The 540,370-nt window shown below is 47.8% G+C and overlaps 7 protein-coding genes across 9 annotated transcripts; 3 read left to right on the forward strand and 4 right to left on the reverse strand.

The window, feature by feature from the left end:
• Positions 1-3,901: 3,901 nt before the first annotated feature.
• Positions 3,902-51,915, forward strand: LOC136591048 (gastrula zinc finger protein XlCGF57.1-like). Of its 2 annotated transcripts, none has more exons than XM_066588468.1 (7): positions 3,902-3,935; positions 45,959-46,112; positions 46,223-46,390; positions 46,472-46,595; positions 46,732-46,805; positions 47,679-47,730; positions 50,557-51,915. In XM_066588468.1, the coding sequence occupies exons 2-7, from the start codon at positions 46,005-46,007 to the stop codon at positions 51,516-51,518; spliced, it is 1,488 nt and encodes a 495-aa protein (XP_066444565.1). In that variant the 5' UTR covers positions 3,902-3,935; positions 45,959-46,004; the 3' UTR covers positions 51,519-51,915. The 2 variants fall into 2 exon arrangements, with proteins under 2 accessions (XP_066444565.1, XP_066444566.1); XM_066588469.1 differs by lacking the exon at positions 3,902-3,935 and adding an exon at positions 41,730-41,783.
• Positions 51,916-67,233: 15,318 nt separating this feature from the next.
• LOC136590970 (zinc finger protein 436-like) lies at positions 67,234-204,325 on the reverse strand. 2 transcript variants are annotated; one of them, XM_066588447.1, is made up of 11 exons: positions 204,137-204,325; positions 78,267-78,420; positions 77,990-78,157; positions 77,785-77,908; positions 77,591-77,664; positions 77,363-77,470; positions 76,647-76,814; positions 76,442-76,565; positions 76,224-76,321; positions 71,859-71,910; positions 67,234-68,996 (listed from the first exon to the last, which is right to left on the reverse strand). In XM_066588447.1, the coding sequence occupies exons 2-11, from the start codon at positions 78,372-78,374 to the stop codon at positions 67,831-67,833; spliced, it is 2,190 nt and encodes a 729-aa protein (XP_066444544.1). In that variant the 5' UTR covers positions 78,375-78,420; positions 204,137-204,325; the 3' UTR covers positions 67,234-67,830. The 2 variants fall into 2 exon arrangements, with proteins under 2 accessions (XP_066444544.1, XP_066444543.1); XM_066588446.1 differs by lacking the exon at positions 204,137-204,325 and adding an exon at positions 85,387-85,495.
• On the forward strand, positions 137,474-154,771 carry LOC136591032 (zinc finger protein 420-like). The gene is made up of 2 exons (XM_066588467.1): positions 137,474-137,510; positions 152,516-154,771. The coding sequence occupies exon 2, from the start codon at positions 152,527-152,529 to the stop codon at positions 154,114-154,116; it is 1,590 nt and encodes a 529-aa protein (XP_066444564.1). The 5' UTR covers positions 137,474-137,510; positions 152,516-152,526; the 3' UTR covers positions 154,117-154,771.
• Positions 188,707-206,207, reverse strand: LOC136591120 (zinc finger protein 684-like). Its single transcript, XM_066588474.1, has 7 exons — positions 205,829-206,207; positions 198,874-199,027; positions 198,597-198,764; positions 198,392-198,515; positions 198,174-198,271; positions 196,392-196,443; positions 188,707-190,852 (listed from the first exon to the last, which is right to left on the reverse strand). The coding sequence occupies exons 1-7, from the start codon at positions 205,984-205,986 to the stop codon at positions 190,161-190,163; spliced, it is 1,446 nt and encodes a 481-aa protein (XP_066444571.1). The 5' UTR covers positions 205,987-206,207; the 3' UTR covers positions 188,707-190,160.
• A 1,996-nt stretch (positions 206,208-208,203) lies between these two features.
• LOC136590885 (zinc finger protein 157-like) lies at positions 208,204-470,003 on the forward strand. The gene is made up of 16 exons (XM_066588414.1): positions 208,204-208,417; positions 223,261-223,411; positions 223,519-223,686; positions 223,768-223,891; positions 224,013-224,086; positions 224,752-224,862; positions 224,972-225,139; positions 225,221-225,344; positions 452,401-452,474; positions 452,591-452,698; positions 459,679-459,846; positions 459,928-460,051; positions 460,172-460,245; positions 460,805-460,856; positions 465,850-465,981; positions 468,704-470,003. The coding sequence occupies exons 2-16, from the start codon at positions 223,307-223,309 to the stop codon at positions 469,828-469,830; spliced, it is 2,733 nt and encodes a 910-aa protein (XP_066444511.1). The 5' UTR covers positions 208,204-208,417; positions 223,261-223,306; the 3' UTR covers positions 469,831-470,003.
• LOC136590843 (zinc finger protein 420-like) lies at positions 259,517-308,960 on the reverse strand. Its single transcript, XM_066588401.1, has 11 exons — positions 308,832-308,960; positions 275,952-276,105; positions 275,677-275,844; positions 275,472-275,595; positions 275,278-275,351; positions 275,054-275,161; positions 274,389-274,553; positions 274,184-274,307; positions 273,990-274,063; positions 273,379-273,430; positions 259,517-263,901 (listed from the first exon to the last, which is right to left on the reverse strand). The coding sequence occupies exons 2-11, from the start codon at positions 276,057-276,059 to the stop codon at positions 261,779-261,781; spliced, it is 3,120 nt and encodes a 1,039-aa protein (XP_066444498.1). The 5' UTR covers positions 276,060-276,105; positions 308,832-308,960; the 3' UTR covers positions 259,517-261,778.
• On the reverse strand, positions 366,735-416,048 carry LOC136590872 (zinc finger protein 420-like). Its single transcript, XM_066588404.1, has 11 exons — positions 415,883-416,048; positions 392,373-392,526; positions 392,095-392,262; positions 391,890-392,013; positions 391,696-391,769; positions 391,465-391,575; positions 390,801-390,965; positions 390,596-390,719; positions 390,402-390,475; positions 383,081-383,132; positions 366,735-368,555 (listed from the first exon to the last, which is right to left on the reverse strand). Exons 2-11 carry the CDS (start codon positions 392,478-392,480, stop codon positions 366,811-366,813), a joined length of 2,745 nt encoding a protein of 914 aa, XP_066444501.1. The 5' UTR covers positions 392,481-392,526; positions 415,883-416,048; the 3' UTR covers positions 366,735-366,810.
• Positions 470,004-540,370: the final 70,367 nt, after the last annotated feature.

Genomic DNA, 540,370 nt, shown 5'->3' on the forward strand with positions numbered 1-540,370 from the left:
GGGTACTAGAGCCTCCATGCCCACCTGTATCACATCTTGTATCCAAGCTAGAGGTGGTACAACAGGGTACTAGAGCCTCCATGCCCACCCGTATCACATCTTCTATCCAAGCTAGAGGCGGTACAACAGAGTACTAGAGCCTCCATGCCTGCCTGTATCACATCTTGTATCCAAGCTAGAGGCGGTACAACAGGGTACTAGAGCCTCCATGCCCCCCGTATCACATCTTGTATCCAAGGTAGAGGCAGTACAACAGGATACTAGAGCCTCCATGCCCACCCGTATCACAACTTGTATCCAAGCTAGAGGTGATACAACAGGGTACTAGAGCCTCCATGCCCCCCGTATCACAACTTGTATCCAAGCTAGAGGTGGTGCAACAGGGTACTAGAGCCTCCCTACCAGGGGTCGGTTCTCCACAATAAATAATATTACGGCTCCGGCACACTTGCGTTCTTCTTGCCGTTTTTTCCCACGCGATTGTCAGAGGGACTTTCTGTTAAAAACGCATCGCAGGTAACATTAGAAGGTCGCATTGACAATCGTGTGAAAAAAAACGTGCAAGGAAAACGCAAGGGGGAGTCCACCCTGAAAATCACACAGAGAAGGTTTAATTCCATCCAACTCCTTCTAGGGGAGGGATGTTACTGACAATGACTGTATATATATATACTCCTTCTAGGGGAGTGATGTTACTGACAATGACTATATATATATATATATATATATATATATATATATATACTCCTTCTAGCGGAGTGATGTTACTGACAATGACTATATATATATATATATATATATACTCCTTCTAGGGGAGGGATGTTACTGACAATGAGTGTATATATATATATATATACTCCCTCTAGGGGAGGGATGTTACTGACAATGACTATATATATATATATATACTCCTTCTAGGGGTGGGATGTTACTGACAATGACTGTATATATATATATATACTCCTTCTAGGGGAGGGATGTTACTGACAATGAGTATATATATATATATACTCCTTCTAGGGGAGGGATGTTACTGACAATGACTATATATATATATATATATACTCCTTCTAGGAGAGGGATGTTACTGACAATGACTATATATATATATATATATATATATATATATATATATATATATATATATATATATATATATATATATATATATATATATATATACTCCTTCTAGGGGTGGGATGTTACTGACAATGACTATATATATATATACTCCTTCTAGGGGGGGATGTTACTGACAATGACTATATATATATACTCCTTCTAGGGGAGGGATGTTACTGACAATGAATATATATATATATATACTCCTTCTAGGGGGGGATGTTACTGACAATGACTATATATATATATATATATATTTATATATACTCCTTCTAGGGGGGGATGTTACTGACAATGACTATATATATATACTCCTTCTAGGGGAGGGATGTTACTGACAATGACTATATATATATATACTCCTTCTAGGGGGGGATGTTACTGACAATGACTATATATATATATATACTCCTTCTAGGGGGGGGATGTTACTGACAATGACTATATATATATATATACTCCTTCTAGAGGAGGGATGTTACTGACAATGACTATATATATATATACTCCTTCTAGCGGAGGGATGTTACTGACAATGACTATATATATATATATACTCCTTCTAGGGGTGGGATGTTACTGACAATGACTATATATATATATACTCCTTCTAGGGGTGGGATGTTACCGACAATGACTATATATATATATACTCCTTCTAGGGGAGGGATGTTACTGACAATGACTATATATATACACTCCTTCTAGGGGAGGGATGTTACTGACAATGACTATATATATATATATATATATATATACTCCTTCTAGCGGAGTGATGTTACTGACAATGACTGTATATATATATATATATATATATATATACTCCTTCTAGGGGAGGGATGTTACTGACAATGAGTGTATATATATACTCCCTCTAGGGGAGGGATGTTACTGACAATGACTATATATATATATATATATATATATATATATATATATATATACTCCTTCTAGGGGTGGGATGTTACTGACAATGACTGTATATATATATATATATATATATATACTCCTTCTAGGAGAGGGATGTTACTGACAATGACTATATATATATATATATATATATATATATATATATATATATATATACTCCTTCTAGGGGTGGGATGTTACTGACAATGACTATATATATATATACTCCTTCTAGGGGGGGATGTTACTGACAATGACTATATATATATACTCCTTCTATGGGAGGGATGTTACTGACAATGACTATATATATATATACTCCTTCTAGGGGTGGGATGTTACTGACAATGACTATATATATATACTCCTTCTAGGGGTGGGATGTTACTGACAATGACTATATATGTATATATATACTCCTTCTAGCGGAGGGATGTTACTGACAATGACTATATATATATATATATATACTCCTTCTAGCGGAGGGATGTTACTGACAATGACTGTATATATATATATATATATATATATACTCCTTCTAGGGGAGGGATGTTACTGACAATGACTATATATATATATACTCCTTCTAGGGGAGGGATGTTACTGAAAATAACTGCAATGTGTGTGTATATATATTTATATATACTCCTTCTAGGAGAGGGATGTTACTGACAATGACTATATATATATATATATATATATATATATATATATATATATATATACTCCTTCTAGGGGAGGGATGTTACTGACAATGACTATATATATATACTCCTTCTAGGGGAGGGATGTTACTGACAATAACTGCAATGTGTGTGTATATTTATATATACTCCTTCTAGGATAGGGATGTTACTGACAATGAGTGTGTAGGTATTAGTGTATCTTGACGCCACCAGGAAGTCCTGGTGGAGTTAAGATTGACAGAGGGTGATGCCCCCTGCTTGTGATTGGCTGCAGAGCTTGTTCACCTTCAGGTGGTGGCAGCCCACTAAAGTTTTCCTTTACAATGCAGACAGCCGACCCCGCTGCAGCCGCGCAGCCCCCTGTGGAAGGGAAGCGAAGAGCGGGGTCTGCAGCAGGGATTCCACAGCGCTTTGCTCTGGTGTTACCAGCAAACGGACCCCCAACCGCTCAGCACACCACCCCTTCACCTCGGCTTGCCGTTCGGAGCGGGCGCGGCGCCCCCCCTTGTCGGTGTTACCTCGGCGGCCGGGAGCAGAGTCACCACAGCGCCGAGAACAGACACCCTGAGCCGCCGTTCGGTCTCCCTGCACTGACAGCATATCAGAGCAGACAGCGACGGCGACAGACACTGAGGGAACAACGGCCGCGGTGGGTTCCACTGAGGAAAGGGGACGGGGAGGCTCTGGGGAAGGCAGGGGGGACAATAAAACTTAGGCAAACGAGAGCAGGAAGACGACAGGAGGCGTACGGCCGCAGACAGTCCGCGAGCGGGCAGGGACACGATCCTAGGGTTCTCACACTGTGACCCACTCGGGAGCTGGGGGTGTAACAGGGGCCTTACTCCTGTCAGACCCCGAGCTGCTGGTGGCGTCAAGATACACTAATACCGAGTGTGTATATATACTCCTTTTAGGTGGAAATGGTACTGACAATGAGTAGATATAAATGATTACACGGCCGGACTGCGGAGCTGACAGCCGGCTCTGATCTCCTCATGAACCGGCGGCGCTCAGAGATGAGATTCCCCTTCAGCCTCCTTTATTGCATCTCCTACACCCAGATACCCGGCTGCCATCTCCAGAGATCAGGAGCTGCTACAGTGTATGGGCTCCAAGGAGGTCTGATGACGTAAGGTCACATGACCGGACTGGAAAGGGCGGGGCTTATCCATAATGCAGCTCTGTGGAAGGAAGAGGAAGCCGCTGCAGCGGTGAAAGGTAATGAGGAGGAGGAGGAGGAGAGGGAGCAGAGTGTGAGGAAGGTAATGAGGAGGAGGAGGAGGAGGAGGAGGAGGAGAGGGAGCAGAGTGTGAGGAAGATAATGAGGATGAGGAGAGGGAGCAGAGTGTGAGGAAGGTAATGAGGAGGAGAGGGAGCAGAGTGTGAGGAAGGTAATGAGGAGGAGGAGAGGGAGCAGAGTGTGAGGAAGGTAATGAGGAGGAGGAGGAGAGGGAGCAGAGTGTGAGGAAGGTAATGAGGAGGAGGAGGAGGAGAGGGAGCAGAGTGTGAGGAAGGTAATGAGGAGGAGGAGGAGGAGGAGAGGGAGCAGAGTGTGAGGAAGATAATGACGATGAGGAGGAGAGGGAGCAGAGTGTGAGGAAGGTAATGAGGAGGAAGAGGAGAGGGAGCAGAATGTGAGGAAGGTAATGAGGAGGAGGAGGAGAGGGAGCAGAGTGTGAGGAAGATAATGAGGAGGAGGAGAGGGAGCAGAGTGTGAGGAAGGTAATGAGGAGGAGGAGGAGAGGGAGCAGAGTGTGAGGAAGGTAATGAGGAGGAGGAGAGGGAGCAGAGTGTGAGGAAGGTAATGAGGAGGAGGAGGAGAGGGAGCAGAGTGTGAGGAAGATAATGAGGATGAGGAGAGGGAGCAGAGTGTGAGGAAGGTAATGAGGAGGAGGAGAGGGAGCAGAGTGTGAGGAAGGTAATGAGAAGGAGGACGAGAGGGAGCAGAGTGTGAGGAAGGTAATGAGGATGAGGAGAGGGAGCAGAGTGTGAGGAAGGTAATGAGGAGGAGGAGGAGGAGAGGGAGCAGAGTGTGAGGAAGGTAATGAGGATGAGGAGAGGGAGCAGAGTGTGAGGAAGGTAATGAGGAGGAGGAGGAGGAGGAGAGGGAGCAGAGTGTGAGGAAGGTAATGAGGAGGAGGAGGAGAGGGAGCAGAGTGTGAGGAAGGTAATGAGGAGGAGGAGGAGGAGGAGAGGGAGCAGAGTGTGAGGAAGATAATGAGGATGAGGAGAGGGAGCAGAGTGTGAGGAAGGTAATGAGGAGGAGGAGAGGGAGCAGAGTGTGAGGAAGGTAATGAGGAGAAGGAGGAGAGGGAGCAGAGTGTGAGGAAGGTAATGAGGAGGAGGAGAGGGAGCAGAGTGTGAGGAAGGTAATGAGGAGGAGGAGAGGGAGCAGAGTGTGAGGAAGGTAATGAGGAGGAGAGGGAGCAGAGTGTGAGGAAGGTAATGAGGAGGAGAGGGAGCAGAGTGTGAGGAAGGTAATGAGGAGGAGGAGGAGAGGGAGCAGAGTGTGAGGCAGGTAATGAGGAGGAGGAGAGGGAGCAGAGTGTGAGGAAGGTAATGAGGAGATGGAGGAGGAGAGGGAGCAGAGTGTGAGGAAGGTAATGAGGGGATGGAGGAGGAGAGGGAGCAGAGCGTGAGGAAGGTAATGAGGAGGAGAGGGAGCAGAGTGTGAGGAAGGTAATGAGGAGGAGGAGGAGAGGGAGGGAGCAGAGCGTGAGGAAGGTAATGAGGAGGAGGAGGAGAGAGCAGAGTGTGAGGAAGGTAATGAGGAGGAGGAGGAGGAGGAGAGAGCAGAGTGTGAGGAAGGTAATGAGGAGGAGGAGGAGGAGAGAGCAGAGTGTGAGGAAGGTAATGAGGAGGAGGAGGAGGAGGAGAGGGAGCAGAGTGTGAGGCAGGTAATGAGGAGATGGAGGAGGAGAGGTAGCAGAGTGTGAGGAAGGTAATGAGGAGGAGGAGAGGGAGCAGAGTGTGAGGAAGGTAATGAGGAGGAGGAGGAGAGGGAGCAGAGTGTGAGGAAGATAATGAGGAGGAGGAGGAGGAGGAGAGGGAGCAGAGTGTGAGGAAGATAATGAGGAGGAGGAGGAGGAGGAGAGGGAGCAGAGTGTGAGGAAGGTAATGAGGAGGAGGAGAGGGAGCAGAGTATGAGGAAGGTAATGAGGAGGAGGAGAGGGAGCAAAGTGTGAGGAAGGTAATGAGGAGGAGAGGGAGCAGAGTATGAGGAAGGTAATGAGGAGGAGGAGAGGGAGCAGAGCGTGAGGAAGGTAATGAGGAGATGGAGGAGGAGAGGGAGCAGAGTGTGAGGAAGGTAATGAGGAGGAGGAGGAGAGGGAGCAGAGTGTGAGGAAGGTAATGAGGAGGAGGAGGAGAGGGAGCAGAGTGTGAGGAAGGTGAGGAGGAGGAGAGGGAGCAGTGTGAGGAAGGTATCGAGGAGGAGGAGAGGGAGCACAGTGTGAGGAAGGTAATGAGGAGGAGGAGAGGGAGCAGAGCGTGAGGAAGGTAATGAGGAGGAGGAGGAGGAGAGGGAGCAAAGTGTGAGGAAGATAATTAGGAGGAGGAGAGGGAGCAGAGTATGAGGAAGATAATGAGGAGGAGGTGAGGGAGCAGAGTGTGAGGAAGGTGATGAGGAGGAGAGGGAGCAGAGTGTGAGGAAGGTGATGAGGAGATGGAGGAGGAGAGGGAGCAGAGTGTGAGGAAGGTGATGAGGAGGAGAGGGAGCAGAGTGTGAGGAAGGTGATGAGGAGGAGGAGAGGGAGCAGAGTGTGAGGAAGGTGAGGAGGAGGAGGAGAGGGAGCAGAGTGTGAGGAAGGTGATGAGGAGGAGGAGAGGGAGCAGAGTGTGAGGAAGATAATGAGGAGGAGGAGAGGGAGCAGAGTGTGAGGAAGGTAATGAGGAGGAGGAGGAGGAGGAGGAGAGGGAGCAGAGTGTGAGGAAGATAATGAGGAGGAGGAGGAGAGCGGCAGAGTGTGAGGAAGGTAATGAGGAGGAGGAGGAGAGGGAGCAGAGTGTGAGGAAGGTGATGAGGAGGAGGAGAGGGAGCAGAGTGTGAGGAAGGTGATGAGGAGGAAGAGGAGGAGAGTGTGAGGAAGGTAATGATGAGGAGGAGGAGAGGGAGCAGAGTGTGAGGAAGATAATGAGGATGAGGAGAGGCAGCAGAGTGTGAGGAAGGGGATGAGGATGAGGAGAGGGAGCAGAGTGTGAGGAAGGTGATGAGGAGGAGGAGGAGAGGGAGCAGAGTGTGAGGAAGGTGATGAGGAGGAGAGGGAGCAGAGTGTGAGGAAGGTGATGAGGAGGAGAAGAGGGAGCAGAGTGTGAGGAAGGTGATGAGGAAGAGGAGAGGGAGCAGAGTGTGAGGAAGGTGATGAGGAAGAGGAGAGGGAGCAGAGTGTGAGGAAGGTAATGAGGAGATGGAGGAGAGGGAGCAGAGTGTGAGGAAGGTAATGAGGAGATGGAGGAGAGGGAGCAGAGTGTGAGGAAGGTAATGAGGAGATGGAGGAGAGGGAGCAGAGTGTGAGGAAGGTAATGAGGAGGAGGAGAGGGAGCAGAGTGTAAGGAAGGTAATGAGGAGGAGGAGGAGAGGGAGCAGAGTGTGAGGAAGGTGATGATGAGGAGAGGGAGCAGAGTGTGAGGAAGGTGATGAGGAGGAGAGGGAGCAGAGTGTGAGGAAGGTGATGAGGAGGAGGAGAGGGAGCAGAGTGTGAGGAAGGTGATGAGGAGGAGAGGGAGCAGAGTGTGAGGAAGGTGAGGAGGAGGAGGAGAGGGAGAAGAGTGTGACGAAGGTAATGAGGAGGAGGAGAGGGAGCAGAGAGTGAGGATGGTAATGAGGAGGAGGAGGAGAGGGAGCAGAGTGTGAGGAAGGTAATGAGGAGGAGGAGGAGGGGAGAACAGAGTGTGAGGAAGGTAATGAGGAGGTGGAGAGGGAGCAGAGTGTGAGGAAGTTAATGAGGAGGAGGAGAGGGAGCAGAGTGTGAGGAAGGTAATGAGGAGGAGGAAAGGGAGCAGAGTGTGAGAAAGGTAATGAGGAGGAGGAGAGGGAGCAGAGTGTGAGGAAGGTGAGGAGGAGGAGAGGGAGCAGAGTGTGAGGAAGGTAATGAGGAGGAGGAGAGGGAGCAGAGTGTGAGGAAGGTAATGAGGAGGAGGAGAGGGAGCAGAGTGTGAGGAAGGTAATGAGGAGGAGGAGAGGGAGCAGAGTGTGAGGAAGGTAATGAGGAGGAGGAGAGGGAGCAGAGTGTGAGGAAGCTAATGAGGAGGAGGAGAGGGAGCAGAGTGTGAGGAAGGTGATGAGGAGGAGGAGAGGGAGCAGAGTGTGAGGAAGGTAATGAGGAGGAGGAGAGGGAGCAGAGTGTGAGGAAGGTAATGAGGAGGAGGAGGAGAGGGAGCAGACTGTGAGGAAGGTAATGAGGAGGAGGAGAGGGAGCAGAGTGTGAGGAAGGTAATGAGGAGGAGGACAGGGAGCAGAGTGTGAGGAAGGTAATGAGGAGGAGGAGAGGGAGCAGAGTGTGAGGAAGGTAATGAGGAGGAGGAGAGGGAGCAGAGTGTGAGGAAGGTAATGAGGAGGAGGAGAGGGAGCAGAGTGTGAGGAAGGTAATGAGGAGGAGGAGAGGGAGCAGAGTGTGAGGAAGGTAATGAGGAGGAGGAGAGGGAGCAGAGTGTGAGGAAGGTAATGAGGAGGAGGAGAGGGAGCAGAGTGTGAGGAAGGTAATGAGGAGGAGGAGGAGAGGGAGCACAGTGTGAGAAAGGTAATAAGGAGGAGAGGGAGCAGAGTGTGAGGAAGGTAATGAGGAGGAGGAGGAGGAGAGGGAGCTGAGTGTGAGGAAGGTAATGAGGAGGAGGAGAGGGAGCAGAGTGTGAGGAAGGTAATGAGGAGGAGGAGGAGGAGGAGGAGAGGGAGCAGAGTGTGAAGAAGGTAATGAGGAGGAGGAGAGGGAGCAGAGTGTGAGGAAGGTAATGAGGAGGAGGAGGAGAGGGAGCAGAGTGTGAGGAAGGTGATGAGGAGGAGGAGAGGGAGCAGAGTGTGAGGAAGGTGATGAGGAGGAGGAGAGGGAGCAGAGTGTGAGGAAGGTGATGAGGAGGAGGAGAGGGAGCAGAGTGTGAGGAAGGTGAGGAGGAGGAGGAGGAGGAGAGGGAGCAGAGTGTGAGGAAGATAATGAGGAGGAGGAGAGGGAGCAGAGTGTGAGGAAGGTGATGAGGAGGAGGAGAGGGAGCACAGTGTGAGGAAGGTGATGAGGAGGAGGAGAGTGTGAGGAAGGTAATGAAGAGGAGGAGGAGGAGGAGAGGGAGCAGAGTGTGAGGAAGATAATGACGATGAGGAGGAGAGGGAGCAGAGTGTGAGGAAGGTAATGAGGAGGAAGAGGAGAGGGAGCAGAATGTGAGGAAGGTAATGAGGAGGAGGAGGAGAGGGAGCAGAGTGTGAGGAAGATAATGAGGAGGAGGAGAGGGAGCAGAGTGTGAGGAAGGTAATGAGGAGGAGGAGGAGAGGGAGCAGAGTGTGAGGAAGGTAATGAGGAGGAGGAGAGGGAGCAGAGTGTGAGGAAGGTAATGAGGAGGAGGAGGAGAGGGAGCAGAGTGTGAGGAAGATAATGAGGATGAGGAGAGGGAGCAGAGTGTGAGGAAGGTAATGAGGAGGAGGAGAGGGAGCAGAGTGTGAGGAAGGTAATGAGAAGGAGGACGAGAGGGAGCAGAGTGTGAGGAAGGTAATGAGGATGAGGAGAGGGAGCAGAGTGTGAGGAAGGTAATGAGGAGGAGGAGGAGGAGAGGGAGCAGAGTGTGAGGAAGGTAATGAGGATGAGGAGAGGGAGCAGAGTGTGAGGAAGGTAATGAGGAGGAGGAGGAGGAGGAGAGGGAGCAGAGTGTGAGGAAGGTAATGAGGAGGAGGAGGAGAGGGAGCAGAGTGTGAGGAAGGTAATGAGGAGGAGGAGGAGGAGGAGAGGGAGCAGAGTGTGAGGAAGATAATGAGGATGAGGAGAGGGAGCAGAGTGTGAGGAAGGTAATGAGGAGGAGGAGAGGGAGCAGAGTGTGAGGAAGGTAATGAGGAGAAGGAGGAGAGGAAGCAGAGTGTGAGGAAGGTAATGAGGAGGAGGAGAGGGAGCAGAGTGTGAGGAAGGTAATGAGGAGGAGGAGAGGGAGCAGAGTGTGAGGAAGGTAATGAGGAGGAGAGGGAGCAGAGTGTGAGGAAGGTAATGAGGAGGAGAGGGAGCAGAGTGTGAGGAAGGTAATGAGGAGGAGGAGGAGAGGGAGCAGAGTGTGAGGCAGGTAATGAGGAGGAGGAGAGGGAGCAGAGTGTGAGGAAGGTAATGAGGAGATGGAGGAGGAGAGGGAGCAGAGTGTGAGGAAGGTAATGAGGGGATGGAGGAGGAGAGGGAGCAGAGCGTGAGGAAGGTAATGAGGAGGAGAGGGAGCAGAGTGTGAGGAAGGTAATGAGGAGGAGGAGGAGAGGGAGGGAGCAGAGCGTGAGGAAGGTAATGAGGAGGAGGAGGAGAGAGCAGAGTGTGAGGAAGGTAATGAGGAGGAGGAGGAGGAGGAGAGAGCAGAGTGTGAGGAAGGTAATGAGGAGGAGGAGGAGGAGAGAGCAGAGTGTGAGGAAGGTAATGAGGAGGAGGAGGAGGAGGAGAGGGAGCAGAGTGTGAGGCAGGTAATGAGGAGATGGAGGAGGAGAGGTAGCAGAGTGTGAGGAAGGTAATGAGGAGGAGGAGAGGGAGCAGAGTGTGAGGAAGGTAATGAGGAGGAGGAGGAGAGGGAGCAGAGTGTGAGGAAGATAATGAGGAGGAGGAGGAGGAGGAGAGGGAGCAGAGTGTGAGGAAGATAATGAGGAGGAGGAGGAGGAGGAGAGGGAGCAGAGTGTGAGGAAGGTAATGAGGAGGAGGAGAGGGAGCAGAGTATGAGGAAGGTAATGAGGAGGAGGAGAGGGAGCAAAGTGTGAGGAAGGTAATGAGGAGGAGAGGGAGCAGAGTATGAGGAAGGTAATGAGGAGGAGGAGAGGGAGCAGAGCGTGAGGAAGGTAATGAGGAGATGGAGGAGGAGAGGGAGCAGAGTGTGAGGAAGGTAATGAGGAGGAGGAGGAGAGGGAGCAGAGTGTGAGGAAGGTAATGAGGAGGAGGAGGAGAGGGAGCAGAGTGTGAGGAAGGTGAGGAGGAGGAGAGGGAGCAGTGTGAGGAAGGTATCGAGGAGGAGGAGAGGGAGCACAGTGTGAGGAAGGTAATGAGGAGGAGGAGAGGGAGCAGAGCGTGAGGAAGGTAATGAGGAGGAGGAGGAGGAGAGGGAGCAAAGTGTGAGGAAGATAATTAGGAGGAGGAGAGGGAGCAGAGTATGAGGAAGATAATGAGGAGGAGGTGAGGGAGCAGAGTGTGAGGAAGGTGATGAGGAGGAGAGGGAGCAGAGTGTGAGGAAGGTGATGAGGAGATGGAGGAGGAGAGGGAGCAGAGTGTGAGGAAGGTGATGAGGAGGAGAGGGAGCAGAGTGTGAGGAAGGTGATGAGGAGGAGGAGAGGGAGCAGAGTGTGAGGAAGGTGAGGAGGAGGAGGAGAGGGAGCAGAGTGTGAGGAAGGTGATGAGGAGGAGGAGAGGGAGCAGAGTGTGAGGAAGATAATGAGGAGGAGGAGAGGGAGCAGAGTGTGAGGAAGGTAATGAGGAGGAGGAGGAGGAGGAGGAGAGGGAGCAGAGTGTGAGGAAGATAATGAGGAGGAGGAGGAGAGCGGCAGAGTGTGAGGAAGGTAATGAGGAGGAGGAGGAGAGGGAGCAGAGTGTGAGGAAGGTGATGAGGAGGAGGAGAGGGAGCAGAGTGTGAGGAAGGTGATGAGGAGGAAGAGGAGGAGAGTGTGAGGAAGGTAATGATGAGGAGGAGGAGAGGGAGCAGAGTGTGAGGAAGATAATGAGGATGAGGAGAGGCAGCAGAGTGTGAGGAAGGGGATGAGGATGAGGAGAGGGAGCAGAGTGTGAGGAAGGTGATGAGGAGGAGGAGGAGAGGGAGCAGAGTGTGAGGAAGGTGATGAGGAGGAGAGGGAGCAGAGTGTGAGGAAGGTGATGAGGAGGAGAAGAGGGAGCAGAGTGTGAGGAAGGTGATGAGGAAGAGGAGAGGGAGCAGAGTGTGAGGAAGGTGATGAGGAAGAGGAGAGGGAGCAGAGTGTGAGGAAGGTAATGAGGAGATGGAGGAGAGGGAGCAGAGTGTGAGGAAGGTAATGAGGAGATGGAGGAGAGGGAGCAGAGTGTGAGGAAGGTAATGAGGAGATGGAGGAGAGGGAGCAGAGTGTGAGGAAGGTAATGAGGAGGAGGAGAGGGAGCAGAGTGTAAGGAAGGTAATGAGGAGGAGGAGGAGAGGGAGCAGAGTGTGAGGAAGGTGATGATGAGGAGAGGGAGCAGAGTGTGAGGAAGGTGATGAGGAGGAGAGGGAGCAGAGTGTGAGGAAGGTGATGAGGAGGAGGAGAGGGAGCAGAGTGTGAGGAAGGTGATGAGGAGGAGAGGGAGCAGAGTGTGAGGAAGGTGAGGAGGAGGAGGAGAGGGAGAAGAGTGTGACGAAGGTAATGAGGAGGAGGAGAGGGAGCAGAGAGTGAGGATGGTAATGAGGAGGAGGAGGAGAGGGAGCAGAGTGTGAGGAAGGTAATGAGGAGGAGGAGGAGGGGAGAACAGAGTGTGAGGAAGGTAATGAGGAGGTGGAGAGGGAGCAGAGTGTGAGGAAGTTAATGAGGAGGAGGAGAGGGAGCAGAGTGTGAGGAAGGTAATGAGGAGGAGGAAAGGGAGCAGAGTGTGAGAAAGGTAATGAGGAGGAGGAGAGGGAGCAGAGTGTGAGGAAGGTGAGGAGGAGGAGAGGGAGCAGAGTGTGAGGAAGGTAATGAGGAGGAGGAGAGGGAGCAGAGTGTGAGGAAGGTAATGAGGAGGAGGAGAGGGAGCAGAGTGTGAGGAAGGTAATGAGGAGGAGGAGAGGGAGCAGAGTGTGAGGAAGGTAATGAGGAGGAGGAGAGGGAGCAGAGTGTGAGGAAGCTAATGAGGAGGAGGAGAGGGAGCAGAGTGTGAGGAAGGTGATGAGGAGGAGGAGAGGGAGCAGAGTGTGAGGAAGGTAATGAGGAGGAGGAGAGGGAGCAGAGTGTGAGGAAGGTAATGAGGAGGAGGAGGAGAGGGAGCAGACTGTGAGGAAGGTAATGAGGAGGAGGAGAGGGAGCAGAGTGTGAGGAAGGTAATGAGGAGGAGGACAGGGAGCAGAGTGTGAGGAAGGTAATGAGGAGGAGGAGAGGGAGCAGAGTGTGAGGAAGGTAATGAGGAGGAGGAGAGGGAGCAGAGTGTGAGGAAGGTAATGAGGAGGAGGAGAGGGAGCAGAGTGTGAGGAAGGTAATGAGGAGGAGGAGAGGGAGCAGAGTGTGAGGAAGGTAATGAGGAGGAGGAGAGGGAGCAGAGTGTGAGGAAGGTAATGAGGAGGAGGAGAGGGAGCAGAGTGTGAGGAAGGTAATGAGGAGGAGGAGGAGAGGGAGCACAGTGTGAGAAAGGTAATAAGGAGGAGAGGGAGCAGAGTGTGAGGAAGGTAATGAGGAGGAGGAGGAGGAGAGGGAGCTGAGTGTGAGGAAGGTAATGAGGAGGAGGAGAGGGAGCAGAGTGTGAGGAAGGTAATGAGGAGGAGGAGGAGGAGGAGGAGAGGGAGCAGAGTGTGAAGAAGGTAATGAGGAGGAGGAGAGGGAGCAGAGTGTGAGGAAGGTAATGAGGAGGAGGAGGAGAGGGAGCAGAGTGTGAGGAAGGTGATGAGGAGGAGGAGAGGGAGCAGAGTGTGAGGAAGGTGATGAGGAGGAGGAGAGGGAGCAGAGTGTGAGGAAGGTGATGAGGAGGAGGAGAGGGAGCAGAGTGTGAGGAAGGTGAGGAGGAGGAGGAGGAGGAGAGGGAGCAGAGTGTGAGGAAGATAATGAGGAGGAGGAGAGGGAGCAGAGTGTGAGGAAGGTGATGAGGAGGAGGAGAGGGAGCACAGTGTGAGGAAGGTGATGAGGAGGAGGAGAGTGTGAGGAAGGTAATGAAGAGGAGGAGGAGGAGAGGGAGCAGAGTGTGAGGAAGATAATGAGGAGGAGGAGGAGAGGGAGCAGAGTGTGAGGAAGATAATGAGGATGAGGAGAGGGATCAGAGTGTGAGGAAGGTAATGAGGATGAGGAGAGGGAGCAGAGTGTGAGGAAGGTGATGAGGAGGAGGAGGAGAGGGAGCAGAGTGTGAGGAAGGTGATGAGGAGGAGGAGAGGGAGCAGAGTGTGAGGAAGGTGATGAGGAGGAGAGGGAGCAGAGTGTGAGGAAGGTAATGAGGAGATGGAGGAGAGGGAGCAGAGTGTGAGGAAGGTAATGAGGAGATGGAGGAGAGGGAGCAGAGTGTGAGGAAGGTAATGAGGAGGAGGAGAGGGAGCAGAGTGTGAGGAAGGTAATGAGGAGGAGAGGGAGCAGAGTGTGAGGAAGGTAATGAGGAGGAGGAGAGGGAGCAGAGTGTGAGGAAGGTGAGGAGGAGGAGGAGGAGGAGAGGGAGCAGAGTGTGAGGAAGATAATGAGGAGGAGGAGAGGGAGCAGAGTGTGAGGAAGGTAATGAGGATGAGGAGAGGGAGCAGAGTGTGAGGAAGGTGATGAGGAGGAGGAGAGGGAGCACAGTGTGAGGAAGGTGATGAGGAGGAGGAGAGGGAGCAGAGTGTGAGGAAGGTGAGGAGGAGGAGGAGGAGGAGAGGGAGCAGAGTGTGAGGAAGATAATGAGGAGGAGGAGAGGGAGCAGAGTGTGAGGAAGGTAATGAGGATGAGGAGAGGGAGCAGAGTGTGAGGAAGGTGATGAGGAGGAGGAGAGGGAGCACAGTGTGAGGAAGGTGATGAGGAGGAGGAGAGTGTGAGGAAGGTAATGAAGAGGAGGAGGAGGAGAGGGAGCAGAGTGTGAGGAAGATAATGAGGAGGAGGAGGAGAGGGAGCAGAGTGTGAGGAAGATAATGAGGATGAGGAGAGGGATCAGAGTGTGAGGAAGGTAATGAGGATGAGGAGAGGGAGCAGAGTGTGAGGAAGGTGATGAGGAGGAGGAGGAGAGGGAGCAGAGTGTGAGGAAGGTGATGAGGAGGAGGAGAGGGAGCAGAGTGTGAGGAAGGTGATGAGGAGGAGAGGGAGCAGAGTGTGAGGAAGGTAATGAGGAGATGGAGGAGAGGGAGCAGAGTGTGAGGAAGGTAATGAGGAGATGGAGGAGAGGGAGCAGAGTGTGAGGAAGGTAATGAGGAGGAGGAGAGGGAGCAGAGTGTGAGGAAGGTAATGAGGAGGAGAGGGAGCAGAGTGTGAGGAAGGTAATGAGGAGGAGGAGAGGGAGCAGAGTGTGAGGAAGGTAATGAGGAGGAGGAGAGGGAGCAGAGTGTGAGGAAGATAATGAGGAGGAGGAGAGGGAGCAGAGTGTGAGGAAGGTAATGAGGATGAGGAGAGGGAGCAGAGTGTGAGGAAGGTGATGAGGAGGAGGAGAGGGAGCACAGTGTGAGGAAGGTGATGAGGAGGAGGAGAGTGTGAGGAAGGTAATGAAGAGGAGGAGGAGGAGAGGGAGCAGAGTGTGAGGAAGATAATGAGGAGGAGGAGGAGAGGGAGCAGAGTGTGAGGAAGATAATGAGGATGAGGAGAGGGATCAGAGTGTGAGGAAGGTAATGAGGATGAGGAGAGGGAGCAGAGTGTGAGGAAGGTGATGAGGAGGAGGAGGAGAGGGAGCAGAGTGTGAGGAAGGTGATGAGGAGGAGGAGAGGGAGCAGAGTGTGAGGAAGGTGATGAGGAGGAGAGGGAGCAGAGTGTGAGGAAGGTAATGAGGAGATGGAGGAGAGGGAGCAGAGTGTGAGGAAGGTAATGAGGAGATGGAGGAGAGGGAGCAGAGTGTGAGGAAGGTAATGAGGAGGAGGAGAGGGAGCAGAGTGTGAGGAAGGTAATGAGGAGGAGAGGGAGCAGAGTGTGAGGAAGGTAATGAGGAGGAGGAGAGGGAGCAGAGTGTGAGGAAGGTAATGAGGAGGAGGAGAGGGAGCAGAGTGTGAGGAAGGTAATGAGGAGGAGGAGAGGGAGCAGAGTGTGAGGAAGGTGATGAGGAGGAGGAGAGGGAGCAGAGTGTGAGGAAGGTGATGATGAGGAGGAGAAGGAGCAGAGTGTGAGGAAGGTGATGAGGAGGAGGAGAGGGAGCAGAGTGTGAGGAAGGTGATGAGGAGGAGAGGGAGCAGAGTGTGAGGAAGGTGATGAGGAGGAGAGGGAGCAGAGTGTGAGGAAGGTGATGAGGAGGAGAGGGAGCAGAGTGTGAGGAAGGTAATGAGGAGGAGGAGAAGGAGCAGACTGTGAGGAAGGTGATGAGGAGGAGGAGAATTTGAGGAAGGTAATGAGGAGGAGTAGGAGAGGGAGCAGAGTGTGAGGAAGATAATGAGGAGGAGGAGAGGGAGCAAAGTGTGAGGAAGGTAATGAGGAGGAGGAGAGGGAGCAGAGTATGAGGAAGGTAATGAGGAGGAGGAGAGGGAGCAAAGTGTGAGGAAGGTAATGAGGAGGAGAGGGAGCAGAGTGTGAGGAAGGTAATGAGGAGGAGGAGAGGGAGCAGAGCGTGAGGAAGGTAATGAGGAGATGGAGGAGGAGAGGGAGCAGAGTGTGAGGAAGGCAATGAGGAGGAGGAGGAGAGGGAGCAGAGTGTGAGGAAGGTAATGAGGAGGAGGAGGAGAGGGAGCAGAGTGTGAGGAAGGTGAGGAGGAGGAGAGGGAGCACAGTGTGAGGAAGGTATCGAGGAGGAGGAGAGGGAGCACAGTGTGAGGAAGGTAATGAGAAGGAGGAGAGAGAGCAGAGCGTGAGGAAGGTAATGAGGAGATGGAGGAGGAGAGGGAGCAGAGTGTGAGGAAGATAATGAGGAGGAGGAGGAGGAGGAGAGGGAGCAAAGTGTGAGGAAGATAATTAGGAGGAGGAGAGGGAGCAGAGTATGAGGAAGATAATGAGGAGGAGGTGAGGGAGCAGAGTGTGAGGAAGGTGATGAGGAGGGGAGGGAGCAGAGTGTGAGGAAGGTGATGAGGAGGAGGAGAGGGAGCAGAGTGTGAGGAAGGTGATGAGGAGGAGGAGAGGGAGCAGAGTGTGAGGAAGGTGATGAGGAGGAGGAGAGGGAGCAGAGTGTGAGGAAGGTGATGATGAGGAGGAGAGGGAGCAGAGTGTGAGGAAGATAATGAGGAGGAGGAGAGGGAGCAGAGTGTGAGGAAGGTAATGAGGAGGAGGAGGAGGAGGAGAGGGAGCAGAGTGTGAGGAAGATAATGAGGAGGAGGAGGAGAGCGGCAGAGTGTGAGGAAGGTAATGAGGAGGAGGAGAGGGAGCAGAGTGTGAGGAAGGTGATGAGGAGGAGGAGAGGGAGCAGAGTGTGAGGAAGCTAATGAGGAGGAGGAGAGGGAGCAGAGTGTGAGGAAGGTGATGAGGAGGAGGAGAGGGAGCAGAGTGTGAGGAAGGTAATGAGGAGGAGGAGAGGGAGCAGAGTGTGAGGAAGGTAATGAGGAGGAGGAGAGGGAGCAGAGTGTGAGGAAGGTAATGAGGAGGAGGACAGGGAGCAGAGTGTGAGGAAGGTAATGAGGAGGAGGAGAGGGAGCAGAGTGTGAGGAAGGTAATGAGGAGGAGGAGAGGGAGCAGAGTGTGAGGAAGGTAATGAGGAGGAGGAGAGGGAGCAGAGTGTGAGGAAGGTAATGAGGAGGAGGAGAGGGAGCAGAGTGTGAGGAAGGTAATGAGGAGGAGGAGAGGGAGCAGAGTGTGAGGAAGGTAATGAGGAGGAGGAGAGGGAGCAAAGTGTGAGGAAGGTAATGAGGAGGAGGAGAGGGAGCAGAGTGTGAGGAAGGTAATGAGGAGGAGGAGGAGAGGGAGCACAGTGTGAGGAAGGTAATAAGGAGGAGAGGGAGCAGAGTGTGAGGAAGGTAATGAGGAGGAGGAGGAGGAGAGGGAGCAGAGTGTGAGGAAGGTAATGAGGCGGAGGAGAGGGAGCAGAGTGTGAGGAAGGTAATGAGGAGGAGGAGGAGGAGAGGGAGCAGAGTGTGAAGAAGGTAATGAGGAGGAGGAGGAGGAGAGGGAGCAGAGTGTGAGGAAGGTAATGAGGAGGAGGAGGAGAGGGAGCAGAGTGTGAGGAAGGTGATGAGGAGGAGGAGAGGGAGCAGAGTGTGAGGAAGGTGATGAGGAGGAGGAGAGGGAGCAGAGTGTGAGGAAGGTGATGAGGAGGAGGAGAGGGAGCAGAGTGTGAGGAAGGTGATGAGGAGGAGGAGAGGGAGCAGAGTGTGAGGAAGGTAATGAGGAGGAGGAGAGGGAGCAGAGTGTGAGGAAGGTAATGAGGAGGAGGAGAGGGAGCAGAGTGTGAGGAAGGTAATGAGGAGGAGGAGAGGGAGCAGAGTGTGAGGAAGGTAATGAGGAGGAGGAGAGGGAGCAGAGTGTGAGGAAGGTAATGAGGAGGAGGAGGAGAGGGAGCACAGTGTGAGAAAGGTAATAAGGAGCAGAGGGAGCAGAGTGTGAGGAAGGTAATGAGGAGGAGGAGGAGGAGAGGGAGCAGAGTGTGAGGAAGGTAATGAGGAGGAGGAGAGGGAGCAGAGTGTGAGGAAGGTAATGAGGAGGAGGAGGAGGAGAGGGAGCAGAGTGTGAAGAAGGTAATGAGGAGGAGGAGGAGGAGAGGGAGCAGAGTGTGAGGAAGGTAATGAGGAGGAGGAGAGGGAGCAGAGTGTGAGGAAGGTGATGAGGAGGAGGAGAGGGAGCAGAGTGTGAGGAAGGTGATGAGGAGGAGGAGAGGGAGCAGAGTGTGAGGAAGGTGATGAGGAGGAGGAGAAGGAGCAGAGTGTGAGGAAGGTGAGGAGGAGGAGGAGGAGGAGAGGGAGCAGAGTGTGAGGAAGATAATGAGGAGGAGGAGAGGGAGCAGAGTGTGAGGAAGGTGATGAGGAGGAGGAGAGGGAGCACAGTGTGAGGAAGGTGATGAGGAGGAGGAGAGTGTGAGGAAGGTAATGAAGAGGAGGAGGAGGAGAGGGAGCAGAGTGTGAGGAAGGTGATGAGGAGGAGGAGAGGGAGCACAGTGTGAGGAAGGTGATGAGGAGGAGGAGAGTGTGAGGAAGGTAATGAAGAGGAGGAGGAGGAGAGGGAGCAGAGTGTGAGGAAGATAATGAGGAGGAGGAGGAGAGGGAGCAGAGTGTGAGGAAGATAATGAGGATGAGGAGAGGGATCAGAGTGTGAGGAAGGTAATGAGGATGAGGAGAGGCAGCAGAGTGTGAGGAAGGTGATGAGGAGGAGGAGGAGGAGAGGGAGCAGAGTGTGAGGAAGGTGATGAGGAGGAGGAGAGGGAGCAGAGTGTGAGGAAGGTGATGAGGAGGAGAGGGAGCAGAGAGTGAGGAAGGTAATGAGGAGATGGAGGAGAGGGAGCAGAGTGTGAGGAAGGTAATGAGGAGATGGAGGAGAGGGAGCAGAGTGTGAGGAAGGTAATGAGGAGGAGGAGAGGGAGCAGAGTGTGAGGAAGGTAATGAGGAGGAGAGGGAGCAGAGTGTGAGGAAGGTAATGAGGAGGAGGAGAGGGAGCAGAGTGTGAGGAAGGTAATGAGGAGGAGGAGAGGGAGCAGAGTGTGAGGAAGGTAATGAGGAGGAGGAGAGGGAGCAGAGTGTGAGGAAGGTGATGAGGAGGAGGAGAGGGAGCAGAGTGTGAGGAAGGTGATGATGAGGAGGAGAAGGAGCAGAGTGTGAGGAAGGTGATGAGGAGGAGGAGAGGGAGCAGAGTGTGAGGAAGGTGATGAGGAGGAGAGGGAGCAGAGTGTGAGGAAGGTGATGAGGAGGAGAGGGAGCAGAGTGTGAGGAAGGTGATGAGGAGAGGGAGCAGAGTGTGAGGAAGGTAATGAGGAGGAGGAGAAGGAGCAGACTGTGAGGAAGGTGATGAGGAGGAGGAGAATTTGAGGAAGGTAATGAGGAGGAGTAGGAGAGGGAGCAGAGTGTGAGGAAGATAATGAGGAGGAGGAGAGGGAGCAAAGTGTGAGGAAGGTAATGAGGAGGAGGAGAGGGAGCAGAGTATGAGGAAGGTAATGAGGAGGAGGAGAGGGAGCAAAGTGTGAGGAAGGTAATGAGGAGGAGAGGGAGCAGAGTGTGAGGAAGGTAATGAGGAGGAGTAGAGGGAGCAGAGCGTGAGGAAGGTAATGAGGAGATGGAGGAGGAGATGGAGCAGGGTGTGAGGAAGGTAATGAGGAGGAGGAGGAGAGGGAGCAGAGTGTGAGGAAGGTAATGAGGAGGAGGAGGAGAGGGAGCAGAGTGTGAGGAAGGTGAGGAGGAGGAGAGGGAGCACAGTGTGAGGAAGGTATCGAGGAGGAGGAGAGGGAGCACAGTGTGAGGAAGGTAATGAGGAGGAGGAGAGAGAGCAGAGCGTGAGGAAGGTAATGAGGAGATGGAGGAGGAGAGGGAGCAGAGTGTGAGGAAGATAATGAGGAGGAGGAGGAGGAGAGGGAGCAAAGTGTGAGGAAGATAATTAGGAGGAGGAGAGGGAGCAGAGTATGAGGAAGATAATGAGGAGGAGGTGAGGGAGCAGAGTGTGAGGAAGGTGATGAGGAGGGGAGGGAGCAGAGTGTGAGGAAGGTGATGAGGAGATGGAGGAGGAGAGGGAGCAGAGTGTGAGGAAGGTGATGAGGAGGAGGAGAGGGAGCAGAGTGTGAGGAAGGTGATGAGGAGGAGGAGAGGGAGCAGAGTGTGAGGAAGGTGATGAGGAGGAGGAGAGGGAGCAGAGTGTGAGGAAGGTGATGATGAGGAGAGGGAGCAGAGTGTGAGGAAGATAATGAGGAGGAGGAGAGGGAGCAGAGTGTGAGGAAGGTAATGAGGAGGAGGAGGAGGAGAGGGAGCAGAGTGTGAGGAAGATAATGAGGAGGAGGAGGAGAGCGGCAGAGTGTGAGGAAGGTAATGAGGAGGAGGAGGAGAGGGAGCAGAGTGTGAGGAAGGTGATGAGGAGGAGGAGAGGGAGCAGAGTGTGAGGAAGCTAATGAGGAGGAGGAGAGGGAGCAGAGTGTGAGGAAGGTGATGAGGAGGAGGAGAGGGAGCAGAGTGTGAGGAAGGTAATGAGGAGGAGGAGAGGGAGCAGAGTGTGAGGAAGGTAATGAGGAGGAGGAGAGGGAGCAGAGTGTGAGGAAGGTAATGAGGAGGAGGACAGGGAGCAGAGTGTGAGGAAGGTAATGAGGAGGAGGAGAGGGAGCAGAGTGTGAGGAAGGTAATGAGGAGGAGGAGAGGGAGCAGAGTGTGAGGAAGGTAATGAGGAGGAGGAGAGGGAGCAGAGTGTGAGGAAGGTAATGAGGAGGAGGAGAGGGAGCAGAGTGTGAGGAAGGTAATGAGGAGGAGAGGGAGCAGAGTGTGAGGAAGGTAATGAGGAGATGGAGGAGAGGGAGCAGAGTGTGAGGAAGGTAATGAGGAGATGGAGGAGAGGGAGCAGAGTGTGAGGAAGGTAATGAGGAGGAGGAGAGGGAGCAAAGTGTGAGGAAGGTAATGAGGAGGAGAGGGAGCAGAGTGTGAGGAAGGTAATGAGGAGGAGGAGAGGGAGCAGAGTGTGAGGAAGGTAATGAGGAGGAGGAGAGGGAGCAGAGTGTGAGGAAGGTGATGAGGAGGAGGAGAGGGAGCAGAGTGTGAGGAAGGTGATGATGAGGAGGAGAAGGAGCAGAGTGTGAGGAAGGTGATGAGGAGGAGGAGAGGGAGCAGAGTGTGAGGAAGGTGATGAGGAGGAGAGGGAGCAGAGTGTGAGGAAGGTGATGAGGAGGAGAGGGAGCAGAGTGTGAGGAAGGTGATGAGGAGGAGAGGGAGCAGAGTGTGAGGAAGGTAATGAGGAGGAGGAGAAGGAGCAGACTGTGAGGAAGGTGATGAGGAGGAGGAGAATTTGAGGAAGGTAATGAGGAGGAGTAGGAGAGGGAGCAGAGTGTGAGGAAGATAATGAGGAGGAGGAGAGGGAGCAAAGTGTGAGGAAGGTAATGAGGAGGAGGAGAGGGAGCAGAGTATGAGGAAGGTAATGAGGAGGAGGAGAGGGAGCAAAGTGTGAGGAAGGTAATGAGGAGGAGAGGGAGCAGAGTGTGAGGAAGGTAATGAGGAGGAGGAGAGGGAGCAGAGCGTGAGGAAGGTAATGAGGAGATGGAGGAGGAGAGGGAGCAGAGTGTGAGGAAGGTAATGAGGAGGAGGAGGAGAGGGAGCAGAGTGTGAGGAAGGTAATGAGGAGGAGGAGGAGAGGGAGCAGAGTGTGAGGAAGGTGAGGAGGAGGAGAGGGAGCACAGTGTGAGGAAGGTATCGAGGAGGAGGAGAGGGAGCACAGTGTGAGGAAGGTAATGAGGAGGAGGAGAGAGAGCAGAGCGTGAGGAAGGTAATGAGGAGATGGAGGAGGAGAGGGAGCAGAGTGTGAGGAAGATAATGAGGAGGAGGAGGAGGAGAGGGAGCAAAGTGTGAGGAAGATAATTAGGAGGAGGAGAGGGAGCAGAGTATGAGGAAGATAATGAGGAGGAGGTGAGGGAGCAGAGTGTGAGGAAGGTGATGAGGAGGGGAGGGAGCAGAGTGTGAGGAAGGTGATGAGGAGATGGAGGAGGAGAGGGAGCAGAGTGTGAGGAAGGTGATGAGGAGGAGGAGAGGGAGCAGAGTGTGAGGAAGGTGATGAGGAGGAGGAGAGGGAGCAGAGTGTGAGGAAGGTGATGAGGAGGAGGAGAGGGAGCAGAGTGTGAGGAAGGTGATGAGGAGGAGGAGAGGGAGCAGAGTGTGAGGAAGGTGATGATGAGGAGGAGAGGGAGCAGAGTATGAGGAAGGTAATGAGGAGGAGGAGAGGGAGCAAAGTGTGAGGAAGATAATGAGGAGGAGGAGAGGGAGCAGAGTGTGAGGAAGGTAATGAGGAGGAGGAGGAGGAGAGGGAGCAGAGTGTGAGGAAGATAATGAGGAGGAGGAGGAGAGCGGCAGAGTGTGAGGAAGGTAATGAGGAGGAGGAGGAGAGGGAGCAGAGTGTGAGGAAGGTGATGATGAGGAGGAGAGGGAGCAGAGTGTGAGGAAGCTAATGAGGAGGAGGAGAGGGAGCAGAGTGTGAGGAAGGTGATGAGGAGGAGGAGAGGGAGCAGAGTGTGAGGAAGGTAATGAGGAGGAGGAGAGGGAGCAGAGTGTGAGGAAGGTAATGAGGAGGAGGAGGAGGAGGAGAGGGAGCAGAGTGTGAGGAAGATAATGAGGAGGAGGAGGAGAGCGGCAGAGTGTGAGGAAGGTAATGAGGAGGAGGAGGAGAGGGAGCAGAGTGTGAGGAAGGTGATGAGGAGGAGGAGAGGGAGCAGAGTGTGAGGAAGCTAATGAGGAATAGGAGAGGGAGCAGAGTGTGAGGAAGGTGATGAGGAGGAGGAGAGGGAGCAGAGTGTGAGGAAGGTAATGAGGAGGAGGAGAGGGAGCAGAGTGTGAGGAAGGTAATGAGGAGGAGGAGAGGGAGCAGAGTGTGAGGAAGGTAATGAGGAGGAGGACAGGGAGCAGAGTGTGAGGAAGGTAATGAGGAGGAGGAGAGGGAGCAGAGTGTGAGGAAGGTAATGAGGAGGAGGAGAGGGAGCAGAGTGTGAGGAAGGTAATGAGGAGGAGGAGAGGGAGCAGAGTGTGAGGAAGGTAATGAGGAGGAGGAGAGGGAGCAGAGTGTGAGGAAGGTAATGAGGAGGAGGAGAGGGAGCAGAGTGTGAGGAAGGTAATGAGGAGGAGGAGAGGGAGCAAAGTGTGAGGAAGGTAATGAGGCGGAGGAGAGGGAGCAGAGTGTGAGGAAGGTGATGAGGAGGAGGAGAGGGAGCAGAGTGTGAGGAAGGTGATGAGGAGGAGGAGAGGGAGCAGAGTGTGAGGAAGATAATGAGGAGGAGGAGAGGGAGCAGAATCTGAGGAAGGTAATGAGGAGGAGGAGGAGGAGAGGGAGCAGAGTGTGAGGAAGATAATGAGGAGGAGGAGGAGAGCGGCAGAGTGTGAGGAAGGTAATGAGGAGGAGGAGGAGAGGGAGCAGAGTGTGAGGAAGGTAATGAGGAGGAGGAGAGGGAGCAGAGTGTGAGGAAGGTAATGAGGAGGAGGAGAGGGAGCAGAGTGTGAGCAAGGTAATGAGGAGGAGGAGAGGGAGCAGAGTGTGAGGAAGGTAATGAGGAGGAGGAGAGGGAGCAAAGTGTGAGGAAGGTAATGAGGAGGAGGAGAGAGAGCAGAGTGTGAGGAAGGTAATGAGGAGGAGGAGGAGAGGGAGCACAGTGTGAGGAAGGTAATAAGGAGGAGAGGGAGCAGAGTGTGAGGAAGGTAATGAGGAGGAGGAGGAGGAGGAGAGGGAGCAGAGTGTGAGGAAGGTAATGAGGAGGAGGAGAGGGAGCAGAGTGTGAGGAAGGTAATGAGGAGGAGGAGGAGGAGAGGGAGCAGAGTGTGAAGAAGGTAATGAGGAGGAGGAGGAGGAGGAGAGGGAGCAGAGTGTGAGGAAGGTAATGAGGAGGAGGAGGAGGAGAGGGAGCAGAGTGTGAGGAAGGTGATGAGGAGGAGGAGAGGGAGCAGAGTGTGAGGAAGGTGATGAGGAGGAGGAGAGGGAGCAGAGTGTGAGGAAGGTGATGAGGAGGAGAGGGAGCAGAGTGTGAGGAAGGTGATGAGGAGGAGGAGAGGGAGCAGAGTGTGAGGAAGGTGAGGAGGAGGAGGAGGAGGAGAGGGAGCAGAGTGTGAGGAAGATAATGAGGAGGAGGAGAGGGAGCAGAGTGTGAGGAAGGTAATGAGGATGAGGAGAGGGAGCAGAGTGTGAGGAAGGTGATGAGGAGGAGGAGAGGGAGCACAGTGTGAGGAAGGTGATGAGGAGGAGGAGAGTGTGAGGAAGGTAATGAGGAGGAGGAGGAGGAGAGGGAGCAGAGTGTGAGGAAGATAATGAGGAGGAGGAGAGGGAGCAGAGTGTGAGGAAGATAATGAGGATGAGGAGAGGGATCAGAGTGTGAGGAAGGTAATGAGGATGAGGAGAGGGAGCAGAGTGTGAGGAAGGTGATGAGGAGGAGGAGGAGGAGAGGGAGCAGAGTGTGAGGAAGGTGATGAGGAGGAGGAGAGGGAGCAGAGTGTGAGGAAGGTGATGAGGAGGAGAGGGAGCAGAGTGTGAGGAAGGTAATGAGGAGGAGGAGAGGGAGCAGAGTGTGAGGAAGGTAATGAGGAGGAGGAAAGGGAGCAGAGTGTGAGAAAGGTAATGAGGAGGAGGAGGAGGAGGAGGAGAGGGAGCAGAGTGTGAGAAAGGTAATGAGGAGGAGGAGGAGGAGGAGAGGGAGCAGAGTGTGAGGAAGGTGAGGAGGAGGAGAGGGAGCAGAGTGTGAGGAAGGTAATGAGGAGGAGGAGAGGGAGCAGAGTGTGAGGAAGGTAATGAGGAGGAGGAGAGGGAGCAGAGTGTGAGGAAGCTAATGAGGAGGAGGAGAGGGAGCAGAGTGTGAGGAAGGTGATGAGGAGGAGGAGAGGAAGCAGAGTGTGAGGAAGGTAATGAGGAGGAGGAGAGGGAGCAGAGTGTGAGGAAGGTAATGAGGAGGAGGAGAGGGAGCAGAGTGTGAGGAAGGTAATGAGGAGGAGGACAGGGAGCAGAGTGTGAGGAAGGTAATGAGGAGGAGGAGAGGGAGCAGAGTGTGAGGAAGGTAATGAGGAGGAGGAGAGGGAGCAGAGTGTGAGGAAGGTAATGAGGAGGAGGAGAGGGAGCAGAGTGTGAGGAAGGTAATGAGGAGGAGGAGAGGGAGCAGAGTGTGAGGAAGGTAATGAGGAGAAGGAGAGGGAGCAGAGTGTGAGGAAGGTAATGAGGAGGAGGAGAGGGAGCAGAGTGTGAGGAAGGTAATGAGGAGGAGGAGGAGAGGGAGCACAGTGTGAGGAAGGTAATAAGGAGGAGAGGGAGCAGAGTGTGAGGAAGGTAATGAGGAGGAGGAGGAGGAGAGGGAGCAGAGTGTGAGGAAGGTAATGAGGAGGAGGAGAGGGAGCAGAGTGTGAGGAAGGTAATGAGGAGGAGGAGGAGGAGAGGGAGCAGAGTGTGAAGAAGGTAATGAGGAGGAGGAGGAGGAGAGGGAGCAGAGTGTGAGGAAGGTAATGAGGAGGAGGAGGAGGAGAGGGAGCAGAGTGTGATGAAGGTGATGAGGAGGAGGAGAGGGAGCAGAGTGTGAGAAAGGTGATGAGGAGGAGGAGAGGGAGCAGAGTGTGAGGAAGGTGATGAGGAGGAGGAGAGGGAGCTGAGTGTGAGGAAGGTGATGAGGAGGAGGAGAGGGAGCAGAGTGTGAGGAAGGTGATGAGGAGGAGGAGAGGGAGCAGAGTGTGAGGAAGGTGAGGAGGAGAAGGAGGAGGAGAGGGAGCAGAGTGTGAGGAAGATAATGAGGAGGAGGAGAGGGAGCAGAGTGTGAGGAAGGTAATGAGGATGAGGAGAGGGAGCAGAGTGTGAGGAAGGTGATGAGGAGGAGAGGGAGCACAGTGTGAGGAAGGTGATGAGGAGGAGGAGAGTGTGAGGAAGGTAATGAGGAGGAGGAGGAGGAGGAGAGGGAGCAGAGTGTGAGGAAGATAATGAGGAGGAGGAGAGGGAGCAGAGTGTGAGGAAGATAATGAGGATGAGGAGAGGGATCAGAGTGTGAGGAAGGTAATGAGGATGAGGAGAGGGAGCAGAGTGTGAGGAAGGTGATGAGGAGGAGGAGGAGGAGAGGGAGCAGAGTGTGAGGAAGGTGATGAGGAGGAGGAGATGGAGCAGAGTGTGAGGAAGGTAATGAGGAGGAGGAGAGGGAGCAGAGTGTGAGGAAGGTAATGAGGAGGAGGAGAGGGAGCAGAGTGTGAGGAAGGTAATGAGGAGGAGGAGGAGAGGGAGCACAGTGTGAGGAAGGTAATAAGGAGGAGAGGGAGCAGAGTGTGAGGAAGGTAATGAGGAGGAGGAGAGGGAGCAGAGTGTGAGGAAGGTAATGAGGAGGAGGAGAGGGAGCAGAGTGTGAGGAAGGTAATGAGGAGGAGGAGAGGGAGCAGAGTGTGAAGAAGGTAATGAGGAGGAGGAGGAGGAGAGGGAGCAGAGTGTGAGGAAGGTAATGAGGAGGAGGAGGAGGAGAGGGAGCAGAGTGTGATGAAGGTGATGAGGAGGAGGAGAGGGAGCAGAGTGTGAGAAAGGTGATGAGGAGGAGGAGAGGGAGCAGAGTGTGAGGAAGGTGATGAGGAGGAGGAGAGGGAGCTGAGTGTGAGGAAGGTGATGAGGAGGAGGAGAGGGAGCAGAGTGTGAGGAAGGTGATGAGGAGGAGGAGAGGGAGCAGAGTGTGAGGAAGGTGAGGAGGAGAAGGAGGAGGAGAGGGAGCAGAGTGTGAGGAAGATAATGAGGAGGAGGAGAGGGAGCAGAGTGTGAGGAAGGTAATGAGGATGAGGAGAGGGAGCAGAGTGTGAGGAAGGTGATGAGGAGGAGGAGAGGGAGCACAGTGTGAGGAAGGTGATGAGGAGGAGGAGAGTGTGAGGAAGGTAATGAGGAGGAGGAGGAGGAGGAGAGGGAGCAGAGTGTGAGGAAGATAATGAGGAGGAGGAGAGGGAGCAGAGTGTGAGGGAGATAATGAGGATGAGGAGAGGGATCAGAGTGTGAGGAAGGTAATGAGGATGAGGAGAGGGAGCAGAGTGTGAGGAAGGTGATGAGGAGGAGGAGGAGGAGAGGGAGCAGAGTGTGAGGAAGGTGATGAGGAGGAGGAGATGGAGCAGAGTGTGAGGAAGGTGATGAGGAGGAGAGGGAGCAGAGTGTGAGGAAGGTAATGAGGAGATGGAGGAGAGGGAGCAGAGTGTGAGGAAGGTAATGAGGAGATGGAGGAGAGGGAGCAGAGTGTGAGGAAGGTAATGAGGAGGAGAGGGAGCAGAGTGTGAGGAAGGTAATGAGGAGGAGAGGGAGCAGAGTGTGAGGAAGGTAATGAGGAGGAGGAGAGGGAGCAGAGTGTGAAGAAGGTAATGAGGAGGAGGAGAGGGAGCAGAGTGTGAGGAAGGTGATGAGGAGGAGGAGAGGGAGCAGAGTGTGAGGAAGGTGATGATGAGGAGGAGAAGGAGCAGAGTGTGAGGAAGGTGATGAGGAGGAGGAGAGGGAGCAGAGTGTGAGGAAGGTGATGAGGAGGAGAGGGAGCAGAGTGTGAGGAAGGTGATGAGGAGGAGGAGAGTTTGAGGAAGGTAATGAGGAGGAGTAGGAGAGGGAGCAGAGTGTGAGGAAGATAATGAGGAGGAGGAGAGGGAGCAGAGTGTGAGGAAGGTAATGAGGAGGAGGAGAGGGAGCAGAGTATGAGGAAGGTAATGAGGAGGAGGAGAGGGAGCAAAGTGTGAGGAAGGTAATGAGGAGGAGAGGGAGCAGAGTGTGAGGAAGGTAATGAGGAGGAGAGGGAGCAGAGTGTGAGGAAGGTAATGAGGAGGAGGAGAGGGAGCAGAGTGTGAGGAAGGTGATGAGGAGGAGGAGAGGGAGCAGAGTGTGAGGAAGGTGATGATGAGGAGGAGAAGGAGCAGAGTGTGAGGAAGGTGATGAGGAGGAGAGGGAGCAGAGTGTGAGGAAGGTAATGAGGAGGAGGAGAAGGAGCAGACTGTGAGGAAGGTGATGAGGAGGAGGAGAGTTTGAGGAAGGTAATGAGGAGGAGTAGGAGAGGGAGCAGAGTGTGAGGAAGATAATGAGGAGGAGGAGAGGGAGCAGAGTGTGAGGAAGGTAATGAGGAGGAGGAGAGGGAGCAGAGTATGAGGAAGGTAATGAGGAGGAGGAGAGGGAGCAAAGTGTGAGGAAGGTAATGAGGAGGAGAGGGAGCAGAGTGTGAGGAAGGTAATGAGGAGGAGGAGAGGGAGCAGAGCGTGAGGAAGGTAATGAGGAGATGGAGGAGGAGAGGGAGCAGAGTGTGAGGAAGGTAATGAGGAGGAGGAGGAGAGGGAGCAGAGTGTGAGGAAGGTAATGAGGAGGAGGAGGAGGAGAGGGAGCAGAGTGTGAGGAAGGTGAGGAGGAGGAGAGGGAGCACAGTGTGAGGAAGGTATCGAGGAGGAGGAGAGGGAGCACAGTGTGAAGAAGTTAATGAGGAGGAGGAGAGGGAGCAGAGCGTGAGGAAGGTAATGAGGAGAAGGAGGAGGAGAGGGAGCAGAGTGTGAGGAAGATAATGAGGAGGAGGAGGAGGAGAGGGAACAAAGTGTGAGGAAGATAATTAGGAGGAGGAGAGGGAGCAGAGTATGAGGAAGATAATGAGGAGGAGGTGAGGGAGCAGAGTGTGAGGAAGGTGATGAGGAGGAGAGGGAGCAGAGTGTGAGGAAAGTGATGAGGAGATGGAGGAGGAGAGGGAGCAGAGTGTGAGGAAGGTGATGAGGAGGAGGAGAGGGAGCAGAGTGTGAGGAAGGTGATGAGGAGGAGGAGAGGGAGCAGAGTGTGAGGAAGGTGATGAGGAGGAGGAGAGGGAGCAGAGTGTGAGGAAGGTGATGAGGAGGAGGAGAGGGAGCAGAGTGTGAGGAAGATAATGAGGAGGAGGAGAGGGAGCAGAGTGTGAGGAAGGTAATGAGGAGGAGGAGGAGAGGGAGCAGAGTGTGAGGAAGATAATGAGGAGGAGGAGGAGAGCGGCAGAGTGTGAGGAAGGTAATGAGGAGGAGGAGGAGAGGGAGCAGAGTGTGAGGAAGGTGATGAGGAGGAGGAGAGGGAGCAGAGTGTGAGGAAGGTGATGAGGAGGAAGAGGAGGAGAGTGTGAGGAAGGTAATGAGGAGGAGGAGGAGAGGGAGCAGAGTGTGAGGAAGATAATGAGGATGAGGAGAGTGAGCAGAGTGTGAGGAAGGGGATGAGGATGAGGAGAGGGAGCAGAGTGTGAGGAAGGTGATGAGGAGGAGGAGGAGAGGGAGCAGAGTGTGAGGAAGGTGATGAGGAGGAGAGGGAGCAAAGTGTGAGGAAGGTGATGAGGAGGAGGAGAGGGAGCAGAGTGTGAGGAAGGTGATGAGGAAGAGGAGAGGGAGCAGAGTGTGAGGAAGGTGATGAAGAAGAGGAGAGGGAGCAGAGTGTGAGGAAGGTAATGAGGAGATGGAGGAGAGGGAGCAGAGTGTGAGGAAGGTAATGAGGAGATGGAGGAGAGGGAGCAGAGTGTGAGGAAGGTAATGAGGAGATGGAGGAGAGGGAGCAGAGTGTGAGGAAGGTAATGAGGAGGAGGAGAGGGAGCAGAGTGTAAGGAAGGTAATGAGGAGGAGGAGGAGGAGGAGAGGGAGCAGAGTGTGAGGAAGGTGATGATGAGGAGAGGGAGCAGAGTGTGAGGAAGGTGATGAGGAGGAGAGGGAGCAGAGTGTGAGGAAGGTAATGAGGAGGAGGAGAGGGAGCAGAGTGTGAGGAAGGTGATGAGGAGGAGAGGGAGCAGAGTGTGAGGAAGGTGAGGAGGAGGAGAGGGAGAAGAGTGTGACGAAGGTAATGAGGAGGAGGAGAGGGAGCAGAGAGTGAGGATGGTAATGAGGAGGAGGAGGAGAGGGAGCAGAGTGTGAGGAAGGTAATGAGGAGGAGGAGGAGAGAACAGAGTGTGAGGAAGGTAATGAGGAGGAGGAGAGGGAGCAGAGTGTGAGGAAGGTAATGAGGAGGAGGAGAGGGAGCAGAGTGTGAGGAAGGTAATGAGGAGGAAAGGGAGCAGAGTGTGAGAAAGGTAATGAGGAGGAGGAGGAGGAGAGGGAGCAGAGTGTGAGAAAGGTAATGAGGAGGAGGAGGAGGAGAGGGAGCAGAGTGTGAGGAAGGTGAGGAGGAGGAGAGGGAGCAGAGTGTGAGGAAGGTAATGAGGAGGAGGAGAGGGAGCAGAGTGTGAGGAAGGTAATGAGGAGGAGGAGAGGGAGCAGAGTGTGAGGAAGCTAATGAGGAGGAGGAGAGGGAGCAGAGTGTGAGGAAGGTGATGAGGAGGAGGAGAGGGAGCAGAGTGTGAGGAAGGTAATGAGGAGGAGGAGAGGGAGCAGAGTGTGAGGAAGGTAATGAGGAGGAGGAGAGGGAGCAGAGTGTGAGGAAGGTAATGAGGAGGAGGACAGGGAGCAGAGTGTGAGGAAGGTAATGAGGAGGAGGAGAGGGAGCAGAGTGTGAGGAAGGTAATGAGGAGGAGGAGAGGGAGCAGAGTGTGAGGAAGGTAATGAGGAGGAGGAGAGGGAGCAGAGTGTGAGGAAGGTAATGAGGAGGAGGAGAGGGAGCAGAGTGTGAGGAAGGTAATGAGGAGGAGGAGAGGGAGCAAAGTGTGAGGAAGGTAATGAGGAGGAGGAGAGGGAGCAGAGTGTGAGGAAGGTAATGAGGAGGAGGAGGAGAGGGAGCACAGTGTGAGGAAGGTAATAAGGAGGAGAGGGAGCAGAGTGTGAGGAAGGTAATGAGGAGGAGGAGGAGAGGGAGCAGAGTGTGAGGAAGGTAATGAGGAGGAGGAGAGGGAGCAGAGTGTGAGGAAGGTAATGAGGAGGAGGAGGAGGAGAGGGAGCAGAGTGTGAAGAAGGTAATGAGGAGGAGGAGGAGGAGGAGAGGGAGCAGAGTGTGAGGAAGGTAATGAGGAGGAGGAGGAGAGGGAGCAGAGTGTGAGGAAGGTGATGAGGAGGAGGAGAGGGAGCAGAGCGTGAGGAAGGTGATGAGGAGGAGGAGAGGGAGCAGAGTGTGAGGAAGGTGATGAGGAGGAGGAGAGGGAGCAGAGTGTGAGGAAGGTGATGAGGAGGAGGAGAGGGAGCAGAGTGTGAGGAAGGTGAGGAGGAGGAGGAGGAGGAGAGGGAGCAGAGTGTGAGGAAGATAATGAGGAGGAGGAGAGGGAGCAGAGTGTGAGGAAGGTAATGAGGATGAGGAGAGGGAGCAGAGTGTGAGGAAGGTGATGAGGAGGAGGAGAGGGAGCACAGTGTGAGGAAGGTGATGAGGAGGAGGAGAGTGTGAGGAAGGTAATGAGGAGGAGGAGGAGAGGGAGCAGAGTGTGAGGAAGATAATGAGGAGGAGGAGAGGGAGCAGAGTCTGAGGAAGATAATGAGGATGAGGAGAGGGATCAGAGTGTGAGGAAGGTAATGAGGAAGAGGAGAGGGAGCAGAGTGTGAGGAAGGTGATGAGGAGGAGGAGGAGAGGGAGCAGAGTGTGAGGAAGGTGATGAGGAGGAGGAGAGGGAGCAGAGTGTGAGGAAGGTGATGAGGAGGAGAGGGAGCAGAGTGTGAGGAAGGTAATGAGGAGATGGAGGAGAGGGAGCAGAGTGTGAGGAAGGTAATGAGGAGATGGAGGAGAGGGAGCAGAGTGTGAGGAAGGTAATGAGGAGGAGGAGAGGGAGCAGAGTGTGAGGAAGGTAATGAGGAGGAGAGGGAGCAGAGTGTGAGGAAGGTAATGAGGAGGAGGAGAGGGAGCAGAGTGTGAGGAAGGTAATGAGGAGGAGGAGAGGGAGCACAGTGTGAGGAAGGTAATAAGGAGGAAGAGAGGGAGCAGAGTGTTAGGAAGGTGATGAGGAGGAGGAGAGGGAGCAGAGTGTGAGGAAGGTGATGATGAGGAGGAGAAGGAGCAGAGTGTGAGGAAGGTGATGAGGAGGAGGAGAGGGAGCAGAGTGTGAGGAAGGTGATGAGGAGGAGAGGGAGCAGAGTGTGAGGAAGGTGATGAGGAGGAGAGGGAGCAGAGTGTGAGGAAGGTGATGAGGAGGAGAGGGAGCAGAGTGTGAGGAAGGTAATGAGGAGGAGGAGAAGGAGCAGACTGTGAGGAAGGTGATGAGGAGGAGGAGAGTTTGAGGAAGGTAATGAGGAGGAGTAGGAGAGGGAGCAGAGTGTGAGGAAGATAATGAGGAGGAGGAGAGGGAGCAGAGTGTGAGGAAGGTGATGAGGAGGAGGAGGAGGAGGAGAGGGAGCAGAGTGTGAGGAAGGTGATGAGGAGGAGGAGAGGGAGCAGAGTGTGAGGAAGGTGATGAGGAGGAGGAGAGGGAGCAGAGTGTGAGGAAGGTAATGAGGAGATGGAGGAGAGGGAGCAGAGTGTGAGGAAGGTAATGAGGAGGAAGAGAGGGAGCAGAGTGTGAGGAAGGTAATGAGGAGGAGAGGGAGCAGAGTGTGAGGAAGGTAATGAGGAGGAGGAGAGGGAGCAGAGTGTGAGGAAGGTAATGAGGAGGAGGAGAGGGAGGAGAGTGTGAGGAAGGTAATGAGGAGGAGGAGAGGGAGCAGAGTGTGAGGAAGGTGATGAGGAGGAGGAGAGGGAGCAGAGTGTGAGGAAGGTGATGAGGAGGAGGAGAGGGAGCAGAATGTGAGGAAGGTGATGAGGAGGAGAGGGAGCAGAGTGTGAGGAAGGTGATGAGGAGGAGAGGGAGCAGAGTGTGAGGAAGGTGATGAGGAGGAGAGGGAGCAGAGTGTGAGGAAGATGATGAGGAGGAGGAGGAGAGGGAGCAGAGTGTGAGGAAGGTAATGAGGAGGAGAGGGAGCAGAGAGTGAGGATGGTAATGAGGATGGGGAGAGGGAGCAGAGTGTGAGGAAGGTAATGAGGAGGAGGAGGAGAGGGAGCAGAGTGTGAGGAAGGTAATGAGGAGGAGGAGAGGGAGCAGAGTGTGAGGAAGGTAATGAGGAGGAGGAGGAGAGGGAGCAGAGTGTGAGGAAGGTAATGAGGAGGAGGAGGAGAGGGAGCAGAGTGTGAGGAAGGTAATGAGGAGGAGGAGAGGGAGCAGAGTGTGAGGAAGGTAATGAGGAGGAGGAGAGGGAGCAGAGTGTGAGGAAGGTAATGAGGAGGAGGAGAGGGAGCAGAGTGTGAGGAAGGTAATGAGGAGGAGGAGAGGGAGCAGAGTGTGAGGAAGGTAATGAGGAGGAGGAGAGGGAGCAGAGTGTGAGGAAGGTAATGAGGAGGAGGAGGAGAGGGAGCAGAGTGTGAGGAAGGTAATGAGGAGGAGGAGGAGAGGGAGCAGAGTGTGAGGAAGGTAATGAGGAGGAGGAGAGGGAGCAGAGTGTGAGGAAGGTAATGAGGAGGAGGAGGAGAGGGAGCAGAGTGTGAGGAAGGTAATGAGGAGGAGGAGGAGAGGGAGCAGAGTGTGAGAAAGGTAATGAGAAGGAGGAGGAGAGGGAGCAGAGTGTAAGGAAGGTAATGAGGAGGAGGAGGAGAAGGAGCAGAGTGTGAGGAAGGTGATGAGGAGGAGGAGGAGGAAAGGGAGCAGAGTGTGAGGAAGGTAATGAGGAGGAGGAGAGGGAGCAGAGTGTGAGGAAGGTAATGAGGAAGAGGAGAAGAGGGAGCAGAGTGTGAGGAAGGTAATGAGGAGGAGGAGAGGGAGCAGAGTGTGAGGAAGGTAATGAGGAGGAGGAAAGGGAGCTGAGATTGAGGAAGGTGATGATGAGGAGGAGAGGGAGCAGAGTGTGAGGAAGGTGATGAGGAGGAGGAGAGGAAGCAGAGAGTGAGGAAGGTAATGAGGAGGAGAGGGAGCAGAGAGTGAGGAAGATAATGAGGAGGAGAGAGAGCAGAGTGTGAGGAAGATCATGAGGAGGAGAGGGAGCAGAGTGTGAGGACGGTAATGAGGAGACGGAGGAGGGGGGGAGCAGAATGTGAGGAAGGTAATGAGGAGATGGAGGAGGGGAGGGAGCACAGTGTGAGGAAGGTAATGAGGAGACGGAGGAGGGGAGGGAGCAGAATGTGAGGAAGGTAATGAGGAGATGGAGGAGGGGAGGGAGCAGAGTGTGAGGAAGGTAATGAGGAGACGAAGGAGGGGAGGGAGCAGAGAGTGAGGAAGGTAATGAGGAGAGGGAGCAGAGTGTGAGGATGGTAATGAGGAGATGGAGGCGAAGAGGGAGCAGAGTAAGGAAGGTAATGAGGAGGAGGAGAGGGAGTAGAGTGAGGAAGGTAACGAGGAGGAGGAGAGGGAGCAGAGTGTGAGGAAGGTAATGAGATGGAGAAGCAGGACAGTAAGCAGGTAATGAGGAGGAGGAGAGGGAGCAGAGAGTGAGGAAGGTAATGAGGAGACAGAGGAGGAGGAGAGGGAGCAGAGTGTGAGGAAGGTAATGAGGATACGGATAGGGGGCAGAGGGAGGGCAATGAAACAGAGGAGGAGAAAAGGGAGCATGGTGTGAGGAAGGTAATTAGGAGATGGAGGAGGAGGAGAGGGAGCAGAGTGTGGGGAAGGTATTAAGATGGAGGAGGCGGAGAGGGAGCAAAGTGTGGGGAAGGTAATGAGATGGAGGAGGAGGAAAGGGAGCAGAGTGTGAGGAAGGTAATTAGGAGATGGAGGAGGAGGAGAGGGAGCAGAGTGTGGGGAAGGTAATGAGATGGAGATGGAGGAAAGGGAGCAGAGTGTGAGGAAGGTAATTAGGAGATGGAGGAGGAGGAGAGGGAGCAGGGTGTGGGGAAGGTAATGAGATGGAGGAGGAGGAGAGGGAGCAGCGTGTGGGGAAGGTAATGAGGAGATGCAGCAGAGTGTGAGGAAGATAATGAGGAGGAGGAGAGGGAGCAGAGTGTGAGAAAGAAAATGAGGAGGAGGAGAGGAAGTAGAGAGTGAGGACGGTAATGAGGAGGTGGAGAGGGTGCAGAGTGTGAGGACGGTAATGAGGGGATGGAGAGGGAGCAGAGTGTGAGGAGGTAATGAGGAGGAGGAGAGGGAGCAGAGTGTGAGGAAGGTGATGAGAGGGAGCAGAGTGTGGGAAGGGTAATGAGGAGAGGGAGCAGAGTGTGAGAAAGGTGAGGAGAAGGAGGAGGAGAGGGAGCAGAGTGTGAGGAAGGTGATGATGATAAGGAGGAGAGGGAGCAGAGTGTGAGGAAGGTAATGAGGAGATGGAGGAGAGGGAGCAGAGTGTGAGGAAGGTAATGAGGAGAGGGAACAGAGTGTAAGGAAAGTAATAAGATGGGGGAGCAGGAGAGGAAGCAGAGTGTGAGGAACGTAATGAGTAGATTGAGGAGGACAGGGAGCAAAGTGTGGGGAAGGTAATGAGGAGGAGAGGGGGCAGAGTGTGAGGTAAGTGATGAGGAGAAGAGGAGGAGACGGAACAGCGTGTAAGGAAGGTAATGAGATGAAGGAGCAGGAGAGAAAGCAGAGTGTAAGAAAGGTAATAATCAGGAAAAGCGGGAGCAGAGTGTAAGGAAAGTATTAAGGAGATGGAGGAGAAGGAGGAGTGGGAACAGAGTGCGGGGAAGGTAATGAGGGGATAGGAGAGGGAGCAGAGTGTGAGGAAGGTAATGATGAGACAGAGGAGGAGAAGAGGGAGCAGAGTGTTTTTGGAAGGTAATGAGGAGATAGAGGAGGAGGTGAGGGAGCAGAGTGTGAGGAAGTTAATAAGTGGATGGAGGAGGAGAGGGAGCAGAGTGTGAGGCAGGTAATGAGGAGGAGGAGAAGAGGGAGCAGAGTGTGAGGCAGTTAATGAGTGGATGGAGGAGGAGTAGAGGGAGCAGAACATGGGGAAGGTAATTAGGAGATGGAGGAGATGGAGCAGAGTGTGAGGAAGGTGATGAGAAGGATAGGAGTGTGGAGAAGGTAATTAGGAAATATAGGAGGAGAGGGAGCAGAGTGTGAGGAAGGTAATTAGGAAATATAGGAGGAGAGGGAGCAGAGTGTGGGGAAGGTAATGAGAGGAAGCGGAGTGTAAAGAAGGTAATGAGATGGAGGAGAAGAGGGTGCCGAGTGTGAGGAAGGTAATAAGGAGACGGAGGAGGAGAGAAAGCAGAGTATGAGGAAGGTAATGAGATGGACGAGGAGAGGGAGCAGAGTGTGGGGAAGGTAATGAGATGGAGGAGGAGAGGGAGCAGAGTGTGAGGAAGGTGATGAGGAGGATAGGGAGCAGAGTGTGAGGAAGGTAATGAGGGGACGGAGGAGAGGGAGCAGAGTATGAGGATGGTAATGAGCAAATGAAGGAGAAAAGGGAGCAGAATGAGGAAGATAATGAGGATAAGGAGGAGGGTGAGAGAGAGCAGAGTGTGAGGAAGGTAATTAGCAGAGGGAGCAGAGTGTGAGGAAGGTAATGAGGAGAGGGAGTAGAGTGTGAGGAAGGTAATAAGGAGATGGGGGAGGAGGAGAGGGAGCAGACTGTGGGGAAGGTAATGAGATGAAGGAGGAGTAGAGAGAGCAGACTGTGGGGAAGGTAAAGAGATGGAGGAGGAGTAGAGAGAGCAGAGTGTGAGGAAGGTAATGAATGGAGGAGGAGGAGAGGGAGCAGAGTGTGGGGAAGGTAATGAGGACATGGAGGAGGAGGAGAGGGAGCAGAGTGTGAGGATGGTAATGAGGAGGTGGAGAGGGTGCAGAGTGTGAGGACAGTAATGAGGAGATAGAGAGGGAGCAGAGTGTGAGGACGGTAATGAGGGGATGGAGAGGGAGCAGAGTGTGAGGAGGTATTGAGGAGGAGGAGAGGGAGCAGAGTGTGAGGAAGGTGATGAGAGGGAGCAGAGTGTGGGAAGGGTAATGAGGAGAGGGAGCAGAGTGTGAGAAAGGTGAGAAGGAGGAGGAGAGGGAGCAGAGTGTGAGGAAGGTGATGATGATAAGGAGGAGAGGGAGCAGAGTGTGAGGAAGGTAATGAGGAGATGGAGGAGAGGGAGCAGAGTGAGAGGAAGGTAATGAGGAGGAGGAGAGGGAGCAGAGTGTGAGGAAGGTAATGAGGAGGAGGAGAGGGAGCAGAGTGTGAGGAAGGTAATGAGGAGATGGAGGAGAGGTAGCAGAGTGTGAGGAAGGTGATGATGATAAGGAGGAGAGGGAGCAGAGTGTGAGGAAGGTAATGAGGAGATGGAGGAGAGGGAGCAGAGTGTGAGGAAGGTAATGAGGAGAGGGAACAGAGTGTAAGGAAAGTAATGAGATGGGGAGCAGGAGAGGAAGCAGAGTGTGAGGAACGTAATGAGTAGATTGAGGAGGACAGGGAGCAAAGTGTGGGGAAGGTAATGAGGAGGAGAGGGAGCAGAGTGTGAGGTAAGTGATGAGGAGAAGAGGAGGAGACAGAACAGCGTGTAAGGAAGGTAATGAGGTGAAGGAGCGGGAGAAAAAGCAGAGTGTAAGAAAGGTAATAATCAGGAAAAGCGGGAGCAGAGTGTAAGGAAAGTATTAAGCAGATGGAGGAGAAGGAGGAGTGGGAACAGAGTGCGGGGAAGGTAATGAGGGAATAGGAGAGGGAGCAGAGTGTGAGGAAGGTAATGATGAGACAGAGGAGAAGAAGAGAGAGCAGAGTGTTTTTGGAAGGTAATGAGGAGATAGAGGAGGAGGTGAGGGAGCAGAGTGTGAGGAAGTTAATGAGTGGATGGAGGAGGAGTAGAGGGAGCAGAACGTGGGGAAGGTAATTAGGAGATGGAGGAGATGGAGCAGAGTGTGAGGAAGGTGATGAGGAGGATAGGAGTGTGGAGAAGGTAATTAGGAAATATAGGAGGAGAGGGAGCAGAGTGTGAGGAAGGTAATTAGGAAATATAGGAGGAGAGGGAGCAGAGTGTGGGGAAGGTAATGAGAGGAAGCAGAGTGTGAAGGAGGTAATGAGATGGAGGAGAAGAGGGTGCCGAGTGTGAGGAAGGTAATAAGGAGACGGAGGAGGAGAGAAAGCAGAGTATGAGGAAGGTAATGAGGTGGACGAGGAGAGGGAGCAGAGTGTGGGGAAGGTAATGATATGGAGGAGGAGAGGGAGCAGAGTGTGAGGAAGGTGATGAGGAGGATAGGGAGCAGAGTGTGAGGAAGGTAATGAGGGGACGGAGGAGAGGGAGCAGAGTATGAGGATGGTAATGAGCAAATGAAGGAGAAAAGGGAGCAGAGTGAGGAAGATAATGAGGATAAGGAGGAGGGTGAGAGAGAGCAGAGTGTGAGGAAGGTAATTAGCAGAGGGAGCAGAGTGTGAGGAAGGTAATGAGGAGAGGGAGTAGAGTGTGAGGAAGGTAATAAGGAGATGGGGGAGGAGGAGAGAGAGCAGACTGTGGGGAAGGTAATGAGATGGAGGAGGAGTAGAGAGAGCAGACTGTGGGGAAGGTAAAGAGATGGAGGAGGAGTAGAGAGAGCAGAGTGTGAGGAAGGTAATGAATGGAGGAGGAGGCGAGGGAGCAGAGTGTGGGGAAGGTAATGAGGACATGGAGGAGGAGGAGAGGGAGCAGAGTGTGAGGAAGGTAATGAGGAGGAGGAGTAGAGGAAGCAGTGTGTGAGAAAGGTAATTTAGGAGGAGGAGTAGAGTGAGCAGAGTTTGGGGAAGGTAATGAGACGGAGAAGGAGAGGGAGTAAAGCGTGGGTAAGGTAATGTGGAGATGGAGGAGGAGGAGAGGGAGCAAAGTGTGGGGAAGGTAATGAGGAGATGAAGAAGGAGGAGAGGGAGCAGAGTGTGGGGAAGGTAATGAGGCGATGGAGGAGGAAGAAAGGGAGCAGAGTGTGAGCAAGGTAATGAGGCGATGGAGGAGGAGGATAGGGAGCAGGGTGTGGGGAAGGTAATGAGATGGAGGAGGAGTAGAGGGAGCAGATTGTGAGGAAGGTAATGAGGAGGAGGAGGAGGAGAGGGAGCAGAGTGTGAGGACGGTAATGAGGAGGAGAGGGAGCAGAGTGTGAGGAAGGTAATGAGGAGGAGAGGGAGCAGAGTGTGAGGAAGGTAATGAGGAGGAGGAGAGGGAGCAGAGTGTGAGGAAGGTAATTAGGAGATGGAGGAGTAGAGGGAGCAGAGTGTGAGGAAGGTAATGAGGAGGAGGAGTAGAGGCAGCAGAGTGTGAGGAAGGTAATGAGGAGGAGGAGAGGGAGCAAAGTGTGAGGAAGGTAATGAGGAGGAGGAGTAGAGGAAGCAGTGTGTGAGGAAGGTAATGAGGAGGAGGAGGAGAGGAAGCAGTGTGTGAGGAAGGTAATGAGGAGGAGGAGTAGAGAGAGCAGAGTGTGAGGAAGGTAATGAGGAGATGGAGGAGTAGAGGCAGCAGAGTGTGAGGAAGGTAATGAGGAGATGGAGGAGTAGAGGGAGCAGAGTCTGAGGAAGGTAATGAGGAGGAGGAGTGGAGGCAGCAGAGTGTGAGGAAGGTAATGAGGAGATGGAGGAGTAGAGGGAGCAGAGTCTGAGGAAGGTAATGAGGAGCAGGAGTAGAGGGAGCAGAGTGTCAAGATCTTGAGAAGTATTAACATTTTGTATATTGTAATTCTTCCCATCCAGTTTAATTCTTGAGTGGCTAGTCTTTTTAATTCCTTTTGTATTAACCTCTCCCTTGTGAGTTCTCGCTCCTCTGCTCTTGCACGGGAGCTAATGTCGCTGGCTCTCTCACAGAGTGGCCAGAAAGGGGGCAGAGCAGCAGCAGGTGATTTCTCTCCTCTCGCTCCCTCGCCCCTCTCCTTTGAGACAATACAGCGGCTGTTCAGTACTGAATGGCCGCTGATTCCACTGAAAGAGGAGCAATCAGCTGATCGTCCATTGTTTATGCAGCATATACGATGGACGATTAGCTGATCGCTGCTCGTTCAATTTAAATAGCGGGCGATCAGTAGTGAACGGCCGCTATGTTAAGGCAATGGAGAGGGGCGTGGGGCGGGAGGAGAGAAATCTGCAGCCTCCCCGCTGAGAGCTAACGATACTAGCTCCCGTGCAGGTACACGGGAGCTAGTATGTGCGGGGACGAGTGTCGGGCATTGTTTGCCCGACACTCGTCCCGTCTACAATGGCCTCTACCTGCAGTTGCTTGTGTCAGCTATCTCTCTATTCCACCAGTGTGTCTCTCCAGTGGTCAGGCAGTCATGCAACAAGATATATAAATGGGCTGATGGTGAAGTGCATTGGCTAATCTACTCTCTGGTACAGTATGAGGTTATCGTAATTTAATGCAAACCCCAATGATATCCAGAGAGTCAGCAAAAACAGTTAACTCACGCTTTCTCAGGCATCCAAAATGGAATAACAGAACATGATTTCACTCAGTAAGGTGACTCTCCCTCTGGTAATCTCTGTGGTAACTCCCTCTCTCTCTCTCTCTCTCTCTCTCTCTCTCTTAGGTAACTCTCCCACTCTCTATGTGGTAATCTCTGCGGTAACTCTCTCTCTCTAGTAATGATATAGTGTCCCCTATATCAGACCCAGTAGTGATAGTTTTAGTACTAAGGGCACTGTGGGTATCAATATTACTACTGAAGCCACTGTGGGGGACACTATTACTACTGAGGCCACTGTGGGGGACACTATTACTACTGAGGCCACTGTGGGGGACACTATTACTACTGGGGCCACTGTTGGGGGTCACTATTACTACTGAGGGCCACTGTGGGGGTCACTATTACTACTGAGGCCACTGTGGGGGACACTATTACTACTGGGGCCACTGTTGGGGGTCACTATTACTACTGAGGGCCACTGTGGGGGTCACTCTTCCTACTGAAGCCACTGTGGGGAACGTTTTTACTACTGAGGCCACTGTCGGGGTCTCCAATACTACTAGGGCCACTGTGGGGGTCAATATGGCTACTAGGGCCACTGTGGGGGTCACTATTACTACTGAAGGCCACTGTGTGGGTCACTCTTACTACTGAAGCTAATGTGGGGAACATTTTTATTACTGAGGCCACTGTGGGGGTCACCATTACTACTATGTCCGCTGTGGGGGTCAATATTGCTACTAGGGCCACTGTGGGGGTCAATGTTACTACTGGAGCTACTATGGGGGTCATTATTATTACTGAAGCCACTGTGGAGGACACTATTACTACTGGGGCCACTGTGGGGGTCACTATTACTACTGAGGCCACTGTGGGGGTCATTACTACTACTGGGGCTGATATAGGGGTCACTGTTATTACTACGGTATGGCCACTGGGGGGGTCACTATTACTACTGGAGCTACATTAGGGGTCACTATTACTACTAGGGCCACTGGGGGTGTCACTATTACTATTGGAGCTGCTGTGCCGGACACTATTACTACTGGGGCCACAATAGGAGTCACTATTACTACTGAGGCCACTGTGGGGGTCATTATTACTCTTAAGGCTGATATATGTTTTACTATTATTACTGAGGCCACTGTGGGGGTCACATACTACTAAGGCCACTGTACGGGTTACTATTACTAGTGAGGTCACTCCGCACATGGCAGCATACCTCAAGCTGACTTACGGTATGTTCACACATGGTGGAAATGCTGCAGAATGTCCGCAGCCAAAATTTCCACAGCAAATTACGTAGCATTTCTGCATCCAAAAAAATAGTCAAAATCTGTACCATTGGTACAGCCTCGTATCCACAGCTGACTTCATACTTTACGGCACTCCTACTCACCTCCTCGCTTGGTTTCTTGGTCAGGTGCGGTCACTACAATCCCCTGGGAACTGGAAGTCGGGGAGCTCTAACTGCAAGAAGCCTTCGGAGGAGGTGAGGAGAAGCGCCACATAGTATGACATCAGCTGCAGATACAAGGCTGATTCCCACTCAGAATCCACACCAATGGTACAGATTTTGACTATTTTTTGGGTGCGGAAATTGCTCCCTGTCCTTTTGGAAACAGCCCTTTACATTTTATAATGACGGAGGTAAAATCATACTTTGTGATAAGCCCCGCCCCTGACCACACCCCTCTGTCCCACACAGTCAACTGCAGGTCATTATGTCCTGAAACCATATGGTTGCTTTAAAGTCTAACCAGACAGAACCTGCCATAAAAAAGAGAACGGCACACGGCTCCGGGATTAAAGGGGTTGTCCTGCGCCGAAACGTTTTTTTTTTTTTTTCAATAGCCCCCCCCGTTCGGGGCGAGACAAACCCGATGCAGGGATAAAAAAAAAAAACTGGGTAGTACTTACCCGAATCCCCGCGCTCCGGTGACTTCTTACTTACCTTGTGAAGATGGCCGCCGGGATCTTCACCCTCGGTGGACCGCAGGTCTTCTGTGCGGTCCATTGCCGATTCCAGCCTCCTGATTGGCTGGAATCGGCACACGTGACGGGGCGGAGCTACGAGGAGCCGCTCTCTGGCACGAGCGGCCCCATTCAGAAGGGAGAAGACCGGACTGCGCAAGCGCGTCTAATCGGGCGATTAGACGCTGAAGATTAGACGGCACCATGGAGACGAGGACGCTAGCAACGGAACAGGTAAGTGAATAACTTCTGTATGGCTCATAATTAATGCACAATGTACATTACAAAGTGCATTAATATGGCCATACAGAAGTGTATAGACCCACTTGCTTTCGCGGGACAACCCCTTTAAGGCTTCTGGATCGGTTGTGAGTCAATGGCATTATAATCAAACAAAGTTGACCCAAGTGGTCCGGGGAATCGGTCTTCGTATCGCAGTGAGACTGTGTGAGGCGTGCTGCTGCATGGTGCAGAAGGGAGGGCGCAGCCGGTCATCCCAGCCACCTGATGCCATCCGAAATCTCTCTACATTCTGAAGTAATAGCTAACAAGATGCTATCAAAGAGATTGACAACCGCCAGGTAGGACAAGATGGCGGACCTGCACGTCTGGGCAGTATGCATGCAGGTGGCCATTAAGGCTCATTCACATGAGGGAATTTGCGCAGCTAACTTACATGGGCAAAAAAATCGTGTTTATTAGAACCAATGGATTCCTATGGAAACGCTCTGACGAAGGAATTTTAGACACACAAAAAAAAATCATCCCTAAAAAGATGAAACATCGGACCGGACCTACCTTTAGTGCGATGCGCAGGAGTGGCCATAGACTCCTATGGGAGCTTGGGAAAAAAGGGAGGGGGAAGGGAGTTTAGCTGCGTCCAAGGCTGGGAAAAGAAAACCCGTGCCTGGAGTTTGGACATTAGAAGCCATTGGGGGGATTTCTACCGACCGAGAGAATTGCGAACAGCAGCGCTTTCTTCCTGCAACGCGCCGCACCACATTGTGTGAATGGGAGAGTTTTATGCGATTGACGCTCTTGGAAAATCAGTCAAATCTAAGCAAACTCCAGCAGCACACAAGCAGAAGCAGGCAGGTGACTAATGCGACCCGGGCTCCAGATCCAGAATAAGGCATATTTTGCTCTTGGACAATCACTACATTTTTAGCGCAGTTAGCCGTAATTTTTTGCACCGCTATCTTGGGCCCAATTTTCATGCTCGTGTGAAGGAGGCCTTAAAGGGGTTGTCTCGCTCCGAAACGGGTTTTTTTTTTTTTTTTTGCATAGGCCCCCCGTTCGGCGCAGGACAAACCCAAGGGATGTATTAAAATAAAAAATATATATTACTTACCCGAATCCCCGCTCTGCGACTTCTTCCTTCTTCCTACTTCTTCCTTCACCAAGATGGCCGCCGGGATCTTCACCCACGATGCACCGCGGGTCTTCTCCCATGGTGCACCGTGGGCTGTGTGCGGTCCATTGCCGATTCCAGCCTCCTGATTGTCTGGAATCGGCACACGTGACGGGGCGGAGCTACGATGACGACGCGGTGACCAGCTCTCCGGCACGAGCGGCCCCATTCACCAGGCAGAAGCACGGACTGCGCAAGCGCGTCTAAAAACGCCAGAAAACAGCGAAATTAGACGGAGCCATGGAGACGAGGACGCCAGCAACGGAGCAGGTAAGTGAATAACTTCTGTATGGCTCATAATTAATGCACAATGTACATTACAAAGTGCATTAATATGGCCATACAGAAGTGCATAACCCCACTTGCTGCCGCGAGACAACCCCTTTAAGTAGATGTGCGGAGGGCGTTAAAGGAAGGATCTGACCTAAAAACTTTGTAATTAATCAATTGATGTCATGCCGGAGCCGGTTCTATCTCCTACATGTGTAAGATGGGGCCACGTAGTCACATGATCCAAAGCAATCTGGGGAGATCATGGAGAAAAGTCTGTGGACCGTGAGAAGTGTCATGTAAACTCTGTAAGACTAATACCGTGTTTCCCCGAAAATATGCTGCTTCCTCGTGCTCCAGAGCATGTGCGGTGTGCTGCTGCCTCGTGCTCCAGAGCATGTGCGGTGTGCTGCTGCCTCGTGCTCCAGAGCATGTGCGGTATGCTGCTGCCTCGTGCTCCAGAGCATGTGCGGTGTGCTGCTGCCTCGTACTCCTGAGCATGTGCGGTGTGCTGCTGCCTCGTACTCCAGAGCATGTGCGGTGTGCTGCTGCCTTGTGCTCCAGAGCATGTGCGGTGTGCTGCTGCCTCGTACTCCAGAACATGTGCAATGTGCTGCTGCCTCGTGCTCCAGAGCATGTGCGGTGTGCTGCTGCCTCGTACTCCAGAGCATGTGCGGTGTGCTGCTGCCTCGTACTCCAGAGCATGTGCGGTGTGCTGCTGCCTCGTACTCCAGAGCATGTGCGGTGTGCTGCTGCCTCGTACTCCAGAGCATGTGCGGTGTGCTGCTGCCTCGTATTCCAGAGCATGTGCAGTGTGCTGCTGCCTCGTGCTCCAGAGCATGTGCGGTGTGCTGCTGCCTCGTACTCCAGAGCATGTGCGGTGTGCTGCTGCCTCGTACTCTACTCAGTGCTTCACATAGAAGGTAAAACCCTGAGTGAGAAGCCTGCAATCCAGCAGCAAAATCTGCCAGTCTGAACGCTCCGTACGAGCACTAACGACCTCAGCCGTGACATCTTGTTCACTTTCATTCATTTGAACAGTTTTTTGAAGGATAATCACTCTGCCTAATAGCACCCTAAAGGTTCCTTTATACGGGCCGTCCCACAGACTGCCGCCCGACTCTTACGTAGTCGTTCAAGTGAATGGAGGCGGAGCTGATGTGATCGTTCCCGCCAACCAACAACGGCCATAAACAGGAGTTGCTCAAGCATGACCCGACCGTCGTGTGGTCTTCAATTCTGCTTAGAAACAAGCGGCGCTGATAGGTGAGGGATTTGTTGCGCAGTGCCACGCGGGCGGCTGCGTGTACAAGGGACGATTATCGCTCAAAGTCATCGTTTCCAGTGAGAATTCAGGTTATTATTGCACAGTTCTTATTGTAAAGTGCCCTTTAAGGTGTTCACACACATTAGATAAAAATCATCAGATTCAGGTGTTTTACGTTGGGTCAAGATCTGATGTGTATGGGGGTCTCCCAGCTCTTCGCAGGTGGCACATGTTGGCACATGAGGATCAGGCATATTGAATTTCAACAGTTTGATCCTTGTGTTGTCAAGAAATAGGCTGCTGCCCGATGTGTGAAGAGGATAGATGTCTGCTGGTGGCTTACAGCCATTACACTGAAGACACATGCGTGCTCCACCAATATAGCAGAAGGAGTATGCCTCTCCTGTTTGAGAAACGTTACTTCAAATGTGTCACCCAACTGTCTCCAACCGGCTGATGCTGAAATGTTATAGTATGCTGCGCTCTTCCATGGAGTCGTCAGAAGACCTGTGTGATGCTATTGGTGGTGAGACCTCGTTCCCCTGCAGGACATTACTGGGACCACAACTTCATAGGTTGAATGCTGATCATAATAGATCAGTCAATCTGCTAAATAAGTCACCCCCCATTAAATGTAATGAGTAGTCACTTGTGATGCCGATTTAGTAAGATCGTATACGAGTATTCCATGTAAGATGTTCCTCCAGATGTGATTTTGCACTCAGTCCTCCTTGTCTTCTCTCAGGCTCCTCAGGTACAGGACTCACCACTATAGTTGTCCTGAGACCACGATGGTCCTTCTCATCAATGACCCTCCGAGGATGAAGAAGGACAGAAGCCACAAGGCTTCCAGGATATTAGAGCTCACCCTGGAGATCATCTCCTTGATAACCGGAGAGGTGAGAGTTTCCCATGAGTCCCTCTTATCTCTATTACTCCAGCAGGTGATGACTGGGAAGGTGAAGGGTTCTTAGACTCCATGTAGTGATCAGTGTCTCTCCATACACAGGATTACACAGTAGTGAAGAAGTTGTCTGGTCAGTGTGTGGCCCCCCGTGTGTCAGGAGGACGGAGCCGGACCCCGAGCCCCATCACCGAGCCTCCACCTCACTCACTGATACATGAGCAGAAGCTCCTAGAACTTACCACCAGGATGACCGAGCTGCTGACCGGAGAGGTGAGCGCTGCCAGGAATGTGGGGCATTATACAATAACGCCAAGGAAGGGTCTGGGTGATGACGGTATATTGTGTTGTCAGGTTCCTATAAGGTGTCAGGACGTCACTGTCTATTTCTCCATGGAGGAGTGGGAGTATGTAGAAGGACACAGGGATCTGTACAAGGACGTCATGATGGAGGACCACCGGCCCCTCACATCACCGGGTAAGAGGAGACCTTCCTGATTATAGAGGAGACATCAGGTATGAGGGTCACCTAGACTCCCCCCCCCCCCTTCCCCCCCATCATCAGATCATCACATATAGACAATGTATTCAGTCACTGTATATATTTCCTATAGATGGATGCAGTCAGAGAAATCCACCAGAGAGATGGCCCAGTCCTCCATATTCCCAAGACCCACCGGATCATCAGGTAGATGGAGCTGAGATTCCTGCAGATCCTCTATAGATGGATGTAATGAAGCTTTATAGTAAACCTCTGTGAATTCGAAGGGCAATATAATCTTTTCCAAGACTTAACTATTGATTACCTTTCCTCAGGTTCACTGCCTGGAAACCCCGCTGATCAGCTTTTTGGCGGGCTCGCTGTCAGTCAGAAGTAGACAGTTCTATCCACATTACTTCGGTGTAGATTGGTAGTGCAGGTGCTACTACCATTGAATTCAGTGAAACTGCATGCCTTGCCCACCTTGACTGCTACAATGTGGCCAGAGTGTTTTGCTGCCAGCGGTATCCACACTGACAGTGGGCCCAGCGAGCAGATTAGCAGGGATCCAGAGCCGCAAACCCAAATAATCAACTATTGATGACTTATCCTGAGGACAGCTCATAAATAGTAAAGTCCAGGAAAACCCCTTTAATCTTACTGCTGTACAGATCATTAGTGCCGCCTCATCTAGAACATACAGTTCTGGGCTTCAGAGTCGTCTAAGAGCGGACATGATTATACAATAATACAAGAAGTCCGGTTAGGGGTTTTTCTCAGTAAAGTCACCACAGAAGACAAGAGCAACTGCTGTGTGGCCGGAGGATGAATAATGTAAGAACCGGTGATGATGACCGGCCGCCCACTTCATGATGGACTCCGATCATTTCAGGCCGGACAATAACAGAAACATTTCTGGTGACGTGTAAAATACTTGGATGACTGCTGATCCCGTCTGATTGAGGAGATTCTTCTTTTAGGGTAGATTGGTTCTTGGCTTCTGAGGGATTCTGACCTTCTCCTGGATAGTAGATAATATGGGGTCTTCTTTCTTATGTCCTTAATGTGATATCTTTGCAGGAAAGTTGTGCTGGAACGCTGAGTGGACTCGGAGCGCCCCCATCAGTGACTGGTAAGAGCCTTTCATAAATCTTGTGTATCACAGACTGACTTTCCTTAGAACACTCTACCAGCTCTCCAATGGCGAAGGTGTATACGGCATTAAGACCTGGTGGTCTTCTCTGTTCTCCCAATGGTGGAGGTGTTTACGGCATAGATACCGGCTGGTCTTCTCTGATCTCCAATGGCGAAAATGTATACGGCGTAGATACCTGCTGGTCTTCTCTGATCTCCAATGGCAGAGATGTATACAGTGTAGATACCTGCTGGTCTTCTCTGATCTCCAATGGCAGAGATGTATACAGTGTAGATACCTGCTGGTCTTCTCTGATCTTCAATGGTGATGTACACGGCGTAGATACCTGCTGGTCTTCTCTGATCTCCAATGGCGGAGATGTATACGGCGTAGATACCTGCTGGTCTTCTCTGATCTCCAATGGCAGAGATGTACACAGCATAGATACCGGCTGGTCTTCTCTGATCTCCAATGGCGGAGATGTATACGGCGTATATACCGGCTGGTCTTCTCTGCTCTCCAGTGGCGGAGATGTATATGCTGTAGATACCTGCTGGTCTTCTCTGATCTCCAGTAGAGGAGATGTATACGGTGTAGATACCTGCTGGTCTTCTCTGATCTTCAATGGCAGAGATGTACACGGCGTAGATACCGGCTGGTCTTCTCTGATCTCCAATGGCGGAGATGTATACGGCGTATATACCGGCTGGTCTTCTCTGCTCTCCAGTGGCGGAGATGTATATGCTGTAGATACCTGCTGGTCTTCTTTGATCTCCAATGGTGGAGATGTATACGGCGTAGATACCTGCTGGTCTTCTCTGATCTCCAATGGTGGAGATGTATACAGCGTAGATACCTGCTGGTCTCCGCTGCTCTCCAATGGTGGAGATGTATACGGCCTAGATACCTGCTGGTCTTCTCTGATCTCCAGTGAGTTGGATCAGGTGGTCTCAACATGTTGTTGTACTATAAGGCTCAGGGGAATAGTATTTGATCTCCATTTCAGGCTGCAGATATGTTGACTGGACATTTCTATATTGGAGTGCAATTGTAGATTCAGAGTAAAGGTTTCTGGTACCATAAGAGGACACTTTCCCGTATGAACTTACACTTTACAGCTTTTGTTCTTAGCTTTGTATTTGGTTCCGCCATGCACCAGTATCTAAGGAGTATTGGGGTCCTTGGACCAGTCATTAGGTGATATTGGTGTACATGTACCAGCTTTAGTGAGTACTTGTATTGTCCTCATCCTGTCAATGTAATTGTAGAGTTTCTCATCGTAGGCTTGAGAGTACATTGATGGGATCTGGTGGAGTAAAAGGCACTTGGCTTAGAAACATTGTAAAACCCAAAGGCTATGGAATAGATAACGGAGTGTCTGGTTGGGGGGTCTATCTAATGAGGTTTTTGTTAGGAGGGAAGGGGGTCTGTCCGATGAGGGTTTGATTACAGGGGGTCTGACCGATGAGGGTTCGGTTACAGGGCATCAGTTGAGGGATGGTTTTGATGGATGGATAGGGGTGGGGATCTCCAGAGGATGGGTTAAGCAAAGGTGAAGTCCTGGATGGAGAGTATGAAGGGTAAAGTAGAGAAAGTCTTGTGCAGAAGTTATATTCGGATTAGTAGGAAATGTACAGAGGAGACAAGTTGCAGTGAGGTTTGTAGGTGAGTATGAAGAGTGAGAACTTTATGGGGTCAGTAATTATCAGGAAGTGAAGGGGATGAGAGAGAGAAGTAACAACAGAGGAGAGATTGATAATGTGTGCGGAGAAGAGTAATAGTGGGATCTATGTAGTACCAGTGCAGGACCTTCGTGAGCTACACTGCATTACCCCCAACCTTTTCTAAGCAGTGCAACCAGCCCAAGATAGGCTTCCCTCAGTAGGGAACCAGCCCAATAGCTTATTCTTCGATAGTATGTTAATGGTAGCACTGCACCCCCTTCCCTTTTCACTAAGTAAAGCCCCTTAAACGTTGCCATGCACATTTAGTAGAAGTAGGTTGATGGTGATAGTTTGTTTCATTCAAACTGGGAATACGTGAATGGGTGATCTTTCATCTGACTATTGGATAAAAATGTTTCAAACAATGGCAGCCATTCATTGGTAGGCTAAAACTATCATTCATTGTAATATTTCATCTGATAAAGGATCATTAAATTGTCCATCTTTAACAGCTTTAGCCCTGTGTATGGGCACCTTAAGGCAAAAAGTTCAACTCAATTCATGACAGATGTTTTCCAATATCTAGGCCTATCAAGAAAACAATGGAGCGGTCATTCCAGTTCTCTACTTAGGGCCCTTTAACGCAAGCTGATAAAGCATTCAGATTCCTGCATGTAGCTGGGAATCTTAACGATTATCGTTCATTGTAATTGCATGCCCTGACTAAACAATTAATTCTTTCACTTCTCGTTCGTCGTGCCATTTCAGTTTGCATGCAGAAAACTGAATGACTGACCGGCCCATGTAAACAAGCAGTCAGTCACTTATGAACGACTGTCTGCTTACTATGAATGGAGGCGGACAGGCTGTAATGGCCCACAGCCCGCTCCGCCTCCATTCAATCAGTAATGCTCGCTCCTTTGTAAAAGCACAGGAACGATAATTGCTGGGACAACCTGTTGGGCATCTGCACCCAACAGGTCGCCCCATGTAAAAGGTCCCTTACTGAGATAACCCTGCACATAAACTTTTCGCTGTGCAGCAGGTTGAAAACTGAGATCATTCTGGCCCTCAAGAGACTTGTTATCTGTATCTTGATGCACATTGTATGGATTTTGTAAAAATGTTTGGTTTCCGAACATTTTTTTTCTTCTTCCAGGTGAGGACGGGATGAGTGACTCGCAGGAACATCTCCTCTTATCTCCTTGTTATGAAGTAGAAGATAATCAATCACGGGTTGGAAAAAAAAGGACAGCAGATAGACTGGGTAACACTTTTGCATGTTCTGAATGTGAAAAAAAATTTAAAAAGAAATCGAATCTTTCCAGGCACAAGAGAAGTCACACAGGGGAGGAGCCATTTTCATGTCCTGAATGTGGGAAATGTTTTGCCCAGAAACCAAATCTTGTGATACATCGGAGAATTCACACAGGAGAGAAACCATTTTCATGTCCTGAATGTGGGAAATGTTTTACCCAGAAACCAAATCTTGTGAAACATCAGAGAATTCACACAGGAGAGAAGCCATTTTCCTGCCTTAATTGTGGGAAGTGTTTTAAGGTTAAGTATCACCTTAAGATACATCAGAGAACTCACACAGGGGAGAAACCATTTTCTTGTCCTGAATGTGGGAAATGTTATACCCAGAAATCAGATCTTGTGAAACATCAAATAATTCACACAGGGGAGAAAACATATTCATGTTCAGAATGTGGTAAGTATTTTGATCGAAAATCACATATCGTGAAACATCAGAGAATTCACACAGGCGAGAAACCATTTTCATGTTCAGAATGTGGAAAATGTTTTACCCACAAATCAAATCTTGTGAAACATCAAAGAATTCACACAGGAGTGAAGCCTTTTTTATGTCCTGAATGTGGGAAATGTTTTAGCCAGAAATCAAGTCTTATGGAACATCAGAGAATTCACAGAGGGAGAAAATCATTTTCATGTCTTGAATGTGGGAAATGTTTTACCCTGAAATCACATCTTGTGACACATCGAAGAATTCACACAGGGGAGAAGCCATATTCATGTTCAGACTGTGGGAGATGTTTTACCCAGAAATCAACTCTTGTGAAACATCTAAGAATTCACTCAGGGGAGAAACCAAGGTAATGATCAGACTGCAGGAAATGTGGGGGGTGTGGAGATGCCTTGTAGGACCTGCTGCCTTCTGATGTAGAACTTACATGTCTGACTACAATACAGAAAGCCATTGCTTCTTAACACAGAGAGCCTTTTGGTCTGATTTCAGTGATGGCTATTGTGTGGTAATGGCCTGAATCATCATCCGTAACTGTCACTGTAACAGAGAACTCCAGGATGGGGGATATCAGGGGTTTGTATGGAACAATCAGAACCATTTCCACAAAAACATTGTTAACAGTAAATGTCACTGCAGTTATTAAAGAACATGAGTTTCTGTAAAAAGTATCTATACTTCTCTAAACTAAATTGTTTTATTTGAAAAACTACTGGAAATGACTTTCTAAATGTTAATAAAAATTAAAGCAGCACTGTGATTCCTGATGCTGTGACGTGTGCGCTGGTAATTCACTGACTCCAACATGAAAGTCACTGCCAGAGTTGAGCTGCAAGTTTTCGGTATGCACAGCGGCGCTACCTCGGGTAGTTGGATAACACACCATTGTATTCCCAAAATGTAAGTTCTTGAGAAAAGTGCCAAGATTCCACTGCGTAAGGATAAACGGTCGTTGTGACAACTTGGGGTTGGTAGCTCATCGGATCCCCATCTTTCCTCCGCCGAATGGATGGTCACACCAGTAAACCACGTCCAGCTCAGACGTTTAGTAAAACTTGAGAAATCATAAATAATAAAGTCTTCACACTCTAGTTACTTGTCATAGTGTACACAAATACAAAGAAGTTGCTGGCCATCTAGCGTCTAAATAACACGTTGTCAGGACTCAAACCCGGGACCTCTTGTGCTCCATTAATCAACTCTCTCCCCTGGGCTATTCAGGGTTTGGACAGTTCCTTTGGTGAAACCTAGCCTTGTTCTATGTTTCCTTGCTCCTGCTAAATCCACTTCCTGTCTCTCTGTCCTGGCTCCACCCTGCTACTAATTAGGACTTCCTATAAAAGCCTGAACGTGTCTCAGATGCAGTGCGTGATTATTCTGCTCCACCACCTTGATCAAGCTCCTTTTCCTCCTGCTCCTCTGTGATTGTACTGAAACCTCCTGCTGCTGACCTTTGGCTTCCATTTGACCACACTTCTGTCTCATCCCATTGTACTGCATATCGATACCTCCTGCTGCTGACCTCTGGCTTCCATTGGACCACACGTCCGTCTCATCCCATTGTACTTCATACCATGACTTCCCAATAATGACTCCTAGCTTTCTTGACTACTCTCCAGTCACTGGGATGACTACTACGCTTGCAGCTCCAATCCAGCATCGGTAAGACATAACACATTTTTTAATCCTGTCTACCTTACAGGCCAAGTGTTTTAAAACATAGTATGAAAGTCTAACACATTATAGCCTTCCTGGGTGCCTAGCTAGGGGCTGTCCACGCCTCTCAGGTTTCACTCTCCTCAAAAGTAATCTCCAAATGGACCTCTAGGGACAGAATTTACCAGAATGGACACCGAGTTAAGCAACTTGGAGGTATTTCTGTCTTGTAGCCCTACCTAACCAGGTCACAGTTCTCATCGAACCAGCCTATAGGACCCCCACCATGTTCTTTAAATTAAGCTGTCAGTGCTAAAGGAGCAGCAATATTCCTAGCAGCAGCTTCACTGGCACGATTTGATATCAAGATTAAACAATAAAGCAACATCGGGCATCCTAGTGGACCAGAGCTGAGAGCAAGACAGAAGTAGACAGCTTCAGGTGAATATCAGTGGTCAGTAGAGTAGCAGCTACAGGGAGTTTCTTTTGAAGCGAAGCCTGGTAATTTCTTACTATTTGTTTTCTGGATTATTCTGACTTGGCTCCAAGCCTTAGGTAGAAGACATTCTCACTATGACTTGTGGACCATATTCGCACCAAGAAATGTTGTAGGACAGTGTCAGTTCAGAAGAGGAGGTGTGTAAGTAGAATCCAGAGAGGAACATTTCAGGCTGAAGTTATTGTCAATTTTTCCAACAATCATCAGGTTAAAAGATGATGTTTTGGCAGAACAGAAGATGACTCAACATGAGGTGAAATGAAAGTAAAGCACAGGAAGGGATAGGGAGATGTGATTTCAGTGCCCAACTCCAGGGATTTATAAAGGACAAACTTGATAATGAAGCAAGTAGTCATAACAACAGAACAGCAATATCACAGTAATTGAATTCTCAGGTTGTGGGACATGATAGGGACAATATCTCACAAGACTGAATGCTGACATCTGCATTACTTCTTAGCAAGCTTAAAGTTGCCACAGAAGAGATTGAAAGTGGCCACAGCTGAACTCCAAGCACTTCTGAACCCGTCGGTCCACGTTTTGATAAATGAGTTCCAGGAATGTGAACTGCATGCGAACATGTGTTGCCCCCTATAAAACACTGCATCTGTGGCAGGAAACAGGACACATCTGCGATGAACATTAGACTCCTGAAAATGAGTGCACTTCTGCTCAATTTAAAAGCCAAAATAAGGGTTTTCGTTTGAGTCAAAAGGGAGAGAAAATGGCATTTACTACGTAGGTTTGGAAATGGTATCACAGTACTTATTTGTATAGCTCCTTTATATGACAGAAACCATATAAACTTACCAAGTGCAGTGCCCACAGGTCGGTGGCAGGGTTCAAATTGACAGAGAGGGCAGTGGCTCTGCTCTTCCCCTTCACACCTAAAATCGCGGTTGCATGGAAAAACCACATGCAGTGTGAATGGTGGTCCAATTTGGCGTTTGCCGCTACCCAGAAAGTCGGGCAGGAAAAGATGCTGGTTTTGTTAAGTTTGTGACGCCAATCCGTATGTAGGCCATGGCCTACTCTGGACAAAATAATACATAACAAAAATGGGAAAAAAATAAATAAAAAGGGAACTGGTCCTATCTTTCTGGAGAGTAGTGTGGTACCTCAGTGCAGATGGTGGATTGGTGGGAAGGGACTCCAGGAGACAGGGTTAATGGTGAAAACAGGATAACAACTTTATTGGCAGAGAGAGGTCTTCAATTAGGATGATTTTTACAATTGAAACTACGTTTCTTTAAGATGGATGATTTCAGTTACATACATTGACCATTTCTTGACATCTTCATGAGATCAGGACAAGAGCACATATCAGTTCACATTAGTTTATCTTCCTGCTTTTCTCCTTGGCTTTCACTCTAAAGATCTTCACTTTTTTTTCTCTCTGTCCCTTTCATGCAAACTTGTGGATACTACTCACACTTTAACTCCTTCCTACTGCATTGGCTTTTATCTGGTGTTTCTTCCTCTTCCTCTCCACTCCTAGACTCTTCTTTCTTCTCTCTCCCCTAGCTCCACCCTCCCTCTACTCTGGCTTTCTCTATTATTTTGCTAGGTGATGGGAGACCTAATGGGGAGGGAGACCTGACAGGGAACAAAACACAGTGGTGAATAAATAGACAAACATAAATGCAAAATATACATTTTAATATTTATAATAAATGAATACATTTACATCACAAGTGGCCATAAAAAAGTGCTGTAGAGACCCTAATCCAGGTCACTACCCTAAGCAGTGTGATGCAATTCAGCAGCACAGTAAATGCTGTTCAAAAAAAGTAATTATTAAGTTCTACAGCTAATAATGGCATAATTTTTCAAGCATGACCTAAAAATGGCTGGTGGTGTTCAAGGCACAACCCTCAATTTGGTCACTGCAACATTTTCATGATGATTTTCCACTTAAGTTACTCAAAGAGGGGAGACAGATGACTAGCCAACTTTTCAGACTTGTGAAATGGTGCCCTTAGATACTCATATCATGGAACACGAGACCACCAGCTTAGATACAGCTGGAATGGACTGCGGATAAGGCATGGAGTCACAGTTTACAGAAGGACAGCGCACCTGACAGAGCTACTTCAGACAATGTGCTTGCCATTTATTGAGGAAAAAAAATGAGTACAAAAAGTCACCAATAGGTGGTGCTAACCCCTTTAATTTTACTAGCAACATAATACCGTTACGAGGGACGAGGAGCTATACACAGTCATGCAGTTAGATAAGTGCTATTTGAACACTATCACCAGTTTTTGAGGTATAACCATTGGTAATGCAGCAATGATTGATATTTTGGTGACAGTTAACCTGGAGGGGTATGAAGAACACAGCAGTCCAGCTGTGTTCTTCATATTCCACACAAAGTAGACATCTGTATACCAGCTCAGCGCTCTGCGAACAGCTATAATATGAAGAACACAGCTATCCATCTGTGTTCTGCATACCCTGCTCAGAGCGCTCGGCTGTATAACAGCTGGGCGCTCCGAGCAGAAAACAGCTGGATGCAGAAGACAAGTGGCCCTGTTTGTCTTTTGCATCCCCCGCTCAGAGCGCAAGGTGATCGCTCAACGTTTGAGCGATCACCTTGCACTTAAAGGCACATAACGATTATCGCTCAAAAGTCCTTTGAGCGACTACTTTTGAGTGATAATCATTGATGGGCCATCAATTCTGTTGTCCTGGAGAACCTTAGATGCAAATATCAAATGGAAAGGGGGAGGTATATCTAAAGAAAATATATTCTGCAGTCAGCAGAAACTGTAGGGCAAGTGTCAGAAAAGCTAATAATGCATTGAGGCTTGCAAGAGAGGTCAAAAGTAAAAGGATTTGGGGGATATTTCAAAAGCAAAAGAAAAAGTTAAAACCTGTTAAAGGATGTTTACAGAATGAAAACGGTGAATTGGTTAAGAATGATGTTGAGAAGGCCGAACTTTTAAATTCCTATTTTGTATCTGTTTTCTCTCAAAAAGTAAATGTAACATTAACTGATCTTCCCTGTGCTACTGGGGGAATAAAAGAATGCAGACTATCTATAAGCATGGATATGGTGAGGGAACACTTAGCTAACTTACATGAATTCAAGTCTGAAGGTCCAGATGAATTACATTCTAGGATACTAAAGGAAGCAGCGGAGGTAACTGCTGAACCTCTCACCGCAATCTTTGAAAATTCCTGGAGAACAGGAGAAGTCCCAGAAGATTAGACAAGGGCAAATGTTGTCCCTATCTTCAAAAAAAGGGAAGAAGGTGGATCCAGGAAAGTACAGGCCTGTGAGCCTGATTTCTATACGGAAAAAGCTCTTGGAACAAATTATAAAGCAGCTGAAAATCTGTGCCTTTTCTGTGAAAGCTTGGGACATTATGCCTTAAACTGTCCCAATAAGTTCCAAGGACTCTCGCCCTAGCCAACATCAAAACCACGTCTGATCCAGCCTTCACGAAACAAGGGGATGCCACCAAGCACACCTTTACACCAGTAGTTTAAGACGTTGTGAAAACCCTTCCTCCGCTCCACCGTTTTGTCCTTCCAATAGAGATCTTAATTGTTAATTAAGAATTAAGAAAATACAGTGCTCAGTAATATTGGATTCAGGAGCAGGAGGAACTTCATGGACTTAAAATTTGTTCAACAAATCATTGGACACCGGGCTTATGCCCATACCAATTGATATGGAAACTGTGGATGGGTCACACTTGTCCTCGGGACCTGTCAAACAGGAAACAATTGAACTGGAGCTCAGCATGAAACCTGACCATCAGGAATCTCTGGTGATTCTCGGAATCCCCTGGTTCTCTACCCACAATCCCTTTATCAGCTGGGAAGCAAGGACCATTGCCTTCCCTTTAGAATACTGTAAAGAGAACTGCCAGATGGCACCATATGCCCACTAAACCAGTGCATTACCAATTCACCACCAGATGTTCAGGGATGTCTGCAGCAAGAAGAAAGCTGACCAGTTGCCACCTCATCAGCCATATGACTGTCCTATTGAGCTGCTTCCTGGATCTTCTATTCTATTTGGGCGTATCTACAACCTCGCAGAACCAGAGATAAAGACCCTTTCGGGAACCTTCGGATGAAAGAAGGGCTTCATCTGGCTCTCATCCTCCCCGGTGGGAGCATCCATTTTCTTCATTGAAAAAAAGGATTCTACTCTCTGACCGTGAATGGATTACAGAGAACTAAACAAGATTACTATTAAGAATCTCTATCCCTCTCTCGTTAATCCCAGAACTGCTGGTGAGGCTTCGGGCAGCCAAAGTCTTTACTAAAATGGACCTCAGAGGGGCATATAATCTGGTTCTGATCCACCCTAGAGATGAATGGATGACTCTTTTAAAAACAAGATATGGACACTTTGAATCTCTAGTGATGCCGTTCAGTCTCTGCAATGCTCCCGCTACACTGCAGCACTTTATCAATGACATATTTTGAGACTTAATGAATTCATAGTGGCATATCTCATCGACATTCTCATCTTCTCTAATAATTTGGAGGAACATCGCAGGCACGTTCAGGTGGTCTTGGAACTACTCCAAAAGAATAACCTATACATCAAGCTCCAGAAGTGCGAGTTTGAACAGACCCAAATGTAATTCGTGGGATACATTATCTAGCCAGATGGCTTAAGTATGGATCTCAGCAAGATTAAAACTATCCTGGATTGGCCCATTCCAAGAAATTTGAAGGAAGTATAGCACCTGAACGGTTTTGCAAACATTTACAGAAGATTTATCAATGACTTCTCAAAAGTCATCTCTCCCATCACCTCCCTCTCAAAGACAGTTTTCCTTGTCCCCGGAGACACAAGTTGCTTTGGAGAAACTAAATACTGTTTACTTCACAGCACCAGTACTGATCCACCCAAGGCCAGAATTCCTTTTGTGGTGCAAGTGGATGCCTCCGACTCCGGAGTGGGAGCCATCCTGTCATAACGAATTGGAAATAAGATGCAAATACATCCTTGTGCATTTCTTTCCTACACATTATCACCCGCGGAGAAAAACTACATTGGGGACAAGGAACTTCTGGCCATCAGGGTGGCTTTCAGTGAATGGAGGCACCTCTTAGAAGAAGCCCATCATCCAGTGACAGTTCTTGCTGACTATAAAAATTTTGAATTTCTCTACTGCCAAGAGATTATCTGTGAGACAAGCATGACGGGCCCTGTTCTTCTGCCGGTTTAATTTATTGTGTCCTACCGCCCTGGCGCCAGAAATGGCAAGGCACATGCATTATGAAGATTATTTTCGGAGTCTGAAGAAAAGTGAAATACTGACCACACATTTCTGTCCACAAAATTGTTTTTGGGGGTATCCTGCATTGTAAAAGGATCTCCTAACTGAAAGGTTTGACGTCTTTATACGACCTCCAGATACACGGTAAACTTATTTCAACATCTTCTTTTGTTAACCAACATAGACCTCCACCAGGAGAATGGTGGAGAATGATACAAATATTCCACTATTGGTCCTTAATCATGCCCCCATCAACCAAGGTGGAACTGAACCCTCTGGAGGCTGTATGTAAGTTTACCCCCACACATCCAGGCACTCTATCACACTTTTACAATATGCTAAACAGAACATTCCAGGACTCCAAGCTCCCCTTAATGATACAGTGGGAGGCGGACTTGCATGCTACCCTAACACTGGAACGTTGGCACCACTGCTGTGAGACTGAGTAAAAACAGTTGGCAAGTCTCCTTAACAGAGACATCCTTAAAAGTATTACACAGAGCCTACCTGGTACCAGAGAGATTACACACTATATATCCAGAGGTTTCCAACCTATGTTTCCAAGGATGTAACGATATAGGCTCACGTCATCACATATGGTGGGCATGTCCAATCGTACAGACTTTTTGGAAAAAGAGTCTCTCATCTTATTGCTACGGTGATTGAGACAAGCCCTGGACCCAATCCCTACGTCCTACTGTTGGGCAATAAACCTACAGGTTTACGCAGCGCCCCCTTCAAATTACTACAATATATCACTATGGCAGCCCGTATTGTAATAGCTAAGCAATGGCGTAAACCAACAATCCCATTCGAACCCCTTATAGCACGCATAAACAAAACCCTGTTAAGTGAAAAACTAATAGCTATACGCCAAGACAAATTCCTTCAATTTGAAAAGGTCGGGAACCCCTAGATAAATTACACTAACATTACCAACCTCCACTACACCGTCAATCTATAAAGAGATAGAAAACCGACACCATGTCTGAAGAATGGGTTTGATACTCAAACAACTTTCCACCCCGACGCTTTAGAGGTCTTAAAACACTGAAATTACTGGAGATATTGGTATGTCACACCTATTAGTGAATTACATGGAGAATGCTTGACTATTTACTACAAATACCTTACAGTCAAGATATTTACCCTGTTTATTGTTTATTAGTTTGTTTCTTTCTTCCTTTTTATTTTTCCTCTCATCTCAGCTTTATCTAACCTGAAATAATAGTAATAATCTTTATTTGTATGGCGCCAACTTATTCCGCAGCGCTTTCAGGCATGGATAAATGCAAAACAATACAACAATTACAATGTGAGGTACATTGGGTTAGACACAAATGGGTTAGGGTTGGTACAGGAGGTGCAAAGGGTGGGGAACACAGGCAGTAGGAAATTTCATGTGCAGATCAGATTTGGTATGCTTCCCTGAAGAGGTGCGTTTTTAAGGCACGTCTGAAATTTTGTGCATCGGGAATTGTCCGGATGCCTTGGGGTAGAGCGTTCCAGAGGATGGGTGCTGCTCTAGTGAAGTCCTGTAGGCGAGCATGAGAGGTTCGTATTACAGGGGTGTTTAGTCTGAGTGTGTTTGCCGATCGGAGTGAGCGGGCTGGGTGGTGTACTGATAGTAGGGAGGCGATGTATGGTGGCGCAGCGCCATGCAGAGCTTTGTGAGTGAGGTAGAGGAGTTTAAATTTAGTTCTGCAGTGGATGGGCAGCCAATGCAGCGACTGGCATAATGCAGAGGCGTCTGAGTAACGACTGGATAGAAAAATGAGCCTAGCTGCTGCATTTAGTATGGATTGGAGTGGAGCGAGTCTAGTACGGGGGAGGCCGAAGAGTAGCGAGTTGCAGTAGTCAAGCCGGGAGTGGATGAGGGCGACCACGAGTGTCTTTAGCGTGTCCGCGGTTAGGAACAGACGTATTTTAGCAATATTTCTGAGGTGCATGTGGCATGTTTGGGCCAGAGATTGGATATGGGGGGCAAAGGAGAGGTCAGAGTCCAGTGTAACCCCAAGGCATCGGGCATGCCATCTGGGGGTTATGATGGTGCCAGACACTGGAATGGAGATGTTGAGGGGAGGTCGGTTAGAAGGTGGAAAGACAAGGAGGTCAGTTTTAGAGAGGTTTAGTTTGAGAAAAAGGGAGGACATAGTGTTAGAGACAGCGGACAGACAGTCGGTGATATTTTGGAGGAATGGTCCAGAGATCTCACGAGAGGAGGTGTATAGTTGGGTGTCGTCAGCGTAGAGATGGTATTGGAGGCCAAATTTGTGGATGGTTTGTCCAATTGGGGCAGTATAGATAAAGAGAAGGGGACCAAGGACCAAGCCCTGGGGTACCCCAACAGCAAGAGGAAGTGGAACGGAGATAGAACCAGCAAAGGAAACACTGAAAGAGCGGTCAGAGAGGTAGGAAGAGAACCAGGAGAGAGCAGTGTCCTGTAGGCCAATAGAGCGGAGCATAGTGAGAAGGAGGTTATGGTCAACAGTGTCAAATGCAGCAGACAGGTCAAGGAGGATTAGTAGGGAGTAGTCACCTCTCGACTTAGCAGTCATCAGGTCATTTGTTACTTTTGTAAGGGCAATTTCGGTCGCGTATAGAGAGCGGAAACCAGACTGGAGGGGGTCGAGGAGTGAGTTGTCAGAGAGAAAGCGTGTAAGGCGGGAGTAGACCAGGCGTTCTAGTAATTTGGAGATGAAGGGGAGGTTTGAGACGGGTCGGGAGTTGGCAGCATCAGTTGGGTCCAGGGTTGTTTTTTTAAGCAGAGGGGATATGATGAAGTGTTTAAATGAGGAGGGGAAAGTGCCAGAGGTGAGGGAGAGATTGCAGATTGTGGTGAGGTGAGTAATGAGAGCTGGGGAAAGGGCCCGGAGGAGGTGAGAGGGTCGCTAGCGCAGGTGGTGGGGCGGGCAGCGGAAAGGAGCCTGGAGACTTCTTCCTCTGTCGTTGGTTCTAACGTAGATAGTGAGTAGGTGCTGGATGCAGTGCTGATGAAACTGGGATTGGGGCTAACGATGCAGTGATCAGAGATTTCTTTATGAATGTTCTCGATTTTTTTTCTTTGAAATAGGCAGCTAGTTCTCCAGCACTCAGGTCTGTCGCAGGGGCCTGTTCCTTGGGGCTGAGGAGGGAGTGAAAGGTCTCAAAGAGTTGTTTGGGGCTGTGGGATAATGAGGAGACAAGGTAGGTGAAATAAACTTGTTTGGCATGGTGAAGGGCTAGGTTATAAGTTTAAGGGCGCCCACCCACTGGCGTTTTTTTTCCCTGCGAAATTCGCAGCATTTTTTTCTCTGTAGGGGTCTATGGGACTTGTAATGTTAAAATCGCGATCGCGCAAAATCGCAATTTACCGCGAAATCGTGATTTTGCGCGATCGCGATTTTAACATTACAAGTCCCATAGACCCCTGCAGAGAAAAAAATGCTGCGAATTTCGCAGGGAAAAAAAACGCCAGTGGGTGGGCGCCCTTAAGCATGAATTTGAAGTGGAGGAAGTTTGCTGGTAGCTTTGACTTTCTCCACAGCCGCTCGGCGCACCTAGAGCACCGCCGGATGAAGCGTGTTTGGGACGTGAGCCAAGGTTGCCGTGGTCTGTGTTTGACGTCTCGAGTCACGGGCGGTGCCGCTTCATCCAGGGCACGGCTGAGGGTGGTGTGGTAGTATTCGGCTGCCAGGTTAGGGCAGGGGAGGAAAGAGATAGGGGACAGGGAGTACTGAATAGTTTCGACAAACTGTTTGTGCGGATGGACTGGAGGTTCCTAGATGTGCGATAGATAGGAGGGTCAGGGGAGATGCTAGGGTGCCTGATGCAGAAAGAGAGAAGGTTGTGATCTGAGAGTGGAAGGGGGGAGTTAGTAAAGCGAGAGGCAGAGCAGAGACGGAGGAAAACTAAATCGAGAGTGTTACCATCTCTATGAGTGGGGGAGTCAGAGATTAGTGATAAGCCAAGGGAGGAGGTAAGTGTTAACAGCCGGGAGGCAGATGAGGAGCTTGGGTCATTAGTAGGGATGTTGAAATCACCAAGGATGAGGGTTGGGATTTCACAGGATAGGAAGTGGGGGAGCCAGGCAGCAAAGTGGTCTAGGAACAGGCGGGTGGGACCTGGGGGGGCGGTAAACAACTGCAACTCGCAGGAGCAGTGGGCAAAAGAGTCGCAGGGTGTGGGCTTCGAAGGAGTAGAAGGTAAGCGAGGGAGCTGAGGGAATGACCTGGAAGGTACAATTTGGCGAGAGGATGATGCCTCCTCCTCCGCTGCGTCTGTCAACCGATCTGGGGGTGTGGGAGAACTGCAGGCCATCATAGGACAATGCAGCGGGGGAGGTAGAATTGGACTGCTGTATCCAGGCTTCCGTGAGGGTGAGCAGGTTCAAGTGTCTACTGGTGAAGAGGTCATGAATAGTTGGGAGTTTGTTACATGCAGATTGAGAGTTCCATAGGGCGCATTTGAATTTGGCAGGGGGGGGGGGGGCATTTTGGTAGAGAGCAGTACGGGGTGGGCCTGGGTTGGGGGATATGTCCCCTGCAGCTAGGAGTAGCAGGGTAGCAAGGGTAAGCGCATGGTTAGGGGATTTGTGTGGGTGGCTGAGGTGTTTCTTTGCATTATGGGGAAGTTGGAGGCGTCTTAGGAAGTTAAAAAGCGCATGGGAGCCATACATGGGTGAGGAGAGGAGGGAGGGGCTGATGTGGATGGAGTGTGTTGGGCCTGGGCGTTGGAAGAAAGTGTTAAGGCTTGAAAAGAGGATAGTGATGGAGATCAGTGCAGAGAGGAGAGTATGTTCCTCCAGACTTTGGACAGTTGTGGATGTTACCTGTCTCCTACTGTGTCGAACTGCGCTGTATAACTGCATCATTCGACAGCATAAGACACTTGTTTCTTGACACTTAGTGCTGGACACATCAGGTGAGGCAACCTCTGGTGAGGCATGGAGGATAAATCTCTGCAGTTCAGCAAAAATACGATCCATACCCCTGCGAGGGGCATATGCGGCAGAGTGTTGCCAAATTGAAGATTTAAATTCAATAAAACCTTTTGAAACATAAAAGGATCTCCTAACAAAGCTCAAGGGAGGCTACGAAAGTGACCCTTTCCTGAGTCATCCTTCTAAAGGATGTGAAGCTCTCTTTGAAGAATGGACTTCAGTGGCGAGAACACCAACTATACGTTCCCAAGGCTGGTCGACTCCAAGTCCTCAAACTGGTCCATGATTCCAAGCTGGACTGCAACTTTAGGTTCACAAAGACTCTGGAAATTCTGCTTTGTTCCTTCTGGTGGCATGACTGCAGGAAGGATGTGAAGAGATATGTCACCTCTTGCAAGGTATGTGCTCGGAATAAGACGGCACAAGCTCATCCAATGGGTTTGCTACAACCCCTTCCAGTCCCATCCAGGCCATGGGAGTCTATCTATGGACTTCATTGTAGAGCTACCTCCATGGAAAGGAATTCCCCAGACTGAGTAAACCGCAGAGTTGATTATCCGAGAAGTGTTCTGCCTACGTGGCATTGCTGATGATGTGGTCTCTGACAGAGGTGTAAAGTTCACGTCAAAGTTCTGGAAACACTTTTGCACAGGCCTGGGAGCTACCGTGAATCTCTCCTCTGCCTTTCATCCTCAGTCTAATGGCCAGATTAAGAGAACAAACCAGACTCTGGAGCAGTATCTCCACTGCTTCATTTCCCATCTGCAAAACGACTGGGTGGATAATTTATCGACTGCGGAGATCACTTACAATAACTCCTAACACAGTTCTACTGCCCAGAGCCCATTCTATGTCAATTACGGGATGCACCCCGTTTTCATCCCTGTCCCGACTGTTAGTCACAGACTGACGGCATTAGCAGAAACCCAGAAGGAATTAAAAGACCTGAGAGAAGCCCAGAATGCATATTTAAAAAAAAAAAAGAGGCCGACCGACACCCTTAAGCAGTGCCTACCTTTTAGGTTTGAGAAAAGGTGTGGTTGTCCACTAAAAACTTGAATACCCACGTACCCTCTCTCAAACTTGGGGAAAAAAATTCATTAGGCCCTTCCCAGTCTTCGTGAGGGTCAGCCAGGTGGCATTTCGGTTGAAGCTTCTGGGTAGCCTAAGGATTCATCGTGTTTTCCTACCTTTGCAGGAAGACATTAACCCACTTCCCCATCCATGAAAGTTCAGGGCCAGGACGAGTTTGTGGTGAAGATTCTGGACTCCAGACTACAGAGAGGTAAAATACAGTTCGTCATGAAGTGGCAGGGATATGGAGTAGAAGAGACCTCCTGGGAGCCAGAGAAAAATGTGCATGCTCCGATTCTCAGAAGGGAGTTTCACAGGAGATACCCAGCATCTGGGATGTCCAGAGGCCATCCTCGAGGAGGAAAGGGGGTGGGGGGGCTCAAACTCACAACCTCCTGTAGTTTGGTCAGTGGCTCTCCATATTGAGCCATCCAGCATTGGACAGTTCCCCCTGCATACCTTGCCCTTGTTTCCAAATCCTATTGACCTATGAGGAATGGTTAAAGGATCTGGGAATGTTTAGCAGAAGAGAAGGCTGAGAGGAGACTTAATAGCTGTCTACAAATATCTGAAGGGCTGTCACAGTGCAGAGGAATTGGCTCTATTCTCAGGACTCAAACCCACAACCTCCTGTGCTCTGGTTGGGAGCTCTCCCTATCCCTTGACCTCGTTTCCAGATGCTACTATCAAGTCTGTTCTAGCTCTGTCCTGCCTCCGATTAAGAGAAATAGGTGGAGAGAGAAGTGGAGCAAACCCACAGTGAAGACTGGGACTAAAGGCCTGGGAAGATACCCTGGTCTTAAAGTGCTTAGATTGGATATGGTAGATAACAGGAGGTGCTGCCACCCAGATTAACCCACCGATGGTGGGAGGGTAGGATGTGCTAAAAGTAAAATCTGCTGTGTAGGCGCAAGTCTCCTATATACTGGGTCATCCCAGCACTACTGATGAAGGGATTCACCATGAAATCCATTTAATAGCTGGATTTTAATATTCTAAATAAAAGGAGAAGTTTGATATTCATCTAATGGTTTTGGTACCTTTATTGGAACCTCCGGAGAGTTGCGCCTACACAGATTTTACCTTTAGCATATCCTGCCTCCGATTAGGCTTGCTCTACAGCATTGACTGATCAGCTCCCCTTTTACCTGCTCCTCTGCTCTTGTTAAAACACCCCCCGATATCAACTTCTGGCTTTCCCCACCTGCCTACGTTACCCGCCTCATCCTTTGTGGTGCAAACAGCCTTTCTGAAGCTGACCTCTGACTTTCCACCTGACGTTATCTGCCTTATGCCTTGTACTGCATACCAAGACTTACTGTTGCTGACTCCTGGCTATTCTGACCACTCTTTGGGAACCTGCACAGCTACTACACCTGAAGGTGCTTATCCAGCGCTGGTAAGATGCTTATACCTATTCTCATCTCCACAAGGAAAGACTAGAAGCAATGGGATGAAACTGAAAGGGAGGAGACACAGATTAGATATTAGACAGTGAGGGGGATCAATGAGTGAAATAGGTTGCCACAGGAGGTGGGAGTTCTCCTTCAATAGAAGTCTTTAGAGGTTGGCAGATATTTATCGGAGATCATTAAGTGAATCCTGCACTGAGCAGGGGGTTGGACCCGATGACCCTGGAGGTCCCTTCCCACTCTACCATTCTATGCCTGCTTAAAAATCATGAGACCATTAATAATAATCTTAAATAATCTTTATTTGTATAGTGCCAACTTATTCCGCAGCGCTTTCAAAAAAGCAGTTCTAATCATTCACATTGCTGTCTCCATTATTGTCACACAGGCCCCATCTTTATCAGTAGGATTATGACCAAACTCATACTAACATGTAGAGTTTTCTTCTCTTTTACGTAGAGTAGAAATTAAGAGACATTGCAGGGTTTAGAAAGTCTGCAGCTCATCTCAAGTCCAGCTACAGCCGCTCTACCAGCTATATGTACTTTAGTCCATAGCTAATGGGTTGTGTTACAAGGGTTCTTTTTTAAATTATCATGTTTTTTTTAGTAAGTTAATGAAGCCCGTTTTTTCTCAGTGTCTTATTTATTGAGGCCCCAAAATGCTGTCAATCTGCCATTGAAAAGTGTTGCCTTAATAAAATCCTTTTCTTCAACAAAGTCCCTCCTTCCAGCCATGTTGTGATCCCTCTTATTTTTTCCTTTCTTCATCTGCTACCCCTGAGGTCTCGTCATCGGTCCGTACAAGGAAGGCTGCAGTCTCGATAAGCATATTACCCTGTTGTGCCAACAGCACAAATACCAATATTCCAATTATTCTCCATTCGGGTGAATGCCACCCGGCCCTATGAGGCCTCTATTTTGTTTTAATTGCAGTGTTACGTGTAAACAATCAGCAGATGCAGTGAGCCCATACTACTGGCATGACCACTCGAAGATGGGAGACATTATACTGATTCGTTGTAGTGGGCACCAGCAGTGAACCACCAAAGCGGTAGTGTTGGATCGCTTGGGAAACGAGGGACGAATGCTGGTTCTTTTTGATGTTTTATACGCACAGCGATTTTTGTTGGATAATCTCTATTAGAATTCCGCTTAGTCTTAAATGTGTAATAGTGAGATCTCTGTGATCCATGTTCCATCATTTTTTTTAAACTGCAGATAAGATCATAGAACGTGATTTTTTTTTTTATGATTCTTTCCAAAACAAAAACACAAGGTCCACTATGCTTTTCTTTCCAGCACAAAATGCCAGACATGATTGGGAACTTGAGAAGACGGAGACCTTGTGGCCTCAGGGTCAGCAGATCTCCTCACTAGATGAAGGATTGCCTCCAGGGGTTCTATCCGAATCCTGTTTTCAGATGTAAAATCTGATGGAACAAAAAGCCAGATTTGAACCGGCTCTTCTACAGATAGATATCTTGCCCAAACAAGTGGCGCTCGATGATATAACAAGTGGATTGGTGCTTATTTAGAGACCTTTTATAGGAAATGATGCAAACTGCAGAGAGAGGAATAATAATTTATACGAGATGTGCTGCTGACAGACAAGTATGCGCTTTGTTAGCCAATTGCGTCTTTTATTACAAGGCAATAATTGGGAATGACGGTTCTTAAGATTGTTCAGATGATATCAGCCCTTGTAGGAGGCCCATAATTCACATCTCACATGGTTAACCTGTTCATATTAGTGTTTTCAGCTCTCGAAGCATACTGCTTGTAATTTTAACAATTAATTCTTTGTTTTCTTTTTTTTAACTGTAAAAGTTTTTTTTAGCTGTCTGGATTTTTGTCAGACTTCTCCAGAAAAAATAAGAATGGTAATTGGCAACCCTTCTTCCCCTCTAGTGTGAATTCTCTGATGTCTGTCTAGATTGTCTGTACGCATAAAGCATTTTCCACATTCTGAACATGAAAATGGCTTCTCCCCTGTGTGACTTCTCTGATGTTCCACAAGACTTGACTTTTTCGCAAAACATTTCCCACATTTAGAACAGGAAAAAGGCTTCTCCCCCGTGTGACTTCTCTGATGTTGCATGAGATTTGATTTCTGGGTAAAAGATTTCCCACATTTAGGACATGAGAATGGCTTCTCCCCTGTATGCCCTTTCTGATGTTTTAGAAGATGTGATTTCTGGGTAAAACATTTCCCACATTCAGGACATGAAAAGGGCTTCTCTCCTGTGTGAATTCTCTGATGTTGTGTAAGACTTGACTTCGTAGTAAAACATTTCCCACATTCAGGACATGAAAAGGATTTCTCCCCCGTGTGACTTTTCTGATGTTGCATAAGATTTGATTTCTGGGTAAAACATTTCCCACAGTCCGAACATGAAAATGGCTTCTCCCCTGTGTGACTTTTCTGATGTTTTATAAAATGTGATATGTGGGTAAAGCTTTTCCCACATTCAAGACATGAAAATGGTTTCTCCCCTGTGTGAATTCTTAGATGTTCCATAAGATTTGATTTCTGGGTAAAACATTTGCCACATTCAGAACATGAAAATGGCTTTTCCCCTGTGTGACCTTTCTGATGTTTTATGAGCTGCGATTTCTGGGTAAAACATTTCCCACATTCAGGACATGAATATGGCTTTTCTCCTGTGTGAATTCTCCGATGTTGCATAAGACTTGATTTCTGAGTAAATGATTTTCCACATTCAGGACATGGAAATTGCTTCTCCCTTGTGTGACTTCTCTGGTGTTCAACAAGACCCCATTTCCTACTAAAACATTTCCCACATTCCGAACACGGTAATGACCTTTCATTTCTGTGAAATGTCTTGGGCCTGGAAAGACTAGATTTTTCATTAGAATGTTTCAGACATTCAGAACTTGTAGAAATTGTCCCTAATGTATATCCAAAGCTCTTTTGGTCACTCCTTAATTGATTATCTTCTACTTCAAAGCCAGGAGATAAGAGGAGATGTTGGTTGGAGCGGCTTATTCCATCTTCACCTGGAGAAAGGAAAGAAATAATAATAATAGATATTTTCTAATTACTAGGTGAAAAAAATCCATCCAATGAGAAATGTACCAAATATCATCATCTCCATATGACCATACAGTAGGTTCTTTTTCATAGTTACCAATCTCATAACAGCCTTTGCCATAAACTGAAACCCACAGTTGGTTCCCCTTCAAAAGTAACTTTATTGAAATGTAGTGAAATATATTGTAGGAACAATGAATTAAAAAAAAATCAGAGTTTCAATATATTGTGAATGAGTGTAATATATTAGACACAACCAGTCGAAAAGAAACAATATCCTGCCTGGCTAATTATGCACAAGTATCATCAGGGTCACGACTGCAACACTTTCTGCAAATGGTGCACACTAGCATGCAGCCAGTATATAGCATGCGGATATACACTGAGGATGCAGGAAGGGATTAGATTGCTGCATAGAATGTGATAAATGCTGTCAGATAAACGGAGTCTGACAGAAGCAGAGCTCTATTTCTCAGTGGTACTTTTTAATGCTCATGTTTTGCGGGACGTTCTGTAGCTTCTATCGGTACCTTTTTGGAATTCATGGGACTTTTTAATTGCTTTTTCCTACATTTTTTACTTGGTGATGGGCTGACCAAAAAAAAAGCACAATTCTGGCATTATGCGGTGATTTTTTTTTTATCATGGAGATGTTCACCATGCAGAACAAATAATTGATAAAAGGCTTTTTTTTTTTAACATTTTTATTTGTTTTTAGCCCCCAAAGGGAACTTGATCTTGCAATTGTCTGATCGCTCATACAATTTCATGTAAATATCACAGTCTTACATTATACTGCATTTTGACAGGCAGTCTATGAAGGTGCGCCACAGGCATGCCTTGAAGGGCATTTATTCATGGCAGTCCATGGCAACTAAGCGGCACCCCACCTGGGGAGTGGGGCGTTTGAGACTCCTGGAAAACGATGGGAACATTTAGAGGGTTTACGCCTGTGACCAGTGTCAGCGCTGAATGTGGCTCCTGCAGGTGGGTGTCTGCTATCACAGACAGCCGAGACCTGCCTTGTATGGAGCGGAATTGGCTTGCTAGCCCGCTCCATATAAACCCCGCCCACCCACGATGTAAATGTCCACCTTGTAGTGTTAAGGGGCTGATAAAAAAAAAAGACATGTCCATGGGGAAGTTTAAATGTGTATTCATTTCACTGTATCAAGGTCATTTCAGGACACTGTAGAAGGTCAATACATGTTACCTCAGAGCAGAACTCTATGGTCAGAAACACCAGGTAGATAACAATGTAGAATAGGATAGGTCATGTGACTAATAATACCATAAACTGACAACTTCATAAAAAACTGAAAGACCTTTAACCCCTTGAGTGGCGGGTTTCCTACCACCCTGTCGTGCCCACCAGGGCAGGTTTTTTAAAATGGTCTAATCATTGAATTTCAACTAATTTTGCAGTTGCGTCTCAAGAGCCATAACTTTTTCATTTTTCCATTGACATGGCCATATGAGGGCTTGTTTTTTGCAGGACAAGTTGTGATTTTTTAAACAGGGGGAGGAAAAAAAGAAATGGGGAAAAAAGAAAAAAAGGGGCCATGTCATTAAGGGGTTAAATAATGTATTAACTTCCTTCTCTGGGTCATTATGAAGCATGGATACCACATGTGTGATTGTATTTTTGATTTTTTACAAAGTAAAGGGAGACAAGTGTTTTTATTATTTTTTTTATAATTTTTTAACTTTTTTTTTTTTTTTGTCCCTTTAGGGGACTTCCACAGGGACCCATCAGGACCCCTGATCACATTCCGGGGGTCCGATGGTGACAGCCCTTTACATGCTGCAGTCACATAGACTGCAGCATGTAAAGGGTTAACACAGCAGAGATCGGAGGTTTTCTCTGATCTCTGCTGTAAGAGCTGGTACCTAGCTGTCCTCTGACAGCCAAACACCAAGCTCTCCCTGCCACAGAGACCATCGGCTTGCTTCTGACAAGCCGATGGTCTCTATGGCAACCTGTAAACAAAGCAGGAGATTGCCGACATATCGGCAATATCTTCTGCTGGTTTTTCAAAGCCCTTGCTTTGTTCTCTGTGGGACTGTGCAGGCAGAGCACACTGTCACAGCTTGTAGCATTGTGCTCTGCAGCTCCCATAGTGATACATAGCACGGAAATCTTCCGGGCTATGTTGCTATGAGCAGTGGAGCTCGTCCCGGAAATTTTCCGGGCGTGCCACTCAAGGGGTTAATGTATGCATGATGTAGGCTGGTCTTTTAATGATTGGTGTGAACACTGTTTATTACATGATGATTGGTGATACTATGTTATGACACAACCAAGTTTTACTTAAAGACGACCATAAATAAACTGCGCAGCGGTGAACAAAGGAGACATCGTGCCATAACACATTAACCCCTTTTGTATCACATTGTACTCGGGAATATTATGAAGATGATGAAATGTTGCGGCACTAAATGAATTATTACTAGAAGTGCTAATAATGAGCAGGAGGACAGTTTTCTGGGCTTCCTATTAGTTATCCCATTAATAAAGAAATGCACAGTCAGCAGATCTCCAGCCTGAAATGGAGAAGAGATGAAATACTATTCCTCCAGCCTTATAGTATAACATGTGGAGACCACCTGATCCAACTCACTGCAGCAGGTATCTACGCCGTATACATCTCCGCCATTGGGAGATCAGAGAAGACCAGCAGGTATCTACGCCGTATACATCTCCGCCATTGGAGATCAGAGAAGACCAGCAGGTATCTACGCCGTATACATCTCCACCATTGGAGAACAGGCAGAGTATTCTAAGGAAAGTCACTCTGTAATACACAAGTTTTATGAAAGGCTCTTACCAGTCACTGATGGGGGCGCTCCGAGTCCACTCAATATTCCACCACAACTTTCCTGTAAAGATATAACATTAAAGACATAAGAAAGAAGACCCCAAGATTATCCTCTATCCTGGAGAAGGTCAAAAAGCCTCAGAAGCCACGAACCAATCTGTCCTAAAAGAAGAAGAATCTCCTCAATCAGACGGGATCAGCAGTCATCCAAGTGTTTTACACGTCACCAGAAATGTTTCTGTTATTGTCCGGCATGAAATGATGGAAGTCCATCATGAAGTGGGCGGCCGGTCATCATCACCGCTTCTTACATTATTCATCCTCACAGCTTTTACAGTAAAGAAGCCTTTTATCACCGCTGCAAATGAAACCTTCCCTCCTCTGGCCAGACAGCGGTCGCTCTTGTCTTCTGTGGTGACTTTACTGTGGAAAGCCGCTCACCGGACTTCTAGTATTATGGTATAATCATGTCCGCCCTTAGACGACTCTGGAGCCCAGAACTGCATGTTCTAGACGAGGCAGCACTAATAATCTGTACAGCAGTAAGATTATGGCCATAACTGGGGAGTCAATGACTCCTCCAATACATGACAGGATTCTGTTTGCCTTAGAAGCAGCTGACTGGCATTGTGCTGTTAGTCTGTGAGTTACATCTACACTGCAGGACTATACATTTATCCAGACGGACTATCAATTACCAGTGGCTGTCCGTACAGCCGGAAGGAGAACACAATCTATTATGTAACCAGAAGCCATTTGTAGCCGCTACCTACCACAGCCACCAATATCATCATATAGAGCGTACACGTCACTGCGGCCGAGAGGTTTACTATAAAGATTCATAATATCCAGTGTTTAAACTAGGGACTGGGGTGGGGGGCAAAAAGAAAAACAAGGGGGTAGTCAGTATAGTTAGCAACCTGGGGCCAAGTAATCGAAATGGGGGTCGAGCAGGGGGTGGGGTTAGTATAGTTAGAACTGGCAGAACAGCCAATAGTACTATTAGTAGCGAAATTAATTTAAAGAATGAAAATACCCGTATCAATTGTATGACGACGAATGCAAGAAGTCTGATCGTTAAAGTGGGTGAGCTTGAAGCGAGAATGACTGATGAAAACTACGATACAGTTGGAAGAACGGAAACATGGCTTGATAATAAGTGCAATTGGGCAGTGAATTTACAGGGTTACAATCTCTTCAGATGAGACCATGGGGAACAGAAAGGGGGAGGGGTATGTCTGTACGTTAAATAATACTTAATGCGGAGGCTACGGGAGGATATAGGTGCAGGAGATGAACAGGTGGAATCTTTGTGGGTAGAAATACAGGGAAAAAAAAAATCCTGATAGGGGTCTTCTATAGACCACCAAAAGCAACAGAAGAAAGTAAACCTTACTACTAAGGCAGATAGAAGAGGTGTCAAACCGCAACGAAGTAATAATCATGGGGGACTTTAATTATCCAGATATAATATGGGAAATCGAAACCTGCAAATCTCACAGGGGTGATAAGTTCTTGAGAACAATTAACCCTTTCTAATCCACTGTCTGAAGTTTTAAGACATTATGATTTAAGGCTGTTCAGCTCCGATGTTGGAAGACGTCCGTCGGGGTTCTCTTACTGTATATTGCCAGCCTCTCTGCTGTCAGAGCCTATCCAACGTGTCACCTCATGCAGTACTGGCTTTAGCCAGCATATAGCGCCGTTGTATAACGGCAGAAAAAGAGTAAGCCCTCTAGGAAAACCAGGATACAAATGGGATTGGAAAGGGTTAAAGAAAACTACCTTACCCAATTAGAGGGAGAGCAACTCTGGACTTAGCAGTAACTAACAAATCAGACCGAATAACAGGGGTACAGGTTGAGGGGCACTTGGGCAACAGTGACCACAATATAATTAATTTCCAGCTGTTATTCAATAAGAAGCCTGATCAGGGAGTGACAAAAAAAAAAATTTTAGTAAAGCAAAGTTCGATCAGCTCAGAACTACTATCAGTAACATTAATTGGGACAACATCCTCAAAAATAACAGTACAGAGGACAAATGGGAGGAGTTTAAAAGGATCCTAATCACCTCATGTGAACAGTTCATTCCCTTTAAAAATAAAAACTACAAGCAGAAGGAAACCAATGTGGCTTGACAAGACGGTTAGGGGGGCAAGAAAAGAGAAAAAGAAAGCGTTCAAACTACTAAAGCAAGAAGGCAGCGAAGAAGCGCTAAAATCATACAGGGAAAAAAAACTAAATATGCAAGGAAAATATCAAAACTGCTAAGGAGGAGGCAGAAAGACTGATCGCCAAAGAGAGCAAAAACAACCCGAAACTATTCTTCAATTATATTAACAGTAAAAGGATTTGCACTGAGAGCGCTGGCCCTTTAACAAATAATGCAGGAGAAATCATAGAAGACGATGAGGGGAAGGCAAATCTATTAATTGGTTTCTTTTCAAGTGTATTCACAAACGAAAAGGAAATGCCACATGAGATGCAGGGAAATAAACCGAACCCCCCGCTACATATAGCATACCTAACATAGAACTGGTTAAAGAGGATCAAAATTGATAAATCGCCAAGCCCAGAAGGATTACACCCAAGGGTTCTCAGGGAACTAAGTGATGTGATAGCTAGACCACTATTTCTAAAATTTATAGATACTATGGAGACTGGGGTTGTACCATTGGATTGGCGCATTGCCAACGTGGTTCCAATATACAAAAAGGGGTCCAAAAGAGAGCCTGGTAACTACAGGCCGGTAAGTCTCACTTCAATAACTGGAAAAATATTGGAGGGGTTTCTGAGAGACGCCATCCTAGAATACCTCAAGGAGAACAACAGTATAACTCCTCACCAGCATGGATTTATGAAGGGTCGATCATGTCAGACCAATATGATCAGCTTCTACAAAGCAGTAAGCTCTAGGCTGGACCTGGGAGAGTCTATTGATCTTGTATATCTGGATTTCTCTAAAGCATTTGACCCTGTGCCGCATAATAGGCTGATATATAAAATGAGTCAAGTTGGACTGGGCGAAAACGTGTGTATCTGGGTAAAGAACTGGCTCAGAGATAGAAAGCGGAGGGTGGTAATAAATGGTTCATACTCTGATTGGGCCCCCGTCGCCAGTAGGGGGCCACAGGGTTCAGTATTCTGTTTAATATATTTATTAACGGCTTGATAGAGGGGCTGCACAGCAAAATATCAATATTTGCAGATGATACAAAATTATACAAGACAATTAATCAGCAATGTAGAGAGGAGGAACCAGGCAGCATTCATTGAAGTCTTCTTTATTAAATAACCATGAAGAAGCAAGCAGCAGCCACGTATCGACCCTGTGCTTGGGTCTTTATCAAGCTGCCTGGTTCCTCCTCTCTACATTGCTGATCAACAGTGGACCCAGGGAGTCGGGACCCTAACTGGGCTATTGCATAGTGCCTTGCACCAGCGGTGTGGCTGAACCCTTGGAGTGCTGCTGTGTTTCTTTTTTTCTTCCTATACAAGACAATTAATACAGTAGAGGACAATGTGCGGCTACAAACGGACCGAGAGAAGCCGGGGGCTTGGGCAGAAAAATGGCAAATGAAGATCAATGTGGATAAATGTAAGGTTATGCACATGGGGAGGAGAAACGGATGTCACCAATATACACTAAATGGGGTACTGCCAGGGAAAAGTGATATGGAAAAAGACCGGGGGGTACTAGTGGATTGTAGACTAAACTGGAGTAACCAATGCCAGTCAGCTGCTGCAAAGGCAAATAAAGTCTTGGGGTGCATTAAAAGAGGTATAGGGGCGAAGGACGAGAACATTATCCTCCCACTATATAAAGCACTTGTCAGGCCTCACATGGAATACTGCGTACAGTTCTGGACTCCGGTGCTCAGGAAAGATGTTACAATGCTGGAGGGGGTTCAAAGAAGGGCAACTAAACTAATACATGGAATGACGGGACTGGAATACCCAGTGAGGCATCAAAATTAGGACTATTCACCCTGAGACTGTGGAACTCTCTGCCTGAGGATGTGGTAATAGCAAAATCCATAGAGGAGTTTAAGAGGGACTAGATGTCTTTCTAGAGCGGAAGGATATTACAGGATATAGACATTAGGTGACCAGCGGGGTTGTAGTTCCGGGTCTTACATTCAGGTCGGAACTATCAAAGGTTGATCCAGGGGTTATTCTGATTGCCATCATGGAGTCGGGAAGGAATTTTTCTCCCGAAAGGGCTAATTGGTTTCTGCCTCATTGGGGTTTTTGCCTTCCTCTGGATCAACAAGGAGGTGGAAACAGGCTAAACTAGATGGGCATTGTCTTCACTTAGCCTAACATACTATGTTATCTATAGAGGGTCTGCAGGAATCTCAGCTCCATCTACCTGATGATCCGGTGGGACATTGTGCTTTTCCTCCGGGCAGTCTTGGGAATATGGAGGACTGGGCCATCTCTCTGGTGGATTTCTCTGACTGGATCCATCTATAGGAAATATATACAGTGACTGAATACATTGTCTATATGTGATGATCAGATGATGGGGGAGTCTAGGTGACCCTCATACCTGATGTCTCCTCTATAATCAGGAAGGTCTCCTCTTACCTGGTGAAGTGAGGGGCCGGTGGTCCTCCATCATGGCGTCCTTGTACAGATCCTTGTGTCCTTCTACATACTCCCACTCCTCCATGGAGAAATAGACAGTGATGTCCTGACACCTTATAGGGACCTGACAACACAATATACCGTCATCACCCGGACCCTCCCTTGGCGTTATTGTATAATGTCCCCCATTCCTGGCAGCGCTCACCTCTCCGGTCAGCAGCTCGGTCATCCTGGTGGTGAGTTCTAGGAGCTTCTGCTCATGTATCAGTGAGTGAGGTGGAGGCTCGGTGATGGGGCTCAGGGTCCGGCTCCATCCTACTGACATACGGGGGGCCACACACTCACCAGATGACTTCTTCACTACTGTGTAATCCTGTGTATGGGGAGACACTGATGACTGCATGGAGTCTAATAGCCCATTTGAACGCGACGATTATAGCTCAAAATTTATTCAAATGACCACAAATAAGAAATAACTAATTGTTGCATGTAAACGTGGCCATCGTGCTCTTTTCGTCTGAACAATGATTTTAAGATAAGCTTGAAATCCATTGTTCAGCCGCAGAGAGATAACGTATCTCTCAACAGACCTCATGCTGGTATCTGCACGGGAACTGAAAATTACATTGTATTCTGCCAGCAGCCCGTGTGAGAACAATGCAGCTATGTGCAGAGCTCAGCCAACATCCTGGGCTCTGCAAATAGCTCATGGAGGCCCTTTTACAAGCAAATGAAGATGATAAAGTGTTAATGGACATTTGTATCCATTAACACTTTATGCAAAATGATTGCTAAAACTTACAACCATTCAATCGTTTGTAAGATTATCTTTGCGTGTAAATGAGCCTTAAGAACCCTTCACCTTCCAGTCATCACCTGCTGTGGTAATAGAAATAAGAGGGACTCATGTGAAACTCTCACCTCTCCAGTTATCAAGGAGATGATCTCCAGGGTGAGCTCTAATATCCTGGAAGCCTCGTGGTTTCTGTCCTCCATCCTCGGAGGGTCATTGATGAGAAGCATCATCGTCTATAGAGGAACAACATGAAGATATAATGGAGCACATCCTGCACTGCGGCCGAGAGGTTTACTATAAAGCTTCATTACATCCATCTATAGAGGATCTGCAGGAATCTCAGCTCCATCTACCTGATGATCTGGTGGGTCTTGGGAATATGGAGGACTGGGACATCTCTCTGGTGGATTTCTCTGACTGCATCCATCTATAGGAAATATATACAGTGACTGAATACATTGTCTATATGTGATGATCAGATGATGGGGGAGTCTAGGTGACCCTCATACCTGATGTCTCCTCTATAATCAGGGAGGTCTCCTCTTACCCGGTGATGTGAGGGGCCGGTGGTCCTCCATCATGACGTCCTTGTACAGATCCTTGTGTCCTTCTACATACTCCCACTCCTCCATGGAGAAACAGACAGTGATGTCCTGACACCTTATAGGAACCTGACAACACAATATACCGTCATCACCCAGACCCTCCCTTGGCATTATTGTATAATGCCCCACATTCCCGGCAGCACTCACCTCTCCGGTCAGCAGCTCGGTCATCCTGGTGGTGAGTTCTAGGAGCTTCTGCTCATGTATCAGTGAGTGAGGTGGAGGCTCGGTGATGGGGCTTGGGGTCCGGCTCCATCCCCCTGACACACGCGGGCCCACACACTCACCAGACAACTTCTTCACTACTGTGTAATCCTGTGTATGGAGAGACACTGATCACTACATGGAGTCTAAGAACCCTTCACCTTCCAGTCATCACCTGCTGTAGTAATAGAGATAAGAGGGACTCATGTGAAACTCTCACCTCTCCGGTTATCAGGGAGATGATCTCCAGGGTGAGCTCTAATATCCTGGAAGCCTTGTGGCTTCTGTCCTTCTCCATCCTCGGAGGGTCATTGATGAGAAGGACCATCGTGGTCTCAGGACAACTATAGTGGTGAGTCCTGTACCTGAGGAGCCTGAGGGAAGACAAGGAGGACTGAGAGCAGAATCACATCTGGAGGAACATCTTACATGAAGTACAGGGACTCCCTGACTGGTTATTATAGGACGACTTGTAGCGTATAATGGACCTAATAATGATCTTTATTTATATAGTGCCGACATATTCCGCAGCGCTTATAAAACGGGGGAACAGATATAAAACCACGGTTTCATGTAGTAATCAGTAGATGGAGACAGTAGGGGGAGGGGCTCCAACGAGCTTACATACTACAGATAATGAGGCGATACAGAAGGTAAAGGGCTGGAGATGTGCGCGGTATGGCGAGGTGATGTGCGCGGTATGGCGAGGTGGAGATGTGCGCAGTATGGCGTGGGGCTGGAGTTTTGCACGGTATGGCAGGGGGTGGAGAGGTGATGGATGCAATGCACACAGACAATGGTCAGGCCGTTTAGTGGCTGAATCGGTATAACTGCAGGGGCAGATGATGGTCGCTAGCAGGTATTGCAGTCAGTAGGTCAGGGAGCATGTTATTAGGCGGAGTACAGAGGGGTTTGGTTTAGGAGATATGGTATGCCTCCCTGAAGAGGTGCGTTTTTAGAGCACGCCTGAAGTTTTATAAGTCCTGGATTGCCCGGGTAGCCCTTGGTAGTGCATTCCAGAGGACTGCTGCGGCTCTGGAAAAGTCTTGGAGGCGGGAGTGAGAGGTTCGAGTTAAAGGAGCACTTAATCTGATTTCGTGAGCGGAGCAGAGGGTGCAGGCTGGGTGGTGAATTGAGGGAGGCAATGTAGGTCAGCGCGGTGCTGTGGAGGGCTTTATGGATGAGGGACACAAGGTAGGGCGGCGCTGTGGATGAGGGATACAACGTAGGGCGGCGCTGTGGATGAGGGATACAACGTAGGGCGGCGCTGTGGATGAGGGATACAACGTAGGGCGGCGCTGTGGATGAGGGATACAACGTAGGGCGGCGCTGTGGATGAGGGATAAAACGTAGGGCGGCGCTGTGGATGAGGGATACAACGTAGGGCGGCGCTGTGGATGAGGGATACAACGTAGGGCGGCGCTGTGGATGAGGGATACAACGTAGGGCGGCGCTGTGGATGAGGGACACAACGTAGGGCGGCGCTGTGGATGAGGGACACAACGTAGGGCGGCGCTGTGGATGAGGGACACAACGTAGGGCGGCGCTGTGGATGAGGGACACAACGTAGGGCGGCGCTGTGGATGAGGGACACAACGTAGGGCGGCGCTGTGGATGAGGGACACAACGTAGGGCGGCGCTGTGGATGAGGGACACAACGTAGGGCGGCGCTGTGGATGAGGGACACAACGTAGGGCGGCGCTGTGGATGAGGGACACAACGTAGGGCGGCGCTGTGGATGAGGGATACAACGTAGGGCGGCGCTGTGGATGAGGGATAAAACGTAGGGCGGCGCTGTGGATGAGGGATACAACGTAGGGCGGCGCTGTGGATGAGGGATACAACGTAGGGCGGCGCTGTGGATGAGGGATACAACGTAGGGCGGCGCTGTGGATGAGGGACACAACGTAGGGCGGCGCTGTGGATGAGGGACACAACGTAGGGCGGCGCTGTGGATGAGGGACACAACGTAGGGCGGCGCTGTGGATGAGGGACACAACGTAGGGCGGCGCTGTGGATGAGGGACACAACGTAGGGCGGCGCTGTGGATGAGGGACACAACGTAGGGCGGCGCTGTGGATGAGGGACACAACGTAGGGCGGCGCTGTGGATGAGGGACACAACGTAGGGCGGCGCTGTGGATGAGGGACACAACGTAGGGCGGCGCTGTGGATGAGGGACACAACGTAGGGCGGCGCTGTGGATGAGGGACACAACGTAGGGCGGCGCTGTGGATGAGGGACACAACGTAGGGCGGCGCTGTGGATGAGGGACACAACGTAGGGCGGCGCTGTGGATGAGGGACACAACGTAGGGCGGCGCTGTGGATGAGGGACACAACGTAGGGCGGCGCTGTGGATGAGGGACACAACGTAGGGCGGCGCTGTGGATGAGGGACACAACGTAGGGCGGCGCTGTGGATGAGGGACACAACGTAGGGCGGCGCTGTGGATGAGGGATACAACGAAGGGCGGCGCTGTGGATGAGGGATACAACGAAGGGCGGCGCTGTGGATGAGGGAGACAATGTAGGGCGACGCGGTGCTGTGGATGAGGGAGACAATGTAGGGCGGGGTGGTGCTGTGGATGAGGGAGACAATGTAGGGCGACGCGGTGCTGTGGATGAGGGATACAATGTAGGGCGGCGCGGTGCTGTGGATGAGGGAGACAATGTAGGGCGGCGCGGTGCTGTGGATGAGGGAGACAATGTAGGGCGGGGTGGTGCTGTGGATGAGGGAGACAATGTAGGGCGACGCGGTGCTGTGGATGAGGGATACAATGTAGGGCGGCGCGGTGCTGTGGATGAGGGAGACAATGTAGGGCGACGCGGTGCTGTGGATGAGGGATACAATGTAGGGCGACGCAGTGCTGTGGATAAGGGAGACAATGTAGGGCGACGTGCGGTGCTGTGGATGAGGGAGACAATGTAGGGCGACGCGTGGTGCTGTGGATGAGGGAGACAATGTAGGGCGGTGCTGTGGATAAGGGAGACAATGTAGGGCGGCATGGTGCTGTGGAGGGCTTTATGTATGATGGTAGTGAGTTTAAATTGTATTCTGTATTTTCCGAGCAGCCAGTGCAGTGTCCGGCACAGGGCAGAGGCGTCCGAGTAATGGCCGGACAGGAAGATGAGCAAGCAGTAAAACAAACTGTCGGCTCCAACGTATGAAAAATACTTTTTTCTTTAAAACAACCCAAAGTAATGCTGCACTCACCTCCCCCACGCCATTTCTGTTCTGCAGTCCTGACAGAACACACTGACCTACCTCCACCAAAGAGATTCAGTGGGCTGAAATACCTGTGGTGATGTCACTGCTATGGAAGGAGCCAAGCTGTGTGTGTAATGTGTGGGGGTCAGGGTGGATGTACCATGTAGCACAGCTGTGTGTGTAATGTGTGGGGGTCAGGGTGGATGTACCATGTAGCACAGCTGTGTGTGTGATGTGTGGGGGTCAGGGTGGATGTACCATGTAGCACAGCTGTGTGTGTAATGTGTGGGGGTCAGGGTGGATGTACCATGTAGCACAGCTGTGTGTGTGATGTGTGGGGGTCAGGGTGGATGTACCATATAGCACAGCTGTGTGTGATGTGTGGGGGTCAGGATGGATGTACCATGTAGCACAGCTGTGTGTGTGATGTGTGGGGGTCAGGGTGGATGTACCATGTAGCACAGCTGTGTGTGTGATGTGTGGGGGTCAGGGTGGATGTACCATGTAGCACAGCTGTGTGTGTGATGTGTGGGGGTCAGGGTGGATGTACCATGTAGCACAGCTGTGTGTGTGATGTGTGGGGGTCAGGGTGGATGTACCATGTAGCACAGCTGTGTGTGTGATGTGTGGGGGTCAGGGTGGATGTACCATATAGCACAGCTGTTTTTTGATGTGTGGGCGTCAGGGTGGATGTACCATATAGCACAGCTGTGTGTGATGTGTGGGGGTCAGGATGGATGTACCATGTAGCACAGCTGTGTGTGTAATGTGTGGGCGTCAGGATGGATGTACCATGTAGCACAGCTGTGTGTGTGTGATGTGTGGGGGTCAGGGTGGATGTACCATGTAGCACAGCTGTGTGTGTAATGTGTGGGCGTCAGGATGGATGTACCATGTAGCACAGCTGTGTGTGTGATGTGTGGGCGTCAGGATGGATGTACCATGTAGCACAGCTGTGTGTGTGATGTGTGGGGGTCAGGATGGATGTACCATGTAGCACAGCTGTGTGTGTGTGATGTGTGGGGGTCAGGATGGATGTACCATGTAGCACAGCTGTGTGTGTGTGATGTGTGGGGGTCAGGATGGATGTACCATGTAGCACAGCTGTGTGTGTGTGATGTGTGGGGGTCAGGATGGATGTACCATGTAGCACAGCTGTGTGTGTGTGATGTGTGGGGGTCAGGATGGATGTACCATGTAGCACAGCTGTGTGTGTGTGTGATGTGTGGGGGTCAGGATGGATGTACCATGTAGCACAGCTGTGTGTGTGTGTGATGTGTGGGGGTCAGGATGGATGTACCATGTAGCACAGCTGTGTGTGTGTGATGTGTGGGGGTCAGGGTGGATGTACCATGTAGCACAGCTGTGTGTGTGTGATGTGTGGGGGTCAGGATGGATGTACCATGTAGCACAGCTGTGTGTGTGATGTGTGGGGGTCAGGATGGATGTACCATGTAGCACAGCTGTGTGTGTGATGTGTGGGCGTCAGGATGGATGTACCATGTAGCACAGCTGTGTGTGTGATGTGTGGGGGTCAGGATGGATGTACCATGTAGCACAGCTGTGTGTGTGTGATGTGTGGGGGTCAGGATGGATGTACCATGTAGCACAGCTGTGTGTGTGTGATGTGTGGGGGTCAGGATGGATGTACCATGTAGCACAGCTGTGTGTGTGTGATGTGTGGGGGTCAGGATGGATGTACCATGTAGCACAGCTGTGTGTGTGTGATGTGTGGGGGTCAGGATGGATGTACCATGTAGCACAGCTGTGTGTGTAATGTGTGGGCGTCAGGATGGATGTACCATGTAGCACAGCTGTGTGTGTGATGTGTGGGCGTCAGGATGGATGTACCATGTAGCACAGCTGTGTGTGTGTGATGTGTGGGGGTCAGGATGGATGTACCATGTAGCACAGCTGTGTGTGTGTGATGTGTGGGGGTCAGGGTGGATGTACCATGTAGCACAGCTGTGTGTGTAATGTGTGGGCGTCAGGATGGATGTACCATGTAGCACAGCTGTGTGTGTGATGTGTGGGCGTCAGGATGGATGTACCATGTAGCACAGCTGTGTGTGTGATGTGTGGGGGTCAGGATGGATGTACCATGTAGCACAGCTGTGTGTGTGTGATGTGTGGGGGTCAGGATGGATGTACCATGTAGCACAGCTGTGTGTGTGTGATGTGTGGGGGTCAGGATGGATGTACCATGTAGCACAGCTGTGTGTGTGTGTGATGTGTGGGGGTCAGGATGGATGTACCATGTAGCACAGCTGTGTGTGTGATGTGTGGGGGTCAGGATGGATGTACCATGTAGCACAGCTGTGTGTGTGATGTGTGGGGGTCAGGATGGATGTACCATGTAGCACAGCTGTGTGTGTGATGTGTGGGGGTCAGGATGGATGTACCATGTAGCACAGCTGTGTGTGTGATGTGTGGGGGTCAGGATGGATGTACCATGTAGCACAGCTGTGTGTGTGAGATGTGTGGGGGTCAGGATGGATGTACCATGTAGCACAGCTGTGTGTGTGAGATGTGTGGGGGTCAGGATGGATGTACCATGTAGCACAGCTGTGTGTGTGATGTGTGGGGGTCAGGATGGATGTACCATGTAGCACAGCTGTGTGTGTGATGTGTGGGGGTCAGGATGGATGTACCATGTAGCACAGCTGTGTGGTACATTGCGCCACCAGAAACATTGCTACTATAATTTCCTAATAATCACTAGTTTTAGACCCAAAGACGTGATGATTTTTGAAGGATATTCATCTTCATTTAAATAAATGCCAGAACTGTTTTTTGTCCTGGTCGCTCCGGACGTCTGAGGGGCGTTTTGTGGCGGAGAAGAAAAACCGCCTGTTCTGCCGATGTGCGTTTACAGGGTTAATCATCTGTGTGAGCGACGCAATACGTTTCTTCTGCGGGTCTGATTATAACCGGGCGGCCGCAGCGGATGGAGGGGAGACCGAGGGGCTGCGGGGGCACGAATGAGAAACCAAGGACTCCGACAGCCCTTTTATAAATAGCGGATGGCGCGGCGGTCCGTCCACCGGACAAGGAATATAATGTATCCGGTGAACACCCACCATACTGGCCGACGGCTGATGGCTGCCGGTGTGCGCAGGGGTGCAGGGGAGGGTTCATCGCGGTCACCGTGACGCTGTCAGACGGGCCGGGGGGTTCCGTTAGTCTGGCGGATGCGGTCTCTGCCGCGGCTTCTGTTATTGGGGACCGGACGGCGCGGTCAGCTAATACACCGAACCGTCAGACGGGCCTCATCTGCTGGAGCGGCAGCGCCCTCTGACTGAAACGGGAGGAAACACGCAGACGTCAGCGAGGAGCCGGAACCTTCTGTGCCGAATCCAGGAGCAGCAGACATGACTGCAAGCAGGGAATAGCCTCACCCTCCCACACCGGAGATACGGCTGAGGACCCAGAGGAGCGACACGTGGCCGTACATCCGGCGCCGGAGGCCGTCCGCTGCTGGCAGCCATGTCTGCTGCTCCCAGAGGCCTCATCCGCAGGACTAACGACGGCCGGCGCTTCCACAGTCAGCAGATGGTGGACGGCGTAGAGCGAAGCGCCGCACGGATGCGTAACATTGGCGCTGTGGACCAGATGTGTCATGAGACGCTCACGGGGTCCGTTAAGCAGCCTCCACGTTAGTCTGCCGGTGACGGATGTCGCTGCGCGTCCTGCGGAGCGTCTCCCAGCGCTTACGATAAAAGGAGACCATAAATGTGCGCAGCCGTAAATACTGCGTTTACGCCGGCGTGTATCTGTGTCCGTGAATACACCGCGGTCTGCGCTCACAGATACACATAATCACGCTGACGTGCGGCACGGATCCGCATCAATGTCGCTCTGCGCAGATCCCCACGCCATCACACGTCATGTGGCAGAAATACACCGATGTGGATAAAACCAATGAAATCAGCGGGTTCCATTCACTGCGCCGAAAACACGCGGGAGACGATCACCTGTACGAACCCCCTGAGCACACCGCCCTGCAATATGCAGTCCCATGTAGGAAGATGCAGTCCCATGTAATCCCCACTCCCTTCATCCCTCCAATATACAATCTCATGCAAAGAAACATCACTTCCTGCAACCCCGGCAGACAGTCCTAAGTAAATACCACTCTTCCTTCAGCTCCATCCAGCCTGCAGTCCCATGTAAACCCTCTCAGCAGATCGCACATACAGACGAGCGCTGCTTCCTGTCATCGGGAGCCCGGGATGCCCCGCCCATCCCGTGACGTTGCCCCGCCCATCCCGTAACGTCACACCTTACAGGATCCACTCCATTCTAGACGGGATCCTCAGACCTCCAATGCAAGCTCCTCCTCCTGCTCGTTTGCACAAGAGCCATGTGACCCTGTATCGTGATGTCACCAGAAGAGGTGCGGCCTTACAGATCACATGACTGTACTGTCAGCAGGAAAGGGCGGAGTCTCGCGTGGTCACATGATTACCCTCAAACCTGGGAAGGAGTTTAGAGAGCAGGAATGTGCATGCCGGAGGCAAATACTCCTATTCCACCCCACCTCTGCGCCAGCCAACCTGAACAACCAATCACCGAGAATCAGCCAACCTCAACAACCAATCACAGCCAACCTGAACAACCAATCACCGGGAATCAGCCAACCTCAACAACTAATCACCGGGAATCAGTCAACCTAAACAGCCAATCAGGTTGCGAATGGTGTGGAAGTCAGTTATGCGCATACAGAAGGCATATATCTCTAGTAGCTGATATACCCGGCTCACCTGAGTCAGGCCGCCTGCAGACGGGTGGGATTCCCCGTGGGATTTCCGCCCCTGGAAGCTGCCATAGGATTGCGTTAACAAACACAATCCTAGGCAGACGGCTGCGATTTGGCCGTGCGGAAAAAAAATCGTGGCATGCTCTATCTCTGTGAGCCCCGCACAGAAACATCACTCTGCAGCCGCCGGCTCCGCTCTGTGCAGGCACTGGCCGCGGGAGAGGTGAGTACACGCTGCTCTCTGCAGGCGCTCGGGTCCCGCGGTGAGAATTCTCACAGCCGGATCCGACCGGCCGTCTGCAGGCGCCTTAATTTGGTCCTGGTGTTTATCTGGTGTTCACACGGAAATCTTCTGAAGTCGTGGTTACTTTAGAGATACTGAGGAAAAACATATGTTCACCATTTTGCATAGTTCTCTGCGTTACCCAGGAAACACCACGGGAGGCAACCATGCGACATTTCCTTCATATAAAATGACATCAGGAAGTGAGAGAATTACATTCCATACGTAATATTTGGACGCCAATTCTTTTGCGCTTAGAATTGAATAATCGAGTTGGGACCCATTAGCTTTTCCTATTTATGACATAATTAATGCTCGTGCCAAATTACATCGGGAAGTGAGAGAATTAGTGGTCAGTCAGTGTTTTATAGATTACATCCCACCTCCGCACCAGTCGCAACCTGATTGGTTGTTTGGATTTACTCATTCCCGGTGATTGGTTGTTTGGTTTGCCTGGTTCCCCCTGATTGGTTGTTTAGGTTGGCTTGTGTAGAAGTGGGCAGTAAGAGGCTAATATGCATAGGGGAGCTCAGCGGGAAAGTGATGATGTCACCGGAAAGGGCGGGGCACCAGATCACATGACTGTGCCTGACCACAAAAAGCCGTGGACAATAGGATCACGTGACTGCTCATAAACACTAGCGCAGAGGCACTCTAGGCGAAGAGGCGTTGTGTGATTTCCATGGGACTACAGAGGGAGAGCCGGTGATGGGATTTATATTGGACCGTAGGGGGGAGGGGGGCTGGTGATGGGATTTACATGGGACCGTGTGTGGGGGGGGGGGGGGGGGGGCTGGTGATGGGATTTACATGGGACTGTAGAGGGGGAGCAGTTGATGGGATTTACATGAGACTAGGGGGGAGCAGGTGATGGGATTTACATGAGACTGCAGGGGGAGCTGGTGATGGGATTTACAGGGGACTGTGTGTGGGGGGGGGGAGCTGATGATGGGACTGCACGGGGTGGGGAGACGGTGATGGGATTTACATGGGACTGTAGGGGGGAGGGAGCTGGTGATGGGATTTACATGGGACTGTAAGGGGGGAGGTGGTGATGGGATTTACATGGGACCGTAGGGGTGGGGGGAGCTGGTAATGGGATTTACATGGGAATGTAAGGGGGGACGCGGTGATGGGATTTACATGGGACTGCAGGGGGAGCTGGTGATGGGATTTACAGGGGACTGTAGGGGGGAGTCGGTGATGGGATTTACAAGGGACTGTGTGTGTGTGGGGGGGGGGAGCCGGTGATGGGACTGCACGGGGTGGGGAGCCGGTGATGGGATTTACATGGGACTGTAGGGGTGAGGGAGCTGGTGATGGGATTTACATGGGACTGTAGGGGTGAGGGAGCTGGTGATGGGATTTACATGGGACCGTAGGGGTGAGGGAGCTGGTGATGGGATTTACATGGGACCGTAGGGGTGGGGGGAGCTGGTAATGGGATTTACATGGGAATGTAAGGGGGGACGCGGTGATGGGATTTACATGGGACGGCAGGGCTGAAGGTGGTTTCTTCTTCACAATAAACACCTCTTTTGCTTCCCCCCCCTTCCCCGCTGGCTGATGATAACCTCCCCTGCAGGGGGCGCCGGAGGGAGGAATGGCCACCCAAATCATGGGACATTTGAAATCCGAGCTGCGAGAGGAATCCCAGAACTCCTGGAATCGGGATCTCCTTCATTCTGGAAGAGGCGCTGATATTTATAGACCTTCTTGTCTGTGGATGGGAGGAGCTTCTTACAACTCACTGATCCTTAACCCCTTAGTGACCGAGACAAATTGTGGAAATCTGCCATGTGTCACTTTAACATATCATAACTCCGTAAAGGTTCTGCAGATCCCAGGGATTCTGACGTTGTTTTTTCGCCACATTTTGTACTTCATTCACGTGGTAAAAACAGACCGATAGAATTTGTGTATAATTATTAAAAGCTCCAAAATTGGGAAAATTTTGAAAAAAATGTCTTTTTTTCACATTTTCAACTGTAATATCTCAAATATGCGCAAACATGCTGTACAAATCTTTGCTATGATATGTATTTCATCTGTTTACGTTATTCTGGATACACATTGGGAAAACTTTTTTTTTTTTTTAACCATTTAGGAGACGTACAAACGTAACATTTTGAGAAACACTTTGTTTTCCTGCACCAAGACAAGATAGCAAGGGCTTATAGGTGCCAGAATGATGGATCCCCCCACAAGTGACCCCATTTTATAAAACTACACCCCTTAACGTATTCACTGAGGGGGTCGGGAGTATGGTGATCCCACAGTTTATTTTCAGAAATTAATGTTAATGCAATTTAATGGAGAAAAAATAAAATGTCATATTTATCTATAGAATACATGAAAATGAGGATTTACACCCCAAAATTGATCCCCCTGTTTGCTCCTCGTTTATAAACATCCCCATTGTGGCCCCAATCTACTTACTGGACACACGTCTCGCCCTATAATGGAGGGAGCACCGGTTGGACTTCAGGGCACAGCTGAATACATTCCGGGCCCCGTTGCTCACTGGTGCAGAAAAAAAATGGTCGCCCTAAAAGTAATATCTTGAACAAAAGTAATAATGTGGGCTGTGTGATATGTCAGAAAACGGGTAATTAGGGGGCTGGTGGGATGGGCACATGGGGCAATAAAACTGAGCATCCCTCCTCCCATGCTTGCTGCAAACCGTAAAAACACCCCTGTAGACTAAACCCCGGGGGTCTGTGTGTACTTCTTGACCTCAGCGGTGGGATGGGGTGTAAAGTGGCGCTCTGCAAGGCTTCGTAATCTTGCTGCAGTGCGGCGGCCGCACACAGAGCCTTCTTGTAAATTAAGTAGGCATTACAGGTAGCGGTCTGAATAACCCCGGGCAGAGGCCCGCAGTGATCCCAGCTGTGAGCCTGTCCGTGGCATTGCTCACCTTTCTACACCATTGGATAATGGCAATCACATGACCGGAGACCACTTCACAAGGCCAGCGGTCACTGCTCTAGGCTCCCGGCAACTTTTGGTAGCCGGGAGCAAGGAGATTTTAAATTTCCTGGGCCAGCTCCTGCGCATGTGTCCATCAACTTGCCGGCGGGCGCATGCGCAGGGGCCGTGGAGAAGGATCGCATTGGGGTTCAAATGTGGAGGCCTCCGGTAAGAAGTTTCATCTCCCCTTACCAATCGCATCGGTGACGGGAGATTAAACTTCAACTTTTTTTTTTAAACAGTCACGTTATCGCCATTATCCATTGAATAATGTTGATCACATGACCGGGGAGCGCACATCATGATACTCAGTCTCTGCTCCAGGCTCTTGTCTACCTTTAATACCAAATTTTCCAGGCCCTCCCCAGCTTCTGCACTTGCGTCCGACATTTTGCTAATTGGTGCATGCGCAGAAGCCGGGGAAAGGTCAGGGGATAAAGTTCCCAGCGGGGGACAAATCCGGGGGCCTTACGTAAGTATGTTCCTCTCCCCTCGCAGATCGTATCCGTGAGGGGAGATGAAACTTTACTTTTTTTTTTTTTTTTTTAACTGTACATGAACCAATGGCTAACGGCGATAACGTGACCGTGGGCCGCATACCGCGGGCACCAGTGATATCTTGCTCTCAGATACCTTTGCTAGCGGGAAGCAGAGAGCTTTTAAATTTCCCAGGCTCTCCGGCCTTCTGCACAGGCGCACAACATTCTGTTTTTTGCGCTCGTGCGCAGAAGCCGGCGGCAGGTCCTTGCAGGACCAGATTGCCAGGGGACATCGCTGAGGCTGGAGGTGAGTAGTTTCATGTCCCATCATAGATCGGAATCCTGAGGGGATATGAAACTTTAACTTTTTAAAAACTTTCACTATCCACTGGTTAACAGCGACTGCATGACTGGGGGTCACACACCGCAGCCCCCCATTTCAGCTTGACCAAGACAGGTGGGACCGGAAGTTTCCCAATATCTGTCTTGCTAGGCACAAGCATTTAAGAAACAAAGTAACTGCTCATCCACCTCTGAACCGAGGGTAACAGTACTATCAGGTGAGAAGTGGATAGTAGCTTGCAAGGCTTGTAGCACATCCACCCCAAGCAGATTTGCAGGTCCAGTGTCGCTGACTAAGAATTGTGTTAGAACCTTATGTGTAGGGGGAAGACAATTTTGTGACCCTAGTCAATATCTGCAGCTAGTGGCATAGTTAGTGGAGTGTGGGTGGGATTGCCATCCACTCCAGTGCAAGTGATAAAACCATCTATATGTTAGCTGTGTGTATTATGGACTTGGCTGCCCCAGTATCTATCTGTCCAGGCCTACTACAGTTGTGGCATGTAATTGCTCCCATTCCCCACCTTCCCCGTCCCCTGTGTTGGGATGAAAATTCATAATGGTTCTAGGGCAGAGGGTGAACTTAAGCTCTTGTTCCACACACATTGCCACAATCAATAGCTCAGAATATGGCTGTACATCATTCGGGGCGTACCTTCACTAGTTCCTCACGGAGATGCTTGTACAAGCCCTCCACAAAGGCTGAGGACTGTAGTTGTGCTGTAATTATCTGGTTCTGGGTTGGAGTCTTCTTGTCGTAACTGGCGCGGAATGGTAGCGTGGTTAGTGTAGCCAGGGGTTAGTATCAGAGTAGTTTCGGTTGCAGTACAAAAGGAGCAGGCAGGTAGCAGAGTCGGGATGAAACCAGTGGTCGGTATCTGGGTAGTATCAGTTGCAGTACAAAAGCAGCAGGCAGGAAGTTGAGTCAGGGTGAAGCCAGTGGTCAGTACATAGAGCAATTATTTGGAGATGTAGGCGCAGGAAAAAGAGGAGGCTGGTAGCTCAATAATCACACAAGAAACTGGAAGAAGGGCCAGGCTTTTATAGCATGTGCAATTAGCATTTAGGGTAAAGCCAAAACAGGAACTGGAGTGCAGGAGCTTGGAACAAGGCTAAGGTTCCGCAGGGGAGCTGTCCAGAAGGCTGGATAGCTCAGCAGGGAGAGCTACCACTTGGAGCACAGGAGCTCTTGAGTTTAAGCCCCGACAAGTGTGTCCATGTAATTGTCGGGACTATAATCCATATCTGACTATGTCTCTTGTACTCTGGAATGATGCTTTTCTACAGTCCCATCTTTTTCTTGGGACATGTCTATCAATGTCGCCGACTGTTCTTGTAACTTTTTCCTTGCCCAGACCTCTAGCCCTGCCATGTCATGCTGACCTGATGTGTCAGATTTCTCATATCGCTGGCCAGTTATTACCTCTGGTTTCTCTTAGAAGTGACGGACAGTGGTGTGAATTACATCCGCCATGGGGATTAGACCTTCGTCTGAGTAAGGTTGTACAGATCTATCCATGCACAATTACAAGTTGTTTGTATAGTGCGCATACTAGTGTGGATTCCTTGGAATTACTCAACGGAAAAGCATAAAGGCGACTCGTTATGATGGTTTTATTAACATTTTTTTTAAATTAAATATAAGTTATGAGTGTTTCACATTGGGAAGATCATTTCTGATAGTCCTGTAAATATATGTATATTAACTATACATACATTTATATAATAAGACTATCTATCTACCAATCCCCCTCCATACATACCCTGAACCTCTATGATGTCAATATACACCCTGGAGCGTTAAGGGGTAAATCTGTATCCATTGCATCCTGCTTCCTCCCCCCCATGTCCCTCCTCTCTGGTGTCACTTGTACTGCTTGAGGCAGCGGAACTGACATCCTGAGGATTCCATGTGCTGTCGTCTGTAAAGAAGAGATTAATCATGTGAAGATACAAAGTGGGACACACAAAGGGACCACTATTATTTTGTGGGTCACTATTTCCTTGTTGGGGCACAGTGTGGGTATTATTCCTGTGTGGGGCACATAGGAGGCATTATTTTGTGGTAGGAGCAATGGGGTATTCTTCCTGTCTGAAGGGCGGAGCTGCTGTACCTAAGCCTCAGGGGGTTTGTTAAATGTTAGAGAACAGTGAACAGATAAAGTCATAACGATAATCACATATACAGAAAGATATAAGGAATGATGAGCACGGACAGAATGGGGATGATGGTGCAAACTATGTGACAACACAAAACACAAGGTCAGCACTTCCAACAAATAAATGTGTGGATACACAATAACCGTGGCTGTGCCAATACAGTGCAAGCGGAAATATGTGGCAGCAGCACTAATACACATTTAATATCCGAATAAAGATACAACCCCCTGGGGGGGGGGGGCTAACCACCAGTGGGAGCAAACTTACAGTCAAAGAGCTCCGCTGCACCTGGAGCAAAACCAGGGTCATCTGCACCCAGGGCCTCCGTTGGCACCACCGCAGACCTCCGGGTGACAGGAGGAACAGAAAGAGGGTCCTCTTGGCCCGATCGGAGGCTGCGGGAACCTTGGGCCTAGTGTGGCCTGGTGAAGCCTGCGAGACCATGGGCTAGATTTTCAGGCCGGCCCACGTTGCAGCTCCCCGTGGGATGGATCGGGAGTAACGAGAGCCAGCTAGCAGTCGGGCACGATTGCCGCAGCACCCCCTGGATCTGGGGGAAAGGTGAGGACGCTCTCCAGCGGGCTGGAGTGCCCAGAATCGCGGCTCTGAGCGCTACTAACAGGGCTTACAGAGCAAATCTCTGAGAAGGGTGGGGGTCCTGTTGCTCTTACACACACCTTGGCCAACTGATATTTCCCCCCCAGAAGTATCCCACTTGCCACCAACGGTGAGGGCCTGGTACTTAATGACATTGGGCAAACTATTAGTGGCATACACTACAAGACGCCACCTGTGGTAGTGAGGAGGACCCAGTGGACCTCATTTGGCTCCCCAGCCTGCAGAAGAACATCACCAGTGAGACTGGAGTGAGAGGGGTACACTGGCCCACAGATGAAGAGAAATTTGGGGATATAGTGGGGGATACAGCAACGGAGAAGGACTTTCCTGGTGTTCTACTGCCACCTAGTAGATATTTATTAGAACCGCAGATGCTGCACTGGATCCCTGTTTCTGGTGATATAACTGAACTGTAGACTTTTATTGCCATTGACATGCAAAATTTCTGATGATGTACAGCCCACAGTACGCTAAGTACAAGAACTCCGCAATATGGGAACCACCTAAAAATGTTTGCTTGAGAACTCTCCTGTGATATCAGAGTAGTTCCAGCCGTGTGACGCTCTCACTTCTGATACTTCATCTTTGTTCACATGGCCCCAATGAAGAAAACCAAGCTCACGAACAGAGTACAACGGCCTACAAAACCAGGTGTCATGGAAGACACTCAGCCTGAATGCAGCTCGGGGGTCCCTCCGCTGACCTGCCACTCCAACCATTATGGATGTACTTAAGGCCATAACTGAATGTCGATCCGCACTCAAGGGGAAGATAGACACATTGCAGTCCGACTTCAGCCTGCTGTGGGCGGATGTCCAGAACATACGGGACCGCACTGCTACAGTGGAACCACGAGTCTCTGACCTAGAGGATATGGAGAACCGCTCACACAGGTGTAACATCAGAATGGTCGGCCTGCCGGAGGGAGTGGAGGGGAGACAATCCTGCGAATATCTTGAATCGCTGCTCAAGGAGTTCTATGGCTCCAACCCTTTTTCAACCCTCTTCTGTGTGGAATGCGCACATCATATCCCGCCTAGAGCTCCGCCTCCCGGAACATTTATAGCTAAGGTCCTAAACTATAGGGACAGAGATAAAGTGCTGGAACTGAACCGCAAGATGGAACCCTTAAAAGTGCAAGGCCAGCATGTGCGAATTTTCCCCGACTATTCCCTCGAGGTGCAGAAGCGTCAGACGTTTGTGGAGGTGAAGCGTCTCCTGCGTGCCAAGCAGCTGGACTGTGCAATGCTGGGCCCGGATAAGCTGAAAGTGATTACAGACACTCGTGCTCAATTCCTTGACAAGCTGGAGGACGCGATCACTTGGCCGGAACCTTCATAGATCCTAAATGTCCTAAAGTCCTGCAATGGGGCCGGCTGAAATGACTTATTTTATGATGCTGCTACTTCTGGCTGTTTTGGCTTTGTTTTTCCCCTACAAGGGGGAGATGGAGTCTCTTGGGCAGCAGATATGTGCTTAGATGCATGACGGGCTGCTGTCGAGGTTGATCTATGCATAGTCAATGATTAATGTAGGGTAAATGTTTTGTATTGCCTAGAACGTCTCCTTTTTTCCCTTGGCCCAGATGTATCACCCTGCGGGGTTAGGTGTGACCCTTCTCCTTTATTGAGTTACTTAGTAAGCTGCAGAATGTGTGATCTCCTGTTTCCTATATGGGTTCATGCAGGCCATAGACGGGGAGTTCTCTTTCTTTTCTCCTCTGCTTCAAACCTCTTGCTGCTTCTTTTAGTTTTTTTAGGCGTAGCCTGGTGGGCTGTGCCCCCCCCTTACTTCTGGGTAGGGTGGGAAGGGAAGTTGGGGTCCGTTCATAATAAGTTTAAATCTTAAGTTTGACCCACGGTGCGATTGGCCATGCGCAGTTAAACAAATGATTTGTACAGATATGACCTCCTCATACTATTTTTTATGGGTTCCCAATGGCTGATAAGCTTAAAGGGGTTGTCTGGCTGTGACAAGTGCATGTAAGCACTTCTGTATGGCCGTTACAGAGCACTTATACTATGTGCTTTGTAAATGAGCCATACAAGTTAAAAACTTACCTACAAGAGTGCCCCCCCCCCCTATGCTTACCATTCCGTCATCCCTGGATACAACAAATTCTTCCTTCTGTCCTCTTCTTTTCTTGTCACGCAGGCGCAGAAGCGCTTGACGGCGCTCGCAGTTCATTTAGAAGTCCCTGCTAAAGCAGATCTTGACAGCAGCGTCCACCGGTCGACCACCTCAGCTGAAGGGTAAGTGGGGGGTTACTCTTACTACTGGGGGCAGTGTAGGGGGGCAGGTGGTGTCACTATTACTACTGGGGGCAGTGTCAGAGGGCGGGTGTCACTATCACTGCTGGGGCATTTATTAGGGGTCACTATTTGTTCTGGGCCAATTATTGGGGTCACTATTTGTGCTAGGGCAATTATTGGGGGTCACTATTACTGCTTGAGCAACTATTGGTGGTCACTATTACCGCTGAGGCAATTATTGGGGTTCACTATTACTACTGGGGTAGTGTCACTATTACTACAGGGAGCAGTGTTGGGGGGTGTCACTATTACTACTGGGGGCAATGTGTCGGGGGTGGGTGGTGTCACTCTTACTACTAGGGGCAGTGTCGGGGGGCAAGTGGTGTCACTATTATTACTGGGGGCAGTGTCAGGGGGCAGGTGGTGTCATTATTACTGGGAACAGTGTCGGGGGGTGGGGGGTGTCACTATCACTGCTGGGGCAATTATTGGGGTCACTATTACCGCTGGGGCAATTATTGGGAGTCACTATGTGTGCTGGGACAATTATTGGGGGTCACTATCACTGCTGGGACATTTATTGGGGGTCACTATTTGTTCTGGGCCAATTATTGGAGTCACTATTTGTGCTAGGGCAATTATTGGGGGTCACTATTACTGCTTGGGCAACTATTGGGAGTCACTATTACTCCTGAGGCAATTATTGGGGTTCACTATCACTGCTGGGGCAATTATTGGGGGTGACTATTACTGCTGGGACAATTATTGGGGTCACCATTAATGCTGAGGCAACTGTGTGTGGGGGGGGTCACTATTACTGCTGGGGTAACTGTGGGGGGGTCACTTTTTTGCTGGGGCAACTACTGTGCATCAGTATTACTGCTGGGTCAACTGTGGAGGGGGCACTATTACTGCTGGTGCAACTATCATGTGTGATACTGTCTGCCGAGCTGATGTATTTAAGCTAAATGTGTGATACATTTGCTCAGCTGACATACCACACAGGATCTGCTTAGATACAGCAGCTCAGCAGATGTATCACCCATGATCGACTTAGCTGATCTGGCGTAGATACGTCTGCATAGCTTAGATGCAGCAGCTTGGCAGACTATCACCCTTAGAGACAGGCTAGTACAAATCAAGTTTCTTCATAGAGTCTATTATACCCCTAGCTGTCCAAACGCTATAGGGCTTATCTCCTAGTTCAAACTGCCCAAGGTGCTTGATGGATACAGGCACAATTATGCACATGTTATGGGAGTGTCATGTTTTACAAAATTATTGGAGGGATGCTCTTGAATTTATGGAGACAGATCTGGGAGCGCCGCGTATCTGACACCCTAAGGTGCCATTGCCACAAAGATTTGCTGGAGATCGTCGCCAATACTGAGGCTTTCTAAATCAATGCCGGATATAATTTCAGGTGCAGCCCACCTTGTTTACCAGTGACAGAACGAAAGAATTTTTCATCATTAACCTCCTCACTGATGAGGCGCTCGCATTGGCCTTGCCATACATAGAGACTAATAGTAATCTGCTTGACAGTCTTGATGCCTTCACGACCGCTATGGGTCAAATGTTTGACGATCCGAACCACTGTTCCATGTCTTAAAGGGGTTGTCCCGTGAAAGCAAGTGGGGTTATACACTTCTGTATGGCCATATTAATGCACTTTGTAATATACATCGTGCATTAAATATTGGCCATACAGAAGTTATACACTTACCCCCTCTGGTGCTGGTGTCCCCGTCTCCATGGCGCCGACCGAAGCCTTCTTCTGCCTGGATTAGACTGCGAGTTTCTCTCAGCAGGAAGCAACCCGTGCCACTGCAGTCATCCGCGGCTTACTTATCTGGCATCTTTGCTCTGTGGATGTGCTGGCTGGTGCACCGAAATAGGATATGCGCGAGTTTTCAGGCTCAAATCGGGGCTGTCTGCATAACATTGCATAAACCAATGAAATCCTATGGCAGCGTGCAATGGCGGAATTTCCGCTCATGTGCATTCGGCCTAAGGGAGGATATGAAAAGGACCCGTTCTTGGGTCGTCCTAAGGATGTGAAGCTTTCCTTTATAGGAGGGCTTTGGTGGCGAGAACACCAACTGTATGTTTTCCAAACTGGCCGGTCACCTGGGTGTCACAAAGACTTCAGAACTTCTACTTTGTTCCTTTTGGTGAATGAAATAAAAGAAGATTGCTCACTACCTTAATCCCATAACGTCTTGTCCTGGTTCCAGCAAGGCTTCCTCAGCAGACACAGCTCCACCGCCCAGACCCAAGCAGAAACAGACAATGAGGAATGATTTTTTTGAAGAAAAAAATAGGAGACTTGTTTCTCAAAGTGCAAAAAAGACATGCCCTGCTTTAATAAAGTTGTGCCATTGCATATCCAACTAAAAGCAAACACGTTTCAGCTCCTGCTGGAGCTTTGATCACCGTGCACGGCATGCCCTTTTTTCACTTTGAGAAACCAGTCTCCTATTTTTTTCCTCGGAAAAATTATTCCTCATTGGTGACCTGACTGCAGGAGAGATGTGAAGAAGTATGTCATCTCTTGCGAGGTATGTGCTCAGAACAAGACAAACGATCTTGCCCTCTGGGGCTGCTACAGCCTCTTCCAGTCCCATCCAGACCCTGCGGTTCTATATCCATGGATTTTATAGTGGATCTGCCCCCCCTTAAAAGGGATGACTACTGTCCTTGGGGTCATGGATTGACTTATGAAGAGAGACCCACTTAATCTCTATAGAGAAGATTCACACTGCCAAGAGCACCGCGGAGTTGATGATCCGGGAAGTTTTCCAATTACACGGAATTCCGGATGATGTGGTCTCACACAGGGGTCCAGTTTAACTCAAAGTTCTTGAGACATACCCAGGCACAGCTCTGGGTATTACCGTAAAACTTTCCTCTGCCTTTCATCCACAGTCTAACGGCCAGACAGAAAGAACAAATCTGACTCTGGAGCAATATCTCCACTGCTTTATCTCCCATCTACAGGATGACTGGGTGGATTATTTGTCAACAGCAGAGTTCAATTACAACAATGCTCAACACAGTTCAACCGCCCAGAGCCCATTCTATTCCAACTACGGTACACATCCCATTTTTATTCCTGGCCTTCCTATCAACACTCCGGTCCCAACTGTTAACCATAGACTGACGGTGTTTCCAGGAACGCAGAAGCAACTAAAAGAAACCTTACAGGAAGTGCAAAATACCTATAAGAAGGCATCCGACCGTCATCGCCCAGCAACTCCTACCTTCTAGGTTGGAGAAAAGGTGTGGTTAGCCTCCAAGTACCTGAAGGCGTACGTATCCTCTCCCAAGCTTGGACAAAAATACTTAGGACCTTTTCCAATTGCTGCAAGTGTTAGCCAGGTGGCATTCTGACTGAAGCTCCCAGGCAGTCTGAAGATTCACCCTGTCTTTCACATTTCCCTACTAAAGCCATTTCATGAGAATATTTTTGTGGGAAGACATCAACCGCCTCCCCCTTTTGCGAAAGTTCAGGGCCAGGACAAGTTCATTGTAGAGAAGATTCTAGACTCCAGACTTCAGAGAGTTAAAATACAGTACCTTGTGAAGTGGCAAGGGTATGGGACAGATGAGAAATCCTGGGAGAGAGAAAAATATGCATGCTCCAAATGCTCACAAAGGAGTTTCACAGGAGATACCCAGGTAAACCGGCACCTGGGATGTTCAAAGGCCATCCTCAAAGAGGGGGGCTACTATTAGGGCTTGAACCCACAATCTCTTGTGTTCCAGTTGGCAGCTCTCTTGAAAAGTTCCCTTGCTGAAACCTAGCCTTAATCTCCTATTTCTCAGTTACCTAGTTCTTGCCTCCTGGTCCTGACCTCGCCCTATTCCTGATTGCACTCCCTATATAAGCCTAGCCCTTCCACTCCAGTGCGTGATTATTGTGTTCCACCACCTTGATCAAGCTCCTCTTCCTCTGGCTCCTCTACAAGCATACTGATACTGCTGCTGACCTTTGGCTTCCATTGACTATGCTTCTATCTCATCCATTTGTACCGCATGACATGGCTTCCCGATAACTACTCCTGCTATTCTGACTACTCTCTACTGACTAGCTTGGCTACTGCACCTGCGGCTCCAATCCAGCATCGATAAGACACGACAGTAGCTATATTTACTGATAGGTTCAGATCTTCTTTGGTCTTTCTGGAGGTGATCATTGGCTGATTCTTTGCCATTTGGCTATTCTTTGATCCATTTGAAGAGCAGTTTCCCACTTACCTCTGCATCTTTCAGGTTTGGGTTGCTACTTTAGGGCATTTTAGTGATGCAGCCTATAATTTTGCTGTGCTTCTCTATAGGTTGTTTTCCACATCGTCCAGTCATGACAGTGAATATTGAGGTTGCCCTCTGACTGCTGTAAGGACAGGAAGGAGGAGAGATTAAAAGCATCTCCCCCCCCCCCTCTGTTTTTCCTGTCCTTACAGCAGACACAAGCAGAAGAGTTTCCTTGGTGGATATAGCAGACCGGGCCTCATCAGGGGTTGCGGCTCCCCTTCCTCCACAGAACTCCTCAGGCTAAAACCTACTGCAGGTCTCTTAGCCTGATCCCACTCTACATCACGCGAAGAAGCAACTAGAAGAACACCGATCCAGAATTGGATCGTTTGGAACGCACGTGGTAATTAAACTGCTATGCTCAAATGTCAACAGTCAATTGCTCGATATTCGGTCTTGCACACACTCTGGCGTCGTTTGTGCCCCATGAAATGTGTGATTCAGCAAATGAACTCAGGAGGGGTAACATCACTCTTTAGGGAGAGCACCAAGAAGGTCAGTGAGGAGACTTATAAGGCCATGCATGCTCCTCTGGGTAATCTGCAAACAAGGAAGATGGAACAATACCTCAGCAGCGCCACCAATTGGATGGCAGCATTCCTTCAAATCAATGCCTGACTGTTTATACAGGTCTATACAACAATGATTGGTAATTGACAACCAAGACCAGAATCCATACACAGACAGCTGTTTCAGGATTTTTGCCCCACATCAGTATGCAATAGGTTCCTGACTTGGCTAGGGAGAAGTCTGGGACAGAAGGGGTAACATGAATACACACCCTAATGTAATCATGCATCCAGACGGCAACCCTGCCCAGGTATCACATTTTAGCTCACTATTTCTTGTGAAGTTGATGCTGCTACCTACTGTGTTCAGTGAGCGCTATGGATGGGCGTGAAGATGATGCATAAACTCAGCAAACCAATAGTAGTCGTTCTGGATGAATGCTATAATGTATTTGTTAGTATAGCAATATACAAGTTTCTTGTCATTTCAGGGAGGCAAAGAAACTCAGAGTCCAAACCCGAGACCAAGAGGAGAGCTAGGAAATGTGCCATAAAACTTGAAAACTATAGAAAGCAATTATGTGTAGAGTGTGCTGCCAACACAGTAAAAGAGGAACAGGCTACCCTGATGTATTAGGAGCATAGTCAGAGAGGAAGCACAGGCTTTCATCCCAAACCTTTCCTCCACTCCTTAACCAGGCATCTCCAGACCAGCTAAAAGACCCAAATGCTAGAACCTCCTAGCTCAGATTTGGAGGACTTCCTTGCAAGATCCGTCAGATGGTGAACAATCAGACAGAGAGGGTTCTCTGATTTATGTATACATTTATGTTCATATACATATCTACCTTTTAAAAATACTGTTATGTTTGCAGCAGTTTAGGTTTTGATGCCTGTGAGGCTTTCACCTCGTAAGTCAATGTTTACATTTTGCCTTACATTTGTTAAAAAATATTTCACTTACAATAAAAATCTATTGTAAAAAAAAAAAAACAAGACTCCCTAAAGATGGCGGAATTACTGTTTTTTTTAACATTTCACTCCATTTAGAATTTTTTTTTAGTACATTACATGGTAAATTAAATAGTAACATTGAAAAATACATATCATGCCACAAAAACCAAGCACCAATGTGAAAATTAGAGTTTATGGGTTTTTTTGAAAAAGGGGAAGAAAACCGAAAAACGGAAGACAAAAAAAAGGCTTTAGGGGTTAAGATCATATGTAAAAGAAAAAAGTAGCTGTCTTCATGCAGAGGGACAGAGAAAAGATCTATAACTGAAATGTGTAGCAGCAGGTGGGATTCCAGAGAACAGGGTGTGCTGGTTGGGTACTTTTATCAATAATGGTAACCTGATGTCCCAAAGATCATGAATAACATTTGGCAAAGTTTTTCATAGATAAAGTTGGAAGGGACCTTCATGCGAGTGCCATGCAATGTTTTTTAAGATTCCATACAATGGGCAAGGTAACTTTCCCTTTCAATGGGCGACTGGCTTTCTGGGCTATCTGGGCATCCAACTGACAAACTCCTATGCATCTTTATATAGTCAAAACTAAATTCCTCTCCTTCGCAAGACAAAGGCACTCCTGGTGCAACGTAAGCCGGAAGATGTCCGTGCGGTGTACGAAAGTCCTTCACATGCCCTCCTGTCTCCCACTCCTGGAAGAACGGCCGAAACCATCCCTTACAGGAGGATACCCACGGAGGAGCCCTCTCTTTCCAGAGGTTTGCGATATTAGCTTCCAAAAAGGTATTCACGAGGAATAACACTGGGTTGACCATACCCAACCCGCCTAGTCTCCTCGTACGGTAAGTAACCTCCTTTTTGACTGGGTTCAACCTTTTCCCCCATAACAGCTGGAAGAACAGGCTGTAGACCATTGACCAAAGAGGTTCTGGCAAAATGCAGACACTTCCCAGGTACATCAACAAAGGGAGCAGGTAAGTCTTGATCAAGCAAACCCTTTCTCTCAGGGTCAAAGACCACCCTTTCCATTGATCCACCTTTTGAGCGGCATTCCTCAACCTGCCTTTCCAGTTTTTCTTGGGATAATTCCCTTAGTTGAAATCGATGCCTAAAATTTTAAAGAAATCTTGGGGTTCTGGGATAGCGTCTGGAAGATCAAAAGCAGGGTCTCCCCCTCCCAGCCAGAGACTCTCACACTTTTCCCGATTGATCTTTGACCCGGAGACCTCCGAGTAGTGGACAACTTCCGACATCACCCACCCCGCCTCCTCATAAAAGGAGACAAAGATAGTAATGTCATCAGCGTACGCCACTGTCCTCAAGCCCGGGCCCGGCACCCCCGGGTCCATCCTCACTCCAGCCAACGGTCCCCCATCTACCCTTCTGAGGAAGGGATCGACAGCGAACGCGTAAAGCAAGTGGCTCAGAGGGCATCCCTGACGGACACCAGACCCGACTACAAAAGGACAGCCAACCCAACCGTTCATGAGCGGGAAACTCTCAGCCCCTGAATACAATGTTTTTAACCATTTTACGAACCCCACCAGCAGACTGTATCTCAAAAGGACAGACCAAAGGCACTTGTGGTTTACTCCATCAAAATCTTTAGCCCGATCCAGGGAAAGTAAAAACCCCTTCCAGAGACCTGCCTTGCCCTGCTCCACAGCCTCCTGGACACTCAGCACGTCGCTAAACGTGATTCGACCGGGGAACAGAGCAGTACTGAGCCCCAGAAATTTCACCAACCTACTGAACAGCACTTTAGCCAGAATCTTTCTGTCCGTATTGAGGAGCGCTATGGGATGCCAATTCTCAATACGGAGCGGATCCTTACCCTTTGACAGAATAATTAGGGCCGACTTCCGCAAAGCGCCCAAGGATAGACATTCATTAAAAACCTCGGTCAAGAGGGGAACCAAAATTTCCTTAAAGGCTTTATAAAACTCAGATTTTAAGCCGTCTGGGCCTGGTGACTTTTTGGACTGAAGCCCATCAATCGCCAGTCCCACTTCCTCTTCCGTAATTGCTTCTGTCAAAACGCCAAGAAAGGGGTCTATTCCTGGTTCGGGAACAGTTTCCGCCAGGAAAGCCGAGATTCCGTCCCGATTAAGTTCTCTCCCGCTCAAGAGATGCGAGTAGAAGGATCTGACGACCTCCAGGATCCCTGATCTGGACCTTTTCAGGGAGCCCGTACTGTCTAGCAGACCCTTGACTAGAGATGAGCGAGCACTAAAATGCTCGGGTGCTCAAGTCGAATTTTCCGCGATGCTCGAGAGCTCGTTTCGAGTAACGAACCCCATTGAAGTCAATGGGCAACTAGAGCATTTTTGTATATGACTGATGCTCCGCATAGGTCTTCACTTGTGAAACTCTGGAAAACATCCAAAAGTCATGGAAACACCACAGAAACGGATAGGGAAGGGCAGGGGTAGCATGCAGGGCTGCATCTTAGGCTCCCAGGTCTCACTATTAAGCTACAATAGGGGCTAGAGTCTGCCCCCCCCCCTAACAATTTTTACTTCGGACAAACCCTCATTAGCAAGGCACACCTTAGCTAAGCACCACACTACCTCCAACCAAGGACAATCACTGCCTGCGGGTCACACCGCTGCCTCTTCTCCTGGGTTACATGCTGCCCAACCCCCCGCATGACCCTGCATACACAGCGCATACAAAAGTGTCCCTGCGCAGCCTTCAGCTGCCCTCATGCCACACGCACACTTCATAGCCACACCACCCTCATGTCTATTTATAAGTGCTTCTGCGATGAGGAACCGAAGGCACACACTGCAGAGGATTGGCAGGGCCAGGTAGTGACCCTCTTTGAAAGGGGTGGGCGATTTCTCAGCCCACAATGCTGTTGAGAATCGATGATAAATTGACGTACGATCATCATTCCAATCCCGTGCCACCTCCGTCGCAAAAATGTCACGAGCCGCAAACGTGGGCATAAAAGGGACCCAGGTGCCAGCCCAGCACTTCTACACATCTCCACAATGCAGCAATACTCTGTGTGGGAAGTATGTGAGCGGGCCCTGGGTCAGGCTCGGTCCCAGCAAACACCTTGTGTGGCCCAAGGTGCTGCGAGTGATATAGCAATGGGGAATCCATGTGCCCACACACTACTCATTCTGTTTGGGTGTAAGATACCTCATCGACAACGCAAGGGGTAAGCCATCTGCACACTGCACCCTACCCAAGTCAGTCAGTGTCTTTGTGCCAGACAGGTAAAACACCGCTATGGGAAGTCTGTGTGCACCCACAGCATGAGTGTGTCCAAGGAACCCAAAGACAGTACACATAAAGAAATCAGAGTGCCCAAACATGGCAGACTTTTACTACGCCGAGGACATAGGCCTCTGCACAAACCCTCAGGAATCACGGACATAGAGCGGACTCCGATGCTAGCGCAGCTGTGAACGTCTCATTAGTGCAGTATCGCTCCTCCTGTTTGTCCCAAAGCAGTGCCGCGGATAGCTGTGGTAACGCGAGAGAAAATACATATTTGCCTTGGGCCACAATTAGAGATGAGCGAGCGTACTCGTCCGAGCTTGATGCTCGTTCGAGTATTAGCGTGTTCGAGATGCTCGTTACTCGTAACGAGTACCATGCGATGTTCGGGTTACTTTCACTTTCATCTCTGAGACATTTGCGCGCTTTTCTGGCCAATAGAAAGACATGGAAGGCATTACAACTTCCCCCTGCGACGTTCAAGCCCTATACCACCCCCCTGCAGTGAGTGGCTGGCGAGATCAAGTGTCACCCGAGTATATAAATCGGCCCCTCCCGCGGCTCGGCTCAGATGCATTCTGACAGAGATCAGGGAAAGTGCTGCTGCTACTGCTATAGGGAGAGCGTTAGGAGTTATTTTAGGCTTCAAGAACCCCAACGGTCCTTCTTAGGGCCACATCTGACCGTGTGCAGTACTGTTGAGGCTGCTTTTTGCAGTGTTGCACAATTTTTTTTTTTGTATATCGGGCGTGCAGAGCATTGCGTCCTCAGTCTGCAGTAATTTTACATAGTATAGGGCCAGTACTGGTGAGGCAGGGACAGTGGGAAAGGTGAAAGAGATACTGTCTATATGGGCAGTGGGCTTTTTCAAACAAATTTGGGAAAAATACTATATTTGGGCTGCCTGTGACCGTCTTCAGTGTACTGCGTGTCTGCTGGAGGTAGTAGTCCTAATTAATACGCAGCTAAGTGTTACAGCAGGCTTGCGCAAAATTGTTTCCTGGCTCTGCGTTGCCCGTTACATCACCGCCGTCATCCCGTCCAGAGGGAATCAGTATACATATATACACTGCCTACAGTATCTGTCTGCTGTCTCAGCTCAGCCTTTAAAAAAATAGAAGCAAAATACTTAAGGCCTACTAGTGACGTCTGGCCACTTGACTGCTTCTGCGCTGTGAATTCTTCTAGCTGAGTCATACGCACCTACGTCTCACTACAGGCGTGCGCAAAATTGTTTCCTGGCTCTGCGTTGCCCGTTACATCACCGCCGTCATCCCGTCCAGAGGGAAACAGTCTGCAGTAATTTTACATAGTATAGGGCCAGTACTGGTTAGGCAGGGACAGTGGGAAAGGTGAAAGAGATATACTGTCTATATAGGCAGTGGGCTTTTTCAAACAAATTTGGGAAAAATACTACATTTGGGCTGCCTGGGACCGTCCTTAGTGTACTGCGTGTCTGCTGGGAGTAGTAGTCCTAATTAATACGCAGCTAAGTGTTACAGCAGGCTTGCGCAAAATTGTTTGCTGGCTCTGCGTTGCCCGTTACATCACCGCCGTCATAGCGCCAGAGGGAAACAGTATACATATATACGCTGCCTACAGTATTTGTCTGGTGTTTCAGCTCACCATTTAAAAAAAGGGAAGCCAAATACTTAAGGCGTACCACTGCCCTTTGGCGACTTGACTGCTTCTGCGCTGTGAATTCCACTAGCTCAGTGATACGCACCTACGCCTCACTACAGGCGTGCGAAAAATTGTTTCCTGGCTCTGCTGTGCGTTCCGTAAGTCAGCCTCCAACCACAGGCCAATAAGCGGCACATTTAATTACAGCGTTCTGCTTCTGCTCTACTCGTAATACACCATGCTGAGGGGTAGGGGTAGGCCTAGTGGACGCGGGCGAGGACGCGGAGGCCCAAGTCAAGGTGTGGGCACAGGCAGAGCTTCTGATCCAGGTGTATCGCAGCCGACTGCTGCGGGATTAGGAGAGAGGCAAGTTTCTGGTGTCCCCAGATTAATCTCCCAATTAATGGGTCCACGCGGTAGACCTTTATTAGAAAATGAGCAGTGTGAGCAGGTCCTGTCGTGGATGGCAGAAAGTGCATCCAGCAATCTATCGACCACCCAGACTTCTACGCCGTCCACTGCTACAACTCTGAATCCTCTGGCTGCTGCTCCTCCTTCCTCCCAGCCTCCTCACTCCATTACAATGACACATTCTGAGGAGCAGGCAGACTCCCAGGAACTGTTCTCGGGCATTGCCCAGAATGGGCAGCAATGGTTCCTCTCCCACGGGAGGAGTTTGTCGTGACCGATGCCCAACCTTTGGAAAGTTCCCGGGGTCCGGGGGATGAGGCTGGGGACTTCCGGCAACTGTCTCAAGAGTGGGTGAGGAGGACGATGATGATGAGACACAGTTGTCTATCAGTCAGGTAGTAGTAATTGCAGTAAGTCCGAGGGAGGAGCGCACAGAGGATTCGGAGGAAGAGCAGCTGGACGATGAGGTGACTGACCCCACCTGGTTTGCTAAGCCTACTGAGGACAGGTCTTCAGAGAGGTAGGCAAGTTCAGCAGCAGGGCAGGCTGGAAGAGGCAGTGCGGTGGCCAGGGGTAGAGGCCGGGCCAGACCGAATAATCCACCAACTGTTTCCCAAAGCGCCCCCTCGCGCCATGCCACCCTGCAGAGGCCGAGGTGCTCAAAGGTGTGGCAGTTTTTCACTGAGAGTGCAGATGACCAACGAACTGTGGTGTGCAAGGTTTGTCGCGCCAAGATCAGCCGTGGAGCCACCACCACCAGCCTCACCACCACCACCATGCGCAGACATATGATGGCCAAGCACCCCACAAGGTGGGACGAAGGCCGTTCACCGCCTCCGGTTTGCACCACTGCCTCTCCCCCTGTGCCCCAACCTGCCACTGAGATCCAACCCCCCTCTCAGGACACAGGCACGACCGTCTCCCGGCCTGCACCCACACCCTCACCTCCGCTGTCCTCGGCCCCATCCACCAATGTCTCTCAGCGCACCGTCCAGCTGTCGCTAGCGCAACTGTTTGAGCGCAAGCGCAAGTACGCCGCCACGCACCCGCACGCTCAAGCGTTAAACGTGCACATAGCCAAATTGATCAGCCTGGAGATGCTGCCGTATAGGCTTGTGGAAACGGAGGCTTTCAAAAACATGGCGGCGGCGGCCCCGCGCTACTCAGTTCCCAGTCGCCACTACTTTTCCCGATGTGCCGTCCCAGCCCTGCACGACCACGTCTCCCGCAACATTGTACGCGCCCTCACCAATGCGGTTACTGCCAAGGTCCACTTAACAACGGACACGTGGACAAGCACAGGCGGGCAGGGCCACTATATCTCCCTGACGGCACATTGGGTGAATTTAGTGGAGGCTGGGACCGAGTCAGAGCCTGGGACCGCTCACGTCCTACCCACCCCCAGAATTGCGGGCCCCAGCTTCTCCTCCTCCTCCTACGCAACCTCTGTCTCGCAATCAAGATGTGTCAGCAGCAGCACGTCGCCAGCAGTCGGTGTCGCGTGGCGTGGCAGCACAGCGGTGGGCAAGCGTCAGCAGGCCGTGCTGAAACTACTCAGCTTAGGAGAGAAGAGGCACACGGCCCACGAACTGCTGCAGGGTCTGACAGAGCAGACCGACCGCTGGCTTTCGCCGCTGAGCCTCCAACCGGGCATGGTCGTGTGTGACAACGGCCCTAACCTGGTGGCGGCTCTGCAGCTCGGCAGCCTCACACACATGCCATGCCTGGCCCACGTCTTTAATTTAGTGGTTCAGCGCTTTCTGAAAAGCTACCCACGCTTGTCAGACCTGCTCGGAAAGGTGCGCCGCATCTGCGCACATTTCCGCAAGTCCAAGACGGACGCTGCCACCCTGCGAACCCTGCAACATCGGTTTAATCTGCCAGTGCACCGACTGCTGTGCGACGTGCCCACACGGTGGAACTCTACGCTCCACATGTTGGCCAGGCTCTATGAGCAGCGTAGAGCTATAGTGGAATACCAACTCCAACATGGGCGGCGTAGTGGGAGTCAGCCTCCTCAATTCTTTACAGAAGAGTGGGCCTGGTTGGCAGACAACTGCCAGGTCCTTGGAAACTTTGAGGAGTCTACCCAGATGGGGAGCGGCGATGCTGCAATCATTAGCGTCACCATTCCTCTGTTATGCCTCTTGAGAAGTTCCCTGCAAAGCATAAAGGCAGACGCTTTGCGCTCGGAAACGGAGGCGGGGAAGACAGTATGTCGCTGGATAGTCAGAGCACCCTCATGTCTATATCTCAGCGTGTTGAGGAGGAGGAAGAGGAGGGGGAGGGGGAGGAGCAGGGAGAAGAGACATCCGGGCCCACTGCTAAGGGTACCCATGCTGCTTGCCTGTCATCCCTTCAGCCTGTATGTGTATGGCCTGAGGAGGAGGAGGATCCTGAAAGTGATCTTTCTAGTGAGGACAGCCATGTGTTGCGTACAGGTACCCTGGCACACATGGCTGACTTCATGTTAGGATGCCTTTCTCGTGACCCTCGCGTTACACGCATTCTGGCCACTACGGATTACTGGGTGTACACACTGCTCGACCAACGGTATAAGGAGAACCTTTCCTCTCTCATACCCGAAGAGGAAAGGGGTTCGAGAGTGATGCTATATCACAGGACCCTGGCGGACAAACTGATGGTAAAATTTCCATCCGACAGCGCTAGTGGCAGAAGGCGCAGTTCCGAGGGCCAGGTAGCAGGGGAGGCGCGGAGATCAGGCAGCATGTACAGCGCAGGCAGGGGAACACTCTCCAAGGCCTTTGACAGCTTTATGGCTCCCCAGCAAGACTGTCACCGCTCCCCAGTCAAGGCTGAGTCGGCGGGAGCACTGTAAAAGGATGGTGAGGGAGTACGTAGCCGATCGCACGACCGTCCTCCGTGACGCCTCTGCCCCCTACAACTACTGGGTGTCGAAGCTGGACACGTGGCCTGAACTCGCGCTCTATGCCCTGGAGGTGCTTGCTTGTCCTGTGGCTAGCGTCTTGTCAGAGAGGGTGTTTAGTGCGGCTGGGGGAATCATCACGGATAAGCGTACTCGCCTGTCAACCGACAGTGCCGACAGGCTTACACTCATAAAGATGAACAAAGCCTGGATTTCCCCAGACTTCTCTTCTCCACCAGCGGACAGCAGCAGTACCTAAACAATACGTAGGCTGCACCCGCGGATGGAAGCATTGTTCTCTATCACCATAAAAAACAGGGAGCTTTTAGCTTCATCAATCTGTGTATAATATTCATCCTCCTCCTCCTGCTCCTCCTCCTGAAACCTTACGTAATCACGCCGAACGGGCAATTTTTCTTAGGCCCACAATGTTACCATACAGCGCGGCACGGGGTCCCGCGGTCGGCGCGCGTCGCTCCGGCGTCGGCTCCAGCAGCCTGGAGCCCTGTGTCGAGGTCATCCCAGCAGCTTGGGTTGGCCAGTGGGCGGCGGCGTGGGCATGCCCGCCCGTAGGGTGCCGCCCGCACTCCTCTGTGCTTCTTATACAGCAGTGGGTGGAGTTGCCTCCTCCCACTCTCCGCCCCTGGGCGGAACCTTGTGGTTAAAAGACTGGCAGTGAACTGAGCTCACTGCCAGTTATTGGTTCTGCATGCACCTAGCCAGTCTGTCTGCGGTTCTCCTCAGCCAGTCCCTAGTTGCCGGTCAGCTCCCTCTGGTTCCCTATTACTCTGTCTGTTTTTGTTGGCTCTGTTTGCCTCTATCTAGTCTGGCCCAGTCAGCACTAGTTGCTATCCAGCACCCTGCCAGTTTGCCTGTGAGTTCCACCTCCAGCCTTGTTAGTTTTGTTGGTCTGATTCATCTGCCTCCTCTGTCGGCACTCTGTTCCCCCCATTAGGTAGTTTGCTTCTTGTCAGCCGCCAGGTCCCTAGCCAGGGCAGGGACCGCCGTCCAGTTGTCCGCCTGGGGTTAGCCAGGGCCGAGGCAAGTAGGCAGGGACAGTGGGGGTGCGGGAAGATCAGGGCACCCCACTTGGCGCTCGGGGGGCAGAGTGCCGTAACACACAAGGCTCAGTCATATAACTTTTGTAAACAATGTTTATATGTTTCAATTCCCATTAAAGCGTTGAAACTTGCACCTGAACCAATTTTTATTTTAACTGGGCTGCCTACAGGCCTAGTTACAAATTAAGCCACATTAACCAAAGCGATTAATGGGTTTCACCTGCCCTCTTGGTTGGGCATGGGCAATTTTTCTGAGGTACATTAGTACTGTTGGTACACCAATTTTTTTGGGCCCTCGCCTACAGTGTAATCCTACTAATTTTTAGCCCACCTGCATTAAACCTGACATTACCTCAGCTGTGCTGGGCACTGCAATGGGATATATTTATGTACCGCCGGTGGCTTCCTGGGACCCACCCATGCTGTCGGTCCACATGGAGTTGTAACTGCATGTGTCTACTTATAAAGAACCCCAGTCTGACTGGGGCATGCAGTGTGGGCCGAAGCCCACCTGCATTAAACCTGACGTTAGCTTTGCTGTCCAGGGCACTGCAATGGGATACATTTATGTACAGCCGGTGGGTTCCAGGGAGCCACCCATGCTGTGGGTGCACACGGAATTCCCATTGCGGAGTTGTACCTGCCTGTGACTATAAAAAACCCTGGTCTGACTGGGGCATGCAGACACCTTGACAGAATGAGTAGTGTGTGGCACATAGGTTCCCCATTGCTATGCCCACGTGTGCAGCTCCTGATGGAGGTGGCACAGGATTGGATTTCTCATTGCTTCTGTACAGCATTGTTGGCTATCGCCCCGCCCCTTTTAAAGAGGGTCGCTGCCTGGCCGTGCCAACCCTCTGCAGTGTGTGCCTGCGGTTCCTCCTCATGGCAGACGCACTTATAAATAGACATGAGGGTGGTGTGGCATGAGGGCAGCTGAAGGCTGCGCAGGGACAATTTGGTGTGCGCTGTGGACACTGGGTCGTGCGGGGGGGTGTTGGGCAGCATGTAACCCAGGAGAAGTGGCAGCGGAGTGTCATGCAGGCAGTGATTGTGCTTTGTTGGAGGTAGTGGTGCTTAGCTAAGGTATGCCATGCTAATGAGGGTTTTTCAGAAGTAAAAATTGTTGGGAGGGGGCACTCTTGCCGCTATTGTGGCTTAATAGTGGGACCTGGGAACTTGATATGCAGCCCAACATGTAGCCCCTCGCCTGCCCGATCCGTTGCTGTGTCGTTCCCATCACTTTCTTGAATTGCCCAGATTTTCACAAATGAAAACCTTAGCGAGCATCGGCTATATACAAAAATGCTTGAGTCGCCCATTGACTTTAATGGGGTTCGTTACTCGAAACGAACCCTCGAGCATCGCGAAAATTTCGTCTCGAGTAACGAGCACCCGAGCATTTTGGTGCTCGCTCATCTCTAGCCACAATCCATGCCCTAGTCAGCCAGTGTTTTTAAGCCAGATAGGTAGAACACCGCGATGGGAAAACTTAGTGCACGCAAAGTATACACAGACCCGTGTAATATTCCTGTAGCAAAGGTGTAAGCAGACCCCAGTCACATTTCTGTTGCAGAAGTATAGGAAGACCCCTGTAACATTTATGTGGCAGAAGTCTAGGCAGACCCCAGTAAAATTTCTGTAGCAAGAGTATAGGCCAACCCCTGAAACATTGGGGTACCATGAGTGTAGAAGAAGGCAGGAAAAATTAGTTGGATAAGAGTATAGGCGAGGGCCAGAAAAGTTGGTACACTAACAGTACAAATGTACCCCTGAAAAATTGCTCAACCGAGAGGGCAGGTGAAACCCATAAATATTTTTTGAAAGATACAGCTTGCTGTTGCTTAATTTGTAACAGAGCCTGGAGGCAGCCCTGTTAAAAAAATTGGTTCATGTTAAAGTATCAATACTTTTGAAACTTTGAAAAATTGAAAAAAATGTGTTAGATGAGCCTTTTGGGCTGCAGAAAAATTGGCAGTTCAGCGTGATGACATGATGTTTCAGAAGGAGGAGTAGGAGGAGGACGACTAATATCAGAGACAGATTGACAAAGCTAAATGCCCCTTTTTTTCCGGTGATAGAGAAGAATTCTTTTATCTGCAATTGCAGCGAAAAGAATCTTTAGGTTCCGCTGCTCTCCGCCGGTGGAGAAGAGAAGTCTGGGGAAATCCAGGCTTTGTTCATCTTGATGAGTGTAAGCCTGTCGGCACTGTCGGTTGACAGGCGGGTACGCTTATCCGTGATGATTCCCCCAGCTGCACCAAACACCCTCTCTGACAAGACGCTAGCGGCAGGGCAAGCCAGCCCCTCCAGGGCATACAGCGCAAGTTCGTGCCACGTGTCCAGCTTTGACACCCTATAGTTGTATGGAGCAGAGGCATCACGGAGGATGGTGGTACGATCGGCTACGTACTCCCTCACCATCTTTTTAGAGTGCTCCCTTCGACTCAGCCTTGACTGGGGAGTGGTTATGCAGTCCTGCTGGGGAGCCATAAAGCTGGCAAAGGCCTTGGAGAGTGTTCCCCTGCCTGCACTGAACATGCTGCCTGATCTCCACGCCTCCCCTGCTACTTGGCCCTCAGAACTGCACCTTCTGCCACTAGCACTGTCAGATGGGAAGTTTAGCATCACTTTGTCCACCAGGGCCCTGTGGTATTGCATCACTCTCGTACCCCTTTCCTCTTCGGGAATGAGAGTGGAAAGGTTCTCCTTATACCGTGGGTCGAGAAGGGTGTACACCCAGTAATCTGTAGTGGCTAGAACGCGTCTAACGCGAAGGTCACGAGAAAGGCAGCCTAACATGAAGTCAGCCATGTGTGCCAGGGTACCAGTACGCAAGACATGGCTGTCCTCACTAGGAAGATGACTTTCAGGATCCTCGTCCTCCTCCTCCTCCACAGCCCATACACGCTGAACAGATGAGAGGCAAGCAGCATGGGTACCCTCTGCAGTGGGCCCAACTGTCTCTTCCCCCTCCTCCTCCGGCTCCTCCCCTTCTCCTCCTCCAAAACGCGCTGAGATATAGACTGATCTATATGAGGCTGGTCTGGCTATCAATCGACATACTCTCATCCACCGTCTCCTGTTCTGACCGCAAAGCGTCAGCCTTTATGCTTTGCAGCGAACTTCTCAGCAGGCATAGCAGCGGGATGGTGATGCTAATTATTGCAGCATCACCGCTCACCATCTGGGTAGACTCCTCAAAGTTTCCGAGGACCTGGCAGATATCTGCCATCCAGGCCAACTCCTCAGTAAAGAATTAAGGCGGCTGACTACCACTATGCCACCCATGTTGGAGTTGGTGTTCCACTATTGCTCTACGCTGCTCATACAGCCTGGCCAACATGTGGAGCGTAGAATTCCACCATGTGGGCACATCGCACAGCAGTCGGTGCTCTGGCAGATTAAACCGATGTTGCAGGGTCCGCAGGGCGGCAGCGTCCATGGTGGACTTGCGGAAATGTGCGCAGATGCGGCGCACCTTGCCGAGGTCAGACAAGTGTGGGTAGTTTTTCAGAAACCGCTGAACCACCAAATTGAAGACATGGGCCAGGCATGGCACGTGTGTGAGGCTGCCGAGCTGCAGAGCCGCCACCAAGTTATGGCCATTGTCACACACGACCATGCCCGGTTGGAGGCTCAGCGGCGAAAGCCAGAGGTCGGTCTGCTCTGTCAGACCCTGCAACAGTTCGGGGGCTGTGTGCCTCTTCTCTCCTAAGCTGATTAGTTTCAGCACGACCTGCTGACGCTTGCCCACCGCTGTGCTGCCACGCCGCGTGATACCGACTGCTGGCGATGTGCTGCTCACACTTCTTAATTGCGAGGTAGAGGTTGCGTAGGAGGAGGAGGGGGAGGGTTTAGTGGAGGTGGCATAAACCGCCGCAGATACCAGCACGTGAGCGGTTCCAGGCTCTGACTCGGTCCCAGACTCCACTAAATTCACCCAATGTGCCATCAAGGAGATATAGTGGCCCTGCCCACCTGTACTTGTCCACGTGTCCATTGTTAAGTGGACCTTCCCAGTAACCACGTTGGTAAGGGCCCGTATAATGTTGCGGGAGACGTGGTGGTGCAGGGCTGGGACAGCACACCGGGAAAAGTAGTGGCGACTGAGGATCGAGTAGCGTGGGACACCCTCACTTGGACGTCTGCGTCCACATCCTCGTCACTTACCCCTACACCTTATCATGGCGGATGACGAATACAGCAGGGGCCAAATAAATTACCCCACTGTACAGCACTGACAACTGGGCCTTAATTCACCGCACTCAGAGACTTGTAGATAGCAGAGGCTCTATGCTGTGACTAGAAAAAAAAGGAACCCGCTGTCTTGCGCTGATACCTAGGGGTAATTTACCGCTCGCAGAGACTTGTAGATTATAGAGGCTGTGTGGAGGGGGAGAAGACTCTAAAGCCAGTGGATAGTGCTGGTATCTGCGGCGATGTCAACCCAACCAACGGAAATGGTATTGTGAGACGATCTGCACAGCGGCTGAGCGGAAATACTTTGCAATGGCCCCGGTAATATAGCGGTACTGTTTTGCGGTGAGACCTCTATAATTCCCTGCAGACACAGAACGGTATAAATAAGTATGGAATTATTTGCATACACTTTCACGCTGAGAGCGGTATTTTAACGCACACTCCTGGCAGAAAAAATTGTTACAGAAGGCTGCAAACAGGCCTAGCTGCGTTATAGTGAAATGTAAGCAATACAACTCCCAGCAGCCACCCTGTAAGATGCACTCGGTCAGATGTGGCCCTAAGGACCGTTGGGGTTCTTGAAGACAGGATCCTACTTTCCCTATCTCAGCAGCACTTTCCCTATAATAGACTGCAGACTGAGAACGCTATAGGTGTAATAGCCTGCACAGCCCGAGATGAAAAAAAAAATTGTGCAAAACTGCTCCCAGCCAGCCACAACAGTAATGCACACAGTCAGATGTGGCCCTAAGAAGGACCATTGGGGTTCTTGAAGACAGGAACCTACACTACCCTTTTCCCTATAGCAGCAGCAACACTTTCCCTGATCTCTCCCAGTGTGTGTCTGAGGCAAGCCGTGGGCGGGACCGCTTTAAATACTCGGCAGTCACTTGACCTCGCCAGCCACTCACTGTAGGGGGGTGGGATAGGGCTGGAACATCACAGGAGGAAGTTGTAATGCCTTCCCTGCATGTATATTGGCCAGAAAATGGTGCTAAACATGCGGGGAAGAAAATGGAATTGACTCAAGTACCGCGTGGTGCTTGGCTCGAGTAACGAGCATCTTGAGTACCCTAAAGCTCGAACAAGCATCAAGCTTAGAGGAGTATGCTCGCTCATCTCTACCCGTGACCAATTTACAACTCACTGACAGTTTAGGAGAGCGGTACTTCCCAAAGTCCCTCTCAAGAACCAAAGATGCATGTCTATCATACTAACATCTCTTGAGCAAGGATTTCACTCTGGAGATCTCCTCGCGGCTACCTCCAGTCAAGACCAAACCCTCGAGTTTCCTCCTCAGGCTCTGATATATACGCTTTCTGTTCAGGCTTCTGAGGTTGGAGATCTGTCGGAAGAACCTTCTTACCTGATGTTTGAACATCTCCCACCACTCTGACCTACTGCTGCATAGGCCCAGTAGCGGTTCCTAGCTCTGAAGAAAATTCTCAAAGGACCGTCTTATTTCCACTTTTTCCAGGAGTGACGAATTCAACTTCCATAAACCTCTGCCCATCCGAGCAGTCTCTGTGACATTCAGAGAAAAAAGACTCATACAGTGGTCGGAGAACTCCACCACCGATAATGGTGAGGAGACGGCTTCCTCCTTTAAATAAAAACTATCTATCCTAGACCTGCAATAACTACCTCTAAACCAAGTAAATCCCGTGTGCCCTGGGGTGTGCCGAACGTGGACATCCACAAGGCGTGCCTTACTAACTATGCTATTTAAGGCGATGCTATCATAGCCTAGCTGGTTATTGGAACCTCCTCTATCACAGAGCCTCGTGACATTATTAAAGTCTTCTCCAAAGACCACTTGCTGGCTTGTAAAAAGGTAAGGCTTAATTCTCATAAAGAGGTCTTCCCGCCCCCACTTTGACTGGGGTCCATAGATGTTAATAAGACGCAACTCTTGACCTCCCATGAGAATATCCAAGATCAGGTACCTCCCCATTTCCAGCTCGATAACCCGTCTGCATTCTACCTGTGCGGTCTTAAAAAGCCCCGCCACCCCGCTATACGGCTCGGCCGCAGAGACCAATAGGAGGCTCTGCACCTCCACTCACGCTTGGCTTTGTACATGACTGACAAATCTGTCAGCCTGGTCTCTTGCAAAAATAAAATGTCAGCTTCAACTTGGCTGAGAAAATCAAGGGCCGCAAACCTAGCCGCATCTGACTTAATGCTGGCAACATTAATGGATGCCAGTGTCAACAGGGTGAGTGCCGCCATCATTGGTGATCGAGCAGGATGGCTTTCCTCTTACTGTCCCCCTCCTCCCTGTCAGAAGAAGAGGTCTCTCTTTTGTTTCTTTTTAGTGAAACTGAGACATCCATATCACTGCTCTCATCATAACCCTCACCTTCCGGCTTCAGGGTAGCCCCCTTCCCGGAGAAAACCAGGTTCCTCGCAGAAAGAGACCCAGCGTCCCCCGGGGTTCCTTCCTCAATTATCTCTGCCACCACCTCCGGCATCTCACCCCCAGCCTCTCCCCCTGGCAGGGAAGAGGAGGTGTTATCGAGGGCTTGGTACCGGTTAGAGAGGTCGACTGTAAGGGAACCGATGGGGCCTTCCTTTGGTATCTGCACCAGAGTGAGTGGGACCGAGTCATCCCACTCTAGAGAGGAAGAACCCCTATTTTTCTTTCTTTTTCTTCCCTTACCCTTTTTTCTCTGCTTTTGCCATTTCTCGTTTTCCTCGTCCGCACTTTCTTCACGGGAGGATCCGGCAGAACTGGCAGCCACCTCCTCTCTCTCCATCCTTCTGCTTTCCTCATCCACATCGCTATCCCTTGGGGCCTCAGCAGCTCGACTCCCCTCCTGCCCTGGCTGGCCAGGCACCCCGCCAAGACCCTGTAGCTCTTCCTCCTCCCTGTTGCCACCAGCTTCGCCCCTAGAGCGACGGGCCCGCTGGCCATCCGACTGAGCTCGGCCGATGTTGGCCAAAGATAAGGGACAATGACTGAATGGGTGCCCTAAAGCACCACATAGGTTACAACGAATGCTGCCACAGGATGAGGATGGGTGGTCTCTGCCCCCACACAGCGCACACACCAGCACCTTACGCTATGCGCTGAAATGTGTGGGAACCCCGCACCTGTGGCAGACCTTCTGCTGCCCCTGGTAGAAAACCAGAATCCTGTCCCTTCTCAGGAATGCAGAAGAAGGGATATGGGAAACGGAATTACCTGCACGTTTCAACTTTACCATGAAAGTCCAGGCCCCTGACCAGATACGTGTGCGTCCCTGTTTTTCTGGGGAGGATGGAGAATCTCCCCATACCTGCCCATCTAGGTCATGATGTCAACATAAGAGAGAGACTCGTTACTATTCAGAACGGTCACTCTCTTAGTGTCATTCTGGCGGGAAATTGCTTGAACCACAAAATCCCGACACTCGGGCTCCGTCTGAGCCAGCTCGTATTTTGACCAGAAGAGCTCGAGCCCCTCCGGTCTCACGAAGCTGACATCAAATAGCGAGGTACCAAAGGGGTGGATCAGGGCAAAGATGTCACTCACCCTGAATTCCATCCCGAGGAGAAGCTCCACCACCCTAGTATGGTTAGGGCAGGCATCACTGCCTCCCCATCAGAGACGAAGCACATTTCTTCTGGACCCCCCCTGCCCGGCTGAAGGAAGCGACCATGCCTCTTCTCCCTGCCTTTGCTTTCGGAAGGCCCCTGTGCCAAACCTATCTATCCAAAAGGATAGGTCGCGCTTTTCACCCTCTATAATCAATGTTGCAAGTGAGTCCCGCAGCACACCTTTATAATGCAAGTCATATGCAGAGGTTCCAGCAAAGGGAAATGCAAAGCCACCTGTGAGACCATGGATCTCCAGTCCCAAACTAATCCAGCAGTCAGCAATGAAGTAGCAGCATCAATGGTGTAGTAAAATAGAAAAAAGATTTATTGCTCCATAAAAATGGCGAAGTTTCGACTAGGTGAGTCTTTATCAAGCCTAACAAATTGCCATACATACAGGGTTTAACCCCTTAGTGACCAAGCCTGTTTGCGCCTTAATGATCAGGCCAAATTTTGGAAATCTGACATGTGTACTTTAACATAGAATAGCTCCGTAAAGGTTTTGCATATCCAAGTGATTCTGACATGTTTTTTTGCCACATGTTGTACTTCATTTAGGTGGTGAAAATAGTCCAATATAATTTGTGTATATTTATTAAAAGTGCCAATATTGGGAAAATTTAGAATTTTTTTTCACATTTTCAATTGTAATATATCAAATATGTGCAAACATACTGTACAAATTTTTGCTAAGATATATATTTCCATCTATTTACTTTATTCTGAATGCACATTTGAAAAACTTTTAGGTTTTTTTTTTTAACCATTTAGGAGACGTACAAATTTAACATTACTTTTCAGCATTTTGAGGAACACTTTATTTTCCTGCACCAAGCCAAGATAGCAAAGGCTCATAGGTTGTCAGAGTAATAGATACCCCCACAAATGACCCTATTTTAAAAACTACACCCCTTAATGTATTCACTGAGGGGGGTCATGAGTATTTTGACCTCACAGTTTTTTTCCAGGAATTAATTCAATTTAGAGGAGAAAAATTAAGATTTCATAATTTTGCAAATATGTCATTTTAAAGACATATTTTTTTCTTTAGTTTACATGAAAATGAGGATTTACACCCCAAAGTGAATCCCCCTGTTTGTCCTGTGTTCAAAAAAAAATAGATTATACCTACCTGATAATCAGGTTTCCAGTAGTCTCCACGACAGCACCAATTGAGATTGCCTCCTCCTGATAGGACAGGAACACACTGAGAGGTTAAAAGCTCCCCCCCTTCCCCACTTTCCTCAGTGGATTCTAACGAATTGCCGGGGGTAGGAGCTCAACTTAAATTTTTTCCCTTAACCGGGGTTTTTTGTTTTTGTTTTTGTTTTTTTAAAATAAAATTATATTATATATATGTTTTTTTATATTATATTACATAGTTTCTTTTCTATCAATTTAGGGGGGAAGGTACGGGTGCTGTCGTGGAGACTACTGGAAACCTGATTATCAGGTAGATATAATCTATTTTTTCCCCAGTCGTCTCCACGACAGCACCAATTGAGACGTACCAACTAAAGTTTCCCTAGGGTGGGATTGCTGCCGAGAGGACTTTGCGGCCGAAGGCCATGTCCTCGTCCTGCTGCACTTTTACCCTATACTGTTTAACAAACGTGTGGGGTTTCTTCCAGACTGCGGCTTTGCATATCTGCTCGACTGAAGCTGAGCTATGTTTGGCCCATGAGGATGCTACTGCCCTTGTAGAATGGGCTTTAAGAGCTAAGGGGATTTCCTTCCCGAGGGCCTTATAGGACTCTATGATGGCTAGGCGGATCCACCTGGCTATGGAGCTTTTTGCTGCTTTGCTCCCTTTATTTGGGCCACTTAACTGGACGAACAGGTTGTCGTCCCGCCTCCAGTGGCCTGTCGCCTCTATGTAGCCTAGGACCGCTCTCCTAACGTCCAGGCAGCTTAGGGTTTTTTCTTCCTCGCTTTTAGGTTTACTAAAAAAATGAGGGGATTATTATGTCTTGGGACCTATGAAAATGTGATACTACTTTTGGCATGAAGGCAGGGTCCGTTTTAAATACTAATTTGGTGTCCGAGGTTTTCAGGAACGGGTGGCGAATGGACGAGGCCTGCAGCTCGCTAACCCGTCTTGCGGAGGTGATGGCTACTAAGAAAATGGTCTTGATAGTAAGCATTTTTATGGGTAGTGCTTCGATCGGCTCGAATGGTACCGCTATCATGGCCCTTAGGGCCAAATTAAGGTTCCAGTCTGGAAAAAGATTTATGGGTCTAGGCCGTAATCTAGTTGCTGCTGCTAGGAACCTGTTGACACATCTGTTGTCTGCGAACTTTGTGTCACATATGGCGCTAAGGGCTGCGACCTGGACCTTCAGGGTGCTTTGAGAGAGGCCCATCTCTAGGCCCTCCTGCAAGAACTCTAAGATTAGAGGGATGTCCGGGATAGAATCCCCGCGATCCCTTCCCTGTCTCCATGAGGAAAACCTTTCTCCAAACTTTCTGGTAGATAAGGTGGGTAGTCTTTTTTCTGCTGGACATTAACGTTTCTACTACTCTCTCTGAAAATCCCTTCTCTTTTAGTGAGGATTCCTCAAGAGCCACGCTGTTAAGTGGAGCTTGTCTAGGCTCGGATGGCTCAGTGGCCACTGCGATAGAAGATCTGTCCAGGTAGGGAAGATGACTGGGTCCTGGACGCTCAATGTTGCTACGAGACCGAACCAGCTTCTTTTGGGCCAGAAGGGGGTCACCAGGATTAGTGTGCATACCTGGGTTCTGAAATGTTGTAAGACTCTGGGGATCAATGGTATAGGAGGAAAGGCGTACACCAGCCCCTCTCCCCAGTCTTGGCCTAGGGCGTCTACTGCTGTCGGACGATCTCCTGGCCGGAGGGAGAAGAAATTGCTTACTTTGGCATTTTCCCTGGTTGCGAACAGGTACAATTGTGGGGTCCCCCACTGGTTGATCAGGATTCTGAATGCTTTCAGGGAGAGAGACCATTCTCCTGGGTCTATTTGCCTCCTGCTGAGAAAGCCCGCTTTTTGGTTTAGCGTCCCCTTCAAATGGGTTGCCGTGATCGAGAGGATCCGGCCCTCTGCCCAGTGGAAAATTTTCTGTGCGATGTTTTGCAGAGCGGGAGATCTTGTGCCCCCTTGGTGTCGTATATGGGCGACCACGGTGATATTGTCTGACAGTATCTTTATATGCTGGTCCCGTAGCGAGTTCCCTAACTGCTGTAGGACCTGCCATACGGCCTGTAGTTCCCTGTAATTTGAGGACTGTTCTTTTGTCCTTTGAGGCCATGGGCCCTGAAAGAACTGGTTTCCCACATGCGCTCCCCATCCCCAGGCGCTTGCATCCGTTGTGATGCGAGTGGCTGGGTTTTGTAGCCAATGAACCTCTCTCCGCAGATTCTCTGGGGATGTCCACCAACGCAGGGATGTTTTCACCATGCTTGGGATGTACATTCTTGTCCCTAGAGAGGACTGCCTTTTGTCCCACGTGGATAGGACTGAGGCTTGCAGGGCTCTGGTGTGAGCCTGGGCCCATGCCACTCCTGGAATGCATGACGTCAAGCTTCCCAGGAGAGACATGGCTTCCCGAATTGTGCATACCCATCTCCGTAAAAAGGTTTTGACTAGCCGTCGGATTTTTTGTATTTTCTCCTCGGGTAGGCAGGAGCATTGCGATTCTGAGTCGAGCGTTATACCCAGAAAAGTTTTCTGTTTGTCGGGATCTAGGCTGGATTTTTCCCAGTTTATGATCCATCCTAAGGATTGGAGAAGTTCTAGCACTATCCCCAGGTGTTCCGTTAGGAGTTCTCTGGACTCTGCTATTATTAAAATATCATCCAGGTAGGGTACTATTAGGACCGACTTCTTCCTCAGGTAGGCGGCTACCTCTGCCATAATTTTGGTGAAGATTCTGGGTGCTGAGGAGATCCCGAAGGGCAGGCATCTGAATTGGTGGTGCTCTATTCCTTTGCCCATATCCACTGCGAACCTTAGGTATTTCCGGGACCCCTCGTGGATCGGTACGTGGAAATAAGCATCCTTTAAATCGATGGATGCCATGTAGGCTCCTTTGGGAATCAACTTTATCGTTGAGGAGATGGACTCCATCTTGAATTTTCTGTATCTGATGCGGGTGTTCAGAGGTTTCAGGTTCACTATCATCCGCTGTTTCCCGCAGGGTTTCCTTACTAGGAAGAGCCTGGAATAATGGCCCTGGGTTTCCTCGTTTTGCGGTACGGGAGATATTGCATTTAGTTGTTGCAGGTCCCCAACGCTTTGCCTTAGTAGGTGTAACTGTTGTTTGGAGCCTCCCGTGATAATGAATTTTCTTCTGGGGAGGGACACCAGTTCTATCCGGTATCCCTGCTGTAAGATCTTTGGGATCCATGGGCCTTCGGAAATCGCGGCCCCTTGATCCACAAAGCCCCCCAGCCTTGCCCCTACGGGGATGGCGTCAGGGTCTCTGCTTTGGCTCCCCCTGGTGGGGGTTAAAGAGGATGTTCCTTCCTCTGCCCCCCTTGGGGTAACTCCAGCGGCCTGTCTTGCCCTTGCCTCGGTAGGCCTCTGGCTGTTGCCTTGGGGCCCGGAAGAAGGTCTTCCCTCTCTGTGGCTTTTCTTCCGGGAATCCCTTCTTTTTGTCGGCCGCCTTCTCTAGAATCTTGTCAAGGTCCGGTCCGAACAACAACTGGCCGTAGAACGGGAGGGCGCATAGAGGCTAGGTCGCCTGACCACGATTTCAGCCATAACTCTCTTCTGGCTGAGTTAGACCGGGCTGTAGCTGTCGCTGAGAGTTTGACAGTTTCGGCCACGGCGTCCGCTAGGAAATTTGTTGCCATACGCAGATCGGAAGGGAATTTAGGATCTGTTCCCTCGGCATCTTATTGGTTAGGTGTAGCTGTAGCTGTTCTAGCCATACCCCCAGGGTTCGCACCACACAAGTGGCTGCGATCCCTGGCCTAAGTATGTTTGCCGCTGCCTCCCCTGATTTCTTAAGAAGGCCCTCAGCTTTGCGATCCATGGGATCTTTTAACTGTGCGGCGTCCTCAAAGGGCAGGGTCGTTTTCCTGGCTACTTTGGCCACTGGGACGTCTACCTTAGGTACTTCCTCCCAGCTTGCGCAAACTTTCTCCTCGAATGGGTACCTTCTTTTTACCCCTCTAGTGGAGAAGGAGCTTGCGTCTGATTTCCTCCACTCTTTCTGGATTATTTTGGTGATCTTCTTGTGGACAGGGAAGGTATGCTTGCGCCTCTCCCCTAGTCCCCCAAATATCTCATCTTGTAGGGTACGTGGTTCTCTGGGCTCTTCCATTTTTAGTGTAGCCCTGACTGACTTAATCAATTCCATTAAGTCGTCCTGATGGAATAAGTATTTTTTGTAGTCCTCCTAATCTGAGGACACCTCGGCCGCCTGTTCCTCTTGCTCCGACCCGATAGAACTCTCGGAGTCGGAAGGCTCGTCAGGAACATACGCCCTTTTCTGGCGTTTCGCTGGCGGCGCCCGCTGTGACGTTAGGGCTGATCTAACCTCTTCTTTCACCAGCTTCCTAACGTCCTCCCAATTCCTCTTTAACTAGCCTAGCTACGCATGCCTTGCATAGAGGCCTCTGGTACGTAGCTGGCAGTTTTATCCCGCATTCCACGCATTTTCTGAGTTTTGTTCTGGGGGGGGGGGGGATGTCTTTTTTTTAACCCCCTGACAAATAAAGCATTTTTGCGTGTAAATATGCAATTTTTCCATACACAATACACTGGATGTTTGCATTGTATTTTTTGCGGGTAAATATGCAATTTTTCCATATACAATACATTGGATTTTGCATTTTGTATTTTTTGCCGCACTGGCTACTTACAGCTGCTGAGGCTGAGGTTTCAGCTGTCTCTGGGGCTGGAGCACTCATTACTATACCGGTGCTGCAGACACCCTGCGACCTGTAGTGGTTTGTTCTGGCTTCTCTCAGGTTCCTATTTTTTTTAAATTTTCGCGCTCCTGCGCTAAGCCCCGCCCCCTCCGCTCCTGATGCAGACGCGATGACGTCATCGCGCTGGACACGTGACGCGGCGCCCCGCCCCCCGCCGTCGAAGGGCTTCCTGGAGCACCACGCTCTAACTTCTGCAGGGAGGATGAGGGGGACTGAGGCTCCCGCTTTGTACCCCCCATGGGCCGCCGCGGGAGGAACCTGGCCCGGGGGTTACCACCCCATGTGGCGTCCCGGGAGTCGTCTGGCTGGGAAGGGAGGACAGGCTGACCCACTGCCCTCCGATCCGCCCGTGAGTAGGCTTCCGGCTGGCTTCTCCACCAGCCCCTCTCAGAGATCCTGCCTCCTGGCAGGACAGGAAGACACTGAGGAAAGTGGGGAAGGGGGGGAGCTTTTAACCTCTCAGTGTGTTCCTGTCCTATCAGGAGGAGGCAATCTCAATTGGTGCTGTCGTGGAGACGACTGGGGAAATATACCCAATGTGGCCCTAATCTTATATCTGAGTGCACAATGGGGCCCAAAATGAAAGGAGTAGTCTGTGTCTTTCAGAACAGAAATCTTCCTTGAAGGCGTTTTAGGCCCCATAGCACACATGTAGAGTTCTTGAGCGCCCAAAACCATAGAAAACTACCACAAATGACCCCATTTTGAAAACTAGACCCCTTAACAAATTTATCTAGGGGTGTACTGCCCATTTTGACCCCACGGTTTTTGATTGAATTCAAGCAAAGCAAAAGGAAAAAATTGTGATTTTCGTTTTTTTTGGCAAATCTGTCATTTTAAAAACAGCTTTTTTTGTACAGCACACATATAAATGAAGACTTGCACCCCAAAATGGATACCCCTGTTTGTCCTGTGCTCAGAAACATACCCATTGTGACCCTAATCTTCTGTCTGGATGCACAACGGGGCCCAAAATGAAAGGAGTAATCAGTGGCTTTTAGAACATAGATTTTGCTTGAAGTCCTTTTAGGCCCCATAGCACACTTGTAGAGTTCTTGAGCGCCCAAAACAATAGAGAACCCCCACAAATGACCCCATTTTGAAAACTAGACCCCTTAACGAATTTATCTAGGGGTGTACTACCTATTTTGGTGCCACAGTTTTTGAATGAATTCAAGCAAAGCAAAAGGAAAAAATTGTGATTTTCATTTTTTTGGCAATTCTGTTACTTTCAAAACAGCTTTTTTTTGTACAGCACACATATGAAGGAAGACTTACACCCCAAAATGGATACCCCTGTTTGTGCTGTTTTCAGAAATATACCCATTGTGGCCCTAATCTTATGTCTGGATGCACAACAGGGCCCAAAATGAAAGGAGCAGTCGGTGGCTTTTAGAACATAAATTTTGCTTCAAGAGTTCTTGAGCGCCCAAAACAATAGAGAACCCCCACAAATGACCTCATTTTAAAAACTAGACCCCTTAAAGTGTTCATCTAGGGGTGTACTGTGTATTTTAACCGTACAATTTTTGAATAGATCTAAGCAAAGCAGTAGGAAAAAATTACGATTTTCATTTTTTGGGCAATTGCGTCAATTTAAAAACAGGGTTTTTTTAGTACAGCACACATATAAATGAAGACTTGCACCCCAAAATGGATATCCCTGTTTGTCCCGTGTTCAAAAACATACCCATTGTGGCCCTAATCTACTTACAGGGCACATGGCTAGGCCTATAATGGAAGGAGCACTCATTGGATTTCAGGGTACAACTGAATAAATTCCAGGTCCCATCGCCCACTTATAGAGCCATTGAGCAGCTAAAACGATAAGGAACCCCCTCAAATGACCCCATTTTGAAAACTAGACCCCTTAACGAATTCATCTAGGGTTATACTGCGTATTTTGACCCCACTGTATTTGACTTAATGTCAATCATCGGGCGCGCATGCGCAGAAGGGGACTCAGTTCCCGGAAGACCGGGACACCGCTGAGGACCGGGGGTGAGTATTTTCACCTCCCCTCATGGATCCGAGGGGAGGTAAAATTAACGTTATTTTTACTTTTTTAAAAACTTTTTTGCTATCCAGTGGATAGCGGTGATCACAGGCCTTGGGACTGCTCGCCGCGGTCCCCGGGGACATCTCCTGGTTCCCGGCTACCTTCAGGAGCCAGGAGATTTTAAACTCACCGGGGTTCCCAGTCTTCTGCGCATGCACGTGGCGTCATTCGTCTGGCACGCATGCGCAGAAGAGCCGCGCCGGGTCCCGGAGGACCCTTTCACCGCGGCAGACATCGGGGAATCCGGGTGAGTACTTTCAGCTGCCCTGATGAATCCGAACTTTAACTTTTTTAACTTCTTTTTTAACTTTATTGCGATCGGCGCTATCCATTGGATAGCGCCGATCGCAATGCCGAGGGGACAGCCCGCAGCCCGGGGTGACAGCTCCATGCTGTCGGCTACCTGCGGGCACCGACAGCATGGAGCTGTCAAGTCCATAGCTCACGGGGCTTTATTCTCTGTAGGACGCATGTTTTTACGTCCCCAGAGAATAAAGCCCACTTGGGCAGGACGTAAAAAGGCAATGGGCTGGTCGTTAAGAGGTTAATAGGACACACCTCCAACAGGAGGCAATCAGCACCCATAGAAAACACATGTTACAACACAGAAACATGAATAAATTAATACCTGCAAGGACTCCATATGTTGGGCAACTCCAGACATACACGCCGTATACAGCATCTCCAGAAATGAGACCGCGTGTGCGCATATGCAAAGCGCCAACCACGGCATCAGAGGCACAGAACGTCAAAGCCAGCCACAAGATGGCGCAGGCAGCAAGAGGAGGTCAGTGTTATCATGGTCTCAAGCACTGCTACAGGGAGTTTACCGGCCAACCACAAGATGGCACTGAGCTCCACATCTCAATATAGAAACTGCCAACCACAGACCAAATAAATGTATAGTGTATAGGAAAACATAAGTAGCCAGAATACAAGTGAAACAGAGATGGTTAATAAATAGTGCAGGTGAAAATACCACCAGGAATAAAGGGAGAAATGCAAAACATTACAAAAAGTAAATAGAAAAAAAAATGTAATAAGAACGCAATGGACGGCCTCAAAATAACGTCACCGGCTAATTACAAATGCGCCGATTGCCAGCCGCGACGTCAGAGGCACGGACCGTCTTTAGTCAGTCAAATAATGGCACAGATGAAAAGAAGACGTCCGTGCTATAATGCTAAAAGACACTGATAGAGGGAGCTTACTGGCCAACCACAAGATGGCGCCGAGCTCAACACTTCAATATAGGAACTGCCAACCAAAGACTGTAGTAATGTATTGTGTGTAAAAAAGTGAATATAGAGGAGAAAGCTAGAAGACAAAAAATGTGTAAAAATGAACAGTGAAAAGTGCACAGAAAAAAATGTCACCCTCTATAGTGACCGATCTCTTTAAGGCGGATAGAAACAGCTCGTGTGACCTGGGGTCCCTGAAGCCGGGAGTTGAAGGTCCCCCACTTACGGCGGCAACATTAGCGTAGCTCCTAGGAGCAGTCACCGCCGGGGCGGCAGCTGGACCAAGGCCCCCACTCCTCCCCAAAACACCAGACACTCCACCCGCACTTGTGACTTTTGTAAATTTGCTAGAAAAAACAGAATATGCAGCAGCACCCCTCAAGAGCCCGTAGTCCGGGGTGGGAAAGAAAAAGCAGCAGTGATGCCGTGCGCGCTGGGTCTGAGCCCAGACTTTTCAATGGGCCAACATGCAAACAACAGAGGGACCAGCAGCACGTGCACAAGGTGCTAGATGTAAGGAGAAGATCCACTGCATAGTAGAGAGGTAGAAAAAAGCGTACCTTTATTAGATATCCCAGATAAACCACGGCCAGCAAGGTTCAGCTATAAGTTAGCCTTTGTCAAGCTCAATAGTATAACATCCAGACACCATATTTCAATACACCAGCACCAATCAAAGAAAGCATGTAAAACCACACCTACAAAATACTTGCCTCTGGTTGGAACGTGGGAATGTCCATCACGGGGTGCCGCCCCGGGTCATCTACATCACCTGTGTCACCTGCAAAGTGCCAAGCAGCCGATGGCGCCATCACTGAAACGTCATCACATGGAGACCAGCAACTCACATACCGCGTCTGCACATGGTCGCCATGGCTATGTACAAACAGCAAAGACACCCCAGACCTCCCCAGCACACCACAGAGGGGCGGGGCCGCCGTGTTTGTAGCCAATCAGCTGAAGAATTAAACCTGGTCACAGGGAACGCCCCGGCCGGCTCCGGCGCGTCATAGCGGGGCATGGCCTTGCGGTTCGGGCACGTCATAACGGGGCGGAGTTTCCGGAGAAGCATACATAATGTCCCAGCTCCGGTGCGTCACAGCGGGGAAGGGCTTAGGAGATGCGGCGCGTCATAGCAGGGCGGGGTTACTAAGAGAGCCTACAAAGCATCCATCTCTTATGAGACATACAGACGCGCTGGGTAATCAAAACCCTGCGCCTGCATGTAGCCGCCATGACCACATGCCCTCGGCAGAGGGTGCGGTGATGGCAGAGGGGATGCACAAAACGATTGCAACGTGTCACACCGGGACGTCGCAGCGGGGCGGAACACAAAAAGTATGCATTGCAGGCTTCTCATCCCAAAGCATACACCAGCAGTAAATAAAGCCCCATAGAAATCGGCAGTGTCAATAAAACATCTGGCGACAGCAGGGCGCAGAATATGAAAATGCAGAAGAGAATGTTGGTACTGCAGTAAATGGTGTCTGCAAAACCAACAGACATCAACATGGTAAAACAACACACAATAAAGTTAGAAATGTGGTTGCCTAAAGATGCCAAGTGTCCAACTTCAACCAAACGTAGCTAGGGAAAGGAAATCACACGACGGAGAAAGACTGCCAGAAAATCCAACTGACTAAGGATATGCACATAAAACATATATTTTATTGAATTGCGCCAAAACAGCAAAGCCACAAACTGAGAATCAAAAGCGTAATAATGCTGATGTCACAAAATCAATGTGAGAAGAGAGGATCCAAGGCAGGCAACGAGATGAGCCGGCGCAGCACGCCAGAAACCGACGTCCACGTCCAACTATAGAGAGCGACACAAAAACAAATAAAATGTAATAAAAGCATATTAGACCAAGAGAAGAACACACGCCGTATAACAAAACTGATGAATCATAAGAGAAAGACAATCCAGTGTAACAATACAACCGGAGTAAAGAGTAAAAGAAAGGAGTGACCACCAGGCTGGAGCGTGCCCACTCTGAAAATCCATTGTAACTCAAGCAGTTTGAGTTTCCTTTCCCTGTCACCTCCACGAACAGATCTTGGTACCCCGTCAATTACGCGATAGCCTGCGGCAACCTAATGTTGTGCAGCAGGTACACTGAGGTCCTTGGTTATGTTTAGATATGCGGGACTTGACATCCTTGGTAGTTTCCCGTATGTACATGAGGCCACAAGGGCACACGATCATGTAAATGACACAGGAAGACAAGCATGGGTACCTGCCGCGGATGTCAAATCTCCAGCCTGTCCTAGGATGATAGAAACAATTACCACGGACTAGGCTGCTACAGCTGACACAGCTGAGACATGGAAAGCAACCCTGTTTGACACCAGGGACGGAAGGGTGCAAAGTCCCACACTTGTTATACCTGCAATTTTGTAAATTTGCTATCACCTGTACCTCCCTCAGATACTCCTCCACCAGCAGACACCCCAACATTTAATCTTGAATGATTTAGATTCCCCACACCCCTGGACTCTCCCTCACGCACACCACTCGCTATCATGTTGCTCCCTTCATCCCTTTCACACACCTCCATGCCTTCCATACTCTCACGCTCATCATTCTCCCTATTCTTTGTGACCAGACCGGTAATGGCTCCTCTCTTGGCCGGAAGAGTAAGGGGCACCCAGCGGCCCGGAGGTCCCCCAGGCGCTCCCCCCATGCCTGCAGGGGAGCAACCCAGGGTCGGTTTCTTAAATGTAGTCCCCTTCAAACCTCCAGACCCTTCCCCGTCCTTAGTACTGGGGGGAACGGGACTTCCAGCCACACACTCAGGAGCTTTGGCTCTGCCCCCTGCTGTCACACTCCGCGTAACCCCGGCAAAGAAATTCCGATGTAAGTTTTTATAGGAACGCGGACAGGAAATGGAGCCTCCAGCCGTGCTCCCCGTCACCATATTTTTCGTAGGTTCTTGTATTGGGTAACCCTTTTTTGGGGGGTCCACCGCTGGGCCTTTATTGGGGCCACCCAACGCCAGATGGCCCCCCAACCTCCGAGGATGTTTGGGATCACCCAACGCCGGGCTATCCCCTTTATCCAGGCCCACCGCAGGGCCTTTCTGGGGGCCACCCGACGCCGAATGACCCCCCACCTTCCCTGAACTTTTGGGATTACCCGACGCTGGGTGACCCCCCCTTACTTAGGCCAACCGCAGGGTCTTTCTGGGGGCCACCCGACGCCGGGCAATCCCCTTTATCCAGGCCCACCGCAGGGCCTTTCAATCCCCCTATTTCCCCCTTATACACTGTAAGCTCTTGTGTCCCCCTATTTCCTCCTCATAGACTGTAAGCTCTTGTGTCCCCCTATTTCCTCCTCATAGACTGTAAGCTCTTGTGTCCCCCTATTTCCTCCTCATAGACTGTAAGCTCTTGTGTCCCCCCTATTTCCTCCTCATAGACTGTAAGCTCTTGTGTCCCCCGTATTTCCTTATAGACTGTAAGCTCTTGTGTCCCCCGTATTTCCTCCTCATAGACTGTAAGCTCTCGTGCCCCCCCTATTTCCTCATAGACTGTAAGCTCTTGTGTCCCCCTATTTCCTCCTCATAGACTGTAAGCTCTTGTGTCCCCCCTATTTCCTCCTCATAGACTATAAGCTCTTGTGTCCCCCGTATTTCCTTATAGACTGTAAGCTCTTGTGTCCCCCGTATTTCCTCCTCATAGACTCTAAGCTCTTGTGTCCCCCTATTTCCTCCCCATCTATATATATAAAATTGAATGTATGTCTGTCTGTCCTTTTTGCGCTACTACACCATTCATCCGATCGCCATGAAACTTTGGGAAGTTGTTGAGTACACTCCTGGGAAGATTATAGGCATACTACATTTATGCTATGATAAATGGCGCACGTGCGAGCGTCATCGACAGTTACGCCCCCCCCCCCACATAGATCGTTCGATTTCCATCACTGCCACTAATTCTCTCACTTCCCGATATTGTAGAAACATGAAATTTGGCACGAGCATTGATTATGTCATAAATAGGAAAAGCTAATGGGTCCCAACTCGATTATTCAATTGTAAGCGCCAAAGAATTAGCGTCCAAATTTTACGTACGGAATCGAATTCTCTCGCTTCCCAATGTAATAGAAACGTGAAATTTGGCACAAGCATTGATTATGTCATAAATAGGAAACGCTAATGGGTCCCAACTCGATTATTCAATTGTAAGCGCCAAAGAATTAGCGTCCAAATTTTACGTACGGAATCTAATTTTCTAGCTTCCCAATGTCATAGAAACTCGAAATTTGGCACGAGCATTGAATATGTCATAAATAGGAAAAGCTAATCGGTCCCAACTCGATTAATCAATTCTATGCGCAAAAGAATTTGCGTCCAAATTTTACGTACGGAATCGAATTCTCTCGCTTCCCAATGTCATAGAAACTTGAAATTTGGCACGAGCATTGATTATGTCATAAATAGGAAACGTTAATGGGAAGTTGTTGAGTACACTCCTGGGAAGATTACTGGCATAGTACATCTATCCTATGATAGGTGGCGCGCGCACGTGCGAGCATCGTCGACAGTTATGCCCCCCCAGACAAAGATCGTTTGATTTCCATCTCAAGCACAAAAGCAAAAGGCATTACGAGCAACGGGAGGCGTGTTCAACTACAAGATGATGCATCCGCCGAACGTTTCGCAAGACAATTGCTGGATATTGAGAATGCTGAGGTAAAATGAAAGCTGTGCTGTGATTGGTTGTTATATATTATACTGAGGTAACATGAAAGCTGCGCTGTGATTGGTTGCTATATATTATACCGCTGAGGTAACATGAATGCTGCGCTGTGATTCGTTGCTATTTTTTATATTGCTGAGGCAGAATAAAAGTTGCGCTGTGATTGGTTGTTATTTCTCTTACTGCTGACATAACATGAAAGCTGCACTGTGATTGGTTGTTATATTTTATACTGCTGAGGTAACATATAAGCTGCACTGTGATTGGTTGTTATATATTATACAGCGGTAACATGAAAGCTGTGCTGTGATTGGGTGTTATATATTATAAAGCTGAGGTAACATGTAAGCTGCGCTGTGATTGGTTGTTATATATTATACCACTGAGGTAACCTAAAAAAGCTGCGCTGTGATTGGTTGTTATCTAGATATATAAAAACGAATGTATGTCTGTCTGTCTTCGCAGCAACGCGCGACGGGTAAGCTAGTAGACTATAAGCTCTTGTGTCACCCTATTTCCTCCTCATAGACTGTAGGCTCTTGTGTCCCCCTATTTTCTCATCCTAGACTGTAAGCTCTTCTGTCCCCCCTAGTTCCTCCTCATAGACTGTAAGCTCTTGTATCCCCCCTAGTTCCTCCCCATAGACTGTAAGCTCTTGTGTCCCCCTATTAACTCCTCATAGACTGTAAGCACTTGTATCCCCCCTAGTTCCTCCTCATAGACTGTAAGCTCTTGTGTTCCTGTTACGTGTGCTGCTGGGATCTGTGGTACTATGTACTCCTAGCAGCACTCTGAGGGTTAATTGAGCTGGCTGGGTGTGGTACTTCGGGCTAGCCAATCTCCTGGATCTGTGCTCACATATAACCCAGCTCCTGTCAGTTTCTGGCTGGGTCCCCTAGGGCGAGTTCCTTCTGTGTGCATGTGATCGCTGAGTGGAGTCTGTCTCGCTGTGTGCCCTGTACTCTGTCCTGTTCCTGATGCAGCTGGCTGTGTGTCCAGTGTTCTGTCCTGTTGCAAGCTCTGCTGAGTGATTTCTGTCTTGCTCGTTCATGTCTGTTTGTGCGTTTAATTCTGTCAGCTTCGTGTCAGTTTGCTGTGTGACCTGCTATCTGGGTCCTGTCCTAGCTTTCTGTGTGAACTCTGTCTGGTTCTGTTGGACTCCTGGTTAGTGTAGGGACTAGCGGCATAACCAGGAGCTGTGAAGTGGCCCGCTAGCTTCCATGTGTTGTACAACATGTCAACCAATACCTGGTATTTATATTCAGCTTATCTGTTACTAGTAGTTGCATGTTGGCTGATGTATGCTCTGTGCATCCTGTGGTTCTGTCTCTGTCCAGTAGCATGAGTATGCCTCCTGTTCTGTGGTGTGGTTCCTAGGATCAGCTAGGGCCGAGTTCTGAAGACCGCTGGGCTGCCCTTATTGGGGCAATGTCCCCGCTTAGGTAGGGCCATGCTATCCTGTGCCTTGGTTGCCCACACGATTGTAACAGTTCCCCTATTACCTCCCCATAGATGGTAAGCTCTTGGGTCCCCCTAGTTCCTCCCCATAGATGGTAAGCTCTTGGGTCCCCCTAGTTCCTCCCCATAGACGGTAAGCTCTTGGGTCCCCCTAGTTCCTCCCCATAGACTGTAAGCTCTTGGGTCCCCCTAGTTCTTCCTCAAAGACTGTAAGCTCTTGTGTCCCCCTAATTCCTCCCCATAGACTGTAAGCTCTTGTGTCCCCCTAATTCCTCCCCATAGACTGTAAGCTCTTGTGTCCCCCTAATTCCTCCCCATAGACTGTAAGCTCTTGTGTCCCCCCTATTTCCTCCTCATAGACTGTAAGCTCTTGTGTCCCCCCTATTTCCTCCTCATAGACTGTAAGCTCTTGTGTCCCCCCCTAGTTTCTCCTCATAGACTGTAAGCTCTTGTGTCCCCCTAGTTCCTCCTCATAGACTATAAGCTCTTGTGTCCCCCTAGTTCCTCCTCATAGACTGTAAGCTCTTGTGTCCCCCTAGTTCCTCCTCATAGACTGTAAGCTCTTGTGCCCCCCCTAGTTCCTCCCCATAGACTGTAAGCTCTTGGGTCCCCCTAGTTCCTCCCCATAGACTGTAAGCTCTTGGGTCCCCCTAGTTCCTCCCCATAGACTGTAAGCTCCTGTGTTCCCCCTATCTCTTCCTCGTAGACTGTAAGCTCTTGTGTTCCCCCTATTTCCTCCTCATGGACCGGAAGCTCTTGTGTTCCCCCTATTTCCTCCTCATAGACTGTAAGCTCTAATGTGCCCCAAGTTCCTCCTCATACACTGCAAGCTCTTGTGTCCCCCTAGTTCCTCCCCATAGACTGTAAGCTCTTGTGTCCCCCCTAGTTCCTCCTCATAGACTGTAAACTCTTGTGTCCCCCCTAGTTCCTCCTCATAGACTGTAAGCTCTTGTGTCCCCCCTAGTTTCTCCTCATAGACTGTAAGCTCTTGTGTCCCCCTAGTTCCTCCTCATAGACTATAAGCTCTTGTGTCCCTCTAGTTCCTCCTCATAGACTGTAAGCTCTTGTGTCCCCCTAGTTCCTCCCCATAGACTGTAAGCTCCTGTGTTCCCCCTATCTCTTCCTCGTAGACTGTAAGCTCTTGTCCCCCCCCTATTTCCTCCTCATGGACCGGAAGCTCTTGTGTTCCCCCTATTTCCTCCTCATAGACTGTAAGCTCTTGTTCCCCCCTAGTTCCTCCTCATAGACTGTAAGCTCTAATGTGCCCCAAGTTCCTCCTCATAGACTGCAAGCTCTTGTTCCCCCCTAGTTCCTCCTCATAGACTGTAAGCTCTTGCGTCCCCCTCTTTCCTCCTCATAGACTGTAAGCTCTTGCGTCCCCCTCTTTCCTCCCCATAGACTGTAAGCTCTTGTGTCTCCCTAGTTCCTCCTCATAGACTGTAAGCTCTTGTGTCCCCCCTAGTTCCTCCTCATAGACTGTAAGCTCTTGTGTCCCCCCTAGTTTCTCCTCATAGACTGTAAGCTCTTGTGTCCCCCCTAGTTTCTCCTCATAGACTGTAAGCTCTTGTGTCCCCCTAGTTCCTCCTCATAGACTGTAAGCTCTTGTGCCCCCCCTAGTTCCTCCCCATAGACTGTAAGCTCTTGGGTCCCCCTAGTTCCTCCCCATAGACTGTAAGCTCTTGGGTCCCCCTAGTTCCTCCCCATAGACTGTAAGCTCCTGTGTTCCCCCTATCTCTTCCTCGTAGACTGTAAGCTCTTGTGTCCCCCTTATTTCCTCGTAGACTGTAAGCTCCTGTGTTCCCCCTATCTCTTCCTCGTAGACTGTAAGCTCTTGTCCCCCCCCCCTATTTCCTCCTCATAGACTGTAAGCTCGTGTCCCCCCTATTTTCTCCTCATGGACCGGAAGCTCTTGTGTTCCCCCTATTTCCTCCTCATAGACTGTAAGCTCTTGTTCCCCCCTAGTTCCTCCTCATAGACTGTAAGCTCTAATGTGCCCCAAGTTCCTCCTCATAGACTGCAAGCTCTTGCGTCCCCCTCTTTCCTCCTCATAGACTGTAAGCTCTTGTGTCCCCCTAGTTCCTCCCCATAGACTGTAAGCTCTTGTGTCCCCCCTAGTTCCTCCTCATAGACTGTAAGCTCTTGTGTCCCCCCTAGTTCCTCCTCATAGACTGTAAGCTCTTGTGTCCCCCCTAGTTCCTCCTCATAGACTGTAAGCTCTTGTGTCCCCCTATTCCCTCCCCATAGACTGTAAGCTCTTGTATCCCCCCCTATTACCTCCCCATAGACTGTAAGCTCTTGTGTCCCCCTATTTCCTCCTCATAGACTGTAAGCTCTTGTGTCCCACTATTCCCTCCTCATAGACTGTAAGCTCTTGTTCCCCCCTATAGACTGTAAGATCTTGTGTCCCCCCCTATTGCCTTCCCATAGACGGTAAGCTCTTGTGTCCCCCTATTTCCTCCTCATAGACTATAAGCTCTTGTTCCCCCCTAGTTCCCCCCTATAGACTGTAAGATCTTGTGTCCCCCCCTATTGCCTTCCCATAGACTGTAAGCTCTTGTGTCCCCCCCTATTGCCTTCCCATAGACGGTAAGCTCTTGTGTCCCCCTATTTCCTCCCCATAGACTGTAAGCTCTTGTGTCCCCCCCCCCCATTCCCTCCTCATAGACTGTAAACTCTTGTGTCCCCCCCTATTGCCTTCCCATAGACGGTAAGCTCTTGTGTCCCCCTATTTCCTCCCCATAGACTGTAAGCTCTTGTGTCCCCCCCCCCATTCCCTCCTCATAGACTGTAAACTCTTGTGTCTCCCTAGTTCCACCTCATAGACTATAAGCTCTTGTGTCCCCCTATTTCCACCTCATAGACTGTAAGCTCTTGTGTCCCCCTATTTCCACCTCATAGACTGTAAGCTCTTGTGTCCCCCTAGTTCCTCCTCATAGACTGTAAGCTCGTGGCCCCCCCCCTAGTTCCTCTTCATAGACTGTAAGCTCTCGTGTCCCCCCTATTTCGTCCTCATAGACTGTAAGCTCTTGTGTCCCCCCTATTTCCTCCTCATAGACTGTAAGCTCTCGTGTCCCCCCTATTTCCTCCTCATAGACTGTAAGCTCTCGTGTCCCCCCTATTTCCTCCTCATAGACTGTAAGCTCTTGTGCCCCCCCCTAGTTCCTCCTCATAGACTGTAAGCTCTCGTGTCCCCCCTATTTCCTCATAGACTGTAAGCTCTTGTGTCCCCCTATTTCCTCCTCATAGACTGTAAGCTCTTGTGCCCCCCCCTAGTTCCTCCTCATAGACTGTAAGCTCTTGTGCCCCCCCTAGTTCCTCCTCATAGACTGTAAGCTCTTGTGTCCCCCCCAGTTCCTCCTCATAGACTGTAAGCTCTTGTGCCCCCCCCTAGTTCCTCCTCATAGACTGTAAGCTCTTGTGCCCCCCCCTAGTTCCTCCTCATAGACTGTAAGCTCTTGTGCCCCCCCCTAGTTCCTCCTCATAGACTGTAAGCTCTTGTATCCCCCTAGTTCCTCCTCATAGACTGTAAGCTCTTGTGCCCCCCCCTAGTTCCTCCTCATAGACTGTAAGCTCTTGTGCCCCCCCTAGTTCCTCCTCAAAGACTGTAAGCTCTTGTGTCCCCCTATTACCTCCCCATAGACTGTAAGCTCTTGTGTCCCCCTAGTTCCTCCTCATAGACTGTAAGCTCTTGTGTCCCCCTATTCCCTCCTCATAGACTGTAAGCTCTTGTGTCCCCCTATTCCCTCCTCATAGACTGTAAGCTCTTGTGTCCCCCTATTCCCTCCTCATAGACTGTAAGCTCTTGTGTCCCCCTATTCCCTCCCCATAGACTGTAAGCTCTTGTGTCCCCCCTATTTCCTCATAGACTGTAAGCTCTTGTGCCCCCCTATTCCCCCCCATAGACTGTAAGCTCTTGTGTCCCCCTATTCCCTCCTCATAGACTGTAAGCTCTTGTGTCCCTGTCTCCCTATAGCTGTATGTTGTCGGCTCAGGTTCTGTCATGTTTGCAGCAGATGGAGACTATAATGATATAACATCCGTCCACCATTCAGCCGTCATAAATACCCTCCATCACCGGCAGTACTGAGCGGACAGGCGGACTGTGAGGTAACTGCTACAGTGTATGGGCTACTAGGAGGTCCGATGACGTATGAGTCACGTGACCGGAAAGGGGAGGGGCTTGTTAACGACACTCAGTACTATGGAAGGAAGAGAAGAGGAAGCTGCCGCGGTGGAGCAAGGTAATGAGGTGCTGATGAAGAGGGAGCAGAGTGTGAGGAAGGTAATGAGGAGCTGATGGAGAGGAGGGAGCAGAGTGTGAGGAAGGTAATGAGGAGGAGGAGGAGGAGAGGGAGCAGAGTGTGAGGAAGGGAATGAGGAGGAGGAGGGGGAGCAGAGTGTGAGGAAGGTAATGAGGAGGAGGAGGGGGAGCAGAGTGTGAGGAAGGTAATGAGGAGGAGGAGGAGGAGAGGGAGCAGAGTGTGAGGAAGGTAATGAGGAGGAGGAGGAGAGGGAGCAGAGTGTGAGGAAGGTAATGAGGAGGACGAGGAGGAGAGGGAGCAGAGTGTGAGGAAGGTAATGAGGAGGAGGAGGAGGAGGAGAGGGAGCAGAGTGTGAGGAAGGTAATGAGGAGGAGGAGGAGGAGAGGGAGCAGAGTGTGAGGAAGGTAATGAGGAGGAGGAGGAGGAGAGGGAGCAGAGTGTGAGGAAGGTAATGAGGAGGAGGAGGAGGAGAGGGAGCAGAGTGTGAGGAAGGTAATGAGGAGGAGGAGGAGGAGAGGGAGCAGAGTGTGAGGAAGGTAATGAGGAGGAGGAGGAGGAGAGGGAGCAGAGTGTGAGGAAGGTAATGAGGAGGAGGAGGAGAGGGAGCAGAGTGTGAGGAAGGTAATGAGGAGGAGGAGGAGGAGAGGGAGCAGAGTGTGAGGAAGGTAATGAGGAGGAGAGGGAGCAGAGTGTGAGGAAGGTAATGAGGAGGACGAGGAGGAGAGGGAGCAGAGTGTGAGGAAGGTAATGAGGAGGAGAGGGAGCAGAGTGTGAGGAAGGTAATGAGGAGGAGGAGGAGGAGAGGGAGCAGAGTGTGAGGAAGGTAATGAGGAGGAGGAGGAGAGGGAGCAGAGTGTGAGGAAGGTAATGAGGAGGACGAGGAGGAGAGGGAGCAGAGTGTGAGGAAGGTAATGAGGAGGAGAGGGAGCAGAGTGTGAGGAAGGGAACGAGGAGGAGAGGGAGCAGAGTGTGAGGAAGGTAATGAGGAGGAGGAGGAGGAGAGGGAGCAGAGTGTGAGGAAGGTGATGATGAGGAGGAGGAGGAGGAGAGGGAGCAGAGTGTGAGGAAGGTGATGATGAGGAGGAGGAGAGGGAGCAGAGTGTGAGGAAGGTAATGAGGAGGAGGAGAGGGAGCAGAGTGTGAGGAAGGTGAGGAGGAGGAGAGGGAGCAGAGTGTGAGGAAGGTAATGAGGAGGAGGAGGAGGAGAGGGAGCAGAGTGTGAGGAAGGTGAGGAGGAGAGGGAGCAGAGTGTGAGGAAGGTGAGGAGGAGGAGGAGGAGAGGGAGCAGAGTGTGAGGAAGGTGATGAGGAGGAGGAGGAGAGGGAGCAGAGTGTGAGGAAGGTGATGAGGAGGAGGAGAGGGAGCAGAGTGTGAGGAAGGTGATGATGAGGAGGAGGAGAGGGAGCAGAGTGTGAGGAAGGTAATGAGGAGGAGGAGAGGGAGCAGAGTGTGAGGAAGGTAATGAGGAGGAGGAGGAGGAGAGGGAGCAGAGTGTGAGGAAGGTAATGAGGAGGAGGAGGAGAGGGAGCAGAGTGTGAGGAAGGTAATGAGGAGGAGGAGGAGAGGGAGCAGAGTGTGAGGAAGGTAATGAGGAGGAGGAGGAGGAGTAGAGAGAGCAGAGTGTGAGGAAGGTAATGAGGAGGAGGAGAGGGAGCAGAGTGTGAGGAAGGTAATGAGGCGGAGGAGAGGGAGCAGAGTGTGAGGAAGGTAATGAGGAGGAGGAGAGGGAGCAGAGTGTGAGGAAGGTGATGAGGAGGAGGAGGAGAGGGAGCAGATTGTGAGGAAGGTAATGAGGAGATGGAGAGGGAGCAGAGTGTGAGGAAGGTGATGATGAGGAGGAGGAGAGGGAGCAGAGTGTGAGGAAGGTAATGAGGAGATGGAGAGGGAGCAGAGTGTGAGGAAGGTAATGAGGAGGAGGAGAGGGAGCAGAGTGTGAGGGAGGTAATGAGGAGGAGAGGGAGCAGAGTGTGAGTAAGGTGAGGAGGAGGAGGAGAGGGAGCAGAGTGTGAGGAAGGGAATGGGGAGGAGGAGGAGAGGGAGCAGAGTGTGAGGGAGGTAATCAGGAGGAGAGGGAGCAGATTGTGAGGAAGGTAATGAGGAGGAGGAGAGGGAGCAGAGTGTGAGGAGGAGAGGGAGCAGAGTGTGAGGAAGGTAATGAGGAGGAGGAGAGGGAGCAGAGTGTGAGGAAGATAATGAGGAGGAGGAGAGGGAGCAGTGTGTGAGGAAGGGAATGAGGAGATGGAGGAGAGGGAGCAGAGTGTGAGGAAGGAAATGAGGAGATGGAGGAGAGGGAGCAGAGTGTGAGGAAGGTAATGAGGAGGAGGAGAGGGAGCAGAGTGTGAGGAAGGTAATGAGGAGGAGGAGGAGAGGGAGCAGAGTGTGAGGAAGGTGAGGAGGAGGAGAGGGAGCAGAGTGTGAGGAAGGTGAGGAGGAGGAGAGGGAGCAGAGTGTGAGGAAGGTAATGAGGAGGAGAGGGAGCAGAGTGTGAGGAAGGTAATGAGGAGGAGAGGGAGCAGAGTGTGAGGAAGGTAATGAGGAGGAGAGGGAGCAGAGTGTGAGGAAGGTAATGAGGAGGAGAGGGAGCAGAGTGTGAGGAAGGTAATGAGGAGGAGGAGAGGGAGCAGAGAGTGAGGAAGGTAATGAGGAGGAGAGGGAGCAGAGTGAGGAAGGTAATAAGGAGGAGATGGAGCAGAGTGAGGAAGGTAATGAGGAGGAGGAGGAGGAGGAATTGGAGCAGAGTGTGAGGAGGAGAGGGAGCAGAGTGTGAGGAAGGTAATAAGGAGGAGAGGGAGCAGAGTGTGAGGAAGGTGAGGAGGAGGAGAGGGAGCAGAGTGAGGAAGGTAATGAGGAGGAGGAGAGGGAGCAGAGTGAGGAAGGTAATAAGGAGGAGGAGGAGGAGGAGAGGGAGCAGAGTGTGAGGAGGAGGAGAGGGAGCAGAGTGTGAGGAAGAGGAGAGGGAGCAGAGTGTGAGGAAGGTAATGAGGAGGAGGAGGAGAGGGAGCAGAGTGTGAGGAAGAGGAGAGGGAGCAGAGTGTGAGGAAGGTAATGAGGAGGAGGAGGAGAGGGAGCAGAGTGTGAGGAAGGTAATGAGGAGGAGGAGAGGGAGCAGAGTGTGAGGAAGGTAATGAGGAGGAGGAGAGGGAGCAGAGTGTGAGGAAGGTAATGAGGAGGAGGAGAGGGAGCAGAGTGTGAGGAAGGTAATAAGGAGGAGGAGAGGGAGCAGAGTGTGAGGAAGGTGAGGAGGAGGAGAGGGAGCAGAGTGAGGAAGGTAATGAGGAGGAGAGGGAGCAGAGTGAGGAAGGTAATGAGGAGGAGAGGGAGCAGAGTGTGAGGAAGGTAATGAGGAGGAGGAGAGGGAGCATGGTGTGAGGAAGGGAATGAGGAGATGGAGCAGGGTGTGAGGAAGGGAATGAGGAGATGGAGCAGGGTGTGAGGAAGGGAATGAGAGGATGGAGGAGAGGGAGCAGGGTGTGAGGAAGGTAATGAGGAGATGGAGCAGAGTGTGAGGAAGGTAATGAGGAGGAGGAGGAGGAGAGGGAGCAGAGTGTGAGGAAGGTAATGAGGAGAGGGAGCAGGATGAGGAACATAGTGAGTAGTCAGAGGAGAGGGAGCAGAGTGTGAGGAAGGTAATAGGATGTGGCGTAGGACAAGAAGAAGCAGAGTGTGAGGAAGGGAGGTGGAGGATAAGAGGGAGCAGAGTTCGAGTATGATAGGAGGAGAGGAAACGGTGTAATGAAGATAATAAGGAGATGGAAGAGGACAGGGAGCAGAGTGTGAGGAAGGTAATGAGGAGGAGGAGAGGGAGCAGAGTGTGAGGAAGGTAATGAGGAGGAGGAGAGGGAGCAGAGTGTGAGGAAGGTAATGAGGAGGAGGAGAGGGAGCAGAGTGTGAGGAAGGTAATGAGGAGGAGGAGAGGGAGCAGAGTGTGAGGAAGGTAATGAGGAGGAGAGGGAGCAGAGTGTGAGGAAGGTAATGAGGAGGAGAGGGAGCAGTGTGAGGAAGGTAATGAGGAGGAGGAGAGGGAGCAGAGTGTGAGGAAGGTAATGAGGAGGAGGAGAGGGAGCAGAGTGTGAGGAAGGTAATGAGGAGGAGGAGAGGGAGCAGAGTGAGGAAGGTAATGAGGATAGGAAGCAGAGAGTGAGGAGGGTGCAGAGTGTGATAAAGGTAATGAGGAGGGGGGAGGAGAGGGAGCAGAATGTAAGGAAGTTAAGGAGGAGAGGGAGCAGAGTGTGAGAAAGGTAATTAGCTGAAGTAGATGAGGGAGCAGAGTGTGAGGAAGGTAATGAGGACTAGAGGGAGAAGAGTGTGAGGAAGGTAATGAGGATAGGGAGCAGAGTGTGAGGAAGCTAATGAGGAGAGGGAGCAGAGTGTGAGGAAGCTAATGAGGAGAGGGAGCAGAGTGTGAGGAAGCTAATGAGGAGAGGGAGCAGAGTGTGAGGAAGCTAATGAGGAGAGGGAGCAGAGTGTGAGGAAGCTAATGAGGAGAGGGAGCAGAGTGTGAGGAAGCTAATGAGGAGAGGGAGCAGAGTGTGAGGAAGCTAATGAGGAGAGGGAGCAGAGTGTGAGGAAGCTAATGAGGAGAGGGAGCAGAGTGTGAGGAAGCTAATGAGGAGAGGGAGCAGAGTGTGAGGAAGCTAATGAGGAGAGGGAGCAGAGTGTGAGGAAGCTAATGAGGAGAGGGAGCAGAGTGTGAGGAAGCTAATGAGGAGAGGGAGCAGAGTGTGAGGAAGCTAATGAGGAGAGGGAGCAGAGTGTGAGGAAGCTAATGAGGAGAGGGAGCAGAGTGTGAGGAAGCTAATGAGGAGAGGGAGCAGAGTGTGAGGAAGCTAATGAGGAGAGGGAGCAGAGTGTGAGGAAGCTAATGAGGAGAGGGAGCAGAGTGTGAGGAAGCTAATGAGGAGAGGGAGCAGAGTGTGAGGAAGCTAATGAGGAGAGGGAGCAGAGTGTGAGGAAGCTAATGAGGAGAGGGAGCAGAGTGTGAGGAAGCTAATGAGGAGAGGGAGCAGAGTGTGAGGAAGCTAATGAGGAGAGGGAGCAGAGTGTGAGGAAGCTAATGAGGAGAGGGAGCAGAGTGTGAGGAAGCTAATGAGGAGAGGGAGCAGAGTGTGAGGAAGCTAATGAGGAGAGGGAGCAGAGTGTGAGGAAGCTAATGAGGAGAGGGAGCAGAGTGTGAGGAAGCTAATGAGGAGAGGGAGCAGAGTGTGAGGAAGCTAATGAGGAGAGGGAGCAGAGTGTGAGGAAGCTAATGAGGAGAGGGAGCAGAGTGTGAGGAAGCTAATGAGGAGAGGGAGCAGAGTGTGAGGAAGCTAATGAGGAGAGGGAGCAGAGTGTGAGGAAGCTAATGAGGAGAGGGAGCAGAGTGTGAGGAAGCTAATGAGGAGAGGGAGCAGAGTGTGAGGAAGCTAATGAGGAGAGGGAGCAGAGTGTGAGGAAGCTAATGAGGAGAGGGAGCAGAGTGTGAGGAAGCTAATGAGGAGAGGGAGCAGAGTGTGAGGAAGCTAATGAGGAGAGGGAGCAGAGTGTGAGGAAGCTAATGAGGAGAGGGAGCAGAGTGTGCGGAAGCTAATGAGGAGAGGGAGCAGAGTGTGCGGAAGCTAATGAGGAGAGGGAGCAGAGTGTGCGGAAGGTAATGAGGAGAGGGAGCAGAGTGTGCGGAAGGTAATGAGGAGAGGGAGCAGAGTGTGCGGAAGGTAATGAGGAGAGGGAGCAGAGTGTGCGGAAGGTAATGAGGAGAGGGAGCAGAGTGTGAGGAAGGTAATGAGGAGAGGGAGCAGAGTGTGAGGAAGGTAATGAGGAGAGGGAGCAGAGTGTGAGGAAGGTAATGAGGAGAGGGAGCAGAGTGTGAGGAAGGTAATGAGGAGAGGGAGCAGAGTGTGAGGAAGGTAATGAGGAGAGGGAGCAGGGTGTGAGGAAGGTAATGAGAGGGAGCAGAGTGTGAGGAAGGTAATGAGAGGGAGCAGAGTGTGAGGAAGGTAATGAGGAGAGGGAGCAGGGTGTGAGGAAGGTAATGAGAGGGAGCAGAGTGTGAGGAAGGTAATGAGAGGGAGCAGAGTGTGAGGAAGGTAATGAGGAGAGGGAGCAGGGTGTGAGGAAGGTAATGAGGAGGAGGAGGAGGAGGAGGAGAGGGAGCAGAGTGTGAGGAAGGTAATGAGGAGGAGGAAAGGGAGCAGAGTGTGAGGAAGGTAATGAGGAGGAGGAGGAGAGGGAGCAGAGTGTGAGGAAGGTAATGAGGAGGAGGAGGAGAGGGAGCAGAGTGTGAGGAAGGTAATGAGGAGATGGAGGAGAGGGAGCAGGGTGTGAGGAAGGTAATGAGGAGATGGAGGAGAGGGAGCAGGGTGTGAGGAAGGTAATGAGGAGATGGAGCAGAGTGTGAGGAAGGGAATGAGGAGAAGGAGCAGGATGAGGAACATAGTGAGTAGTCAGAGGAGAGGGAGCAGAGTGTGAGGAAGGTAATAGGATGTGGCGTAGGACAAGAAGAAGCAGAGTGTGAGGAAGGGAGGTGGAGGATAAGAGGGAGCAGAATATGAGGATGATAGTGAGGAGAAGGGGGAGCAGAGTTCGAGTATGATAGGAGGAGAGGAAACAGTGTAATGAAGATAATAAGGAGATGGAAGAGGACAGGGAGCAGAGTATGAGGAAGGTAATGAGGAGGAGGAGAGGGAGCAGAGTGTGAGGAATGTAATGAGGAGGAGGAGAGGGAGCTGAGAGTGAGGAAGGTGATGAGGATAGGAAGCAGAGTGAGGAGGGTAACGAGAGGGAGCAGAGTGAGAGGAAGGTAATGAGGATAGGAAGCAGAGAGTGAGAAGGGTAATGAGAGGGAGCAGAGTGACTAAGGTAATGAGGAGGGTGGAGGAGAGGGAGCAGAATGTAAGGAAGTTAATGAGGGGAGGGAGCAGAGTGTGAGAAAGGTAATTGGCTGAAGTAGATGAGGGAGCAGAGTGTGAGGAAGCTAATGAGGAGTCGGAGGAGAGGCAGAGGGAGTAGAGTGTAAGGAAAGTAATGAGGAGAGGGAGCAGAGTGTGAGGAAAGTAATGATGACCATTCAGGGACTTTCTACAGTGACAGAAGAGGACAGCATGTAGTTATTTGTACGTTAGAATCCTAGAATGGTAGAATTGAAAGGGACTTCCGGGGTCATCGGGTCCAACTCCCTGCTTTATGCAGTATTCACTAATTCATCCCAGACAGATGTCTGTCCAGCCTCTAAAGACTTTCATTGAAGGAGAACTCACCACCTCCTGTGGCATCATGTTCCACTCATTGATCACCCTTAGGGCTCATGCCCACAAGTGAAGCGTGATACACCTGTGGATTTACGCCACAGGTGTACTGCGATTAAAAACAAAAAAGTGCCTGCTGGTGATTGCGGATTTCCACGGTCTCCATTATGCTATAGTAATGGAGACCGCCCGCAGAATAAATCCGTGGAGAATAAAACATGCTGCCATTTTTTTTTTTCACTGCGGAAATTTACGGAAGAATTCCGCATGTGAGCATTACCAGACAGAAAGCTATTAGGTGCAATAAGCTTTTATGCTAATAGCTGTGGAATTCAGGCGCTTTTTTCCACAGCGGGAAATGCATAGCAATTCTGTCCGTGGGCATCCACCCTCTGTTTAATATCTAATCTGTGTCTCCTCCCTTTCAGTTTCATCCCATTGCTTCTAGTCTTTCCTTGTACAGATGAGAATAGGGCTGATCCCTCTGCACTGTGACAGCCCTTCAGATATTTGTAGACAGCTATTAACCCCTTGAGTGGCGGGTTTCCTACCACCCTGTCGTGCCCACCAGGGCAGGTTTTTTAAAATGGTCTAATCATTGAATTTCAACTAATTTTGCAGTTGTGTCTCAAGAGCCATAACTTTTTCATTTTTCCATTGACATGGCCATATAAGGGCTTGTTTTTTGCGGGACAAGTTGTGATTTTTTTTAAACGGGGGAGGAAAAAAAGAAATGGGGGAAAAAAGAAAAAAAGGGGCCATGTCATTAAGGGGTTAAATAATGCATTAACTTCCTTCTCTGGGTCATTACGACTCATGGATACCACATGTGTGATTGTATTTTCGATTTTTTTTTACAAAGTAAAGGGAGACAAGTGTTTTTATAATTTTTTTAAAATAATTTTTTAACTTTTTTTTTTAAATTTTTTTTTTTTGTCCCTTTAGGGGACTTCCACAGGGACCCATCAGGACCCCTGATCACATTCCGGGGGTCCGATGGTGACAGCCGTTTACATGCTGCAGTGACAGCCCTTTACATGCTGCAGTCACATAGACTGCAGCATGTAAAGGGTTAACACAGCAGAGATCGGAGGTTTTCTCTGATCTCTGCTGTAAGAGCTAGTACCTAGCTGTCCTCTGACAGCTAACAACCAGCTCTCCCTGCCACAGAGACCATCGGCTTATGTTTTTTTTAAAGTGGGGTGCCCAGAACTGGACCCAATATTCCAGATGAGGCCTAACTAAGGAACAGTAGAGGAGGCAATGACCTCACGTGATCTAGACTCTATGCTTCTCTTAATACGTCCTAAAATGACTTGCAGGAATGCTGTCTTCCTATAGGTGGTGCTGCAGTGGTATTGTTCCATCCTTCTTATTTGCATATTTCCCAGAGTAAAATTTTATCTACCTTTTGGAAGATAAAGTTGTCAGCAAGAGCCGATAAGAATTTGTTAGACATTACTTTTTCCTGAGATTCCCAACAAATGTCTGGATGGGTAAAATCTCCCATGATCACTATGTTGGGCTTTTTTGAAAACGTGATCATCTGATGTAGAAGGAGTTCATCTATAATGTTACACCCACTTGGTGCATGAAAGCGCCGCGCCTCCGTGCGGATGCGAGATTGTGTCCTTTTAAAACCCACAAACACACATATAGTATTTGCACATACAAACTGCACCACTCCAGGCAAGATGGAAGGACCCCTGTCCCTTACTAATCAGGGAAACTGGGGAACCCCCGCCTAAAAGCGGGGTGATCGTCCCAATAAGGTCGGCCTCACTGTCTTCATCTGGGACCTAGCTATCCCTGATCAGGAACCTGGAGAGATGCACTAAACACATGCAGGACACGACACTAGACTGTTCACAGACACTGAACACAGAACAGGACTGCAAATAAAGTACATGTCTGGAATCCTGCACAGACATAACACATGTCACTGTTCACACCCACATACAGTGTAAGACATACCACATAGAGCACATGTCTGGCCACTTGCAGAGACATAACATCGGTCACTGTTCACATCAACATACCGGTTTGTGCATACAACATATAACAGTAACCCCACCCAGAGCTGCCATGCATACAGAGGGTAAACCTAGCCAGTCCAAGTGTCCTCACACAGGGGAATAAAGAGTCCGCCACCGTGCTGACATCACGAACAGTGCCAGGCATCACCCATCTGACACACACACAGGACATCAGACGTCTGGGGGCCGCACCTGCCCAGGGATAGGGAGAAACCTGTGGGTCACCTGCACCTGTGTGGTCGCCATACCACACACTACACAATGCATGCACCCCAGAGCGCAAGGAGGGGAGGGACAGCAGGTGTCCAGACCATCTTCAGGGGAGGAGAGAGGGACACTACAGACAAGCGTGCAACCACCCGCTCTGAGTGGGATTAACAGTGCGAGATTTGTGCACAATGCACAAATCTCGCACGTTTTTCTCGGCCGTGTGAAAGCAGCCTAATACTTAATGACTCGTTTGGAGTTATTGTGCTAAAACTTTGATACGATCATTTGGTAGGTATAACTAATTTTTTTTTTTTTTTATGTACTATGAATGGTGCACATAATTTAGGTTATTTTCATTTTTTCTTCTTTCTGCTAAACTGCATTTTATTGGCAGATTGGTATCTTATATCTGGATACTTGATGTCAATTTTGTAACATATTCATAGCTACCTCACTGTATACTCTTTGTCAAAAACAATCCAGCCTCTAGGAGTTGTTGTTTTTCAATACCCCCTCTACGCTGACGACACCCAGCTATATACCTCTTCCCATGACATCTCTGCACCTTTTCTCCAAAAATCACTGACCGTCTGTCCGCTGTCTCTAACACCATGTCCTCTCTCTACCTAAAACTAAACCTCTCTAAAACTGACCTGCTGGTATTTCCACCCTCCACTAACCGACCTCATCCTGACATCTCCATCTCAGTGTGTGGCGCCACCATAACTCCCAGCACGCCTGCTGCCTTAGGGTCATATTCGACTCCGATCTCTCATTTACCCCCTACATCCAATCTCTGGCCCGAACATGTCAGCTGCACCTCAAGAATATCGCAAAAATGCTTATTGTTGCTCTCATCCACTCTCGTTGCTGATCGGCCTCCCCTGCACCAGACTCTACCCTCTCCAATCCATCCTGAATGCGGCAGCCAGGCTCATCTTCCTGTCCAGCCGCTACTCGGACGCCTCTGCCCTGTGTCGGTCACTGCACTGGCTGCCCGTTAAATACAGAATTCAATTTAAACTCGCTACCTTCATCCACAAAGCCCTCCACAGCGCAGCGCCCCCCTATATTACCTCCCTCACCTCAATCCATCACCCAGCCCGGGCTCTCCACTCTGCTAACGAAACCAGACTGAGCGCCCCTCTTTATTCAAACTTTTCATTCCCACCTCCAAGACTTCTCCAGAGCAGCACCGGTCCTCTGGAACGCATTACCAAAGGATTCCCAGGCAATCCAGGACTCGCAGAACTTCAGGCGTGCTCTAAAAACGTACCTCTTCAGGGAGGCATACCGCATTCCCTAAACAAACCCCTCTACTCCGCCTAATAACATGCTTCGTGACCTACTGACTGCAATCCCTGCTAGCCACCATCAACTGCCCCTGCAGTCATACCGATTCTGCCGTCACACGGCTAAATGTCTGACCATTGTCTATGTGTATAGCATCCCTCACTCTCCACCTCGCCATACCGCGCACATCACCAACCCCTTACCTTCTGTATCATCCCATTACTTGTAGTATGTAAGCTCATTGGAGCAGGACCCGCACCCCTATTGTTTCCATCAGCTGATTACTATGTAACCGTGGTTCTGTAATGTTTATACTTTTGTCTTTCTGTAATCCCCCGTCTATGTAAGCGCTGCGGAATATGTTGGTGCTATACAAATAAAGATTATTATTTTGCTGCAAAAGTCGGTATGCAGTTCAACGGTCTTGTCACCGGAGGCCCTAAAAGTATTTCCATACTTGACCTATGAAAAGGCTCTCGGAGGCTCCTTGTGTGTAGTGACCTCTTCCGCTTGTGTAGAGCTTGTTAACCACTAGACGCCTCTCCGACGCAGAGAAGAGATTTTACCCCGTTACCAGAGTCTGAGAGGGACGCATTATTGGGATGTGAGAAGCTGGATGGTCGTATCGATGAATTGTCCCCTGTCGCGCTGTTCTGACCAGATTGTTAGGATGGGTGGGACTAGTGGATCTGTGAGGGCACACAAGGCGACCGGGCTCAGGATGCCCTCGACTGACCACCAGTAGAGAGGATCATCTGATTATCTGACAAGTACAAACATTTCCAACGGTTTTGTTTTGCACTTGGCTCAAGGACACTTGATCTCACGGCCCCCATTACGTGTACGGCCTTGGACACCCACCGTCGCCTCCATTTGCAATGGTGTTGTGAACGATGAAATTGGACACTACGGAGTGGAACAGTATTGTTTTTAGCCACTAATCCAGGTTTTCTTTGGGTGTATTTGTCTGGAGACCTTAGGGTCAACGTCTTAATCCGGCCTTTGCTGTGGAGTGGCACACTGCTCCCACTGCAGGTGTGATGGTCTGGGGGACCATCACATATGACAGTCGGTCACCGCGTATAATGGTTTGAGGGATATAGCAGCTCAGTGATATGTTTAGGACATCCTGCAGCCACATGTATTGCCTCTCGTGGCAGGGCTTCCAAGAAGCATTTTACAGCAGGATAATGCTCGGCCACACACACAAGGGTGTCACTAGAATGCCCCCACAGCATTGCCACACTGCCATGGTTTCCCAGATTTATTTTATGGCCAAAGAACATGCATGCGGACCATCTGTGATGCTAACTTCAACAACCTACGAGTTTGCACGATCTAAAGGCTCAGTTACAGCAAATGACACTGTTGACCAGCAACTCCTCCTCAGTATGCTCCATTGGCCTAAAGGATACTGCCCTCTCCTGGTTCTCTTCCTACCTATCTGACCGCTCTTTCAGTGTCTCCTTTGCTGGCTCTACCTCCCCTCCTCTTCCCCTTGCTGTTGGGGTCCCCCAGGGCTCTGTCCTCGGCCCCCTTCTTTTCTCTATCTACACAGCCCCTGTTGGACAAACCATCAGGAGATTTGGCCTCCAATACCACCCGTATGCTGATGACACCCAGCTATACACCTCTTCCCGTGACATCTCTGCACCTTTACTCCAAAACATCACTAACTGTCTGTCCGCTGTCTCTAACACCATGTCCTCTCTCTACCTAAAACTAAACCTCTCTAAAACTGACCTGCTGGTATTTCCACCCTCCACTAACCGACCTCCTCCTGACATCTCCATCTCAGTGTGTGGCGCCACCATAACTCCTAGACAACATGCCCGCTACCTTGGAGTCATATTTGACTCTGATCTCTCTTTTACCCCCTACATCCAATCTCTGGCCCGAACATGTCAGCTGCACCTCAAGAACATCGCAAGAATCCGCTCTTTTCTCACTGTGCACACGCTAAAAATGCATACTGTTGCCCTTATCCACTCCCGGCTCGATTATTGCAACTCGTTGCTGATCGGCCTCCCCTGCACCAGACTCTACCCTCTCCAATCCATCCTGAATGCGGCAGCCAGGCTCATCTTCCTGTCCAGCCGCTACTCAGACACCTCTGCCCTGTGTCGGTCACTGCACTGGCTGCCCGTTAAATACAGAATTCAATTTAAACTCGCCACCTTCATCCACAAAGCCCTCCACAGTGCAGCACCCCCCTATATTGCTTCCCTCATCTCAATCCATCAACCAGCCTGGGCTCTCCGCTCTGCTAACGAAACCAGATTGAGCGCCCCTTTAATTCGAACTTCTCATTCCCGCCTCCAAGACTTCTGCAGAGCAGCACCGGTCCTCTGGAACGCACTACCAAAGGCTACCCGAGCAATCCAGGATTCGCAGAACTTCAGGCGTGCTCTAAAAACGCACCTCTTCAGGGAGGCATACCGCATTCCCTAAACAAACCCCTCTGTACTCCGCCTGATAACATGCTCCCTGACCTACTGACTGCAATCCCTGCTAGCCATCATAAACCGCTCTTGCAGTCATACTGTCTCTGCCGTCACACGGTTAAATGTCTGACCATTGTCTATGTGTATATCACCCCTCACTCTCCACCTCGCCATACCATGCACATCTCCACCTCACCATACCGTGCACATCTCCAGCCCCTTTACCTTCTGTATCACCCCATTACTTGTAGTATGTAAGCTCGTTGGAGCAGGACCCGCACCCCTATTGTTTCCATCAATTGATTACTTTGTAACCGTGGTTCTGTAATGTTTGTACTTTTGTCTTTCTGTATCCCCTGTTTATGTAAGCGCTGCGGAATATGTTGGCGCTATACAAATAAAGTTTATTATTATTATTATGTGAAGTGATATGCAGGAGGATACCATACCGAACTTGTATGCCTCCATGCACGCCCGAGTCACATTTTGTGTCCGAGCCAGAGCAGCTCAACGAGGTCCTACAACCTCTATGCACACCAGTATCACATCTTGTATCCCAAGTAGAGGCGGCCTAACAGTGTACTAGAGCTTCCATGCCTGCGAATATCACATCTTGTATCCAAGCTAGAGGCGGCCAACAGGGTTGGAATATGGCTAAAAAGATGATGCAACATGGTAATAATAGTGTACAGAAATATAAATGATTAATATAGCTTTGAAGAGGTTTTACGAGACTAAAATATTGATGTCTTTTCCTTTCCAATATTCCAGCATTCATGCCTGTCCATATCACATCTTGTATCCAAGCTGGAAGTGGTTCAGCAGGGTACTAGAGCCTCCATGCCCCCCCCCCCCGTATCACATCTTGTATCTAAGCTAGAGGTGGTACAATAGGGTACTAGAGCCTTCATGCCCTCCAGTATCACATCTTGTATCCAAGCTAGAAGCAGTACAACAGGGTACTAGAGTCCCCATGCCCGCCCGTATCACATCTTGTATCCAAGCTAGAGGCAGTACAACAGGGTACTAGAGCCTCCATGCCCCCCGTATCACATCTTGTATCCAAGCTAGAGGCGTTACAACAGGGTACTAGAGCCTCCATGCCCCCCGTATCACCTTTTATCCAAGAAGTAATCATTTATATCAACGTTACAATCACACAGAGAAAGTTTTATATCATTCCGACAACTTCTTCTAAGGAAGGGATGAGTGTAGGGATGAGTGTATGTCCCAATATGATTTATTTATCTGCAGAGCTATCAGTTTTGCTTCTCTAAGTAACTGCTTCATAGATTATAGTGCGATAATACTACAGTGCAGATTGACAAGTATATTGTAACTAGGATGTATTATTGATTGCTTGCCTATTGGACTTCCGAGTATCCTCCTAGACCATGCTTTTGGTGGTCTTGACCTATTCTCTACACATTTAAACAATATACTATTGATGGACAGGTGATTCTTTTTAACTTTCCTCCAATATTAACTGTTGTCATTAGGGCCTACCAGAGTCTAACGGGGGGGGTTGGGGATTTTAGAGGCAACTATTAAATGTTAAATTTGACATTTTTGGTACATTTATACAGGATTCATTTTTCATTGATGTTCTATAACTTTTAGATACTTTCCTGTATCTTCTCACTCCTTGGTGTGCACGTAAGTGCCCTCTTCTGATTTGGTGATGATATTTGGTATAATTCTTGCTCGCTGAATGGATTTTTCACTAAGAAATTCTTAAAATGTAATTGCTTTGTTTAGAATTTTTTATTTTCTTTCTCCAGGTGAAGACGGTATGAGCGACTCCCGGGGACATCTCCTGTTGTCTGCCTGTTATGAAGTAGAAGAAAGGCAATCACAGATTGGCAAAAAAACTATTGGACATAAACTGGGAAAAACTCTTCAATGTTCTAAACGTGGGAAACCTTTTAAAACAAAATCTAATTTTTCCACACAAAAAATTCACAGAGTTGAAAGATTATTTTCATGTCCTGAATGTGGGAAATGTTTTACCCATAACTCAGCTGTCGTGGAACATCTGAGAATTCACACAGGAGAGAAACCATTTTCATGCCCTGAATGTGGGAAATGTTTTACCCAGAAATCCGCTGTTGTGGAACATCTGAGAATTCACACAGGAGAGAAGCCATTTTCATGCCCTGTATGCGGGGAATGGTTTACAAAGAAATCAGCTGTTGTGGAACATCAGAAAATTCACGCGGGAGAAGAATCTTTTTCATGTTCTGAATGTGCAGAATGGTTTACCAAGAAATCCGCTCTTGTGGAACATCAGAAAATTCACGCTGGAGAGAAGTCATTTTCATGTCCTGAATGCGGGGAGTATTTTACCCAGAAATCCGCTCTTGTGGAACATCAGAGAACTCACAAAGGAGAGAAGCCATTTACATGTCCTGAATGTGGGAAACGTTTTATCCAGAAATCCGCTCTTGTGGAACATCAGAAAATTCACACGGGAGAGAAGTCATTTTCATGTCCTGAATGTGGGGAGTGTTTTACCCAGAAATCAGCTGTTGCGGAACATCAAAGAATTCACACGGAAGAGAAGCCGTTTTCATGTTCTGAATGTGGGAAATGTTTTACCTATAAATCACAGCTTGTACGACATCAGAGAATTCACACAGGGGAGAAGCCATTTTTATGCTCTGAATGTGGGAGGAGTTTTAAGCTTAAGCAGCATCTTGAGAAACATCAGAGAATTCACACAGGAGAGAAGCCATTTTCATGTTCTGAATGTGGAAAATGTTTTCCCCATAAATCATATCTTGTGGAACATCAAAAAATTCACACAGGAGAAAAGACCTTTTCATGTCCTGAGTGCGGGAAATGTTTTACCCAGAAATCAAATCTTGTGACCCATCTAAGATTGCACACAGGAGAGAAGCCATTTTCATGTCATGAATGTGGGAAATGTTTTACCCAAAAATCACATCTTGTGGAACATCAGCGAATTCACACAGGGGAGAAGCCATTTTCATGTTTTGAATGTGGAAAATGGTTTACCTATAAATCACAGTTTTTGGTACATCAGAAAATTCACACAGCGGGGAAATCTTTTACCCAGAAATCACATCTTGAGAAAGATCAGAAAATTAACACAGGGAAGAAGCTATTTTCATGTTGTGAATGTGGAAAATGGTTTAAAACTCAATCACAACTTACTAGACATCAGAGAATTCACACAGGGGAGAAGCCATTTTCATGTCCTGAATGTGAAAAATGTTTTAACCAGAAAACACATCTTGTGGAACATCAGAGAATTCACAAGGCGGACAAACAGTTTTCATGCTCCAAATGCGGGAAGTGTTTTACCCATAAATCAAATCTTGTTAAACATCAGAGAATTCACACAGGAAAGAAGTCCTAATGTTCATGCTGCTGGAAGTGTGGCCAGCATGGAGCTCCATTGTAGCCTTCTGATGTTGATACAGAAAACCACTACTGCTTAACAAAGAGAGATGCTTGGTCTGATCGCAGTGATGGCTTCTTGTGTTAATAACTTGAATTGGGCCATAAAGAAAATACAGATACTGATATGTGGGGCTGCAGAATGAATTTCCCTTTGTATATCTGTATTTTTAGTGTTCGTCATACAAGTTATATTTATGGGCAAGATTTTTTCTTACGTGATGTTTTTAAATACATGTTGAATGCTCTGAATTTCAGCAGTTCTATAGAGTGGATGAGGAAATGTATAATTCTAACAAGTTTTTGGTAAAGAGGATACGGCACGGCAATGATAGTGGGCAGAAATACAAATTACAAATATAGGTTTTTACGAGACTAACATATTGATAAGCTGTCCTCGTGATAGCTCATCACTGTTCGATCAGTGGGGGACCACTGCTCAGAAGTCCTAATTTCTCACATGGCCTAAGAGAAGCTCCGTCCCATTTTTTTATTTAGAAAATTTTATACTGAAACTAAAAACTGAGGAAAGAATCCGGGAGTCGCCACTTAGAGACGTTGTAAAATAAGATGTAGTGACACGTTATACACAGGCAATAAAGGAAATCATGCTTAAGCAGTACCGTTCGTGTCTTTGTGGTTCCTTCTAAATAAGACATTCACAATAGCTGCAGACATACAGAGCAAAGAGTACTAACAGTTAAACGTCCGTTCACTTCCAAAAATGTCATTTGTCTGCCAATATTATACATTTATAAATCACATCACTGTGAAAAGCAGAAATACCATTAAAAGGGTTGCCTGGTTAATGGACAACCCCTTTTCAATAATAAACAGACACTTACCCCTCCGGATGCTGGGATCCAGCGTCTGCTGCGGTCCCAGGTTTTGTAGCGACAGGTGATGACACAGGAAATCAAAGGCTACAGCATCACATCGTGCATCTCGTCGCATCATGACTCTGAGGATGTGAGCGCCATGCCAAGAGAACAGTAGGGTTTCAATAAAAAAGCTATGCGCTCATGAAGATAGCAGACAAGTCAAGCGGAGTGTATACGATATCCGTCCTGTAAAGGACGGAAAATAAAATAAAATAGAAAGGCACTTACTCAAAAGGAGGGGGGTGTATGAAACAAGAAGCCCCCTCCTCTAAGTGCTGACTCCTCTAGGTCCTCTTAGTCGCCGATGGAATTTGCAGGAAGCAAGTCGATTTGTTCGGTTTTATTTGTCTAAAAACAAATTTACAAGAAGGCAACGCGTTTCGGTGCAGCATGCACCTTTCTCAAGCCTATGCATACATAAATATAAAACATACATTTACTCACATTTATAGATCTCTGTGTAACACTTTCGATTTGTGTGTGGCTCCATTTTCTGGGTGGGGTTATGTGGTTCTAGAGGGAGGAGACTGTGGTGATGGGTCCGTATGTGTCACATGTTCAATATGGTGACGTGGCCGCATTCACCGGATGTGCTACGTGGCACTGTGTGTTTTACTTTCGCTTCGGTAGTTGCGTGGTAACGCTGCTCAAGCGTGCCACGTCATCACGGAAAGTGGTTGGTCACATGACCTGATGACGCGATCGCGCTGTCAGTGCGTGCCGCGACATCCTGGGAAAGCCGGTGGATTAGTGATGCGGTCACGTCGGACATACGTACCGCCTGTACTGTGAGTCACATGATCCTGAGTTAGAGTCTAAGCTTCTTATGTTGCTATGGAGAGCGGTCACGTGACTGTTCGGTGTAATAGAATGCTATTCTAGCATTCTCTGTCTCTATAGAGACTGTGCAGTATAATCGCTATAGAACGTGTAGCCGTTCTTAGTAGGGTAAGTGTGTATTTTTTGCACCGTAGCATAAAGTCCTCATATTTAAAAATACATATGCATTCTATTTTTTTTAAAAAGACAAACAGTAAGTTTTTCATGTTCTATAACATCCAATAAAAAATAGATACAAATGAATATAAATATATATTGATTAATAGGTTTTACATAAAAGAAACTTATTCATTGTTAAAAAAAAACATGTAATATCATCATATATGTTTTTTATATATATACCAAAGTATATCTTATGGCATGTATTACCTCTTGGATGGCGGGGAAGAGGTGTGTTTGATGTTTTTATGTATACACCAAGGTGTATCTTGTAGGCATATATAACTTTTTAGATGGTATATTAAATTAAATTGCAGAAAAAAATGTATTTACCACTATGTGTATTCAGAAGTTTTTTTCCAGTGCTTCGTTGAGCCCCTGGGAAAATAATGTCTGCATTTTAAATATCCAGTACATTTCTCTTCTTTTCAATAAAGAGAAGAGACCTGGTTTTATTGTTTCCACTGGGACAACTTTCAGTCCTGTGGGATCCATATTGTGTGTTAGTTTAAAATGACGGGAAACACTGTGTTTTTCAAAGCCTTTGATGATGTTATTTCTGTGTCTATTAATACGTATTCGGAGGGCATTAATCGTGCGACCAATGTATTTAAGGCCACATGGGCATTCAAGTAGGTAAATGACATAGTTTGTGCTACAGGTCATCAGAGATTTCAGTGTATGTTCTTTTCCGGATTGAGGTAGTGGGATTTCCTTCTTACCATTAATGATAGATGTGCAACATTTGCATCTTGCCAGTCCGCATTTGTATGCACCCTTAATGGGCTTCATGATGCTATTTCTTGTGGATGTTTCTTTGTTAATTTCTCGTTGTTTTGGTCGGGATGGGGCTATTAAGTCCTTTATTGTTTTGTTCTTACGAAAAATTATAAGTGGTCTATCGGTGATTGTTTTCTTGAGAAATGGATCTTCTTGTAAGATATTCCAGTTTTTTAGAAGTATGTTGCGTATATTCGTATGTTGTGTGTTATATTTCGTTATGAAGCCAGATTTGAACGAATCCGGGTTCTTTTTAGGTTCTTCTTTTTCTTCATCTTCCTTGTTTGTTGTTCTATTTATTTGTTCTGTCGTTGGTTCTGAAATGAGGGCTTTCTTGTAAGCTGTATCAATGAGGGGGGTGGGGTAGTTCTTCTCCTTGAAACGTTTTTTTAAAATTGTTGATTGGTCCTTGAAGTCTTCAATTTTAGTGCAATTTCTCCGTAATCTAATGAATTGCCCGTAAGGGATGTTGTTTTTCCAACCCTTCGCATGACACCTGTTGTATTTAAGATAACTGTTAGTATCTGTGGGTTTAAAAAAAGTTCTTGTATGTATTTTTTCGTCTTCTATATAGACTTCAATGTCCAAAAAGAATGCCTGGTTCTTACTGATCGTACTTGTAAACTTCAACCCCCATTCGTTGTGGTTCAATTCTTGTATAAATTTATTTAAGTCTTCCTCCTCACCGCCCCATATTAAGAAGATGTCATCGATAAAGCGTCGCTGGAATGGGAACCAGAATATTAATACCACTACCATGGGAAATGAGAATACCCAAAATAACATTAGGGTACCAAGGATAAGAGTACCTACGACCCATTTTCACTCTGACAATACAAATCAGAGGAGAACTATCCCCACTGAAGGAATAAGGAACAACCAAACCAACAACACCATCCATAGTCCTCAACCTCCCAAAACACCAGACCCCAATTACATTTTACCACAATTACTAGAAGAAACCCTACTGGGCGGCGCTACGGGATCAACCCCACCCTCTTTTTTAGGACGAGGGCATACACCATCACCGAGGGGCATGATCACTACATCAATAGAGATCCTAAAAGATCTAGATCGAATGAAGGAAAGCCTAAAAACAAAAGAACAAACAAACGAAAAAATTCACAAATCACTTTCTAACAAAAGACTCTCTGATGCCAGAAAACCAAAAAGATTTTATTCTTCGTGCAATCAAATTCATCCTGAATAACAATTATTTCACACACAACAATAAAATCTACAAACAAAGAAAGGGAACCGCGATGGGGACGAAATTTGCGCCAGCTTACGCAAATCTATTTATGGGAGCCTTTGAGGAGAAAATTCATGAATCTGAGATCCTATTCTATCGACGCTTTATCGATGACATCTTCTTAATATGGGGCGGTGAGGAGGAAGACTTAAATAAATTTATACAAGAATTGAACCACAACGAATGGGGGTTGAAGTTTACAAGTACGATCAGTAAGAACCAGGCATTCTTTTTGGACATTGAAGTCTATATAGAAGACGAAAAAATACATACAAGAACTTTTTTTAAACCCACAGATACTAACAGTTATCTTAAATACAACAGTTGTCATGCGAAGGGTTGGAAAAACAACATCCCTTACAGGCAATTCATTAGATTACGGAGAAATTGCACTAAAATTGAAGACTTCAAGGACCAATCAACAATTTTAAAAAAACGTTTCAAGGAGAAGAACTACCCCACCCCCCTCATTGATACAGCTTACAAGAAAGCCCTCATTTCAGAACCAACGACAGAACAAATAAATAGAACAACAAACAAGGAAGATGAAGAAAAAGAAGAACCTAAAAAGAACCCGGATTCGTTCAAATCTGGCTTCATAACGAAATATAACACACAACATACGAATATACGCAACATACTTCTAAAAAACTGGAATATCTTACAAGAAGATCCATTTCTCAAGAAAACAATCACCGATAGACCACTTATAATTTTTCGTAAGAACAAAACAATAAAGGACTTAATAGCCCCATCCCGACCAAAACAACGAGAAATTAACAAAGAAACATCCACAAGAAATAGCATCATGAAGCCCATTAAGGGTGCATACAAATGCGGACTGGCAAGATGCAAATGTTGCACATCTATCATTAATGGTAAGAAGGAAATCCCACTACCTCAATCCGGAAAAGAACATACACTGAAATCTCTGATGACCTGTAGCACAAACTATGTCATTTACCTACTTGAATGCCCATGTGGCCTTAAATACATTGGTCGCACGATTAATGCCCTCCGAATACGTATTAATAGACACAGAAATAACATCATCAAAGGCTTTGAAAAACACAGTGTTTCCCGTCATTTTAAACTAACACACAATATGGATCCCACAGGACTGAAAGTTGTCCCAGTGGAAACAATAAAACCAGGTCTCTTCTCTTTATTGAAAAGAAGAGAAATGTACTGGATATTTAAAATGCAGACATTATTTTCCCAGGGGCTCAACGAAGCACTGGAAAAAAACTTCTGAATACACATAGTGGTAAATACATTTTTTTCTGCAATTTAATTTAATATACCATCTAAAAAGTTATATATGCCTACAAGATACACCTTGGTGTATACATAAAAACATCAAACACACCTCTTCCCCGCCATCCAAGAGGTAATACATGCCATAAGATATACTTTGGTATATATATAAAAAACATATATGATGATATTACATGTTTTTTTTTAACAATGAATAAGTTTCTTTTATGTAAAACCTATTAATCAATATATATTTATATTCATTTGTATCTATTTTTTATTGGATGTTATAGAACATGAAAAACTTACTGTTTGTCTTTTTAAAAAAAATAGAATGCATATGTATTTTTAAATATGAGGACTTTATGCTACGGTGCAAAAAATACACACTTACCCTACTAAGAACGGCTACACGTTCTATAGCGATTATACTGCACAGTCTCTATAGAGACAGAGAATGCTAGAATAGCATTCTATTACACCGAACAGTCACGTGACCGCTCTCCATAGCAACATAAATAAATTTTTTATTGAAACCCTACTGTTTGTTTTTATTGGGGGTTCACTCTCCTGGTGAGAGTTCCCCCTTACTGTCATTGCAGCTCTCCTCCTTTACGGGGGATAGGAGAAAAAGCACATTTGGAGCCTGTTTAATATCCGTTGGCGCTGTCTGAACTATTGTGTATATATGCCAAGAGAACAGGTGGTGACGCTGCTCTCATTGTGTTCATCTGTCATTGGAATCTCCAGGACTGCTGTGTCAGCAGACGATTAAGTGTCCAGAAGGTCCTTTTGATAAGGGGTTGTCCACTAATTGGTCAACTTATTTATATCACAACTTTTATTAGTATTAAGTTAAAACCCAAACACTATAAATGTAACTTGGACATGAACATTCTGTAGCGTCTTACCAGCAAATGAACTGCGAAAAGCACTCGGAAATAGAGGACATAACTGAGAAACAGACATAAATGTTACACTAGTCACACTCACGAACTGGGGAAACCAGACCGAACAGCAGAACTGCGAAACAGACTTCATACTCGTGAACAGACATGAACCAACCTCTGACAAACGCTCAAAACGTGCACCAAGTATACCCTCATGTGTAACAGATGGAATAGATACAATACAAGATGTTTGTTCGTATTTTGGCCGAGATACTTGATCTCGCAAGACCACTTCCAGGTTCTCTATTGTCTCGCGGGTCTTTACACTAATGATACAACTAACTCCAGGAAACCTGACTACAATGTAGGGCGATCATGCCGAAAGGGACAACCTCATGCTGGAACCTATGGACCTACCTCATTCTAGATCATAAAGGACCAACAGCAAGACACAGTTCACACTATACGTACTGAACACTGCATAGACACCCAGGAACATGACACTGAACATACTGAACGCTGCACAGACACCTTATGTCCATCCACAGACACGCAGTAACACAACGCTGATCACACTGAATAAACAAGGGCACGGTCAGCAGCCTCTAGCAGAGGAGCAGATGTATAAATGAGCAGCAGACCTGGTGGATTGGCTCACTAGAGCAGTCCACACCCAGCCAGCTCAATCAACCACTACCTTTGGGGCTGTGCTTCTGAAAACCCATGTAGAATAACATCCCAGCAGCAAGCCCTAGCAATAAAACAATAGCATGAGTCTCAAATAGAAAGATCACTATATAAAATCAGTAGTGAACAAATAATCCAGGGTAGGAGCATTAAAGGGGTGGTCTCGCGAAATCAAATGGGTCTATACACTTCTGTATGGCCATATTAATGCACTTTGTAATATACATCGTGCATTAAATATGAGCCATACAGAAGTTATTCACTTACCTGCTCCGTTGCTGGCGTCCACGTCTCCATGGTTCCGTCTAATTTCGCTGGCGGCTTGCTTTTTTAGACGCGCTTGCGCAGTCCGGTCTTCTGCTCTGAGCACGAGCCGCTTCAGCGTGCTCGCCGCTACAGCTCTTCTGCACATGCGCAGACGAGCTGTAACTTCTCGGGAGCGCGCTGGAGCGGCCATTCTGCTACCATCCTCTCTTAGAGGAAGGTGCAGAAACTTGAGCCGCCCAGCAGTGCCGAGAAGCCGCCCAGCAGTGCCGAGAAGCCGCCCAGGTAAGTGATGGGTGACGGACTGACGGGGGTGACGAGTGACGGACTGCCGCTGTGGCCCCGGAGCCTGCCGCTGTGGCCCCGGAGCCTGCCGCTGTGGCCCCGGGGCCTACCGCTGGGGCCAGGGGCCTACCGCTGTGGCCCCGGAGCCTACCGCTGTGGCCCCGGGGCCTACCGCTGGGGCCAGGGGCCTACCGCTGGGCCCCGGGGCCTACCGCTGTGGCCCCGGGGCCTAGCGCTGGGGCCCCGGGGCCTAGCGCTGGGGCCCCGGGGCCTAGCGCAGGGGAGCCGGGGCCTAGCGCCGGTTACCTGCTGCCTGGCGGTGGGTGACTGTGGCCTAAGAGCGTGTGCCGTGGTCGGCGGCCGCGGTGGGTCCGGTCAGCGGCTGCGGGGCGTCTGGTTGTCAGGGAGACACAGCTGGTAGCGTCTCGGGAGCGCGCACGTCGGGCTACAGCAAGCGACGGGAAAAGAGCCGGCGGCCATCTTGGGGAAACTTTTTATAAGTTGCTGAAACGCTGGAACTGTAAGTAGAAACCGGCTAGAAAAGTCATTTACACGGGTGCTTAGTAATGTATGCTTAATTAGGGGGACTGGGCAAAAAAAAAATTTCACTGCTTCCTCGAGACAACCCCTTTATATCCGTAGACACATGCACAGCTAATTCCACATTTCCCGAAATGCAGTAGGAATTAACATAGCTTCATGGTCTAATGAGATGAAAAATTATACATGACCCTGTTATGCCCTAGTATTAGCCTGCACCCAGACAGGGTCAGCGCCCTGTTAGGAGTGACCCCATACAACATGTGATTGTTCTCAGTAAGAGAAACGACGTAATCCTGTAGATATGATACCTTTTAATGGCTAACAAAAAGACATGATGTAATAATAGCGAGCTTTCGTACCGACGCAGGGTACTTCTTCAGGCTTATGGATTGGATCTGAAGAGGCATGGATATTTATACACACTTATAACATACATACTTATGCACAGATACTGATACACACACATATATATATATATATATACACACTTATAACATACATACTTATGGCACGGCACAGATATGGATGTGATTGGTTCGCACTTAAAAGGAATTCTGCAACAGCAAACAAACTTTTTTTTGTCTAGGCACTGATAGCGGAGTGAAAGTTTTATGGTCCCTAAATTTCTGTTGGAGGGGGGGGAGGTCATCAGGCTTGACTTTCTACAAGAGATACACAAACATTTTTAGCTAAGCACTGATAAGGGAGTGAAAGTTTAGGGTCCCTGAATTACTGTTGATGGGGGTCTTATCTGTGCAATAAATGTCTCACACCTCCCATTCACCCATAAATCCTGGGGAATAATTTAACCCCGTATTCAGCGTGTCAAAGGTTGTTATCAATTTATATTCCCAAATTCTTCTGTGGTTTTGTGACTTGAAACCACCCTTCAATATCAAAACTCTTATATCTCCTATGTCATGTCCATGGTTAGAGAAGTGTTCGGCCACAGGTAATTCCCTTTTTCTGTGTTCAATCGTGTGGCGATGAGATCTCATCCTGGCTTTCAGTTTCTGTCCTGTTTCCCCAACATAAAGACCCCCAACAGGACATTTACTGCACATGATCAGGTACACAACATTGGACGAGGAACATGTGAATGTCCCCGGGATCTTATAGTCCTGCTGTGTGTTGGGGTTATGTATCCTGTCTGCGGTCCATACATGTCAGCAGGTCTTACAGCTCCTTACATTACAGGGATCTTATAGTCCTGCTGTGTGTTGGGGTCATGTATCCTGTCCGCGGTCCGTACATGTCTGCAGGTCTTACAGCTCCTTACATTACAGGGATCTTATACTCCTGCTGTGTGTTGGGGATCCGTATCCTGTCCGTAGTCAATATATGTGAGCAGGTCTTACAGCTCCTTACATTACAGGGATCTTATAGTCCTGCTGTGTGTTGGGGTTATGTATCCTGTCCGCGGTCCGTACATGTCAGCAGGTCTTACAGCTCCTTACATTACAGGGATCTTATAGTCCTGCTGTGTGTTGGGGTTATGTATCCTGTCGGCGGTCCGTACATGTCAGCAGGTCTTACTGCTCCTTACATTACAGGGATCTTATAGTCCTGCTGTGTGTTGGGGATCTGTATTCTGTCCGCAGTCCGTACATGTCAGCAGGTCTTACAGCTCCTTACATTACAGGGATCTTATAGTCCTGCTGTGTGTTGGGGATCTGTATCCTGTCTGCGGTCCGTACATGTCAGCAGGTCTTACAGCTCCTTACATTACAGGGATCTTATAGTCCTGCTGTGTGTTGGGGTTATGTATCCTGTCCGCAGTCAGTATATCTGAGCAGGTCTTACAGCTCCTTACATTACAGGGATAGGTTCCTTTTTGTGTGTCAGAGGGTAATGCACTCCTGATTATAAAGTTCAAGTTAGGAGGTTGCCTGTAACACAGAAGCGGAGGGTCCGGGAATATGGTTTTCAGACGGTCATACTTGTGTAGGTATGGTGGAGTTTTCTTGCGGTTTTCCTTAGTATCTCTAGTTGCGGATTGTAGGTCACTACTAGAGGCACACGATTGTTTCTTTCCTTCTCCTTGTATTGGAGTAGTTGATTTCTGGGTATCCTGGTGGCTCTGGTGATTCCTGGGTATCCTGGTGGCTCTGGTGATTCCTGGGTATCCTGGTGGCTCTGGTGATTCCTGGGTATCCTGGTGGCTCTGGTGATTTGGTCATCAATTGAGGTGGGATGGTAGCCCTGATTTATAAATGTTCTTTTAAGATGGTACAAATGTTCCTCTCTGTCTGTTGGGTTGGAGCAGATCCGGTTATATCTGATGGCCTGGCTGTAGACAATGGACTTTTTGATGTGTTTAGGATGGAAACTGTCCCATCTGAGGTATGTGGGCCGATCAATCGGTTTTCGGTATAGGGATGTCTGTATTGAGTTGTTTGAAATTTTTATGGTGGTGTCCAAAAAGTTGATTTCTGTATGCGAGTAGCTTAATGTCAGTTTTATGGTGGGGTGGAATGCATTGAATCTTTCATGGAATTTTATTAATTCTTGTTCGGTGTGGGTCCAGATGATTATGATGTCATCAATGTAGCGGAAGTAGGCCAATGGTTTGCTGGGGCAAGAGGCCAGAAAGTCACTCTCCAGTTTTGCCATAAAAAGGTTGGCATATTGCGGTGCCATTTTACTGCCCATGGCAGTCCCTGTGAGTTGCAGGAATTTCTCTTTGCCAAAGGAGAAATAATTGTGTGTGAGAATGAATCTTGTGAGTTGCAGCACTGCGTCAGAGGCGACCCCATTGGCCTCAAGGTGCGCCTGGCAGGCAGTCAGTCCATCCTCGTGTGGGATGTTGGAATATAAGGATTCCACATCCATAGTGGCCAGGATGGTGCCATTGGGGAGGGGACCTACAACCTCACCCTAAAATACCTTTACCAACTAAATTACTGATAGATATCATCAGGGTGAACCTAACCACACACCAAAGTTTATACCAGTTATTATAGGTTAAGATAACATATAAAGGTTTCTCATTAAAACAAACATCCCTTGGAACCCACAGTTCCACTAACTTCAGGCTCCTACCTCAGACATATTGGGTAAGTGGCTACATTTTAGAGTCTCAAATTCCAGGATCTCACCACTAATTGTCACCCCAAAATATTTAAATGGGTTGTCTGAGAGAAATCATTTAAAAAAAAAAATAGATCCATCATGGCAAAAAACAAAAAATAAAGAGCCTATACTCCCTTATCCCAGCAAACCTTCCATGGACAGCTCCGGGTCTCCACAGTGACGCATTGTTCACAGGCTGCAGCAGCCAATGACAGAGCTCCGTGATCGATCCTTCATCAGCTAGAAGCACATTGTGGATTCTTCAATATTAATTCTTATGAAAATTTTGGACTCTGCATTGTCTCCTAAAACTGTATAAGCGGTCTGTGAAATCCTTGCATTCAATTCACAGAAGAGAGGGTTTAAAATAAAGTATTTGCGCCCCACCTGATGTCGGTTCTCTCTTTTGCTCTTAGAGGCTCACAATGTTTTATCGAATTTTCCTCTGCGGTGATTGAATAAAATAGTTTATATCTTTGAAAAAAGACCTAAGTCTAGCCACTCCAACCTATAACTTTACTGTGTTGATATAGAGGTCGGCAAATAAAACCCTTCATGAAGCAGTTACCAATCGCCACATAGATGGGAGAACAATTCCTTCCCAATTCCAATATGGCAGTCAGAATAAATCCCTGGACAGCATTCCTTGGCAGGTTATAGTGGTTGAAGCTGACTCACTGCAGTGGAAAACGTGGTATTGAGAATGGAGAGTGTTGTTGAAAACCAAGGGGAACTTGTTGAACATTTATAGCATGATTTGAATAGCTACAGCGCCATATTGTTTCCATCAGCTGATTACTATGTAACCGTGGTTCTGTAATGTTTGTACTTTTGTCTTTCTGTATTCTCCCTGTCTATGTAAGCGCTGCGGAATATGTTGGCGCTATACAAATAAAGATTAGTATTTTTATTCCAAGTAGAACTAATCCCATGCAAATTGATATGGAAACTGTGGATGGATCACCTTTATCTTCAGAACTAAGATATGATGACTTAAAGGGGTTGTCCCGCGAAAGCAAGTGGGGGTATACACTTCTGTATGGCCATATTAATGCACTTTGTAATATACATCGTGCATTAAATATGAGCCAAACAGAAGTTATTCACTTACCTGCTCCGTTGCTGGCGTCCCCGTCTCCATCGTGCCGTCTAATTTCAGCGTCTAATCTCCCGATTAGACGCGCTTGCGCAGTCCGGTCTTCTCCCTTCTGAATGGGGCCGCTCGTGCCGGAGAGCTGCTCCTCGTAGCTCCGCCCCGTCACGTGTGCCGATTCCAGCCAATCAGGAGGCTGGAATTGGCAATGGAACGCACAGAGCCCACGGTGCACCATGGGAGAAGACCTGCGGTCCACCGTGGGTGAAGATCCCGGCGGCCATCTTCGCAAGGTAAGTAAGAAGTCACCGGAGCGCGGGGATTCGGGTAAGTACTATCAGGCTTTTTTTTTAAACCCCTGCATCGGGTTTGTCTCGCGCCGAACGGGGGGGCTATTGAAAAAAAAAAAAACCCGTTTCGGCGCGGGACAACCCCTTTAATATCTACTCCTCATCACACCAGATTTAGCTGTAGTGAGAAGTCACAGAGATCAACATATAGTTGATAATATTTCTGTTGAGACAGCAAATATATATATATTATGTGGCCAGAGTCTAATTAGTCCACTTTTAGCTCTAGACAAAAAGGAAACAGAAATTATCTTGGTTCTCGAACTCAGGAATTCTGAGAAAATCTCAAGTATACATAAGGACTCAACGCGTTTCTGTGTCGATGTAGTGTCACGTCATCAAGAGTCGTTTAAATAACCTGTTAACTAGTAAATCCAAGAATCCTATATGAAGACAACTATAGTCCCCTCAAAATAATAGTCCCACACATCAACCAATATAACTAACCCAAAAATAAAGGTCCAAGACCGGACTGCGGAAATGTATCATTAAAAAATTATTTGAGAATTACAACTATAATAAAAGCATTTAAAAACAGAACATAAAGGAAGGAAATGCAGCATCAATCCAAGGGAAATCCATCACCTCAAGTCATACATAGAAGAAGTTCACAAAGAAAATCATGCTTCTATAAACCTCCAATAGGCGCAACCAATCTCAGTGTCATACATATAGTAAAGTGAAGATCCAATGACAATTGAGCACATAAACCCTAGCCACTCTTAATGTGGCTGCACATCCAGCCAGCAGCCAACCATCGTGGTTGTTTGGCATCTATCTCTGCTGTAGCTCTTTTTCTTTGTAGTTTCACATTCCCGCTATTTATTGATTATTTTGTTTGTGAGTGCCTTGATTTTATTAATGTTACATAAAAGTTACATTTTAGGATTTTTTTTCCGTTTGTTTTGGTCCAACTTGTTTAATAATTGTCATTGGATCTTCAGGCCTTCTGTGATAATTACCATGAAATGATTCGTTTTCATCTAATTTCTTCTACATTTCCAGTTATTCTAGGAATCCATTGGTTTTCAACCCATAATCCTTAAATCAACTGAGGTTCAAGCACTATTATTTTTCCTTAAAGGGTATTGTAGGTCAAATGTCAGATGACTCTGCCCACCCCCAAATATATACAAGTATCTGAAAATTGTCATCAGAATTGTGAGAAGATGCCATCTCAGTACCAGCAATTAATTGATGCCTGCAGCAAAAAAAAGCTGATCAACTACCCCCTCATTGGCCATATGATTGTCTAATAGAATTGCTTCCTAGAACAACCATTGCTTTTGGACAAATTCTCAATCTTTCCGAACCAGAGTTAAAAGGACTCACAGAATACTTGGATAAACCTTTAACCCATTCCCGCTGCAGGGCGTAAGTTTACATCCTGGGAGCGGGGTACTTCCCGCAACAGGGCGTAAACTTACATCCTGGAGATAGCGCGGGATCACATATGATCCAGCGCTATCCCGCAGCGGGAGCCGGCTGTCAGTCACAGCTGGCGTCTCGCTGCAACAGCGGGGGGACATCGGAGATGCGCCCGCCACTGTTAACCCCTTCCCTGCCGCGATCTAAGTAGATCGCAGCAGGGAAAGAGTTCACAGCGGGAGCGCGGCTCCCTCTGTGTCTCCGGCCGGAACTCGCGATGTCATCGCGAGAGCCCGGCCTGTCACCATGGCAACAGGACGCCAGACACTGGCGTCCTGTATTGCCTATGCCTGAGATCGCTGTATAGCTCTGCCATGCCTTATGACAGCGATCATCAGGGCAGTGGTTAAAGTCCCTCAGAGGGACACAAACAGTGTAAAAAAAAGAAAGATTTAAAAAATGAATTAAAAAAAATGTAAAAAAAAGAGTAAAAAAAACATTTTTTATGCTTTTTCTCAGATTAGCATAAAAAAAGGTAAAAAAAAAATAAAACCCCACATATTTGGTATTGTCGCGTCCGTAACGATGCGTACAATAAGTTGCACATGCTTTTTACTGTGCACAGAAAAAAACGCTTAAAAAAAAAGCTAAAAAACTGAGGCAAAATGCTCATTTTTAGCATTTTGCCTCACTAAAAACGCAATAAAAGTGATCAAAAAAGTCGTATGTACGCCAAAATGGTACCAATAAAATCTACAGCTCGTCTCGCAAAAAATAAGCCCTCATAGAGCTCTGTACATCAAAAAATAAAAAAGTTACAGGACTTTGAATGCAGCGATTTAGAATAGAAAAAAGATTTCCAAAAAAAAGGGTTTTTATTGCAGAAAAGTGGGAAAACCTAAAAAAAAATGTTAGAATTCTGGTATCGTTGTAACCGTACCGGTCTGCAGAAAAAATGGAAAGTCTCATTTATGCTGCATGATTAACGGTGTAAAAAAAAAATCTATGGCAGAATTGATGCGTTTTCTCTCTCTATCATTAAAAAAAAAATAAAAAATTTTACAATATAGTCTATGTACCCAAAATTGGCATCGATAAAAACTACAGTTCGCCACGCAAAAAACAAGCCCTCATACGGCCGCGTCGACGGAAAAATAAAAAAGTTATGGCTTTTGATAAACGGAGAAGAAAATCCGCCAAAAATTGTTGCGTCCTTAAGCCCAAAATAGGCCGTGTCATGAAGGGGTTCTTCATCCCTAGCTGAGACACCCTTGTTCTTCGTAGAGAAGACTCTGCCATGTATTGATTAAAGGGAACTAAATAAAATTACTATTAAAAATCGCTACCCTCTCTCCCTAATCCCGTAATTTCTGGAAAGACTTTGTTCTGCCAAGATTTTTTTCCAAACTGGATCTACCAGGAGTCAATAATCTTATACAGATTCACCCAGGGAATGGGTTGGTGACTGCCTTTAGAACTAGATATAGACATTTTGAATACCCGGTTATGCCTTTTGGCCTTTGCAATACTCTTGCCACCTTTCAGCATTTCATTAATGATGTTATGTTCGTCCTGGACTGCAAACAGTAATCTGGCACTGGGGGCAGCCAGAACAGATTACAAACTAGGAATACTGGTGGCTGGGCGCAGGGAGGGTAATACATTCAAACAAAACACGCTGGCTGGAACACCAACAGGACAGTGAACTGCATACTGGGAACTGGACTCATAGACAGACATAACATAGAGACTGATTAATACAATTTTAAGTGCTATATACTGCTATAGTCCACGCTCTGATGTTGTTTCATCCACAGGAATATACTCACGTCCTTTACACCACTCAGTCTTGGTGGCTACACTTGTAATAGTAAATGAAGATTCTCTCTTCTACATGCGTCCATATTCCCTAATCTTCATTTACTATAACATAGGGACTGAAAAATGACCAAAACACTCACCTTTCATACCTGCACACATAACAGATGGAATTACAATGAAAGTACGAGGTATTGGCTCATGAATTGGCCAAGTCACTTAAGTTCGAAAGCCACTTCAAGGCTCTGAAATTGTCTCACAGGTCCCTACTCTAACGAGTTAACATCCACCAGAACCCTGCGTGCAAGCAGGGCAATCACCCCGATAAGGGCGGCCCCACACTGGAACCTAAGGGCCACACTAGCCCAGAAATGACAAACAATCCATCAAGACAGGACACAGTTCACCCCAACACTCTAGGACTAGCATGGAAAACATAACACAGAACAAGACTATCCACACCTACTCTGTCTGGCCATCTACACAAACACTGGACAAGACACTGTTCACACACAATAACATATACAGGCATGCAGGAAACTAAACCCTAGAGTCAAGGGATACCAGCTTCCTCTTGCAAAGGGGCTGAGATATATATATGCAGCAGACCAATGGGGATTGGCTGGCAGGAGAAACTCCACACCCAGCCAGCTCAATTATCCCACATCTATGAAGCTGTGCTTAAGGAAACCTTTAGAACCACAGGCTCCAGCAGCACAACCCCACAGATGTTGGATCATTTTGTTGTTGCTTACCTTGATGATATTCTTATATTTTCTGACAACTCAGAGGAACATTCTGGGGTGTTAAAGATGAGGGTTCTGTTTCCTTCCTGGACATGGAGTTTTGTAGGTTACAGAAGTTGGAAACGTGTGTTCCTTTTGTGTAGAACACGACATATTGGGGTGAACGATTCGCGTTTTTGCGAGACAGCAGCTGAAAAGTCTTGGAAAATTAAAATCCTTATTCCTTGGATTGACAGGTCTCCTTAAGGCCTGTATGCTTGTAGGATTGCTGCTTTAGTTGCTCAATTCATGCTATTATCAATGACCGGTTGTGGTCTATCTTTACCATTGTGCAGTTCACTTCTAGGCGGTCCAATATAATGGGCTCTTTCTATTATTATGGGTTCAGCTGGCAAATTGAGTTGTAGGGCCTGTGTAATGTCTTTTACTAAGTACACGGCGAGCTGGTTGTTACCCACCAATTCGGGAATTCCAGCAAAATGTAAATTGGTACGGCGATATCTGTTTTCCAGGTAATCTAATTTTTCCGGTAAAGTTTCTGTCTCTGACTGTTGTCTTTGTAGTGAGGCCTCTAATGTTGCGATGGTTTGCTCTGCAGTTTGATTCTTTGCTCCTAAGGCCGCCCTCACACAGGCATTTTTGTACAGCGTTTAGCGCTGCTTTTTCAGCGCTGCGCTAAATGCTGTACAAGGCTCCCATTCATTTCAATGGGGCTGCTCACACAAGGCTGAAAACGCAGCATCTTCAACGCTGCACTTGCACAGCTTTGCATGTTCTACTTTGGGCTGTTTTCAGCCCTGTGTCGCCCATTGAAATGAATGGGCAGCGGTTTCAGCACAGCCGAAAATGTGGCACAACTTGGTACCGCTCTAATAACTATGTATAGATATATCAGAGGTCACCACAGAGATCTCTCCCATCATCTATTATACCCCAGACTGTAACAAGGGGCGCTCCAATAGCTATGTATAGATATATCAGGGGTCAGCACAGAGATCTCTCCCATCATCTATTATACCCAGGACTGTAACAAGGGGGCGCTCTAATAGCTATGTATAGATATATCAGGAATCAGTACAGAGATCTCTCCCATCATCTATTATACCCAGGACTATAACAAGGGGGCGCTCTAATAACTATGTATAATATATCAGGGGTCAGTACAGAGATCTCTACCATCATCTATTATACCCAGGACTGTAACAAGGGGGCGCTCTAATAACTATGTATAATATATCAGGGGTCAGTACAGAGATCTCTCCCATCATCTATTATACCCAGGACTGTAACAAGGGGGCACTCTAATAACTATGTATAGATATATCAGGGGTCAGTACAGAGATCTCTCCCATCATCTATTATACCCAGTACTGTAACAAGGGCGCTCTAATAACTATGTATAATATATCAGGAGTCAGTACAGAGATCTCTCCCATCATCTATTATACCCAGGACTGTAACAAGGGGGTGCTCTAATAGCTATGTATAGATATATCAGGAATCAGTACAGAGATCTCTCCCATCATCTATTATACCCAGAACTGTAACAAGGGGGCGCTCTAATAACTATGTATAATATATCAGGGGCCAGTGCAGAGATCTCTCCCATCATCTATTATACCCCAGACTGTAACAAGGGGGCGCTCTAATAACTATGTATAGATATATCAGGGGTCAGTACAGAGATCTCTCCCATCATCTATTATACCCAGGACTATAACAAGGGGGCGCTCTAATAACTATGTATCGATATATCAAGGGTCTGTACAGAGATCTCTCCCATCATCTATTATACCCAGGACTGTAACAAGGGGGTGCTCTAATAGCTATGTATAGATATATCAGGAATCAGTACAGAGATCTCTCCCATCATCTATTATACCCAGGACTGTAACAAGGGCGCTCTAATAACTATGTATAATATATCAGGGGTCAGTACAGAGATCTCTCCCATCATCTATTATACCCAGGACTGTAACAAGGGGGCACTCTAATAACTATGTATAATATATCAGGGGTCAGTACAGAGATCTCTCTCATCATCTATTATACCCAGGACTGTAACAAGGGGGCGCTCTAATAACTATGTATAGATAGATCAGGGGTCAGTACAGAGATCTCTCCCATCATCTATTATACCCAAGACTGTAACAAGTGGGTGCTCCAATAACTATGTATCGATATATCAGAGGTCAATACAGAGATCTTTGCCATTGATAGGGAAATTCAATCGTTCCGTCAATATGCTGTGGGGCTCCAAATCAGAGGTGGTTATGGCGGCCGCCGTGAGAAAGCAGTGACACAGACAGGTCCAAGTGCAAAGCAATCTACCTTTATTACATATGTCCCAACTGATATAGTAACATGACGCAGGGCGGGCTTTATGCCTGATAAACTTGTTTTCACATAATCATACATTGTTGCTTAGAGATGTTCTCTTAGATTGTACAACTTTTCACATTCCAATATTACATTCCGTTGGCAGTTCCACTTAAGCAGGACATGCAAGTAGTACATTTTGCTGAGTTGTATTGCTAGCAGTATGCCCAGAAAATCCTGTTTAGCTGTGTTAAGGAGTGGTAGACAAAATCATATTTAGGCCTGAGACCTTCACACCATCATGAATTTATACATGGGACTGTGCCTGTTAATGTAATAAGAGGGCACCCTCTACCTCTACACAACATAAGAGGGGGTTCTTTAAAGGGGTTCTGTGAGCAAAACCCCTTTTTTAGTTGCACCCTGCACTCTGACCTGTATTCCTGTACAGTCTAACGTGTTGAAAGAAACAGTTAAAAAAACAAAGTAAACTTACCTAATCCCGTTGTATTTCTTCCCACTGTTGTTTAGCGGTCATGTGAGGGGTCATCTCACATCGTCTCCTGCGCGCTGACACCGACCTGGCTGCGTCTAACCCCTGACGTCCTCGGAGAGTCAACGTTGAGTGTGTAAGCGCGCTGGGAAGGAGGACCCATGCGCATTTGCCATGGACTCTCCAAGGTAGTCTGAGGTTAGACGTGGCCAGGCCAATCAGTGGGAGATGTGTCACTTGTGACGGGTCGACCACTGACCCGGGCGGCAGGACTTGCCTTCTGGCAGTGGTTGCAGCAGGGGCGGAAGCTGGTGATTTGCCAGCTTCTGCACTGCGATAGAAAGGCTGCTGGAGGGACATCAGGAGAGCAGCAGGATCCCGGTGAACGGCCCGGTAAGGCACAGGGGAGTATAGATTTTTTTTATTTTGCCGACAGAACCCCTTTAATGTAAGGCCTCTCACACAGGCATTTTTTTCATTGTTTATCACTGAACCTCCATTCATTTCGATGCGGCCTCTCAGACGTGCGTTTTAACTTAGTGCTTTTAATGAGCGCTAAAATAAAAACTGAATGTTCTATTTAGAGCGTTGCAGTGTGTCTTTGACGCCCCACATCACCCATTGAATTGAATGGGGTGTGATAAAATGCTGTGTGCAGCGCTTTACAGTGTTTACCATGCTACAGGGAGGGGGGGGAATGGAGACAGCATCACCTGCTTTACCTGCGTTGTGCTTACACAAAATATGGAGTAAAAACGCAGGAAAACACAAAAACAGTCAAAGACTTCTGTCAATGCTGTAAAACACTGCGTTAAAAAACAGCGCTCTTACCGACGCCTGAGGACACAGTGATGGCGATATAAGAGGGTCTGAACGTCTCTCTTGAGTTACAATATTACATGTTATATCACCGATTACTCAGGAGCGTCGGTGATCGGGGATTATTCCGATTGCCAGAATGGCGTTAGGACGGAAATTTTTCCCCCTAAATGAAGAAAATTAGCTTCTATCTTATGGGAGTTTTTTCCTTTTTCTGGATCAACATTGGGGACTGATGGGCTGAACTGGATGCTTTTTTCAGCCCAACATACTATAACACTATGTATAACCCACAACGTTTGTGTTGTGCAGGAAGATATTTCAGAAGTTTCCAATGATAATGAAGCACTAATGATAGCAGTGGTGAGGCGGGCAAGAAAAAAACATAATGAAGCTGCACAATCTCTGGCATTGTCTGGTTTTGCTTACAATGTTTATTATATGTGACCCTTTTTAATAAAATGAAACAAACAAATGGAACCATCTTCTAAAGGCAGCCAATTCTGGATTTACTATCTCACTAATTCACCATATCCAGGGCTCCAGAAAGGCTTCAGACCCTTTCACTCTGTTTTTTACATTTGATGTTGTGAATTTGTGAAGATTAAAAAGACGTTTGTGTTTTTCCCTGTTATTCTGCACTCAATACATAATGACAAAACGACAACAGAATGTTAGAAAAAAACCTAGCATTTTGCATTGACATAAGTATTCACACCCTTTGGTATGACAGGTGAACTGAGGCTCTGGGGTCTCTTATTCCTCTTTATCATCATTGAGATAGTTTTACTCATATACATTGATTGGAGTCACCTGCAGTAAATTTAGTTGACTGAGCATAACTTTAAAAGACACCCCCTGTCTATATACGATCTCAAAGATCGCATCAGAGCCCAAACCAAGCCGAGCGTAGGAAATAACTGCCTGTGGAGCTCAGATACAAATACTGAAGGGAATTGTCTGTGAGCATGTTAATTCCATACAGAATGCAGCTAAAGAGCTATCTCATGTAGCCTGGCACTATTCTTCCAACATCATCCCTTTATCTTATGTAACCTGGCACTATTCTGCCACTACCATCACCACTATCCTCTGTAACTTGGCACTATTCTACCACTACCATCACCACTATCCTCTGTAACCTGGCACTATTCTACCACTACCATCACCACTATCCTCTGTAACCCGGCACTATTCTACCACTACCATCACCACTATCCTCTGTAACCTGGCACTATTCTGCCACTACCATCACCACTATCCTCTGTAACCTGGCACTATTCTACCACTACCATCACCACTATCCTCTGTAACCTGGCACTATTCTACCACTACCATCACCACTACCCTCTGTAACCTGGATCTATTCTGCCACTACCATCACCACTATCCTCTGTAACCTGGCACTATTCTGCCACTACCATCACCACTATCCTCTGTAACCTGGCACTATTCTACCACTACCATCACCACTATCCTCTGTAACCCGGCACTATTCTACCACTACCATCACCATTATCCTCTGTAACCTGGCACTATTCTGCCACTACCATCACCACTATCCTCTGTAACCTGGCACTATTCTACCACTACCATCACCACTATCCTCTGTAACCTGGCACTATTCTACCACTACCATCACCACTACCCTCTGTAACCTGGATCTATTCTGCCACTACCATCACCACTATCCTCTGTAACCTGGATCTATTCTGCCACTACCATCACCACTATCCTCTGTAACCTGGCACTATTCTGCCACTATCCTCACCACTATCCTCTGTAACCTGGCACTATTCCGCTACTATCATCACTACTATCCTCTGTAACCTGGCACTATTCTACCACTACCATCACCACTGTCCTCTGTAACCTGGCACTATTCTCCCACTACCATCACCACTATCCTCTGTAACCTGGCACTATTCTACCACTACCATCACCACTATCCTCTGTAACCTGGCACTATTCTACTACTACCATCACCACTATCCTCTGTAACCTGGCACTATTCTCCCACTACCATCACCACTATCCTCTGTAACCTGGCACTATTCTACCACTACCATCACCACTATCCTGTGTAACCTGGCACTATTCTGCCACTACCATCACCACTACCCTCTGTAACCTGGCACTATTCTACTACTACCATCACCACTATCCTCTGTAACCTGGCACTATTCTCCCACTACCATCACCACTAACCTCTGTAACCTTGCACTATTCTACCACCACCATCACCACTATCCTCTGGAACCTGGCACTATTCTGCCACTACCATCACCACTATCCTCCGTAACCTGGCACTATTCTACCACTACTATCACCACTATCCTCTGTAACCTGGTACTATTCAGCCACTACCATCACCACTATCCTCTGTAACCTGGCACTATTCTGTCACTACCATCACCACTACTATCTGTAACCTGGCACTATTCTACCAATACAATCACCACTATCCTCTGTAACCTGGCACTATTCTGCCACTACCATTACAACTACCCTCTGTAACCTGGCACTATTCTACCACCACCATCACCACTATCCTCTGTAACCTAGCACTATTCTCCCACTACCATCACCACTAACCTCTGTAACCTTGCACTATTCTACCACCACCATCACCACTATCCTCTGGAACCTGGCACTATTCTGCCACTACCATCACCACTATCCTCTGGAACCTGGCACTATTCTGCCACTACCATCACCACTAACCTCTGTAACCTTGCACTATTCTACCACCACCATCACCACTATCCTCTGGAACCTGGCACTATTCTGCCACTACCATCACCCCTATCCTCTGTAACCTGGTACTATTCTACCACTACCATCACCACTATCCTCTGTAACCTGGCACTATTCTGTCACTACCATCACCACTACTCTCTGTAACCTGGCACTATTCTACCAATACCATCACCACTATCCTCTGTAACCTGGCACTATTCCGCCACTACCATCACCACTATCCTCTGTAACCTGGCACTATACTGCCACTACCATCACCACTATCCACTGTAACCTGGCACTATTCTACCACCACCATCACCACTATCCTCTGTACCCTGGTACTATTCTGCCACTACCATCACCACTATCCTCTGTAACCTGGTACTATTCTGCCACTACCATCACCACTATCCTCTGTAACCTGGCACTATTCTACTACTACCATCACCACTATCCTCTGTAACCTAGCACTATTCTGCCACTATCATCACCACTATCCTCTGTAACCTGGCACTATTCTACCACTATCATCCCCACTATCCTCTGTAACCTAGCACTATTCTACCACTACCATCACCATTATCCTCTGTAACCTGCAGCTATTCTACCACTATCATCACCACTATCCTCTGTAATCTGGCACTATTCTGCCACTACCATCACCACTATCCTCTGTAATCTGGCACTATTCTGCCACTACCATCCCCACTATCCTCTGTAACCTGGCACTATTCTACCACCACCATCACCACTATCCTGTGTAACCTTGCACTATTCTACCACTACCATCACCACTATCCTGTGTAACCTGACACTATTCTACCACTACCATCACCACTATCCTCTGTAACCTGGCACTATTCTACCACTACCATCACCACTATCCTCTGTAACCTGGAACTATTCTACCACTACCATCACCACTATCCTCTGTAACCTGGAACTATTCTACCACTACCATCACAACTATGCTCTGCAAGCTAGCAGTATTCTGCCACTACCATCACCACTACCCTCTGTAACCTGGCACTATTCTACCACTACCATCACCACTATCCTCTGTAACCTGGTACTATTCTGCCACTACCATCACCACTATCCTCTGTAACCTGGCACTATTCTACCACTACCATCACCGCTATCCTCTGTAACCTGGTACTATTCTACCACTACCATCACCATTATCCTCTGTAACCTGGCACTATTCTACCACTACCATCACCACTATGCTCTGTAACCTGGTACTATTCTGCCACTACCATCCCCACTATCCTCTGCAACCTGGAGCTATTCTCTCACTACCATCACCTCTATCCTCTGTAACCTTGTACTATTCTACCACTACCATCACCACTATCCTCTGTAACCTGGAACTATTCTACCACTACCATCACAACTATGCTCTGCAAGCTAGCAGTATTCTGCCACTACCATCACCACTACCCTCTGTAACCTGGCACTATTCTACCACTACCATCACCACTATCCTCTGTAACCTGGTACTATTCTGCCACTACCATCACCACTACCCTCTGTAACCTGGCACTATTCTACCACTACCATCACCACTATCCTCTGTAACCTGGTACTATTCTACCACTACCATCACCACTATCCTCTGTAACCTGGCACTATTCTGCCACTACCATCACCACTATCCCCTGTAACCTGGCACTATTCTACCACTACCATCACCACTATCCTCTGTAACCTGGCACTATTTACCACTACCATCACCACTATCCACTGTAACCTGGCAGTATTCTGCCACTACCATCACCACTATCCTCTGTAACATGGCACTATTCTACCACTACTATCACTACTATCCTCTGTAACCTGGCACTATTCTGCCACTACCATCACCACTATCCTCTGTAAGCTGGCACTATTCTGCCACTACCATCACCACTATCCTCTATAACCTGGTACTGTTCTGCAACTACCATCACTACTATCCTCTGTAACCTGGTACTGTTTTGCCACTACCATCACCACTATCCTCTGTAACCTGGTACTATTCTGCCACTACCATCACCACTATCCTCTGTAACCTGGCACTATTCTGCCACTACCATCACCACTAAATTCTTTAACCTGGCACTATTCTACCACTACCATCACCACTATCCTTTGTAACCTGGCACTATTCTGCCACTACAATCACCACTACCCTCTGTAACCTGGTACTATTCTACCACTACCATCACCACTATCCTCTGTAACCTGGTATTATTCTGCCACTACCATCACCACTATCCTTTGAACCCTGGCACTATTCTGCCACTACCATCACTACTATGCTCTGTAACCTGGCACTATTCTACCACTACCATCACCCCTATCCTCTGTAACCTGGTACTATTCTACCATTACCATCACCACTATCCTCTGTAACCTGGCACGATTCTACCACTACCATCACCACTACTCTCTGTAACCTGGCACTATTCTACCACTACCATCACCACTATCCTCTGTAACCTGGTACTATTCTGCCACTACCATCACCACTATCCTCTGTAACCTGGCACTATTCTACCACTACCATCACCACTATCCTCTGTAACCTGGCACTATTCTACCACTACCATCACCACTATCCTCTGTAACCTGGCACTATTTACCACTACCCACTGTAACCTGGCAGTATTCTGCCACTACCATCACCACTATCCTCTGTAACCTGGCACTATTCTACCACTACCATCACCACTATCCTCTGTAACCTGGCACTATTTACCACTACCATCACCACTATCCACTGTAACCTGGCAGTATTCTGCCACTACCATCACCACTATCCTCTGTAACCTGGCACTATTCTACCACTACCATCACCACTATCCTCTGTAACCTGGCACTATTTACCACTACCATCACCACTATCCACTGTAACCTGGCAGTATTCCGCCACTACCATCACCACTATCCTCTGTAACCTAGCACTATTTACCACTATCATCACCACTACCCACTGTAACCTGGCAGTATTCTACCACTACCATCACCACTATCCTCTGTAACGTGATGCTTTACTTAATATAGTGAATTCACGGATATAAAAGTATCAGCTCTGTGGATCAGAGATAACTCCACCCAAAACTGTAAGATGTGGAGGAATTGTACAACCCCAATGCCAAAAAGTAAGAACACTGTGTGAAATGCAAATAAATATAAAGAAAAACAGAATGCCAGGATTTGGAAATCTAATTATGTTGTATTCCCAGTAGAACATAGAACATATCAGAGGGGCGGGGAGACAGTTTTCCATTTTTATTTTAAAAAATTAACTCATTTAGAAATTGATGGAGACGACGCGTCTCACTGGGCAGGAGTCACAAAAGGCTGGAAAAGTAAGTGTTACTAATGAAAAGCAAGTGTAGGATCAATTTTCTGCTAAGTCACATACTATATAAAAAGAGCATGTTAGGGAGGCAGAGCCTCTCCGAAGCAAAGATGGTTAGCGGTTCACCAATCTGTGAAAAACTGCATCTAAAATTGTGGATCAACTTCAGAAAAAATTTCTCAATGTAAAATTATAGACTTTGAATATCCCAACATCCGCAGTACATACTATCATCCAAAAATGTAGAGAAACTGGAGAAATTCATGTGCACAAGGGACGTAGATGGTCAATACTGGATGCTCGAGATTTATAGGCCCTCAGGCGGCACTGCATTTAAAACAGGCATGATTGTGTAATGCTAGTCACTGTATGGGCTCAAGAATACTTCCGGACCTGCATAAGAAGACTGAGTATACTCATAAATCTAAACCCTACTTCCCATTACTAATAAAAGATCCTCAATTCCTGATGAAAACTGTCATGTACTTGAATGCTGGAGCTGCATGTGGACTGATATGGCCCCATGTACAGATCAATACACCAGCTTAGATCTGCCGAATACCATTTCCTTACTTGGAGAAAAATGAATGGATGTAAAATCTAGTCTAGCGTGATGCAGGCTGGCGCATGTAGGGACCCCACAGGCAGGTAGATTAGGACATGGAGCACATGTTGTGGTAAACAGTAATAGTGTTTACTTGGCAGTGGAATTAGCAGTACGGTCTTTCTAACTTGGTGCACTTGGTTTTAGAACTTAGAGAAAACAGACACAGCTGGAGCACCCTCTTCTGTTATGCAGTGAGGTAAAGATGGCTTTCTCACCCCTGACTTCACCTATCTGCACTGCTGGAGGAGTTTTATAAGTCAAAAGTACAGAAAAAGCTGATGAAACTTTAGCAAAAACGCTTAAAATTGCCAATTCTGTACAATAAAAAAAGAGTAATTACTCTTTAACTGAATGGAGCTGAGCTAATAGGAGGCAGAGCAATTACCAAATCTACAAAGCTGCGTCTGGGACACATTGAAGGGGACACAGTCCGCCCTGGGGAGTATCGAGATAAGACCTATACCAATCTGGTATCAATGACCTAACTGATGGAGAGGAGATGAGGTTTCGAGTCCTGGAGAATCCCTTAAATTTAATAGACATGATTAAAGGTCTTTGGCTAGTAAAGGGGTTTTCTGAGACTAAAATATTGTTGACCTATCAGGATAAGTCATAACTATCAGATCAGTGGGAGTCCGCTGCTTGGGATTCTTGCCAATCAGCTGTTTGAAGAAGCTGTGGCACTCGGATAAGCGCTGAGCCCTTTTTACTGCATTACCAGGCACAGTGCTGTACGCTTCATAGTGGCGGTGCCTAACCAGCCACTTTCTTCCTTAAAATTAAGGTGTGTGAGTCACTGTTCAGTACTTCACCTTTGTGGTGGCTCCTCCATATAGCAGTTTGGCTGTCTGCATGTTTGGACGTGATGTGTAAACCTACCCTCTTGTATCGGTAATTATTTCGCCACTTTCTGTGATTTTTTTTTTGATTGTTTATATTTTCCTTTTCTGTGATTTTAGTTGATGCTAGTGTAAGGACTCACAAGAAAACGAGACCCTTGACGTTGGATTGTAAGCTTGTGTATTTTGGCCAAAATATTAACCAAAAGCTCATATTTATCAGTAGCATGCAGAGCAGCTTTGAACGCTGGGAGCCCAGGGTTACAGTGTGGTTCACCTATGAGGTGCAGGGCAGCCCGCTGGATTGACATATGGTGTCATTAATAGGTTGTAAGTCAGAATTGTGCTTTTTTATGCAAGAATAGTACTAAGCAGCCACCCCACTTCCCTAAATATAAGGAAGGTGTGTGCATGGTGGTTCATCAGTACTTTACTTGTACGGTGGCTCCTCCATATAGCAGTTTGGCTGTCTGCATGTTTGGGTTGTGATGTTAATACCTGCCCTCTTGTATCAGTATACCAACAATTATATGACTGCTCTCTGTGATTTTTAAAAAAATCTGTTTATATATTTTTTGCTGTGATTTTGATTCAGGCCATGTGACGAATTAACATGGTGGAAGTTCTGCAGCCTCTTTAAACAGCTGATAGGCGGAGGTCTCAACCTGTAGACCCCAGATATTGATGAGCTATCCCGAGGACAAGTCATCTATATATTTTTTTTTATTCAAATCTTTTGTATTAGATAAATTTCTTTGTGTCTGAAGACACTTTAACAAACAATACAAAAAACAAAAAAGAACAAAACACCCAGATAAACATCCCCATAAGTCTCTCTTGCACTGTACCAATATGTTCTATAGAGTCCTTTTCTTCTCAGTTGCCGTACGGGGGATTTTAATACAATTATATTTGTTGTTTCCTGAAATCTAAAAGGTTAACACAGTATACTCCCTCCCCACATTCCCTCCCCTACCCAAAACACAGTTACCCCAGTGGACACAAAAAATTATCTCCTAAGCAGATCTGTATTAAGAGGACCAAACGTATGCAGCCCTTTGAACCATGGATTGTAGTATTTCTGTAAAGGTTTTCTCTTTTCAATAAACACTTAGTTCGCCCAGATCAGGGGGGTTTTCGCGCGTTGCTGCGAAGACAGACAGACATACATACATTCGTTTTTATATATCTAGATGACGGCAGCAGCGACCACTGAGGTTTTGTAGGCCGCTGCTTCCCCCTTGCAGGCTGAATAAAATAGCCGTTGTGTGGAACATCCAATTTATCCGGCTGCTGTGGCTTCTTGGGAAGATATCCTAGTACATGTTTGCCCACTTCCAACTCCAATGGAGACTGACTGTAAATGGCTGGCGTGCTCTAGTATTTATGGTTTCAAGCTGTACGTGTCATTGCATACAGTTTATCTATCTATCTATCTATCTATCAGGGTTATTGCATACAGTCTATCTATCTATCTATCTATGACATCAGGAAATGAGAGAATTAGATTCCGTACGTAAAATTTGAACGCTAATTCTTTGGCGCTTTGAATTGAATAATCGAGTTGGGACCCATTAACTTTTCCTATTTATGACATAATCAATGCTCGTGCCAAATTTTAAGTTTCTATGACATTGGGAAGTGAGAGAATTAAGTTGGGATGAGACATAAGGCCTTGCCCATAAGCATTCCCCAACCTCCAAGAACTGAACCTACCTACCTGAATGAGATTTTGTAGGCCGCTGCTTCCCCCTTGCGGGCTGAATAAAATAGCCGTTGGGTGGAACATACAATTTATCCGGCTGCTGTGGCTTCTTAGGAAGATATCCTAGTACTTGTTTACCCACTTCCAACTCCAATGGTAATTGGCTGGCGTGCTCTAGTGGTTCCAAGCTGTACGTGTCATAATACAGCCTTAATGACATCACAATGCAGCTTTATAGAACATGTTGGGGCATGTTCAAGGGCGTCCGATGTTGATGACATCAGTGATGACATCACAATAGCAGGTGGCTTACTTACTCGATCTACGTGGGGGGGGGGGGGCGTAACTTTCGACGACGCTCGCGCGCCATTTATCGTAGGATATTTGTACTATGCCTATAATCTTCCCAGGAGTGTACTTAACAACTTCCCAAAGTTTCATGGCGATCGGATGAATGGTGTAGTAGCGCATAAAGGACAAACAGACACGCACGCACGCAGACACGCACGCAGACAGACATACATTCAATTTTATATATATAGATAGATGATTAAAATAATTTCACGTGCGTGTAAAAACCAATACGTGGGTAATGATTATCACTCCCACTAAATATGCACCTAATGAAGACAGTTTGATTTGACTTTGACCGCCTGCGCAATTGCTGTCTCGTTTTTCCGACATAGTCGAGGGGACAGGAGCACGAGGCCAAGTACACCACCCCGCTAGTCCTGCAATTTATGAAATCTCTGATTGTATGTTCTGCGCCTGTTGATGAGCTCCTAAACACGGCTCCTCTTTTCATATACTTGCAGGCCTTGCAGCCTGGGCACCGATATGAACCTTTAGGTCTTTCAGAGGTTAAAAGTTCTATACCTCATGAAGGAGGATTACGGGCTGTTAAGCAATTTTAAGTATATAACTTCTGTATGGACAATATTTAATGCACGATGTATATTACAAAGTGCATTTATATGGCCATACAGAAGTGTTTAACCCCACTTGCTGCCGCGGGACAACCCCTTTAATGAGACTAGTTAAAAATGTGGTGACCCTGAGAGATAGGAGAACGAGATCCGGGGACACATGTTTGTTTGGGTGAAACTTACACAGTGTATGTGTCATTGAGGACTGTTGTATATAAAGTTGAATATCAGATCTTACCTATACATATGTCCGCATATCACCAGACACAATAAACAAGAGTGTGAGATGAGGACTGAGGTTCCAGAGTGAGAAGTGATAGAACACCTGGATCTGTCTCATAAGTTTACTCATATATAGGTAATGAATTCTAATATTGACTAAAGCCTGGTGTGAAATATGATAAGGCAGTCAGTCAAATCAAACTGTCTTCATTAGGTGCATATTTAGTGGGAGTGATAACCATTACCCACGTATTGGTTTTTACACGCACATGAAATTAATTTAATCATTCTTTAATAAAGGTTATATTTTAAGTTTAGTGGTTTCCGTCGGTGACAATTAAGGGACATGTTGCATCCGATTTGATGGTATTTTTCCAGAAGGACTGTCACCAACTGAGTGTAGTTATCATCTCTTTTGTTGCCCCTTTAGGGCTTGCCAGGCTTCCTTTTCCCCCCAAAACTTGGTCAAATGAGGGATCCTTTATAAGTCGTCAAATTTGCAGCCCAACAAAAATATCTTCCTTAACCCTTGCATCACTCAATCTAGGAAATGTGTCTCTTAAAGGGGTTGTCTCGCGGCAGCAAGTGGGGTTATACACTTCTGTATGGCCATATTAAAGGGGTTGTCTCGAGGAAGCAGTGAAATTTTTTTTTTGCCCAGTCCCCCTAATTAAGCATACATTACTAAGCCCCCCTGTAAATGACTTTTCTAGCTGGTTTGTACTTACAGTTCCAGCGTTTCAGCAACTTATAAAAAGTTTCCCCAAGATGGCCGCCGGCTCTTTTCCTGTCGCTTGCTGTAGCCCGACGTGCGCGCTCCCGAGACGCTACCAGCTGTGTCTCCCTGACAACCAGACGCCCCGCAGCCGCCGACCGCACCCCGGGATTGAACGCGGCCGACCAGTCACCCACCGCCAGGCAGCAGGTAACCGGTGCTAGCCCCCGGCTTCCCCGCGCTAGCCCCGGCTTCCCAGCGGTGGGCCCCGGCTCCCCAGCGGTAGGCCCCGGCTCCCCAGCGGTAGGCTCCGGGGCCCCAGCGGTAGGCTCCGGGGCCCAGCGGTAGGCTCCCGGGCCCAGCGGTAGGCTCCGGGGCCACAGCGGCAGTCAGTCACGCGTCACCCCCGTCAGTCCGTCACCCATCACTTACCTGGGTGGCTGGGCTGGGCTTCTCGGCTGGGTGGCTCCAGTTTCTGCACCTTCCTCTGACAGAGTATGGTAGCAGAATGGCCGCTCCAGCGCGCTCCCGAGAAGATACAGCTCGTCTGCGCATGCGCCGATTCCAGCCAGAACGCCGCTCGTGCCGGACCAAACAGAAGCCAGAAGACCCTTCTGCGCAAGCGCGTCTAATCGGGAGATTAGACACTTAAATTAGACGGAGCCATGGAGACGGGGACGCCAGCGCAGGGAAGGTAAGTGAATAACTTCTGTATGGCTCATATTTAATGCACGATGTATATTACAAAGTGCATTTATATGGCCATACAGAAGTGTTTAACCCCACTTGCTGCCGCGGGACAACCCCTTTAATGAGACTAGTTAAAAATGTGGTGACCCTGAGAGATAGGAGAACGAGATCCGGGGACACATGTTTGTTTGGGTGAAACTTACACAGTGTATGTGTCATTGAGGACTGTTGTATATAAAGTTGAATATCAGATCTTACCTATACATATGTCCGCATATCAACAGACACAATAAACAAGAGTGTGAGATGAGGACTAAGGTTCCAGAGTGAGAAGTGATAGAACATCTGGATCTGTCTCATAGTTTACTCATATATAGGTAATGAATTCTAACATTGACTAAAGCCTGGTGTGAAATATGATAAGGCAGTCAAAGTCAAATCAAACTGTCTTCATTAGGTGCATATTTAGTGGGAGTGATAATCATTACCCACGTATTGGTTTTTACACGCACGTGAAATTAATTTAATCATTCTTTAATAAAGGTTATATTTTAAGTTTAGTGGTTTCCGTCGGTGACAATTAAGGGACATGTTGCATCCGATTTGATGGTATTTTTCCAGAAGGACTGTCACCAACTGAGTGTAGTTATCATCTCTTTTGTTGCCCCTTTAGGGCTTGCCAGGCTTCCTTTTCCCCCCAAAACTTGGTCAAATGAGGGATCCTTTATAAGTCGTCAAATTTGCAGCCCAACAAAAATATCTTCCTTAACCCTTGCATCACTCAATCTAGGAAATGTGTCTCTTAAAGGGGTTGTCTCGCGGCAGCAAGTGGGGTTATACACTTCTGTATGGCCATATTAAAGGGGTTGTCTCGAGGAAGCAGTGAAATTTTTTTTTTGCCCAGTCCCCCTTATTAAGCATACATTACTAAGCCCCCCTGTAAATGACTTTTCTAGCTGGTTTGTACTTACAGTTCCAGCGTTTCAGCAACTTATAAAAAGTTTCCCCAAGATGGCCGCCGGCTCTTTTCCTGTCGCTTGCTGTAGCCCGACGTGCGCGCTCCCGAGACGCTACCAGCTGTGTCTCCCTGACAACCAGACGCCCCGCAGCCGCCGACCGCACCCCGGGATTGAACGCGGCCGACCAGTCACCCACCGCCAGGCAGCAGGTAACCGGTGCTAGCCCCCGGCTTCCCCGCGCTAGCCCCAGCTTCCCAGCGGTAGGCCCCGGCTCCCCAGCGGTAGGCCCCGGCTCCCCAGCGGTAGGCTCCGGGGCCCCAGCGGTAGGCTCCCGGGCCCAGCGGTAGGCTCCGGGGCCACAGCGGCAGTCAGTCACGCGTCACCCCCGTCAGTCCGTCACCCATCACTTACCTGGGTGGCTGGGCTGGGCTTCTCGGCTGGGTGGCTCCAGTTTCTGCACCTTCCTCTGACAGAGTATGGTAGCAGAATGGCCGCTCCAGCGCGCTCCCGAGAAGATACAGCTCGTCTGCGCATGCGCCGATTCCAGCCAGAACGCCGCTCGTGCCGGACCGAACAGAAGCCAGAAGACCCTTCTGCGCAAGCGCGTCTAATCGGGAGATTAGACGCTTAAATTAGACGGAGCCATGGAGACGGGGACGCCAGCGCAGGGAAGGTAAGTGAATAACTTCTGTATGGCTCATATTTAATGCACGATGTATATTACAAAGTGCATTAATATGGCCATACAGAAGTGTATAACCCCACTTGCTTTCGCGAGACAACACCTTTAAGTACTTAAATGCCCGTCCTTCCTAGTTCATATCTTTGCAACATTTTTCATTAAACCCAGCTTTATATGAAGGAGTGGAAGAGGAACATCTTTTGGGTCCATGAGAGGCTCCGCAATGACATTTTTCTTGGTAGAGTCAAGATTTCTTGCAGGCCAGTCCGCTTGAATGTAATGTGATGTCTTATCCCTACTGTCCCACATACAACAGTATTTAGTGACTCCAGTTGCATTCGTAAAAGTACAGCAATGACTTTTAGATCGCCACAGATTTTCCACTTCTGTTCGGCATATTTCATTGAGCCGAGGAGGGCTGACATGTTTGCATAAGTCTCATAAGTCTCTTTCATGAGAACTGCATGACCAACAGGAATAGAAGGAAGACAGTTGCCATTGTGAAGTAATATGGCTTTCACACTAAGCTTGGAGGAGTCTATGAATCGCCTCCATTCAGTTGGATCATGGTTCAAATTCAAACATTTCATCAAGCTATTAACGTCGCAGCAAACAAAAGATTGTTTTTCTTCTCACAAAAAGGAAGCCGATCCCTCTGACGTTCTCTGTACTGTGAGACCCTGACATCATGTTTGAGAAGATTCCATTGATGTATTCTTGACCCTAGAAGTTCCATCTTCTCCTTGACAAGTCAAGATCTCAAATGAGATCACTCAATTCTGCTTGACTTGTGGAAGGCTTGTTGGGTTCTTCTTTTTCCACACTTTCTTCATTTTCTACTTCAAGCTCATAATGTTGGGGTGGAGTAGGAACTGGTAAACTATCTGAATGTGCAATAGGTCGAATAGATGGAAGATTCGGGGATTGAACTGTTCCTGTTTTCTTCATTGACAATCTTGCCTTTATAGGCGGAGTCAAGCAGAAATAGCATACATCTGTATGGTTTGTAGGCTCCCAGACAGTTTTCACAAGAGGCGTCAGATTGCGTTTCTGTGATAAAAATGTTATTTCACCACAAATATTACAAAAATTATTCACTAAATTTACACATTTTCGTGGCATTTTGATATAGCAAATTTTACACTTTAAAAGCACAAAACCAGAAATTCTGAAAAAATAGGAAAAACAGAAACAATATGAAACTCAGTCATAGCAACATTTATTATGTTTATAACCTACAAACATATGAAGAACGTTGTGTAATGTCAGTTGAGAGGTGTGAACCCCCCCCCCCCCCAAAATAAAAATGTAAACTCTAAAGAATGACATGTCCCTGTATCTCCAAAGCAAGAGCTGATTGGTCATTTTTATGGTGATTTTTAAATACAGCAGATAGAAATACATAAGGATACACCAATTTTGAGCTCAAAACAAAATCATCGTTGGTCAGTGTAATCTATGAGATTCCCGCAGAGACAGCTTGGGGGTAATCTGTAATATCTCCTCCCACACTGATCCCTCAATGGGACTGATATCTTCCTTATAGCGCAGCTTTATCTGACCCTGCATACAGGAATACATTTGTGATATTTTCCTCTTTGTACAAGTTGATTCACCTATAATCTCTGTCGGTAGAAATTTTCCAAATTCTAGATCACCAAAGCCCCATTCCATCTAAAAGGCATGTCTAAGTTGTAAGTACTTAAAAAACTGTGAATGGCAGGCCATATTCAATCCTCACCTGTTTAAAAGATTTTATATTCGCTTCTGTTACTATCCACTGCCCAAGCGCCTCTGTTGTGCCCGTCCCCACAAACCTGGTCTCCCTATCCTTTAGCTGTCTTCTTAGTTCTTGTCCTCGTTCTCTATATCTCCTCTTAATCTGTGTCACTCGCTGTACGAGAATACCTCTAAGATAAGCTTTTATCGCCTTCCATTTTACAGTAATAGTTGTAGTTCCCGTGTTTAACTCAAAGTATTCATTCGGGGTTTGTCCCTAATCCTGATGTCCTATGATATTAGGCCAGTAGGTATTAAACTTCCACAAGGGACACCCAGACGTACCACATATGTCGATTACATCACAATGCTCCAGTGAGGCACATGTGACGGACGCCTAAATGTAAGTGGATCCTCATTTATATGTATATATACTTGTTAGTTCTGTTAATTATGCTTGAAAAAGGCACAGTGAGTAGTGCCGATACACGTGGCAACTTGGAATAAAGAAGTTTTATCAGCTTATGGAACGCTGTATGTAACCGATTGAGAAGTACACCTACTCCTGTAAGAGCACAGAGTGACCTTTTCCTTTGTACCTTTGGATATCTGATAAGGGCTCCTGGTGATCCAGTGAACCCTTCTTGACTCCAGACGACTCTCCAGTTATCCAGGAGAAGTGGATAAAGGTCTTCTTGTTTCAACGCTAACTTGGTCGAGGGGTGCAGGTGGGATAGCCCTAGGTAGGGTTAAACCACCATGCACCAGGTGAGTTAAAATTCACCCTTATCATTTTTTTGAGAAAAAAGAAGAGGCGCTTGTCTTACACTCTTTCTTTAAGCAGTAACGGTTTTCAATATTGTAGTCATACATATAAGTTCTACATGAGAAGGCAGCAGGAACTACAATGGAACTCCACATCGGCCACATATCTAACATGGCTTCTTCCTTGTGTGAATCCTCTGGTGTTTCAGATAAGATGATTTCTGCGTAAAACATTTCCCACATTGGGGACATGAATATGGCCTCTCTCCTGTGTGACTTCTTAGATGTGCTACAAGATATGATTTCCGTTTAAAATATTTCCCGCATTCAGGACATGAAAATGGCTTTTCTGCTGTATGAATTCTCTGATGTTTCTTAAGAGTATATTTAAAAGTAAAACATCTCCCACATTCAGGACATGAAAATGGCTTCTCTCCTGTGTGAATTCTCTGATGTTTCTTAAGAGTATGTTTAAAAGTAAAACATTTCCCACATTCAGGACATAAAAATGGCTTCTCTCCCGTGTGACTTCTTAGATGTAATACAAGATGTGTTTTCTGGGTAAAACATTTCCCACATTCAGTGCACAAAAACGGCTTCTCTCCTGTGTGAATTCTCTGATGCAGCACAAGATGTGATTTATAGGGAAAACACTTCCCACATTCTGGACATGAAAATGGGTTTTTTAATCTGTGAATTTTCTCATGTGATTTTGCTTTAAAATGTTTCCCACATTCAGAGCTTGTAATAGTTTTATCCAGTCCATCTCCTGAGCCTCTCCCCTCAACCTGCGATTGGTGATCTTCAACTTCATAATGGGGAAATAAGAGGAGATGTTCCCGGGCGTCGCTCATCCCGTCTTCACCCGGAGAAAGAACGAAATCATAAACAAAATAATTAGTTCAGGAACCCAGATTTATCACTTTTTTATTTTTCCTCCCTGCCTTCCAAGAGCCAAAACATTTTACCTTTTCCATTGGCCTAGCAGTCTGAGAAACTGCTTTTGCTAGACAGGTTGTATATTTTAATGACACCATTTAAGATACCATATAATAGACAGAAATACTTAAAAAAATGTATTTAAAGTGGGAACAAATGGCAAAACATGTAGTATTTTTGGTGGGTACATTTTTATAGCATTCACAGTGCAGCAAAAATGATGTGAACCTTGTTCTGTGGGTCAGAACGATTATGGTGATAAAAAAAAATTATTTATAGTTTCTTTGATGTTTTTCTGTTTTTAAAAAGTAAAAAAAAACATTTTTCTTAAACACACATTGCTTTCTGTTGCCGTAGTCTGAGATCTATAGCTTTTTTGTTGCTTGGGTTGTGAGACGAGCTGTAGTTTTATTAGTACAATTTTTGGGCCCAAACATCTTTTTGATCACTTTCCATTCCAACTTTTTGAAAGATAGGATTAAAAAAAACAATGGGCATTCTGTCTTTTTTTTAAGACCTTCACCAAGAGATATAGATATTGGGATATTTTAATAGTCTGGGCATTTTTTGTACAAATACCAAATATGTGATTTTAATTGTTTATTTTTTTAATATAAAAATGAGGCGTTTTTCTTTCCCCCCTCTCGGTGTCTTTATTGCCCTCTCCTCACTCGCATCTATCCTCTTATTACTTCCTAATAAATGTTCATGTTTTTTGGTTCATTTTGGTTGACGTGAACTTATTTGTTTATTCATGCACATTGGTTCAGTATGGGAGCATGCATAGAGTATATGAGGAACCGGACTGCCTACCCTCAGGAGAGGGAGGGTAGCAATGCAGTGTGATACGCCTTTTACTAGGGGCTGCTGAGAAGTCTTTGGCTTTGTGTTCTTTTTTTGTTTCTATGGTAACGAATGTTACATCACATGAAAGCCTTATGTGTCTAATAAATGTTTTCAAAATTTTGTGTTTGTAGCTTATGGCAACAGTGATCTCAGCATGCGGGAAAACAATATGGCGGAGTCTAAGGCGATATTCACAGCAAATGAGAGGAGAGGAGTGATAAAATTCTTGTTTCTGCAAGGAAAGTCGGCGAAGGATATTGATGGTGATATGTCCCAGATATTGGGGGATCAATGCCCTTCATATTCTACAGTTAAGGACTGGGTGGCCACTTCAGCACCAATGATGAGGAACGTCCTGGACGACTGAGAGAGGTTGTTGTTCCGGAGATCGTCGCTGCTGCGCACAACCTCATACTGGAGAATCAGCCAGCTGCAGGAATAGCAGACATCATGGGGGTTTCTGGTGAACGTGTTTGTGTCATTATCCATGAAGAAGCTATCTGCAAAGTGGGTCCCCAAATGTCTGACAACAGATAAGAAAAGCATCGAGTGACAACTTCCCGGTCCATTTGTCAGCGTTTCCGGACTGATAAGAACTTCCTGGATGGACTGGTCACTATGGATGAGACCTGGATTTATTGGTATGACCCTGAAACCAAGGAGCAGTCAGAAGAGTGGAGGCCCAGTGGTTGTCAGACACTAAGGTGATGGCATCTGTGTTTTGGGATAAGGAGGGTGTGCTGCTAGTGGACGACCTTCACAATGGTTCCACCATCAATACAAGGGATTACATTGAACTTTTGGACCAATTGAAGGCAGCTCTGAAGGCCAAAAGGCGCGGCAAGCTGTCCAAAGGAATCTTGTTCCTGCAAGACCACGCCTCCGCTCACACTGCACAAGCGACCACAGCAAAACTGGTGGAGCTAGGCTTCCTGCTGGTTGACCACCCACCTTATTCACCAGATCTAGCTCCCTCCGACTATCATCTGTTTCCAGAAGAAACACCTCAAGGGGACCAAATTTCCCACCATTTCTGATGCCATGGCTGCTACGGATGACTGGTTTGAGGCACAACCGAAATCCTTCTTTTTGCAAGGCTTACAGAACTTGTTATACCGATGTAAGAAGGGTATTGGCATCAGTGGAGAGGATGTGGAAGAAATGGAAAGTTTCATCTTCCCATCTCATTTCTTTCTGGGTAAAGCCAAAGACTAGAGATGAGCGAACGTACTCAGTAAGGGCGATTTCGCAATCGAGCACCGCGATTTTCGAGTACTTCACTACTCGGGTGAAAAGTACTTGGGGGCGCCGAGTAGTGAAGTACTCGAAAATCGCGGTGCTCGATTGCGAAATCGCCCTTACCGAGTACGTTCGCTCATCTCTACCAAAGACTTATCAGCGGCCCCTCGTATCTGGTAGTTCAATGTCAATAATTATATCTAAAATTTGTATTTTAATGATGTCTCCCCAAGAAGGACTGTTTTTGATATACACCTGAAAAAGTTTAAATTAAAAAAAAAAAAGAAGAATGGGGCAGTTTATGAACTTCATTTTTTTTTAACTGTTAAAGTAAACTATTGCAGGGGACTCGGCTCCTGGTCCCGCTCCATATACACTTCAGGCCCGCAGGACGTTTATAGCCATGTGGCGGTCCTGAGATGGATAAAGAGTAACTAAACTTTTTGTTGTGGATTTGATTATACCTAAGACCTGCTGATAATTTGTAGTATACATCATCGGATGATTTTGCTTACTTACTTCTCAAACAGCTTCTAAACTTTCCTTGACAAGCATCTGACAGCTACTGCAGACGAGCAGTACTATAGGGGGCGCTGTGAGGGTCCATGCACGAGTGAACGTCTCATGTAAGTTTTGTGCGTTGTGAAACACAAAAACCTCGCTCTGAAAAGACTTGTTTTCATGTCTGATTTTTCTCTAGTAGCAATACTGCGAGATAGGAAACCCTCAGCATGTCCTACTTTTCTGCAAGTCCACAGAAACCTCGCCTATTGTTTCCAATGGATGAGAAAAAAATCTTGCAGCATATTTGTATGTACATGCGAGTTTCAGGAGACTGCATTGCAATTTTTAATTTTAATTAAGGTCTCACAAATCGCAGCGCGCTCATATCGAACATTGCAATGTTATAAGCATGATATTGGTCTGAGTTTCTCAAACGGATATCCCGCTCTCGAATTTTATGAAAAGCTCGACTCCAATAACGCAGACCCGGGCATTTGGGTGCTCGCTCATCTCTAGTTTTTACCCCTAATATAAAAAAAAAATTGGTGAAAAAAGGCAGAGAAAAGGATATTTAAAAAAATAGCCCTATATGTCATGAAAAAAATGCTGAAAAACATTTTGGAAACTGAAGGAAAAAAAATAGGGCAATTAAACTACCACATGGGTAAAAACTAGAGATGAGCGAGCACCCAAATGATCGGGTCCGCGTTATTCAAGTCGAGCTTTTCGTAAAATTCGAGAGCTCTGCTCGAGTAATGAACCCCATTGGCTACAATGGGAGACTCAAGCATTTTTGTATGTGGGACGCCGGGTGGTTGGTTTGTTTTCTCTCTCTCTCTGTCCCCCTTCCCCAATTTTGAAATGACGCGTGCTGCGTCGCGGCGGGGAGGGGCCAAAACAGGCAAATCACAGCGGGGAGGGGCCAAAAGCTGGGGCAGGGTCGAACACGATTTGATGCTCGTTCGAGTAACGAGCACCGTCGCGTACGCTAATACTCGAACGAGCATCAAGCTCGGCAGAGTATGTTCGCTCAACTCTAGTAAAATCCCTAAAAAGTGTCTGGTCCTTAACCCCTTAGTGACCAAGGCTGTTTGCACCTTAGTGACAGAGACATGTGTCTCTTTAACATAGAATAACTCTTGCATCTCCCAGTGATTCTGACATTGTTTTCTCGCCACATATTGTACTTCATTTAGTTGGTAAAAATAGACCAATAGAATTTGTAAATACTTATTAAAAATGCCAAAATCGGTAAAAAAATGTAATTTGTTCACATTTTCAACTGTAATATCTCAAATATGTACAAACATAGTGTACACATTTTTGCTACGATATATATTTTCATCTGTGTACTTGATTCAGGTTTCATTTTCTTTCTCTGCTCCTAATGCAGATGTGACCTCAGCTGTATGATGTAACTACAGAACAGGACTGACAGGAGCAGCTTGGGAGGAGGCTGGAAGGACATGCGCCCCTCTCTCTTCATCTTCCTCACTCCTTGAGGTTGTCATTGGTGGCCATGGGCAGCGTAGGAGTTGCAGTCATTCCTCAGCTCTATGCTGCTGAAGTAGGTAAGTCACCTTCGTTTCAGAGCTGAGAAGGAACGCTCCTTCTGTACCGCAGTCTACAGCTGAGCGGGGCAATCATCCCACTGAGCAGGTAGAGCCTGGGAGCTGAAAGGGAGCAGTGTAAAAACCCACTAAAGATTGTTACATGTACCCCTATATCATCTAGACTGGTACATGGAGCGCTATACCCTCTAGAGACTGGTACATGGACCACTATACCAATAAGAGACTGGTACATGGATCACTATACCCTTTAGAGACTGGTACATGGACCACTATATCCACTAGAGACTGGTACATGGACCACTATACCCATAAGAGACTGGTACATGGATCACTATACCCTTTAGAGACTGGTACATGGAGCACTATACCCTCTAGAGACTGGTATATGGAACTCAATACTCCGTAAACACTGCTACATGGACTCCAATACCACCTAGAGACTAGTACATGCTGCTCAAGTACCACAGGTTGAGGACCAAGGCTTTATATAAGATGATATAGGAAAGTCTCTTCTGGTTTCAGGAAGCTTCACTCTGAATCTACATTTCTCCTTCAATCTCTTCTCTGATTGTAATTGTATCTGTACGGCGGTTTTGTATCACATTGTACCCGGGAATATTATGTTGCGGCACTAAATGAATTATTAACAGTGCTAATAATGAGCAGGAGGACATTTTCCTGGACTTCCTATCAGTTATCCCATTAATAAAGAAATGCCCAGTCAGTAGATCCCCAGCCTGAAATGGAGAGGAGATGAAATACTATTCCTCCAGCCTTATAGTACAACATGTGGAGACCACCGGATCCAACTCACTGGACGAGGGGATCAGAGAAGACCAGCAGGTATCTACGCCGTATAGATCTCCACCATTAGAGATCAGAGAAGACCAGCAGATATCTATGCCGTATACATCTCTGCCATTGGAGAATAGAGAAGACCAACAGGTATCTACGCCGTATACATCTCCGCCATTGGATATCAGAGAAGACTGGCAGGTAACTACGCCGTATACATCTCCGCCATTGGAGATCAGAGAAGACCAGCAGGTATCTACACCGTATACATCTTCATCACTGGAGAGCAGAGAAGACCAGCAGGTATCTACGCCGTATACATCTCCACCATTGGAGATCAGAGAAAACCAGCAGGTATCTACAGTGTATACATCTCCACTATTGCAGATCAGAGAAGACCAGCAGGTATCTACGCCGTATACATCTCCACCATTGGAGAGCAAGTAGAGCGTTCTAAGGAAACTCAGTCCCTAATACACAAGAGTTATGAAAGGCTCTTACCAGTCACTGATGGGGGCGCTCCGAGTCCACTCAGCGTTCCACCACAACTTTCCTGCAAAGATATCACATTAAGGACATAAGAAAGTAGACCCTCAGATTATCTTCTATCCAGGAGAAGGTCAGAACCCCCCAGAAGCCACGAACCAATCTGCCCTAAAAGAAGAATCTCCTCAATCAGACAGGATCAGCAGTCATCCAAGTGTTTTACACGTCACCAGAAATGTTTCTGTTATTATACATGAATTGACCGGAGTCCATCATGAAGTGGGCGGCCGGTTATCATTACCGATTCTTACATTATTCATCCTCACAGCTTTTACAGTAAAGCTTCTCTCCTCCGGCCAGACAGCGGTCGCTCTTGTCTTCTGTGGTGACTTTACTGAGAAAAGCCGCTCACCGGACTTCTAGTATTATGGTATAATCATGTCCGCCCTTAGACAACTGATTAACAATTACCAGTGGATGTCCGAACAGCCAGAAGGAGAACACAATCTATTATGTAACCAGAAGCCATTTGTAGCCACTACCTACCACAGCCACCAATATCATCATATAGAGCGTACACGTCACTGCGGCTGAGAGGATTACTATAAAGCTTCATTACATCCATCTATAGAGGGTCTGCAGGAATCTCAGCTTCATCTTCAATTATCTGGATATAATATGGGAAAATTAAACCTGCAAATCTCACAAGGGCGATAAGTTCTTGAGAAGAATTAAAGATAACTACCTTACCCAACTTGTACGAGAGCCAACTGGAGAAAGGCCCATCTGGACTTATTATTAACCAACAGACCGGACAGAATCACGGGGGTGCAGGTTGAGGGACATTTGGGAAATAGTGACCACAATGTAATTAATTTACAGCCGTCATTCAAAAGAAAGCCCTATCAGGGAGTGACAAAAAAACTAAACTTTAGTAAAGCAAATTGATAAATGTAAGGTTCTGCACATGGGCAGGAGAAAAGGATGTCACCAATATACACTAAATGGGTTAGTGCTAGGGATATTAAGTTTTGAGGTGCATTAAAAGAGGTCTAGAGGCGAGAACATTATTCTCCCACTATATAAGGGACTAGTCAGGCCCCACATGGAATACTGCGCACAGTTCTGGTCACCGGTGCTCAGGAAAGATGTTGCAGTGCTGGAAGGATTCAAAGAAGGGCAACTAAACTAATACATGGAATGACGGGACTGGATTATCCAGAGAGCCATTAAAACTGGGATTATTCACCCCAGAAAAAAGATGGCTAAGGGGCGACCGAATAACTCTGTATAAATCCATGAGGGGACGATACAAGGATCTCTGCCATGATCTGTTTATACCCAGGACTGCGACGGTAACAAGAGGGCATCTGCAACGTGTAGAAGAAAGAAGGTTTCATCACCAACACAGAAAGGGGTTCTTTACTGTAAGAGCAGTGAGACTGTGGAACTCTCTGCCTGAGGATGTGGTGATGGCAGGATCCATCGAGGAATTTAAGAGGGAATAGATCCTTTTTTTAGAGCGCTATGATATTACAAGATACAGACAATAAATAACCAGCGGGGTTGTTGATCTGTGTCTTGTAGTCAGGTAGCAATTTTCCAACGTTGATCCAGGGATTATTTTGGCTGCCATTATGTAGTCAGGAAGGAATTTTTCCCCCAAATGGGCTAAATTGGTTTCTTCTTCCCAGTTTTATTTTTGCCTTCCTCTGGATCAACAAGGGGGTTGGAAACAGGCTGAACTGGATGAACATTTGTATTTTTAGAAGCCTTGCATACTATGTTACTATCTACCTGATGATCCGGTGGGACATTTTGGTTTTCCTCTGGACAGTCTTGGGAATATGGAGGACTGGGCCATCTCTCTGGTGGATTTCTCTGACTGCATCCATCTATAGGAAATATATACAGTGACTGAATACATTGCCTATATGTGATGATTAGATGATGGGGGAGTCTAGGTGACCCTCATACCTGATGTCTCCTCTATAATAAGGAAGGTATCCTCTTACCCAGTGATGCGAGGGGCCGGTGGTCCTCCATCATGGCATCCTTGTACAGATCCTTGTGTCCTTCTACATACTCCCACTCCTCCATGGAGAAATAGACAGTGACGTCCTGACACCTTATAGGAACCTGACAACACAATATATGGTCATAGCCCAGACCCTCCCTTGGCGTTATTGTATAATGCCCCACATTCCTGGCAGCGCTCACCTCTCCGGTCAGCAGCTCGGTCATCCTGGTGGTAAGTTCTAGGAGCTTCTGCTCATGTATCAGTGAGTGAGGTGGAGGCTCGGTGATGGGGCTCGGGGTCCGGCTCCACCCTCCTGACACACGGGGGGCCACACACTCACCAGACGACTTCTTCACTACTGTGTAATCCTGTGTGTGGAGAGAAACTGATCACTACATGGAGTCTAAGAACCCTTCACCTTCCAGTCATCACCTGCTGTAGTAATAGAGATAAGAGGGACTCATGTGAAACTCTCACCTCTCCGGTTATCAAGGAGATGATCTCCAGGGTGAGCTCTAATATCCTGGAAGCCTTGTGGCTTCTGTCCTTCTCCATCCTCGGAGGGTCATTGATGAGAAGGACCATCGTGGTCTCAGGACAACTATAGCGGCGAGTCCTGTACCTGAGGAGCCTGAGGGAAGACAAGGAGGACTGAGTGCAAAATCAGTGAGTAGAGATGCAGCTCCTACAATATGGTGTAGGTTCAGGCTACAGGTAGTAGAGTCTGCATTGAGCATATGGAGCAATTACCCAAAACTGATAAGGTGACTTGTTGCAAAGCAGTTTGAGTGATGAATAACCCATTGTAGTCAGTAACACAATGCTAACGATGTTTGGAAAATGTAAAGGCACAGCAAGAGAAGATAGTACGTGACAAAGAGAAAAAAGACTCAGAATCCAGAATAATTAAGATGAAACAGAGCTCTTCCAACATGTCTGAATACCCGTTTCATCTTTTAATATCAGTATTAGATCGCAGGCATTGCTATCCCACACTATTAACCCTTTGGGGCATTGCTACTACTCAGAACATAGCTAAATGGTCCTGCAGTTCCCTCCATGCTAAATGTAGCAGGTTCTGATGATCAGATCATTTAGTCAGATGCTATAGGCGATGCTCTGGAGGCTTCCCTGTACCTCCAGCTGGGAGAATGTATTTGATGTAATTGGTCTCTATGGGGAACGCGCGCCTCATTTATTATTTTTTGACCATCTGATCATTCTCTCCATTACTGACCTGCTGAATAACACATGCAAATATAATTATAGCCAAGACTGACATCTTACTATGGGATAACACTGACAATGAGGACAGTAATAAAACCCTATATACTATATATACAGGTCTGCAGCATATACCGGGCTTTTAAATATTTTTGTTTTCATGTGCAATCTTTGTATAATTCAATAAAAGTTCTATTTTAAGGGGATCCAATTCTGAGTTAATGCTTCTGGCAAGAGCGGTTTTGGAGTATTGTCCCCGAGACCTCGGTAGTATTGGCATTTATGACAGCTTAAGTCCGATGCAGAAGTATGTGGCTCCTACGGGGCATAAGAGTCGTTACTGGAAGCGAGGTCAGTTACAGCCACATTATTTAAAGGCTCGTGTTTCTATGGATGCCCTTCTGCTATTAAGGTTAAAGGGGTTCTGTCATTAGGAAAAAAATGTATTGGTTCCGGCCAGCTGGAGGGGAGGTGACCCGGGGGAGTGGAGAAGATCAACGAGGAGAAGATGCGGTAAGCAGACTGATGGGGGAGGAATAGAGAAGTATTGACTTTTTTTCCCTAATGACAGAACCCCTTTAAGGGAATTGTAAATATGATGAAGCCAAGTGGTCAGCGAAATGCTCTTTTATCTTTAAAGTAACGTTCAAGTACAAAACCCCTCCTATGGAGCGAAGTCAAATATCATAAGTAAGGTCTGCTGCCTCCTCCTCCATCTGTCATAGCCTCGCCATCATGTACCGGCCACCTGCCTCACATTCACATACGTCTGCCCACCCTCCTACAATACCCCAACCCAGGAGCTAATCCTGAGACATCAGAAGATTGTGTGAAGAGCTATAGAACCCAAATACTGGAGGATAGCCGCAACTCTCCAGAAAAGATGGTGGGACGGAATATTAAAAACCAGCATATACACTTCACAGAATGGCAGGAAAAGTCTATATATCAAACTGAGGCCCTTCACAGACTAGACCTAGTAACATGATATTAGGATTAGCTAAAACCTCTCCCACCTAGGGCTGGACACATGGAAGCTGTGGAGGGGGATCACACCAGAGGGGATATACACCAGGCGTGGATCTCAATTCAAGTTTGCTCAGATAGGGGTTGCTTGCTAACACAATTGATAAGACTGACTGTAATAACGCAGAACTCCCTCTGATAAAGCCCAATTAATTCTCTCCACGCGTTTCACCGCCAAAAAAGCGGATCCTCAGGATATTTAGAGAGCTGAATGTCTCAGACAGATGGTGGTTGGTCTCAGCTTAGGGATAACAGTGCTATATTGAATCCTTAGATTAATGTCTGAGGATAAAGTTGCTTAAGGGCTTGGGGCAGTGGGTGTGCCGAAAGTAGTCACCCCTGCTCTCAAGAAGGAGCTTAGGGCCACACTGCCAGTCTGGGATCTCCATGAATCCAAGGCACCCTCAATGTAGGTGCTCACCACTCCAAATTTCTTTGGGAGATGGTATGAGGGAGATGTTAACCTAGCTCTTTCCTAAACCTATAGTTCAGTTGCCCTGGCAATCCCTGGGTTGGCCAACGAACTTCCAGAGCGGTAATAGTCTCCCTCTCTAGACTCTACCTCTCACATTAGACTACTAGCAAGCCCAACAAAAATAACTAATAGCATGACCCGTGACCTGGATGGTGGGATGGTATATTAAAAAAACAGCTTAGGATCTGCGTTTCGAGGTAGCCCCTTCTTCAGTCATCTGTGTGGAACTAATACATAAAGACTATACAATGTCATAGGTGCAGTAGCAACATATAATAAGATATAATATAATAGATATAACATATAATAGATATGGTGAAAAATAACAGGAAAAGAATAAAAATTGAATAAAACAAGAGAAACTGCAGTTAATTACAATAAATAAATAGGTGAATCTATAGGTAAGTAATAGCAATGAGTAAAACAACATCTTGTATCAAATATAACATGAATAAACAATTCTATATATAAAAAATAGATAAATTAAAAAATGGCAAACCGTTTCAGATTTGGTATTGCAAAAGTGGACGGTGCAGTAAAATATCATTGTGTCAGGCTGATAAAGAATCAATGCTCAAATAGGAATCCCTTAAGGCACAGTACAACAATGTTGTTATTAGGCTCCCTCCTCAGACTCGCCGGTCTCCTGGTGTCTCTGGCAGACGTGGGCGTCGTCCTGACTTCTCTGTAACTCAAACTGCTGCACAATTCTCTCCAGCAATGCAAGGGTTATTCTCTCTGGTGCTTCCAGCTCAGCTGTAGGCCATGGACAATTGCCTCCCTATTTAGCTGAACTGAGAATCCTCCCTCATTGCCTCAGTGTTGGTCTGCATTGTGTTAGTCACCCAACTTGGTCTCTGTTTCTGATAGTACTGCATGTTATTTGCCTTGTGCTTTTATCTGTGTTTGTTCATTTCCTTCAAGTCCTTGCATCATTCCTGTCTCTGTGGTAAGCCAGCCCTGTCCTGTGTTCAGTGCACCTCTCCTGTGTCCTGACAGGTAGAGTTTGTCCCAAAGTGAAGACCACAAGGCCGTTCTTGCCAGGACGCCTACTCCGTTTCTAGGCAGAGGTCTTCCCAATTTCCTGTTTAGCCCAAGGTACGTTTTCCCATATTATATTGCCAGGTTAGTGCCTTCTGTCCTAGCTTGCACTAGGTAGATCTTCGCTCTAGTCCTTGCTCATAGGTCGGTCTGTTTCACAGTGCCTTGTTCCAGTACCTCTGTCCATCGGGGTCAGCTGTCAACCACACCGGTTTGGTTCCAAGCCTAGTGGGTTGGTTGGCACAGTGGGCCCACATTCGCCACCCGTAACAGTTGTGACATAGAGATTTATTAAAAAATATATAAAAGGTAAAATGAGCATGAAAGGAACGTATTTTGGTACTCCAAAGATATGCGGGACTAAGTCATGTTCATTGATGGAAATGTATAGACTGGTGGATGGCAAATGGTTGTGCATAAAAAATTAAATGGATAAATAAATAAATAAATATGATCCTCTTAGGAGGAAACTTGCTGCTGCTGGAGGGGGGCGTGCGGCGCGGATGTGGCAGCGTGCCCGGAACCGTCGGGGGCCATTGTGGTGTCGCCCAGGGGTCACCTGGTCGGGTTGGTGTCATGCGTTGGGTCCGCTGCATTGCTGGGCGGGGCCTCTGCCGCCGGGCTCGGAGTTCCCCTGTTAGGGGGCGCGGCTGGAGGAGGGCTGATCTATATGCATTACCTGCCAGCGTGTCACCAAGTCCCGCCCCGACCTGGGCGGGGCTTTTGGTATTTAGCTCCGCAGACACTATCAGTCCCTGCCAGTGTTTGCTTGTTCTCCAGCTAACACCTGATCAGGCTTCTCTCCCAGTCTGCTGACCCGGTTTTGCTCCGACCTGGATTAAGTCTGTTTCTTGGTTGTTTCTTGCTTGTTCTTTGTTGGTTACTTGGCACTCTAGTCTTATGTTATTTGGTACATTTTGTCTCTCTGGTTAGTTGGTCTCTCCTGTCCTTGTTCTGGGGTCCTGATCAGTGCAGAGTAGGGACCGCCGCCCAGTTGTCCCCCTGGGGTTTAGCCCAGGGGGGCAAGTAGGTAGGGACAGGGGAGAGGGTTGGTGGTAGGGACTTCCAGTCTTCCGTTCCTAACCGACCCTGACAGATCCATATATATACATATATGAAGATTGTTGTAAATGCATATGTCTATACAAAAACAGTATGTCGGTTCATTTGAAAGTAAAAAGGGAGGGGGGGATGGGAAGGATTATGATGCGAGCAGAAGGGGTGGATGTAAGGATAAATGTGCCTGCATGCCAAATGGAGTGTGAAAGCCCACATGCTAACTGTATGTGTGTGGGATGCGTTAACAAACAGATGGAATAGGTGTCAGATGTTTGAGTAGTCGGGGACTGGGCAAGTGGGGGGCACTTGTTTAAGTGGCTGGTGGTCGGATGAATAGGAGCAAGCATCGGGGAATAAGAGGGGGGGGGGGGGGGCGGGGAAGACACTTATGTTATTCTATCTTGTGACTTCCATTTGAGCACTAATTCTTTATCAGCCTGACACAATGATATTCTTACTGCACCGTCCACTTTTGTATAACCAAATATGACGCTGTCCGCCATTTTTAATCAATTATTTATATATAGGATTATTTATTCGTGTTGTATATGATACGTGTCGTTTTGATCATTGCTATTACTTATCTATGTATTAAACCATTTATTTTGATTATATTTATTGTAATTAACTGTAAATTCCTGCTTTATTTTTACTCTTTTCCTGTTCTTTTTCAACAGATCTATTATACATTGTTACTACGCCTATGACTTTGTATATTTTTTATGAATTAGTCCCACCCAACGTGACTGAAGAAGGGGTTATCCCCGAATCGCAGATCCAATGCTGTTTTTTTAATGTACTTATTAAAAGAGTAGTTGGATCATGCATTGTACCGCCCCAGCATCTTTTCTGGAGATTTGTGTCTCTCTACCAGTCTTTTCTTTCTATAGCTCTTCACACATCGGCCGTACCCACCTTTGGTGAGTTCTCCAGATTGTCAGCACTTCCACAGTTCATTTATTCTTCACAGCCCTTCCTAAGGCGTTTTTCCTGCATCTCATACCTGGTTCTCAGTACGTTCCTCACACTCTGCTCCCTCTCCTCCTCCTCCATCTCCTCGTTACTTTCCTCACACTCTGCTCCCTCTCCTCCTCCTCATTACCTTCCTCACACTCTGCTCCCTCTCCTCCTCCTCATTACCTTCCTCACTCTCTGCTCCCTCTCCTCCTCCTCATTACCCTCCTCACACTCTGCTCCCTCTCCTCCTCCTCATTACCCTCCTCACACTCTGCTCCCTCTCCTCCTCCTCATTACCTTCCTCACACTCTGCTCCCTCTCCTCCTCCTCCTCATTACCTTCCTCACACTCTGCTCCCTCTCCTCCTCCTCATTACCCTCCTCACACTCTGCTCCCTCTCCTCCTCCTCATTACCTTCCTCACACTCTGCTCCCTCTCCTCCTCCTCATTACCCTCCTCACACTCTGCTCCCTCTCCTCCTCCTCATTACCCTCCTCACACTCTGCTCCCTCTCCTCCTCCTCATTACCCTCCTCACACTCTGCTCCCTCTCCTCCTCCTCATTACCCTCCTCACACTCTGCTCCCTCTCCTCCTCCTCATTACCTTCCTCACACTCTGCTCCCTCATCTCCTCATTACCTTCCTCACACTCTGCTCCCTCTCCTCCTCCTCATTACTTTCCTCACACTCTGCTCCCTCTCCTCCTCCTCATTACTTTCCTCACACTCTGCTCCCTCTCCTCCTCCTCCTCATTACCTTCCTCACACTCTGCTCCCTCTCCTCCTCCTCCTCCTCATTACCTTCCTCACATTCTGCTCCCTCTCCTCCTCCTCCTCATTACCTTCCTCACATTCTGCTCCCTCTCCTCCTCCTCCTCATTACCTTCCTCACATTCTGCTCCCTCTCCTCCTCCTCCTCATTACCTTCCTCACACTCTGCTCCCTCTCCATCTCCTTATTACCTTCCTCACACTCTGCTCCCTCTCCTCCATCTCCTCATTACCTTCCCCACCCTCTGCTACCTCTCCTTCTCCTCTCTACCTTCCTCACACTCTGCTCCCTCTTCTCCTCATTACCTTTCTCAGAATAAGCTCCCTCTTCTTCTCATTACCTTCCTCACACTCTGCTCCCTCTTCTTCTCATTACCTTCCTCACACTCTGCTCCCTCTTCTTCTCATTACCTTCCTCACACTCTGCTCCCTCTCCTCCTCGCTACCTTCCTCAAACTCTGCTCCACTCCTCATCACCTTCCTCACACTCTGTTCCCCCTCCATCTCCTCATTACCTTCCTCACACTCTGTCCCCCCTCCTCCTCCATCTCTTCATTACCTTTGTCATGTAATATAAAGTGTTAAGTTTCAGAATGCAAGTGTATGTTTCTTACCTTGTATTGGACTATTGAACCTTAAATAGAAGACTAAAACCTATGCTTTGTAGTGCTGGTAACTAGGATTTTAAGATAAGAAGCCAACAGACAAATTAAATAACACTAAGCTATGTTAACAGAGAAGACACACAACTATTGCAGAACTATTGTCTAATGCAACAGCAATGTCCTGACTTAGGTAATTCTGTGTCTGAGACGGGCCTTAAGAGCTTTGAGAATATTTGGTAGATGTCAATAAGTCTTGTGATTAATAAGTATTTTCACCTTTGTAACAGTAAGCAAGTAACACTAATCTTTGTACCAGGCAACATCTGGATACGCCCTCTTCTTTCTGTATAAGAGTTGGCAATGTTCATAATAAAGTAGAATTCATTGAGATTCTCACTGGAGAAGTGTCTTAACATAACATGGAGTGATTTCATGCTATTGATAGATAATGTTAGCAAATCTTCTCATCACGGGCTTCCATATCTACCAATTTGGCACCTGGCAACGAGGTCATCAGATCGGTACCGCTGTGGTCCAATAACAGCTTCCTCACGCTCTGCTCCCTCTCCTCCTCCATCTCCTCATCACCTTCCTCACACTCTGCTCCCTCTCCTCATTACCTTCCTCACACTCTGCTCCCTCTCCTCATCGATCTCCTGATTACCTTCCTCACACTCTGCTCCCTCTCCTCCTCCTCCATATTACCTGCCTCACACTCTGCTCCCTCTCCTCCTCCTCCTCATTATCTTCCTCACACTCTGCTCCCTCTCCTCCTCCTCCTCCTCATTACCTTCCTCACACTCTGCTCCCTCTCCTCCTCCATCTCCTGATTACCTTCCTCACACTCTGCTCCCTCTCCTCATTACCTTCCTCACACTCTGCTCCCTCTCCTCATTACCTTCCTCACACTCTGCTCCCTCTCCTCATTACCTTCCTCACACTCTGCTCCCTCTCCTCATTACCTTCCTCACACTCTGCTCCCTCTCCTCATTACCTTCCTCAAACTCTGCTCCCTCTCCTCATTACCTTCCTCAAACTCTGCTCCCTCTCCTCCTCCTCATTACCTTCCTCACACTCTGCTCCCTCTCCTCCTCCTCATTACCTGCCTCACACTCTGCTCCCTCTCCTCCTCCTCATTACCTGCCTCACACTCTGCTCCCTCTCCTCCTCCTCCTCATTACCTTCCTCACACTCTGCTCCCTCTCCTCCTCCTCATTACCTTCCTCACACTCTGCTCCCTCTCCTCCTCCTCATTACCTTCCTCACACTCTGCTCCCTCTCCTCCTCCTCATTACCGTCCTCACACTCTGCTCCCTCTCCTCCTCCTCATTACCGTCCTCACACTCTGCTCCCTCTCCTCCTCCTCCTCACCTTCCTCACAATCTGCTCCCCCTCCTCCTCCTCCTCACCTTCCTCACACTCTGCTCCCTCTTCTCCTCCTCCTCACCTTACTCACAATCTGCTCCCTCTCCTCCTCCTCCTCATTACCTTCCTCACACTGTGCTCCCTCTTCTCCTCCTCATTACCTTCCTCACACTGTGCTCCCTCTTCTCCTCCTCATTACCTTCCTCACACTCTGCTCCCTCTTCTCCTCCTCATTACCTTCCTCACACTTTGCTCCCTCTCCTCCTCATTACCTTCCTCACACTCTGCTCCCTCTCCTCCTCATTACCTTCCTCACACTCTGCTCCCTCTCCTCCTCATTACCTTCCTCACACTCTGCTCCCTCTTCTCCTCCTCCTCCTCACAATCTGCTCCCTCTCTTCCTCCTCCTCATTACCTTCCTCACACTCTGCTCCCTCTCCTCCTCCTCATTACCTTCCTCACACTCTGCTCCCTCTCCTCCTCCTCATTACCGTCCTCACACTCTGCTCCCTCTCCTCCTCCTCCTCACCTTCCTCACAATCTGCTCCCCCTCCTCCTCCTCCTCACCTTCCTCACACTCTGCTCCCTCTCCTCCTCCTCATTACCTTCCTCACACTCTGCTCCCTCTCCTCCATCTCCTCATTTCCTTCCCCACACTCTGCTCCCTCTCCTCCTCCTCATTACCTTCCTCACACTCTGCTCCCTCTCCTCCTCCTCCTCCTCATTACCTTCCTCACACTCTGCTCCTCCTCCTCCTCCTCATTACCTTCCTCACACTCTGCTCCCTCTCCTCCTCCTCCTCATTACCTTCCTCACACTCTGCTCCCTCTCCTCCTCCTCCTCCTCATTACCTTCCTCACACTCTGCTCCTCCTCCTCCTCCTCATTACCTTCCTCACACTCTGCTCCCTCTCCTCCTCCATCTCATTACCTTCCTCACACTCTGCTCCCTCTCCTCCTCATTACCTTCCTCACACTCTGCTCCCTCTCCTCCTCCTCCTCCTCTTCATTACCTTCCTCACACTCTGCTCCCTCTCCTCCTCCTCATTACCTTCCTCACACTCTGCTCCCTCTCCTCCTCCTCATTACCTTCCTCACACTCTGCTCCCTCTCCTCCTCCTCATTACCTTCCTCACACTCTGCTCCCTCTCCTCCTCCTCCTCATTACCTTTCACCACTGCCGCGGCTTCCTCTTCCTTCCATAAAACTGTATTAAGGATAAGCCCCGCCTTTTCCTGTCCGGTCATGTGACGGCACGTCATCAGACCTCCTAGGAGCCCATACACTGTAGCAGCTCCTGATCTCTGGAGATGGCAGCCGGGTATCTGGGTGTAGGAGATGCAATAAAGGAGGCTGAAGGAGAATCTCATCTCTGAGCGCCGGCGGTTTATGAGGAGATCACAGCCGGCTGTCAGCTCCGCAGTCCGGCCCTGTACCCGGCCTCCACCGACCGTTCATCCGGGCTCTGCCTGCAGGAAACATCCAGCTGACCGCACGGAAGGTAACTGTGTGTATAATAGTGTGTGTTCAGAGCCCAGTGCATGGCAGCCCCCGCCCACTCTGCCCTGCGGCCCCCGCCCACTCTGCATGACAGCCCACTCTGCCTGGCAGCCCCCGCCCAGTTTGCATGACAGCCCACTCTGCCTGGCAGCCCCCGCCCACTCTGCATGACAGCCCACTCTGCCTGGCAGATCCCGCCCACTCAGCATGACAGCCCACTCTGCCTGTCAGCCCCCGCCCACTCTGCCTGGCAGCCCCTGCCCACTCTGCCTGGCAGCCCCCGCCCACTCTGCCTGGCAGCCCCCTCCCACTCGGCCTGGCAGCCCCCTCCCACTCGGCATGACAGCCCACTCTGCCTGTCAGCCCCCGCCCACTCTGCCTGTCAGCCCCCGCCCACTCTGCCTGGCAGCCCCCGCCCACTCTGCATGACAGCCCACTCTGCCTGCCTACCCCCTCCCGCTCTGCCTGGCAGCCCCCACCCACTCGGCATGACAGCCCACTCTGCCTGTCAGCCCCCGCCCGCTCTGCCTGTCAGCCCCCGCCCGCTCTGCCTGTCAGCCCCCGCCCGCTCTGCCTGTCAGCCCCCACTCGGCATGACAGCCCACTCTGCCTGTCACTCCCCGCCCACTCGGCATGACAGCCCACTCTGCCTGTCAGCCCCCGCCCACTCTGCCTGTCAGCCCCCGCCCACTCTGCCTGTCAGCCCCCGCCCACTCTGCCTGTCAGCCCCCGCCCACTCTGCCTGGCAGCCCCCGCCCCACTCTGCCTGGCAGCCCCCGCCCCACTCTGCCTGGCAGCCCCCGCCCCTCTCGGCCTGACTGCCCTCGCCCACTCGGCCTGGCAGCCCCCTCCCACTCGGCATGACAGCCCACTCTGCCTGCCTGCCCCCTCCTGCTCTGCCTGGCAGCCCCCTCCCACTCGGCCTGGCAGCCCCCTCCCACTCGGCATGACAGCCCACTCTGCCTGGCAGCCCCCGCCCACTCTGCCTGGCAGCCCCCGCCCACTCTGCATGACAGCCCGCTCTGCCTGCCTGCCCCCTCCCGCTCTGCCTGGCAGCCCCCACCCACTCGGCATGACAGCCCACTCTGCCTGTCAGCCCCCGCCCGCTCTGCCTGTCAGCCCCCGCCCGCTCTGCCTGTCAGCCCCCGCCCACTCGGCATGACAGCCCACTCTGCCTGTCACTCCCCGCCCACTCGGCATGACAGCCCACTCTGCCTGTCAGCCCCCGCCCATTCGGCATGACAGCCCACTCTGCCTGTCAGCCCCCGCCCACTCTGCCTGTCAGCCCCCGCCCACTCTGCCTGTCAGCCCCCTCCCACTCTGCCTGCCCCCGCCCACTCGGCATGACAGCCCACTCTGCCTGTCAGCCCCCTCCCACTCTGCCTGTCAGCCCCCTCCCACTCTGCCTGTCAGCCCCCTCCCACTCTGCCTGTCAGCCCCCGCCCACTCTGCCTGTCAGCCCCCGCCCACTCTGCCTGTCAGCCCCCGCCCACTCTGCCTGTCAGCCCCCGCCCACTCTGCCTGTCAGCCCCCGCCCACTCTGCCTGTCAGCCCCCGCCCACTCTGCCTGTCAGCCCCCGCCCACTCTGCCTGTCAGCCCCCGCCCACTCTGCCTGTCAGCCCCCGCCCACTCTGCCTGTCAGCCCCCGCCCCACTCTGCCTGTCAGCCCCCGCCCCACTCTGCCTGGCAGCCCCCGCCCCACTCTGCCTGGCAGCCCCCGCCCCACTCTGCCTGGCAGCCCCCGCCCCACTCTGCCTGGCAGCCCCCGCCCCACTCTGCCTGGCAGCCCCCGCCCCACTCTGCCTGGCAGCCCCCGCCCCACTCTGCCTGGCAGCCCCCGCCCCACTCTGCCTGGCAGCCCCCGCCCCTCTCGGCCTGACTGCCCTCGCCCACTCGGCCTGGCAGCCCCCTCCCACTCAGCATGACAGCCCACTCTGCCTGCCTGCCCCCTCCTGCTCTGCCTGGCAGCCCCCGCCCACTCTGCCTGACAGCCCACTCGGCCTGGCAGCCCCCTCCCAGTTCCATCACTACGTAGTTAAGAGAAATGATAACGTTTAAAAACAGACAGTAATGAAGCTGGCCGGACGCTGGGTTTATTCGTGCTGCGCTGCGGTGTGCGCCGGCCTCGTGCTGCGCTGCGGTGTGCGCCGGCCTCGTGCTGCGCTGCGGTGTGCGCCGGCCTCGTGCTGCGCTGCGGTGTGCGCCGGCCTCGTGCTGCGCTGCGGTGTGCGCCGGCCTCGTGCTGCGCTCTGGTGTGCGCCGGCCTCGTGCTGCGCTCTGGTGTGCGCCCGCTCTTCCTCTCTCCCGTAGCGCCGCGCAGAGGATTGTTGTCAGACGCATCAGACTAAACCTGTCATCTAAGGTCCATTTTTCACTTTCAAAAGAAGGCAATTGACAATCGAAGTGCAGCAGGATGTAGACATGGCGGCACTCGTCCTGCGTGTGACACGTGGGCAGACATGGCGGCACTCGTCCTGCGTGTGACACGTGGGCAGACATGGCGGCACTCGTCCTGCGTGTGACACGGGTGCAGACATGGCGGCACTCGTCCTGCGTGTGACACGTGGGCAGACATGGCGGCACTCGTCCTGCGTGTGACACGTGGGCAGACATGGCGGCACTCGTCCTGCGTGTGACACGGGTGCAGACATGGCGGCACTCGTCCTGCGTGTGACACGTGGGCAGACATGGCGGCACTCGTCCTGCGTGTGACACGTGGGCAGACATGGCGGCACTCGTCCTGCGTGTGACACGGGTGCAGACATGGCGGCACTCGTCCTGCGTGTGACACGTGGGCAGACATGGCGGCACTCGTCCTGCGTGTGACACGTGGGCAGACATGGCGGCACTCGTCCTGCGTGTGACACGTGGGCAGACATGGCGGCACTCGTCCTGCGTGTGACACGGGTGCAGACAAGGCGGCACTCGTCCTGCGTGTGACACGGGTGCAGACATGGCGGCACTCGTCCTGCGTGTGACACGGGTGCAGACACATGGCGGCACTCGTCCTGCTTGTGACACGTAGGCAGACATGGCGGCACTCGTCCTGCGTGTGACACGTGTGTAGATATGGCGTACTCGTCCTGCGTGTGACACGTGTGCAGATATGGCGGCAATCGTCCTGTGTGTGACACGTGTGCAGATATGGCGGTACTTGTCCTGCAGGTGACACATGTCCAGATATGGCGGTACTTGCCCTGCGTGTGACACGTGTGCAGATATGGTGGTACTTGTCCTGCGTGTGACACGTGTGCAGATACTGCATGGTGTGGACGGCCCTCCGGGGATGCTGGTGATGTGTAGCCGCTGCGGTTGCGCACGCTTTCCGTGTACTAGTGATCACTGCGGCTGCGTCCGTGGCCTGTATTGTGTATGGCCGTCCGCCGCGCTCTGCGTAGGTTATGGCATCCTCATTGACCCCCTAGATCGCGGTAGATGAAGGGCTTGTTTCTAGAGTTCTCCCCTGGATAAGGGATAGCTGTACGATCGTGGGGTCTCACCGCTCAGACCCCCACTGATCCTGAGAGTGGGGTGTCATGTCCGCCTCTTCTCGCACCCGCAGTGATGTCACATTGAGTGGACCAATGGCCGCACATGTGAGTCGCTGCTCCGTTCACCTTAACAGGGCTGCCAGAGGCTACGAGTGTTGTGCTTTGGCGATGTCTGCCAGTCTCGTTGAGTGGAGCGGCACAGGCGCAGCTGCCACTGTTCAATCTCCACAGTAGGACCCCCGTTCTCAGGACCGCTGGGGTTCTCAGCGGTGAGACCCCAGCTGACCTTAAAGGGGTTTTGTCACTTTTTTTTCTATTGATGACCCATCCTCAGGACAAGTCACCAATAGATATCTGCAGGGGTCCGTCACCAAGACCCCCGCTGATCCCGGTGCGGCTGTCACTATGGACGACGCAGGAAGCCCTGACCGGGACACCGCTGCCCGAGCCGGTTATTGTAGCTGTTGACTTCAATAGAGGCTGCAGCTGCAGTACCAACCCGGTCAGCGCCCGCTGCTTCCTGCACTGTGTATAGGGAAGCGGCCAATTGGTGGGGGTCCTGAGTAGCGGACCCCCGTCCATCACCTGTTGATGACCTAAGGACAGCTCATCAATAGGGAAAAAGAGAGAATCTCTTCAACCACCCGAGGACACAACGTGCGGTTACGTCCTGGAGGTCCGGGGTTTGCATAGGGTGGGATTGGAAGTCGATTCCATGTCATAGAATGTGGGTGCTGGCTGACACCTGCCTGCAACAGCTGCGATCAATGTGATCGCTAATCAGGACTATCACCTCTTTAAATGCCAATGTCAGTTCTAACAGCAGCATTTAAAATGTCCCAAATGACCGCCCGCGTTGAGATCATGAAGTGCTGTGTTGGTTGCCATGCCAGCCTGGGATGTTCTGCCATGCCAGTGTGCCTAAGAAGGTGTGCCTGTGGCATGGCTTAATAGACTGCCTGTCAGAACATGATATAATGCAATACTCTGGTATTACATTATATTGTATGAGCGCTCAAACTAACGTAAAAAAATGTTTTTCGTGGTTCCTGGGATTTTAGAGCGTATTCTGGGTATTTTTGTGCGGCTGATTTTGTAAATCCCATCCATGTTGTCCTCGGAGCCGTAGTTTGTGAGATGTTCCGGATGTCACATGTATTGGTTCTATTTACTTTATTCTCCTGCCAGCATTCACTTACCATCAGTACATATGGCACATATCGCCACCGCGGCGGCGCGGCACACTTGGGCTGCTGAAACAATGTGTGAAGACATTGTAGAGGAATGGAAGGGGTTTCGGCTACAAATGTAGACAATGTCCTGCAATGAGCATGGAGAAGCTAAAAGCAGGTCACTTCGATGGACCACAAATCCGGGAACTCATGAAAGACCGGCGTGCCCAGGATTCAGTGGACAACTTTGAGGCGCGGTCGTTCGTTTGTAGGGTTGTAAAGGATTTCATTGGGAACTAAAAAGCTGCTAACTCCGGAGAACTTGTAGAGAATCTGCTCACTGCTGTCCCTGAACACTCAGGTATAACATGAGCATCAGATCGCAGGAGCGGCAGTCATTCTGGATGGACTGCAGATTGGAAATGTAAGTGATGAATCTGGGGAATGATCTCACCAGCAAATAAGGACCGTAGAAGAATCGGACTGTGGAAGATGGGAGAAGCAAATGATGGCGGACTACTGGTGACCATGAAGGAACAGGACCGCAGACGATGGGAGATGCAAATGATGGTGGACTACTGGTGACCGTGAAGGAACAGGACCACAGATGATGGGAGACTCATGATGGCGGACTACTGGTGACCATGAAGGAATAGGACCGCGGACGATGGGAGACTCATATGATGGCGGCCTACTGGTGACCATGAAGGAATAGGAACGCGGACGATGGGAGACTCATATGATGGTGGACTACTGGTGACCGTGAAGGAACAGGACCGCGGACGAGGGAAGACTCATATGATGGTGGACTACTGGTGGACATGAAGGAACAGGACCGCGGACGAGGGGAGACTTATATGATGGCGGCCTACTGGTGACCATGAAGGAATAGGAACGCGGACGATGGGAGACTCATATGATGGTGGACTACTGGTGACCGTGAAGGAACAGGACCGCGGACGAGGGAAGACTTTTATGATGGTGGACTACTGGTGGACATGAAGGAACAGGACCGCGGACGAGGGGAGACTTATATGATGGCGGCCTACTGGTGACCATGAAGGAATAGGACCGCGGACGATGGGAGACTCATATGATGGTGGACTACTGGTGACTGTGAAGGAACAGGACCGCGGACAAGGGGAGACTCATATGATGGTGGACTACTGGTGAACATGAAGGAACAGGACCGCGGACGAGGGCAGACTCATATGATGGTGGACTACTGGTGACTGTGAAGGAACAGGACCGTGGATGATGGGAGACACATATGATGGCGGACTACTGGTGACCGTGAAGGAACAGGACCGCGGATGATGGGAGACTCATATGATGGTGGACTAGTGGTGACCATGAAGGAACAGGACTGCAGACGATGGGAGACACATATGATGGCGGACTACTGGTGACCATGAAGGAACAGGACCGCGGATGATGGGAGACGCATATGATGGCGGACTACTGGTGAACATGAAGGAACAGGACCGCGGATGATGGGAGACGCATATGATGGCGGACTACTGGTGACCATGAAGAAACGGGACCGCGGATGATGGGAGACGCATGTGATGGCTTACTACTGGTGACCATGAAGATACAGGACCGCAGACGATTGGAGACTCATATGATGGCGGACTACTGGTCACCATGAAGGAACGGGACCGCAGACGATGGAAGTCTCATATGATGGCGGACTACTGGTGACCATGAAGGAACGGGACCGCAGACGATGGAAGACTCATATGATGGTGGACTACTGGTGAACATGAAGAAACAGGACCGCGGACGATGTGAGACGCATATGATAGTGGACTGCTGGTGACCGTGAAGGAACAGGACCACCGATGATGGGAGACTCATATGATGGCAGACTACTGGTGACCGTGAAGGAACAGGACCGCGGACGATGGGAGACTCATATGATGGTGGACTACTGGTGAACATGAAGGAACAGGACCGCGGATGATGGGACACGCATATGATGGCGGACTACTGGTGACCATGAAGGAACAGGACCGCAGACGATGTGAGACGCATATGATGGCGGACTACTGGTAACCATGAAGGAACAGGACCGCAGACGATGGGAGACTCATATGATGGTGGACTACTGGTGACCATGAAGGAACAGGACCGCAGATGATGGGAGACTCGTATGATGGCGGACTACTGGTGACCATGAAGGAACAGGACCGCAGACGATGGGAGACTCATATGATGGTGGACTACTGGTGACCATGAAGGAACAGGACCGCAGATGATGGGAGACTCATATGATGGCGGACTACTGGTGAACATGAAGGAACAGGACCACGGACGATGTGAGACACATATGATGGTGGACTGCTGGTGACCGTGAAGGAACAGGACTGCGGACGATGGGAGACTCATATGATGGTGGACTGCTGGTGACCGTGAAGGAACAGGACTGCGGACGATGGGAGACTCATATGATGGCGGACTACTGGTGAACATGAAGGAACAGGATCGCAGACGACGGGAGACTCATATGATGGCGGACTACTGGTGACCGTGAAGGAACAGGACTGCGGACGATGGGAGACTCATATGATGGTGGACTGCTGGTGACCGTGAAGGAACAGGACTGCGGACGATGGGAGACTCATATGATGGCGGACTACTGGTGAACATGAAGGAACAGGATCGCAGACGACGGGAGACTCATATGATGGCGGACTACTGGTGACCGTGAAGGAACAGGACCGCGGACGATGGGAGACTCATATGATGGTGGACTACTGGTGAACATGAAGGAACAGGATCGCGGATGATGGGACACGCATATGATGGCGGACTACTGGTGACCATGAAGGAACAGGACCGCAGACGATGGGAGACTCATATGATGGCGGACTACTGGTGACCATGAAGGAACAGGACCGCAGACGATGGGAGACTCATATGATGGGGGACTACTGGTGACCATGAAGGAACAGGACCGCAGATGATGGGAGACTCATATGATGGCGGACTACTGGTGAACATGAAGGAACAGGACCGCGGACGATGTGAGACGCATATGATGGTGGACTGCTGGTGACCGTGAAGGAACAGGACTGCGGACGATGGGAGACTCATATGATGGCGGACTACTGGTGAACATTAAGGAACAGGACCGCAGACGATGGGAGACTCATATGATGGCGGACTACTGGTGACCGTGAAGGAACAGGACCGCAGACGATGGGAGACTCATATGATGGCGGACTACTGGTGAACATGAAGGAAAAGGACCGCAGACGATGGGAGACTCATATGATGGCGGACTACTGGTGACCGTGAAGGAACAGGACTGCGGACGATGGGAGACTCATATGATGGTGGACTACTGGTGACCATGAAGGAACGGGACCGCAGACGATGGGAGACTCATATGATGGGGTACTACTGGTGACCGTGAAGGAACAGGACCGCGGATGATGGGAGACGCATATGATGGTAGACTACTGGTGAACATGAAGGAACGGGACTGCGGATGATGGGAGACGCATATGATGGTGGACTACTGGTGAAATATTCAGCGTGAATGTCCATGAGCATCTCATCGCAGATCATAGAAATGTAGTTTCATTGACATCTCAGTGAAGAAACGCTTGTTTTATTCGTGTTCTCGGCTTTTTGGGATTTATCTCTGTACCTTCAGCTCTTGATTGGCCGTCATTTCACGTATAACACAATATGTGTGCATGTACAGTTAGGGCCAGAAATATTTGGACAGTAACACAATTTTCGCGAGTTGGGCTCTGCATGCCACCGCATTGGATTTGAAATGAAGCTTCTACAACAGAATTCAAGTGCAGATTGTAACGTTTAATTTAAAGGGTTGAACAAAAATATCTGATAGAAAATGTAGGAATTGTACACATTTCTTTACAAACACTCCACATTTTAGGAGCTCAAAAGTAATTGGACAAATAAACATAACCCAAACAAAATATTTTTTTTTCAATATTTTGTTGCGAATCCTTTGGAGGCAATCACTGCCTTAAGTGTGGAACCCATGGACATCACCAAACGCTGGGTTTCCTCCTTCTTAATGCTTTGCCAGGTCTTTACAGCCGCAGCCTTCAGGTCTTGCTTGTTTGTGGGTCTTTCCGTCTGAAGTCTGGATTTGAGCAAGTGAAATGCATGCTCAATTGGGTTAAGATCTGGTGATTGACTTGGCCATTGCAGAATGTTCCACTTTTTTGCACTCATGAACTCCTGGGTAGCTTTGGCTGTATGCTTGGGGTCATTGTCCATCTGTACTGTGAAGCGCCGTCCGATCAACTTTGCAGCATTTGGCTGAATCTGGGCTGAAAGTATATCCCGGTACACTTCAGAATTCATGCGGCTACTCTTGTCTGCTGTTATGTCATCAATAAACACAAGTGACCCAGTGCCATTGAAAGCCATGCATGCCCATGCCATCACGTTGCCTCCACCATGTTTTACAGAGGATGTGGTGTGCCTTGGATCATCTGCCGTTCCCTTTCCTCTCCAAACTTTTTTCTTCCCATCATTCTGGTACAGGTTGATCTTTGTCTCATCTGTCCATAGAATACTTTTCCAGAACTGGGCTGGCTTCTTGAGGTGTTTTTCGGCAAATTTAACTCTGGCCTGTCTATTTTTGGAATTGATGAATGGTTTGCATCTAGATGTGAACCCTTTGTATTTACTTTCATGGAGTCTTCTCTTTACTGTTGACTTAGAGACAGATACACCTACTTCCCTGAGAGTGTTCTGGACTTCAGTTGATGTTGTGAACGGGTTCTTCTTCACCAAAGAAAGTATGCGGCGATCATCCACCACCGTTGTCTTCCGTGGACGCCCAGGCCTTTTTGAGTTCCCAAGCTCACCAGTGAATTCCTTTTTTCTCAGAATGTACCCGACTGTTGATTTTGCTACTCCAAGCATGTCTGCTATCTCTCTGATGGATTTTTTTCTTTTTTTTCAGCCTCAGGATGTTCTGCTTCACCTCAATTGAGAGTTCCTTTGACCGCATGTTGTCTGGTCACAGCAACAGCTTCCAAATCTAAAACCACACACCTGGAATCAACCCCAGACCTTTTAACTACTTAATTGATTACAGGTTAACGAGGGAGACGCCTTCTGAGTTAATTGCAGCCCTTAGAGTCCATTGTCCAATTACTTTTGGTCCCTTGAAAAAGAGGAGGCTATGCATTACAGAGCTATGATTCCTAAACCCTTTCTCCGATTTGGATGTGGAAACTCTCATATTGCAGCTGGGAGTGTGCACTTTCAGCCCATATTATATATATAATTGTATTTCTGAACATGTTTTTGTAAACAGCTAAAATAACAAAACTTGTGTCACTGTCCAAATATTTCTGGCCCTAACTGTATGTATGTTTATATGGACATATGTCAGATCTTCATAAGCAGATCAGATGGAGAAAAACTAAAGTCATTTTCAGAATCTATGACCCCAAAATGCCTCAGAAAAGTCCTAATATCTGTCACAAAAATCGTGTTCCCCAGTATCGTAAGGCCACTCTCACACATGAATCACAAAAGGCTGCGCCCAAAGCCGCGGTGTCTTATCGCTATTTCGCGCTGCATTTTCTAACACATTTGACAGCAATTTTTATTATGAAGGGTGTGGAGGGGTGAAAAAGCACTAAAAATGGAGCACACAGTACTTGAAAATCGCGGTGTTAGAAAGGACACATTCGAGCGCTGGTCTGAGAAGCTGGATTAAAAATGAATGGGAGCGCTGTACCACGATTAGCGCAGCCTATGAAACATCGCACTAATCGCGGTAAAAGCGGGCTGTGTGAGCGCAGGCTTAGAAAAAAAATGGTATTAAAAGTTTAACCCCCGCATCATTGTCCCATGTTAATAACAAAAAATCAAAACAAAACCCTCTAAACACATGTGGTATCACCTCATCCATGGACATCTGACCTATCCAAGTAACGTATTGCTTATCCACGTGGTGAACGTCGTCAGAAAGAATGAAAAGTACAATGCCAGAATTGCGCTTCTTTGGTCACCTCAACTCCAAGAAAAAATTGAATAAAAAGTGATCAAAAAGGCGTATGCATCACAAAATAGTACCAGTGGAAGCTTCAGGATGTTCCGCAAAAAAAAGCCCTCACACAGTAATCTCAACGGAAAAATAAAAAAGTTATGGCGGCAGAATTTTTTATTTTTTTTTAAAGATATTTTACTTTTACCCAGCCATTTAGGAGTCATCCCTGTACGGCAGTCCCAAGCCCAGATAAATGGGGCGGGTTAGAGAAGGATCCTATAAAAACCTTGCCTTGGAAACTATGAAAGAGATCTCTACTGATTCAGATACGGTATCCGATGGCTGTGAAGCTGGTGATCGCCTGGTACAATTCTGCTGAGGATAAACACATGGTTCATGTAACCGAAACGCCGACTGCCCACGTGGACATCCCCCAATGGCCTCCATCCAAGTCAGATTGATTACACTCTGTGTTCATTGTTGGCGTAGTTCAGTTGTTGCAATAAAAACCTTTCCTGGTGCCGACTGCGGCACGGATCATCATGAACGCCTTGCAGCTAAGATCAAGATTAAATTCCGTAGCATTAAGAAAGGAGCTGCATTGAGGAAATTCAACACCTCTAAAATTTCGATTCGAACTGCTTGACACATCAGAGACGCATCCAGAGGAACTGCGGCACAATATACAGTCTGCGGTTATGGAAACTGTCAGTAAGCATCTCACCTATCAGAAGCAGGAAAAACGACGCCGAGCAAATCCTCAGAATAGCCAATAAAAGAAGAGCAGCAAAGGCGGCCGGCAATAAAGACGAAGTTCAGCAACTGAAGGCCAATTTTCATCAAGCAGCAAGGAAAGACAAGGAGATGGACTGGAATGAGCACTGCAAACAACTGGAAGCAGAAGTCATGAAAGGCCATATGTGAGGCCTATTCTCACAGATCGAGATGGCCGAAAACCTTTTATGGTACGCAACAGCACGATCAAAGGCAAAAATAGGAGGAACTGAATGACCAACAGAGTATGAAAGATAGGTGGAGGGAATACTCATAGGAACTATATGCCTGCAGCCACATACCTGGACCATTGTATGAGGGGCAGCCTGTGGACTTGGAGCCTCCATTATGGAGTCAGAAGTGGTTATGGCAATGAGACAGCGAGCCAAAAATAAAGCACCGGGCATAGAGAACATACTGGCAGAGCTAGTGCAGCCAGTACCAGTGAAGACCATCACAGCGCTGTGCCAGGCAGTAGGGGCATCCACACAATGGCCACAGGACTGGAAAAGATCTGTCTTCATCCCTCTACCAAAGAAAGACGACTCCCAGAATTGCTCCAACTACCAAACAATAGCCCTCATTCCACATGCAAGCAAGATTTTTATCAACATTATACAGGACAGACTGAGATCAGTAGTGGAAGCGGCGCTCCTTGATGCGCAGGCAGGAGTCCGGTGAGGACGCAGCACCCGCAAGCATATTGTAAACCTGTGATGGACCATGGGAAGAGCTGCAGAATACCAAAAGAATATATATGCTTCATCCACGACATCAAAGCCTTTGACTGCATCGACCAACACAAAGTATTTCCCGCCCTACCAGGACTTAGCGTATTGGCACCTCCAGTCAAGCTGAGAAAATCACTTTATACCAATCAAGAAGCCCCTGTGAGAACACAGTATGGGGACACTGATTGGTTTGGGATCAGCAGAGGCCTCCGACAGGGCTGCATCCTCTTAACCTGCTTGTTTAACCTATTTGTGGAAGTGATCATGTGTAAAATAGACCTAGACAAATTGGAAATAGGTGGCAGAAACATCAACAATCTACATTAAGCAAGTGCTGGCAGAAACAGAAGCAGGTCTGATATGTAAGATAAAAACTGAAAGTGAAATAATGGGCCTCTATCTGAATTTAAAGAAGACTAAAATTATGACAATTACAAAAAAAAATGGCCAAATTCAAATCAAAATTGACCATGAGGCCATAGAACGCGTGCGAGACTTCATCTTCCTTGGTTTGAAAATTACCCAGGCTGGATAATTTATTCATGCCTACCCGTATCACATCTTGTATCCAAGCCAGAGGTGGTACAACAGGGTACTAGAGCGTCCATGCCCACCCCTATCACATCTTGTATCCAAGCTAGAGGTGGTACAACAGGGTACTAGAGCCTCCATGTCCACCCGTATCGCATCTTGTATCCAAGCAAGAAGCAGTACAACAGGGTACTAGAGCCTCCATGCCTGCCAGTATCACATCTTGTATCCAAGCTAGAGGCAGCACAACAGGGTACTAGAGCCTCCATGCCCGCCCGTATCACATCTTGTATCCAAGCTAGAGGCGGTACAGCAGGGTACTAGAGCCTCCATGCCCACCCGTATCACATCTTGTATCCAAGCTAGAGGCAGTACAACAGGGTACTAGAGCCTTCATGTTCGCCCATATCACATCTTGTATCCAAGCTAGAGGTGGTACAACTGGGTACTAAAGCCTCCATGCCTGCCCGTATCACATCTTGTATCCAAGCTAGAGGCAGTATAACAGGGTACTAGAGCCTTCATGTTTGCCCATATCACATCTTGTATCCAAGCTAGAGGCAGTACAACAGGGTACTAGAGCCTCCATGCCCACCCGTATCACATCTTGTATCCAAGCTAGAGGTGGTACACCTGGGTACTAAAGCCTCCATGCCCGCTGTATCACATCTTGCATCCAAGCTAGAGGTGGTACAACAGGGTACTAGAGCCTCCATGCCTGCCCGTATCACATCTTGTAGCCAAGCTAGAGGCAGTACAACAGGGTACTAGAACCTCCATGCCCGCTGTATCACATCTTGCATCCAAGCTAGAGGCGGTACAACAGGGTACTAGAGCCTCCATGCCCACCTGTATCACATCTTGTATCTAAGCTAGAGGCGGTACAACAGGGTACTAGAGCCTCCATGCCCACCTGTATCACATCTTGTAGCCAAACTAGAGGCAGTACAACAGGGTACTAGAGCCTCCATGCCTGCCCGTATCACATCTTGTATCCAAGCTAGAGGCGGTACAGCAGGGTACTAGAGCCTCCATGCCCACCCGTATCACATCTTGTACCCAAGCTAGAGGCAGTACAACAGGGTACTAGAGCCTTCATGTTCACCCATATCACATCTTGTATCCAAGCTAGAGGTGGTACAACTGGGTACTAAAGCCTCCATGCCTGCCCGTATCACATCTTGTATCCAAGCTAGAGGCAGTATAACAGGGTACTAGAGCCTTCATGTTTGCCCATATCACATCTTGTATCCAAGCTAGAGGCAGTACAACAGGGTACTAGAGCCTCCATGCCCACCCGTATCACATCTTGTATCCAAGCTAGAGGTGGTACAACTGGGTACTAAAGCCTCCATGCCCGCTGTATCACATCTTGCATCCAAGCTAGAGGTGGTACAACAGGGTACTAGAGCCTCCATGCCTGCCCGTATCACATCTTGTAGCCAAGCTAGAGGCAGTACAACAGGGTACTAGAACCTCCATGCCCGCTGTATCACATCTTGCATCCAAGCTAGAGGCGGTACAACAGGGTACTAGAGCCTCCATGCCCCGTATCACATCTTGTATCTAAGCTAGAGGCGGTACAACAGGGTACTAGAGCCTCCATGCCCACCTGTATCACATCTTGTATCCAAGCTAGAGGCAGTACAACAGGGTACTAGAGCCTCCATGCCTGCCCGTATCACATCTTGTAGCCAAACTAGAGGTGGTACAACAGGGTACTAGAGCCTCCATGCCCACCTGTATCACATCTTGTATCCAAGCTAGAGGCAGTACAACAAGGTACTAGAGCCTCCATGCCTGCCCGTATCACATCTTGTAGCCAAGCTAGAGGCGGTACAACAGGGCACTAGAGCCTCCCTACAAGGGGTCAGATTTCCACAATAAATGATCCCTTTGCTCTGCTATTGTAATCAGTTACATGTATCAACATTGCAATCATACAGAGAATGTTTCATTCCATCTGACAACTTTTAAGGGAGGAATTGGTTTGGACAATGAGTTTTTTTTTTAATGATATCTGGTACATAAGTCATCTCCATTTAGACTCAGAGTTGTCCTATAAATCTCACTTAGTGAACCCCCATGCTTCCTATAAGATGTTCTTCCAGATGTGATTCTGCACTCAGTCCTCCTTGTCTTCCCTTAGGCTCCTCAGGTACAGGACTTACCGCTATAGTCATCCTGAGACCACGATGGTCCTTCTCATCAATGACCCTCCGAGGATGATGGAGAGAAGCCACAAGGCTTCCAGGATATTAGAGCTCACCCTGGAGATCATCTCCTTGATAACCGGAGAGGTGAGTTTCACATGAGTCCCTCTTATCTCTATTACTACAGCAGGTGATGACTGGAAGGTGAAGGGTTCTTAGACTCCATGTAGTCATCAGTGTCTCTTCATACACAGGATTACACAGTAGTGAAGAAGTCGTCTGGTGAGTGTGCGGCCCCCTGTGTGTCAGGAGGGTGGAACCGGACCCCGAGCCCCATCACCGAGCCTCCACCTCACTCACTGATACATGAGCAGAAGCTCCTAGAACTTACTACCAGGATGACCGAGCTGCTGACTGGAGAGGTGAGCGCTGCCAGGAATGTGAGACATTATACAATAGCGCCAAGGGAGGGTCCAGGTGATGACGGTATATTATGTTATCAGGTTCCTATAAGGTGTCAGGACATCACTGTCTATTTCTCCATGGAGGAGTGGGAGTATGTAGAAGGACACAAGGATCTGTACAAGGATGCCATGATGGAGGACCACCGGCCCCTCACATCACCAGGTAAGAGGAGACCTCCCTGATTATAGAGGAGACCTCAGGTATGAGGGTCACCTAGACTCCCCCCATCATCTGATCATCACATATAGACAATGTATTCAGTCACTGTATATATTTCCTATAGATGGATGCAGTCAGAGAAATCCACCAGAGAGATGTCCCAGTCCTCCATATTCCCAAGACCCACTGGATCATCAGGTAGATGGAGCTGAAATTTCTGAAGACCCTCTATAGATGGATGGAATGAAGCTTTATAGTAAACCTCTCAGCCGCAGTGCAGTATGTGCTCCATTATATCTTTATTATTGGACCATACCACTACCAATCTGATGACCTCGTTGCCAGGTGCCAAATAGGTAGATATGGAAGCCCGTGATGAGAAGATTTTGCTAGCAATTATCTAATAATAGCATGAAATCACTCCATGTTATGTCAAGAGACTTCTCCAATGAGAACTCAATGAATTCTGTTTAATTAAGAACATTGCCAACTCTTATACACCAAGGAAGAAGGCGTCATCATACAAAAGTTACTGTTACATAGGTTACAAAGCTTATTGACATCTACCAAATACTCTCAGAGCTCTTGAGATTCGTCTAGACATGGAAATCACTGTAGTCAGGGTATCGTTATCACATTATACACTATTTCTGCTAGTTTTGTGTGTCTTCCTTATTTCAACTTTATTTAACTTTTCTGTTGACTCCTTATCTTACAATCCTAGTTACCGGCACCACAAAGCGTAGGTTTTAGCCTTCTATTTAAGGGCCAATAGCCCAATACAAGATAAGAAGCATACACTTATTGCATTCTGAAACTTAACACTTTATATGCCATAACATCTTCATTTTGTTCTTTTATAGACGGTGATCCTTCTCATCAATGACCCTCCGAGGATGGAGAAGGACAGAAGCCACAAGGCTTCCAGGATATTAGAGCTCACCCTGGAGATCATCTCCTTGATAACCGGAGAGGTGAGAGTTTCACATGAGTCCCTCTTATCTCTATTACTACAGCAGGTAATGATTGGAAGGTGAAGGGTTCTTAGACTCCATGTTGTGATCAGTGTCTCTCCATACACAGGATTACACAGTAGTGAATAAGTCGTCTGGCGAGTGTGTGGCCTCCCCTGTGTCAGGAGGACGGAGCCGGACCCCGAGCCCCATCACTGAGCCTCCACCTCACTCACTGATACATGAGCAGAAGCTCCTAGAACTTACCACCAGGATGACCAAACTGCTGACCGGAGAGGTGAGTGCTGCCAGGAATGTGGGACATTATACAATAACGCTAAGGGAGGGTCCGGGTGATGATGGTATATTGTGTTGTCAGGTTCCTATAAGGTGTCAGGACGTCACTGTCTATTTCTCCATGGAGGAGTGGGAGTATGTAGAAGGACACAAGGATCTGTACAAGGACGCCATGATGGAGGACCACCGGCCCCTCACATCACCGGGTAAGAGGAGACCTCCCTGATTATAGAGGAGACATCAGGTATGAGGGTCACCTAGACTCCCCCATCATCTGATCATCACATATAGACAATGTATTCAGTCACTGTATATATTTCCTATAGATGGGTGCAGTCTGAGAAATCCACCAGAGAGATGGCCCAGTCCTCCATATTCCCAAGACCCACCGGATGATCAGGTACATGGAGCTGAGATTCCTGCAGACCCTCTATAGGTGGATGTAATAAAGCTGTATAGTAAACCTCTCGGCCGCAGTGACGTGTACGCTCTATATGATGATATTGGTGGCTGTGGTAGGTAGCGGCTACAAATGGCTTCTGGTTACATAATAGATTGTGTTCTCCTTCTGGCTGTTCGGACATCCTCTGGTAATTGATATTCTATGTGGATAAATGTATAGTCCTGCAGTGTAGATGTAAATCACAGACTAACAGCACAATGCCAGTCAGCTGCTTCTAAGGCTAACAGAATCCTGTCTTGTATTGTAGGAGTCATTGACTCCTGAGTTATAGATATAATCTTACTGCTCTACAGATTATTAGTAGAGTTGCTCGTCGTAATCGACCGGGCGATTAAAATCTGTCTGATTTTTGTTAAAGTGGATTGTATCATTCCGATCAGATTTTTGCAAAAATCGTCAAACTACTGGTTTTCTCCTTGGAACAGAAAAGACACATGTTGGCTTAGCACTGCTGCCATGCTGTGCTGGAGTTGAATCTTACCTTGATAGGGATTTGATTCTGTTACCGCACCTCTATTGGACAGCAGTACTAACCACTGATTAATGTAAGAACCGGTGATGATGACCGGCCGCCCACTTCATGATGGACTCCCATCATTTCAGGCCGGACAATAACAGAAACATTTCTGGTGACTTGTAAAACACTTGGATGACTGCTGATCCCGTCTGATTGAGGAGATTCTTTTTCTTTTAGGGCAGATTACTTCATGGCTTCTGGAGGCTTGTGACCTTCTCCTGGATAGAAGATAATGGATCTCAAAGTTATCTTATTTCTCAAAACCTTAATGAGGGATCTTTGCAGGAAAGTTGTGGTAGAACATCGAGTGGACTCGAAGTGCCCCCATCAGTGACTGGTAAGAGCCTTTCATAAATCTTGTGTATTACAGACTGAGTTTCCTTGCAACAATCTACCTGCTCTCTAATGGCGGAGATGTATACGGCGTAGATACCGGCTGGTCTTCTCTGATCTCCAATGGCAGAGATGTATATGGCGTAGATACCTGCTGGTCTTCTCTGCTCTCCAATGGTGAAGATGTATACAGTGTAGATACCTGCTGATCTTCTCTGATCTCTAATGGTGGAGATGTATATGGCATAGATACCTGCTGGTCTTTTCTGCTTTCCAATGGTGGAGATGTATACAGTGTAGATACCTTTTGATCTTCTCTGCTCTCCAATGGTGGAGATGGATACAGTGTAGAGACCTTTTGGTCTTCTCTGCTCTCCAATGGTGGAGATGTATACGGCGTATATACCTGCTGGTCTTCTCTGATCTCCTCATCCAGTGAGTTGGATCAAGTGGTCTCCATATGTTGTACTATAAGGCTGGAGGAATAGTATTTAATCCTTCTCCATTTCAGGAGATCTACTGACTGGACATCAAAATATTAATGACCACCTTTCCATGACTGAGTTACATATAATGTCATCACAGTCATGTGATCAGTCATCTGGACTCTGACCTCCGTCTCTGATTACATGATCACATGACGGTGACGTCATCACAGGCCCTTCATCCCTTTGATTCCCTACAAACACCCGTGGCCTCAGTTACTATGGCTATACAGCAGGACTCAGTCTGGCAGTTTGTACCTGTTTCATCCAAACAAATACATGTCCCCAGCAGCACTCACTTGTCAGGTTCTTAGAAACCGAGCAGCACACACAAAGCCCAAAGGATGTCACGCCTCATCTTGGGTCGGATCCAGACCCACTATGATATATCCAAGCCTGACAAAGATCCCTGTGTGGACCGAAACGTTGCTGTCTGATTTGTATATGGGCCATGATGGAATAAAGTGTCCTTTTAACTTTTAAACCATTGCCGCGGATGCTGCCTCCTGTTGCACTTCAGTTTGTACCTGGTTGTCAGACTGCTGCACACCTGTGTGGAGACCCCAATAAATGACACCTCACAAATGTCCACATACATAGCTGGCCTTGCCCACATACTGCCCAACAACATTGCAGCATCGACCTTCCCTTCTATCTTCACATGTCCTGAACGTGATATCATGTCCTCTCCAGTGTTAACGCCGACAACCCCGGTCCAGCCTTCATCTAATAATCAACCTTGTTGAAACAAACCGCCGCTGTCGTGCAAACATGTCACCACACAACAAGGCTCAACGCTGCCGTGAAGCTAATGCTGAAGTTTGTAAATCTCGTGTAGCAGATATGTGAAAGCAACGAGCAAACATGTATCGATATTGCTTTTTTGTACATTTTCTGACGTTTTCTTATTCATAGGTGTTCGCAATGTTCAGCAGCATTTCAAATAATGGCCACAGCTTACTGCACGGAAATATCTGTACCAACTCCAATCCCTGTCACTATAATATGTTAGTAATTGGTGCATTGCGCCACCTGAAAATCTGGTACTAGTTTCTTTATGAATGGGATAAATGTCCTCTTGCTCATTATTAGCACTATTAGTAATAATTCCTTTAGTGCCGCAACATTTCATCATCTTCCATAATATCTGCAGGAACAATGTGATACAAAACCGCCGTACAGATACAATTGTTATAGATGCAGAGGATTAGATTTTTTGTTTTTTAGCAGTGAGGTTTGGAGGAAATGTAAATAAAATTCTGCAAGAATTCTGATAATTTCAACCATAAAATCCACTTCTCCCTTCTCCTTTGGGTCCTCAGCTGTACCTAACACCTGACGCCCGACATGCTTCTGCTTGATTGCAGAAGCAGGGGCTTTATTAATCTCCTCCCATATTTTTACTATCGACTATCGGATTAAGGCCCAGGACCAAGCGTACAGCACTTGGTCCTTAATCGGTTAATCTTCTGATAAATAATAGTCAGTGCTCTACTGCCATTATTTACGTTGATTCTGATTTCTCTCATATAAAGTTCAGCTCTTTTTAGGAGGATTTTCCTGACATTTTCTTAGTCCTTAAAGATCTTACAGCACATCAAAGGGATCTGATTGTTGGAAGATGTCAGTCAGGAGAAGGGGGGCCAAGACATTACATATACCGTGGGGTACAGTGAAGCCCGTCAGCAAGAAGTGGAGTACATTTAGCACAACAGTGACATTACCAAGAACTGCATGTCCCTTAAAAAGTGATGAAAGACTAGAAGAAAATTGATCTGGGAGACTGCCAAGAAGCCTACGGTAATATGAAGGGAGTTGCAGGAATTTCTGGCTAAAACTGGTTGTGTAGTGCATGGGACAACCACCTCCCGTATTCTTCATATGTCTGGGCTGTGGAGTATGATGGCAAGACGAAAGCCTTTTCTGACCAAGAAAAACATCCAAGCCGGGTATGATTTACCAACAGTATGTGGGAGAACATGTTGGGGTCTGATGAGACCAAGGTTGAACTTTTCTGTCATGATTCCAAAAAATATGATTCATACAAACCCAACAATGCGTATCCCCAAAAGAACACCGTACCCGCGGTGAAGATCCTGGAGGCAGCATTATGCTTTGGGGCTTTAGTCAAGGGGGAGGGAATTATGAATAGTTCCAAATATCAGCCCACAAAACATTTAGGTCTCAACTAAAAAGCTGAAGATGAAGAGAAATTTCACCTTTCAGCAGGACAAGGACCCAAAGCAGAGCGCCAAATCGCCATAAGAATGGCTTCACCAGTGGAACATCAAGGCTTCGGAGTGGCCCAGCCGGTGCCCAGGCCTGAATCGCATTGAAGATCTGTGGGGTGACCAGAAGAGGGCGCTACACACAAGATTACTGCACAATCTCTGACAGATTTGGAGTGCTTTTACAAAGAGTATGAAAAGGTTGCTAAGAAAGATCTGCCGAACTGACAGACACTGACCCAAAAAGACTGAATGCTGTCATAAAGTCAAAGGATACATCAACAAAGTATTCATTTTAGGGCTATTGCAGACGACCGTATATCGGCCACGAATTCATGCCGGTCGATATACGGCGTCTCTCTCTGCACGGGGAGGAGGCTGGAAGAGCCGCAAGCAGTGCTCTGAGCTCCCACCCCCCCCCCTTTCTGCCTCCTCTCCACCCCATCTCCGCCCCTCTGCACTATTTGCAATGAGAGGAGGCAGGACGGGGGCGGGGCTAAGTTGCAAGAATTGGCTCCGCCCACACCCCTCATTGCAAATAGTGGAGAGGGGGCGGGAGCTCAGAGCACTGCTCCTGGCTCTTCCAGCCTCCTCCCCCTGCAGAGAGAGATGCTGTATATCAGCTGGCGTGAATACGTGGCTGATATACGGTCATCTGCAATAGCCCTAAGGGTGTGCAGATTTATACAACCACGTTATTATTTATTCATTTATTTTTCACCGTAGAAGATCTTTGTTTTTCAATGGAATTGTCCCGATATCGGCTCACAGTGAAGGGGGGAGTAAATCTGAAATTATTCATCTTTATCAGATTTGACAAAAACATGGCAGTTTAACAGGAGTGTGTAGAGTTTTTATATCCACTGCATGTTAAAACTTAAGGAAGCCCTGACTTATTTATTACCTTCACCTGTAATCCAGCTTGGCCAGAGATAAGAGTAGAACTTTTATACTGACAGACATCCAGCAATTATCATGACTTTGAGGCTCTTCTACACAGGGCGAGCTGTTGGGCACAAAAGGCGGCCCTAATGATGATCATTTCTGTGCTTTTAAACTACAGCGATCACTGCTGAGTGAATGGGGGTGGAGCGGGGTGGAGATCGTTCTTGCCCGCCTCCATTCACAGTAAACGGGCCATCAATCATAGATGAACAACCGTCTGTTTACACGGGCTGATTGTCGTTCAGTTTTTATGTATTACTAAACTGAATGTCAAAACGAATTCTCGCTCGTCATTCAGTCAATCCATGCATTTAGACTGGACAACAATTGTTCAGATTATCGCTGAATCTGAATGATTTATCCGCCTTTGTAAAAGGGCTCTCAACCCTTTCCAATCCACTGTCTGATGTCTGAAGACATTCTGATTGAAGGCTGTACAGCTCTGATGTCGGAAGACGTCCGGCAGGGTATTCTTACTGTATATTACTGGCCGCTCTGTTGTCGGGGGACCTCTCCAGCATGTCCCATACCGCAGTACTAGCAGAACAAATTCAGTCTGACGTGCTACATACCGGCCTTATGAGAGGAAGGAACTACAATATTGAGGAATTAAGAATCCTTGTAGAATTAAGCAGACCTCTTTTAATCAATGATCAAAAAAAGCAGATGACCCCATAATAGATTACATCAGAAGGCATAGATTACATCAAGCAGGGTGCAACTCTTTTTCTTGGAGGAAGTGGGAAAACCTTTTTCATTTAATTTCCTGCTTACTGAAATTCAACCACCAATGATGTAGCACTTGCCATCGCTTTATCGGAGATTGCATCCACACATGGATGGAGGGCGAATTGCACATTCAGTCCTGAGATTACCCTAACACATATCTAATAAACAGAATCCCACCGGCAATATTAGTAAAACAAGTGGCCGGGTACAAGTATTAAAACCTTGCAGTCATTGTGTTGGATGAATGCCCTATGCCACACCAGAAATCACTTGATAGAACTTCGCAAATCCTTAAGTGGGAATAATCAACTGATGAGAGAAGCGCTGGTGTCTTTAGCTGGTGACTTCCAGCAGACTCTTCTAGTCATATCAAGGTTGTCGCTAGCTGACTAAAGGCTTCAGCTCTTTGAAGAGATGTTATGGATATCATTTTAACAACAAATCTGGGCACGACTTCTCCGCCGTCCAACTGCCCGAGCTTTTGCTGACAAGCTTCTTCAAATTGGTGAAGGTACTTCCTTCACCGTTTTCAATGGAAGACATTTCTTTTCCAGTTGATTTGTAACATTGTGACATCGGTTACAGAACTTATAAAGTGTATCCAAACATATCAAAAAAGTACAAAAATCCCAGGTGGTCGGGTAGATGAGCCATACCAGCTGCTAAAAACGATTCTGTTGATGAAAGCAGCAAACACAGTCAGGATATGATTCCGGGCTTCGTAACTGAAAACAATTTTGTTGATGTGGTGATGGACACCCACAAGTCTGTACATTATCCATTGGAGTTCCTCAACTCTTCCGATCTGACTGGGATGCAACCGCATCGCCTACAACTTAATAGGCTCACCCGTCATGCTGCTTCGGAATCTCGCCCTCATAGGTTATGCAATTGTACGAGACTTCATGGCAAAAGAATGTTGCCGAACATCATGGAAGACATATTGACTGGAAAGGAAGACCATGTATTCTTTTCTTATATTCCACTGAATCCAACAGATTTGCCTTTTAGTTTCAAGCGATTATAATTCCTGGCATGGCTGGCATCCGGTATCCCGATCAACAAGATACAATGTCTGTTATTCAAGTACTTTGGTGTAAAGAGGCTAACCACACTGTTTAGCTCCATCGGAAGTCCGTACATGAAACAAGTGTGTCCTGGCCTGACCATGGATATCTGGACACATTCAGAGCATCATACATGCGTATCATGCTCTGAGTTTGGGGCTGGAGACCCGTAGCCATGCTGGGACACACTTAGGCTGGGGTCACACAGGTCGTATTCCCGGCGGAAATCTCACGGTTTTGCCACAGAAAGGAGCGCGGCCGCAGCGGAAAAAAGAAAAAAAAAGACATGCTGCCGCCAGGGAATCCACGTCGCAGCGCCGGCTTTGCCATGACGGATTGGCCGTCCCGTGTGGATGAGATTTTTGACAAATCTCGTCAACATGGCTGACTAATCCCTGGCTAATTCCACGCAGAATTGTCGCGGCAAATCCGCCCTGTGTGAACCCAGCCTTCGAAAGTCTGTACAGAGGACAGATGGAGCTAAAAATCGTGTTATTAGCCCCTGGCTTGCAGTCACCATGTTTTCCCAACGGTCAGTTGGATGTAGCATGCTAAAGAGTAGGCTCGCTGAACCGCTTCTTTATCTTTGCTTCAGATGGAAAAACTAAAAATGTTTACAAACAGATTTCACTATGAACCCGCCTGGCAGGGCAGCGGTACGTATCGCCATCCATAAAGCACAATGGCCCAGAAAAACAAGTGCTTCGGTCTCTATGCCGTTCCCACAGACAGTTATATGCTGCACTTTCCAGAGATTTTCAAGAAGAATGAAAAATAGAAATAAAAGAGAAAACTGCAGACTGTAAAGTGTTAAAGAAATAAAAGTTTTTAAAAAATGGTGGGTGTTTTTCTTTACCGCTCTAACTTCATGAGAAAATATTTGTAGATGGATGTATACCTGACGCCGGCTCTGTAGGATAGGGATATAATAACATCGGTGGTTTTAATATCCTGTTAGTCAAAGGCTGGGAAACAAGTGAGGAATCTGCCTTTTAACTGTTTTTCATCTTTCTGGTGGAAGTGTCCTTTTCTGGCGACGGCTTTCTCTTTAGCCAGGTCTGCGCCAATTTTTTTTATTAGCAATTAATATAACTTTGTATCTTTTTGTATGATTGACGCACTGCTTTACCTGATACTATTGTGTAACACCGTGTGTAAGACTGAAAAAAAGATGTATGTCCATATATAGTAATTCAGCCTATCTCCCAATGTTGATCCAGAGGAAGTAATAAATTTCCCTGGGTTTAGAAGCCAATTTTCCTCATTTTAGGGGGAAACGATCCTTTCTGATTCCAATCTGGGAATCAGAATAATCCCTGGATCATTGACCCTTCTGATGTAATCAATGATTTAACATTTAATATTATTACACTCCAGGCCCCTCTTGCACTCTATTAGTGAGTTCACCATCACCACGTCCTCAGGCAGAGAGTTCCATAGTCTCACTGCTCTTACAGTAAAGAACTCCATTCTATGTTGTATAGTAACCTTTTTTTCTCTAGACATAGAGGGTGCCCCCTTGTTACAGTCCTGGGTATAAATAGGTGATGGGAGAGACCTCCTGTTCTGACCTCTGATCTATCTATACATAGTTATAAGAGCGCCCCCTTGTTACAGTCCTAGGTATAATAGATGATTGGAGAGATCTCTGTATTGTCCCCTGATCTATCTATACATAGTTATTAGAGCGCCCCCTTGTTACAGTCCTAGGTATAATAGATGATTGGAGAGATCTCTGTATTGTCCCCTGATCTATCTATACATAGTTATTAGAGCGCCCCTTGTTACAGTCCTGGGTATAAATAGGTGATGGGAGAGATCTCTGTACTGACCCCTGATATATCTATACATACCGGTAGTTATTAGAGCACCCCCTTGTTACAGTCCTGGGTATAATAGATGATTGGAGAGATCTCTGTATTGTCCCCTGATCTATCTATACATAGTTATTAGAGCGCCCCTTGTTACAGTCCTGGGTATAAATAGGTGATGGGAGAGATCTCTGTACTGACCCCTGATATATCTGTACATAGTTTTTAGAGCACCCCCTAGTTTCAGTCCTGGGTATTAATAGATGATTGAAGAGATCTCTGTATTGTCCCCTGATATATCTATACACCGTAATTAGAGCGCCCCTCATCTGTATTTTTTTCTAAATAACCCCAGTTTTGATAACCTCTCTGGGTATTGTAGTCTGCCCATTCCATTTACTAACTTAGCTACCCGTCTTTGAACCTGCTGATATGTACTTCTTGTGTAACGAGGTAAGAGAGATCCTCTTCTAACTTGGTGACTGTTTTGATGCTCATTATGTGGATTTTCTTTCTCCAGGTGAAGTCGAGATGAGCGGCTTGCAAGGACATCACTTGTCTCCCAAACATGAAATCGAACATAATCAATTACGTGCTGCCAAAGCGAGTATTGAACATGGACTGGGGGAAACGATTACATGTTCTGCACGTGGGAAACCTACAACAAATGGGAAGGTTCACAGAGATGAAAGTCTCTTTCCGTGTCCTGAATGTGGGAATTACTTTATGCGCAGATCACATCTTGAAAGGCATCAGAGAATTCACACAGGAGAGAAGCCATTTTCATGTCCAGAGTGTGGGAAATGTTTTACTCAGAAATCAAATCTCGTAGTACACCAGAGAAGGCACACAGAGAAACCATATTCATGTACTATATGTGGGAACCGTTTTGATAACTCATCAATGCTAGTTACACACCAAGAAACTCACACAGGAAAACCATTTTCATGCTCACAGTGTGGGAAATGTTTTACTGTAAAATCACATTTTGTTGTGCATCAAAGAACTCACACAGCAGAAAAGCCGTTTTCTTGTGTGGAATGTGGAAAATGTTTTAAGAGTAAATATAGTCTCATACGACATCAGAGAAATCACACAGAGGAGAAGCAATTTTCTTGTCCTGAATGTGACAAGTGGTTTATGTCTAAACAACAGCTCAAGACACATCAGAGAATTCACACAGGAGGAAAGCCATTTTCATGCCCTGAATGTGGGAAATGTTTTACCCATAAATCATATCTTGTAGTACATCAGAGAAGTCACACAGGAGAAAAGCCATTTTCATGTCCAGAATGTGGAAAATGTTTTACCCAGAAACACGGTCTTATGTATCATCAGAGAAGTCACACAGAAAAGAGACTATTTACTTGTTTAGAATGTGGAAGGTGTTTTACCCAGAAACAAGGTCTTGTTAGACATCAGAGAACTCACACAGGGAAGAAGCCATTTTAATGCCCAGATTGTAAGAAATGTGATGGTCAAATGGAAACCAGAAGGGAGTTCTGTGCATGATGACAACCAATCAGGTGCAAGCTTCACATGGACACGTGACTGCTCCTTAAAACACTTTTCGAAAAGACCCCGTTTTTCATGTATTCACAATGTGCCTGAGGCAATATAACTAGAGATGAGCGAGCAGACTCGCTAAGGCCAACTACTCGAGTGAGCATGGTCCTTAGCGGGTACCTGCCCGCTCGGAAGAAAAGATTTGGGTGCCGGCCGGGAGCGGGGGGGGGGGGGGGGGGGCGGAGGGGAGATCTCTCTCTCCTCCCTGCTCCCCCCTGCTCACTCCTGCAACTCAATGCTCACCCGCGACGGCACCCGATCTTTTCTTCCGAGCAGGCAGGTATTCGCTAAGGCCAATGCTCGCTCGAGTAATATTATGTATTTTGCCTGTGGTGACATTTTTTAAATTTAAAGCCTTGTTATTTGTGCATTTAGCCCCAAATCCCTGATGATTCGGGTGCCGGCGCGGGTGATCTCCCCCCCCCCCCCCCCCTCTGCTCCCCTAATCTTTTCTTCCGAGCAGGCAGGTACTCGCTAAGGACAATGCTCGCTCGAGTAATTGCCCTTAGCGAGTATGCTCGCTCATCTCTAAATATAACCCAAAAAGTTTAAAAACCTCTGACAAATATTAGCTATATTCCATATTTCCTAAATAGCTGGGTATGTAAAGAAGGAGAAATCCTCGCTAACGGTTATTGTGTACTAGCAGCATTTGTTAAGTTTACTAAAATAGAAAAGTGTCAAAAACAGCTCCCCAACATGTTTCACCATCTCAGTGGCGTCATCAGGGATTTGGGGCTAAATGCACAAATAACAAGGCTTTAAATTTAAAAAATGTCACCACAGACAAAATCTATAAATTCCATGTTGGCTTGGTGCAGTCTGATCATTCATTGATTCATCATTAGTGTATGTATAAATCGGATATGCCCACTAAGTTTGGCGTCTTGTCTCTGCTCCCTCTTGTTACCTTGGACAATTTAGTCACATGTCCATGTAGTCCTTTGGCCTAGAACTCACTCTTGGCTTCCATTTGGCTTTCTAACTCCAGTCCTTGGCTTGTTTAGCTGCCTCTGCCAATAAGATTCTGAAACTGGCAGCATCCCCCTGAGGCACTTCATAGATGCGCGACAGTAAGGTTGGGCCTATATATGCAGAAGATGTAAATGTGAACATTTTTTTTAATCTAGATATTCTTTTTCACAATTTGGTTCTTCTGGACCTACGCTCTTTATGTAGTGCCTTCATTATCTTCCCTCAATTTATGAAGTATACCTCCAGTTATAAACTTTTTTCACTCAGCAATTGCTATTGTCAGGCTCAACAATTCTTCCTAATACTTTTTTAACTGAAATATGCAGCAAGAGGAGCCAAGCAACGTAGCTGGAGAAACCAGGTTTAAGGCCGAGCCCACAAAAGCTAAACTGTAGCAGCAAGCACAATACTAAATATAATGTTTATTAGATATACACTGAAGGAATTCATAGAATGGTCGAGTTGGAAGGGACCCCCGGTGTCATCGGGACCAACCCCCTGCTCAGTGCAGGATTCACTAAATCATCCCAGACAGTTGTCTGTCCAGCCTCTGTTTTAAACACTTCCATTGAAGGAAAGCTCCCCACCTCCTGTGGCAACCTGTTCCACTCATTGATCCCCCTCACTGTCTAATATCTAATCTGTCTCCTCCCTTTCAGTTTCATCCCATGGCTTCTAGTCTTTCCTTGTGCAGATGAGAATAGGGCTGATCCCTCTGCACTGTGACAGCCCTTCAGATATTTGTAGACGGCTATTAAGTCTCCTCTCAGCCTTCTCTTCTGCTAAACATCCCCAGATCCTTAAACCGTTCCTCATAGGACATGATTTGCAGACCGCTCACCATCTTGGTAACTCTTCTCTGAACTTGCTCCAGTTTTAGTCTGTTTTAAGTTGGGGTGCCCAGAACTGGACCCAGTATTCCAGATGAGGTCTGACTAAGGAAGAGTTGTTTTTGGTAGTTGTTTAGTCATTCGCAACCCTAATGGCAAGCTGCCTCCACGTTTTTAGATTTTGCACTGCTTCTTTCATGTGTTTTGCTATCCATGCCAGTATCAGCTTTTACAGTATCAAGCCACCGTGTTCTTTGGTGGCCAGGTTTTCTTTTGTCACTGAACTGTCAAAGAATTATAGATTTTTTCAATCGACTCTGTTTGCATTACATGGCCAAAATACATGAACCTGAGCCCGGTCATCTTGCCCTCCGTGAGTCTGAGCCCGGTCATCTTGTCCTCCAGTGAAATATCGGCTCTATATAATTCAAGACTTCTCTGTTTGTTACTCTTGCCGTCCAGGGTATACGCAGCAGTTTTCGGCAGCACCACAGCTCCACTGCATTAATCCTCCTATCAGCTTTTTTAGCAGTCCAACTTTCACATTCATACATGGCTATGGGGAAAACGATGTCTTGCACTATCCCGTGTTTAGTTGCTATGCTGATATTCCTACTTTTCCAGACTTTGTCCATATTTAACATCGCACTTCACCCCAGTGCTATCCTACGTTTTATCTCTGGCCTAGATTTTCCATCCTGGTAACTTTCGAACCAAGGTAGATGAAGTCTTGCATACATTCTATGGAATGGAGAGTTTTAAGAAGAATTACCATCCCCTGATCAGTTTACCCTTAACGGAGCCCTGTGGTACCCCACTTAAGACTTTTGCATACCTGCTGTTCAAATATCTTTCCTGGTATAGAAGTCAGGCTCACAAGCCTGTAGTTTACTGAATCCACCTTCTTTCCTTTTCTGAAGATAGGAACATTTTGCCCTTTTCCAATCTTCTGGCACTTCTGTTCTCCAGGAATTTTTAAAGATTTTGGCGAGTGGTTCAGCAATTACCTCCGCTGCTTCCTTTAGTATCCTAGGATGTAATTCATCTGGACCTGGAGACTTGAATTCATGTACATTAGCTAAGTGTCCCTCACCATCTCTCACCTTTACTTTGTGAGAGAAATAGGAATTTAAAAGTTCAGCCTCAACATCATTTATCACCAATTCATCATTTTCATTCTGTATATAACCTACAGCATATTTGACTTTTCTCTTGCTTTTGGCATACCTCCAAAATTGTCTCTTATTGCTATTGACTGATCTTTGCTAGTTTTAAGCAGATGGCACCATTCTAACTACAGTGGTCCAGATTGATATTGCAGGCAAAGTTCCCATTGAAGTGCATAGTACCTTTTCTTGCAATATTAAGCCACTGCAGTAAGAACGGGGTTGTTTGCTTCCTGCAGAAATCAGTTCAATGCATGAGCGCACTAGCCTCAGCAAACGGGATCCTGAGGAACAAATCCTTGTCAATCCACTTTTGATGAACTGGCTGTGAATACTCACTGTAATAAAATAGAATCAAGCACCTAGAAGCAGTTGTGGTTTTGCTGCAAAACTCAGCATGCAGTTATTTGTCAGGCTGATGTATATAAATGATTAGAGTTCTGGCAGTCTGGCCACCCGAGGCCCTAAAAGTGGTTCCAGCCTTGGCTTGTAAGGCTCACAAAGGCTATTTGTGTGTAATGGACCTATTTTCCAGTTGTGTAGAGCTTGATGACTACTAAACGCTTCTACAATGCAATCAAAGAGATTTCACCCAGTTAGCAGAATTTGAGAGCGGGCACATTATTGGAATGGGAAAAGTGAGATGGTCATATCGATGGATTGCCTACCACCTGGGCCATTCTGACCAGACTGTTAGAAGGTGTTGGTACAAGTACCTATTTGAGGGCATACACACAAGGCGACCAGGCTCAGGAAGCTGTTGATAGACCACCACAAGTGAGCATCGTCTGATCATTTGAGAAGCCTGAGCAGCTCCAACTGTTTTGTTGTCCACGATCCAAACACAGGTGCCACCATCGTTGCAGGCCACTGTGTCTGTCAGAACCATTTCTTGGTGTTTAGCTGTAGGAAATTTGGTCTCATGGCCACCACTGCTGGTTTGATGGTCTGGAAGGCCATCGCATACAACAGTTGGTCCCCCTAGTAGTGGTACGAGGGACAATGACAGCTCAGCGATATATTCAGGACATCCTGCAGCCACATGTGTTCCTCTCATGGCAGCCTACAGCAGGATAATGCTCAGCTGCACACATCCGGGGTTCACAGGAAGCCCCCACGCCAATGCCACGCTTCCGTGGCTGCCCAGTCACTGGATTTATCGCCAATAGAACATGTATGAGAACATCTGAGATGCCAATTTCAACAGTCTACAAGTTTGCAGAATATGGAGGCTCATTTACAGCAAATGTGGAGCGATCTGCCACAGGTTACTATATGGAACCCGTATGCCTCCATGCCCGCCCATATCTCATCTTAGAAAAAGGTCCTGATGTGGTGCAGATACAGAAATACTTCACTACTTACTTTGAAAGGGGGGGAGGCCTTCTCAAGATGAATCCTGAGAGAACTCACTTCAATCATACAGACTCGAATAGTTATTTAAGTTTCTCTAGATGCCACGCCAAATGCTGGAAAACGAATATCCGCTATGAACAATTTGAAGAGATTAGAAGAAATTGTTCCTTTCTAGACACCTATAAAGAACAAGCATTAAAATAAAAAAAAAAAGATTTAGGGAAAAAGGGTACCCATCAACACTCATAGGCTCTGCTTATGAAAGGGTACTAAGAGAACGGGTTCCAGTAATTTCAAAAGGAAATTCAAACTCGGGATAAAGATTTTAGTCCTAAAACATTATTTTCCACCAAGTATCGTTCTCAACATAGTTAGATCAAAAGGATTTAGTTGAAACATTGGGCTATCCTGAGAGGGGACCGTCTCTATGGGGGGGATTCAGGAAAATCTAAAGGTCATTTTCTGTAGGAACAAGACACAAAAAAAAATTCTGGCCTCCCAGAATAAACATTCAGCTATCACAGCTAGCCCCTCTTAAAACTAATATTGGCCCCTTATAGATGCGGCCTTGGATGATGCAAATACTGTCCATAGAGAAAAGAGGTCTATACTGATCATGAACACAAAAACATGACAATAAACCAATTTGTGAACTGTGGCTCAGCCTATGCCATCTGTCTTACAGAGCGCCCATATATAGGGAGAACAGGGACTACTTGGAGAACCCGTATGAATAAACACAGGTTCAACATTTTGAAGGGCTTTACTAAACCCAGCGTTTCCGGACATTCCTAGATAGAGATAACAGGGATGCTTCTAAGCTCCGTGTGACCCATTAGAGGGTTAATTCAAGCTCCTTTATGCGACTTCACTCCAGGGAAATGTTTTGGATTTTTAGGCTGAGTACCCTTGTCCCTGGCGGACTACACGATGCTGGAGGATATCTGCTCCTCTCTGATGGCGGGGGAGGGGGGGGGGCTGGTTGTTCTTTTCAGTCTTTATTCATTTAAATTAAAAATTTTGCTTTGAAAGTATCTCTTCAATTCTAATAATAAGAGAGCGTCATAATGACCGGATGAGATTGATGAATTCTCACCTTACAGAGTACTTCAGTCATACGAGGTGTAGATTGTCAGATTGTTGCTTTTATATAAATGACCCTAGCTGTGCGAGAGCCACCGGGATTTTCTTATACGGTATATTAATTGCATATTTATTAATTATTAGGAAGAATTTATGTTTCATTTATGTGATTAATCTATGAATTATTAGTTTTAGGCCTTATGCCCACGGCCGTGACGGGCTCCACAAGCGAAATAGCGCAGCTTAGTCCGTCACGGCACCCCTCTAAAGACCCCATACTTACCTCTGGATCCGCTGCGCGAAGTCCCACATGACGCTCCAGCGCACTTGCGCAGTACAGCGCATGACGCACTGGCGGTGTCACATGACTAGCCAGCAGCGTCACATGACGCGGCCGGCAGTGGGCGGGGCACGTATTCATGCTATACTTTTGCTGTGCTACAGCGGAAGTATAGCGTGATCGGCGGCTTACATTGACTACAATGGAAGCCGTCCGCCCGTACTCCCGTGGCAAATAGAGTATGCCGCGGGTGATTTCTGCAGCATGTACATTGAGCATGTGAAATGCCGCGGATTTTCTCCGCGGAAATCTGGCCATGGGAATTAGGCCTTAGGATGTATCTAAATCTATTATTTTAATAATTATTACATAGTTTAGTTTTATGACTATGAATCTGCAAACCTTGAGAGTATCATGAGCTATTCAGTATAATTCTTGAGAGTAGCATGAGCTATTCAGTATAATCTATTCTTAATTTTTATCTACTATATCAGTATCTCTATTGGTCATTGGTAATTCTCCTCAGCCCCAAAGAACAGGCCCCTGTGACGAATCTCACTGCTGGAGAGCCAGCACCTTAAAGAAAAAAATCACAAAACATCCACAAAGAAATCTCCGACCATTACACGGCTAGCCCCGACCCCGGTCTCTTCAGCACTGTATTCATTCACTATCTGTACCAGAACCGACAACAGAGGAGGAGGTCTCCAGACTGCTTCCACTGTTCGTCCCACCACCTGCGCTAGCGATCCTTGACCGCTCTGCTGCGTCTGACTCTGTAAACCATGACCACTTCCTTGTTATGTTTCGCTCCATAGGCCTAAAGCACACTGCTCTCTCCTGATTCTCCTCCTACCTCTCTGACCGCTCTATCTCCTTTCTGCTCTCCCTCGCTGTTGGGGTCTCACAGGGCTCAATCCTTGGCCCTCTTCTCTTTATCTACACAGCCCCAATCGGACAAACCATCCACAGATTCAGTTTCCAACCTCACCTCTACGTTGACAACACCCAGTTATACACCTCCTCCCATGACATCTCTGCACCCTTCCTCCAAAACATCACTGACTGTCTGTCTGTCCGCTGTCTCTAATACCATGTCCTCCCTTTTTCTCAGATTTAACCTCTCAAAAACTGACCTCCTTGTCTTTCTGCCCTCAACCAGCCGACCTCCCACTAAATCTCCATATCAGTATCTGGCACCATCATAACCCCCAGACGGCATGCCCGATGCCTTAGGGTCACACTGGACTCTGACCTCTCCTTTACGCACCATATCCAATCTCTGGTCCGAACATGCCACCTACACCTCAGGAATATTTCTAAAATCCATCCGTTCCTCACCACAGGCATGCTAAAGACACTTTTTCCCTCCTGTCCATACATCACCCAACCCGTGCTCTGCTCTGCTAACACACTCAGACTAAACATCCCTCTAATACAGACCTCACATGCTCTCTTCCACAATTTCTCTAGAGCTGCACTGGTCCTCTGGAACACTCTACCCCAAAACATCCGGACAATCACCCACGCACAGAACTTCAGATGCGCCTTAAAGACGCACCTTTTCAAAGAAGCATATCAAATCTCTTAATCTAGTCCCCCACCCCCACAAAATGCTCCCTGCCCCTCCCCATGGCTTTCCAATTTTGCCTATCATGTACATTCCCTGCCCCATACCTCCTTTACTATCCCCACACAGTTTGTATATTGCATGTCATCGCATTGCTGTGTCCCCCCTTGCTCCGCTGCCTGCCCCTGTACCTTCTGCTATCACCCCACCCTCTTTGTTTCCAAATAATTGAATACCACATGTAATTTCTGTAATTTTCATATTGTTTGTGTTCCCCGTGTGCCTCGAAAGGGTTGGCGCTGCACAAAAAGAGATTATTATTGTTATGATACACCAGAAAGTATTTGTCATTGAATTATAGCCAAATTGAATTTACATGCATTCCTGATAAAGTTGGTTGAAGCAGGTCACGTGACCCAGCGCGGTCTTGGAGTGGCGTCATCGCGTCACCCACCGCCGAGAACATGTGCATCTTGCCGTTCATGCTGCCTGTGGAAGGCATATGCCTTCCATTTGGTAGACATGTCTGCTCAGCCAGTCATGTGACATCGCGATCACAAACAGCGCCCCCCACGGCCGGAACACCAATTGCAAAAAGTCTCAGGTGAGCCTTATTGTAATATTTACTATAAAATCTTGCACTTTTTGCCCCATTGTATGCTTGATAAAGGTGTTTTAATACACTGAAATGCGTTGCACCAACTCTCTATCTGAAAATTTATTAAAAACCTTTATTGGACCTCCAGCGGATCTCTTGGCATTAGGGAGGGGGTTTTCTCAGTATTGATCTCGAGAAGCCCCCCCCTTTCCAAGTAAGTGGTGAAACATTTCTGTGCAGCGGGAGGCACAAGGACCTTTTTCTAATACATCCTCTTTTTTTTCTCACCCCTTTTTTCTTCATAATCTGTGATTTCCCCCTTATATGCGGGACTGAATATAATGTGAGCCTGCCAGGACATGGGGTGCTAGGGGGTTGGTTTTTATCCTAAAAGCTCCCACTTAGCACTAGGTAAGTCCAATTCTTGCTTTGAAATCAGATTGCTCTCAGTATATGTTTAAATCTATCAACCCACTAATGTGAGCGGAATTGTGTAATCCAATGCGATCTGCGTAATACCGCGGATCAGACGCATGCGGAATCCGCAATTCCTATCCGGTCATGTGAGACCAACCTATGTTAGATTGCTACTTTTTTATTTCGTAACCGGGGACTGCTCAACGAGGCTACCCGTCACTGCTCCAGGCTCTCGGCGACCAACGGTTGCTTTTAAGTCTCCTGGGCTCCCCAACTCCTGCGCATGTGTCCGGCGCTTTGCCGATGGTCGCATGTGCAGAATCCGGGAAAGTTCACCGAGGAGGATCGCGTCGGGGTGCAAATACGGAGGCCTCCGGTAAAAAGTTTTATCTCCTCTCACCGATCGCATCAGTGAGGGGAGATGAAACTAACTTTTTAAAAAAGTTTTATGTGATCCCCATTATCCATTGGATAACGGCGAACACGTGATCAGGAACCGCTCACCGCGGCCCCCCGTGAAATTTCCAGGCTCTTGGCTCAGTTTTGTAGCCAAGAGCAGAGAGATTTTAAATTACCCTGGCAGTCCACTGCTTTTGCACTGCGCCTGCCATCTTGGCGACGGGCGCGCGCGCGCAGAAGCTGTGGTAAGGTCCGCGGATAAATCCAGGGGCCTTAGGTACGTAATTTCATCCTCCCTCACGGATATGATCTGTGAGGGGAGATGAAATCTAATTGTTTTAAACTTTTTTTTTTACTTTTTAACACTTTTTTAAAATTACTTTTTTACACTTTTTTTAAATTACTTTTTTACACATGGCAGCCAGGAGCAGAGGGATTTTAAATTTCCCGGGTCCTGAGCCCATCTGTGCACGCGCCCGATGTCAATCATCGGGCGCGCATGCGAAGAAGGGGACTCGTGTCCCGGAAGACCGGGATGCCGCTGAGGACCAGGGTGAGTATTTTCACCTCTCCTCATGGATCCAATCCATGAGGGGAGGGGAAATTAATGTTATTTTGACTTTTTAAAAAAAATTTTCGCGATCGCTGCTATCCAGTGGATTTTAAACTCACCGGGGTTCCCAGTCTTCTGCGCATACGCGTGATGTCATTCGTCTGGCGCGCATGCGCAGAAGAGGCGCGACGGGTCCCGGAGGACCCTTTCACCGCGGCAGACATCGGGGAAGCCAGGTGAGTACTTTCAGCTGCCCTGATGGATCCGATCCATCAGGGCAGCTGAATCTTTAACTTTTTTAACTTTATTGCGATTGGCTACCTGCGGGCACCGACAGCATGGAGCTGTCACGTCCATAGCCCATGGGGCTTTATTCTCTGTAGGACGCATGTTTTTACGTCCTCCGAGAATAAAGCCCACTTGGGCAGGACGTAAAAAGGCAATGGGCTGGTCGTTAAGGGGTTAAGCTACCTACCATATTTATATTCTGCATTAAGATATGTCTATTAGGCTTGAGAAAGGTGTGAGAGCACACTGAAACGTGTTGTACGCCCCTCTGTATGTTTAGTGTTTATTTATTTAATACTACTGCATGGAATAAAATACTACAAGCCACTCTTCCGACTCATTAGAGATACAAGTGTAGTACCCCAGATTCGGGTACTCCAGCCTTTCTGTGGTTATGTTTGTGTTAAATCATGGTTTATGGTTATGTGTGATAAATATACTGTTATGCACTTTGGTAGTTCAGGTCACCTTGCAACAGCCTAGGGGAGTGTTCAGCCTGGGATTGGGTAATAGGTCCCCTCTGCAGATTTGGCTAGTGTGATAGTATAACACGAGGAATGGGTGGAGCTAAGGCAGTCTACTCCAAGAATGAGACTGGGGAGGAACAAGGAGACCACCTTTAGTAAACCTTCAGAGAACAGCCAGTGCAGTGGGAAGAACATTTCAAGTGTGAGTACACAAGAGAAAGAACTGTTTAGGGGAAGAGAAGAAAGAGAGAGAGGAGAAAAGAAGGAAATCTAAGTCAGCCATTTATAGGCACAGCAAGGGAGAAAGCAAAGTTATCCAGACATAAGCACAGACCAGGAGAAAAGCTGGAAGGAAAAGCAGAGTGTGCAAGGGCAGTTTCTTGTACTAATCCCCTGTTTGTTCTAAAGTCATCTCATGTGAACTGTATGAAGCAAGTTAAGGTGAACTATTCTTTGCTCTTGAAAAATAAAGTTGGTTACAGTTTATTTTAGAACCAGACTCCTGGAGTCACTTCCCACCAACTCACCACCTGCATTGAGGTACCCCACCATGTGATCCAGGGAGATAGAGGGTCTACCTCATTATATTTATTATTCCAACTTTTTGCATTTATTGTATTGTTCGGACGGAGACCCATACACAGACTGACGTCACAACAAAATAACATGTTTCCCTACGCGGCTGAGGGTAGCACCCCTCTGGGGCACCACTATCTTGCTCTGCCCTACTCTGCGAGCAGTACGCAATAAGAACTGCCAAGATTTGCAACTGAGCGCAAAGAAGCAGTAGAGCCACTGTAACTACCATCTTTAATTCTGCTTCTCTCCCCTTCCTTTGATCTGGTCTGGGTAGTCGCCCGCTACACTAGTGTTCCTGGATTGAGAGGAGACATATTGGACCCTAGGTCTCCTCTGTGAAGTTAGTGAGTTTTCATCTCCAAACTTTATTCATCTTTTTTTGGGTCTGGTAGACCTAGTAGCGCAAAAACCTTTTACTTCTTTTCCTTCATACTTTATTATTGAGGCCTGCCATCCTTAGGTACTTTCGCTGTTGCTCCCCCTGCCTGTCTGAGACTTGTTGGAGATTAGTACAACTATCCGTAGAAGCTAACTTGGACCTTCTGTGTGGAGACCTGTCGTTCAGACGAGTCCCCAACATTAGGTGAGTCCAATTAGGTTCACTGTTACTTATATGAATGCTCATTTACTATTACTTATACTAACGCTTTATAATAATGTCAGCAGCACTCAAGATAAACCTCCAGAGTGGCTGAAACGGTCGGCTGCATGTCAGATGGTGGATGGATCCAGTCTCCACTGTGCCAAATATATGTAAAAGGAATTGTCTGACAGCAATCAGGATAAAGCTTGGAAAGTGCGATGTTTTGGCTCCTATTCCGGGAGCCTTTGTGAAGCCAATCCAAGATATAGACTAAACCTAACATTTATACACTTATACAAAACATGATAGGTTACAATTTGTCCAATTGGTGTCTGTGATGCATAATTACATAATCCTTTGTACCTGTGTTTACTGAAATAATGGCAGATTAATCCTCGGCTGTATGCCTCCAGCACCCATTCCGGCGTCTACATGCAGTAACTGCATGCATGTAAGCGTCACCACCATGAGAGCACCTATGTGTGTCACAATGCGTGGATGCGTGCCGCGTACGTCGTGAGACCCAGAGGCAGCACCTCTCGTGCATGCGTGAGGACAATAGCCATCACAAGACTATGAGTAGAGATCACATGTGCGGAAATAGGAGCCATCGCGGGACTACAGGTCGGGTTCACGGTTGACATCATCCTATGTGTTCAACCTCCCCTGACAATAGAGCTTGCAAGCTGTTCCATTGGCGCCTCAATGTAACCATGGTGATCTATTAACAGAATTCCATTGTCTCCGGGCGAGAGAAAGCTGGTTTAGAGGGAAGTAAGTGCAGGGAGCCACCGCTATTATAGGCACCACTTAGATCAAACCTAATTGAACCTAACTGAAGTAGGCAACATCCACCAACATTATGTGGAATTTCACCTGACTAATAGAGTGTGCCATCTTGATAAAATGCCGTGGCACAGGGAAATTAGTTTTTATGTGCAGTGATAAGTGTTCTAATCTCATTAGTGGTCTCACCAATATACAATAGAGCATAGGGGCATGTGATGGCATATATCACATATGCGGAGCGGCAAGAATACAGACCCCGAATCTTGTAAGTTTCTCCCATTTGTGGATGATTGAAACAGTCTCTACGGATGAGATTACTACAGCATGCACAATTAACACATGGAAAGTTGCCCAATTTCTGAGATTTAAACAAGCTTTGTTGTAAAGGCCTTCTAGGAGCTGAATACGCATGCACCAATCTATCCCTGATACTTGGGGCTCATCTGTAGGACATCAGGGTGGGGTCCTGAACTCTTCAACATTTGGGCAGTTTTTATTCATTAGAGGCCAGTATTTTCTAATAATATTTGTGACTTGACCCCTCTCAGGGCTGAAGGTGGAGACAAAGGATAATCTTGTTTGGGTGATCTTTTCGTCATCAGCGTTAGAAGGTCAGTACGAGTATTTCTGGCTCTAGTCGCAAACGTGTCCACAAGGTTGTGAGGATAACCCCTGTTGACCAGTTCTTTTGTTGTCCTGAACAATGCGTCTACCTCTGAGTATATGACTCCATGGTCGTGATTCAAGCATGCCACGTGGGTGCCAACTGCTGCATGAGAGATTGTTCCTGTCTGTTGGTTTGCAGTATAAATCGGTGTGTAAAGAGTCTGCGCCACCGAGACGTCCAGCAACTGAATCTGCTCTGGAGACCAATTCAGGGTAAATTTAAGTCCGCCTGATGAAGGTCATGTAATTGCTGAGAAGTTCCAGTCCAACATAAACATATCAGTAATATACCTTCACCATCCCAGAACGTAGTTCCAGGATGGGGAAATATATATAGGCCTTTCTCCCACTTAGGCAAACATATATCTGGCTGATGTTTTTTTCTTTTTGCTGCTGCATTATGGCGGTGCCGTATACGGCTTTCTGATTGTAATACCGCTAATATTTAATGTGTTCGTTCTATATGATCTTGGGGAACTTGTGGGCCTCGTTTGGAGATATTCAGCAATACGGAGTGTCTATACTGCGTGCGATTCTACCTCTTTACTCCATGATAGACTGTGGCATAGCTCTGGATATCTCGGTCCTTTCATCTGCTGTGTGTTGCAGCCGACATACCCGTTATAGGAAGTGGTCTGTCGGTGTAGTCCGTGGCCGCTAACTGGTAAGGACTCCCAGATGATTGTTAGAAGGGTTTTTTTAACCTGTGTGTTTGTCTAAGTGTATCAGATGTGACCAAGACCGCTTGTCGGCGGACGCCCGTCTAATGTGCCATGTGATGTCCTGTCTATAAGGAAAATAGAGCAGATTTTGTACGAAGAGCTGACACTTTTTTGTGTTTGATGTCTGCAATCGCTGCTCAGGACTCGCGGTTCTGTATGGTGCTCCGTACATATATACATGCGTGACCCTGGATTTTCCCGTTGGAGGAGGTGAGCCGTTTTTCTTTTTATATTGTACTCAAAAATCTATCTATGTCCTCAGAGCAGGCCCGCTTACACGCGGTCTTCAGAATGTGAGTGGGCTATCCCCTAGCTTTAGATCCAGCATATAGAGAATCACATTCAGCTTGGAAGGAGGCCATATCTGAGCAATTTCTCCTAGCTCTCAAGTATGGACCAACCGGTACCCCATTCCTCACAGCAGGAGGGTGGTGGCTCTGCCATCCCAAAAAACTATTCGCTGATGGTGGTTTATGATAGATGTTGGTCTGAATACACCATCATCTTCAAGTCTGAAAGTAAGGTCAAGAATATTAGCACAACAATCCCCAATCTCATAGGGGAACTTCATGCCAATCAAGTGATTATTCAATCCCTCCAAAAAGGAAATTAGATCAGTACGTTCACCCGCCCAAATTAAAATGGATATAGTCAATGTAATGACCCCAAAAAAGAATGTGCTGGTCAATTTCCTCCATTTCGTCTGAAAAGATATCCGTAGCCTCCCACCAACCTCAAGAGAGATTTGCATAAGTTGGCGCACAGATCGTCCCCATAGCAGTCCCACATAATTGTAAATAAAATAAAAGATATTTAAGCAACCGGATGATGAATTCATTATGGGCAGAACATATCTTATATCCTGGAGGCCAAGGTTGTGATCAGTGTTGGTGTAGAAGCTCTCCACATCTATGGTGACAAGTATAGAATTAGATGGGACAATGGTATCATGGATTGTTTGGATTGTATCTTTTGTGTCCCTCAGGTATGAGGGTAGAGTCATGACAAACGGCCTGAGAATATTACCAATATAGGCTAATACCCTGGGTCATTACCAGAGGCTATCGGTCTACCTGATGTGTGGGGGATCTTCTTATGAATTTTGGGCAGAGCATACATTGTAGCTATAGGAGGAGTTGGATTAAATACCTCACATTCATCTAAGCTTAAAAGTCTCTCGACATTTTTTGGAGAAACACCAAAAAAACTTTTCTTTTTCAAAAACACCACCTGTAGAAAGTCTAACATCTGGATCCTTCTCTCGAGATGTTCTAGATCTTCTGTATGGATACATTGGCCCCTAAAGGCCTAAACGAGTCTCTGGAAAAGATTATTTAAATGACCCGATTAATTTAGGAATATAATAATGCATCTAAATCTACACAATAAAATGTGACCCTTTTAGAGAGAACGACAAGATCATTTATTATATAGGGGCGATAGTTCTATTAATATGTGTCCTATAGATTTACATGGGTGCTACATGTCTGTCATTATATGGATGGTATGAAGCCAGAATTGATATGTGATCCTCACCCTGAGAACAATCATTTTTATCCCTAAATTTGGAAGCCCGTTTGATATTTTGGATTTTAAAATGAGAATCTTAAATATGTACAAAATAAGAAACACCTTTTAAGACCTAAAAAGTAAACATAGCTGAGATCCCAATTAAGTTATGAAACAGTTTTTTTTGTTTAATTTTATGTATGATACGGAGTGCTGGAGTATAATTAGTTAATATATAGTCTTGCCGCCCCATGTGATTTGTCATGATACTGCAGAATAGCTTGATGTCTGTGTGGAGCACATGCTGCACTCCACCATTAAGAAATAGGGAGTGGTCACGCCGCGGCATTGAGCGGTCATGTGATATGCCCCCTTGAAACGCATAGAGCGTTCCACAGTTCCAGAATGACGTAGCCGTTAGAGGCACGTCATGTGACATACTCATGGAACGCATAGAGCGTTCCGCAGCACAGTGATGACGTGACCGCTATGACAAAACCAACCGATTATGTCATATAGACTGTGTCCGAGTTTATGAGACAGACTAGTTCGCACTGTCAGATAGATGGGGCGGCTCATCTCAGCTCCTACTGCAGCAGCTCTACCAGCTAGATTTCCTTTAGTACTTTAAGGGTGCGTTGACACGAGCGTTCGCACGTGCGCAGCGTATAATCGCCGGAAAGATCGTTTTTCGCCGATCACGGCCAGAGCTAGAAAGCATATTTTCGTTTGTTCCTACTTTTCAAACCATCTTTTCGGCCATCGAATATTCGCCGGCACGTATTTCGGTCGCGTATGTCCGGTTTTCTGCGGGTTGCCGTTTTTACGCGCCGTAAAATCGCCCATGTGAACGAATACATTCGAAACCATTGCCTCAGATGGTCCCGTATATACGTTTGGTTGCAAAAACGTGCCGTTTATGCGCTCGTGTGAACGCACCCTGAGTCCTAGGCTGTTAATAGATTTCCTTTGAATTATCAAGTTGTTTTGGCCAAATCTTTGAGGAGAAATGGGATTCATTAACTTTCATCAGTTTCTTTCTTATTGTGGCCCGATAAAGGTGTCAACCCAACAATGAAACTAATTGCCTAATATAACCCTTCTCTTCACCCAGGTCCCCTTTTTACAGCAGTGCTGTGTGATAATCCCTTTAAGGATTCTGCTTAGGCTCTAATGCATAGTATCTAGATCTATGATCCATGTTGTTCATCTTTTTGAGCTGTGGACAGGCTCATAGAACTTGGGGTGTGCTTTTGTTTTACTACAAGAAGCAAGACTTCGGTTTGGATACGTCTTTAACCCCTTCCCGCTCCAGGACGTACCGGTATGTCCTGGGAGCCTGGTACTTCCCGCAACAGGACGTACCGGTACGTCCTGGGGATAGCGCGAGATCACATAAGATCCCGCGCTATCCCGCAGCGGGAGCCGGCTGTCAGTCACAGCTGGCGTCCCGCTGCAACAGCGGGGGGACATCGGAGATGCGCCCCCCCCGCTGTTAACCCCTTCCCTGCAGCGATCAAAGTAGATCGCGGCAGGGAAAGAGTTCACAGAGGGATCGCGCTCCCTCTGTGTCTCCGGCCGGCTCTCGCGATGACATCGCGAGAGCCCAGCCTGTCACCATGGCAACAGGACACCAGATACTGGCGTCCTGTATTGCCTGTGCCTAGAATCACTGTACAAACGATAAGGCATGGGAGAGCAGTAGCTCTGCCATGCCTTATGACAGCGATCATAGGCACAGTGCTGCAAGTCTCTCAGAGGGACTCAAATAGTGTAAAAAAAAGAAAAGAAAAACGTAAAAAAAAGAAAAGTGTAAAAAAAAATGTTAAACCCCCCTTTTTTATGCTTTTTCTAATATTAGCATAAAAAAGGTAAAAAAAAATTAAAACCCCACATATTGCGTATTGACTAGAGATGAGCGAACGTGTTCTTCCGAGCTTGATATTCGTGCGAATATTAGGGTGTTCGGGATGCTCGTTATTCGTAACGAACACCATGCGGTGTTCTGGTTACTTTCACTTCCTTCCCTGAGACGTTAGCGCGCTTTTCTGGCCAATTGAAAGACAGGGAAGGCATTACAACTTCCCCCTGTGACGTTCAAGCCCTATACCACCCCCCTGCTGTGAGTGGCTGGCGAGATCAGGTGTCACCCGAACATAAAAGTCGGCCCCTCCCGCGGCTCGCCTCAGATGCCTTGTGAGTTAGATGAGGGACAGTGCTGTTTGTACCGGAGCTGCTGTAGGGAAAGAATTGGTAGTTAGTGTAGGCTTCAAGACCCCCAAAGGTCCTTATTAGGGCCACTGATAGCTGTGTGTTGGCTGCTGTTAGCAGTGGCAATTTTTTTTTTCTCAAAATCGCCTCTGCAGAGCGTTGCACCCGGCATTAGGGACAGAAGTGCTGCATAGGCAGGGAGAGTGTTAGGAGTGAGTGTAGCCTTCAAGAACCTCATCGGTCCTTTCTAGGGCCATATTTAACCGTGTGCAGTACTGTCCAGGCTGCTGTTAGCTGTGCTGCATTTTTTTTTGCTTCTCAAAATCGCTTCTGCAGAGCATTGCACCCTCCATTGATACTGCAGGGAAAGAATTGTATAGGCAGGGCCACAACACAGTTATTATTCATTGAATATCCGCAGTGCTGCCTTTTGCTTGTAAAACAAGTGAAAATAATTCTATTTGTCCGGCCTCTGTCCGTCCTAAGGGCGGTGGACACGTGTCGGCTGCGTGTGCAACCTGTAAAAATCAGACGCACCCAGCTACGTTTTACTCCTGGCTTCGCCATTTGCTTTCCTTAATTGGGAAAAAAAATACCTGCTCTTCCACAGTTAATAACTCTGCTACCCTCACGTTCTGTGACACATTAGCAGGGGCACAGCACAGTTATTAAACTTCTCATGTTCATAGAATATACGCAGTGCTGCCTTTTGGTGCCAAAAAACGGAAAATAATTCTATTTGTCCGGCCTCTGTCCGTCCTAAGGGCGGTGGACACGTGTCGGCTGCGTGTGACACCTTTAAAAATCAGACGCACCCAGCTACGCTTTACTGCTGGCTTCGCCATTTGCTTTCCTTAATTGGGAAAAAAAATACCTGCTCTGCCACAGTTAATGACTCTGCTACCCTCACGTTCTGTGACACATTAGCAGGAAAACAGCACAGTTATTAAACTTAGATTATTCATTCACTAGAGGCAGTGGGGCCTTTCGTTTTCAAAAAAGGGAAAAAATTATATTTGGCCTGCAGTCTTGCGCCAATTTATTTCCTGCCTGTGAAATCAAATCACTGGTAATACAGCATGCTGAGGGGTAGGGGTAGGCCTAGAGGACGTGGACGCGGCCGAGGACGCGGAGGGCCAAGTCAGGGTGTGGGCACAGGCCAAGCTCCTGATCCAGGTGTGTCGCAGCCGACTGCTGCGCGATTAGGAGAGAGGCACGTTTCTGGCGTCCCCACATTCATCGCCCAATTAATGGGTCCACGCGGGAGACGGTTATTAGAAAATGAGCAGTGTGAGCAGGTCCTGTCCTGGATGGCAGAAAGTGCTTTGAGCAACCTATCGTCTACCCGCAGTTCTGCGCCGTCCACTGCTGCCAATCCGAATCCTCTGTCTGCTGCTCCTCCTTCCTCCCAGCCTCCTCACTCCACTACAATAACACCTGCTCAGGAGCGGGAGCACTCCCAGGAACTGTTCTCGGGCCCCTGCTTAGATTGGGCAGCAGCGGTTCCTCTCCCACCAGAGGAGTTTATCGTCACTGATGCCCAACCATTCGAAAGTTCCCGGGGTCCGGGGGAAGAGGCTGGGGACTTCCGCCAACTGTCTCAACAACTTTCTGTGGGTGAGGAGGACGATGACGATCAGACACAGTTGTCTTGCAGTGAGGTAGTAGTAAGGGCAGTAAGTCCGAGGGAGCAGCGCACAGAGGATTCGGAGGAAGAGCAGCAGGACGATGAGGTGACTGACCCCACCTGGTGTGCAACGCTTACTCAGGAGGACAGGTCTTCAGAGGGGGAGTCAAGGGCATCAGCAGGGCAGGTTGCAAGAGGCAGTGCGGTGGCCAGGGGTAGAGGCAGGGCCAGACCGAATAATCCACCAACTGTTTCCCAAAGGGCCCCCTCGCGCCATGCCACCCTGCAGAGGCCGAGGTGCTCTAAGGTCTGGCAGTTTTTCACAGAGACGCCTGACGACCGACGAACAGTGGTGTGCAACATTTGTCGCGCAAAGCTCAGCCGGGGAGCCAACACCAACAGCCTCACCACCACCACCATGCGCAGACATATGATGGCCAAGCACCCCGCAAGGTGGGACGAAGGCCGTTCAGCGCCTCCGGTTTGCACCCCTGCCTCTCCCCCTGTGCCCCAACCTGCCACTGAGATGCAACCCCCCTCTCAGGACACAGGCACTACCGTCTCCTGGCCTGCACCCACACCCTCACCTCCGCTGTCCTCGGCCCCATCCAGCAGTGTAGTTCAGCGCACCGTCCAGCCGACGCTTGCGCAACTGTTGGAGCGCAAGCGCAAGTACGCCGCCACGCACCCGCACGCTCAAACGTTAACCGTCCGCATAGCAAAATTCATCAGCCTTGAGATGCTGCCGTATAGGGTTGTGGAAGCGGAGTCCTTCAAAAGTATCATGGAGGCGGCGGCCCCGCGCTACTCAGTTCCCAGTCGCCACTACTTTTCCCGATGTGCCGTCCCAGCCCTGCACGACCACGTCTCCCGCAACATTGTACGCGCCCTCACCAATGCGGTTACTGCCACGGTCCACTTAACTACGGACACGTGGACAAGCACAGGCGGGCAGGGCCACTACATCTCCCTGACGGCACATTGGGTGAATTTAGTGGAGGCTGGGACAGAGTCAGAGCCTGGGACCGCTCATGTCCTACCCACCCCCAGAATTGCGGGCCCCAGCTCGGTGCTGGTATCTGCGGCGGTGTATGCTTCCTCCACTAAAGCACCTTCCTCCTCCTCCTCCTCCTCCTCCTCTGTCTCGCAATCAAGATGTGTTAGCAGCAGCATGTCGCCAGCAGTCGGTGTCGCGCGGCGTGGCAGCACAGCGGTGGGCAAGCGTCAGCAGGCCGTGCTGAAACTACTCAGCTTAGGCGATAAGAGGCACACGGCCCACGAACTGCTGCGGGGTCTGACACAGCAGACCGACCGCTGGCTTGCGCCGCTGAGCCTCCAACCGGGCATGGTCGTGTGTGACAACGGCCGTAACCTGGTGGCGGCTCTGCAGCTCGGCAGCCTCACGCACGTGCCATGCCTGGCCCACGTCTTTAATTTGGTGGTTCAGCGGTTTCTGAAAAGCTACCCACGCTTGTCAGACCTGCTCGTAAAGGCGCGCCGGCTCTGCGCACATTTCCGCAAGTCCCACACGGACGCTGCCACCCTGCGCACCCTGCAACATCACTTTAAGCTGCCAGTGCACTGACTGCTGTGCGACGTGCCCACACGGTGGAACTCTACACTCCACATGTTGGCCAGGCTCTATGAACAACGTAGAGCTATAGTCGAATACCAACTCCAACATGGGCGGCGCAGTGGGAGTCAGCCTCCTCAATTCCTTTCAGAAGAGTGGGCCTGGTTGGCAGACATCTGCCATGTCCTTGGTAATTTTGAGGAGTCTACCCAGGTGGTGAGCGGCGATGCTACAATCATTAGCGTCACCATTCCTCTGCTATGCATCTTGAGAAATTCCCTGCAAACCATAAAGGCAGCTGCTTTGCGCTCGGAAACGGGGGCGGGGGAAGACAGTATGCCGCTGGATAGTCAGGGCACCCTCCTGTCTATTTCTCAGCGCGTACAGGAGGAGGAGGAGGAGCATGAGGAGGATGAGGAGGAGGGGGAAGAGACAGCTTGGGCCGCTGCTGACGGTACACCGGCTGATTGCCTGTCATCCTTTCAGCGTGTATGGCCTGAGGAGGAGGAGGAGGAGGATCCTGAAAGTGATCTTCCTAGTGAAGACAGCCATGTGTTGCGTACAGGTACCCTGGCACACATGGCTGACTTCATGTTAGGATGCCTTTCTCGTGACCCTCGCGTTGCACGCATTCTGGCCACGACGGATTACTGGGTGTACACACTGCTCGATCCACGGTATAAGGAGAACCTGCCCACTCTGATTCCCGAAGAGGAAAGGGGTTCGAGAGTGTTGCTATACCACAGGACCCTTGCGGACAAGCTGATGGTAAAATTCCCAGCCGACAGCGCTAGTGGCAGAAGGCGCAGTACCGAGGGCAAGGTAGCAGGGGATGTGCGTAGATCGAGCAGCATGTACATCCCAGGCAGTGCAACAGTCTTGAAGGGCCTGGCCAGCTTTATGGCTCCCCACCAAGACTGTGTCACCGCTCCCCAGTCACGGCTGAGTCGGCGGGAGCACTGTAAAAGGATGGTGAGTGAGTACGTAGCGGATCGCACGACCATCCTTGGTGACGCCTCTGCCCCCTACAACTACTGGGTGTCGAAGCTGGACACGTGGCCTGAACTAGCGCTGTATGCCCTGGAGGTGCTTGCTTGTCCTGCGGCTAGCGTCTTGTCGGAGAGGGTGTTTAGTGCGGCTGGGGGAATCATCACAGATAAGCGTACCCGCCTGTCAACCGACAGTGCCGACAGGCTAACACTCATCAAGATGAACAAAGGCTGGATTTCCCCAGACTTCTGTTCTCCACCAGCGGACAGCAGCGATACGTAAGCAATACGTAGGCTGCACCCGCGGATGGAAGCTACGTTCTCTCTCACCATCCAAAACGGGGACATTTCTGCTTCATCAATCTGTGTCTAATATTCCTCCTCCTCCTGCTCCTCCTCCTGAAACCTCACGTAATCACGCTGAACGGGCAATTTTTCTTAGGGCCACAAGGCTCACTCAAATAATTTTTCTGAACAATTTTTATAAGTTTCAATGCGCTTAAAAGCGTTGGAACTTTAACTTGAACCAATTTTTCGTTACACTGGGCTGCCTCCAGGCCTAGTTACCACTTAAGCCACATTAACCAAAGCGATTCACCTGCCATCTTGGTTGGGCATGGCCAATTTTTACTGAGGTACATTAGTACTGTTGGTACACCAAATTTTTGGGGCCCTCACCTACAGTGTAATCATAGCAATTTGTATGTTCTTCGCCTGCACTCATGGTACAGAAAGGTGTGTGGGGTTGGCCTACACTTTAGCTACATAAATGTAACTTGGGCCTTGGCTATACTAAGGCTACTGAAATGGAACTAAGACTGCGCTCCCGCTATACTGCTGCTTCGGAATTGTTACTGGGGCCTGTCTTGAGTGCTACTATTGCTGACATGGAACGAAGACTGCGCTCCCGCTATACTGCTGCTTCGGAATTGTTACTGGGGCCTGTCTTGAGTGCTACTATTGCTGACATGGAACGAAGACTGCGCTCCCGCTATACTGCTGCTTCGGAATTGTTACTGGGGCCTGTCTTGAGTGCTACTATTGCTGACATGGAACGAAGACTGCGCTCCTCCTATAATGCTGCTAGTGATATGTTAGTGGGGCCTGTCCTAATGCTACGGCTGAAATGTTACGAATTCTGGCCTCTGCCTATACCGCTGCTAATGGTATGTCTCTGGGGTGTGGAAACAGAGGCTTCCCAAAGACATGATGGCGGCGAGGCCATTTCCCACCAACGCGGTTACTGTAAAGGTGCATATAACCACGGACACGTGGAGAGGACACGTAGTGCCTCAAAAACATCCCCCTCCTCCTCCAACAGGGAAAACATTCTTGGCAAATGTCTTTGCATTGGTTCGTATGGTGGCAGTCCAAGAATTTCACCTTTACCGACACAACGAGAGCCCCCACACCATCCCCCCGCCACGGCCCACTTAATCCTGGCCGCATTCCGAAAACCAACAAAATACAACCGTGCTACTAGGTCCGCAGTCACCACCACATTACCACCAACGCGGTTACTGTTAAGGTACATATTACCAGTCTAACTGGGGCATGCAGACACCTTGACAGAATGAATAGTGTGTGGCACATAGGTTCCCCATTGCTATGCCCACGTGTGCAGCTCCTGATGGCGGTGGCACAGGATTCTATTTCTCATTGCTTCTGTACTGCATTGTGGGCTATCGCCCCACCCCTTTTAAAGAGGGCCGCTGCCTAGCCATGCCAACCCTCTGCAGTGTGTGCCTGCGGTTCCTCCTCATGGCAGACGCACTTATAAATAGACATCAGTGTGGCATAAGGGCAGCTGAAGGCTGCGCAGGGACACTTTGGTGTGCGCTGTGGGGGGAGGGGGGGCGGTTGGGCAGCATGTAACACAGGAGAAGTGGCAGCGGAGTGTCATGCAGGCAGTGATTGTGCTTTGTTGTAGCTAGTGTGGTGCTTAGCAAAGGTATGCCATTGCTAATGAGGGCTTTTCAGAAGTAAAAGTTGTTGGGAGGGGGGGGGCCCACTCTTGCCGGTATTGTGGCTTAATAGTGGGACCTGTGAACTTGAGATGCAGCCCAACATGTAGCCCCTCGCCTGCCCTATCCGTTTCTGTGTCATTCCCATCACTTTCTTGAATTGCCCAGATTTTCACACATGAAAACTTTAGCGAGCATCGGCGAAATACAAAAATGCTCGGGTCGCCCATTGACTTCAATGGGGTTCGTTATTCGAAACAAACCCTCGAACATCGCGGGAAGTTCGTTCCGAATAACGAACACCCGAACATTTTGGTGTTCGCTCATCTCTAGTATTGACACGTCCGTAACGACGTGTACAAAAAGTTGAACATGCTTTTTATTTTGTATGACAAAAAGCGTAAAAAAAAAAGCTAAAAAACAGAGGCAAAATGCTAATTTTTAGCATTTTGCCTCCCCAAAAATGCAATAAAAGTGATCAAAAAAGCCGTACATTCCCCAAAATGGTACCAATAAAAACTACAGCTAATCTCGCAAAAAATAAGCCCACATAGAGCTCCGTACACAGAAAAAGAAAAAAGTTACAGGACTTTGAATGCAGCTATAGAGAAAAAAAAAGATTTCCAAAAAAAAGGGGGTTTTATTGCAAAAAAGTGTAAAGCCTAAAAAAAAATAACAATTTTGGCATCGTTGTAACCGTTCTGACCCGCAGAAAAAATTTAGTGTGTCATTTATGCTGCATGATTAACGCTGTAAGAAAAAGAAAAAAAATCTATGGCAGAATTGATGCGTTTTCTCTCCCTGTTATCATAAAAAAAATAATAAAAGTTTTACGATATTGTCTATGTACCCAAAAGTGGCACTTTAAAAAAACTACAGCTCGCCGCGCAAAAAACAAGCCCTTATACGGCCGCGTTCACGGAAAAATAAAAAAGTTATGGCTTTTGAAAAATGAAGATGGAAAAATACCAAAAAAATCGCTTGGTCCTCAACGCCAAAATAGGCTGTGTCATTAAGGGGTTAAAGAGAGTAAGACAATATGAAGGTTTAACAAAAATACTTTATTCAAATTAGGTAATAATCTGACAGAGATGAGTAATTGTCCTTCTTTGTAAATTATTTATATACTAAAGGATAAAGGTTACAACTTACATCAAATCATTATCTATATACAACGGATATAGATTATAACTTCCATCACTGGGAGGCAGCACCATCTGATTTGTATAACAGCTGCCGGGAAGCTCGTTTGCAACGGCGGCAAGACAGAGAGACCTTCTCAAGCTTTATACTATACTAGCACAAATGCCTACGTATTCATTTCTTAATCCTCAGACAGAAGCTACACCAGCGTATTTTATCACAAGGCAGAAAGCAAAGTAAAAGCTGACCCCACTTAGGAAGCATAATTTCATTTTGGCTCTCTGCCCGGGCTGAGAGAGAAACAAAAATGGAGTCTAAATAATCATATATACAATCAGCAGATTCCTGACAGTTTTGTCTTCAGAAACAATAAATTGGTCTACTGTGGGGATGAGCGAGCGTACTCGGATAAGCACTACTCGCTCGAGTAAAGTGCTGTATCCGAGTATCGCAGTGCTCGTCCCTGAAGATTCGGGTGCCGCTGCGGCTGACAGGTGAGTCGCAGCGGGGAACAGGGGAGAGCGGGCGGGAGAGAGGGAGAGAAAGATCTTACCTCCGTTCCTCCCCGCTCTCCCCTGCAGCTCCCCGCTCCATGTCGGCACCCGAATCTTCAGGGACGAGCACTGCGCTACTCGGATAAAGCACATTACTCGAGCGAGTAGTGCTTTTCCGAGTACGCTCGCTCATCCCTAGTCTACTGCGTTATTGGGTTTAAAAAAATGCCTGCATTGTCTAAATCCACATGCACTTTTGAATAATGTATGCAGTTTCTTAACATAGTTTTTGAATACTGAAAGTAGTTTTTTTATGCGCTTTTTAAATTGTGGTTTAAAAATGCAACCAAAAACATGAACACGGCTGAAGGGGCTACAAACAAATTTTCACGTAGGCCAGGATATAAGTCATGTTTGAAAAGCTTATGACAAGTGGCTAGATCATGTATGTAAATCCCTTTTGCAGCTCTATGCTGCGCGGTATAGGTATGTGTACGGGTACGGGTACAGGTGGAGAGCGTCCCTAAGCTGAATGACAAACGAGTGGTACTTGATGACATAACTGGTCAATCAGCGCTCATTTAAAGGACTTTTACAGGGGCCGATGCAAACTCTATGGGGATGAATTGTTGCTAAACTGAGGAGATATGCTGCTGACAAATTATAATTTTTGGCCTATATAAAGATGGGATCACCTGACGGACACATTTTGGTTGTTTCTTGGCTGATCGCTTCCTTGTTTATATAAAAGGTAAAAATCAGGAATGAACATTCATCTGGGAAATCTGTTTAGATGATATCATTCCATGTAAAAAGCCCATGTAGCCCATACTCATCTAACATGGCTAGCTTGTTCATGTTGCTGCTTTTTGCTCTAGACGTATACTGCACGTAATTTTAACAATTCTTAGTTTTTTAAAGGGGTTCTGACATCAAAAAAAAAATTTGTACTCACCTTGCCTGGCATGTCCCCTCCAGCCGGCATCTTCTTCTGTGCCTTTAAAGCAGAGCAGGAGCGGTCAAAAAGACCGCTTCCTGCTCTGGTCCGTCCGTCAGGCACTTCCGAGGTGAACGGACGGACCGCACAGTGCTTGCTGTGGGCGGCCCGTCCGTCCTGCTGAACTCCGGAGTGCTGCGCATGCGCAGTGGAGACGCAGCCTGTCCTGACTCCTGTCAGAGGGCACCTCTCCACTGCACATGCGCGCGATCCCGGAGTGGCGCGGCTCGTGCAGACAGAAGAGGAGGAACAGCGCCTGCTGGGAGATGACCCCCCCGATGTCAACAACAACAGAAGAACAGGTAAGTGTTATCTTTTTATGCTTTAGCAGCCATTAAACCATGGGTTCCCTGGGTCCATTAGGCAGACCAGGGAACAATGGCTGCTAAAGCATAAAAAAATTATTTGTGTCAGAACCCCTTTAAACTATTCATATACATTTTTTGGCTCTGATTTTTGTCAAACTTGTCCAGAGAAAACAAAATTGTAGTTTGCAAACCAGCTTCTATCCTGTGTGAATTCTCTGATATCCCTCAAGATCTTTACATATAAAGCTATTCCAATATTCTGGACATGAAAATTACTCCCCCCCCCCCCCTCCCGGTGTGGGTCCTTTGATGGCCCTCAGCTTTTCGTTTGGATATAAAACATTTTCCACATTCAGGACATCAAAATGGATTTTCTCCTGTGTGAATTTTATGATGTTTCATAAGATTCGATTTCTGAGTAAAAGACTTCTCACATTCAGGACATGAAAATGGTTTCTCCCCCGTGTGAACTCTCTGATGACTCTTAAGATGACCTTTAGTTAAACAACACTTCCCACATTCAGGACACGAAAACGGCTTCTCCCCCGTGTGACTTTTCTGATGTTGCATAAGATTTGATTTTTGAGTAAAAGACTTCCCACATTCAGGACATGAAAACGGCTTCTCTTCTGTGTGAGTTCTTTGATGTTGAACAAGATTGGCTTTACTACTAAAACACTTCTCACATTCTGGACATGAAAATGGCTTCTCTCCTGTGTGAGTTCGTTGATGTTTCCTAAGAGATGTTTGAGCGGTAAACCGCTTCCCACATTCAAGACATGAAAATGGCTTCTCTCCTGTGTGAGTTCTTTCATGTGTCCTAAGAGATGTTTGAGCGGTAAACCGCTTCCCACATTCAAGACATGAAAATGGCTTCTCTCCTGTGTGAGTTCGTTGATGTTTCCTAAGAGATGTTTGAGTGGTAAACCACTTCCCACATTCAAGACATGAAAATGGCTTCTCTCCTGTGTGAGTTCTTTGATGTTTCCTAAGAGATGTTTGAACGGTAAATCGCTTCCCACATTCAAGACATGAAAATGGCTTCTCTCCTGTGTGAGTTCTTTGATGTTTCCTAAGAGATGTTTGAACGGTAAATCGCTTCCCACATTCAAGACATGAAAATGGCTTCTCTCCTGTGTGAGTTCGTTGATGTTTCCTAAGAGATGTTTGAGTGGTAAACCACTTCCCACATTCAAGACATGAAAATGGCTTCTCTCCTGTGTGAGTTCTTTCATGTGTCCTAAGAGATGTTTGAGTGGTAAACCGCTTCCCACATTCAAGACATGAAAATGGCTTCTCTCCTGTGTGAGTTCTTTCATGTGTCCTAAGAGATGTTTGAACGGTAAATCGCTTCCCACATTCAAGACATGAAAATGGCTTCTCTCCTGTGTGGGTTCGTTGATGTTTCTTAAGAGATGTTTGAGTGGTAAACCACTTCCCACATTCTGGACATGAAAATGGCTTCTCCCCTGTATGACGTCTTTGATGTTCTATCAAATATTGTTTTCGTTTAAAACGCATCCCACATTCTGGACATGAAAATGGCTTCTCCCCTGTATGACGTCTTTGATGTTCTATGAGATTTGTTTTCTGGCTAAAGCATTTCGTACATTCAGGACATGAAAATGGCTTCTCTCCTGTGTGCAATTTTTGATGTTCTATGAGATGTGATTTCTGGCTAAAGCATTTCTCACATTCAGAGCATGAAAATGGTTTCTCTCCTGTGTGACTTCTCTGATGTTCCACGAGAAGTAATTTACGGTTAAAACACTTTGCACATTCAGGACATGAAAATGGCTTCTCCCCTGTGTGAATTCTTTTGTGATCATTAAGATTTTGTTTGTGGCTGAAACATTTCCCACATGCAGAGCACAAAAATGGTTTCTCTCCTGTGTGAATTCTCTGATGTTGAGTAAAGTATCCTCTAGTATTAAAAGACTTCCCACATTCAGGACATGAAAACGGCTTCTCTCCTGTGTGAATTTTATGATGTTTCATAAGACTTGATTTCTGAGTAAAAGACTTCTCACATTCAGGACATGAAAATGGTTTCTCCCCTGTGTGAACTCTCAGATGTATCTTAAGATTACCTCTAGTTAAACAACACATCCCACATTCAGGACACGAAAACGGCTTCTCCCCCGTGTGACTTTTCTGATGCTGCCTAAGTTGGGATTTCTGGGGAAAACCTTTCCCACAATCAGGACATGAAAACGGCTTCTCTCCTGTGTGAATTCTCTGATGTTGAACAAGAGAGCCTCTTCTACTAAAACACTTCCCACATTCTGGACATTCATTTCTCACGATTTTTGTGTGTCTGGAAAGATTTGATTTTTCCTCAGAATGTTCCTGACGTTCAGACCTTGCAGTGGTTCTCCTGAGTTTATGTGCCGCACTATTTATGTTATCCCTTGATTGATTATCTTCAACGTCACAATGGGGAGATAAGAGGCGTTCCTGGGAGCCGCTCCCCCCGTCGTCATCTAAAGAAAGAGAAGAAAAGTTCTCAAACAAAATAATTCATATTTTATTTCTACATGAAAAATCCATCCAATGAGCAACTTCTGCACCAAATCTCATCCCCAAATCACAATCCAGTAATTGTTTTCATATTGCACACAAACGTATCCTAGAAAGCTGCGGTTCAATAACATTTTATTAACCCCTTAGTGACCGGTCTATCGTGTTTCTACCTCCCGCAGCTGCAGGACATGTGTGAAGGGAGATCGCAGGGTGATCTCCCTCCATCGGCCCCTTTTGCCATATTTATTGTATCATTATATAGATTATTTTATTATAATACATATCTGGTATCACTGCGTCCGTAAAAGTCCGATCTATCAAATAAATGCATTGTTTACCGTGCATGATGAACATCTATGGAATTTTATTTAAGAAAGCCAGAAATGCGCTTTTTTGGTCACCCGGTCTCCAAGCAAAAATGCAATAACAAGCAATCAAAAGCCATATCCATTCTAAAATGGTACCAGCACAAACCACAAGACGTCCCGCATAACCGGAGCCGTCGCACAACTGTGATAACGGAAAAATAAAAAAGCTATTGCGGGAAGAAATGGCATCAGAAAATAAATGTGAAAAATTGAATATATGAAAAAATAAATAAATAAAAACCGATACAAGTTTGGTATCGCAGTAATCGTACCGACCCGCAGAATAAAGTCATCCTGTCATTCTTGTTGCCGTTTGTGCGCTGCAGAAACAAGACGCATCGAAGGATGGAGGAATTTCATTTTTTTTCCATTTCTCTCCACTTACAATTTTTTGAGAGTTCTTCAGTACATTATATGGTGCGTTATATATATATATATTAGAGATGAGCGAACGTACTCGGTAAAGCACTACTCGTCCGAGTAATGTGCTTTATCCGAGTACGTCCCGGCTCGTCCTGAAAGATTCGGGGCGCGCCGCTGAGCGGGGAGCTGCAGGGGAGAGCGGGGAAGAACGGAGGGGAGATCTTTCTCTCCCTCTCTCCCGCCCGCTCTCCCCTGCTCCCCGCCGCAACTCACCTGTCAGCAGCGGCGCTCCCCGAATCTTTCAGGACAAGCGGTGAGATACTCGGATAAAGCACATTACTCGGACGAGTAGTGCTTATCCGAGTACGTTCGCTCATCTCTAATATATATATATATATATATATCACAATTAATTCAATATTATATATAGAAAAAGATACAGAATCTGTCCGGTCCGCTCTGGAAGTAATTTTTTTTTTTTGCTGTTAAATTAAACATAATTTTTCCATGAATTTGATACATTTATATTCCAGCTGTGATGAGCTGCCGGTGTTATTATGAGGAGCTGCCGGTATTATTATGATGAGCTGCCGGTGTTATTATGATGAGCTGCCGGTGTTATTATGATGAGCTGCCGGTGTTATTATGATGAGCTGCCGGTATTATTATGATGAGCTGCCGGTGTTATTATGATGAGCTGCCGGTGTTATTATGATAAGCTGCCGGTATTATTATGATGAGCTGCCGGTGTTATTATGAGGAGCTGCCGGTGTTATTATGATGAGCTGCCGGTGTTATTATGATGAGCTGCCGGTGTTATTATGATGAGCTGCCGGTGTTATTATGATAAGCTGCCGGTATTATTATGATGAGCTGCCGGTGTTATTATGAGGAGCTGCCGGTGTTATTATGATGAGCTGCCGGTATTATTATGATGAGCTGCCGGTGTTATTATGAGGAGCTGCCGGTGTTATTATGAGGAGCTGCCGGTGTTATTATGAGGAGCTGCCGGTGTTATTATGATGAGCTGCCGGTATTATTATGATGAGCTGCCGGTGTTATTATGATGAGCTGCCGGTATTATTACGATGAGCTGCCGGTGTTATTACGATGAGCTGCCGGCGTTATTATGATGAGCTGCCGGTGTTATTATGATGAGCTGCCGGTGTTATTATGATGAGCTGCCGGTGTTATTATGATGAGCTGCCGGTGTTATTATGATGAGCTGCCGGTGTTATTATGATAAGCTGCCGGTGTTATTATGATGAGCTGCCGGTGTTATTATGAGGAGCTGCCGGTGTTATGATGAGCTGCCGGTGTTATTATGATGAGCTGCCGGTGTTGTTATGATGAGCTGCCGGCATTATTATGATGAGTTGCCGGTATTATTACGATGAGCTGCCGGTGTTATTATGATGAGCCGCCGGTGTTATTATGAGGAGCTGCCGGTGTTATTATGATGAGCTGCCGGTATTATTATGATGAGCTGCCTGTATTATTATGATGAGCTGTCGGTATTATTATGATGAGCTGCCGGTATTATTACGATGAGCTGCCGGTGTTATTACGATGAGCTGCCGGTATTATTATGATGAGCTGCCGGTATTATTATGATAAGCTGCCGGTATTATTACAATGAGCTGCCGGTATTATTATGATGAGCTGCCGGTGTTATTACGATGAGCTGCCGGTATTATTACGATGAGCTGCCGGTGTTATTACGATGAGCTGCCGGTGTTATTACGATGAGCCGCCGGTGTTATTACGATGAGCCGCCGGTGTTATTATGATGAGCCGCCGGTGTTATTATGATGAGCTGCCGGTGTTATTATGATGAGCTGCCGGTATTATTATGATGAGCTGCCGGTATTATTATGATGAGCTGCCGGTGTTATTATGATGAGCTGCCGGTATTATTATGATGAGCTGCCGGTATTATTACGATGAGCTGCCGGTATTATTACGATGAGCTGCCGGTATTATTACGATGAGCTGCCGGTGTTATTACGATGAGCTGCCGGTGTTATTATGATGAGCTGCCGGTGTTATTATGATGAGCTGCCGGTGTTATTATGATGAGCTGCCGGTGTTATTATGATAAGCTGCCGGTATTATTATGATGAGCTGCCGGTGTTATTATGAGGAGCTGCCGGTGTTATTATGATGAGCTGCCGGTGTTATTACGATGAGCTGCCGGTGTTATTATGATGAGCTGCCGGTATTATTATGATGAGCTGCCGGTGTTATTATGATAAGCTGCCGGTATTATTATGATGAGCTGCCGGTGTTATTATGAGGAGCTGCCGGTGTTATTATGATGAGCTGCCGGTATTATTATGATGAGCTGCCGGTGTTATTATGAGGAGCTGCCGGTGTTATTATGAGGAGCTGCCGGTGTTATTATGAGGAGCTGCCGGTGTTATTATGATGAGCTGCCGGTATTATTATGATGAGCTGCCGGTGTTATTATGATGAGCTGCCGGTATTATTACGATGAGCTGCCAGTGTTATTACGATGAGCTGCCGGTATTATTATGATGAGCTGCCGGTGTTATTATGATGAGCTGCCGGTATTATTATGATGAGCTGCCGGTGTTATTATGATGAGCTGCCGGTGTTATTATGATGAGCTGCCGGTGTTATTATGAGGAGCTGCCGGTATTATTACGATGAGCTGCCGGTATTATTATGATGAGATGCCGGTGTTATTATGATGAGCTGCCGGTGTTATTATGATGAGCTGCCGGTGTTATTATGATGAGCTGCCGGTATTATTATGATGAGCTGCCTGTATTATTATGATGAGCTGTCGGTATTATTATGATGAGCTGCCGGTATTATTACGATGAGCTGCCGGTGTTATTACGATGAGCTGCCGGTATTATTATGATGAGCTGCCGGTATTATTATGATAAGCTGCCGGTATTATTACAATGAGCTGCCGGTATTATTATGATGAGCTGCCGGTGTTATTACGATGAGCTGCCGGTATTATTACGATGAGCTGCCGGTGTTATTATGAGGAGCTGCCGGTATTATTATGATGAGCTGCCGGTGTTATTATGATGAGCTGCCGGTATTATTACGATGAGCTGCCGGTGTTATTACGATGAGCCGCCGGTGTTATTACGATGAGCCGCCGGTGTTATTATGAGGAGCTGCCGGTGTTATTATGATGAGCTGCCGGTATTATTATGATGAGCTGCCTGTATTATTATGATGAGCTGTCGGTATTATTATGATGAGCTGCCGGTATTATTACGATGAGCTGCCGGTGTTATTACGATGAGCTGCCGGTATTATTATGATGAGCTGCCGGTATTATTATGATAAGCTGCCGGTATTATTACAATGAGCTGCCGGTATTATTATGATGAGCTGCCGGTGTTATTACGATGAGCTGCCGGTATTATTACGATGAGCTGCCGGTGTTATTACGATGAGCTGCCGGTGTTATTACGATGAGCCGCCGGTGTTATTACGATGAGCCGCCGGTGTTATTATGATGAGCCGCCGGTGTTATTATGATGAGCTGCCGGTGTTATTATGATGAGCTGCCGGTATTATTATGATGAGCTGCCGGTATTATTATGATGAGCTGCCGGTGTTATTATGATGAGCTGCCGGTATTATTACGATGAGCTGCCGGTATTATTACGATGAGCTGCCGGTATTATTACGATGAGCTGCCGGTATTATTACGATGAGCTGCCGGTGTTATTACGATGAGCTGCCGGTGTTATTATGATGAGCTGCCGGTGTTATTATGATGAGCTGCCGGTGTTATTATGATGAGCTGCCCGTGTTATTATGATGAGCTGCCCGTGTTATTATGATGAGCTGCCGGTATTATTATGATGAGCTGCCGGTATTATTATGATGAGCTGCCGGTGTTATTATGATGAGCTGCCGGTGTTATTATGATGAGCTGCCGGTGTTATTATGATGAGCTGCCGGTATTATTATGATGAGCTGCCGGTATTATTACGATGAGCTGCCGGTATTATTACGATGAGCTGCCGGTATTATTATGATGAGCTGCCGGTGTTATTATGATGAGCTGCCGGTGTTATTATGATGAGCTGCCGGTATTATTATGATGAGCTGCCGGTGTTATTATGATGAGCTGCCGGTGTTATTATGATGAGCTGCCGGTGTTATTATGATGAGTTGCCGGTGTTATTATGATGAGCTGCCGGTGTTATTATGATGAGCTGCCGGTATTATTATGATGAGCTGCCGGTATTATTATGATGAGCTGCCGGTATTATTATGATGAGCTGCCGGTGTTATTATGATGAGCTGCCGGTGTTATTATGATGAGCTGCCGGTATTATTATGATGAGCTGCCGGTGTTATTATGATGAGCTGCCGGTATTATTATGATGAGCTGCCGGTATTATTATGATGAGCTGCTGGTATTATTATGATGAGCTGCCGGTATTATTATGATGAGCTGCCGGTATTATTATGATGAGCTGCCGGTGTTATTATGATGAGCTGCCGGTATTATTATGATGAGCTGCCGGTATTATTATGATGAGCTGCCGGTGTTATTATGATGAGCTGCCGGTGTTATTATTATGAGCTGCCGGTATTATTACGATGAGCTGCCGGTGTTATTATGATGAGCTGCCGGTGTTATTACGATGAGCTGCCGGTGTTATTACGATGAGCTGCCGGTGTTATTATGATGAGCTGCCGGTGTTATTATGATGAGCTGCCGGTATTATTATGATGAGCTGCCGGTGTTATTATGATGAGCTGCCGGTATTATTATGATGAGCTGCCGGTGTTATTATGATGAGCTGCCGGTGTTATTATGATGAGCTGCCGGTGTTATTATGATGAGCTGCCGGTGTTATTATGATGAGCTGCCGGTGTTATTATGATGAGCTGCCGGTGTTATTATGAATGTTCGAGGCTTGAAGTGATCATTTAATGTTACTATTTGGCTCATTATACATAAATCTGCATATACTTCCTATAACTCATTAGTAGTTTTCACAATATAATATGATTATTTATATCGCTACAATGGGAGCTATAATTGTGCTTATATTCTGTTCTCTCCAGTAGATTGTAATATTACTATAGGCACAGCATGTATACACTCCTTATAGAAGGTGTGAGATCAGCATTGCGGTATGGAAGGGGAGTTGTAGAAGGTTTTCATATCCTGAACAGAGAGCAAAGCCCATGGGATGTAAATAGATTATTCAATGGAGGTACAGGAAGGCAAGGGTTAATCTTCAGCCGTTCCCTTTGTTACTAATTGTGTACGTTTCTTAAAGGGGTTGTCCCGCGGCAGCAAGTGGGGTTATACACTTCTGTATGGCCATAATAATGCACTTTGTAATGTACATTGTGCATTAATTATGAGCCATACAGAAGTTATAAAAAGTTTTATACTTACCTGCTCCGTTGCTAGCGTCCTCGTTCCCATGGAGCCGACTAATTTTCGCCCTCCGATGGCCAAATTAGCCGCGCTTGCGCAGTCCGGGTCTTCTGCAGTCTTCTATGGGGCCGCTCGTGTAGAATGCCGGCTCCGTGTAGCTCCGCCCCGTCACGTGCCGATTCCAGCCAATCAGGAGGCTGGAATCGGCAATGGACCGCACAGAAGCCCTGCGGTCCACGGAGACAGAGGATCCCGGCGGCCATCTTCAGCAGGTAAGTATGAAGACGCCGGACCGCCGGGATTCAGGTAAGCGCTGTGCGGGTTGCTTTTTTAACCCCTGCATCGGGGTTGTCTCGCGCCGAACGGGGGGGGGGGGGGTTAAAAAAAAAAAACCCCGTTTCGGCGCGGGACAACCCCTTTAAGGAAGTGACGCTCATTGTAACATCGAGGTGACCAAGGTTCTGACGGTGACTGAAACGCGTCCTAGTTGGTTGTAGGCTTGACATGTAGAGGCACGCTCTTAATAAAGCGAGGTATACCTCTCCTCATTATCATCAGCTTCATCTTTCCTCCTGATTTGTTCTATTTGCCTACTACCGCTCGGGACTGGGCGGTGAAGCTGCACACGTGTTACGGTATACTACCCTTCATACGCCAGCCCGGGTGCCCTAGATCTCACCCACTACCCCTAATCTCACTAGGGACCAAGAAGGGGCGCTGGCGTACCTGATGGAAGGGTAGAATACTGACAGGATGGGCAGATGTAAATAACCAACACAAACAACACTAAGCAGAACTGAGGCAGATGGAGAAACCTGGCGGATAATAGCAAGGTATAGCAGACAAGATGACAGAGGCAGGAGACCAACAGATGCAGACTAGCTAGCACACTGAGGGAAACCAATAACTGGCAGTGACTGCCATTCTCTGCCCGACCTTTAAACAAAAGCCTCCGCCCAGGGGCAGAGAGAGGGAGACAGCCAACTCCCAACAGAACGCAACAAAAGGAGAGGAGATCAGAGAAGACCAGCAGGTATCTACATCGTATACATCTCCACCATTAGAGATCAGAGAAGACCAGCAGGTATCTACGCCGTATGCATCTCCACCATTGGAGATCAGAGAAGACCAGCCGGTATCTACGCCATATACATCTCCGCCATTGGAGATCAGAGAAGACCAGGAGGTATCTACACCGTGTGCATCTCCACCATTGGAGATTAGAGAAGACCAGCCGGTATCTACGCCGTATGCATCTCCACCATTGGAGATCAGAGAAGACCAGCCGGTATCTACACCACATACATCTCCAGCATAGGAGATCAGAGAAGACTATCCGGTATCTACGCCATATACATCTCCGTCATTGGAGATCAGAGAAGACCAGCTGGTATCTACGCCGTATACATCTCCACCATTGGAGATCAGAGAAGACCAGCCAGTATCTATGTCATATACATCTTCGCCATTGGAGATCAAAGAAGAGCAGCAGGTATCTACACCATGTGCATCTCCACCATTGGAGATTAGAGAAGACCAGCCGGTATCTTCGCCGTGTGTGTCTCCACAATTGGAGATCAGAGAAGACCAGCCGGTATCTATGTCGTATGCGGGGCGTCAGCCAATCACAGTCATTCAACATTGAATAGCTGTGATTGGCTGACGCCACGTGAGTTATCCAATCACAGCCATTCAATGATGTCATTGAATGGCTGTGATTGGCTGAAAGTGCGTGAGTTAGCCAATCACAGCATTAGCTTTCTAGAGGCGGAGATTTTAAAACCCGCATCCAGAAAGCAATGCTCTGTCGGAGACGAGGAGGGAGCGACAGCCTGCAGAAGCGCTGTAGAACGCCGGGGGAGGTGAGTACTGATTCCAGGTGTATAAGGTGACAGTTGGGGGGTCGTCTTATACACCGGAATATACAGTAGTTACACATAAATATAATAAATATCGGCTCCCGATCCCCATACAGACCCAGAATGTGCGGGGCATACATTTATGTCCTGTGTCATTAAGGGGTTACTTTTGCTGTGAAGCCTTTCACAGAATGCAGCCTGGAGTGCCTGAACGTTCCAGTCTGATTCAGCGCCAGCGTGCAGAACCAAATAGCATACTGGCCGACGGTCAGAGACTTCTGGCGGAGATGAACAAGTGTGGAGGAAACTTCACTGGGCTTCTCACAAACAGCCACATACTGGTATGACTTTGGACTATTTCTGGAGGCAGCACCTCGGGAACCCCGGTTTTCACCCTAGACCCAGTAATGCGGCTGTTGATGCTGCTCTGGGCCGAGGCGCAATACCTGAAGGTCATAGCAGGAGCGTAGCAGAGAAACAGGCTGCAGTCAGGGTTGGTGGCAGTTTTGCGAGGGATCATTTTTGCGGGACGTCCTGCAATTTTTGAGTACTTACGTCTTTTTATTACATTTTTTTCTTGGAGACGGGATGACCAAAAAAGTGCAATTCTGGCGTTCTTTCTATTTTCTTCCGACGACGGTCACCGTGCGGGGTAGATAACGCATTATTGTGATAGATTGGACTTACGGACGCAGCGATACTAAATGAGATCTTCAGTTTTATTATTTTGAAAACTTTATTTTGTAAACTAAATTTTACAGCTTTTTTAGTCCATAGGGGCTGATAATTTGTGATGATTTGATCGCTCCTGCAGTATGGTGCAATACCATAGTATTACATTTTACCATGATCTGACAAGCAGGCTATCAAGCCATGGCACAGACATGGCTTGATGGGAAATCTGCAATGGCAGCCCTAGGGGCTTTAAGAAGGTCCTTGGATGCCATGGCAACACACAATCTCATCGCGCCAAGATATGCGGGACCCCCGACCATCGATCAGGGCATTTAAAAGCTTAACAGCGATGCGGCTTATCAGAGCTATTGCGGGCTGTAAGAACCAGCCGGCACCTGCATTGTGTGGAGGGGGATCGACCCGCCATCTTCTTCCATACATATCCCGAACCTGCAGGACGTAATGGTCTGTCCTGTAGTGTTAAGGGGTTAAACCTGCACCGTATTTTTACTGTCTGCCGAGATTAAAGCCCAGGACCAAGTGCCATGGACGTCAACACTGGATGGAGATTGATATAAGAATTCCAATACCTCAGAAAAATTGGGGGATGAGGGCCAAGTACCAGAAGTTATAGGGGATGTCTGCCCCTGCTTATACAGATGACCATTTTTACCCTCTGACCTCGCTGGTATGGCATCTCCACCATTGTAGAGCAGGTAGAGCGTTCTAAGGAAACTCAGTCTGTAATGCACAGGATTTATGAAAGGCTCTTACCAGTCACTGATGGGGGCGCTCCGAGTCCACTCCGCGTTCCACCACAACTTTCCTGCAAAGACATCACATTAAGGACATAAGAAAGAAGACCCCAATTTCATCTTCTATCCAGACAGCAGTCGCTCTTGTCTTTAGTGGTGACTTTACTGTAGAAAGCCGCTCACCGGACTTCTAGTATTATAGTATAATCATGTCCGCCCTTAGACGACTCTGGAGCCCAGAACTGTATGTTCTAGATGAGGCGGCACTAATGATCTGTACAGCAGTAAGATTATGGCCATAACTGGGGAGTCAATGACTCCTTCAATACATGAGAGGATTCTGTCAGCCTTAGAAGCAGCTGACTGGCATTGTGCTGATAGTCTGTGAGTTACATCTACACTGCAGGACTATACATTTATCCACACGGACTATCAATTACCAGTGGATGTCCGAACAGCCGGAAGGAGAACACAATCTATTATGTTACCAGAAGTCATTTGTAGCCACTACCTACCACAGCCACCAATATCATCATATAGAGCGTACATGTCACTGCGGCCGAGAGGTTTACTATAAAGCTTCATTACATCCATCTATAGAGGGTCTGCAGGAATCTCAGCTCCATCTACCTGATGATCCGGTGGGTCTTGGGAATATGGAGGACTGGGACATCTCTCTGGTGGATTTCTCTGACTGCATCCATCTATAGGAAATATATACAGTGACTGAATACATTGTCTATATGTGATGATCAGATGATGAGGGAGTCTAGGTGACCCTCATACCTGATGTCTCCTCTATAATCAGGTAGGTCTCCTCTTACCCAGTGATGTGAGGGGCCGGTGGTCCTCCATCATGACGTCCTTGTACAGATCCTTGTGTCCTTCTACATACTCCCACTCCTCCATGGAGAAATAGACAGTGATGTCCTGACACCTTATAGGAACCTGACAACACAATATACCATCATCACCCAGACCCTCCCTTGGCGTTATTATATAATGTCCCCCATTCCTGGCAGCGCTCACCTCTCCGGTCAGCAGCTCGGTCATCCTGGTGGTAAGTTCTATAAGCTTCTGCTCATGTATCAATGAGTGAGGTGGAGGCTCGGTGATGGGGCTTCGAGTCCGGCTCCGTCGTCCTGACACACGGAGGGCCACACACGCACCAGACTTCTTTACTACTGTGCAATCCTTTGTATGGAGAGACACTGATGACTACATGGAGTCTAAAGGCCCATTTACACACAAAGATAATTATACTCTTTCAAAAGATTGAAAGATGAGCGGTCGTTTTGCATAAAGTACTAATAGGCAATAATTGCTATTAGTACTTTATCAGTGTCATATGCATGCAAATGAACTTATGGGAGCTATTGCAGAACTCAGCAGGAGGTCTGCGTTCTGTAATTTGCTCCACTGTTCAGCCATGGGCTGCTAGGAGAATACAATGTAATCTCTAGCTTCCCGTGTTCTGCTGGAGGATGGTTTTCAAGCAGAATTGAAAACCACCCTTCGACAGAAAACTTTAAAATGGGCACATTTAGACATAACGATTATTGCTCAAAGGATGGCGTTTGAGCAAATTTTGAGCAATAATCGTTGTATCTAAATGAGCCTTAAGAACCCTTCACCTTCCCAGTCATTACCGGTTGTAGTAATTGAGATAAAAGGGACTCATGTGAAACTCTCACCTCTCCGGTTATCAAGGAGATGATCTCCAGGGTGAGCTCTAATATCCTGGAAGCCTTGTAGTTTCTGTCCTCCATCCTCGGAGGGTCATTGATAAGAAGGACCATCGTCTATAGAGGAACAACATGAAGATATAATGGAGCACATCCTGCACTGCGGCTGAGAGGTTTACTATAAAGCTTCCATCCATCTATAGAGGATCTGCAGGAATCTCAGCTCCATCTACCTGATGATCCGGTGGGTCTTGGGAATATGGAGGACTGGGACATCTCTCTGGTGGATTTCTCTGACTGCATCCATCTATAGGAAATATATACAGTGACTGAATACATTGTCTATATGTGATGATCAGATGATGGGGGAGTCTAGGTGACCCTCATACCTGATGTCTCCTCTATAATCAGGGAGGTCTCCTCTTACCTGGTGATGTGAGGGGCCGGTGGTCCTCCATCATGACGTCCTTGTACAGATCCTTGTGTCCTTCTACATACTCCCACTCCTCCATGGAGAAATAGACAGTGATGTCCTGACACCTTAGAGGAACCTGACAACACAATATACCGTCATCACCCAGACCCTCCCTTGGCGTTATTGTATAATGTCCTACATTCCCGGCAGCGCTCACCTCTCCGGTCAGTAACTTGGTCATCCTGGTGGTAAGTTCTAGGAGCTTCTGCTCATGTATCAGTGAGTGAAGTGGAGGTTCAGTGATGGGGCTTCGAGTCCGGCTCCGTCCTCCTGACACACGGGGGGCCACACACTCACCAGACGACTTCTTCACTACCGTGTAATCCTGTGTATAGAGACACTGATCACTACATGGAGTCTAAGAACCCTTCACCTTCCAGTCATCACCTGCTGTAGTAATAGAGATAAGAGGGACTCATGTGAAACTCTCACCTTTCCAGTTATCAAGGAGATGATCTCCAGGGTGAGCTCTAATATCCTGGAAGCCTTGTGGCTTCTGTCCTTCTCCATCCTCGGAGGGTCATTGATGAGAAGGACCATTGTGGTCTCTAGACAACTATAGCAGTGAGTGCTGTACCTGAGGAGCCTGAGGGAAGACAAGGAGGACTGAGTGCAAAATCACATCTGGAGGAACATCTTCCATGAAGTACAGGGACTCACTGACTGGTTATTTTAGGATGACTCGTATCGTGTAATGGAGGGGACTTATACACCAGAGTGCTGGTTGGTCAGTTTATAAAGTCGCGTCCGCAGTCGGTCCTGCAGTGGGTTGGGGTCTCCCCATAGGACTACGGGTCCTCCGGCTGTAGACGGCTCCATAGGAGGACACAGAGGACTCTAACCCTCCAGTGTCGATCAGCTGGGGGCATCTGGGTAACAGATACTGGAAGTAACATTTCTCCATCAGGAGGGACACAACGTTAATCTATGACAACTCTGCAGGTAGTTCTCCCCAGTCTGTCGGCCGAGCATTTGTGAGTGACATCTAATGGCAGTAAACCGCTGGCAGACATCTCCGTCCTCTGCAGAGACATCCGGTGGTGACTTATCTCCCAGGAACACAAGGCTTAAAGGAATGATATTACCAAATATATTTTTGCATTAAATTTAAACCAGATAGAAATATTTTTCATTTTTCCCCATTTGTTTCTATTTTGTGTTTGTGGAATTTTTTTATTCTGCTGCCTATATATGACTTTGGGGCAGCCATCTTTTCTGAGCCAGATTTTACAGCATTTAGAAGATATGCTTTACGGCAGCTGATGGGCAATTGACTTGTATCGGAGACTGTTCAATTTTTTTTTCTTTTTTTTTAAATCAAATTATTTTTCTTAAATCATAATTTTTAAGTACAATCACCACTTAATTTCAATGCACTTTAACATGCATAAGTATGATATACGTGGGACATATCATCACCCCACCCAAACAACACAATCAATCATAACTGTACACAAATAATCTCTCCCATCTTCCTCCTAAAAAAATAATTAGGCACATACAGAAAAAAGCAAAAACTAACTCTTTACCTTCCCCTCTGTCCCCCTCCAAATCTTATCAGCTTTTTTACGATACCTCAATGCAACTAGCACTAGATATCCATTATATATATCAGGCCATCTTCCTCAAATGAGGTCAAACTTCATCAAGAAGCCTCCTTTTGACATCTCCCCCTTTCCTAGAATTCAACCTCTCTTATCTTTGTTACAAACTCTGTTGGGGGAGCGGCTGCTCCCAGCGGGTTGTAATCCGCTTTCGCGACTCATACAATGCTATCTGAATTCCCAGAAGCATAGGTGTACCATCAGGGGTCACAATGACAACCAGGCCCCTGCACTGAGGGGGCACAGAGGCTAACCAGGGGCTCCGAGCCTCTGACGACTTCTCACCACACTAGTGATTACCGGCCATGGTGCCGCAGCTCCCCGGCCAATAGTCACACAGCAGTGCTGATATCAGGCACAAACTCTGATGTCACAAGTGCGCGCCCAGGATCTTCCTACCCTGACGCATGTTCACATCTTCATCAGCACTTTGGCCCTATTCACCAATCAGGTTGCTGGATTTGTGAAACGGACAACCCAAACCAATGAGGTTGCTGGAATTGTGAATCAGAACCAATCAGGTTGCTGGAATTGCTGAATAGGGCCGAAGTGCTGATGAAGATGTAAATATGCTCCCCCTGACCTGTCCTCCTTAGTTCCACAGAAGAGGAGAAAGGAGGAAGTGTTTGGGTGCAGACACTGCAGTCAGCTTGTGGCTTGGGTGGGGTATTACTACTGGGGCTACTGAGGGTGTTACTATTAGTACTAGGACTAATTCTGAGGTTAATATTACTACTGGGGCTCCAGGAAGGGGGGGGGGGGTCATATTACTACAGGGGCTACTTAGGAGGTTCATATTACTACAGGGGCTACTGAAGGGGTTCATATTGCTACTGGGGCTACTAAGGGGGTTCATATTGCTACGGAGGGGGTTAATAGTACTGGGGCTACTGTTGGGTAGATATTTCACTATACAAACATAGGGATGCATAGATGGAGTACCTGTAGTGGCCTGAACAAGGGAACTACATAGCGCTGTTTAGCTGTGGGGACTGGTAATATAATAAACGGCCCTAGGGGTTTAATCTGAGTCATTTTACATTCAGCTGCACAGGATAGAAAAATGCCTAGAGACTCAGATGATCCAGGTAGCCTAGCAACCAGATAGGCTGTGATTGGCTACAGACAGACTGATCAGGTGACAGAGGCAATAAATAGCCAGACAACGGTCGCAGGAGGTAGAAAAAGGAAGAGGGAGAAGCCAGTGAGAAGACGGGAAGAAAGGAGAAGAGAAAAGAGATAGACAGGAGAAGAAAGAGAGAAAGCAGAGAAATAGGAGAAAAGTCAGAGAAACAGTGAGTAAAAGAGAGTCAGCTGTGACAGTGAGTAGAGGAGAGCCAGCTGTGACAGTGAGTAGAGGAGAGCCAGCTGTGACAGTGAGTAGAGGAGAGCCAGCTGTGACAGTGAGTAGAGGAGAGCCAGCTGTGACAGCGAGTAGAGGAGAGCCAGCTGTGACAGCGAGTAGAGGAGAGCCAGTTGTGACAGCGAGTAGAGGAGAGCCAGTTGTGACAGCGAGTAGAGGAGAGTCAGCTGTGACAGCGAGTAGAGGAGAGTCAGCTGTGACAGCGAGTAGAGGAGAGTCAGCTGTGACAGCGAGTAGAGGAGAGTGAGCGGTGACCGTGAGTAGAGGAGAGCCAGCCGTGACCGTGAGTAGAGGAGAGTGAGCGGTGACCGTGAGTAGAGGAGAGCCAGCCGTGACCGTGAGTAGAGGAGAGCCAGCCGTGACAGTGAGTAGAGGAGACTCAGCCGTGACAGTGAGTAGAGGAGACTCAGCCGTGACAGTGAGTAGAGGAGAGTCAGCCGTGACAGTGAGTAGAGGAGAGTCAGCCGTGACAGTGAGTAGAGGAGAGACAGTCGTGACAGTGAGTAGAGGAGAGTCAGCATGACAGTGAGTAGAGGAGAGTCAGCATGACAGTGAGTAGAGGAAAGTCAGCTGTGACCGTGAGTAGAGGAGAGTCAGCCGTGACAGTGAGTAGAGGAGAGTCAGCCGTGACCATGAGTAGAGGAGAGAGAGCTGTGACAGCGAGTAGAGGAGAGTCAGCTGTGACCGTGAGTAGAGGAGAGTCAGCTGTGACAGTGAGTAGAGGAGAGTCAGCTGTGACCGTGAGTAGAGGAGAGTCAGCTGTGACCGTGAGTAGAGGAGAGCCAGCTGTGACAGTGAGTAGAGGAGAGCCAGTTGTGACAGTGAGTAGAGGAGAGCCAGTTGTGACAGTGAGTAGAGGAGAGCCAGTTGTGACAGTGAGTAGAGGAGAGCCAGCTGTGACAGCGAGTAGAGGAGAGCCAGCTGTGACAGCGAGTAGAGGAGAGCCAGTTGTGACAGTGAGTAGAGGAGAGCCAGTTGTGACAGTGAGTAGAGGAGAGCCAGTTGTGACAGTGAGTAGAGGAGAGCCAGCTGTGACAATGAGTAGAGGAGAGCCAGCTGTGACAGCGAGTAGAGGAGAGTCAGCTGTGACAGCGAGTAGAGGAGAGTCAGCTGTGACAGCGAGTAGAGGAGAGTCAGCTGTGACAGCGAGTAGAGGAGAGTGAGCTGTGACCGTGAGTAGAGGAGAGTCAGCCGTGACCATGAGTAGAGGAGAGAGAGCTGAGATGAAGAGATGTAAATATGAAGAGAGATGGAGGAAGCTCCCAGCATGTAAGACACAAGGATCATCATTGTTGCAGATTGTATGTCTCTTGTTACTCACTGTGCGTTGAACAGAATTGTCTCATCTCCCTGTCTGGTTGAATAATAGCACCGTGTTTACTACAAGTTAAAGGGGATGTCCGGCGACAAAAGGTGACATTATTTATAAAAATGCTGCTTCCCTTTCAGTAAGCATGGTAACACACAGCATACAGGGGTCAGACCGCAGGCACATCAGATGGAATGTCCATTTCTTACTTTGTAATCTGATGTTCAATGCAGCTTTCAAAGATGGCGCCATTGTCCTGCCTTCCCATAATGCCCTGCGCTCTTGCCCCCTCTGTGTGCGCACTCCTGATGTCAGCAAGAGACATGAAAAAACAGGGTTTCCTGGCCTCACTTAGCTCCCATCCTGGCCCCGCCCATGACACGCCCCCACCCACCTCTATTGCACTGATCTACAGTCCCTCCCTGCCCAGGCCCAGTCCCCACTATGTCCCTCTACAGTACAGCATGCTCTCCTGCTGCACAGTGTGCGGGGCCAGGAGACACTGTCTGTACACACTCATCGTTCAGTGTATACAGCAGCCGATCAGTACTGAACGGCCGCTGTGTAAAGTGAATGGAGAGGGGGGCGGGAGAGAAACAAGGATACCGGCCTGACAGGCACCCCCCCCCCCCCACAAGTAACACTGACAGACCCCTCCCCCGTGACAAGTCACACTGACAGCCCCCCTCCTGACAAGTAACACTGACAGACCCCTCCCCCGTGACAAGTCACACTGACAGCCCCCCTCCTGACAAGTAACACTGACAGACCCCTCCCCCGTGACAAGTCACACTGACAGCCCCCCTCCTGACAAGTAACACTGACAGCCTCCCAAACCCTCCCTGTGACTAGTTGTCAGTACCCTGACCCCCAGCAGTGACTAGTTGTCAGCACCCGACCCCCGGGGCAACTAGGTGCAAGCACCCCTACCCCCAGCGGCGACTAGTTGTATTATCTATATAACACAGCAGCCACCATTCAGAATAGTCCTAGCTCCCCTCCTCCCCTCCCTGCACAGGCAGGATTACACTGAGAGGAGACACCTATATACGGATAACACAGCAGCCACCATTCAGAATAGTCACAGCCACCTCCTCCCCTCCCTGCACAGGCAGGATTACACTGAGAGGAGACACCAATATACGGATAACACAGCAGCCACCACTCAGAATAGTCACAGCCACCTCCTCTCCTCCCTGCACAGACAGGATTATACTGAGAGGAGACAGCTATATGTAGAGAACACAGGACCCACCACCATTAAGAGAAGCATGGAGTCTAGATCACGTGAGGTCATTGCCCCCTTTACTCTTCCTTAGTCAGACCTCATCTGGAATACTGGGTCCAGTTCTGGGCACCCCACTTTAAAAAAGACATAGACAAACTGGAGCAAGTTCAGAGAAGAGTTACCAAGATGGTGAGCGGTCTGCAAATCATGTCCTATGGGGAACGGTTAAAGGATCGGGGAATGTTTAGCAGAAGAGAAGGCTGAGAGGAGACTTAATAGCCGTCTACAAATATCTGAAGGGCTGTCACAGTGCAGAGGGATCAGCCCTATTCTCATCTGTACAAGGAAAGACTAGAAGCAATGGGATGAAACTGAAAAAGAGGAGACACAGATTAGATATTGGACAGTGAGAGGGATCAATGAGTGGAACAGGTTGCCAGGGGAGGTGGGGAATTTTCCTTCAATGGAAGGGTTCAAACAAAGGCAGGACAAATATCTGTCTGGGATGATTAAGTAAATCCTGCACTGAGCAGGGGATTGAAACCGATAACCCTGGAGGTCCCTTCCAACTCTACCATTCTAGGATTCTATCCACAATAGTAATCTACCTCCCCTCTATGTGTATATACTGAAGGGAATCTACCTCACCTCTGTGTGTACATACTGAGTAGAATCTACCTATCCTCTATGTGTATATACTGAGTAGAATCTACCTCACCTCTGTGTGTATATACTGGGGAGAATCTACCTCACCTCTATGTGTATATACAGAGGAGAATCTACCTCCCCTCTATGTGTATATACTGGGGAGAATCTACCTCACCTCTATGTGTATATACAGAGGAAAATCTACCGCACCTCTATGTCTATATACAGAGGAGAATCTACCTCCCCCTCTATGTGTATATACTAAGAAGAATCTACCTTCCCTCTATGTGTATATACTGAGGAGAATCTACCACCCCTCTATGTGTATATACTGAGGAGAATCTACCTCCCTTCTCTGTGTATATACTGAGGAGAATCTACGTCACCTCTATGTGTATATACTGAGGAGAATCTACCTCCCCTCTATCTATATATATAAAATTGAATGTATGTCTGTCTGCGTGCGTGCGTGCGTGTTTGTCCTTTATGCGCTACTACACCATTCATCCGATCGCCATGAAACTTTGGGAAGTTGTTGAGTACACTCCTGGGAAGATTATAGGCATAGTACAAATATCCTACGATAAATGGCGCGCGAGCGTCGTCGAAAGTTACGCCCCCCCCCCCACGTAGATCGAATAAGTAAGCCACCTGCTATTGTGATGTCATCACTGATGTCATCAACATCGGACGCCCTTGAACATGCCCCAACATGTTCTATAAAGCTGCATTGTGATGTCATTAAGGCTCTATTATGACACGTACAGCTTGGAACCACTAGAGCACGCCAGCCAATTACCATTGGAGTTGGAAGTGGGTAAACAAGTACTAGGATATCTTCCTAAGAAGCCACAGCAGCCGGATAAATTGTATGTTCCACCCAACGGCTATTTTATTCAGCCCGCAAGGGGGAAGCAGCGGCCTACAAAATCTAATTCTCTCATTTCCTGATGTCATAGATAGATAGATAGATAGATAGATAGATAGATAGATAGATAGATAGATAGATAGATAGATAGATAGATAGATAGATAGACTGTATGCAATAACCCTGATAGATAGATAGATAGATAGATAGATAGATAGACTGTATGCAATGACACGTACAGCTTGAAACCATAAATACTAGAGCACGCCAGCCATTTACAGTCAGTCTCCATTGAAGTTGGAAGTGGGCAAACATGTACTAGGCCAGTGATGGCGAACCTTTTAGGGACCGAGTGCCCAAACTACAACCCAAAACCCACTTATGTATCGCAAAGTGCCAACACGTCAGGGGGCGGGGCTTATCACAACGTATGATTTTACCCCTGTCGTTCTAAAAAGGACAAGGCTGTTTCAGAATAGACCGGGTGCAGATTCTGACTGCTTTTTGGACGCGGAAATACTGCAGAATGTGCTCAGCGGAGATTTCTGTGGAAAATTCTGCAGCATTTCCGCATCTAAAAAGCAGTCAAAATCTGCACCCGGTCTATTCTGAAAGAGCCCTGCCCATTTCTGCCACATGTACACATACCCCAGCGGTAATAGTGACACCTTCACCCCAGCGATAATAGTGACATCCCACAGCAGTAATAATAGTGACACTCCCCCCATTAGTAATAAGAGTGACATACCCCAGCGGTAAACCTCAGTGGTCGCTGCTGCCGTCATCTAGATATATAAAAACGTAGTATGTATGTATGTCTGTCTTCGCAGCAACGCGCGAACATGCCCCAACATGTTCTCATAAGCTGCATTGTGATGTCATTAAGGCTCTATTATGACACGTACAGCTTGGAACCACTAGAGCACGCCAGCCAATTACCATTGGAGTTGGAAGTGGGTAAACAAGTACTAGGATATCTTCCTAAGAAGCCACAGCAGCCGGATAAATTGTATGTTCCACCCAACGGCTATTTTATTCAGCCCGCAAGGGGGAAGCAGCGGCCTACAAAATCTCATTCAGGTAGGTAGGTTCAGTTCTTGGAGGTTGGGGAATGCTTATGGGCAAGGCCTTATGTCTCATCCCAACTCGATTATTCAATTCTAAGCGCAAAAGAATTAGCGTCCAAATTTTATGTACGGATTTTAATTCTCTCACTTCCCAATGTCATAGAAACTTGAAATTTGGCACGAGCATTGATTATGTCATAAATAGGAAAAGTTAATGGGTCCCAACTCGATTATTCAATTCAAAGCGCCAAAGAATTAGCGTTCAAATTTTACGTACGGAATCTAATTCTCTCATTTCCTGATGTCATAGATAGATAGATAGATAGACTGTATGCAATAACCCAGATAGATAGATAGATAGATAGATAGATAGATAGATAGATAGACAGACTGTATGCAATGACACGTACAGCTTGGAACCATAAATACTAGAGCACGCCAGCCATTTACAGTCAGTCTCCATTGGAGTTGGAAGTGGGCAAACATGTACTAGGATATCTTCCCAAGAAGCCACAGCAGCCGGATAAATTGGATGTTCCACACAACGGCTATTTTATTCAGCCTGCAAGGGGGAAGCAGCGGCCTACAAAACCTCAGTGGTCGCTGCTGCCGTCATCTAGATATATAAAAACGAATGTATGTATGTCTGTCTGTCTTCGCAGCAACGCGCGACGGGTACGCTAGTGTGTATATACTGAGGAAAATCTACGTCACCTCTATGTGTATATACTGAGGGGAATCTACCTTACCTCTTTGTGTATATACTGAGGAGAATCTACCTCACCTCTTTGTGTATATACTGAGGAGAATCTACCTCCCCTCTATGTGTATATACTGAGGAGAATCTACTTCACCTCTCTGTGTATATACTGAGGAGAATCTACTTCACCTCTCTGTGTATATACGGAGGAGAATCTACCTCACCTCTGTGTGTATACACTGAGGAGAATCTACCTCACCTCTTTGTGTATATACTGAGGAGAATCTACCTCACCTCTATGTGTATATACTGAGGAGAATCTACCTCCCCTCTAGGTGTATATACTGAGGAGAATCTACATCACCTCTATGTGTATATACAGAGGTGAATCTACCTCCCCTCTATGTGTATATACTGAGGACAATCTACCTCACCTCTATGTGTATATACTGAGGACAATCTACCTCACCTCTATGTGTATATACTGAGGAGAATCTACCTCCCCTCTCTGTGTATATACTGAGGAGAATCTACCTCCCCTCTCTGTGTATATACTGAGGAGAATCTACCTCCCCTCTATGTGTTTATACTGAGGAGAATCTACCTCACCTCTATGTGTATATACTGAGAAGAATCTACCTCCCCTCTATGTGTATATACTGAGGAGAATCTACCTCACCTCTATGTGTATATACTGAAGAGAATCTACCTCCCCTCTATGTGTATATATTGAGGAGAATCTACCTCACCTCTATGTGTATATACTGAGGAGAATCTACCTCTCCTCTATGTGTATATACTGAAGAGAATCTACCTCTCCTCTATGTGTTTATACTGAGGAGAATCTACCTCACCTCTATGTGTATATACTGAGAAGAATCTACCTCCCCTCTATGTGTATATACTGAGGAGAATCTACCTCACCTCTATGTGTATATACTGAGGAGAATCTACCTCCCTCTATGTGTATATACTAAGGAGAATCTACCTCACCTCTATGTGTATATAATGAGGAGAATCTACCTCACCACTATGTGTATATACTGAGGAGAAGCTACTTCTCCTCTATGTGTATATACTGAGGAGAATCTACCTCACCTCTATGTGTATATACTGAGGAGAATCTACCTCACCTCTATGTGTATATACTGAGGAGAATCTACCTCACCTCTATGTGTATATACTGAGGATAATCTACCTCACCTCTATGTGTATATACGGTGGAGAATCTACCTAACCTTTATGTGTATATACTGAGGAGAATCTACCTCTCCTCTATGTGTATATACTGAGGAGAATCTACCTCACCTCTATGTGTATATACGGTGGAGAATCTACCTCACCTCTATGTGTATATACTGAGGAGAATCTACCTCCCTCTATGTGTATATACTGAGGAGAATCTACCTCACCTTTATGTGTATATACTGAGGAGAATCTACTTCTCCTCTATGTGTATATACTAAGGAGAATCTACCTCACCTCTATGTGTATATAATGAGGAGAATCTACCTCACCACTATGTGTATATACTGAGGAGAAGCTACTTCTCCTCTATGTGTATATACTGAGGAGAATCTACCTCACCTCTATGTGTATATACTGAGGAGAATCTACCTCACCACCATGTGTATATACTGAGGAGAATCTACCTCACCTCTATGTGTATATACTGAGGAGAATCTACCTCCCTCTATGTGTATATACTGAGGAGAATCTACCTCACCTTTATGTGTATATACTGAGGAGAATCTACTTCTCCTCTATGTGTATATACTAAGGAGAATCTACCTCACCTCTATGTGTATATAATGAGGAGAATCTACCTCACCACTATGTGTATATACTGAGGAGAAGCTACTTCTCCTCTATGTGTATATACTGAGGAGAATCTACCTCACCTCTATGTGTATATACTGAGGAGAATCTACCTCACCTCTATGTGTATATACTGAGGAGAATCTACCTCACCTCTATGTGTATATACTGAGGAGAATCTACCTCACCTCTATGTGTATATACGGTGGAGAATCTACCTAACCTTTATGTGTATATACTGAGGAGAATCTACCTCTCCTCTATGTGTATATACTGAGGAGAATCTACCTCACCTCTATGTGTATATACGGTGGAGAATCTACCTCACCTCTATGTGTATATACTGAGGAGAATCTACCTCCCCTCAATGTGTATATACAGAGGAGAATCTACCTCCCCTCTATGTGTATATACTGAGGAGAATCTACCTCACCTCTATGTGTATACACTGAGGAGAATCTACCTCACCTCTATGTGTATATACTGAGGAGAATCAACCTCGCCTCTATGTGTATATACAGAGGAGAATCTACCTCACCTCTATGTGTATATACTGAGTAGAATCTACCTCACCTCTATGTGTATATACTGAGAAGAATCTACCTCCCCTCTATGTGTATATACTGAGGAGAATCTACCTCACCTCTATGTGTATATACTGAAGAGAATCTACCTCCCCTCTATGTGTATATATTGAGGAGAATCTACCTCACCTCTATGTGTATATACTGAGGAGAATCTACCTCTCCTCTATGTGTATATACTGAAGAGAATCTACCTCTCCTCTATGTGTATATACTGAAGAGAATCTACCTCACCTCTAAGTGTATATACTGAGGAGAATCTGCCTCAGCTCTGTGTGTGTATATACTGAGGAGAATCTGCCCCACCTCCATGTGTATATACTGAAGAGAATCTACCTCCCCTCTATGTGTATACATTGAGGAGAATCTACCTCACCTCTATGTGTATATACTGAGGAGAATCCACCTCACTTTTGTGTGTTTATACTGAGGAGAATCTACCTCACCTCTATGTGTATATACTGAGGAGAATCTACCTCACCTCTATGTGTATATACTGAGGAGAATCTACCTCACCTCTATGTGTATATACTGAGGAGAATCTACCTCACCTCTATGTGTATATACTGAAGAGAATCTACCTCACCTCTATGTGTATATACTGAGAAGAATCTACCTCACCTCTATGTGTATATACTGAGGAGAATCTACCTCCCCACTATGTGTATATACTGAGGAGAATCTACCTCACCTCTATGTGTTTATACTGAGGAGAATCTACCTCACCTCTTTGTGTATATACTGAGGTGAATCTACCTCACCTCTTTGTGTATATACTGAGAAGAATCTACCTCCCCTCTATGTGTATATACTGAGGAGAATCTACGTCACCTCTCTGTGTATATGCTGAGGAGAATCTACCTCACCTCTGTGTGTATATACTGAGGAGAATCTACCTCACCTCTTTGTGTATATACTGAGGAGAATCTACCTCTTCTCTATGTGTATATACAGAGGAGAATCTACCTCACCTCTAGGTGTATATACTGAGGAGAATCTACCTCCCCTCTAGGTGTATATACTGAGGAGAATCTATATCACCTCTATGTGTATATACTGAGGAGAATCTACCTCCCCTCTATGTGTATATACTGAGGAGAATCTACCTCACCTCTATGTGTATATACTGAGTAGAATCTACCTCACCTCTATGTGTATATACTGAGGAGTATCTACCTCACCTCTATGTGTATATAGTGAGGAGAATCTACCTCACCTCTATGTGTATATACTGAGTAGTATCTACCTCACCTCTATGTGTATATACTGAGGAGTATCTACCTCACCTCTATGTGTTTATACTGAGGAGAATCTACCTCTCTATGTGTATATACTGAGGAGAATCTACTTCACCTCTATGTCTATATACTGAGGAGAATCTACCTCACCTCTATGTGTATATACTGAGGAGAATTTACCTGCTCTATATGTGTATATACTGAGGAGAATCTACCTCACCTGTATGTGTATATACTGAGGAGAATCTATCTCCCCTCTATGTGTATATACTGAGGAGAATCTATCTCACCACCATGTGTATATACTGAGGAGAATCTACCTCACCTCTATGTGTATATACTGAGGAGAATCTACCTCCCCTCTATGTGTATATACTGAGGAGAATCTACTTCACCTCTATGTCTATATACTGAGGAGAATCTACCTCACCTCTATGTGTATATACTGAGGAGAATCTACCTCTCCTCTATGTGTATATACTGAGGAGAATCTATCTCACCACCATGTGTATATACTGAGGAGAATCTACCTCTCCTCTATGTGTATATACTGAGGAGAATCTATCTCACCACCATGTGTATATACTGAGGAGCATCTAAATCACCTCTATGTGTATATACTGAGGAGAATCTATCTCACCACCATGTGTATATACTGAGGAGAATCTACCTCACCTCTATGTGTATATACTGAGGGGAATCTACCTCACCTCTATGTGTATATACTGAGTAGAATCTACCTCACCACCATGTGTATATACTGAGGAGAATCTACCTCACCTCTATGTGTATATACTGAGGAGAATCTACCTCCCCTCTATGTGTATATACTGAGGAGAATCTACTTCACCTCTATGTCTATATACTGAGGAGAATCTACCTCACCTCTATGTGTATATACTGAGGAGAATCTACCTCTCCTCTATGTGTATATACTGAGGAGAATCTATCTCACCACCATGTGTATATACTGAGGAGAATCTACCTCACCTCTATGTGTATATACTGAGGGGAATCTACCTCACCTCTATGTGTATATACTGAGGAGAATCTACCTCTCCTCTATGTGTATATACTGAGGAGAATCTACCTCTCCTCTATGTGTATATACTGAGGAGAATCTACCTCTCCTCTATGTGTATATACTGAGGAGAATCTATCTCACCACCATGTGTATATACTGAGGAGCATCTAAATCACCTCTATGTGTATATACTGAGGAGAATCTATCTCACCACCATGTGTATATACTGAGGAGAATCGACCTCACCTCTATGTGTATATACTGAGGGGAATCTACCTCACCTCTATGTGTATATACTGAGGAGAATCTACCTCTCCTCTATGTGTATATACTGAGGAGAATCTACCTCACCTCTATGTGTATATACTGAGGGGAATCTACCTCACCTCTATGTGTATATACTGAGGAGAATCTATCTCACCACCATGTGTATATACTGAGGAGAATCTACCTCACCTCTATGTGTATATACTGAGGGGAATCTACCTCACCTCTATGTGTATATACTGAGGAGAATCTATCTCACCACCATGTGTATATACTGAGGAGAATCTACCTCACCTCTATGTGTATATACTGAGGGGAATCTACCTCACCTCTACGTGTATATACTGAGGAGAATCTATCTCACCACCATGTGTATATACTGAGGAGTATCTACCTCACCTCTATGTGTTTATACTGAGGAGAATCTACCTCTCCTCTATGTGTATATACTGAGGAGAATCTACTTGACCTCTATGTCTATATACTGAGGAGAATCTACCTCACCTCTATGTGTATATACTGAGGAGAATTTACCTGCTCTATATGTGTATATACTGAGGAGAATCTACCTCACCTGTCTGTGTATATACTGAGGAGAATCTACCTCCCCTCTATGTGTATATACTGAGGAGAATCTATCTCACCACCATGTGTATATACTGAGGAGAATCTACCTCACCTCTATGTGGTTATACTGAGGAGAATCTACTTCACCTCTATGTCTATATACTGAGGAGAGTCTACCTGACCTCTATGTGTATATACTGAGGAGAATCTACCTCACCTCTATGTGTATATACTGTGGAGAATCTACCTCACCTCTATGTGTATATACTGAGGAGAATCTACCTCATCTCTGTGTGTATATACTGAGGAGAATCTACCTCTGCTCTATGTGTATATACTGAGGAGAATCTATCTCACCACCATGTGTATATACTGAGGAGAATCTACCTCACCTCTATGTGTATATACTGAGGAGAATCTACCTCACCTCTATGTGTATATACTGAGGAGAATCTACCTCACCTCTATGTGTATATACTGAGGAGAATCTACCTCACCTCTATGTGTATATACTGAGGAGAATCTACCTCACCTCTATGTGTATAATTCTGAGGAGAATCTACCTCACCTCTATGTATATATACTGAGGAGAATCTACCTCCCCTCTATGTGTATATACTGAGGGGAATCTACCTCACCTCTATGTGTATATACTGAGGAGAATCTATCTCACCACCATGTGTATATACTGAGGAGAATCTACCTCACCTCTATGTGTATATACTGAGGGGAATCTACCTCACCTCTACGTGTATATACTGAGGAGAATCTATCTCACCACCATGTGTATATACTGAGGAGTATCTACCTCACCTCTATGTGTTTATACTGAGGAGAATCTACCTCTCCTCTACGTGTATATACTGAGGAGAATCTATCTCACCACCATGTGTATATACTGAGGAGTATCTACCTCACCTCTATGTGTATATACTGAGGAGAATCTATCTCACCACCATGTGTATATACTGAGGAGAATCTACCTCACCTCTATGTGTATATACTGAGGAGAATCTACCTCACCTCTATGTGTATATACTGAGGAGAATCTATCTCACCACCATGTGTATATACTGAGGAGTATCTACCTCACCTCTATGTGTATATACTGAGGAGAATCTATCTCACCACCATGTGTATATACTGAGGAGAATCTACCTCACCTCTATGTGTATATACTGAGGAGAATCTACCTCACCTCTATGTGTATATACTGAGGAGAATCTACCTCACCTCTATGTGTATATACTGAGGAGAATCTACCTCACCTCTATGTGTATATACTGAGGAGAATCTACCTCACCTCTATGTGTATAATTCTGAGGAGAATCTACCTCACCTCTATGTATATATACTGAGGAGAATCTACCTCCCCTCTATGTGTATATACTGAGGGGAATCTACCTCACCTCTATGTGTATATACTGAGGAGAATCTATCTCACCACCATGTGTATATACTGAGGAGAATCTACCTCACCTCTATGTGTATATACTGAGGGGAATCTACCTCACCTCTACGTGTATATACTGAGGAGAATCTATCTCACCACCATGTGTATATACTGAGGAGTATCTACCTCACCTCTATGTGTTTATACTGAGGAGAATCTACCTCTCCTCTATGTGTATATACTGAGGAGAATTTACCTGCTCTATATGTGTATATACTGAGGAGAATCTACCTCACCTGTCTGTGTATATACTGAGGAGAATCTACCTCCCCTCTATGTGTATATACTGAGGAGAATCTATCTCACCACCATGTGTATATACTGAGGAGAATCTACCTCCCCTCTATGTGTATATACTGAGGAGAATCTACTTCACCTCTATGTCTATATACTGAGGAGAATCTACCTCACCTCTATGTGTATATACTGAGGAGAATCTACCTCTCCTCTATGTGTATATACTGAGGAGAATCTATCTCACCACCATGTGTATATACTGAGGAGAATCTACCTCTCCTCTATGTGTATATACTGAGGAGAATCTATCTCACCACCATGTGTATATACTGAGGAGCATCTAAATCACCTCTATGTGTATATACTGAGGAGAATCTATCTCACCACCATGTGTATATACTGAGGAGAATCTACCTCACCTCTATGTGTATATACTGAGGGGAATCTACCTCACCTCTATGTGTATATACTGAATAGAATCTACCTCACCTCTATGTGTATATACTGAGGAGTATCTACCTCACCTCTATGTGTTTATACTGAGGAGAATCTACCTCTCCTCTATGTGTATATACTGAGGAGAATCTACTTCACCTCTTTGTCTATATACTGAGGAGAATCTACCTCACCTCTATGTGTATATACTGAGGAGAATTTACCTGCTCTATATGTGTATATACTGAGGAGAATCTACCTCACCTGTCTGTGTATATACTGAGGAGAATCTACCTCCCCTCTATGTGTATATACTGAGGAGAATCTATCTCACCACCATGTGTATATACAGAGGAGAATCTACCTCACCTCTATGTGTATATACTGAGGAGAATCTACCTCCCCTCTATGTGTATATACTGAGGAGAATCTACTTCACCTCTATGTCTATATACTGAGAAGAATCTACCTCACCACCATGTGTATATACTGAGGAGAATCTACCTCACCTCTATGTGTATATACTGAGGGGAATCTACCTCACCTCTATGTGTATATACTGAGGAGAATCTACCTCTTCTCTATGTGTATATACTGAGGAGAATCTATCTCACCACCATGTGTATATACTGAGGAGCATCTAAATCACCTCTATGTGTATATACTGAGGAGAATCTATCTCACCACCATGTGTATATACTGAGGAGAATCTACCTCACCTCTATGTGTATATACTGAGGGGAATCTACCTCACCTCTATGTGTATATACTGAGGAGAATCTACCTCTCCTCTATGTGTATATACTGAGGAGAATCTACCTCACCTCTATGTGTATATACTGAGGGGAATCTACCTCACCTCTATGTGTATATACTGAGGAGAATCTTTCTCACCACCATGTGTATATACTGAGGAGAATCTACCTCACCTCTATGTGTATATACTGAGGGGAATCTACCTCACCTCTATGTGTATATACTGAGGAGAATCTATCTCACCACCATGTGTATATACTGAGGAGAATCTACCTCACCTCTATGTGTATATACTGAGGCGAATCTACCTCACCTCTACGTGTATATACTGAGGAGAATCTATCTCACCACCATGTGTATATACTGAGGAGAATCTACCTCACCTCTATGTGTATATACTGAGGAGAATCTACCTCCCCTCTATGTGTATATACTGAGGAGAATCTACTTCACCTCTATGTCTATATACTGAGGAGAATCTACCTCACCTCTATGTGTATATACTGAGGAGAATCTACCTCTCCTCTATGTGTATATACTGAGGAGAATCTATCTCACCACCATGTGTATATACTGAGGAGAATCTACCTCACCTCTATGTGTATATACTGAGGGGAATCTACCTCACCTCTATGTGTATATACTGAGGAGAATCTACCTCTCCTCTATGTGTATATACTGAGGAGAATCTACCTCTCCTCTATGTGTATATACTGAGGAGAATCTATCTCACCACCATGTGTATATACTGAGGAGCATCTAAATCACCTCTATGTGTATATACTGAGGAGAATCTATCTCACCACCATGTGTATATACTGAGGAGAATCTACCTCACCTCTATGTGTATATACTGAGGGGAATCTACCTCACCTCTATGTGTATATACTGAGGAGAATCTACCTCTCCTCTATGTGTATATACTGAGGAGAATCTACCTCACCTCTATGTGTATATACTGAGGGGAATCTACCTCACCTCTATGTGTATATACTGAGGAGAATCTATCTCACCACCATGTGTATATACTGAGGAGAATCTACCTCACCTCTATGTGTATATACTGAGGGGAATCTACCTCACCTCTATGTGTATATACTGAGGAGAATCTATCTCACCACCATGTGTATATACTGAGGAGAATCTACCTCACCTCTATGTGTATATACTGAGGGGAATCTACCTCACCTCTACGTGTATATACTGAGGAGAATCTATCTCACCACCATGTGTATATACTGAGGAGTATCTACCTCACCTCTATGTGTTTATACTGAGGAGAATCTACCTCTCCTCTATGTGTATATACTGAGGAGAATCTACTTCACCTCTATGTCTATATACTGAGGAGAATCTACCTCCCCTCTATGTGTATATACTGAGGTGAATCTATCTCACCACCATGTGTATATACTGAGGAGAATCTATCTCACCACCATGTGTATATACTGAGGAGAATCTACCTCACCTCTATGTGTATATACTGAGGGGAATCTACCTCACCTCTATGTGTATATAGTGAGGAGAATCTACCTCTCCTCTATGTGTATATACTGAGGAGAATCTATCTCACCACCATGTGTATATACTGAGGAGCATCTAAATCACCTCTATGTGTATATACTGAGGAGAATCTATCTCACCACCATGTGTATATACTGAGGAGAATCTACCTCACCTCTATGTGTATATACTGAGGGGAATCTACCTCACCTCTATGTGTATATACTGAGGAGAATCTACCTCTCCTCTATGTGTATATACTGAGGAGAATCTACCTCACCTCTATGTGTATATACTGAGGGGAATCTACCTCACCTCTATGTGTATATACTGAGGAGAATCTACCTCACCTCTATGTGTATATACTGAGGGGAATCTACCTCACCTCTATGTGTATATACTGAGGGGAATCTACCTCACCTCTATGTGTATATACTGAGGAGAATCTATCTCACCACCATGTGTATATACTGAGGAGAATCTACCTCACCTCTATGTGTATATACTGAGGGGAATCTACCTCACCTCTACGTGTATATACTGAGAAGAATCTATCTCACCACCATGTGTATATACTGAGGAGAATCTACCTCACCTCTATGTGTATATACTGAGGGGAATCTACCTCACCTCTACGTGTATATACTGAGGAGAATCTATCTCACCACCATGTGTATATACTGAGGAGAATCTACCTCAGCTCTATGTGTTACTGACAAGGAGTGTATATATTGTTATGTCGAATAGTTAACCGTTCACCAAATAAACTCTAAAGCTTGTATCTAAGACCTCCATAGAGTGACACACAGGATGCAGCTGAGCTACATTTTGCTTCCTCATCGGTACTTACTAGCACTAACAACTCCTTCTGCAATATAACGGTGACTCTAGCTAACCGCAGCGCATTTCCTGCTTAGACTCTCGCTTCCGTCTTCTTCTAACAGCTAGAATGTAAAATACACATGTAGTCAGCAGTTTATGCTAACAACGCCTCAGATCTTGTAGGAATATCTCAGCCTTTGGCTCTGTATATACGGCATAGGAATATTTGTGTGTGTGTATATATATATATATATATATATATATATATATATATATATATATATATATATATATATATATATATATATATATATATATATATATATGCGCTTTGGTGGGGGGGTCTATTACTGACAAAGATTTTATATATATATACACATCCCTCCCCATAGAAGGAGGAGATTAATTAATATATATATATATATATATTGTAGCAGGGTGAGAGGTGAAGTGAGGGATGGAAGGTATATATCGCGGTGGTTACTGGCATCCATGCTGTAGATCCGGTCCGTTCCTCACTCCGGTCCGGAGTTTCACCTGAGCAGGATCGGTGGTGGGTATATATTGGGCAGCTGACCAGTTCAGTAGAGATGTCCTGTGTGGGCAGCAGAGCCCTGAGCTGGAGGGACCGTACCCGCTGCTGGGAAGGTTTGCTGGGGCTATGCCTTATTGAAATCTACAAGTCTTTTGTGTTACTATTGCTGGACTGCTGATTTAAAAGGACGTTCCTTGAAGTTTATGTTATCTGGAGAATGCCAGTACTTTATGTTCTGTTCACCAAGTCTGAATGAAGACAAGAAGCTCAGCATTTGGTCGTGGCCTGGTGTGTTTCCCCCTGCACTGCTATATATATATACACACACCAACACTCACTCATTGTCAGCAACCTTCCCCCCCAGGTGTGTGTATATATATATATATATATATTATATATATGCATGTATTGACTGTAACATCCCTCCCCAATACACATACTGTAGTGAAGTAAGGGGTAAAGTCCTGGATGGTGTGTATATACCACGGAGACTACTAAACTCCAGGATATAACTCCGGAGTGTGCATGAGACAGGGGCTGTCCGGGTCACACGGATATTCCAGTCCAGGAAGTACCTGAACCTGGAACACAGCTGAAACATAACTGGAAAAGGAGCAGGAAAAGCTCAGTAAGAGAGAGATTGTGGCAGAGTGTTCAGCCAGACCAGAGAGAGGACAGACGTGTGCAGAGTCCAGGGAAAGCCGGGTGAACAGAACCTGGAGAGCAGAGGGAAGCTAAACCCTGAGGAGAGGGTTGGGGGAGAATCCCTGCATCAGATTACAAGGACTGTTATTTGGGTGCCTTATGGACATTATATGGCTGGAGAAAGCCTGTGTTTGTTTATGACTGAGAGTTTGGCCATAAACCCCCCTGCTTTACCATCACCGGCCTCTGCTGCCGCCGGACTGCCTACAGCGGGAACATACCTGTTGTGGATCCCGCTTACAACACACACATACAGACACTCAAGGTGGGCGCCTCGCTTCACTCATTAGGAGAGCTGCAACTAGAGCAACATGGGAAGGGAAGTGATAGGTAAAAATATACAGCTAATTAATAGATGTGAGAACCTCGTTATTAGAAGTGGAAAGGAAGAAGAAAAGATAAAATTCAGAAGGAAAGGAGAGGAGTAAGGCTGCCTGTCCACAGGCGAATTTTCATTGCATTCCCCGCGGCGATAATCCGGCTGCGGGGAACGCATTGAACGCTTTCCATATGGAAACTGCAACCCCCTGTCCATGAGCGGAGAATCATAGCGATTCTCCATTCTCTGGTGGCAAATCACAGCATGCTGCGGATAGGCTCAGTGTGGAGAACATCCGTCAGATAGGCTTAGGGCGGAGAACCGTCAGCTGGCTCCTGCTCCCTGGCAGTGGCTCGATATCGATACGCCCGTGGACAGGCAGCCTGAGAGACCCCGATCACAAACTAACATGTTTCTACACAAATGGCCAGAGCATGGGAAACAAACAAGGAGAACTGGAGCTCCGAACACAGGAAGAGAAATATGATGTCATCGGCATCATGGAAACTTGGTGGGATGATACACATGATTGGATACAAGGCTTGAAGGATACAATGTATTTATAAGGAACAGACCTAATAAAAGGGGGGGGTGTTGTGTTGTATGTTAGGAGAACGTTCATCTCCACAGAGATTCAAGCTTCAGAGCCGGGAGTTCTGTAGAAACTGTTTGGGTAGGAATACAAGGAGAGAACAACAGAAAGGACACCATTGTAGGCATTTACTATAGGCTGTCTGGACAAGCAGAAGATATGGAGGAACTCCTTCTACATCAGATGGCCAAGCTCTCAAAGAAGCCCAACATAGTGATCATGGGAGATTTTACCCATCCACACATTAGTTGGGAATCTCAGGTAAAAGTAATGGATCCAACAGATTCTTATCCGCTCTTGGTGACAACTTTATCTTCCAGAAGGCAGAAGAGAAAACAAGGGGATCTGCCATCTTGGACCTAATTCTTACCAACAGGGAGGGAATGGTTGAGGAAGTAAGGGTGGCTGGGACCTTAGGAGGCAGTGATCATGATATCCTTGTATGTTGGATAACAAGGGGAGGAAGACCTGAGAAGACTCAGACCTCGAGGTTGGATTTCAGAAAGGCAGATTTCAATGAACTCAGAAAGAGGAAGAATCCAATGGCTGGATGTTCTTAAGGACAGAAATGTCCAATAAGTTTGGGAAATATTGTGAAATAAGATTCTCAGAGCACAATCGTTACCAATCCCTAAAAGGACTTCTGGTTCCGGCGCTAGCATGGAGGGCTGCAGATAGGTAAGCTCCTGCTGCACCACCGGCCTCAGAGAGCTACACAAGGAGCAACATCCAGCTGACAGACCAGGAACAGGCCAGAAACATAGTGGGCACCCATCTGACCCGTCCCAGCCTGCTGAAAAAGTCTGTGGAGCCATTGGGAGCCTTCCCACACCAGCTCCACTTAATCCCTTCCTGCTCCATGATGTACCGGTACGTCATGGGAGCCTGGTACTTCCCGCAACATGACGTACCGGTACGTCATGTCATTAAAGTGTCGTCACGGTGACAATCGCGGTGACACAGCAGTGACGTCTGCTGACATAGTCAGCAGACAAGCGCTGCATCTGGACTTGGGACCAATCACAGCGGTCCCTCCCCTCCTCCACGATCGCTGTGATTGGTCAGAGAAAAACTCCCTGATCAAGTGTAGTGTAGTGATCAGAAGTGTAGTGTAGTGATCAGCAGTGTAGTGTAGTGTAGTGATCAGCAGTGTAGTGTAGTGTAGTGATCAGCAGTGTAGTGCAGTGATCAGCAGTGTAGTGAGTGTGTGATCTGAAGTGTAGTGTAGTGAGTGACCTGTAGTGTGTGAGGGATTTGTAGTGTAGTGAGTGACCTGTAATGTGTGATCAGAAGTGTAGTGTAGTGTGTGAGGGATCTGTAGTGTAGTGAGTGAGCTATAGTGTGCGATCAGCAGTGTAGTGAGTGCAATGTAGTGTAGTGATCAGCAGTGTAGTGTAGCGTAGTGTAGAGTAGTGATCAGAAGTGTAGTGATCGGCAGTGTAGTGTAGTGTAATGATGAGAAGTGTAGTGTAGTGTAGTGATCAGAAGTGTAGTGAGTGTGTGATCTGTAGTGTAGTGAGTGAGCTGTAGTGTGCGATCAGCAGTGTAGTGTAGTGTAGTGATCAGAAGTGTAGTGTAGTGATGAGAAGTGTAGTAAGTGAGTGATCTGAAGTGTAGTGTAGTTTAGTGAGCAGAAGTGTAGTGAGTGTGTGATCTGTAGTGTAGTGAAGTGTAGTGATCAGAAGTGTAGTGAGTGTGTGATCTGTAGTGTAGTGTAGTGTAGTGATCAGAAGTGTAGTGTAGTGATGAGAAGTGTAGTAAGTGAGTGATCTGAAGTGTAGTGTAGTTTAGTGATCAGAAGTGTAGTGAGTGTGTTATCTGAAGTGTAGTGTAGTGATCGGCAGTGTAGTGTAGTGATCAGCAGTGTAGTGTAATGATCAGCAGTGTAGTGTAGTGATCAGCAGTGTAGTGTAGTGATCAGCAGTGTAGTGTAGTGATCAGCAGTGTAGTGTAGTGATCAGCAGTGTAGTGTAGTGATCAGCAGTGTAGTGTAGTGATCAGCAGTGTAGTGTAGTGATCAGCAGTGTAGTGTAGTGTAGTGATCAGCAGTGTAGTGTAGTGTAGTGATCAGCAGTGTAGTGAGTGTGTGATTTGAAGTGTAGTGTAGTGTGTGAGGGATCTGTAGTGTAGTGAGTGACCTGTAGTGTGTGAGGGATCTGTAGTGTGTGAGGGATCTGTAGTGTGCTGTAGTGTGTGAACAGAAGTGTAGTGAGTGAGGGATCTGTAGTGTAGTGAGTGCAATGTAGTGTAGTGATCAGCAGTGTAGTGTAGTGATCAGCAGTGTAGTGTAGTGATCAGCAGTGTAGTGTAGTGATCAGCAGTGTAGTGTGCGATCAGCAGTGTAGTGAGTGCAATGTAGTGTAGTGATCAGAAGTGTAGTGTAGTGATCAGCAGTGTAGTGTAGTGATCAGCAGTGTAGTGTAGTGATCAGCAGTGTAGTGTAGTGATCAGCAGTGTAGTGTAGTGATCAGCAGTGTAGTGTAGTGATCAGCAGTGTAGTGTAGTGATCAGCAGTGTAGTGTAGTGATCAGCAGTGTAGTGTAGTGATCAGCAATGTAGTGTAGTGATCAGCAATGTAGTGTAGTGATCAGCAGTGTAGTGTAGTGATCAGCAGTGTAGTGTAGCGTAGTGAAGTGTAGTGATCGGCAGTGTAGTGTAGTGATCAGAAGTGTAGTGTAGTGTAGTGATCAGAAGTGTAGTGAGTGTGTTATCTGAAGTGTAGTGTAGTGATCTGAAGTGTAGTGTAGTGTAGTGAAGTGTAGTATAGTGATCAGAACTGTAGTGAGTGTGTTATCTGAAGTGTAGTGTAGTGATCTGAAGTGTAGTGTAGTGTAGTGATCGGCAGTGTAGTGTAGTGATCAGTAGTGTAGTGTAGTGATCAGCAGTGTAGTGTAGTGATCAGCAGTGTAGTGTAGTGATCGGCAGTGTAGTGTAGTGATCGGCAGTGTAGTGTAGTGATCGGCAGTGTAGTGTAGTGATCGGCTGTGTAGTGTAGTGTAGTGATCGGCAGTGTAGTGTAGTGTAGTGATCGGCAGTGTAGTGTAGTGTAGTGATAGGCAGTGTAGTGTAGTGATCGGCAGTGTAGTGTAGTGATCGGCAGTGTAGTGTAGTGTAGTGATCGGCAGTGTAGTGTAGTGTAGTGATAGGCAGTGTAGTGTAGTGATCGGCAGTGTAGTGTAGTGATCGGCTGTGTAGTGTAGTGATCGGCTGTGTAGTGTAGTGATCGGCTGTGTAGTGTAGTGATCGGCTGTGTAGTGTAGTGATCGGCAGTGTAGTGTAGTGATCGGCAGTGTAGTGTAGTGATCGGCTGTGTAGTGTAGTGATCGGCTGTGTAGTGTAGTGATCGGCAGTGTAGTGTAGTGATCGGCAGTGTAGTGTAGTGATCGGCAGTGTAGTGTAGTGATCAGAAGTGTAGTGTATGTAGTGATCAGCAGTGTAGTGTGGTGCAGTGATCAGAAGCGTAGTGTAGTGATCAGCAGTGTAGTGAGTGTGTGATTTGAAGTGTAGTGTAGTGTGTGAGTGACCTGTAGTGTAGTGTAGTGTGTGAGGGATCTGTAGTGTAGTGTGTGAGGGATCTGTAGTGTAGTGTGTGAGGGATCTGTAGTGTAGTGTAGTGTGTGAGGGATCTGTAGTGTAGTGTGTGAGGGATCTGTAGTGTAGTGTAGTGTGTGAGGGATCTGTAGTGTAGTGTGTGAGGGATCTGTAGTGTAGTGTAGTGTGTGAGGGATCTGTAGTGTAGTGTGTGAGGGATCTGTAGGGTAGCGTGTGAGGGATCTGTAGTGTAGTGTAGTGTGAGAGGGATCTGTAGTGTAGTGTAGTGTGTGAGGGATCTGTAGTGTGTGAGGGATCTGTAGTGTGCTGTAGTGTGTGACCAGAAGTGTAGTGAGTGAGGGATCTGTAGTGTAGTGAGTGCAATGTAGTGTAGTGATCAGAAGTGTAGTGTAGTGATCAGCAGTGTAGTGTAGTGTAGTGTAATGATCAGAAGTGTAGTGTAATGATCAGAAGTGTAGTGTAGTGATCAGCAGTGTAGTGTAGTGATCAGCAGTGTAGTGTAGTATAGTGATCAGAACTGTAGTGAGGGTGTTATCTGAAGTGTAGTGTAGTGATCAGCAGTGTAGTGTAGTGTAGTGATCAGCAGTGTAGTGTAGTGATCTGAAGTGTAGTGTAGTGATCAGAAGTGTAGTGTAGTGATCAGAAGTGTAGTGTAGTGATCTGAAGTGTAGTGTAGTGTAGTGATCAGAAGTGTACTGCAGTGATCAGAAGTGTAATGTAGTGTAGTGATCAGCAGTGTAGTGAGTGATCAGAAGTATAGTGTAGTGATCAGAAGTGTAGTGTAGTGATCAGCAGTGTAGTGATCTGAAGTGTAGTGTAGTGTAGCGTAGTGTAGTGATCAGAAGTGTAGTGTAGTGTAGTGATCAGAAGTGTAGTGTAGTGATCTGAAGTATAGTGTAGTGATCAGAAGTGTAGTGTAGTGATCAGCAGTGTAGTGAGTGTGTTTTCTGAAGTGTAGTGTAGTGTAGTGATCAGAAGTGTAGTGTAGTGTAGTGATCAGAAGTGTAGTGTAGTGTGTTATCTGAAGTGTAGTGTAGTGATCTGAAGTGTAGTGTAGGGATCAGAAGTGTAGTGTAGTGATCAGCAGTGTAGTGTAGGGATCAGCAGTGTAGTGTAGTGATCAGCAGTGTAGTGTAGTGATCAGCAGTGTAGTGTAGTGATCAGCAGTGTAGTGTAGTGATCAGCAGTGTAGTGTAGTGATCAGCAGTGTAGTGTAGTGATCAGCAGTGTAGTGTAGTGATCAGTAGTGTAGTGTAGTGATCAGCAGTGTAGTGATCAGTAGTGTAGTGATCAGCAGTGTAGTGTAGTGATCAGCAGTGTAGTGTAGTGATCAGCAGTGTAGTGTAGTGATCAGCAGTATAGTGTAGTGATCAGCAGTGTAGTGTAGTGTAATGTAGTGATCAGAAGTGTAGTGTAGTGTAGTGATCGGCAGTGTAGTGTAGTGATCGGCAGTGTAGTGTAGTGATCAGCAGTGTAGTGTAGTGGTCTGAAGTGTAGTGTAGTGATCAGAAGTGTAGTGTAGTGGTCTGAAGTATAGTGTAGTGATCAGAAGTGTAGTGTAGTGATCAGAAGTGTAGTGTAGTGATCAGAAGTGTAGTGTAGTGTAGTGATCAGAAGTGTAGTGTAGTGATCAGAAGTGTAGTGTAGTGATCAGCAGTGTAGTGTAGTGATCAGCAGTGTAGTGTAGTGATCAGAAGTGTAGTGTAGTGATCAGCAGTGTAGTGTAGTGATCAGAAGTGTAGTGTAGTGATCAGAAGTGTAGTGAGTGTGTGATTTGAAGTGTAGTGTAGTGTAGTGATCAGAAGTGTAGTGTAGTGATCAGCAGTGTAGTGAGTGTGTGATCTGAAGTGTAGTGTAGTGAGTGACTTGTAGTGTGTGAGGGATCTGTAGTGTAGTGTAGTGATCTGAAGTGTAGTGAGTGTGTAATCTGAAGTGTAGTGTAGTGTAGTGAGTGACCTGTAGTGTGTGAGGGATCTGTAGTGTAGTGAGTGACCTGTAGTGAGTGAGGGATCTGTAGTGTAGTGAGTGAGCTATAGTGTGCGATCAGCAGTGTAGTGTAGTCATTGGCAGTGTAGTGTAGTGAGTGTGTAGTGTAGTGATCAGCAGTGTAGTGTAGTGTAGTGTAGTGATCAGCAGTGTAGTGTAGTGATCAGAAGTGTAGTGTAGTCATCAGCAGTGTAGTGTAGCGTAGTGTAGAGTAGTGATCAGCAGTGTAGTGTAGTGTGTGATCAGCAGTGTAGTGTAGTGTGTGATCAGCAGTGTAGTGTAGTGTGCGATCAGCAGTGTAGTGTAGTGTGCGATCAGCAGTGTAGTGTAGTGTAGTGAGTGATCAGAAGTGTAGTGTAGTGATCAGCAGTGTAGTGAGTGAGCTGTAGTGTGCGATCAGCAGTGTAGTGTAGTGTAGTGTGCGATCAGCAGTGTAGTGTAGTGTGCGATCAGCAGTGTAGTGTAGTGTGCGATCAGCAGTGTAGTGTAGTGTGCGATCAGCAGTGTAGTGTAGTGTGCGATCAGCAGTGTAGTGTAGTGTGCGATCAGCAGTGTAGTGTAGTGTGCGATCAGCAGTGTAGTGTAGTGTGCGATCAGCAGTGTAGTGTAGTGTAGTGTGCGATCAGCAGTGTAGTGTAGTGTAGTGTAGTGATCAGCAGTGTAGTGTAGTGTGCGATCAGCAGTGTAGTGTAGTGTGCGATCAGCAGTGTAGTGTAGTGTGTGATCAGCAGTGTAGTGTAGTGTAGTGTGCGATCAGCAGTGTAGTGTAGTGATCAGCAGTGTAGTGTAGTGTGCGATCAGCAGTGTAGTGTGCGATCAGCAGTGTAGTGTAGTGTGCGATCAGCAGTGTAGTGTAGTGTGCGATCAGCAGTGTAGTGTAGTGTAGTGATCAGAAGTGTAGTGTAGTGTGCGATCAGCAGTGTAGTGTAGTGTGTGATCAGCAGTGTAGTGTAGTGATCAGCAGTGTAGTGTAGTGTGCGATCAGCAGTGTAGTGTAGTGTGCGATCAGCAGTGTAGTGTAGTGTGCGATCAGCAGTGTAGTGTAGTGTGTGATCAGCAGTGTAGTGTGCGATCAGCAGTGTAGTGTAGTGTGCGATCAGCAGTGTAGTGTAGTGATCAGAAGTGTAGTGTGCGATCAGCAGTGTAGTGTAGTGATCAGCAGTGTAGTGTAGTGTGCGATCAGCAGTGTAGTGTAGTGTAGTGATCAGCAGTGTAGTGTAGTGATCAGCAGTGTAGTGTAGTGTGCGATCAGCAGTGTAGTGTAGTGATCAGCAGTGTAGTGTAGTGTGCGATCAGCAGTGTAGTGTAGGGCAGCGTCTAGTGTCAGTGTATCCCTTAGTGTAAAAAAAAACAAACAAAAAAAACATTTGTTCCTATTTCGTTACCTATCCCGTCACCGGTCATTAGTTAGTGTAGCGTGTAGTTAGTCCGTGTAGTTAGTCCGTGTAGTTAGTCCGTGTAGTTAGTCCGTGTAGTTAGTCCGTGTAGTTAGTCCGTGTAGTGTCAGTGTAGTCGTCTGTGTAAAAAAAAAAATACAAAAAACCAAAAGAAGTTCCTGCTGTTCCCATTCCCTTGCCTGCCCTGTCACCCATCATTAGTCAGTGTAGCGTTTAGTCTGTGTGCTCAGTGCGGATTGCTCAGTGTGAATACACCACATACGTTTCCGCTGTCTGTCGGACCCCGTCCCGTGGTCACCCCATCCCGCAGTGTCCTATCTAATAAAACTTTTTCCCCGTGTGCCCAATTTTATATAACTATGGCCCGCAGGATGTACACTGCAAAGGAAGCGTATGCAATCATTGCATCAAATAAGGGAGATGGAATAAATCCTCCACAGTGCCACCTATTGAAAGGCAGCATTCCTTCGAGTCAAAGTAGGACTTTTTATACAAGTCTTCTTACAATGACTGGGAATCAAAAGCAAAGCCAGACTCCATGTACATACAGCTGTTTCCGGGTTATTGCCCATCATCAGTGTACAGTAGGAGTCTGGCTTTTGCTAGTGAGAGGCCTGGGACAGGGGTCAGAAACGCTCTTTTCTCCTTAGGGAGAGCAACTATATACTATAAACTAAGTGAGGAGACTCAAATGGCCACGCACGCTCCTCTGGGTAATATGCAAATAAGGGAGATGGAATAAATCCTCCACAGTGCCACCTATTGAAAGGCAGCATTCCTTCGAGTCAAAGTAGGACTTTTTATACAAGTCTTCTTACAATGACTGGGAATCAAAAGCAAAGCCAGACTCCATGTACATACAGCTGTTTCCGGGTTATTGCCCATCATCAGTGTACAGTAGGAGTCTGGCTTTTGCTAGTGAGAGGCCTGGGACAGGGGTCAGAAACGCTCTTTTCTCCTTAGGGAGAGCAACTATATACTATATACTATATACTATAAACTAAGTGAGGAGACTCAAATGGCCACGCACGCTCCTCTGAGGAGCGTGCGTGGCCATTTGAGTCTCCTCACTTAGTTTATAGTATATAGTTGCTCTCCCTAAGGAGAAAAGAGCGTTTCTGACCCCTGTCCCAGGCCTCTCACTAGCAAAAGCCAGACTCCTACTGTACACTGATGATGGGCAATAACCCGGAAACAGCTGTATGTACATGGAGTCTGGCTTTGCTTTTGATTCCCAGTCATTGTAAGAAGACTTGTATAAAAAGTCCTACTTTGACTCGAAGGAATGCTGCCTTTCAATAGGTGGCACTGTGGAGGATTTATTCCATCTCCCTTATTTGCATATTACCCAGAGGAGCGTGCGTGGCCATTTGAGTCTCCTCACTTAGTTTATAGTATATAGTTGCTCTCCCTAAGGAGAAAAGAGCGTTTCTGACCCCTGTCCCAGGCCTCTCACTAGCAAAAGCCAGACTCCTACTGTACACTGATGATGGGCAATAACCCGGAAACAGCTGTATGTACATGGAGTCTGGCTTTGCTTTTGATTCCCAGTCATTGTAAGAAGACTTGTATAAAAAGTCCTACTTTGACTCGAAGGAATGCTGCCTTTCAATAGGTGGCACTGTGGAGGATTTATTCCATCTCCCTTATTTGCATATTACCCAGAGGAGCGTGCGTGGCCATTTGAGTCTCCTCACTTAGTTTATAGTATATAGTTGCTCTCCCTAAGGAGAAAAGAGCGTTTCTGACCCCCATCATTGCATCAGACTCGGACTCAGGTAGTGGTGATGACCCCACTTTTTTGGCCTTTTCTGACTCATCATCAGCATCATCATCATCATCAAGCGAGTCTGAGCTCCCTGCACCCCCGAGAAGGCGTCCAAGGACCACCACTGACCCCAATATATCTGATGCTCACTGGAGTACCCCTGAAGATTACAGACCCCAGATCCCTGATTTTATTGGGAACCCAGGGATTCAATTTGATCCGGAAGGGCTCAGAGCGAAGGACTTCTTCAAGTTTGTTTTTTCTGAAGAGTTCATTGCCCACATTGTTACCAGACTGATTTGTATGCCCAGAATTTTATTCAACAAAACCCCACCTCCAGCTATGCCAGACCCGATAAGTGGACGACTGTGGATGCACCAGAGATACAAAAAGTTTGGGGGGCTTGTATTAACTATGGGCCTAATAAAGAAGCCAACGATCAGGGCGTACTGGTCTACCGATATTTTGTACCACACCCCAATGTTCCGCATGGCGATGTCGAGGACGCGCTTTGAAAGTATTTTAAAATTCCTGCACTATAATGACAACCAGCAGTGCCCCCCCAGCGATCACCCCAATTACGATCGGTTGTATAAAATCAGGCCGTAATAGACCATTTTAACGCCAAGTTTGCCCAGGCGTATGCCCCAGAGATAAATAAAGCTGTAGAGGAGTCCCTGGTACACTTCAAGGGGAGGCTAAAATTCCGCCAGTACCTGCCCAGTAAGCGGGCACGGTGTGGCGTGAAGTTGTACAAGCTGTGCGGAAGTACATCAGGGTACACCCACAAGTTTCGCATTTATGAGGGGAAGGACACTAAAATTGAGCCCCCAGAACGCCCCCCCCCCCCCCCCCCCCCGTGCTGGGAGTAACAGGAAAAATAGTGTGGGAACTGGTGCACCCACTATTAGACCAGGGTTACCATCTGTACCTGGATAACTTTTATACCAGTGTCCCCCTGTTTCAGTGCCTCGCTTCCAGAGGAACAGTGGCATGTGGCACTGTTCGGAAAAATCAAAAAAGCCTCCCTAAGACGCTGCTTGGGCAACTGCTCAGAAGGGGCGAGAGCCGGGCCCAATGCAGCGACAATGTATTGTGCGTCAGATATAAGGACAAGAGGGATGTCCTTATGTTCACCCAATACACGGCCACAGCAGTACCCCCTGCCCAGTACGAGGTACCAGTGCAGAGACCCCCAAACCAGGCTGCGTCCTCAACTATAATAAGTACATGGGAGGGGTAGATCCATCAGACCAGGTACTGGAGCCGTATAGAGCCATGCGGAAAACACGGGTGTGGTACAAAAAACTGGCCGTGCACCTCGTACAGAGGGCACTGCATAATGCCTACGTGCTGTACCGAGGTGCCACAGGGGGACATTCCTTGAATTTCAGTTGGAAGTCATCAAGGACCTAATATTTGGGGACCAGGAGGTGGGGGAGAGGCCCAGTGCTTCTGGAAGCGAGGCCACAGGAATTGTACCAGGGCAACACTTTCCCAGTGAAATTCCCTCCACTGCGACGAAGGGAAGGACCCAAAAGAAGTGCAGGGTCTGCTATAAACAGGGGATGAGAAGAGACCCCCTATACCATAGTGAAACGCGCCCCACACAACCCGGCCTCTGTATAAAGAATTGTTTTAGGATCTACCACACGGCCCTGAAATAGTAATGTTATTATTGCCCTGAGGTTTTACCCCGATGTACTCCGCACAGCTCGTACATAAACCACATGCCAAGTCCTTCCCTACTGAGCCCTGCGCCCTAACAACATCCACATATGGGGCATTTCCCTGTTGGGTAACATCATGGGGTACGTTTTCTCCTTCTGCCCCTGGTAAAAAATAATAATCTGGGCCTAAAGCTGAACATTACGGGAAAAATGGGAATTTTTCGTTCTCAACTCAAATTGTTAAAAAAAATTCCTCAAACACCTGTGGGTTCAAACCGCTCACTACACCCCTTAATAAATTCCCTAAGAGGTCTGGTTTCCAAAATGGGGTCAGTTGTTGGGGGTCTCAAATGCACTGGCACCTCGGGGGCTGCAAACACTACATGGGGGCTGAAAATGATTCCAGCAAAATCTGCATTCATAAAGCCAAGCAGCGCTCCTTCCCTCCTGAGCCCGCCATGTGCCCATACAACAGGCTGCGTCCACATATGGGGCATTTCTAAAAACTGCGGAACCTGGGTAATACATTCCAAGTTTTGTTTCTTTGCTAACTCCTGCTGTTTTATAGGAAAAAGAGGTTTTATATTGAAAATCTGTAGAAAAATGGAACGGTTCTAATTTTTGATGCACTTTCCTTTAATTCCTGTAAAACATCTAAAGGGTTAATAAACTTTCTAAATGCCATTTTGAATACTTTGAAGGGTGCAGATTTTAAAATAGGGCACTTCATGGGGGATTCTGATATACAGGCTCTTCAAATCCCCGTCAGAACTGGATTGGCCCTTAAAAACTTCAGATTTTGTAATTTGCTAGTAAATGTGGAAAATTACTGCTAAATTTATAGACTTTGTGGAGTCGGCAAAAAATACCACTTAAACAATGATTGCAGAATAAGCAGGCCTACGGGAAATGTTACTTATAGCTGTGGTGGGGTTTGACTGTCTTACAAAGAGAACAATTCAAAGTTTGAAAATTGTGAATTTTTCCAAATTTTCAGTAAATTTGGATTTTTTTTCCTAATAAAGGACAAAATTTACTGATACAATTTCTCCACTAACATAAAGTACAATAAGTCACGAAAAAACATCTCCGAATCACATCGATAAGTAAAAGCACTCAAGTTATTACCACATAAAGTGACAGACGTCAGATTTGAGAAATAAGGCTTGGTCCTTAAGCCCAAAATAGGCCGTGTCATTAAGGGGTTAAACACAACAGTCGGGGGTTAACTGACATGTGCCTGTGCAGGGAGGCCCAGCGCTGCTGACAGCAGCCAGTGAAGTGCCCAGCAACATACCTGGATAGGCACCTCTAGCAGCGGAGGGGCTCACCAACAGGAGGGAGAGCAGCCGACATCGGAGCCCTGCTCTCTGCCCTCAGCCCCGGCCATAGCAGGAAGTGAATCCACGCCCCCCTGCCTGAGTGAGGAGGGCAGCACACAGGCTCTGCGGGAAGGCAGACTACAGCGCAATACAGTAATGAAGCTGTAACCAGCAAAAGTGACTGATCAGTCAGCGGACACTGAAGCCACTGCTGAAAGTAGCACTGAACACCAGAGTGCAATCAGCGGGGAACTGTGAGAAGTTAACCCTGTACCACCCAGCACTGCCAGGCAGGGAGGCTGATCATACTACCACCCCATGCCAGAATAAGCCCACAGACATTGGACATCTGCATAGAGCCCTATTCCCTGCAGATAGAGGAGGAAGACTGCAGTAAAGACATAAGGTACAGCCCAAACCAGAACGGAGCACCATATGGAACGATATTTACTGCGGAGTGCCCAGAAACCCGCTTCATCTGGGCCACAACTGCCAACTCTTGAACATATACCCAAAATGCCATCGCTCCAAAGTCATACAGAGGAATCAGTGACGCAGGAAACACAAGCCCATGACCCCAACATGCCAGCAGCACAACCAATAACGGACAAACTGCCCACATGCTCCTCTATGGACTTCCATCAATTGCGTCAGAAGTAGCCCGGCGCATAATGCCAGATATACAGAAAACTCTGGAACAGGCGCTGCAAGCATCTCTCATGTATATCCACGCTGAGCTGACATCACACTCCAAGCGCAGGGGCGAGACGGAGCAATCCTTAAAGGGGCAGCGAAGCAAGGTGGAAACACTGCAACAAACGATGCAGGAGCAGGCGACTACTATCAGACCACGGCCAATAAACTGATGGAAAATAGATCCCGCAGAAAGAATGGAAGATTAGTCCGACTGCCCGAACCATCCGACAATCAGGTTTATTCACAAGAAGCGAGAAGGAGCTCCCAGAAGCGCCGGGCATGGAACATTACTGCAGGGGGGAACGGGGGCACCGAGTGGGACCGGAATGGCAAACGACTAGAGGCCCTCCGAGAGAAAGAGCAGCGCAACAAAGGCCACGGCAAATAATAATGCCACTGCTGGACTTCAGTGATAAAACGGCTCTTCTAAAAGCCTTTCGCAGCAGAGACCACCGATCTACATCAGAAATCATGAAATCCTGCTGTTTGAGGACTTCTCAGCAGAAGTAGCAAAAAAAAGACGGGCCTTCAGCAATATCTGCACCATGCTATACAGAAAAAATATGTTTCCAACTACAATACCCAGCGCTCCTCAAAGTATTCCAGGATGACGGCACCTTCAAGATATACAGATCACCTGACTGGGGACATACCAGCAAGCACCAAGATGGTGTACCTCCACGACGGCCTACAAACAGCGCAGGAGAGAAGACCGCCAACAGTCAACCAAGACCGATGGACGCAGCTCGCTCCACTACACAGCAGTCACAAGAGACACGCACTCCCCCTGATGAGCGCTCTTCACCCACGTGCCAGACCTGAAGGAGTGTACAACAATGCATACCCAACACCGGGACTTACTACATGTCAAGGACTGACACCACAGACTTAACCAGGAAACCCCGAACTCCAGGGGGAACATTCTCTCAAGTTATTTCATGCTTTAAACAGATTTTAAAATATTAGCATAATTAGGATGTGACAATTAAACAGCAGCCGAGGTAATGGCGGCACTACATGCTAGAACAAAGGAAGCCCCATAACTAATCCTAGGGGCATTGCTCTGAATATATAGTCTAGCTTATCTCCCTACCAGAACTGTATATGTGGCAGAGATGATTCAAGGCTCAGTATACAGGGAGTCAGATAACAGGTGGAGATTACCTGGAGCGCACGGCTGTTCGAGGAGTTCTGTTCTACTTTTATTTCTGTTACTAAGATATTGACCGAGAATTTCTCCACAGCGTTAGATAAAAAGTATTGTGTGTAAGTTTAGCATATCGCCCCTATCCCCCCCCCCCCCACCCCTGCCCTTCCCCTTCACAAGTAGAGAGGGAAGCCACTTGAAGTACTAAACGTAGAGGTATCATCAAAGCAATAATACGCATAGAAAGGCGTAAGCGATTAATAAATCGCACAAATGACGGTCGTGTCGTGGAACGTCAAGGGGCTAGGCTCCCCTCACAGAAGAAACTGCGCCCCGATACAGCCTTATTGCAGGACACATCTACTGGAAAAGGACTTCCACCGGTTGAGGAATAACTGGGTGGGTATGGTGATGGGATCCCCAGCGATAAACGGGAAAGGGGGAGTTATTACATGGATCAACAAACCTTTAAGGGTACGATAATGTCAGACAACAATGACCAGGAAGGTAGACGGTCTCATGTAATATTGGAGCAGGAAGGCAGCAAATATAACATCCATAACATCCATAACACCCATAACATCCATAACATCCATAACATCCATAACATCTATAACACCCATAACATCCATAACATCCATAACACCCATAACACCCATAACACCCATAACACCCATAACACCCATAACATCCATAACATCCATAACATCCATAACATCTCCGCACCAAATGGGGAAACAACTCTTTATTTAGAGGTCTGGAGCGATTAGTGTATAATGATTCTTACCAGCAAAAACTGATCTGTGGAGACATGAACACCGTGATGAATGTGCAGGAAGTCCGCAAGGGCCGGTCCACAGCCACACGGGGTAGAGACAAAGTATTACAGTCATTTACACTAAACCCGGGCCTGTGCGATGCATGGAGACCCAACCATCCTGACAGCAGAGAAGATTCCTTCTACTCACATGCTCATCAGTCGTGGTCCCGGATCCATTACATATTAGTACCACAACACATGATCAGCAAAATACAAGAAACGGAGATATTAGAAATGGTCATCTCAGACCATGCGCCAATATCAATAACCCTGCAGGACGCATACCCAAAAGGCACAGACTTGATATGGAGATTCCCATCCCACTTAACCCCATCAGCGCTCCAAACATGGTGGCTAGATTATGTGACTAATAACGAAGAGCATATAACAAATCCCACACTGATCTGGGAAACAGCGAAAGCCGTACTGCGAGGCAACGTAATGGGATATATGTCAAACCTGCGCAAAAGAATTAATGGTGAGTATGGCACAGCCAGTCTAGAGCTACACAATGCCCACACAGCCTACAGTCACAAACACCACAAAACAAAGAAAAGTGGTATTTAGCCAAAGCGGACTGACTAGTGGCTAGAGAGAAAAGAGAGGACACACAACAAGTATCTGCAGGCTGACTTATACAGACATGGCAATAAGGCGGGACGTTTGCAAAAGGCCAGTATACTCCAACAGACATCTCCTCTTTGAAGGACGGGAGAGGAAAGTTAGAGAACCACCCGAGACAGATAAACACAATACTGCAAGAATATTACATGGAAGTATACAAGGCCCCATCAGAGGACAGAGAAGGGGATGGAATTCCTCAAAAAGCTGCCCCTGCCCTCTCTCAGCCCAGGACAACTGCAAACCTTAAATGAAAGCATAACAGCAGACGAAATTAAGAGAGCCATAACCTCTCCGGCAAATGGCAAAGCACCGGGTCCAGACGGCTACACCGGAGAATCTTATAAACACCTTAAAACTGAAATATCTCCCATTCTGGCAAGTTTCTACAATCACATAATACAACCTGATCAATCAAAGATAGCACACATACAATGGATCCTAAAACCGAATAAAGACCCCCAACTACCTGAGTCATATCGGCCAACATCACTAATAAACCAGGACATCCAAATACTATCCAAAGTCATGGCTGACCGACTCAGTAACTATATGACATCACTGGGGCTGACAGACTCCGTAACTATATGACATCACTGGGGCTGACAGACTCAGTAACTATATGACATCACTGGTGCTGACAGACTCAGTAACTATATGACATCATTGGGGCTGACAGACTCAGCAACTATATGACATCATTGGGGCTGACAGACTCAGTAACTATATGACATCACTGGGGCTGACAGACTCAGTAACTATATGACATCACTGGGGCTGACAGACTCAGCAACTATATGACATCACTGGGGCTGACAGACTCAGCAACTATATGACATCACTGGGGCTGACAGACTCAGTAACTATATGACATCACTGGGGCTGACAGACTCAGTAACTATATGACATCACTGGGGCTGACAGACTCAGCAACTATATGACATCACTGGGGCTGACAGACTCAGTAACTATATGACATCACTGGGGCTGACAGACTCAGTAACTATATGACATCACTGGGGCTGACAGACTCAGCAACTATATGACATCACTGGGGCTGACAGACTCAGTAACTATATGACATCACTGGGGCTGACAGACTCAGCAACTATATGACATCACTGGGGCTGACAGACTCAGCAACTATATGACATCACTGGGGCTGACAGACTCAGTAACTATATGACATCACTGGGGCTGACAGACTCAGTAACTATATGACATCACTGGGGCTGACAGACTCAGCAACTATATGACATCACTGGGGCTGACAGACTCAGCAACTATGGTATCCAAGGAGGCGGCAGCATCAACGGTGCAGAGATTATAAAAAAAAGGGTTTTATTGCTCCATAAAATGGCGCCGTTTCGCCTTAATCTAAGTCTTTTTCGCGCCTAATACATTGCCATGAACACACATCTTATATAGTGAGGACAGACAGGGAGGACACTCCTCCACCTCCTTAATCAGTAAGTAATACAACACACATGAAACAAAAAACAGACATGGACTATACAAAAGACAAGGTTCTCTACACACATACATTAAGGTAAAAGCTGGACTGCATCCATGTGTTGGGCTGCTCCACACAGCGTTCACTATGTCTCCATTCATGTGTTCAGCCGGATATACTGTCAGGTGTACCTTCCCGGCGCGCCGCGCGTACGCGGATTGCGTCACAGCCAACCACAGTAACACTGCCGCTCAGCGTCTCGACCATCCACTATATGGCGCTGACTCTATCAGGAACTAGTCATGCATAAGGGCACTTCTGGGATTAGAATAAGCACGGCCAACCACAAGATGGCACCTCCCTAATAGAAAACAATGGAGCACGCCAACCAAGGGTGCCTATGCATAAAGTATATTATATATAGTAGCAAAAATTACTTTGGCACATAAGGGAATACCGCAAATTCACAAAAAGCTCACAAGGTGCCAGCAAAACATTAAAGTCACCTATACTAATAAGGCAAAACAGAAGAGAATAATTGTAGATAATAAAACCTACATCCAAAAAATAAAAAAATTGAGAAAAAAAATTTTTAAGAAAAAAAATTTTTTGAAAAAAAATCTTTAAAAAAAAAATGAAAATACTGTTAAAAATAAAAAAACATGATGTAGTATATGCGCATGTGTATAAGGAATAACTGTATAATGGTGAAAAAAGCTAAATAAATATACATAAAATCACAAAAAAAATTCACGAAAAAAATATATTAAATATAAATAAAAACCAACATGTAACTGGACAAAAAGTGGACAGAAAATAGCAAACCTAAATAGGTGTGAATAACTAGTCTTTCAAAAGTACGCTGCATAAGCAAGTAAACTTCAAAAAAATTATAAAGATACATAAAAAAAAATTTTTAAAAACACTAATTGAAAAAAATTTTTTTGCTTTATTAATACGGAAAATAAATTTTTGGGAAAATTTTTTTTTTTTTTTTTTTATATAATGCATGACAATGTTACAGAGAAAATACAAATTGTCAACTGACAATATTAGACATAATAAGGGCATAATTATAATAGTGCATAAATAGCCGGAAAAGACGCGAACTGTGGAGAAGACCAACACAGAGACCAGGAGAGAAATCTAGGGAAAAAAGAAGAAAAGGATTAAAAACAGGCATCTAAAAACTATATACATCAGAGGAGGATCCTTAAATATAAGGGGCAAAGACATACTCCATGTTTAAACCGAAAGGATGTAACGTATTGAGGGTGTGAATCCAGCGCAACTCTTTCTTTTTGAGAAGAGCCTCCCTGTCACCTCCTCTGGTCAACGGTGGAACATCATCAATAATCCTGAATTTAAATTGACTTATCCTATGCTTTTTCTCATGGAAATGCTTGTAGATCGGCAGGTCCAAGCACTTGGTACGTATAGTACTCTTATGTTTAATCATACGGCTACGCGCCTCAAGAATCGTTTCCCCCACGTATCCAAGTCCGCAGGGGCAGGTGACCAAATAGATGACATAAGAGGAGGTGCAGGAATATCTCTTCCTAATTTTGAATTTCTGGCCTGTATATGGATGATGAAAGCTATCACCCTTGACAAGATTGCCGCAGCAAACACAGCCAAGACAGGGAAAATTGCCCTTCTTGGCTGGTGCTAGTACTCGCTGTGTATGACTCACCGTCGGTACAATTGATTTCACTAACTTGTCACGTATGTTCGGGGGTCGTCTATAGGCCATCATCGGTTTTTCGTTAAATTCTGGTACCACACTTAAGCCTTTTGTCAGAAGGGACCAATGTTTGTTTATTATGGAAGAGACCTGCCCACTAGGTCTACCAAAAGTGGAGATAAAAGGCACTCTTGCTGGTTTGGTGGTTTTACTTTTAGGTATCAACAAGGTGTCACGCTGCAGTTGTCGTACTCCGTCAACTGCCCTGTTGATAAGAGGTCTCGGATAACCTCTCTGCAAAAATGTATTTGCCATCTGCCCCAATCTCTTTTCAATGGCAGTATCATCAGTGATTCTACGCACCCGTAGGAGCTGACTCCACGGGAGGGAATTTACTGTTGGTCTAGGATGAAAGCTGTCATAGTGTAAGATACAGTTCCTATCAGTCGCTTTAACATAGAGGTCTGTCAAGAATGTTTCACCGTCATAGCATACCATTGTATCCAGAAACTGGATAGACTCTTCGAATGAACTTAAAGTAAATTGTAATTCCTGATAATGTGAATTCAGTTGCTGATGAAACAAATTAAGTTCATCCTGAGAGCCACTCCATACCACAAATATGTCATCTATGAAACGAAACCAGGCCTTAACCCGTGGCCAAAATTCAGATGTATGTATAAACGTTTCCTCAAAGTGGCGCATATACAGATTTGCATAGGTGGGCGCGACATTAGACCCCATGGCGTTGAAGTTGTGATTTTATGTATATTTATTTAGCTTTTTTTCACCATTATACAGTTATTTCTTATACACATGCGCATATACTACATCATGTTTTTTTATTTATAACACTTTCATTTTTTTTAAAAAAGATTTTTTTTTCAAAAAAAATTTTTCTCAAAATTTTTTTTATTTTTTGGATGTAGGTTTTATTATCTACAATTATTCTCTTCTGTTTTGCCTTATTAGTATAGGTGACTTTAATGTTTTGCTGGCACCTTGTGAGCTTTTTGTGAATTTGCGGTATTCCCTTATGTGCCAAAGTAATTTTTGCTACTATATATAATATACTTTATGCATAGGCACCCTTGGTTGGCGTGCTCCATTGTTTTCTATTACGGAGGTGCCATCTTGTGGTTGGCCGTGCTTATTCTAATCCCAGAAGTGCCCTTATGCATGACTAGTTCCTGATAGAGTCAGCGCCATATAGTGGATGGTCGAGACGCTGAGCGGCAGTGTTACTGTGGTTGGCTGTGACGCAATCCGCGTACGCGCGGTGCGCCGGGAAGGTACACCTGACAGTATATCCGGCTGAACACATGAATGGAGACATAGTGAACGCTGTGTGGAGCAGCCCAACACATGGATGCAGTCCAGGTTTTACCTTAATGTATATGTGTAGAGAACCTTGTCTTTTGTATAGTCCATGTCTGTTTTTTGTTTCATGTGTGTTGTATTACTTACTGATTAAGGAGGTGGAGGAGTGTCCTCCCTGTCTGTCCTCCCTGTCTGTCCTCCCTGTCTGTCCTCCCTGTCTGTCCTCACTATATAAGATGTGTGTTCATGGCAATGTATTAGGCGCGAAAAAGACTTAGATTAAGGCGAAACGGCGCCATTTTATGGAGCAATAAAACCCTTTTTTTATAATCTCTGCACCGTTGATGCTGCCGCCTCCTTGGATACCATTGCATTTGTTTGGGGTTTGGTTCATGACCCCACAGGTGGCTTCGCATATACAGACTGGAACCTCTGCACTGAAGTGCATGTGTTAGGTGTGCTGCGGGACTTTCCTATTTCTACAGACTCAGTAACTATATGACATCACTGGGGCTGACAGACTCAGTAACTATATGACATCACTGGGGCTGACAGACTCAGTAACTATATGACATCACTGGGGCTGACAGACTCAGTCACTATACGACATCACTGGGGCTGACAGACTCAGTAACTATATGACATCACTAGGGCTGACAGACTCAGCAACTATATGACATCACTGGGGCTGACAGACTCAGTCACTATATGACATCACTGGGGCTGACAGACTCAGTCACTATATGACATCACTGGGGCTGACAGACTCAGTCACTATATGACATCACTGGGGCTGACAGACTCAGCAACTATATGACATCACTGGGGCTGACAGACTCAGTAACTATATGACATCACTGGGGCTGACAGACTCAGTAACTATATGACATCACTGGGACTGACAGACTCAGTAACTATATGACATCACTAGGGCTGACAGACTCAGCAACTATATGACATCACTGGGGCTGACAGACTCAGTCACTATATGACATCACTGGGGCTGACAGACTCAGTCACTATATGACATCACTGGGGCTGACAGACTCAGTCACTATATGACATCACTGGGGCTGACAGACTCAGCAACTATATGACATCACTGGGGCTGACAGACTCAGTCACTATATGACATCACTGGGGCTGACAGACTCAGTAACTATATGACATCACTGGGGCTGACAGACTCAGTAACTATATGACATCACTGGTGGGACCGGCACAGGTCGGGTTCATAAAGGGTCGGTCAGCAGTCACAAATACCCGCAAGGTTATGGCAACAGTAGACATAGCACAGCGTCGTAATACGCAGCCTCGGGCACAGAGCACAAAACACAACTCAATACTGCTATCACTAGACGCTGAAAAAGCCTTCGATAACGAGAATTGGGCATGGCTAAACCCAGTGCTGAACAAGGCAAACATCAAAGGCCCTATCAGAAAATACAGTCTATACCAGAACCCCAAAGCTAGAATCCATACACCAGGCTTCATCTCAACACCCTTTGGGCTTCACAAGGGCACCAGGCAGGGCTGTCCATTATCACCCTTATTATTCGATCTAGCACTAGAACCACTTGTACAAAAGCTAGATGACCCTAGTCCATACGAAGGCATAAAAACTGGAGACCAAGAGCTTAAAATGACCCTATTTGCAGACGACATACTGTTATTTCTAGAAAAACCAGAACAACATTTAAAGACGCTGCTGAAAACCATAAACGATTTTGGAGACCTTTCCGGGTATCAAATTAACCCTCTGAAGAGTGAAATACTGGAGCTAGGCTCCCCCCGCCCACCAGAGTTATGGACATCAGTAGGCTGGCCAAACACTATAGTAAAACCATACATCACATATCTGGGGGTCCAAATAGGAAAAGCCCCGAGCTCTTTGTACACGTTAAACTATATCCCATTATTTGATAAAATACAGAAGAGCTGGAGCGTTGGATGCACCTCCCATGGTCCCTGCTGGGGCGATGTCATCTCATCAAAATGATGAGCTTCACAAAACTTCAGTACCCAATGCAGACGATCCCATGACTGCTAAAACATCAAGATGTGAAACTTGGAACCTCAGCGTTCACCCGTATCTTATGGGCGGGCAAGAAAGCACGGATATCATTACAAAGAATGATGATGGATAAAGAGGAAGGGGGAATGAGTTTCCCAAACATACGTAGCTATAACATAGCGTGTCTCACAAGACATATAGGGGATCGGATACAACAAACAGACGCATACTCCTGTAGGACAATAGAATCCTACCTAGCAGCTCCTTGGAGTCTAGTTGGGTGCCTACACACACCAATATCCAAATTACCGGGAGACAGTAACAGATCGCAGCAGCTAAGAGACACCGTAGTCACCTGGAGAGCGTTAAGGAAGGCGTTTAACCTACCTCTTCTAATATCCAAGCACATGCCACTGATAGGACCCCCTGAATATCATAGGGGACTAGATGATAAGATCTTCAGAGATTGGAGTGCAAGCGGCCTGACAACAGCAGGGCAGTTCATGCATGAGGAAGACCGGAGATGGCATACGCAGAAGGGAATCCATGGCAAATACAAGATCCCCGGCGCACAATCCCTACAAATCAAACAAAGCCTTTCTGTAGAGACAAACTGATGAACTTAACCAGAGAAGCCAAACCTGCAAACAATGGACACGCCAGACCAACAAACAATGGACACGCCAGACCAACAAACAACGGACACACCAGACCAACAAACAATGGACACGCCAGACCAACAAACAACGGACACGCCAGACCAACAAACAACGGACACGCCAGACCAACAAACAATGGACACGCCGGACCAACAGACAACGGACACGCCAGACCAACAGACAACGGACACGCCAGACCAACAGACAACGGACACGCCAGACCAACAGACAACGGACACGGCAGACCAACAGACAACGGACACGCCAGACCAACAAACAACGGACACGCCAGACCAACAAACAATGGACACGCCAGACCAACAAACAACGGACACGCCAGACCAACAAACAACGGACACGCCAGACCAACAAACAACGGACACGCCAGACCAACAAACAACGGACACGCCAGACCAACAAACAATGGACACGCCAGACCAACAAACAATGGACACGCCAGACCAACAAACAATGGACACGCCAGACCAACAAACAATGGACACGCCAGACCAACAAACAATGGACACGCCAGACCAACAAACAATGGACACGCCAGACCAACAAACAATGGACACGCCAGACCAACAAACAATGGACACGCCAGACCAACAAACAATGGACACGCCAGACCAACAGACAATGGACACGCCAGACCAACAAACAATGGACACGCCAGACCAACAGACATTACCACCTTTCCTACATATTTTTCTCTTGGCAGCCAAATGATCATTACTTAAGCACTGGTTGGAACAAACAATGCCGGATGTAATGGAGGTAGAAGCACAGCTCATACATGTAATGGAGGTAGACGCACAGCTCATACATGTAATGGAGGTAGACGCACAGCTCATACATGTAATGGAGGTAGAGGCACAGCTCATACATGTAATGGAGGTAGAAGCACGGCTCATACATGTAATGGAGGTAGAAGCACGGCTCATACATGTAATGGAGGTAGAAGCAAAGCTCATACATGTAATGGAGGTAGAGGCACGGCTCATACATGTAATGGAGGTAGAAGCAAAGCTCATACATGTAATGGAGGTAGAGGCACAACTCATACATGTAATGGAGGTAGAAGCACAGCTCAGACATGTAATGGAGGTAGAGGCACGGCTCATACATGTAATGGAGGTAGAGGCACGGCTCATACATGTAATGGAGGTAGAGGCACGGCTCATACATGTAATGGAGGTAGAGGCACGGCTCATACATGTAATGGAGGTAGAGGCACGGCTCATACATGTAATGGAGGTAGAGGCACGGCTCATACATGTAATGGAGGTAGAGGCACGGCTCATACATGTAATGGAGGTAGAGGCACAGCTCATACATGTAATGGAGGTAGAAGCACAGCTCATACATGTAATGGAGGTAGAGGCACAGCTCATACATGTAATGGAGGTAGAAGCACAGCTCATACATGTAATGGAGGTAGAAGCACAGCTCATACATGTAATGGAGATAGAGGCACAGCTCATACATATAATGGAGGTAGAGGCACAGCTCATACATGTAATGGAGGTAGAAGCACAACTCATACATGTAATGGAGGTAGAAGCACAACTCATACATGTAATGGAGGTAGAAGCACAACTCATACATGTAATGGAGGTAGAAGCACAGCTCATACATGTAATGGAGGTAGAAGCACAACTCATACATGTAATGGAGGTAGAGGCACAACTCATACATGTAATGGAGGTAGAAGCACAGCTCATACATGTAATGGAGGTAGAAGCACGGCTCATACATGTAATGGAGGTAGAGGCACAGCTCATACATGTAACGACGCTAGAAAAAATAGATGTGGAGGAAATTTAGGAAAAAGGGGCAAAACACCATTTAAAAAAATGGACACATTTTCTGATCTCCCATTTCTCAGATTCGGAGATCTCGGCTAGAGTCGCTCCTTTCAACACCAAATGGTATCTAATAGAGGAATTGAAAGGAACATTAGGAAGACCAGCGGGGCGAGAGAAGCCGATCTAACCAAAGAGAACCGACACATCTGCAAGAAAATCGCAAGGATCTGATAAACCACGACACGACGGAGGCAAACTGATATGATAGGCCATCAGCATTATCTCCCCTCCCCCAGGCCATCAGCATTATCTCCCCTCCCCCAGGCCATCAGCATTATCTCCCCTCCCCCAGACCATATTTTCCCCAATCAACTCTGCTCCCCCACAATAGTTTCAGAGAAAGAAAACCATTAAAGGGGTTGTCCCGCGGCAGCAAGTGGGGGTATACACTTCTGTACGGCCATATTAATGCACTTTGTAATATACATCGTGCATTAAATATGAGCCATACAGAAGTTATATACTAAAGCTGCTTCTTTAGTCGCACGAACAGTCGCGCTTGCGCCCTGAAGGATTCCTCTTCTGTGTACCTCCGGGCTCACGAGCTGCATCCTGGCTCCTCCCTCTTCTCCGCGTCATCGTAGCTCCGCCTCCGTCAAGTGGTGCCGATCAGCCAATTAGGTGGCTGTAATCGGCAGGGGAACGCAAGACAGGAGAAGATAATCCACGGTGCACCATGGGAGAAGACCCGCGGTGCACCTTGGGAAAGGACCGGCGGCCATCTTTAAAAGAAGAAAAGAAGAAGCTGCCCGAACTGGGATGCAGGTAAGCGATTTTTTTTTTCTTTAAATAACAAAGGGATTGTTTTTAACGGGGCACAATGAGGGGGTATGCAGAAAAAAATTTTTGATTTCACCGCGGGACAACCCCTTTAATCTTTTTTTTTCTTTCATTTTATTTGGAAATTCTTAGCTACATGAATATGTACAATACGAGTCTGCTGGTTTAATACAAACAGCTGATTTAGTCTCCATATGTTACACATGGTATATACTATGTAAAGCAACAAGCGTGATGCCAATGTCTGTACTATTTTTATTGAAAAATATGCAAAATCAACAAATAAAGTTTGAAGAACAATCCCTAAAAGAAGGAAGAATGGGAAGCAATTAGAGAGACCCGGATGGATGAACGCAGAACTTGTACACATGTTAGAGGAAGAAACATATGTTTATCAAATGGGAAGAGGGGGAATATCTAAAGAATATAATGGGGTCTGCAGAAACTGTAGGGCAAGTGTCAGAAAAGCTAAAGCTGATAATGAACTGAGGCTTGTAAGAGAGGCCAAAAGCAATAAAAAAGGATTTGGGGGTCAAAAGCAAAAGAAAAGTCAAAGATGCTATTGGATGCTTACAGGATGAAAATGGTGAATTGGTTAAGAATGATGGTGAGAAGGAATAACTTTTAAATTCCTATTTTGTATCTGTTTTCTCTCAGAAAGTAGATGTAACATCGGCTGATCTTCCCTGTGCTACTGGGGGAATAAAAGAATGCAGGCTATCTGTAAGCAGAGAGATGGTGAGGGAACACTGAGATAACTTACATGAATTCAAGTCTCAAGGCCCAGATGAATTACATCCTAGGATACTAAAGGAAGCAGCGGAGGTAATTGCTGAACCACTCGCCATAATCTGTGAAAATCCCTGGAGAACGGGAGAAGTCCCAGAAGATTGGAAAAGGGCAAATGTTATCCCTATCTTCAAAAAAGGGAAGAAGGTGGATCCAGGAAACTACAGGCCTGTGAGGCACACCAGAGGGTTGTTGGATATAGCCAGAGAAACCTGGGAGACCGAGTCTACTCCCTATAGGAGTGTTATAGAGCATGTGGCTCAGATGCAGGACCGCATTAATACTGTAATGCCCAGTGTCAGGGAACACTTGCAGAGGGCACAGGAGGCCCAAAGCAGAGTGTACAATCGTTCTGCCAGGGTGAGAACTTTTAGTCCCGGTGACCGAGTTCTCATCTTGGTGCCTACTGTAGAGAGTAAATTCCTCGCTAGATGGCAGGGTCCCTACGAAATCGTTGAGAAGGTGGGCGACGTAAACTATAGAGTTCATCAGCCGAGAAAAAGGAAGCCGTATCAGGTGTACCATGTAAATCTAATGAAACCCTGGAAGGATAGAGAGGCTTTGGCTACCTCAAGCATCAGGAGGGGTGGGCCGCAGCCCTCCCTGCCCGATGTTAGAGTAGGTGAGGCCCTCTCGGTGTGCCAACGGCAGGAGGCAAAAGAGTTCCTGCAAAGAAACGGAGACCAATTCTCTGACCTGCCCGGTCGTACACAAGTCATAACACAGGATATCATAACTGAACCCGGGATGAAGGTAAACTTAAAACCGTATAGAATTCCAGAAGCCCGCAGGGAAGCAGTCTCTGCCGAGGTCAAGCCCCATTGTGTTAGTCCCCAAACCAGACGGGACCTGGAGGTTTTGTAATGATTTCAGGAAGGTAAACGAAATCTCCATATTTGATGCACATCCCATGCCCAGGGTGGATGAATTAATTCAGAGACTGGGTAATGCCAGATATATCACCACCCTTGACCTTACTAAAGGGTACTGGCAAATACCTCTGACTGACAAGGCCAAAGAGAAACGGCCTTCTCAACCCCAGAGGGCCTGTCTCAGTACAAAGACATGCCGTTCGGTTTACATGGCGCCTGCTACCTTTCAAAGGTTAATGGATCGGATTTTGAGGTCTCACCGTAACGATTCTGCCGCGTACCTAGACGATGTCGTAGTCTATAGAGGCCATGGATGCCATAAAGGGGGCCGATTTAACCTTAAACCCTGGAAAGTGTGCACTAGCCCAGGAGGAAGTACCTTGGCTATGTTATTGGCCATGGCGTCATTAAACCCCAGGTCAACAAGGTAGAGGCCATACAGGCATGGCCTAGACCCTTAACAAAAAAAACAGGTCAGAGCCTTTTTAGGAATGCCCGGGTACTACCGTAGGTTTGTGCCTTCATGGCAGCACCACTTACGGGCTTGACAAAAGGAGGCAAGTCGGTAATGGTGGCATGGACAGCCGAGGCCGAGCAGGCCTTTCAAAATTTAAAGTCGGCCCTTTGCCAACAGCCAGCCTTGATAACGGCCGACTTCTCAGAAGAGTTTGTTGTGCAGACGGATGCTTCTAGTGTAGGGTTGGGTGCGGTGTTGTCCCAGACCATAAATGGGGAAGAACATCCAGTACTGTATATAAGCGGGAAGCTATCTCCTGCGGAGAAGAATTACACTATTGTGGAACATGAATGTTTAGCAGTAAAATGGGCAATAGAAACATCGAGGTATTATCTCTTGGGGAGAGAGTTCACATTGGTGTCAGACCATGCCCCCCTGACCTGGAGGAAGCAACATAAGGAAAAGAATGCGAGGGGGAGAGGTGGTTTCTTTCGCTTCAGAACTTCAAGTTCACCCTTGAGTATAGGCCAGGCAAGTCACAAGGTAACGCTGATGCCCTGTCTAGGGTGCATTGTCTGGTCACCAATAAGGCCCAGCCCTCCGGTCTGAAGAAGAGGGGGGGGGGGTATATGTAGGCAGGGAAAGGGTGAAGTTGTGGATGGAGTATATCTCCCTCCGAGGCTCTTAGTCTGGACAGGGCGGAGATCCAGTCCATAGCTTTACCCTGGCTCTCAGCTCAGCAGTGGGCACTGACCCCGTTACTGGGGCATAAAAGACTGCAGCTCCAGGGAGTCAGTGCCTGACCAGCTGAGGAGAGAGCAGCACCCGGCAGCCCGGACCCGAGCACCCTGCAGCCTGGACCTGAGCACCCTGCAGCCTGGACCTGAGCACCCTGCAGCCTGGACCTGAGCACCCTGCAGCCTGGACCTGAGCACCCTGCAGCCTGGACCTGAGCACCCTGCAGCCTGGACCTGAGCACCCTGCAGCCCGGACCTGAGCACCCTGCAGCCCGGACCTGAGCACCCTGCAGCCCGGACCTGAGCACCCTGCAGCCCGGACCTGAGCACCCTGCAGCCCGGACCTGAGCACCCTGCAGCCCGGACCTGAGCACCCTGCAGCCCGGACCTGAGCACCCTGCAGCCCGGACCTGAGCACCCTGCAGCCCGGACCTGAGCACCCTGCAGCCCGAACCTGAGCAGCCTGAACCCGAGAACCCTGCAGCCTGAACCCGAGCACCCTGCAGCCTGGACCCGAGCACCCTGCAGCCTGGACCCGAGCACCCCGCAGCCCGGACCTGAGCACCCCGCAGCCCGGACCCGAGCACCCGCCGTGGGGCCCCATCTGTTTATTACGTTGAAATGGACTTTTTCTATTTCTTTTCTGGAATAAACTGAAGTAAGTTTATCGACTGTCTAGTCCAGAGTGTCTGCGCCGCCCCACCCCCGAAGGACTGCCTCACTATATATATATATGACAATAGAGACAGCCAGGTATATATACACCCTGGGGTGATGGTGCGATGGTGCAGTGGGGGCCACGAGGGATGATCATTACTTACGCCTGCACACAGTGCACACTGAGCGGTAATTCTCCCGGCAGTTAGTAGAGCTGTTCTCTCTGGTGTCACTCAGTGTGTGGTGGAGGGGCGGGGTCTGCTAGTTTAACCCTCTCCTACCTGCTCTCCTATATCCCGAGCAGCAGCTCCCGCAGCCATATATCTATATTACACCCCAGTACGACACTAACAACCAATCAGGTTGAATCAGGGAACCCAAACAAGCAATCAGGTTGAATCACACAAGCCAAACAACCAATGAGGTTGCAGGAATTGTGAATCAGAACCAATGAGGTTGCAGGAATTGCTGCATAGTGCCAAACTGGGGTGTCATATAGATATATGTCTCTGGGAGCGGCTGCCCAGGATAAAGGAGAGCAGGTAGGAGAGGGTTAAACTAGCAGACCCCGCCCCTCCACCACACACTGAGTGACACCAGAGAGAATGGCCCTACCAACTGCCGGGAGATCCACCACTCCGTGTGCACTGTGTGCAGGCGTAAGTAATGATCATCCCTCGTGGTCTCTTCTCTCTCAGCTCATCGCTATGGTAACAAGACTCGTCCAGGCGGAGGCATCTGTCTGTATGACACTGGAGTATGGACGTCTTAGTGGGTGCAGGACCTGTGGTGACGTCACGCCCATGTGACCTGACACGTGACTGCTTTGTGGGCGGAGCCAGGAAGGGCTGTGATCCCACTTGTTGTTTGCTGCTGGGCTCCGCTCTGACACAGTGATAGGAGGAGGAGGGCGGGGCTAGCCGGTGACGTCAGCACTTTCACTTTCTCTCCCGGCAGCAGAGGACGCATATTTGGTATTTCAGCCGCACTTAAAGGGGTAGTCCACCGTGACAAATGGCCCTATATACTTCTGTAGGGCTAGTAATATAATGTGTGCTTTGTAAATACCCATACAGAAGATATATACTTACCTGATCCCCCCAGGTGGCTGGAATCGGCACCACGTGACTTACCATCGTGCACGAGCAGCCATGTGCACTACACACTACACTTAAACAGCATGGGGTTAGGTTTAGGGTTGGGTTGGGTTTAGTTAACCCTAACCCCAACCCCGTGCTGCTTAAGTGTAGTGTGTAGTGCACACGGCTGCTCGTGCACGATGGTAAGTCACGTGGTGCCGATTCCAGCCACCTCATTGGCTGGAATCGGCAGCGTGCATAACTGAAGCGATTACTGTTAATATGCCTCCGGCAGACAGAAGAGGAGTAGCTTCCCCCGGCGGACCTTCCTTCTGGGCTGGGTAAGTCAATGAGAAGGGGGTGTGGTTGGGCTGTGGGAGGGGGGCGGCCTGTCACTTGTGGCTGAAGGGGGGGGTTGATCAGGAGTCGGACTCGGGCTGTCACTTTGCGGAGGGTGCGGGAGTCGGCGGGTGGGCTGTCACTTTGGGGGGGGGGGGTGCGGGAGTCGGCGGGCGGGCTGTCACTTTGCGCGGGGAGGTGGGTGTGCGGTCACATAGACTTCTTGCGGGGTGGGTGTGCGGTCACATAGACTTCTGGCGGAGGTGGGTGTGCGGTCACATAGACTTCTGGCGGAGGTGGGTGTGCGGTCACATAGACTTCTGGCGGAGGTGGGTGTGCGGTCACATAGACTTCTGGCGGAGGTGGGTGTGCGGTCACATAGACTTCTGGCGGAGGTGGGTGTGCGGTCACATAGACTTCTGGCGGAGGTGGGTGTGCGGACACATAGACTTCTGGCGGAGGTGGGTGTGCGGACACATAGACTTCTGGCGGAGGTGGGTGTGCGGACACATAGACTTCTGGCAGAGGTGGGTGTGCGGTCACATAGACTTCTGGCAGAGGTGGGTGTGCGCTCACATAGACTTCTGGCAGAGGTGGGTGTGCGCTCACATAGACTTCTGGCAGAGGTGGGTGTGCGCTCACATAGACTTCTAATGGGGTGGGTGTGCGGTCACATAGACTTCTGGCAGAGGTGGGTGTGCGGTCACATAGACTTCTGGCAGAGGTGGGCGTGCGGACACATAGACTTCTAATGGGGTGGGTGTGCGGTCACATAGACTTCTGGCAGAGGTGGGTGTGCGGTTACATAGACTTCTGGCAGAGGTGGGTGTGCGGTCACATAGACTTCTGGCGGAGGTGGGTGTGCGGTCACATAGACTTCTGGCGCAGATGGGTGTGCGGTCACATAGACTTCTGGCGAAGGTGGGTGTGCGGTCACATAGACTTCTGGCGGAGGTGGGTGTGCGGTCACATAGACTTCTTGCGGGGTGGGTGTGCGGTCACATAGACTTCTGGCGGAGGTGGGTGTGCAATCACATAGACTTCTGGCGGAGGTGGGTGTGCGGTCACATAGACTTCTGGCGGAGGTGGGTGTGCGGTCACATAGACTTCTAATGAGGTGGGTGTGCGGTCACATAGACTTCTGGCGGAGGTGGGTGTGCGGTCACAGACTTCTGGCGGAGGTGGGTGTGCGGTCACATAGACTTCTGGCGGAGGTGGGTGTGCGGTCACATAGACTTCTGGCGGAGGTGGGTGTGCGGTCACATAGACTTCTAATGAGGTGGGTGTGCGGTCACAGACTTCTGGCGGAGGTGGGTGTGCGGTCACATAGACTTCTGGCGGAGGTGGGTGTGCGGTCACATAGACTTCTGGCGGAGGTGGGTGTGCGGTCACATAGACAGATGATGAGCTGTCTGCACTGCTGCGTGAGTCATGAGGCCGGGTCATATGGGTGTAGTTGTACCGCATGTTACATGTACAGATGATGAGCTGCATGTACTGCTGTGTGAGTCCTGAGGCCGGGTCACACGGGTGTAGGGGAGGAAAACATGGATGGTGGCTATCCTTCAATAATAAATCCCATTTGCTGGGACCTTATGGCCCGGTGTGCCTGATTTCTCTGTATTGCCGGCCGTGGCTCGCCGTTGGTCATGTGCATGACTGGTTTTTTTGTTTGTATTTCCTGCACCGTCGCTAAGCGATGACGCGGGTACCCGCCGCCCATGTGAGTGTTAATTGCATATGGGCTGTGGGTCGGACGCCTCCATTGACTTCAAAATAGAGCATGATGCAATTATTCTTCTCCCCGTGGAATGTGCCATTCGTATCACTAAGGGTGAAGGAAAAAGCGAAAGCTCGTGCCTCTGAATGGCTGCCTTTTGCCGCACATCCTCTGTGTGGACAGCGATCACGAATTCCGCAATTAGAATCCATTTGTGTCAGACATCGCTTAATAGGTCATACAAAAAATGGCCCTCAGATCAAAGACCAGCAACCATTTAATAGAACCCAAGAGACGATCTCTGACTAAGTGGGATACGGGTTTCTACACTCGGTATTAAGTGGGCTGCTCGCCTTCTAGTGAATATGCGCTTTAGTCGTTCACCACAAAATGGCAGCCCCAGAATGATGTTGGGGAAAACTCACAGTCGCTCTCAGCTGTCTCCTCAGGCTGCGGTCATTAGCTGCACTTCTAGCCGGCGAGGCTTTGAGTTGGCTACCTCCATCTTTCTGGCAGGTAGCCCTCTCAGATCAAAGAGAAATTCCAACCTGTAAATTCTAACTAACGGCTGTGGATGTGGAACCACTGTGTCAACCTACCGGGTAAGTGAGGATCCAGTCCAGTACGGTTCACAGCTGACCGCACCGTGGGAGGTAAGATACCGGATGTACGAACCCCGTGCGCAGATAAAACTAGGAAAAGTATCTTACCCGGAACTAATAACCAGGAGAGAGAAACCCCTGCCTATAGGCGGAGCACTCGTCCCGATAAGGACGACCCCACAGTCTTCCTCTAGGCACTGACTGACCCTGACAGGACAGAACAACTATAAAACAAACAGAACAATACTGGGACGTTCAGGAACAAAGGAGGTACAGACTGACCAGGATAAACAGAAGCTGGATACATGAACAGAGGACACAGAACACAAGCAGAAAGCAAGGAAGCAAGGAAACTGCTGGAGCAGCGGCTAAACATGGAGTTATGGACACAAATCACACAACAGAACTGACTGAAAGGCCCGGGGCAGCTATATAGGACACTGGTTAGAAAAGATTTATCAGCTGATCAGGAGGCCCAGAAGCCATTAATCCTAGGAGTGCTGGAAGAGAATAAATGAAAGTTCAGTGAACAGGGAAAGCAGGACGATGCCCTGGCCTGCCAGACACAGAAGCAGAGGGTTGTGTCTGAACAGTGCACCTAACGCCCTTTCTTCCTCCTGCCTGTTCTCTGCAAAAATTCCCGAATCTGACGTGGGGCGTTGATGTTCTCAGATGGCTCCCATGACCTCTCCTCTGGTCCGTAATCCTTCCAATCCACTAGGTAAAAGGTTTTGTTCCTGACCTTCTTAACATCATGAATATTCTTCACCTCGATGTGTTCCCTTAACTGACCTGAGTGGCATCTGGTCTAGGATTTTTGGAAAACCTATTAAGCACAAGTGGTTTAAGGAGAGAGGCATAGAAGGAGTTGGGGATGTGGAGGGAGTCGCAGCCTGTAACAAACAGAAATAATTCTCTCCAAAACTTCAAACGGACCCAAAAAACGCAGGGCGAGTTTATAAGACGGAACCCTCAACCTGATGTGTTTGGAGGAAAGCAGCATTTTATTCCCTGGGACAAATTGCGGAGACGACAGATGCCTGCAATCAGCAAACCTCTTCATGGAAGTGACTGACCTCTCCAGATTCACCTTGGTCTCCTGCCAAATCTTGGCAAAGCTCTCTGCTGAAGAGGCTGGGGCTGGAACCTAAGACGTAGTAGAGACTAGCAGGGGAATTCTGGGTTGATACCCATATACTATGAAGAAGGGAGAAATCTTCGTGGAGTCGCTGTCGTGCTAGTTATGAGAAAACTTCACTCAGGACAGAAGACCGACCCAGTCATCCTGGTGGACATTGGTAAAATGGTGGAGCTATCTGGTCAGGATCTGGTTGGTACACTCCACCTGCCCATTGGACTGTGGATAATAGGCCGAAGAGAAGTCTAATGATATATCCATCAATTTACAAAAAGATCTCCAAAATTTAGATGTGAATTGCACCCCTCTATCTGACACAATATGCTTAGGAAATGCATGGAGGTGAAAAATGTGATCAATGAATTTCTCTGCAAGTTGATTGGTGGACGTCAATCCGAACAGAGGCACAAAATGGACCATTTTAGAAAATCGGGCCAATTTAGCACTGCAGAGACTTTTTCAGGATCCATCTCCAACCCCTGCTTTGAGACAATATACCCAAAAAAGGGGAGCGACTTGCGTTCAAACGCACATTTTTCCAATTTCACAAACAGACGATTCTCCCTTAATCGCTGGAGCACCATGCGAATCCGTCTCCGGTGCGAGAATAATATATATATATATATATACACACACACACACACAGTGCTGCAGAAGATCTCTGAAAATGTTAACAAATTTCTGAAAGACGGCTGGGGCATTAACCAAACCAAATGGGATCACCAAGTATTCGTAGTGTCCGTTTCGAGTGTTGAAAGCCATCTTCCAATCATCTCCCTCATGGATGCGGATCAAGTTACAAGCCCCACGCATGTCGATCTTAGTGAAAATCCGAGTGCCACGCAGGCGATAAAATAAATCAGGGATCAAGGGTAAAGGATATTTATTCTTAACCATGAGCGTGTTCAGACCATCATAGTTGATACAGGGCCGTAGTGTCCTGCCCTTCTTTTTAACAAAGACAAAACCAGCCCTGGCAGGAGACGAAGATTTACGGATGAAGCCATTGGCCGGGTTTTCCTTAACATTCAGCTGTAGACTGGGTCTCAGGTAGAGAAAGAGGGTATACTCTACCTTGGGGAGGCACAGCACCAGGCATAAGCTCTATAGGACAATCAGGGCGATGTGGTGGCAGACATTCAGACTCTTTCTTGTCAAAGACGTCTGCAAAATCACGATACTAGTCCGGTAGACCGAGGAAATTAGGTGGTAAAGTGACCCGTTGAACAGGATGCACAAGACGCAAGCACTTGGTATAGCAGGTGGTACCCCAACTTAATACCTCACCAGTACTCAAGTCCAAGGTGGGGTTATGTAATCGGCCCCTCCCTAAACCTAAAAAATGAGAACTGGTTGCCCCAGGCAGCACTAGCAGGTAAATCTCAGAATGGAGAGCGCCAATCCTCAACTTCAGCGACTCCGTGACAAACTGAATAGTTTCAGAGAGTGTACTCCTATTAACTGTGGTTACTACCAGTGGTCTCTCGAGACGGCGAACAGGAATCCGCTAGCGGTCCATAAAAGCTTGTTGGAGAAAGTTGCTGGCAGAGCGGGAATCCAAGAAGGCTGCTACGGAAACCTGGACACCGGAAAGGATCATGGTTACAGGTAAGTCCAGCCTGGGAGATGAGCAATCCTCACATAGGGTACCCTCTTCAACTGGCCCTAGGCGGAGGAGCTTCCCAATTTGAGGGGACAAGCTCCAACAAGGTGACCTGGAGACTCACAATACATGCAAAAGTTCTTGGTACGTCTATGTGTGCGCTCCTCCTCGGAAAGTCAAAGCCGATCCACTTCCATATGCTTAGGATCGCTAGATTGAGTAGTGGTCGGTGGGAGAGAAGTGGTCTCTGGAACCAAGAAGCCAGATGGATTGATCTCTCTTGCATAACCTCCCTCGATCTTTTTTGGAACAGCAGATCAATCCTCGTAGCCAGAGAAATCAGGGCGTCCAGAGAGGTAGGGTCCTCACGACCCGCTAACTCGTCTTTGATGCATCCCGCTAGTCCTTCCCAAAATGCTGCTACCAGAGCTTCATTGTTCCATCCTAGTTCTGAGGCCAATGTTCGTAACTGAATAGCATATTGGCCCACAGTGAGGTTATGTTGGCGGAGATGTAACAGGGCGGAGGCAGCTGAAGATGATCGACCGGGCTCGTCAAACAGCCTCCGAAAAGACTCTATGAACAGACCAAGGTTATTAACCAGTGGATCACTGCGCTCCCAGAGAGGATTGATCCGCGCCAAAGCCTGGCCAGAAACATGAGACATTATGAATTCGATTTTTGGCGCAGTCTGACTGGAAAAAATGTAGCAAAATCTGAAAGTGCAAGGTACATTGCTTAGCAAAACTGCGACATTGTCTGGTATCTCCATCAAAACGGGGCGGTGCTGCCAGGCTAGGACCAGAGCCAGACACAGAGGCTGCCAGTGGGGATGGTGCAGCAGTTGCTGCAACAGTGGAGGGCTGCGGTACCGCTATGGTGGTGGAAATATTACCAAGATGGGTACTCACATTGTGTAGATACGCCTCTCACGTTGATGCATCATCTGGAATAATTCAGGGAGACCTTCACGGCTGCCCAGGGCAGCTATATAGGACACTGATTAGAAAAGATACATCAGCTGAGCAGGAAGCCCAGAAGCAATTAATCCTAGGAGTGCTGGAAGAGAATAAATGAAAGTTCAGTGAACAAGGAAAGCAGGACGATGCATTTACCTGCCAGACACAGAAGCAAAGGATTGTGTCTGAACAGTGCACCTAACACTAACATTTGGACTTTTCAGCCCAGAGAAAAAAAATCTTGATGAGTTTCTACTGCCAAAGTTTCCTCAGAAGCCAGTTGTTTTTATGAGAAAAAAAGAAAGTTTGGCCTACTATAATGGAAAGCGTGCCTAGTCAGAAAAGAAAAAGTACTGTTTAAGTCTACTGCTAGCCCTGATGGTGGACTAGTAGTAAATGAGGAAGCAGCTCATATATGGGGACACAATGCGGTAGTGACCTGGATCAAGCCTGATACGTAGGTATTATAAGACATACTCTGAAAATAAGACCTAGCACCTCTTTTAGGGCAAAAAATAATATAAAACAAAGTCTTATTTTCGGGGAAACACGGTAGTAGATTGACCTTTTCCTCCCAGACTATTTCTGGGAGCTCCAATACTTTCACTTCTCTTCTGAGTGGGAGCTCAGGGAGGTAAACAAGTTGCTCCAGAGTTGGTATAAGAATGAGGACTTCGGGTTCCTGGAGAACTGGGCTGACTCTCCTGTCGGCTACTGGCTTTACCATAGGGACGAGCTGTATCTCAGTGGGAAGGGTGCAGCTGTGCTGGGGGAAGATGTCCAGAAGGTTAGAGGACTATCTAAACTAAAGACTGGGGGTAGGGCAAAAAGAGCAAAGAGGGAGAAGACAGTGTAGACAGTGACCTGGGACCAAATATTGGGAATGGGGGTCGAGCAGGTGGAGGGATTAGTACAGTTAGAACTGATAGAGCAGCTAATAGGACCATAAGTAGCATAATGAATACAAAGAATAACAATAACCGTATAAATTGTATGGCAACTAGAGATGAGCGAGCATCAAAATGCTCAGGTGCTCGTTACTTGTGTCGAACTTTTCATAATGCTCAAGAGCTAGTTTCGAGTAACGAACCTCATTGAAGTCAATGGGAGACTTGAGCATTTTTCAAGCTGACCCATGCTCCACATAGGGGAGGTTGTGTGAATCACCTGAAAACATCAGAAAGTGATGAAAACACCACAGAAACAGATAGGGAACAGAAGGGGCAGCATGCATGGATGCATCTAAGGCTCCCAGGTCGCACCATTAAGCCAAATTGTGGGCAAGGGCCTGGTGGTCACCCCCCTAAGTTGGGACATTTAGTTGGGACAGACCATAATCAGCAAGGCACACACGCAGTGGCATATCTTAGCGAAGCACCGCACTAGGTGCAACAAAGGCCAATCACCGCCTGCGGGTGACACCACTGCCTCTTCTCCTGTGTTACGTGCTGGCATTGCAGTCCAATTCCCCGCACGAGCCTGCATCCACAGTGTACTGAAAATGTTTCCCAGCGCAGCTTCCAGCTGTCCCCATCCCAGACAAGGTAAGGCGCTATACTTCGCCGACGGAAGCTCTGCAACACTGTAGACCGGTCCTTCCAGTCCCTGATGTCTAATTGACCGATGTCGCCCCCGGGCGGAGCGGCACGCGAAAGAGGAGCGTCCCTCTCCTCTTGTCCCATTGGTTCGGGTCAACCTGCCTTTGTCTGGGAGTACTGGCGGAGAGCTGACGATCTTTAACCTATTTTCTCAAAGCGCTGAGAAGGAGTGGGGACCCTGGAGTCAACGCACTGCAGCCGCCCCTCTGCCACCTCCCTTTGGGACAGAGCCACGGAGTCCCCGAGTCCCCACTCTGCCTGTCCGCCTGCGGTAGCTGTCGGGCGGCCGTCCAACCCGAGCACCCACTCCGAGTGGCCGGGCACACAACAACGCCTCTTCCGGTTGAGGAAGCATGCAAAGAAAAAAAAAAGGAAAAAATCTCTCCCCGAGCAGCTTGTTAACCAGTGCCCCAGGGAAAAACAGCATGAACTGTAAAGAAATTAGTGGCCAAAGATGGTTACCTCGCTGGGATACGTTTCTATACGCAGTGTGACCCTTTTAAAATTGTGCTTCATAGCCGACAAATCGCAGACAAATTAATGTAAGATTATAAGTGCCATCCCATGCCACCTCCGTCGTAGCATTTCATTAGCCACAAACGCCAGCATAGGGGGGACTCAGAGGCCAGTACTTCTACATTAAAAAAAAAAGAACATTTTTTTCCCCCAACATTTAAGGTGACAACCTGAAATATTTGTTGAGTGAGAGTGCAGGGTATTTGTTTACCAGGAGTATAGGCGAACCCCTGAAACATTTGTGTACCAAGAGTATAGGCGAACGCCTGAAACATTTGTTGGCCAAGAGTATAGGCGAACCCCTGAAAGATTTGTTGACCAAGAATATAGGCGAACCCCTGAAAGATTTTTTAACCTAGAGCTCGTACTGGCTTCATAGGATCCAGGTGGCGGTCCACCGACAGACAAGCTGCCACCTGTCCCAGTCCCTGCCTTTCCCCAAGGGGCTTATTAACCAGTGCCCCAGGGAAAGACAGCATGTACTATGAAGAAATTAGAGTGGCCAAACCAGGCACAATTTCACCCCGCCCAGGACCTCGGCCTCTGCCCACACCCTCATTTGGGCACCTATGTCCACGTCCTCCTCCCTTGCTCCTCCTTGACCCTTACCCCTAATCTTCATCATGTTGTATAATGCACTGCGTCAAAATGCTACGCAAACTGCGAGGTATTTTGCGTATGCTTTAAGCCAAAAATAGACAGTGTAAAATGTGTACAGTCTTGTTATATGATGCGGATCAACAGGACTCACACTTGGGCCTATTATGCAAATGCTTTCAGACAAAATTAGACAGTGTAAAATGTGTAGTCTTGTGTGTCCTCTCGCTCTGCACTATATAACACTTGGGCCTATCATGTAAATGCTTTCAGCCAAAACCGCAAAAAAAAATGAGAGAAGTTTTGTTAGTTCCTATAAAGACTGTGTACACCAGTAGAAGTATACTGTATAAAACCTGTAACAGTATGCAGTATACTGCCGGGATGCTTGTGAATGCTTTGTGCGCACTACTGGTCCCAGGCAGCCAAACTGATGATACACAAAAGTGGAGTTGTAGTCCTAAAAAGGACTGTTGGGTTCCAATAACTCCAATCCCATGCCACCTCCGTCACAAAATTTCATGTACCACAGACGTGGTCATAAAGGGGACTCAGATACCAGTACGTCTACACATCTACACAATTCAACAACCCTTTCTAAAACAAAAGATTTTTTTACCCAGAGTGCAGGTGAACCTCTGAAATATTTGTGTACCAAGAGTATAGGCCAGTGATGGGCAACCTTTTGAGCTCCGTGTGTCAAAATTCGCCAAAAAAAACGAGCATGACTCGGGTGGTGCGTCACTTCGAGAAAAAAATCCATAAATTCGCGATATTTATAGTTTAAATAACAAATATGTATAATTGTAATCTATAACTGTATTTAATAAACCCAAAACACCCATCGCACAGGCCCTCACCTCTCGCTGCCTCCCCCTCACTTATCTCAGTAATGATGAGCCCCCAGCTGCGACAGCGCCCGCCACAGTGGCCCCCAGCAGCGACAGCGGCCCCCAGCATTACCTGCCCCCGACACAGCAGCCCCCAGCATTACCTGCCCCCCGACACAGCGGCCCCCAGCATTACCTGCCCCACACACAGCGGCCCCCAGCATTACATGCCCCCCACACAGATGTGGCCCCCAGCATTACCTGCCCCCCACACAGCGCCCCCCAGCATTACATGCCCCCCACACAGATGCGGCCCCCAGCATTACCTGCCCCCCACACAGCGGCCCCCAGCATTACGTGCCCCCCACACAGCGGCCCCCAGCATTACGTGCCCCGGAAACACAGCGGCCCCCAGCATTACGTGCCCCCCACACAGCGGCCCCCAGCATTATGTGCCCCCCACATAGCGGCCCCCAGCATTACGTGCCCCACACACAGCGGCCCCCAGCATTACGTGCCCCCCACACAGCGGCCCCCAGCATTACCTGCCCCACACACAGCGGCCCCCAGCATTACATGCCCCCCACACAGCGGCCCCCAGCAATACCTGCCCCCCACACAGCGGCCCCCAGCAATACCTGCCCCCCACACAGCGGCCCCCAGCATTACCTGCCCCACACACAGCGGCCCCCAGCATTACATGCCCCCCACACAGATGCCGCCCCCCCCCCCCCAGAACCCATGTACTTACCTCGTGGATGCTCCGCTCCTCCTGTGCCCGGGGCGCCGCCAGCAGCGATAATCTCCCGCACACACTGTGATGTCAGTATGTTGCAGGACGCCTTCTCCCCCCAGACGCTCCCGCGGAACCAACAGGTAGGAGACGTCGGGGGGACGGGGGGAGGAGGATTCTGGTGCACACTGACCTCACAGTGTGCGCCGGGATCAGCGCTGTTAGTAGTGCTGGTTAATGAATACCGGCAGGGGAGTCACGGCCCCTACCGGTATTCATTAACGGGGGAGCGGCTGTGTGTCAGCGACTATGGCTACGCGTGTCAGTGCTGACACGCGTGTCATAGGTTCGCCATCACGGGTATAGGCGAACCCCTGAAACATTTGTGTACCAAGAGTATAGGTGTACCCCAGAAATATTTGTTTGCTGAGAGTACAGGTGAACCCCTGAAAATTTTTTGAAAATAGAGCTGTATTGCTTAATTTGCTAACAGAGCCTGGAGGCAGCTCTCCGAAAAAATTTGTTTTTACAGAGCATTTTGGCCCTCTGAAGAATTGGCTGTTAAGCATGCTGACATGCTGGTTTAGGAGGAGGAAGATCAGAGAAGGATAGGCCAAGCTACTTCTCCCCTTTTCTGGGGTAATAGAGGGTGCATGGTTCTCCTGTTCCAGCTTAAAGATACTTTATGTTATGCTACTTTCCACCGGTGGAAAAGAGAAGTCAGGGGAAATCCAGGCTTTGTTCATCTTAATGAGTGTAAGTCTGTCAGTGCTGTCAGTTGACAGGCGGGTACGCTTATCCGTAAAAATCCCCCCAGCAGCACTAAACACCCTCTCTGATAACACGCTAGCGGCAGGGCAGGCCAGCACCTCCAAAGCATACAGGGCACGTTTGTGCCACGTGTCCAGCTTGGACACCTAATAGTTGTATGGAGCAGAGGGATCATGGAGGACGTTCGTACGGTCGGCTATGTACTCCCTCACCATCTTTTTAGTGTTCCCTCCTACACAGCCTGGACTGGGGAGTGGTGACACAGTCTGGCTGGGGTTGCCATAAAACTGGTAAAGGCCTTGGAGAGTGTTCCCCTGCCTGTGATGTACATGCTGCCTGTTCCCCTCATCTTCCCTGCTAGGTGACCCACTGAACTACGTCCTCTACCGCTAGCGTTGTCAGATGGGAATTTTAGCATCAGCTTTTCCACCAGCACCTTGTGGTATTGCATCACTCTCGTACTCCTTTCCTCTTCAGGAATGAGAGTGGAAAGGTTCTCCATATACCGTGGGTCGACAGGGGTAAACACCCAGTAATCCATGTTGGCCAGAATGCGTCTAACGCGAGGGTCACGGGAAAGGCAGCTTAACATGAAGGCAGCCATGTGTGCCAGAGTCCCAGTACGCAACACATCACTATCCTTACTAGGAGGATCACTCTCAGTCTCCTTCTCCTCTTCAGCCCATACACGCTGAACAGATCTGAATTTAGTAGCATGGGTACCCTCTGCAGTGTGGGCAGCAGTCTCTTCCTCCTCCTCCTCCAATACGCGCTGAGAAACAGACCTGAGAGTGGTCTGGCTATCAAGCGACATATTGTCATCCCCAATCTCCTGTTCTATCCGCAAAGCGTCAGCCTTAATGCTTAGCAGCGACTTTCTCAGCAGGCAAACTAGCAGGATGGTTACGCTGATAATGACCGCATCGCCGCTCACCATTTGTGTTAACTCCTCAAAGTTTCCCAACACCTGACAGCTGTCAGACATCCATGCCCACTCCTTTGTGAAGAACTGCAGAGGGTGACTACCACTCGGACGGGCATGTTGCAGCTGGTATTCAACAATGCCTCTACGCTGCTCATAAACCCTGGCCAGCATGTGCAAAGTTGAATTCCAGTGCGTGGGCACTTCGCATAACAGTCAGTGCACTGGTAGCTGGAAGCGATGTTGCAGTGTCCTGAGGGTGGCAGTATCTGTGGTGGACTTTCTGAAATGTTGATGCTTCCCCACATAAGTGCTGCAGTGCCTCGAGCTACCGACTGAAGGCGACATGCTCACTGATCGTAATTGAGAGGTGGAGAAGGAGGAGGAGGGATGGGGGTGGAGGAGGTGGCATAATAAGCCGGAGAAACCATGACCGAGGTAGGACCCGCAATCCTCGGTGTGGGTAGCACGTGAGCGGACCCAGGGTCAGATTCGGTCCCAGCCTCCACCAGGTTAACCCAATGTGCTGTCAGGGAGATGTAGTAACATAGTAACATAGTTCATAAGGCTGAATGAAGATAATGTCCATCTAGTCCAGCCTGTCTAGCCTCCTGTTTTGTTGATCCAGAGGAAGGCAAAAAACCCCGAGAGCAGAAGCCAATTAGCCCTTTTGGGGAAAAAATTCCTTCCCGATTCCCTAATGGCAATCAGACTGTTCCCTGGATCAACCCCTAATAGTTCCTACCTGCCTGTATACCCGGATTAACAAATGTGTCCCTGCCCGTCAGCACTTGTCCACGTTTCGGTGGTTAAGTGGACCTTGGCAGTAACAGTGTTGATGAGGGCACGGTTGATATTCCATGACATGCCCTGGTGTAGGCCAGGGACGGCACAGCGTAAAAATAGTGGCGACTGGGGACCGAGTAGCGAGAGATGGCCGCCGCCATGAGGTTGCAGAAAGCTTTCGTTTCTACCAGCCTATATGGCAGCATCTCCAGGCTTAGCAGTTTGGAGATATGCACGTTTAGCGATTGTGCATGCAAGTGGGTGGCTGCATATTTGCACTTGCGCTCTAGTGCTTGTGTTATTGACTGCTGAACGCTGCACTGGGACACATTGGTGAAGTCAGCGGAGGACCGTGCAGGGCGGGAGACGCCCGTGCCTGCATCCTGGGAGGGGGATTGCATCTCAGTGCCAGTATGTGACACGGGGAGAGGCAGTGGTGTGACCCGCAGGCAGTGAATGGCCTTCGTTCCACCTCGTCGGGTGCTTAGCTATCATATGCCTGCGCATGCTAGTGGTGGTCAGGCTGGTAGTGGTGGCTTCCCTGCTGATCTTGGTGCAGCACAGGTTGCACACCACTGTTCTTTGGTCGTCCGTGCTCTCATTAAAGAACCTCCAGACCTTCGAACACCTAGCCCTCTGCACGGGAGCTTGCCGCGAGGAGGTGCTATGGGGAACCATTGGGGGATTACTTGCTCTGGCCCTGCCTCTCCCTCTGACCACCCCACTGCTTCCAACCTGTTCTGGTGCTGCACTTGACTCCTCCTTTGAAGCCCTGTCTTCAGTAGGTTTACCAACCCAGGTCGGGTCAGTCACCTCATCATCCCCCAGCTCTTCCTCTGAAATCACAGTCTGCTCCTCCCTCAGATTTACTGTCCTAACAACGACCTCACTGACAGACAACTGTGTCTCATCATCATCATCAACAAATACCTCTTGAGACACTACTTGGAAGTCCTCCCTCTCATCACCCTGAGTCTATGAAAGGTCCAAATTTTGGGCATCGGTCACGACAAACTCCTCAGGTGGCTTATGAGTCGTTGTTAGGCACTCAGGGAAGGGACCTGAGAACAGTTCCTGTGTTCTGAATCTCTCCTTTTCCTGGAGTGACCAGGCTGGGAGGAAGAAGGATCAGTGTGAGGATTCAGAGGTACAGTCACTTGGCTAGCATGAGAGGACTGCGTGGAAGACTGGGTGGTGGATAAATGACTGGACGTGTTATCCACTATCCACATCATCACCTGATTGCACTGTTGTGTTTGTAATAATGGTCTACTATGCGGACCTGCAAACTGTGAGATGAAGCTACGGAGCGTAGATCCGCGGCGTTCTACTTCTCCCTCAGCAGCAGGCACTGCTTCAACCCGCCAGGACCTTGGCCTCTGCCCACGTCCTTGACCCTTACCCCTAGTCTTCATCATGTTGTATAATGCTACGCAAACTGCGAGGTATTCTGCATATGATTTCAGCACAAAATAGACAGTGTAAACTGCGTACAGTCTGGTTAGAAAGTGAGCATCCACAGGGGACACACAGGGGGATTTGGCGTACGCTTTAAGCCCCCCAAAATACCTGTAAACGGCGTACAGCAGCATCTGTACAAATCCCAACATGACGACTCCAAGCGGGACTGTGAGAATCTTAGTTGGGAGAAATAATACTAAAATATGGCAGCCTTTGGTGGTCGTTTCCAGAGGCTCTTTACAGCAGCAAAAGGCTTCTGCCATTTCACCTTTATTTATAAAAGTCCGAGAGATGAGACCCCGATCTGCTGATTCATCAACGGACTGTAAACCGTGTCATCTTCCAGCAACAGAATCTTCTACCACAATTCCAGGATAGGTGATAACTTGCCAATCTTGAGAATGGGGCTACCATGCCCCCCCCCCCCATCTTTGCAGTGAGGAGGAGGCTGCATGATGCACTAGTCACCCAAGAGCACTAGCGCTCCATTCACTTTCACTGGGACTGCCCGGATAAACAAGCGGGTGCTGCTCTGGTATTTCGGTCAGCCCCGTTAAAATGAATGGAGCGCTGATAGTGCATGCTCGGCTAGTGCTCGATTCAGAGTGATGTCACTGTGAGCGGGAAAAAGCGACCACTGCAGTGACAGGAGAGCGGGACACGGGAGTCCCAATATGGAGATCAGCAGGGCTCTCAGGACCGAGACCCCCACCGATCAATAAGTTATCCCCTTTCATGTGGACTGTGATAACTTGTGACCTTGGTACAACCCTTTATATAGACTCCAGTGACGGCTTCCATTTATTATATGTGTGTATTTTTATTAGCAATTAATATATTGTTGCCATTTTTTCGCATATGATTACATATTACTGACACGCCGCCCTATGTGATGGCACTTCTCTGTAACTAGGAAACAGAAACTATTCTCTTGATCTGCTGACTGTACTTTGATGAATATCTCTGTCAAATGATGGATTTTTCACAATTATTCGATAACATATTAAGTTTTTTTTCTTTCTCCAAATGAAGACGGGATGAGCGGCTCCCAGGAACATCTCCTCTTATCTCCCCAACATCATGTAGGAGATCAATCCCTGGTTGGCAAAAAACAAGCTGGATGTGGATTGGGGGAAACTGCTACGAGTTCTGAACGTGGGAAGCAATGTAGGAGGAAAGCTCATCTTTCCATAAACGAGAGAATTCACAGAGTGGAAAGATCATGTTCATGTGGAGAATGTGGGAAATGTTTTACCCAGAAACCACATCTTGTTTTACATCAGAGAATTCACACAGGAGACAAGCCATTTTCATGTCCTGAATGAAGGAAAGGTTTTACTCAGAAAGCATCTCTTGTTGACCATATAGAAGTAAGATAGATAAGGCAGCGCTCCCAGGATATTCGCAGGGAATAGAATCTCCAATATAAGAAATGTGTGCGGACTTACCTGCCATAAGCGGACTGTCCTGGGTGGACCCCACGCCTGCGGTCCCTGTGTGCGGAATTATCCATCTGTAGATCCTCCCTGGTCGCCTGGACATCCGGATCCACGGAGAGCATCAATGGGGGACACCAAAAACCACGAATGGTAGGAGGAAACAAATAGCAGCAAAGTAGTTAAAAGGGCCCCAGCGCTCCAAGGAGAAGATCAAGGGTGACATTATGAAAGAACTTACGTCACAGGGGAGTTTAACAACCAAAAACCCCAATCCTGACCAGCAGTACGAGTAAATGGGGCTCCCCCTGGTGGAGGAGATTCTCGGGATGGATTTTAATTAGAGGATACAATAGGGATGGATATACAGAGTAGTGCGGCCCATGCTATATAACAATAGACATAAATAAAATCTATAAAATTACATATATACTACAAAGGTTAAATGGTGCTACGCGATTCAGGGTTAAAACCCCTTTTGCAAGCTGGCAGTGAGTGGTAGAATCATAGAATAGTGGAGTTGGAAGGGACCTCCAGGGTCATCGGGTCCAAGGAGACGCTTATACATTGTATTATGTGACCTGAATCCCGTTGTCACCTCGAGTGACGCTGGGGGCGGTACTGGCATCCGATCACGTGTGTTGTTGCTGCATGTGTGGACCCACCTGGTCACATGACTTCACCCGGTCACATGGTCTCTCTCCTTATAACAAGTTTTCCATAAATGGAGTATGCTGATCCCCCCAGGATACGTTCTCCTATCCCGGGATAGTGTTTCATCAGAAACTCCCTTTGTGCAGCGGAATACCTATATATCTAAATACATATAACGAATGCTCTAATAAATAGAAAGTGCCTGACGATTACAGCACCAGGAGATACATATGCTGCCAGCGAAGGAGAGAGGAATAATTCATATAGAATCAATCGAGTAATCAATAAAGCAATATAAAATATAGTATATAAAACCATCAAAGCTGATAGTGAATTCATTATCTAAAGACTAATTAGAATAAAATGGGGACTTAATCCATGATTGCTGCTTAGAACGACATCCAACTCTGATCGCCCGGACGTTTATGTTACAGCAAAACCTGACAGATAGGGGGGGCTACTGTTACATTTACCTAAAGCTTCGTTCAGCCCTTTAGGTGTTGGTGTGTTTACACGGTGGATCCGAAACCGAGCAAATTCACCACTCGGACTTCCCTCTATGATGTAATGCGCAGCAGATTTGGATCCTTTTCATGATGACTTAACCCTTTCCAGTCCAATTTGTATCCTGGTTTTCCTAGGGGGGCTTTTGTCTTTTTCTGCCGTTATACAACGGCGCTATATGCTGGCTAAAGCCAGTACTGCATGAGGTGACACAGATAGGCTCCGACAGCAGAGAGGCTGGCAACATACAGTAAGAGAACCCCGACGGATGTCTACCAACATCAGAGTTGTATAGCCTTAAATCATAATGTCTTCAGAGGTCAGACAGGGGATTGGAAAGGGTTAAAAAATGTCGAGCCGCACTATATTTGAAGAAACCTCTTTTTACATTTGACCTGTGTTGGGGGCCCTTATCCTCAGTGTATTAATAGTGCGTCCCGCATATCGTCACCCGCATGGGCACTCTGGCAAATAAATATATTTTGTGACCCACAGTGAAGATGTTCCCGAAGTGGGGAGGAGATATTCTCGGTTTCCAACCTTACTTCCTTGCGATTGTGGCATATATTGCCAAAAGCTACGCAAATTCGTTCAAGGGGGAGTTCGAGGAACAGATCTGAGACCCCCTGTCAAATTTGATAAACTATTCCCCGGGTCCGGATAATGAAAAAGTTTTAAAAAGTGTAATAAAGTTAAAGTTTCATCTCCGCTCATTGATCCGATCCGTGAGGGGAGATAAAAATACTCACCTAAGGTCCCTTAGAGTCAACTAAAGTGAGCGGCACCTCCGCTAATCTGCACATGCGCCGACAAAATGGTGGTGCATGCGCAGTAGGTACATATACCAAATACCAGGGGTCAAAGTGATTGGTCCCTGCTAACATGGATGGCTGTGATACACATGTCCTAATGTTTAATACATATGGCACAAGATTAGTCCTGACTGTCTCTCTCCACACCGAGACAGGAGAGAGATAGCAGAGAAAAACCTTGTGCCATAGAGAGAGAGAGGGAAGAAACAAACCCCACAACCACCCCGTCACCCCTGCCCCTCATACCCCAATCACCCCCCCGTCACCCCTGCCCCTCATACCCCAATCACCCCCACTGTACCCACGGTTGTTTTTTGGGGGGTTAATTTTCTACTGAAACTGCATGGGAAGAAGTTATTTTCCATCAGGCGACTCCACCATTAGCCTTATGGAGGTTGGGGGAGGGGTTGGGGCAGCAGGGCCAAGTAATGCGGGCCTGCCACAATGTGGAGTTCCACTAATTCATTTTCACCCCGCATCCCCCAATTTACTGCGACTCCAGGCATTAATACGGATGTCGCTAACTTTACCCCCTTTATTTGTTCATCAGTGACCTGGAGCTTATTGTACAAGAAACTAACATCTCCGCTGGACAATATATTACACATCCGTATATTCTAGGACGCCGACCCCCATAAATATCCCAGGGCTGAAAACAATTCCTGGGAATTGTCCTATTAATGGGACTCGTAAAAAGTCCTCACTACGGTCCTATTGGTGCGCTAGTGCTGTTTATGTGACACCTGTGTGCATCAATAATGCTCTGACAGCAATTTTTCCATTTTGCCGATAATACACAAATGCCCCCCCCCCACCCCCATAAATGACCCGGAATATGGCAGATTATGCAAATTAAGGCCCCTAATTATCCTATTACAAGATTCCTTAAAAATATTTACACCCTAGAAAAAAATCTGCCTGTGGACGAATCCCTTATGAGCTTTATGGGCCGTCTATTATTCTGCCAATTTATACCCACAAAACGCGCCGGGTATGGCGGTAAGCTTTACAAAGTTTGTGAGAGCGACAGGGAATGCATGAGGACAGCGACCGGCAACTAAGCCCTCTTTATGCCTAATGCCATGTCCCAAAAGCTTGTGTGGGGGCTCATGGGACTATTTTTTAATAAAGGGTACCACGTGTTTACCAATAACTATTACACCGGTCTCCCACTGTACAACGCCTTACACAACAGATACAGGGGCAAAAACAGGGTGGGGTTCCCACAACCCCTGGTGTCCAGGCGTGCAAAAAGGGGGGCGTCTTACATGCTGGCAGTGACCCCTTGCTTGCCATAAAGTGGCGTGACAAGAAAGCCGTGTACATACTCTCTACCACGCTCGCAGACACCTCCGCCGCAGTAAGGGAGAGGAGGCTGCAACACAGAGAACCCCCGTCTGTGTCACGGACTGCAATACATTTATGGGGGCGTCGATCTGTCTGCCCAAGAGCTTCAGCCAAATCTCGTGAAGCGTAAGACCAGAGCCTGGCATAAGAAGGTAGCGATCCACCTGATGGAGCACTCCATATAGTGCGCATGGGATTTAGAAGACATCCGGGGAACGCTCAGCTTCCTGCAGTTCCCGGAGCAGCTTGTAGAGCCCCTATTGTTTGAGACCGCCGCACCCCAGGATGCATTACAGTCCGGGGAGGTGCGAAGGCTCACAGAGCGCCATTTTCTGCACCCCATCCCTGACACTGCGGGCAAAAAATACCCCCAAAAAGTGTTGGGTTTGTAACAAGCAAGGGAGGAGGAGGGATACCAGATTCTATTACCCTATGTGCCCATCCCAAACAAGCCCTCTGTAATTACCCCTGCTTGGAGACCACCACACGGTCTTACATTAATAAATGTTATATAGGGAACACCAAAAAGGGGAGGGGAGGGGATTCTTTTAAGGAAGTCAATTAATTTTTTTGCAATGGGGCCTGGAATTCAGTTGCGCCTTGAAATCCAATGGATGTTCTTTCTATTATAGGCCTAGCCATGGGTCCTGTATGCAGATTGGCACTATAATGGGGGTATTGCTGAACACAGTGCTATAAAATTTGGGGTGCGTCTCCCCAGTTTTTTCTGCTTGAAACTGTCATGTAAGTGACACATTTGTGAAAAAAATGAAATTTTATTTGTTTTTCGCATGCTTTATAATAATTTTTGCAAAAGAATGTCGAGTCAGAATAAGGGGTCAGTTAAGGGGTCTAGTTTTCAAAATGGGGTCATTTGTGGGGGTTCTCTATGGTTTTGGCAGTTTAATGGTTCTGCAAATGAGAGAAAAAAACGCCAGTGGGTGTCCACCCTGAGTCGGATATGCAAAACCTTTACGGAGTTATTCTATGTTGAGTGACATGTCAGATTACCACAATTTGGCTCCGTCACTAAGGGGTTAATTTGACGGACCGGCTGAGTAGAGCATTACTGCAGTATCAGGTAGAGGGTGGATATTTAGCCCAATTGCTGTGTTTTCGGATTGTTGCTGCATCTATTTGCCACAATGGCACCTCCTACATGAGATAGCGGGATTGTTCTGTATAAATTGCGCATCTCTGAACCTTTTCACCTTCTCTTGACTTGGTGTCACTTTATACCTCAGTTTGCCAGGATAAGGGTATAATAGCGGTCAGTGACACTTTCTGGCTCTGGCGCCCGCCCAGCTGTGCCCAACTCATCCACGAACTACTGGAGCTGATCCTGAGGATAAACTACTTTCTCTTTAGGCCGGCTTCAGCCGGGCGTCAAAATCACCCAATATTTGTGCATGGCGAGACGCACAAACCTCGAACCACATGAACCCCAATCTATGAATAGGGTCACACACGAGTGATTTTTTTCCCGCATGGCACCGTGATAAGAAGCGGAAAAACAAATCGCGGCATGTTCTATCTTTCTGCGTGATCTCGCATCACAGCGACCATTGTTTTTAATGGAGCCGGCGGTAGCATCTGTGATCCTCTGCCACGGCTGTGACAGCTGCACTGGAGGATCCCTGCATCCCCGAAGTGATGCAAGGCTGCTCTGCCGTGAACACGTCTCGCATCCCTGGGAATATCAAATGGATGGCGAGCGATATGGGGGCGGGATTAACGGCCCCATATCACGCTCACCCGTGTTAAGTTACCCTTGGGGATCAGTTTTCCTAACAAAGCAGTGGCAGTGCGATGGGGCCCGATGTGGCCCCTACAATTGCTAATACCTTTATGGCCTCATTCCAGTATTCATAGAGTCCGCTGCTTCTAGTGGCGCTTCATCAACAACATCTTTGTAAGTTGGAGGGGAAGTTTGGAGGAACTCGAGGAGTTTCATGTTAATTTGAATAGTTGTAGGCCAGATTTAAAATGTACCCACACTGCGTCATAATGTCTGTTTTTGGACAGGGTGGTTTATTTGCAAGAGACTCAACTTAGAATTTGCGAAATCCATAAAAAGTGTCAGCTCTTCGTACAAAATCTGCTCTATTTTCCTTATAGACAGGACATCACATGGCACATTAGACGGGCGTCCGCCGACAAGCGGTCTTGGTCACATCTGATACACTTAGACAAACACACAGGTTCAAAAACCCTTCTAACAATCATCTGGGAGTCCTTACCAGTTACCGGCCACGGACTACACCGACAGACCACTTCCAGTGTCTTATTTTCAGAGAGAGGGGGGCTTATACTCCCCTGGTCCGCAGCGTCCTGATGCCTCATGGCACACTGCAATGTCCTCCGCTCTGACATCTCAGCTTCTTCTTGGTGACGGGGCTTTGAATACCCAAGTGAAATATGCGGTCCAGGCAGCACTTAGATGAATAAATATAAACTCTTTATTCCCCATAAAAAGATAACTAGTGACATTTCGACCCGTCTCCTGGGCCCTCCCCCAAAAATGAGCCCTAGTTAACCTGCATAAAAAAGACAATCAATACTCACCTAGTCCGCGGCGTCCCGATGCCTTGCGATGGTCTCCGGCGGCACTGCAGCAAACTGCAATGTCCTCCGCTCTAACATCTCAGCTTCTTTCTGGTGACAGGGCTTTGAATACCCCGCCTCCAGCAAAGCGAGCGCTGTGATTGGATTGAGCGCCAGCCAATCACACGGGAAACACGATAGAACTAACACATTAAATATTTGCAGTATTACAATCAGAAAAGCGTATACGGCACCGCAATAATAGAGCAGCAAAAAGAAAAACCACCATTTACCAACCTGATGCGACTTGTATGAATAGACCAACCAGAAGATCAACCAATCTATGTAGAAAGCAACATTAAGAACTCAAGACCCGGACAAAGGAGGCAACATTGTAATCTTGGCTGCAGCTCTCTATTCTGGACTTGTGCATGAGATATTGGACAACACTACAACCTATAAAATATTACGTAGTGATCCGACTGGAGAACGAAGGGTCAAACTAAACGCTCTTCTGAAAGGAGGATGGAGTTTGGTGCTCCAACGGTGAAAGAGGCCATGTCTCCACCGCCAGATAATCCCACTTGTGCTGTATTTTATGGATTACCGAAATACTTGGTTCTGAATGGGGAACTTGTGATGTTGTCAACCCTAAATAAGGCGCAAAATAAGGTAAGGAGTCGAGAGGAAAACATTAATTGAAGACAAACCGCCAAGAAACTTGTTTTCCACTGCGTTTAGTAACATTTTCATTCTATTAAAAAATCTTTGAGAAATCAGCCGAATAAGAAAGATCTTGGAGACTGGAGTGAAATGTGTCACTAAAACCAGAAGTCATGGGAAGAAGTTATCCAGCAGTAGAGAAAAAGGTCATTGGCTGTCCCAAAAAGGGTATTGCGGCTGTTGGGGTAATAATACACGGTGAGGAGCAGTGAGAACAAACATTAACCCCTTCATGAATTGTAACTCCAATATCATTTATGTCATCTACTCCACACACTGTAAAGTAATGCATGTGGGTTGGACTACCAGGAAACTAAAGATCCGCATTATGGAACGCATAAGGAACATCAGAAATGTGAGTATCAGCAGCTGAGGAGCAGCCAGACATTCCTGGAGGAGCACAAAGGTGGCCTGAAGAATTTCCCATTTTTCGGTATTGAACAGATTAGAGACACTAAAAGATACGGTGGCAAAAGAAGGATGGTTTTCAAACAAGAAGCCTCATGGACACAAGAATCCCTAAGGGGTTAAATTTCAAAACCGATTTATTGCATATTTATTGAAAGTAACTGGGAGGTTCATTATATTGCGGGTTTCTTTTTTTGCCAGTCTGATTCCGTAGGTATAATCTGTTAGCTACTTGTGCCATCTGCGTTCTGGTTGGTCTATGCATACAAGTCGCATCAGGTTGGTAAATGGCGGGGTTTCTTTTTGCTGCTGTATTATGGCGGTGCCGTATACGGCTTTCTGATTGTAATACCGCTAATATTTAATGTGTTCAGTCTATATGATCTTGGGGAACTTGTGGGCCTCTTGGAAATATTCAGCAATACGGAGTGTCTATACTGCCTGCGATTCTACCTCTTTACTCCATGATAGACTGTGGCATAGCTCTGGATATCTAGGTCCTTTCATCTGCTGTGTGTTGCAGCCGACATACCCGTTATAGGAAGTGGTCTGCCTCTCTGTTTTTGTTTTTATATTGTACTCATAAATCTATGTCCTCAGAGCAGGCCCGCTTACACGCGGTCTTCAGAATGTGAGTGGGCTATCCCCTAGCTTTAGAGCCAGCATATAGAGAATCACATTCAGCTTGGAAGGAGGCCATATCCGAGCAATTTCTCCTAGCTCTCAAGTATGGACCAACCGGTACCCCATTCCTCACAGCAGGAGGGTGGTGGCTCTGCCATCCCAAAAACTATTCGCTGATGTTGGTTTATGATAGATGTTGGTTTGAATACACAATCATCTGCAAGTCTGAAAGTAAGGTCAAGAATATTAGCACGGCAATCCCCAATCTCATAGGGCAACTTCATGCCGACCAAGTGATTATACAATCCCTCCAGAAAGTCTAACATCTGGATCCTTCTCTCGAGATGTTCTGGATCTTCCGTATGGATACATTGGCCCCTAAAGGCCTAAACGAGTCTCTGGAAAAGATTATTTAAATGACCCGATTAATTTAAGGAAATAATAATCCATCTAAATCTACACAATAAAATGTGACTCTTTAAGAGAGAACGACAAGATCATTTATTATATAGGGGCGATAGTTCTATTAATATGTAATTGTAATACGTGTCCTATAGATTTACATGGGTGCTACATGTCTGTCATTATATGGATGGTATGACGCCAGAATTGATATGTGATCCTCACCCTGATAAGAATCATTTTATCCCTAAATTTGGAAGCCCTTTTGATATTTTGGATTTTAAAATGAGAATCTTAAATTTGTACAAAATAAGAAACACCTTTTAAAAACTAAAAAGTAAACATAGCTGATATCCTAATTCAGGCTCGGTCACACGAGCGGGTTTTGCGTGATTTGCGGATCGCATAACGAATGCGCATCCGCAAATCACGTGACCGAGGCAGACGATTCGCCGTAAAATATGCACCTAGCAGCGTTTTCAGCTAAAGGGCCTGATTTAATATGCGCTGCCCGCTCTCCTCTGCCACAGCTGAATTCAATGGAGCCGGCAATACAACCGGCTCCATTGAAAGCAATGTGCTGCCGGCAAGCGCTGTATGAATTTTCGGGGAAGGACTTAAAATATAAGCCCTTCCCTGAAAACCATCCTAAAATGTGTAAAAAAAAAAATAAAAAAAAATGTATACTCACCTTTTTGCTGCAGCCGGAGTTCAGCCGCGTGCGGCCGGCAGTTCTGAACTGCTTTCTGTAGTATTCAGTCTGCTGAATGGGCTGCCTCTGATTGGTCACAACCCTCACCAATCAGAGGCAACTCTCACTCACCTATTCATGAATTCATGAATGGGTGAGTGCTGCCTCTGATTGGCTGGCACAGTCATTGAATGGCTGTGATTGGCTGACAGCACGTGTGTTAGCCAATCACAGCATTAGCTTTCTGGAGGCGGGGATTTCAAGCCCCGCATCCAGAAAGCAGTGCTCTGTCGGGGACCAGGAGGGAGCGACAGTCTGCAACAGCGCCACAGAACGCCGGGAGAGGTGAGTACTGATTTTTTCCCCTACACTGTATTCCCGGCGTATAAGGTGACAGTTGGGGGTTGTCTTATACGCCCCGTCGCTTTGTACGCCGGAATATACAGTAGTTTGGGTATGCTTAGTTGATGTGGCTAATACATTGCAATCTTTCTAAGTGTCAGTACATCCAAAAGTAGTAGCGATGGCAGCAGTATAGGCCCAAAAAACAACGACGTTTCGACTCGTTTCGACGTTATGACACAACCAACCGATTATGTCATATAGACGGTGTCCGAGTTTACCAGACAGACTAGTTCGCACTGTCTTTGAAAAGGAAGAGGGGCCGAGACAGAGGACGTTTATCCCTACCAAGATGGGGCATTACCCATGCTCGGGATGTTCATGCTGCGCAAATTTAGTCAAAGGGGACAAATTCCATCATTCTCAAGCAGGTGCTAGTTTCCAGATTAGAGGACGCTATACGTGTTCCTCGTCATATGTTGTATACTTACTCTCTTGTCCATGTGGACTTCAATACGTGGGGGAGACCACGAAGGAAGTGAGGAGTACAATAACAAACCACAAAAGTTCAATACGCACAAAAAAACTGGATTTACCCGAGCCACGACATTTTCATGACAAGGGCCACTCGATTAGCCAACTGAGGTTTGGAGTGATCGACGCAGTCCCTGGGTTAACTAGGGGGGGTGACAGAATAAAAGTCCTAAAGAAAAGGGAATTGCGATGGCTATTTCTCCCCGATCCCATGACCCCCACGGGCCCTAATCCTGACTAGGATGCTGCTATATTCCTGTGAGTGGTTCCAATCTATGATGCATGGTAGGTATTTAGGCATTTGGTTGTATCAGTCTTCATTCTGCACATTTTGTTTCCACACACATCCTGGTTATCGGCATGGCCTTCATTCCAGACACATTTCTCAATCCCATCTCTCACTTACCGATAACCCAATGTGGTGGTGACAGTACCGTGACGTGAACGTCCAATGTCTGGACGTATGGACAATAACCATAATGTTTGCAGTATGTGCTGCTTGAGAGTGTTTGTTAGCCATGTATAAACCATTAGTGTCGGCTATGATGGTTCACACTCCGATATGATGGAGAGGGATCTAGCCATTCTTTATGCTAGTGCAGCACTATTTGGATTGACCTCAGATTTGGATATTTTCCCTATTTGTGGTGTGTCTCACACGGTATGTTGGATCATCAATTCTTATTAATGGATGATATGATTACATTGGCCAATCAATACACAGAGACTTTGGAATTGTAATACGGTTTATTTAGGTATAGGATTTTGCAGGTTGGGACTATTTACAAGAGTAGATGTCTCTGATCCTTCGCTCTTGGCACTATGCAATAAGGAGCCTTGAGACACTTCTGGTAGGCATTATGTCCCTCATAGTTATGAATGGTGGACTGCACTCCATTATTGAATTCTAAGTGTCTGCTCACGCTCTATTGAGACAGCCTGCTCTGCCCCGGGCACGCTCTGGTAACACACTATGTTTGGTGGAGCCATTAATATGGGATTGGGCCAACTAGAGTGCCATTCGCTGTCTGTCCAGGTTTTCTCCCATCATTCTTTGCTGCTGCTTTATCTCTGGTCTGGATTGGCTACTTGATACAATGTTCCGCCTCTCTTCTATGTCAGAGTTATCAGTTCAGCGCTCGGCTCACTATAGCCCCTTTGGTTGTTCCCCCATGTTGGGGGGCTATAGATTAGATTTTATTAGGGTGCTGGTGGTGCTGATTTACTAATCTCTACATAGGCTTTTGGAAGTTGGCCATCCTGTGTTATAATGTGTATGATATGCACAGTTACACACATGATACTAACTGCTGACTGCTGGTCACATCTCATCGCTTCCACCATTCGCCCCTTTACTTTAAGGATCATTCGATGTCTTTGTCTTTTTTGAATAATAAAGTATTTAGATTTTAGGGGTCATTCGTTACCTATGGGGGATTTTTGGCCTTTGGCACTTTGGCCCAGAGTATTCCTGGGGCAATTTCAGAATATAGTTTCAGATGACGTGTTGCAGGTGATGATGTCACAAGATTTAGGATACGCTGCAGCCGGAGGAGTACCAAGATACATCAAAAGGAATGCAATCCTCGGCAATATGGCAGATTTGCTCCTGAGATGTCAGAGCGTCAGCCATGCTTTTTCTCCAAGAACATCGCTGCCACTTGCAGTATTCTAATTCATTGCACAAAAATCACGCTACAATGTGATAAAACGAAGGCTCCATAGTGCAACATGGGCGGTAAAAATAAGTAAACTGCAGAAAGATCGGATATACCGCAGGAGTGAAAACATTGCAAATGTGGGGGAAACCATTGAAAAGCAGGGGATTCATAATTCTGTGTTCTCGCATAACTGGTCTAAGACGGAATTTAAGAGGATTGAGTCATCAAAAAAATGACCTATTATGTAAATCACATTTTTGCGTTAAACATATTTAAAAAAAAAATTGGGTGATTTAACAAAAAAAAAATTAGGTCAAAATCGATATTAAAAAAATCCTGCATCTTTGACTCTGAGCACTGAGCCTATTAGTAGGCAACACCTCCTGCTCCGTAGGGAAAGCTCAGCAGCAGTGATGTTACTAATTGATATTCATATATGTTTTGGTCTAAGGCGAAATGCTGTTCCTGAAAATACATGCGGGGATCGGGTGGAATGAGGAAATAGGACCTTCGTGATGGCGATATAACAATTGGCACAGGGATATGTTGGTTGGATCATCTGGTTTGGCAGATGAAAAGCCGTTGCACGCATCCATTGGAGCCTCAGTATGACGGCTGTATGTGTTCTGTGTCGGACGCAGGTTTCGTGTTGACATGACGCTCATGCTCTAGCTTACAGGAATAGCTGCGCTTGCTTACTAACAGGAAGAAGAACTTTGTCTGTCATGAGCTAGATGATCATGGATTGATTGGCCTTACTGGATGCCCAAAGTGGACCCATACAGAATGGATTACTATAGAAGCTGCATACATGATGACATGTGCATTCAGGTCTGTGTGTTGTCATGTGCAATGGGAAACCCGATTTATGAACTAACACAATCTTCGGAGGATTATGGTTCTTTGTTAAAACGGACAAGGCTTGAACCGATAAATTGTAGATTTATTCTAGAAAAGGTCTAGCAGTGCAATATATACAGAATGTACAGAGGTATACAAAGAAAAAGGTTGTTACATGGGAGAATAAGGAGTACAGTATGAAGACACTCAGCAGATTCAAAATAAACAGGAGAAACTAAAAGAAAGTTACCGGATGTTGGATATAGTTTTATATAAGGCAGACTCGATACTCATCTAGTGAAAGTTATATGGACGAGATGATTATTTTTGCTGTGACTGTGTAAGAAGCTGTTCTTATTGATTGATTGTACGATCAAATAAAATGCGTTTGAACCATAAAAGAAAGTTACCAGATTTTGGGATACACGGCCCAAAGGGGTCTGGGTGGCGGACAGCCAGAACATAGGGAAGTCCATATACTGCAGTATAGCTCCGGGGATCGACAAATGGGACCTGAGGGGCCCCACATTTTAGAGGGTCCCTAGTACACACCTCCCCCCTGCCCCCTCTGAGGTCATACAGAGAATGGAGGGTTGGTCTTGTAGGACCTCTGAGGAATCATAATTATTTATTTTTGGTGATATCTCGGCGGGAGGGCCTCCGATCGTGAGGATATGCCCGCCATATTTGCGGTTATGATTTTATCTGCGTGTGAATACCAAACATACAGCCGCCATCATAACCAGGTATGGGGTTACGTAATTTGAGAGGGTTCCTGAGCGCTTAACGCACCGTGAGTGGATGCGTTTTGGAACACACGATTTTGAAAATCTAATTCATATTTGGCTGGGACCTTCACACGACCCAATGTTCTTATTAAAGATTTCCCCAATATCAGTTCTTTCGGCCCCGGCTAGTCTGGAAGAGGAAGTTAGTAGAAGAATGGTTTTCCTAAAACTTAATTAACACATGCATGGTCAGCATCCTCATGCTAATACCACCCAACAAATACAGGTGGGAGAGAAAGAATGGGGGGTTATTTACATCACATCTCTTGTCCAGGCCAGGTGAGACAATGCTTTTCCTGCATGCACATAATAGGCTGCGAAAAAAGCTGCTAGACCCGTCGCTTCTTCCCACCTATTCAGGGATTATACAGTGGATACCAAATGGATTGCTGGATAGAGGCTGAATATAAGGCAAGGTACACAGAACAAGATGTCTGACGGCCTAACGACTCTAGGTACAAAATCTTATACATCATCACACCAAGACCACCTGGACTGAACCGCCGGCAGCCCAGCGGAGCTCATTTATGGATGGACATTGTACTGAATATGTAAACGTTATTTTGTATGTTTATAGTATGACCGGTGATGGATTAAGTGTATTTGATTATGGACTGGTTAATGAGCAGTGGGGGTTGGATTATGGAGAGATGTACAGTATATGCTTATAGTTCCAGAGTGTCTTGTACAGGTAAACTCAAACATGGGATCCCGGGGTAGTAAGTTACAGAGATCAGACAAGATGGAGTAAAAAATGGTTAGACCTCCACTGATCTAATGGTCAAAATTAACGATAGGCCATCATTTCTGTAATCCCCATTATGGAGGATCTATTTAATTTAAAAGATATGATCAAAGGTGATTAACTATAGTAAGGATTTATATTATTGTCCCCCACCGTCACGCTGGCACCACCTTTATCAGTAATATTATGACCAATCACTTTCTGTAGAACTGAAATTCAGACAGATGGGGCGGCTCATCTCAGCTCCTACTGCAGCAGCTCTACCAGCTAGATTTCCTTTAGTACTTTGAGTCCTAGGTTGTTAATAGATTTCCTTTGAATTATCAAGTTGTTTTGGCCAAATCTTTGAGGAGAAATGGGATTCATTAACTTTCATCAGTTTCTTTCTTATTGTGGCCCGATAAAGGTGTCAACCCAACAATGAAACTAATTGCCTAATAAAACCCTTCTCTTCAGCCAGGTCCCCTTTTTACAGCAGTGCTGTGTGATAATCCCTTTAAGGATTCTGCTTAGGCTCTAATGCATAGTATCTAGATCTCTGTGATCCATGTTGCACAATCTTTTTGAGCTGTGGACAGGCTCATAGAACTTGGGGTGTGTTTTTGTTTTACTACAAGGAGCAAGACTTCGGTTTGGATGCGTCTTTAAAGAGAGTAAGACAATATGGAAGGTTTAACAAAAATACTTTATTCAACTTAGTTAATAATCTGACAGAGATGAGTAATTGTCCTTTTTTGTAAATTATTTATATACTAAAGGATAAAGGTTACAACTTACATCAAATCATTATCTATATACAACGGATATAGATTGTAACTTCCATCACTGGGAGGCAGCACCATCTGATTTGTATAACAGCTGCCAGGAAGCTCGTTTGCAACGGCGGCAAGACAGAGAGACCTTCTCAAGCTTTATACTATACTAGCACAAATGCCTACGTATTCATTTCTTTTTTTTTTTTTAAACCAAGTTTTATTAACATTTTCCATAATACATAGTATTCTGAAATCTCGCAATTCTCAACAACTTTGGACATTACAGAGTGCAGTGCATATCTCTGAATAAACATACTTATTTCTGGAGAAAAGTAAGGATAGAGAAAGAACTTCCCTAGAACAGGGAGAGTCTTTGTCAAATGTTACGATACACTACAGTCGGCTCAGCGATTTTTGCCTGTGAGAAATGCTTAGAACTATCAGCTTACATAATAAACGGGGAGGGGGCAATGGGGGAGGAAGGAAAAGGTAAAAAGGGGTGGGGGGTGGGAAAGGGGGATGTATTGAATGCAGAGACAGTCAGATGACCTAGTCCAAGGTTACCTGACTGCTTCTTTGTTAACGCTGCTTCGGATCTTGGGAAGTGTCTCTAGTATATTTGGTCCGTGTGTCGCTTCGCCATTTTGCTGGGGCCAGTTGAGTCAGGTTAGTTCCTTCATCGTCCGGGGCTCACCCTCCGTGTTTAGAATGCAAGTTCGAGATGGAATTGAAATGGAATTGAGATGTGGTTGAGATGAAGTTGAGATGGACAGAGTGGTGACTCCAGAGGGAGGGGGCTCAGCCCTTTCCCCCTTCTCACCCTCAGATGGAATGTAGGTGTCTAGGTGAGGTTGATCTGCCTCCAAGGGTGCCATGTGTTTATAAATCCCTCGTGTGTTCCTGTGTTCCAACTGTGTAGTTCTTCCATATTGTATATGGAATCCACTCTGGATTTCCAAGACGCCAAAGAAGGGGGCACTCTCTGGAGCCAGAGGGATGAAATTAAAGGGGTTCTGACATGAATAATTTTGTTATGCTTTAGCAGCCATTGTTCCCTGGTCTGCCTAATGGACCCAGGGAACCCATGGGTTAATGGCTGCTAAAGCATAAAAATCTTATACTTACCTTGTCTCCTGTTGTTGTTGACATCGGGGGGTCATCTCCCGGCAGCATATTAGCACTTTCTGCTTAGGTTAAGCAGCCTGACTAGAGCCACCTGATTGGTGCACGCTGTGCAGTCACGTGGTGCCGAAGAGCCAATCAGGTGGCTCTAATCAGCAGCGCTGCTTAACCTAAGCAGAAAGTGCTAGTATGCCTCCCGGCAGGCAGTCTTCTTCCTCCAGCAGCCGCACCGCTCCGGGATCGCGCGCATGCGCAGTGGAGAGGTGCCCTCTGACAGGAGTCAGGACGGGCCGCGTCTCCACTGCGCATGCGCAGCACTCCGGAGTTCAGCCGGACGGACGGGCCGCCCACAGCAAGCACTGCTTGTGACGTGCTTGCTGTGGCGGTCCGTCCGTTGACCTCGGAAGTGCCTGACGGACGGACCAGAGCAGGAAGCGGTCTTTTTGACCGCTCCTGCTCTGCTTTAAAGGCACAGAAGAAGATGCCGGCTGGAGGGGACATGCCTGGCGATCGGGCCAGGCCAGGCAAGGTGAGTACAATTTTTTTTTTTTCATGTCAGAACCCCTTTAAGACTTTTGCGGCATCAAGTAGGTAAGCTAACAGCTTGTCTTTCAAGGGGTGGAAGTTCCCCGACGGTCTCCAGAGGAAAAGTATTTCCGCTGTGATATGGAAGTTAGGTTTAAGGAGGCGAAGTAGCTCTCCTACTTCCCTCCAGAACGTGGATAGCTCCCTGCACTCCCACCAGATATGACTATAGGATCCCATCTCCGTGTTGCACCTCCAGCACCTATCATGGTCAGCTAATTTGTGTAAGAAGAGCCACTGTGGGGTTCTGTACCACCTGACCATTATTTTGTAGTGGCTTTCTTGTAACAATATGCAGGGTGAAAGTCCAAAGGCGGTTTGCATAATTAATTTGATATCTGATGAGGTGAGGGAGATCCCGAGCTCCCTTTCCCAGGTATACAGAAAAGCTGGTTTATAGGGAGCCTCCGGATGCAATATCTTATTGCGGATGACTGATATTGTTTTATTCCTAGGTTGGTCACTTACTAGTAACTTTTCAAATGGAGTTTCTGGCCTGGTAGATTTAAAGGATTTCAGGAACTCCCTAAACGCCTGGAGTATATGTGCTTTTTGTAAAAAGGAGAAGGACAACTGCGGAGCTAGAGTGGTCAGGATCTCTTCTGGTTGTTTGTGGGCTAGAAGCTGTAGTTCCTTTATCCTCAGAGGGGAGAACTTCCTCCATAGGGTTCTGATGTCCCTGTCTGTTGATCTATCTAGCTATTTACTCAAAATGCACAGTGGAGCTGAGGGGGACACACCCGGTGCTAGAGTCTGTCTAAGTTTATCCCAAATCTCGCATGGGCCGCGTAGCAGAGGATTAAAGTCTTTCGCTCTGTAAACTTTTTTGGAAGGGAGCCATAGGTCTTCTAATAAGGTATCTCTTTCCCTACCTGAGGCCAAGGAGTGTAATAGTTTGTCCCCAGAAGGGGAAATCAGATCTATCCAATAACGCATTTGGACTGCTTGGTAAAAGTCATGGACGCATGGCAGACCAATGCTCCCCTCGGTTTTCCTTTTAACCATGAGACTAAAAGCCAATCTCGGTCTTTTTTGCCTCCATGTATAACCCAGGAAGGCTGATCGTATTGCTTTGAAGAAGGATTGTGGGAGATGGATAGGGAGCATTCTCATTTTGTAAAGTATTTGTGGTAATATGTATGTTTTTAAAATATTCTTCCTGCCGAACCAAGAGGCATACGGCGCATCATATTTCTGAAGAAGGGATTTGATTTGGGATAGCAGGGGTATGAAATTGGTGTTGTATAGATCATCTATTTTTTTCGTAATCTTTATTCCGAGGTAGTCTATTGAAGTTTCTGACCATTCAAAGGGTGAGCTGGACCTTAGACGGCAACAGCAGTCTGGTGGGATGGATATGTTTAAGATGGTGGATTTGGAGTAATTAATCTTAAAATTTGATATGGTTCCGAAGGAATTTAGCAGATTGATCAGGTTAGGGATACCTGTTTCTGGCTCGGAGATCACAAACATAATATCGTCTGCAAATGCAGCCGTCTTTAGGTTTGCTGAGCCTATATCTAGTCCCTTTATTCCTAGGGTTAGCTTAATATTCCTCAGCAGAGGTTCTAGAGTTAAGATAAAGAGGGTCATGGAAAGTGGACATCCCTGGCGGGTGCCATTTCTAATATCGAATGGAGGGGAGAGAAGGTTGTTTACCTTCAGTCTTGCATGCGGTTCTTTGTAAAGTGAAAAGATCGCCGCGATAAAGAGGGGAGGAAAATTGAAATGGATCAGCACTCTCTCCATATAGGTCCAGCTCACCCTATCGAACGCCTTTTCGGCGTCTGTTCCCATCAGTGCCAGTTCTATATTGTGTGTTTGCGCATATCTAATAGCGTGGAGCAACCTGTAGCAGTTATCCCTACCCTCTCTATTTTTAACAAAACCCGCCTGCTCTTTATCGATCAATCGGGGAATAAGGTTTTCTATTCTTTTTGCTAATAGCTTAGCCCAGAACTTGACGTCTACGTTAATAAGTGAAATGGGTCTGTAACTGCCACAGAGCTCCGGATTTTTGTTTTCTTTATGAATAAGCGCAATATGTGCTTCTTGTGCTTGCTTAGGTAGTGGTTTTCCGGACATGAGGGCATTCATTAGGTCTTTTAGCTTGGGGGCTAGTGTCTCTTTAAATGCTTTATAGTAAAGTACTGGGAAGCCGTCCGGACCGGGACTCTTGCCGTTGGGGCTGTCTTTAAAATATCTTCTACTTGTAGGGTGATGGGGAACGTCAAGGCCTGGGCCTCGTGGTCTTTCACTTTAGGGAGATCTACTGAACTCAAGAAAAGATCAATTTGCTCCTTGTTACAGATAGGATTTGTATTGGGGCCTGGAGCTTTTAGATTGTATAGATCCATATAGAATCTCTGAAAGGCCTCGGCTATTTCTTTTGAGGAGTATCTGGGATTCCCTGTGTGATCTTGGACGGAGGAGATATGATTTTTAGTTTTGGCCTTCTTGATCATAGATGTCAACATGTCTTCCCTTGTTACCGTGGGCATAAAAATTGTATTTAAGGTAGAGATGCTTCCTGTTGTATCTAGAGTCTAACTTGGACCTAAGTTCGCGTCTCAGATCCGTTAGCTCCTCCATGTTGTTTATTGTTTGAGATAATTTGGAGAGTCTTTCCGCTTTCGCTATCCTAGTTAAGAGTCTGTCTATGTCAAGTTGTTGTTGTTTTTTGATTTTTGAGCCTAGTGAGATAAAGAGGCCCCTCATGTAGGCCTTATGAGCCTCCCAGACCGTCGGGAAGTCCACGTCTCCAGAGTCATTTAACTGGAAAAACTCCTCTAGCCGACACGAGAGAAGGTCTCTCTCCAGTCCCGAGTCCAGTAAAGAGGTGTTCAAGCTCCATATCCATTCCCTATGTCCCTCTTCATTAAAATTTAGATCTACGTGTATTGGGGCATGGTCGGAGATGGTGATGGGTTCTATTTTAGTCTCGGTTACTTTTGTCAAGATGTCCCGAGAGACAAGTATATGGTCCAGTCTCTGGAAAGAGTTATGGACTTGTGAGAAATATGTATAGTCTTTTGTCGAGGGGTTGACCGTCCGCCACGCGTCCACGACTCCCACCTCCTGTAGTGCTCTAATTAGTTTACTAATTTGTCTCTGAGCAATCCACGACCTGCCCTTCGATGAGTCCAATATGGGGTTGAGAAAGATGTTAAGATCCCCTCCCAGAACAATTGGACCTTCTGCGAATTCCTTTAGTGTGTTGAGTTGATTAATCAGCCAGTCAACTTGGTTGGAATTGGGAGCGTATATATTCGCTAGTGTTATCTTTCTATTTTCTATGGAACCTTTTAAGAATAAAACTCTGCCCATCTCATCTGAGTACTCAGCCTTCATAGAGAATGCTATAGACCTATGGAGCAAAATTGACACTCCTTTTGAAGCGGAGGTAGGGTGTGAGCTATGAAAACTCTGGGAGAACATTTTCCCAGGGAGGTGTTGTATGTTGTTAGCTTTAAAGTGTGTTTCTTGTAATAATAGTATTTTCGTGTTGTATTTTTTGATCATGTGTGAGACACTATACCTTTTCTGAGGAGTGTTCAAGCCCCGGACGTTGAAGGACGTGAGTCTCAATGGCTCCACGACTCTCGTTGTGTTCATTGTTGATCCGGACTGTTGGTTGCAGCCTCAAAAAACAAGCAGAGTATGTATTTTTAGCAATTGGACACTCGCTTTATATGCAGTAGTATGGTCTGGGGTTATGCAGTCAACACTATACGGCCCCTATTCTTTGGTAGTAGCTATCAAGATGTTCTGCTAGCAGTTTGTACCGCAGTAAGAGGTGGTGGGGGGGAGGGAAAGACAGGGAAAGTTGGGAAATGGGAAGAAAGGTATAAACAATCTTATTATTTATAACAGTGAATAAATGCGTCAGTAGCTTCTGATACTTGTATGTTGCGGGGGAGTTCTACAAAAATTCGGAACTCAATCGTGTAGTGGGGGTGTCGAGGAAAAGAAAAAGAAAAAATAGTAACGTTAACAAAAATATTAACTATTGCCTGATCGGGGGAGGCACAAAAAGGCACTTGCGAATGAATAATGAGAAAAAGTGGGGTAAAAACAGACCCACATCTGGAAGCTATAGACTGAAAAAGAAAAAAGAACCGCTTTAAAAGAAACAAATCCAAAGGTTCAAGCCGTAAGAGTCCAACAGGTGGGTCTTCTCCAATCCTCCAGTATCACGTCTGCCGTGGAAGTCAGGAAGATTGTGTCGCCCATGAGGGCTCAGTTGAGTTGTGCTACTCCTGTGACAAACACAAAACAGATAAGCAGAACATTCAGGTGTCGCAGGTAGCGGTATCATCTTTTTGCTTCCTTCTCTGTTTGCCACGGGGAGACTTTGAGGCCGAGGCCGTGCGCCAGGTTTCTTGTATCTGCAGGTGAGGAAGACTCGTAAACTCCGTCAAGGGAAGCCAATTGGGAAGGTCCATGGGCTCAAGACCCAGATGGTGCCAGCTCTCCTGTAGGTCTTCCGGAGATCGAATATTAAGTCTCTTACCCTTGTGGGTCACTCCTATTCCAAATGGGAAGAGCCAGGCATATTTCATGTTTTTGGACTTTAGCGCTTCTAGTAAGGGTCGCAGTAATCTGCGTTTAGCCAGGGTTGTTGGTGAACGTATTCATTTCTTAATCCTCAGACAGAAGATACACCAGCGTATTTTGTCACGAGGCAGAAAGCAAAGTAAAAACTGACCCCACTTAGGAAGCATAATTTCATTTTGGCTCTCTGCCCGGGCTGAGAGAGAGACGAAAATGGAGTCTAAATAATCATATATACAATCAGCAGATTCCTGACGGTTTTGTCTTCAGAAACAATAAATTGGTCTACTGCGTTATTTGGTTTAAAAAAATGCCTGCATTGTCTAAATCCACATGCACTTTTGAATAATGTATGCAGTTTCTTAACATAGTTTTTAGTTTCAAATAGATTTATTAATTTCTCTCCAATTATTACAATATAGTAACTATAGATATACCCCTTGCAGGGGGATTTCAAGATAAAAAGGTTTCTAAAACAAAACATAACAAAAGCAAGCTCAGTCAAGTATCCAGGCAACAACTTCCGCAAACCATGTAATGTATTTTTGGGGTTAGTTCTGCTGCTATCCATGCTTTCTGTAGGGCTACTTTATATCTCTCACCCCTCCCTAACTTATCGCTGGAGGGCCTCTGTGAGACCTGGAACTCCTAAGTAGTTGGACCACGGCTGCCATGTTTTCAAGAACAGCTCCATCCTGTCTTCTCTGATAGCTGAAAGCTTCTCATATGCCATCATCCGCGAGATTCTAGCTTTGACCGGGTTTATCTGCAATACGGGCGATAACAATTGTGAGGCTATATATACTCTGGTTGCCATACAGGTGTTTTGAGACAGTTTATGCTGTTGATTGTTAAAGCCTAATTGTTTATCCGCCAGCAAACATGATGCTGGGAATCGGTCAAAGGGCTTACCGATCACTGATGATACTAGGCCAGCAACCTGTCTCCATGGGGATGTCGGCCTCGGACAGATCCACCAGGTGTGCACAGTAGAGCCTAGCCCCTCACAGCCTCGAAAGCAAGACGAAGAGCGAGTCTGATCGTATTTACTGATTATTTCGGGGACCAAGTAGGATCTGTGAAGAATCCTAATTGAGGTCTCCGCCAACGTCACCTGGTGGCTGCCCTTGGATGCAGATGTGCAACAATGATGCCAACATGGCAAAGAGAGAAAAATATTAAGGTCTCTTTCCCATTTAATCATATACAGAAGTTTTCTGTCCAGAGGTGGTTGATTCTAGATGCATATAGACAGGAGATGGTCCCCGGTTGGAGGGGGGTCCATAGGCATATTCTTTCGAATGTGGTGTTATTGGGTATAGATGTCGACCTAGGCAGCAATGCTCTAACAAAACTGTGGATCTGGTGAAGTTCAAGCCAACGATTGTTGGGAATGTCATACTTCTCAGTAATCTGGGGAATGCTAAGGAGCGTTTGAAACTGTAGGAATCGGTGTAGGTGTGTTATACTCTTGTCTCTCCACCACTGGAAAGCCCCCTGTTGGGTACTCAAAGACAAATCCTGGTTAGGGATAATGGGTAAAAGGGGCGGGAAATCTGTCATCAAGGAATATTTGAATCTAGTTTTTCTCCAGATGTCAAAAAGATAAGCTGTCAATGGGGACAGTAGTCATAAGGTCGGGCCCCTGAAGCCCCTATCCCAAAAGACTGTATGGAGGTCCACTGGGGCTATCATAGAGGCCTCTAGTTCTGCCCAGATTGGTGCTCCCGACCCTGCGAATATCGGGGGAATCTGAGGCAATTGGGCCGCCGTAAAATATTTTTGAAAGTTGGGTACAGATAGTCCGTCCACCCGTCTGTGGTAGTGCATAACGTTTTGCCTGATTCTTGGTCTTTCCCCTCCAGATAAATTGGAAGACTGCCTTTTGGATCTCTTTAAAACCTGCCGCCGGGCTGTTAATGGGGAGGCATCTGAAAAGATAGAGAAGTTGTGGTAGTATTGTCATTTTGACAGCATTTATGCTTCCAACCCAGGACAAGGTGGGCTGGTCCCATCTCCTCAGATCTGCCTTAATGGATTTAAATAATGGGGGATAGTTCCACCTGTATAATGAGGCTAGATCGTGGGTTAGTTTTATACCTAAATATGTAAGGAAGTGTGAGGGAGTGTGGAACCCAAAATTGAGTTCTATCAGCTTTTTCATCTGGCTGGAGATATTAATATAGAGAGCCTCAGTTTTGTCCATATTGACCATTAAGCCTGACACCTCCGCAAAGGAGTCAAGAGATCTAATTAGGTTGGGTAAGGAGGTTAGGGGTCTAGTAAGAGATAATAAAATATCATCTGCACAGAGGCTCAGTTTAGATTCGCTTTCCCATCTAAGGCCTGATATGTTCGGATTTTGTCTGATTAGGCAGGCCAAAGGTTCCATCCCGAGTGCGAATAGGGCCAGGGTTAGTGGGCAGCCTTGTCTTGTCCCTCTCTGAATAGGAATCGAGTTGTTCTCTGAACCAGGAAGCTTCAGTTTCACAGACAGACGGGAGTACAGGGATCTCAAGGCTGCCACATATGGGCCTCTCATACCCATCCTATCTAAGATAGATATTCCCATGACAAGCTATCGAATGCTTTTTCTATGTCAAGTGCCAGGAGGAGCAGTGGGGACTTTTAAGTTTGTGAGATGTGGACTAGGTTTAAAATTTTTCTGACGTTATCTGGGGCTTGACGCGTAGGTATTCTTAACATAGTTTGAGTACCGCAAGTAGTTTTTTTATGTGCTTTTCAAATTGTGGTTCACAAATGCAACCAAAAACATGAACACTGCTGAAGGGGCTACAAACACATTTTCACGTAGGCCAGGAAATAAGTCATGTTTGAAAAGCTTATGACAAGTGGCTACATCATGTATGTAAATCCCTTTTACAGCTCTATGCTGCGCGGTTTAGGTATGTGTACGGGTACGGGTACAGGTGGAGAGCGTCCCTAAGCTGAATTTTTGAACCCGGGCCCCTGAACCTTTAGCTTCGCCCCTGAACTGGGCAAAAGGGAAGCGAGATATGACAAACGAGTGGTACTTGATGACATAACTGGTCAATCAGCGCTCATTTAAAGAGCTTTTACAGGGGCCGATGCAAACTCTATGGGGATGAATTATTGCTAAACTGAGGAGATATGCTGCTGACAAATTATAATTTTTGGCCTATATAAAGATGGGATCACCTGACGGACACATTTTGGTTGTTTCTTGGCTGATCGCTTCCTTGTTTATATAAAAGGTAAAAATCAGGAATGAACATTCATCTGGAAAATCTGTGTAGATGATATCATTCCATGTAAAAAGCCCATGTAGCCCATACTCATCTAACATGGCTAGCTTGTTCATGTTGCTGTTTTTTGCTTTAGACGTATACTGCACGTAATTTTAACAATTTAGTTTTTTAAACTATTCATATAAATTTCTTTGGCTCTGATTTTTGTCAAACTTGTCCAGAGAAAACAAAATTGTAGTTTGCAAACCAGCTTCTATCCTGTGTGAATTCTCTGATATCCCTCAAGATCTTTACATATAAATCTATTCAAACATTTTGGACATGAAAATTACTTCTCCCCCCCCCCCTCCCCCCTCCCCTGTGTGGGTCCTTTGATGGATCTCAACTTTTTGTTTGGATATAAAACATTTTCCACATTCAGGACATCAAAATGGCTTCTCTCCTGTGTGAATTCTCTGATGTTGAGTAAAGTATCTTTTAGTATTAAAAGACTTCCCACATTCAGGACACGAAAATGGTTTCTCCCCTGTGTGAACTCTCTGATGTCTCTTAAGATGACCTTTAGTTAAACAACACTTCCCACATTCAGGACACGAAAATGGCTTCTCCCCCGTGTGACTTTTCTGATGTTGCATAAGAGTTGATTTTTGAGTAAAAGACTTCCCACATTCAGGACATGAAAATGGCTTCTCCCCTGTGTGAATTCTTTGATGTTGAACAAGATTGGCTTTCCTACTAAACCGCTTCTCACATTCTGGACATGAAAATGGCTTCTCTCCTGTGTGGGTCCTTTGATGTTTCCTAAGAGATGTTTGAGTGGTAAACCGCTTCCCACATTCAAGACATGAAAATGGCTTCTCCCCTGTATGACGTCTTTGATGTTCTATTAACCATTGTTTTCGTTTAAAACGCATCCCACATTCTGGACATGAAAGTGGCTTCTCCTCTGTGTGACATGTTTGATGTAACAGGAGATTTGTTTTCTGGCTAAAGCATTTTGTACATTCAGGACATGAAAATGGCTTCTCCCCTGTGTGCAATTTTTGATGTTCTATGAGATACGATTTCTGGCTAAAGCATTTCTCACATTCAGAGCATGAAAATGGTTTCTCTCCAGTGTGACTTCTCTGATGTTCCACGAGAAGTAATTTACGGTTAAAACACTTTGCACATTCAGGACATGAAAATGTCTTCTCCCCTGTGTGAATTCTTTTGTGATCATTAAGATTTTGTTTGTGGCTGAAACATTTCCCACACGCAGAGCACAAAAATGGCTTCTCTCCTGTGTGAATTCTCTGATGTTGAGTAAAGTATTTTTTAGTATTAAAAGACTTCCCACATTCAGGACATGAAAACGGCTTCTCTCCTGTGTGAATTTTATGATGTTGCATAAGACTTGATTTCTGAGTAAAAGTCTTCTCACATTCAGGACATGAAAATGGTTTCTCCCCTGTGTGAACTCTCAGATGTATCTTAAGATGACCTTTAGTTAAACAACATTTCCCACATTCAGGACATGAAAACGGCTTCTCCCCCGTGTGACTTTTCTGATGCTGCCCAAGTTGGGATTTCTGGGGAAAACCTTTCCCACATTCAGGACATGAAAATGGCTTCTCTCCTGTGTGAATTCTTTGATGTTGCATAAGACTTGATTTCTGAGTAAAAGACTTCTCACATTCTGGACATGAAAATGGTTTTTCCCCTTTGTGACTTCTCTGATGTCTCTTAAGATTACCTTTAGTTAAACAACACTTCCCACATTCAGGACATGAAAACGGCTTCTTCCCCGTGTGACTTTTATGATGCTGCCCAAGTTGGGATTTCTGGCGAAAACCTTTCCCAAGATGGCCTTTCCTACTAAAACACTTCTCACATTCAGGACATGAAAACGGCTTCTCTCCTGTGTGAATTCTTTGATGTTGAACAAGATGGGCTCTCCTACTAAAACACTTCCCACATTCTGGACATGATAATGACTTTTCATTTCTCACGATTTTTGTGTGTCTGGAAAGATTTGATTTTTCCTCAGAATGTTTCTGACGTTCAGACCTTGCAGTGGTTCTCCTGAGTTTATGTGCAGCACTATTTATGTTATCCCTTGATTGATTATCTTCAACATCACAATGGGGAGATAAGCTGCGTTCCTGGGAGCCGCTCCCCCCGTCGTCATCTAAAGAAAGAGAAGAAAAGTTCTCAAACAAAATAATTCATATTTTATTTCTACATGAAAAATCCATCCAATGAGCAACTTCTGCACCAAATCTCATCCCCAAATCACAATCCAGTAATTGTTTTCATATTGCACACAAACGTATCCTAGAAAGCTGCGGTTCAATAACATTTTATTAACCCCTTGGTGACCGGTCTATCGTGTTTCTACCTCCTGCAGCTGCAGGACATGTGTGAAGGGAGATCGCAGGGTGATCGCCCTCCATCGGCCCCTTTTGCCATATTTATTGTATTATTATATAGATTATTTTATAATAATACATATCTGGTATCACTGCGTCCGTAAAAGTCCGATCTATCAAATAAATGCAATGTTTACCGTGCATGATGAAGATATTCGGAATTTTATTTAAGAAAGCCAGAAATGCGCTTTTTTGGTCACCCGGTCTCCAAGCAAAAATGCAATAACAAGCAATCAAAAGCCATATCCATTCTAAAATGGTACCAGCACAAACCACAAGACGTCCCGCATAACCGGAGCCGTCGCACAACTGTGATAACGGAAAAATAAAAAAGCTATTGCGGGAAGAAATGTCATCAGAAAATAATTGTGAAAAATTGAATATCTGAAAAAATAAATAAATAAAAACCGATACAAGTTTGGTATCGCAGTAATCGTACCGACCCGCAGAATAAAGTCATCCTGTCATTCTTGTTGCCGTTTGTGCGCTGCAGAAACAAGACGCATCGAAGGATGGAGGAATTTCATTTTTTTTCCATTTCTCTCCCCTTACAATTTTTTGAGAGTTCTTCAGTACATTATATGGTGCGTTATATATATATATATCACAATGAATTCAATATTATATATAGAAAAAGATACAGAATCTGTCCGGTCCGCTCTGGAAGTAATATATATTTTTTGCTGTTAAATTAAACAGAATTTTTTCATGAATTTGATACATTTGTATTCCAGCTACAATGAGCTGCCGGTGTTATTATGATGAGCTGCCGGTATTATTATGATGAGCTGCCGGTATTATTATGATGAGCTGCCGGTGTTATTACGATGAGTTGCCGGTATTATTATGATGAGCTGCCTGTATTATTATGATGAGCTGCCGGTGTTATTATAATGAGCTGCCGGTGTTATTATGATGAGCTGCCGGTATTATTACGATGAGCTGCTGGTATTATTATGATGAGTTGCCGGTATTATTATGATGAGCTGTCGGTGTTATTATGATGAGCTGCCGGTATTATTATGATGAGCTGCCGGTATTATTATGATGAGCTCCCGGTGTTATTATGATGAGCTGCCGGTATTATTATGATGAGCTGCCGGTGTTATTATGATGAGCTGACGGTATTATTATGATGAGCTGACGGTATTATTATGATGAGCTCCCGGTGTTATTATGATGAGCTGCCGGTGTTATTATGATGAGCTGACGGTATTATTATGATGAGCTCCCGGTGTTATTATGATGAGCTGCCGGTATTATTACGATGAGCTGCCGGTGTTATTATGATGAGCTGCTGGTGTTATTATGATGAGCTGCCGGTGTTATTATGATGAGCTGCCGGTGTTATTATGATGAGCTGCCGGTATTATTATGATGAGTTGCCGGTATTATTATGATGAGCTGCCGGTGTTATTATGAGGAGCTCCCGGTGTTATTATGATGAGCTGCCGGTATTATTATGATGAGTTGCCGGTATTATTACGATGAGCTGCCGGTATTATTACGATGAGCTGCCGGTATTATTATGATGAGCTGCCGGTGTTATTATGATGAGCTGCCGGTATTATTATGATGAGCTGCCGGTGTTATTATGATGAGTTGCCGGTGTTATTACGATGAGCTGCCGGTATTATTACGATGAGCTGCCGGTGTTGTTATGATGAGCTGCCGGTATTATTATGATGAGCTGCCGGTGTTATTATGATGAGCTGCCGGTGTTATTATGATGAGCTGCCGGTGTTATTATGATGAGCTGCCGGTGTTATTATGATGAGCTGCCGGTATTATTATGATGAGCTGCCGGTGTTATTATGATGAGCTGCCGGTATTATTACGATGAGCTGCCTGTATTATTATGATGAGCTGCCGGTATTATTATGATGAGCTGCCGGTGTTATTATGATGAGCTGCCGGTATTATTATGATGAGCTGCCGGTGTTATTATGATGAGCTGCCGGTGTTATTATGATGAGCTGCCGGTATTATTATGATGAGCTGCCGGTATTATTATGATGAGCTGCCGGTATTATTACGATGAGCTGCCGGTATTATTACGATGAGCTGCCGGTATTATTATGATGAGCTGCCGGTGTTATTATGATGAGCTGCCGGTATTATTATGATGAGCTGCCGGTGTTATTATGATGAGCTGCCGGTGTTATTATGATGAGCTGCCGGTATTATTATGATGAGCTGCCGGTGTTATTATGAGGAGCTACCGGTGTTATTATGAGGAGCTACCGGTGTTATTATGATGAGCTGCCGGTATTATTATGATGAGCTGCCGGTATTATTACGATGAGCTGCCGGTATTATTATGATGAGCTGCCGGTGTTATTATGAGGAGCTGCCGGTATTATTACGATGAGCTGCCGGTATTATTATGATGAGCTGCCGGTGTTATTACGATGAGCTGCCGGTATTATTATGATGAGCTGCCGGTGTTATTATGAGGAGCTGCCGGTGTTATTACGATGAGCTGCCGGTATTATTATGATGAGCTGCCGGTATTATTATGAGGAGCTGCTGGTATTATGATGAGCTGCCGGTGTTATTATGATGAGCTGCCGGTGTTATTATGATGAGCTGCCGGTGTTATTATGATGAGCTGCCGGTGTTATTATGATGAGCTGCCGGTATTATTACGATGAGCTGCCGGTGTTATTATGAATGTTAGAGGCTTGAAGTGATCATTTAATGTTACTATTCGGCTCATTATACATAAATCTGCATATACTTCCTATAACTCATTAGTAGTTTTCACAATATAATATGATTATTTATATCGCTACAATGGGAGCTATAATTGTGCTTATATTCTGTTCTCTCCAGTAGATTGTAATATTACTATAGGCACAGCATGTATACACTCCTTATAGAAGGTGTGAGATCAGCATTGCGGTATGGAAGGGGAGTTGTAGAAGGTTTTCATATCCTGAACAGAGAGCAAAGCCCATGGGATGTAAATAGATTATTCAATGGCGGTACAGGAAGGCAAGGGTTAATCTTCAGCCGTTCCCTTTGTTACTAATTGTGTACGTTTCTTAAGGAAGTGACGCTCATTGTAACATCGAGGTGACCAAGGTTCTGACGGTGACTGAAACGCGTCCTAGTTGGTTTTAGGCTTGCCATGTAGAGGCACGCTCTTAATAAAGCGAGGTATACCTCTCCTCATCATCATCAGCTTCATCTTCCCTCCAGATTTGTTCGGCGCGAGACAAACCCGATGCACCCGATCTTACCTTAGTAAGATGGCCGCCGGGATCTTCACCCACGATGCACTGCGGGTCTTCTCCCATGGTGCACCGTGGGCTCTGTGCGGTCCGTTGACGATTCCAGCCTCCTGATTGGCTGGAATCGGCACAAGTGACGGGGCGGAGCTACGAGGAGCAGCTCTCCGGCACGAGCGGCCCCATTCAGAAGGGAGAAGACCGGACTGCGCAAGCGCGTCTAATCGGGCGATTAGACGCTGAAGATTAGACGGCACCATGGAGACGAGGACGCCAGCAACGGAGCAGGTAAGTGAATAACTTCTGTATGGCTCATAATTAATGCACAATGTACATTACAAAGTGCATTAATATGGCCATACAGAAGTACTTAACCCCACTTTTTTTCGCGGGACAACCCCTTTAAGGAAGTGACGCTCATTGTAACATCGAGGTGACCAAGGTTCTGACGGTGACTGAAACGCGTCCTAGTTGGTTTTAGGCTTGCCATGTAGAGGCACGCTCTTAATAAAGCGAGGTATACCTCTCCTCATCATCATCAGCTTCATCTTCCCTCCTGATCTGTTCTATTTGCCTACTACCGCTCGGGACTGGGCGGTGAAGCTGCACACGTGTTACGGTATACTACCCTTCATACGCCAGCCCGGGTGCCCTAGATCTCACCCACTACCCCTAATCTCACTAGGGACCAAGAAGGGGTGCTGGCGTACCTGATGGAAGGGTAGAATACTGACAGGATGGGCAGATGTAAATAACCAACACAAACAACACTAAGCAGAACTGAGGCAGATGGAGAAACCTGGCGGATAACAGCAAGGTATAGCAGACAAGATGACAGAAGCAGGAGACCAACAGAGGCAGACTAGCTAGCACACTGAGAAACCAATAACTGCCAGTCTCTGCCCGACCTTTAAACAAAAGCCTCCGCCCAGGGGCGGAGAGAGGGAGAAGCCAACTCCCAACAGAACGCAACAAAAGGGAGCTCGTGCATGACAGCTGCACTCACAGGTGCGCGCCACCAGCACCCTGCCGGCCAGGCACTAGTGCACCCGTCAGCTGGACTACAAGCCGGGACCCCGCACACCACCACCCCGGGAGGATCAGCAACCACCACATGGTAACAACACGTGAGGAGAGCCCTGCCGGAGCTGGAGCATCGTGCTATGGGGAGCAAGGTGGTCAGCAAGAACGTTTCCATCTTTTTACTTCCAGTCTGGACATCACCTCCTCATAGTAGCTGATAGGATTAGTCTGACAGGTCCGATACATAATAACTCCACGCCGATGCCGTGTTGTAAGGCTTTATTATTGGACACTCCCGGATAACATTTCCCCACAATGGAGATTACACTTACTGACAGTTTCCAGGCTCACTTACTGAATATTGGCCAACATTTACTAAATGCCAGTCCTGTGGAAAAGACCGGCATGATAGAATCCCTAGATATAAGGTCTCTATTACTGTAACTGAAGGCCATGATCAGTTCTACAACTATTTTGCTTTATTTCCCCAATACATCTAGAAAAACAGATAAAACAGCGTTGCAGGCAATCTTCATAAAAATTCCCTCCAGCTTTTTCTCAACAATTCCTACACAAATGTATCTGTTATTATGAAGTAAAACAACCGGCGCACCCAGGAACATATGAGAAAGACGACAGAAAAGGCCCCCTGCTACTCCCAGGATGGTACTGTTGTATCTTGACGCCACCAGATGTGGTGGGTGTAGCTAAGTGTTAGGGAGCTTGACAGCAAGGTCACGCCCCCAGTGTCTGATTGGCTCACCCCTCTGCTGCTGTGTCTTCTGCTGGGCTTCAGAAAATGTTCCCCGCCGTCTGCGGTGAGTAACCCCGGTGCTGTGGAATATGTGTTTCCTCATAGGTGAGCTGGGAGGCAAAGTCCTGCTGGCGGCAGAGGACCAGGTAGAGCATTTGTGACAGCAGGAAACACAGCTGGCAAGGTTCAGCCAGTGACGGGGGACTTGGTTTTTTAATGCTGGGGACATGAGTACCAAGCTCCTTGCAGCGTCCAATGACTTTTGGCTGGGATGGAGGGTTGGGGTTAGTTTTACATTATTAGGTGTAAATGCTTCCATGTTAATACCGGCCGGCTCACATGGAACAAATTACAGCTACTAATGTAAGCCTAACTAGTAAACTACCCCTAACCCTCCATCCTAGCACAAAGTGCTTCCAGGCTGCTCTCAGCCTCTGAGCTGTGCTGGGTCAGCTAGAGGTGTTACAGGGGCGTTCCACCATCTAAGCCCTGTCAAACCCCTACCATCCGGTGGCATTAGGATACAACAGTACCTCCCAGGTTTAGATTCCCTTGATATTCATTTTCTAACCACAACTGCTGGTAGGTTGTTCCGAGCACCTACCACTCCTTCAGTAATGTAATATTTTATGACACTGGTTGCAAAGATCGGACGCAATCACAGATTGTGACCCTGGGCTCTTGGGTTTAGCTTCCTAATAAACACATTTCCCTTCTGAACTTCAGAAAGACGTTCAATTAAAATGATGCGCTCAAACAAGCACAGAGTATCAAGACACCATAAACAGGGTTGTAACATCAATCATTGGAAGGTCGTCCCTTAGAGCAAGTACACCCTAGATCATTCTCCGGCCTCAAAGCACGGGCGCCGTATCGGATCTAGAGGTTTAACCCACTAACACCATCCGGACTTAATGAGGTACTTGAGAAAATTTAAAATCACCATGTCCCTTGTTTTTTATCCTTCCCCAGCCCGAGAGAGAGAGAGAAAGAGAGAGAGAGAAAGAGACAGAGACAGAGAGAGAGAAAGAGAGAGAAAGACAGAGACACAGAGAGAGAAAGAGAGAGAAAGAGAGAGACACAGAGAGAGAGAGAGAGAGAGAGAGAAAGAGAGAGACACAGAGAGAGAGAGAAAGAGAGAGAAAAAACAAACCGCTCGGCACCCGGTGGATCCAATACAGAAATTGACTTTAATGGGGTTCTTTACTCGAATAGAGCTCTCGAATATTACGAAAAGCTCGACTCTAATAACAAGCACCCGAGCATTTTGGTACTCGCTCATCTCTAGTCATGACCAATATAAATAGTCACCAACTGTAAATCCACTCTAGATGTGTATGTAGGTAAAGTCCCCACATGAGGCATGAGATGTGCGATCCACCCCATCCAATCCATTGATTTAGATACTTCGATTCATTACACTTTATAGGACGGGCACATATCAGGCATCAGAGTTTTACCGTTTCCCATTTGGGTCTTAGAATGCTATTTATTATTATTGCTATATGTAATAATATATTCCAGTGGAGCCGCCTTGCATCTGGCATGTAATACATAAGCATGAATAGCGGCTAACCCGACCAATATAGAATTGTTTAGGACAATAAAGCTGCAGCACTTCAAGATGGATGAGGGTGGAGGTACAGGTCACGAGACGCGTGACGAGGATTACATCACTACCCTGACACCCTGGTCTTGGAACGCACGCATGCGTTCCAACAGACACTGCCGAAACGCGTTGCATGTTGCATGTTAGGGCCTTCCCCTGCAGGGCCACTCTTTCCTGTATACTTGTGAAAGAGTGGCTGTTACCATGCAGGGTGGCGCAGGGTCCCGCGGTCAGTGCGCGCCACCCCGGCGTCGGCTCCGGCGTCCTGGAGCCCTGACGTCGGGGCTCTCCCGGCGACGTGGAGCAGCTGGTGTGTGGCGGCGTGGGCGTTTCCGCCCGTAGGGCACCGCCCGCACTCCTCCACCTCTCTTGTGCAGTAGTGGGGGAGCTGGCTCCTCCCAATCTCTGCCCCTGGGCGGAGTCTTTCGTTTATAAGGCTGGCAGTGACCTGAGCTCACGGCCAGTTATTGGTTCTGCTTGCATCTAGTCAGCCTGTCTCAGTCAGTACTAGTTGCTAGTCAGTCTCCTTCTAGTTTGCCTGTCAGCTTCCATCTCCAGCCTTGCTTTGCTTTGTAGTCCTGTTGGTCATTTCCATCTGCCTCTTCTGTCGGCACCCTGTGCCGCGTTAGTTAGTTCCATCTAGGTAGTCGCCAGGTCCCTAGCCAGAGCAGGGACCGCCGCCCAGTTGTCCGCCTGGGGTTAGCCAGGGCCGAGGCAAGTAGGCAGGGACAGTGGGGTGCGGGAAGTTCAGGGCACCCCACCTGGCGCTCGGGGGGCAGAGTGCCGTAACAGTGGCCCTTGGATCTACCCCCCTCTGAGGGAGTAGAAACCAGACTCTCCGGACCTTTTAGTTTGAGCGCATTATTTTAATTGAACGTCTTCTTATTGTTTTACCCCCATCCATGTGAAGGGGGGGGGGGGTTGGTTCCCTTTGTATGCGGCTCTCCACCTAGGTGGATTATGTGAGGATCTGGGGAATACCACTCCTAAGGATTACCATCTAAGTCATCCCTAGGCGCTGTCTTTATTGTCATCTGCCCTTCTGAACTTTATTTATACCCGCATCATATATAAAGGCTTCCATCATGTCCTCCTCTCCCTTCTCTCCTCCTGTAACATATATAAAGGTTTCCATCATGTCCCCCTCTCCCTTCTCTCTTCTCTCTCTTCCTGTAACATATATAAAGGTTTCCATCATGTCCTCCTCTCCCTTCTCTCCTCCTGTAACATATATAAAGGTTTCCATCATGTCCTCCTCTCCCTTCTCTCCTCCTGTAACATATATAAAGGTTTCCATCATGTCCCCCTCTCCCTTCTCTCCTCCTGTAACATATATAAAGGTTTCTATAATGTCCTCCTCTCCCTTCTCTCTTCCTGTAACATATACAAGGGGCGCTGATAAGTCTTTGGCTTTGTGTTCATTTTTTGTTTCTATGGTAACGAATGTTACATCACATGAAAGCCTTATGTGTCTAATATATGTGTGTGTAGCTTATGGCAAGAGTGATCTCGGCACGCGGGAAAACAAAATGGCGGAGTCTAAGACGATATTCACAGCAAATGAGAGCAGAGGAGTGATAAAGTCGGTGAAGGAAATTGATGGTGATATGTCGCAGACATTGGGGGATCAATGCCCTTCATATTCTACAGTTAATACCTGGGTTGCCAAATTTAAAAAGAGCCCCTTCATCCCCAATGATGAGGAACGTCCTGGACGACCGAGAGAGGTTGTTGTTCCGGAGATCGCCGATGCTGCGCACAACCTCATACTGGAGAATCGGTAAGCTGCAGGAATAGCCGACATCATGGGGATTTCTGGTGAACGTGTTTGGGTCATTATCCATGAAGAAGCCATCTGCAAAGTGGGTCCCCAAATGTTTGAGAACAGATAAGAAAAGCATCGAGTGACAACTTCCCAGTCCATTTGTCAGCATTTCTGGACTGATGAGAACTTCCTGGATGGACCAGTCACTATGGATGAGACCTGGATTTATTTGTATGACCCTGAAACCAAGGAGCAGTCAGAAGCGTGGAGGCCCAGTGGTTCTCAGCCACTAAGGTGATGGCATCTATGTTCTGGGATAAGGAGGGCTGCTGCTAGTGGACGACCTTCAAAATGGTTCCACCATCAATTCAAGGTATTAAATTGAACTTTTGGACCAATTGAAGGCAGTTCTGAAGGCCAAAAGGCGCGGCAAGCTGTCCAAAGGAATCTGGTTCCTGCAAGACAATGCCTCCGCTCACACTGCACAAGCGACCACAGCAAAACTGGTGGAGCTAGGCTTCCCGCTGGTTGACCACCCACCTTATTCACCAGATCTAGCTCCCTCTGACTATCATCTGTTTCCAAACCTGTAGAAAAACCTCAAGGGTACAAAATTTCACACCATTTCTGATGCCATGGCTGCTGCAGAAGACTGGTTTGAGACACAACCAAAATCCTTCTTTTTGCAAGGCTTACAGAACTTTGGATCCCGATGTAAGAAGTGTGTTGGCATCAGTGGGGAGGATGTGGAAGAAATGGAAAGTTTCATCTTCCTATCTCGTTTCTTTCTGAGTAAAGCCAAAGACTTATCAGCAGCCCCTCGTATAATGATTTCTATCATGTCTTCCTCTCTCTTCTCCCTCCTGTAACATATAAATGTGGTTAGCATATGTGGTTAGAATGATATGTTTCCTGGGTAGCAAGGGATCTTCCACTCGGAAAGATTGCCTTCCAAAAGCCACCATTTCAAAGGGTTTCTTCTGTGAACTGGAAAAAGGATCTGGCGATCCAGATGGAATGAGTTTTTGTCCCAAACCCTGAGGAGCGACAACTGGAATGGTCTGATATGGACCTTTGCCCAGTGAACCACTTCTATTGCAGATGTTAGAAACTCCAGAACTCTTAAGACTTAATCTGGAGTCTCTTCTCTTGGGGCAGGATCAACTTCACAGGTGAAAACTCAGGAACTTCAATAAAGTTGTTGTAGCCAGTTCTGATTTATCAGGAAACTGTGCTGTTGATGACCACTGTCAGTCTTCTGAATGTGACTCAGAAGAAGTGCCCAACAGGGCACCTTGAGGAACCAGTCATCTAACTATAAAATGATAAAAATTCCCGATTAAAAAATAAAATGCCAGGACATCCAAAAGCTTTTTGAACACTTGAGGTGGCAAGGATAAGCCGAGAAGCAAGGCTCTACACTATAGATGGCAAATTTGACCATTCTCGAAGTGGGGAACTCTTAGGAACTTCTTGTAAGATCTGTGGATGGGCACATGCAGGTAGGCATCTCTTAACTCTACTTTGGCGATGAGGTCTCCTTTGTTTAGAATTGATATTACAGACTTGAGGGTCTCCACCCTGAATTCCTTTTTCAGAAGACATTTCTTGATGTTCCTCGGATCTATAATAAAGACACCACTTGTTGCTTGAGTACAGCAAAGACTGCTCCAGTTTTCAAGCTTGAGTAACTACTTGGAAAAAAATGTTTACAGCGGGACACCCCTACCGAAAAAGTTGCATGATTTTACCTCCGTAATTCCAGTGGCCCATATAGTAATAGTACCACCTGTTATTGAGCCAAGTAGTAACAGCTTCGCATCTCAAGGGCCCTAGTAGCAACAATGTCCCCCTTTTATGCCCTCATTAGGAATAATGCTTCCCCTTATTGCCCAATCATTACAAAAGGCTCCATCATAGTCAACCCATCATTAAAAATGGCTCCCTTTGTTGCCCTGTCATTAAAAATGCTTTTTGGTGATTCTGTGAAGACTGTGTGTTGATCCGGTGTGCACTGATCTCCACACATAAATCAAATTCACGCACATGCATTTTCCGAGTAAAGGAAAAAGTCCCATATCGATCAGCGAGTGGTGACGGGGGCAGGACTTTGAAATCTGGAATTCCCTAGTCACAGACTGGCACATGGGCACATGGGCAATTTCAGAAGACCTCCTCCCGGAATCCCAGAATGGCTTCCACCAGAGGAACAGTGTATATGATCTTCATGGCACAACAGCTCCAAGGAAAATGCAGGGAAAAAAGCAACCACTGTGCATGGCTTTCATTGACCTCGCAAATGCATTAGACAAAGTGAATCGTAATGCTCTTTGGACCATCCCCCCCAAAAATCAGATACCCTGATAAATTTGGGAACATCCTGCAGCTCCTCCATGATGGCAAGATGACAACGGTCTCGGACAGCAGTGGCTCCCAAAATGACCCATTTAAGGTGGAGTCAGATGTCAAACAGGGTTGTGTTATTGCCCCAACGTTATTTTCCATCTTTATAGCTATGATACTGCACCTTGTTGATGGGAAGCTTCCCACTGGCGTGCCAATCATCTATCCGACAGATGGTAAATTAACAGACTAAAAGTCAAAACCAATATTACAACAACCTCCAATATGTTGATGATAATGTAGTCTGTGCTCATTCAGAAGATGATCTACAAGCTACTTTAAACATCTTTGCAGAAGCATACAAAAGGCTTGGCCTCTTATTGAAGTTAAAAAACAGTTCTTACTTCTCCTTAGAGACCTCAGCTGTCGCTGACAGCCAATCACTTAGCCTGGCCCTCCAAGATTGCAGGAGCTTCAATCCCGCTCCATCATTTTTACTACTGGTGGAGATTAAAGCTGAGAATTGAGGTCCTTATACGGTGAATGAGCATTTGGAACCTTAATTACTTCTATACATGGTAGGAGATGCTCCACCCTCTAGTCCTGGTCATTTCATTCAATACATTTATTCTCTGCCAGTCGATAACCAATGATGTTCTCTGTATTGTTGCTCTAGAAGATATTGTCTTTCTCTTTTGTTTTTCCGGTCTGGTTCATATTGTTATCTCACACCGCATGGATGTGAACACTGGATGGAGATTGGTAGAAGAACTCCAATACCTCCTATAGACAATGACATGATGGACACGTACCAGAGGATAAGACCCTACAGACTAAAGTGTAAGTTCATACGGGAAAGTCTCTTCTGGTTTCAGGAAGCTTCACTCTGAATGTGCTTTTCTCCTCCAATCTCTTCTGTGATTATAATTATATCTGTACGGCGGTTGAAATACTATTCCTCCAGTCTTATAGTACAACATGTAGAGACCACCTGATCCAACTCACTGAACGAGGAGATCAGAGAAGACCAGCAGGTATCTACATCGTATACATCTCCACCATTAGAGATCAGAGAAGACCAGCCGGTATCTTCGCCGTGTGCATCTCCACCATTGGAGATCAGAGAAGACCAGCCGGTATCTACGCCGTATGCATCTCCACCATTGGAGATCAGAGAAGACCAGCCGGTATCTACGCCATATACATCTCCGTCATTGGAGATCAGAGAAGACCAGCTGGTATCTACGCCGTATACATCTCCACCATTGGAGATCAGAGAAGACCAGCCAGTATCTATGTCATATACATCTTCACCATTGGAGATCAAAGAAGACCAGCAGGTATCTACACCATGTGCATCTCCACCATTGGAGATTAGAGAAGACCAGCCGGTATCTTCGCCGTGTGCATCTCCACCATTGGAGATCAGAGAAGACCAGCCGGTATCTACGCCGTATGCGGGGCGTCAGCCAATCACAGTCATTGAACATTGAATAGCTGTGATTGGCTGACACCACGTGGCGTCAGCCAATCACAGCCATTCAATGATGTCATTGAATGGCTGTGATTGGCTGAAAGTGCGTGAGTTAGCCAATCACAGCATTAGCTTTCTAGAGGCGGGGATTTCAAAACCCGCATCCAGAAAGCAATGCTCTGTCGGAGACAAGGAGGGAGCGACAGCCTGCAGAAGCGCTGCAGAACGCCGGGGGAGGCGAGTACTGATTTTTTATTTTTTTTGGTATACTCTATCCCAGGTGTATAAGGCGACAGTTGGGGGGTCGTCTTATACGCTGGAATATATAGTAGTTACACACAAAAGTCTCAGATAAAGACGTGTCACTCACACGTAATCAGCCGTACGAGATATAAATATAATAAATATCGGCTCCCGATCCCCATACAGACCCAGAATGTGCGGGGCATACATTTATGTCCTGTGTCATTAAGGGGTTACTTTTGCTGTGAAGCCTTTCACAGAATGCAGCCTGGAGTGCCTGAACGTTCCAGTCTGATTCAGCACCAGCGTGCAGAACCATATAGCATACTGGCCGACGGTCAGAGACTTCTGGCCGAGATAAACAAGTGTGGAGGAAACTTCACTGGGCTTCTCACAAACAGCCACATACTGGTATGACTTTGGACTATTTCTGGAGGCAGCACCTCGGGAACCCCGGTTTTCACCCTAGACCCAGTAATGCGGCTGCTGATGCTGCTCTGGGCCGAGGCGCAATACCTGAAGGTCATAACAGGAGCGTAGCATAGAAACAGGCTGCAGTCACGGCTGGTGGCACCAGCGCAGTAATGAGGTCCAAGCTGATCGCTGCAGGCAATAACGAAGTATAGAGTCTTGTTTCTATGGCGTACACAATGCAACAAACATGACCTGATACATTCATTCTATGGGCCGTTACGATCACTACCATACCCAATTTATATAGGGGCTTTTTGCTGTACTACTTCTAGTTTTTCCAAAGATATGTAATTTTTTTGAATTATTTTCTGACTGCAATAACTTTTTAAATTTTCCGTCGACAGTTTTGCGAGGGATCATTTTTGCGGGACGTCCTGCCGTTTTTATTGGTACAATTTCTGAGTACTTACGTCTTTTTATTACATTTTTTTCTTGGAGACGGGATGACCAAAAAAGTGCAATTCTGGCGTTCTTTCTTTTTTCTTCCGACGACGGTCACCGTGCGGGGTAGATAACGCATTATTGTGATAGATTGGACTTACGGACGCAGCGATACTAAATGAGATCTTCAGTTTTATTATTTTGATTTTTCTCTTTAATTATGGCAAAAGGAGGGGGGGGGGGTTAACCTTTATTACTTTTTTAAAATAATAAAACATTTTAAACTAAATTTTACAGCTTTTTTAGTCCATAGGGGATGATAATTTGTGATTATTTGATCGCTCCTGCAGTATGGTGCAATACCATAGTATTACATTTTACCATGATCTGACAAGCAGGCTATGAAGTCACGGCACAGACATGGCTTGATGGGAAATCTGCAATGGCAGCCCTAGGGGCTTTAAGAAGGTCCTTGGATGCCATGGCAACACGCAATCTCATTGCGGGAAGAAATGCGGGACCCCCGACCATCGATCGGGGCATTTAAAGGCTTAACAGCGATGCTGCTTATCAGAGCTATTGCGGGCCGTAAGAACCAGCCGGCACCAGCATTGTATGGAGGGGGATCGACCCGCCATCCTCTTCCATACATATCCCGAACCTGCAGGACGTGACTGTCTGTCCTGTAGTGTTAAGGGGTTAAACGCGCACCGTATTTTTACTGTCTGCCGAGATTAAAGCCCAGGACCAAGTGCCATGGACGTCAACACTGGATGGAGATTGATATAAGAATTCCAATACCTCAGAAAAATTAGGAGATGAGGGCCAAGTACCAGAAGTTATAGGGGATGTCTGCCCCTGTTTATACAGATGACCATTTTTACCCTCTGACCTCGCTGGTATGGCATCTCCACCATTGAAGAGCAGGTAAAACGTTCTAAGGAAACTCAGTCTGTAATGCACAGGATTTATGAAAGGCTCTTACCAGTCACTGATGGGGGCGCTCCGAGTCCACTCCGCGTTCCACCACAACTTTCCTGCAAAGACATCACATTAAGGACATAAGAAAGAGGACCCCAAGATTATCTTCTATCCAGACAGCAGTCGCTCTTGTCTTCTGTGGTGACTTTACTGTAGAAAGCCGCTCACCGGACTTCTAGTATTATGGTTAGAGATGAGCGAACATACTCGTCCAAGCTTGATGTTTGGGCGAATATTAGCGTGTTCGGGATGCTCGTTACTCGTAACGAGTACCACGCGATGTTCGGGTTACTTTCACTTTCATCTCTGAGACGTTAGCGCGCTTTTCTGGCCAATTGAAAGACAGGGAAGGCATTACAACTTCCTCCTGCAACGTTCCAGCCCTATACCACCCCCCTGCTGTGAGTGGCTGGGGAGATCAGATGTCACCCGAGTATAAAAATCGGCCCCTCCCGCGGCTCACCACAGATGCCTTGTGAGTTAGCTGAGGGAAAGTGCAGTTGTGTTGGAGGTGCTGTAGGGAGAGTGTTTGTAGTGAGTGTAGGCTTCAAGAACCCCAACGGTCCTTCTTAGGGCCACATCTACGTGTGTGCAGGCTGCTGTTAGCAGTGTATCTTTTTTTTTTTTTTTTTCAAAATCGGCTGTGCAGAGCATTGCGCCCTGCATTAGGGACAGAAGTGGTGGTTAGGCAGGGAGAGTGCTAGGAGTGAGTGTAGGCTTCAAGAACCCCAACGGTCCTTTCTAGGGCCACATTTAACCGTGTGCAGTACTGTGCAGGCTGCTGTTAGCAGTGTTGCATTTTTTTTTTTCTCAAAATCGGCTGTGCAGAGCATTGCACCCAGCATTAATACTACAGGGACAGAATCGTGTAGGCAGGGCCACAACACAGTTATTATTCATTGAATAGACGTAGTGGGCCTTTCCTTTTAAAAAAAAGGGAAAAAATTATATTTGGCCTGCCTCTGACAGTCCTCAGGGCTCTGGGTACGTGTGTGCTGCGTGGAGAACGTAACAAAAAATCAGACGCAGCCAGCTACGTTTTACTGCAGGCTTGCGCCAATTTCTTTCCTGCCTGGGAAATCCCTTCTCTGCTGTAGTTAATAACTCTGCAACACTTCAGTTCTGTGACACATTTGCAGGGCCACAACACAGTTATTAAACTTATTATTCATTGAATAGACGCAGTGGGCCTTTCCTTTAAAAAAAAGGGAAAAAATTATATTTGGCCTGCAGGCTTGCGCCAATTTATTTCCTGCCTGGGAAATCAAATCACTGGTAATACAGCATGCTGAGGGGTAGGGGTAGGCCTAGAGGACGTGGACGCGGCCGAGGACGCGGAGGGCCAAGTGAGGGTGTGGGAACAGGCCGAACTCCTGATCCAGGTGTACCGCAGCCGACTGCTGCGCGATTAGGAGAGAGGCACGTTTCTGGCGTCCCGACATTCATCACCCAATTAATGGGTCCACGCGGGAGACCTTTATTAGAAAATGAGCAGTGTGAGCAGGTCCTGTCGTGGATGGCAGAAAGTGCTTCGAGCAACATATCGTCCACCCACAGTTCTGTGCCGTCCACTGCTGCAAATCCGAATCCTCTGTCTGCTGCTCCTCCTTCCTCCCAGCCTCCTCACTCCACTACAATGACACATGCTCAGGAGCGGGAAGACTCCCAGGAACTGTTCTCGGGCCCCTGCTCAGATTGGGCAGCAGTGGTTCCTCTCCCACCAGAGGAGTTTATCGTCACTGATGCCCAACCATTGGAAAGTTCCCGGGGTCCGGGGGATGAGGCTGGGGACTTCCGGCAACTGTCTCAAGACCTTTCTTTGGGTGAGGAGGACGATGACGATGAGACACAGTTGTCTTGCAGTCAGGTAGTAGTGAGGGCAGTAAGTCCGAGGGAGGAGCGCACAGAGGATTCTGAGGAAGAGCAGCAGGACGATGAGGTGACTGACCCCACGTGGTGTGCAACGCCTACTCAGGACAGGTCTTCAGAGGGGGAGGCAAGGGCAGCAGCAGGGCAGGTTGCAAGAGGCAGTGCGGTGGCCAGGGGTAGAGGCAGGGCCAGATCGAATAATCCACCAACTGTTTCCCAAAGCGCACCCTCGCGCCATGCCACCCTGCAGAGGCCGAGGTGCTCTAAGGTCTGGCAGTTTTTCACAGAGACACCTGACGACCGACGAACAGTGGTGTGCAACCTTTGTCGCGCCAAGATCAGCCGGGGAGCCACCACTAACAGCCTCACCACCACCAGCATGCGCAGACATATGATGGCCAAGCACCCCACAAGGTGGGACGAAGGCCATTCACCGCCTCCGGTTTGCACCGCTGCCTCTCCCCCTGTGCCCCAACCTGCCACTGAGATCCAACCCCCCTCTCAGGACACAGGCACTACCGTCTCCTGGCCTGCACCCACACCCTCACCTCCGCTGTCCTCGGCCCCATCCACTGTCTGTCAGCGCACCGTCCAGCCGTCGCTAGCGCAACTGTTGGAGCGCAAGCGCAAGTACGCCGCCACGCACCCGCACGCTCAAGCGTTAACCGTTCACATAGCCAAATTTATCAGCCTTGAGATGCTGCCGTATAGGGTTGTGGAAACGGAGTCCTTCAAAAGTATGATGGCGGTGGCGGCCCCGCGCTACTCAGTTCCCAGTCGCCACTACTTTTCCCGATGTGCCGTCCCAGCCCTGCACGACCACGTCTCCCGCAACATTGTACGCGCCCTCACCAACGCGGTTACTGCCAAGGTCCACTTAACAACGGACACGTGGACAAGCACAGGCGGGCAGGGCCACTACATCTCCCTGACGGCACATTGCGTGAATTTAGTGGAGGCTGGGACAGAGTCAGAGCCTGGGACCGCTCACGTCCTACCCACCACCAGAATTGCGGGCCCCAGCTCGGTGGTAGTATCTGCGGCGGTGTATGCTTCCTCCACTAAAGCACCTTCCTCCTCCTCCTCCTCCTCCACAACCTCTGTCTTGCAATCAAGATGTGTCAGCAGCAGCACGTCGCCAGCAGTCGGTGTCGCGCGGCGTGGCAGCACAGCGGTGGGCAAGCGGCAGCAGGCCGTGCTGAAACTACTCAGCTTAGGAGATAAGAGGCACACGGCCCACGAACTGCTGCAGGGTCTGACAGAGCAGACCGACCGCTGGCTTGCGCCGCTGAGCCTCCAACCGGGCATGGTCGTGTGTGACAACGGCCGTAACCTGGTGGCGGCTCTGCAGCTCGGCAGCCTCACGCACGTGCCATGCCTGGCCCACGTCTTTAATTTGGTGGTTCAGCGCTTTCTGAAAAGCTACCCCCACTTGTCATACCTGCTCGTAAAGGTGCGCCGGCTCTGCGCACATTTCTGCAAGTCACACACGGACGCTGCCACCCTGCACACCCTGCAACATCGCTTTAATCTGCCAGTGCACCGACTGCTGTGCGACGTGCCCACACGGTGGAACTCTACGCTCCACATGTTGGCCAGACTCTATGAGCAGCGTAGAGCTATAGTGGAATACCAACTCCAACATGGGGGGCGCAGTGGGAGTCAGCCTCCTCAATTCTTTACAGAAGAGTGGGCCTGGTTGGCAGACATCTGCCAGGTCCTTGGAAACTTTGAGCAGTCTACCCAGGTGGTGAGCGGCGATGCTGCAATCATTAGCGTCACCATTCCTCTGCTATGCATCTTGAGAAGTTCCCTGCAAAGCATAAAGGCAGATGCTTTGCGCTCGGAAACGGAGGCGGGGGAAGACAGTATGTCGCTGGATAGTCAGAGCACCCTCCTGTCTATATCTCAGCGCGTTCAGGAGGAGGAGGAGGAGCATGAGGAGGATGAGGAGGAGGGGGAAGAGACAGCTTGGCCCACTGCTGACGGTACCCCTGCTGCTTGCCTGTCATCCTTTCAGCGTGTATGGCCTGAGGAGGAGCAGGAGGAGAAGGATCCTGAAAGTGATCTTCCTAGTGAAGACAGCCATGTGTTGCGTACAGGTACCCTGGCACACATGGCTGACTTCATGTTAGGATGCCTTTCTCGTGACCCTCGCGTTACACGCATTCTGGCCACTACGGATTACTGGGTGTACACACTGCTCGACCCACGCTATAAGGAGAACCTTCCCACTCTCATTCCCGAAGAGGAAAGGGGTTCGAGAGTGTTGCTATACCACAGGACCCTGGCGGACAAGCTGATGGTAAAATTCCCATCCGACAGCGCTAGTGGCAGAAGGCGCAGTTCCGAGGGCCAGGTAGCAGGGGAGGTGCGGAGATCGAGCAGCATGTACAGCACAGGCAGTGCAACAGTCTTTAAGGGCCTGGACAGCTTTATGGCTCCCCAGCAAGACTGTGTCACTGCTCCCCAGTCAAGGCTGAGTCGGCGGGAGCACTGTAAAAGGATGGTGAGGGAGTACGTAGCCGATCGCACCACCGTCCTCCGTGACGCCTCTGCCCCCTACAACTACTGGGTGTCGAAGCTGGACACGTGGCCTGAACTCGCGCTGTATGCCCTGGAGGTGCTTGCTTGTCCTGCGGCTAGCGTCTTGTCAGAGAGTGTGTTTAGTGCAGCTGGGGGAATCATCACAGATAAGCGTAGCCGCTTGTCAACCGACAGTGCCGACAGGCTAACACTCATCAAGATGAACAAAGCCTGGATTTCCCCAGACTTCTCTTCTCCACCAGCGGACAGCAGCGATACCTAAGCAATACGTAGACTGCACCCGCGGATGGAAGCATCGTTCTCTCTCACCATCCAAAACGGGGACATTTCTGCTTCATCAATCTGTGTATAATATTCCTCCTCCTCCTCCTGCTCCTCCTCCTGAAACCTCACGTAATCACGCTGAACGGGCAATTTTTCTTAGGGCCACAAGGCTCACTCATATAATTTTTCTAAAATTTTTTTATACGTTTCAATGCTCTTAAAAGCGTTGGAACTTTAACTTGAACCAATTTTTCGTTAAACTGGGCTGCCTCCAGGCCTAGTTACCACTTAAGCCACATTAACCAAAGTGATTAATGGGTTTCACCTGCCATCTTGGTTGGGCATGGCCAATTTTTACTGAGGTACATTACTACTGTTGGTACACCAATTTTTGTGGCCCCTCGCCTACAGTGTAATCATAACAATTTCTATGTTCTTCGCCTGCACTCATGGTACAGAAAGGTGTGTGGGGTTGGCCTACACTTTAGCTACATAAATGTAACTTGGGCCTTGTCTATACTGCAGCTACTGAAATGGAACTAAGACTGCGCTCCCACTATACTGCTGCTTCGGAATTGTTACTGGGGCCTGTCTAGGCTGCTACTATTACTGAAATGGAACTAAGACTGTGCTCCCCCTATACTGCTGCTTCGGAATTGTTACTGGGGCCTGTCTAGGCTGCTACTATTACTGAAATGGAACTAAGACTGTGCTCCCCCTATAATGCTGCTAGTGATAGGTTAGTGGGGCCTGTCGCTAATGCTACGGCTGAAATGTTACTAATTATGGGCTCTGCCTATACCGCTGCTAATGGTATGTCTCTGGGGTGTGGAAACAGAGGCTTCCCAAAGACATGATGGCGGCGAGGCCATTTCCCACCAACGCTGTTACTGTTAAGGTGCATATAACCACGGACACGTGGAGAGGACATGTAGTGCCTCAAAAACATCCCCCGCCACGGCCCACTTAATCCTGGCCACATTCCGAAAACCAACAAAATAAAACCGCGCTACTAGGTCCGCAGTCACCACCACATTACCACCAACGCGGTTACTGTTAAGGTACATATTACCAGTCTGACTGGGGCATGCAGTGTGGGCCGAAGCCCACCTGCATTAAGCATGACATTACTACCTCAGCTGTGTTGGGCAATGCAATGGGATATTTTTATGTACCGCCGGCGAGTTCCAGGGAGCCACCCATGCTGTAGGTGCACACGGAGTTTAACCTACATGTGTCCACTTGTAAAGAACCCCAGTCAGACTGGGGCATGCAGTGTGGGCCGAAGTCCACCTGCATTAAACATGACATTACTACCTCAGCTGTGTTGGGCAATGCAATGGGATATATTTATGTACCGCCGGTGGCTTCCTGGCACCCACCCATGCTGTGGGTCCACAGGGACTTCACAATAGGGAGTTGTACCTGCCTGTGTCTATGAATTAAAAAGCCCAGTCCGACTGGGCATGCAGACACCTTGACAGAATGAATAGTGTGTGGCACATAGGTTCCCCATTGCTATGCCCACGTGTGCAGCTCCTGATGGCGGTGGCACAGGATTCTATTTCTCATTGCTTCTGTACAGCATTGTGGGCTATCGCCCCGCCCCTTTTAAAGAGGGTCGCTGCCTAGCCGTGCCAACCCTCTGCAGTGTGTGCCTGCGGTTCCTCCTCATGGCAGACGCACTTCTAAATAGACATGAGGGTGGTGTGGCATGAGGGCAGCTGCAGGCTGCGCAGGGACACTTTGGTGTGCGCTGTGGGGGGGGAGGGGGGGCGGTTGGGCAGCATGTAACCCAGGAGAAGTGGCAGCGGAGTGTCATGCAGGCAGTGATTGTGCTTTGTTGGAGGTAGTGTGGTGCTTAGCTAAGGTATGCCTTGCTAATAAGGGTTTTTCAGAAGTAAAAATTGTTGGGAGGGGGGGCACTCTTGCGGCTATTGTGGCTTAATAGTGGGACCTGTGAACTTGAGATGCAGCCCAACATGTAGCCCCTCGCCTGCCCTATCCGTTGCTGTGTCGTTCCCATCACTTTCTTGAATTGCCCAGATTTTCACACATGGAAACCTTAGCGAGCATCGGCGAAATACAAAAATGCTCGGGTCGCCCATTGACTTCAATGGGGTTCGTTACTCGAAACGAACCCTCGAGCATCGCGAAAATTTCGTCCCGAGTAACGAGCACCCGAGCATTTTGGTGCTCGCTCATCTCTAATTATGGTATAATCATGTCCACCCTTAGACGACGCTGGAGCCCAGAACTGTATGTTCTAGATGAGGCGGCACTAATGATCTGTACAGCAGTAAGATTATGGCCATAACTGGGGAGTCAATGACTCCTCCAATACAGGACAGGATTCTGTCAGCCTTAGAAGCAGCTGACTGGCATTGTGCTGATAGTCTGTGATTTACATCTACACTGCAGGACTATACATTTATCCACACGGACTATCAATTACCAGTGGATGTCCGAACAGCCGGAAGGAGAACACAATCTATTATGTAACCAGAAGCCATTTGTAGCCGCTACCTACCACAGCCACCAATATCATCATATAGAGCGTACATGTCACTGCGCCCGAGAGGTTTACTATAAAGCTTCATTACATCCATCTATAGAGAATCTGCAGGAATCTCAGCTCCATCTACCTGATGATCCGGTGGGTCTTGGGAATATGGAGGACTGGGACATCTCTCTGGTGGATTTCTCTGACTGCATCCATCTATAGGAAATATATACAGTGACTGAATACATTGTCTATATGTGATGATCAGATGATGGGGGAGTCTAGGTGACCCTCATAGCTGATGTCTCCTCTATAATCAGGGAGGTCTCCTCTTACCTGGTGATGTGAGGGGCCGGTGGTCCTCCATCATGATGTCCTTGTACAGATCCTTGTGTCCTTCTACATACTCCCACTCCTCCATGGAGAAATAGACAGTGACGTCCTGACACCTTATAGGAACCTGACAACACAATATACAGTCATCACCCGGACCCTCCCTTGGTGTTATTGTATAATGCCCCACATTCCCGGCAGTGCTCACCTCTCCGGTCAGCAGCTTGGTCATCCTGGTGGTAAGTTCTATAAGCTTCTGCTCATGTATCAATGAGTGAGGTGGAGGCTCGGTGATGGGGCTTCGAGTCCGGCTTTGTCGTCCTGACACACGGAGGGCCACACACGCACCAGACTTCTTTACTACTGTGCAATCCTTTGTATGGAGAGGCACTGATGACTACATGGAGTCTAAAGGCCCATTTACACACAAAGATAATTATACTCTTTCAAAAGATTGAAAGATGAGCGGTCGTTTTGCATAAAGTACTAATAGGCAATAATTGCTATTAGTACTTTATCAGCGTCATATGCATGCAAATGAACTTATGGGAGCTGTTGCAGAACTCAGCAGGAGGTCTGAGTTCTGTAATTTGCTCCACTGTTCAGCCATGGGCTGCTAGGAGAAAACAATGTAAGCTCTAGCTTCCCGTGTTCTGCTAGAGTATGGTTCTCTAGCAGAATTGAAAACCACCCTTCGACAGAAAACTTTAAAATGGGCACATTTAGACATAACGATTATTGCTCAAAGGATGGCGTTTGAGCAAATTTTGAGCAATAATCGTTGTATCTAAATGAGCCTTAAGAACCCTTCACCTTCCAGTCATTACCGGTTGTAGTAATTGAGATAAAAGGGACTCTTGTAAAACTCTCACCTCTCCGGTTATCAAGGAGATGATCTCCAGGGTGAGCTCTAATATCCTGGAAGCCTTGTGGCTTCTGTCCTTCTCCATCCTCGGAGGGTCATTGATAAGAAGGACCATCGTCTATAGAGGAACAACATGAAGATATAATGGAGCACATCCTGCACTGCGGCTGAGAGGTTTACTATAAAGCTTCATTACATCCATCTATAGAGGATCTGCAGGAATCTCAGCTCCATCTACCTGATGATCCGGTGGGTCTTGGGAATATGGAGGACTGGGCCATCTCTCTGGTGGATTTCTCTGACTGCATCCATCTATAGGAAATATATACAGTTACTGAATACATTGTCTATATGTGATGATCAGATGATGGGGGAATCTAGGCGACCCTCATACCTGATGTCTCCTCTATAATCAGGGAGGTCTCCTCTTACCCAGTGATGTTAGGGGCAGGTGGTCCTCCATTATGACGTCCTTGTAGAAATCCTTGTGTCCTTCTACATACTCCCACTCCTCCATGGAGAAATAGACAGTGATGTCCTGACACCTTAGAGGAACCTGACAACACAATATACCGTCATCACCCAGACCCTCCCTTGGCGTTATTGTACAATGTCCCACATTCCCAGCAGCGCTCACCTCTCCTGTCAGCAGCTTGGTCATCCTGGTGGTAAGTTCTAGGAGCTTCTGCTCATGTATCAGTGAATGAGGTGGAGGCTTGGTGATGGGGCTTCGAGTCCGGCTCCGTCCTCCTGACACACGGGGGGCCACACACTGACCAGACAACTTCTTCACTACTGTGTAATCCTGTGTATGGAGAGACACTGATCAGTAAATAGAGTCTAAGAACCCTTCACCTTCCCAGTCATTACCTGCTGTAGTAATAGAGATAAGAGGGACTCATGGGAAACTCTCACCTCTCCGGTTATCAAGGAGATGATCTCCAGGGTGAGCTCTAATATCCTGGAAGCCTTGTGGCTTCTGTCCTTTTCCATCCTCGGAGGGTCATTGATGAGAAGGACCATCGTGGTCTCTAGACAACTATAGCAGTGAGTGCTGTACCTGAGGAGCCTGAGGGAAGACAAGGAGAACTGAGTGCAAAATCACATCTGGAGGAACATCTTACATGAAGTACAGGGACTCCCTGACTGGTTATTTTAGGATGACTCGTATCGTGTAATGAAGGGGACTTATACACCAGAGTGCTGGTTGGTCAGTTTATAAAGTCGCGTCTGCAGTCGGTCCTGCAGTGGGTTGGGGTCTCCCCATAGGACTACGGGTCCTCCGACTGTAGACGGCTCCATAGGAGGGCACAGAGGACTCTAACCCTCCAGCATCGGTCAGCCGGGGGCATCTGGGTAACAGATACTGGAAGTAACATTTCTCCATCAGGAGGGACACAACGTTAATCTATGACAACTCGGCAGGTAGTTCTCCCCAGTCTGTCGGTCGAGCCTTCGTGAGTGACATCTAATGGCAGTAAGCCACTGGCAGACATCTCCGTCCTCTGCAGAGACATCCGGTGGTGACTTATCTCCCAGGAACACGAGGCTTAAAGGAATGATATTACCAAATATATTTTTGCATCAAATTTAAACCAGATAGAAATATTTTTCATTTTTCCCCATTTGTTTCTATTTTGCGTTTGTGGAATTTTTTTATTCTGCTGCCTATATATGACTTTGGGGCAGCCATCTTTTCTGAGCCAGATTTTACAGCATTTAGAAGATATGCTTTATGGCAGCTGATGGGCAATTGACTTGTATGGGAGACTGTTCAATTTTTTTTTCTTTTTTTTAAATCAAATCATTTTTCTTAAATCATAATTTTAAGTACAATCACCCCTTAATTTCAATGCACTTTAACATGCATAAGTATGATATACGTGGGACATATCATCACCCCGCCCAAACAATACAATCAATCATAACTGTACACAAATAATCTCTCCCATCCTCCTCCTAAAAAAATAATTAGGCACATACAGAAAAAAGCAAAAACTAACTCTTTACCTTCCCCTCTGTCCCCCTCCAAATCTTATTAGCTTTTTTACGATACCTCAATGCAACTAGCACTAGATATCCATTATATATATCAGGCCATCTTCCTCAAATGACATCAAACTTCATCAAGAAGTCTCCTTTTGACATCTCCCCCTTTCCTAGGATTCAACCTCTCTTATCTTTGTTACAAAATCTGTTGGGGGGCCGGCTGCTCCCAGCGGGTTGTAATCCGCTTTCGCGACTCATACAATGCTATCTGAATTCCCAGAAGCATAGACGTACCATCAGGGGTCACAATGACGACCAGGCCCCTGCACTGAGGGGGCACAGAGGCTAACCAGGGGCTCCGAGCCTCTGACGGCTTCTCACCACACTAGTGATTACCGGCCATGGTGCCGCAGCTCCCCGGCCGGTAGTCACACAGCAGTGCTGATATCAGGCACAAACTCTGATGTCACGAGTGCGCGCCCAGGATCTTCCTACCCTGACGCATGTTTACATCTTCATCAGCACTTTGGCCCTATTCACCAATCAGGTTGCTGAATTTGTGAAACAGACAACCCAAACCAATGAGGTTGCTGGAATTGTGAATCAGAACCAATCAGGTTGCTGGAATTGCTGAATAGGGCCGAAGTGCTGATGAAAATGTAAATATGCTCCCTCTGACCTATCCTCCTTAGTTTCACAGAAGAGGAGAAAGGAGGAAGTGTTTGGGTGCACACACTGCAGTCAGCTTGTGGCTTGGGTGGGGTATTACTATTGGGGCTACTGAGGGGGTTATTATTAGTATTAGGACTAATTCTGGGGTTAATATTACTACTGGGGCTCCAGGGGGGGGGGGGGGGGTTCATATTACTACAGGGGCTACTTAGGAGGTTCATATTACTACAGGGGCTACTGAAGGGGTTCATATTGCTACTGGGGCTACTGAGGGGGTTCATATTGCTATGGAGGGGGTTAATAGTACTGGGGCTACTGTTGGGTGGATATTTCACTATACAAACATAGGGATGCATAGATGGAGTACCTGTAGTGGCCGGAAAAAGGGAACTACATAGCATAGCTGTTTAGCTGTGGGGACTGGTAATATAATAAACGGCCCTAGGGGTTTAATCTGAGTCATTTTACATTCAGCTGCACAGGATAGAAAAATGCCTAGAGACTCAGATGATCCAGGTAGCCTAGCAACCAGATAGGCTGTGATTGGCTACAGACAGACTGATCAGGTGACAGAGGCAATAAATAGCCAGACAACGGTCGCAGGAGGTAGAAACAGGCAGAGGGAGAAGCCAGTGAGAAGCCGGGAAGAAAGGAGAAGAGAAAAGGAAAGAGAGAGACAGGAGAAAAAAGAGAGAAAGCAGAGAAACAGGAGAAAAGTCAGAGAATCAGTGAGTAAAAGAGAGTCAGCCGTGACAGTGAGTAGAGGAGGGTCGGCTGTGACAGTAGGTAGAGGAGAGTCGGCTGTGACAGTAAGTAGAGGAGAGTCGGCTGTGACAATGAGTAGAGGAGAGTCAGCTGTGACAGTGAGTGGAGGAGAGTCAGCTGTGACAGTGAGTGAAGGATAGTCAGCTGTGACAGTGAGTAGAGGAGAGCCAGCTGTGACAGTGAGTGAAGGAGAGCCAGCTGTGACAGTGAGCAGAGGAGAGTCAGCTGTGACAGTGAGTAGAGGAGAGCCAGCTGTGACCGTGAGTAGAGGAGAGTCAGCCGTTACAGTGAGTAGAGGAGAGTCAGCCGTTACAGTGAGTAGAGGAGAGTCAGCCGTGACAGTGAGTAGAGGAGAGTCAGCCGTGACAGTGAGTAGAGGAGAGTCAGCTGTGACAGGGAGTAGAGGAGAGTCAGCCATGACAGTGAGTAGAGGAGAGAGAGCTGAGATGAAGACATGTAAATATGAAGAGAGATGGAGGAAGCTCCCAGCATGTAAGACACAAGGATCATCATTGTTGCAGATTGTATATCTCTTGTTACTCACTGTGCGTTGAACAGAATTGTCTCATCTCCCTGTCTGGTTGAATAATAGCACCGTGTTTACTACAAGTTAAAGGGGATGTCCGGCCACAAAAGGTGACATTATTTATAAAAATGCTGCTTCCCTTTCAGTAAGCATGGTAACACACAGCATACAGGGGTCAGACCGCAGGCACATCAGCTGGAATGTCCGTTTCTTACTTTGTAATCTGATGTTCAATGCAGCTTTCAAAGATGGCGCCATTGTCCTGCCTTCCCATAATGCCCTGCGCTCTTGCCCCCTCTGTGTGCGCACTCCTGATGTCAGCAAGAGACATGAAAAAACAGGGTTTCCTGGCCTCACTTAGCTCCCATTCTGGCCCCGCCCATGACATGCCCCCACCCACCTCTATTGCACTGATCTACAGTCTCTCCCCGCCCAGGCCCTGCCCCCTCTAAGTCCCTCTACAGTACAGCATGCTCTCCTGCTGCACAGTGTGCGAGGCCAGGAGAGACTGTCTGTACACACTCATCGTTCAGTGTAAACAGCAGCCGATCAGTACTGAATGGCCGCTGTGTAAAGTGAATGGAGAGGGGGCGGGAGAGAGATCTCCTGCAGCCGCCCCCCCCCTATGAAACAAGGATACCAGCCTGACAGGTGCCCCCCCCCCACAAGTAATACTGACAGACCCCTCCCACGTGACAAGTCACACTGACAGCCCCCCTTCTGACAAGTAACACTGACAGCCTCCGAAACCCTCCCTGCGACTAGTCGTCAGTACCCTGACCCCCAGCAGCGACTAGATGTCAGCACCCTGACCCCTGGGGCAACTAGGTGCAAGCACCCCGACCCCCAGCGGCGACAAGTTGTGTTATCTATATAACACAGCAGCCACCATTCAGAATAGTCATAGCTCCCCTCCCTGCACAGGCAGGATTACAGGGATAGGAAAAAACTATATATAGAGAACACAGAATCCAACATTGACAATAGTCACAGCTCCCCTCCTCACCTCCCTGCACAGGCAGGTTTACACTGAGAGGAGACACCTATATACGGATAACACAGCAGCCACCATTCAGAATAGTCACAGCCACCTCCTCCCCTCCCTGCACAGGCAGGATTACACTGAGAGGAGACACCCATATACGGATAACACAGCAGCCACCATTCAGAATAGTCACAGCCACCTCCTCCCCTCCCTGCACAGGCAGGATTACACTGAGAGGAGACACCCATATACGGATAACACAGCAGCCACCATTCAGAATAGTCACAGCCACCTCCTCCCCTCCCTGCACAGGCAGGATTACACTGAGAGGAGACACCCATATACGGATAACACAGCAGCCACCATTCAGAATAGTCACAGCCACCTCCTTCCCTCCCTGCACAGGCAGGATTACAGGGATAGGAAAAAACTATATATACAGAACACAGGATCCAACATTCACAATAGTCACAGCTCCCCTCCTCACCTCCCTGCACAGGCAGGATTACACTGAGAGGAGACACCTATATACGGATAACACAGCAGCCACCATTCAGAATAGTCACAGCCACCTCCTCCCCGCCCCTCCACAGGCAGGATTACACTGAGAGGAGACACCGATATACGGATAACACAGCAGCCACCACTCAGAATAGTCACAGCTCCCCTCCCCTCCTCTCCTCCCGGCACAGACAGAATTATACTGAGAGGAGACAGCTATATGTAGAGAACATAGGGGCCACCATTCACAAAAGTCACAGCTCACCTCCTCTCCGCCCTGCACAGAAAGGATTACACTGAGAGGTGACACCTATATGTAGAGAACACAGGACCCACCACCATTAAGAGAAGCATGGAGTCTAGATCACGTGAGGTCATTATCCCCTCTACTCTTCCTTAGTCAGACCTCATCTGGAATACTGGGTCCAGTTCTGGACACCCCACTTTAAAAAAAACATAGACAAACTGGAGCAAGTTCAGAGAAGTGTTACCAAGATGGTGAGCGGTCTGCAAATCATGTCCTATGAGGAACGGTTAAAGGATCTGGGAATGTTTAGCAGAAGAGAAGGCTGAGAGGAGACTTAATAGCCGTCTACAAATATCTGAAGGGCTGTCACAGTGCAGAGGGATCAGCCCTATTCTCATCTGTACAAGGAAAGACTAGAAGCAATGGGATGAAATTGAAAGGGAGGAGACACAGATTAGATATTAGACAGTGAGGGGGATCAATGAGTGGAACAGGTTGCCACGGGAGGTGGGGAGTTCTCCTTCAATGGAAGTGTTCAAACAAAGGCAGGACAAATATCTGTCTGGGATGATTTAGTGAATCCTGCACTAAGCAGGGGATTGAACCCGATGGCCCTGGAGGTCCCTTCCAAATAGTAATCTACCTCCCCTCTGTGTGTATATACTGGGGAGAATCCACCTCACCTCTATGTGTATATACTGAGGAGAATCAACCTCACCTCTGTGTGTATATACTGGGGAGAATCTACCTCACCTCTATGTGTATATACAGAGGAAAATCTACCTCTCCTCTATGTGTATATACTGAGGAGAATCTACCTCCCCTCTATGTGTATATGCTGAGGAGAATCTACCTCCCCCTCTATGTGTATATACTGAGAAGAATCTACCTCCCCTCTATGTGTATATACTGAGGAGAATCTACTTCACCTCTCTATGTATATACTGAGGAGAATCTACCTCACCTCTGTGTGTATATACTGAGGAGAATCTACCTCACCTCTTTGTGTATATACTGAGGAGAATCTACCTCCCCTCTATGTGTATATGCATGCAGAGGAGAATCTACCTCACCTCTATGTGTATATACTGAGGAGAATCTACCTCCCCTCTAGGTGTATATACAGAGGAGAATCTACCTCACCTCTATGTGTATATACAGAGGAGAATCTACCTCACCTCTATGTGCATATACTGAGGAGTATCTACCTCACCTCTATGTGTATATACTGAGGAGAATCTACCTCACCTCTATGTGTATATATACAGAGGAGAATCTACCTCCCCTCTATGTGTATATACTGAGGAGAATCCACCTCTCCTCTATGTGTATATACTGAGGAGAATCTACCTCACCTTTGTGTATATACTGAGGAGAATCTACCGCCCCTCTGTGTGTATATACTGAGGAGAATCTACCTCTCCTCTATGTGCATATACTGAGGAGAATCTACCTCACCTCCATGTGTATATACTGAGGAGAATCTACCTCTCCTCTATGTGTATATACTGAGGAGAATCTACCTCCCCTCTATGTGTATATACTGAGGAGAATCTACCTCACCTCTATGTGTATATACTGAGGAGAATCTACCTCACCTCTGTGTATATACTGAGGAGAATCTACCTCACCTTTGTGTATATACTGAGGAGAATCTACCTCACCTCCATGTGTATATACTGAGGAGAATCTACCTCACCTTTGTGTATATACTGAGGAGAATCTACCTCCCCTCCATGTGTATATACTGAGGAGAATCTACCTCACCTTTGTGTATATACTGAGGAGAATCTACCGCCCCTCTGTGTGTATATACTGAGGAGAATCTACCTCTGCTCTATGTGTATATACTGAGGAGAATCTACCTCACCTCCATGTGTATATACTGAGGAGAATCTACCTCTCCTCTATGTGTATATACTGAGGAGAATCTACCTCACCTCCATGTGTATATACTGAGGAGAATCTACCTCACCTCTATGTGTATATACTGAGGGGAATCTACCTCACCTCTATGTGTATATACTGAGGAGAATCTATCTCATCTCTGTGTATATACTGAGGAGAATCTACCTCACCTCTATGTGTATATACTGAGGAGAATCTACCTCACCTCCATGTGCTACTGACAAGGAGTGTATATATATATATATATATATATATATATATATATATATATATATATATACTGTATATACACACACACACACACTTCTTCTAGGGGAGGTATGTTACGGACAATGACTGTATATATTGTTATGTCGAATAGTTAACCGTTCACCGAATAAACTCTAAAGCTTGTATCTAAGACCCCCATAGAGTGACACACAGGATGCAGCTGAGCTACATTTTGCTTCCTCATCGGGACTTACTAGCAATAACAACTCCTTCTGCAATATAACGGTGACTCTAGCTAACCGCAGCGCATTTCCTGCTTAGACTCTCGCTTCCGTCTTCTTCTAACAGCTAGAATGTAAAATACACATGTAGTCAGCAGTTTATGCTAACAACGCCTCAGATCTTGTAGGAATATCTCAGCCTTTGGCTCTGTATATACGGCATAGGAATATATGTGTGTGTGTGTATATATATATATGCGCTTTGGTGGGGGGGTCTATCACTGACAAAGATTTTATATATATATATATATATACACACACACATACATACTCAATGTATGTGTATATATATATATACATCCCTCCCCATAGAAGGAGGAGATTAATATATATATATATATATATATATATATATATATATATATATATAGTAGCAGGGTGAGAGGTGAAGTGAGGGATGGAAGGTATATATTGTGGTGGTTACTGGCATCCATGCTGTAGATCCGGTCCGTTCCTCACTCCGGTCTGGAGTTTCACCTGAGCAGGACCGGTGGTGGGTATATATTGGGCAGCTGACCAGTTCAGTAGAGATGTCCTGTGTGGGCAGCAGAGCCCTGAGCTGGAGGGACCGCACCCGCTGCAGGGAAGGTTTGCTGGGGCGATGCCTTATTGAAATCTACAAGTCTTTTGTGTTACTATTGCTGGACTGCTGATTTAAAAGGACGTTCCTTGAAGTTTATGTTATCTGGAGAATGCCAGTACTTTATGTTCTGTTCACCAAGTCTGAATGAAGACAAGAAGCTCAGCATTTGGTCGTGGCCTGGTGTGTTTCCCCCTGCACTGCTATATATATATATACACACACCAACACTCACTCATTGTCAGCAACCTCCCCCCCAGGTGTGTGTATGTATATATATATGCATGTATTGACTGTAACATCCCTCCCCTAGAAGGAGGATATATATATATACACACACATACTGTAGTGAAGTAAGGGGTAAAGTCCTGGATGGTGTGTATATATTACAGAGACTACTAAACTCCAGGATATAACTCCGGAGTGTGCATGAGACAGGGGCTGTCCGGGTCACACGGATATTCCAGTCCAGGAAGTACCTGAACCTGGAACACAGCTGAAACATAACTGGAAAAGGAGCAGGAAAAGCTCAGTAAGAGAGAGATTGTGGCAGAGTGTTCAGCCAGACCAGAGAGAGGACAGACGTGTGCAGAGTCCAGGGAAAGCCGGGTGAAGAGAACCTGGAGAGCAGAGGGAAGCTAAACCCTGAGGAGAGGGTTGGGGGAGAATCCCTGCATCAGATTACAAGGACTGTTATTTGGGTGCCTTATGGACATTATATGGCTGGAGAAAGCCTGTGTTTGTTTATGACTGAGAGTTTGGCCATAAACCCCCCTGCTTTACCATCACCGGCCTCTGCTGCCGCCGGACTGCCTACAGCGGAAACATACCTGTTGTGGATCCCGCTTACTATATATATATATATATATATATATACACACACCTGTTATGGATCCCGCTTACAATATATATATATATATATATATATATATATATATATATATATATATATATATATATATATATATATATATATACACCTGTTGTGGATCCCGCTTACTATATATATATATATATATATATATACACACACACCTGTTATGGATCCCGCTTACAATATATATATATATACCTGTTGTGGATCCAGCTTACTATATATATATACACACACACCTGTTGTGGATCCCGCTTACTATATACCTGTTGTGGATCCCGCTTACAATATATATATATATACCTGTTGTGGATCCCGCTTACAACACACACATACAGACACTCAAGGTGGGCGCCTCGCTTCACTCATTAGGAGAGCTGCAACTAGAGCAACATGGGAAGGGAAGTGAAAGGTAAAAATATACAGCTAATTAATAGATGTGAGAACCTCGTTATTAGAAGTGGGAAGGAAGAAGAAAAGATAAAATTCAGAAGGAAAGGAGAGGCGTAAGGCTGCCTGTCCACAGGCAAATTTTCATTGCATTCCCCGCGGCGATAATCCGGCCGCGGGGAACGCAGCGAACACTTTCATATGGAAAGTGCAACCCCCTGTCCATGAGCGGAGAATCATAGCGATTCTCCATTCTCTGGTGGAAAATCACAGCATGCTGCGGATAGGCTCAGTGTGGAGAACATCCGTCAGATAGGCTCAGTGCGGAGAACCGTCAGCTGGCTCCTGCTCCCTGGCAGTGGCTCTATATCGATACGCCCGTGGACAGGCAGCCTAAGAGACCCCGATCACAAACTAACATGTTTCTACACAAATGCCCAGAGCATGGGAAACAAACAAGGAGAACTGGAGCTCCGAACACAGGAAGAGAAATATGATGTCATCGGCATCACGGAAACTTGGAGGGATGATACACATGATTGGATACAAGGCTTGAAGGATACAATGTATTTATAAGGAACAGACCTAATAAAAGGGGAGGAGGTGTTGTGTTGTATGTTAGGAGAACATTCATCTCCACAGAGATTCAAGCTTCAGAGCCGGGAGTTCTGTAGAAACTGTTTGGGTAAGAATACAAGGAGAGAACAACAGAAAGGACCCCATTGTAGGCATTTACTATAGGCTGTCTGGACAAGCAGAAGATATGGAGGAAATCCTTCTACATCAGATGGCCAAGCTCTCAAAGAAGCCCAACATAGTGATCATGGGAGATTTTACCCATCCAGACATTTGTTGGGAATCTCTCAGGTAAAAGTAATGGATCCAACAGATTCTTATCTGCTCTGGGTGACAACTTTATCTTCCAGAAGGTAGAAGAGAAAACAAGGGGATCTGCTATCTTGGACCTAATTCCTACCAGCAGGGAGGGAATGGTTGAGGAAGTAAGGGTGGCTGGGACCTTAGGAGGCAGCGATCATGATATCCTTGGATGTTGGGTAACAAGGGGAGGAAGACCTGAGAAGACTCAGACCTCGAGGTTGGATTTCAGAAAGGCAGATTTCAATGAACTCAGAAAGAGGAAGAATCCAATGGCCGGATGTTCTTAAGGACAGAAATGTCCAAGAAGTTTGGGAAACATTGTGAAATAAGATTCTCAGAGCACAATCGTTACCAATCCCTAAAAGGACTTCTGGTCCCGGGGCTAGCATGGAGGGCTGCAGATAGGTAAGCTCCTGCTGCACACCCGGCCTCAGAGAGCTACACAAGGAGCAGCATCCAGCTGACAGACCAGGAACAGGCCAGAAACATAGTGGGCCCCCGTCTGACCAGTCCCAGCCCTGCTGAAAGAGTCTGTGGAGCCATTGGGAGCCTCCCCACACCAGCTCCACTTAATCCCTTCCCGCAACATGACGTACCGGTACGTCATGGGAGCCTGGTACTTCCCGCAACATGACGTACCGGTACGTCATGTCATTAAAGTGTCGTCACGGTGACAATCGCGGTGACACAGCAGTGACGTCTGCTGACATAGTCAGCAGACAAGCGCTGAATCTGGGCTTGGGACCAATCACAGCGGTCCCTCCCCTCCCCCACGATCGCTGTGATTGGTCAGAGAAAAACTCCCTGATCAATCACAGTGCGGTAGCGGAGTTCGCGCTGTTTAGAGTAGGGGCTCTGTCTGCAAGCACCTCAGTGTGTTTCCGGTGCTTGTAGAGCGAGCACTACTGTGTTGTATGTGATAAAAAACGAGCGACTAGTGTGTAGATTAGGCAGGGAATGAGTGTAGTGTAATGATCGGCAGTGTAGTGTAGTGATCAGCAGTGTAGTGTAGTGTAGTAATCAGCAGTGTAGTGTAGTGTAGTGATCGGCAGTGCAGTGTAGTGTAGTGATCGGCAGTGTAGTGTAGTGTAATGATCGGCAGTGTAGTGTAGTGATCGGCAGTGTAGTGTAGTGATCGGCAGTGTAGTGTAATGATCGGCAGTGTAGTGTAGTGATCGGCAGTGTAGTGTAATGATCGGCAGTGTAGTGATCGGCTGTGTAGTGTAGTGATCGGCTGTGTAGTGTAGTGATCGGCAGTGTAGTGTAGTGATCGGCAGTGTAGTGTAGTGATCGGCAGTGTAGTGTAGTGATCGGCAGTGTAGTGTAATGATCGGCAGTGTAGTGTAATGATCGGCAGTGTAGTGTAGTGTAGTGTGCGATCAGTAGTGTAGTGAGTGAGCTGTAGTGTGCGATCAGCAGTGTAGTGTAGTGTGCGATCAGCAGTGTAGTGTAGTGTGCGATCAGCAGTGTAGTGTAGTGTGCGATCAGCAGTGTAGTGTAGTGTGCGATCAGCAGTGTAGTGTAGTGTGCGATCAGCAGTGTAGTGTAGTGTGCGATCAGCAGTGTAGTGTAGTGTGCGATCAGCAGTGTAGTGTTGTGTGCGATCAGCAGTGTAATGTAGTGTGCGATCAGCAGTGTAGTGTAGTGTGCGATCAGCAGTGTAGTATAGTGTAGCGATCAGCAGTGTAGTGTAGTGTAGTGATCAGCAGTATAGTGTAGCGATCAGCAGTGTAGTGTAGTGATCAGCAGTGTAGTGTAGTGTAGTGATCAGCAGTGTAGTGTAGTGTAGTGATCTGAAGTGTAGTGTAGTGATCTGAAGTGTAGTGTAGTGATCGGCAGTGTAGTGTAATGATCGGCAGCGTAGTGTAGTGATCGGCAGTGTAGTGTAGTGATCGGCAGTGTAGTGTAGTGATCGGCAGTGTAGTGTAATGATCGGCAGTGCAGTGTAATGATCGGCAGTGTAGTGTAATGATCGGCAGTGTAGTGTAGTGATCGGCAGTGTAGTGTAGTGATCGGCAGTGTAGTGTAGTGATCGGCAGTGTAGTGTAGTGATCAGCAGTGTAGTGTAGTGATCAGCAGTGTAGTGTAGTGAGCAGCAGTGTAGTGTAGTGAGCAGCAGTGTAGTGTGCGATCAGCAGTGTAGTGTAGTGTGCGATCAGCAGTGTAGTGTAGTGTGCGATCAGCAGTGTAGTGTAGTGTGCGATCAGCAGTGTAGTGTAGTGTGCGATCAGCAGTGTAGTGTAGTGTGCGATCAGCAGTGTAGTGTAGTGTAGTGATCGGCAGTGTAGTGTAGTGATCGGCAGTGTAGTGTAGTGATCGGCAGTGTAGTGTAGTGATCAGCAGTGTAGTGTAGTGATCAGCAGTGTAGTGTAGTGATCAGCAGTGTAGTGTAGTGATCGGCAGTGTAGTGTAGTGATCGGCAGTGTAGTGTAGTGATCGGTAGTGTAGTGATCGGCAGTGTAGTGTAGTGATCGGCAGTGTAATGTAATGATCGGCAGTGTAGTGTAGTGATCAGCAGTGTAGTGTAGTGATCAGCAGTGTAGTGTAGTGATCAGCAGTGTAGTGTAGTGAGCAGCAGTGTAGTGTAGTGAGCAGCAGTGTAGTGTAGTGTAGTGATCAGCAGTGTAGTGTAGTGATCAGAAGTGTAGTGTAGTGTAGTGATCTGAAGTGTAGTGTAGTGATCTGAAGTGTAGTGTAGTGATCGGCAGTGTAGTGTAATGATCGGCAGTGTAGTGTAGTGATCGGCAGTGTAGTGTAGTGATCGGCAGTGTAGTGTAGTGATCGGCAGTGTAGTGTAGTGATCGGCAGTGTAGTGTAGTGATCGGCAGTGTAGTGTAATGATCGGCAGTGCAGTGTAATGATCGGCAGTGTAGTGTAATGATCGGCAGTGTAGTGTAATGATCGGCAGTGTAGTGTAATGATCGGCAGTGTAGTGTAATGATCGGCAGTGTAGTGTAGTGATCGGCAGTGTAGTGTAGTGATCGGCAGTGTAGTGTAGTGATCGGCAGTGTAGTGTAGTGATCGGCAGTGTAGTGTAGTGATCGGCAGTGTAGTGTAGTGATCAGCAGTGTAGTGTAGTGAGCAGCAGTGTAGTGTAGTGAGCAGCAGTGTAGTGTAGTGAGCAGCAGTGTAGTGTGCGATCAGCAGTGTAGTGTAGTGTGCGATCAGCAGTGTAGTGTAGTGTGCGATCAGCAGTGTAGTGTAGTGTGCGATCAGCAGTGTAGTGTAGTGTGCGATCAGCAGTGTAGTGTAGTGTAGTGATCGGCAGTGTAGTGTAGTGATCGGCAGTGTAGTGTAGAGTAGTGATCAGCAGTGTAGTGTAGTGATCAGCAGTGTAGTGTAGTGATCGGCAGTGTAGTGTAGTGATCGGCAGTGTAGTGTAGTGATCAGAAGTGTAGTGTAGTGATCGGCAGTGTAGTGTAGTGATCGGCAGTGTAGTGTAGTGATCGGCAGTGTAGTGTAGTGATCAGCAGTGTAGTGTAGTGATCAGCAGTGTAGTGTAGTGATCGGCAGTGTAGTGTAGTGATCGGCAGTGTAGTGTAGTGATCGGTAGTGTAGTGATCGGCAGTGTAGTGTAGTGATCGGCAGTGTAATGTAATGATCGGCAGTGTAGTGTAGTGATCAGCAGTGTAGTGTAGTGATCAGCAGTGTAGTGTAGTGATCAGCAGTGTAGTGTAGTGATCAGCAGTGTAGTGTAGTGAGCAGCAGTGTAGTGTAGTGAGCAGCAGTGTAGTGTGCGATCAGCAGTGTAGTGTAGTGTGCGATCAGCAGTGTAGTGTAGTGTGCGATCAGCAGTGTAGTGTAGTGTGCGATCAGCAGTGTAGTGTAGTGTGCGATCAGCAGTGTAGTGTAGTGTGCGATCAGCAGTGTAGTGTAGTGATCGGCAGTGTAGTGTAGTGTGCGATCAGCAGTGTAGTGTAGTGTGCGATCAGCAGTGTATTGTAGCGTAGTGATCAGCAGTGTAGTGTAGCGTAATGATCGGCAGTGTAGTGTAGTGATCGGCAGTGTAGTGTAGTGATCGGCAGTGTAGTGTAGTGATCGGCAGTGTAGTGTAGTGATCGGCAGTGTAGTGTAGTGATCGGCAGTGTAGTGTAGTGATCGGCAGTGTAGTGTAGTGATCGGTAGTGTAGTGATCGGCAGTGTAGTGTAGTGATCGGCAGTGTAATGTAATGATCGGCAGTGTAGTGTAGTGATCGGCAGTGTAGTGTAGTGAGGGATCTGTAGTGTAGTGATCGGCAGTGTAGTGTAATGATCAGCAGTGTACTGCAGTGTAGTGATGTGTAGTGTTGTGATCGGCAGTGTAGTGTAGTGATCGGCAATGTAGTGGTGTGTGACCAGAAGGGTAGTGAGTGAGGGATCAGCAGTGTAGTATAGTGTAGTGATCAGCAGTGTAGTATAGTGTAGTGATCAGCAGTGTAGTGTAGTGTGCGATCAGCAGTGTAGTGTAGTGTACGATCAGCAGTGTAGTGTGCGATCAGTAGTGTAGTGTAGTGTAGTGATCAGAAGTGTAGTATAGTGTACTGATCAGCAGTGTAGTGTAGTGATCAGAAGTGTAGTGTAGTGATCAGAAGTGTAGTGTAGTGATCAGAAGTGTAGTGTAGTGATCAGAAGTGTAGTGTGCGATCAGCAGTGTAGTGTAGTGATGTGTAGTGTAGTGATCAGAAGTGTAGTGTAGTGATCAGAAGTGTAGTGTAGTGATCAGAAGTGTAGTGTAGTGATCAGAAGTGTAGTGTGTGATCAGAAGTGTAGTAAAGTGTAGTGATCAGAAGTGTAGTGTAGTGCAGTGATCAGCAGTGTAGTGTAGTGTAGTGATCAGAAGAGTAGTGTAGTGTAGTGATCAGCAGTGTAGTGTAGTGTAGTGATCAGCAGTGTAGTGTAGTGTGCGATCAGCAGTGTAGTGTAGTGATCAGCAGTGTAGTGTAGTGATCAGCAGTGTAGTGTAGTGATCAGAAGTGTAGTATAGTGTAGTGATCAGAAGTGTAGTAAAGTGTAGTGATCAGAAGTGTAGTATAGTGTAGTGATCAGAAGTGTAGTATAGTGTAGTGATCAGAAGTGTAGTGTAGTGTAGTGATCAGAAGTGTAGTGTAGTGTAGTGATCAGCAGTGTAGTGTAGTGTAGTGATCAGCAGTGTAGTGTAGTGTAGTGATCAGCAGTGTAGTATAGTGTAGTGATCAGAAGTGTAGTGTAGTGTAGTGATCAGAAGTGTAGTATAGTGTAGTGATCAGAAGTGTAGTGTAGTGATCAGAAGTGTAGTGTAGTGTAGTGATCAGAAGTGTAGTGTAGTGATCAGAAGTGTAGTGTAGTGTAGTGATCAGAAGTGTAGTGTAGTGATCAGAAGTGTAGTGTAGTGATCAGAAGTATAGTGTAGTGATCAGAAGTATAGTGTAGTGATCAGAAGTGTAGTGTAGTGATCAGAAGTGAAGTGTAGTGTAGTGATCAGAAGTGAAGTGCAGTGTAGTGATCAGAAGTGAAGTGTAGTGTAGTGATCAGAAGTGAAGTGTAGTGTAGTGATCAGAAGTGAAGTGTAGTGTAGTGATCAGAAGTGAAGTGTAGTGTAGTGATCAGAAGTGAAGTGTAGTGTAGTGATCAGAAGTGAAGTGTAGTGTAGTGATCAGCAGTGTAGTGTAGTGTAGTGATCTGAAGTGTAGTGTAGTGATCAGCAGTGTAGTGTAGTGATCAGAAGTGAAGTGTAGTGTAGTGATCAGAAGTGTAGTGTAGTGTAGTGATCAGCAGTGTAGTGTAGTGTAGTGATCTGAAGTGTAGTGTAGTGATCAGCAGTGTAGTGTAGTGATCAGAAGTGAAGTGTAGTGTAGTGATCAGAAGTGTAGTGTAGTGTAGTGATCTGAAGTGTAGTGTAGTGATCTGAAGTGTAGTGTAGTGATCTGAAGTGTAGTGTAGTGATCTGAAGTGTAGTGTAGTGATCTGAAGTGTAGTGTAGTGATCAGAAGTGTAGTGTAGTGATCAGAAGTGTAGTGTAGTGATCAGAAGTGTAGTGTAGTGATCAGAAGTGTAGTGTAGTGATCAGAAGTGTAGTGTAGTGATCAGAAGTGTAGTGTAGTGATCTGAAGTGTAGTGTAGTGGTCTGAAGTGTAGTGTAGTGATCAGAAGTGTAGTGTAGTGATCAGAAGTGTAGTGTAGTGATCAGAAGTGTAGTGTAGTGATCTGAAGTGTAGTGTAGTGATCTGAAGTGTAGTGTAGTGATCAGAAGTGTAGTGTAGTGATCAGAAGTGTAGTGTAGTGATCAGAAGTGTAGTGTAGTGATCAGAAGTGTAGTGTAGTGATCAGAAGTGTAGTGTAGTGATCAGCAGTGTAGTGTAGTGTAGTGATCAGAAGTGTAGTGTAGTGATCAGAAGTGTAGTGCAGTGATCAGCAGTGTAGTGAGTGACCTGTAGTGTGTGACAGATGTGTAGTGTAGTGAGTGAGCTGTAGTGTGCGATCAGCAGTGTAGTGTAGTGTAGTGATCAGAAGTGTAGTGTAGTGATCAGCAGTGTAGTGAGTGTGCGATCAGCAGTGCAGTGTACTGTGCGATCAGCAGTGCAGTGTAGTGTGCGATCAGCAGTGTAGTGTAGTGTGCAATCAGCAGTGTAGTGTAGTGTGCAATCAGCAGTGTAGTGTAGTGTGCAATCAGCAGTGACCTGTAGTGTGCAATCAGCAGTGTAGTGTGCAATCAGCAGTGTAGTGTAGTGTGCAATCAGCAGTGTAGTGTAGTGTGCGATCAGCAGTGTAGTGTAGTGTAGTGATCAGCAGTGTAGTGTAGTGTGCGATCAGCAGTGTAGTGTAGTGATCAGAAGTGTAGAGTAGTGATCAGCAGTGTAGTGTGCGATCAGCAGTGTAGTGTAGTGATCAGCAGTGTAGTGTAGTGTAGTGATCAGCAGTGTAGTGTAGTGTAGTGATCAGCAGTGTAGTGTAGTGTAGTGTGCAATCAGCAGTGCAGTGTAGTGTAGTGTGCGATCAGCAGTGTAGTGTAGTGTGCGATCAGCAGTGTAGTGAGTGAGCTGTAGTGTGCGATCAGCAGTGTAGTGTAGTGATCAGCAGTGTAGTGTGCGATCAGCAGTGTAGTGTAGTGATCAGCAGTGTAGTGTAGTGAGTGAGGGATCTGTAGTGTAGTGAGCTGTAGTGTGCGATCAGCAGTGTAGTGTGCGATCAGCAGTGTAGTGTAGTGTGCGATCAGCAGTGTAGTGTAGTGATCAGCAGTATAGTGTAGTGTGCGATCAGCAGTGTAGTGTAGTGTGCGATCAGCAGTGTAGTGTAGTGTAGTGTGTGATCAGCAGTGTAGTGTAGTGTGCGATCTGTAGTGTAGTGTGCGATCAGCAGTGTAGTGTAGTGTGCGATCAGCAGTGTAGTGTAGTGTAGTGTAGTGATCAGCAGTGTAGTGTAGTGTGCGATCAGCAGTGTAGTGAGTGAGCTGTAGTGTGTGATCAGCAGTGTAGTGTAGTGTGTGATCAGCAGTGTAGTGTAGTGTGCGATCAGCAGTGTAGTGTAGTGTGCGATCAGCAGTGTAGTGAGTGAGCTGTACTGTGTGATCAGCAGTGTAGTGTAGTGTGCGATCAGCAGTGTAGTGTAGTGTAGTGATCAGCAGTGTAGTGTGCGATCAGCAGTGTAGTGTACGATCAGCAGTGTAGTGTAGTGTGCGATCAGCAGTGTAGTGTAGTGTGCGATCAGCAGTGTAGTGTAGTGTGCGATCAGCAGTGTAGTGTAGTGTAGTGATCAGCAGTGTAGTGTAGTGTGCGATCAGCAGTGTAGTGTAGTGTAGTGATCAGCAGTGTAGTGTAGTGTAGTGATCAGCAGTGTAGTGTAGTGTGCGATCAGCAGTGTAGTGTAGTGTGCGATCAGCAGTGTAGTGTAGTGTGCGATCAGCAGTGTAGTGTAGTGTGCGATCAGCAGTGTAGTGTGCGATCAGCAGTGTAGTGTAGTGTGCGATCAGCAGTGTAGTGTAGTGTAGTGATCTGAAGTGTAGTGTAGTGTGTGATCTGAAGTGTAGTGTAGTGTAGTGAGTGACCTGTAGTGAGTGAGGCATCTGTAGTGTAGTGAGTGACCTGTAGTGAGTGAGGCATCTGTAGTGTAGTGTAGTGTAGTGTGCGATCAGCAGTGTAGTGTGCGATCAGCAGTGTAGTGTAGTGTGCGATCAGCAGTGTAGTGTAGTGTAGTGATCAGCAGTGTAGTGTAGTGTAGTGATCAGCAGTGTAGTGTAGTGTAGTGATCAGCAGTGTAGTATAGTGTAGTGATCAGCAGTGTAGTGTAGTGTGCGATCAGCAGTGTAGTGTAGTGTGCGATCAGCAGTGTAGTGTAGTGTGCGATCAGCAGTGTAGTGTAGTGTGCGATCAGCAGTGTAGTGTAGTGAGTGTGTGATCTGAAGTGTAGTGTAGTGATCAGCAGTGTAGTGTAGTGTGTGATCAGCAGTGTAGTGTAGTGTGTGATCAGCAGTGTAGTGTAGTGTGCGATCAGCAGTGTAGTGTAGTGTGTGATCAGCAGTGTAGTGTAGTGTAGTGTGCGATCAGCAGTGTAGTGATCAGCAGTGTAGTGTAGTGTGCGATCAGCAGTGTAGTGTAGTGTGCGATCAGCAGTGTAGTGTAGTGATCAGCAGTGTAGTGTAGTGATCAGCAGTGTAGTGTAGTGATCAGCAGTGTAGTGTAGTGATCAGCAGTGTAGTGTAGTGATCAGAAGTGTAGTGTAGTGATCAGCAGTGTAGTGTAGTGTAGTGATCAGCAGTGTAGTGTGCGATCAGCAGTGTAGTGTAGTGTGCGATCAGCAGTGTAGTGTAGTGTGCGATCAGCAGTGTAGTGTAGTGTGCGATCAGCAGTGTAGTGTAGTGTGCGATCAGCAGTGTAGTGTAGTGTGCGATCAGCAGTGTAGTGTAGTGTGCGATCAGCAGTGTAGTGTAGTGTAGTGATCAGCAGTGTAGTGTAGTGTAGTGATCAGCAGTGTAGTGTAGTGTGCGATCAGCAGTGTAGTGTAGTGTAGTGTGCGATCAGCAGTGTAGTGTAGTGTGCGATCAGCAGTGTAGTGTAGTGTAGTGTGCGATCAGCAGTGTAGTGTAGTGTAGTGTGCGATCAGCAGTGTAGTGTAGTGTGTGATCAGCAGTGTAGTGTAGTGTAGTGTGCGATCAGCAGTGTAGTGATCAGCAGTGTAGTGTGCGATCAGCAGTGTAGTGTAGTGATCAGCAGTGTAGTGTAGTGTAGTGATCAGCAGTGTAGTGTAGTGTGTGATCAGCAGTGTAGTGTAGTGTGTGATCAGCAGTGTAGTGTAGTGTGCGATCAGCAGTGTAGTGTAGTGTAGTGTGCGATCAGCAGTGTAGTGTAGTGTGTGATCAGCAGTGTAGTGTAGTGTAGTGTGCGATCAGCAGTGTAGTGTAGTGTGTGATCAGCAGTGTAGTGTAGTGTGCGATCAGCAGTGTAGTGTAGTGTGCGATCAGCAGTGTAGTGTAGTGTGCGATCAGCAGTGTAGTGTAGTGTGCGATCAGCAGTGTAGTGTAGTGTGCGATCAGCAGTGTAGTGTAATGATCAGCAGTGTAGTGTAGTGTGCGATCAGCAGTGTAGTGTAGTGTGCGATCAGCAGTGTAGTGTAGTGTGCGATCAGCAGTGTAGTGTAGTGTGCGATCAGCAGTGTAGTGTAGTGTAGTGTGCGATCAGCAGTGTAGTGTAGTGTGTGATCAGCAGTGTAGTGTAGTGTAGTGTGCGATCAGCAGTGTAGTGTAGTGTAGTGATCAGCAGTGTAGTGTAGTGTGTGATCAGCAGTGTAGTGTAGTGTGCGATCAGCAGTGTAGTGTAGTGTGCGATCAGCAGTGTAGTGTAGTGTGCGATCAGCAGTGTAGTGTAGTGTGCGATCAGCAGTGTAGTGTAGTGTGCGATCAGCAGTGTAGTGTAATGATCAGCAGTGTAGTGTAGTGTGCGATCAGCAGTGTAGTGTAGTGTGCGATCAGCAGTGTAGTGTAGTGTGCGATCAGCAGTGTAGTGTAGTGTGCGATCAGCAGTGTAGTGTAGTGTGCGATCAGCAGTGTAGTGTAGTGTAGTGATCAGCAGTGTAGTGTAGTGATCAGCAGTGTAGTGTAGTGATCAGCAGTGTAGTGTAGTGATCAGCAGTGTAGTGTAGTGATCAGCAGTGTAGTGTAGTGATCAGCAGTGTAGTGTAGTGTAGTGATCAGCAGTGTAGTGTAGTGATCAGCAGTGTAGTGTGCGATCAGCAGTGTAGTGTAGCGCAGCGTCTAGAGTCAGTGTATCCCTTAGTGTAAAAAAAACAAACAAAAAAAACATTTGTTCCTATTTCGTTACCTATCCCGTCACCGGTCATTAGTTAGTGTAGCGTGTAGTTAGTCCGTGTAGTTAGTCCGTGTAGTGTCAGTGTAGTCGTCTGTGTAAAAAAAAAAAATACAAAAAACCAAAAGAAGTTCCTGCTGTTCCCATTCCGTTGCCTGCCCTGTCACCCATCATTAGTCAGTGTAGCGTTTAGTCTGTGTGCTCAGTGCGGATTGCTCAGTGTGAATACACCACATACGTTTCCGCTGTCTGTCGGACCCCGTCCCGTGGTCACCCCATCCTGCAGTGTCCTATCTAATAAAACTTTTTCCCCGTGTGCCCAATTTTATATAACTATGGCCCGCAGGATGTACACTGCAAAGGAAGCGTATGCAATCATTGCATCAGACTCGGACTCAGGTAGTGGTGATGACCCCACTTTTTTGGCATTTTCTGACTCATCATCATCATCATCATCATCATCATCAAGCGAGTCTGAGCTCCCTGCACCCCCGAGAAGGCGTCCAAGGACCACCACTGACCCCAATATATCTGATGCTCACTGGAGTACCCCTGAAGATTACAGACCCCAGATCCCTGATTTTATTGGGAACCCAGGGATTCAATTTGATCCGGAAGGGCTCAGAGCGAAGGACTTCTTCAAGTTTGTTTTTTCTGAAGAGTTCATTGCCCACATTGTTACCAGACTGATTTGTATGCCCAGAATTTTATTCAACAAAACCCCACCTCCAGCTATGCCAGACCCGATAAGTGGACGACTGTGGATGCACCAGAGATACAAAAAGTTTGGGGGGCTTGTATTAACTATGGGCCTAATAAAGAAGCCAACGATCAGGGCGTACTGGTCTACCGATATTTTGTACCACACCCCAATGCTCCGCATGGCGATGTCGAGGACGCGCTTTGGAAGTATTTTAAAATTCCTGCACTATAATGACAACCAGCAGCCCCCCCAGCGATCACCCCAATTACGATCGGTTGTATAAAATCAGGCCGTAATAGACCATTTTAACGCCAAGTTTGCCCAGGCGTATGCCCCAGAGATAAATAAAGCTGTAGAGGAGTCCCTGGTACACTTCAAGGGGAGGCTAAAATTCCGCCAGTACCTGCCCAGTAAGCGGGCACGGTATGGCATGAAGTTGTACAAGCTGTGCGGAAGTACATCAGGGTACACCCACAAGTTTCGCATTTATGAGGGGAAGGACACTAAAATTGAGCCCCCAGAACGCCCCCCCCCCCCCCCCCCCCCGTGCTGGGAGTAACAGGAAAAATAGTGTGGGAACTGGTGCACCCACTATTAGACCAGGGTTACCATCTGTACCTGGATAACTTTTATACCAGTGTCCCCCTGTTTCAGTGCCTCACTTCCAGAGGAACAGTGGCATGTGGCACTGTTCGGAAAAATCAAAAAAGCCTCCCTAAGACGCTGCTTGGGCAACTGCTCAGAAGGGGCGAGAGCCGGGCCCAATGCAGCGACAATGTATTGTGCGTCAGATATAAGGACAAGAGGGATGTCCTTATGTTCACCCAATACACGTCCACAGCAGTACCCCCTGCCCAGTACGAGGTACCAGTGCAGAGACCCCCAAACCAGGCTGCGTCCTCAACTATAATAAGTACATGGGGGGGGTCGATCTATCAGACCAGGTACTGGAGCCGTATAGAGCCATGCGGAAAACACGGGTGTGGTACAAAAAGCTGGCCGTGCACCTCGTACAGAGGGCACTGTATAATGCCTACGTGCTGTACCGAGGTGCAGGCCACAGGGGGACATTCCTTGAATTTCAGTTGGAAGTCATCAAGGACCTAATATTTGGGGACCAGGAGGTGGGAGAGAGGCCCAGTACTTCTGGAAGCGAGGCCACAGGAATTGTACCAGGGCAGCATTGTACCAGTGAAATTCCCTCCACTGCGACGAAGGGAAGGACCCAAAAGAAGTGCAGGGTCTGCTATAAACAGGGGATGAGAAGAGACCCCCTATACCATAGTGAAACGCGCCCCACACAACCCGGCCTCTGTATAAAGAATTGTTTTAGGATCTACCACACGGCCCTGAAATAGTAATGTTATTATTGCCCTGAGGTTTTACCCCGATGTACTCCGCACAGCTCGTACATAAACCACATGCCTAGTCCTTCCCTACTGAGCCCTGCGCCCTAACAACATCCACATATGGGGCATTTCCCTGTTGGGTAACATCATGGGGTACGTTTTCTCCTTCTGCCCCTGGTAAAAAATAATAATCTGGGCCTAAAGCTGAACATTACGGGAAAAATGGGAATTTTTCGTTCTCAACTCAAATTGTTAAAAAAAATTCCTCAAACACCTGTGGGTTCAAACCGCTCACTACACCCCTTAAAAAATTCCCTAAGAGGTCTGGTTTCCAAAATGGGGTCAGTTGTTGGGGGTCTCAAATGCACTGGCACCTCGGGGGCTGCAAACACTACATGGGGGCTGAAAATGATTCCAGCAAAATCTGCATTCATAAAGCCAAGCAGCGCTCCTTCCCTCCTGAGCCCGCCATGTGCCCATACAACAGGCTACGTCCACATATGGGGCATTTCTAAAAACTGCGGAACCTGGGCAATACATTCCAAGTTTTGTTTCTCTGCTAACTCCTGCTGTTTTATAGGAAAAAGAGGTTTTATATTGAAAATCTGTAGAAAAATGGAACGGTTCTAATTTTTGATGCACTTTCCTTTAATTCCTGTAAAACATCTAAAGGGTTAATAAACTTTCTAAATGCCATTTTGAATACTTTGAAGGGTGCAGATTTTAAAATAGGTCACTTCATGGGGGATTCTGATATACAGGCTCTTCAAATCCCCGTCAGAACTGGATTGGCCCTTAAAAACTTCAGATTTTGTAATTTGCTAGTAAATGTGGAAAATTACTGCTAAATTTATAGACTTTGTGGAGTCGGCAAAAAATAGCACTTAAACAATGATTGCAGAATAAGCAGGCCTACGGGAAATGTTACTTATAGCTGTGGTGGGGTTTGACTATCTGTCTTACAAAGAGAACAATTCAAAGTTTGAAAATTGTGAATTTTTCCAAATTTTCAGTAAATTTGGATTTTTTTTCCTAATAAAGGACAAAATTTACTGATACAATTTCTCCACTAACATAAAGTACAATAAGTCACAAAAAAACATCTCCGAATCACATCGATAAGTAAAAGCACTCAAGTTATTACCACATAAAGTGACAGACGTCAGATTTGAGAAATAAGGCTTGGTCCTTAAGCCCAAAATAAGCCGTGTCATTAAGGGGTTAAACACAACAGTCGGGGGTTAACTGACATGTGCCTGTGCAGGGAGGCCCAGCGCTGCTGACAGCAGCCAGTGAAGTGCCCAGCAACATACCTGGATAGGCACCTCTAGCAGCGGAGGGGCTCACCAACAGGAGGGAGAGCAGCCGACATCGGAGCCCTGCTCTCTGCCCTCAGCCCCGGCCATAGCAGGAAGTGAATCCACGCCCCCCTGCCTGAGTGAGGAGGGCAGCACACAGGCTCTGCGGGAAGGCAGACTACAGCGCAATACAGTAATGAAGCTGTAACCAGCAAAAGTGACTGATCAGTCAGCGGACACTGAAGCCACTGCTGAAAGTAGCACTGAACACCAGAGTGCAATCAGCGGGGAACTGTGAGAAGTTAACCCTGTGCCACCCAGCTCTGCCAGGCAGGGAGGCTGATCATACTACCACCCCATGCCAGAATAAGCCCACAGACATTGGACATCTGCATAGAGCCCTATTCCCTGCAGATAGAGGAGGAAGACTGCAGTAAAGACATAAGGTACAGCCCAAACCAGAACGGAGCACCATATGGAACGATATTTACTGCGGAGTGCCCAGAAACCCGCTTCATCTGGGCCACAACTGCCAACTCTTGAACATATACCCAAAATGCCATCGCTCCAAAGTCATACAGAGGAATCAGTGAGGCAGGAAACACAAGCCCATGACCCTAACATGCCAGCAGCACAACCAATAACGGACAAACTGCCCACATGCTCCTCTATGGACTTCCATCAATTGTGTCAGAAGTAGCCCGGCGCATAATGCCAGATATACAGAAAACTCTGGAACGGGCGCTGCAAGCATCTCTCATGTATATCCACGCTGAGCTGACATCACACTCCAAGCACAGGGGCGAGACGGAGCAATCCTTAAAGGGGCAGCGAAGCAAGGTGGAAACACTGCAACAAACGATGCAGGAGCAGGCGACTACTATCAGACCACGGCCAATAAACTGATGGAAAATAGATCCCGCAGAAAGAATGGAAGATTAGTCCGACTGCCCGAACCATCCGACAATCAGGTTTATTCACAAGAAGCGAGAAGGAGCTCCCAGAAGCGCCGGGCATGGAACATTACTGCAGGGGGAACGGGGGCACCGAGTGGGACCGGAATGGCAAACGACTAGAGGCCCTCCGAAAGAAAGAGCAGCGCAACAAAGGCCACGGCAAATAATAATGCCACTGCTGGACTTCAATGATAAAACGGCTCTTCTAAAAGCCTTTCGAAGCAGAGACCACCGATCTACATCAGAAATCATGAAATCCTGCTGTTTGAGGACTTCTCGGCAGAAGTAGCAAAAAAAAAGATGGGCCTTCAGCAATATCTGCACCATGCTATACAGAAAAAATACGTTTCCAACTACAATACCCAGCGCTCCTCAAAGTATTCCAGGATGACGGCACCTTCAAGATATACAGATCACCTGACTGGGGACATACCAGCACCAAGATGGTGTACCTCCACGACGGCCTACAAACAGCGCAGGAGAGAAGACCGCCAACAGTCAACCAAGACCGATGAACGCAGCGCGCTCCACTACACAGCAGTCACAAGAGACACGCACTCCCCCTGATGAGCGCTCTTCACCCACGTGCCAGACCTGAAGGAGTGAGTGTACAGCAATGCATACCCAACACCGGGACTTACTACATGTCAAGGACTGACACCACAGACTTAACCAGGAAACCCCGAACTCCAGGGGGAACATTCTCCCAAGTTATTTCATGCTTTAAACAGATTTTAAAATATTAGCATAATTAGGATGTGACAATTAAACAGCAGCCGAGGTAATCGCGGCACTACATGCTAGAACAAAGGAAGCCCCATAACTAATCCTAGGGGCATTGCTCTGAATATATAGTCTAGCTTATCTCCCTACCAGAACTGTATATGTGGCAGAGATGATTCAAGGCTCAGTATACAGGGAGTCAGATAACAGGTGGAGATTACCTGGAGCGCACGGCTGTTCGAGGGGTTCTGTTCTACTTTTATTTCTGTTACTAAGATATTGACCGAGAATTTCTCCACAGCGGCAGATAAAAAGTATTGTGTGTAAGTTTAGCATATCGCCCCTATCCCCCCCCCCCCCCACCCCTGCCCTTCCCCTTCACAAGTAGAGAGGGAAGCCACTTGAAGTACTAAACGTAGAGGTATCATCAAAGCAATAATACGCATAGAAAGGCGTAAGCGGTTAACAAATCGCACAAATGACGGTCGTGTCGTGGAACGTCAAGGGGCTAGGCTCCCCTCACAGAAGAAACTGCGCCCCGATATAGCCTTATTGCAGGACACATCTACTGGAAAAGGACTTCCACCGGTTGAGGAATAACTGGGTGGGTATGGTGATGGGATCCCCAGCGATAAACGGGAAAGGGGGAGTTATTACATGGATCAACAAACCTTTAAGGGTACGATAATGTCAGACAACAATGACCAGGAAGGCAGACGGTCTCATGTAATATTGGAGCAGGAAGGCAGCAAATATAACATCCATAACATCCATAACATCCATAACATCCATAACATCCATAACACCCATAACATCCATAACATCCATAACACCCATAACATCCATAACACCCATAACATCCATAACACCCATAACATCCATAACACCCATAACACCCATAACACCCATAACACCCATAACATCCATAACATCTCCGCACCAAATGGGGAAACAACTCTTTATTTAGAGGTCTGGAGCGATTAGTGTATAATGATTCTTACCAGCAAAACCTGATCTGTGGAGACATGAACACCGTGATGAATGTGCAGGAAGTCCGCAAGGGCCGGTCTACAGCCACACGGGGTAGAGACAAAGTATCACAATCATTTACACTAAACCCGGGCCTGTGCGATGCATGGAGACCCAACCATCCTGACAGCAGAGAAGATTCCTTCTACTCACATGCTCATCAGTCGTGGTCCCCGATCCATTACATATTAGTACCACAACACATGATCAGCAAAATACAAGAAACGGAGATATTAGAAATGGTCATCTCAGACTATGCGCCAATATTGATAACCCTGCAGGACGCATACCCAAAAGGCACAGACTATATATGGAGATTCCCATCCCACTTAACCCCATCAGCACTCCAAACATGGTGGCTAGATTATGTGACTAATAACGAAGAGCATATAACAAATCCCACACTGTTCTGGGAAACAGCGAAAGCCGTACTGCGAGGCAACGTAATGGGATATATGTCAAACCTGCGCAAAAGAATTAATGCTGAGTATGACACAGCCAGTCTAGAGCTACACAATGCCCACACAGCCTACAGTCACAAACACCACAAAACAAAGAAAAGTGGTATTTAGCCAAAGCGGACTGACTAGTGGCTAGAGAGAAAAGAGAGGACACAACAAGTATCTGCAGGCTGACCTATACAGACATGGCAATAAGGCGGGACGTTTGCAAAAGGCCAGTATACTCCAACAGACATCTCCTCTTTGAAGGACGGGAGAGGAAAGTTAGAGAACCACCCGAGACAGATAAACACAATACTGCAAGAATATTACATGGAAGTATACAAGGCCCCGTCAGAGGACAGAGAAGGGGATGGAATTCCTCAAAAAGCTGCCCCTGCCCTCTCTCAGCCCAGAACAACTGCAAACCTTAAATGAAAGCATAACAGCAGACGAAATTAAGAGAGCCATAACCTCTCCGGCAAATGGCAAAGCACCGGGTCCAGACGGTTACACCGGAGAATCTTATAAACACCCTAAAACTGAAATATCTCCCATTCTGGCATGTTTCTACAATCACATAATACAACCTGATCAATCAAAGATATCACACATACAATGGATCCTAAAACCGAATAAAGACCCCCAACTACCTGAGTCATATCGGCCAACATCACTAATAAACCAGGACATCCAAATACTATCCAAAGTCATGGCTGACCGACTCAGTAACTATATGACATCACTGGGGCTGACAGACTCAGTAACTATATGACATCACTGGGGCTGACAGACTCAGTAACTATATGACATCACTGGGGCTGACAGACTCAGCAACTATATGACATCACTGGGGCTGACAGACTCAGTAACTATATGACATCACTGGGGCTGACAGACTCAGTAACTATATGACATCACTGGGGCTGACAGACTCAGTCACTATATGACATCACTGGGGCTGACAGACTCAGTAACTATATGACATCACTGGGGCTGACAGACTCAGTAACTATATGACATCACTGGGGCTGACAGACTCAGTAACTATATGACATCACTGGGGCTGACAGACTCAGCAACTATATGACATCACTGGGGCTGACAGACTCAGTAACTATATGACATCACTGGGGCTGACAGACTCAGTAACTATATGACATCACTGGGGCTGACAGACTCAGTCACTATATGACATCACTGGGGCTGACAGACTCAGTAACTATATGACATCACTGGGGCTGACAGACTCAGTAACTATATGACATCACTGGGGCTGACAGACTCAGTCACTATATGACATCACTGGGGCTGACAGACTCAGTAACTATATGACATCACTGGGGCTGACAGACTCAGCAACTATATGACATCACTGGGGCTGACAGACTCAGCAACTATATGACATCACTGGGGATGACAGACTCAGCAACTATATGACATCACTGGGGCTGACAGACTCAGCAACTATATGACATCACTGGGGCTGACAGACTCAGTAACTATATGACATCACTGGGGCTGACAGACTCAGCAACTATATGACATCACTGGGGCTGACAGACTCAGCAACTATATGACATCACTGGGGCTGACAGACTCAGCAACTATATGACATCACTGGGGCTGACAGACTCAGCAACTATATGACATCACTGGGGCTGACAGACTCAGCAACTATATGACATCACTGGGGCTGACAGACTCAGTAACTATATGACATCACTGGGGCTGACAGACTCAGCAACTATATGACATCACTGGGGCTGACAGACTCAGCAACTATATGACATCACTGGGGCTGACAGACTCAGCAACTATATGACATCACTGGGGCTGACAGACTCAGTAACTATATGACATCACTAGGGCTGACAGACTCAGTAACTATATGACATCACTGGTGGGACCGGCACAGGTCGGGTTCATAAAGGGTTGGTCAGCAGTCACAAATACCCGCAAGGTTATGGCAACAGTAGACATAGCACAGCGTCGTAATACGCAGCCTCGGGCACAGAGCACAAAACACAACTCAATACTGCTATCACTAGACGCTGAAAAGCCTTCGATAACGAGAATTGGGCATGGCTAAACCCAGTGCTGAACAAGGCAAACATCAAAGGCCCTATCAGAAAATACAGTCTATACCAGAACCCCAAAGCTAGAATCCATACACCAGGCTTCATCTCAACACCCTTTGAGCTTCACAAGGGCACCAGGCAGGGCTGTCCATTATCACCCTTATTATTCGATCTAGCACTAGAACCACTTGTACAAAAGCTGGATGACCCTAGTCCATACGAAGGCATAAAAACTGGAGACCAAGAGCTTAAAATGACCCTATCTGCAGACGACATACTGTTATTTCTAGAAAAACCAGAACAACATTTAAAGACGCTGCTGAAAACCATAAACGATTTTGGAGACCTTTCCGGGTATCAAATTAACCCCTTAAAGAGCGAAATACTGGAGCTAGGCTCCCCCCGCCCACCAGAGTTATGGACATCAGTAGGCTGGCCAAACACTATAGTAAAACCATACATCACATACCTGGGGGTCCAAATAGGAAAAGCCCCAAGCTCTTTGTACACATTAAACTATATCCCATTATTTGATAAAATACAGAAGACCTGGAGCGTTGGATGCACCTCCCATGGTCCCTGCTGGGGCGATGTCACCTCATCAAAATGATGAGCTTCGCAAAACTTCAGTACCCAATGCAGACGATCCCATGACTGCTAAAGCATCAAGATGTGAAACTTGTAACCTCAGCGTTCACCCGTATCTTATGGGCGGGCAAGAAAGCACGGATATCATTACAAAGAATGATGATGGATAAAGAGGAAGGGGGAATGAGTTTCCCAAACATACGTAGCTATAACATAGCGTGTCTCACAAGACATATAGGGGATCGGATACAACAAACAGACGCATACTCCTGTAGGACAATAGAATCCTACCTAGCAGCTCCTTGGAGTCTAGTTGGGTGCCTACACACACCAATATCCAAATTACCGGGAGACACTAACAGATCGCAGCTGCTAAGAGACACCGTAGTCACCTGGAGAGAGTTAAGGAAGGAGTTTAACCTACCTCTTCTAATATCCAAGCACATGCCACTGATAGGACCCCCTGAATATCATAGGGGACTAGATGATAAGATCTTCAGAGATTGGAGTGCAAGCGGCCTGACAACAGCAGGGCAGTTCATGCATGAGGAAGAGCGGAGATGGCATACGCAGAAGGGAATCCATGGCAAATACAAGATCCCCGGCGCACAATCCCTACAAATCAAACAAACCCTTTCTGTAGAGACAAACTGATGAACTTAACCAGAGAAGCCAAACTAACAGACAACGGACACGCCAGACCAACAAACAATGGACACGCCAGACCAACAGACAATGGACACGCCAGACCAACAAACAATGGACACGCCAGACCAACAAACAATGGACACGCCAGACCAACAAACAATGGACACGCCAGACCAACAAACAATGGACACGCCAGACCAACAGACATTACCACCTTTCCTACATATTTTTCTCTTGGCAGCCAAATGGGCATTACTTAAGCACTGGTTGGTACAAACAATGCCGGATGTAATGGAGGTAGAGGCACAGCTCATACATGTAAAGGAGGTAGAGGCACGGCTCATACATGTAATAGAGGTAGAGGCACGGCTCATACATGTAATGGAGGTAGAGGCACAGCTCATACATGTAATGGAGGTAGAGGCACAACTCATACATGTAATGGAGGTAGAGGCACAGCTCATACATGTAATGGAGGTAGAGGCACAACTCATACATGTAATGGAGGTAGAGGCACAGCTCATACATGTAATGGAGGTAGAGGCACAGCTCATACATGTAATGGAGGTAGAGGCACAGCTCATACATGTAATGGAGGTAGAGGCACAGCTCATACATGTAATGGAGGTAGAAGCACAGCTCATACATGTAATGGAGGTAGAGGCACAGCTCATACATGTAATGGAGGTAGAGGCACAGCTCATACATGTAATGGAGGTAGAAGCACAGCTCATACATGTAATGGAGGTAGAAGCACAGCTCATACATGTAATGGAGGTAGAAGCACAGCTCATACATGTAATGGAGGTAGAGGCACAGCTCACACATGTAATGGAGGCAGAGGCACAGCTCACACATGTAATGGAGGTAGAGGCACAGCTCACACATGTAATGGAGTTAGAGGCACAGCTCACACATGTAATGGAGTTAGAGGCACAGCTCACACATGTAATGGAGTTAGAGGCACAGCTCACACATGTAATGGAGTTAGAGGCACAACTCACACATGTAATGGAGGTAGAAGCACAGCTCACACATGTAATGGAGGTAGAGGCACAGCTCACACATGTAATGGAGGTAGAAGCACAGCTCACACATGTAATGGAGGTAGAAGCACAGCTCACACATGTAATGGAGGTAGAAGCACAGCTCACACATGTAATGGAGGTAGAAGCACAGCTCACACATGTAATGGAGGTTGAGGCACAGCTCACACATGTAATGGAGGTAGAGGCACAGCTCACACATGTAATGGAGGTAGAAGCACAGCTCACACATGTAATGGAGGTAGAAGCACAACTGATACATGTAATGGAGGTAGAAGCACGGCTCATACATGTAATGGAGGTAGAAGCACGGCTCACACATGTAATGGAGGTAGAAGCACAGCTCACACATGTAATGGAGGTAGAAGCACAACTGATACATGTAATGGAGGTAGAAGCACGGCTCATACATGTAATGGAGGTAGAAGCACGGCTCATACATGTAATGGAGGTAGAAGCACAGCTCATACATGTAATGGAGGTAGAAGCACAGCTCATACATGTAATGGAGGTAGAAGCACAGCTCATACATGTAATGGAGGTAGAAGCACAGCTCACACATGTAATGAAGGTAGAAGCACAGCTCACACATGTAATGGAGGTAGAAGCACAGCTCACACATGTAATGGAGGTAGAAGCACAGCTCATACATGTAATGGAGGTAGAGGCACAGCTCACACATGTAATGGAGGTAGAAGCACAGCTCACACATGTAATGGAGGTAGAAGCACAACTCACACATGTAATGGAGGTAGAGGCACAGCTCATACATGTAATGGAGGTAGAAGCACAGCTCATACATGTAATGGAGGTAGTGGCACAGCTCATACATGTAATGGAGGTAGAGGCACAGCTCACACATGTAATGGAGGTAAAAGCACAGCTCATACATGTAATGGAGGTAGAGGCACAGCTCATACATGTAATGGAGGTAGAAGCACAGCTCATACATGTAATGGAGGTAGAGGCACAGCTCATACATGTAATGGAGGTAGAAGCACAGCTCATACATGTAACGACGCTAGAAAAAATAGATGTGGAGGAAATCTAGGAAAAAGGGGCAAAACACCATTTTTAAAAATGGACACATTTTCTGATATCCCATTTCTCAGATTCGGAGATCTCGGCTAGAGTCGCTCCTTTCAACACCAAATGGTATCTAATAGAGGAATTGAAAGGAACATTAGGAAGACCAGCGGGGCGAGAGAAGCCGATCTAACCAAAGAGAACCGACACATCTGCAAGAAAATCGCAAGGATCTGATAAACCACGACACGACGGAGGCAAACTGATATGATAGGTCATCAGCATTATCTCCCCTCCCCCAGGCCATCAGCATTATCTCCCACCCCCCCCAGACCATATTTTCCCCAATCAACTCTGCGCCCCCACAATAGTTTCAGAGAAAGAAAACCATTAAAGGGGTTGTCCCGCGGCAGCAAGTGGGGTTATACACTTCTGTATGGCCATATTAATGCACTTTGTAATATACATCGTGCATTAAATATGAGCCAGACAGAAGTTATATACTAAAGCTGCTTCTTTAGTCGCACGAACAGTCGCGCTTGCGCCCTGAAGGATTCCTCTTCTGTGTACCTCCGGGCTCACGAGCTGCGTCCTGGCTCCTCCCTCCTCTCCGCATCATCGTAGCTCCGCCTCCGTCAAGTGGTGCCGATCAGCCAATTAGGTGGCTGTAATCGGTAGTGGAACGCAAGACAGGAGAAGATAATCCACGGTGCACCATGGGAGAAGACCTGCGGTGCACCTTGGGAAAGGACGGGCGGCCATCTTTAAAAGAAGAAAAGAAGAAGCTGCCCGAACTGGGATGCAGGTAAGCGATTTTTTTTTTTTAAATAACAAAGGGATTGTTTTTAACGGGGCACAATGAGGGGGTATGCAGAAAAAAAAATTTGATTTCACCGCGGGACAACCCCTTTAATCTTTTTTTTTTCTTTAATTTTATTTGGAAATTCTTAGCTACATGAATATGTACAATACGAGTCTGCTGGTTTAATACAAACAGCTGATTTAGTCTCCATATGTTACACATGGTATATACTATGTAAAGCAACAAGCGTGATGCCAATGTCTGTACTATTTTTATTGAAAAATATGCAAAATCAACAAATAAAGTTTGAAGAACAATCCCTAAAAGAAGGAAGAATGGGAAGCAATTAGAGAGACCCGGATGGATGAACACAGAACTTGTACACATGTTAGAGGAAGAAACATATGTTTATCAAATGGAAAGAAGGGGGAATATCTAAAGAATATAATGGGGTCTGCAGAAACTGTAGGGCAAGGGTCAGAAAAGCTAAAGCTGATAATGAATTGAGGCTTGTAAGAGAGGCCAAAAGCAATAAAAAAGGATTTGGGGATCAAAAGCAAAAGAAAAGTCATAGATGCTATTGGATGCTTACAGGATGAAAATGGTGAATTGGTTAAGAATGATTCTGAGAAGGACGAACTTTTAAATTCCTATTTTGTATCTGTTTTCTCTCAGAAAGTAGATGTAACATCGGCTGATCTTGCCTGTGCTACTGGGGGAATAAAAGAATGCAGGCTATCTGTAAGCAGAGAGATGGTGAGGGAACACTTAGCTAATTTACATGAATTCAATTCTGAAGGTCCAGATGAATTACATCCTAGGATACTAAAGGAAGCAACGGAGGTAATTGCTGAACCACTCGCCATAATCTGTGAAAATCCCTGGAGAACAGGAGAAGTCCCAGAAGATTGGAAAAGGGCAAATGTTGTCCCTATCTTCAAAAAAGGGAAGAAGGTGGATCCAGGAAACTACAGGCCTGTGAGGCACACCAGAGGGTTGTTGGATATAGCCAGAGAAACCTGGGAGACCGAGTCTACTCCCTATAGGAGCGTCATAGAGCATGTGGCTCAGATGCAGGACCACATTAATACTGTAATTCCCAGTGTCAGGAAACACTTGCAGAGGGCACAGGAGGCCCAAAGCAGAGTGTACAATCGTTCTGCCAGGGTGAGAACTTTTAGTCCCGGTGACCGAGTTCTCATCTTGGTGCCTACTATAGAGAGTAAATTCCTCGCTAGATGGCAGGGTCCCTACGAAATCGTTGAGAAGGTAAGCGATGTAAACTATAGAGTTCATCAGCCGGGAAAAAGGAAGCCGTATCAGGTGTACCATGTAAATCTAATGAAACCCTGGAAGGATAGAGAGGCTTTGGCTACCTCAAGCATCAGGAGGGGTGGGCTGCAGTCCTCCCTGCCCGATGTTAGAGTAGGTGAGGCCCTCTCGGTGTGCCAATGGCAGGAGGCAAAAGAGTTCCTGCAAAGAAACAGAGACAAATTCTCTGACCTGCCCGGTCGTACACACGTCATAACACAGGATATCATAACTGAACCTGGGATGAAGGTAAACTTAAAACCGTATAGGATTCCAGAAGCCCGCAGGGAAGCAGTCTCTGCCGAGGTCAAGCCCCATTGTGTTAGTCCCCAAACCAGACGGGACCTGGAGGTTTTGTAATGATTTCAGGAAGGTAAACGAAATCTCCATATTTGATGCATATGCCATGCCCAGGGTGGATGAATTAATTGAGAGACTGGGTAATGCCAGATATATCACCACCCTTGACCTTACTTAAGGGTACGGGCAAATACCTCTGACTGACAAGGCCAAAGAGAAAACTGCCTTCTCAACCCCAGAGGGCCTGTCTCAGTACAAAGACATGCCGTTCGGTTTACATGGCGCCTGCTACCTTTCAAAGGTTAATGGATCGGATTTTGAGGTCTCACCGTAACGATTCTGCCGCGTACCTAGACGATGTCGTAGTCTATAGATGTCATGGATGCCATAAAGGGGGCGGATTTAACCTTAAACCCTGGAAAGTGTGCACTAGCCCTGAAGGAAGCCAAGTACCTTGGCTATGTTATTGGCCATGGCGTCATTAAACCCCAGGTGAACAAGGTAGAGGCCATACAGGCATGGCCTAGACCAGTGGTGGCAAACCTATGGCACGCGTGCCAGAGGTGGCATGTAGAGCCCTCCCTGCTGGCACGGAGAGCCATCGGCCGCTCACCACTAGTACCTGGAGGGGCCGCAGCTTCCCTGCAGCAGGAGACGGAGCGCCGCCGGCAGCAGGAGACGGAGCGCCGCCTGTAGCAGGAGACGGAGCGCCGGAGGCATGAGCACAGCCACTGCCAGCGGAGGCTGGAGAGAGCGGTGGTAGCAGCAGCTGGAGAGCAGGACAGAGCGACTTCAGCACAGACTGTGAGGCGGCTGGGGGGTGTGTCACTGGTACGCGGAGGGCCGCTGGAGGGGGGGGGGGATGTCGCTGGTACACAGTGAGCCGCTGGGGGGGTGTCGCTGGTACGCGGGGAGCCGCTGGGGGGATGTCGCTGGTACGCGGGGAGCCGCTGGGGGGTGTCGCTGGTACACAGTGAGCCGCTGGGGGGATGTCGCTGGTACGCGGGGAGCCGCTGGGGGGATGTCGCTGGTACGCAGGGAGCCGCTGGGGGGTGTTGCTGGTACGCGGGGGTCCACTGGGGGGTGTTGCTGGTACAAGGGGGCCCACTGGGGGGCGCTCGGGGTGTCGCTTGTATGTGGGGGGGCGCTGGTACGCGGGGGGCTGCTGGGGTGTCGCTGGTACGCTGTGGATGTCGCTGGTAGGTGGGGGGGTCGTCGCTGGTACGTGGGGGGGGGGTCGCTGGTACGCGGGGGGGCCGCTGGCGGGGGGGTGTCACTGGTACGCGGGGGGGGGCACTGAGGGGGTGTCACTAGTACGCGGAGGGCCGCTGGGGGGTGTCACTAATATGTGGTGCATGGGGGGGCTGTGGGGTGTCACTAGTACGCGGGGGGGGGCGCTGTGGGGTGTTACTAGTACGCGGGGGGGGGGGGGCTGTGGGGTGTCACTAGTACCACTGCGGTATGTTTACAGGTGGCGGAAATGGGCAGGGCTCTTTCACGATAGACGGGGTGCAGATTTTGACTGCTTTTTGGATGCAGAAACGCTGCAGAATTTTCCACATAAATTTCCTCTAAGGACATTCTGCAGTATTTCCGCATCCAAACAGCAGTCAAAATCTGCACCCAGTCTATTTTGAAGTAGCCCTGTCCTTTTTAGAACGACGGGGGTAAAATCATACGTGGTGATAAGCCCCGCCCCCTGACATGTTGGCACTTTGCAATAAACAAGTGGGTTTTGGGTTGCAGTTTGGGCACTCGGGCTCTAAAAGGTTCCATCACTGGCCTAGACCCTTAACAAAAAAACAGGTCAGAGCCTTTTAGGAATGCCCGGGTACTACCATAGGTTTGTGCCTTCATGGCAGCACCACTTACGGACTTGACGAAAGGGGGCAAGTCAGTAATGGTGGCATGGACAGCCAAGGCCGAGCAGGCCTTTCAAAATTTAAAGTCGGCCCTTTGCCAACAGCCAGCCTTGATAACGGCCGACTTTTCACAAGAGTTTGTTGTGCAGACGGATGCTTCTAGTGTAGGGCTGGGTGCGGTGTTGTCCCAGACCATAAATGGGGAAGAACATCCAGTATTGTATATAAGCGGGAAGCTATCTCCAGCGGAGAAGAATTACACTATTGTTGAACATGAATGTTTAGCAGTAAAATGGGCAATAGAAACATCGAGGTATTATCTCTTGGGGAGAGAGTTCACATTGGTGTCAGACCATGCCCCCCTGACCTGGAGGAAGCAAAATAAGGAAAAGAATGCGAGGGGGACCAGGTGGTTTCTTTCGCTTCAGAACTTCAAGTTCACCCTCGAGTATAGGCCAGGCAAGTCACAAGGTAACGCTGATGCCTTGTCTAGGGTGCATTGTCTGGTCACCAAAAAGGCCCAGCCCTCCGGTCTGAAGAAGAGGGGGGGATATGTAGGCAGGTAAACGGTGAAGTTGTTGATGGAGTATATCTCCCTCCGAGGCTCTTAGTCTGGACAGGGTGAAGATCCAGTCCATAGCTTCACCCTGGCTCTCAACTCAGCTGTGGGCACTGACCCCGTAACTGGGGCATAAAAGACTGCAGCTCCAGGGAGTGCCTGACAGCCTGAGGAGAGAGCAGCACCCTGCAGCCTGAACCCGAGCACCCTGCAGCCTGAACCCGAGCACCCTGCAGCCTGGACCCGAGCACCCTGCAGCCTGGACCCGAGCACCCTGCAGCCTGGACCCGAGCACACTGCAGCCTGGACCCGAGCACACTGCAGCCTGGACCCGAGCACACTTGTGGAGAGAATTTGTTTTTCAAGAAGAAGACTATCAGATTCCGTGTAGTAATCTGAGCCCAGGAGAAATTCAAATCAAACCACTTATGTGGTATCAAAAAATTTCTACTTTATTCTGAGGTGGACAAAGTATATATATCCTAAATGACATCACAGTAAAGATTATACCTCCAAAAATGGATAGAATATATGATAGGTTAAGATAAAAAATGATTAACATAAGTTACACCTTCTAGGGTGTATCTATTACATACAATGAGACCACTATGAATTCAGGAGAAAGGAATGCATGTAATACTTTACAGACCTACCCCCTGTAGTGTATAACTTCCTGTCTATAGATATGCATACATGGGGGGTCTAGTAGACTATCATCTTTCCTGAGAAGACATGGAGGCCTAAAGAAGGGTTATATTTAACCCTTTCACTACTCATACTAGTATCATGCTCTACAATGCAATATAGAATAATTAACTGATACATTGATCTACAATTTTCTTAACAACACTGCAGCCTGGACCCGAGCACACTGCAGCCTGGACCCGAGCACACTGCAGCCTGGACCCGAGCACCCTGCAGCCTGGACCCGAGCACCCTGCAGCCTGGACCCGAGCACCCTGCAGCCTGGACCCGAGCACCCTGCAGCCTGGACCCGAGCACCCTGCAGCCTGGACCCGAGCACCCTGCAGCCTGGACCCGAGCACCCTGCAGCCTGGACCCGAGCACCCTGCAGCCTGGACCCGAGCACCCTGCAGCCTGGACCCGAGCACCCTGCAGCCTGGACCCGAGCACCCTGCAGCCTGGACCCGAGCACCCTGCAGCCTGGACCCGAGCACCCTGCAGCCTGGACCCGAGCACCCTGTTCAGGCTGCAGGGTGCTCGGGTCCAGGCTGCAGGGTGCTCGGGTCCAGGCTGCAGGGTGCTCGGGTCCAGGCTGCAGGGTGCTCGGGTCCAGGCTGCAGGGTGCTCGGGTCCAGGCTGCAGGGTGCTCGGGTCCAGGCTGCCGGGTGCTCGGGTCCAGGCTGCCGGGTGCTCGGGTCCAGGCTGCCGGGTGCTCGGGTCCAGGCTGCCGGGTGCTGTCAGACACTGACTCCATGGAGCTGCAGTCTTTTATGCCCCAGTTACGGGGTCAGTGCCCACAGCTGAGCTGAGAGCCAGGGTGAAGCTATGGACTGGATCTCCGCCCTGTCCAGACTAAGAGCCTGGGAGGGAGATATACTCCATCCACAACTTCATCCTTTCCCTGCCTACATATACCCCCCCCTCTTCTCCAGACCGGAGGGCTGGGCCTTGTTGGTGACCAGACAATGCACCCTAGACAGGGCATCAGCATTACCTTGTGACTTGCCTGGCCCATTTTACTGCTAAACATTAATGTTCAACAATAGCGTAATTCTTCTCCGCAGGAGATAGCTTCCCGCTTAAATACAGTACTGGATGTTCTTCCCCATTTATGGACTGGGACAACACCGCACCCAGCCCTACACTAGAAGCATCCGTCTGCACAACAAACTCTTTTGAGAAGTCTGCCGTTATCAAGGCTGCCTGTCGCTAAATGAAGCCAGAGATAAATTATAAGGAAGGCTGCACGCAGGCCTAGCTGTGAACTATGCAGTTTGGATGGACATGAAGTCCCACAGGCCAAGCAGGCACATGCACTGGGTCACCGGTAGCCGTAAAAAGGAATTTTTGTTAAATCTCCTTATTTTACTCTGCAATGCAGCCTGAGGCTATGCAGTGTGTATTGCGCTTTCAATCTATGGGCGTCGGGCAGACCGTGAACGTCTGAGACAGCACACGTATAACAGAGCGTTGGAGAAAATGTGCGGTTTCTTGGCGTACACTTAGAGGCACACTGCAGTGAGGCGACGCGAAGTGCTGACAGAAAAATATTTCTTAATGAAGGCTGCACGCAGGCTAGGCTGTGCAATGCAGAGGTACTACAACTCCCAGCAACCATGGAGTTCAATGCACACGGTCGCAGGTTGCCCTAAGAAGAACCGTTGGGGTACTTGTAGACAGGATTCTACACTACCACTGTCCCTGCCTGACCAATAATGCCCCTATACTGAAGTACAGACTGCAGCCTGAGAACGCTACAGCCTGCATGCCCGATATACATAAAAAAAAAGTGCAAAACTGTGCACAGCAGCCACAACAGTAATGCACTAGGTGAGCTGTGGCCCTAAGAAGGGCCTGTGTGGTTCTTGAAGATGCTAACACTGTCCCTATAGCAGCAGCAGCACTGTCCCTGATCTCTCTTAGCGTGTGTCTGTGGCGAGCCGCGGGCGGTCCCACTTTATATACTCGGTGTTCACTTGATCTCGCCAGCCACTCACTGCAGGGGGGTGGGATAGGGCTGGAGCATCACAGGAGGAAGTTGTAATGCCTTCCCTGTGTTTCTATTGGCCAGAAAAGGGCGCAAATTTCTCAGGGAAGGAAATGTAATGGAGTCGAGTGCCGCGTGGTGCTCGCCTCGAGTAACGAGCATCTCGAACACCCTAATGCTCGGACCAGTGCGCTCGCTCATCTCTAGTTATAAATCCTAGTTTAATTGTTAATCCGGGTACACAGGCAGGTAGGAAGTATTAGGGGTTGATCCAGGGAACAGTCTGATTGCTAAAAGGGCTAATTGGCTTCTGCACTTGGGGTTTTTTGCCTTCCTCTGGATCAACAAAGCAGGAGGCTAAACAGGCTGGACTAGATGGATATTGTCTTCATTCAGCCTTACGAACTATGTTACTATCTCTGCCACATATACAGTTCTGGTAGGGAGATAAGCTAGACTATATATTCAGAGCAATGCCCCTAGTATTAGTTATTGGGCTTCCTTTGTTCTAGCATGTAGTGCCGCCATTACCTCGGCTGCTGTTTAATTCTCACATCCTAATTATGCTAATATTTTAAAATCTGTTTAAAGCATAAAATAACTTGGGAGAATGTTCCCCCTGGAGTTCGGGCTTTCCTGGTTAAAGGGGTTGTCCCGCGCCGAAACGTTTTTTTTTTTTTCAACCCCCCCCCCCCCCCCGTTCGGCGCGAGACAACCCCGATGCAGGGACCTAAAGAAAAATCCGCACAGCGCTTACCTGAATCCCCGCGCTCTGGTGACTTCTTACTTACCGGTTGAAGATGGCCGCCGGCATCTTCTCCCTCGGTGGACTGCAGGGCTTCTGTGCGGTCCATTGCCGATTCCAGCTTCCTGATGGGCTGGAATCGGCACGTGACGGGGCGGAGCTACACGGAGCCCCATTGAGAAAAGAAAAAGACCCGGACTGCGCAAGCGCGGCTAATTTGGCCATTAGACGGCGAAAATTAGTCGGCTCCATAGAAACGAGGACCCTAGCAACGGAGCAGGTAAGTGAAAAACTTCTTATAACTTCTGTATGGCTCATAATTAATGCACAATGTACATTACAAAGTGCATTAATATGGCCATACAGAAGTGTATAGACCCACTTGCTGCCGCGGGACAACCCCTTTAAGTCTGTGGTGTCAGTCCTTGACATGTAGTAAGTCCCGGTGTTGGGTATGCATTGTTGTACACTCACTCCTTCAGGTCTGGCACGTGGGTGAAGGGCGGTCATCAGGGGGAGTGCGTGTCTCTTGTGACTGCTGTGTAGTGGAGCGCGCTGCGTTCATCGGTCTTGGTTGACTGTTGGCGGTCTTCTCTCCTGCGCTGTTTGTAGGACGTCGTGGAGGTACACCATCTTGGTGCTGGTATGTCCCCAATCTGCTTCTGCTGATACAGGTGATCTGTATATCTTGAAGGTGCCGTCATCCTGGAATACTTTGAGGAGCGCTGGGTATTGTAGTTGGAAACATATTTTTTCTGTATAGCATGGTGCAGATATTGCTGAAGGCCCGTCTTTTTTTTGCTACTTCTGCTGAGAAGTCCTCAAACAGCAGGATTTCATGATTTCTGATGTAGATCGGTGGTCTCTGCTTCGAAAGGCTTTTAGAAGAGCCGTTTTATCACTGAAGTCCAGCAGTGGCATTATTATTTGCCGTGGCCTTTGTTGCGCTGCTCTTTCTCTCGGAGGGCCTCTAGTCGTTTGCCATTCCGGTCCCACTCTGCCCCCGTTCCCCCTGCAGTAATGTTCAATGCCCGGCGCTTCTGGGAGCTCCTTCTCGCTTCTTGTGAATAAACCTGATTGTCGGATGGTTCGGGCAGTCGGACTAATCTTCCATTGTTTCTGCGGGATCTATTTTCCATCCGTTTATTGGCCGTGGTCTGATAGTAGTCGCCTGCTCCTGCATCGTTTGTTGCAGTGTTTCCAGCTTCGCTGCCCCTTTAAGGATTGCTCCGTCTCGCCCCTGCGCTTGGAGTGTGATGTCAGCTCAGCGTGGATATACATGAGAGATGCTTGCAGCGCCTGTTCCAGAGTTTTCTGTATATCTGGCATTATGCGCCGGGCTACTTCTGACACAATTGATGGAAGTCCATAGAGGAGCATGTGGGCAGTTTGTCCGTTATTGGTTGTGCTGCTGGCATGTTAGGGTCATGGGCTTGTGTTTCCTGCATCACTGATTGCTCTGTATGACTTTGGAGCGATGGCATTTTGGGTATATGTTCAAGAGTTGGCAGTTGTGGCCCAGATGAAGCGGGTTTCTGGGCACTCCGCAGTAAATATCGTTCCATATGGTGCTCCGTTCTGGTTTGGGCTGTACCTTATGTCTTTACTGCAGTCTTCCTCCTCTATCTGCAGGGAATAGGGCTCTATGCAGATGTCCAATGTCTGTGGGCTTATTCTGGCATGGGGTGGTAGTATGATCAGCCTCCCTGCCTGGCAGTGCTGGGTGGTACAGGGTTAACTTCTCACAGTTCCCCGCTGATTGCACTCTGGTGTTCAGTGCTACTTTCAGCAGTGGCTTCAGTGTCCGCTGACTGATCAGTCACTTTTGCTGGTTACAGCTTCATTACTGTATTGCGCTGTAGTCTGCCTTCCCGCAGAGCCTGTGTGCTGCCCTCCTCACTCAGGCAGGGGGGCGTGGATTCACTTCCTGCTATGGCCGGGGCTGAGGGCAGAGAGCAGGGCTCCGATGTCGGCTGCTCTCCCTCCTGTTGGTGAGCCCCTCCGCTGCTAGAGGTGCCTATCCAGGTATGTTGCTGGGCACTTCACTGGCTGCTGTCAGCAGCGCTGGGCCTCCCTGCACAGGCACATGTCAGTTAACCCCCGACTGTTGTGTCTAAGTGGAGCTGGTGTGGGGAGGCTCCTGATGGCTCCACAGACTCTTTCAGCAGGCTGGGACGGGTCAGACGGGTGCCCACTATGTTTCTGGCCTGTTCCTGGTCTGTCAGCTGGATGCTGCTCCTTGTGTAGCTCTCTGAGGCCGGGTGTGCAGCAGGAGCTTACCTATCTGCAGCCCTCCATGCTAGCGCCAGAACAGGAAGTCCTTTTAGGAATTGGTAACGATTGTGCTCTGAGAATCTCATTCCACAATATTTCCCAACCTTCTTGGACATTTCTATCCTTAAGAACATCCGGCCATTGGATTCTTCCTCTTTCTGAGTTCATTGAAATCTGCCTTTCTGAAATCCAACCTTGAGGTCTGAGTCTTCTCAGGTCTTCCTCCCCTTGTTATCCAACATCCAAGGATATCATGATCACTGCCTCCTAAGGTCCTAGCCACCCTTACTTCCTCAACCATTCCCTCCCTGTTGGTAAGAATTAGGTCCAAGATAGCAGATCCCCTTGTTTTCTCTTCTACCTTCTGGAAGATAAAGTTGTCACCAAGAGCGAATAAGAATCTGTTGGATCCATTACTTTTACCTGAGAGATTCCCAACAAATGTGTGGATGGGGTCTGTTAGGCTGCCTGTCCACGGGCGTATCGATATCGAGCCACTGCCAGGGAGCAGGAGCCAGCTGACGGTTCTCCGCGCTAAGCCTATCTGACAGATGTTCTCCACACTGAGCCTATCCGCAGTATGCTGCGATTTGCCGCCAGAGAATTGAGAATCGCTATGATTCTCCGCTCATGGACAGGGGGTTGCACTTGCCATATGGAAAGCGTTCGCTGCGTTCCCCGCGGCCGGATTATCGCCGCGGGGAATGCAATGAAAATTCGCCTGTGGACAGGCAGCCTTACTCCTCTCCTTTCCTTCTGAATTTGATCTTTTCTTCTTCCTTTCCACTTCTAATAACGAGGTTCTCACATCTATTAATTAGCTGTATATTTTTACCTATCACTTCCCTTCCCATGTTGCTCTAGTTGCAGCTCTCCTAATGAGTGAAGCGAGGCGCCCACCTTGAGTGTCTGTATGTGTGTGTTGTAAGCGGGATCCACAACAGGTATATATATATATATATATATATATATATATATATATATAGTAAGCGGGATCCACAACGGGTGTGTATATATATATATATATATATATATATATATATATATATATATATATATATATATATATATATATATATATATATATATAGTAAGCGGGATCCACAACAGGTATGTTCCCGCTGTAGGCAGTCCGGCGGCAGCAGAGGCCGCTGATGGTAAAGCAGGGGGGTTTATGGCCAAACTCTCAGTCATAAACAAACACAGGCTTTCTCCAGCCATATAATGTCCATAATTCTCCCCCAACCCTCTCCTCAGGGTTTAGCTTCCCTCTGCTCTCCAGGTTCTCTTCACCCAGCTTTCCCTGGACTCTGCACACAGTCTGTCCTCTCTCTGGTCTGGCTGAACACTCTGCCACAATCTCTCTCTTACTGAGCTTTTCCTGCTCCTTTTCCAGTTATGTTTCAGCTGTGTGATCTGGATTATGATTTTCTCCAGCAGGCTTTTGGGGTATTTTGTCGCTTTCCTAATTGTATCGTGTGCACACATCATCGTGGAGCAAATTAGACACAAGCTATCAGCCTCATATCCAAAATGGCTCTCTGCCCAGAAACAGCCAGACAGGGCCTTTTATTGTACAGACACACAATGGGCGTGCAACAGGTTACATCAGTAACATATAGGATTCTCATTTGTCGGATCATATAGAATCCCCCGCCTCCCCTTCTCCCCACCTCTCTCAAGTAGAAGCCTTTGTCTTTAACATGTGTCCAAATCTGAAAGTGAAAGTAGATATCCCTTTGTTCAAGAAGATTCTGTGTGTGGGGGATGGGGAGGACTGGGAAAACACTCAAGCAATAACATATAACACTGTGATTTAACTCTTTCCTTATGCAGCAGAGTTCCACATTAGGCTGAAGTCATTACAATAGCATAATACATTTGGGTTATACAAAGCGATAGACATTTTATAAATAATCATCATGTCTATCACAATCCCCCCTTAAAATGTCTATCCTCTAATTCTTTATCTAATTTTCACAGTCTTCTGCGCATGAGCCTATAACTGGAGCGCGTTGAAGGTTCGTTTTAGGGTCTTCAAGGGGGTGTAGGACTTGTCCACTCCTTCTGGGGATGCATCCAGCAAACTCATGGTGGGAGCGGCTTTTCCAGCATCAGTTTCACAGGTCTCTCTGACACAGGGGATAACACAGCAGACTAGAACAGAAAAGATAACCATCAGTTCACATACAACAGCGACGCCCGTCTGTGCCAGGATCCTTTACCACCCGCTCATCCATGGCGAGTGCTGGTCCCAAAAGTTAGCTCTTTTTAGTTAGTGCGGTCAGCTTCTTAATGGCAACTGCGTCTTTACCCGCGGGTCACGTGTCGTCTAGGATGTAGGTATGACAAGTCTCCCCTATCATCTTTCAGACACTCCCCTTTTTAGCTAAAGTCGTCTCTAAGGCCATTCTATTTTTAAAAAAAGTCATAGTCGAGGTAGGTCCTATTGGTCGACTAGTCCCTATAAGGCGTCTCTAGTATAATTTATAAACCACTGCTAATTATAATAAACATAATTAATCCAGTCAACATTTATTTACCCTAATGATCAGGAAAGTGGACTCGAATCTAGTTTTAACTTGGTCTCTAATTTTTAAAACTTGTCAGGTACCCCCCTTGGCTATCCTATGACGTCAATGTACACGTGTAGATCAAAACTACCACCAGGGGTCTCTCTTCTCGCTCTAGCATAATGTTACAATACTAGTAGCGTACACAGGTACGCACGGCGTGGGACTCCCTAATCTTCACCCACACCAGTGTCCCTCCTGGAGATAGTCCTAATGGTGAACACGTCCAAGTCGCCTCACCCTTGCGTCAGGGTTTTCCCACTGCCCGTAAGTCCCTACTCCTAGGAGGGGGGGATCCCTACCTCACCTCAGAGGGAGGCCATGGATTCCCTGGGCTCATTTCCGGGCATCCATACCCTCTATCTGTACAAGTTAACACCCCACAGGGTGTGCCCTCGCCGGAACCTAAGGTCTTCTGCACTATCCCTAGGCAAATGGGAATTCCACTGACAGTCCATCTTAGGAGATCGGGGCAGGCGCAGTACTAGTACATTTCTCCTTTTTCTTTGGTAGCGCATGTGGTTGGCATTATCGGAACTGGCTCTTCATCTTTTTCAAACAAGGGAAACGTTGGTGTCTGACAGGATGTGGAGGAGCATAAGGGCTTTACTAAGGCACACTCCCCTGTCCAATTACCCTCCAGGCGGGTCCTCTACCTCATGTCTCCACAAAGCCAGTAAACGTCTCCTAAGGACTGGACCTGATTCTGCATCTATTCCCCTCCTATCATACTGTAGGAGGAGCAATACCCGTTGGTGAGTTCCCCAAAAATCTCCCTCCACCCTGCCTATTTGCCTGGCAGGTGTAGTTTCCAGGGTAGTCAGTAATACTCTCTCCGGTGCAAAACACTTAAGTAGTTATAGAGTATTCCTTCTTCCATTTCTCACGGACAGTGAAATTAGCGGAAATGTTCGTGAAGAGACTAATAAACCACTCTTCAGCATCTACAGGGAGATTTAGGGGGACCATCCCCGAGTGTAGTCGGGCACTACCGCACACGCAACAGTTAGACTTGTTGCTCCTGTTAGCATTGTACCTCATCAACTCCAACCAGAGATTCTGGTCAGAGTAGCCAGTCGCTACTGTCAAGGTGTCCTCAAAGGTAGGGTCGGCTATGATCATCATGTTCGTCAAGGTCTTTATCTTACGGCGGAGGGGGTTAATTATGGGCACGGGACTAAGTGAAGGCTTCCATTCGGCTGCATCTACCATATCCCTTATTTTAAACTTCCCTAAGGGATCTATCCTCCCGTACCGGTATGTCCCCAGACTATAAGTCTCCCCCGTCCCCCGGGCTTGGATCTCCCATGGTTAGTGTAACAACCGCATTAAAACCAAGCAGCATACTAAGTTCAGCCTTCCAATACCTGCTGTCCTTATTATTCTCAAGGAGGGTTATACGACTAATTAGGGATTTCCCGCTCCTATTTTTCTTATTTAAGGCACTTCGCGGTTTATAGGACTAGTCTATTTCTGTGTTCCATCCCACTAATCCTCAATAACGGCAGTCTTCTCCCCAGACGTTATCAGTGGCGCAAACATATTGTATTCCCCGGGTATATAAGTCATATAACCAGCTGGACAGGGCTAAATCTGGCCTGCGGTGGGATCTTGCGCCTAGACACGGGACCACAGTACAATAGTCGAAGGAATATGCGGCTACTTGAGCATTGGACGAGTTATACTAGAAGGTAACCATACCCCCATATTCTTCCGACTAAGGATTCCAGTTGCTACCTTCCTCTCTCACTAGCTCTAACCAGAATAATGTCTTTGGCACAACTAAGACTGGTCTCCCGGATCTGAAGCTTTCTTACAGTATGAAGCGTTGATCCATGTAAGTCTTTCGGCTAGTTTCACAGCTGTGGCAGTAGTCAGAAGCACCTGGTAGGGGCCATCAAATCGGGGCTCAGGAGGGTGCTTCCTGGGGAACTTCTTGATGCACACCCAATCCCCAGGCTGCAAGATATGTGTCCCAGTGTCTGCCTCTGAGTCTGGAAGAGAACACCTGTGCATAGGCTTTGGTTAGTTCTTTAACAACGGAAATCACATACTCAGTCAACACATCAGATTGTAATTGTAACTACTGAGGATAGTAACGACCTAGTCTTGGGGCTAGCCCAAACAATCTCGTAGGGAGATAATGTATAATCCCCCCTGGGTTCATATCTAACACTGTATAAGGCTATTGGATGACAGTCTTTCCAAAGTGGCGTCATTTTTAAGTATCTTACTTTTAGCGTGCCACTACGTCTCTCCACCTTTCCACTACACTAAAGGTGGTACAGTATGTAAAAGGCCTGGGATACACCCAGAGCAGACATGACATGTTACATTCACCTGCGAAGTTTATACCTCTGTCTGACTCTGAATCACCTCTGGTACCCCATATTCACAGTTTACCTCGTTCATGAGCTTCTTTGCGGTTACCTACTTGTTTACCTTGGTAACAGGGTCGGCCTCCAACCTGCAAAGACATCAACAACAACAAGCACGTATTCATACTTCCCAACAAGTGGGAGCTGAACGTAGTCAATTTGCAATCCCTGAAATGGGTAGAGTGGTCCCGGCAAGTGTGGTGTGGCAAATTTACTTCTGCCCTGACTTACCCATGGCATAGATCATGCTAAACCGGACAAATGGTGCAGCAGCTACAGAGAATCTAGAAGTCGCCCAACCTCTTTCAAGCGTCGTCGTCATTACTGCTTTACTAGGTGGGTCTTTCCATCCATCAGCTGGGCCATCATGGGATACAGGAACTGTGGTGGGCAAGTGCTGTTGACTGTTCACCACACGCTGTCCTGTTTCTGCTGCTCCCATATTAGTCCATTTATTCTTTCCTTCCTTGCTGGCTGGTAACTGTAAAAGTCTTTAGCATATCAAAGTCCAAATTTTTGTCAATGTCCAAAGTTTTTTTTTACCACTGACTCATGCTGTCAGTATCTTTCTTCTTTCTTCCACGGCTTGAGGGCCGCTGCCTTTGCTGCGCTGTCAGCGAGGGTGTCGTCTCTCGCCTCTCCAGTGTAGGAATCGGTGCGAACTCTCAACTTTGTCAGGTAGAAGTAGGGCCTCCATGCGACTCTGTACCGCTGCACCATTCTCAATTGGTTGTCCTGCTAAGGTAAAAAAACTGTCTGGCCTTCCATATTGGGCCGTAATCATGAGCTATGCCAAATGCATACCAGGAGTCAGTGTAAAGGATTGCCGGTCTTACCTCTCGCCACTCTACTCGCCTCAGTGAGGGCCTTCAATTCCGCTTATTGTACTGTGACATGCGGAGGCAGAGCTCTTCTAGGACATCTTGTTGTGTGACCACTGCATATCCGATGTGGAGTCATCAATCCTCACCCTGGTACCATCTGCAAAAAGCTCAACATATGCATTATCAACAGGGGTCCTGGTAACTGTTTGCATATCTGCAGTTTCTTACTGAATTAGTACTAAATAATCGTGCTGATGTTCTATTTCACATGGCTCGGAATCTTGTAGCACAAAATCATTTATTTTTTATTTTTTTTTAAAACCCAATAGCTGATCTACAACACCTAGATCATCTATGACCCAGATCACCTATGCCTCCCCCCTTTTGAACCGCAATACTCAATGGAAAAAGAGTCATTGCGTTCAAACTAGTAAACCAAGAGGCACAAAAACAAGCACTTTGTAGGTCAAGGTGACATTGTATGCAGCGAAGTCTGAGCAAAAATCTCCTTAAAAAAAAATTTTTTTTTTATTTCAGGTCGCAGTTAGCATTTTTTAACACAAGGGGGCGCAACACAAGTAAAATTTTACGTCACCCAGTGTAATAGTATTTCAGGGTATGGCCAGCGTTTAGCTTTTACTCTCCTGTCGGAATATAATTATAGCTTCAGTGTAGACTGACACTAGAATATACAAAAGACTTAAAAAAAACTAAAGAATACGGATGAATTAACATCCTACTCTGGGCAATTCAGTCCCTCTTTCTTCACATAAAAAGTAAAATTAATTCACCAAATTGCATGAAAAAGTTTGCTGGGTGACTATAGGGAAATTATTCCATCTGTAGGAGCCTTCCATAACATCATCTGTCTGAGTATCCATTGGAGAAGCGGGCAGTGGAAAACAGAGCCCCTGGGAACATGAGAGAGCGTCCCCTGTCATGTATTCCCGGCCTCTGCCCCCCATGCATCAACTCCAATCTTCCATGCACTATAAACCAGCTTAGTCATCTACTATGTCCCAAGCTGCATCTCCACAAAGGTTTGTTTCCCTGAACTTATCACACATCCAAAGTGGCCACATCTTGGAGCGTAACAAAGTCTGGCCAAACAAAACCTTACTTCAGACAATCATGATGTTAGCACTGGATACAGTGGCATTGGGGAATATAGGCCTCCCAAATGCAGCAAAATGACCGCCAGAGGCAGAAAGGGGCGGGGCTACAAATCTCCCAAGTGAGGCAAAATGGCTGCCGGAGGAACGGGCGGGGCCAGGGGCAGCAGCACTTCCAGGTGAGGCAAGATGGCTGCTGGAGGAGGAAGGGGCGGGGCCAGGTCCTGCCCCGGATGGGGAGGGACCGGAAGTAACATCACACACCCTGAAAGTGAGCACATGGGGGGAAGTAACTTCAGGGTGGGGGCAGGCCTCACTACATTTACTGCAGAGTCACACCATGTTGGATTGTAAACATTGCAAGCACGGCCGCCATTACAGGGAGGGGCCGCAGTCAACACAAAGACATTACATTGTTCATTAGCAATACACATACCCCCCTACATGCTTTCCCCTCTTCAATCTCTTAACTACATTATACCTCCTTCTAGCAATCTAAAAACACATTTCTTTCTGCTAGGCTTCCTGCTCATCTTCTGAAAACTTTCTACAACCTATCTTACCTGTCCATGACCTAGCATTCCTTTCTGCAACTTTTCCTGAGCCTTCTCTTTGTATAACATTTCTACATGTTTTGCATATTCCAAAACATCCTGTACTGATCCCTCATTCTATTCTGCCTGCTTATTCTATTCTATTCAAAGTTTCTGCACACAGTACTGTTTCTTTTGTAAAATCTGCTTTCTTCAAATCCTTCCCATATAACCCTTCTTTCCCACTCAGATTACAATACGCATTAATTCTATAAAACACAGGGAAAGACAAAGTAAACAGAAAGGGTTAATTGAGAAGTGCTCTTAGTGGCTTAACTTCAGTCCACTCTCTTACCAGCACCCCTCCCCCAATAATCAACACTGCACATTGTTTCTATAATAGCAGACAGACGGGATTACTGGAGAATACCCACAACGGCTCAAGGTATATATATATATCCACCTTTATATCAACCCAAGGTATATATCTCATCTACCTTTATAACAGCCCACCGTATACTAGTAATCCCCAAGAGCACTCCTTGTACACGATCTAGACAGGACATTTAGCTATACACAGAGACTGACGATTATTTTCAATGACCAAAACCTCAATAATATTCTGGAGAAATCAGCCGTCACACCACGGCTATATTCACCCGTAAATACCTTTCCACATATGAGAACATAACACGCTCAATCATATGGTAAGTATTCGTATCATAAATCTTCCTAACCTCACACTAGTTTTACCTAGGAGCACGTGTCACTGGCGTGTTCCCTCAGACTTAAACAGCCGAGTCCGCCCTCCCGACACATTAACCCTCACAGAATTTATCTCTTGGTCTTGTATACACAATTTTTAACCGTCTCAGACATAACAGACACAGCATACAAAATACCCCTTAAGCAGGTTAAAACGGGGGTCTTTTCCGAGTAAGAAAGAACTATATTACCTGCCTTTCATTGATTTATCACTCTGGATCAGGTACAGGCAGAAAAGCAGTCAGAACCCAGATCACATCGGTAGATTTACATAAAGCAATCTTACCGTGTTCTGTAGATTTTCGGGCCCCTGAGTTCTGCGTGCCATCCGCCGATCTCTGTATTTTTCCAGAATGAAAGAAATCAAAATCTCTTAACTCGGCCCACCCAGGGACGCCACTGATCTGGATTATGATTTTCTCCAGCAGGCTTTTGGGGTATTTTGTCGCTTTCCTAATTGTATCGTGTGCACACATCATCGTGGAGCAAATTAGACACAAGCTATCAGCCTCATATCCAAAATGGCTCTCTGCCCAGAAACAGCCAGACAGGGCCTTTTATTGTACAGACACACAATGGGCGTGCAACAGGTTACATCAGTAACATATAGGATTCTCATTTGTCGGATCATATAGAATCCCCCGCCTCCCCTTCTCCCCACCTCTCTCAAGTAGAAGCCTTTGTCTTTAACATGTGTCCAAATCTGAAAGTGAAAGTAGATATCCCTTTGTTCAAGAAGATTCTGTGTGTGGGGGATGGGGAGGACTGGGAAAACACTCAAGCAATAACATATAACACTGTGATTTAACTCTTTCCTTATGCAGCAGAGTTCCACATTAGGCTGAAGTCATTACAATAGCATAATACATTTGGGTTATACAAAGCGATAGACATTTTATAAATAATCATCATGTCTATCACACTGTGTTCCTGGTTCAGGTACTTCCTGGACTGGAATATCCGTGTGACCCGGACAGCCCCTGTCTCATGCACACTCCGGAGTTATATCCTGGAGTTTAGTAGTCTCCGTGGTATATACACACCATCCAGGACTTTACCACTTACTTCACTACATATCCCCCTCTGCTAAAAGCCGAGGGGCTGGGTATCTACTGCCAGCCCACAATGTACCCTTGACAGGGCGTCTGCATTCCCTTGTAGTTTACCTGGCCTGTGTTCTACATGGAAGTTAAAGTCCTGTAATGCTAAGAACCACCGCATTACCTGAGCATTATTCCCCTTTCGTTCGCTCATCCATTTAAGTGGGGCATGGTCAGAAACTAATTAGAATTTTCTACCCAGCAGATCGTATCGGAGGGAGTCCAATGCCCATTTTATGGCTAAACCCTCTTTCTCGACAATTGAATACTTTTGTTCATACGGGGTTAGTTTTCGGCTCAAGAACATACGCGGGTGCTCTTCCCCGTTGATCTCTTGAGACATAAGCGCTCCTAAGCCCGTGTCCGAGGCATCTGTCTGCACTATGAATTCATTTGCGAAGTCCGGGGCCACTAATACTGGTTGTTGACAACATTAGCTTCAGTTCCCCAAATGCTTGTTCGGCTTCTGGGAACCATGGAGCCATGACTGATTTGCTTTTCCCTTTTGTGAGCTCTGTTAATGGGGCCGCTATTGTGGCAAAGTTAGGGACAAAACGCCTGTAATAGCCCACAATTCCCAAAAAAGCTCTTACTTGTTTTATTGCTAAAGGTCGGGGCCAATTCTGTATTGCCTCACCTTTGTTGGCTTGGGGTTTCATCAGGCCTCTTCCTACTATATAGTCTAGATATTTTACCTCATCCATGCCTAGGGCACATTTTTTAGGGTTTATAGTGAACCCCACCTCTCTGATAGAATCCAGAACAGCTTGAACTCTACTCAGGTGGCTCTCCCAATCCCGGCTAAATATCACTATGTCATCTAGTTAGGCCGCGGCATATTCCTTGTGGGGACTTAAAATCTTGTCCATTACCCTCTGGAAAGTGGCAGGAGCCCCCCTTAACCCGAATGGCATCCTCACATAGTGAAAGCAGCCCTCCGGGGTAGAGAAGGCCCTCTTCTCCTTTGCACTCTCGGACATGGGAATTTGCCAATATCCTTTAGTGAGGTCTAAGGTGGTAATATGCCGGGCAGGAGCTAATCGTTCAATTAGCTCATCTACCCTAGGCATAGGGTAGGCGTCAAACTTAGAAACTTCATTCAGTTTTCTATAATCGTTACAGAACCGCCCCTCCCCCGATGGTTTTGGTACGAAGACTATTGGACTCGACCACTCGCTTCTGGATTCTTCAATCACCTCTAGTGCTAACATTTTTTTATCTCTTGCGGATCTATCTCCCGGTGGGCTTCGGGAATTCAGTAGGGTTTTACTTTTACTCTTACGTGGGGTTCTGTAATGACCTCGTGCTCAATTACATTAGACAAACCGGGCAAGTCGGTAAACAAATCTTTGTTTTTCTGTAACGACTCCTTTCCCTGTTGTTTCTGGGATTTTGATAGGCCCTCCGCTATTATCACGTCCTGAATGCCACTTGTTGCCTCAACCATACAAGGAGATTAAGGGCCTCTCGTTCTCTCCAGGGCTTTAGTAAGTTTACATGATATAATTGAAAAGGTTTTCTTCTACCGGGTTGGTGCACTTTATATTAACCTCTCCAACTTTTTCAACAATTTCGTATGGCCCTTGCCACTTGGCAAGAAACTTACTCTCTGCCGTGGGTATTACACCTAGTACCCGGTCTCCCGGACTGAATTGTCTAACTCTCACATCCCTGTTATAAACCCTTGCTTGGTTTTCTTGAGCTTTAAGGAGGTGTTCTTTCACAATAGGCATTACTGTGCTCTATTACACTTTTGTGAGGGGTAACCTCGGTTTCCCAAGTTTCTTTAGCCACATCAAGTAATCCACGTGGGTGCCGACCATACAACAACTCAAATGGTGAGAACTCGGTGGATGCTTGAGGAACTACTCTAATGGAGAACAGTAGGTAGGGCAGTAAATAATCCCAGTCGCGGCCGTCCTTCTCAACCGCTTTCCTTAACATACTCTTAAGGGTTTTATTAAATCGTTCCACCAGACCATCGGTCCGGGGATGATAGACTGAGGTCCGCAGTTGCCTTATTCCAAGCAGTTTACATAATCCTTTCATAACCTTGGACATAAACGGTGTTCCTTGATCTGTTAATACTTCCTTAGGAATTTCGGTTCTGGTAAACATGGAAAACAATTCTTTTGCAATGCATTTGGATGAGGTATTTCTTAGTGGAACCGCCTCTGGATACCGAGTTGCATAGTCTGGTATTACCAAAATCTATTGGTGACCTCTAGCAGATTTTACTAACGGTCCTACAATGTCCATAGCAATACGGTCAAATGGTACCTGGATTATCGGTAAAGGAACTAACAGCTTTTAAAGTGGGCAAACGGTGAGGTTAGCTGGCACGTGGGACAGCTCTGGCAAAAATTCGAGATTTCTTTGTGACATCCAGGCCAAAACAATCTCTGCAGAATACGTTCCTGCATTTTATTGACCCCTAAATGGCCTCCCAAGACATGAGTGAGCCATGTTTAATACTGTGCGTCTATAACAAGTCGGGACCAGAAGCTGTTCCACCACCTCTTCCCTAACTTTTATTACCCGATACAACATGCCCTGATTCATGGCGAAATGAAAGAACCCATTCTCAGCCCCAGGATTTGGGGGACCCCATTCACCACAGACACATTTTTGCGAGCATTTTCCAAGGTAAGATCAGTCAGTTGTTCGGTACCAAAATTGTCCCGTGACACCCCCAAATCAAGTATAGCGGGGGGTTGCGGTAGATCCTCCTCTTCATCCTCTATTAACACTGTCCTGGGAAATTCTGTTAACTCGACCGGGGTCTCTACCCCAGTTTCTGAAGTAGTATCACTAGATCCTTTAGGACCCCTAAGGCCCCTGGGAAGTGTAACTCGAGCCCACAAATCCCAGAATAGCAGAAAATCTCTCCCAATTATAGTGGGGTGCACCAAATTTCCAACGACCCCAACTTTATGGGGGACCACCCCACATTCGGTGTTTATAGACACTTGAGCCACAAGAATACATAGCACCCTGTGGAATCAACACATGGGGAAGGGAGGCAGACACTTCACTGTAGATCAGTTCAATAGAGGTGGGTGGGGGCGTGTCATGGGCGGGGCCAGGATGGGAGCTAAGTGAGGCCAGGAAATCCTGCTTTTTCATGCTTCTTGCTGACATCAGGAGTGCGCACACGGAGGGGGGAGAGCGCAGGGCATTATGGGAAGGCAGGACAATGACGCCATCTTTGAAAGCTGCATTAAACACCAGATTACAATGTAAGAAACGGACATTCCATCTGATGTGCCTGCGGTCTGACCCCTGTATGCTGTGTGTTACCGTGCTTACTGAAAGGGAAGCAGCATTTTTATAAATAATGTCACCTTTTGTGGCCGGACATCCCCTTTAACTTGTAGTAAACACAGTGCTATTATTCAACCAGACAGGGAGATGAGACAATTCTGTTCAACGCACAGTGAGTAACAAGAGACATACAATCTGCAACAATGATGATCCTTGTGTCTTACATGCTGGGAGCTTCCTCCATCTCTCTTCATATTTACATCTCTTCATCTCAGCTCTCTCTCCTCTACTCACTGTCACAGCTGACTCTCCTCTACTCACTGTCACGGCTGACTCTCCTCTACTCGCTGTCACAGCTGACTCTCCTCTACTCGCTGTCACAGCTGACTCTCCTCTACTCACGGTCACAGCTGGCTCTCCTCTACTCACTGTCATGGCTGATTCTCCTCTACTCCCTGTCACAGCTGACTCTTCTCTACTCGCTGTCACAGCTGTCTCTCCTCTACTCACGGTCACAGCTGACTCTCCTCCACTCACTGTGCCAGCTGACTCTCCTCCACTCACTGTCCCAGCTGACTCTCCACTCACTGTCCCAGCTGACTCTCCTCCGCTCACTGTCCCAGCTGACTCTCCTCTACTCACTGTCACAGCAGACTCTCCTCTACTCACTGTCACAGCAGACTCTCCTCTACTCACTGTCACAGCTGACTCTCCTCTACTCATGGTCACGGCTGACTCTCCTCCACTCACGGTCACAGATGACTCTACTATACTCACGGTCACAGCTGACTCTCCTCCACTCACTGTCACAGCTGACTCTCCTCCACTCACTGTCACAGCTGACTCTCCTCCACTCACTGTCACAGCTGTCTCTCCTCCACTCACTGTCACAGCTGTCTCTCCTCCACTCACTGTCACAGCTGTCTCTCCTCCACTCACTGTCACAGCTGTCTCTCCTCTACTCACTGTCACAGCTGACTCTCCTCTACTCACTGTCACAGCTGTCTCTCCTCTACTCACGGTCACAGCTGACTCTCCTCTACTCACTGTCACGGCTGATTCTCCTCTACTCCCTGTCACAGCTGACTCTCCTCCACTCGCTGTCACGGCTGACTCTCCTCTGCTCGCTGTCAAGGCTGACTCTCCTCTACTCACTGTCACAGCTGTCTCTCCTATACTCACTGTCCCAGCTGTCTCTCCTCTACTCATGGTCACAGCTGACTCTCCTCCACTCACTGTGCCAGCTGACTCTCCTCCACTCACTGTCCCAGCTGACTCTCCTCCACTCACTGTCCCAGCTGACTCTCCTCCGCTCACTGTCACAGCAGACTCTCTTCTACTCACTGTCACAGCTGACTCTCCTCTACTCACTGTCACAGCTGACTCTCCTCTACTCACTGTCACAGCTGACTCTCCTCTACTAACTGTCACAGCTGACTCTCCTCTACTCATGGTCACGGCTGACTCTCCTCCACTCATGGTCACAGATGACTCTACTATACTCACGGTCACAGCTGACTCTCCTCCACTCACTGTCACAGCTGACTCTCCTCCACTCACTGTCACAGCTGTCTCTCCTCCACTCACTGTCACAGCTGTCTCTCCTCTACTCACTGTCACAGCTGTCTCTCCTCTACTCACTGTCACAGCTGTCTCTCCTGCACTCACTGTCACAGCTGTCTCTCCTCCACTCACTGTCACAGCTGTCTCTCCTCCACTCACTGTCACAGCTGTCTCTCCTCCGCTCACTGTCACAGCTGTCTCTCCTCTACTTACTGTCACGGCTGTCTCTCCTCTGCTCACTGTCACGGCTGACTCTCCTCTGCTCACTGTCATGGCTGACTCTCTTTTACTCACTGTTTCTCTGACTTTTCTCCTGTTTCTCTGCTTTCTCTCTGTCTTCTCCTGTCTCTCTCTTTCCTTTTCTCTTCTCCTTTCTTCCCGGCTTCTCACTGGCTTCTCCCTCTTCCTTTTTCTACCTCCTGCGACCGTTGTCTGGCTATTTATCGCCTCTGTCACCTGATCATTCTGTCTGTAGCCAATCACAGCCTATCTGGTTGCTAGGCTACCTGGATCATCTGAGTCTCTAGGCATTTTTCTATCCTATGCAGCTGAATGTAAAATGACTCAGATTATACCCCCTAGGGCCGTTTATTATATTACCAGTCCCCACAGCTAAACAGCGCTATGTAGTTCCCTTGTTCAGGCCACTACAGGTACTCCATCTATGTATCCCTATGTTTGTATAGTGAAATATCTACCCAACAGTAACCCCAGTACTATTAACCCCCTCTGTAACAATATGAACCCCCACAGTAGCCCCAGTAGCATTATGAACCCCTTCAATAGCCCCTGTAGTAATATGAACCCCCCTCAGGAGCTCCAGTACTAATATGAACTCCCCTCAGGATCCCCAGTAGTAATATGAACCCCCTCAAGAGCCCCAGTAGTAATATTAACCCCAGAAGTAGTCCTAGTACTAATATTAACCCCCTCAGTAGCCCCAGTAGTAATAGCCCACCCAAGCCACAAGCTGACTGCAGTGTGTGCACCCAGAACACTTCCTCCTTTCTCCTCTTCTGTGGAACTAAGGAGGACAGGTCAGGGGGAGCATATTTACATCTTCATCAGCACTTCAGCCCTATTCAGCAATTCCAGCAACCTGATTGGTTCTGATTCACAATTCCAGCAACCTCATTGGTTGTTTGGGTTGTCTGTTTCACAATTCCAGCTACCTGATTGGTGAATAGGGCCGAAGAGCTGATAAAGATGTAAACATACGTCAGGGTAGGAAGATCCTGGGCGCGCACTCGTGAGATCAGAGTTTGTGCCGTTACCCTGGCCGGTAATCACTAGTGTGGTGAGAAGCCGTCAGAGGCTCAGAGCCCCTGGTTAGCGCTCGCCTCTGGACCCCCTCAGTGCAGAGGCCTGGTTGTCATTGTGACCCCTGATGGTACGTCTATGCTTCTGGGAATTCAGATAGCATTGTATGAGCCGCGGAGGCGAATTACAACCCGCTGGGAGCAGCCGGCCCCCCGACAGATTTTGTGACAAAGATAAGAGAGGTTGAATCCTAGGAAAGGGGGAGATGTCAAAAGGAGGCTTCTTGATGAAGTTTGATGTAATTTGAGGAAGATGGCCTGATATATATAATGGATATCTAGTGCTAGTTGCATTGAGGTATCATAAAAAAGCTGATAAGATTTGGAGGGGGACAGAGGGGAAGGTAAAGAGTTAGTTTTTGCTTTTTTCTGTATGTGCCTAATTATTTTTTAGGAGGAGGATGGGAGAGATTATTTGTGTACAGTTATGATTGATTGTATTGTTTGGGTGGGGTGATGATATGTCCCACGTATATCATACTTATGCATGTTAAAGTGCATTGAAATTAAGGGGTAATTGTACTTAAAAATTATGATTTAAGAAAAATGATTTGATTTAAAAAAAGAAAGAAGAATTGAACAGTCTCCGATACAAGTCAATTGCCCATCAGCTGCCATAAAGCATATCTTCTAAATGCTGTAAAATCTGGCTCAGAAAAGATGGCTGCCCAAAAGTCATATATAGGCAGCAGAATAAAAAAAATCCACAAACACAAAATAGAAACAAATGGGGAAAAATGAAAAATATTTCTATCTGGTTTAAATTTGATGCAAAAATATATTTGGTAATATCATTCCTTTAAGCCTCGTGTTCCTGGGAGATAAATCACCACCGGATGTCTCTGCAGAGGACGGAGATGTCTGCCAGTGGCTTACTGCCATTAGATGTCACTCACGAAGGCTCGACCGACAGACTGGGGAGAACTACCTGCCGAGTTGTCATAGATTAACGTTGTGTCCCTCCTGATGGAGAAATGTTACTTCCAGTATCTGTTACCCAGATGCCTCTGGCTGACCGATGCTGGAGGGTTAGAGTCCTCTGTGTCCTCCTATGGAGCCGTCTACAGCCGGAGGACCTGTAGACCTGTGGGGAGACCCCAACCCACTGCAGGACCAACTGCGGCCGTGCCTTTATAAACTGACCAACCAGCACTCTGGTGTATAAGTCCCCTCAATTATACACTATGAGTCGTCCTATAATAACCAGTCAGTGAGTCCCTGTACTTCATGTAAGATGTTCTTCCAGATGTGATTTTGTACTCAGTCCTCCTTGTCTTCCCTCAGGCTCCTCAGGTACAGGACTCGCTGCTATAGTTGTCCTGAGACCACAATGGTCCTTCTCATCAATGACCCTCCGAGGATGGAGAAGGACAGAAGCCACAAGGCTTCCAGGATATTAGAGCTCACCCTGGAGATCATCTCCTTGATAACCGGAGAGGTGAGAGTTTCACAAGAGTCCCTTCTATCTCCATTACTACAGCAGGTGATGACTGGGAAGGTGAAGGGTTCTTAGACTCCATGTAGTCATCAGTGTCTCTCCATACACAGGATTACACAGTAGTGAATAAGTCGTCTGGTCAGTGTGTGAACTCCCGTGTGTCAGGGGGATGGAGCCGGACCCCGAGCCCCATCACCGAGCCTCCACCTCACTCACTGATACATGAGCAGAAGCTCCTAGAACTTACCACCAGGATGACCAAGCTGCTGACCGGAGAGGTGAGCGCTGCCGGGAATGTGGGACATTACACAATAACGCCAAGGGAGGGTCTGGGTGATGACGGTATATTGTGTTGTCAGGTTCCTATAAGGTGTCAGGACGTCACTGTCTATTTCTCCATGGAGGAGTGGGAATATGTAGAAGGACACAGGGATCTGTACAAGGACGCCATGATGGAGGACCACCGGCCCCTCACATCACCAGGTAAGAGGAGACCTCCCTGATTATAGAGGAGACATCAGGTATGAGGGTCACCTAGACTCCCCCATCATCTGATCATCACATATAGACAATGTATTCAGTCACTGTATATATTTCCTATAGATGGATGCAGTCAGAGAAATCCACCAGAGAGATGTCCCAGTCCTCCATATTCCCAAGACCCACCGGATCATCAGGTAGATGGAGCTGAGATTCCTGCAGATCCTTTATAGATGGATGGAAGCTTTATAGTAAACCTCTCAGCCGCAGTGCAGGATGTGCTCCATTATATCTTCATGTTGTTCCTCTATAGACGATGGTCCTTCTCATCAATGACTCACCAAGGATGGAGGACAGAAACCACAAGGCTTCCAGGATATTAGAGATCACCCTGGAGATCATCTCCTTGATAACCGGAGAGGTGAGAGTTTCACATGAGTCCCTCTTATCTCCATTACTACAACCGGTAATGACTGGAAGGTGAAGGGTTCTTAAGGTTCATTTAGATACAACAATTATTGCTCAAAATTCGCTCAACCGCCATCCTTTGAGCAATAATCGTTATGTCTAAATCTGCCCATCTTTTATTTTAAACTCGTTTTATTGAACAGTTTGCATTACATACAATAAACGTTAAGATAACTTTGCAGACATCAGGAAGCTCTTTAGTAGATATTCGGTACACAAATACGTTACATTTTCTCTGTGTTTACCAAGCATGTGTTAATACGTACATTTGTAGTATTGATGACATTGTTAGGTTTGTATTTGTTGACCCGCACCAAATCCCCCAAACCTTATCGAATTTTTCGGGGTGTTTTCTATTTTTGTAGAATATTTTTGCGTATGGTAAGATGGAATTAATGATATTCTGCCATTTTGTGATTGTCGGGGGGCGTCTATCCATCCATCGTAGCGCTATAACTTTACGGGCATAGAATAATACTTTAGTGAGGAATTTTTTATCATAGTGTTGCCATTGTTCCTCATCTATGATCCCTAGCAGACACATCGCCGGATCCAACGGTACTGGTATTCCCATTAGTTGGGTTAGAAACTCTGTGACCTCTTCCCAATACGTGTATACCATTGGGCAACCCCAAATCAGGTGATTAAAGTTTGCATTAGGTGCACGGCAGCGGTGACATTAACTGGTAGCTGATCTATTCACTTTGTGGAGTCTAGTCGGTGACAAATAGCACTGGTGCAGAATATATAATTGGGTTAGCTTATTGCTCGCGGCTGGTGAGACCTCAGTGTACGTGGCCATTGCGGACTCCCAGTCCTCATCAGTCAATGATGGGATAAGTTCTCTCCATCTCTCCAACACCGCCATTTGTGTATCGGGGATTTTAGAGTATAACAGATGAGTATATAACATCGAGATTAGGACCTTGGCTGCGCAATATACCTATTAGTGGGAATGTGGAGAAAGGTCGTCTGGGTTCTGGGAATTGTGTTATCAGGGCGTGTCTGAGTTGTAGGTATCTAAAGAAGCCCGTTCTGGGTACCTGATATAATTGCTGTAGTTGCTCAAAGTAGGCTAGTATTCCATCATAATATAGGTGTTCTAGCGTGGTAATTCCCAAGTTTGACCAAAACTGTCTATCTGGCAGGTTCAATAGATGTGGTAATGCTCTGTTATTCCATAAGGGGGTTTCCAAGGGAGTATCTTCTTGTTTAGTCAATTGCTTACATGCCATCCAAACGTTTGTTGCAAGTCTATGAATGGGCAATATTTGCCTGGTCAGTAGTCCTGGTTTTTCCAGGAGGATCCGGAGTTCGGAAGAGGAAGAACATCAGGTGGTGCTCGGAGTTCGGGAGGCGAGAGCCCGACAGCCAGTGGCGTATATGTCTGACTTGCCCCGCTAGATAATATATTTTAAGGTCTGGTAGTGCCATGCCCGCTAGTTCTTTGGGCCTTTGTAGTGTCTCCATGCGGAGTTTGGCTCTGGATTTCCCCCAAATAAATGATGTTATTAATGAGTCAGTTTTTTTGAAGCATTTCTGTGGTACCGTTGTTTCTGCGTGTTCTAAGCGGTATAAATATTTGGGGAGTATTATCATTTTAATTAGTTTCACTCTGCCCGCTACAGACAAGGGTAGGGGGCTCCAGGCTTTTACTTTGGATTGTAGGGTTGTTATTAGGGGTGCGACGTTTAAGTGAAAACTTTGGGTGTGGTCTCTGGTGATATAGATCCCTAAGTATTTGAATTGGGGGATAATTTGTAGGTTGTGATACACCTCTCCCGCCCTCCACTCCTCTGCTCTCAGCGGCATATGGGTAGACTTCTGCCAATTAATACGTAGGCCTGAGAAATTTCCGAATTCATCTATTTGAGAGATGGCCAACGGTAGAGTGCCTTTGGGTTCTGACATGTAGAGTATTATGTCATCTGCATATAGCCCTATCCTGTCCTCCCTGGGTCCAATCTGGATTCCCTTGTATAGTGTGTGTTGCCGGATCTTTAAGGCCAGGGGTTCTATGGCAATTGCAAATAGCAGGGGAGAGAGTGGGCATCCCTGTTGGGTTCTCCTGTAAAGTGGAAAGGAGGTAGAGGTCAGGCCGTTCACCACTATTCTGGCCGTCGGAGCACTATATAGGATAGAAACCCATTTAATGAACGATTCTCCAAATCCGAATTTTCGTAGAACTTCTATCACATATGGCCATTCTACTGAGTCAAATGCCTTAGCTGCGTCCAGCGAGACCAAGGCCCAATTCGATCTCCACCTCCATCCTACCTGCGTGACCACCTGTGTCCTTCTGATATTGTCTGACGTGGACATTCCCAGGATGAAGCCGGATTGGTCAGGGTGTATGATGTCTTTAATTGCTTGATTCAGTCTAGAAGCTAGCACTTTGGTAAGGATTTTGTAGTCTGTGTTGAGGAGGGAGATGGGTCTATATGACCCACATTCCTCTGGGTTTTATCGGGTTTTAAGATGAGGACTATGTTGGCCTCCAGCATCGACTCTGGAAGGTGTTTTTTTTCAAATATATGTTCATATAACGAGAGTAAGTGTGGTGCGATTTCTTCCTTATAGTGTAGATAGACCTCTCCTGGTAGGCCATCTGTACCCGGGGTCTTATTTTTTGCCATATCCTTCATTGCCTCTTCAATCTCCTCTGTTGTAATGGGGCAGTCTAGAAGGGATCTATGTGTTTCTTGTAGTGTTGGGAATGTTGTATTGGTTAAGTAAGTCTCTAGTTCTGCAGGGAAATAGTTAGTTTGGGATTGGTATTGGTCATAGTAAAATTGTTGGAATCTACCTAGAATACCTTTGGGGTCTGTAATTATTGTGCCCTCAGTTGATTTGATCCTAAGTATAGACAGAGAGGCAGTCTCTTGTCGGGCCATAAAAGCTAGTAGTTTACTGGACTGGTTGCCCAGTTCGAAGAAGGACTGACAGGTATAGAATAGTTTTCTCTGGGCCTTCTCTTTTAGGTATAATGGATACTCTCAACCTGCTTGGAACCATTTGTCTCTTTTGGTGTCTGAGGGGTCAGATATAAATTCTTTTTCTAGTTGTTGGCATTGTTCCACTAGTTCTTCTCCTTCCTTTGCTGTGGCTTTTTTAATGAAGGAGATTGAGGATTTGAAGCAACCTCTAAGGTATGGTTTAAAGGCCTCCCATACCAGCATCCTATCAGAGTTTGCTTCATAATATATTTGGATTTGGTCTGCTATACGGTCATTTGGACCGAGCAGTGAGAGCCAGAACGGGTGTATTCGCTGCCTCTTAATAACAGGGGGGCCTGGATTTTTGAGGGTCATGGGGATTGGTGAGTGGTCTGAAACCCCTCTTGGGAGGAATTCTATGGATTCAACTCTTGGGAATAGTGAGGGGGATCTGAATATGTAATCTATTCGACTCAGCGCATGGTTGTGGGCTGCATGGCAGGAAAACTCCTGCTGGTGAGGGTGGAATATTCGCCATAAATCCAGCCACCCCGTCACAGAGATCATAGGGGCTAGGCGGATCAAGCTCGTGTCTCCCGCCCTCCGAGCACCACCTCCAAATCTATCCAAGAGCGGATCCATGACCATATTCATATCTCCCATGCAAATAATCGTTGCATCTGGCGAGAATGAAGCGAATTGTATACCTTCTGCTAGGAGGGTTGTTGACGTTCATAGTGGATTGTAGTAGCATAGAAGGACGTATGGGTCATTATTTATTTTGGATCTTACGAAAATAAATCTGCCCTCTGAGTCTCTTTTCAGATGTTCCACTTCCCACCTGAGTGATCTTTCTATCAATAAGGATACCCCCCTAGAATATGATGTGTGATATGAGTGTGCTGACCACTGGGTCCACGGCTTTGACAAGATTTTAGAGGTTTCAGGCGTGAGGTGGGTCTCCTGTAGGCACAGTACATGTGGTCGCCAGGAGCGTATTAAAGAATTTATTGTAGTTCGCTTCCTGGGGGATCCCATGCCTCTGACATTCCAGGACACAAAGGTTATCTCAGCCATTGGTGGAGGTGGTTTAGTTGAGTCCGGATAGAAGTTTCTATGATATTCTGGCCACTGGGAAACCCCCCATCACGCCTGGCAACATTTTATCACATACTATGTAACCGTATTTCAGTACATTTGCAGGAGCAACATTAAGCATCTGATGCATACAGTTTAGAAACATTGCGGTAGTATATGTACTACCAACTGATAACTTTTACAACTTATAATCAAACCGGCTTTGAGTACTTTCTTGCTGTATTAGTATTCGTGGCGAATTCGTACTCAGGGAAACCTACATAGCATAGCTTCAACATTCGCTATACTTGAGGTTTTGTTGGGTTGTTGGAACACTAGTGTGATCCGACCATGTTCTCTTGTGTATTGGTTAGGTGGACTCCCTTTCAGGAAGAGAGGAGGAGAGAAGGAGGGGCAGGGGGAAGAGAAGGAGAAGGGATGGAGCGGGAAGAGGAGGGGTGAGGGTGGAGGGAGGAGTTGTGCCGGGGGCGGCGATTCATCTTTGGTTTAAGAATTTTCAATAGGATTAAGTGGTGTTAGTAACACGTTTATGCATAATATGGAAGTCCCAACACCTAAAGGGAGAAGAGGAATGGTTAGATTGTGTATACATTACAGTCTTTCTGGTCGTCGCCTGGTGGTTAACCATTCTTCTGCTTCGGATGGTGAAGTAAAGAAACGGGCACGGTCTCCATCGATCACTCGCAGTCGTGCTGGGTACACCATGGAGTACGGGAGCTGTAGATCTCGAAGTTGCCTTTAACACCAAAGAATGACGCTCTTTGTTTCTGGAGGTCCGCCGAGAAATCTGGGAAGATAGATACTGTGGCGTTGTCATGGGGTAAGAGTCCTCCTTTTCTGGCAGCTTGCAGAATGATGTCTCTGTCACGAGAGTTGAGCAATTTTGCCAGTAGGGGTCTAGGTGGGGCCCCGGGTATTGGCGGCTTCATTGGTACACGGTGGGCCCGTTCGATGACAAAAACCTGTGATAGATCAGCATTGGGGAGAAGTTCGCGGAGCCACTTCTCCAAGAATTCTTCGGGTCTTTGTCCCTCGGTTCGTTCTGGCAGGCCCACTATGCGCAGATTATTTCATCGTGAACGGTTTTCAAGGTCATCTGCTTTTTGTCTCCAGTATTCAGCTTTCTGTGTGAGGTCTCGTATTGCGGCCGACATTGGGGAGCCGGTGTCATCTAGTGTGGATATTCTGTCTTCCGTATTTGTAACTCTCTCAGGTTTTGGAGGTTCTGTCTAAGGAGGCTCACATCCATTTTAACTTCGTCGATTTTGCTGGTGAGGGTGGTCGTGGATGTCTGGATTGCAGTTAGTAACTGCTCGGATAATTGCTGCAGGGTTTGGACTGTCCCCTCCGGTGGGTTTGAATTAATGTCCTCTTTCGGGGGGGATGAGCCCGTCGGGGCTGATAGAGTGGGGTCAGGGCTTGGGTCTTTGCGGGCTTCACTTCTGACGAACGCTTTAAATTTGTCAGCTGATGCGTTTTGTCTGGTAGGTCCCATGATGGGTTGCTTTGTGTTTCCCTCTTTGGAGAGGTTTTGTGGTGTGTCGAGGTTTTGCCTCTGGCTTATGGTGCGAGCTGTTAAAGTGTCCTTTTTATGGCTATACTATCAGATGCGTGCAGCGCAGGGCTTAAATATATGGTAGTCACACTAGCAGATAAAGTGCTTCGCCCCCGTCCCGTATATCAACTGCGGTTTGCGGTTTCTTTGCCAGGGGTAAGCGTTTTGTTGGTAGTAGTCGCTTACTGCCGTTTGTGGGGGACTGTCCTCAGGGTTCGTGTCGTTCCTTCTTTTATTGGGGGTATTCTATGGCTGCCTCGGTGACCTCTCCACTAGGTATGGCGGGAAAAGGTTCTCCGCTCTCAGTCTCTGGGTTATACAGAGTTTAATGGCTACCGCCCCTCCCCCCCCCTGCGCACTTAGCTGCCTGTTGCGACTCCTGGTTCTGTTTCCTTCGTTCAGGAGGGGGTTTCTCCATGTCCTCTCTGCTCGCCCCCTCTCCACGTGGCCCGTCAGCACCTTCCGCAAGATGGCGGCGATATCGACCGCGGGTCCGCCGTTGGCGCCGCTATAGCTGCAGGCACCGTGGGTGTACCGCCGGGTGTCCGGTCTTTTCTCTCCCTGTGTCAGCGGAGGTGCGCTGGGTCTGGGCAGCCATCTGCTGGCTGGTGACCTCATTTGCAAGATGGCGGCGGCGGTCGCTGCTCCACGTGTCCGCTGTCAGGGCATTTTCACTGTGGGTGCTGCTGGTGTTCTGAGGCACCGCTGGTGGTCTGGTCCTCTCACTCCCTTCTCTCCGCTATGTGTGGTGCCGGGTCTGTAGTCTTACCGGCTGACTGATGCCCTGCACTGTATGGTGGCAGCAGCCGCAGCTTCTCAGGTCCCCCGCTGGTACTACTTCTGCCATGGGCTTTCCAGAGGTGACTTTGGTGGTCTAGCCTCTTCCACTCCCCCTCCAGTGATGTTATATCGGGGTCGGGAGTCCTCAGGGTGGTTAGTGCAGGAGCTCTTCTTACATTCGGCCGGTCAGCTCGGCTGCTTGGCCACGCCCCTAAATGTGCCCATCTTTAAGTTTTCTGTCGAAGGGTGGTTTTCAATTCTGCTTGAAAACCATCCTCCAGCAGAACAAGGGAAGCTGGAGATTCCATTGTTTTCTCCTAGCAGCCCATGGCTGAACAGTGGAGCAAATTACAGAACTCAGAACTCCTGCTGAGTTCTGCAACAGCTCCCAGAAGTTCATTTGCCTGCAAATTACGCTGATAAAGTACTAATAGCAATTATTGCCTATTAGTACTTTATGCAAAACAATCGCTGATCTTTCAATCTTTTGAAAGATTATAATTATCTTTGTGTGTAAATGGGCCTTTAGACTCCATTTAGTGATCAGTGTCTCTCCATACAAAGGATTACACAGTAGTGAAGAAGTCGTCTGGTCAGTGTGTCGCCCTCCGTGTGTCAGTAGGACGGAGCCGGACCCCGAGCCCCATCACCGAGCCTCCACCTCACTCACTGATACATGAGCAGAAGCTCCTAGAACTCACCACCAGGATGACCGAGCTGCTGACTGGAGAGGTGAGCGCTGCCGGGAATGTGGGGCATTATACAATAACGCCAAGGGAGGGTCTGGGTGATGACTGTATATTGTGTTGTCAGGTTCCTATAAGGTGTCAGGACATCACTGTCTATTTCTCCATGGAGGAGTGGGAGTATGTAGAAGGACACAAGGATCTGTACAAGGACATCATGATGGAGGACCACCAGCCCCTCACATTACCAGGTAAGAGGAGACCTCCCTGATTATAGAGGAGACATCAGGTATGAGGGTCACCTAGACTCCCCCATCATCTGATCATCACATATAGACAATGTATTCAGTCACTGTATATATTTCCTATAGATGGATGCAGTCAGAGAAATCCACCAGAGAGATGTCCCAGTCCTCCATATTCCCAAGACCCACCGGATCATCAGGTAGATGGAGCTGAGATTCCTGCAGTTCCTCTATAGATGGATGTAATGAAGCTTTATAGTAAACCTCTCGGCCGCAGTGACGTGTACGCTCTATATGATGATATTGGTGGCTGTGGTAGGTAGCAGCTACAAATGACTTCTGGTAACATAATAGATTGTGTTCTCCTTCCGGCTGTTCGGACATCCACTGGTAATTGATAGTCCGTGTGGATAAATGTATAGTCCTGCAGTGTAGATGTAACTCACAGACTATCAGCACAATGCCAGTCAGCTGCTTCTAAGGCTGACAGAATCCTGTCCTGTATTGGAGGAGTCATTGACTCCCCAGTTATGGCCATAATCTTACTGCTGTACAGATCATTAGTGCCGCCTCATCTAGAATATACAGTTCTGGGCTCCAGAGTCGCCTAAGGGCGGACATGATTATACTATAATACTAGAAGTCTGGTGAGCGGCTTTCCACAGTAAAGTCACCACAGAAGACAAGAGCGACTGCTGTCTGGATAGAAGATAAAATTGGGGTCTTCTTTCTTATGTCCTTAATATGATGTCTTTACAGGAAAGTTGTGGTGGAACGCGGAGTGGACTCGGAGCGCCCCCATCAGTGACTGGTAAGAGCCTTTCATAAATCCTGTGTATTACAGACTGAGTTTCCCTAGAACGCTCCACCTGCTCTTCAATGGTGGAGATGCCATACCAGCGAGGTCAGAGGGTAAAAATGGTCATCTGTATAAACAGGGGCAGACATCCCCTATAACTTCTGGTACTTGGCCCTCATCTCCTAATTTTTCTGAGGTATTGGAATTCTTATATCAATCTCCATCCAGTCTTGACGTCCATGGCACATGGTCCTGGGCTTTAAGCTGCCCTCATGCCACGCCACCCTCATGTCTATTTATAAGTGCGTCTGCCATGAGGAGGAACCGCAGGCACACACTGCAGAGGGTTGGCACGGCTAGGCAGCGACCCTCTTTAAAAGGGGCAGGACGATAGCCCACAATGCTGTACAGAAGCAATGAGAAATATAATCCTGTGCCACCGCCATCAGGAGCTGCACACGTGGGCATAGCAATGGGGAAACCCATGTGCCACACACTATTCATTCTGTCAAGGTGTCTGCATGCCCCAGTCAGACCGTGGTTTTTTATAAATAGTCACAGGCAGGTACAACTCCGCAATGGGAATTCCGTGTGCACCCACAGCATGGGTGGCTCCCTGTAACCCACCCGCTGTACATAAATGTATCCCATTGCAGTGCCCTGGACAGCAGAGCTAACGTCAGATTAAATGCAGGTGGGCTTCGGCCCACACTGCATGCCCCAGTCAGACTGGGGTTTTTTATAAGAAGACACAGGCAGGTACAACTCCCTATTGTGAAGTCCGTGTGGACCGACAGCATGGGTGGCTCCCTGGAACCCACCGGCGGTACATAAATATATCCCATTGCAGTGCCCAGCACAGCTGAGGTAATGTCATGTTTAATGCAGGTGGGCTTCGGCCCACACTGCATGCCCCAGTCAGACTGGGGTTCTTTAGAAGTGGACACATGCAGTTACAACTCCGTGTGGACCGACAGCATGGGTGGGTGCCCGGAAGCCACCGGCAGTACATAAATATATCCCATTGCAGTGCCCAGCACAGCTGATGTAACGTCAGCTTTAATGCAGGTGGGCTAAAAAATTAATTGGATTACACTGTAGGCGAGGGCCCAAAAAAATTGGTGTACCAACAGTACTAATGTACCTCAGAAAAATTGCCCATGCCCAACCAAGAGGGCAGGTGAAACCCATTAATCGCTTTGGTTAATGTGGCTTAATTTGTAACTAGGCCTGGAGGCAGCCAAGTTAAAATAAAAATTGGTTCAGGTGAAAGTTTCAACGCTTTAATGAGCATTGAAATGTATAAAAATTGTTTAGAAAAATTATTTGAGTGAGCCTTGTGGGCCCTAAGAAAAATTGCCCGTTCGGCGTGATTACGTGAGGTTTCAGGAGGAGGAGCAGGAGGAGGAGGAGGAATATTAGACACAGATTGATGAAGCTAAAAGGTCCACGTTTTTGATGGTGATAGAGAACGATGCTTCCATCCGCGGGTGCAGCCTACGTATTGTTTAGGTATCGCTGCTGTCCGCTGGTGGAGAAGAGAAGTCTGGGGAAATCCAGGCTTTGTTCATCTTGAGGAGTGTAAGCCTGTCGGCACTGTCGGTTGACAGGCGGGTACGCTTATCTGTGATGATTCCCCCAGCCGCACTAAACACCCTCTCTGACAAGACGCTAGCCGCAGGACAAGCAAGCACCTCAAGGGCATACAGGGCTAGTTCAGGCCACGTGTCCAGCTTCGACACCCAGTAGTTGTAGGGGGCAGAGGCGTCACCGAGGACGGTCGTGCGATCGGCTACGTACTCCCTCACCATCCTTTTACAGTGCTCCCGCCGACTCAGCCGTGACTGGGGAGCGGTGACACAGTCTTGCTGGGGAGCCATAAAGCTGACAAAGGCCTTGGAGAATGTTCCCCTGCCTGCGCTGTACATGCTGCCTGATCTCCGCGCCTCCCCTGCTACCTGGCCCTCGGAACTGCGCCTTCTGCCACTAGCGCTGTCGTATGGGAATTTTACCATCAGTTTGTCCACCAGGGTCCTGTGGTATAGCATCACTCTCGAACCCCTTTCCTCTTCGGGTATGAGAGTGGAAAGGTTCTCCTTATACCGTTGGTCGACTAGTAATCCGTAGTGGCCAGAATGCGTGTAACGCGAGGGTCTCGAGAAAGGCATCCTAACATGAAGTCAGCCATGTGTGCCAGGGTACCTGTACGCAACACATGGCTGTCTTCACTAGGAAGATCACTTTCAGGATCCTCCTCCTCCTCCTCAGGCCATACACGCTGAAAGGATGACAGGCAAGCAGCATGGGTACCGTCAGCAGTGGGCCAAGCTGTCTCTTCCCCCTCCTCCTCATGCTCCTCCCCCTCCTCCTCAACACGCTGAGATATAGACAGGCGGGTGCTCTAACTATCCAGCGACATACTGTCTTCCCCCGCCTCCGTTTCCGAGTGCAAAGCGTCTGCCTTTATGCTTTGCAAGGAACTTCTCAAGATGCATAGCAGAGGAATGGTGATGCTAATGATTGCAGCATCCCCGCTCACCATCTGGGTAGACTCCTCAAAGTTTCCAAGGACCTGGCAGATGGCTGCCAACCAGGCCCACTCTTCTGTAAAGAATTGAGGAGGCTGACTCCCACTACGCCGCCCATGTTGGAGTTGGCATTCCACTATAGCTCTACGCTGCTCATAGAGTCTGGCCAACATGTGGAGCGTAGCGTTCCACCGTGTGGGCACGTCGCACAGCAGTCGGTGCACTGGCAGATTAAACCGTTGTTGCAGGGTCCGCAGGGTGGCAGCGTCCGTCTTGGACTTGCGGAAATGTGCGCTGACCCGGCGCACCTTTCCTAGCAGGTATGACAAGTGTGGGTAGCTTTTCAGAAACCGCTGAACCACCAAATTAAAGACGTGGGCCAGGCATGGCACATGCATGAGGCTGCAGAGCCGCCACCAGGTTACGGCCGTTGTCACACACGACCATGCCCGGTTGGAGGCTCAGCGGCGAAAGCCAGAGGTCGGTCTGCGATGTCAGACCCTGCAGCAGTTCGTGGGCCGTGTGCCTCCTTTCCTAAGCTGAGTAGTTTCAGCACGGCCGGCTGACGCTTGCCCACCGCTGTGCTGCCACCCCGCGCGACACCGACTGCTGGCGACGTGCTGCTGCTGCTGACACATCTTGAGGAGGAGGGTGGGTAGGACGTGAGCGGTCCCAGGCTCTGACTCGGTCCCAGCCTCCACTAAATTCACCCAATGTGCCGTCAGGGAGATATAGTGGCCCTGCCCGCCTGTGCTTGTCCACGTGTCCGTTGTTAAGTGGACCTTGGCAGTAACCGCGTTGGTGAGGGCGCGTACAATGTTGCGGGAGACGTGGTCGTGCAGGGCTGGGACGGCACATCGGGAAAAGTAGTGGCGACTGGGAACCGAGTAGCGCGGGGCCGCCACCGCCATCATGCTTTTGAAAGCCTCCGTTTCCACAAGCCTATACGGCAGCATCTCCAGGCTGATCAATTTGGCTATGTGCACGTTTAACGCTTGAGCGTGCGGGTGCGTGGCGGCGTACTTGCGCTTGCGCTCAAACAGTTGCGCTAGCGACGTCTGGACGCTGCGCTGAGAGACATTGCTGGATGGGGCCGAGGACAGCAGAGGTGAGGGTGTGGGTGCAGGCCAGGAGACGGTAGTGCCTGTGTCCTCAGAGGGGGGTTGGATCTCAGTGGCAGGTTGGGGCACAGGGGGAGAGGCAGTGGTGCAAACCGGAGGCGGTGAACGGCCTTCGTCCTACCTTGTGGGATGCTTGGCCATCATATGCCTGCGCATGCTGGTGGTGGTGGCTCCCCAGCTGATCTTGGCGCGACAAAGGTTGCACACCACTGTTTGTCGGTCGTCAGGCAACTCTGTGAAAAACTGCCACACCGTAGAGCACCTTGACCTCTGCAGGGTGGCATGGCGCGAGGGGGCGCTTTGGGAAACAGTTGGTGGATTATTCGGTCTGGCCCTGCCTCTACCCCTGGCCACCGCACTGGCTCGGCCTGTGCCCACACCCTGACTTGGGCCTCCGCATCCTCGGCCACGTCCACGTCCTCTAGGCCTACCCCTACCCCTCAGCATGGTGTATTACCAGTAGTGCAGAAACAGAACGCTGTAATTAAATGTGCCACTTATTGGCCTGTGGTTGGAGGCTGACTTCGCTTACGGAACGCCCAGCAGAGCCAGGAAAGACTTTTGCGCAAGCCTGCTGTAACACTTAGCTGGCTGCGTATGAATTAGGACAACTACCCCCAGCAGAGACGCAGTACACTGAGGACGGTGACAGGCAGCCCAAATAGATTTTTTTTCCCAAATTTTTTTGGAAAGGCCCACTGCCTATATTCAAGAAATATGTCTTCTGTCCTTGCCTCACCACCACTACTGGCCCTGGACTATGTATAATTACTGCAGGACGCAATGCTCTGCACGGCCGATATACAAAAAAAAAAAGTGCAACACTGCAAAAAGCAGCCTCCACACTACTGCACACGGTCAGATGTGGCCCTAAGAAGGACCGTTGGGGTTCTTGAAGCCTAAAATAACTCCTAACACTCTCCCTATAGCAGCACCAGCAGCACTGTCCCTGATCTCTGTCACAATGCATCTGAGGCGAGCCGCGGGAGGGGCCGATTTATATACTCCGGTGACACCTGATCTCGCCAGCCACTCACTGCAGGGGGGGTGGTATAGGGCTTGAACGTCACAGGGGGAAGTTGTAATGCCTTCCCTGTCTTTCTATTGGCCAGAAAAGCGCGCTAACGTCTCAGAGATGAAAGTGAAAGTAACTTGAACATCGCGTGGTACTCGTTACGAATAACGAGCATCCCGAACACACTAATACTCGATCGAGCATCAAGCTCGGACGAGTACGTTCGCTCATCTCTATTAGTGACGCTGTTTGCTACGTTGTTTGGCTCATTAGATGGAATTTTCACTTAGAAATTATAAAATATCAATTATTTTGTTTAAGAGTTTAATTTTTTTCTCCAGGTAAAAACCTGATTTTCCTGGATATGGGACAATCTGGGGCTCATTTTTCTTATGTGCTTCGTCCTTTTGGATCCTTAAAAGAAAGTTGTGGTGGAAAATTGAGTGGACTCGGAGCGCCCCCATCAGTGACTGGTAAGAGCCTTTCATAAATCCTGTGTATTACAGACTGAGTTTACTTAGAACGCTCTACCTGCTCTCCAATGACGGAGATGTATATGGCGTAAATACTGGATGGTCTTCTCTGATCTCCAATGGCGGAGATGTATGCGGAGTAGATACCAGCTGGTCTTCTCTGATCTCTAATGACGGAGATGTATATGGCGTAAATACTGGATGGTCTTCTCTGATCTCCAATGGTGGAGATGTATACGGCGTAGATACCAGCTGGTCTTCTCTGATCTCTAATGACGGAGATGTATATGGCGTAAATACTGGATGGTCTTCTCTGATCTCCAATGGCGGAGATGTATGCGGAGTAGATACCAGCTGGTCTTCTCTGATCTCCAATGGTGGAGATGTATACGGCGTAGATACCAGCTGGTCTTCTCTGATCTCTAATGACGGAGATGTATATGGCGTAAATACTGGATGGTCTTCTCTGATCTCCAATGGTGGAGATGTATACGGCGTAGATACCGGATGGTCTTCTCTGATCTCCAATGGTGGAGATGTATACGGCGTAGATACCGGATGGTCTTCTCTGATCTCCAATGGTGGAGATGTATACGGCGTAGATACCGGATAGTCTTCTCTGATCTCTAATGACGGAGATGTATATGGCGTAAATACTGGATGGTCTTCTCTGCTCTCCAATGGCGGAGATGCATACGGCGTAGATACCAGCTGGTCTTCTCTGCTCTCCAATGGTGGAGATGTATGCAGCGTAGATACCTGCTGGTCTTCTCTGATCCCCTCGTCCAGTGAGTTGGATCAGGTGGTCTCCACATGTTGTACTATAAGGCTGGAGGAATAGTATTTCATCTCTTCTCCATTTCATGCTGGAGATCTACTGACTGGACATTTCTTTATTAATGGGATGAATGATGGGAAATCCAGCAAATTGTCCTCCTGCTCGTTATTAGCACTGTTAATAATTCATTTAGTGCACCAACATTTCATCATCTTCCATAATATTCCCGAGTACAATGTGATACAAAATGTGTAAAAACCGCCGTACAAATACAATTACAATCACAGAAGAGATTGGAGGAGAAATGTAGATTCAGAGTGACGCTTCCCGATACCAGAAGAGACTTTGCCGTATGAACTTACACTTTAGTCTGTAGGGTCTTATCCTCTGGTGCGTGTCCATCATGTCGTTGTCTATAGGAGGTATTGGAGTTCTTCCACCAATCTCCATCCAGTGTTCACATTCATGCGGTGTGAGATAACAATATAAACCAGACCGGAAAAACAAAAGAGAAAGACAATATCTTCTAGAGCAACAATACAGAGAACATCATTGGTTATCGACTGGCAGAGAATAAATGTATTGAATGAAATGACCAGGACTAGAGGGTGGAGCATCTCCTACAATGTATAGAAGTAATTAAGGTTCTAAATGCTCATTCACCGTATAAGGGCCTCAGCTTTAATCTCCACCAGTAGTAAAAATGATGAGCGGGATTAAAGCTCCTGCAATCTTGGAGGGCCAGGCTAAGTGATTGGCTGTCAGCGACAGCTGAGGTCTCTAAGGAGAAGTAAGAACTGTTTTTTAACTTCAATAAGAGGCCAAGCCTTTTGTATGCTTCTGCAAAGATGTTTAAAGTAGCTTGTAGATCATCTTCTGAATGAGCACAGACTACATTATCATCAACATATTGGAGGTTGTTGTAATCTTGGTTTTGACTTTTAGTCTGTTAATTTACCATCTGTCCGATAGATGATTGGCACGCCAGCGGGAAGCTTCCCATCAACAAGGTGCAGTATCATAGCTATAAAGATGGAAAATAACGTTGGGGAGATTCTATATCTGTATCTTTTTCTATATAGAATATTGAATTCATTGTGATATATATATATATAACGCACCATATAATGTACTGAAGAACTCTTAAAAAATTGTAAGTGGAGAGAAATGGAAAAAAAATGAAATTCCTCCATCCTTCGATGCGTCTTGTTTCTGCAGCGCACAAACGGCAACAAGAATGACAGGATGACTTTATTCTGCGGGTCGGTACGATTACTGCGATACCAAACTTGTATCGGTTTTTATTTATTTTTTCAGATATTCAACTTTTTGAAATAATTTTCTGATGCCATTTCTGTGCGCAATAGCTTTTTTATTTTTCCGTTATCACAGTTGTGCGACGGCTCCGGTTATGCGGGACGTCTTGTGGTTTGTGCTGGTACCATTTTAGAATGGATATGGCTTTTGATTGCTTATTATTGCATTTTTGCTTGGAGACCGGGTGACCAAAAAAGCGCATTTCTGGCTTTTTAAAAAAAAAAATTCCGAAGATCTTCATCATGCACGGTAAACAATGCATTTATTTGATAGATCGGACTTTTACGGACGCAGTGATACCAGATATGTATTATAGTAAAATAATCTATATAATGATACAATAAATATGGCAAAAGGGGCCAATGGAGGGCGATCACCCTGCGATCTCCCTGCACACATGTCCTGCAGCTGCGGGAGGTAGAAACACGATAGACCGGTCACTAAGGGGTTAATAAAATGTTATTGAACCGCAGCTTTCTAGGATACGTTTGTGTGCAATATGAAAACAATTACTGGATTGTGATTTGGGGATGAGATTTGGTACAGAAGTTGCTCATTGGATGGATTTTTCATGTAGAAATAAAATATGAATTATTTTGTTTGAGAACTTTTCTTCTTTTTCTTTAGGTGACGACGGGGGGAGCGGCTCCCAGGAACGCCTCTTATCTCCCCATTGTGACGTTGAAGATAATCAATCAAGGGATTACATAAATAGTGCGGCACATAAACTCAGGAGAACCACTGCAAGGTCTGAACGTCAGAAACATTCTGAGGAAAAATCAAATCTTTCCAGACACACAAAAATCGTGAGAAATGAAAAGTCATTATCATGTCCAGAATGTGGGAAGTGTTTTAGTAGGAGAGGCTCTCTAGTTCAACATCAGAGAATTCACACAGGAGAGAAGCCGTTTTCATGTCCTGATTGTGGGAAAGGTTTTCCCCAGAAATCCCAACTTGGGCAGCATCAGAAAAGTCACACGGGGGAGAAGCCATTTTCGTGTCCTGAATGTGGGAAGTGTTGTTTAACTAAAGGTCATCTTAAGAAACATCAGAGAGTTCACACAGGGGAGAAACCATTTTCATGTCCTGAATGTGAGAAGTCTTTTACTCAGAAATCAAGTCTTATGCAACATCATAAAATTCACACAGGAGAGAAGCCATTTTCATGTCCTGAATGTGGGAAGTCTTTTAATACTAAACAATACTTTACTCAACATCAGAGAATTCACACAGGAGAGAAGCCATTTTTGTGCTCTGCATGTGGGAAATGTTTCAGCCACAAACAAAATCTTAATGATCACAAAAGAATTCACACAGGGGAGAAGCCATTTTCATGTCCTGAATGTGCAAAGTGTTTTAATCGTAAATTACTTCTCGTGGAACATCAGAGAAGTCACACAGGAGAGAAACCATTTTCGTGCTCTGAATGTGAGAAATGCTTTAGCCAGAAATCGCATCTCATAGAACATCAAAAATTGCACACAGGGGAGAAGCCATTTTCATGTCCTGAATGTACAAAATGCTTTAGCCAGAAATCGCATCTCCTGTTACATCAAACATGTCACACAGAGGAGAAGCCACTTTCATGTCCAGAATGTGGGATGCGTTTTAAACGAAAACAATATTTGATAGAACATCAAAGACGTCATACAGGGGAGAAGCCATTTTCATGTCCAGAATGTGGGAAGTGGTTTACCACTCAAACATCTCTTAGGAAACATCGAAGAACTCACACAGGAGAGAAGCCATTTTGATGTCCTGAATGTGGGAGGCGGTTTACCACTCAAACATCTCTTAGGAAACAGTGAAGAAGTCACACAGGAGAGAAGCCATTTTCATGTCCGGAATGTGGAAAATGTTTTATATCCAAACAAAAAGCTGAGATCCATCAAAGTACCCACACAGGGGGGGGGGGGGGGGGGGAGAAGTAATTTTCATGTCCAAAATGTTTGAATAGATTTATATGTAAAGATCTTGAGGGATATCAGAGAATTCACACAGGATAGAAGCTGGTTTGCAAACTACAATTTTGTTTTCTCTGGACAAGTTTGACAAAAATCAGAGCCAAATAAAATGTATATGAATAGTTTAAAAATCTAAGAATTGTTAAAATTACGTGCAGTATACGTCTAAAGCAAAAACCAGCAACATGAACAAGCTAGCCATGTTAGATGAGTATGGGCTACATGGGCTTTTTACATGGATCGATATCATCTACACAGATTTTCCAGATGAATGTTCATTCCTGATTTTTACCTTTTATATAAACAAGGAAGCGATCAGCCAAGAAACAACCAAAATGCGTCTGTCAGGTGATCCCATCTTTATATAGGCCAAAAAAAGTGGATTATACCCACCTGATAATCAGGTTTCCAGTAGTCTCCACGACAGCACCAATGAGATTGCCTCCTCCTGGTAGGACAGGAACATACTGAGAGGTTAAAAGCTCCCCCCCTTCCCCACTTTCCTCAGTGGATTCTAACGAATTGCCGGGGCAGGAGCTAAACTTAAATTTCTTCCCCTAACCGGGGTTTTTTTATTTTTAAATTTATTATTTTATTTTTCTAGGGCGGGAAAGGTACGGGTGCTGTCGTGGAGACTACTGGAAACCTGATTATCAGGTGGGTATAATCCACTTTTTCCCCTAGTCGTCTCCATGACAGCACCAATGAGACGTACCAACTAAAGTTTATTAGGGTGGGATCGCTGCCGAGAGGACTTTGCGGCCGAAGGCCATGTCCTCGTCCTGCTGCACTTTTACCCTATAGCGTTTAGTAAACGTGTGGGGTTTTTTCCAGACTGCGGCCTTGCAAATTTGCTCGACCGAGGCTGAACTGTGTTCGGCCCATGAGGACGCTACTGCCCTTGTGGAATGGGCTTTAAGCGCTAACGGGATCTCCTTCCCGAGGGCTTTATAGGATTCTATGATGGCCAGGCGGATCCACCTGGCTATGGAATTTTTCGCTGCTTTGCTACCCTTATTTGGGCCACTGAACTGGACGAACAGGTTGTCGTCCCGCCTCCAGTGGCTCGTTGTATCTATGTAGGTTAGGACTGCTCTCCTAACGTCCAGGCAGCTTAGGGTTCTTTCCTCCTCGTTTTTTGGGTTGCTGAAGAATGAGGGGATTATTATATCCTGGGACCTATGAAAATCTGACACTACTTTCGGCATAAAGGCCGGGTCTGTTTTAAATATTAGTTTGGTGTCTGCAATTTTCATAAACGGGTGGCGGATGGACAAGGCCTGTAGTTCGCTAACCCGTCTTGCGGATGTAATGGCTACTAGGAAGATGGTCTTGATTGTCAGCATTCTTATAGGTAGCGCCTAGATCGGTTCGAATGGTACCGCTGTCATGGCCCCTAGAACCCAATTAAGGTTCCAGTCTGGGAACAGGTTTATGGGCCTAGGGCGTAATCTAGCTGCTGCTGTTAGGAACCTGTGGACCCATCTATCGTCTGCGAATTTTGTGTCGCAGATAGCGCTAAGGGCTGAAACTTGGACTTTTAGGGTGCTCGGGGAGAGGCCCATCTCTAAGCCCTCCTGCAGGAATTCTAAGATTAGCGGAGTGTCGGGGATAGAATCCCCGCGATCCCTTCCCTGTCTCCATGAGGAAAACTTTCTCCAGACCTTCTGGTAGATCAGGTGGGTCGTCTTTTTCCTACTGGACATTAGGGTTTCTACTACTTTCTCTGAGAATCCTTTCTTTCTTAGCGAGGATTCCTCAAGAGCCATGCCGTTAAATGGAGTTTGTCTAGGCCGGGGTGGTTCAGTGGCCCCTGCGATAGAAGATCCGTCCAGGTAGGCAAGGTGACTGGGTCCTGGACGCTCAGTGTTGTCAGAAGACCGAACCAGCTTCTTTTCGGCCAGAAGGGGGTCACTAGGATTAGCGTGCATCCCTGGGTTCTGAAGTGCTGTAAAACCCTTGGGATTAGTGGTATGGGAGGAAAGGCGTAGGCCAGTCCTTGTCCCCAGTCCTGGCCTAGGGCGTCTACCGCTATCGGACGATCTCCTGGCCGGAGGGAGAAAAAGTTGCCTACTTTTGTGTTCTCCCTGGTTGCGAAGAGGTCCAACTGTGGGGTCCCCCACCGGTTGGTTAAGATTCTGAATGCCTCTGGGGAGAGGGACCACTCTCCTGGGTCTATCTGCTTCCTGCTGAGGAAGTCTGCTTTTCCATTTAGTGTCCCCTTTAAGTGGGTTGCCGTGATCGAGAGGATCCGGCCCTCCGCCCAGTGAAAGATTTTCTGTGCGATGCTTTGCAGTGGGGGAGATCTTGTGCCCCCTTGGTGTCGTATGTGAGCGACCGCGGTGACATTGTCTGACAGTATTTTTATGTGATGGTTCTGTAGCGAGTTGCCCAACTGCTGTAGAACCTGCCAAACTGCCTGTAGTTCTCTGAAATTTGAGGATTGTTCTTTTATCCTCTGAGGCCAGGGACCCTGAAAGAATTGGTTCCCCACATGCGCTCCCCATCCACAGGCGCTTGCGTCTGTTGTGATGTGGATGGCTGGGTTTTGTAGCCAGTGAACCCCTCTCCGCAGGTTCTCTGGGGATGTCCACCAACGCAGGGATGTTTTTGCCCTGTTTGGGATGTACATCCTTGCCCCTAACGAGGACTGCCTTTTGTCCCACGATGATAGGACTACGGCCTGTAGGGCTCTGGTGTGGGCCTGGGCCCATGCTACTCCTGGGATGCACGATGTCAAGCTCCCCAGGAGAGACATTGCCTCCCGAATTGTGCAGAATCGTCTTCGTAGGAAGGTTTTGACTATTCTGCGGATTTTTTGTATTCTCTCCTCGGGTAGGTAGGAGCATTGCGATTCTGAGTCGAGAGTTATTCCCAGAAACGTCTTCTGCTTGCCGGGATCTAGGCTGGATTTTTCCCAGTTTATAATCCATCCCAATGATTGGAGAAGTTGTAGCACTGTCTCCAGATGTTTGGTTAGGAGTTTTTTGGACTCTGCTATTAATAGAATATCGTCCAGGTACGGTACTACTAGGATCGATTTTTCTCTCAGGTGGGCGGCTACCTCCGCCATAATCTTGGTAAAGATTCTGGGAGCTGAGGATATCCCGAAGGGCAGGCATCTGAACTGGTGGTGCTCTATCCTTCCGCCCATGTCCACTGCGAACCGCAGGTATTTCTGTGAATCTTTGTGGATCGGGATGTGAAAATAAGCGTCCTTTAGATCGATGGACGCCATGTAGGCTCCTCTGGGGATCAACTTTATTGTCGAGGAGATGGTTTCCATTTTGAATCTCCTGTATCGGACGCAGATGTTCAGGTCTTTCAGGTTTATTATCGTCCGGTGTTTCCCGCCGGGTTTTTTTTACTAAAAAGAGCCTGGAGTAATAGCCCTGGGTTTCTTCGTTTCGCGGTACGGGAGATATTGCGTTTAACCGTTGCAAGTCGCGCACGCTTTGCCCTAGTAAATGTAGCTGTTTTTTTGGGGCTCGCGTGGTAATAAATTTCCTTCTGGGGATGGACACCAGCTCTATCTGGTATCCGTACTGTAGGATCTTTGGGATCCATGGGCCCCCGCAGATTGCGGCCCATTGATCCACAAAGCTCCCCAGCCTTGCCCCTACGGGGATGGCGTCAGGGTCTTTGCTTCGGCTCCCCCTGGTGGGGGTTGAAGAGGATATTCCTTCCTCTGCCTCCCTTGGGGTAACTCCAGCGGCCTGTCTTGCCCTTGCCTCGGTAGGCCTCGGGCTGCTGTATTGGGGCCCGGGGAAAGGTTTTCAATCTCTGTGGTTTTTCCTCAGGGAACCCTTTTTTCCTGTCGGCCGCCTTCTCTAGAATTTTATCTAGGTCCGGTCCGAATAGAAATTGGCCGTAGAATGGGAGGGCACACAATTTGTTTTTCGAGGCCAGGTCGCCTGACCATGACCTCAGCCATAACACCCTTCTGGCTGAGTTAGAGCGGGCTGTGGCTTTTGCTGAGAGTTTGACGGTCTCGGCCGCGGCGTCCGCTAGGAAGTTAGTGGCCATGCGCAAGATGGGAAGGGAGTTAAGGATCTGATCCCTCGGCGTTTTGTTGGTCAGATGTAGTTCCAGCTACTCTAACCATACCCCCAGGGTCCGCGCCACGCAAGTGGCTGCGATCCCTGGCCTAAGGATGTTTGCCGCTGCCTCCCATGATTTCTTTAGGAGTCCCTCTGCCTTGCGATCCATGGGGTCTTTTAGCTGTGCGGCATCCTCAAAGGGAAGAGTCGTCCTCTTGGCTACCTTGGCCACCGGGACGTCTACTTTAGGTATTTCGTCCCAGCTTGCGCAAGCTTCCTCCTCCAGGGGGTATCTCCTTTTTACGCCTCGAGCGGAGTAGGAACCTGCGTCTGGTTTATTCCACTCTCTCTGAATTATTTTAGAGATGTTTTTGTGGACCGGGAAGGTATGTTTGCGCCTCTCCCCAAGTCCACTGAATATCTCATCCTGTCGGGTCCGCGGCTCTCTGGGCTGTTCTATTTTTAACGTAGCCCTAACTGATTTAATTAGTTCCGTCAACTCATCTTGATGGAACAAATATTTCCTGTAGTCCTCCTCCTCTGAGGACTCTTCGGCCGCCTGTTCCTCTTGCTCTGATCCGATGGAATTCTCGGAATCAGAAGGCTCCTCGGGAACATATGCCTTTCTTTGGCGTTTCGCTGGCGGTGCCGGCAGTGACGTTAGAGCTGATTGAACCTCTTCCTTCACCAGCTTTCTAACGTCATCCAGGAATCCCCCCGATTCCTCTCTGACTAGCCTAGCCACGCATGCCTTGCATAGAGGCCTCTGATACGTGGCTGGCAGTCTCGTCCCGCATTCCACGCACTTTCGCAGTTTTGTTCTGGGGGGGATGTCTTTTTTATCCCCCTGACAAACAAAGCATTTTTGCGGGTAAACATGCAATTTTTCCATATACAACATACTGGATATTTGCATTGTATTTTTGCCGCACTGGCTACTTACGGCCGCTGAGGCTGAGGTTTCAGCTGTCTCTGGGGCTGGAGCACTCATCTTTATACCAGTGCTGCAGACACCCTGCGACCTGTGATGCTGGTGTTCTGGCTTCTCTCAGGTTCCTATTTGAATTTTCGCGCTCCTGCGCTAAGCCCCGCCCCCTCCGCTCCTAATGCAGACGCGATGACGTCATCGCGCTGGACGTGAGATGCGGCGCCCCGCCCCCTGCCGTCAAAGGGCTTCCTGGAGCGCCGCGCTGTAATTTCTGCCGGAGGACGAGGGGGACTGAGGCTCCCGCTTTGAACCCCCCATGGGCCGCCGCGGGAGGAACCTGGCCCGGGGGTTACCACCCTGATGTGGCGTCCCGGGAGTCGTCTGGCTGCGAAGGGATGACAGGGTGAGCCACTGCCTTCCGATCCGCCTGTATACTTTCGCTGGCTTCTCCACCAGCTCCTCTCATAGATCCTGCCTCCTGGCAGGACAGGAAGACACTGAGGAAAGTGGGGAAGGGGGGGAGCTTTTAACCTCTCAGTATGTTCCTGTCCTACCAGGAGGAGGCAATCTCATTGGTGCTGTCGTGGAGACGACTAGGGGAAATTATAATTTGTCAGCAGCATATCTCCTCAGTTTAGCAATAATTCATCCCCATAGAGTTTGCATCGGCCCCTGTAAAAGTTCTTTAACCCGTTTAGGACCAGCCACAGTAAATTTACGGCGGCTGGTCCTGGGCTTAGAGCACCGCCGATAGTAAAATTACGGCGGTGCTTTAAGTCTCCTGCTCTGCAATCAGTCAGAGACAGGAACGGGTTATTAGCTGTTAGTGACAGCTGATAACCCAGAGCAGAAGGCAGGAGGCGTTTTTTACCCTTCCTGACTTCTGCTTCCCCGATATACAGTGCTCAATGAGCACTGTGTACTAGAAAGTGAAAGTAACATGCACTTTCACTACAGGAGCCTCGGGGGGTCATGTGACCTCCTGGGATTCCCTGCTATGCAGAGCTGGAGGGTTAGACTAGACCCTGGCAGCTCTACAAGTGACTAATGTCACCACAGGGGTTGCTTTCCCCCGTAACTAGGGCTCCTATGGACGCCCCAGCTACAGTGGGAAAGTGTCAAATAAAGAAAAAAAGAAGTGAATGTCCCCCAGAGGTCTTATATGGCGTCATGGGGGACATAGATGGTAAAAAACATAGTTACATACATAAGTAAAACAAAATAACAGAATAAAACAACAATATATACAAAAGAAAGAGAATAACCCAGAGCAGACGCCAACAAAAACCGTCGCCGTATGCGCCCTGTAAACCAAAACCATACATACTATATATCAAAATGTCCAAAACAAATAGAGGAACCCGTTCCCATACTTTTATTTTAGTGTAAATATAAAAATTATTTTAAAAAATTATTTTAAAAATAATTTTTTAGCTTCTTACCCACAACAAAACTAAAAAAAAACGGAAAAAAAGTCAGTGAAAAAAATTTAAAAAAATAGTCCTATATGTCACGGAAAAAAAAACGCAGCAAAAATAATTTTGATAGCTAAAGGAAAAAAAATAGAGCAGTAAAACCGCCACATGGGTAAAATCCCTAAAAAGTGTCTGGTCCTTAAGGTACAAAACAGCTTGGTCCTTAAGGGGTTAAATGAGCGCTGATTGACCAGTTATGTCATCAGGTACCACTCGTTTGTTATATCTTGCTTTTCTTCTGCCCAGTGCAGGGGCCAGCGAAAGGCTCAGGTGCAAAAGTTCAGCTTAGGGACCCTCCCAACCTGTACCCGTACCCGTACACATACCTAAACCACGCTGCATAGAGCTGTAAAAGGGATTTACATACATGATCTAGCCACTTGTCATAAGCTTTTCAAACATGACTTATTTCCTGGCCTACGTGAAAATGTGTTTGTAGCCCCTTCAGCAGTGTTCATGTTTTTGGTTGCATTTATGAATCACAATTTAAAAAGCACATAAAAACAAATACTTGCGGTACTCAAACTATGTTAAGAATACCCACGCGTCAAGCCCCAGATAGCGTCAGAAAAATTTTCCCACTGCTCCTCCTGGCACTTGACATAGAAAAAGCATTCGATAGCTTGTCATGGGAATATCTATCTTAGATAGGATGGATATGAGAGGCCCATATGTGGCAGCCTTGAGATCCCTGTACTCCCGTCCGTCTGCGAAACTGAAGCTCCCCGGTTCAGAGAACGACTCGATTCCTATTCAGAGAGGGACAAGACAAGGCTGCCCACTAACCTCGGCCCTATTCTCACTCGCGATGGAACCTTTGGCCTGCCTAATTAGACAAAATCCGAACATATTGAGCCTTAGATGGGAAAGCGAATCTAAACTGAGCCTCTGTACAGATGATATTTTATTATCTCTTACTAGACCCCTAACCTCCTTACCCAACCTAATTAGATCTCTTGACTCCTTTGCGGAGGTGTCAGGCTTAATGGTCAATATGGACAAGACTGAGACTCTCTATATTAATATCTCCAACCAGATGAAAAAGCTGATAGACCTCAATTTTGGGTTCCACACTCCCTCACACTTCCTTACATACTTAGGTATAAAACTAACCCACGATCTAGCCTCATTATACAGGTGGAACTATCCCCCATTATTTAAATCTGTTAAGGCAGATCTGAGGAGATGGGACCAGCCCACCTTGTCCTGGGTTGGACGCATAAATGCTGTCAAAATGACAATACTACCACAACTTCTCTATCTTTTCAGATGCCTTCCTATTAACATCCCGGCGGCAGATTTGAAAGAGATCCAAAAGGCAGTCTCCCAATTTATCTGGAGGGGAAAGACCAAGAATCAGGCAAAACGTTATGCACTACCACAGACGGGTGGGCGGACTATCTGTACCCAACTTTCAAAAATATTTTACGGCGGCCCAATTGCCTCAGATTCCCCCGATATTCGCAGGATCAGGAGCACCAATCTGGGCAGAACTAGAGGCCTCTATGATAGCCCCAGTGGACCACCATACAGTCTTTTGGGATAGGGGCTTCAGGGGCCCGACCTTATGACTACTGTCCCCATTGACAGCTTATCTTTTTGACATCTGGAGAAAAACTAGATTCAAATATTCCTTGATGACAGATTTTGTAAGGAGAATTTATGTGTTTATCAAAGAGAAGATGATCCCAGATCCCGTGCAGAAGTCTGGGCCCAGGAGAAACACATCACACCAGCCTGTGCTGTATCAAGTGATTTCTAATTTATTCTGAGGTGGACAAAGCATATATACCCTAAATGACATCACAGCAAAAAGTATATACCTCCAAGATGGATAGAATACATAATAGGCTAAAACTGAAATGATTAACATAAGTTACACCTTCTAAGGTGTATCTATTACATACAATGAGACCATTATGAATTCAGGAGAAAGGAATGCATGTAATGCCTTACAGTCCTACCCCCTGTAGTCTATAGTTTCCTGTCTATAGATATGCATACATGGGGGGTCTAGCAGACTCTCATCTTTAATCTATTTTCCTGAGAAGACATGGAGGCCCATAGAAGGGTGTTATTTAACCCCTTCAGTACTTATACTAGCAGCAGGCTATATCTTTCTATTCTATAATGCAATATAGAATAATTAACTGATACATTGATCTACAATTTTCTTAACATTCCCCACTTTAGATCAATACATCAACACAGTATAACAGTAATACACATATATAATGACTCTACCACAGACCCCCTGGCTCAGGCCCGAAGCTTTATTACCAGGACGCCTGGGTTTACACTTCAAGACTAAGTATATAATTATTTCATATAAAAGCATTACATTGATATATATATAAAGTCATTCCACCAATTGTACCCACAATTAGGCCCGCCCCCAAGAGAAGCTTGGCCTTGATTTATTATGAGATTGATGCTCCTTTCTTCATATATAAATGATTGTCCATCATGATATAAAATCTTACTTATTGAAATGTCACTCAGTTATTAGAGCGATCCTCCGGTACAATCAGAACGCACTGGAATCAAAATGTCACACTTCAAAATCATCAAAGTAAAATGGCGCTTCCTTCATACAACTTTTACCCATCACTTGTCAGAAAGAGGTGAACACCTGACCCAGTAAGCCATCTTGTTCTTCGTCATCTTGTATATTTTGAAACATAGTTTTGGTGATGGAAGTGTTAATAAGGTTTTGTAACAGTCCTCAGATACACGGAATACAGCAGCAACCGCAGAGTACTAGAATGGAGGCAAATACTGACATAGAGACTAATGTGGAGTATATGACTTGTGACCAGTGTCGAAACAAGTTTTCCAACCAGTCTGTGAATGGATAGTCTATTCCAGAGTTATCAGCTAGTTCATTTTATTATGCATTTAACCCTTCCAGTGCTCAGGTATCATCTGGTGCCGTGTTATTAGGAATGAAAGTACAACAATATCCTCCAATCATTTTACAAACTCTGCTAGTAACATAACAAGAGCCATTCTATTTTGCCATGCAATGAGTGTAAGGTGTGTCCTAGTTGTCCCTCTAGGCCCTTGATTGCATCTCTTGTATAATTAACAAATCTCTGTTGGTTATAGTATGTGTAATTAATCCGGTCTACATCTTTATTCACTGTTACCCACCATACGAGAAGAGACTCAAACCCCCTGCAGCCATCCGATTTCTCGTCCCATACTCGTCCGGTACCCCCCTTGGGACCCCGATGGGTCAGAGGAACCTTTGGGAGAGGTGTTCCTAGTTCTCCAGACACGGCCCTTGCTGTTGCCCTCGGAGGTCATGAGGTATATAGGCATTATCAGTTGTACCAAGCACAATCCCGTTAGGGGCTGTACCTGGCACCTGTTCTAGGCCCGGTCACCACACAACCCCCACACGTCAGTGCGTGCTCTCTGTAGCTCAGGCCATATCCCAGAGACAGCGTACCCTTATGGTTCTCCTCTCCGCACAGCATCCCTCAGGCAGTCTCCGTAGTCTGCCTTGGTCCCATTACCAGGTAGCGCGAAGCAAGTCTAACCCCAGGATCAGAGGCAACAGCAGGTATTTGGTCCCTGCTCACAGGTGGAAACAGCAAACTCAATGTATAGCATGGATCACTTATCTGTGGGGGGTAGGTACAGTGAAGAAGCTTAATCACACATTTTAGTTCATCACAGCTTGAAGACTTGTCATTAACTTTTATCTATCGTGGGGTCAAGTCTTCCTATCTCCTATAATTATTAACATTCTCTATACACAATATTTACTGCATAACATTAAGATTTACACAACTACTACTACTCCAATCATCTGCAGTCGCTTGGTCCTCCAACGTTAACACCCCCCCTCAGGAATTTCTCTTATCAGGGAGAGGTGATGGAGTAAGATAAACAAAGCTTTAGCTGTGTCTGCCTCCTACAGCTAACTGCAGCATCCTTGTGCTATCCTTCCCGTAATAGGGACACTCAGCTCTCACATTATCAACAACTTCATTATTATTATATCTTACATGACATTATCACATTGAAAACACCATTTAACAATCAAAATCACTGCAAACCAATCACAGAACGGACATGTACACAAATAACAGCAAGAATGGACGTTCCCTATTCACACAGGTTTATACTAAACTTCATTCCTGATCATCTTCATTACAGGTCTATTCATATCAAGCAAGCAGAGCATGGCTAGTCAGTCACACTCCCCCCTCCCTTTTTCTCACTGAACTCTAAAGCTGAAAGGTGGGGGTGAGGGTGAAAGAAGCATTCCCATGTAACAGAGGATGTAACCATTTGTGAGCTGACCCCACCACACAGAGCAGCACTCAGGCCGTGGTCATCTTCATCTAATACTACTGTAAACTTTCATTCCTTTACTGTGTGATCCCAGGACTGTCTGCATCATGTAATCATCCCTTCTGTCCTGCTGCCTATCCCTGGTCCTTGTCAGCACTACCGTCACCCATAGCAACCTGTCACCTCACTACCGTCACCCATAGCAACCTGTCACCTCACTACCGTCACCCATAGCAACCTGTCCCCTCACTACCGTCACCCATAGCAACCTGTCCCCTCACTACCTGACTCTTATCTGAAGGAGACCTTATATATTTCTCACTAGACTAAATATCATACTGACCCCATCTTATAGCGCACACCTCAGGTAGACAATATATCATCAACACACAGAGGACAGTGATGGAGGCTGCTGACTATTCCTATGCAGTTCAGAGAAGGCACTAATCACTGGTGTTGTGTACTACAAGTACAAGCATTGGGATGCCAGGTAGAAGGTACAGCTATGGGATGCAAGGAGCCAAGATGATGTCTGGGCGGCGGCTGAAGGTATTACAGCAGGTACTAAAATGGCTGCAGGCCATGACTAGCACTAAGATGGCCGCCAGGGACGTGGCCTGACTAGGAGTACTATCAAGCCAGGCAAGCATCTAGCCACGCCTTACCCCTTTGTGTGCAATGCCAACAAGTCCCTCATCTGACACACATCTATAATAATCTTTGTATATAGCGCCAACATATCCCGCAGCGCTTACATAGACGGGGGGGGATACAGAAAGACAGAAGGACAAACATTACAGAACCGCGGCTACATAGTAATCAGCTGATGGAGACAATAGGGGTGCGGGTCCTGCTCCAACGAGCTTACATACTACAAGTAATGGGGGGATACAGAAGGTAAAGGGGCTGGAGATGTGCACGGTATGGGGGGGTGGAGATGTGCACGGTATGGCGGGGTGGGGATGTGCGCGGTATGGGGGGGTGGAGATGTGCACGGTATGGTGAGATGTGCACGGTATGGTGAGATGTGCACGGTATGGTGAGATGTGCACGGTATGGGGGGGTGGAGATGTGCACGGTATGGGGGGGGTGGAGATGTGCACGGTATGGTGAGATGTGCACGGTATGGTGAGATGTGCACGGTATGGGGGGGTGGAGATGTGCACGGTATGGGGGGGTGGAGATGTGCACGGTATGGTGAGATGTGCACGGTATGGTGAGATGTGCACGGTATGGTGAGATGTGCACGGTATGGGGGGGGGTGGAGATGTGCACGGTATGGGGGGGTGGAGATGTGCACGGTATGGGGGGGTGGAGATGTGCACGGTATGGGGGGGTGGAGATGTGCACGGTATGGCGGGCTGGAGATGTGCACGGTATGGGGGGGTGGAGATGTGCACAGTATGGGGAGGTGGAGATGTGCACGGTATGGCGGAGATGGAGATGTGCACGGTATGGAGGGGTGGAGATGTGCACGGTATGGCGGGGTGGAGATGTGCACGGTATGGGGGGGTGGAGATGTGCACGGTATGGGGGGGTGGAGATGGGCATGGTATGGGGGGGTGGAGATGTGCACGGTATGGCGGGCTGGAGATGTGCACGGTATGGGGGGGTGGAGATGTGCACGGTATGGCGGAGATGGAGATGTGCACGGTATGGCGGGGTGGAGATGTGCACGGTATGGGGGGGTGGAGATGTGCACGGTATGGGGGGGTGGAGATGTGCACGGTATGGCGGGCTGGAGATGTGCACGGTATGGGGGGGTGGAGATGTGCACGGTATGGGGGGGTGGAGATGTGCACGGTATGGTGAGATGTGCACTGTATGGGGGGGTGGAGATGTGCACGGTATGGGGGGGTGGAGATGTGCACGGTATGGCGGGCTGGAGATGTGCACGGTATGGGGGGGTGGAGATGTGCACGGTATGGGGGGGTGGAGATGTGCACGGTATGGTGAGATGTGCACGGTATGGGGGGGTGGAGATGTGCACGGTATGGGGGGGTGGAGATGTGCACGGTATGGGGGGGTGGAGATGTGCACGGTATGGTGAGATGTGCACGGTATGGGGGGGTGGAGATGTGCACGGTATGGTGAGATGTGCACGGTATGGGGGGGTGGAGATGGGCACGGTATGGGGGGGTGGAGATGTGCACGGTATGGCGGGCTGGAGATGTGCACGGTATGGGGGGGGTGGAGATGTGAGAGATGCTATACACATAGACAATGGTCAGACATTTAGCCGTGTGACGGCAGAAACGGTGTGACTGCAGGGCTGGTTTATGACGGCTAGCAGGGATTGCAGTCAGTAGGTCAGGGAGCAGATCTACCAGTATGGCGCTCGTCACTCCTTCTATAGAAGTTACACTCAGAGCTCTCCCAGCATCCCCCATGTGTAGGACGGCGCCCCCTCCTGGTCTTATACTCCCTTCTGCATTGTTTAGCACAAATAATACAAGACAAAAAAATTTTTTTTAGAGTAGTTTGTAAACCCCTGGGCTGTGAATACTTCCCATATGATGCCACCATCCCCCCTGCTGAGACATGACACAGGCCATGGCTCAAAACTGCTGCACATCTGAAGAACGATTTAGGTAAGATAGCTTTTTTTTTTTTTTTAACGGAGATGTACAGCCCATCTACAAAGAGTGTATTCAGCATCTACAAGAGATACATCCTGCAGATCTGGTCTGAGTAACACCTCATGTGCCATCTCTCCTAGACAGTTGTATGGAGGACCGTCTGAAGAAATAGGCAGTAAGGTGGATGGATGCAGCGTAGTACATCCCTAGGTTGTCAGGTGTGGCTGTGAGCAGTAGTGTCCTGCAGGGGGATGTCTAGGAGGACTAAGATATAGAGTATAACTAACTGCGTGCGGTACTCAGTGTGTGGGGGGACAGCACTATAGTGGCAGAAGGTCTGACTACCGCTTGTACGCAGGGTGGGAGCGCTCGGCCACTGGATCTAGTCTGCAGAGTAGTATGCCAGCGGTCTGTTTCCCACCGTGTTCCTGAGTTAGGCCTCCTTCCCACGAGCGTGACGGGGTCCGCCGCGTAATATTACGCAGTGAAGCCCGTCACGGCGCCCCCCAGAGCCCCTATACTTACCTGCGGGAGATAGCGTGAAATCGCTTCCCCGCCCACCACCGCCGCGTCACCGCCCGTCACCGCCCACCACCGCCGCGTCACCGAGCGTGTCACGTGACGCGCGGCGGTGGGCGGGAAAGCGTTTTTTCACGCTATCTCCCGCTGGTTACAGCGGGAGATAGCGTGAACGGACGGCTTCCATTGACTGCAATGGAAGCCGTCAGTGCGTACAGCCCGTCCTCACCCGCAGAAAATAGAGCATGCTGCGGGTGAGGACGGGAGAAATCGCGGTGCGTAATTCCGCGCTGGAATTACGCATCGTGAGCATTGTGCTATTAGGTTCAATAGAACCTAATAGCTGCGGGCAACGCAGCGGATTTTCGCCGCGAATTACGCGGCGGAAATCCGTTCGTGGGAAGGAGGCCTTAACACAGAGGTGATATATCCTTCCCCTGAGTCAACAGTTAGCACAAAGGGCTTGCTCTAGTTCAGCAGCCCCCCAGACTGATGTGCCCACCAGAGTCTGTTTTAACCTGACAAAGGCTTCCTCAGAGGCCCATCTCACTGGATCCTGCCGGCTGCAACCAGAAGGTCATCACAGATGAGTCTGGTAAGAAGCGCTGTCAGAGATGCAGAATTTGAGATCCAGGAGCTGCAGAAGTTTGTCTGTTACGATCGTGTGGGCAGGCAAAGCACGGAACCCACATGATCATGACCAAAGGGGACGCACACGGGTATCACCAGGGTCACACCGGTTTCAGGCAACTGACCCTGTGCTACAAGGGAGGATGACAGTGGCCCTACCTAAGCGGGGACATTGCCCTAATAAGGGCAGCCCAGCGGTCTTCGGATCTGGGCCCTAGCTGATCCTAGGAGCCACACACCAGAACAGGATGCATTCACATGCCACATGACAGACCCAGAATACACTGCATACAACATGCAACCACTAGTACCAGATTGGAAGCTGAATATAAATACCAGGTATTAGTTGACATGTTGTACAATATGTTGAAAGCTAGCAGGCCACTTCATGGCTCCTGGTTATACTGCTAGTCCCTACACTAACCAGGAGTCCAGCAGAACCGGACACCGTTCACACCGCATGCTGCAACAGGACAGGACACAGATAGCAGGACACACAGCAAGCTAACACAAAACTGACAGAATATAAACGTACAAACGGACATGAACCAAGTCACACTGCAAACCTCACCAGACAAGCATTCATGACTGCTCACCTGAGGGGCCATATAGACTGACCAGGGGATTGGCTAGCAGACAGTACCACACCCAGCCAGCTCAATCATTAACCCTGAGAGTGCTGTGCTGCTGGAAACACAATAGAACAACAAATCCCAGCAGCACACGTAACATTGTCATTCCCAAAGAGGACATCATTTGCTCATAGTTTTGGGACCTCCAGAATTGCTTGCCTACCTTCATCTGACAGGTTATACCCCAAATATTTAACCGTTTGCTGACCGTATTGGAGTTTCTACATGTTTACTTTATGGCCTTGCTCATAAATAAACCTCAAGAGTACGACTGTGTCCCCCCACAATTCTCTCCACTGTCTGCTGTTAGCTACCAACATACAGTAGTCGCTGACTACCTCTAAGAGGCTGGAACTGCGCTAAGTGTACTGACATAGCCTGGGAGAAAATTGTTGGAGGTTCACAGCAGCCCTGAGGTACTCTGGTGAAGGTATACCTAATTCTATCATAATATCTCATCACAACACATTTACTGGACATATTCAAGACTACATAATCTGACATTCACAGGCTTATTTGTCTCTAGGTCTGTTATAACTGGTTCAGAGAGGGATTCCCTGTGGGTCCGGCCATTAACCCCTCTTACCAGGATATGACTATTACTACATTTAACATTGGGTACATATTGGGATGTATTAATGTCCTGGTGGCTCCTTAGCCCACCAGGAAAGTAATCATCCGCCCATTCACCTGGAGATCTATCTCAGGCAGTGGAGATTGCCATGAGATCCTCCAAGTGTTGTACATGCACCCCTCCTAGTCATTTTTCCCCAAGGTGGCTGAGAACATTGTTTCTCAGGGCACTCTCAGGCAAAATCACTAGACTTCCCATAATTCCAACACACATTTAAATCCCTGAGCTGCATCCCACCTCTGCTTCTTCCTCTGTCTCTACTTTCACATCCTCTCGCTGTCCAATGACCTCTCTGACTTTCTTGAACCATCATATCACATTCTTCTCCCCATATAAAAAACCTCACTTTCTCACCCTTTTCTTTGTAACACTTTTCTGCATGTTTTGCATATTCTGCAAAACATCCTGCAAGGATCCCATCCTCAGGGTAACCATGTATCTCATTATGTAACCTCCTATTCCCTTCTGATTATACTATGGAAGGGGTCCACCATCTCCTCCCCTCCCATTCTAATTTCCTTCTACAGAACTCCAATCTGGCCATAGAATTCTTCTATCTGCTCTCTCTATTTTTCATTCAATTGGAACTCCTCATTAACCCTTTGAATTGTTCATCAAACTGTCGGGCGTCTATTTTTATATGGGCGTGACAGTTTGGGGCTTCTTTTAACCAGACTTCAGCAGCGGATAATCCGTATTTCTGCTGATCTTTTAGCTGATTTTGTCCGTATTGTATCACATAATTCTTTACAACTAGAACTTTTAATTTATTTATTTATTCCACTCATCTCAATCACTCACACATTCGCTTCATGCAATATAAGACAGCAATACAAATAGTACATTATGTTAGTAGGCGGCCGCCCTCTTCATATTCTTAGTTACTCTATAACACAATATCAAAGAGAAAGTAATAGAAAGATAAGAAGTAAAGTTCCTGGACACCCCTGTGTCCCATGACGTCATCTAACCACTTTTTACGTGTCGCACGGAGTTAATTCTTTCCTGTAGCCTTCTCACAATGGCTATGGTCTCACATAGACTACTGCTATTGCCCCTTTGGCAACCCATTCGTCTATACTTCTCATTTACCTTACACATTTCACATAGACTACTGCTATTGTCCCTTCGTCTATGATTGCCTCTCATTTACAATACACATTGTAAATTCTACTAACACTAAAGTATACAGAAGAAGAAGAAGAGAGAAGAGAAGTTTAACCATTGTTATACTTACTACACGTTATCTGGGAGGCTTCTAAATTCTCCGGCTAGTTCGGAAAAACTTCACTGTTTCAGACAGGATGCCCGACTGGCCTCTAATGACGTCTAAGCAAGACGGAGGTCTTTTAATGATCGGAGAGTACTTCAGACCCACCTTTTCACAGCCAGGCTGTCCTCTCCCTCTGCAGTGAGTGATTCCGGCTCGAAGGACCAAAAATGTGGAGAGAATTTATGTTTTTATCAAAGAGAAGATGATCCCAGATCCCGTGCAGAAGTCTGGGCCCAGGAGAAATACAAATCACACCAGCCTGTGCAGTATCAAGTGATTTCTAATTTATTCTAAGGTGGTCAAAGATTATATACTATAAATGACATCACAGCAAAAGTATATACCTCCAAGGTGAATAAGGATACATAATAGGCTAAAATAAAAGTGATCAACATAAGTTACACCTCCTTAAGTGTATCTATTACATACAATAAGACCGTCATAAATTCAGGAGAAAGGAAGGCCTGGGAAGGCGCCATACAGTCTATTCTGCTTCTCCCTGTATATGTTATTCTATAGACATACATGAGTGATTTAGTAGACTGTCTTATCTTCTAATCTTTCTTCCTCAGAAGACATGCAGGCCTATAGAAGAGTTTCGTTTAACCCCTTCACTTCTATATATTCCTAATGTACAATGCAATATAGAATAATTAACTGATACATTGATCTACAATTTTCTTAACAGACATACCCCCCAGCTCACAGGAGGTCCTGGTTATAACAACGTACTGGGGACATACCCCCCAGCTCAAAGGAGGTCCTGGTTATAATAACGTACTGGGGACATACCCCCCAGCTCACAGGAGGTCCTGGTTATAATAACGTAGTGGGGACATACCCCCCAGCTCACAGGAGGTCCTGGTTATAATAACGTACTGGGGACATACCCCCCAGCTCACAGGAGGTCCTGGTTATAATAACGTACTGGGGACATACCCCTCAGCCCACAGGAGGTCCTGGTTATAATAACGTACTGGGGACATACCCCCCAGCTCACAGGAGGTCCTGGTTATAATAACGTACTGGGGACATACCCCCAGCTCACAAGAGGTCCTGGTTATAACAACGTAGTGGGGACATACCCCCAGCTCACAGGAGGTCCTGGTTATAATAACGTACTGGGGACATACCCCCCAGCCCACAGGAGGTCCTGGTTATAATAACGTACTGGGGACATACCCCCAGCTCACAGGAGGTCCTGGTTATAATAACGTACTGGGGACATACCCCTCAGCCCACAGGAGGCCCTGGTTATAATAACGTACTGGGGAAATACCCCCCAGCTCACAGGAGCTCCTGGTTATAATAACGTACTGGGGACATGCCCCCCAGCTCACAGGAGGTCCTCGTTATAATAAGGTACTGGGGACATACCCCTCAGCCCACAGGAGGTCCTGGTTATAATAACGTACTGGGGACATACCCCCCAGCTCACAGGAGGTCCTGGTTATAATAACGTACTGGGGATCTACAACCCAGTTCACAGGAGGTCCTGGTTATAACAACGTAGTGGGGACATACCCCCCAGCTCACAGGAGGTCCTGGTTATAATAACGTACTGGGGACATACCCCCCAGCTCACTAGAGGTCCTGGTTATAATAACGTACTGGGGACATACCCCTCAGCCCACAGGAGGTCCTGGTTATAATAACGTAGTGGGGACATACCCCCCAGCTCACAGGAGGTCCTGGTTATAATAACGTACTGGGGACATACCCCCCAGCTCACAGGAGGTCCTGGTTATAATAACGTACTGGGGACATACCCCTCAGCCCACAGGAGGTCCTGGTTATAATAACGTACTGGGGACATACCCCCCAGCCCACAGGAGGTCCTGGTTATAATAACGTACTGGGGACATACCCCCCAGCTCACAGGAGGTCCTGGTTATAATAACGTACTGGGGACATACCCCGCAGCTCACAGGAGGTCCTGGTTATAATAACGTACTGGGGAAATACCCCCCAGCTCACAGGAGCTCCTGGTTATAATAACGTACAGGGGACATACCCCCCAGCTCACAGGAGGTCCTGGTTATAATAACGTACTGGGGACATACCCCGCAGCTCACAGGAGGTCCTGGTTATAATAACGTAGTGGGGACATACCCCCCAGCTCTCAGGAGGTCCTGGTTATAATAACGTACTGGGGACATACCCCCCAGCTCACAGAAGGTGCTGGTTATAATAACGTACTGGGGACATACCCCCCAGCTCACAGGAGGTCCTGGTTATAACACCGTACTGGGGACATACCCCCCAGCTTACATGAGGTCCTGGTTATAATAACGCACTGGGGACATACCCCCCAGCTCACAGGAGGTCCTGGTTATAATAACGTACTGGGGACATACCCCCCAGCCCACAGGAGGTCCTGGTTATAACAACGTACTGGGGACATACCCCCCAGCTCACAGGAGGTCCTGGTTATAATAACGTACTGGGGACATACCCCCCAGCTCACAGGAGGTCCTGCTTATAACAACGTACTGGGGACATACCCCTCAGCCCACAGGAGGTCCTGGTTATAATAACGTACAGGGGACATACCCCCAGCCCACAGGAGGTCCTGGTTATAATAACGTACGGGGGACATACCCCCCAGCCCTCAGGAGGTCCTGGTTATAATAATGTACTGGGGACATACCCCCCAGCCCACAGGAGGTCCTGGTTATAATAACGTACTGGGGACATACCCCCCCCGCCCACAGGAGGTCCTGGTTATAGTAACGTACGGGGGACATACCCACCAGCTCACAGGAGGTCCTGGTTATAATAACGTACTGGGGACATACCCTCTAGCTCACAGGAGGTCCTGGTTATAATAACGTAGTGGGGACATACCCCCCAGCTCACAGGAGGTCCTGGTTATAATAACGTACTGGGGACATACCCCCCAGCTCACAGGAGGTCCTGGTTATAATAACGTACTGGGGACATACCCCCCAGCCCACAGGAGGTCCTGGTTATAATAACTAACTGGGGACATACCCCCCAGCCCACAGGAGGTCCTGGTTATAATAACGTACTGGGGACATACCCCCCAGCCCACAGGAGGTCCTGGTTATAACAACGTACTGGGGACATACCCCCCAGCTCACAGGAGGTCCTGGTTATAATAACGTACTGGGGACATACCCCCCAGCTCACAGGAGGTCCTGGTTATAATAACGTACTGGGGACATAACCCCCAGCCCACAGGAGGTCCTGGTTATAATAACTAACTGGGGACATACCCCCCAGCCCACAGGAGGTCCTGGTTATAATAACGTACTGGGGACATAACCCCCAGCCCACAGGAGGTCCTGGTTATAATAACTAACTGGGGACATACCCCCCAGCCCACAGGAGGTCCTGGTTATAATAACGTACTGGGGACATACCCCCCAGCCCACAGGAGGTCCTGGTTATAACAACGTACTGGGGACATACCCCCTGTAAGGACTGGCGGTTCGCGGGTCCGTCGTGCCCGCACCGCCGGTCCTGTCACACGTGCGGCCGCTGTGCGGCGCAGGGGGGCCCCGGTCCTCGTCACCTCCCCTGGCCGCCGAGCTCCGCCTCGCCGCCGGGTTGCCAGGGACGCGGAAACCAAACATGTGTCTCCTGTCCTGCCTCCTGCAGGGCTGGGGGCGGGTTCCCCAGTGCTGCTGGGTGCAATCAGCTGCTGTCAGGCTCCCCGCCCCAATCAGCTGCTGGGGCGGGAGCTCTGACAGCATTTAAACCTGCTGGTGTCTGCAATCCAGTGCCAGTGTTAGTTTTGGATTTCCTGCTACACCAGCGTACTGCATACTTCTGACTCCTGACTCCTGTTACTGACCTTCTGCCTTTGGACCTGACGTTGCCTTTGCCTGACCCTCTTGTACCGCGTACCCTCTTGTTGCTGACCCGGATTGTCTGACTCTCCTTGCTGTTGTTTGTTCCAGTGCCTGTCTGTTCGTTAGTCCCCGTGTCCCCCTTCCTTAGTGAGTGTAGGGACCGTCGCCCAGTTGTCGCCCTGGGGCTTAGCCCAGGGGGGCAAGTAGGAAGGGACAGGGGTTGCGGGTATTTTCAGGGACCTCCAGTTTCCCGGACCCCGCGTCCTGACAGTAACACTGGCCGAACGGAAGTCGGTTCCCTACATCCGACCAGCAACCTTGAAACCCACTATGGAGGCTGTGGCGGCTTTAGCCAACCAGGTACAGATTCTGACGGACCTGGTCCAGGACCTGACTGCTCGCCTGCAGCATCAGGAGCAGCGAGGGGCTTCTAAGATGATGCAGCTCCCTGCCACTCCTGGTACGGTTTCTGAACCCCGAGCAACACCTCCTGACTTCTTTTCTGGTGAGAGAAGTCAGTTTTTTGTGTTCAGAGAAGGCTGCAAGCTTTATTTTGATCTCCGACCCCACACCTCTGGCACAGAATACCAGAAGGTGGGTTTTGTGATAACTCGCCTGAGAGGAGAACCCCAAAATTGGGCCTTCTCCTTACCAGCTGACTCCCCCACCCGACAGTCACTAGACGCCTTTTTTACTGCTTTGGGCCAGCTGTATGACGAGCCTGACCGTGCGGCCTTTGCAGTCTCTAAACTCCTGGCCCTGCGACAGGGGCGGAAGGTGGCTGAGGACTATTGTTCACAATTTCGCCAACACTGCACGGAGTCTGGGTGGAATGACGCGGCCTTAAAGGATCTGTTTTTGACCGGTCTGTCGGAGGGCCTCAAGGACCTCTTGGTGGCACACCCGGAGCCCAGAACTTTGGAGCAAGCCATGTCTCTGGCCATCCGGGCTGACCGACGCTTGAGGGCCAGACGCTCGACTCGGACCAGCCCTGTCCGTACGTCTACTCCGTCGGTGGTTCCGACCTTAACCCCTCCCTCCACAGAACCCATGGAGCTGGGAACCATGACCCCGAAGCAACGCCGGGAATATCGTCTCAGAATGAACCTCTGTCTCTACTGTGGGGAGCCGGGTCATCGCATTGTGACCTGTGAGAAAAAGCCGCGGCAGGAAAACTTCCGCTCCTAGGTAGTTGTCGGGAGGACTGCCTAGGAGCTAAGGTACTCCCTGTAAAGTCTAAAATGTTGTTGCCCTGCACCTTAGAATTCCGGTCTTTCTACCGTGCTGGGCAAGCGTTCCTGGATTCTGGAGCTGCTGCTAATTTTGTTAATTTTGAATTTGTTGCTAAACTATCTGAGTATTTTTTCCGTGTAGACCCCCCTATTCTCGTCTCTGGTGTCGACTCTACTCCCTTGCAGGCTGGTCTTGTAAATCTGGTTACCCCGGAGTTACAGTTCACTATTGGGGCCTTACATACGGAGTCCTGTACATTTTTGGTTATGAAGAACCTGTCTGTGGATGTTGTGCTGGGGCTACCCTGGTTAAGGGAACACAACCCAGTAATTAACTGGGAGACGTTGGAACTGGTCAAGTGGGGTTCTCGCTGTGACAGCCACGTGCGCCCAGTGGGGGTGGATATCTCCACCTGTGAAGGAGTTGAACTACCTGACTACCTCTCTGAGTTTTCGGACGTCTTTTCCAAACAGCTATCAGAAGCCTTGCCTCCCCATAGAGAATGGGATTGTAAGATAGAGTTGATTCCGGGGGCCAAACTTCCTAAAGGTCGCATTTATAATGTTACGGTTCCGGAGAGGGAATCTATGAAGGACTATATCCAGGATAGTTTGTCCCGGGGGCACATCCGGCCCTCCGAGTCTCCAGTAGGGGCTGGCTTCTTCTTTGTGGAGAAGAAGGATGGGGGTCTCAGACCCTGTATTGATTACAGGGAGCTAAACAAAATCACTGTCAGGAACCAGTACGCCCTTCCGCTCATCCCAGACCTCCTCAACCAGGTCACCGGTGCCCAGTGGTTCTCTAAACTCGACCTAAGGGGAGCTTACAACCTCATTCGTATTCAGAAGGGGGATGAGTGGAAGACGGCATTCAATACGCCCCTCGGTCACTTTGAGTACCTGGTCATGCCTTTTGGGTTGTGTAACGCCCCTGCTGTATTTCAAGGTTTCATGAACTCGGTTTTTCAGGACATCATGGGGGTGTTCGTCGTAGTGTATCTAGATGATATTCTGATTTTCTCCCCCGACTGGGAGACACACCAGGTACATGTTCAAACGGTCCTGACTCGACTCAGGGCTAACCAGCTGTTTGCTAAGCTTGAAAAATGTGTTTTTGGGGTGCAGAAGATATCCTTTTTAGGGTATATCATTACTCCATGGGATATCCAGATGGATCCGGGGAAGGTGAAAGCCATCACTGAGTGGGCCCAACCCATCACCCTAAAGGCCCTCCAGCGCTTCTTGGGCTTCGCTAATTATTATCGGAAGTTCATCAAGAACTTTTCTGTAGTGGCTAAACCCTTAACGGATCTCACCAGGAAAGGGGCAGATGTGAGTACCTGGTCTCCCGATGCTCTGGCGGCTTTCGCTACCCTGAAAGCTGCCTTTTCCTCCGCACCCGTTCTTGTCCAACCAGACCTGTCGTGCCCGTTTGTGGTGGAGGTGGATGCCTCTGAGTTTGGAGTAGGGGCGGTACTGTCTCAGGGGCCGTCTACACTCACAAATCTTAGACCGTGTGCTTACTTTTCTAGAAAATTTTCTCCTACTGAACAAAATTATGATATAGGCAATCGTGAGTTACTTGCTATAAAATGGGCGTTCGAGGAGTGGAGGCATTTTTTGGAGGGAGCACGCCATCAGATCATGGTACTCACAGACCATAAGAACCTTGTATATTTAGATTCTGCCAAAAGGTTGAATGCTCGACAAGCTCGTTGGGCTCTTTTCTTCTCTCGTTTTAATTTCCTGGTTACCTACCGACCCGGTTCAAAGAATGTGAAGGCAGATGCCCTATCTAGGAGTTTTGGTATTCCGGAACCTCCCGAGTCGGAGCCTGAGACTATCCTTTCCCCTGGGGTGGTTCTCGCAGCTGTCTCCTCTGACCTCTCGCCGCTAATTCAGGCTGCGCAGCAATCAGCCCCTGAAGCACTTCCAGAAGGCAAACTCTTTGTTCCTTTACCATTAAGGTTGAAGGTGTTAGAAGAGACGCATGCCTCGGTACTTGCTGGTCACCCCGGTATCCGGGGAACTCAGGAATTACTTTCCAGAACTTATTGGTGGCCTCATATGAGTAGGGATGTTCGGGCTTTTGTCACTGCTTGTCCGGTGTGCGCCAGGGGGAAGAGTGTCAGGAGACGTCCTGAGGGGCCTCTTCTTCCCTTGCCCATTCCGTCCAGGCCCTGGACACATCTGTCCATGGACTTCATCACTGATTTGCCGCCGTCACAGGGTAATACGGTCATTTGGGTCATTGTAGATCGGTTCTCCAAAATGGCACATTTCGTTCCTCTGAGCAAGTTACCTAATGCCAAACTTTTATCTGACATGTTTATTAAGGAGGTGGTGCGGTTGCATGGGGTTCCTGAGGACGTGGTCTCAGGTAGAGGGGTCCAGTTTGTCGCTCGCTTCTGGCGAGCTTTCTGCAGGCAACTGAATATTGGTTTGTCCTTTTCGTCTGCTTTTCATCCCGAGTCGAATGGTCAGACTGAGAGGATGAACCAAGAATTAATCCAATACCTGCGACTGTTCGTTTCAGACAATCAACATCTGTGGGTTAACTTCCTTCCTCTCGCCGAGTTTGCCATTAACAACCATGTAAATTCGTCTTCTCATGTGTCGCCGTTCTTGTGTAACTATGGGTTCCATCCTCGATTTTCTTTTTCTCCCTCAGTTACTGACACGCCGTCTGCGGACTCTGCCATTAATGAACTGTGCACAGTTTGGGCCCAGGTTCGTAAGAACCTTCAGGGTTCCCAGGATAAAATTCTTGGTCAAGCTAATAAAAGACGCACGATCTCTGCACCGTTCGTGGTTGGGGAGCAGGTATTACTGGCCTCAAAAAACTTGAGACTCAAGGTTCCATCCCTAAAGCTGGCTCCTCGCTTTGTTGGTCCATTCACCGTCTCTCAGGTGGTCAATCCTGTTGCGTACCGACTATCTCTTCCGCAGTCGTGGAAGATTCACGACGTCTTCCACAAGGGGCTGCTGAAAAAATATGTAACCCCAGTTCTGCCCGCCCAGAGCCCGCCCTCTCCTACTCTTGTACAGGGGGAACTGGAGTATGAGGTAGAACGTTTAATTGATGCTCGGCGTGTGAGAGGTATCTTACAATATCTGGTACATTGGAAGGGGTTTGGCCCTGAGGACCGTACATGGATTCCTGCCCGGGACGTACATGCACCCCTATTGGTTCGAAGGTTTCACAGGGCCTTCCCCCTCAAGCCTGCCCCGGGCCGTGGGGGTCCAGTGTCCCCCCGTAGAAGGGGGGGTACTGTAAGGACTGGCGGTTCGCGGGTCCGTCGTGCCCGCACCGCCGGTCCTGTCACACGTGCAGCCGCTGTGCGGCGCAGGGGGGCCCCGGTCCTCGTCACCTCCCCTGGCCGCCGAGCTCCGCCTCGCCGCCGGGTTGCCAGGGACGCGGAAACCAAACATGTGTCTCCTGTCCTGCCTCCTGCAGGGCTGGGGGCGGGTTCCCCAGTGCTGCTGGGTGCAATCAGCTGCTGTCAGGCTCCCCGCCCCAATCAGCTGCTGGGGCGGGAGCTCTGACAGCATTTAAACCTGCTGGTGTCTGCAATCCAGTGCCAGTGTTAGTTTTGGATTTCCTGCTACACCAGCGTACTGCATACTTCTGACTCCTGACTCCTGTTACTGACCTTCTGCCTTTGGACCTGACGTTGCCTTTGCCTGACCCTCTTGTACCGCGTACCCTCTTGTTGCTGACCCGGATTGTCTGACTCTCCTTGCTGTTGTTTGTTCCAGTGCCTGTCTGTTCGTTAGTCCCCGTGTCCCCCTTCCTTAGTGAGTGTAGGGACCGTCGCCCAGTTGTCGCCCTGGGGCTTAGCCCAGGGGGGCAAGTAGGAAGGGACAGGGGTTGCGGGTATTTTCAGGGACCTCCAGTTTCCCGGACCCCGCGTCCTGACACCCACCAGCTCACAGGAGGTCCTGGTTATAACAACGTACTGGGGACATACCCCCCAGCTCACAGGAGGTCCTGGTTATAATAACGTACTGGGGACATACCCCCCAGCTCACAGGAGGTCCTGGTTATAACAACGTACTGGGGACATACCCCTCAGCCCACAGGAGGTCCTGGTTATAATAACGTAGTGGGGACATACCCCCCAGCTCACAGGAGGTCCTGGTTATAATAACGTAGTGGTGACATACCCCCCAGCTCACAGGAGGTCCTGGTTATAATAACGTACGGGGGACATACCCCCCCAGCTCACGAGGTTCTGGTTATAATAACGTACTGGGGACATACCCCCCAGCTCACAGGAGGTCCTGGTTATAATAACGTACTGGGACATATCCCCCAGCTCACAGGAGGTCCTGGTTATAATAACGTACTGGGGACATACCCCCCAGCTCACGAGGTTCTGGTTATAATAACGTACTGGGGACATACCCCCCAGCTCACAGGAGGTCCTGGTTATAATAACGCACTGGGGACATACCCCCCAGCTCACAGGAGGTCCTGGTTATAATAACGTACTGGGGATATACCCCCCAGCTCACAGGAGGTCCTGGTTATAATAACGTACTGGGGACATACCCCCCCAGCTCACAGGAGGTCCTGGTTATAATAACATACTGGGGACAAACCACCCAGCTCACAGGAAGTCCTGGTTATAATAACGTAGTGGGGACATACCCCCCAGCTCACAGGAGGTCTTGGTTATAACAACGTACTGGGGACATACCCCCCAGCTCACAGGAGGTCCTGGTTATAACAACGTACTGGGGACATACCCCCAGCTCACAGGAGGTCCTGGTTATAATAACGTACTGGGGACATACCCCCCAGCTCACAGGAGGTCTTGGTTATAACAACGTACTGGGGACATACCCCCCAGCTCACAGGAGGTCCTGGTTATAACAACGTACTGGGGACATACCCCTCAGCCCACAGGAGGTCCTGGTTATAATAACGTACTGGGGACATACCCCTCAGCTCACAGGAGGTCTTGGTTATAACAACGTACTGGGGACATACCCCCCAGCTCACAGGAGGTCCTGGGTATAACAACGTACTGGGGACATACCCCCCAGCTCACAGGAGGTCCTGGTTATAATAACGTACTGGGGACATACCCCCCAGCTCACAGGAGGTCCTGGTTATAATAACGTACTGGGGACATACCCCCCAGCCCACAGGAGGTCCTGGTTATAATAACGTACTGGGGACATACCCCTCAGCTCACAGGAGGTCCTGGTTATAATAACGTACTGGGGACATACCCCCCAGCTCACAGGAGGTCTTGGTTATAACAACGTACTGGGGACATACCCCCCAGCTCACAGGAGGTCCTGGTTATAACAACGTACTGGGGTCATACCCCCCAGCCCACGGGAGGTCCTGGTTATAATAACGTACTGGGGACATACCCCCCAGCTCACGGGAGGTCTTGGTTATAACAACGTACTGGGGACATACCCCCCAACTAACAGGAGGTCCTGGTTATAACAACGTACTGGGGACATACCCCCCAGCCCACGGGAGGTCCTGGTTATAATAACGTACTGGGGACATACCCCCCAGCTCACGAGGTCCTGGTTATAATAACGTAGTGGGGACATACCCCCCAGCTCACAGGAGGTCCTGGTTATAATAACGTACTGGGGACATACCCCCCAGCTCACAGGAGGTCCTGGTTATAACAACGTACTGGGGACATACCCCTCAGCCCACAGGAGGTCCTGGTTATAATAACGTACTGGGGACATACCCCCCAGCCCACAGGAGGTCCTGGTTATAATAATGTACTGGGGAAATACCCCCCAGCTCACAGGAGGTCCTGGTTATAATAACGTACTGGGGACATACCCCTCAGCCCACAGGAGGTCCTGGTTATAATAACGTAGTGGGGACATACCCCTCAGCCCACAGGAGGTCCTGGTTATAATAACGTACTGGGGACATACCCCCCAGCTCACAGGAGGTCTTGGTTATAACAACGTACTGGGGACATACCCCCCAGCTCACAGGAGGTCCTGGTTATAACAACGTACTGGGGTCATACCCCCCAGCCCACGGGAGGTCCTGGTTATAATAACGTACTGCGGACATACCCCCCAGCTCACGAGGTCCTGGTTATAATAACGTAGTGGGGACATACCCCCCAGCTCACAGGAGGTCCTGGTTATAATAACGTACTGGGGACATACCCCTCAGCCCACAGGAGGTCCTGGTTATAATAACGTACTGGGGACATACCCCCCAGCCCACAGGAGGTCCTGGTTATAATAATGTACTGGGGACATACCCCCCAGCTCACAGGAGGTCCTGGTTATAACAACGTACTGGGGACATACCCCCCAGCTCACGAGCTCCTGGTTATAATAACGTACTGGGGACATACCCCCCAGCTCACGAGCTCCTGGTTATAATAACGTACTGGGGACATACCCCTCAGCCCACAGGAGGTCCTGGTTATAAAACCGTACTTGGGACATAGCCCCCAGCTCACGAGCTCCTGGTTATAATAACGTACTGGGGACATACCCCCCAGCCCACAGGAGGTCCTGGTTATAATAACGTAGTGGGGACATACCCCCCAGCTCACAGGAGGTCCTGGTTATAATAACGTACTGGGGACATACCCCCCAGCCCACAGGAGGTCCTGGTTATAATAACGTACTGGGGACATACCCCCCAGCTCACAGGAGGTCCTGGTTATAATGACGTACTGGGGACATACCCCTCAGCTCACAGGAGGTCCTGGTTATAATAACGTACTGGGGACATACACCCCAGCTACCGAGGTCCTGGTTATAACAACGTACTGGGGACATACCCCCCCAGCTCACAGGAGGTCCTAGTTATAATAACGTACTGGGGACATACCCATAAGCTCGCAGGAGGTCCTGGTTATAACAACGTACTGGGGACATACCCCCCAGCTCACAGGAGGTCCTGGTTATAATAACGTACTGGGGACATACCCCCCAGCCCCCAGGAGGTCCTGGTTATAATAACTAACTGGGGACATACCCCCCAGCTCACAGGAGGTCCTGGTTATAATAACGTACTGGGGACATACCCCCCAGCTCACAGGAGGTCCTGGTTATAATAACGTACTGGGGACATACCCCCCAGCTCAGAGGAGGTCCTGGTTATAATAACGTACTGGGGACATATCCCCCAGCTCACAGGAGGTCCTGGTTATAATAACGTACTGCGGACATACCCCCCAGCTCACAGGAGGTCCTGGTTATAACAACGTACTGCGGACATACCCCCCAGCCCACAGGAGGTCCTGGTTATAACAACGTACTGGGGACATACCCCCAGCCCACAGGAGGTCCTGGTTATAACAACGTACTGGGGACATACCCCCCAGCCCACAGGAGGTCCTGGTTATAACAACGTACTGGGGACATACCCCTCAGCTCACAGGAGGTCCTGGTTATAATAACGTACTGGGGACATACCCCCCCAGCTCACAGGAGGTCCTGGTTATAATAACGTACTGCGGACATACCCCCCAGCTCACAGGAGGTCCTGGTTATAATAACGTACTGGGGACATACCCCCCAGCTCACTAGAGGTCCTGGTTATAACAACGTACTGGGGACATACCCCCCAGCTCACAGGAGGTCTTGGTTATAATAACGTACTGGGGACATACCCCCCCAGCTCACTAGAGGTCCTGGTTATAATAACGTACTGGGGACATACCCCGCAGCTCACAGGAGGTCCTGGTTATAATAACGTACTGGGGACATACCCCCCAGCCCACAGGAGGTCCTGGTTATAATAACGTACTGGGGACATACCCCCCCAGCTCACTAGAGGTCCTGGTTATAATAACGTACTGGGGACATACCCCCCCAGCTCACTAGAGGTCCTGGTTATAATAACGTACTGGGGACATACCCCCCAGCTCACAGGAGGTCCTGGTTATAACAACGTACTGGGGACATACCCCCCAGCTCACTAGAGGTCCTGGTTATAATAACGTACTGGGGACATACCCCCCAGCCCACAGGAGGTCCTGGTTATAATAACGTACTGGGGACATACCCCCCCAGCTCACTAGAGGTCCTGGTTATAATAACGTACTGGGGACATACCCCCCCAGCTCACTAGAGGTCCTGGTTATAATAACGTACTGGGGACATACCCCCCAGCTCACAGGAGGTCCTGGTTATAACAACGTACTGGGGACATACCCCCCAGCTCACGAGGTCCTGGTTATAATAACGTAGTGGGGACATACCCCCCAGCTCACAGGAGGTCCTGGTTATAATAACGTACTGGGGACATACCCCCCAGCTCACAGGAGGTCCTGGTTATAACAACGTACTGGGGACATACCCCTCAGCCCACAGGAGGTCCTGGTTATAATAACGTACTGGGGACATACCCCCCAGCCCACAGGAGGTCCTGGTTATAATAATGTACTGGGGAAATACCCCCCAGCTCACAGGAGGTCCTGGTTATAATAACGTACTGGGGACATACCCCTCAGCCCACAGGAGGTCCTGGTTATAATAACGTACTGGGGACATACCCCCCAGCTCACAGGAGGTCCTGGTTATAACAACGTACTGGGGTCATACCCCCCAGCCCACGGGAGGTCCTGGTTATAATAACGTACTGCGGACATACCCCCCAGCTCACGAGGTCCTGGTTATAATAACGTAGTGGGGACATACCCCCCAGCTCACAGGAGGTCCTGGTTATAATAACGTACTGGGGACATACCCCCCAGCTCACAGGAGGTCCTGGTTATAACAACGTACTGGGGACATACCCCTCAGCCCACAGGAGGTCCTGGTTATAATAACGTACTGGGGACATACCCCCCAGCCGACAGGAGGTCCTGGTTATAATAATGTACTGGGGACATACCCCCCAGCTCACAGGAGGTCCTGGTTATAACAACGTACTGGGGATATACCCCCCAGCTCACGAGCTCCTGGTTATAATAACGTACTGGGGACATACCCCCCAGCTCACGAGCTCCTGGTTATAATAACGTACTGGGGACATACCCCTCAGCCCACAGGAGGTCCTGGTTATAATAACGTACTTGGGACATAGCCCCCAGCTCACAGGAGGTCCTGGTTATAATAACGTACTGGGGACATACCCCCCAGCTCACAGGAGGTCCTGGTTATAATGACGTACTGGGGACATACCCCTCAGCTCACAGGAGGTCCTGGTTATAATAACGTACTGGGGACATACACCCCAGCTACCGAGGTCCTGGTTATAACAACGTACTGGGGACATACCCCCCAGCTCACAGGAGGTCCTAGTTATAATAACGTACTGGGGACATACCCCCCAGCTCACAGGAGGTCCTGGTTATAATAACGTACTGGGGACATATCCCCCAGCTCACAGGAGGTCCTGTTTATAATAACGTACTGGGGACATACCCCCCAGCTCACAGGAGGTCCTGTTTATAATAACGTACTGAGGACATACCCCCCAGCTCACAGGAGGTCCTGTTTATAATAACGTACTGGGGACATACCCCCCAGCTCGCAGGAGGTCCTGGTTATAACAACGTACTGTGGACATACCCCCCAGCCCCCAGGAGGTCCTGGTTATAATAACTAACTGGGGACATACCCCCCAGCTGACAGGAGGTCCTGGTTATAATAACGTACTGGGGACATACCCCCCAGCTCACAGGAGGTCCTGGTTATAATAACGTACTGGGGACATACCCCCCAGCTCAGAGGAGGTCCTGGTTATAATAACGTACTGGGGACATATCCCCCAGCTCACAGGAGGTCCTGGTTATAATAACGTACTGCGGACATACCCCCCAGCTCACAGGAGGTCCTGGTTATAACAACGTACTGCGGACATACCCCCCAGCCCACAGGAGGTCCTGGTTATAACAACGTACTGGGGACATACCCCCCAGCCCACAAAAGGTCCTGGTTATAATAACGTACTGGGGACATATCCCCCAGCTCACAGGAGGTCCTGGTTATAATAACGTACTGGGGACATACCCCCCAGCTCACAGGAGGTCCTGGTTATAATATTGCACTGGGGACATACCCCCCAGCTCACAGGAGGTCCTGGTTATAACAACGTACTGGGGACATACCCCCCAGCCCACAGGAGGTCCTGGTTATAATAACGTACTGGGGACATACCCCCCAGCCCACAGGAGGTCCTGGTTATAACGTACTGGGGACATACCCCTCAGCTCACAGGAGGTCCTGGTTATAATAACGTACTGGGGACATACCCCCCCAGCTCACTAGAGGTCCTGGTTATAACAACGTACTGGGGACATACCCCCCAGCCCACAGGAGGTCCTGGTTATAATAACGTACTGGGGACATACCCATCAGCTCACAGGAGGTCCTGGTTATAATAACGTAGTAGGGACATACCCCCCAGCTCACAGGAGGTCCTGGTTATAATAACGTACTGGGGACATACCCATCAGCTCACAGGAGGTCCTGGTTATAATAACGTAGTAGGGACATACCCCCCAGCTCACAGGAGGTCCTGGTTATAATAACGTACGGGGGACATACCCCCCAGTCCACAGGAGGTCCTGGTTATAATAACGTACTGAGGACATACCCCTCAGCCCACAGGAGGTCCTGGTTATAATAACGTACTGAGGACATACCCCCCAGCCCACAGGAGGTCCTGGCTATAATAACGTACTGGGGACATACCCCTCAGCCCACAGGAGGTCCTGGTTATAATAACGTAGTGGGGACATACCCCCCAGCTCACAGGAGGTCCTGGTTATAATAACGTAGTGGGGACATACCCCCCCAGCTCACAGGAGGTCCTGGTTATAATAACATACTGGGGACATACCCCCCAGCTCACAGCAGGTCCTGGTTATAATAACGTAGTGGGGACATACCCCCCAGCTCACGAGGTTCTGGTTATAATAACGTACTGGGGACATACCCCCCAGCTCACGAGGTTCTGGTTATCATAACGTACTGGGGACATACCCCGCAGCTCACAGGAGGTCCTGGTTATAATAACGTACTGAGGACATACCCCCCAGCCCACAGGAGGTCCTGGTTATAATAACGTACTGGGGACATACCCCCCAGCTCACAGGAGGTCCTGGTTATAATAACGTACTTGGGACATACCCCCCAGCTCACAGGAGGTCCTGGTTATAACAACGTACTGGGGACATACCCTCCAGCTCACGAGATCCTGGTTATAATAACGTACTGGGGACATACTCCCCAGCCCACAGGAGGTCCTGGTTATAATAACGTACTGGGGACATACCCCTCAGCTCACAGGAGGTCCTGGTTATAATAACGTACTTGGGACATACCCCCCAGCTCACAGGAGGTCCTGGTTATAACAACGTACTGGGGACATACCCCCCAGCTCACGAGATCCTGGTTATAATAACGTACTGGGGACATACTCCCCAGCCCACAGGAGGTCCTGGTTATAATAACGTACTGGGGACATACCCCCCAGCTCACGAGGTTCTGGTAATAATAACGTACTGGGGACATACCCCCCAGCTCACGAGATCCTGGTTATAATAACGTACTGGGGACATACTCCCCAGCTCACAGGAGGTCCTGGTTATAATAACGTACTGGGGACATACCCCCCAGCTCACGAGGTTCTGGTAATAATAACGTACTGGGGACATACCCCCCAGCTCACGAGATCCTGGTTATAATAACGTACTGGGGACATACTCCCCAGCTCACAGGAGGTCCTGGTTATAATAACGTACTGGGGACATACCCCTCAGCCCACAGGAGTTCCTGGTTATAATAACATACTGGGGACATACCCCTCAGCCCACAGGAGTTCCTGGTTATAATAACGTACTGGGGACATACCCCCCAGCCCACAGGAGGTCCTGGTTATAATAACGTACTGGGGACATACCCCCCAGCTCACAGGAGGTCCTGGTTATAATAACATACTGGGGACAAACCACCCAGCTCACAGGAAGTCCTGGTTATAATAACGTAGTGGGGACATACCCCCCAGCTCACGAGGTCCTGGTCATAAACACGTACTGGAGACATACCCCCCAGGCTCACAGGAGGTCCTGGTTATAATAACGTAGTGGGGACATTCCCCCCAGCTCACAGGAGGTCCTGGTTATAATAACGTACTGGGGACATACCCCCCAGCTCACAGGAGGTCCTGGTTATAATAACGTACTGGGGACATACCCCCCAGCTCACGAGGTCCTGGTCATAAACACGTACTGGAGACATACCCCCCAGGCTCACAGGAGGTCCTGGTTATAATAACGTAGTGGGGACATACCCCCCAGCTCACAGGAGGTCCTGCTTATAACAACGTACTGGGGACATACCCCCCAGCTCACAGGAGGTCCTGGTTATAATAACGTACTGGGGACATACCCCCCAGCTCACGAGGTCCTGGTCATAAACACGTACTGGAGACATACCCCCCAGCTCACAGGAGGTCCTGGTTATAATAACGTAGTGGGGACATACCCCCCAGCTCACAGGAGGTCCTGGTTATAACAACGTACTGGGGACATACCCCCCAGCCCACGGGAGGTCCTGGTTATAATAACGTACTGGGGACATACCCCCCCAGCCCACATGAGGTCCTGGTTATAATAACGTAGTGGGGACATACCCCCCAGCTCACGAGATCCTGGTTATAACAACGTACTGGGGACATACCCCCCAGCTCACAGGAGGTCCTGGTTATAATAACGTACTGAGGACATACCCCCCAGCCCTCAGGAGGTCCTGGTTATAATAACGTACTGGGGACATACCCCTCAGCCCACAGGAGGTCCTGGTTATAATATCATACTGGGGACATACCCCCCAGCCCACAGGAGGTCCTGGTTATAATAACGTACTGGGGACATACCCCCCAGCTCACAGGAGGTCCTGGTTATAATAACGTACTGGGGACATACCTCCCAGCCCACAGGAGGTCCTGGTTATAATAACGTACTGAGGACATACCCCCCAGCTCACAGGAGGTCCTGGTTATAATAACGTACTGGGGACATACCCCTCAGCCCACAGGAGGTCCTGGTTATAATATCATACTGGGGACATACCCCCCAGCCCACAGGAGGTCCTGGTTATAATAACGTACTGGGGACATACCCCCCAGCTCACAGGAGGTCCTGGTTATAACAACGTACTGGGGACATACCCCCCAGCTCACAGGAGGTCCTGGTTATAATAACGTACTGGGGACATACCCCCCAGCCCCCAGGAGGTCCTGGTTATAATAACTAACTGGGGACATACCCCCCAGCTCACAGGAGGTCCTGGTTATAATAACGTACTGGGGACATACCCCCCAGCTCACAGGAGGTCCTGGTTATAATAACGTACTGGGGACATACCCCCCAGCTCAGAGGAGGTCCTGGTTATAATAACGTACTGGGGACATACCCCCCCAGCTCACAGGAGGTCCTGGTTATAATAACGTACTGCGGACATACCCCCCAGCTCACAGGAGGTCCTGGTTATAACAACGTACTGGGGACATACCCCCCAGCCCACAGGAGGTCCTGGTTATAACAACGTACTGGGGACATACCCCCAGCCCACAGGAGGTCCTGGTTATAACAACGTACTGGGGACATACCCCCCAGCCCACAAAAGGTCCTGGTTATAACAACGTACTGGGGACATACCCCCCAGCTCACGAGATCCTGGTTATAATAACGTACTGGGGACATACCCCCCAGCTCACGAGATCCTGGTTATAATAACGTACTGGGGACATACCCCCCAGCTCACAGGAGGTCCTAGTTATAATAATGTACTGGGGACATACCCCCCAGCTCACGAGGTCCAGGTTATAATAACGTACTGGGGACATATCCCCCAGCTCACAGGAGGTCCTGGTTATAATAACGTACTGGGGACATACCCCCCAGCTCACAGGAGGTCCTGGTTATAATATTGCACTGGGGACATACCCCCCAGCTCACAGGAGGTCCTGGTTATAACAACGTCCTGGGGACATACCCCCCCAGCCCACAGGAGGTCCTGGTTATAATAACGTACTGGGGACATACCCCCCAGCCCACAGGAGGTCCTGGTTATAACAACGTACTGGGGACATACCCCCCAGCTCGCAGGAGGTCCTGGTTATAATAACGTACTGGGGACATACCCCCCAGCTCACTAGAGGTCCTGGTAATAACAACGTACTGGGGACATACCCCTCAGCTCACAGGAGGTCCTGGTTATAATAACGTACTGGGGACATACCCCCCAGCTCACTAGAGGTCCTGGTTATAATAACGTACAGGGGACATACCCCCCAGCTCACAGGAGGTCCTGGTTATAACAACGTACTGGGGACATACCCCCCAGCTCACAGGAGGTCCTGGTTATAATAACGTACTGGGGACATACCCATCAGCTCACAGGAGGTCCTGGTTATAATAACGTAGTAGGGACATACCCCCCAGCTCACAGGAGGTCCTGGTTATAATAACGTACGGGGGACATACCCCCCAGTCCACAGGAGGTCCTGGTTATAATAACGTACTGAGGACATACCCCTCAGCCCACAGGAGGTCCTGGTTATAATAACGTACTGAGGACATACCCCCCAGCCCACAGGAGGTCCTGTCTATAATAACGTACTGGGGACATACCCCTCAGCCCACAGGAGGTCCTGGTTATAATAACGTAGTGGGGACATACCCCCCAGCTCACAGCAGGTCCTGGTTATAATAACGTATTGGGGACATACCCCCCAGCTCACGAGGTTCTGGTTATAATAACGTACTGGGGACATACCCCCCAGCTCACAGGAGGTCCTGGTTATAATAACGTACTGGGGACATACCCCCCAGCTCACGAGGTTCTGGTTATAATAACGTACTGGGGACATACCCTCCAGCTCACAGGAGGTCCTGGTTATAATAACGTACTGAGGACATACCCCCCAGCCCACAGGAGGTCCTGGTTATAACAACGTACTGGGGACATACCCCCCAGCTCACAGGAGGTCCTGGTTATAATAACGTACTGGGGACATACCCCGCAGCTCACAGGAGGTCCTGGTTATAATAACGTACTGGGGAAATACCCCCCAGCTCACAGGAGGTCCTGGTTATAATAACGTACTGGGGACATACCCCCCAGCTCACAGGAGGTCCTGGTTATAATAACGTACTGGGGACATACCCCCCAGCTCACAGGAGGTCCTGGTTATAATAACGTACTGGGGACATACCCCCCAGCTCACGAGGTCCTGGTTATAATAACGTACTGGGGACATACTCCCCAGCTCACAGGAGGTCCTGGTTATAATAACGTACTGGGGACATACCCCCCAGCTCACAGGAGGTCCTGGTTATAATAACGTACTGGGGACATACTCCCCAGCTCACAGGAGGTCCTGGTTATAATAACGTACTGGGGACATACTCCCCAGCTCACAGGAGGTCCTGGTTATAATAACGTACTGGGGACATACCCCCCAGCTCACAGGAGGTCCTGGTTATAATAACATACTGGGGACAAACCACCCAGCTCACAGGAGGTCCTGGTTATAATAACGTAGTGGGGACATACCCCCCAGCTCACAGGAGGTCCTGGTTATAATAACGTACTGGGGACATACCCCCCAGCTCACGAGGTCCTGGTCATAAACACGTACTGGAGACATACCCCCCAGCTCAAGGGAGGTCCTGGTTATAATAACGTAGTGGGGACATACCCCCCAGCTCACAGGAGGTCCTGGTTATAACAACGTACTGGGGACATACCCCCCAGCCCACGGGAGGTCCTGGTTATAATAACGTACTGGGGACATACCCCCCAGCCCACATGAGGTCCTGGTTATAATAACGTAGTGGGGACATACCCCCCAGCTCACAGGAGGTCCTGGTTATAATAACGTACTGAGGACATACCCCCCAGCCCTCAGGAGGTCCTGGTTATAATAACGTACTGGGGACATACCCCTCAGCCCACAGGAGGTCCTGGTTATAATATCATACTGGGGACATACCCCCCAGCCCACAGGAGGTCCTGGTTATAATAACGTACTGGGGACATACCCCCCAGCTCACAGGAGGTCCTGGTTATAATAACGTACTGGGGACATACCCCCCAGCTCACAGGAGGTCCTGGTTATAATAACGTACTGGGGACATACCCCCCAGCCCACAGGAGGTCCTGGTTATAATAACGTACTGGGGACATACCTCCCAGCCCACAGGAGGTCCTGGTTATAACAACGTACTGGGGACATACCCCCCAGCTCACAGGAGGTCCTGGTTATAACAACATACTGGGGACATACCCCCCAGCTCACAGGAGGTCCTGGTTATAATAACGTACTGGGGACATACCCCCCAGCTCACAGGAGGTCCTGGTTATAATAACGTACTGGGGACATACCCCCCAGCCCACATGAGGTCCTGGTTATAATAACGTAGTGGGGACATACCCCCCAGCTCACAGGAGGTCCTGGTTATAATAACGTACTGGGGACATACCCCCCAGCTCACAGGAGGTCCTGGTTATAATAACGTACTGGGGACATACCCCCCAGCTCGCAGGAGGTCCTGGTTATAATAACGTACTGGGGACATACCCCCCAGCCCACAGGAGGTCCTGGTTATAATAACGTACTGGGGACATACCCCTCAGCCCACAGGAGGTCCTGGTTATAATAACGTACTGGGGACATACCCCCCAGCCGACAGGAGGTCCTGGTTATAATAACGTACTGGGGACATACCCCTCAGCCCACAGGAGGTCCTGGTTATAATAACGTACTGGGGACATACCCCCCAGCTCACAGGAGGTCCTGGTTATAATAACGTACTGGGGACATACCCCCCAGCTCACAGGAGGTCCTGGTTATAATAACGTACTGGGGACATACCCCCCAGCTCGCAGGAGGTCCTGGTTATAATAACGTACTGGGGACATACCCCCCAGCTCACAGGAGGTCCTGGTTATAATAACGTAGTGGGGACATACCCCCCAGCTCACAGGAGGTCCTGGTTATAATAACGTACTAGGGACATACCCCCCAGCTCACAGGAGGTCCTGGTTATAATAACGTACTGAGGACATACCCCCCAGCTCACAGGAGGTCCTGGTTATAATAACGTACTGAGGACATACCCCCCAGCCCTCAGGAGGTCCTGGTTATAATAACGTACTGGGGACATACCCCTCAGCCCACAGGAGGTCCTGGTTATAATAACGTACTGGGGACATACCCCCCCAGCTCACAGGAGGTCCTGGTTATAATGACGTACTGGGGACATACCCCTCAGCTCACAGGAGGTCCTGGTTATAATAACGTACTGGGGACATACCCCCCAGCTCAGAGGAGGTCCTGGTTATAATAACGTACTGGGGACATACCCCCCAGCTCACAGGAGGTCCTGGTTATAATAACGTATAATGTGTCCGCCTTCTGCTATATACACTATACATACTACAGGGCTGAGTGCATAATGTGTCCCCCTCCTGCTATATATACTATACACACACTACAGGGATCAGTGTATAATATGTCCTCCTCCTGCTATCTATACACTATACATAGTACAGGGCTCAGTGTATAATGTGTCCTCCTCCTGCTATATACACTATACATACTACAGGGCTCAGTATATAATGTGTCCTCCTCCTGCTATCTATACACTATACATACTACAGGGCTCAGTGTATAATGTGTCCCCTCCTGCAATATATACTATACATACTACAGGGCTCAGTGAATAATGTGTCCCCCTCCTGCTATATATACTATACATACTACAGGGATCAGTGTATAATGTGTCCCCCTCCTGCTATATATATGCTATACATACTACAAGGCTCAGTGTATTATGTGTCCCTCCTGCTATATATACACTATACATACTACAGAGCTCAGTGTATAATGTGTCCCCTCCTGCTATATACACTATACATACTACAGGGATCAGTGTATAATGTGTCCCCCTCCTGCTATATATACTATACATACCACAGGGCTCAGTTTATAATGTGTCCCCCTCCTGCAATACATACTATATATACTACAGGGCTCAGTGTATAATGTGTCCCCCTCCTGAAATAAATACTATACATACTACAGAGCTCAGTGTATAATGTGTCCCCCTCCTGCTATATATATACTATACATCCTACAGGGCTCAGTGTATAATGTGTCCCCTCCTGCTATATATACACTATACATACTACAGAGCTCAGTGTATAATGTGTCCCCCTCCTGCTATATATACTATATATATTACAGGGATCAGTGTATAATGTGTCCTCCTCCTGCTATATACACTATACATACTACAGGGCTCAGTGTATAATGTGTCCTCCTCCTGCTATCTATACACTATACATACTACAGGGCTCAGTGTATAATGTGTCCCCTCCTGCTATATACACTATACATACTACAGGGATCAGTGTATAATGTGTCCCCCTCCTGTTATATATACTATACATACTACAGGGCTCAGTGTATAATGTGTCCCCTCCTGCTATATATATACTATACATACTACAGAGCTCAGTGTATAATGTGTCCCCTCCTGCTATATACACTATACATACTACAGGGATCAGTGTATAATGTGTCCCCTCCTGCTATATACACTATACATACTACAGAGCTCAGTACATAATGTGTCCCCCTCCTGCTATATATACTATACATACTACAGGGCTCAGTGTATAATGTGTCCCCCTCCTGCTATATACTATACATACTACAGGGATCAGTGTATAATGTGTCCCCCTCCTGCTATATATATACTATACATACTACAGGGCTCAGTGTATAATGTGTCCCCTCCTGCTATATACACTATACATACTACAGGGATCAGCGTATAATGTGTCCCCTCCTGCTATATACACTATACATACTACAGAGCTCAGTATATAATGTGTCCCCCTCCTGCTATATATACTATACATACTACAGGGCTCAGTGTATAATGTGTCCCTCCTGCTATATATACTATACATACTACAGGGATCAGTGTATAATGTGTCCCCCTCCTGCTATATATACTATACATACTACAAGGATCAGTGTATAATGTGTCCCTCCTGCTATATATACTACAGGGCTCAGTGTATAATGTGTCCCCCTCCTGCTATATATACACTATACATACTACAGGGATCAGTGTATAATGAGTCCCCTCCTGCTATATATACTATACATGCTACAGGGATCAGTGTATAAACTGTCCCCTCCTGCTATATATACTATACATACTACAGGGCTTAGTGTATAATGTGTCCCCTCCTGCTATATATACTATACATACAACAGGGATCAGTGTATAAGGTGTCCCCCTCCTGCTATATATACTATACATACTACAGGGATGAGTGTATAATGTGTCCCTCTGCTATATATACTATACATACTACAGGGCTCAGTGTATAATGTGTCCCTCCTGCTATATATACTATACATACTACAGGGCTCAGCGTATAATGTGCCCCATCCTGCTATATATACTATACATACTACAGGGCTCAGTGTATAATGTGTCCCCCTCCTGCTATATATACTATACATACTACAAGGATCAGTGTATAATGTGTCCCTCCTGCTATATATACTACAGGGCTCAGTGTATAATGTGTCCCCCTCCTGCTATATATACACTATACATACTACAGGGATCAGTGTATAATGAGTCCCCTCCTGCTATATATACTATACATGCTACAGGGATCAGTGTATAAACTGTCCCCTCCTGCTATATATACTATACATACTACAGGGCTCAGTGTATAATGTGTCCCCTCCTGCTATATATACTATACATACTACAGGGATCAGTGTATAAGGTGTCCCCCTCCTGCTATATATACTATACATACTACAGGGATGAGTGTATAATGTGTCCTCCTGCTATATATACTATACATACTACAGGGCTCAGTGTATAATGTGTCCCCCTCCTGCTATATACTCTATACATACTACAGGGCTCAGTGTATAATGTGTCCCCTCCTGCTATATATACTATACATTCTACAGGGCTCAGTGTATAATGTGTCCTCCTGCTATATATACTATACATTCTACAGGGCTCAGTGTATAATGTGTCCCCTCCTGCTATATATACTATACATACTACAGGGCTCAGTGTATAGTGTGTCCCCCTCCTGCTATGTATACTGTACATACTACAGGGCTCAGTGTATAATGTGTCCCCCTCCTGCTATATATACTGTACATACTGCAGGGCTCAGTGTATAATGTGTCCCCCTCCTGCTATATATACTATACATACTACTGGGCTCAGTTTATAATGTGTCCCCTCCTGCTATATATACTATACATACTACAGGGATCAGTGTATAATGTGTCCTCCTGCTATATATACTATACATACTACAGGGCTCAGTGTATAATGTGTCCCCTCCTGCTATATATACTATACATACTACAGGGCTCAGTGTATAATGTGTCCCCTCCTGCTATATATATACTATACATACTACAGGGATCAGTGTATAATGTGTCCCCCTCCTGCTATATACACTATACATACTACAGGGATCAGTGTATAATGTGTCCCCCTCCTGCTATATATACTATACATACTACAGGGCTCAGTGTATAATGTGTCCCCCTCCTGCTATATATACTCTACATACTACAGGGCTCAGTGTATAATGTGTCCCCCTCCTGCTATATATACTATACATACTACAGGGATCAGTGTATAATGTGTCCCCCTCCTGCTATATATACTATACATACTACAGGGATCAGTGTATAATGTGTCCCTCCTGCTATATATACTATACATACTACAGAGCTCAGTGTATAATGTGTCCCCCTCCTGCTATATATACTACACATACTTCAGGGCTCAGTGTATAATGTGTCCCCATCCTGCTATATATACACTATACATACTACAGGGCTCAGTGTATAATGTGTCCCTCCTGCTATATATACTATACATACTACAGGGATCAGTGTATAATGTGTCCCCCTCCTGCTATATACTATACATACTACAGGGATCAGAGTATAATGTGTCCCCTCCTACTATATATACTATACATTCTACAGGGCTCAGTGTATAAGGTGTCCCCCTCCTGCTATATATACTCTACATACTACAGGGATCAGTGTATAATGTGTCCTCCTGCTATATATACTATACATACTACAAGGATCAGTGTATAATGTACCCCTCCTGCTATATATACTACAGGGATCAGTGTATAATGTGTCCCCCTCCTGCTATATATACTATACATACTACAGGGATCAGTGTATAATGTGTCCCCCTCCTGCTATATATACTATACATACTACAGGGATCAGTGTATAATGTGTCCTCCTGCTATATATACTATACATACTACAGGGATCAGTGTATAATGTGTCCCCCTCCTGCTATATATACTATACATACTACAGGGCTCAGTGTATAATGTGTCCCCCTACTGCTATATATGCACTATACATACTACAGGGATCAGTGTATAATGTGTCCCCCTCCTGCTATATACTCTATACATACTACAGGGATCAGTGTATAATGTGTCCCCTCCTGCTATATATACTATACATACTACAGGGATCAGTGTAAAATGTGTCCCCCTCCTGCTATGTATGCACTATACATACTACAGGGATCAGTGTATAATGTGTCCCTCCTGCTATATACTATACATACTACAGGGATCAGTGTATAATGTGTCCCCTCCTGCTATATATACTATACATACTACAGGGATCAGTGTATAATGTGTCCCCCTCCTGCTATATATACTATACATACTACAGGGATCAGTGTATAATGTGTCCCCCTCCTGCTATATATGCACTATACATACTACAGGGATCAGTGTATAATGTGTCCCCCTCCTGCTATATACTCTATACATACTACAGGGATCAGTGTATAATGTGTCCCCTCCTGCTATATATGCACTATACATACTACAGGGATCAGTGTATAATGTGTCCCCCTCCTGCTATATACACTATACATACTACAGGGATCAGTGTATAATGTGTCCCTCCTGCTATATATACACTATACATACTACAGGGATCAGTGTATAATGTGTCCCCCTCCTGCTATATATACTATACATACCACAGGGCTCAGTTTATAATGTGTCCCCCTCCTGCAATATATACTATATATACTACAGGGCTCAGTGTATAATGTGTCCCTCCTGAAATATATACTATACATACTACAGAGCTCAGTGTATAATGTGTCCCCCTCCTGCTATATATATACTATACATCCTACAGGGCTCAGTGTATAATGTGTCCCCTCCTGCTATATATACACTATACATACTACAGGGCTCAGTGCATAATGTGCCCCCTCCTGTTATATATACTATACATACTACAGGGCTCAGTGTATAATGTGTCCCCCTCCTGCTATATATACTATACATACTACAGGGCTCAGTGTATAATGTGTCCCCTCCTGCTATATACACTATACATACTACAGGGATCAGTGTATAATGTGTCCCCCTCCTGTTATATATACTATACATACTACAGGGCTCAGTGTATAATGTGTCCCCCTCCTGCTATATATACTATACATACTACAGGGCTCAGTGTATAATGTGTCCCCTCCTGCTATATATATACTATACATACTACAGAGCTCAGTGTATAATGTGTCCCCTCCTGCTATATACACTATACATACTACAGGGATCAGTGTATAATGTGTCCCCTCCTGCTATATACACTATACATACTACAGAGCTCAGTATATAATGTGTCCCCCTCCTGCTATATATACTATACATACTACAGGGCTCAGTGTATAATGTGTCCCCTCCTGCTATATATATACTATACATACTACAGGGCTCAGTGTATAATGTGTCCCCTCCTGCTATATATACTATACATACTACAGGGCTCAGTGTATAATGTGTCCCCTCCTGCTATATATACTATACATACTACAGAGCTCAGTGTATAATGTGTCCCCCTCCTGCTATATATACACTATACATACTACAGGGCTCAGTGTATAATGTGTCCCCTCCTGCTATATACTATACATACTACAGGGATCAGTGTATAATGTGTCCCCTCCTGCTATATATACTATACATACTACAGGGCTCAGTGTATAATGTGTCCCCTCCTGCTATATATACACTATACATACTACAGGGATCAGTGTATAATGTGCCCCCTCCGGCTATATATACCATACATACTACAGGGCTCAGTGTATAATGTGTCCCCTCCTGCTATATATACTATACATACTACAGGGATCAGTGTATAATGTGTCCCTCCTGCTATATATACTATACATACTACAGGGCTCAGTGTATAATGTGTCCCCCTCCTGCTATATATACACTATACATACTACAGGGCTCAGTGTATAATGTGTCCCCTCCTGCTATATATACTATACATACTACAGAGCTCAGTGTATAATGTGTCCCCCTCCTGCTATATATACTATACATACTACAGAGCTCAGTGTATAATGTGTCCCCCTCCTGCTATATATACTATACATACTACAGGGATCAGTGTATAATGTGTCCCCTCCTGCTATATATACACTATACATACTACAGGGCTCAGTGTATAATGTGTCCCCCTCCTGCTATATATACACTATACATACTACAGGGCTCAGTGTATAATGTGTCCCCTCCTGCTATATATACTATACATACTACAGAGCTCAGTGTATAATGTGTCCCCCTCCTGCTATATATACTATACATACTACAGAGCTCAGTGTATAATGTGTCCCCCTCCTGCTATATATACTATACATACTACAGGGATCAGTGTATAATGTGTCCCCTCCTGCTATATACACTATACATACTACAGGGATCAGTGTATAATGTGTCCCCCTCCTGCTATATATATACTATACATACTACAGGGCTCAGTGTATAATGTGTCCCCTCCTGCTATATATACACTATACATACTACAGGGCTCAGTGTATAATGTGTCCCCTCCTGCTATATATACTATACATACTACAGAGCTCAGTGTATAATGTGTCCCCCTCCTGCTATATATACTATACATACTACAGGGATCAGTGTATAATGTGTCCCCTCCTGCTATATACACTATACATACTACAGGGATCAGTGTATAATGTGTCCCCCTCCTGCTATATATATACTATACATACTACAGGGCTCAGTGTATAATGTGTCCCTCCTGCTATATACTATACATACTACAGGGCTCCGTGTATAATGTGTCCCCCTCCTGCTATATATACTATACATACTACAGAGCTCAGTGTATAATGTGTCCCCCTCCTGCTATATATCCTATACATACTACAGGGATCAGTGTATAATGTGTCCCCTCCTGCTATATACACTATACATACTACAGGGATCAGTGTATAATGTGTCCCCCTCCTGCTATATATATACTATACATACTACAGAGCTCAGTGTATAATGTGTCCCCCTCCTGCTATATATACACTATACATACTACAGGGCTCCGTGTATAATGTGTCCCCCTCCTGCTATATATACTATACATACTACAGAGCTCAGTGTATAATGTGTCCCCCTCCTGCTATATATACTATACATACTACAGGGATCAGTGTATAATGTGTCCCCCTCCTGCTATATATACTATACATACTACAGGGCTCAGTGTATAATGTGTCCCCCTCCTGCTATATATACTATACATACTACAGGGCTCAGTGTATAATGTGTCCCCCTCCTGCTATATATACTATACATACTACAGGGATCAGTGTATAATGTGTCCCCCTCCTGCTATATATACTATACATACTACAGGGCTCAGTGTATAATGTGTCCCCCTCCTGCTATATATACTATACATACTACAGGGCTCAGTGTATAATGTGTCCCCCTCCTGCTATATATACTATACATACTACATGGATCAGTGTATAATGTGTCCCCCTCCTGCTATATATACTATACATACTACAGGGCTCAGTGTATAATGTGTCCCTCTCCTGCTATATACACTATACATACTACAGGGCTCAGTGTATAATGTGTCCCCCATCCTGCTATATATACTATACATACTACAGGGCTCATATGTGCTTGATGATGATGATTAACCGATGACGATATCTTCTCAGGTTGGGTTGAGGCCCACACCATCACCAAGGCAACTGCACAGAAGCTCATGAATGAAGTAATCTGTAGGTATGGGGTACCAGGTGTAATCGAGTCAGCCAGGGGTACACCTTTCACAGGTGAAATAATGCAACACTTCATGTCTGCCCGGGGTATCTCCCAGGCATTTCACACCCCTTATCAGCCACAAAGTAGTGGGAAGGTAGAAAGGATAAATGGTACCCTAAAGCTAAAAATGCAGAGAGCAATGCAACAGGCAACCCATGGACTGAGCGCCTCCCATTGGCCCTTTTCTCAGTCAGATATGTGCCTAACAGAAAAACTGGGTTATCACCATATGAATCTTATTTGGGTGTGCACTCAGGTTGGGTCTGTACTTGCCGCAGCTGCTGCAGGCCCAGTATGGTACTCTGACTAGGTTATGTCCTTAATGCCTAAAGGTAACACACAACCAAGTGTTTTCTTCAATTCCAGATCCAAACTCTCCTGAAGGAACGCACGATCTGCAGCCCAGAGATTGGGTAGTGACAAAGAGATACGAGAGGAGGACATTGGAACCAAGGTTCGCCGGCTCGTATCAAGTGCTGCTTACAACCATTACTGCCGTCACTAGAGGGTAAAACCAATTGGGTACATGCCTCACATTGCAAGAAGGTTAAGAGACCACAATCTGAGAGAAATGAGACTGTTCTTGGTGCTGGGAATTCTGCTTATGGTCAGGGCCTGCACCCGACGCCAGCGGGAAAGTTAAATTGGCACAGGCTGAGGAAGGAGGTGCTGTTAAAAGCTACTGGGGATGGGGAAATAAAACTAAAGTCAGACAGGAAGACGAGTTCATATGTGAAAGCCATTATAGGTGCGCAATAGCCAACTTTACACTAGGAGAGACCAGTGGCTTATATGTCCCCTCCAATAAATGTAAAGGTCGTTCATATGTCATACAGGAAGGAGAGCATCCTTGGATAAACATCATCAGTAGAGTAAATATCTCATGCTATAAGCTAACCCAAGGATGTGTGGCTCATATAGATAAGCGGTTCACATATGAGCATCTTTTAAGAATGTTGATGTGTAAGGCCTCCTTCACACGGGCGACAAAGTCACGCGATTTTGTAGCATTGCTATGATGCTACAGATCACATGTATGTGAAGCCCGTGGTGTCCTCTGGGTTCCTTCACACATGAGATGTTTTGTAGCATGCTACAAACCGACACCCAAACCTCGCAGGTCCGCCGATATGCCCGCGACACGCGAGGTTTTGTAGCCCATGTTTCTTTATGGAGCCTTCCTCGCTGTTGCATTGCATCGTGCGCAAACGCAGTTTACATGCGACGCAACTTTGACAGTAACAGATGCTACGAAGTCGCGTGATTTTGTAGCGTCACATGCGACTTTCTAGCGCTACAAAATCGCGGTATTGCTGTGAGAAAATCGCATCGATATCCTGCTGTGCAGCAATGCGGTATCGCCCGTGTGAAGGAGGCCTTAGGGTGACCAGGTCAAGAGAGGAGGCACAAACCAGACAATATCCTTAACCCTTTCCGTTCCCTTGTCGTAAGGGTACGTCATGGGAGCGGCGTACTTCCCGCAAAATGACGTTGCCTTACGTCATAGGGATAGCGCGAGATCATGACAGATCTCGCGCTATCCCGCAGCGGGAGCCGGCTGTCAGTCATAGCCAGCCTCCCATTGCAGCAGTGGGGGTGCATCGGAGATGCGCCCCCCCCCCCCCCCACCGTTAACCCCTTCCCTGCCGCGATCTATGTAGATCGTGGTATGCGAAAGGTTCACAGAGGGAGCGCGCTCCCTCTGAAGTTGCTGGGCTCTCGCAATATAATCGCAGAGAGCCCGACCTGTTGCCATGGCAACGGGATGCCAGATACCAGCGTCCTGTGTTGCCAGAGCCTATGATCACTGTATAACCAATAAGGCATGGCAGCACAGAACTCCTGCCATGCCTTACCACAGCGATCATCAGTGCTGTGCTTTAAGTCCCACAGAGGGACATAGATGGTGTAAAAAAAAATAAAAATAAATAAATAATAATAAAAATGTAAAAAAAAAATTTGTAAAAAAAAACCTTTGATGCTTTTTCTCATATTAGCATAAAAAAAGCTAAAAAAAAAAATGTAAATGGCACATGAATATGGATGCCCTCCATATTCCTTCCCCAACATCTTGCAGTCAGATATGATAAGGATGTATTAACGCTTTTTAATCTGAGTTTTGTGGTTCAAAATGATGTTTGTAAATATGAGTAAATTCATAAACTATAGAGATGAGCGAGCACCAAAATGCTCGGGTGCTCGTTACTCGGGACGTATTTTCGCGATGCTCGAGGGTTCGTTTCGAGTAACAAACCCCATTGAAGTCAATGGGTGACCCGAGCATTTTTGTATTTCGCCGATGCTCGCTAAGGTTTCCATGTGTGCAAATCTGGGCAATTCAAGAAAGTGATGGGAACGACACAGCAACGGATAGGGCAGGCGAGGGGCTACATGTTGGGCTGCATCTCAAGTTCACAGGTCCCACTATTAAGCCACAATAGCGGCAAGAGTGCCCCCCCCCTCCCAACAACTTTTACTTCTGAAAAGCCCTCATTAGCAAGGCATACCTTAGCTAAGCACCACACTACCTCCAACAAAGCACAATCACTGCCTGCATGACACTCCGCTGCCACTTCTCCTGGGTTACATGCTGCCCAACCGCCCCCCCCCACACACACACACACACACAACCCTGCGGCCGCAGCGCACACCAAAGTGCCCCTGCGCAGCCTTCAGCTGCCCTCATGCCACACGCTGGCTGCATAGCCACACCACCCTCATGTCTATTTATAAGTGCGTCTGCCGTGAGGAGGAACCGGAAGCACACACTGCAGAGTGTTGGCAGGGCCAGGCAGCAACCATCTTTGAAAGGGATGGGGGGGGGGGGGTGATAGCCCACAATGCTGTTGAGAATTGATAATAGATTGATGTTCCATCTTCATTCCAATCCTTTGCCACCTCCATCAGGAGCTGCAAATGTGGGCATAAAGGGACCCAGCTGCCAGCCCAGCACTTCTACACATCTCCATAATGCAGCAATACTCGGTGTGGGAAGTATGTGTGCGGGCCCTGGGTCAGCCTCTGTCCCAGCAAACACCCTCAGTGGCCCAAGGTGCTGCCAATGACATAGTAATGGGGACTCCATGTGCCCACACACTACTCATTCTGTTTGGGTGTCGGATACCTCATCGACAACGCAAGGGGTAAACCATCTGCACTCTACACCCTACCCAAGTCTGTCAGTGTTTTGGGGACAGACAGGTAAAACACCTCAATGGGAGGTCTGTGTGCACCCGCAGCATGGGTGGCTCCCAGGAACCCAGAGAAGGTACAGAAAGAAATCCCAATGCAGTGCCCCAGATAGCTGAGGTTACGTGAGAGGAAATACATGTTGGCTGAGGCCCACAGTCCATGCCCTAGACATTCTGTTTTTTTGGGGGGGGCAGATAGGTAGAACACCGCGATGGGAAGACTTAGTGCACCCATAGTATACACAGACCCCTGTAACATTCCTGTAGCAAAGGTATAAGTTGACCCCAGTAACATTTATGTTGCAGAAGTCTAGGGAGACCCCATTAACATTTCTGTAGTAACAGTTGTAGGGGTGTGCTACAGAAGATGGCCTGTAGGGGGCAACAGACAATCAGTCTGATGCCTGAAGTAAGAAGGAAAACACCCACAAGTGTGGTCAGTGCTATAAAAAAGGGTTGTACCGTGCTGCAAGAGAGTCAGTGTCTGGCTGAGAGAGCCAGAGAGAGTGCAGGGCTGCCAGGCCCTGTGTGTGGCTAAGAAGGCCAGAGGTGGACAGGGAGACGCCCCTCACCTCAACACCAGAGACAGTGTGACAGCTCAGTGGAGCTGGGGCTGCCAGGCCCAGTGTGTGGCTAAGAAACCCAGAGGTGGACAGGGGGATGCCCTCACCGCCACACCTAGGAGAGGTGTGTGTATGCCTGGGAGATTCAGGCTGCAGTTAACCGGTGACTCCTGTTGTATGCAATAGAGAGACGTTATGGACCAGGAACTACGTGGTTCCAGCAGGACGCCTGAAGTACGCCTGCCCTGGGACTAAGGGTCTGAAGGCACGACAGACTAAGGACCAGCTGTGATCTGGACATCCACAGGTCTGTGCAAATCAAGTGGACTACTTGTTGCGGTTGCCTTCAACCCTGTGGAGGACTGTACTGAGGGGACTCTAAAAAGGACTGTGAAGGGATGTTTAAAAGAGACTTTTGTGCTGCCAAGTATTGATTATTGATCTGGAGACCCAGTCTTTTATGTTGCTGTTAAAGATTGTGTGAATAAAGTGCAAGTAAAGAAGAAAAGTGACCAATTGGCGTGATATGTAACCCCTGTGTTGTTACTGGGGGTCTATACTGTGTGACATTTCATTAGCAGAAGTATAGACAGACCCCTGCAACATTTATGTAGCTGCAGTATTGGCAGACCCCTGAAACATTCTTGTACCAGAAGTATAGGCAGACTCCTGTAACCTTTAAGTGGCAGCAGTATAGGCAGACCCCTGTAACAGTTATGTGGCAGCAGTATAGGCAGACTCCTGTAACATTTATGTGGCAGCAGTATAGGCAGACCCCAGTAACAGTTATGTAGCGGCAGTATAGGCAGACCCCTGTAACAGTTATGTAGCAGCAGTATAGGCAGACCCCTGTAACAGTTATGTAGCAGCAGTATAGGCAGACACCTGTAACAGTTATGTAGCAGCAGTATAGGCAGACACCTGTAACAGTTATGTAGCAGCAGTATAGGCAGACTCCAGTGACATTTGTGTAGCAGAAGTATACACAGACCCCTGTAACATTTCTGTAGTAACACTATAGACAGATCCCAGTAACATTTCTGTAGTAACACTATAGACAGATCCCAGTAACATTTCTGTAGCAGAAGTATAGGCAGACCCCAGTAACATCCTTGTGGCAGCAGTATAGGCAAACCCCAGTAAAATTAACAGGGCAGCAGTATAAGCAGACCCCAGTAACATCCTTGTGGCAGCAGTATAGGAAGACCCCTGTAAGATTTACGTGGCAGAAGTATAGGCAGAGCCCTGTAACATGTAAGTGGCAGCAGTATAGGCAGACCCCTGTAACATGTAAGTGGCAGCAGTATAGGCAGACCCCTGTAACATGTAAGTGGCAGCAGTATAGGCAGACCCCTGTAACTTTCTTGTAGCAGAAGTATAGGCAGACCCCTGTAACTTTCTTGTAGCAGAAGTATAGGCAGGCAGGCAGACCCCAGTAAAATTTCTGTAGTAATAGTATAGGCCAACCTCTGAAACATTGGGATAGCATGAGCGTAGGCGAAGGCCGGAAAAATTAGTTGGATAAGAGTGTAGGCGTGGGCCGCAAAAATTAGTGTACCAAGAGTACAAGTGTAGCTCTGAAAAATTTATCAACCGAGGGGGCAGGTGAAACCCATGAACATTTTTTTAAAGATACAGCTCACTGTTGCTTAATTTGTAACAGAGCCTGGAGGCAGCCCTGTTGAAAAAATTGGTTCATGTAACAGTCTCAATACTTTTGAAACTTTGAAAAATTGTTTAAAAAAAAATGGTAGATGTAGATGAGCCTTTTGGGCTGCACTAAACACCCTCTCTGACAAGATGCTAGCGGCAGGGTAACCAAGCACCTCCAGGGCATACAGCGCAAGTTCGTGCCACGTGTCCAGCTTTGACACCCTATAGTTGTATGGAGCAGTGGCATCACGGAGGACGGTCGTGCGATCGGCTACGTACTCCCTCACCATCTTTTTACAGTGCTCCCTCCGACTCAGCCTTGACTGGGGAGTGGTGACGCAGTCTTGCTGGGGAGCCATAAAGCTGGCAAAGGCCTTGGAGAGTGTTCCCCTGCCTGCGCTGAACATGCTGCCTGATCTCCGCGCCTCCCCTGCTACGTGGCCCTTGGAACTGCGCCTTCTGCCGCTAGCGCTGTCAGATGGGAAGTTTACCATCAGTTTGTCCATCAGGGCCCTGTGGTATTGCATCACTCTCAAACCCCTTTCCTCTTGGGGAATGAGAGTGGAAAGGTTCTCCTTATACCATGGGTCGAGAAGGGTGTACACCCAGTAATCCGTAGTGGCCAGAATGCGTCTAACGCGAGGGTCACGAGAAAGGCAGCCTAACATGAAGTCAGCCATGTGTGCCAGGGTACCAGTACACAACACATCACTGTCCTCACTAGGAAGATCACTTTCCGGATCCTCCTCCTCCTCCTCCTCCTCCTCGTCCACAGGCCATACACGCTGAACAGATGGGAGGCAAGCAGCATGGGTACCCTCAGCAGTGGGCCCAGCTGTCTCTTCCCCCTCCTCCTCCTCCCCCTCCTCCTCCAAAACGCGCTGAGATATAGACATGAGGGTGCTCTGACTGTCAAGCGACATACTCTCTTCCCCCGTCTCCTGTTCTGAACGCAAAGAGTCAGCCTTTATATGCTTTGCAGGGAACTTCTCAGCAGGCATAGCAGAGGAATGGTGACGCTGATTGCAGCATCGCCGCTCACCATCTGGGTAGACTCCTCAAAGTTTCCGAGGGCCTGGCAGATGTCTCCCATCCAGGCCCACTCCTCGGTAAAGAATTGGGGAGGCTGACTCCCACTGCGCCGCCCATGTTGGAGTTGGTATTTCACTATTGCTCTACGCTGCTCATACAGCCTGGCCAACATGTGGAGCGTAGAATTCCACCATGTGGGCACGTCGCACAGCAGCCAATGCTCTAGCAGATTAAACCGATGTTGCAGGGTCCTCAGGCCAGCACAGGGACTTGCGGAAATGTGCGCAGACGCAGCGCACCTTGCCGAGCAGATCTGACAAGTGCGGGTAGTTTTTCAGAAACTGCTGAACTACCAGATTGAAGACGTGGGTCAGGCATGGTACGTGTGTGAGGCTGCCGAGCTGCAGAGCCACCACCAGGTTACGGCTGTTGTCACACACAACCATGCCCGGTTGCAGGCTCAGCGGAGAAAGCCAGAGGTCGGTCTGCTCAGTCAGACCCTGCAACAGCTCGGGGGCCGTGTGCCTCTTGTCACCTAGGCTGAGTAGTTTCAGCACGGCCTGCTGACGCTTGCCCACTGCTGTGCTGCCGCGCCACACCAACTGCTGGCGACGCGCTGCTCACATTTCTTAATTGAGAGGTAAAGGTTGCGTAGGAGGAGGAGGCTTTAGAGGAGGTGGCATAGACCGCCGCAGATACCAGAACAGAGAAAGGACCCGCAATTCTGGGTGTGGGTAGGACGTGAGCGGTCCCAGCCTCCACCAAATTCACCCAATGTGCTGTCAGGAAGATATAGTGGCCCTGCCCGCCAGTACTTGTCCACGTGTCCGTGATTAAGTGGATCTTCCCAGTAACGGCATTGGTGAGGGCACGATTGATGTTGCGGGAAATGTGCTGCTGTAGGGCTGGGATGGCACACTGGGGAAAATAGTGGCAACTGGGGACCAAGTAATGTGGGACCGCCGCCGCCATCATGTTTTTGAAAGCCTCCATTTCCACAAGCCTGTACGGCAGCATCTCCAGGCTGATCAATTTCGCAACGTGCACGTTCAATGCTTGAGCGTGCGGGTGCGTGGCGGCGTATTTGTGCTTGCGCTCCAACACTTGCGCTAGCGACAGCTGGATGCTGCGCTGAGAGACATTGCTGGGGCCGAGGACAGCGGAGGTGAGGGTGTGAGTGCAGGCCGGGAGGCGCTCGTGCCTGTGTCCTGAGAGGGGGGTTGGATCTGAGTGGCAGGTTGGGGCACAGGGGGAGAGGCACTGGTGTGACCCGGAGGCGGTGAACGGCCTTCGTCCCACCTTGTGGGGTGCTTGGCTATCATATGCCTACGCATGCTGGTGGTGGTGAGGCTGGTACCGGTGGCTTCCAGGCTGATCTTGGCGCGACAAAGGTTGCACACCACTGTTCGTCGGTCGTCCACACTCTCACTGAAAAACATTCACACCTTTGAAGACCTAGGCCTCTGCAGGGTGGCTTGGCACGAGGGGGTGCTTTGGGAAACAGTTGGGGGAGTCTTCGCTCTGGCCCTGCCTCTACCCCTGGCCACCCCACTGCCTCTTCCAACCTGTCCTGCTGCTGCACTTGCCTCCCCCTCTGAAGACCTGTCCTCAGTTGGCTTAGCGAACCAGGTGGGGTCAGTCACCCCATCGTCCAGCAGCTCTTCCTCCAAATCCTCTGTGCGCTCCTCCCTCGGATTTACTGACCTTACTGCTACCTCACAGATAGACAACTGTGTCTCATCATCATCATCGACCTCCTCATCCACTGAAAGCTCTTGAGACAGGTGCCGTAAGTCCGGAGCCTCATCACTCGGACCCCGGGAACTTTCCAAAGGTTGAGTATCGGTCACGACAAACTCCTCTGGTGGGAGAGGAACCATTTTTCCCCAATCAAGGCAGGGGCCCAAGAACAGTTCCTGGGAGTCTGTCTGCTCATCAGAATGTGTCATTTTCATGGAGTGAGGAGGCTGGGAGGAAGGAGGAGCAGCAGCCAGAGGATTCAGAGTTGCAGCAGTGGACTGCGTAGAAGACTGGGTGGCGATACATTGCTGGATGCATTTTCTGCTATCCACGACAGGACCTGCTCACACTGTTCATTTTGTAATAAAGGTCTACCACGTGGACCCATAAATTGATATGAAGCTGGGGACCCCAGAAACTAATCCCGCAGCAGCCGGCTGCGATTCACCTGGACCAGGAACTCGGCCTGTGCCCACACCCTCACTTGGACCTCCGCGTCCTCGCCCGCATCCATGGCCACGTCCCCTAGGCCTACCCCTACACCTCAGCATGGTGTATTTCGAATAGAGCAGACACAGAGCAGCGTAAAAAATTAGGCAATTATTGGCCTGCACTTGGAGGATCACAGCGGTTATGTAACGCACACTGTAGGCTGAAAAAATTATATGCTAGGCTGCAGAAAGGCCAAGCTGGCTAATAGTGAGCCACTACAACTCCCAGCAGCCACCACAGTAATGCACATGGTCACAGGTAGCCCTAAGGAGGAGTTGTTTTTTCAGATTTTTTTGAAATAACCAGCAGCCTAGATAGCGTCTATATGTCTTTCCCTCTATCAGCGGCAGTACGCTGTGCGTGAAGTTGACGAGACGCACAGAGCGGTGTTAAAAATTAGGCAATTATTGGCCTGCACTTGGAGGATCACAGCGGTTATGTAACGCACACTGTAGGCCGAAAAAAATTATACGATAGGCTGCAGAAAGGCCTAGCTGGCTAATAGTGAGCCACTACAACTCCCAGCAGCCACAACGGTAATGCACACGGTCACAGGTAGCCCTAAGCAGGAGCTTTTTTGGGGGGAATTGTTGACAGGATTCTACACTAGCACTGTCCCTGCCTGACCAGTACTGCCCCTATACTCTGTATAATTGGCTGCAGACTGAGAACGCAATAGTCTGCACAGCCCAAGATGGAAAAAAAAAAAAAAAAAAAGAATAGTGCAAAACTGCTCCCAGCAGCCACAACAGTAATGCACACGGTAAGATGTGGCCCTAAGAAGGACCGTTGGGGTACTTACAGACACAAACAATAGCCTAACACTCTCCCTATAGCAGGAACAGCACTATCCCTAATCTCTGCCAGCGTGTGTCTGAGGCGAGCAGCGGGCGGGACGGCTTTAAATACTCGGTCACTTGATCTCGCCAGCCACTCACTGCAGGGGGGTGGTATAGGGCTGGAACGTCACAGGAGGAAGTTGTAATGCCTTCCCTGCATGTCTATTGGCCAGAAAATGGCGCTAAACATGCAGGGAAAGAAATGGAATTGACTCGAGTACCGCGTGGTGTTCGTCTCGAGTAACGAGCCTCTCGAGTACCCCAATACTCGAACAAGCATCAAGCTCAGACGAGTAGGTTTGCTCATCTCTAATAAACTATACACAATGTAGCCTGCAATATGTATATATGATTCACGAGAAGGACAAAGCACAATCAGATTTGATGACAAATAATGAAAAATTTTGGAGAAATCTTCTCAGGAATGTAATTCTAGTAGCATCTTGGATACGACTCAGGGCTGACGGTATAGAATGCTCTGATGAGTATTCCACTAGAGAGATGACTTTATGAGATAAAGGACACAAGCCTGATGTGTAAGTTTGTAGGACTACCTGTGGTGTTTGGACCGCCTCTATATTCTTTCCAATATTGGTTGCCCAAGTTCACAGGTACGATGATTGATAGTGAAAATAAGACCCATGGCATAGAGAACTGTGAAGAAACACTGGATGGCCTAGTATGTGGACGGAGTACCGCCGAATATGAGCCATGTTTCCTGCAGCCTTCAGTCAGCATATGTGATTGGACGGTGCTACCTGCTTCTTTCAATATGCTGATAGAAGTTGGCCCCCCAATATATATGCTTCATTACCAAATTAACACCACCAGTATGTATAATTGGTATTAGTGTATCTTGACGCCACCGGAAGCTAGGGGTTTGACAGGCGGAATGCCCCTCTCACACCCCCAGCTCCCAATTGGTGGCCAAGTTTAAGGTCCTACAATGCAGTGGATGAGGGGTTGTAGCGCCCTTCCATGTCAGTGACCCACAGTGTGTTAGGCGTCTGCACGCCACTCAGCCAGCTCCCTGTCACAGCCCCAGCGGTATCGGCTCCCAGCTTCAGTGTCCCTGCTCCTCTGCCTGTCAATGTCTTTCCACCTGTCTTTCAGCAGTGGCTGAAACCAGCAGCGATATGAGCGGTAAAACTGCTTCACATGTCAGTCACTGTCTTCCCCCCGATCCCCACTGGGGTCTCTGAAGCCGTCGGCAATATCCCTGTAAGAGGGGTGGAGGGGCGCTTCTGGAGCCGCGCCGTCAGAGCATAGTGTGAGGGATTAGCGTTTAGGATCGGTAGCAACCTGGGCATAAGCAGTCAGAGACAGTGACACTTGCGATAAAGTCTTTAGTCCAGGCTTGGCCTGGGTTTATTTCCAAGCAAGCAAAGCAAAATACAGGCCTTTAACTTCAGGCAAACACAAAGTAAATCCTGCTCATCTGAGCACTTACTACACATGTAGCGTCCCTGTCTACACACCGGTAACAAAATAGCTCCTGCACACAGCCAGCCAGGACTCTCAGACCTGCAAAGGTCTCAGCTCTCCTCCTGGCCCTGTAGGCCCAGGCTTTATAATGCCTGGTACCAGCCCCAACTGGTACGTGGGAGTGACCATCCCACCCTTCACTTTGGTCACTCCAGGAAAAGTCGGCCCGGATTATGCGGCTTGGAGCCACTTACTCACTACAACGTGTTAGTAGCTTAATGCCACTAACACTAAACTGCCGGCTTCCTCCACCAAGCCCAGGCTGCTCGGTGGCACGTATCTGCCCAAGCGCTCCCCAACGCCTCATAGGAGAGCATCCTAGGCGAAATGTAACGGCCCTCCAGCACTTTGCCGGTCACTGTCTCACATACCCTCCCCCTCTGTTCGAGCCTGTGGGGTCGGACACCTTTAGCCGCCATGCAATGCGTCCTTGACAAGGCATCGGCATTGCCCTGTAGCTTTCCTGCCCTGTGTTCAACAGAGAAACTGAAGTTTTGAAGTGTCAGGAACCACCTGGTGACTCTGGCGTTTCTCTCTTTTGCCTGTGACATCCAGGTTAAGGGAGAGTGGTCTGTGACTAGCCTGAAGTGCCAACCTAGAAGGTAGTATTTTAGGGATTCAAGGGCCCATTTGATGGCTAGGCACTCCCGTTCAACAATGCTGTAATTTTTCTCAGGTGGCGTGAGCTTCCTGCTTAGATAAATTACGGGATGTTCCTCTCCCTCTACTTCTTGGGACAGAACTGCTCCCAGTCCCACATCGGACGCGTCTGTGTGAACAACAAATTCTCTTTTAAAATTAGGTGTGACCAACACTGGACGTCTACAGAAGGCCCGTTTTAACTCTTGGAATGCCTTTTCTGCGTCAGGGTTCCACTTGACCATGACTGACTTACTGTTCTTGGTCAAGTCTGTTAGGGGTGCTGCTATGCTAGCAAAGTTCTGCACGAACCGTCTATAGTACCCTACAATGCCTAAAAAGGCTCTCACCTGCTTTTTAGTAGTGGGTTGTGGCCAGGCCTGAATGGCTTCAACTTTATTGATCTGGGGTTTTATAATACCCCTGCCTATTACATACCCCAGGTATCGTGCTTCTTCGAGGCCTATGGCACACTTCTTTGGGTTTGCTGTGAGCCCTGCTTTTCTAAGGGAGTTCAGTACTGCCTGTACCTTGGGTAGATGGCTGTCCCAGTCTTCGCTAAAGATGATGATATCTAAATATGCTGACGCATATTGACGATGGGGTTTGAGTATGATATCCATCAATCTTTGGAAGGTTGCTGGGGCTCCATGCAAACCGAAGGGTAGGCAGATGTACTGAAACAACCCTTCTGGTGTGGCGAACGCCGTCTTTTCTTTCGCGCTCTCTGTAAGGGGGACTGCCAGTAGCCTTTAGTAAGGTCGAGAGTGGAAAAGTACCTGGCATGACCCAGTCTCTCAATTAACTCGTCCACTCTCGGCATTGGGTATGCGTCAAATTTTGACACGCCATTTAGCTTCCGGAAGTCGTTACAGAAGCGCAGAGAGCCATCAGGTTTTGGTATCAGCACGATAGGGCTGGACCATTCGATTTTCGACTCCTCAATTACTCCGAGGTCTAGCATTTTCTTGACCTCCTCTGAGATGGCTCGTCTGCGGGCTTCTGGAACCCTGTACAGTTTCAACTGAACCTTTACCCCTGGTTCAGTTATAATGTCGTGTTTCATGACACCAGTACGCCCTGGTATATCAGAGAACACATCTGAGTTACGTTGTATAAATTCCCTCGACTCTTGTTGTTGGGATTTGGACAGGGACCCTGATACACACACCTCTGGGACCCCATCATGGGGGGTGCTCACTGCAGTCAGGGCTTCTCTGTCCTTCCATGGCTTAATTAGGTTTACATGGTACAACTGTTCTGGTTTCCGCCTACCTGGCTGGTATACCTTATAATTTACCTCTCCGACTTTCTCAATTATTTCATAGGGCCCTTGCCATTTTGCTAGGAATTTACTTTCTAGGGTGGGCACCAACACTAGTACCCGATCCCCAGGGTTGAAGGTTCTCACCTTGGCGGACCGGTTATATACCCGGCTTTGGGCTTCTTGAGCCTGCTGTAAATGTTCTCTAACAATGGGCATGACCGCCTCAATTCGATCTTGCATGAGGGAAATGTGTTCAATAACACTCCTGTAGGGGGTGGACTCGTGCTCCCAGGTCTCCTTAGCTACATCAAGAAGCCCTCGGGGATGTCTACCATAAACTAATTCAAAGGGAGAGAACCCAGTGGAGGATTGTGGGACTTCACGGATTGAGAACATTAAATATGGCAGCAGACAGTCCCAGTCCTTCCCATCCTTATTGACTACCCTTTTTAGCATGCTTTTTAGGGTCTTATTAAATCTCTCAACCAGACCATCCGTCTGTGGGTGGTACACAGACGTCCGTAAGTGCTTAATATTCAGCAGCTTACACAATTCCTTCATGACCTTTGACATAAAGGGGGTTCCTTGGTCCGTCAGGATCTCTTTTGGTATGCCCGTGCGGGAGAACATATGAAGTAGTTCCTTTGCAATACCCTTGGATGACGTATTGCGTAAAGGAACGGCTTCGGGGTAACGGGTGGCATAGTCTACAACCACTAATATATGTTGGTGACCCCGGGCAGACTTTACCAAGGGCCCAACTAGGTCCATAGCGATCCGCTCAAACGGCACCTCTATGATGGGCAAGGGCACTAAGGGGCTCCGGTAATGGGGCATAGGAGCTGTTATCTGACACTCCGGGCATGACTCACAGTAACGTTTTACATCACCATGTACTCCCGGCCAGAAAAAACGCTGAAGGATGCGTTCCTTAGTCTTTTCGCTCCCGAGATGACCTCCCAGCACATGCTTGTGCGCCAGGTCTAAGACCATCCTACGATAGGCCTGAGGTACCACCAGCTGTTCCACAACCTCCCCACGGACCTTGTCAACCTGATACAACAATTCTTGGTTGACTGCAAGGTGTGGAAACACAGTATCAGCCCCTGGGAATTGAGGCTCCCCATTTATCACTTTAACATTTTCCCTAGCTTTTACTAAGGTGGGGTCTCGGAGCTGCTCAGTTCCGAAATTGGCACGTGAGACCTCTAAGTCAGGCATATCAACTACTTCATCCTGTGCCTCCGTCTCACCCGCCAATACTGTTAAGGGAAAGTTATCCCCATTCTCTTGGGTCACCCCTACGGCCGGAACCGTACCCTCAGGGTCAAACGGTTCTGGACACACATCATACACATTTGCATTATCATGAACCTTCTTTGCAGACGACCCTCGGTGTCGCCACAAGTCCCAAAATAGGGGAAAGTCTCTCCCGAGGATCACGGTGTGCATTAGGGATTTTACGACGCCCACCTCATGGGTGGCAAGGCCACACGGAGTCTCAAGTCTTACAAGGGCAATAGGATACTCCTTGGTGTCCCCATGCACACACCCAACCCCCATGCGACGGCCGGTGAAGGTTGTGGGATCGACCAGGCTGGAGTGCACCAGCGTAACCAAGCTCCCTGAGTCCAGTAGAGCTGTCACCGCAAAGTCATTCACCTTTAGGTGACATAATGGTCGATCAGTCTCTGACACAGTCTCTGCAGAACATACTGGCCGTGCGAACATCGACCTCCGCCGGGCAGAGTCGCAGTCCATGGGTTCCCCAGTGAGGGGACAGTTGGCAGCAAGATGCCCGGGCTCATGACAGCGCCAACATCGTATGGGGGCCCAGTCTCCTTGGGGTTCTACCCGGGACCCGAATGTCCATTTGGGGCTCCTCCTCTGCCCCAAACGATCCCCCTCTGAGCCGCCTCCCCTTGGGACACCCCTTACATATGGGACAGTCTTACCAGGGGCTCCAGCCGACTTGCTGTTCCTGGGGTTGGAACGTCCAGGAGGCACGGCTTGCAGTAAGTCCTCCGTGGCTTTATACCTCTCGACGAGGCTCACGAGTTGGCCCACATCCTGGGGACCCCCTTGTCCCACCCAGAACTGAATTGCGGGGGGCAATGAGCGGATGAACTTGTCCAGAACCACTTTTTGTACGATCTCCACTGGGGACGCCTCCTCCGGCTGCAGCCACTTTCTCACCAGGTGGAGCAGGTCGTACATCTGGGAGCGAGCTGGTAGGTCGTCTGCGAAAGTCCAGGCGTGTACTCGTCGGGCCCGCACATGAGTGTCCACGCCCAATCGTGCCAGGATCTCCCCTTTGAGCTTGATATAGTCCTTGGCATCCTGCTCACCGAGGTCAAAGTAGGCCTTTTGGGGTTCTCCTGTCAGGAAAGGCGCTACTACCTCCGCCCACTGAGGTGCTGGTAATTTCTCCCTCTCGGCCACTCTCTCAAAGACCTCGAGAAAGGCCTCGATGTCATCGGTGGCCGTCATCTTTTGTAGGGCCGCCTGTACCGCGGTATGGGTGGTGGGGAGCGAACCAGACGACCTCTGCACACTTTGCGCCAGGAGAGCATTAGTCTCGGCCTGAGCTCTCATGGCATCCTCATGGATCTTTTGCTGGGTCGCCGCCACTTGTTGCTGCTGGGCCAACGCTTGCTGTTGCTGCATGTTCATTTGTACTAGCTGCTTTATCAGTTCCTCCATCTTGGCAGTATCTGATGGCTGTGCCGTTGCAGCTTTCACCCAGGACATGGGGGTTACAGCACTCTCCAGTCAATCTCTCTTGGGCGGTTGCCCTTAGCAACGGTTCACCAGCTGCTGCAGCAAAATGTCCATTAATTGGTGTATGTCTCTTTAAGACCGCTGCCCGCATCCTCCACCATATGTGAGGGATTAGCGTTTAGGATCGGTAGCAACCTGGGCATAAGCAGTCAGAGACAGTGACACTTGCGATAAAGTCTTTAGTCCAGGTGTGGCCTGGGTTTATTTCCAAGCAAGCAAAGCAAAATACAGGCCTTTAACTTCAGGCAAACACAAAGTAAATCCTGCTCGTCTGAGCACTTACTACACATGTAGCGTCCCTGTGTACACATCGGTAACAAAATAGCTACTGCACACAGCCAGCCAGGACTCTCAGACCTGCAAAGGTCTCAGCTCTCCTCCTGGCCCTGTAGGCCCAGGCTTTATAATGCCTGGCACCAGCCCCACCTGGTACGTGGGAGTGACCATCCCACCCTTCACTTTGGTCACTCCAGGAAAAGCCGGCCCGGATTATGCGGCTTGGAGCCACTTACTCACTACAACGTGTTAGTGGCTTAATGCCACTAACACTAAACTGCCGGCTTCCTCCACCGAGCCCAGGCTGCTCGGTGGCACGTATCTGCCCAAGCGCTCCCCAACGCCTCATAGGAGAGCATCCTAGGTGAAATGTAACGGCCCTCCAGCACTTTGCCGGTCACTGTCTCACAATAGATACTAAGATCCAATTAGACACAGTATCACTGGTATATTTTTACTGGATGGTCACCTACTGCAGGAAAATGATGGATTTTATGTTTCACCCATTACCAATACTGTTTCTTTTGAGTGTTTGCAATTTCTGGACATTCTGTGGAATACGGAGACAAGCAAATTATCTGGAATCGCTCCCTCTACGATATAGTTGAAACAGTCATACGTAAAAGAGAAACAACAATGGGGATCCGGCAAAGAAGACAATAAACAAAGACCGGCAGGGGTGGCTTCGAACCCTTGAAAGTACCACTTCAAAGGCTCTTTTCAAGATGGACTGTTTCAAACGGGGGATTGTGAAGGCTATGGGCCTAAACATATACATATACATGGGATCTTATGCTTTATTAAAACCTTACCAAACTCTTATAAATAACCGGCACAGACACCAATATTGGATAAATAAGGCCGCGGTGTTTATTAACGGGGTTACAAACATTTGGGGAGAAATGTAACCAATAATAGCCATAACACTTGCTGTAAACTCTGTTTTACAGACCCAAGTTTATTAACCAATCAATAACCATAACAGTTCATGTAAACTCTGTCTTTACCACCACCAAACTCTCCCCAAGTTTACCTGCCCACCCGCCTAATGCGGGCGACAATCCCCGATTAATTACACCGCGACAAAACTACGGGAGGGAGGGCGGGATGCTGCTTCCTTTCCAGATGATGATGGCCCACATCTCTCCATATCTCACTGCTGCTCCTCTCAGCCTGTTCCTCTAGGCCAATCCCCAGCCACTGTCAGGCCACCAGATTCTGCCTGACAACCACAGGCATTTCCCGCCATTTTTCTTCAGCCAATCATGTGCTGCTGCCAACCAGTCCATCACTGGGCAGAACTCACTCTCTGCCATCTTATCTGACCCAGTAATGACCTTTGTAACATATCTTGGTTAACCAGAAAACCTTCTCCATAGAAGGTGACACATCATCCATCCATCATGTACATAAAGCTCCCAGATCCCATGAGGCTCCATAGAAGGTGACATATCATCCATCCATCATGTACATAACGCTCCCAGATCCCATGAGGCTCCATAGAGGGTGACATATCATCCATCCATCATGTACATAAAGCTCCCAGATCCCATGAGGCTCCATAGAGGGTGACATATCATCCATCCATGCTTGAGAAAGGTCACGATAGTGACCGAAACGTCGCAGGTTTTCCTTTGATGGAGGAATAAAGAGTTTGAAGCTATCTTGAAAAATTCATCTGATGCTGCCTGGACTTTGTTTTACACTACAGTCGCCATCTTGTAGAGCTTCAACTGTACCCTCCACCTGCAGCAGTACAGGACTTGGTGTTGGCATCTGGTGGCACTGTTCCTGCTGGTGTTGGCATCTGCTGGCACTGTTCCTGCTGGTGTTGGCATCTGCTGGCACTGTTCCTGCTGGTGTTGGCATCTGCTGGGCACTGCTCCCGCTGCCAGGTTTCAGTCGCCTCCGATGGGATGAAGGTAAAGGCAGCCCCTGCGTTCGCTTCGCTGGTAGTTTTCTACTGGCAAGTCCTCCTCAGATACAAGTGTTCACACAATGTCCTCTGCAGCTCCTCCTGGCCGGCGCTGCTGACAAGTCCTAAGCTGAAGCGCAGGGGATTCCAGACATCTGTGAAACTGTTCCTCACTGACCACTTCATCCTCGCTGACGATCAGCCGCTGGAGAAAGGCCTCCATCTTCACAGAGAGTCTGAAGCTGTGACAGGAACTGTGAGGGGAGCTGACTGGAATTGTGAGGGGAGCCGACAGGAACTGTGAGGGGAGCCGACAGGAACTGTGAGGGGAGCCGACAGGAACTGTGAGGGGAGCCGACAGGAACTGTGAGGGGAGCCGACAGGAACTGTGAGGGGAGCCGACAGGAACTGTGAGGGGAGCCGACAGGAACTGTGAGGGGAGCTGACTGGAATTGTGAGGGGAGCCGACAGGAACAGGGAGCGGTCACCTGGATGCTGCTTGCTGCTTCCTTTCCAGATGATGATGGCCTACATCTCTGCACCTCCATATCTCACTGCTGCTCCTCTCAGCCTGCTCCTCTAGGCCAATCACCAGCCACTGTCAGGCCACCAGATTCTGCCTGACAACCACAGGCATTTCCCGCCATTTTTCTTCAGCCAATCATGTGCTGCTGCCAACCAGTCCATCACTGGGCAGAACTCACTCTCTGCCATCTCATCTGACCCAGTAATGACCTTTGTAACATAAAGCTCCCAGATCCCATGAGGCTCGATAGAGGGTGACATATCATCCATCCATCATGTACATAAAGCTCCCAGATCCCATGTGGCTCCATAGAGGGTGACATATCATTCATCAATCATGTACATAAAGCTCCCAGATCCCATGAGGCTCCATAGAGGGTGACATATCATCCATCCATCATGTACATAAAGCTCCCAGATCCCATGAGGCTCCATAGAGGGTGACATATCATTCATCCATCATGTACATAAAGCTCCCAGATCCCATGAGGCTTTCTCTCCTAACTGTCCCTCAAACCTTACATTTCATCTTGTCTAATATACGCTTCATATGTTTGCACAGCAATATTGCATTGTTACAGGAATAAGAAATAGAGAATAGTACTCAGCAAAAGTGTATATAACCTACATTATTTCCTTATCTTCTGTTACACTGTTCAAAGGTCAGTGTGCTACAGTGTCCAGTAAAGACAATGCCTTAATAATTAACTGCTATCTATGTAAAAGCACATGACCGGCTGAAATGTACACATAGTGACAATAGACCACTCTCCTTTAAAATCTATATATCTATATCTATAGACGGACGAAAGCCCTCACTGACTGACTGGCCAAAAGTTCTCCAACTTCCCGATGTCGTAGAAACATGAATTTTGGCGCAAGCATAGATTATCTCCAAAATAGGAAAAGTAATTGGGTCCCAACTCGATTATTCAATTCTAGCGCAAAAAAATTGGCGTCGAAATTTTGCGTACGGAATCTAAATCTCTCACTTCCCAATGTCATAGAAACTTAAAATTTGGCAGGAGCATTGATTATGTCATAAATAGGAAAAGCTAATGGGTCCCAACTCAATTATTCAATTCTATGCGCAAAAGAATTAGGGTCCACATTTTACGTACGAAATCTAATTCTCTCACTTCCTGATGTCATTTTATATAAAGAAAACGTCGCATGGTTGCTTCCCCGTGGTATTTCCTGGGTAACACAGAGAACTATGCCAAATGGTGAACATATGTTTTTCCAGTATCTCTAAATTAACCACGACTTCATTAGATTTTCCGTGTGAACATCAGATAAACACCAGTACCAAATTAACTCGGGCGAAGCCGGGTATATCAGCTAGTATATATGTGTGTATATATATATCTTCTATATATATAAAGCTGAAAGCCCTCACTGACTCACTCACTGACTGACTCGCCAAAAATTCTCCAACTTCCCGATGTCGTAGAAACATGAATTTTGGCGCAAGCATAGATTATCTCCAAAATAGGAAAAGTAATTGGGTCCCAACTCGATTATTCAATTCTAGCGCAAAAGAATTAGCGTCCAAATTTTACGTACATAATCTAAATCTCTCACTTCCCAATGTCATAGAAACTTAAAATTTGGCACGGGCATTGAATATGTCATAAATAGGAAAAGTTAATAGGTCCCAACTCCATTATTCAATTCTATGCGCAAAAGAATTAGCATCCAAATTTTACGTACGGAATCTAATTCTCTCACTTTCCGGTGTCATAGAAACGGGAAATTTGGCATGAGCATTGATTATGTCATAAATAGGAAAAGCTAATGGGTCGCAACTCAATTATTTAATTCTAGCGCAAAAGAATTAGCGTCGAAATTTTACGTACATAATCTAAATCTCTCACTTCCCAATGTCATAGAAACATGAAATTTGCCATAAGCATTGAATATGTCATAAATAGGAAAAGCTAATGGGTCCCAACTCGATTATTCAATTCTATGCGCAAAAGAATTGGCGTCCAAATTTTACGTACGGAATCTAATCCTCTCACTTCCTGATGTTATTTTATATAAAGGAAACGTTGCATGGTTACCTCCCGTGGTGTTTCCTGGGTAACGCAGAGAAGTATGAGAAAAATGGTGAACATATGTTTTTCCTCAGTATCTCTAAAGTAACCACGGCTTCATAAGACTTTCCGTGTGAACACCAGATAAACACCAGGACAAAATTAACTCGGGCGAAGCCGGGTATATCAGCTAGTACTATATAAAAGGAAGATGTTGTGTAATAAAGACAGATTGCTTTCAGACACAGTCCTGTGTCCATTGCTTTCTCACGGCGGCCGCAGGATGACAAAGCCGCCGCCGCACACCGCAGGATGACAAAGAAGCCGCCGCCACGCTGCACACCGCAGGATGACAAAGCCATTGCGGCGCACACCGCAGGATGACAAAGCCATTGCGGCGCACACCGCAGGATGACAAAGCTGCCGCGCCGCACACTGCAGGATGACAAAGCTGCCGCGCCGCACACCGCAGGATGACAAAGCCGCCGCGCAGGATGACAAAGCCGCCGCGCCACACACCGCAGGTTGATAAAGCCGCCGCAGCCGCCTCGCCGCACACCGCAGGATGACAAAGCCGCCGCAGCCGCCTCGCCGAACACCGCAGGATGACAAAGCCGCCGCACACCGCAGGATGACAAAGCCGCCGCAGCCGCCTCGCCGCACACCGCAGGATGACAAAGCCGCCGCAGCCGCCTCGCCGCACACCGCAGGATGACAAAGCCGCCGCAGCCGCCTCGCCGCACACCGCAGGATGACAAAGCCGCCGCAGCCGCCTCGCCGCACACCGCAGGATGACAAAGCCGCCGCAGCCGCCTCGCCGCACACCGCAGGATGACAAAGCCGCCGCAGCCGCCTCGCCGCACACCGCAGGATGACAATGCCGCCGCAGCCACCCCGCCGCACACCGTAGGATGACAAAGCCGCCGCAGCCGCCTCGCCGCACACCGCAGGATGACAATGCTGCCGCAGCCGCCTCGCCGCACACCGCAGGATGACAATGCCGCCGCAGCCACCCCGCTGCACACCGTAGGATGACAATGCAGCCGCCTCGCCGCACACTATAGGATGACAATGCCGCCGCCTTGCCGCACACCGTAGGATGACAATGCCGCCGCAGCCGCCTCGCCGCACACCGTAGGATGACAATGCCACCGCAGCCGCCTCGCAGCACACCGTAGGATGACAATGCCGCCGCAGCCGCCTCGACGCACACCGCAGTATGACAATGCCGCCGCCGCAGCCGCCTCGCCGCACACCGCAGGATGACAATGCCGCCGCAGCCGCCTCGCCGCACACTTTACAGACTGTCTCCCTTATAGCATCCTTTCACTGATCACCGGGTTTTGATCTCAGAGTACAGACTCTCGCCCACTTTTGCGCCAGTGTAGGACCCTTTAGGTCACATGTCACTGCATCTTTAATCACAACATCCAGGATTTCATCTTTGCGCAAAATTGGCAAACAGTTGTAAAAAAATAAACGCAGCCCAGTCCAGACTTCACGTAAGTGAAAAATTAAACCAGATTTGGCATTTTTGGGTGGAACGCTCCCTTTATTGTTCAGCAAGCCTTTCTTCTATTAACCTCTCAGGGGCCTCGCTCTCTTACGGTCGCTGACCACTTCCTTTTCTCTATTCCATGCAGCTTCAGTTGAACACTTTCTGCTTATAAATCCCTGTGGGTTGCGTTCTTCTTACACGCATCTGATGACCGGACGGCACATGGAGAAGCGCGACTCCGGGGGTGGGCTTACAGTGAGAGAAGCCACAACCTCCACAAGACGCTACACAACAGGACCGACCCCCGAGCGCTGCCCTCTATAGTGTCATTATGTGATTGCAGGTCACAATCTGGTAAAACAGCGCCATTCCCTGCACTCCGCCCCTACAGAGTAATCACACTGGTAGAGTGCCGCGTCCAACGCTAATCTCCTCTTACAAACAACCCCAGCAGAGCATTACATCACAGAGTACCCAGTCCATGCAGAGCATTGCATCCTCTTACACCCAAACCCCCGGGCAGAGAATTGCATCTTTATGCCCCCCACAGTACCCAGTACATGCAGAGCATTGCATCTTCATACAGCCAGAGCCCTCGGCAGAACATTGCAGCCCAGGGTACCCAGTCCATGAAGAGCATTGCACCCTCATACACCCAGAGCATTGCATCTTCATGCCCCCAGCAGAGCACTGCACCCCAGAGTACCCAGTCCATGCAGAGCATTGCATCTTCATGCCCACAGCAGAGCATTGCACCCCAGAGTACCCAGTCCATGCAGAGCATTGCATCTTCATGCCCACAGCAGAGCATTGCACCCCAGAGTACTCCGTCTATGCAGAGCATTGCATCTTCATGCCCACAGCAGAGCATTGCACCCCAGAGTACTCAGTCTATGCAGAGCATTGCATCTTCATACAGCCAGAGCCCTCGGCAGAACATTGCAGCCCAGGGTACCCAGTCCATGAAGAGCATCGCACCCTCATACACCCAGAGCATTGCATCTTCATGCCCCCAGCAGAGCATTGCACCCCAGAGTACTCCGTCTATGCAGAGCATTGATAAACAACAGTAGATACAGGGAAGCGTGGATTGTTGTAGTGTATTCCTTGCTTTATTACAAACTCAT

This window comes from Eleutherodactylus coqui, chromosome 1 (genome assembly GCF_035609145.1).
Source record: "Eleutherodactylus coqui strain aEleCoq1 chromosome 1, aEleCoq1.hap1, whole genome shotgun sequence".
NCBI lineage: Eukaryota > Metazoa > Chordata > Amphibia > Anura > Eleutherodactylidae > Eleutherodactylus > Eleutherodactylus coqui.

What these genes read in the sequence shown, in the direction of transcription:
- LOC136590970 (XM_066588446.1), bottom strand. Translation starts at nt 85,406, where the DNA reads ATGGAGCTGAAGGAAGAGTG. An exon ending in CCGGCCCCTCACTTCACCAG is followed by an intron (nt 76,322 to 76,441) that starts GTAAGAGGAGAC and finishes TATTTCCTATAG; the next exon opens with ATGGATCCAGTCAGAGAAAT. An exon ending in ATGTCCCACCGGATCATCAG is followed by an intron (nt 71,911 to 76,223) that starts GTAGATGGAGCT and finishes ATATCTTTACAG; the next exon opens with GAAAGTTGTGGTGGAATATT.
- LOC136590885 (XM_066588414.1), top strand. Translation starts at nt 223,307, where the DNA reads ATGGTCCTTCTCATCAATGACCCTCCGAGGATGATGGAGAGAAGCCAC. An exon ending in TCTCCTTGATAACCGGAGAG is followed by an intron (nt 224,863 to 224,971) that starts GTGAGAGTTTCA and finishes CTCCATACACAG; the next exon opens with GATTACACAGTAGTGAATAA. An exon ending in CCGGCCCCTCACATCACCGG is followed by an intron (nt 225,345 to 452,400) that starts GTAAGAGGAGAC and finishes TATTTCCTATAG; the next exon opens with ATGGATGCAGTCAGAGAAAT.
- LOC136591120 (XM_066588474.1), bottom strand. Translation starts at nt 205,986, where the DNA reads ATGAAATCACTCCATGTTATGTTAAGACACTTCTCCAGTGAGAATCTC. An exon ending in TCTCCTTGATAACCGGAGAG is followed by an intron (nt 198,765 to 198,873) that starts GTGAGAGTTTCA and finishes CTCCACACACAG; the next exon opens with GATTACACAGTAGTGAAGAA. An exon ending in ATGTCCCACCGGATCATCAG is followed by an intron (nt 196,444 to 198,173) that starts GTAGATAGTAAC and finishes ATATCTTTGCAG; the next exon opens with GAAAGTTGTGGTGGAACGCT.
- LOC136590843 (XM_066588401.1), bottom strand. Translation starts at nt 276,059, where the DNA reads ATGGTCCTTCTCATCAATGACCCTCCGAGGATGGAGAAGGACAGAAGC. An exon ending in CCAAGTTACTGACCGGAGAG is followed by an intron (nt 275,596 to 275,676) that starts GTGAGCGCTGCC and finishes TTGTGTTGTCAG; the next exon opens with GTTCCTCTAAGGTGTCAGGA. An exon ending in TCTCCTTGATAACCGGAGAG is followed by an intron (nt 274,554 to 275,053) that starts GTGAGAGTTTCA and finishes CTCCATACAAAG; the next exon opens with GATTGCACAGTAGTAAAGAA.
- LOC136591048 (XM_066588468.1), top strand. Translation starts at nt 46,005, where the DNA reads ATGGTCCTTCTCATCAATGACCCTCCGAGGATGAAGAAGGACAGAAGC. An exon ending in CCGAGCTGCTGACCGGAGAG is followed by an intron (nt 46,391 to 46,471) that starts GTGAGCGCTGCC and finishes TTGTGTTGTCAG; the next exon opens with GTTCCTATAAGGTGTCAGGA. An exon ending in AGCGCCCCCATCAGTGACTG is followed by an intron (nt 47,731 to 50,556) that starts GTAAGAGCCTTT and finishes TTCTTCTTCCAG; the next exon opens with GTGAGGACGGGATGAGTGAC.
- LOC136590872 (XM_066588404.1), bottom strand. Translation starts at nt 392,480, where the DNA reads ATGGTCCTTCTCATCAATGACCCTCCGAGGATGGAAAAGGACAGAAGC. An exon ending in CCAAGCTGCTGACAGGAGAG is followed by an intron (nt 392,014 to 392,094) that starts GTGAGCGCTGCT and finishes TTGTGTTGTCAG; the next exon opens with GTTCCTCTAAGGTGTCAGGA. An exon ending in AGCGCCCCCATCAGTGACTG is followed by an intron (nt 368,556 to 383,080) that starts GTAAGAGCCTTT and finishes CTCTTTCTTTAG; the next exon opens with ATGACGACGGGGGGAGCGGC.
- LOC136591032 (XM_066588467.1), top strand. Translation starts at nt 152,527, where the DNA reads ATGAGCGACTCCCGGGGACATCTCCTGTTGTCTGCCTGTTATGAAGTA.